At 40.0% G+C, this 555,209-nt stretch overlaps 1 protein-coding gene and 2 pseudogenes across 9 annotated transcripts; 1 reads left to right on the top strand and 2 right to left on the bottom strand.

The window, feature by feature from the left end:
- Positions 1-36,150: 36,150 nt before the first annotated feature.
- On the bottom strand, positions 36,151-371,704 carry FRY (FRY microtubule binding protein). Of its 9 annotated transcripts, XM_032314839.1 has the most exons (64): positions 371,383-371,447; positions 324,772-324,905; positions 247,767-247,966; positions 222,854-222,907; positions 207,626-207,765; positions 203,547-203,637; positions 203,246-203,325; positions 203,049-203,129; positions 197,054-197,222; positions 194,109-194,201; positions 193,915-194,013; positions 192,205-192,306; positions 176,289-176,392; positions 175,710-175,818; positions 173,968-174,054; positions 169,130-169,301; positions 167,666-167,798; positions 163,792-163,899; positions 155,757-156,015; positions 154,037-154,219; positions 150,780-150,866; positions 148,364-148,623; positions 147,741-147,930; positions 146,994-147,118; positions 144,703-144,760; positions 143,760-143,851; positions 143,248-143,420; positions 141,998-142,158; positions 140,915-141,025; positions 136,538-136,692; positions 127,147-127,246; positions 126,696-126,867; positions 120,285-120,541; positions 119,665-119,811; positions 118,066-118,234; positions 116,783-116,873; positions 110,522-110,604; positions 105,123-105,273; positions 104,495-104,598; positions 103,541-103,726; positions 101,107-101,305; positions 99,514-99,635; positions 95,323-95,510; positions 93,950-94,044; positions 92,128-92,735; positions 91,131-91,228; positions 90,590-90,760; positions 86,690-86,830; positions 84,503-84,682; positions 81,731-81,892; positions 79,141-79,215; positions 76,489-76,659; positions 73,668-73,676; positions 70,172-70,372; positions 69,454-69,615; positions 66,337-66,503; positions 64,779-64,968; positions 60,085-60,234; positions 59,013-59,111; positions 56,361-56,444; positions 49,398-49,415; positions 47,479-47,589; positions 38,208-38,410; positions 37,342-37,600 (listed from the first exon to the last, which is right to left on the bottom strand). In XM_032314839.1, the coding sequence occupies exons 3-64, from the start codon at positions 247,884-247,886 to the stop codon at positions 37,342-37,344; spliced, it is 8,919 nt and encodes a 2,972-aa protein (XP_032170730.1). In that variant the 5' UTR covers positions 247,887-247,966; positions 324,772-324,905; positions 371,383-371,447. The 9 variants fall into 9 exon arrangements, with proteins under 9 accessions (XP_032170723.1, XP_032170724.1, XP_032170725.1 ...); XM_032314832.1 differs by lacking the exon at positions 324,772-324,905 and having other exon boundaries at positions 36,151-37,600; positions 371,383-371,704; XM_032314835.1 differs by lacking the exons at positions 324,772-324,905; positions 371,383-371,447 and adding an exon at positions 292,875-292,969.
- Positions 371,705-532,027: 160,323 nt separating this feature from the next.
- Positions 532,028-533,988, bottom strand: LOC116574207 (annotated as a pseudogene).
- A 3,555-nt stretch (positions 533,989-537,543) lies between these two features.
- LOC116574099 lies at positions 537,544-553,718 on the top strand (annotated as a pseudogene).
- Positions 553,719-555,209: the final 1,491 nt, after the last annotated feature.

Raw genomic sequence — 555,209 nt, forward strand, 5'->3', positions numbered from 1 at the left:
GAGGAGCAGAGGGAGAGAGGGTCTTAAGCAGACTCCATGCCCAGCATGGAGCCCAATGTGGGACTCTATCTCACAGCCCTGAAGTCATGAACTGAACCAAAATCAAGAGTTGGAGGCTTAACTGACTGAGGCACCCAGGTACCCCTGTACTAAGCTCTTTGAAATGCATCATCTCTTAAACCTCAGAAAAGCTCCTAGAGGTACATGTAATTGTTATCCCTATTGTAAAGCTGGGGAATCTGAAGTAGACACAATTTGATATCACAAAAACACACTTGAACTCAGATGCTTTGCTTCAAGTAGCTATGCTCTTCCCAAGAGAGAAAAGAGAGCTACATGAGCAGTTTTGGAGAAATTGCAAGGATTTGTGTGGCCTAAGCATACGGTGTTTGGGAAATGAAGTGGGAGAAAGGGCCAGAAATGAGTGTGGTGCTAGATTGCAGAATGTTACTTCAAGGATTTTTTTCTTTAGGTAGTGGGGAGACCTGGGGTTTGCATAGAGGGGTAACATGATTTGACTAGCAGTTATAGGATAAGTCATGTGGTGGCCTGAAGCATGGATTTGAAAAGGGACAGATTCACGGTCAAAGGAACAGTTAAAAGCTACTGGGACACACAGGAGTGATAACAAGGGCGAGAGCCAGGATGGGGTTCATGGATGGGCAAGCGCAGATGTGGGAGGCATTGTGGGAGGTGGACTTGGCAGATGTTGTAACTTTTGTGTTTGGAAGCAGGAGTTTCAGTTTCCACCACGTGGAATATAGTGATGTGCTGCATCGGAGGAGGTCAGGAGAAAGACTAGGTATCAGGGTTCAGGCATGTTGAATTTGAGGAACTGTTCAACAGCCACATGTCCAGTGGGAATGTGGGAAGTCTCTGTGTAGGGTAGGGGAAAAGCCATGGACCATGGACCATGGACCATATTCTGGTCCATGAAGCCATGGACCAGAATATATGACAAAAGCAGAGAAGAGCAAGTCTAGATCCCTAATGAATTCTTGGTTTTATTTATTTATTTTTATTATTTTTTATTATGTTTCATTAGTCCTCATACAGTATGTCATTTGTTTTTGATGTAGTGTTCCAAGATTCATTGTTTACGTACAACACCCAGTGCTCCATGCCCTCCTTAATACCCATCAACAGGCCAACCCATCCCCCCACCCCTTCTCTTCTAAAACCCTCAGTTTGTTTCTCAGAGTCCACAGTCTCTCATGGTTCATCTCCCCCTCTGACTCCCTCCCTTCATTTTCCCCTTCTTTCTCCTAATGTCCTCCATGCTATTCCTTACGTTCCACAAGTAAGTGAAACCATGTGATAATTGACTTTCTCTGCTTGACTTATTTCACTCAGCATAATCTCCTCCAGTCCCATCCATGTTGATGCAAAAGCTGGATATTCATTTTTTTCTGATGGCTGAGTAATACTCCACTGCATATATGGACCACATCTTCTTTATCCATTCATCTGTTGAAGGGCATCTCAGCTCTTTTCACAGTTTGGCTCTTGTGGACATTGCTGCTATGAACATTGGGGTGCATATGGCCCTTCTTTTCACTACATCTGTGTCTTGGGGGTAAATAACTGGTAGTGCAATTGCCAGGCCATAGGGTAGCTCTATTTTTAATTTTTTGAGGAACCTCCACACTGTTTTCCAAAGTGGCTGCTCCAACTTGATTTCCAATAATAGTTAAGAGGGTTCGCCTTTCTCCACTTCCTCTCCAACATTTGTTGTTTCTTGTCTTACTAATTTTGGCTATTCTAACCGGTGTAAGGTGGTATCTCAATGTGGTTTTGATTTGAATCTCCCTGATGGCTAATGATGAACATTTTTTCATGTGTCTGTTAGCCATTTGTATGTCTTCTTTGGAGAAGTGTCTGTTCATGTCTTCCCATTTTTTGACCTATTTGTTTTTTGGGTGTTGAATTTGAGAAGTTCTTTATAGATCTTGGATATCAGCCCTTTGTCTGTAGTGTCATTTGCAAATATCTTCTTCCATCCTGTGGCTTGCCTTTTTGTTCTGTTGACTGTTACCTTTGATGTGCAGAAGCTTTTAGTCTTGATGAAGTCCCAAAAATTCATTTTTGATTTTGTTTTCTTTGCCTTGGAGTCATGTCGTGAAAGAAGTTGCTGTGGCCGATGTCGAAGAGGTTACTGCTTATGTTCTCCTCTAGGATTTTGATGGATTCCTATTCTCACATTGGGGTCTTTCATCCCTTTTGAGTTTATGTTTGTGTATGGTGTAAGAGAATAGTTGAGTTTCATTCTTCTGTATATAGCTGTCCAATTTTCCCAGCACCATTTATTGAAGAGACTGTATTTTTTCCATTGGATATTTTTTCCTCCTTTGTAGAAGATTATTTGATCATAGAGTTGAGGGTCCATATCGGGGCTCTCTGCTCTGTTCCTTTGGTCTGTGTGTCTGTTTTTGTGCCAGTACCATGCTGTCTTGGTGATCAAAGCCTTGTAATGAAGCTTGGAATCAGGCAACATGATGCCCCCAGCTTTGTTTTTCTTTTTTAACATTTCCTTGGTGATTCGGGTCCCATACCCAAATACTCGGATTTTCTGGTTCTATCAAATTTTAGGATTGTTTGTTCCAGCACTTTAAAAAATGCCAGTGGTATTTCAACTGGCATGGTGCTGAATGTATAGATTGCTCTGGGCAGCATAGACATTTTAACATTGTTTATTATTCTGATTCATGAGCATGGAATGTTTTTCCATCTTTTTATGTCTTCTTCAATTTCTTTCATGAGTGTTCTATAGTTCCTTCAGTATAGATCCTTTACCTCTTTGGTTAGGTTTGTTCCAAGGTATCTTATGGTTTTTGGTGCTGTTGTAAATGGAATCAATTCTCTAATTTCCCTTTCTGCAGTTTCATTGTTAGTATATAAGAAAGCAACTGATTCCTGTGCATTGATTTTGTATCCTGCCACATTACTAAATTGTTATATGAGTTCTAGTAGTTTGTGGGTGGAGTCTTTTGGGTTTTCCAGATAAAGTATCATGTCATCTGTGAAGAGAAAGAGTTTGACTTCTTCATTGCCAATTTAAATAGCTTTTATTTCTTTTTGTTGACTGATTGCTGTTGCAAGTACTTCTAGTACTATGTTGAATAATAATGGTGAGAGTAGACATCTCTGATGTGTTCCTGATCTTAAGGGAAAGGCTCTCAAGTTTTCCCCATTGAGAATGATATTCACTGTGGCTTTTAATAGATGGATTTTATGAAGTTGAGGAATGTTCCCTCTATCCCTGTACTCTGAAGAGTTTTAATCAGGAAAAGATGCTGAATTTTGTCAAATGCTGCTTCTGCATCCATTGAGAGGACCATGTGGTTCTTCTCTCTTTGTTCTTTCACATTAATTGATTTGTGAATGTTGGACCACCCTTGCATCCCAGGGATAAATCCCACCTGGTGATGGTGGATAATCTTTTTAGTGTACTGTTGGATCCTATTAGCTAGGATCTTGTTGAGAATCTTGGCATTCACATTCATCAGGAATATTGGTCTGAAATTCTTTTTGGTGGGGTCTTTACCTGGGGATCAAGGTAATGCTGACCTCATAGAAAGAGTCTGGATGTTTTCCTTCTGTTTCTGGTTTTTGAAACAGCTTCAGGATAATAGGTATTATTTCTTCTTTGAATGTTTGGTAGAATTTCCCAGGGAATCCATTAGGTCCTGGGCTCTTGTTTTTTGGGAGGTTTTTGATCACTGCTTCAATCTCCTTACTAGTTATTGGTGGATTCAGGTTGTCAGTTTCTTCCAGTTTCAGTTTTGAAAGTTTATTGGTTTCCAGGAAGGCATCAATTTCATCTAGGTTGCTTAACCTATTGGCATACTGCCGTTGATAATGATTTCTGATGATTGCTTCTGTTTCCTTGGTGTTAGTCATGATCTCTCCCCTTTCATTTATAATCTTATTAATTTGGTTCCTTCCTCTTTTCTTTTGGGTTAGTCTGGCCAGTGGTTTATCAATCTTATTAAAAAGCTTCTAGTTTTGTTGATGTGTTCTACTCTATCTCTGGTTTTAATTTATTGATCTCTGCTCTAATCTTAATTATTTCCCTCCTTGTGCATGGGGTAGGCTTAATTTGTTGTTGATTCTCCAGTTCTTTAAGGTGTAAGGAGTATTTGTATATTCAGGATTTTTCTATTTTTTTGAGTGAGGCTTGGATGTGTAAGTCTTTCCCCCTTAAGATCACCTTTGCCATATCCCATAGGTTTTGGACCTATGTGTTTTTGTTCTCATTGGTTTCCAAGTTCAAAAGTCTGAATTTATTCCAAAATTTTCTTGTGATTGAATTGCAATTTCAAAACATTGTGGTCTGAGAATATGCAGGTGCAGCGAATAACCTCAGTCTTTTGGTATCTGTTGAGACCTGATTTGTGACCCAGTATGTGGTCTGTTCTGGAGAATGTTTTATGTGTGCTCAAGAAGAACGAGTATTCTGTTGTTTAGGGTGGAATGTTCTGTATATACCTATGAGGTTCTTTTGGTCCAGTGTGTCTTTCAAAGCTCTTGTTTCTTTGTTGACTTTCTGCTTGGATTATCTGTCTATTGCTGAGAGTGGAGTGTTAAGGTCCCCTACAATTAATGTATTCTTATCAGTATGTCTCTTCATTTTGATTAACAGTTGGCTTATGTAGTTGGCCACTCCCATTGTTGGGGGCATAGATATTTATAATGGTTAGATCTTCTTGTTGGATATGTCCTTTAAGAATGATATAGTGTCCTTCTGTATCTCTGACTACCATCTTTAGCTTAAAATATAGTTTATCTGATATGAGAATTGCTACCCCAGCTTTCTTTTGAGGTCCGTTGGCATGAAAAATGGTTCTTCATTCCTTCTACTTTCAGTCTGGATGTATCTTTAGGTTCAAAATGAGTCTCTTGTAGATAGCATATGGACGGGTCCTGTCTATTTATCCAATCTGCAACCCTGGGCCATTTTATGGGAGCATTTAGGCCATTCACTTTGAGCGTGATTATTGAAAGATATGTTTTTATTGTCATCATAATCACATTGCCTGTGAGGTCCTTGTCTCTATAAATTTCTGTTCTTTATCATTCTTGGGGTCTTTCTTCTTTTGTAACCCCCCCCCCCTTACTATTTCTTTCAGAGCTGGCTTAATGGTCCCATATTCTTTCAGTCTTTGCTGGTTTTGGAAGCACTTTATCTCTCCACCCATTCTAAATGACAGCCTTGCCAGATAAAGTATTTTTGGCTGCATGTTCTTCTTATTTAGTGCACTGAATATTATCTTGCCAGCCCTTTCTGGATTGCCAGGTTTATGTGGACAAATCTGATGTTATTCTGATGTTCCCCACTTTGTACATAAGGAATCTCTTGCCCCTAGCTGTCCTTAAGATATTTTCTCTGGTTTTAAGATTTTTGAGTTTCACTATCACATGCCGGGGATCCATCTTCCCTCCTTGATCTTGAGGGGGATGTCCTCTCTACTTCTAGAATATGATGATGTAATATTCTAAATTCTTTGTTGTCATTTCCACCATCTTCATAGCATCTTCACCAGGAGTAGACAAGAAACCACTTTCATTGCTCATCCACAAGAAGCAACTCCTCATCTGTTTAAGTTTTATGAGATTGTAGCAATTCGGTCACATCTTAAGGCTCCACTTTGAATTCTAGTTCTCTTATTATTTCTACCATATCTGTAGTTACCTCCTCCACTGAGATATCAATCTCCCTCAAAGTCATCCATGACGGTTGGAACCAACTTCTTCTAAACTGTTGGTATTGTCCTGTGAACCATGAATGTTCTTTTTTGTTATTTTTAAAGATTTTATTTATTTATTTGAGAAAGAGAGAATGTGGGGATGGGGAGGGAGAGTATAGAGAGCAGGACAAGCAGATTCTGTGCTGAGCATGGAGCTGGGACATAGGACTTGGTCTTGTGACCCTCATATCATGACCTGAGCTGAAATCAAGAGTCAGATGCTTAATCTACTGAGCCACCCAGGCACTCTGTGAATCACAGATGTTCTTAATGGCATCAAGAATGGTGAATCTTTTTCAGAAGTGTTTTTAATTTACTTTGCCCAGATCCATCAGAGGAATCACAGTCTATGATAGCTATAGCAGTTTGAAGTGTATTTCTTAAATAATACAACTGTGAAGTGTGTAAACCTGGTGATTCACAGACCTATACCCCTGGGGATAAAAATATATGTTTATAAAAAATAAAAAATTAAAAAAAATAATACAACTTAAATGTTCAAATTATTCCTTGATCTATGGGCTGTAGAATGGATTATGTGTTAACAGGCATGAAAAGAACATTAATCTCATTGTATATCTCCATCAAAGCTCTCGGGTGACCAGGCACATTGTCAGTGAGCAATGATATTTTGGAAGGCAGCTATGCTCACCACTATACAACCAATGTGAGCAGCAATATTTTGAAAGAAATCTTTTTTCTGAGCCATAGGTCTCAATAGTGGGCTTGAAATATTCAGTATAATAAGTTGTAAACAGATGTGCTGTCATCCAGGCTTTGTTATTCCACTTACAGAGCAAAGGCAGTAGGTTTAGTATAATTCTTAAGCACCCTAGAATTTTCAGAATGATAAATGAGCATTGTTTTCAATTTAGTCATCAGTTGTATTAGCCCCTAAAAAGAGAACCTTTGAATCCAGGCATTGACTTCTCTCTCACTGTGAACGTCCTTGATGGCATCTTCTTCTAACAGAAGGCTGTTTTGTCTACCTTGAAAACCTGTTGTTGAGTATAGCCCATTCATGAATTATCGTAGGCAGATCTTCTGGATAACTTGCTGCGGCTTACAGCTTCACCTTGCTCTTTTATGTTATGGAGCTGGTTTCTTCCCTGAAACCTCGTGAACTCACCTGTGTTGGTTTTAAACTTGTGTAACTTCCTCACCTCTCTCTGCTTTCATAGAATTACAGAGAGTTGGGGCCTTGCTCTGGATTGGGCTTCGGCCTAAGGGGATGTTGTTACTTTTCTCTTCCTTTATCCAGACCACTCAATCTTTCCCCATACCAACAATAATAAGTCTATTCTACTTTCTTATCATTTGTGTATTCACCAGAGCAGCACTTTTAATTTCCTTCAAGAACTTTTTCCTTGCACTCACAACTTGGCGACCTGTTTGGCACATGAAACCTAACTTTTGGCCTATTTCAGCTTTTGATGTGCCTTCCTCACTAAGTTTAATCATCTAGCTTTCTACTTAAAGTGAGAGATGTGCAACTCTCCCTTTCACATGAACACCGAGAGACCATTGCAGGGTTATTCACTGGACTAATTTCAATGTTATTGTGTCCCAGGCAAAAGGGAGGCCTGAGGAGAGGGGAAGAGATGGGGGACTGGCTGGTTGGTAGTACAGTCAGAACATACACAAGACTTACTGATTAAGTTTTCATCTTATATGGGCTCAATCTGAGGCAACCCAAAACAATTACAATAATAAAATGAAAGGTCACTGATCTCAGATCATCATAACAAATATGTAATGAAAAAGGTAGAAATATTGTGAGAACCACCAAAATGTGACATAGACAAAAAGTGAGTAAATGCTGTTGGAAAAAATGGTGCCCATAGACTTGCTTGACGTAGAGTTGCTACAAACCTTCAAAGTGTGGTAAAATGAAGCACAATAAAACAAGGTATGCTTCTACTTAACTCTCCATGTCTCAATTAGTCTTCTGTAAAATGGGGACAAACATAATACCCGTACTTGGTGGTGGTGTGAGGACTAAAGGAACTGATAATGTGTTATGCACTGAAGACCATGCCTGTCGCATTGTGAGGGCTCAGGAAACTGAGCTGCTCTTACTTCGGTGGAGCCATGTAGTGAGGTGGGGAGGGTTTCTGTTTCAACATATTAGGTTTGAAATATTTGAGACATCCAAATGGACATGTAATGTAGGCTTTTGAATATATGAATTTGGAATCTAGAAGGGCTTTCAGAGCTGTGTGTGTGTGTGTGTGTGTGTGAGAGAGAGAGAGAGAGAGATACTTGAGGATAAAAAATACATAGTTTTTAAAGCCTCAGGTGTGGATGGGACCACTTAGGAGGAAAGCATAGCACGGGGCTCTGGGATACACCAACATTTAGAGCAGTGATTCCAAAACTTTCATGTCCCCGTAGTTATCTGGTGATCATGTTAATTGCAGATTCTGATCCAGTAGGTTTGGGATCTGAGCAAATCTAACAAACTCCAAGATGCTATCAACGCTGCTGGTCTTCTGGATCATACTTTGACTAGCAAGAGGTTAGAGGTAAGTAAAATAGGAGGTCAAGAGGGATAGGAAGAGGATGATGTCACGAAAGCAAAGCTAAAACACTATTTCAAGGTCAACTGAGTCAATTCCTGTGATGAGTGAGAAAGATGCAGATAGACATGTCTGTTGGAATGGCAACACAAAGGTTGCTGATGATCTTGAAGGAAGTTTTCAATGGAATGGTGGGAATAAAAGCCAGAGAAAGGGAGAAAGTTTTGTTGTTAAAAAGCAGAGAAATTAATGGTAGCGAGAAGGGCATTTGGGGGGAAAGCGTGGTATTGAGTAAGTTTGTATATTAATGGAAGTTATTCAGTAGAGAGAAAAAAATAATTTAGTAGAGAGAAATTGATGGTACAGCCAGTAGAGGACAGCCTACAGGAGCAAAGCCCTTGAAAAGGGAGAAGATATTAAATCCAGAGCACAAGAGGAAACAATATTTTCTTTACTGTAAAAGCCCTAGGACATGGGGCTAAAAGTAAGTTTATAGATTTTGGGGTGAAGATGAGACCCTTGGTATTCTGTACTCAATGCATTATGAAGCAAAGTCATTAGCTGAGGCATGTAGGAAGGAAACGGGGTGGGAAGCTGAGGAGGAAAGCAAGGAATCAAGTAAAGTACTGGGAATTTGATATTATCAGGGAAGCGTAATTGTATTATAGGATTTTCTGATAGCACTGGGAGCTTGAGACTTGGAAATGTATGAACTATGCTTAAGGATGCAGTTGTGTTCTAGTAATGTAACATGTAGAGGATTCCAGTGCAGGCATGGGAAATGTAGATCTTAGTTTTAACTAGTTGTTAAGACAGGTGTAAGATATTTGAGAATGTCAGCAAAGGGGTGATTATTCCCTGGAATTTAAACTTTTTCAGCAGAGGAGTGAAGGTAGGGGATGGGTAGTGGGAAAAATAGTGAGATCTACAGGTTGCCATTTATGATGGGAGAAGAATTATGAGAGTGGGTGGGAGTGAGAGTAAAAGGGAACTGGAAGGATTCCCACGTGGGATACTGAAAGGTGAGGTGCTGCAGCTGGCATACTTACTACTACTGATAGTGCTTTGATATAACCTTGAAATTGGGTGGTCTAGGTGGAGGAGAGGGGTGAAGGTCTCTGGAGGTTAGAATATGAAAACTAGGAGGAAAAAATTTTGTGTGGGTCATGCATGAGGATGTTGCAATCCCTGAGAACAGTATCCTCTAATACTTGGAGTGAAGAAGGCAATGAGCAATAAGTTATAGTCTATTTAGTGAGGAAAGGGGTGTGAGCAAGAGGGTTTTAGATCAGCTGTTCTCAACCACAGCTGCCACTTAAAGTCATAGGAAGAACTTTATAAATTAAGGCAAGGTTCGCCCCTCCACATTTGATTTAAGGGATCTGGGCTGGGGCCTGTGCTTCTGAACCTTTTAAAAGTTTTCTTAATGTTTCTATTGTACAGCTAAGGTTCACAACCTCTCCTGTGAGTTTTGGTGATGGGCTTGAGGAAGGATAGCTAGTACAGCTGGGTGGTATGAATTTCGGTCTCCATACTTTGTGAAATAGAAATGAGAAAATGTTTGGAAACGGAAGCAGGGAGGATTTTTCTCAACCTCATGACCTAGGAACTTCTAGGAGTTGGTGGCGGGTGGCTAAAGTTCTTGGAACCTGAATTAGCACACAGTGTTAGAGCAAGAGATTGCTATTAAAATCAGGGTCTGGGCTGGAGGCAGTGGTGACAGAAGGTAGGCTCTGCTGGGAAACTGATCTGTACATGGACTGCAGTGAATTCTAGCTGCTCACTTCTGGTGATCCCAAATATAAAGTCACAAAACAATAACAGATTTAGGGTTGAAGCACTAAACAAACATCCTACATCAAAAAAATGATTGTTGTTGTGTTATAGAAGAGCACTTTGCTGGGGAATACATTTCTTCAAATTAAATGTTTTTCAAAATGGGATAGTTATTAGGTGACTGATTTGGTAGACCCTGCTTTGCATTTGACTGAGAGAATCTTCATTTTTGTCATGCACCCTTGGTGATTCTTAGGTTTGAGAACCACCAAGGCAGTGTTTTGATCTTGGCAACAGATTTCAACCCTTAAACAGCCCTGGAATTTGAGTACACTTCAGTCCGGTTACATCAATCTCCAGAGATATGGAGCCTGGGTAACCGTGTTTCAAGTTTCCCACATAATGTAATTTGCAACTAAGGTTTCAAATTCATCATTCTTACCCTCAGATTCTTACAAGGGAGACAGGCAAGAATTCTAATTTTTCTTCAGGGGTTTTAAATACCGTTTGTATGTCTTTGGTCCAGACTTCTCAAGAACAGACTTGCATACCCACCCGTTTGCTTACCATCTGGCCTTGGATGTGTAATTATATATCTCAGAGTTAACATGTCTGAAAATTAAATTTTGATTTCCACCTCTCAAATATGGACTTCTTGATCTCTGTAAAAGGCAATTCCATTCTCACACTGGTTTGCGCCAAACTTTGGAGTCTCGTGGTTCACAGGTTATCATCAAATCCTGTTGGCTCTACCTCTGGAATATATCCAGAATATACCAACTTATAATCACCTCTGTAGTGACTACCCCAGCCCAAGGCTTCATCACTTAATGACTGCACTATTATAACAGCTTCCTTCCTGTTTTGTTTTTTAAAAGATTTATCTATTTGAGGGGTGGAGAGGGAGAGAGAGAGAGAATCTCAAACCAATTCCCCGCTGAGTGTGGAGCTTGATGTGGGGCTTGAACTCACAACCCTGATATCACCACCTGAGATGAAACCTAGAGTCAGATGCTTAACCGACTGTGCTACCCAGGTGCCCCTAACTGGCCTTTCTGCTCCTGCCCTTCTGTGTCTATTCTGTATACAGCATCCAGAGTGATCCTTCCTAAGCAATTTGCTTTTATTGTGGTGAAATATATATAACATGAAATTTACTGTTTCTAAATGCACAATTCAGCAGTGTTAAGTACATTCAGTGTTATAAAACGATCACCACTATTTCTAGAACTTTTTCATCATTAAAACAGAATGATCCTTTTAGGACAAGAGCATGTCACTGCTTTGCCCCCAAACATCCAGTGAATTTCTGCTTCATTCAGTAAAGGACCAACTCCTTCCTGACTCACATAACCCCTCTGCTGTCCTGACTACTCTCCTCTTCATTCATTTCACTCCAGTCATTGGCTTCCTTGTTATCCCTTTAACAATAAAATCATGCTCCTGCCTCAGGACCTTTGCATTTGTATTTTCCTTTGCTGGAATGTTCTTTCTCCCAGAAACTCCTATTATGTGTTCACTTCACTGAGACTTCTGCTCAGATTTCACCTTAGGTTTCTCTAACTCCTTCTAACCCTTTCTGAAGTAGACACCACACCACAGTTACTGTCTGTCCTTGTTTTGTTCATGGCATTCGGCACCACCTAACATAGACAAACAAGTATATCTTCCCTCACTAAAATGTAAGCTCCTTGAATAGAGAGATGTCATCTGTTTTGATAACAGTAGTATCCCCTGAAACAGTGTGTAGCTCACAGTAGGCACACAATAAATATTTGGTAATGTAGGAAAAAGCTCAGCTCATGATAGGTATTTAAAGGCTAATAATCCAGGGAACCTGGGTGGCTCAGTCAGTTGGTAAGCATCTGCCTTCAGTTCAGATCATGATCCCAGGGACCTGGGATCAAGCCCTGCACTGGGCTCCCTGCTCAGCAGGAAGTCAGCTTCTTCCTCTCCCTCTGCCTGCCTCTCTCCCTGTTTGTACTTTCTCTCTCTGTCAAATAAATAAATGAAATCTTTTTTAAAAACCCTGCAAATGTTAATAAGTGTTAATAAGTAAGTGTACCAAAAACTTAAAACACCCAGCTTTATGGAGATATAATTAACATAATATAAAATTCACCTGTGAACACTAATGTTTATGTTCAAGCCGGTATTTGGAAGCAGGCATAAGCTATTGACACAGGCAGCAGGAGGTACCCTTGTTTCGATGATTCTACAATTCACAGGAAAGATCAGTGTTGGGATTTGGAGCCAGAAGCACCATAAGACCTGCTTCTGTGAGTGTGTGTGTGTGTGTGTGTGTGTGTGTGTGTGTGTATGTTGCTAATGGTTATCAGCATCTTTATTCACAGCTGCACTAACACATTTTCTTAGTGTTTTCACTTATCAATGGAAATAAGACTTGCACGTATCTCTAAAATATATTGTGCTCTGAAACACTCTGTTTGGAGACCGTGATTTTAATCAGCTTAAGTCCAAGTTAAGGTGCACCTATCTAAATTGCTTTTTTTTATGCAAGTGGATAAAATGTGTATGTTTCAGTGCCAGAAAGCACTGAGATAAGAGGAAGCATTTCTCTTATCATGAAAGCATCTGTTAGATATCTACTCTATCTCTACCCCTCATCTTCTTTCCATTCCTCTGTGTCCCCGGGGTGGTGCAAATTAATGCTTCAGTAACAGAGGCACAACATAATACCCAAGGAGATTTGACTGTAAGTCTATAATTATTACCAGACTCAGTTGGGGTGAGGCTGTAGCTTTTAGGGTCCTTTCTCTTACACAGTTTTCCTCACCTACACTCAGAGAAGAGGAGGTGAAGAGAGAGAGGAAAAGTAGAAAATTCCCACATTAGCAAATCTCTACTGTTTTATGAAATTAAGAAAAAAAAAACTCTCCACTACATTTTATGACTATAGATTACAATGTACTATTGAAATCCCCCCTTTATTTGTTTAAATTTAAATTCCAGAGTAAACATACAATGTTATGTTCATTTAAGGTGCACAATATAGTGATTCAACAACTCCATTTGTTACTCACTGATCAAGATAACTGTACTCTTAAATCCCTTCACTCCATCCATTCCCCCACCTACCACCCCTCTGGTTTGTTTTCTATACGTAAGAGTCTGTTTTTTGGTTTGTCTCTTCACCGCCCCCCCACCTTTGTTCATTTGTTTTTTTCTTAAATTCCACATACGTGTGATATTATATGGTATTTGTCTTGCTCTGTCTTATTTCACTTAACATTTTATTCTCTGGATCCATCTACATCATTGCAAATGGCAAGATTTCATTTTTTAATGGCTGAATAATAATATTCCATTGTTTATGTATACCACTTTATTCATTCATTAGTCTCTGGATGCTTGGGCTGCTTCCATAGTTTGGCTATTATAGGTCATGCTGCTATGAACATTGGGGTGCATGTATCCCTTTGAATTAATGTTTTCGTATTTTGGGGGTAGATACCCAGTGGTGCAATTGCTGGATCCTAGGGTAGTTCTACTTTTAACTTTTCAAAGAACTTTCATACTGTTTTCCAGAGTGGCTCTACCAGTTTGCATTCCCACCAATAGGAGAAGAGCATTCCTTTTTCTCCATGTTTTCACCAACACTTGTTGTTTCTTGTGTTCTAGATTTTAGCTATTCCTGGTGGGTGTGAATAGAGTTTTGTAGAGTTTTGATTTGTATTTGCCTGATAATTAGTGACGTTGAGGATCTTTATGTGTGTCTTTTGGCTATCTGTGTGTCTTCTTTGGAAAAATGTCTATTCCTGTCCTCTGCTCATTTTTTAATGGGAGTATTTCTTTTTTGCGTGTTGAGTTGTATCAGTTCTTTATACATTTTGGATACTAACCTATTATTGGATGTGTCATTTGTAAATATCTTCCCCATTCAGTCATCTGCCTTTTAGTTTCGTTGATTGTTTCCTTCACTGTGCAGAAGCTTTTTATTTTGATGTAGTCTCCATAGTTTATTTTTGTTTTTGTTTCCCTTGCCTCAGGAAACATATCTAGAAAGAGGTTGCTATGGCTGATGTCAAAGAGGTTACTGCTTGTGTTCTCCTCTAGGATTTCTTTTTTTAAGAGATTTTATTTATTTATTTGATGCAGAGAGATGCAGCGAGAGAGAGAACACAAGCAGAGAGAGTGGGAGAGGGGGAAGCAGGCTTCCTGCTGAGTGGAGAGCCCGATTCTGGGCTTGATTGCAGGACCCTAAGATCATGTCCTGAGCCTATGGCAGACTTAATGCCTGAGCCACCCAGGTGGCTCCCTAGGATTTTGATGGTTTTATGTTTCACATTTAGTTCTTTAATCCATTTGGGGTTTTTTTGTTTGTTTGATGTAAGAAAGTGGTCCAGTTTTATTTTTTTTGCATGTTGCTGTCCAGTTTTCCTGACACAAATACTTGAAGAAACATTTTCCCATTGGATATTCTTTCCTCCTTTGATTTATGAAGATTAATTGACCATATAATTGTATGCTCATTTTTGGGTTTTCTATTCTGTTTCATCGATCTATGTTTCTATTTTTTTATGCCAGTAGATACTGTTTTGATCACTACAAATTTTTAATATAAAGTCTGGGATTGTGATGCTTCCTGCTTTACTCTTCTTTTTCAAGGCTCTTTGGCTGTTCAATCTTTGTTTTAAACTCTATCTTGTCTGATACAAGTACAACTACTTAGGCTCCTCCCCCCTGCTTTTTTCTCATGGTATATCTTTTTCCGTGTCTTCACATTCAACTTATACTTGTCTTTAGGTCTTAAGTGAGTTTCTTGTAGGTAGGATATACATTGATCTATTTTTTTTAATTAATTAATTTATTTGATAGACTGAGATCACAAGAAGGCAGAGAGGCAGGCAGAGAGAGAGGAGGAAGCAGGCTCCCCGCTGAGCAGAGAACCCGATGCAGGGCTCGATCCCAGGACCTGAGCTGAAGGCAGAGGCTTGAACCCACTGAGCCACTCAGGTGCCCCGATATACATTGATCTTGGTTTTTCATCCATTCCATCATTTCATGTCTTATAGTTGTAACATTCAGATGATTAACATTTAAAGTAATTATTGGTAGGTATGTATTTATTGCCATTTGATTGTTTTCTGGTTTTTTTATAGCTCCTCTCTTTTCCTTTCTTTTGCTCTTCTTTGTGATTCACCACTTTTAGTGTTTTGCTTGTTTTGTTTTATTTTGTGTATCAATTATAGGTTTTGGTTTGTGGTTATCATGAGGTTCACATTAACACTAAGTATTTAGCAGTCTGTATTAGATTAATGGTCAGTCAAGTTACAACACATCTAAAAGAACTTTATTTTTAATCCTTTGCTCTTCATGTTCTATGTATAGATTGTTGTTCGCTACATTTTTTTTAAGTTTCATGGGTCTCCTTAACTAATTTTGTAGATATAAATTGATTTTACCTCTTTTTTTTGTATTTTATTTATTTATTTGCATTGTACTTACTTAATTATTGGGATTTATTTATTTATTTAAAAATTTCCATTTTATTTTATTTCTTTTCAGTGTTCCAGCATTCATTGTTTATGCACCATACAGAGTGCTCCATGCAATATGTACTCTCCATAATACCCATCACCAGCTCACCCAGCCCTCCACCCCTCTCCCCTCTGAAACCCTCAGTTTGTTTCTCAGAGTCCAGTCTCTCATGGTTTGTCTCCCCCTCCAATTTCCCCCAACTCACTTCTCTCCATCTCCCAATGTCCTTGTTATTCCTTATGCTCCACAAGTAAGTGAAATCATATGATAATTGATTCTCTCTGCTTGACTTATTTCACTCAGCATAATCTCCTCCAGTCTCTTCCATGTTGATACAAAAGTTGGGTATTCATCCTTTCTGAAGGAGGCATAATACTCCATAGTATATATGGACTATATCTTCTTTATCCATTCGTCCATTGAAGGGCATCTTGGTTCTTTCCACAGTTTGGCAACTATGGGCATTTGCTGCTATAAACATTGGGGTACAGATGGCCCTTCTTTTCATTACATCAGTATCTTTGGGGTAAATACCCAGTAGTGTAATTGCGGGGTCATAGGGTAGCTCTATTTTTAATATCTTAAGGAATCTCCACCCTGCAGCCACAAGTGGCTGCACCAACTTGCATTCCCACCAACAGTGTAAGAGGGTTTCCCTTTCTCCACATCCTCTCCAACACTTGTTTACTGTCTTATTGATTTTGGCCATTCTAGCTGGTGCAAGGTGGTATCTCAGTGTGGTTTTGATTTGAATCTCCCTGATGGCTAATGATGATGAACATTTTTTTCATGTGTCTCTTAGCCATTTGTATGTCTTCATTGGAGAAGTGTTTGTTCATTTCTTCTGCCCGTTTTTTTTTTTTTAATTTTTCAATTTATTTATTTTCAGAAAAACAGTATTCATTATTTTTTCACCACACCCAGTGCTCCATGCAATCCGTGCCCTCTATAATACCCACCACCTGGTACCCCAACCTCCCACCCCCCCGCCACTTCAGACCCCTCAAATTGTTTTTCAGAGTCCATAGTCTCTCATGATTCACCTCCCCTTCCAATTTACCCCAATTCCCTTCTCCTCTCTAACACCCCTTGTCCTCCATGATATTTGTTATGCTCCACAAATAAGTGAAACCATATGATAATTGACTCTCTCTGCCCATTTTTTGATGTGATTATCTGTTTTGTGTGTGTTGAGTTTGAGGAGTTCTATGTAGATCTTGAATATTAGCCCTTTGTCTGTAGTGTCATTTGCGAATTTCTTCTCCCATTTTGTGGGTTGCCTCATTGTTTTGTTGATTGTTTCCTTTGCTGTGCCGAAGCTTTTGATCTTGATGAAGTCCCAAAAGTTCATTTTTGCTTTTGTTTCCTTTGCCTTTGGAGACATGTCTTGAAAGAAGTTGCTGAGGCCAGTGTCAAAGAGGTTACTGCCTATGTTCTTCTCTAGGATTTTGATAGATTCCTGCCTCACCTTAAGGTCTTTTATCCATTTCAAGTTTATCTTTGTGTATGGTGTAAGAGAATGGTCGAGTTTCATTCTTCTATAACGTAGCTGTTCATTTGTCCCAGCACCATTTATTGAAGATATTTTCCACTGTATATTTTTTTCTTGCTTTGTCAAAGATTATTTGACCATAGAGTTGAAGGTCCATATCTGGGCTCTCTACTCTGTTCTGCTGTATCTGTTTTTGTGCCAGTATCATGCTGTCTTGGTGATCACAGCTCTGTAGTAAAGCTTGAAATTAGGCAATGTGATGGCCTCAGTTTTGTTTTTCTTTTTCAACATTTCCTTAGCAATTCGGGGTCTCTTCTGGTTCTATACAAATTTTAGGATTGTTTGTTCCAGCTCTTTGAAAAATGCCGGTGGAATTTTGATCAGGATTGCATTGAAAGTATGTATTGTTCTAGGCAGTATAGACATTTTAACAATGTTTATTCTTCCAATCCATGAGCATGGAATGCTCTTCCACCTTTTTGTGTCTTATTCAGTTTCTTTCATGAGTGTTCTGTAGTTCCTCAAGTACAGATCCTTTACCTCTTTGGTTAGGTTTATTCCCAGATGTCTTATGGTTCTTGGTGCTATAGTAAATGGAATCGATTCTCTAATTTCCCTTTCTATATTTTCATTGTTAGTGTATAAGAAAGCAACTGATTTCTGTACATTGATTTTGTATCCTGCCACATGACTGAATTGCTGCATGAGTTCTAGTACTTTGGCAGTGGAATCTTTTGGCTTTTCCATATAAAGTATCATGTCATCTACGAAGAGAGAGAGTTTGACTTCTTCATTGCCAGTTTGAATACATTTTATTTCTTTGTGTTATCTGATTGCTGTTGCTAAGACTTCTAGTACTATGTTGAACAAAAGTGGTGAAAGTGGGCATCCTTGTTGTGTTCCTGATCTCAAAGGGAAGTCTGTCAGTTTTTCCCCATTGAGGATGATATTCATTGTGCATTTTTCATAGATAGATTTTATGAAGTTGAGAAATATTCCCTCTATCCCTATATTTTGAATAATTTTAATCAGGAACAGGTGCTGTGTCTTGTCAAATGTTTTTTTCTGCATCTATTGAGAGGACCATGTGATTCTTCTCTCTTCTCTTATTGATTTGTTTTATCACATTGATTGATTTGTGAATGTTGAATCACCTTTACATCCCAGGGATAAATCCTACCTGGTCATGGTAGATAATCTCTTTAATGTACTGTTGGATCCTATTATAGGATCTTGTTGAGAATCTTGGCATCTATATTCATCAGGGATATTGGTCTGAAATTCTCCTTTTTGGTGGGGTCTTTGCCTGGTTTGGGGATCAGGGTAATACTGGCTTCATAAAAAGTGTCTGGAAGTTTTCCTTCTGTTTCTATTTTTTGAAACAGCTTTAGAATAGGTATTATTTCTTCTTTCAATGTTTGGTAGAATTCTCCAGCAAATCCGTCAGGTTCTGGGCTCTTGTTTTTTGGTAGGTTTTTGATCACACCTTCAATCTCATTACTAGATATTGGTCTATTCAGGTTGTCAATTTCTTCCTGATTCAGTTTTGGAAGTTTATAGGTTTTTGAGAATGCATCCATTTCATCTAGGTTTCTTAACTTATTGGCATATAACTATTTATAATAATTTCTGATGATTGTTTCTATTTCCTTGGTGTTAGTCGTGATCTCTCCCTTTTCATTCATAATTTTATTAAATTGGGTCCTCTCTCTTTTATTTTGGATTAGTTTGGCCAATGGTTTATCAATCTTATTGATTCTTTTAAAAAACCAGCTTCTAGTCTTGTTGATGTGTTCTACTGTATCTCTAGTTTCTATCTCATTGATCTCTGCTCTAATCTTGATTATTTCCCTTCTTGTATGTGGGGTTGAGTTAATTTGTTGTTGATTCTCCAGTTCCTTAAGGTGTAAAGAGAGCTGGTATATTCTGGATTTTTCAGTTTTTTTGAGAGAGGCTTGGATGGCTATGTATTTCCCCCATAGGATCCTCTTTGCTCTATCTCATAGGTTTTGGACCGAAGTGTCTTCATTCTCATTGGTTTCCATGAATTGTTTAAGTTCTTCTTTGATTTCCTGGTTGAGCCAAACATTCTTAAGCAAGGTGGTCTTTAGCTTCCAATTTTTTGAATCCCTTCCAAACTTTTCCTTGTGGTTCAGTTCCACTCTCAAAGCATTGTAGTTTGAGAATATGCAGGGAATAATCTCAATCATTTGATACCAGTTGAGCCCTGATTTGTGACCCAGTGTGTGGTCTACTCTGGAGAAAGTTCTATGTGCACTTGAGAAGAATGAGTATTCTGTTGTTTTAGGGTGGAATGTTCTGTATATATCTATGAGGTCCATCTGGTCCAATGTGTTATTCCGTGCTCTTGCTTCTTTATTGATTTTCTGCTTGGATGATCTGTCTATTACTGAGAGTGGTATGTTAAGATCCCCGACTATTAATGTATTCATATCAATTTGACTCTTTATCTTGATTAACAGTTGTCTTATGTAGTTGGCTTTTCCCTTATTGGGGGCATAAATATTTATAATTGTTAGATCTTCTTGGTGGATAGACCCTTTAAAAATGATGTAGTGTCCTTTATATCTGACTACAGTCTTTAGTTTAAAATCTAATTTATCTGATACGAGAATCACTACCCCGGCTTTCTTTTAAGGCCCATTGTCATGAAAGATGCTTCTCCCCCTTCACTTTTGGTCTGGATGTATCCTTAAGTTCAGAATGGGTGTCTTGTAGACAACATATGGACGGGTCCTGTCATTTTATCCAGTCTGCAACCCTGTGCCATTTTATGGGAGCGTTTAGGCTGTTCACGTTGAGAGTGATTATTGAAGGATACCTTTTTATTGACATCATGTTGCCTGTGAAGTCCTTGTTTCTATAGATTGTCTCTGTACATTTCTGTTCTATGACACTCTTGGGTTCTTTCTTCTTTTATAGAACCCCCCTTAATATTTCTTGTAGTGCCGGCTTGGTGGTCAAATACTCTTTTAAACCTTGCCGGTCTTGGAAGCTCCTTATCTCTCCATCTGCTTTGAATGTCAGCCTTGCTGGGTAAAGTATTCTTAGTTGCATGTTCTTCTCATTTAGTCCCCTGAATATGTCTTGCCAGCCCTTTCTGGCTTGCCAGGTTTCTGTGGATAGGTCTGATGTTATTCTGATGGACCTTCCTCTGTACATAAAGAATCTCTTCCCCCCTAGCTGCTCTCAAGAGCTCCTGTCTAAAATTATGATTCATCAGTTTTCACAATGAGGTGTCTCAAGATCTTTTTAGATTCTATGATTTTGGGGGGAAATCTTTCTGCCTCTAGGACACAAACACTGGTTCCTTTCCCTAGATTGGGAAAATTTTCATGGAGAATTTGTTCAACTATATCTCCTAGTCTTCTTTCTTTTTCCTCCCCCTCAGGGGTCCCAATAATCTGACATTGGAATGTTTCATGTTGTCATTTATTTCCCTAATTCTATTTTCATGGCTTCTAGGCTGTTTGTTCTAGGCCTCCTCCTGACGCTTTTTCTCTACATTTTGTCCTCTAGATCACTAATTCTATATTTTGCCTCAGTTACCCTAGCTGTTAGAGAATTTAGATCAGATTGGATCTCATTGATAGTCTTTTTAACTTCTTCCCAGGTGGCTTTTGCTTCTGCCCTAATCAGTTCCATGTTGTCATTGATAGTTTTCTCCAACCTAGCCATTGCCTGGATAATTGTTACCCTGAATTCCCTTTACAACATACTGTTTATGTCCATATCCAATAGCTCTGATGTAGAGGACACAGTCTCTGAATTTTTCCTGTGTTGGACATTCCTTCTCCTACTCATTTTGGTGAGAGGTGGTTGAGGGGATGTGTAGCTGAATGTATCAGTTGTGATCCAGGCAAGGTGCACCCTGGAACGCTTCTGAGCAACTGGAAGTTATCTCGAAAAAGAAAGAGAGAGAAAGAGAGAGATGGGGAAAAAAAATAAAAAGAGAGAAGACCCAGCCAGAGTGGGCCCAAAGATAAGATTTATAAAGTATATGAACAAAAACGGGCAAAGAAAAGGACCGACAAAGGTAAATGACAAGAAAAAAAAGAACCCAGCCAAAATGAAGTCCAAGGATAAGATTTATATAATACCAGAACAAAAACAAATATACAGAAACACCATCAGAAAAAAAAAAAGATGGGAGAGTGGTTATAAATCCTCAACATGGGCCAGGAAGGTTATTTTGATTCTTCCTGGGTGTATCTTGATATCTTTGTTAAAGGACTCAACTTTCCAGAGATAAAGAGAGTCTAAAACTGGTTTGTTTATGTATAGGGTTAGTATTGATTAGGGAAAGAGGATTACCTTGAACCTTATATCTATATGTATATTAAAAAAAATAGAAAAGCAAAAGAAAAACATGAATGTATGTATGAAAAAAGTTCAAGTTAAAAAGTTATTATGGAATTTGTTGTATTGCACCTCTTGTTATAATAGTAAATAGGTTTAAAAAAATTAAAAATGAGAATAGTGAGAACGAATTTAAAAATAAAAGTTGTATCTATGAAATATACAGGTTTTAGGGCAATACTGGGAGCTTAATATCTTCTTTTCCCCTGATACTGGGGTTTTACAGTTGTGTGGGGGACCCTGTGGTGGTAGTCCTCTCGGTTTTTTGGCTGGCTTTCTGGGGGAGGGGTCTGTTGCCTTGTTGTTGTTTCAGTCAGTCTTGCTTGGGTGGAGTCCTCCTGCTCCCTATCAATGGGCTGGGCTCTGTTGACACTGGTTTTTCAGGCTTTTGTTCTCTGGAGGTTTTTGTTCTTTAGCAGCTTTTTGTGGCTTTTTGGACTTTTATTGGAAAGCAAACTGCACCCAGACCTCTATCTCAGAGAGAAGCCTCAGTCTGCCCCCCTCTGGGTAGTCCAGAACACACAGACGCCCCCTCTGCGAAATCTGCTGAGCTGTCAACCTCCCATAGGCAGTTGATGTCCCCAGCCATTGTCTCAGGGGACATGCAAAGCACCCCTGCTTGTCTCTGCAACCTCGCTTGCTACTAAAACCATGAGAGATACTGGTCCAGGGAGCCTGCCTCCAGTGGCTGCCTTTGCTGGGACTCTGGTAGATTAGAGATAGCATGCTGAGATTTTCAAACCCAGGCTGGGAGTGTTCAGACTCTCTGCCGGTCCTAGCACCCACCAGCTAACGCCGACACAGAACACTCTCAGGTGTGGGTGGGGAGCAGGGTTCAGTCCCCAGTAGCGCAGTGCACGTGCAGAGTGCAAAATGCTGTGTTTCTAGAGAGTGCCCGTTGGTGCACACATCAGACCCCCTCCCGCGTGGAGGGCACCTGACCCAGTGCTGGTGCAAGCCCCAGAAAGCCTGTGGCTCAAGGACTGGGGCCTGGAGGCTTTGCCACACTGTCTCTGGCATGGTGGTCTCTGGCGGTGGCTGTCTTGGGTCAGCTGACTTAGGCCCATGCGCATGCCTACCCAATTCCACCAGTTGCCCTTTAAGATATTTTGCTGTTTTTGAGTGCTTTTAACCAGACTCCAAGTTAATGCTGGTCCCCAATCACAGGGCACTCTCATATTGGGGTAGTACTTTCCAATGGGCCACTTCTGGTGGCTCCCTCACCCTTCTGTTTATTCTCCAGTATCAGCTTTACCTCTCCACTGGCATCTTCTGCCCCTGTAGAGATCCAGAAGTGTATAATCCTACATCTCAGGCTGATTTCATGGGTGTTCAGAGTGTTCTGGTCACTTTAGGGGACTGGTTGAAATAGGGTATCTTACTTCTCTGCCATCTTGCCCCCCTTCCCCACTTTTACCTTTATACTACCTTTGTAAGTGTTTGATCTACTACCTTTCTTGTGTGTTTGCTTTTACTCATGAAATTTGTCCTTACATAATTTTATTATTTCTAATTGTGGTCTTTTTTTTTCCACTTAAAGAATTTGCTTTAACTTTTCTTGGGTGTCCAGTTTAGTGGTGATGAACTCCTTTAAATTTATTTGTCTGAGGAACTCTATTTCTTCTTTACTTCTGAATGATTCATTTTGCTTGGTAGTGTATTCTTGGTTACAGGTTTTTCACTTTCAGCTCTTTGAAATATCATGCCACTTTTGAGGGTATAGCTCAATGGTAGAGCATTTGACTGCATGCCACTTTCTTCTGGCCTTCAAGTTTCTGTTGAAAGATCAGCTAATAGCCTTATGGGGCTTCCTCCCTCTGTTACTAGTTGCTTTTGCTGCTTTTAAGATTTTCTCTCTCTGTTTAATTTTTGATATTTGATTAGTATGTGTCACATTTTGGACTTAAGTTCATCTTGTTTCAAATTTACAGTGCTTCCTGAACTTGGATGTCTGTTTCCTTCCCCAGGTTTGGGAAATTTCAGCTATTATTTCTTCAAATATGTTTTCTACCTACCCCCCTTTCCCTTCTTCTGGGACCCCTATAATGTGAATGTTTGTTCATTTGAGGTTGTGCAGGAGATTCATTAACCTATCCTTATTTTTAAAGATAATTTTTCTTTTTTTTAAAGATGTATTTATTTATTTGACAGATCACAAATAGGCAGCGAGGCAGGCAGAGAGAGGGGGAAGCAGGCTTTCTGCTGAGCAGAGAGCCTAATGCAGGGCTCAATCCCAGGACCCTGAGATCATGACCTGAGCCGAAGGCAGAGGCTTCACCCACTGAGCTACCCAGGTACCCCTAAAATAATTTTTTCTTTTTGCTGTTTAGCTCAGGTGCTCTCCATTACCCTTTCACGTCATTGATTTTTCTGCATTCTAAAATCTTTTGATTACATCTATTGTAATTTTCATCTCAGTTACCGTATTCTTCATCTATGATTGATTTTTGTTTATATTTTCTCTTTGTTGAAGTTCTGTGTTATTTCACTCTTCTCCCTAGTTTTGTGAGCATCTTTGTAATTATTAATTTAAACTCTTTATCAGTCATTATCTCCTTTTCATTTAGTTTAGGTTTTTATTTTGAAGTTTTGTCTTGTTCTTTGATTTGAGCATATCCCTCTGTCTCATTTTGCTTGATTTCCTGTGTTTCTATCAATTATATGGAACAAGTACTTCTCTAAAACTATGATCTTGTATATGGTTGTTTCCTGTGTAGACTGAGATTGCATGGTCATTTTGGCTGACTGGCTGGAGTTGTGACTGGTGCTTTCTGGAGTTCCTGGTATACTCTGTGTCGGTGCTGCCCTGTTGGGATGGCCTGAGCTGAAATTGAGGCACGGTAGGCAGTCTTGGGGCTCTTTACGTGGATAGTGTCCTGGCAGGACAGTTGAAGATGAAATGGTTACCCGCTGGGCCGGGTGTTGGGGGGATGATCCCAGGGCTCTTTGCGTGGAAGAGGTATTGACCAGAGGTGTCCTGGTGTATGAGTGGTAATGAAGTTCTCTTAACTTTTGTTTGTTTTTTTCTCTCCTTCAGTTCTGAATGATTTCAGTTCTGAAACTCACCAGGTAGGGTAGTATTGATTGTAGATTTTCTCCTTTCAGCACTTTGAATACATTATGCCATTTATTTTTGGCCTGCAAAGTTTCTGTTGAAAAATCAGTGTATAGCCATCTGGGGTTTCCCTTGTATGTAACTAGTTTTTCTGTTTCTACTTTTATGATTCTCTCTTTGTTTAACTTTTGACATTTTAGTTATTTGTGTCATGGTGTGGATTTCCTTGGGTTCATCTCATTTGGTCATTCTGTGCTTCCTACACCTGGATTTCCCAGGTTAGGGAAGTTTTCAACTATCATTTCTTGAAATAAATTTTCTGCCCTTTTCTGTCTTCTCCTACTTGGACCCTCTAGAACAAGAGTTCATAAGCTTAATGTTGTACAAGTCCATAGCCTATCTTCATTTTTTAAAAGTGCTTTTTAATGAACATATTCAAACATTGACAGTACTTTACAGTAAATACTCATCTCCACCACATAACATCTACCTTTAACATTTTACTTACTTATTTTCCACAGTGTAGTCATTTATCCATTCCTCTGTCCATCCTTCATACCATTTTAGTTTTTTGAAACATTTCAAAGTAAATTGTAAACAATAACACTTGATTCTAAACACTTCAGCATACATATCATTGGGCCAATATTCTGTTGATAAACAATTTAGATACAATGTACTGAATGCATTTTTTGTGTACATTTACTGTATTTTAGTAAATGTATACATACATACCCATGTAACCCAAATACCTATTGAGATATAGAACATTACCATTATCATGAACGTTTCTTTTCTCTTACTAAAAGTATAGTTGACATATCATGTTATATTAATTTCAGGTGTCTACCATAATCATTCAGCATTTCTATACCTTACTCTGTGCTGAGCATGATAAGTGTAGTAACCATCTGTTACCATATAATGTTATCACAATATTATTGACTTTATTTCTTATGTTGTATTTTTCACCTCCAGGGCTTATTTATTTTATAATACAAGTATGCACCTCTTAATCTCCTTCACCTATTTTACCCATCTTTGCACCCATCTCTTCTCTGGCAACCATCAGTTTATCCTTTGTACTTTTGGATGCTAGCTATTTTGACTGGTGTGAAGTGGTATCTCCAGTGGCTCTGATTTGCATTTCCCTGATGATTAGTAATGTTTAGTACATTTTTATTGGACTGTTGATCACCTGTACATTTTCTTTGAAAAACTATGCATGTTCTCTGCCCTTTTTCAGATGGGATTATATGTTGGGATTTTTTTTTGTATTTTTTTTTGTATTTTTTTTTTTTTTTTTTTTTGGTATGAGTTGTATGACTTCTTTATATGTTTTAGATGTTAACCCTTCATTGGATATATCATTTACAAATATCTTCTCCCATTCAGTTAGGTTGTTTTTTTCTTTTTGTTGATGGTTTCCTTCACTGTGCAAGAGCTTTTTATTTTGCTTTAGTCTCACTAGTTTATTTTTGCTTTTGTTTCCCTTGTCCGAGGAGGACTGTCTAGAAAAATGTTGCTAAGAAGATGTCAGAGTGTTTACTGCCTATGTTTTCTTCTAGGAGTTTTATGGCTTCAGGTCTCAAATTTAGATCTTTAATTAATTTTGAGTAATTTTTGTCTAAGAAGGTGGTTCAGTTTCATTCTTTTACATGTAATGGTCTAGTTTGCCCAACACCATTTGTTGAATTTTTGTATATTCAACATTGTATATTCTTTTTTTTTTCTCATTCCATATTCTTGCCTCCTTTGTCATAGATCATTTGATCACATAAGTGTGGATTTATTTCTGGGTCCTGTATTCTGTTTTATTGATCTGTGGAGTTTTTTGTTTGTTTTGTTGTTTGCCAGTAACATACTGTTTTTATTACTATAACTTCGTAGTATATTTTGAAATCTGAAATTTTGATACCTACAGCTTTATTCCTGTTTACCATGATTGCTTGGGCTATTTGAGGTTTTTAATGGTTCCAGATCAATTTTAATGCTCTTGGTATTTTGATATAGGAATTGCATTGGATTTGTAGAATATTTTGGGTAATATGCATATTTTAAACAATATTAATTCTTCCAGTTCATGAGCATGCTTTATTTTTCCATTTCTTTGGGTCATCTTCAATTTTTTTCATCGGTGTCTTATAGTTTTTAGCATATAAGTCTTTTACCTCCTTGGTTAAATTTATTCTTTTGGATATAATTATAAATGGGATTGTTTTCTTAATTTCTTTTTAGGCTGTTTCATTATTAGTATATAGATATGTAACAGATAGTTGCATACATTGTATCCTGCAACTTCACTGAATTCACTTATTCTACTAGTTTTCGGTTGAGTCTTTAGGGTTTTCTGTGTGTAGTGTCATAGCATCTGCAACTAGTAATAGTTTTATTTATTCTTTACCAGTTTGGATGTCTTCTATTTCTTTTTCTTATCTGGTATATCTGGAACTTCCAGTAGTCTGTTGAATAAAAGTGGTGAGGATGAATACCCTTATCTTGTTCTTAATCTTAAAAGAAATGTTTCTGGGTTTTCACCATTTAGTCTGTTGTTAGTGGTGGGTTTTTCATGTATGGTCTTTATTATGTTGAGGTATATTCCCTCTAAAACCAATTTTTTTTTTTAAATCATGAATGGATGTTGTATTTTGTCAAATGCCTTTGCTATATCTACTGAGATGATTATATGTTTTTTTTATTCCTCTTGTTAATGTGATGTATCACATTGATGGATTTGCAAATATCAAACCATCCTTGCAAACCTGGAATAAATCCTACTTGATCATATTGAATGATCCTTTTAAAACCTTATTGAATTCAGTTTGCTTAATCTATATATGTAATTTTTGTATCCGTGCTCAATAGGGATATTGGCCTGTAGTATTCCTTTTGTAGTGTTTTTGTCTGGATTTAGTATTAGGGTAATGCTATCCTCATGGAATGTCTTGGAAGTTTTCCTTTGTCTTTTATATTTATATTTTTATTTTTATTGTCTTTTATTTTTTGTAATAGTTTGAGAAGACTAAGATTCACTTTTCTTTATTTTTCTTGAGTTGGCATATTTTTTTATTTTAAATTTAAATTCAATTAATATATAATGTATTATTGGTTTCAAAGGTAGAATTCAGTGATTCATCAGTCTTCTATAATACCCAGTGCTCATTACATCACATGAGGTAACTGGGTGATGGACTTTAAGGAGGGCATCGTATTCACTTTCCTTTTAAATGTTTGGTAGAATTGACCTGTGAAGCCATCTGTTCCTGGACTTTTGTACTGGGAATTTTTTGTATTGGGAATTTTTTGACTACCAATTCAATTTTGTTACTAGTAATTTGTCTTTTCAAATTTGCTATTTCTTCCTGATTCGGTTTTGGAAAGTTGTATGTTTCTAGGAATTTATTTGTTTTTATATAGGTTGATCAATCTGTTGGCATATAATTTTTCATTATATTGTCTTCTAATTTTTATTTTTTTGTGGTTTTAGTTATTATTTCTCTTCTTTCATTTCTGGTTTTATCTATTTCAGTCCTCTCTCTTATTTTCTTAATGCATCTGGCTAAGATTTATCAATTTTGCTTATTTTTACAAAGACCCAGGTCTTGGTTTCATTGATCTTTTTTATATTTTTCTAGTCTTTATTTCCACTGTAATCCATCCTCCCTCCCTCCTTTTCTCCCTCCCTCCCCTCCCCTCCTTCCTCTCTCTCTCTCTCTTTCTTTCTGTCTTTTAACCAACTTGGTACTATATTTATTCTTCCTTTTTTGTTTCCTTTAGGTATAAGGTTAGATTTGAGACTTTTCTCATTTCTTGAGGTTGGCCTATATCGCTACAAACTTCCCTCTTAGAACTGCTTTTGCTGAGTTCCAAAGATTTTAGACTACTGTATTTTCATTTGTCTCCATATTTTTTTTTCTGTTTGATTTATTCATTGATCCATTGTTTTTTTAAATTAGCATGTTGTTAGCCTCCAGGTTGTTGTGGTTGTTGTTGTTGTTTTGTTTTTTTTTCCCCCCCTTGTAATTCATTTCTAGTCTCATACATTGTGGTCAGAAAAGATCCTTGATATAAATTTGAAATTTCTTAAACTTAGACTTTTTCTATGGCTTAAATGTGATCTAGCCTTAAAAATATTTCATATCCTCTTGGAAAGAATGTGTATTCCCCTGTTTGGAAGAAATGTTCTGTATATACCTGTTAGGTTCATCTGGTCTAATGTGTGGTCGAAAGCCACTATTTCCTTGATTTTCTGTGTCGGTGATTTGTCCAGTAATGTAAATATGTTATAAAAGTCTCATTCTGTTACTGTATTACTGTCAGTTTCTGCCTTTACATCTTTTAATATTTGGTTTACTTATTTCAGTACTTCTGTGGTGGGTACATAGATATTTAAAATTTTATAGCATCTTATTGGCTTGATCTCTTTATATAATGCCCTTCTCTGCCTAATGCTACAGTCTGGGTTTTAAGCTCTATTTTGTCTGATATAAGTATTACTACATTGGCTTTTAGTTCTTGTTTCCATTTGCATGGGATATCTTTTTCCATCCCTTTACTTTCACTCTGTATGTGTCTTCATGTCTGAAGAAAATTTCTTATAGAGAGCATATAAATAGGTCTTGTTTTCTTTTATCCATTCAGTCATCCTGTGTCTTTTGATTAAAGCATTTACTCCATTTACATTTAAAGTAGACATAGTTAAGTATGTACTTATCATCATTTTGTTAATTGTTTTCTGTTTGTTTAATAGTTATTCTTTTTCCCTTTCTTGTTCACTTCCTTTGTATTTTGATGACTCTCTTTAAGGTTATGCTTAAATCCTTTCTCTTTATTTTTTGTAGAGTTTATGATAGGTTTTTGATTTTGTGTTACCATTGGGTTCATATATAACATTGTATGTGTCTAACAGTATATATTAAAAGTTTGTTGTTGCTAAGTTTGAATACATTCTGAAAGCACTAAATTTTTAGCCTCCCCTCCACATTTTATGTATATGATGTCATATTTTACATCTTCCTATTTTATATAGCCCTTTACTAATTTTTGTAGATATAATATATTTTAATACTTTTGTATTTTTAATCTCCATTTTATAAGTTATTAACAAGTAATAAGTAATTAATCTCTCTTTAATAATTACTTACTTTTACTGGGTAATTTTTTCTTTCATAATTTACTTACCCTGGTAATAGCCTTTTCTTTCTAGTTAAAGAATTCCCTTCAACATTACATCCAAGGCTTGTTGAGTGGTGGTGAACTCCTTTAACTTTTGTTAATCTGGAAAACTCCATCTCTCCTCAATTCTGAATGATATACTTGCTTGGTGGGGTATTCATTGTTGTAGGGTTTTTCCTTTTAGTACTTTGTATATATCATGCCACTACCTTCCTGCCTACAAAGTATCTGGTGAAAAATGACCTTTGAGACTTATGGGGTTTACCTTGTAGGTAATTTTTTGTTTTTAGTTTTCTCCTCTTCCAACATTTAAGATTCTCTCTTTATCGTTATTTTTTTTTGCCATTTTAATTATGTGTATTTTGGGGCCTTGTTGGGTTTATCTTTTTAGGGTCTCTCTGCTGCCTAGACCTGGATATCTGTTTCCTCCCAGATTAGGGAAATTTTCAGTTATCTTTTCAAGTAGTTTTTCTGCTTCCTTCTCTCTCTCTTCTTACATCACTATAATGTGAATGTTATTACCCTTGATGATAATGCAGAGTTCGCTTAACCTATTCTCATTTTTTATTATTGATCTTCTTTTTTTGCCATTCAGGTTGGTTGCTTTCCATTACCCTGCTTTCCAGATTGCTGATTCCTTCTTCTGCATCCTCTTATCTGCAGTTTTCATTTTAGTTATTGTGTTCTCTTCTGACTGGTTCTTTTTATTTATTTTGTTATTATTAACATATAATGTATTATTTGTTTCAGGGGTATAGGTCTGTGATTCATCTTACATAATACACAGCACTCACCACAACACATATTGTCCCCAGTATCCATCACCCAGCCAGTCCATCTCCTCTTCCCCCTCCACTCCAGCAACTTTCAGCTTGTTTCCTGAGATTAAGAGTCTCTTATCGTTTGTCTCCCTCTCTGGTTTTGCCTTGTTTCATTTTTTTCCTCTCTTCCCCTGTGATCCTCTGCCTTTTTCTCAAATTCCACATGTCATTGAGATCATATGATAATTGTCTTTCTCTGATTGACTTATTTTGCTTAACATAATACCCTCTAGTTCCATCCACGTCATTGCAAATGTCAATATTTCATCTTTTTGATGGCTGCATAATATTCCATTGTGTATATATACCATATCTTCTTTATCCATTCATCTGTTGATGGATGTCTGGGCTTTTTCCATAGTTTGACTATTGTGGACATTACTGCTATAAACATTGGTGTGCAGGTGCCACTTCAGATCACTACATTTATATCTCTGTGGTAAATACCCAGTAATGCAAATCCTGGTCTGTAGGGAAGCTCTATTTTCAACTTTTTGTGGACTCATTCTTTTTAATATTTTCAATGTCTTTGTTGAAATTCTCACTGATTCATCTTCTCTTCTCTCAAGTGAGGTGTATCTTTATGATCTTTACTTTGAACTCTTGCAGACATATTGCTTATCTCCATTTCATTTAGACCTTTTTCTGTGATGTTTGTGTTTTTCTTTCATTGGGGAGATATTCCTCTGTCTCCTCACTTTTTCTAATGCTTTTAGGTAAGCAACTCTTCCTGATCTAGAATGTAGTGGTTTTGTATAGGAGAGATCGTGTGATGTCCTATAATGTAATACCCCTTGGTCACCAGAGCTAGGCATTCCAGGGCTGTCCATTCCCTGTGTAGGCTGCACGTGCCCTCCTTTTGTGGCTAAGGTGGGATTGCTATGCGCACACTGGTGGTAGGGGCTGTTCCTCACCTCAGCTAACTCCAGTGACCGACTTGGGTGGTCCACTGGGCAGGATTTGCTTCCTATGTTGTTTAGAGGCCCACCTTTAGCCACGTGGATTTACTAGTGGGTGGGGCCAGCACTCAGACTATCTGTCTGCAAGTAGCCTCAGTCACAGCTGCAAGCACACTTGCTCCCTGCACAGCTAACTAAAAGGCCCAGCTGTAGGAACTGCAGGCACACTGGTGTGTGGTTATTTCCCCACCTTCTCAGGGCAGGAATCACTTTAATGTGGTGCTGGTCTGGTCTGACTTTGGCTGCCTACTGAAAAGGGAGGGACAGGACCCACTTTGTAGGGACACCTTGCAAGCCCAGTGGGCAGGGTGGCTCAGGTTTACAGTGGTATGTTGGTGCAGGGCATGTGGTGTTGGCAAGGTAAAGAAAGTTGATTAGAACTGGCTCCCATAAGTATTCAGCTCTTTAGGCTGGGGTAGGGCAAGAAAAATGGTGCCCATCAGCACTTTTGTTCCCAGAGATGTTTTCTGCAGATCCCTGTTTTTTGGGCACCCTTTCTAAAATTAGTCATTAAAACTCCTTTATGTATACCCTAGGTGTTTTTCAAATTGCTGCTTCTGTGCTGTCTCTCAGGACAAATTATTTAGACTAAATTATTTAATGTAAATACACTAATAATTTGTGTGACGACTTTTTTAGGGCAGAGACTCAGTCTCTTATCACCCTCGGGCTCTTTTGGAGTTAAGCCCCACTGACTTTTAAAGCTCCTGGAGTTAAACCCTGCTGATTTTCAACTCCAGGCATGGGGGGCTTATCTTTCTAGTATAGATCCCAGGGCTGGGGGTGACCAGTGTGGGGCCTGGTTCCCTTGCTTCTCGGTGATTATGATGTCCCTCTCATTTATAGTTTATCAACTCTGGCAGTTTGGTTCTTAACCAAGTGTCTGCCTCTCCTATCCTTTTTGATGTGGTCTTCTCTCTGACTTAACTGTGGAAGGTCTGGTCTGTCAGTCTTCAGGTCATTATCTGAGTTAGTTGCATAGATATAGTTGTTGCCTTGGTGTGTCTCAGGATCCTCCTACTCTGCTATCTTCTTAACTTCCTTATCTTCTTGCTTAAAAAAATTTTTTTTTTTTCCAGCTTGGTTGCATTCCAGTGTTCTGTCTTCCCGATCGCTGCTCTGTTCTTCTGTATCTTTTAATCTGCTATTGATTCTCTCTAGTGTGTTTTTCATTTTAGTCATTTTGTTCTTCAACTCTTATTTATATTTTCTGTCTCTTTATTGAAGTTCTCACTGAGTTTATCCACTCTTCTCTAGGTTTGGTGAACATCTATATGAACAATACTTTGAATTCTTTATCATGTAGCTTATCTCTATTTTGGTTATATTTCTGAGGTTTTGTATTCTTTCTTTTGGAGCATATTCTTCTTCTCATTTTGTTTCTTCGAATTAGGAAAACAACTACTTCTCTCAATATTAAAGGAGTAGCCTTGTGTAGGAACATCCCCTGTGTTGATGGCATGTATCTGGCAGCTTTGGCCAGCTGGCTGGAGCTTCATCAGGTGCAGGCCAGTGTTTTGGGGCACTTTGCACTGGAGATTCTCTGGTAGGATGTCTAGAGCTTGGGTGGGTATGGGCTGAGGCTTTACATGCAGGGGCATCCTGGTGGGATGGGTGGAGCAGAAGCCAGCATATCCTGAGGTGCTCCATGCCCAGGCTACCTTGGTGGGATGGCTGGTTGTAGTGGGCAAAGGTCGGGGGTTTTAGGGTGTGTGCCACCCAAAGACAGCTGTGGTGGGATGGTCAAAACTGGAGTGTGTTCTGTGGCTGCCTTGAGATGATGGCTGGAACTGCTATGGGCTAGGAGTTTGGGGCTTCTGGAGGTGGCCAACTGGCTAAAGCATTTGGGCCCTGTTTCTGCTCTTGCTATCAGGTGGAGGGGGAGCATAAACAGTGGTGCTCCCCAGTACCCATGGCTACAGAGAGAGTTGTAGCAGTCCATTGCTGGGCAGAAGCTCTAGGAGTTATGAGTTTTCTTCACTTAAAGTTTAGTTACCCTTTAAACTATTTTCTTTTGTTTTGTTATATCTCAGGTTGGGGGAATCGAGCATAGCTCCTTTAATGCTACTCTTTCTGCTGCATCTTATAGTATCAGGTGTGGGATTTCCATCGGTACCATGTATCTATCTCTCCTGCTGTTCTTTGTTTGTGGTCCCTCTATTTGTTTGGCTAACTCTTGATATCCTCCTCAAGGAGGAGAATTATAACCTTGTTGGGTAGAGTATCATTTATTTTTTTAAAGATTTTATTTATTTGTTTGTCAGAGAGAGAGGGGGAGAGAGAGAGAGAGAGAGCGAGCGCACAGGCAGACAGAATGGCAGGCAGAGGCAGAGGGAGAAGTAGGCTCCCTGCCTAGCAAGGAGCCCGATGTGGGACTTGATCTCAGGACGCTGGGATCATGACCTGAGTCGAAGGCAGCTGCTTAGCCAACTGAGCCACCCAGGCGTCCCGAGTATCATATTTTTTTTTAAGCTTGTTTTTCCTCTTAGCACTTTGAATATCTCATGCCTACCACTTACGGCCTGCAAAATTTCTGCTGAGAAATAGGCTGATAGTCTTATGGTGGTTCCCTTAGATATAACTAATTTTCTTCTTACTTTAAAATTTTTCTTTTTATGTTTAATTTAATTTTCTCATTATAATATGCCTTCTTGTGGATCTTTTTGAACTTACCTTGTTTGGGGACTGCATGTCTGTTTCCTTATTTTAGGATGATTTCAGCTGTTAGATCTTCTTATAAAAAGTTTTATTTTATAAAACAAGTTTTCTGCTCCTTTTTCTCTTCTTATGGGACCTTTATAATATATTAATTTGTATGCTTGATACTATCCCAGAGGTATATTAAAACTATCCCTATTTCCAAAAAAATCTTTCTTTTGCTGTTCAGTCTGGGTGATTTCTAGTACCAGGTCTTCTAGATTTCTAATCCATTCTTCTCTATCATCTAATCTGCTGTTTATCCCCTTAGTGTATTTTTCATTTGTTATTGTAGTCCTCAGATCTGATTAATACCTTTCTGTATTTTCTCTTTGTTGAAGTTCTGTGTTTATCCATTCTTCTCTTAAATTCAATAAGCATCTTTATTTACTATTACTTTGAACTCTATCAGGTAGATTGCTTATCCCTATTTCATTCTTTTTTTGAATGTCGGGTTTTTTTTCTTTCATTTGGAACATGTTGCTCTCTCTTTATTTTGTCCAATTCTGCTTCTGTGTAGTGCAATCACCTGTTACCCAAAAGTGCAATCACCTATCCACTAGACCCATGTGCCCCAGGGCTGTTCACTCTGCGGAATGCATGTATTGCCCTATTGCAGTGGTGCCAGACTGCTGTGGGTATATTGCTGTGCAGGAGTGGTGCCTGTCCCAGCTGGCTGTGCATCTGGCAGCAACTGATGTGGGTGTGCTAATGGGATTAGGCTGGTGCCTAGCCTGGCTGGCTGTGAGGACCTGCTGAGATGCAAGGTTGTACAGGGCTCTCAGTGGGGTATGTTCCCTGGCATTAGGAGTCTAGGGGGACGATTCCAAAATAGAACTTGCCAGTGCTGGGTTCAGCGTGGTAGAATGAGTGAACAAAAGTGGCTGCTGCTAGCGTCTGTCTCCAGTTGTGTCCCAGTTGTCTCCTCTCTGGCAGGCACTTCCAAATTTTTAAGTGGGTCTCTTTCACCTATGGTGTGTGCACTTTCAATCTGGTATTTGTACACTGGCTTCTGGGTTGAATGAGTCTACATGAACCTTTTTAAGAATGGGTTGCCCTTTCCCTGCAGTTCTAATTTGCTTGGACATACTCCCTTGTGGTTTTCATAGTCATGTGTTTTGGGAACTCTTCCCTCCTGTGCAGGATGTAAGGGTTAGGGTTCCTAATAAAGATCTCAAGTATCTGGATTTTAAGGGGAAAGTGTTTACTTTGAGAACTCTCCTAACCATGGAACACTATGCCGGTAGTGTGTATTCTTTAGCGAGACTGTATCCCTGCCTCTTCTGTCTCAGTACTTTGTCTTTTTTTACAAAGGCTCTGTTAATCCAGTTTCTAGGTCCCCTTCTGTGGGATTTATTCTGAATGTAATTATAGATTTTTGTATACATTGAATGAGGTGCGTTCAGAATCTTCCTATGCCACCATCTTGAATCCTCCCCCATCTCAAGAAAGTTATTACAATTGGTTGATAGTTGTACCTTTGGGAACTTAAAAATTCCTGGCTCATACTCCCCGTTACAGGCTATTTGTAGAAAATTACTACTTAAGATTTAGTTTTGGTATGTTAGAGAAGGAAGTTATATTTGTTAGTCTCAGTAAATACGAGTAGGAAGACAGTAACAGACTGTCGTGTGTCTATGTCCCCGTTTTTCATGTGGGGTGGAGATAGATGAGCAATGGTGACAGAATTAAAACTCTTACTTCTCCTTAGAGTCTATCTCACAATTTAAAGTATAACAATCTGATGACAGATATTGACAAGTAGAGCTCACTCTTCTGATTTCTCTTTTTGGTTGATTAGAAAGAGCTGGTTGAAGGTCACAGTCTTAACTTAGTGTCCACTTCCAAAGTGGTAACAGATAGTTCCAGCCTCATGGGGTCCCTGTGCTTGCTGCTCAGCCCCAGTGAAAGCCAATCGTGGAATGTATATGAGTGGTACTCCTTGGGGTAACCCACATGCAAACCTGTAAAAGTGTGTCGAAGGCAACGATCTCTAAACCAGAAATAAAATCCATGGTCAATGTGTATTTTTTTTTTTTTTTTTTAGTCTAAAGGAAGTTCTGAATAGATTATCAACCAAGATTACATCACAAAAACTTTGAATGTATTTACAGAGTGAATAAGTTACATAGATCAACTTTGAATATGTTTCTGATGTGCAACTGGCTTACATGCACACAGCTAACACTTGACAGCATTAATCTGAAGGAGAAAACTTAAGAATGGCCCTTTACATATATGTTACAAATAAAATATGACATTTCTTAAGTAACAAAGTGACAACTCATAGTTTATCTTTATGATTCTACTTCTGGCTATCCAAATGGATATTAAAATATGCATGCGTGACAGGTGAAAAGACTTGGAATTTATAATGTGAATTTCTTTAACTTTTTTCCTACAAAATGGCAAAGTTGGTTAAAATTAACACTCATCCTTTTGTAGTATAAATATGCTCATATAAGCAACTTTCTAGTAAAAAGCAGCCAAGACCCTTACAAAAAGGTCTATCTGGACCATATTTTGTGCTAGGGTCCTAATCACAGACTTCTGCAAAGAGATTCAGGGCTTTCAGAAACAGTAGCCTAGCAACATAAGAAAGGTACTTCATAGCAGCTCCTTTTAGATACAGTAATCATATTCAAATTACAGTGTATATTAAATTGTCCATTTACAATTCCCTTTTCACATAAACAGGCTGTCAGCTTTTGACCGTCTTACAGTTTTCAGTGGCCAGCTTCATTCTGCCTGCCCCTTCCTCAGCCCAACAAAAAAAGAAAAAAAGAAAACAAAAGAAAAGGAAAAACAAAAGAATGTACAAGTTTTAGAATATAAAATATTTTAGTGAAGAAAACATTGCACTTTTGCCAATCTAAAATTGTTTCTAGAAAGGAAAGGTATTGTTCAGTGTAGTCGGCTTTGGTATGCAATGGAAGTCACTTTCTTCAGTAGTGAGTTGCATCTGCTCAGTAAAATAACACCTTTGTGCCACACAGCATAACGGATGGAGTCTGTCCCAGAATATTCTATGCTACCTTGGTTCTGATAGTATTGCTACACGTTGGAAGTTCTGTCATCCTGTTTAGAAAAAGTCCTACAGGTAACAAGAGGGAGAACAGTCTGACCAAGCCTTCTGAAGGCTGAAAAGACACTGAATGACGTCACCCCAGCATGACAGCACCCCCAGCTTGGAACCCATGGGGGATGGGAAGCTCCTGTCAGAGACTAGTGCCAGAAACACTGGAGTCTGGAAGAAAAGTAGTGAGGACTCGGTAACTCTGGGCTCTGCGAATCATGTCCCGGATCTCCATGTTCAGCTCCATCAGCTTGGTGCAGATTTCAGTCAGGCTCTGGTTTGATCCCACCAACGCATAAGTACCCGTTTGTCCCAGAGTTTGATGGCGGAAATAAATATTCAGTAGTGTCTGGACCTCATCATCAGAACTGCTTCCAAAGATGTCATTGGGCCACAGACTTCTGTAGTCAAAAAACAGCATAGATTAGAGGCATTATTGGTTACAAAGTTGAGAGGTTATGAGCCTCTGTAGTATAAGAGTATTTTGAGGTATAACTCACATACTACTATACAATTCAACCATCCGAAGCATACAACGCAGTGGCTTTTACTACATTTAGAGTTTTGCAAACATCACCATAACTGATTATGGAATGTTACTGGTTCTGATGAAAATATCCAAAGCTTCTAAATATCAGAACGGAATTTGATGATCATAAAACATTTATTTGCTATAGGATTCTGGTTCCAGTGACTGTGACTATACTATCCAAATGCAGGGGGAAAAGAACATATTTAAATAATTTTCAAAGTATACCCCAACAACCCCAACCCTAATTTGAACTGTTTCAACATTACAGGAATGATAAAAGACCAGAAGTAACACCTATACTTTAAACATGTAAGTTCTGAAATCTTATAGCTGGCATGGTAATGAGAAAGATCTGAGAAGGATGTGTATAAAATATCTAGATGTCCCATCTGTAGTGATTCAGTCCCCAACCATGACAAAGTAACTATCAGGCATGCATTTCCTTTCACTGTTTCTAAAAGAAATAGTCGAGTTACCTGCATTCCCTGATTTGCCGTAAAGCCTTGCCAAGTTCATTGTTCTTCAGGCACTCCAGCATGGACTGGATGGCTGCTTCAGTGGATGTGAAGGTTGGCTCAGACCATGCACCCTCTATATAGAGAGGGTCAGCTGCAATGGCTGCAGTGGCCTCCTTCAGGTTTTTCTTTAAGTCACTCAGTTCCCTGGACATATTTAGCAGCTGTTAAAAAAAATTATTTTTATTATGTTTAGTTGCAGGCTAGATTTTGCATCCCCAAGAGAGAAAATTTTCATTTCTCTGCTTCTGGTTAAGTATAAGCTAAATATATTGGTAAACTGAAATTGAACAAATAGAACTACTACCTGATATGTGTAAGGGGTTATATACATTGTGTAAGGGGTTATATACATTGCATAACTTTCTGTATCAAACACTGGGATACTCTCCTTAGATGAGAGGTTAACATTTCCTTTAAAATGTTTTCTGTTTAAGTAGAAGGGCATATCCAGAGTTAAAATGCATAAGATAACAGGGTTGGGTAGAGCTGGGTTCAAATGCCAATTCTACACTGTATTATGGGACCATACTCAAATAAATAGACTTTTATGTGCTTCAGTTTTCTGATCTGTGAGACTGGAGACATTACCCACCTCACAGGTAACTTTAAAGATGAGATGATGTATATAAAATGCTTAGTACAGTTTGGCACATAAATGCTTACTAAACTTAATCTCGAACATGGATCTTGTTTGAAAAATAACTTTCATTTGTATGCCATAGGAAAGATGAAAGATATAATTTAAGGAAGAGGAAAAAATCTCAAGGTAATGTTAGTATTCATGTTACAGAGCTAAGAGGTATTTTACCTCAAAATTACTGGTATCAAAAGATAAATCAAAAAAAGAACCTATGTCACTTTTTAGTGCCCCCCCAAAGTACTATGGAAGTCAACTGTTTTTCAATTTGATCCCAAGAGCATTTTTAAAAAGTTGATGTGCCTTTAAAGATTTGTTCGCCTTTGTAAGGTAAATTGGTGATGTCTGTTTCCTTTGGAAAGTTGATTTACCCAACATCTTCATCTTTACTCATTCCCAGATAGTTAACTGGACCATGTATAGAACCAAAGCCCTCCAGAATTATTTGTCTTCACACAGGTAACTGTTACATACAACTACCTACTCCAATGCTAGGTTTGAAATTTACTGAGGTAATCCTTTTAAGTATGGTATTAGAGGAGGATCCTAATCTCACCTCCTTTCATAGATACAGAGGCTACAACCACATATAATGGAACTCCCTCTGAAGACCATTCCAAGACTAGCAGAACAGATCTTCTACAGCTAAAGATAGAAAAGCCACTTTGATAAGGTAGGAGGGGCAGAGAGCCAAACCCTGGGTTTGGTGATCCATAAGGAAGAGTGATATCACAGGTGCAGAGGTCTTTCCTGAGTAGTGACGGGATTAATCCCCTGTCATGGGGATCAGCATGGAGAAGATGAGCTTCTATAACACCTGGTTTTGAAAATCAGTGAGGCTCCAGAAGAGTGGGAGGACTATAGTAAACTGAGACTGCTTTTAAAGGGCCAGCAGATTCTATCAATCACCCTAGGATTCATTACAAAGGCAGTAGTATGAAAAGCACCTTGATTATATATGATTTGTGGACTAAATTTTAAAGCAAATTTCAGATAGGCAGGGATCTGTAGGAGCTTTCTGTTGGAATGGGAGTGTTGGCAGCCAACTTTTTTCTTCCTCTCCTTAAGTCTGGCTGGCCTGACACTCGTGGGAGCCAGTTCTGACAATCTCCATCTACTTTGCTAGCCCTGCTTGCCCTGTCCTGGCAGATGACCCTCCTACCACATGGGGCAGGCTGCCCCAGGCAGGATGGGCAGGCCTTTTGCCCAGAATGTACCAGGGGCTAACCCCATCCACCAGCAGGCCTGCAGCAGCTGCAGACAGGCAACTCAGCCAGCCTAGCTGGGGTCAGCCCTGTTCACTAATGTGCCTAAAGCAGTCATGGCCCAGTCACAGAAGGAAGGCACATATACCCCACACAGGGGACACCCCTGGAATGCCTAGTTCTGGTGTCGAGGGGAATGTACTACAGGGCTCCACAGTACACCTTTTACATAGGGCCACTACTTTCAAGACATAATACACTGAAACAGAGGTAGACAAAATGAGGGAAGAGGGGAATATGTTACAAATGAAAGTACAAGATAAAGCCTCAGGAAAAGTACTAAACAAAACATAAAAGTTGAAAGTGAGGGGTCATAAAGATATTCGCTAGAGCTGAGTAGATGAACTCATGAGAATTTCAACAAAGAGAAAATATAAAGCATCAATAAGGGTCGGAGAATACAATAACTGAAAAGACAAATACAACAGGGGAATTAAAGGTAATTAGAGATGGAGAAGAATAGCTCAGTGATCTGAAAGACCGAATAATGGAGAACACCCATGCTGAAAAGCAAAAAGGAAAACTGAGTTTTAAAAAATGAGGATAAGTTTGGGACCTTTAGATAACATCAGTTTTACTAACATTTATAGGGGTCAGAAGGAGGACAGAGAGAGAAAGGGGGCAGATAACTTATTTAAAGATGTAATAGCAGACAATTTCCCTAACCTGGAGAATGAGATATCCAGGTAGTACAGAGAGCCTCTAACAAGACGAACCCAAAGGAGGTCACATGATACTTAAAATGTCAAATGCACCAATAGGAAGGCAATTAGTTACATAAAAGGGAAGCCCCAGGCTATAAGCTGATTTCTTAGCAGAAACTTTGAGTATATCATGCCACTCTCCCTTTTGACCTGCAAAGTGTTGAAAGGGAAAAAGTCTACAACCACAAATACCCTACTTAGCGTATCATTCAGAATTGAAGGAGAGCGTTTCCCAGAAAAACAAAATTAATTTATCACCACTAAAGCAGTCTTACAGGAAATGTTAAAGACACTTCTTTAAACAAGGAAGTGTCCATTACTAGGAGAAATTATGAAAGGAAAAAATTTACTGGTAAACATATACTAAAGATAGTAGTAGATCAATCACTTAGAAAGCTAGAATGATGACTAAAAGAAAAAATAGTAAAATTGATCATATCTACAAAAATTAGGTGATACACAAAGAGATCTAAAATATGTCATATACATAAAATGAGGTAGAATTTAAAATGTACTGCTTTTAGAATGTGTTTGAAGTGACCAACTTAAAACATCCTGCTATATACATATACATAGAATGTTATATATGAACCTCATAGTAACCACAAACATATTACAGACACAAAAATAGAAAGCCAAGACTAACACTGAAGAAGGTAAAGTTATACAAAAAAAGGAAAGAGAAGAACTACAGAAATACCGCTTTGAATGTAAATGGACTAAATGCTCCAATCAAAACATATAGGATGAATGAAAGGATAAAAAGAAAAACAAGACCCACCTGTATGCTGCCTACAGGAGATCTGGTTCAGACCTAAAGACACATACAGACTGAAAGTGAAGGAAAGGAAAAAATATTCTGTGCAAATGGAAATGGAAAAAAAAAAAGCTGGGATGGAAATGCTTATGTCAGACAAAACAGACTTTGAAACAAAGACTAACCATGTAAACACATGGTTCAAAATCTATGGGACTTAGCAATGATACTTCTAAGAGGAAAGTTTATAGTGATACAGGCCTACCTCCAGCAACAAGAAAAATGTCAATCTAACCTTACATCTAAAGAAACTAGAAAAGGAAGAACAAAGCATGGTTAGTAGAAGGAAGGAAATAACAATAAGACTAGAGTAGGAATAAATGAAATGTAAAAAATATAAAAGATCAATGAAGGTAAGAGTTTTATCAGAAAAGATAAAAACTTAGCATAATACCCTATAGCTCCATCCACAGTGTTGCATATGGCAAGATTTCATTCTTTTTTATCCATTCATCAATTGATGGACACCTGGGCTTTTTCATAATTTGGCTATTTCTGATAATGCTGCTATAAACATCAGTATGCATGTGACCCTTCGAATTAGTATTTCTGTATCCTTTGGGTAAATACCTAGTAGTATAATGCTGGCTCATAAGGTAGTTCTATTTTTAATTTTTTGAGGAATCTTCATACTATTTTCCAGAGTGGCTATACCAGAGTCTACATTCCCACCAACAATATGAGTGTTCCCTTTCTCCACATCTTCTCCAACACCTATTATTTCTTGTGTTGTTAATTTTAGCTGTTCTGACTTGTGTGATTTTTAAAGATATATTTTAGAGAGAGAGAGTGAGTTCAGTGAGTGGGGGAAGGGGCAGAGGGAGAGAATTTCAAGCAGATTCCCCACGGAATGTGGAGCCTGACATCGGGCTTGATCTCATGACCCTGAGATCATGACCTGAGCCAAAACCAAGAGTCAGATGCTCAGCTGACTGAACCACCCAGGTGTCCCTCTCATCATGGTTTTGATTTGTATTTCCCTGATGATGAGTGATGTTAAGCATCTTTTCACATACATTATGTTAAGCGAAATAATTCAGTCAGAGAAAGACAATACTGTATGATTTCATTCATGTGGAATTTAAGAAACAAAACAAACATCAGGGAAAGGGAGAAAGAAAAAAGGAGGAAAACTATAGAGAACAAACTGAGGGTTGATGGAAAGGAGATTAGTGGGGAATGGGCTAAATGGCTGATGGGCATTAAGGAGGGTACTTGTGATGAGCACTGGGTGTTGTATGTAATTGATGAATCATTAAATTCTACTCCTGAAACCAATATTACACTTTATATTAACTAGAATTTTAAAAACTTGAAACAAAAAAGTACATAAAATACACAATAAAAAAAGAAGAACTGATTAACCTTTAGCTAGACTCATCATGAAAAAAAGGGAGGACATTCATTGAATGAATAAAATCAGAAGTGAAAAAGATGTCACAACTGACAGCACAGAAATACAAAGGACTCTAATAGACTATTATGAAAAATTATACAATTGGACAACATAAAAGAAATGGATAAATTCCTAGAAACAGTCTTCGAGACTGAATCAGGAATAGAAAATCTGAACAGACTGATTACTAGTAATGAAACTGAATAATCCAAAAATTCCCAACATCAAACTGAGGGTTTTAGATGGGAGAGGGTGGGGGATGGGTGAGCCCGGTGATGGGTATAAATGAGGGCAAGGATTGCATGGAGCACTGGGTGTTAGACACAATGAATCATGGAACACTACATCAAAAACATGATGTACTGTATGGTGACTAACATAATAAAAAAATTATAAAAAATGAAAACTTCCAACAAAAAATCCAGAACCAAATAGCTTCACAAGTGACTCAATACCAAACATGTGAAAAATATTTAATACCTATCCTTCTCAAACTATTTCCAAAATTGTAGAGGATGGAATGCTTCCAAATTCGTTGTACAAAGCCAGTATAATCCAAAATCCAAAATCAGACAAGCACAGTACAGAAAAAAGATTAAAGGCCAATATTCCTGATTGATATAAATGTAAAAACTGTCAACACATTTGCAAACAGAGTTTAACAATATATTAAAAGGATCATTTATCATGACCAAGGAGATTTATTTCAGGGAGGCAGGGATGGTTCAATATCTACAAATCAATGTGATAAGCCATACTAACATGAAAGAAATTATGATAATCTCAATAGATTAAAAAACATTTGACAAAATTCAGTATTCATTCATTAAAAATGTCAACAAACTAAATATAGAGGAAATATACATTAACATAATGGAAGTCACATATGACATCCTTGTAGCTAATATCATACTCAAGAGGGAAAAGCTGAAAGCATTTTCTCTAAAATCAGAACAAGCCAAGGATGGCCATTCTTGCCAATTTTATTCAACATAGAACTGGAAGGCCTAGCCACAGCAGTCAGACAAGAAAAAGAAAAAGCATCCATATTGGCAAGGAAGACAATAAACTCACTATTTGCAGATGACATGATACTATACATAGAAAACTTCAAAGATTCTACCAAAAAACTATTAGAACTAATAAATGAAATTCAGTAAAGTTGCAGGATACAAACTTAATATACAGAAATCTATACATTTTTGTACACTAATAGCGAACTGTCAAAGAGACATTAAGAATATGTCCTGTTTACAGTTCCATCAAAAAGAATAGAATACCTAGGAATAAAGGTGAGGAGGTACAAGATCTATACTCTGATAGCTGTAAGACATTGATGAAGGAAACTGAAGAGGACACAAACAAATGGAAAGATATACCACACATGAATTGGAAGAATTACTATTTTTAAAAATGTCAGTACTACCCAAAGCAATCTGTAGCTTCAGTGTGATTCCTGTCTAAATACCCCTGGCATTTTTCACAGAACTGGAATAATCCCAACATTTGTGTGGAACCACAGCAGAGCCCCAATAGCCAAAGCAATTTTGAGAGAGAACGACAGAGCTGGAGGTATCCTAACCCCAGAGTTCAAACAATATTGCAAAACTAAAATAGTCAATAAAAACAGTATGGCACTAGAACAAAAGGATACATAGATGCTTGGAACAGAACAGAAGGCCTACAAATAAACCCATACCTACACAGTTAATTGACAAAGCAACAAATACATAATGGAGAAGAAAAAAAAATCTTTTCACTAAATAGTGTTGGAAAAATTAGGCCACTTTCTTATGCCATGTACAAAAATGAAATTCATTAAAGATTTACATTTAAGACCTAAAAGAAAACATAGGCAGTAGACTCTTGGGCATTGGTCTTATTGATGTTTTTCTGGACTGGTCTCTTCAGACAAAAGCAAAAAAAAGCAAAAATAAACAAATGGGACTACATGAAGCCAGAAAGGTTTTTTTTTTTTTTTTAAACATATTATTTCAGAGAGTGTGGGCAAGAGAGCATGCACAGGGTGAGTGGCAGAGGGAGAAGCAGGCTCCTTGCTCAGCAGGGAGCACATGGGGCTTGACCCCAGGACCCCGGGATCATGACCTGAGCCAAAGGCAGATGCTTAATTGACTGAGCCACCCAGGCGCCCCAAAACTAAAAAGTTTTTGCACAGCAAAGGACACCATTAAAAAATTAAAAAGCAACCTATTAAATGGGAGAAGGTATTTGTAAGTAGTGTATCTGATCAATGTGAATCTCCAAAATATGTAAAGACTCATAAAATCTGGCGAAAAAAATGGGCAGAGAACCTGAGTAGACATTTTTTCAAAGATGTACAGATGGCCAAAACTCCAATGAAAAGATGCTTAACATCACTCAACATCAGGGAAAATGCAAATCAAAATCACAGATCACCTCATACCGGTGAGAATGGCTAGAATCAAAAAGTTAAGAAAGAACAAGTGTTTTCAAGGATGTGGAAAAAGGAAGCCCTTATGCACTGTTCACAAGGATATAAATTGGTGCAGCCACTGTGAAAAACAGTATGGAAGTTCCTCAAAAAATTAAAAAAAATTAAAAATTCCGCTACTGGGTATTTTACCCAAAGGAAAAAAACCCCACTACTTTGAAGAGATAAATGCACCCCTTTGTTTACTGCAGGATTATTTACAATAGCCAAGATATGGAAGCAACCCAATTGTCCACTGATAGATGAATGGATAAGGATGTGGTACACACACACACACACACACACACACACACACAGGATAACTACACAGCCATAAAATGAATGAGATCTTGCCTTTGTGACAACATTGGCAGTCCTAGAGGGTATTATGCTAAGTGAAATAAGTCAGATGGAAAAAGACAAATACTATATGATTTCACTTATATGTGGAATCTACAGTGGCCTCAGACTTCCTTTATCCCTGGGTAAGCTGTGGCACCACGGGTCACCTGGTTCATCGGAGATAGAACCTGAGCCTTGCCCTCAACCTTTCCTTCTCCTTCATTCCTCACCCCAACCCCTGATCAGTTTCATAGATCTTTTGTGCTTAATCTTTCTCTCATTTTCTGTCCTCTCCCCATACCTAGCCCTTCTGTCCTGGTTTAAACCCTCATCCTTGTCTGTGCTATTGCAAAAGCCTAGGGACTAGTCTCCTGTCTCCAGCCTACCTGTCATCAAATCCACCCTCCACACCCCTGCCATAAACTAAAATATCCCCAGGCATAGTATCTTCTGTCATCTAACCCTTAATATCACTTGTGCCTGGTTCTGGTTTTTGGTTTGCATTTCATATTCTAGCAACACTGAATTGCTTGTCCTTGGGGTGCCTGGGTGGCTCAGTCAGTTAAGTGTATGACCCTTAGGTTCCAGTTCAGGTCATGATCTCATGGTCCTGGGATGGGGCCCTGTGCTCAGGACGGAGTCTGCTTTTCTCCCCCTCCCTCTCCCAAGGCTCGTGCTCACTCTCTCTAAAATAAATAAAATCTTAAAAAAATAAGTTCCTTCCACTTACTTTTTTAAAAAAGATTATTTATTTGAGAGAGAGAGAGAAGCAGACTTCCCACTGAGCAGGGATCCTGACACAGGGTTTGATCCCAGGACCCTGGGATCTGGCCTGAGCTGAAGGCAGACATTTAACTGACTGAGCCACACAGCTGCTGTCCCTATAGTTGCCTTCCCTTTCTTACCACATTATGTTCATGCTGCAGCTGCTTAATGGAACATTTCTCCTTAGCCCTCAGTTCCTCTAACTCCAGCTTGTTCTTTAAGAAACAGCTCAGGTTTGATTTCCTTCAGAAAGCTTTCCTATTTCAATCTCCTGGCCTCCAGCAGAATTGGATACTTGACCTTTGTGCTTCTATAATATGCAGCGTACATTGTTATTATTTCACATACTATGCTGCAGTAGTATTTCTTCATTTCTAGGAAAATTTTGGTTCACTTGGAAGTAGTATGTTTGTTACTTTGAGAAATATTAAAGTCTCCTAATGCGAAGCGGGACAGGGCAACTGAAAAGAATCAATTGTCACATAGATATTTCCTTCAATCTGAATGTGAGGGCAAGTATGAAAAGGTCAATGTAAAGAAGAAAAACCGTAACACAGGAACTTTTTCAAATAAGAATGTCCAGAACCAGGGCCAGGATCATAGCATTAGGGAGGCACTCACTCTCAGGGCTGTCCTTAAATTTTGTGCCTAGTCACTTGCTTTACCTAGCCCTGGCACTGGCCAAACGAGAATAGGACATGAGACAATGCATATTTAAGTCTTGTGTTCAAGCAAATCAATTCTGTGGGAAGGAAATCACTTGGGCAGTTATAAAAGGGATGGGGGGAGAGAACAAAAGGAAAGGAATGATTTTCACAGTAGGACTTGGGGTCGGGAGGTGTGGGGCTCACCTCTGGCATGGAGCTGACTTCATGCACCTGGCCGATGAGCTTACAGTAGGACTGAAAAAGCAGCAGCAGCTGGAAGTGCAGCTTGTATAATCTCTGACACAGTTCCAATTGCTAAAGAGAGAGCGTGCATGGGAAGAAACAGTTATTAAGGCTCATTCTTATATAACAAGTGAAATCTCGGTGGAGAAAAACATTTTTTTTTTTTTAAGTCAAGGAAACATAACTAGCTGTTATTATTTCAGGTGAAACAGAACAACAAAATCCAGCCAATAAATATCAGTGAGAAATTCACAGTGTAAGAGAATAGCTTGGGAGATGACTAATTAGGAGGCGTAGCTATAAAGGGACTCAGTGAATCACCAAATTTTCATTATGTTTGCCAATTAAATATCTCCAAATTATAGCTGTGGTCATCTTAATTGCAGTTGTCTTAATTTGTATAAACTAAAATTGTTTTTAAAAACAAAAACAATTATTACAAGTATATTCGAAAGGCAAAACATTAAGTCATTCTAGGTGTCAAATTTATAAATTCAGCAATTTGGGACGTTACTCCATGTGACAATTCTGGCTGCCGTGAGTGCAGACACTCATCTCAAAGTCTGTGTAAACACAACAGTCAGTCATACGATCAATGCTTCTACTCAGTGCTCAGTAAATATTTATTGAATTACAGAGTTAAAAAAGGGCTACAAGTGCTAACAGAAAAGAGAAATTAAGGGAACATTCAAAACTTTCTATGGAAAAAACATTTAAAAAGCATCATATAAAATGGCCCTTGAACCCTATAGATACCTCTCGAATTTAAAATGTTTTCATTATATGGCTTATGTATATTTTGAGGGAAAAATTAATCTTGAATAGTTCCAGCACCAACGATCATACTACTCTTTGAGCTGTATCTGCTTGTAATTGGCTCTACACTTTTCCTGTTTCACTCTAAGAATGAGTTAGCTCCTAGGTGGTAGATGGGAATTCTGTGAAAGAAAAGAGCAGCCTTCACAAAGTAGAATTTCACGCCTCAGCAGTCACCAGGGAAAGTGGGTTAAATATGTGGCTTCAAGGAAACATGTCACTGTTCAGTTTTCAAATGTTGTTAAGTAAGGACAAATAGGGCCTTTCTTTTGCTAATGGACTATAAAGAACTCAGCTCAGAACTGAGAGCTTCTAAGGTCCCTTAAAATTGTTCCCCCAAATCAGTTTAGGGAAAGAAATTACAAGAATTTAAACTTAGGCTTTAGGAAGAATACCCTATTGATCATATTAATACAGTCTTGATCCTAATTGTTAAAAGTTATCAAAGTCCATGGGCTAAGGCTATGCTCAATGAAATTTTCTTTCTCTTGTCCTTTCCCTGGCTCCTGGGGGGAAAATAACAACTCTAGGTTTAGATTTAGATGGATTTGATCTCTCAATGCTGATACCAAACATAAGTTTAAATAGCTACACTCATTAGTTAGCCCATACTAGATCTTTGGTTGTTTTAGTAAAGCATTTTTGTTTTTGATCATTTAAACCTTTCTTTATGGAAATCTTTTAAAATCTGATATAAAAGATAACTGCTAGAGACTTGCAGATAAATTAAAAAAAGTATTGTTTAAAAACAACATTACCTTCATAAATTTAGGGTGAAACCTAGCTATGAAAACTCTGCCCTTTGTTACATGCTGGATAATGCGGGTTATTACTCAAAATATCCCACTGGTAGTATGAGAGTTCACAGCAACTTGAGTTTCTACTTTGGGACGAAAGCAGCCCAGAATGCTACTAATTCACTGCATGTCTCAGTCTACCAAATAAAATAAAATGAAACGCAAAGGGGAAAACATGCTAAGAGCTATAATAGTAATAGTAAAAATAAGATTTGTTATGGGTCCATGCCTAAAATGGGCAAAGAGTATGAAAGAAAGTTAACTTACTGCAAGAGATTCCATTTGCTACACAGCAAGCATGGCACAGGAAACAAAGGAAAGGAAAGAAAGTACAGGGTCAGTGTAATGCATGCAACGGAAAGCATGGCCCTCTTCCAAGAGCAGACCCGTCAGCAGTATTAGCATTGCTTGCCCAAACTTGATAAATGGTTGCACGTCTTGTACCCATTCAACATGCACAGCGGTCCAGTTAAAAAGAAGCTTGAATGGGAAACATGTCACTGAAAAATATAATTGGTAATTGTTTAGGTTCTCCGATTAGTTGGTTTAGAGGTTTTGTCAGTCTTGGACACCAAGGTCAAAACTTTTATTACTTGAAGGTTTTAGGGTGTAACTGTGAATAATATGTGAACAGAGTAAAACTGTGAGGAGACCAACTGAGTAATCTGAAAGAACGGTAGTGTAAGAAATTACACTTTTGCTACCTGTTAAGGCAGAGTCTTTAATCCGTTTGACTTCCTATCTGCTAAACTATGAGGATCTAAGAGACATAGAATATCGTTAACAATCTAAGTGGCATTTTCTTTGGAGTGGATTGCCTTCCTCGTTAAGAATATTTTATAGGACTGTGAGATATAATCATCTCCAAGGAATAAACCTAGTCTATATACTCCCAAACAAGTGTGAGATATGACAAGTAATTTTCTTGCGTTTCACTTGTAATAATTTGTTCTCAATTTCTAAAAGCAATCTAGAACTGGTGGGTAGTTTAGAATAATATAAATTTGTAATTGAGCCGTGTTCAATTATGGCTTCCGTTTTTTGGTATTGTCATATCTTAACCATAGACTTGGTTTTAAGGAAAGTATGAGTATGTTGGAAAGGTGATCAGAGTCTGACAGAGTATTAAAAAAAAAATTTGGCCATTCCTAAGTATGGATCAGTATATCTGGTTCTGGGTTTTCAAAATATTTAAAGACCTATCTAACTTAGTTTCTAATTCTTGACAGGAAAACCACTTATTTTAAAGCTCTTTCTAAAAGAAATCTCTGGGTTATTATCAGTTTAATGTACTATGCTTAATATAAGGTACATTACACACACAAAATTACCAAATTATTTATCAGTATCTTAAACATAAAGCCCCACCACTATCATTTCCCAGCCCCTTCCCCTGCCCTCCGAGGGTCTCTTCTTGCCTCACCTGTTACTAATATCCAATGAACTGGGCGTTCTGATGACTACTGTATTATGTTTATTGAGTAGTTTTTTGGACCTTGGCCATGAATATCTTTCAAAGCCTTGAAAGATAAATACATTGAAGCCTGTGATGCAGATTACACAGCCTGAGGTAATTGCTATTTTTAAGAAAACTTTATGCCTAGACATTTTATAATCAAACCTTAAGTACTAAAAAAACTGCTGTCTTTCTCCTGTTTTCCGAAACAAGGCTTTAACCCAAGAAGGTCATCAAACCAGTTAAGCTGAATGTCCTCTGTTCAATAAAGGCAAAGACTTTTTGACTCCAGCTTGGTGCTGAGGAATTTCATTGTCCATGAATGCTTCCCACTCAGCTCTCAAGACACAAAACTGTATTTCTTGGGGGATGGCCAACTTGACACTCCTTCTTGAACGCTCCTTTTTAGGTAGGTTGGTGCAAGCTGCCTTGCTATTTATTATCTCGCAATCCTTTCCTAGGCCACAGGCTGGGGCCTCGTTTGCATTTAGAGCTCCCAAACAGATAGTGAAAAATGCCTTTCTAGGGGGCGATTTTATGGAAAATGTTAAAACCTTTTATCCTTCCCGTGCTAATGTGTTCCTGTTTCCAGGTTTTGAGAATAATCCCTTCATAAATCTTTGTGAATGTATTTATGCTTTCATGACTTAAGATTCTTCTGAAAATTTTATGGGAATGGAACCATTTTATTGGGCCAGAAGGATTTTCTTCAAGCCTTGTTCCTGCACTCCTAATACAACTTGATTTATACATTGGATTTAGATGTATGTTTTCTCAAAACTAAGGGAAAAAATCAAGAAACCAAGACATTAAAAAATGATCATAGGCAGGATAGCTTAAAAGCCCAGAATAATCTAATTTTTGTTCGTTACAGTAGCATAGCCATCCGGGTCTCTCTGTATTCTGCTCTGAAGTGAGTTCTTTGCTTACAACCATTACCAGCCAGGTAAAAATCCGAGAAATGTTCACCCTGACAGAAGATGAGCCACAGTGTACTATAATAGCTCTTATTTTCATCATAGTTAATCTCTGAAAGCCACTGGTTTAAATTAAATGGGATAAAATTTAGACAACCTAGCCTAAGGTTGCAGCTTCCTTCCTCAAGAATACATAGATGCATTTAATCTCCTAAGTGGGTATAATCAACATGGGCCCACCCGTTGCTAATATCACTTGGGGCTGGCTCACCGTGACTACTGTATTATGTGTGCTGAGTAGTTTTTTGGACCTCAGCCATGGATATCTTTCAAAGCTTTGAAAGACAAATACCTTTAAGCCTGTGATACAGATTACACAGCCTGAGGTATTTACTATTTTTAAGAAAACTTCAACATCAGGAGACACTTGTTTTCAGTCAATGCAGGGAAAAGGATTCCTTACAGACGAGTAATTGACTCTCTCTGAAGGGTGATGTTTCATGGGTTACAATTTAACTGCAGAAACTGCAACCCGTCTTGTTCGGTTCGTGTAAAGAACAGAGGTTGCCATCTTCTCGTGCATAGATTATGCAGGGATAGTAAGTACATAACTGAGAGGGCTGGTGTCCAAAAAGACCCTAGTAATTGGAATGATGATTTGTATATAAGATGAAATGTAGCTGGGCCAGATGTAAATGATTGCACTTGAGTCCGAAGAGTGAAATGTTCCAGTAGTGCTCAGAAATACCTGTTGAATTGGGACTGTGCCAACTAACATCACTTATAATGAGTGAAATGGAAATAGCCCCAGCTTTGCCAGGCCAGGCCCCACAGGACCCGGGAGGTGAGTGGTATTCACTAGTTGAAGGTCTAAGCCTCGTGCTGCCATCTGGAGCATCTGGAGCACCTGGAGCAGGTGTTCTTCTCCCCGACCCACATTTCTACTAATGTCAACTACCTAGTGGTAGCCACCCTTAGATGAATTGGAGAAGGTCAGAGAAGGAAATGGAGAGGTCAGTGGAAACCCAAATTCTTTTCTTTTTTTTTTTTTTTTCATTTTTATTTATTTTTATTTTTTTATAAACATATATTTTTATCCCCAGGGGTACAGGTCTGTGAAATGCCAGGTTTACACACTTCACAGCACTCACAGTGGCACATACCCTTCCCAGTGTCCATAAACCCACCCCCCAACTCCTCCCCCCATCAACCCTCAGTTTGTTTTGTGAGATTAAGAGTCACTTATGGGAAACCCAAATTCTTAATTAGAGGTGCTGATTTAGGTCACGAAGAGATTTGTCCCTCCTCTTGCTTGGGCTGAGAAAACATAGGTAAAGCAGGGTCTGCAAATCAGAGAAACTGCTCTTATGAGACCCAAGCAGATCACACTCCTCGTCTTACGTTCTGTTCAGCGTATGCTGTGCAATATTCTAGGAGAATGGCCAATAATCACCTGCAAGCCTAAATCGTTGACTAATCATGCCTGTCTTTTAAAATAAGCCTTCCCTCAAAAATACTTCCCAAGTATTAGAGACACTTTTTTGTTTTTTCAAAGAAACTGTTTGTTTTGTCCATGCACTGAGAATTCTCCTCTAATAGACACCCGAGTAAGCAAGGTCAGCAGACAGATGCTTGCATCTTACATACGTAGAGATGTTTCTCACACGGGCAAGAGTAACACTCTCTCAAGCGGGTGCTAAAGGGTGGCCCATTTTTCTTGAAACACACAGCCCTGTCTGGTTTTCCACTTCCCCACTTGGGGGCCTTAAGTACAGCGACAAATTTTTCTATTATAAGAAAAACAGTAGTCCAAGCACCATGATGATTGGCACCCGGGTCTTGTCCGGATGCTGGAAATTTTCCTCTAGCCTTTATCTATGTGTATGTTTTTACCTTATTTATTTATTTTTAAAAAATAATTTATTTCTTTTCAGCATAACAGTATTCATTGTTTTTGCACCACATATGTTTTTACCTTTAAACAGTCAGACTAAATACAAACTGTGGGGGTGGGAAGAATCTGGCCTGCAAAGGTAGCCTCAGCCTCAACTTTCCTATCTGCAAAATTGGAAAAACCGATTTTGGACTGTTGTCCAGAGGACTGCTGTAAAAGGTCAAATGCGATTTTATATGTACAGTGTTTGAAAACGATTAATTTCTTCTTTCCATGTTTATATTCTCAAGCCTTTATTATAATGCTAACAGAGTTGCCATGTATAAATACTTGAATGAAGAAATGAAGTCTAAAGACCAGGAAAGGGATGAGAAGAACCACGACTACAACAGAGATGCACAGAAAGGGGGTGATGAGGAGGAAATGAAGGAAAAAAACCATCAGCAAGAAGATTAAGCAAAAACAACAGAAATCTTCCTTCAGGGATTTGGAGAAGAAATGGGTGAGGGAGCAACTGTACAAAAGAAAACCATAGAAATAAACTATAAGCACAATAGAGACACATAGTTGAAAATTAGAATGTTTTGGAAAAAGGATAATTTAACTGGAAGTCCTGAGTTTTTAGATTTAACCAGGAAGCTGTAAACAAATGAACAAATAAATAGTAGATTTTGTTTTAACCCTCACTCTCAAAAATCTGCACTGTATTACTGCATTTTCCTGATTAAGATTTGATTATTAGAGAATATAACAGAATTAGACGATTGAGGGTAAACGTTTAGACAACTATTTTTATAGTCCACTAGACAAACTATATCACGAACTGACCTTGGTTTTTGCTAATTTTAAGTCATAACTTGGTAACGTGTCTCTGGACTGGATTTATTTTAATAGAGTATAGTGGAGGGAGGATTGGGCCTGGAATCAAAAGGCGTGAATGCTACTGGGTGGCAAAAAATTGTACCATAGCCCGTGTGTGTGTGTGCACGCGTGCACGTGTATATATGATGTGTAATGTATTTAATACGTTACTTCTGGGGTATGCTCATGGCACAGGTTATTCCGTGACAATCAGAGTCACAAGTCATTTGCGGCAGGACATCACAGACGCATATGCAGGGACTGATGGAAAGCCTAGAGTCTGTTGTATTTTGAACTGCACATTCAGCTATGCTTACTGGAGACATCTCATGTGACATCATAAAACCCATATTTTAAAAATGAGTTATAGATATGTCATTTGTTATGTACATTTGCCTGTTTCCAGACACAGTGGCCAGGAGATGATTTTTGCCCTTTGTCTATCAACCATGAAGCCTTGGACCAGTCAACCTTGGTTTCCTTATCTAGAATGGGGCTGCCACTGCCTGCCCAGCCTCCCACGCCTAGGAAGATTAATGACTTCAGGGATATGAAAGTTTTCTGTAAGACACAATGTCAGATACAAATGTGTCCTCAAGAAGGGCCGTGATGTGTAATTGCAACCCACGCGTTAGAACCCTATTTAAGATATTTCTTAGTCTTGTAGTTTGCTTATTCAGTCTTGTACTCCTTCTCTAACTCTTAGCCAGGGCCTCACCTGGGCACTCACCCACAGCAAGGATCATTACCCTGAGGACTGCAAACTCACTCAAAACAATGACCAAACTGAATCCAACCACTGTTATTCTGTTAAAAAATTTTACCCCTCATTTTTTTTTTTTGTTTTGTTTTTACATGTTAGCAAAGCACTGTGTCTAATACAGGAAGATGGTTTCTCATCCTCTGAAGGGTGCACAATCCAAAATGCTTTTGTTCAGTAGTGGTGACATAATTCCAAGGTAGCACCTCTGCCTGACTGGGCAGCAGCTTCCTCACTTGCTTTCCCTAATCCACTGTGGTGCACTTCAGTCCGTTTCCAGAGTAGAATGCAGGAGCCTGACTCTAATCCTACCCATGCATTAAAACATTTCAATTGCCTGCCATTTCTGTGAAGATAAACACCAATGCCCCACATGGTCGGGCTTCTGCCAGCTTCCCTAGACTCTTCTCAAACTTTTCTCCAAGCTGCTTTCTACACTTGTAGCCACGCAGGCTCTCTTCATTTCCTGCAAATGTTCACATCCCCCTTCTGCCTCAGGACCTTTGCACAGGCTCTCTACTCACTCCCCTTCACTTGGCCACCTCTGGCTCCTATTTAGGATCTCCACTGAGATGGTACTTCCATGAAGAAGGCTTCTCAGAACTGCCCCCCACATTTGATCAGGGTCCTCTGTTACCTTCTAGCATAGTTTAAGGTTCTTTCCTTAATACCACTTATTGCTATTTGCGCCTATATGATTTTTGATTAATGTCTATGTCCCTGACAGGATTGGAAGCTCCACAAGAGTGCATGCTTGTCTGTTGTTCATTATCATATCCACCACGTGGACCACATAGGAGGCACTTAGTACATAATTGCAGAATAAATTATTTTAATCCATTCATAGTCTTCTGCCCCACTGCCCTGACAATACAGCACACATTTATAAGTCAGCTGGTCTGAGGTGTATATTAAAACAATTCTAAAGGGGAAAAGACATATCTATCATAGAGTGACTGCTGAAAGGTCAACAAAGATTTCCTTCCCTGACGAAACTAAGTGATTTGGTGAAGAATGAATGAAATTTGGCTTTATATTCTAAAAGAAGAGCAGATTTATTAGGAAATGATTAGTATAGTTAAATGATGGCCAGCAAAGAGATCATTTTTAAACCTCTGCTTTTCCAAAAATACGACTCCCCTCTCCACAAATCCCATCAACACACAGTCATGCGTGGTTTGAACATCATTCCATCTTACAACAGCCAATAGGCTTCTTGTGAATGTAATGGGGTGACCCATTGTGCACCTTCCTTTCTCATGCTCTATGCTTCTCGGGTGGATCAAAATCAACACACGCCGTCAGAGCACAGAAAAGATCAATTCTAACAGGTTTTCATTACCTTTTCTTCCGAGTCGCCTGGCTGACAGGTAATTACTCCGTCTCTTGATCCTCCTGCAAATGTTGCCTTACAATTTGCAAGCCACTGTTGTCAGAAAGAGATGCAGACATAGGTAAAATCAGTGATGTTCTGAGAACATTCTTATCGTCAGTCCTGTCAGGGAAAATTAATGAAGCTTCTAATCATAGTAATATAAAATTTTGCTGTAATGCCTTTTTGAAATTATTTTTTTCTGGTTAAAGATGAACTATTTGAGATTAAAATATCTATTCCTGTGGGTTCGGTGATGCTCATTTTTAAAATTTTTATATTTTTAAAAGACTTTGTTTACTTATTTGAAGGGGAGAGAGAGAGACAGAGAGAGAGAGCATGAGCAGGGCAGACGGAAAGGGAGAAGCAGACATCGGCTGAGCAGGGAACCTGATGTGGGGCTTGATCCCAGGACGCTGAGATCATGACCTAAGCCAAAGGCAGCCACGTAACTGACTGAGCCACCCAGTCCCCTTGTGATGTTCATTTAAATATGTAATTTCAGCATTGTGATATAACATTCTTGGAGGATGGTTTCACCAGACCATTCCTATTTTATGTATAAACTTAAAAATATCATATACAGTTAGAAACCTTTCTTGTAATAGAAATTTGGAGATAATACCAACCATTCCTCACAGGCTGGCAGATTCTGGACCATGCAACTGGACTCATGGCCCACCTGCCTCTCTGTGATATTGGGTGGCTTCTGTGGGGGTAGGCCTACTTCAATGTAAGAAAGGATATTAAAATAACAGCTCAGCTGCTCAGAGATTCTGCCATCCTTAAGTATTTGGGATAGTAACTAATACAGATACTAACTAATACAGATGTGACAAGGAACCCCCAGGCACAATACAGCCGTGAAGAACTGAAATTGAGGGGAGCCTGGGTGGCTCAGTGGGTTAAGCCTCTGCCTTCGGCTCAGGTCATGATCCCAGGGTCCTGGGATCGAGCCCTGCATCGGGCTCTCTGCTCAGCAAGGAGCCTGCTTCCCCCTCTCTCTCTGCCTGCCTCTCTGCCTACTTGTGATCTCACTCTCTATGTCAAATAAATAAATAAAATCTTAAAAAAAAAAGAACTGAAATTGACATCTGACATGAAAAGAGTGGTTTGTTCACCAAGAAGAATGGAAGGATTATTTTTATGAACTGATGATGAAGAAGGTGGAAAGCCATGACCAATAAAGCCACAAAATAGAAGACAATGGAAATTGTTATAGTAGAATGTTAGGACTCTCACCCTTGGGTAGATGATGAAGAGATCAGTAACAACAAAAACAACAAACAAAAAACAAGTAACTTTATAATGAATGTTTTCTGTGTATGAAGCACTGTGCTGGGCAGTTTACATAGGTTATTTCTATTTTTTTAAAATTTTTTATTTTTTATAAACATATATTTTTATCCCCAGGTGTACAGGTCTGTGAATCCCCAGGTTTACACACTTCACAGCAGTCACCAAAGCACATACCCTCCCCAGTGTCCATAACCCCACCCCCCTTCTCCCAAACCCACCTCCCCCCAGCAACCCTCAGTTTGTTTTGTGAGATTAAGAGTCACTTATGGTTTGTCTCCCTCCTGATCCCATCTTGTTTCATTGATTCTTCTCCTACCCCCTTAAGCCCCCATGTTGCATCACCAAGTTATTTCTATTTTTAAAGGCAATACTGTATTGTGTTTGAGAGTATGGACTTTTACATCCCGTAGACCTGGGTTTCAATACCAACTTTCCACCTCCTAGCTAATGAGGACGATAATAGCAATTCCAGGGTAGTTGTGAGCATTCCATGATTTAATTTAAAAGATCTAACTCTTATCATGTTGGACACATAGAAAGGACACAGGAAAGTATACATGCTATGACTCTATTATTATATCCTTACAACAAGTCTGCAAATTAATTATTATCGCCATCTTACAGATGATGAATCTGTGGTGAGGACATTAAGTGACCTACCCATTGCACTAACCCTTAAGTAGCTGAGCTGTGATTTGCACCCATGTCCATGTGATTTCAAAATTCAGGCTTTTTCTATAGTGTTTGGCATATTATAGAAGTATTCCACAGATACTACACATAATTACTTGTCAGAAATCAGGGGGTCTGCATGCCTAGTTTCCGGATCACTTTTGTCTCTAACATTTACAGTCTAGATCTACAAAGTAAAAAGAGAGTAAAGAGCAGGAGTCAAGGCCAGGAGAGGCAGCTACTGAGAGTAGTTAGGAGAGAGCTGAGATCCACCCCATCTAGTTTCAAGTCAGGCAAACGCTGGAAGGAAGTAATTAACAATTTTATTAAATCTCTGAGAAAAGTTAATGACATTGACAAGGAGACATATCAAGCAAATACTCATGTTTCCCAGTTTCTGGGTAGGGAAATTATGGGGCTAAAAATGAAACTTCTCATTTGTTTCATTTGAAAACTTCTCATTAGTAGACATCATTTTTGTTTCATCCATACTGTTGACTGGAGCTGCAGCCCCTAACAGAGGAACAGATGAGGTTTGTCTTCTTCCAAAGATCCTGTCTTAGATTAACCACAACACCTCCCCAGGGCTCATAGTGGTGGGGTTCATTTGATTTTAACTGAATGTATATGCACAGAAACACAAAAACTTACCGAGAGAGTGGCTTCTTTTCTGTTGTTGTAGGTATCCAAATACTCTTGCAGTTCTAAAACACTGAACTTGAGCTTGTCCAGAAGTCCACAAGACAGGAGCTAAAGACAGGAAAATCATCTGTGTTAAAACAACTACAGTGATAACTAGACGAGGCATGGCTCCAGAGATAGAAAAGAGAAGTATATTTAGAACTAATGTAAAGTGGGGACCAATGGCTCCATTTTTAGTAAGCTGTGCAATCTGTAACTTTGCTCCACAATCAGCTGCAGTGGCGACTGAACTGTGTGTGAAGACAGACCCAAATAGACTTTTGAAGTGATTTTATCGTTAATCTGAACTTTAAATCATTTAAGATAGAATGGGTTCTCTTACTGCATTCCCTGCTGCAAGGTAGCTAACCACCAAGTTCCTGGAAAGACTAATTCTTCAGAGACTTTTGAAATCAAAGCACATATGCATTGGTTCTAAATTCAGTAATTACTCAGCCTATAAGATGGTTGTATGATACGCATGGGGGCGTGAACCCTCAAAGAGATCACCCATCAGGCAGGCTTAGAATTTTATTTAGGAAGTCATGATTTAGCAGTCAGCCAGAGGATGCTTTAACCAACCCTCAAACTCATCACTTGCAGTCCAGGCTGGATGAATCCCTCCAGGGGGTGATCAGTCTCTATCTGAGACTTGGGAGGGAGCAAATGAGTTCCTAGTGTTTCTGGATCCCCATCTGGTTGGGTAACTTGGCATTGTGGGGCCAGGCTAGGGCAGCTCTGGGATTTTGCTCACCTATTCATGGCTGTCAAAGCCAGAGTTATTGGAGAAAGGTGCAAGGACATGGAGGGAGCACCGAGGTAGATTTTTCTCCTGATTCCCTGAAATGACTTGGACTTGGCTGGTAATGTACAATCGTTACTATGCAGACTTTGGCCTTTGGGGGTCATGTCACAACACGGCGCTGCTTGCAAACACTGACAGTATCTTTCAGACAAACCACAACACAAGCACGCTTCCTGGAAGTTCCACCCCTTAGTAACCTGGGCCGGCCATTAGCCATCAGAGTCTGGGGGTACTCACAGTCTCAGCGTCCACGAAGAGTGTCGGGCATTCGGAGCAGGAGGTGAGCATCTGAGAAGAGCTGACAAACTTGGACCCGATTCCCCGGAGATTGTCTCCAAGGTAACTGGCCGCATCACAGGTTAGGAAGCAGAACCTTTTCTGAATATTCTGAAAGGCAAAATAATTACCATTTGTAAAGGGTAAGTTTTAACTTATGTACTAGAAAAACCCATTTTTTAATCTTTATAAAAATATGAAGTGAGGTAGAGGTGGGGGAGATAGGGATTAGGGCGAATGTTGGTCTCAAGTAAATAATCACCCAGTATGGACAAAACGTCTTCTTAAAGTGTCATTTCCCAGAGTGTGGATGCCTCTATAATCTTTCAAATAAATAGTACTTTTCTTTTTGATGGTCGTTAGTGCTGGTCAGCAACTTGAGTCCTCCTCACTTGTTTGTCAGATTAATGCGAAATTACTCAGATTACGTCAATGTGTGCAAGTTTGAAAAGGTTGTGAGATGTACCACTTCTCTGTTCCCCAAGATTGCAGCTTTCTGAGAAAAAGCATCAAAATAGTGCCATTTGAACGTCTGAAAAGTGGAAGCAAATGCTTTGTGCGTCTGGAATAATATCTCCCTCTGAGGGTGTGTCTGTTCTGGGGTCTCTAATTCTGTCCCGCGGTGTTGCTTACATTGACTCATTAATCCTCACAGCTGGGGAGGAGTCAAGGTTAAGACCTGACTTGCCGAAGGTCATGCAATTAGTAAGTCAGAGGAAGAGTGAGCCTGACTCTAGAGCTCATATTCCTTCCACAAATTGACAAAGCTTCCCTAAGAGCTAGTTTCTCCTGTCCTGCCTGAGGACAAAACCAGAATTAGGAAGAACCTGAGTCATGGTGCTGGTGTCAGTGCCAAAATGGGAACATGTTCTAGCCCTTAAGTTTCCAACACACAGTACCTTTAACTAAAAGAACAACAACAACAAAATCCAGTCCTAGGCATTGGCTTTCCTCAAAGAGATGTCATACCTTTTGAGTTGTGGAATTAAATCCAGGAGAAATCCTCTCTGGCCTATTGTGAGGAAAGTGAGCATCCCTAAACAACAGCAGCTGATTCTCTATGCTTCATATTAGAACAATGCCAACCATGTTACACATTAATGAGTTTTTAATTTCATATATACGAGAATTTTGGCATAATGCAGAGCATACATATGTCTTTTCGCTGTTAAGTTAGTTTTGTGTGCAGTTAGAAAAAAATGGAGAAAAAAAAAAACTTGACCAAATGTTAGAGCAGAAAGAACAAGAAATACCATTTCTAGCATCATACACCTAGTTGAGTGGCAGAACCGGGAGCAAGATTCAGGTCCCCAAAGAGTTTGGGGTTCTTTCCATTTGACCTAAGGATAAGATGAGGTCTGGGAAGCCATCTGTCGGGGACCTTCAGAGCCTCTTATAAAGGCAGGAGATATACTCAGTTTAGTCCTCACTTGACTTCCATATAAACACATCATATAATTTGGAGGCACTGAGTGATACAATTATGGCTTCCTAACCCAGGAGCAGCGGGAAGGACATATGATGACTGAGATACTTGGAAAGATGGCCACGCTGGACCATTAGAAATCAATTCCTCATTTTTAAAACCAAATTCTTTTGGCAATTACCTTCTCTCTACCCCTCCAAAAATCCAGCTAAATACAGGGAAATGTGGCCTTCAGATTCACAGGAAAATGTGAGAAAACAGCAGACATGGTGGAATACACGGCAACAGCTTAACAGAGCACATGTCTGAAATGTATTTCATTTCCAGGATATTTTATTAATACCTATTTTGTGACTCATATTTCTCTCAATCACATAGCATTTGATAACAGCTGAAAAAATTCTTTCTAAATGTAATGTATTTTTAAAAGAGTTTATTTATTTATTTGAGAGAGAGATAGAGAGAGAGCACACACATGCACGAGTTGGGCGTGGGCCAGAGGAGAGGGAGAAGCGACTCTCACCGAGCAGGGAGCCCGATTTGGTGAGGGAGCTCAATCCCAGGACCCTGAGATCCTGACCTGAGCTAAAGTCAGGGTTAATTTACTGAGCCACCCAGGTGCCCAAAGGCTAAATGTAATATTAAAAACTGAAAGAGGAGGTACATAATTGTATGATTATTATCGCAGGTAAGCTCCATAGGGATTAACCTAATACATGAATGGAAAAAAAAAAAAGTCCAAACCCCCAAATGCCCTTACCCAAGGGCCCAGCCCCATCTCGCAGCTCATGGGACAACCTGCCGGTCTGCTGTCATCAAGTCAGATGTCCGTTTACTATTTCTGCTGAAAAACGTTCCCATTCATTCGTTCTGTGTTCACTGAGCATCTCCTGCATGTTAGAAACTGTGCCAGGTCTAAGACACCATTGCTTCCCCTCTCTGAGGCAAAGAGACAATGGGTAATTCTCACAGAATGTGACGGGCATGACAGATGTAACCACAATGTGCTTGGGATCCCAGGTGACAGGGAGAAAGAAGGAAAGGCTTCATTCACTGAAGTGAGCCCCAGTCAGGGGTTTGCATGTTATGGGAGTACTGAGGGCCAAGAGGACACGGCCATTCTAGGTAGAGGGAAAAATACTGCTCAGGATGAGAAAACTGAGCACAGATAGTGCTATTGACTGTAGTAAGAAAAAAAATACCCAAACAGCCAAATTTAAATTATTAACGATTAACCATTATTTAAATAGACTTCAGAACAATATTAAAAATAAATTACTTTATTCTTTAACAAATAAATTTGCTTCAAATGGTAATTCAAATGGTTTAACATTTCAATCTGGCTCAACGTTAGAGTGTTTTTGGAGTTCTTATCTCTCAACAAACAATTGTTTTCTCTCTCAAGCCCCTCTAGCTTCCAGTTAATCTCAGACACAACTTTACTTTGTCCGTCAACTTTCTAAAAGATTTCCCAGAAAGTAAACTGAAAACTTGAGAGAGAGCACAATAACACTCAGTAAAAGCTATGGTGAGAAACCATAGCTTTAGTACCATTGGTATATAATTCTCCAAGAAAATGGGTCATAAGAAGGGCCACCAAGCTCAAAAACGGACTTTACCTTTTATAGAAACTTAATTGTGCCTTCCTGAATTGGAAACTTTTTTAAGGCAGACAATCCCACTTTTAATAGAATTCCTGGTTTTCCTGCGTTTCCCTTCTGCCATGGCTTTTCTTGAAGGTAATCAATGAATGGGCCCATCCCTCATGCCAACCAAGTTACGGTCCACCTCTCGTATATAGTCAACAGAACTCGACCTATAAAACCAGGTAAGGGGGTTCTGCCTTTGTCTGTCCGTTCATTTCCCCATCACTCATGTCCACTGCAGGCTGCAACTACATCATCTCTTTCCATGTTTCCCCTGTATTATTAGTGGCAATTCTGTTTTGTGAGTTATCAAATGTAAGTTTAGAAAAAATGCTGAAAGAAAGGCACCTTTATTATAGGAAAACAGGAACTTGAAAGAAAGTAAAAAGAAGGGGACAAAAAAAAAAAAAAGACACCCATAATCTCATCACTGTGAGTAAACTACAGTGAATTGCTAGTATATAATCTTCACTAGTTTCTGAATATTAAAAAATAAAAAAAAAGGAATACTGTACACACTGGGTTTTCAAAACAAGTTTTCTCTTAAACTCTATGGTAACTATGTTTCCATGTCAGCCAATTTTCACCTATAACTTCATCTTTTCTCATCCTGAGTGTAAGTCCCAGCCCTGCTACTTTCTTAGGCTCGCCTTCAAATACGGCACACAGGGCCAGTTAACTCCAGTGATGACGGAAGACCTTTGGGGTTGCTTCATAACAAGCGGTTTCTCTTCTTTTGCCGCCTCCTACCTCCGCCATCATTTGATGAAATTTGGAGTCAAAGTTCAGAGCAAGATACATAGAGGAGCTAATAGGAATTTGCACACCAACACACAGGCAGGCATCAAAATAAACCTTCAAGGACCCCTCAGAAGTTGAGTTCTCCCCATCTCTTTGGTTCAGTCATTGTTATAAGTGTGTTTGGGGATAACAAGTGAAATCTGAAGGTGTCCACAAAGAGATTGCTACATTGAGCCATGGGCAAGGTGTCACGGGAGCTTGGCAGGGGGACTGGGAGCCAGCCTGCCCTCTGCTGGCCACACTCGGTACTCCAGGCCTGTTTCCAATTCGCACAGACTCTGTATGGACCGACTAGCAGGCTGTGATTCACGCAGGAGAAGCAAAGTATGTGTTCAGAAGCATCTACAACACGTTTAAGGAATTCATGCAGGGGAAAAGAGATAAAAGATAATGAAAGGCTAAACACGAATAATGTAGAAAAGGGAGAGACAGAGGAAGCGTCCAAGAGGAAGGACGGGATGAGGCTAGGCTTGGCAGAAGAGACCACTGGCTGGTTCTGGTGTCACGGATGACATCTGGGATGGATGACCTCTACAAAAAAGCCAGAACGGCAAGAGCGAACAGTCCAGCACGGATACTACGTCCTCTGGGGACAAGGCTCTGCAATCCTAGCTGGCGAAGGCCGAGCACAGATTATCGTTATTAGAAACGCTGGAGTCAGACGCAACCCCGGGGTTCCTGGAGCAGAAAACAGTACGAGCCCAGCAGGAGACCACCGCCCTTCCCGCCATCGGAAGCTAGCCTGCCGCCTGCGAGCAGTCCCCCGACCGCGAGCCCCGTACCTTAAACAGGGAGGAGAACACATGAAATGTGTACACGGCGCAGGAGCCGTCCGAGTCGCACATGAGCTGGTTGATGTGGCTGCGCCAGGCTTCCTCTGCGTCGTCGCAGGCCGCCGGCTGGAAGGCAGCAAGGATGGCCGAGAAGAAGGGCGAGGGCGGTGGAGAGACCCCCCTGTCACCTTCTCCAAAGCTGGGAAAGATGAGAACAACCCAGTCACCCAGTGCCGTCCTCCTGCTTCCCCAGCCCCGTCCGCTGTCCGGCCCGGCCTCCCTTCGAGGTGGCTGCGGGGACCCCGCTCTGCTTCCCCCATCTTCGACAGTCTCTTCTGAATCTTAGGAAAGAGAACCTTCAGCTCCAGAACTGCTGGGTTTCCTCCCCTTCTGACTTCCTTTATAGCGAGTGGGGTCCGGCCCCAGGAGCATCCAAGAGCGAACAGTCTCGCTTTCCCAGCCGCCGGTCCCCAGACAGATAAACAGTACTTGTGGCTCTCCCGCGCCTTTTCAGTTTTCATTGCGAACCATTAGAACAAAATTTGGAATCTTTTCACTTGTCCTTTGTGGGGAATGAGTATTAATGGCTGCCCATGCATGAATGCCCAGGAGGGGCGGGTGGAGGAGAGAAGGGAAATGGAAGAATAGAAAGGCAAGGTGAGAGAGACCCAGAGGGCGGAAGGCAGGAAACAGAATGAACACGGGTGAAAGGTCGAGGTCTTCTCTAGGTTCTATGACCTTCAGCTCTTCCTTCCAAGCACAGATAATTCTCACCACAACAGAGGGTCTTTGTCTAGCCTTATCAAAAGCTCCTTAGTTCTTTTCCACATTCAGAAGAGAGATTTTAGGATTTTGACTTTCTTCTCCAGAAGTAAATCTCTAGCCTTCTCACTTGTGAATCTTTTTCTAGACACTGCAGTGGCTTTTTTTTTTTTTTTTTTTTTTAAAGTAGGCTCCATGCCCAGCATGGAGCCCAATGCGGGCCTTGAACTCACAACCCTCTGAGATCAAGGCCTGAGCTGAGATCAAGAGTGGGATGCTCAACCAACTGAGCCACCCTGGCGCCCCATGCGTTAGTGTTTTTATCTATTCCTCTCTATTTTTGTCTGTTCCTATTCTCTATGTCTCACTCGTCTCAGAAACATCAGCCACTAGGCTGAAAGCCTCCCACTTAAAAAAAGAGTAAGTATTTAACTTACAAAGAGCCTCTTGTACTTGTCTTTTAACTCAGAGTGGAAAGAATTTCCAAGGTTTCCCAGTCTTGCTTATCTTCAAAGCTTGCAAAGCTTAGACCATGTCCCCAGGCCCTCTTTCGCTTCTGAGTTACTCTGTGGCTTTTAGGAGTCACTACCCGAGTACCCCTCTCAGTTCCGCACCAGGCCCTGCTCTGACACTGGAGGACTCTGACCAGCTCTAAAAGCCTTCAGAGTCAGAAGTCGATTTCGACTCTTCTTTAGGAAGTCCCGGCAGTGCCGTGTGGCCTTCCACTTGACATAAGTGAATGCGATACAACGTGCCAGGTGCCAGGTACACCGTCACCGCTCATTTCCACCAGGGGCTTCTTTACCTCGCGAGAGTAAACTGGTCCATGGCTCTGTCACCTTTTTCTTCTGCCTCAGTCATGTCCAGGCTGAAGCTGCCACTGCATTCGAAGGTTGCTGGGAGTTCATTGACAGAACTGGAGAGATCGTCCTCCTGCACGGCCGTGTCCTCCTCCTCCTGGACGGCTTCAGCCTGGAAGAAGAAAAATAGGAAAGAATGCCCCAACCATGTAAGAATATCTTTGGGGAAGTCCATTCAAAGGAAAAATAAGAGACAAATCCCGAGAGTGATAGAAATCAGAGGCATTGATTTTCCGACTACAAAACAGTCACTTTGTATAACTGGACTGGGGAATTCTCCGAAGTACTGTTCATTCTTTACCTTCTTTTCAGTCTTGCCTATAATAGTTTCCAAAGAGGCTCTCAGTAGATTGCCCTATTTGACCCATGATCATGGGAGTATAAATGCTAAACTTGGAAAAGACCACAGAGACCCCTTGATCTAGCCCTTACATTTTATCTATTTTTAAAAAATTTTTAAAGATTTTATTTATTTGGCAGAGAGAGAGCACAAGTAAGCAGAGAGGCAGGCAGAGAGAGAGAGAGAGAGAGAAGTAGGCTCTCTGCTGAGCAGGGAGCCTGATGTGGGCTCTGTCCCAGGACCCTGGAATCATGACCTGAGCCGAAGGCAGCCGCTTAACCAACTGAGCCACCCAGGTGCCCCCAACCCTCACATTTTATAAGAAACTCATGTGTGGGGAAGGGACTTGCCTGACTTCAAGTAGATAAATCGGGGCCCTTGGATTCAGAGCTCTTTCCACTGTACAAACCTTGCCTTCCAAAGTGAGCTTATCCAGAGGGAATGCTCTGATACAGAATTCTTTTACCTATGGAAACTAGAATTTAAAATCACCAGTGACTGCTATAGTGAATGCTCAAGATCTACCTGTAGGACCCCTGAGTGGTCCACGGCTGCTCACCGAGCCCGCCATATTGCTAGGCCTTTCCATACTGGCCATCCTCTAAGGCCCATTTACATACATGCTTTGCTCTTGGAATCCCCCCGAAGATAACAGATAGGAGAGGCTGCTCTCACACTGCTGTACAATGAGCAGTGAAATGCAAGGGCTCTGGGTCAGGCAGAGTTGGGAGCAGTGAGGGGCAGGAGGGAGATGCAGCAAGTGTGATGGAAAAAGAGGCTGGGTTTGAATGCGGGCCAGGGGGACTCAGCTGGTGAACTGACTGTTCTTTAGGACAGGAAGGACGGCAAGTGGGTTACAGACCAGAAGAGGAGAGGAAGACATCACACGCACATGTTTCAGTGAGTCATTTTCTTAAGACAAAACCGAAGCCAGGCAAAATGGAAATATATATGAATTTGAGCATTATCATGGGTTGTTGGCTGGCCACCCAGTTGGTATTCTGAATCTAGGATTAATAGAGAAATGAAGAGGGGTGTTTAAAGATATGTTAGGGAAACAAGATATCTCATGTCTTTGAAGGAATTGCTCATAAATCCTGAGTTCCAGAGGCTTATTCATATCTGCTCTTTCCGGCTTTTTAAAACTACAGCGGTGCCAACGAGACTGGCCGCCGGTGGCTGGTCTGGGTTATTAGTGTACATAATCTGAATCTGTTGGGGGAGGGCTGAGTTCTCACAAAAATGTCTTTTATTTTCCCTTTCTCACATCATGCCTATATTGCACATTGTGGAAACCCAGCTCGGGTGGAAAACAGAGAGAGCCTTTCAGAAATTAGACTTAAATTTTCCTTGATTGAATTAGAGGATTCCTGCATGAGTTCATAAATACATTACCACTCAGGTAGTGCTTTCTAGGAGAAATCTATGTAACTTAGCAATCAAAATTGAAAAATTGAGAAAATGACTATTCTAAGACTGAAAATAGCAAATGCTAATACGTGCACACTTATTTTGTGATGTGCTTCCCATGAAATATAATTTCTTAGGACTAATCTTAGGACTAATCTTAGGCATTTTAATCTCAGACAAGTTTCCTTTCTGGATTTTTTGGCAAGAAAAGGGACTTTGCTGACTCTGAGAATCCACACTGTAGTCCTTCTGCACCGAGGCACTCTCAGAAATAATTTCTTAAGCTTCAACGTTTTTAAGTGATTACGATTGATTGGTTGTTCTTGGTTTAAAGTATGCTGATTTCCCTGGACCTCAGATCTGTTTCAAGTGCACTATAAAAGAATACACAACAGCCAGTATTATATATTTTTTTCCATTAGAAGTATCAGAAAGAATATACTTTTATATATTTTAAAGATCATTTTATAACTTTCTCTTTCAAACTTATACTACCATAGCAAACTCAGGATAAAGGACACCTACTACCAACAGTAGGTTATTTTTTATTTGTAATATAAGAAAATACAATTCTATACTAAGGGGCATATATGTGGGCAGTTATGTGAACACAGTGCGGATCGTTTTATGATTAAGATATCTTAGGGAAATTTTGCCAAAATTAACCTTAAATGTAATTTAATCAATCATTTTAATTGCTAGATTTTTAAAGACCTGACCTTTTAAATAAGAAAATTGTATCTGTTACTTACTTTTCTCGTCAGTCTGGCTAGGACAGTTTTGTTTAAATCTGGCATAATATTGTGATTAACACTGAAAATTCCAATAGTATGCTAAAATGCCAGAGTGGAATCAATGTACAAATTGTGTAACTGGTTCCTACATAGGAAAAAATTTCCCCAACTACATGCAGACACCCACACCTCACTTAGCATATTGTTTCGTAAAAGTCATGACGAAGAACAGCAATTTCCAAGTCAAATTTCAGTTGAAATTATCCATACGCTCAGACATGCACTGATTAGTTTTATCATTAATCAGCAGCATTCCTGCTATACGGAAAATGCGAAATGTCTCCTTTGAATGAGACCTCAAAGTGAATCTCTTTCAACCAACAAGAAGATGGCTGCTCATTTGGCAGGGTAAAACAACTTCCAAACATAGGCTCCCATGCACAAATTCCATTATTTCAACAAAGTCAGAAAGAAAAAAGATACAGTCCCTCCACTTAGAGCCCCCAAAGACTTCTCAAAAAATTGGAAGTACTTTTTCTTTAAGAAAACTACAATCATGATTGCCCAAATCTCTTCACCTTGGAGCCCTCAGAAATCTGCAGATTATTCATATCGGACAAAGACGCCTCAAAGCTAGCCATTCTGGTGTTAAAGGAATGAGGGTCCGCAGGGGTCATATCACATGCTGTGGTGAGCGATTCCATGGGATTCGTCTCCTCAGAAGGGGAGCGAGTCATGATCTGCAGAGAGAGCAAAGCAAATAAAACACAGTGTGGAGTTTCTTTAAAAGCTCAAATGATCCTTTATGTAAGAGTACAGACCATTGTGTGAGCTCACTCTGGGATGACAAATATTATTTAACATGCCCATCTCACTACTGTTGGAACTTAACCCCAGCAGCTGGTGTAGGGCATTAGGGCACAGAACTCTTAAAAAACAAGCACTCATATTTTCAGTTAACCCCAAACAAATGTCCATTATATTTCCTAAAAACGTCAGATGTCTCATGCATTTTTAGAAAGAGTCCAGCCTTGTAAACATATCTAAGAAAAAGCAAAGGCCTTAACAGATCTGATGGTGTTCAAGGCTTCTAACAAACACCCCAGTATTTGTGTCTGTTTGCAACCTGTAGACAAGAGGGTGGTTATTACCATCAGTCAGACACCCCCTGACATTTTGGGTGTTAAGTTTAGCAGCGGTGCCAAGTTTCTTTAGCGGCACCTGGAAACCACACTCTTGCCTCAATTACAAAAATAAGTCTCCTGTTTCGCAGGGTGGGAAGGTAGGCCTACTCACTAGGTCGGAGTGCTCCAGGATCTGGCTGGTTGTGAGGTCCTCCTCTTCGGAGGACTCATCGGAGTCCTCGTGGTTCATTTTATTTAGGCTGGGAGACCTTCCTGAAAGTTGGCGCTCCTCCAGGAGCTGCATATCACACTTGTCCAAACTGTCCAGAGAACGCCTGCGCACTCCCCAGTTGAAATTGTCCATGCTCTCACCCTGAAATCACAGCATCGGCTGGTTTTTATGCCAGAATCTTCCTGCACTCACACCTTCACACATTCAATTAGTCATAGCTTAGAAATAAACGCTTTCATTATGAACTTCCAAGCTCTCGTCTACTTTGGTACCAAACATTTTGTTTACGTGATGTGAAAGGTAGTAAAGCATACTATTTTCACCTCAATGCATATAGAATTATAGGTAGAAGTGATTACACACTTCTCTTGGGCCTGGTGGGTAATATCATGTTTTATTTATTTATTTTTTAAAAGGTGACTTTGGTCAACTCTATAATGATCTAGATGTCCGAAAATCAGTAAGAAAGAGACCATTTCTATTAAAACAACCTTCAAAGAGGTATGGCCCCTCCCTGGCCCATTTAGTACTGTTTTCGGAAGGAAAAAGAGTAGGAGCTATGCTGTAGCACATTCCACATCCTCTGGGTATTAAGTAGAAGAGTATTAGGTAAACATTCCAGCCTGTTCCTGCTACAGCAGTTTTCGCAGATCAAATGCAGAGTTAAAAGAATATTTGAGAGCAGCTGCGTGAAGTCTGATGGGTCATGCACTATGCAAAGGCCAGAGCAGCATGGCTTAACTTTTGCTTTAGGTTCATCTTTAAATAACTGTCCCACCATAGAAAATTGTTGCTTTCCTGGACCTGAGATGATTGACCTGGTACCAAGCGCTAATGCTGACTTGTACCTTTTCATTTCCAAGACCTGCACTAAGTGGCAATGCAGGCATTAGAGCTTCTCATATCCCAGACTTTCTTTACAGACCATTTGATATTAAATAAGCATATTTGTCCAACACAAAAATCTTCCCTAGAAAGTAATAGGGGTTTTATTTTTTTCTGTTAAAACAGGAATAAAGGAAGAGAAGTCTTCCCCGGTCCCTTGATAAGCAAGTTTTTACCTATGTAAATATATAACTGAATGAAATCTAGCCCAGAATCTTTTCATTTAGAAGTCATTTGAAACACTGTCTGATGGTTTGCTGAAATAAAGTAACTTCTTCTGGTGGGAGCTCAGTAGCATAATCATATAATATGAGAGATATAAAAATCACTGTTAAAAGTATAAGCTTTAAATTTATTAATCTTCGTTTGGGTTAAGGATCTATTTCTTCTGGATCCTAATGGAGCAAATCTTGCCATCCTCATAGATCCCTCACATAACAAATGCTTTAACTTTTCTGAAGTCTTTTTTTGGCTATTTGTGGTAGAAGGCAATAGGTAAGAATCCCAAACCCATTCTGGATCTGATACAAAAGTTATCATAATTTATCCGCATATATGATGTTTAGGATTGTTCTTAGGACTGTTTGATTATAAAGAGTAGCTGTTTCTGCTGTTTCATCTGTATCTATACTTTTATCTGTATCTGCTATGATAAATTGTCACCAGATAATTTTTTTTCCTAATAGAAAAGATTAACTGTTGGGATTTTAAAATAGCTATGTCGTGAAAAACTGAAAGAAAAATGTGGAAGAGGCGAGAGTTCTGGAAAGAAAAATAAAATGCTAGGTGTGAAGAAATTAAAAAGAGGAAAAGAATAAGAATATAGAGAAAAAGGAGAGAAAGGTGAAAATTATTGGGAGAAATACACAAATATGAATATAAAACCTAATTCCTCAAGCTGATTCTCTTGCACCACATCAGTGAATGGGTTGGATGAACTATCTTAGGCAACAATTCTGGACGTCTTGCACACTGAACCTGAGAAGAATCATGAGCTTACAGAGAAATACAGATGTCTTGGGTGAGGGAATGCTACCCTGGGCATGGATCGCTGTTCCTACTGTAACGACTACACCTCTGGTGAAGACCTGAGTACACCAGGCATGAGAACTAGGGGTAAGGGAAGGCTGTTCTTGCAGGAGGAATATCTGGGTGTCTTTCTAGAAGATGCAGTAGCTCCATTAGAGGTGAACGTGTTGAAACTGTTTCCCTGGTAGTGGTTGAAGAATTGAGATGTAGTAGTGCATCTATAGTATGGGTATCTATAGTTTAGCTCGAGGTCAAGTGTGTGAATATTAAAAAGTCAATAGTGCTACAGTCTAGCTCAAGGTCAAGTATGGGCTTATTGAAAGAAAGTCCATAGTGCTCACCAACTTCCAATTATAAAATAAATTCTCATCATAAGAAAAAAAATTGTAATGTTGTGTGGTGAGGATGATAACTAGATTTATTGTGGCCATCATTTCCCAATATATATGTCTATAAAATCATTATATTGTACCCCTCAATGTAATATAATGTTATATATGTTAATAATGCCTCAATAATAAAAAAAGATGGAACAAAAAAAAAGTCAGTAGTGCTATAGTTTAGCTCAAGTTCACGTGTGTGGTAATTAAAAGTCAACCTATGTGGTTAAAAGTCAAAACAGTGTTCTACTGATTATGTCAGATTTTCTATGTGTGAGAAATTCAGGACATGGCTAATTATTCAAGACAATCTGCATCTGTCAGTTATCAAACTTAAATAACTACTCAGGATTTATACTGAGATGAGAAAGTATTAGTGATAGAACATTCTAGAAGTGTCAGAAATAATATTCTTTGAAATAATTTTTTTAAATTCTAGAATTCTGTCAAGTAAGGTTTATTGTTGAAAGAATGTAGGTGCAGCATGGTCAAGTACAGTAGGGTGCTCATAGGTCAGTTTGCCCCCAACGATCCTGGCTTATGACTGTTGTCCACATGCGGTTATTATTAGCACTTCCCATTACTTGAGAAATGGTTCTCATTCGCATGAAAGTTTATATAGTTGCCATACAGACAGAGTGCCTCGAAAGGCATCTAAATGCACTGGAGAGTGCATTTCCAGGCATCTCATGCCTGGAAAGGATCTAACTGGAAGTGTTGGTGGTATACTGTGAGCTGCAGTTTGCTGACTTCACTTTTCGTAAGAGAACTGAACCACAGAACCAATCCAATTGGACAGCTGCTTTCTCAGAAATCATAAAATTTCCATAGATTTTCATATTTAAAACCTCACTTTCGCTCAAGAGATATACTTATGCAGCTTCTAGACTAGGCATCTCAAGGTTTTAAAACTATAGTGTTTATAGCTTAGAAAACATTTGTGTTTATAGTTTAGAAATATATTTCCATACTGGAGCAACAAAGAAAAATCTTTGTATCACACACACCTCAATGTAAATATGCACGCAAACAAGCATACATATGCTAGAAGGGAGGAAAAAAAGCAATTATGTTGTTATAAGTCTGCAATGATGCAAAACATCTACTTAGCATATCTGAGTTAAAGATAGCAATCATCTTACCTGAAGTTCCTTGGTAGCAGAGTAAATGGACAGAAAAACAAATGAGAGGTCTATTTAAAATGATTAAAGATACTCAAGTGCATTCATCTTAGTTTTAACACAATAGCAATAAACAGGGCCAACAAAATAGGCTTCAGTAGATGTGACTTCAAAAAAAAAAAGGTAAAGATAGACAACCCTCCAGAGAGAGAAATCAGTATCAAACACAGGAAGTTCCAACCATTTTAGGGGTGGATGTTCTAGCCGGGGTAATAAATCCTAAGTACAATTTCTGGAATAGCTTGCCACTTTGGTGCCTAGCAACTTCTGCTCCTCAACGCTTTATTTTGGAGGGGGCCGCGGATGCTTAAATTTTTATTTGTGAGAAAACTGTTAAGTGTTGTGAGAAAACGAATGAGGGCCAGCAAGTGGAGGGAAGAAAGGTGGCATCCCCTCATCTACCTCCCAAGACGGAAGTGTTTCCGGTTAGGATATGTTCACTGCTGATGTGCAATTAATAGCAAGGACACATTACCTTTTAAAGATTCAGAAAAATCCCAAGGTAAACTTACAGATAGGAGTCAATACATTCTGAGACTATTTAATGAAAAGGAAGAGACATAAAACAAAACAAAACAAAAAGCTTGTCTTTCTTTTTTGATAATAGACGCCAGATAAGCTTGGCTCTTCAGAGGAGACTATGCTTGAAATTTTTCACCAACGACAGAACAAAGGAATGCTTGCTATGTGCCTGACACTCCGTAGAGGTTATCTTACTCCCTGCCTCAACTTGACAAGCAGGTATTAGCATACCCATCTAATAGATGAGGAAGTCAAGAGAGATGGCATCCACGTTTCAGGGCATAAAGCTACATTGGTGGGAGAGCCAAAATTCCAAGGTGGACCTGCCTGACCAAAGCTTGAGCATTTTTACTCTAGCACTCTGTAAACTTGCTAGCATCCTTTATTATAATCTTATTGAGAAGGAGCAAAACATTCTCAGATAGTTTATTCTACTTGGATGGAATATATACCCTCACATTCTTATAAAATCTTAATCATATAAGATAAAATGATCACTATGATTTTGGAAGTTCTCGTCTGCTAGGATAATAGAACACTAGAAGGAAGAGCAAGTATTCATTATTTATTGTTCCTGAAAACCATTAGCATAATATTTAAGTTGAGAGGCACCTCAAATTTGCCTTCCTTTGTTTTGACAGAAATGAAAGTTTTTCATTTTTCTGAAATTGTGTTTGATTCCTCTATATCACTCCTGAGAGGTCATGTCCCAGAACACTTTTTTTTTTTTTCTTTTGGCTGAGACTGGAAAGTGGTACCCCCCTGTCTTCATTAAGCTTTCCCTCCTTTCTTTAACTTCCAGAGTAAAGAGGGTACCTAAGCTTGAATTCCAGTCGAAGAACAAAGATTAGGTCAGTGGCCTAGATCAGGGAGCTAATCTTCTGATATTACACATAGCTCTGCCCCAGGGACATTTTGAAAGTATTCTAAATGGTTGTATTTTGCTTTAGACTTTTAAAAACAATCCTCACCCCACTTAGTTATTGATTTCTCTATTACTCATTAACAGTCAGAAAACTCTGCAATACTTTTTACTAATTCATGGTGAAAAGCTGACACTTGTTTTAAAGATGTCTTAAGGACTGGATCTGCTAAACTTGTTTTCTACAGAAAGAACAGGTAAAGAAAACATTCTTCATTCTGAGGACATAATTCTCCCCAGACATCCAGGGTAAGCCATGGATGGGAGGAACAAAAACAGATAGCTCCTTGGCCTGACTGCAGTGTAAGAGGACTGGTCTACAATCATGTCCTTTTAGGGAAGGTGAGCAGCTAATGGAAGCACCATCTCCTACAAGTTCATAGTTAAGTCAGGAGATGCCCATCAGAGGATCTGATGAACTGTGAATATGGGCCTCTACTTTAACTGAAAGACTAGCATAAAGCCCTTTCTCTTTCTGGGAAAATCAGTGCATTTAGCTAAACATGAACTCCAGTGTGTTAAGGAACCCAGTGAGCCGGCTTGGTACTAGGCGTATTATATATGCTAGTCTCCCATCAGTCAATTTTGTTTTCCTCCACGAGGCCGAGACTAGCCCCAACTGGAAATGAGAGGGTCAGAATGATGCCCCTCCTTCCAATCCTAGTTTTCAAAATCATGATTCATAACTGAAAGCATCCTATTACCATAATTATCATTCAAATCCCCGACTCTGCATTTGCCGGTTGAGACATGAATTCAGCTGCTCCAGGTGTCGGGAACGCTAGCTATGGACCTAGAGCAGAGCTTCACGCGCCTTCTATCTTGTTTCAAGTTGTAATGATTTCATCAAGCAGCACAAAGACGCCGGAGCCCTCAGGCTCCCATCTCCTGTTGGAGCAGGCAAGCTTTGAAGCGATCGAATTAGAGTAATTTCACTTTAAAAATAATTAGATGCTTAGCATATTTTACCCAGGTACCAGCGAACGGGCTCAGAACTTGAATGTTTTTGTGATTTCTTTTCTTTCTTTCTTTCTTTCTTTTTTTTAAGTTCACCTTTGGACTGAACACACACACTCTTTGTGTGATCATTAAACGTCAGCTCTTTGCCATTTAGAAATAACTTGGCAGCCTACGCCGTGGACTCAGACAGGAAGGGTGTGGTAACTTTTGCCAAAGTTAAGCTGCTGTCCTTTGAATAAGCTGATTCAAAATAAAGTTTACAGCTTTCCAATTAAGGACTCGCTCATAAAACCTCGTTATTTAGCGGGTAAAAAGAAACTGTTTCCGTTAGTCAAGGAAAAGCGGAGTGGGTTATTCCTTACAGAGAATATACCGTACCTCTCCGTCCTCCAGCTCCACATCCAGGAAATCAAAGTCCCTAAACACCCTAAACTGCTGCTCGCTGTTTGTGTCGTCCATGTTCTCCTGCTCGCGGGCGCCGTCCTCCGAAGACACCAGGCTCGTCTGGTGCTCCAGCAGGTCCAGATCCCCGCACGACGAGAAAATCACCTGCGAATCACAAGCGTCCTCTCCTGAGACACCGTTCTCCCTTCGGTGTTTGTGCTACAAAACCCGTAATTGGCTCTTCAGGGCCCTCTATTCCCAGTACACACCTAATTCCTTCAGTGGGTATTTTTAGAAGGTTCTCTCATTATTTATGTTGGACAGGTGCCTTCAGATTAAACTCATTGCGAAGACGCAAGTTCATGCAAGAGGAAAATACTCAAGTCACACTGGTGCTTTGTAGTGGATGAAGACTGGATCCCACCTGGGTGTGTGTGTGTGTGTGTGTGTGTGTGACCACTGAGTGTGTGTTCACAAACTAGGCAGCCAAGAAATTTTCCATTGTTTCTGAACTGAGGTTAGGAATTGTACACAAGCACGTACACTTCACAAACATACGAGCACATGATATTTTAAGGATTACTGATACCAAGATAGGTTCTTGTAGAATGACCTGTGAAAGCAAAGGATTTAACCCTTTCAGAGATAAACCAGGAACTGATAAAGAATAAGAAAAAGAAGCCAAGAATTACTTTCCTTGCTCATCTGAATTATAGATGGGTATCTGAGCAGCCATGCTCATAATTTATACCTAAATTCCTTTCCTGTTGATATAAACAGAACAAAACTTTTTTTTTTTTTTTTCCTATTAAGAGCTTTTGTATGTTAATATTTTAAAGCTATCTTCTGTGTTTAGGTTATTTCCACCAGGACATTTTACTAGAACTTTACAGAAATAAGAAACTGCAAATGAACCTCATTGTTTTGCTATCCAGCCTCTCCTGAAAATAGATTGATATTAAATAAAGTGAACAATATGATTTTAAAAAGATTTTATTTATTTCTAGAGTGTGAGCAGGGGAAGGGGCAGTGGGAGAAGGAGATACAGAATCCTCAAGCAGACTCTGTAGTGAGCCAGGAGCCTGAGGCAGGGCTCGATCTCATGACCCGGAGATCAAGATCTGAGCCGAAATCAAGAGTCAGACTCTCAACTGACTGAGCCACCCAGGTACCCCTCAATAGGATTTTTAAAAATGATTATAATGTCTAGTCTTCCTTGAAAAGTAGATAAATCATCTATAAGAATTTAATATAACAAGGTCTCTCAAAAGAAAAAAGAATAGATTTTTAATGTATTTTCTTCGCCCCACAGTGTTTGAGAACAGTCCCGGGGCTGGCACTATGTTCTCATAAAATGGCCCACGACACACACTTTGCACAGGGATGGTGACTGGGTCTCTGGGATCAATAGGACTGAGCACCAGGAACCTAGTTCGTGACAGATGGGGCTAGAAATTGGATTCCCTCCATTGAAGGCTCTTTTCCCAGTTAGTGCCATGTCTCCTGTCTGTCCCCTACTCCAGGCAAACATCTGTAGCTAGAAGAGCCTCAGCACCGAAGCAGGCAGTTTAGCTCTGAGGAGGACGTGCCAGCCCCAAGGGCAGTAGGCAATGGCCCTTGCTGAGGGCTGCCCTGCAGAGAGGCAAAATGCTCTTTTCCTCTCCTTCCACCTGCCCTGCCACGATTGCCTCGACCCTCTGCCCTCGGTAATGTCACTGGAGCCAAGCAACAAGCCACTGATCAGTTACACGAGAAAGGTGACTTCAGCGGAAGCCGAGCTTGGCTGCTGGCTGGCCGTGGCACTTTTCCCCAGATAAGAAGACACCGATCTGTGCCTGCGCGAGAATGTATACGTCTCTAACATTTCACCTGCAGACACATTTTGAGATTGAAAAGACAGCTTCCCTGGGCAACCATTTGCTCATTCTTTATCAGGGAAATTATTTAGTTTGCTATTTTTTTTTGTTGTTGTTGATAACAAAGATGCTGAGATATGGATGAAATAAAAATGCCCGGTGAAACCAGACCCTGAGATTTTTATTGCTTTGACTACAGTAGACTCACAGACAACTTGAATTTTCTAAATTATATAAAAGCTTCAGAGGCTAAATTCAAACACTGCGATTATTCATTTATTCCAAAGCCCAATGGCATGCTGCTGTTCTTCTGTTTTAACTGTAACATCAGTGGACATTTATAAGAGAAAAAAAAAAAAAACCATAATGATATATCATTATTTCCATCCCTATGGTGCATGAATAAAACAATGACATCACAGGAAGCGGTATGCATACACAGAGCAAAACTGCACCCCAGAGGAATGTACATTAAATATGATGGTGCAGGAGAGAGTCATAAATAAGGACGTCTGAGCATCTTTATAAAAAAAAAAAATCCAAGAAATCTTAAACAATGAAAACTGAGTATTTACTTGCAGACAAGCTAGAGCAAACAGCCCACAAAACTGTTCATTGTTCATTGTTTCTGAGCTAAGATTAAAAATCGCAGTGTGGAGAGAATCTAGGAGTTTGATCTAGATGGTGGGTATCCTACCTGTAATTCCTAGCAGATTTCTCTAAAGCTAAAAAAGATTGAAGGTAAGAAAGACACGGTACCGACATACACGGGATACATGACAGAACTTACTGATGGATTTTTGCTTAATCCTACTTCTTGGCCACACAGAGAAAGGACATGCACCAACTTCTCTTTTGTCCTTTTCTGGAAAAGAGACACACAAACACGTTTTAATCATGAGGTCCTGGGATCAAATATTCTCCAATACTGGAAGCCATTAGCCACATTGGAATATGGACCCTGAAATGTCGCCAGAATTGAGACGTAAAATACACAAAGGCTGGGAATGAAAAAGGAATGCAAAGTATCTCATTAATAATTGCAAAATATTGGCGGCACATTGAAATAATAATATTTGATATATGGTGGATTAAATAAAACATATTATTAAAAAACATATTGTTAAAAATGATTTTATCTGTTTCTTTTTATTAAAAAAAAAATGCAACTGTTAGAAAGTTTAAAATGAGGTGCACATTATGTTTCTACCGGACAGTGCTGATCTAAGTTTTCCCAAGAGAGGGGGATGAAAATCAGCCCCTGGTTCTTCAGCAGATATTGCTGACTCCCCTTGATAATCTTGTCTGTTACAACTTTCAGCATTAGCAAGGCTTTCCTTGCTTATACCTAAATTCAATCTTTTATGTTCCAGTACAAATCTATTTTCCTTAAATGGAAGAATGACTTTACCTTCTGCAGAATTAAAAAATTCAATTATCTGCAAGCCATATTAAATCCTTTTCAATTTATTCTTCCTAAAGTTAAACAGATTCAATTCCTTTTGCTTTTCTTCATGAGCCTTATTTTTGGGTACTTACGCATGGAGATTCTTCTATAAACTGTCACATTTTCCAATGACATAGATAAACTAGATCTCAGGATGATTGGTGAGTTGAGAATGAAAAGGAAGAGTAGCCAGGGCCCAAAATATGTTAATGTACTTCAGAAATGCTCTTAAAGCAATCTTGCTAACTCTGGAAAATGATTTTTCCCTTTTAATCTAATTTAAGTTAATGTGGAGACTGCTAGGAGGCCAGTATCATTCATAGCCTTTCTTTCTTAATGGAATTTGGCTTCACTTCATTCTTCTTTCCAAAATTATAGAAGGGACTCTCAATACCATGTCTTTTCAAGGTCAAAGACAGGAAGACCTTGATGTGGGCGGATGGCGAGAGATTTGCTAAAATATTTCCCTAAGTTTGTGGGCATTTTACAATTCTAGGAAGGAATCAACACAGAGGAACCTAGAAATGGGATGTATATTTTTCTTCTCTTTTCCAAATCCCCAAGAAAGTATAGTAGGCTCTCTTGCACAACAGCTCAATGAAATGTCATTGAGAAACAGCAGTGCGCCAGCAGGTAACGTGCCATCCATTTCCCTTTCCTAACCTTGGTGAACCCTACAGTGCCCTGCTCAGCACCCACCATTTGACCTTCTTCCAATAATACCATCCATCTTTTTATCTTGGGAACAGCTCCTCTTGCATTAAGTGGGGCTTTGCCTGTCTCACACACGTTGCAAGAATCCCTTCTCTAGAATGGGTATGGATGTTGGGGAAGGAAAGCCTCTGTCCTAAAATCATCAGAGCCAAAGACCGTGCAAATCTGGAGCTGCTGGAGGCTGTTGGTGTTTCATAAGACAAGAGTCTGCTTGAGAATGAAGTCTCTGGAGAGGGAAGGATGGCCACTACTGGGAAGGGAAGGACAGGACAGTGAGAAGTTCAGGATCCAGTTCCTCATTTTGTGTACTAGAATTCAGCGGTGTGTGAAGACAAGATACGGGAGTTAATAAATTCCTTTTCCACTTAAGGTAATTTTCCACCGGGCTTCTGTCATGTTAGTTACTGAAGAGCCCTGAATAATGCAGAGGTTTCACTCAACAGCAATACAGCCTTAGGCTGTGATAACAGAACTACAGAAAGATCCAGCAGCCCACTGTGCTCCGTGTGGCTCAGACTGTCTATGGAGACCATGACTGGAGTGTGTGCTTAGAGGACAGCACTGCTGTCCCCAGAAGGGCCACTGGAAAACAAAGTATGTGCATATCTTAGACTAAGCGCAAGCCTCCCAAATGTCCATTCACAGAGCAGCAGGTAGATCTGCCTACTTTCTACCTACTCTTTTCTCCCTACCCCTTAGCATCATTCACTAATCTCTTCCTTCCTCCTGCCCCTCTCCATCAGTGTAAGAACTGAGACAATCTTACTGGTCTACACAGCACTGTGGCTTGAGGAAGCAACCACAAAAGCAGATTCCGCATTTGTGCAGCCCTATCATGCAGAATGAGCTAGGAGAACTAAAGATGTATTATTTGGAGAAAAGAGGGCTCATTTCGGCTAGTGGCAGAGGGAATGGGTTTCTTTATCTATTTGAAAGGCTGTCATGTAAAAGAGAGGCCACATTTCTTTTTCTAAGTCTTAAAAAGAGAACTAAGACCAATGGGTAGAAGCAGCAAACATCAGACTTCACCTCAATGTAATGAGCAGTTCAAAGATAAATAGATTCCCTTGGAATGCCATGAGATCCTCATCTCTGAAGTGTTGATGCCTCAATGGGCAATGTCAGGTTGGCAGTGAAGGAGCGCCTTATCACACGGGCAGCTGGGCTCGCTGGGTCCCCCCGAACTCCCTTCCAATCCTGGGAGCTTAGGATTCTGTACCTGAGAATACTGGGGTCTTTTCCAGCTTACAGGAACAAGGACATTGGAGTTGGAGCCTGATGATGTGGACGATATGCTCCTGGTGACAGCCATGGCCCTGGGCTTCCCATCCCGTCCAGAAGAGCTCTGCAGCTCATCATACCGCCTCCCGATGATGGGCGTCTTGACAAAAAAAAAAAAAAAAAAAAAAAAAGGAATAAAAAAGCTCACATTCTCCTATCTTTTTTTTTTAAATTTTTTAATTTTTATAAACATATAATATATTTTTATCCCCAGGGGTACAGGTCTGTGAATCGCCCAGTTTACACACTTCACAGCACTCACCAAAGCACATACCCTCCCCAATGTCCATAATCCCACCCCCCTTCTCCAAACCCCCTCCCCCCAGCAACCCTCAGTTTGTTTTGTGAGATTAAGAGTCACTTATGGTTTGTCTCCCTCCTAGTCCCATCTTGTTTCATTTATTCTTCTCCTACCCCCTTAAGCCCCCATGTTGCATCACCACTTCCTTATATCAGGGAGATCATATGATAATTGTCTTTCTCCGCTTGACTTATTTCACTAAGCATGATACACGCTCTAGTTCCATCCATGTTGTCGCAAATGGCAAGATTTCATTTCTTTTGATGGCTGCATAGTATTCCATTGTGTATATATACCACATCTTTTTGATCCATTCATCTGTTGATGGACATCTAGGTTCTTTCCATAGTTTGGCTATTGTGGACATTGCTCCTATAAACATTCGGGTGCACGGGCCCCTTCGGATCACTATGTTTGTATCTTTAGGGTAAATACCCAGTAGTGCTATTGCTGGGTCATAGGGCAGTTCTATTTTCAACATTTTGAGGAACCTCCATGCTGTTTTCCAGAGTGGTTGCACCAGCTTGCATTCCCACCAACAGTGTAGGAGGGTTCCCCTTTCTCCGCATCCTCGCCAGCATCTGTCATTTCCTGACTTGTTAATTTTAGCCATTCTGACTGGTGTGAGGTGGTATCTCATTGTGGTTTTGATTTGTGTTTCCCTGATGCCGAGTGATATGGAGCACTTTTTCATTCTCCTATCTGTTTAATAGTTCTGTGGAATATGGGATCACTCTACCCAGCAGCAACCAAGCACGGCTTGTGTGAATAAACCTTAGAGAAGTTCAGAGTCACAAGCGGGCTCATTTTCCTGATGTTCAAACACACATTCTAAAGCATTTTACATCTTCGACATCTGCCCACCCTGTTTAGCAGCTGAAAACAAATCCAACTGCTTGTTCTTAAACATACTCTAGAAACCACTGATAACGATGAGAAGCAAAACGTTCAGGAAAGCAAATAGTTTTCAGATGTTTACGCGGAAAAGGATTGCTTATCATTATAACAAGAGACCTTTGTAACAAGTTCCTTCCCTTCTTCTCGAATTTTAAATACTCTCAAGTATTTAAAAATTTATTTAAGTGGATTATATCCTTTTGATTATTTAAAGGAATGAATTTGGGGCCAGATACTAGGGCAACAGTTTAGACATTCTCTCCCTGAGAGTTCACTTCTCGTGCTGGGTCTGGCGGCTGGGTAGACAGCACCGTCCACACTTTTGCCCCAATGAGGCTGCAGAAACCCGTCTGTGGGCCTGCGCTCGGAGGTGGCAGACACCGGCTGGAAATACTCCATCTGTTTTTCCAGCTTTTTATTCTGATGCAGCTGGGTCCCTGCGGGTGGGCAGGCAACTGGCTGCTTGTTTTCTGCACCCCTTTCGAACAGAATAAACTTCCCTCAAGGAATAAAAGTAGCTTTCTCCCTCAGCCATGTAAAAAAAAATATTAAAAATTTAAAAACCAATTGATTGGATACCTCAAAATCATACGCATCCTAAATCAGTTGCAAGTATCACAATGGCAGAAAAGAGTATCTCAACCTGTGTACTAAAAGGACAGAAGGTCAGTGAGGTCATTGTGTGAAAAGTAGGCTTCAACCTACTTCCTAGAGCAAGTAAGCTTCATATAACCACATCTGGTTTATCCCTTCAGTGGATTTATTCATTCAGCAATGTTGAAGAATACTGTTAAGTACCTATCTTGCACCAGACACCAAACCAGAGCCTGGTAACCAGGGGGGCAGAGCATAGTTCCTGCTTTGGTGGGCTTATGGGGCCTGGGGTAAGCGAGGCAGGAAAGCAAAGGATTTCTACATCTGAGAGTAAGTACAGGGCTCCCATATGTCCATTCACAGAACAGCAGGTGGACCCAACTACCCTCTACCCTCTCCTCTTCCTGATTCCTCAGCTTAGCTCACTGGTCGCTTCCCTCCTCCCGCCCCTCTCCTTCAAGGCAAGACTTCAGATAATTTTACTGGGTCTAGAAAGCAGTGTGGCTTGGGGAAGCAACTGGAAAGGCAGATTCTATAGTCCTATAAATCTCAGTCATGTGCTGGTCTGGTTGGGAGTTCGGGCAGCAAAAGTCGTGGATGTAAAGATAGGACAGGACACCTGTCATACAAAGAAGGAGTGAAGGTCACGGTTTAAAATGCTTCAGATCATTCCATTTTAAAGTTATCTTAAAAAAAAAATCATTTAAAAAAAATAACTGAGGCTAGCTTCTAATTTTAGAAGCTGCCAATTGAGAGCCTCTAAGAATATGACACTTGATGTGTTCTTAAAAAACAGAACCTAATTTAGGTCTTAGAAAGCTTAATTTGAAATAAATGTAAAATAAGTCTCTCTTTCCTCTCTTTTTGACCTCTGCCACTATCTCTCCCTGCTAAAGTGGACAGAAACCGATCACATACCTCTGAAATATCAAAGTGAAAGTCTAGGGTTTTTCCAGGTAACTCCTTAGAAGCGCTGGTCCACACTCGATGGATTTCTATCTTGGACAGGTCACTATGCTGGTAGGAAGGCAAAACAAGGCTGGCAGATCGAGAAACTACCAGCTTCAGGATATTTAAAGCTTCTCTCCAGTGAACACTCTGAAGGGAATAAAATATTCAATGGTCAAAAACAAGTTCATTAAAAAACAAAACAAAAAGACCCCCCCCCAACCAAATCTATCGCTAGCTACTGGAACTTCTTATGACCTGTCTGAATTCACAGATTGAATACAGTGCAGCAAATTCCATCCTGTGTAAAAGGTAAATGACATAAAGACAATTTATATGTAAGAGGAGATATAAGCAAATTAAAAAAAGTAGGAAATTTTGCCCATATTCAAATAAACAGAAGTTTAACATTACAAAGTACCATTTTTGCCAATGAGGTACTTCCTTCATATGAATAAAAACCTTTGCCCAATGCATTTATGCTATTGACCACTCACTCTTTCTCAAAAGTCTCCCCACCTCCAGCTTCCAGTCTTCCTTGGTTGGTCTCCTACTCCCCTGACTCCTGCTGCCCGCCTTGCTGCTGGCCGCCTCTTGTCTTCTTACTTCATATTTTCCACATGACCCAACCCAACTCTGGGAGCTGTTCTTGACTCCAATCTTTCTCCGCCTCCTGATAAATTGCTCCCTCCTTTCCATTTGTGGTGGGAGTGGGTCAGCTGTCTCCTCTGTGGCTCCTGCCTAGATCCTGCCTATCCTGGACAGAAGTCCAGCATAACCTCCCCAACTATAGTCATCTTTCTAGAGCTCTTCAGACCAAGCCCCTTCTCTGCCTAAACTTCTTCAAGGGCTCCCTCTGATGGGTAGGGTGGAGTCCACACTCTTTGAGCAGAGCCCACAGGAGTAATCTCCCCTAGGCCGCCCCTGGAGTTCCTCACACCAGGCAAACTCTCTTTGCCACTGTGTCTTCACTTATGCTACTCCCGCCTCCTGGAACGCCCTTCCTCTCCTTATTGGCTTATCACAGGCTTACTCTTCCTCTCAGACTCATCGGTTTTGCCATCTTTTCCTCCCTGACAAACCCCAGGCAGACTGAAGGACTTCTCCCACAAAAATATTCAGTGTAAATAAACTAACTTGATAAAAGTTATTATTATTTACCCAGCCTTTGGCATAAGAGAACATGAAATAAAACACATTTCCTTCACTGTTGAGTTCTGCACAGGGGAGGCCATGATGTGGATGTGAAATTAGCCATCATTCAAGAGAAGATATCAAGTAACAGAGATAACCCACAGGCTGGAGTTAGAGTAGGCAGCCTAGTTAAACAGTTTTTTTTTTTTTCTTTTTACTTGGGGCACATAATTTGTAGAAAAAGAACTGAACCCCTGGCTCCCATGACTTCTGTGAAGTGAGAAAGTGTTACTGAATGCCCACTAAGTGCACAATGATGTTTGGAGAAATGCCACTTGAAAAATGGAAAATGGAGATGTCTTGGAAATCATTCTTAGCATTACATAACTTTGGCAAGCAATGCGATGTTGAAGTGATGATGGGAGGAAAATGTCTAAAATTTACTTTGTATGGCTTTGTGGATGAATTTAGCCAGATAGAACCTAGCATCTGCCTTGAACTCTGCAACTCCCTGGGTACCCTCCTGTGTTTGTTGGTTGCAGTATTTTCAAGCACATTTATGCAAGTCGCTTAACCTCACTTCTCTCCACTCTAAATTGACAACTTTAACCACTGAATTAACACTTTGCATGTGGAAACACCTGGCCTAGATCCTAGCACATCTGAGTTCCTTCTTTCTTTTCCTTCTTTGAAATAGGATACTACAAATACAACCCTCCTGGATCCTCCCAGCCAGGTGTGTGCTTTTAATACCCAGCCTGCAAGCCCCAAGAGGCAGAAACAAGTCCTCTGAGGGCCCAGGAATGCATCAGGGCTGGTCCTGTCCTTCTCTTCACTGTACCAAGCGGGGTGTAGTCAACCACCACAACGGACTGTTCTCTGGGTGAGGGATACCAGTGCACGAGTGTGCTGCCTGGCATGCCTGTAGCTTTGAAGCCAAATACAAGCTACAAACCCTCAGTCTTTCTGGAATGACTCTCTGGAAACATCCTTGTTCATAAGTGACATCATCCAAATACTCACTTGCACATATTTTTCAATGGTCTTCAGAACTTCCACATTGAATTGCTTTACAGGGACGACAGACAGGTCCATGTAGCTGAGCAGACTGTAGATCACTTGGAGGAGGGGCTGCTGCATACTGGGGAGACCCTTCTCCAGCAGCTGTGGGAGGCAAGGCACAGTGTCAGCCAGTGCGAGACCAGCCTGTTCATACAAGAGCACCGATGCCCCCCTATACCTTTATGGCCACACATTTCCTTAAGGAAAGGGGAATCCTAACCACCAAAGAAATGAAGACATCACTAAAGGTAGTGTAAGTAGTTCTGATTATATAGATATCATATCCACAGTGGAATACAAGAAACCTTAAAAGGAAAGCACCAAATACCACTAATTATTTAAAATACAAAGTAACACAAAAGACACAAGTTACTAGGTATCAAATTGGTGAAGTTTCCCAGGTGATAAAGGTCAGTGTGGGTGAGGATATAAGATGGGTGTTCTTACACACCAGTGGAAATGCAACTTGGATAATTTGGCATTTGGCCTCAAGAGTACTAAAAACAGTGTATAGATTTTGAAATAGTAATTTTACTTCTAAGAACTTTCCCAAACCTATAGACGCTAAGATTTATATACGAGATTTCACCAGGGTATTATTTATAATGGTAAGAAACCCTCAAAGCTAAACAAGAAAGCACTGTAAGCAATATAATTGTTGAACACTACGGAAATGGATACAAAATTATGGTAAATTGTATGATGAAATACACAACAAGGAGAATGACATTTTAAAAGATTTCATTTATTTGTGTGTGAGAGAGAAAATGAGAATGAGCAGGGGAAAAGAGTAGAGGGAGAGGGAGAAGTAGACTCCTGACCAGGGAGTCCAATGTAGGACTCGATTCCAGGACCCTGGCATTACGACCTGAGCCAAAGGCAGACGTTTAACCAACTGAGCCACCCAGGCGCCCAAGAATGACATTTTTAAAGATAGTAAAGGCTATCAGATAATATTAAGTGAAAGAGGAAAGATATACAATTTCTGTATAGAAGATGATGCCAAAATTGATGTGAATGGGTAGGTATTATAGAGAAATATCAATGGACAGAGATCTAACAAAATGCTAACAGTGTTTCTCTCTAGATAACAATGCTTTTGGATGTTTTTTCTTATCTCCACCTCCTGTTCTTTTCCCCACTTTCCCGTATCTACCAAGCTTTCTTTTATGGACATATACTATTTTCATTTTCAACACTGTTTTCAAAAAAGAAAGCAAAATAATGAGAACATTTATATGACAGACATCATAATAAAAAGTTACTGTTCAAAAAAAAAACTATAGAAATTATTCAAATAAATGCTGGACTTCCACATCAAAAGTGGTCAGAAGAAATAACTAGCAGGGATGCCTGGGTGGCTCAGTGGGTTAAAGCCTCTGCCTTCAGCTCAGGTCATGATCCCAGGGTCCTGGGATTGAGCCTCACATCAGGCTCTCTGCTCAGCCTACTTCTTCCTCTCTCTCTCTCTGCCTGCTGCTCTGCCTACTTGTGATCTCTCTCTCTGTCAAATAAATAAATAAAATCTTAAAAAAAAAAAAAGAAAGAAAGAACTGAGCAGTTAACACATGAGGAAATGAACAATTGGGCAAATCTGTTGTGTGGGAAAATGAACATTATTCCTAGAGGAAATACATAAACAGAATAATTTAAAAATACCAATAAAAATATAAAACTGAAAAAAAGAGCTAATAAAATGTAGTGAGGATATGCGAAAACACGTTTATACACTGTTGGCAGTATTGCAAATAGGGGGAATCTCTGTGAAGACAATTTCCCAAATGTGTAGAACTAAATAATGTATTCTGGTTTCCATGCTCTTTACCTGGATAGTTAGTTAGTTTGGGAAATGCCAGCAGAAGAAATCACCTGGATGCTACCCGATAAGGAGTCTACATAAAAGGACCAATTGTAATAGAACAAGATTATGAGTATAAATAACAGGGGAGATGTTTAAGCAAATTGGGTTACATTAATCTGTTAGAATCCCACAGTTGATGAATGTGACACTACGCGAACACAAAGTTAATGTTGCATGAACAGAGGAGGTTCATGGGCAATACTGACCACAGCTACCTAAGATTATAAATATGTGCATCACCAACACCTGAAAAAAAACACATGAGTACTTGAAAGGGGAGTTAATATATACTATGCATGGTGGGAAGTTAAGTTTATGATAAAATTTTCAGTGACCGTTTGTAAAAAAGTCTCAATAGAACAAATTAGGTAACCCATTCTTACTTATTTTCATTGTGGCAGATGTATATAACATAAATTTACCACTCTGACCACAGTTACGTGTACAATTCAGTGGCATGAGGGCTTTCACGCTGACTTTCACCACTACTTATTTCCAGAATTTGTTCATTAGCCTGAAAGAAAACTCTGTTAACTGTAAAATACTCTGTCTCCATTACCCGCTATCTCCAGGCCTTGGTGACCCCCAGTCTGCCTTCTACCTCTGCGGATTTGCCTGCTCTATAGAAGCACCTCGCAGAAGCGGGATCCTGCTCTACTTGTCCTTTTGCGTCTGGCTTCGTTCACTTAGCAGCATGTTCTTAAGGTCCATCCATGTTGCGGCACGTGTTGATGCTTTGTATCTTTTTAAGTCTGAATAATATGTGTGTGTGTGTCTGTGCCACATCCCATTTGGATTTTTGAAACTTTAAGTCTAGTGATGCAAGCAAGTTCTACCTCCTTGCTAACTTGCACTTCACTTTAAGACAGGCATCGTCTGCCTTCGTAAGCAGGGCATTTGCGTGGATTATCCTAGTATCTCTTGTGAGCCAAGGGATGGGTGTGCTTTCTGAGTAATTCTTGCAGGGACAGATGTGACCAAGGTGACTATCCAAATCAGAAGGGTGGCATATAAGAGCGGCTCCTTAAAGTGCCAGGGATGGGGTGTGGAAAGAACCCTTGGCTGTTGACAGTTTGAACGCAGCTCACATATTGCTGACCCAGATTGCAAATCAAAAGCCTGCAGATCAACTATCCGTGTTGATGGATGGGGCGAGGACCTTCTTTCAGGTACAAGGGTTTAGTCTTGTGGAGACTTTCAGAGTATGAATGAGTCTCCAATCTATCTGCACCCTGTACTGGTGACATAAGAAAGAAAAGTTGGAATGCACTGATTTCAGCACTTCTGAAAAGGCCCTAGCAAGAGGTGAGCATGCATGTCCCTTGAGCAAAAGCAATGGCAAATACACTAAACCAAGGTGGCTGTTAGTGGTCATCTCTGTCAGATTTCACGACCTCGTGCATTAAGCTACTCTGTGACCAGAGGTGCTACCACAACACATTTCATCACTTGTCTGATATGCTGTGTATTTCCAGAACCAATGGGCACAGGGGCTTGGAGCTAATGTGGTAGAAACACACTTGTAGGGTGATGAAAATCCCATTCCAGTATAAAACACAAACTTCAAGTTAAAAAGCATATTTCAAAACAGATGGTTTGCTAATTAGTTCAGCGCAAACAACCATTAAACATATCAAGTCACACAGTAACTCCTTAAATAAGATTTGAACACCTGGAGAAATTAGGATAAAATTTCCTAATTTCTGGAAGGTTCTGGCAGGTATTAGTGTCTTAAAAAGAAGGAATTAAAGCTTTTGAGGCAGGTATACCCCAGTTCAAAGGCTGGTTCTGCCACCTTAAACATATGGCAGGTTATTTAACCTGGTTGAGACTCAGATTTTTTTGTATGATAGTATGTTGTAAGGATTTAAAATGATTCCATACAGCCTCTATGATAATATATAATAGGCAGTCAAAAAATGAAGAGATTATGACTCATTCCATATAAGTATTTTACCCGTGAAAACTATAGGAGGCTTATCCTTCATTGAAGAGCTTACCTCTGCCAGGTAGGTCACCATATTCAAGGTAATGTCAGCATATGCTTCATGGAGGTATCGGCAGACCACGTTGACCCATGTGGCACAGTCCCTCGTGTAGCTGTGTGTTTTATAAAGGGTCATGACATGTGCAAGATTGGAAAGTTTGGGGTTCTTCTCTTCCAAACACACCTTTTAAGAGACGAAAATCAATTAGGGATAAAATAGCCTGACAAACAGAAAGATGTGTTGGAAATTTTGCCGTAAGATACATTTGCAATTTTGCTCTGGGATCTGGAAAACATGTCAATTTGACAAAATGCGGAAGTGCTTGTCTTAGTAATTAGCCAATATGATTTTCACAGATTCTTTCCATCTGTCTTTTCAATAATGAAACCACAAGACGATGTGCATCGGCTACTCAGAGATGTCAATTACTAGCTGTATCGGTTACGATTTTCAGGTTTTTTGAAACACATTTCCCCTTTGGAGCAATTTCTGCTTAGTATTGGACCTTTCTGAAGGTCCATATGGGTCCACCTGAGTGAGCCAGAAATCGTACCTGAGCAATCCTTTCGGCTATATCCTTGCAGAACTGATTGGGATTTTCGAAATGCTGGATCAGCTGGGGCAGGAGACACAGCACGTTCAGTGGAAACCCTGGATCAGAGAAGATATTGGGAGGCGGATAGGTGAATATGGTGCATTTTAACTATTAACAGTGGCAAGGGATACTGCAGATTTTATCCCGAGGTGATGCAAAGCAGACTTTTGAACCAATTTTACTGTGATCTAACACGAAATCCAGGGAAAAAATGTACAACCACAATGACACAAGTTTCAGAGGAGCAATTCAAAGTAATTCTAAGCTATGGTTACTGTTCTACCATGGCTGTGAATCAGGATGACGGGCAGAGATTTCCAAAAGCAGATTAAAATGAACTCAAGCACTGGTTTGAAACTTTTTAATCAAAAACTGTATTTTAAGAATAGCTTGTAGGAGAGGACATAGGCCAACAAATTTAGGTCTCCCTCCTGTAACATAATCTTTAAAATAAATGATAAGTAATGGCTTAGTACCACTGTATTAAGCTCTACCTTCATGAAAAGAAGTCTGGGCCACATGCCATGGTATTAAAAATATGGCTGGTGATTTGGCTTAATTTAAAATGATAGGGAGCCAAGTGAATTTTCAAGAGGGGGAAAAAAAGCTAAGAAAACAAAAAAGATTTAGGAGTTAAGAAAAAAGAGAAAGAAGGTTTATCTGTACAAGAACAATGAAATAAACTGACAGTATCTGCCATTTGATCTGGAAAGCACAAAGAAATGACCAATATATTACTTCTGCCCATTTTAAGCTATTGCCTTAAACATGTCTTCTGCAATTTAAATAATTTTAAGATTTACTTTAGGTATAATTTTGAAAGAAATGACAAACTATTCCCAAAGGACCATTTCCAAACAGAATTGTTGAAAGTACTAAGTCCATTACCTTATTACGCTCAACATAAACACAACCACCACCAGAACTGTAAGAGAAGGAGTGATGTTGGCCTTACCGATGGCTTGGGATGAATCCACCATGGATACTTTGGATACTGGTGTGAGCAAACTGAAAAGCTGCAGGGTCAGGTCGGTGGTGGCAAGGGAGGTGAATCCTTTCAGCAGCAGCTGCTGCAACCCTGAGAAGTCTGACCACTTGAGCTGTGCCTGGAGTTTTTCAAGTTTTTCTCGGTTCTCAGCTTTATCCAGCGGCATGTGAGCCAGCAGTCTGTTCAACAGCCTCAAGGCCATAAGGTATTCAAACTCAAAATCAGATTCCATCAAGGCCACTGTGACCCAAAAGATGGTGGCCAGCAAGTTGGTTGGATGGTTTATGTGCGACGGGTCTGAGAGGCTGTCTTTCAAGGAGGATGAGCTTCTGGTTTTTGAGGAGAGGCCTTGTTGGGTACAAGCCTGAATTCTGTCCAGTGTGGCACTCCTGGGTGGGTCTGAGGATCGGTCGACAACACCAAATTTCTTGGGCACAGAAAAGCTTCTTTGATGCCGGCTCCGTTCTGCGGTTGCTGTGTTGCCACTGGCCGCCCCGGGGTTCACATTTAGCTGTCCTGTGCTCTTTCTGCTTGCTGTTAGTTTAGTGCTAGAGCTTAAATCTGGTGATGAAGAGCTGGGTATAAAAATTTAAAAAGTTCAAAAGAAAGCCAACATGCTTTAGGAAAGAGCCAGTCCCTTTAAAATCCACTGACAAACAATAAGGTAGGGAACTTGTTCTTTGGAAATACTGTCTATACTTTTTTTTTCCATACCCTTTAGCTTACAGGAATAAATATCCTACTCCTAGACTTAAAGCTATGGAAAACAAAACAAAGAGAACCCTTACCAACAAAACAACAACAAAACCTAAGAGCAGTTGGTAGTGAAGGTTACTGATCTTTCATTTATTTTTATTTTTTCATGTATTTTGGCTTTGGGAAGGAGTAACTTATAAATAGAGTATACCTGATAGGCACACAGTTTAATATTCTATTAACTGACAGATAAGAACAGAAATGGAAAGGATATTATCTAGAAAGAAAAGAGTTTGTAACTGCATCAAAGGGACTTTTTTATGCTTATAAAATATCTATTAGAAATGATCTCTAAGCCTATTTCAGGCTGAAAAGATAAAACTCTTTATCAGTATTCTTGCTAAATCCTTATTGACTGAGATAAATCTGTAAGTCTATATAGAAAATGTGTATGATGTTAGGAAACATACTAAAATCACCTATCCATAAAAAATGCTCAACTTAAAAGTGAAACAAAGCTCAGCGTGATTTATGATAACATTACTGACTCCATTTCAAGCAAAATGAGCTCTATTATACAAACAGAATACGGAATTGTGAATGATTTGAAATGGGTAATTAAACACTGGCAGGAGCAAAAGGAACAAAAATAAAAAAGAAAGATCCTAGGATAGGCATTTATTCAAGTAAAATCAACATTAATTCCAGCTGTTTTTATACTGATGGTTCAGATGAGTTTTGTATATATTCATTAAAAAAAAAACATTTAGTCTTGGTTTCTGTTTATGATGTAATAAATAGGATAATTATTAAATAAAATTTGAAAAAATACTCAAAGACATAACAGAACATGAAAATGCATTAATATTTGTTTATTTTAAAATAACATTTCACCTCTATCTTCCTGCTATTTAAAAATACTTATATAATGTGTACAGATTGGGTGCCATAGCTTTCTCCTTATTTTTTAAACTAAAGAAAAAGTCATATATCAAACAGTGATATATTCCATGGACTTTGTGTGAAGTCCAGCCATCTCTCAAATATTCAGTCCACCATATTTGATTTCAAGAGTCATGGAGCTGCTTCTTACCGAGATAATACTGTTAAGAGATCACTGTTCTTCAAGCAGTCAGACAAGTTATCCACAGCAGCTTCCAATGTAAGGAGTGCTTCCATTACGTAACCCTGCCAGACATGCAAAGATAACATTTTGTACTGATTAAAATTCCTGTTCACTTCCTGAAGATAAATTTACTTAATGCAAACTCTATTCAGTCTAATGTTAATATCATCGAGGGCTAGACAGCTGTTGTTAACTGTAACTTACTAAATCTAAAAACAAATTTAAGGGCCACTTAGGAAATTCAGATGGCTTAGCAGTTAGTAGATAGTCACAAAGATTTATTTCTCTAGATGTGAGGTCCTGAACAGCTCAATCTCATTTGAAATCCAACAGGGAGAGGGCAAGGCTAAAGGTAGCAGTCACGGCCCCTTATTGAGGGGGATAGTGGGCATTTGAAATACAGAGTGGCAATGTCTCAGAGATCAAGAGCTGTGGTGTGAGAAGGGTTGTGCCTCAGTGGCATTTTGAAGAATACATCCACTGGCCAGAATGAGAAAAAGAAGCCAGAGTTCACAGGTGTGTGGGCCTCCTGGGAGGTAGTAACATTTCTGAAGGAAAAGAAGGGGAAAAAGGGCTTGGCTGAAGCTACAATGCTTATAATGCCCTTGGCTTTCAACCCATTCCCTAGTCCTTGGGCTCTGCCTACAGGGTCTTGTGGTATCTACTCTCTCTGTTACTTCTTCAGCTTTTCTCAGTGTACTGAAGGCTAGCTATACAGAGAGGGGTAGTGCTTTGCATACATACAATGGAGATTCCTTTCCTGGGTAGGGAGACTACACAGCTGTATCTCCAGTTGGTGGCAAAAAGACAAAAACAAGACAAAAAATTCCCCGATTTCCTGTCAAATAAAACCAGCAACAAAAACAACAACCAGGAAGGAGTCCTGAAGGGATCTGCAGTGGTTGGCTCAATAAAACAATACCACTGGATTTCTAGAACGATGCTCCTTGAAATGCTTTTGTAAGTATAAAAGTTAACCTCTCAAAAATTTTTAAAATTTTTTTTCAGTGTTCCAAGATTCATTGTTTATGTACCACACCCAGTGCTCCATGCAATACGTGCCCTCCTTAATACCCACCATCATGCTCACCCAACCCCCATGCCCCTCCCCTCCAAACCCTCAGTTTGTTTCTCAGAGTCCACAGTCTCTCAAGCTTTGTCTCCCTCTCCAATTTCCCCCAATTCACTTTTCCTTCCCCTCAATTTTTTTTTTTTTAAATAAATGGTATATGCCCAAATGGTTGGAGCATTTGGCGAGAGAAAGAAGGCTCAAAAAAAGCTGTTAAGACCTCATCTTTGATAGGAGAGGAGAACGCATTCAGTGGTCTTTCCTTCCATACCTGAATCTCATCTCCATGTTCTCCGATCACCTCCACCAATCTGGAGAGAAGGTCAGACAAGGCGTGTGCTGACAGAGGTTGCTTGAGCGCCCGGAATATCTGGAAGGACCTACCAGCATAGTGCCTTGAGGAGCTTGCGAGGGCGGTCTGCAATGAGACTTCACTCAAGTGTTGCTCCAAATGGAAACCTAGGCACCAAGGAGCCAGAGGTCGGTCAATGGATACTCCGCAAACCCTGGGGCATCATTTATCTATAGGTGTAAATCAGGCTACCTCACAGAGCAACATCCTGGTGGTACTTGTTTAAGAATTAACCATTTTAAAATTTAAAAAAAAAAAACATCAAATTTGGATAGATCTTAAAGAAGCCTAGTGCAGTAGAAAGAGTTAGAAGATGTGAAGCAAGATGGTTCTGGTTTTGAATTAAGTGTTTTGGGACTCTGGGAAAGAAATGCGTTCTCTATAAGCCTGTTTTGCTTATGTTTAGCTGAGGAATAACAGTCATGCACTATTTCCTAGAGTTGTTGTAGAAATTCAACAATTCAAAAAATGCTTAGCACAGTGCCCGACACACAATACTGACTCACAAATGTATTCTTGTTCATTGCCCTATTTTTCTACGGTGTTCTTCTGAACTACTTTTTGCATAGCATACTTTCACTCCTGTTTTCATAAAAGAATTTGTTGGGAACAAGTTTTCAGAGTGCTTGTGTATGTAGAGGAAAGCTGCTAGTGGATCTAGTCAACTCTAAACATAACCAAAGCCTATACCAAAGTCAACACTCTTCACAACAGTCTACAAATATGCAGATACTGAAATGTAGATGTTGCCAAGAAGGCAGATGTCATTTAAACTCTCGCCTGAATATTGGTTCTTCCAATAGCATGAAGGTCATCATAATCATCAGAAAACCCCTTGAACAGATGGAAATAAAAATGTAAGGTAAAGTGCATAACTGACTTCTGGGCCACTATCTGTACTCTCTGCTGTGTCCCTCTGCGGGAGGAAAGCTGACTACAAAGTCAGAGGACATAATGAAAACAGTGATTTTGGTTGTTTCTGAGATCTAGAGGGCTCTGTGGTACATTTGATTGTCACATAAAAGTGAATCAGGAAGGATAATTTAATGTCATTGTTCTTAGCTGCTGCCGGGCTGTTTGACCCTAGGGACCTGTAGACTATATAAGAAAATGTTTCTGCAGAACAAACAAAGGGTCCTGGAAAATGGACTTAGGCATGAATACTTAGATAGTAAATATAGGATTAAACCCACACAGACAGTTCCCAATTTAAGAATGGACCATGCTTCAAAACAGAATTTGTTACCTTTATTTTGTTTTATTTTCCTACTTAATTTTATTACGTATGGGGTTAGGTCCTCTGTCGATGAACTAAAACATATTTACATCACAATGGACCTGAAGGCTAGAACACCATTAGTAGGATTGCAGAACTCCAGGGCAACTATGACAATGCCCCTAAAGAAAGGCTGTTTAATGTGTCACACACAGCAACCCTACATTTCCCAGCCTTTCCTGGAGCGAGGTGTGACTTCGTGGCCTGAGTTCTGACCAGTGGAATGTGAGAAGAAACACTGGATGCTACATTCGAGCCTGGTGTGGTGTAAATTCCTCCTACGTAATCTTCCACTCAGTTCTTCCTGCACCTGCTGGCTGGACAAGGAGGGCTGAGGAGAGGCCTCTGGGTAATGGGGGTGACAGAGCCACAGGACGAAGGGTCTTTGAAGTGCCATGTGGAAGGCCACTGACAAACATCTATACTGACCTGTTATGTGATCCAGAAGTAGCCTTCTATTACGTTAAGCCTCTGAACTTTGGGGGTTGTGTGTTACAGTAGCTAGGCTACCTGACTAATATAAGCGTTTCCAGGAACACAGAGCAGAAAGCAGGGCTGTACAGGGAAACCGTATTAAGTGTATCTGGAGTAAGATGTGGAAAGACTCAGCCTCTAAGTACCCTCTAAGGAAATAGTGAAGGGATTCATGTGTTTTCTCATTTTTATTATCTTCATACAATCTAAGACAAATTAATGGCTCACACACAAACAAATTTCTTCCTTTGGTTTATGTTCAATTATTAAGTGACTTTTAAGTAGTGGAAATACACAGAGAGGTCTTAATATTTCAAAAATATTCCAAAGGAGACACTCAAAACAAGAAATGTCAATCCTATTCCTGAAATGAGTTTCTCTTGTTAGTTTATCAGTATTTATTTTTTCTTCTGGAAGCCCCCTGTGATAATGAGAAGAGATGTAGCTAATCTGGAATATTCTGAAATATGAGATGTGCTAATTCTAAGAGCAGCTGGGAAAGCCAGTGAGACACCTTTCATTTGGCCAGACTCGTGTGGGAGAAGGTAGGGTCACTTACTGCATCATTCCGGGGAACCAAATTTAACTTTCCCAAGCAAACCAGCCCCGGCTAAGTTGAATCTGAATGGTGTGCAGCTAAGGGCTTAAACGTCATGATGTTCCTAGAGTCTAAATAAGAATCACACTGTGTTCAGAATATTGAATGATCATTAGCACGGGAATTAGTAGCAAATGCTTTCAAAGTTAACATTTTATCACAAGATTCTTTTTCTAACCAGTTTTCAAGTCAACCAGTTTCTCACAGTTGAGTCTGAATACAGTCAAGAAGATTTGCTACTTTATTACTTTGTTTCTTTGTAAAATTTAAAAATTTGAGTATACTTGACATACAATGTCACACTAGTTTCAGGCATACAGCATAGTGGTTCAGCTTCTCTTTATGTTATGCTGTGCTCACCATAAGTGTAGCTACCACCTGTCACCATACAACAGTATCACAATATCATCGCTGAGATTCCCTACGCTGTGCCTTTTATCCCTGTGACTTACTCCTTCCATGGCTGGAGGCCTGGACCTCCCACTTCCCTTTACCCATTCTGCCCAGATCCCTACTCCCTTTGTTCCAGCAACAATCAGTTTGTTCTCTTTACTTATAGGTCTGGTTCTGCTTTTATTTGTTTATTCGTCTGTTTTGTTTTTTAGATTTTACATATGAGTAAAATCGTATTGGATTTTTTTTCTCAGTCCGACTTCATTTAACACAATACCCTCTGGGTATATCCATTTTGTCATAAATAGAAAAACAAACAAATGAACAAACAAAACCCCTCATCTTTTTTATGGCTGCATAATATTTCATTTTAATATATTCTATCACATATTCCATTATATATAATATGTTTATTATGTATATGTATAATATGTGTATTATATGTAATGTAATATATATGGAATGAATATATGTCTACATCTATGGTTATATACACACACCACATCTTCCTTATCCATTCATCTATGGATGGACACTTGGGTTATTTCCATATATTGGCTATTGCAAATAATATTACAATAAACACAGGAGGTCACATGTCTTTTCAAACTAGTGTTTTCATTTTGTTTGGATAAATGCCCAGTAGCACAATTATTGAATCATTTGATATTTCTACTTTTAATGTTTTGAGGAAATTCCATACTGTCTTCCATAGTGGCTGCACCAATTTACATTCTCACCAATAGGTAAAGAGGGTTCCTTTTTCCTCACAGCCTTGCCAACACTTGTTATTTCTTGTCTTTTTGACTCTAGCCATTCTGATAGGTATAAGGTGATACCTCATCGTTGCTTTGATTTGCATTTCCCTGATGATTAGTAATGTTGAGCAACTTTTCATATGTGTGTTGTGTCATGAACTCTTCTTCAAATAAAATTAATATGGGGCATGGTTTAATTCTAGTGAGGTAAATGAAGCAAGAACAGTGACCTTTGGGAATTATTTGATAAAGCCTAATGCAAAAATACATGACATTAACAATCATTCAGTTAGACACATCCAAAATAAGGCTCAAAGCTCCCTAATGAATATTCTTCTGCTATCAATGCCGATTGCAGAACTATACACACACACACACACACACACACACACACACACACACACACACAAACACATATATAGTTCTGAATTATATACGTATAACCTACTATATATATTATATTCTGCATATGTATACATACACATATATGCTATATCCAGAACTCACTCACTCTATCTATATATACATATATATAGTCATAATGTGAAGAATATGCTCCATTACAGAAAATGTTAGAAATGGCATTTGGGGAAATAGGAGAAAATACCTACCTGATTTGGAGTCTTTAAAAACAGATACAACATGACGTAGAAAATTAGTGAGCTGTTCAGCACTCTTTGAATTTTGATTTTTGGGTGTGATGTCTTCATGGCACCAAAGTGGACCAAATGCCCTTAAACAGAACATACAATATGTTAAAAATATAACCATTTAAATATAATTATTTTGCATTTTTAAAGCCATGTATGCAGTTGTAACTTCAAGGGCATAATATGATTTTCAAATTTTACTGATTAATGTAGGGTTAATTTTAATCTTGTAAAGCATAAGAGCATCCTCAAACTGATTTAATTTATGGAGGTATATTTTTTCTTATGTTTTACTCACAAAATGAAAACCTCACAAAATTTACTCACGAAATCAAAACCTCTCAATTCACCAGAACAGTGTTTACACACAATAGGCGCTATATGTTTGTCAAATAAAGTGATATAAAATGTTGATTAAAATATAGGTTTAGACACAGACTCCATTTGTACACTCTAGATCTGCAGAGATTATGTTTTTATCAGGATCATATCATTAGGCTGCCAAATACTGTAGAAACAAATTAAAGATACAGCCTCTGATATCTACTTGGTTTTCAACGGGAAGAACAGATAAAGCCAGATGTGAGAATTTCAGAGAACACCCTTTCCAACACGTGGTACTGACAGTGTTGAGTGGTGAGCATACTTTTATTCTCCACAAATCATTCAGGTCTCTGAGATACCCTGATTGTATGCACCATCAACTCCCTTCCGAAGCTTCCTTTATTAAATCCTATATTGAACTGAAAGCTGCAAGGAATACTCTGAAATTAACTAAGGGAAGAAAATGCTTTTCTCATTTTTTTGCATTAATTGATGCATTTGTGGAAGAAAGAAAAATCAAGGGTATCAGATAACAAAGATATAGACTAGACTTCTAGGATTTAATGCACTGAGAAAGAGAGCAGCCCCTCCCCCCCATACAGTCACAGGTGAGTCTAGTTTTCTTAATGCCAAACTGGACCCTGGGGTGCTAGAAATTCTGAACACTTATAAGCTAAATTGTTCAGTAGGAGAACCAGAAGACCTCAAAAACAGAATTGCTTGCATCTCTTCTTGATTTTTGATCATCAGTTTGCTTCCTTTCCTATCATGCTTCCTATTGTGTCAGACTTCCATTTATAAATGACTCTGGATTAGATGAACAGACAATGGTCCCCTCTGCAGCTGCTCCTGGGTTGACCGTGGCTAATACAGTTGGTGTCCAGAGCAATGTGCTTTGCCAAGTCTCAGAACTCCCGGATCCTGGCAGCTCTAACAGATGATTAAAGTCATCCTTATCATGGGGTGCTACCGTGTCCTGCCTCCATCTGCTGCATTGTCTTTGTACGTGGAAACCCCCCCCCCCCATCAACTGTGCCATCACTGGGACCTTAGACAACTGTTGCCAGGATCTACCTGGTGCACAGACTTCTGCAGATGCAATTTAGAGGAGAAAAGAAGGCTTTGCTACAGCCGCGGGCTCGGTTTTCCATCTGAGTGGTTTTGGATGGATGATATTTCCCTCAAAAGACCAACCTAAAGCCAGGGCCCTGTCTCCTGACCCCTCACTACCTGGTTGTCAGAAACTCAATGAGCTTGTTTGCCTTCTCATCCGCTTCAGCAGTTGTGTCTGTATCCTCCACCTCCTGGGTCATCTGTGGGAGGTTCCCGCTGCTGCCCCCCAAACTGATGCTGGAGGACGTGGAACTGGAGCTCAGCCCCGAGTCCGGCACCGGGGATGACTGGTCCTCTCTCAGGAAATCAAAGCCACCTGGTGGGACAAGAAGGTCAAGGCAGAATGTGCTAGGCAGGTCCTTCGTGTGGTTAGGAGGTGAGCAATCAGAAGTGCGTAGTTATTTAAATGTTTTGGAGAAAACATTTGATTGTGGCTGTGGTCAACATGAAATGAAACTGATATTCTTTCCTGGCTTCTGGAATAGTTGCACTGTTGTGTAAACCAGGGTATCTTTCATAATAGGAGTGTGATCTGCTGTTTTCTACTCTGGTGTGTGTATCGGTCCTTTCCACAGAAGAAGTGGGGTGTATGTGTGTGTGTGTCTGTGTGTGCATTCATGCACATATGTGCACACATGTCTGTTTGCACATGTGTCTGTGTGCACACGCACATATATAAGCACAGACCCAGAAATAGTTCCACTACACATCTGGACCCAAATGTGCTGTTCATAAATCATTCCTGGGTTTTAGACTTCTTAAATTGGTGAAATGATACCATTTTTGAGTATATCAGCACCTAATAATTGATATTTATACATATAACATCTACGTCATACATTTTGAGAAAATGAACTTACAACTGTGAGTATTATGTGCATATTAATATGTTTTAATAAAATAGATCTCATGGCAGTCAAAGAAATATGGTAGAAACAAATACTATGTTTTTTTCCCCACCTCAGATTTGGTTATCATTCTGCATCTCTGGGTGTGTTGTTGGTCTGGGAAAAGGTATATACAAAACCATCCCTTTTCTCCTACTTAATAATCATAGAGGTCCATAGTAACTGACAGATACTCTGAAATAGGAGTGAGAAGCCTTAGGCCTGAATATCACCTCTGCCATTTGTTGAGCAATCTCTGAGAGTTTACATGACTTCTCTGTGCCTTAGTTTCCTATTATAAAAGAGCAAGACAGTAATTTCTATCACACAAGTTTTCAGCCTGGATTTTAAAGGAATCAGAGTTGAAACGAGGTGTTCATGAGGTATTAGTAAATGTTTATGAAGAGGAGACATTTTCCAAACCCTTTGTACATCTATTCCACGTGTGCTATAGATTCAATTATCTTACAATACTATCTGTTGTTTGTCTTAACTACGGCATATTGTGTTTTGTACCATTAGTGCCCACTTTATGCTATATCAGTGGTATTAGTGAATACAGAACAGATGCACTCAGGGCCACGCAACTTAATGGACATTACAATGTTCTCAGTCTAAGACCATGTGCTTAATAGGATACATCTTTATCTTGGGGAGTTGGGAAAGCAAGAAGTCTTTAGATTCTTTTAATTAAACATCAACAGTAAAGAGAGTTTTGTGTTTCTGAGAGGCAATTGATGGGTTATGTTCAATAAACTGTAGCTTGGTTTAAAACAAAGGGCTTAAACTGAGATCAGTAGTCCTGATGTCTCAGACTCAGTGACTCTGTGTTTATTTTCCAAAGAAATATCTTAATTGCTGTCAAAGGACAAGATGGCACTGAGTACAAATGATGAGTAAAAGGCACAGTCTCTTTAAGATTATGAATTAAGTACACAGTGACATATGGAAGGGCCATACCATATCGAGGGCCAATGTAACATACAAAATAGTCAGGAATGTTAGTTCATTCTCATTTAAAGATATTTTAAATGTTCTGATTCTAAATGAAAACCACTGGCCAACCCTTTTAGGAAAGCTTTCATGAATAGCTGGACATAGCTGAGTAATTTGACCCAAACATGACTCAGCTAATGCATTCTGTTCTCATTTCTAAGAAGAAAATTTTGGTTTTAAAAAAGCAATGGTTCTTAGTAGACTTCCATTCATGGTGCCTTCCAGAAAAATCAATTACTTTAATAAAGTGAAAATTCCCTCAGGGGAACCAGAAGGTACACAAGTGATACATTGGGCACCTTGGCAATAACCTGCTCTCAGGGTGATGGAGAAGGTCACTGTTTTGTACATTCTCATCTTTCAGTGTTTGATGCTCTTGGCCAAAGGGCATCTTAATTTTCAATGTTATCAGCAGGAGCATATTTAAGAAGAGCAGCAAGCATAATAAGAAGTAAAATGACATCTGAAAATATTCAATAACGAAGAAGGATTTTGAGAATCAAGTTGACCATCAGGTGGAATGGTGCATATTTATGGTGCAGCTACTTGCTTGCTTGGAAAGTTGGGGGGGTGATCACATTAGGGAAGTAGTTTGGGCTCCCCTGACACCTTAAGTTATCTTCGCATTTGTGATTCTGTCTCAGGCTCTCTGCCACTCCTTTCGTTACCTGTGTAGAGATACTCTGGCTGATAAGCTGGCTGAATTGTGAGAGTCTTAGCTTCGCCCATCTCTCGAGTCTGCAGGAGCATAGAAGCAATGGCATGAAAATTGCTGTTGCAAGAGAGGGCAATCAAGAGGTGAAGGAGCAATTTTTTGCTGTGTTCAAAGACTTCAGGCCGGTAATGGTCCAAACCTGGAACAAAACGGTGGAATCTCTTAGTATAAACAAGTTTTAAGCTCATTTAGATTCCAGGGATAGTAAAGATTCCAAGTCACTCGGGAGGAACACGTTAAAAGAATGTTCGGTTTTCTTTGTTATTGTTTGTGTTACCAACATAAAGAAGTTGGGCTTAGGAAAAATAAAATGCTTTATTCCTCAAATCAAATGTTCTCATAAAAATGCTGATAGATGGACTTTTCTTGACCTCCCAGTAGCATTTGACATGGTTAGCATTCCTCCTTCCTGGGATGTTCTCTTCCCTGGATCACTCTGTTAACTGAAAGATTCTAGCTTTGTTCATCTCTCTTTAACTAAACTTCTGAGTCTCCCCAGCTTGTTCCTCTTCCCTTTTTTGCTCTACAATTTGGCTATCTTAAAATCGCAGCACTTGGTCTGCTGTGCTCTACCTTCTTTCTCTCTATGTGCTAATGGTGTCTCATGGCTTTAAATTAATCCCATCTAGCCAAAGACCCTCAAAGAGGCCCCACTTATTTTGGGTATCTTTATAGGAATAGCACTGGCAAAGTACCACCCTATAATGCAGTGATAGGGCAATTTTAAACAATGACTGGTCAAGTGAAATTGTAGAGCTGATGTCACATAGAAGAAATGAAAAATGGAAGAGACTAAATCTTTCAGAAATGAGGAAAGCAGGATGTCAATGTAAAAGGAAGGCTCTCTGGATTACATCTATAGGTTTTTGACCCTACTGGCTAGAATTCCTCTTGGATCCAATCTTACCTAAGAAGACAGCATGAAGTAATAATGGTAGATGAAGAGCCCAATCTTCTCTCACACTGTGATCCACCACCATCTCAGTCATAAAAATAACAGCAATATTGCACCTGATCAATGACATGATGAAATTAATGTAACTTCTGAAGAGGATGGAAATACATTGATAGATCATTAAGTCACAGTTAATACAACTCACAAGCCCTGCTGGAGAATTATGTAAGACCCTTAATCCAGGGAAATGGAGTTTAATTTCTGACATAGCACAGAACTCCACAAAGAGAAGAAATGTTGGCTGAGTTGATCACATAACAGGGAGACTTACTAGTCACTTGGTAGTAAGAGCTCAGGGAGGAAGAGTTACTTACAACCTAAAAATCATCACAGAATGCATATCCATATCCAGACTGCATCGAGGAAAATTTCTGAGTTACAAGGCAGCTTTGCACTGAGGTTAATATTCAACCAAACTCTACAAATACACTGAGAGCTGTAAGTCAAGCCATGCATGGTCCCTCTGATTTCAAAGGTCGTTTCATTTGATGGGACCTGGAATGATTTCACTCTCCTCATAGGAAGAAAAGTCCAGCCAAAGCTAAGTAGTCATTTCCCTCTACCCACACATGCTACCTACCTGTGGAGGGGCCCCCGGGGAGTGATGGTCTCTGGGAGGTAGTCAACCAGGGGGGCCCAGCATCCTCCAGTACAAGGCATGGGGAGGGGCTGCGGCTGTTTGGTCTCTGTAATAGTCAAGAGCCAGCCCGTGTAGGGAGAAATCGGGTCATCTGTAGGGTGAGACAGACAAGCGTGTGTTATTTTTAGGAAGAGATGATTTTTGTTTTCCCTACTTGGTGTTTGTAGAAAGAATCTTACAAATTGAGGTTAGTAAAAATAACTTTCTAACCATCTCATTTGATGAGTATGAATTATAGGATCAATGGGTTAGAATCACTTGATTAGATTTTTGAGTCCCTTTTTTTGATAATCTAATATACAATTATGCATTACAGAGCAATGGGAAATATAGACACACAAAGAGAAAACAGTAAATCATGCAAATTCTCATCACTGTGAGAACTTGGTCTTTCTCCAATCTTTCCTATTTCAGTAAAATATAACTCCATATTTCCATTTTGTTCAGGACAAGGAGCCTTAGAGCTAGCCCCGATTTCTCTTTCACATCTCACATCCAATTCGTAATCATGAAAATAATGAGGATAACAGTAATAAAAACAATAATAACATTAAGAACTAACACAGGGAGTGCTTCCTTTACACCAGGCACTGATCTATGCATTGCATATATTCTTTTAAAAGATTCATATATTTATTGTGAGGGCAGAAGGATAGGCCTGATGTGGGGCTAGATCTCACAACCCCGAGATCATGACCCAAGCCAAAATCAAGTCAAATGTTCAACCGACTGAGCCACCCAGGCGCCCCTGCATTGCACATATTAACAGCCCAATAATAGGTACCTCTTACCCTTACTTTACAGAGGGGAAAGAGAGGTTAGGTAACATGGCATCATATTCAGTGAGCTCTACCCTCAAATCAAATCCAGAAGAAGACCACTTTTCACCATCGCCATTGCTACCAGTGTAAGCCACCATGTTCTCTCACAGGGAGACTGCAATGGCCTCCCTCAGTCTGCCCTCCTTGCCCCTCTACAGTCTGTTTACTACTGAGCAGACAGAGCAATCATTTGGAAACAGAAGTTCACTCCCATCTCTCTCTCTGCTTGACACTCTCCAGTGGCTCCCCTTTCCATTCAAAATGAAGTTTCAAACTCTACACCATGGCCTTTAAGGCCTTACAAGGTCTATTACTCTCTTGGCTCATCTCCTCCCACTATCCTCCTCGCTCACACCACCTCAGTCATTCTGGCTTTCTTGCTGCTCTGTGATCACACGAGACACCATCAAACTTCAGGGCCTTCCCATCTAGCATTCCCGTTAGCTGCAGTGCCTTTACCTGGAGAGCCTGTGGCTCCTTTACCTCACACAGGTCTCTGACCCAGGACCACTCTATTTAAAATCTACCTCTCACTCCAATCACTTTCTAACCTCTCACCCTGCTTTAGTTTTCCTTCCTGGCACAGTTCACCCATTCATAGGCACTGGGTCCCTCTTCTGACTCTCATATGAGCTCCACAACAGTGAAGACTTTATTTTGTTCATTGTTGTTTCCCTAATACCTTGAACAGTATGGTTCTGTGAAAAGATCAACAAAGTTAATAAATCTCTAGCCAGACTTATCATGGAGCTCCTTCTTTTTTTTTTTTGAAGATTTTATTTATTTGTCAGAGAGAGAGAGGGAGAGAGAGTGAACACAGGCAGATGCAGAGGGAGAAGCAGACTCCCTGCTGAGCAAGGAGCCCGATGTGGGACTCCATCCCAGGACGCTGGGATCATGACCTGAGCCGAAGGCAGCTGCTCAAGCAACTGAGCCACCCAGGCATCCCCATGGAGCTCCTTCTTAACAATGGTCTCAGTAGAGGCCAGCGGCATTAAGACAAGCAGTTCCACTGGGGGCCCCATGATATGGGCCAGGTACATGTCTTCAGACAAGCTTGCTCTGTCCTACAACTTAGATTGTAGTGTATTAAGAAGAAGGGTGTATTAGATCATCTTTAAGCAAATTCTATTATATGTAGCTTTTCTTGGCTGCGATCTTGAAAGGCAGTGAGAGATAACAGCTTCAAGGCTTCTGTACTACATAGAACTCTGTCCTTAGCATTTAACAGAACCAGTGGAGGGGGTGTCTTCCCATTGTGAAAACTGAGGCATGGGGCAAGGGCAGGCATGAGGACACAGCCCACTTCTGGGATGTCAGGGAAGGGAGTTTTCCAAGGGCAAGTTCAGGATTTGCCTCAAAGCGTTAGGTCTTACTAACACTCCAAATATCAAGCAACTGGAACCCTATAAATTCCATGCCATCAATCTTGGCCACAATGGTTTTAGCCTAGGAGAAATGTAAAGCATGTGTGACAATTCTTCTCAGACTTCCCAGTAAATTACCTACAGAATGTTTCACTTTCAGCAAGTGAACGTTTTGACTAAGTGTCTAGGATAAGCTCATTGCAAAATGTACTTCTAAGTAATCAGCTACTCTATAATAAAACTTAAAAGGAGAGCAGAAATGGAAGGAATATCAAAGAATTAAGAAAAAAAGAAACTTGTCAGATTTCTGTTAGGAAAGGATATACTTTTCTTTGTTTCGATGATGTTCTCGGATACATATCTGACCAGCAAAAATGTACTGGATTGTTAGACTAGGAATAAGTTGGACTGAAACTGGTTTTCTACTGTTGGGTCTAAACTACTAGGCCTCACCTGCTATCCAGCTCAACTAGTTGTATCCTTATTATAGGGTTAAGTACACTAGCATATGGCTTAGAGAATAATGCAGATATTTTAAGTAGTTCTAAAAAAGCTTACATCATACTGGTAGGAAGATTTTTATAGATCTGTCTTAATCTGCTTTTTGTCCATTTTACTCAAGGGTTTTTTTTTTTTTTTTTAATAATAGGAAATATTCTCAGGAGGCTGCACACAGTCCTTCCACCTGGGTAAACCCAGATTCTGAAGCCCTGGGGCACTAGGTCTCTCCTGATTCCTTCTTACTCTTTCTATCTCTAATGATCCTCCCAGAATTCAGGGAGAAAACAATGGCCCTTCACATACACCAGATCTGTGGCTATAACGTTTTGGAGTTGAGCCTACCAATCTTTGCTTTTCTTATGGCACAGGCCATTTCCCTCACTGTGTAGCTAGAACCAAAAATAACACCAGGGAGGACCCAGGTACCAAAGTCCCAAGGGGATTTGTGCCCTATTAGACGTGCTGCCCCTTCCAGATAGCCAGAGTTAAGTTCTACTGCTTAAACATCTAGAAAACCATCTTAGCAGATATTTTCTGGGTTTTTCTGTGATGAGAATATGGTTTGAGTCACTTGATTTCATTTCCTCTTATATGAATAATTTAAAATAGAAGCTCTCAGTCCCCAAATGACATGCTATGAACTGGAACTTCTCTGGCCAGTAACTGCCACCACGTCAAGGTTATTATTCACAGACGACTTAACTGAACTCAAATTCTGTACCCCAATTTTCCCATTAAAATGCTGCTTATTTTATACCACACAACAAGTTTGTAAAAACAACATTCTAGGTGAAATAGAGGCCATGATGAAAGCATGCACAACTTTTACAACTTCAAAGCTTTCACAACTATTCACCATAGTTTTTTTTTCCCTCTTCACAAATATTTCTACTACTTTTTCTTTTTGTCCCTAAAACCAGTGATGCAAGTTTGTGTAATGGCACAATTATCTAATTTTACTATAATTAGCCTCTGAAATTCACTATTTATGTATTTTTTAAAATGACTGAAATTACTTTATTATAGCGTTTCTATCACATTCTATGTCCTGGACCCAGAGCAAAGAGATACAGTTCGAAGGAATCAACTGGCAAAGACAACAATATTCCTGCTGTAAAACCCACTGTCATAGACTTAGGTTTTGTTATGCTTGTCAAATTCTGGCAGGGGCGGGGGGCAGCATTTGATTGCTTCACCTTTTCTTTCTTTCTTTTTTTTTTTAATAAAGATTTTATTTATTTATTTGACAGACAGAGACCACAAGTAGGCAGAGAGGCAGGCAGAGAGAGGGGGGGAAGCAGGCTCCCTGCTAAGCAGAGAGCCTGATGTGGGGCTTGATCCCAGGACCCTGAGATCATGACCTGAGCCGAAGGCAGAGGCTTTAACCCACTGAGCCACTCAGGTGCCCCTGCCTCAACTTTTCATGATGCAATTTTTTTTTGTCCTCAAATTCTGAGTTATTATTGTATAGCAACCAGACTTTTCCTGAATGAATAGCTCTCCATTTCTCAGCTACTACTCTCCTCATTTGTACAATCTAGTCCCATCCTAAACTGATGGTTGGTGCCCCTGAGATTTCAAATACTCAGTGTTTGGTGAGTATGGTCCCCTGATAGGGCACAGAAGAAAAGAAAGTAGAAAGGACTTTATTTTATCTCAGACTAACAGTAAGAAGTTATATAGGGGCACAGTTGAAACTTAACCTATATTAGAGTATGGCAATTATATATGGATTTTAGCTATCCTTTCCATTGGTATTTGCAATGCTGGAGATGCCTGACTATGCATTAAGAAGGAGAGTCAGGACAGCTGAAACACAGTGTCATTAAAACTTTGTAGCCCTTACCCACTTTACACATTTTCCATAAAAACAAAACAAATCAGAACAATAACTACAGGGGACCTGTACTTTGGCAAATGAACCTAGCTCATGAAATACCACCATTCTTAAAATTTCCACCAAAAGAGACACATAAATCCCACCAGATAGTTTACTGATTTTGTAAGCATAGCAAAACGTCCCAGGGAGCATTCTTTGGTTCCAGAATTTCTGCAGCACTTGTGACCAAGCGCTACCCTTTACCTGCTCAGTATCCACAGAAGCTGTCCAGGGCTTAAACAAAATAAATGAATGCATTGACCTTTTTGGTGTTCCCACCTTCCCAGGGTATGAAGAAATTCCTGTGACAGTTACATCTCCCAATTTAGTGAGGTCTTCCCTTGGCTACTGAGACTATGCCATGGAGAGAGATTCAATGTGAAAACAGATCCTCCCCTAGGCGAGCTGACTCACAGAGCTTAAAGGTCAAATCCACTCTTAAGACAGGTGGAAACCTGAAATGCAGTATCTGTTCTCTAGTGGGACAATTTCTTACTAGGCTCTCCCCAACTGCATCACCAAGGAAAAATGCCACACATATAAAAATACAGATTTGGGCCGTAGTTTGACGTTTTCTAATTTCGATTTGTTCACTGCATGGCTTCCTTTGACTTTTAAGATGCTGACTCTGTGCTCACCTGCAGAGTTGGATTTTGTGGTTACTTAATATTTATGGGTCTCTTTTCAGTAATTAGAACAAGAATAATCAAAATGCTCATTTTCCACTCCCCAGGCACCTGTATTCCATCTGAACAACCTGCTGGCACTTACTTTTATCTTCATCATACGATCCTCCAGAACTATTGCTGTATCTTGACTCTAGGCGGGTGTGGGCTCTGATGACGTTACTAAACCTTGAAATACAAGAACAATCATTGGAAATGCTGACACGTGTGTGTGTGTGCAGTTATTCATAAATACATACTATTATTCAGTGGTTGAGTTTTTTGGCAGTGAGTTCCAATGATGCTTTTCCTCAAAGAGTACTGTAAAAATTGTACCTCAAGCATTTTGTTTTCCTTGAGAGGGTCAGTGTGGTCACCCTTGCTCAGATTCACAGGTTCAAGCCTTCATAAGACACGTATTTTAAGGTTAATATTTGGATTGAGCCAGAATATAACATTTGATAGAAAGAAAATGGAAATGACACTGAATAATTTAATCCCTATTTAAATCATAATTTAAATCCCTATTCACACGGTAACCTGGCGTAAGGCAGGTAAGGTAAGTAATGACTGACTGATTAAGTTAAAACAGAGAATTGGGAATATATAAAAATGGTTTCCTAACAAACCTTGGGCTTTATCAGCTTTACAGTTTCCCTTAAAATGATCTAAAGGTTTTCAGGAAAAGGTCCTATGTGAGGAAACGGGCTGAGAAAGGTTATACAACTTGTCAACCACAGAAAGGTGGCAGGAGGAGGGTGCTTTGAGAGCCATGTGCCTCTGAGCAGATGAACAGGTGACTTTAGGGCTGAGCTCTCCCTCACTAGCTCTGTGACCATGGCCAAGTCCTGTATCTCCCTGGGGACCCTATGTCTCCACCTGCCAAAAAGGAATAAGAATACTTCACCATTTACTTCACGGGGGTTGTTGTGGCAATCAGAAGAAATAACACAAGAACGTTTCCCACACTGTGAGACATCCAGCCCTAAGGGATTAGTTATTATATCTCTACCTTGAATTTCTAGAATGCCTTGCCTTCTCTCTTCAGGGCACCAAAGGCTTTCAAATCAATAGCATTTTTGTCATCCACAGGCCTACAACGTAGGGCAAGGGGGTGACTGAGGGGAAGTGATGATAAAATTTTATATTTATTTTATATCAAATGATCAACAGGTTTTATCTACTTAATATATATGTAGTCAAAGCAAAGAACTAAGGTTATCTAGAAATATCTGGAAAATTCAAACTAGAGCAGGTGTGGTCCCCTTCATACTGGTGTTCTGCCTTAATTGACAACAGATCAACACTCTATTTCTCTCTATAACACTGGGGAATGCAGGGTTGTATCTATCCTCCAGTCAATGGAGAGAAAGAGATGCTTTAGGAAAAAGTCCTCAAGTGCCATTAAGACACCTACCTTGTCCCAGTGTTTAACCTCAGAACATCAGTGACTTAGATTTGCTGAGCACAGAAATGTAATGGACTATAACGACTTCGGTTTTTTCTTTTTTTTTTAATTTAGTTTTGTCACTTTTTTAAAATTTTATTTTTTCAGTGTTCCAAGATTCATTGTTTATGCACCACACCCAGTGCTCCATGCAATATGTGCCCTCCTAAATACTCACCACCAGGCTTACCTGTCCCTTCACCCCCCTCCCCTCCAAAACCTCAGTTTGTTTCTCAGAGTCCACAGTCTCTTGTGGTTCCTGTCCCCCTCCAATTTCCCCCAACTCCCTTCTCCTCTCCATCACCCAATGTCCTCCGTGTTATTCTTTACGCTCCACAAGTAAGTGAAACCATACGATAGTTGACTCTCTCTGCCTGACTTATTTCACTCAGCACAATCTCCTCCAGTTCCGTCCATGTTTGATTTTGGTTTTACTGACCTCTTCGATGTTGGCTGCAACTGACGCAGCCATCTTTTCCATAAAAACTCTGTATTTCAAGCATTATTGTCATATCTTTTGGGCTACTGCTTTGTGAATCCGTATAACAGAGCAGCTAGAACATCTGCTTAGTCTGTCTACATCAGACTGAACTTACGGAATTAGAAAAGTGACCAACCTATTACCTTCCGGAGACATTCTTTAATCATATTTGTGCTGACAAATATAAAATTAAAAACAGTGTAGGAAGAGCCCATTCAGCAATAAACATACTCGGGGGAAAGGAATTACACATCTGGAGACGTCCATGGGACAGAGCTCATGAACCATAAACAGTATTTGCTAGCTTTATAATGACACCCTGGAAGGGTCAGGCAAGAAAGAATTATAGAATGGATGGCAGCTCTTCTCTTTTCCTTTGAGATGCACATAAAGGAGGATAAGGCAGAGGTTATGAAGCCAAGATGAACAAGGGCAACAAGCCCCTTCCAGACTGTTCTCTTTACTCTGGAGAAGGTCAAAACCATAGTGTAGCAAAGTATAAGCTTGGCAACAACAACAACAACAAAAAAGTAAAAACTGTCTCCTAAAATCTGTTATTTTCCTTTGCTTTCCTGGCTTGAAGAAAACAATTTCAGTCTGGGCTTTAGAAAAATTTCAAGGATTAAGTAGACCAAATACACTTTAACATCAAAGGTACATGTCTTAAGAAATATATCATGAATATAAGAGAAAAACCAGGAAGACAAAATGTTTCTCTAAATTTTAACTTGCTGATTTAGCTCAAAGTAATACTTAGGCAACTTTTTGTAGATTATTAATTTCTATCCCTGTATCAACAGAGATCACCAGAAATTTATAAATTTGAAGCTTATTGCTTTGGCTCCCTGTGAAAAATCCTTTCATGGAACTATAAATTTATCAAATAAGGATTTATTAAGGGTTGATACATTAAAAATACTTATGGTTCTGCATATTTTACAAACTGCTATCATAGCTATTTTAATAAAAAATGTGTTCGCTTTGTTGTTTAATAAAAAAAAAAAAATTCAACATGATAAATCCTTCTTCGATTTTAGGGTAGTTTCGGGGTGCCTGGGTGGCTCAGTTGGTTAAGTGTTTGTGTTCGGCTCAGGTCATGATCCCTAGGCCGGGGAATCGAGTCCTGCCTCATCAGGCTCCCTGCTCAGTGGGAAGCCTGCTTCTCCCTCTCCCTTTGCCCCTCCCCCAGCTTATACTCTTTCTCTCTCTCTTGCTCTCTCTTCAAATAAAGTCTTTAGAATAATAGGAATTTAGGGTAGTTTCTGTTAGTAGCCTCCAATGAATTGTTTTGTTTATTTTTACACACTGAAAGTTATAAAATTCACTGTGTTCTTTTTTACTTTGGCTCTTGAAGAACTCAAGGTTCGGTTAATATTAACTTTTAGTAGTTTTCCTTAGTGAGCACTTGAGGAATTTTGACACAACTTTCTTACTCTTCTCTTAGCTTGGCCCTTATTCTTTTACCCTTATTTTAATCTGAACTTTAGTAGTAGACATGATAGTATTAAATATTACCGAAATACATCAAAGGACCATTCATCTAGCTGGGAAAAAAACATGGCATCAGGCCTGCTTCTTTGCACAACTCCATGGTGCCCCCTGGAGCCCAATCATGTATTTTGGGGACTAATACCCCCAGGAGTTGAGTAACACAGCAGTCTGGTCAGTATTTCTGACCAATTGTATCTGTAGAGTCTTTGTCTACAAGGACTGTAAAGAACAGAGTAAGTAACTCTTCTGTAATGGGGTTAGCAGGAGGGAGGGAGAAAAAGGGGCCAGATGGTATTTGGACAACTTATCTCTGGGGCTATGAGATTTCTCCCATTTTCATTCACATACTGAATAAACATTATAGAATCCCTTCTGTGTATAGCGTTATAGGCTAATTATTAAGGATAGCAATATTTGTATGAGATATATGGTTTCTGTTTTCCAAGAATGAAAATCTAGTGGTTGAGACAAGCATGTGTACAAGTACCTACAAATCAACATGAAAGAGTCTACAAGAAGGAAGATTCAAGAGAAATAAGGTATTTTAGTCTGCTTTCATAGAAAATAGAGAATGTATTAGAGAAATTGTGCAGGTGGAGTATAGGATCAATGGAATAACGGTATCCTTTGGGATAGAATAGTCATATATGTATGATCATATTTATATTTACTTAAATATAAATATGATCAGTAAAGCTATAGATATAGCCATTATGAAAGGACCAGATATATATGTATATGTATAAAAAGTATGGGTACATAAATGTGTCAGGCTTTCCAATGGCCAAAAGAGATGTGGTGAGAGAGAGAGACAGCAAGAGTTAAAAAAGAAAGCCTCTATTCGAGGTGTTCTCTGGTCTCAATATTAGAGAGATGATTGGCTTCTTAATTTCAAGGGCCACCACTAAAAACTTGGGCAGGACATTCAGGACTCTGGTGCTTAAGGGGCCTTTGTAGTAAGATGTTAATATATAGACATTCATCATGTTTCTACCCTAAATAAAATGAAGATTGGAAAATTCAGCTAGACAATAAATGATAAAGAATGTTACACTCCAAGTAGGAAGTAGAAATCTCTTTAGAGACATAATGTGATTATTTACCATGAGGAAATTTTCCAAAGAAGGTGATAATAAATATGGACTAAAAACACGTTAGTTAATCATCATGTATTGTCATTGATGCGGGAAGTGTGAAAACCTTTACTCATTTCCAAGAAAAAAAGGAAGGACTTGATTAGTGATCTGTACAGGGCGAGGTCTATGCTCATGACTCACTGGGTTTGGGCTTTTTGCCTGAAGGAAAGCTCCTGTGATTGACCACTGGAATTAAGGCAGCGCAGCAACCCAGGTATGGAGGCACTGAGGAGTCTGATAAGGGCCTGCCCGAATTGGAAATGAGCCTTCAAAACTCCAAAGGCAGATCATCTTACGTCATATACCCTTCCACCTGCAGCCCCCACCATATTCTCATGCAGGATGAAATCCTGAGGACGGTTATGAAGCATCTGGAAGCATTATGGCTTGACTGAATTATTTCTATTATTGGATCTATGAATTTTCTCCATTAAGAATTTCTATGAGTATCTCATCCTTGTTACTAATTTCTTTGGATTTTTAAAAATTTATTTTTGTGCATGCACGCGTGCACACAAGGGAGAGCAAGTGAGTGGGGAGTGGGGGCAGAGGGAGAAGCAGATTCTCCGTTGAACAGGGAGCCGGATATGGGACCCAATCCCAGGACGCCTGGGATCATGACCTGAGGTGAAGACAGACACCTAACCGTCTGAGCCACCCAGGCACCCCCTTATTACTGATTTCTTAAGTGAAAGGGCTCCTCGGGAGTTTTCATTAGAAAATGGTCAGCCTAAAGAGTTTTCAACACCCATGAGAATAAATATATATAATAATATAATAAATATGTATATATAATATATAATAAATACAATAATTTATTATTATAAATGACTATATATAATATAATTCATATATTTATTATATAATATACAATATATTATAATAACAAATTAACATAATAATCAATAAACATATAAATAAATATAAATCATTATATTTATTTAAAAGTAAAAATAGTTTTTATTTTTAAAGATTTTAAAAATATATTTATTTATTTAGGGCACAGATTGGGGGGGGTAGAGGGAGAGGAAGAGTGAAAATACTTAATCAGACTCCCCATGGGGCACGGAGCCCAACACAGGGCTGGATCTCAGGACCCTGAAGTCATGACCTGAGTTGAAAATAAGAGTCAGATGCTTAACCTACTGAACCACCCAGGCACCCCATCTAAGTTTTATTTTTTGAGTCCCATTTATTTCTTTTTGTTTGTTTCTCTGTTCTTCACAATTAACCACAGGAAATAGTGATGCAGATTTTACTTATTTATGAGTTAGCCTCTAAGCAGTGAAAAGGGGCAAGAGAAATGCCATAAAAGAGCTAATGTGAAGGGACTAGAGGCTTCTTTTAGCAGGAAAAGGCAGCGTTGTTGGTTAACCAAATTTGACCATGTCGAGATGTAATAAAAATGATGACATTCATAGAACTCACCTCAAGACAACTACTCAATCTCTAAGTAATCAGTCCATAATCAGATCTTAGAATTTCACATGGAAATTCCCTCTAATTCCAGATGGTCTTTGCCCACTAACAGAACGAGTGGTTTTTAGTAAGCTCTGTGGTAAGTGGGTTTCGACCACCAGAATGACATCCCTCTTAATCTCTCTCTTCTCTGGCTTTTCTCAGGGAGAAATCATCTTTAAGGATATACAGAGCAGAATCAGAGTCAGTTTGTGTTTCTAAAAGCTAAGAACAATATATGTGTGTGTGTGTGTGTGTGTGTAATTTATGAAACACCACAAACTCTTACTGATGCCTTTGTGTAGTCTATTGCTGAAAGTCATACCGGATATTAAGCCAAATTAGTGCACCAACCTCTCATCAGATTCTTTCAATATCTTGGTCTCCTCAGCATCTGGGAAACTGTCTTGGCCGGCAACCACCGTGTTGCTGCTGGAGGTGGTTCCTGTAGGTAGGATTAGAAAAAAATGTGGTGGTGGGGGGGAAGGGTTAAGCCCGGTTCTCAGGTAATTACAGTGAAGGATTTCTGACACAATCTCATGTTCGAAAGACTCCTTACATCTTCTGTACAATCTCAGACATTCTAAACAAACTTCCAAGCCCTCACCACCGAAATGGGAGAATCCCAGACATCTGTTAGGGTCAAACCAAATTCCTCAACTCTTTTATAAAGTGAGGCTACAACATTCTTGAAACACTTTCTTCCTGACCACTTAGGTAATGAGCTTATTTATAGTGGCTGACTCTGCTGCTAGCTGCTTTAGTATTTCTGGGTCCAGGAGTTATTAAACTAATGTTAGTGAAGCAAGTCCAAGTACCTAGAGCTTCTGATCCCTGGGCTACTGCTTCCCTGCGGGAACATGCTCTGGCAGCAGGCGCAGGGCAAATAGAGGGGATGAGAGACCAGGGGAGAAGAGAGGTTTGGAGGCAGTTATGATATTAGAAAAGTCAAAGGGAAGCCTGCTTCAAGGAACTTGAGGAGGACATTATATATTTCATAAAATGATGCTGAGAAGCTGATTTATTGAAAGGGATAATATTGTTGAGGGGCATTTTAGTTAACTCTGGGCGACCATTAGCCAAGAAAATTCCATAGATGTAAGAAGGAGGGTCCAGAAAGGAGATTCCTGAGTGATTGCCGTGTCCTGCCAGGGATCAGCCTGAAGTACAAAGCTCCATGGCTTACCAATCCTGGGTCACTGACTGCTGGTCACCTTTACAAAGTAATTTCATTAAACTGATAAGGCCCTTAACAAGTCTCAACTATTTTGAAACCATCCTTTTTAATTTTAAGATTTTATTTATTTGAGAGAGAGAGAGTGAGAGAGAAAGAGAGAGAACACACACATGCAGGCATGAGCAGGGGGTAGGCAGAGGAAGAAGGAGAAGCAGACTCCCTCATTCAGGAAGCCTGAATGAGGACTTGATCCTGAGACTCCGGGATCATGACCTGAGCTGAAGGCAGATGCTTAACCAATTGAGCGCCCAGGTGCCCCTGAAGCCATCTCGGAAGTGAAAGTTTACACAGGAATAAGGGAAAGGTGGCACACACATATACTTTCATCCCTTCAGTGCTCTCCATACAGAAAACCCCAGAGATCCAAGACAAGATGTCCACCCTGCTGCACTTCCCCTACCAGAGGCCGCTGCGGAGGCCTTGCTGCTGGCTGTAAAGCGGTAGAAGGGCGGGTTGTCACAGTGCTGGACAATGGGATTCACCGGCTCCGTCTGCTGTAGCTCAAAGAGAAGCTCTTCCATGGTCTGAATAGTGTTGTTACGGCACAAGTAGATTGCCACCTTTTTAATCTGAGAAGAAACAGAACACGAGGATATCTTCCAGAGCCTCACCCACAAGCATGCTAAATGTTACCAGTTCCTCTCCACGAACACGTCCTCCCCACCCTCATAGCTTGGCTCCATGGTCTCCAGTGTCTGGATTAAAATTCACCTCTCTTCACATGCCTGTCTGACAGGAGTACACGTTAAAGGCCTTACCTTCCCTAATGGCCACGTTTACAAAAGTTACCTTTAGGGCACATGAATTCTCTCTCAGCTGAAAACTTGCTGGCTAAGGCCTTATCTAGAAAGTAGTTTATTCATACAAACCATGGGGGAACACCGCTAGTTATTTTTGTTTAAATAAGGAACCCAGTCTCTGCTCTTCTCTACTCCCATGAAAACCATGGCATTTTAGCTACCTGTAGGGTTTTAAATTTTTTAAAAGTAAGTCTGGATTAAAGCTCTGCATTATTGTGGCCCTCACGGTCCAACCTGAGGCCTGGAAGCCACAATAGGGCTTAGGTGGTTCCAAAGAGCAGGCAGGCAGAAAATCTCTCACAAGAACCAACAGCACACAAATGCCAACTGAGTTAGGTTCTAATTTATTTTATTTTATTTTTAAAAAAATTTTTTAATTTAAATTCAATTAGCCAACACATAGTACATCATTAGTGGTTTTTTTTTTTAAAAGATTTTATTTATTTATTTGACAGAGAGAAATCACAAGTAGATGGAGAGGCAGGCAGAGAGAGAGAGAGAGGGAAGCAGGCTCCCTGCTGAGCAGAGAGCCCGATTCGGGACTCAATCCCAGGACCCTGAGATCATGACCCGAGCCGAAGGCAGCGGCTTAACCCACTGAGCCACCCAGGCGCCCCAGTACATCATTAGTTTTTGATGTGATGTTCAATGCTTCATCAGTTGCACATGTGAGTTAGGGTTTTAAAAATGCTATTGTTTTATTGATCAGATCACCTTTAAATACAAACACCAAATATCACGTATCTCAGGAAGATTCCTCTCTGTTCATCTCTCCTAATACCTACATTTGAAGAGAAACACGATACTCTCCCTTTTTATTCCATTTTAAGAGCATCAAGATGGAAATACCGAACATTTATATTAGTCATAATTAATGTTACTGAGTTTCTCCTACATATTCGGTCTACTGTTTACAGAAGGCAGCTTTTAGTAACTGTTAGGAAAATATCCACCCCTTAATTCACAAGTTTCTGTATCCAAAGGCTTAGAAAGAGGATGACAGGTGTCCCTAGGACATTGCAGCCTGCTTCTCAGGGGGAAGGACACCCTCAGTAATACGCAGATGAGCTCCTGGGAGAGTAGCTTGACTGACAAACTCAATATCTCCATTTTACTTAAAGTCAAAAGCACATTCTCACCCGCAGCTGCAGATACAACCGAAAGGAGCAGGGACTCCTGACGGTCTGAGGGCCACTTACATAGGGCAAGAGAAGCGTGTCACTGCTAACCCCACACAGGCTGATCAGGAACTGCAAGGTGACCCTCAGGTTGTTGCTCCATTTCTCATTGTTGGCTAAAGCATTCCAAGCATTTTCCATTTCTGGCCCAGGAACTTCATCTCCGTACTGTAACACACAAGAGAAAAACCGGCCCGGGAGACATGTGGGAAAAACGGCAGGATGCAAAATGTTTGGTTAAAAGTCTTCGTAAGGGTCATGACCATGTCAAAATCCTAAGAAGGGGAGACAGGGCCATTCCTCAGGGAGATGCCATTTTTCAGCAACTTATCATGCATCCAATCACTCATGTACATACTTACTGTCATGATTTTTAATATGTTCGTGTTATTATTTTTATTACTTTTAAAAATTGTGATAAAATGCCCATAACATAAAGTTTGCCCTTTTTAAGCATACGGTTCAGCAACACGAAGTACATTCACATGGCTGTGCAACCCACACCACGGTCCAGGACCTGCTCGTGAGATTCTGAATGGTAAGTGCCACTTGCCCTGACTGCGCAGCACAGGTTTTGAGTAACCCAGGGGTTTCCTGGACGGCAGAGCCGTGTTCCTGAGGCAGGGATCCTCGGAGTTTACCTTGGCTGTCATGTACATGAGGTTATTCAGGACCAGTGACGTAGCTTCTGGGGAGCCCCAGCCACTCCCTCTCAGGCCGTGGGAAGCAGTCACTTCCCCTTCCCGGTCCTTGACGTCATCGTCTGGGCTGCTGGGGCTTGAGCCTGGGAGCAGGAGCCTGCTGTCCACCAGCTCGATGTTGTGCAGCCAAGGAAGCAGGTAGGTGAGCATGATCTGACGCCCGTTTGGGTGTGTCGTGGGGAACCGCTGGCTGACCTCTAAAGAGAAGGGCAGGGACACAGAGCCGTGCGTTAGCTCGTCAAATAAAACGGAGCTATTTACACCAACTGCCAGATCAAACAGTGACGTCAGTGTACAAAAAAGCATTTTCATATACAGTAGCTCCCCAAGGCCTTGGAATCTTCCAGCTACATCTGGTGCTCTGCGGAGGGTGGTCAGAGAACACAGCGGGAGAAGCACGGGCTTGGTCACGGTGGAGTGAGGTGCGAGGCTTCGTGAATTCTAATCCACTACCATGGAAGAGGGGCATCAGGGCGGACAAAACACGGGGCCCAGAATCAGAAGGACATGTGATTAGATCCCAGCTCCTCCACACACTCCCTGCAGGAAATTCTGCGTTAGTTATTTAACTTCTCTGTTCCTCAGTTTCCTCATCTGTAGAATGGGCCACTGTGAGGATCAGGAGAGAGGATCATCAGGTATATTGCATGCTGAGCACAGCGCTGGGCATCCAGGAGACTCTTAATAAGCAGTGGTTGGGACTGTTATGACAAGGACCATTATCTTTCCACTCTTCTGATAGTTTACCAAGTGTCCTCCATGAGTTCTTTCCTGTGAAACTGAGAAGTCACTGAACCTCCAGTGTGTGGACTCATGCTCACGGAATGGACTTGAAAACTGCCAGCTATTTGGCAGCTGCAGGCTCCGTGCTGCACATCATTTTATGAAACACAGGAATCAGAATGGTAAAACTGGACATCCAGCCCAGTGAGTTCACCATGATTTTCTGTGATAGCATTTATGCCTTGTTTCACGGCCAGCAGCATTTAATGTTGTGATCTGAATAAGCTTTCCTTAGAAATAAAAGCACAGCATTACCTATGGGCGGCAAGCTGCCTGTAATCTTTTATTTCTAACATCAAGAGAGGAAACGGTTTTGTTCTAAGGGAACTCCGAAAGCACGGTTTGATGCCCTTGTTATTACCCAGCGTGGCATGTAATCTCCTTCAGAGAGCTCTTGGCCGCTAAACAGTAGAACAACACAGATGCCAGGAATTATACAAACATAATCCACTAGATCCTTGAAACAGTAGCTTTAATTGATTTGGCCCTTTTCCTAAAATTACAATTATCATTTTTTTTTTAATCTTGAAGACTATCAATCTATTTAATTCTGGACCACAATAATCAGAGTAAAGCTGTGATGTTCCATGTAGCTCAAAATGTCAAAATTGACTTAATTTCTAAACTTTATGGATGTGATGACTGATACGATGAACTTTTACGACATATATCCAGATCCTTCAGATCCCAGAACCTGTATTTGTTCAATACATGGGGCCTTTTCTAGGGGCAAGCCATTGTGCTGGGCACGATGGAGCCAGCAAGGACTCAAGGTTCAGTTCATGTCCCTGAGGAGGAGAGTCTGAGGCAAAATATGTTGAGAGGTAACTCTGGGGCGAGGTGGCAAGTGACAAAGGACACGGAGAGGAACAAACTGAGTGCTATACGGGTTCGGTGAGGGAAAAGCCTTCTGGTTACATGGATTCGGGGCATGTGATAACAAAAGAACTATTTTAACTCTGCTAGAAAAGGATAGGGAATTTGGAGGGGAATAAATCCTTCCAATCGGAGGGACAACCGCTCTTAAAAATACATTTTTTAACAGTGGCATGAAACCTCTAGTCTTTTTGAGGCAATGATTACCTTCTAACACATCACACGGTTTGCTTATCTATGATGTTTATTACATCTTGTCTGTCAGGCCCAAGGTCCAGCTGATGTGTGTGAGGGGGAGGCACCCTAATGAGGGCCAGGACTGTAGAGTTCCTTCAGAAGGGTAAGGAGGCAAGTGAGAGGACGTCGGTGGGCTGCTCAGTACAGTTTCTGGCTCCTCTGGGAATGACCTGTGCAACCCGTTTGGCAACTTCCAAGGAATTAACTCATCTGACAGTATAGGCAATAAAAATCTCACCACAGGGTTTTTAATAGTATTAGCAGGGAAAACAAGAGCTAGAAAATCTCTATAATGTCCTTTTTCCATGTTATTTTTAAAAAGTTATTCTTCATAAATCAAAATAGCTCTACAGTCAATTCTTGAAGAAAAACTTAGATTGAACATGTCACTCATTGTATGAGCTTCTGTTTTTCTTAAACTTGCTGTACTATTTACCACCTCTTCCTGGATTTGTCCGGCCCGTTACCAGCTGTTCCCTCTTGGGCAAAAAATAAGCTCAAATCCCATTCACCCTCAGACTCTTCAAATTCCACTGTCACTCCCTCTTCTCTTTTTCCTGCTTTCTCAGCAATGCCACTGAGATGTGGCTTCTGCTGCTCTTTCTCTGCAGAAACTACTGACAGTTAACAGTAATTGTGAATTGTGAGGTCCAGACGGCAGTGTTTAGATCTTAACTCCTGGGATCTCTCTGATCCATTCAAGGCTGTAGACTGCTCACTCACTCCTCCAATATCCTTTCTTCTCTAGGTTTCCATGATGCCCACCTTCTAGGTGTTCTCTTTCCTCTCTGGATGGGTCTCCATCCCTGTCTGTTCCCTCACTCTTTCTGGGCGCAGTCCTCAAAAGCTGGGGATCTGAGTGCATTCTTTCCCTCAGTGCTCACTTCACTCATGATCTCATCTGTTGCCTTGGTTCTATCTTCTATTCTTCCATGAGTCCTACCTTTGGCCTTCCCTTGACACTGGTCTGTCTCCACATAGGGATGTCTGACAGACACCTACCCTCAATAACCCAAGCAGTGTTCATGATCTCTGCTTTGTCCTTAGCCTCCCCTTCTCCCTGGACTGGCTCTTGAGGTGAGGTTATCACGCCCTACCTCCCAGATATCGTACCAGGGACTTCCTTCTGTATACTCTGCCTGGAAGCACTTGACTCTGGTCTCCCCTTTCTATTCTCATGGGGCTGTCTTAGTTCAGGCCTTCACAATTTCCTCTGTGGACCACTGTCATTGTTCCTCAACTGATCCTCTCTCTTTAGACCACAATATATGTGGTCTAAATGGATACTCTTTCATCCATCCCTCAGACACTTAATCTTTCTAAAATGTGTTTTGCTCTTGTCCCCCTCTCTTATTTTAAACTGGCCAGTGGCTTTCACTGGCCTTCAGAACCCAAGCAGCTTGGTGGAGGCTCTCCCTGTTCCCAGAGCTCTGAGGGGTTTCAAGGAGCACCTAGCAGTCACTGTCCCACAAACTGCTTATGGTACAATGCAAAGCCTTCCAAAACTTGACTTCTGCCTCTCTGTCTGCCTGTGATCATCTCTAGCTTTCTCCCATTCCTGCATGCTGTAGTAGCCAAACCGAACACTACATCATCTCTGGAACGCAGCATGTTTTCTACCTCTAAGTCAACCCATGTGCTATTTCCTTGGTCTGTAATACCTATCTACTTACCAACTCTAATGTCAGCTAGTTGCCTTCTTTGCAAATGTCTATTCCTCTTTCCAACTGCAGCTCAGACACCAACTTCTCTAGGAGGTCTTGCCTGATATTCTTGGCCCAATAATTGTTGTCTTCTAACTCATACACAGAACGTGCCTTTTTTTTTTTTATAATTGCACCTGCTTCTCTGTTATCAAACCATATGACTGCATATCTTTCCTTATTCCCAGATTATGACCCACTGATGTAAGAGAGACTGTTTTATTTACATCTGTGTTCCTATAACCTAAGCCACAGAGGTGGCTCTCAAATGTTGGTTGATGTGAACAGAATTACATTTTAGTTTCCCAAGAAGAGAACTAGTTTATCAGGAAGTCTTTTCTGGAATCCCCCCACTGTTTTAGGCATGGGACAAGGATATGACTAATTCTGTTGCAGATAGATGGAGAGGTTTTCACAGCAGAAGCAGATTTTCAATTAGATCTTTTTTTTTTTTTAAATAAGATATATTTATTTATTTTGGAGAGGTGGGAGGGCAAAGGGAGAGGGAGAGAGAGAAACTCAAGCAGACTCTGGGCTGAGCGCAGAGTATGACATGTGGCTTGAGCTCACAACCTTAAGATAATGACCTGAGCCAAAACCAAGGGTTGGATGCTTAACTGACTGAGCCACCCAGGTGCTCCCTGACTTTTTAAAAAGTTTATTTATTTGAGTAATCTCTACAGCCAACATGGGGCTTGACTTGAAGATCAAGAGTTACATGTCCTTCCAACTGAGCCACCCAGGCACCCTTGGTATTGTCTTTTTTTTTCCCAATTAATTAATTTATTTGATAGGGAGGAGGGAGAGAATCTTAAGCAGACTCCCCTCTGAGCGCAGAGCCTGACTCAGGGCTTTATCTCATGACCCTGAGATCATGATCTGAGCAGAAACCAAGAGCTGGATACTTAAATGACTGAGCCACCCAGGCACCCCAGATTTTCAGTTTGGTCTTCAGGAAGACTGGAATTAGGGAGAAGGAGAGAAGGGCCATTTCTGGAAAAGGGAAGCATGCACAGAAGCAAGGATGGACAAAAGGGCGTGGCATGTAAAAGATCAAGTGAGATGGGAGTAGAAGGTTCTTGGATGAAAAGGTGGAAAGCAAGTTTGGAAGAAGGGGAGGGGTTTTTTTTTTATTATTATTGGTGAAAGAGTTCCTATTATTTAATGTCTCTAAGCCTTAGCATCTCATCTGTAAAATAGGAAGGGTGATTATGGTGGTGGTGATGGTGGTGGTGGTGGTGGTGGTCATTCCAAGCCAGCACTAAGCGAACTGCTTGGGTTTATCAGCTTGTTTTAATCCTTGCACCCTCTGAAGTAGTTATTACTGCCAATAAGGACATGGAATTTAGAGGTTCCATGACTTGCCCAAGGTCAAACAGCCAGCAAATGGCGGGGCCAGGGATGAACCCAGGCTGTCAAACCCGGAGCCTCATTTCTAACCACTACTTGTGGGGTTGCAGAAATGAAATGATAAATGAAGTATACATAAAGTGCCTAATATAGACCACTCAATGGATGGAAACTTATCAGCAGTTATTTTTAGGACAGCTGAGCAGAGAAGTTTTAGTGGAGAAGTGCTGTGTATATTTGGTTTTGAGTAGTGGGTGGATTGCAGGGTTGAGGACTGTAAGCAGGGGATGCTGGGCAGGGGTGGGGTAGGGGGATGGATGAGGATGTGGATGGAGATCCTGATAACACAGATGGAAAAAGAGGACCAGCAGAGACCAAAATCAGCCCCTTATCATGGTGCTCCTCAGGCAGGAAGTTAAATCAACAAATGTAATTCCTTAAAGGTGATTTTTTTACAAAAATTACTCACAAAGACTACTTGTAAAGATGTGCTAAAAATCTGAACTCTCAACAACCTATGTATGTAACAACAAACAAGGTATAAAACACCATCCCCAACACCACAAAGACCAACTTGTGGTGATTCATATGTATTAGAAATTATACCACACATATTTAACTTACTTGGGAAATTTTACACATGTAAGTTATTTAGAAGGTTTATGACTAAATCTGAGCATCTCTGCATTTGTCCTATTTATATTAGATAAACCTATGCTATTTTAGATAAACACATTTTTAAATATTTAAATGTATTCCAGAATTGACTTTTATATGTAAGTGGAGTTAGTCCAAAGCAATATGATCTATGAATTTAACATCAATAATTTGACTCCAAAATGATACTGACTTGAAAAAGGAAGATTCCAGCCTCCCTGATCTCTTTCCACTATTTTGAAGCTTGTGGAAGCCTGCTGGTAACAGGACTCCTAAAAAAACAAATGTTCTCTCAAAGCCTGTGGTCCAAGGCCATTTTCCATTTTTGCTGGCTATAACAGGGGTCTCTGGAACCAGAAGGAACACACAGCTCTTCTCCCAGTTGAGGATGTTTATGCTTAAGATGAACTAAATTCTCTCTAGACAGGAGATACTCTTATGTGTACAAACCAAGGAACAACACAGTGAATCCTAGTGGTAAACCCAATAAAACCAGAGTAATCTGGGGAAAGGTAACTCTGCCTCATGGAAACAGCCACACAGTTCGGTCCAAATTCCGAAGCAACCTTCCTGCTAAGGCTGCTAGACACAGAATCCATGTGACAATGTACCCCTCAGGGATTTAAACTTGCTGAAAAGTAAATAAATAAAAATGCAGATTTGTTCTCTTAATAAAATAAAATAAAATAAAGTAAAGGGGAGATAACTTTGTGCAGAAATGATCACACGTGTCCTTGCATGGTACCTGAGAAGAGTGGAAGTGTGAGCTCAGGGTACATCCTGGCCAGTTCACATGACAGGAGCGCTAGTGACACACTATACAGGGGCGGCAATGGGCCATGTGTTCCATAGAGAATACTGCCAGGTCTCTGTTCAGCAACTTTCTTTGAGTACACGAAAAGCTTGGCTTCAAGGATCTAGAGAGAGGTAGGAAAGTGAGAAATGGTATGAAAAAACATTGGCTGGCAGTCTCAGGAGGATTTATGTTTCATTAAGCTTCATAGTAACAAAAGTAATAAATGCATAATATGGTATTAAAGGTAAAGAAAGCATCAGTTAGTTCCCGTGCTTAGAGAAGGTTATGTCACGGTCTTCTCACTGCTCTATATCCCCACCAGCGATGCACAGCAATCAGCAGCCGTCCGGGTATCAACCACCCTCTCTCTGAAGTTTCTGTGTAAGTAGATGATACATGCCTGCATGAGCTGCGTGGCGATTTCATAGATCTCTCTATTGGTGTCAGAGGCCTTGAATAGAACAAGGTTTAACAATGTCACTATGTCGAAGGGATAGTTCCTAAAAAAGAAAACAAAAACAAAAAAACAAACAGCATAGTTTATAAGACAGCCTGGTTAGTCATCTTGATAAATCATTACCTCTCAAAATTCCAGAGAGAGACTGACCTCAGTCACACTTACTAATAACATTTTCATGCCCATTTTCCCACTTGGCCATTCCCCTTTCCCCATTCTTTTGCTGTTTATTAGGAGAAGAGAGATAGCTCTATTTTTGTTTAAAATTGAATATTGTTGCACTGGGATAATTGAACACAGAAATACCTATCTAATGTAAATAGATTTTAATGAAAACCAAATAAAAATAGAGGGAACAGAAGATGATATGTTTATATTTCTCAGTAGCTCACAGATTTAATATTTTCATTCAATCCATCTAAACATAGGAATCACCATACATATACCAGGAACAATCGTACAGTACTCATGATACTAAGTTAAGTAAGGCTGGTCTCTTCCTCTAAGGGAGACTTACTATATAGTTAGGGAGATAATCTATATGACCTAGTCATGATGAGAGTAGGCACAGCGAGCTACAGAATCCCGATGAGGGACACCTACGCCAGACTTGGGGTGACAGAAGCCTTTTCCAGGGGGAAACAAGTAAACTCATATTTGCAGAGCCAGGAGACATTAGCCAGGTCATGGAAAGGGTAACACAGGGGAGTGTTCCAAGCAGAGACAACCGCATTTTGAAAATGACAAGAAGGAAGAAGCAAGATCCCTTCTGGAAAGGAAAGAGTCTCTGTGTAGCAGACCCAGTAAAAGAGTTAGTAGAGGAACAGAAGATGGGACTAGGTTTCCGAAGATAACTAGCTGATGGACTTCATCCTAAAAGTTAAAAAGATCCTACAGGATTTGCAGTAGGGGAGTGAGGCAATGACATCGCTTTTGACGAAGCACTCTTGTGTGCTCTGCAGAGAAAGGATTTGTAAGGGGGTCGATATTGGGAGCTGTTGCAATACTCCAAAGGGGAACTGATGTGTGAATTAGGGCAAGAATGGTAGAGACAGAAAGGAGAGGACAAGATCTGAAAAACACTAAGGAGAGAAAATGGGCAGGATCTGGTAATTGATCGCACGCATGGGATGGAAACTGGGGGTGGGGAGTAGGAACCCAGCCAAAAGGTGATGTGGCTCCTAGCAGTATAATCAAATGGAACACGGAACTTAAATACACTTTCTTTTCTTGCTACATAATACTCTTTAAAGATGACTTAAAAAATCTGTATGTTTTTTTTCCAGTGGAAGAGAGGTCATAAATAGAAAACTCTTGGTGAAATAAACAATTAGGAAATGGTCCATAGGTAGTGAGTGAGTGAGTGACATTTATCTTGAGGCAAACTTCAGAAAGCAGAAGAAGATGGCTTGAAGGTGAAAAAAAAAACAGTGATTGTTTTCTTGTGGGTTCTTTTTTTGATTCTATAATATAATTATAATTGCCTAAGAAGTTCTGTTTTTGAACAATCATCCTTCAAGAAAGGCATCATATTATTATGAATATATGTCCACCTTCCAATAAGCTTAGTAAGAGATTATAGTGAGCACTTGTTAAATACATGAGAAAGGATAGTTTTCACTTATTTTTGATATTAACCAAATTTAATTTTTTATCTTATTAGTAACACGTGAATGCAACTTTCAAAAAAAGATTCAAACAGCACATGAGGCCAGAGTATTCTGAAAACGGCTCACACAGCTGGTGAGTTGGTGCTAGGTGTATAGAATAAAATGTGGAAATGCTCACTTCCTTTCTTTCCCCCAACTGTTGGAGGCAACCACCCTTTTTAAAGTGTGTATATAAATAAGTACTCTTCCCTATCACACAGGACTGTCAACATAAATGTGATTATACCCATGTGCATTGTTTGGAGATGACCCTTTTCAGTGAATGAGGCTTTCCCCACTCTTCTTAACAGCTGCACAGTATTCCACAATAAGGTTATACCATAAATAACCAACCTTGTAGCAGATGCTGCGGTGTGCTACCTGGATCTCCCTTTCAGGACTGAGGCACTCAATCCTCCAACTAGTGTTGGAGGCTGAGATCTCTGGCTGAATCCCTCTCTGGGAATTGCCTTCGGCCAAAGAAATTTACCTAGGTCAAGGTCATGCCCACAACTAGCAGCAGCCCCTGTGGGACTGGTGGAGGTCTCTTTTTCTCTGCTCAGTCCTGCTTCCTTCACTTCCCCCTAGATATTGACCCCAAGGGCATTCCCTAATTAACATCCTGCCCTCAAATCTCCACCCTGTGTCTGTTTCCTGAGAAGCCCAGACTTTGACCTGCATTTGCAGACATTTAAAGGTTATTTTCATTTTTTTCATAGTTACAGTGTTTTTCACTGTTATAACACCAAATGTTCTTTCTTTAGAACAGATTTTTAGAAGAGGTCATGCAGGGTCAAAGGGCAACATTTAAAGTTTTGGTAGATAATGCCATATTGCTGTCCAAAATGGCTTTACTAATTTGCATTCCAAAATGATTACTTTTCTAGAACTTTAAAAAAAATTTATTATTTTTTAAAGTTTTTATTTATTTGTCAAAGAGAGAGAGAGCACCAGCAGGCAGAAGGAGAAGCAGGCTTCCTACTGAGGACCCTGGGCTCATGACCTGAGCCTAAGGCAGATGTTTAATCAACTGAGCTATCAAGGTGTCCCTAGAACATTTATTTATTTTTATTAACATATAATGTATTATTTGCCCCAGGGGTACAGGTCTGTGAATCATCAGGCTTACACATTTCACAGCACTCACCAGAGCACATACCCTCCCTAATGTCCATAACCCAGCCACACTATCCCTAACCCCCCAACCCCCAGCAACCTTCAGTTTATTTCCTGAGATTAAAAGTCTCTTATGGTTTGTCTGCTCTAGATCCCATCTTGTTTCATTTTTTCCTTCCCTATCCTCCACAACCACTACCCTGCCTCTCAAATTCCTCATATCAGAGATATCATAATTGTCTTTCTATGACTTATTTCACTAAGCATAATACCCTCTAGTTCCATCCACATCATTACAAATGGCAAGACTTCATTTCTTTTGATGGCTGCATCGTATTCCATTGTGTATATATACCACATCTTCTTTATCCATCCATCTGTTGATGGACATCTAGGTTCTTTCCATAGTCTGGCTATTGTGGACATTGCTGCTATAAACATGCAGGTACACATGTCCCTTCGGATCACTACATTTGTATCTTTAGGGTAATACCCAGTAGTGCGGTTGCTGAGTCATAAGGTAGCTCTATTTTACAACTTTTTGAGGAAACTCCATACTGTTTTCCAGAGTGACTGCACCAGCTCGCATTCCCACCAACAGTGTAAGAGGGTTCCCCTTTCTCCGCATCCTCGCCAACATCTGTCATTTCTTGACTTGTTAATTTTAGCCATTCTGACTGGTGTGAGGTGATATCTCATTGTGGTTTTTTTTTTTTTTTTAAAGATTTTATTTATTTATTTGACAGACAGAGATCACAAGTAGGCAGAGAGGCAGGCAGAGAGAGAGAGAGGAGGAAGCAGGCTCTCCGCGGAGCAGACAGCCCGATGCGGGGCTCGATCCCAGGACCCTGGGACCATGACCTGAGCCGAAGGCAGAGGCTTTAACCCACTGAGCCACCCAGGTGCCCCCTCATTGTGGTTTTGATTTGTATTTCCTTGATGCCGAGTGATGTGGAGCACTTTTCATGTGTCTGTTGGCCATCTGGATGTCTTCTTTGCAGAAATGTCTGTTCATGTCTTTTGCCCATTTCCTGATTGGATTACTTGTAAAACTTTTGTTATTAAATGAGTAAAAAAGCATAAGGTTTATTTGTCAGATGAGAAGTGAGGGAAAGCCCGTGTACATGCTGTGGTGAGGATAATGAAGAACGATGGATAACATTTATGTTATGACCTGCCTACTCTGTGCTGGTTACTCTGCCAAGGCCTTTACCTAGATTTGTTATTTTGTCTTCCAGGCAAGCCTAGAGGCTCAGAGACATTAAGTACTCGACCAAGTTCATGTACATTAAGTACTTGACAAAGTATTTGACCAGTGGTACCTGGACTGCATCCTGGATAAAGTCTGACTCCAAAGAACGAACTTATCCATGGTGCTATCAGCTTCCTGGACAGCCCAGAACAGTACTTTCATAACTGGTCTAACTTGGAGTTCTAACAAACTGCAGTATCTGGAATGCACTGAGAAAGTACAAAGGATACTCTGGGAGCCCCCACAGAGGCAGAGATATCTTATGCTGCTGTCTCTAACATGGAGATTTAACACCTACGCATTTTTATGCAAAAGAACACTAACTGGAATTTAAAGAAAAACTTGAAGCAAAAGAAAAGGACACTGGCAAATATTGCTAGATCGCTGGGGATTTAAAGGCAGGAAAAGGGAAGACAAAATCTCCCTCCTAGGCAGAGCCGAGCACTGGACTATATCATTGGCACATTCAATTAGCTGCCTAGGATTGAACTATGGACTTTATGGAGCACAGCATTGAAGGAAATAACAACACAGAGACAGAAAATGAAAGAAACCCAGAGAAGCGAAAAATGAGATATCAAATGAGTGAAGGGGTACAAATAAAACATCTGTATTTATATGGTTAAAATAGGCTTAGAAACAAAATCTTATACCTTTCAGTGTTAAATTATTCAATGGAGGCAGTGGAAGGATAAAAGAGAAAGATAGCTCTGATCATCCAGAATAAAAATCAAATCATAAAATAAATATAAAAGGCAGATGTAACTCAGAGAGCAAACAGAAAATAAAACTCTTTCTTTTCTTTTCTTTTTTTTTTTCCCCTGGTCTGGAAGAGAGGAGGTTTTGAAGAATTTGGGAAATATCCACTAGCCCTGACTTCTATAGAATGAAATGACAAAGCTCAGAGAATTTTGAGGTGTTCTGGAGAGAAACTAATTTCATTAGTTGATAGAATGGATTACATCATAGCTTTCCGCTTCCAACAGCTATTGATTAAGAGTGTTTACAGAGTGCCTACTATGTATGTGCTTGGTCTTAGGTCAAGAAATTGGATTCATAGTTCACAGATAGCTCTCATGCTCAGATACATTGATCTATTTTTAAGGACTTGATTAAAAATGTCATAATTTGGGGCACCTGAGTGGCTCAGTCATTAAGCTTCTACCTTCGGCTCAGGTCATGATCCCAGGGTCCTGGATTCGTGCCCTAGATAGGGCTCCCTGCTTGGCAGGAGGCCTGCTTCTCCCTCTCCCACTTCCCCTGCTTGTGTTCCTTCTCTTGCTGTGTCTCTCTCTGTTAAATAAATAAAATCTTTTTTAGGGGCGCCTGGGTGGCTCAGTGGGTTAAGCCGCTGCCTTCGTCTCAGGTCATGATCTCAGGGTCCTGGGATCGAGTCCCGCATCGGGCTTTCTGCTCAGCAGGGAGCCTGCTTCCCTCTCTCTCTCTCTCTGTCTACCTCTCCATCTACTTGTGATTTCTCTCTGTCAAATAAATACATAAAATCTTAAAAAAAAAAATAAAATCTTTTTTAAAAAAATGTCATGATTTGTTTACTCATCCCTCTATAAACAGGCTTGAGGTTATTTTTCATTGTTTTAAAATACCTTAGTAGATATCCTGATGCATTTCTGTACATGGTTGCAATTCCTGACGCTAGCATGTACCATATTAAAAGGAAAGACTGGTTAAATTTAATCCTTAACCTAATGATACCAGCATTCCCATTTTACAAATGAGAAAGTGTTTATGGTAACTTGCTCAGGAGCACAGAGCTTGACTGGAGGCAGAGCTAAATTCAAACTCAAGACGGCACGTTTTCTGAGCCCAGGTTCCTAAACTCTGTGAGCTCTTGGAATACTCCAGCTGACTGACAAAACCAAATGAGATTATGCATCACCAGCTAGCGAGTGTGACTGGGATTCATGAATCATAAGCTACCTTCGTCTTCCTTGGTAACAGCTGATATTTCCTCAAGACATGTGGGACATCTACTTTTAATAATTCAAGTTTGCTGGGCCTGATTTAAATTAGGAAAGATTATGAGAAGTTAGCTTACGGCAAAGCAGACATACAAACAGCAATGGCAGCAGAAACTACCTCCAAAAGTAAACCCAACAAAATATAAATTAAAACTTTAACCTTATATATTATTCTAAAACACTTATTAAATACATTGTAGTAGTGTGTTGGAGGATAAGGGTAAAAACAATAGAACTCTCAAGTATTTAATTAAATGTGAAGAACTCTGTTAAGCCACTACTTGGAAACCGCCTACACTTTTAATATAAATCATACTATTTGCCTTGATTTAGAATGTTGGAAATCCATGTAATCTTTCTCAATTTCTTTATCTGTTCGGTACTGATATAATTTGGAGTTGAGGGGAAATTAATAAGAGCACACACAAAAGTCAAATAGTTATTTGAATTATTGCTGCCTGACAGGTGAGCTATTTCCTCTTGTGCTACATTATAGTACTGAGCTGCACTTAATAGCTTTTAATCAAATGTAAGACATATTTTATAAAAAATTCTTCAAAATTAATATTGCCAGTTCTAGCACCACTTTCTACTTTTATCCTTACTTCTCCTGGTCTTAATTAAAATCCACACTGATTTCCAAATTTCCCAATATCACTAAATATATCAGAGTTATAATTACAGTTTCAATTTTGTCTAGATTTTAGAAAGTTCACAATACACACACACACACTCTCACAGAGTCCTCTATAGAAATAAAAAGAAACAAAAAAAGAACATAGAGAACTACTTTTTTCATTATCACAGCTGATGAATATAGGGATTAATATATTAAATTATGCAAAAATGGCTGATTCTAAAAGCAGAAAACTAAAAGTAGAAAATTTTATTCAGGAGGAGCACTTTATTTTTTATTTATTTATTATTATTATTTTTTTAGGAGGAGCACTTTAAAAAACGTTCAGTTTTTTAAAAGTATTTTATAGTCAATTGTAAATTGTTCCTTAATAAATGAGTCTGGTTATAAACTGTCACATTCCTACAAAAATAAATCCAGCATATGCTCATTTCTATCTGAAAAGGAGGAGATAACTCTTTACAAGAAAGATTCTTCACTTTAGAATATGACTTGTAGGAGTTACTGTACAGATTATTTGTTTGAGAAAGTTAAAATATGACCTGGTTTAGGTATGACTTTTCAGGAACATATTATTTCATAACATAAGGTACCTAGGTGTTTTTAAGAAGCAAACTTGTGGAAAACAAAGCAAAAGCTAAAACACCAGAATTGCTTTCACAAAAAGTACTGAAAACATTAAATGCAAAGATTGTTCAAACAAACCCGGAGGCTTATCTAGACTACACAGACTGAGAATTTATGAGGAGAGAGAGCAAATTTAAGCCACAGCTGAAATTTTAAATTCTGGACATGCCCTGTGGTGACAAATGACAGAAGAGTTGGCTACCGTCTCGGGGGACAGGTTGTGTTGATGTCGGAGTCTAGCCCTCAAACCTTCCTGCAGGACAGATGAGGGTCATGAACGTAAGCTGATCCGCAGTATTTGTCTAAGAAAGCAGAATAGTTTGGAATGATACCTTAAAAAAATCTGAATATGGGAAGTTTTATGATTCAATATTTTTGTGACTGGAGATATTACTGAAACTGAGATGATATTGCTAAATTCATAGCCATTTATTTGTGCTCCTTAAGGAAAAATACCTAGATTCACTCAGAGGAATGTAGTGCAATATTTTATGAGATGGCCATGCAATGAAATAAATTTGACTAGGATAGTTCCCATCGAGTTCACCGGGAGAAAGGCAGCAAAGAAAGGAAACTTTTATTGTTTTAATTTTTGTCAAAGGGAATCTATGGTCCAAGTCATATTCTAAATACATTTTCAAAACCAAAGAGTCATGTGAACAGATTTATTTTGAAAATATCAAAATATCTGAAAATAAAAATATTCTGGAGAAAGAGATTTTTGCAAAAAAATTTGCTATTTTTATAATATTCTATAGGTATAACTATCATCTCATAATGTTAACATCATGAAATAAAATGATGGCAGATCGGACAGTATAGATTATATTCACCTGCTATAACTTTTGAGATAAAAGTGTATAATAAACATTCTACTATTAAGATTATAGAACATGTAAATTAGATGTGAAATGTTATCTACCACCTTTAAAAATGAAAGCTAAGAATTTTAAAGAGAAACCTCTCTCTTGAAATAGCATGCTCATTTTAGGTTTATTGAAAATAGAGGTCTTCTAATATTCTGTTCTTATTAATTTAGAACTGAATAGGTTGTAATAGGTCAGAATTTAAAACTAATTCACTTTATTCCTTTCTTCCAGTAGCTCAAGATAGCTACTTAAAATTCAACATTTAATTAAAAAGGAGAATCAATAGTCTGTATGAGTCTATTCAAAAATAAACTTGAACTGCCTTCTCTGTTTCTAATGCATAAGCTCTTTCTTGGGAACAGCTTATGCACCTTGTGGTCTCCATTAACCCTTTCATTTTAGCTATGAAATTACTGCACTGAAATAGTGAAATTATTTCACTAAATAAATTGCAGAGCTGAATGACCTCACTAATTTACACAATTAGAGAGGGTGGTTTTACAAGTATAATCCATGGAACCCAGGGTGTCACATTTTCTTTTCTTCCTTTCTGAAGTTTTGGACAAGAGAGCTATAACATTAATTTTTTTTTTTTTTTTTTTTTTTAAGTAGGCTCCATGCCCAGTGGTGGAGCCCAACGCAGGGCTTGAACTCATGACCCTGAGATCAAGACCTGAGCTGAAATCAAGAGTTAGATGCTCAAAGACTGAGCTACACCGGCACTCCTTTTACTTTTTTCTTTTCTTTTCTTTTCTTTTTTTTTTTTTAATTAGGGAGATATAACATTCTTAGGTTGCTTCCTTGGTTTAGTTTGGTCTTGGGATGGCTAATGGGCTTAGAGTTCCCACCTGTCACAAACACTTCTAGAAACTCCTTTAATTCCTTCAATGTACTTTCTTTATCATTTTCAAATCCTGCTCTCAGATGTCCTGGTGAATTTCCAGGCAATTAATAAGAAGGGTACTATAACTACACATCACTCTTGTGAAGAATGTGAAAAATCACGGTAGCTGCAGACTTACAGGGAGTGGTCTAGCTGTTGGGGAAATATCTGTTGGGGAAATACTGGCCAGTGTGTATTACTTTAGAATTTATTCTGCTTAGATAATTGCAAAACAGTCAGCCCTCACATATTCATATCATGAAGAGCAACCTTCACTGTACTTGCCACTGACTAGAACCTTCCACTTAACAAGAATTCATACCTGCTTCCACACACAGTTGCTATGGCTTTGAAGCAGCCGGATGCGAGCTGGTAGGAGCCTGTGTAGCATCGGTCAATTGCCCAATTAAAAAGATTAATTTGGTCAGGATTAAGTTCCAATAGCAAGACGACAACTTCACAGCCAAGTTGATGAACCTGAATAACATGGAGAAAAGCAATTTTCATGCTTAATGAGAGGTTTTTCCAGGGAAAGGCACACAATCATGCTTAGCCAATATAAACTGGGTAAAATGAAAATGGAGACAGAGTATTCATTTTATTTTTATAAGAGATTTTATTTTTAAGTAATCTCTATACCCCACATAGGGCTCAAACTCACAAATCCGAAGATCAGGAGTTACGTGCTCTACTGACTGAGCTAGCCAGGTGTTTCTTCAACTGAATTTTTACTCCACATAATCTTCTTAAGAGGATGCAACTGAAAATTGAAATGTATGTATAAACTAAATCAGACTCTCTGTAAATCTGTCTTATATAGGGTTCACTTATTCTTTGATTTTTAATTCTGAAAGGTATAATGAAGATAATAAAGTATAATGAAAATAATGAAGACTTTGTAAATAGTGTTTCCTTATTGCATTTAAAATATTTTTGAAGAATACATATATTTGGTTAAAAATGAAATACACAAAAGGATGGCCTTTATGCATACAAGTCTGAGGAAAAGTATCAGAATATATTTATGGGGCTTGATTAGTAAACGTAGCTTGCAAAATTTTAAAAAGATACGCAGTACCAATAAACTTTTTTTTTTTTTAAGATGTATTTATTTATTTGAGAGAGATGGCACAAGCAGAGGGAGCAGGAGGCAGAGGCAGAGGGAGAAGCAGGCCCTCCGTTGAGCCCAATTTGGGGCTCGATCCCAGGACCCTGAGATCATGACCTGAGCCAAAAGCAGACAGTTAACTAATTGAGCCACCCAGGAGCCTCTTAATAAACTCTTCTTAATCAGAGACTCTCACATGAAATGATCATGATAGCAATAGTAGGATCCTTTACTGACAGTTTCTGAAGCTACTGTCAAATACTGGATGGTCACATTTGTCCAGGAGAAGCCTGGTGCCTTGGAGGCCATATTCCTTTCAGAGAGTAACATTTGCCTATCTCCTTCTGTTTCCTTCACTTGCCTGGTGCGACCAGGTGCAAAGGAAAGTTAGTTTTTGTTGTTGTTGTTGTTGTTTTACCTACAGGGTGGAGGTTAAGATGGAAGCAATATTCTAGTTGGATGGTCAACATCATCAGCCTCGTTCCCCATAGGCTTAAGTAATTAGCAGCAGATAAAACCTAATGATGCTATTACGAAGGACTTAAAAATAACATTTCATTAAAAAGTTAGTTCAACTTGAAAGACAATCAGCCAGTTTTTACTGAGCTTTAGAAACTTTATATTGGAGTGTAAGATACACAATATATAATTCACAAGTAAATGATGAGTTATGGTAACTGAACACACCAGTGTGAACACCAGACACAGAACACCACACTAGCAGCCAAGCCAAAGCCAGCCTTATGCACTGTCCCATCCCTAGCCTCTCTCTCCTTTTCCAAAGGAATGGCTATCCTGACTTCCACCACCACTGGTTAGCTTGGGCTGTTTTGAACTCTGTGCAATGGAAGTATATAGCATATAATTTTGTGTCTGTTTTCTTTCACACAACTCATGTTTGAGAGTCTTCCACATTCATTCACTATCACTGCTGTATTCTGATATGTGATTACTTCATAATGTATTCATTCTACACTGATCAACATCTGGGTTGTTTCCAGATGTTGCTTGGAACAATTTTGTACATGTCTTAGGTTATGCATCCTGGATATATATTTTATGAAATGCATATCTGAATACAATGGCCGGGTCATAGGGTGTACTATGTTCAACCTTAATGATAAAGCCAATGAGTTTTCCAAGGTGGTTATTCCGATTTCTATTCTCTGTAGCTTTGTATGAGAGCTCCTGTTGCTCGGTTTCCTCATTGACACCGTGCATCTTCTTAATTTCCACCATTCTGGTGGATTTGAGGTAATATTTCCTGTGGTGAGTCTGCATCTGATTACTCATGAGCTTGAGAACTGTTTCTTTCTTTTATTATTATTATTATTTTTTATTATTTATTTTCTCACCATAGCACATACCTTCCCCCATGTCTGTCCCCCAGCCACCCCATCCCTCTCACCCTCCTCCCCTCCAGCAACCCTCAGTTTGTTTCCTGAGATTAAGAGTCTCTTATGGTTTGTCTCCCTCTCTGGTTTCATCTTGTTTCATTTTTCCCTCCCTTCCTCTTTGAATCTCTGTCTTGTTACTCAAATTCCTCTCAAATTCCTGTCTTGTTACTCAAATTCTCACAGATATCTGTGAGATCATATGATAATTGAGAACTGTTTCTTATGTTTATTGGCCAGTGAAATAACCTCTTTTGTAAATTGCTTGTGTAAGTCACTTGCTCATTTTTCTATGAATGTCTCTATTTTATTTATCTGAAAGGGTTCTTAATATACTCTAGACAAAAAGTACAGGATTTATCTTACAGACATCTTTCACTCTGTGACTAGCCTGTTTACCGTCTTTTTATTTTTTATTTTTTGCTTTGTTTTCACACTCTAACGGTATGTCTTTTGGTGAAGTTATTAACTGATCTTTCTTTACAATTAGTAACTTTTGCATCCTGTTGAAGAAACCTTACTCAGACCCCAGGGATTAAGATTTCCTCCTGTATTCTTGTATTATTTTCTAGAAACTTCAGTGTTTTAAGCTTTCACATTTATATCTATAACCTAGTTTCTTCTTTTTCACTCCTGATATTTAATTTTCCCTTTCCGAATGCATTGATTATGATCTTCAGTATAATGTTGACAGAAGTGGTGAAAGCAAGCGTCTTTGGCCATTCTAAGCTCAGAATATTTTCAATATTCACCATTAACTATGATGTTTATAATAGGGTTTTTTTAGACACCCTTTATCTAACTAAGAATGTTCTTTTTTTATTCTTAGTTTTGGTAGGAGTTTCTTTCATAAATACATGTAGAATTTCATTAAATGTTTTTTCTGCATCTATTGAGATGATCACATATTTCCTTCTTGAGACTCTATTAATATGATTAACATACTAATAAATTGATGGATATTTGAATATTAAACCAATCTTGAAGTTCTTGTATAATGCCAATGTGATCATGAGGAATCATCCTTTTTATGTATCATTAAATTCAATTTCCTTATATTTTATTTGCATTTTTGTATCTATGCTATTCAATAAAATTGTCTTTAAATTTTTTTTCTCATTAAATCCTTGGCAGGTGTTAGTAAAAGGTTATTCTTGTCTGGTAAAATATGCTGGGATGTATTTCTCTTGAGCTGTTTTCTCTTTAGGATTTTGTATAAAATTGATGCAATTTGTTTCTCAAATGTTAAATTCAACAGTAAAGCCACCTGTTCCTAAAGTTTTCCTTGTAGGAAGACTTTTAATTACAGATAAAATTTCTTTATTACTTATGATTATTCAGATTTTCTTTTTTTCTGTGTTTTTCTAGGAATTTGTCCATTTCACCTAAATTTTCAGGTTTATTGGCACAAATATGTTCATATGTTCTCTTTTATTTTTAATATCTACTATTTGTAGGGATAGCCCCTTTATATTTCTGATGTTGGTGACATGTGTCTTCTCTATCTTTTTTTTTTTCCTTCTCTCTTTTTGATCAGATTTGCCATGAATTAATTTTATTCATCTTAACAAATTCAACTTTTGGCTTAAACAATCATTTCTATTTTTTCTTTTCATTAATTTCTGCTTTCATCTCTATTATTCCCTTCCTTTTTTTTCAGTTTGATATGCTATCCTTTTTATAACTTCTTAAGATGGATGCTTAGGTCACTGATGATCAGCCTTTTTCCTTTCTAGTACATATACTCAAGGCTATACATTTCATTCCTAAGCAAGGCTTTATTTACAGCCCACAAGTTTAGTATGTGGTATTTTTGTTATTCCTCAGGCCAAAAACAATTTTCAGTTTCTATTGTTATTTGTTCTTTGATTCACTAGTTATCTGGATGAGCATTTCTTGGTTATCTTATTGGTCACTAGCTCATTGTTACCGTGAATAGCAAAAGTAGTTTGCGTCCTTTCAATCATACGACATTCATGGAGACTTGCTTTTAGGCCCAGCTGATGGCAACTTTGGTAAGTATGTTGTGTTTCTTATCCTGATGCATCATGATGTAATGTGTACAGCTCAGAAGCCAGCACTTCTTACGCTGATGTGTGAAGATCAGGTTGTGAACGACACTCATGCACTTTAGTAACCCGATCAAGGCAGAACACCCTAGACATTTAAAAACGATGTAGTTTTGGCTAATACTTACTCGTAAATCTTGACAAGCCAGAATGTTGTCAAGCCACTTGTACAGGTAGCCATCCGGGGAAAGGCCCACGTTGTCAAACACGGGGCCACAGCACAACACTGCTGACATTGCCTGATAATGAAACAACCCCACACAGAATGAAACTTGCAGTGATCTAATAACACACAAACGACTCCCTAAATCATAACTCCCATGTTGGTCAATGATGAGGGTCTTCTCGAGCAGTTATTGTCACAAGATCTTAAAGTATTCCTTACTAGGTTCACCAAGAAGCACCAGATTCCCAATTTTGGATTTTTAAATAAGAATTAAAGGCCAAAATGTGTAACTTCAAGGACATAAAATTTTATGATAACAAATCTTTATGATGAAAGAGTAAGATACTCACAGCAAAATTACCATTTCACAGTATTCAAAACTTACCTTCAGTGATTTCAAGTGAGTAAGTTCAGCTTATAAGGTAAATATAGCTTTACAAGTTTTGTTTTGGTGACAAATATTTGGCTAATATAGTAAGTTGACAAACCATGGGAAATATGGAAATACATAATTGTGATTCTTAATATTAGAAAAAAATTAAGAACATAGACTTTAGTTACTTGGAAAAGGAGAGGAAGCAAGGGAATGCAGGAGAAGGGGTGATCTTGATTCACTGTGTGATTAGCAGGTCGCCATGGCTATGAGGGTCCGGGTTTAAATCAGCTCCACTGAGGCAAGAACAAACTGACAAGGCAGCTGATTCCAGGGTCAATAAGAAAAACCATGTGGTTCTTATGCACTAGATAAAGGTAAGAGCTGGGAACAGTTTTGTGTCTTGAAACTGAGAACCCAGTTGGATTATTTACATATTTATACACAGCCATCCGCTTATGTTGGTGTGTGTATATTTTGGAATTTTAAAAATTCAGCTTATGTACTTAAAGGTGTGTGTGTTTGTTGCCTTTGCATGTACATTTTAACATATCATATTGTTATTTTAACCTTATTTAGTTTTAGTTTAGTTTATTTAGTTTTATTTAGTCAGTTTAAGGAGAGAGACTACTGGTCTGACAAAAGTCATTGCCTGAGACAAAGGTGCCCTACCTTTAAAGCACAATACTGGTATCTTGTAATCTGATGATTTCTATCACTGTAGCGATCCAGAGGGGTGAACATAATGCTGAACGGTCCTGCCCACTGGCTAAATAAGATGAAAAGATGATGCCTCAGGCTTTGCTGGGGAAACAGAAATCTTCGGTGGTGAACTAGAGAGAAAAACAGAGTTTAGAGTCTCCTAGACTGAAAAGTATAGTGAATACAGTTTATGTCCTTATTCTACATGATGCTCACATTTTGAGGAAAGGAGTAATTTTATTTCGTAACTCAAGTTTTCTTTAGGTAATGAAATGAGCATTTTAAGAAGGCAAGCCTAATCTTCTCTCTAAGTGTAGTGTCCTCTCATGCTGCAGTCGGCGGCACCTTGTCCAGAGTGGGAAGCAGAGATAAAAAGTAGACTCACGGACACTGCTTTCTAATCAACGTCTAGGAAAACTAGAACACTCCCACTCGGCTGCTGCTCACATAGCAAACATTCTCTCCAACCATCTGTAGAAATACTGGGAAATATAATGTACGGCCCTCCATTTGAAACAAACACACTCTCACTGAAGAAGTCCTCTCAAATCTGAACTTTGGGTCATCCAAGAGGAGGAGGGTTGGTAAGAAGAAGGTTTTGCCACATCAAAATAATGAAAAAGTAGAACCAGTTGAACTGTGGCCTTTTGTAATTATGTCAACACTTTTAATTACAGTAATTAATTTTGACACCACACTGGCCAGCTATTTTTATTCTCTGTGCTTTTTTTAGATGAAAAGGTCTCATACCCATTTTCTCTGTGGGGAAAAAAGACAAAACCTCTCAATAATATAATTTACTAAGCTGTAGAGAATTCTATGGAATGTGTTGCTTGGAGAGTCAAGAGGAGGAATACTGTGGAGTTGGATCTCATGTTCACAGGGGAGCACGATGAAAAGGAAGAAATGAAGTTTATGTGAAATTCTCCCTAATTACTTCCTCTGGAAATCACATAATTCATTTTCAGATGGGAACCCAAAGAATAGAAATAATGGGATAAGCACAAAGCCAAATTTAACTCCTCTTGTTCCCTTTCCGACTCTGTGCTGAATGACCGCAATCTGTTCTCATGGGTATTCCCAAGTAGCCTGAAACAAACGAAGGACCCTTTCCCAGACCGGCACACAGGCCAGGAGGATGAAAGAGGAAAGCACAGCCGTGAGGAACACAACAGGTTTTTCAAGCAAGGACGGGACTTCGCAGTGAGGCATCACCGTACCTGGAACACACTGAATCAAGTTGGCGACCATGGCACTAAAATGTGCCCGGATATCTTTAAGAATTTCTACTTCTTTGTCATTTTCAGCTTCTAGGAGCATGCGGGTCAGGTCCACATATTCTAAGAACAAAGCCCCGAGGGCTAAAGTATCCCGTTCTAAGGCTCCATTTGTGCTGGGAAAAAAAAAAAAATAAGATTATGCTTTCAGATGATCAGTCTTTATGTCAGAGTAGTACATGCTTCATGGAAAATAAGATTCACTGCCAGGGGTCGCACGCTAAATTTGCTCTTGACCCACAGGCAGTGTAAATAAATGTGGGGAAAAAAACCAGCAACAGGTTTTGGTCTTCTCTGAGTGAAAGTTAAAGGTAACATATTTTAAAAAGGAAGGAAGGAAGGAAGGAAAAAAGGAAGAAAGAAAGAATGAAAGACAGACAAGACAGACACAAAGAAAGAGAGACAAAAAGGCCAGTTTAGTGAGGAGAGATGAACTCATTCGACTTTCCCCCTACCTGTCACTTATGACACCCGCATCAGCCAGAAGTTCAAATATTCGAAGTAGCTGCAGCCTTAATAAGTCCCGCCGTTCTCGGCGCTTTTTGTTCTGTGTAAAAAGAGGGAATTCTGTTTCGGCACGTAGGCAAAACAATATTAACTTTGCTTTGGGGAACTGTATTAAAGGAAAGATTCACTTAGCTATTTTCAATTTCCTAAACATAAAAGATGAGGGTGTTTTTCTTTCTTCCAAATCCTTAGAGAAAATGCTTGCTATTATGGGTTATAAAAGAAACAGATCCTAAGTGGGTCAATAAATATTTACAAGGTGGCAACGTTCGGAACTAACCAGCTTCATTTCCTAGTTGTTCCCAGCAGCTACTGAAAGACAGAGTCACTGAAGCGGCAGAAAGAGTGGACACGAAGGATCTTGTCATCAAGTCACAGGGCTAAAATTCTGCTACTTCTTAGGTCTTATCTACTATATGGGAAGCTTCTTTTTCTGTCTTAGTCTCTTCCCCCCACCCCCGCTACATTATAAATTTGTCCTTTTCAGAGTACGCTTCAGGAAAAATAAAGTTGACAAAAAATGCTTCTTATGCCAGATGAACAAATAATATTCTTGACCATCCAACTCCTTGTAAAAGATAAGTAAATAGCTAAAACCCCAAATTCAATCAACTCAAACCTCCTGCAAAAGAATGAAATATTTTTACATACATAGGACTGTGTTGTTTTGCCTTCATGAGTTTAGAGCAAAAATCTTTTAAAATAGGAACCATATTATACTAAATACTCAAATACTGAGCAATAATAAAAATAACAAAAGTTAAAATATTAAGATTCACTGTTAATATCTGTATTTTTGGGGGGTGGGGGAACGATTAAGTATCATCTAAATTTATACTATACCATTGTTCAAAGAAGCTGAGGTTAAAGTATTTACATTAAAAATCTTACCTCTGGTCTTCGTTCCAGAGCTTCTTTCATTAATGGATGAAGTTCTTCCACTAATTCTCTATGGAGGAAAAAGGTCAGCATTTGAAATTCATTATTATTGACGCCAAGTTTGTCACCATATACATCCATTGATCCTAAGTCATGTGCTTTTCTCACTTAGGCTCTGACCTCACATTCCCCCTGGACTTTCTGTTTCTCAGTCACATGGTGAACTGGAACCAGGTATTGGCTTGTGCTTTGCATTACTGGTTTTCATCCCAGTGTTACATTTATAATTTTGGCTCAATACATATTTGTGGACTTGATTTTGATTTCCTGTTCTGGAGACCTCTATGGCAAGATGCCCTCTATAAACAGTTAAACAGTATTTTGTAAGTGATTATTAAAATCAGAACACTTCACTACAGGCACTGGGGATGAAGATAAGCCAAATCGAGTCCCTCACAGAAGACATGTTCAGTCTCACAAGAGCAAAAGAGAGGGGGGCAGCTGCCAGGCATCACTTTTGGGACCTGTGCTCAGGGGACTGACTGACTGACTGACAGTTGATTTTAAAATGAAGTCTTTTTGGAGGTTCAAAGATAAAACCCTTATTTGAGCTACATGATACAGGCAAATTGTGGCAAGTATTACAATAAGGAGGTTTTCATCAAAACCTTTTCTCTGGTAAAGTAAAAGTAAAAGTTTGATCATCTATCTATCTTTCACCTGTTCCCATTATCTCTAGTTCTCAGCTTTCTATCCACTAATCTAAATATTTCTCTTCTTTGGGAAATAATTTATGAACTTCTATGTCAAGACGACAAAATTATGAGCTCTAGTTTCTGCCAGAAATTCTGTCTACAACCTACTCTATGCCTGAGCACCCTGCAATATTCCGGCTGGATGTTTTGTGCTATAAGACGTCATCCTCCAGCAAAATCTGAAGTTAGGAAGGTAAACTTTATGGCATCCTATGCTGAGAGACAAAACCTGCATTCCATTTCAGATTTCTCTAACACAGATGCTAGAAGTTCTTCATCGAAGAAATGGAAATAATATTAATGATCTCCTCTAATAGCAGCCATTCACTGAATATTTACTATGTACATTTTTATATTTAATCCTCTCAGTGCATCCATAAGATAGATTCTATAATGATAACAATTTTTCTTTTTTTTTATTGGATACACCTCATTTTAATTTATTATAACAATTTTATAGGTGAGGGAACCGAGGCCCAGAGACATTATGCTTTCCAGACTCACACGGCTAGCTAACAAATTATATAATATTACCCACCCCTAAGAATATTGAGGGGGTAAGATATATAAGAGCACACGTCCTTGGGAAAGAAGGTGAGGTTCTTAGGCTCTTTGGGAAAGAATGTTAGGTAATTCCAGGAATTGTTTTTCTTATTTTCCTGTAGTATTTCTACATGATTCTTTGTCTTAACTATTTAACTAGTAAGGAGTAAATACTGGTTCACTGGCACTCAAGTATCAGAACCCACAATTACTTTTTTTGAGAATAAAATCTGACTGTATATGTGAATAATGTAATGGATATTTTTTTTTTCCAGTGGTATCTAAAAGGCCTCATTAATCTTTCTTTTTCAAATACAGTTTCTCGCAGATGCCTGGAGCTTTCCCTTTTCTATCTATGTAAAAAAAAAAAAAAAAAAGGTCAGAATTTTAATTGAATTGCTTATAGGCGTTCACTGCTTAGCTGAAGTCACCAGAGGCAGCTCGACTAGCACTTTATGACGTCTCTTTCAAAGGGCTTTGACACTGCCTCAGATGGAATGGTTATTTGATTAAAGGTGTGAAATGAGTTAGGGATCCAGAAAGTGAGACGTGATGGTTCTATTAAGGCAGTTAAAGCACCTTCCAAAGAGATGGGCCAGTGTAACAGAATACTCCTGGAAGAGTTCTATCGGTGCTTAACCTGTGAGCCTGTTGCATGAATGGCCGATGAGCAGACCTCATTGTTCTGATGGCAAAGCCCCTGAACGGTCTGGCTCACCGGCGATGGACACTGAATTCTCTTCATTTATATTCTCTAAAAGAAGCTTGCACACGAGATAAAATTTGAGACATCAAATCAAAGCCGCAAGGACCACAGGGAAAAGCGAAGGCAGTCGCGAGGAACGCTTGCTCCATGCACGTCAAGCAACGCGGACACAAAGGAAATGGCGCAAAGCCTATAAATGCCCAGGCACATGCCGACACGCAAACTCAAACTCAAGTTAAAGACAGGACCCACGAGAGCAGCGGCAGGAATGAATTCAGAACTCATTGAGACTACCGTACCTGAAAACAAGGGAATTTGTTCTTCCAAATCCTAAAACTAAGGACTCTGTGATCTCAATGCCCTCTAGTCTCATCAAAGGCACCAACTGCTTTAACAGAACTCCCACCGATGGGGTGCCTATGGCCTGAAACAAGTTGATTAAGAGTGAAAAAGAGGTAACATGATAACTGATGCTTCCTTTAATCAAATGATGATTCCATTATAACAGTTTCAAAGTATGAAACCACAGCCCAAAACACTGCCATCATTTCAGAAAAACAAGACAAAACAAAACACATAGACAGGCATCAATTTCTAAACAGCACAATGAATGCATTTTTCTCCTGGGACACAAATTCTAAAGAATATTTTTATTGTAACAGAATTTTTTTTAACCAATTAAGTCTCCAAAACCATTCTTAGCAAGGTCATTTAATCAAGGCATAGTTTAAGTGCAAGTGCTTGGGGGTTGTGAGGGAAATGTGATTTGGAGGGCAAAAGCCAAGTGCCTCAGGGCACTTATAAATATAAGTCACTCTGTGGTCTTAAGCAAGTTTCTCAACTTCTCTTCATCTTCAGTTCTCTTGTCAGAGAGGAATAATAAATTATGCACAACAAGGCTCAATGGAATTTAAAAATGTGTAGGATGCAAATCTGATCCCACAGACTCCAGATGGCAGGCACAGTGTAATACGCACTGTGAACTCTAGACAAACAAGCTAAAAAAAAACCTTACAGAATAATTCTTCTGAAGCATGTCACGTCACCTTGTTATCGTAGCTCACTGTACCATCAGGTGTGGTCGCCATGATTTCCGGAGTGGACGCTCTTAAGTGTCCCGGGCTCATTATACTGGGTTTTGCAACTCCAAAACAAAGAATAAGGTAATTTCTCCACAAGGTGACATAATTGTCTCCGCTGCCGGCAGTGCTGGTTTTCTTGGCATTAATTGGGCTACTAGAAATATGGATTTGAAAACAGGAGTGAAAGTAAGTTCTGGACTTTAAACATCACTGGTTAATTAAAGATCCTAGGAAGCACTCAAATAGAGTTGAACAACTGTCTGCCAAGGCTAGTCTATGCTGTTACAAACTGTCTGGACAGGGGATGTCTCTGCTGGATGGGAAGTTGAATCAAACTCGAAGACTGTTTTCACCATTAAGGGACTGACATTCTATACTCAGACAATCATAGGGATTATTAAGGAAAAAGAAAAAAAAAACCCTAGGTTTAGATAAGACCTTTGACCTGTTTTTACTCCACGATCAGGGTTCTGTATTAGGAAGTACAGAAACTAGAGAGGATTATAATATGCAAATCAGTTAGGTAAAAGGAAAACGTAAGAGGGCGAATGATCAACAACATGAAGGAGGACATATAATTTCCTTACTTTGGGTCTACCAGGGGCATGATGGACTGCAGCCGAGTGAAGGCATACGGCCAGGCGTAGCTGAGGGCTGTGGGGCAGTGTTTGGGCAGGTTCTCTTGCCGCAGGAAACTGAAGAGGCAGAGGACCCAGGGGTCTTTGACAGACTGAGCAAATATCCAGACATGGGAAGGGCTCTTCACGTCATAATGGCTATTGACCAGGACTGCGTTCCACTCCACCAACCACTGCAGATCCACGCTGTGGGTCAGTGGTAAGGTTGCCTGCAGGTGCGAGAAGTGGGCCATGAATCAAAGTTCCACGGTAAATGACTGGTCCCCATCAGGGCTCCACCTTTGAGCCCCTTTGTCCACACTGCTTTCCTGACCACCTCTGCAAAGGGCCAAGCTTTGAATCTAAACACCCCTCCCACACCTACAACATCGGATGTTGCTCTGTACTAGCCACTGCTGTGTCTTATGCTGGAATACAAGCCGCTGAAGGGCAGAGTTTAGAGACTTGGGTCCTGTTTCAGTTTTAATGCCACACAGCACGTGCATTGAGACACTGAAGATGCTCATTAAATAGTTGTTGAAAAATAAATGGCTTTAGTAAAATTAAACTCGACCCTGGGATTGCCGCTTAAAATTCCTAAAAGCTATTAATTTCTGAAATTCATTAATCTATTTTTATCCCTGTAATTAGTATCCTGGGCTATTAAATGCCATAATCTTGTTTTCTGTTTCTTGGACTAAACTACCTTCCCTTTGACTTGAGGAGATGGCAAAACGTAATCCCTTTCAAGAAGGGCATATCACGGATGATTTTTGAGGTAAGAAGCCTACTTATTCTTGTCCTGTGATATCAAGCCAAAACAACACTACATTCTAAAACTTTTTTGATCTATATCTCATATAAGTTTGTATGTGTCATTCTCTTTGAAGCCTAGAAAATCAAAGTTTCGGGAAGACCAGGTCTCAAATAATCCAGCTGTGGTGCCAGGAGAGACAATTCCCTTTATGACTATCTGGCAATTAAAATGATCCATATTATCTCTTGGGTCTACAGGTTCCCATGGTTATGGGTGTGTCACGAGTGATCTCAACAGTTCATTGGCTGTAAGGGGGCGGGGGACAGCCTGAGCTTCAGGGCCAGAGACGAGATTTCCAACACAGGCTTGTGATCCGGGAAGTGTACCGACCATCCCAGAGTCTCTGTCTGGGAGATATTAATTTATGACTTGGGAATTATTTATGCTAATCTCACCTAATCTTCAGGTGAGTCACATGAGATAAGGAATGTAGAAACACCTGGCACAGAGCAGGCACATTCCTCTTCTCCCTTTTCCGTGTATCTTCTTAAGTGTAGTATTGTTGACCTAGGAAACCCAGGCCCACAATTTTGATTCTGATAAACAGAACAAAAATCACATGACTATCATCTACAGCCCAATAAGAGATGGATATGAGATAATTGAACTGGACTCTTCCACTCCATGATACACCAAATTAAATTTCTTAAAGCTGTAGGGCTATGGAATATCACTATGAAAGTCTGTCCTGCTTGGCTCAATAGTTTGAGTAATGATCATTATCACTACAACTGTAAGCAATGGCACGGCCACTAACGGTAGTGATCTGTGCTCAGTCTCAGTGAGAGAGAGAGACCACGGAAAGGCTTTGTATTCATTTCTATGTGTCAGATATGTCTCTATTCATTTATAGTTATTTGAAAGGAAGAGACAAGGGCATCAGCAATGTGGATGCGGTGAACGGTCCCCGATCTGCAGTGTCTCTTTTCAGCAACTGAGCTGAAATTAATCCAGGTCCCTCTTCTACACTAGACTGATTTTTTTAAAAATCAGATAACTAATATCAGTATCAATTTTCCTTCTATTTGTTCTGCAAATTGAAAGCTGCCAATATGCTCTTTAAAAAGGGAAGAATGTATTTGAATGGTAGATAAAGGTGTCCTAGATTCGGAGTCTAACTAAGGTCAAATCCAGGCCCTAACACTTCCCCGTGTGACCACGGCTCCGCCCCTTAATATTTTTGAGTTTCAATACTTAGGAGGGTCGAAAAAGGTAATAAATATGAAAGGACACCATAAACTGTAAAGCACCCCATATAAGTTACATGGTGGTGGTAAGCACGATAAATAATTAGTTTTCTTAAGGAATCTTGAGCAATTCTTTCTGAAACTGTAGTTTGCAAAATATTATATCCCTAAGGTTCAAATTTTGTTTGAACTTTATCTGAATGTTTCCTAAGCCAGTATCTGAAAACCTTGTCTTGTTTTTACAAGTACTGTTGTGTCAGTTTATTATCTGACATGAAACCCCAGAGTTCTTCTACATCATTTTTCTTTGTCTCCCTTTTTCAGACACGTCTGGAGCTTACACTTGAGAACAATTAGGGATCAGGATCAAATGTGTACTTACCGAATCTGAAACAGCTACGTGAATGAAACTTTCGAGAATGGACGAACTTAGCTGATCCATGACATCAATCATAGGCCTGTCATCATCCTGTACAAAGGGTGGGCAATTACTCTCCATGGGAAAAAAAAAATCCTTCCCACCCACCCCACTGCCTTTGTTTGGTACATGAAGCCGAACAGCTTGCAAGATAGTGATAAGGGTTTTCTCACAGAAAATTGAGTGCCAACATGATGAAAGGTAGTAGATAAAACTCCCTGTGATTCTGAGTTTAGTCTTTCAAGTTTCAGTGGAAGATGTTTAGAGCTCCAACTTCACCTTGTACTGAAAAGACATGGACTTGAACTTCCAAATGCTGCACACATAGACAAGGATCCAAACACCTGTGCCATATGTCATCCAGCAGAGTGTTCACGTTGTCGTGAAATTTAAGGGATGGAAACCCCACAAGAATATGCCTTGTGGGACCACGAAAATGCTACGTGCTTAAGTTACTCATCTGCTAAAGTAAGTGATAAATTGTTGACCGTGACTGAATTTTAGTTCCAAAGAAAGTGCACTGGAGACTGACCACACTGACCACATACTCTGTGGTATCTTCGTTGTGTACAGCTACTTGGCAAAAGAAGCAGACTACAGAATACAGGAGAGAGTATTTTATAGAAAATTCTTCTTCACAAATAATGTGTGTGTGTGTGTGTGTGTGTGTGTATCCACATATGGATATGTATATGTCTGCCATCTTTTATTAAAAAGAAGCTCAGAATTATAAAATTATTTACTTCAGAAACCTTACAGGAAAGCCCTGAAAACCATTATTTGTGTATGAATGAAAATGGTTTCCAAAAAATTACGGCTGGGGGAAAAACACCCACACAAGCTCATAGATACAGACGAGATCGGGCGCGTTCAGGGTGGTATGGCCGTAGACAGCTCATAGATACAGAGAACAGATTGATGGTTGTGGGGTGGGTGAAATATGTGAAGGGAGTCAAAAGGTACAAACTTCCAGCTACAAAATAAATAAGTCATGGGGATATAATGTACAACATGGTGACTAGAGGTGATAATACCATATTGCATATGTGAAAGGTGCTAAGAGAGATCTTAAAAGTTCTCATCACATGAAAACAATTCTGTAACTCTGTATGGTGACAAGTGAGATACTACCTCGCACAAGTCAGAATGGCTAAAATTAACCAGTCAGGAAATGACAGATGCTGGCAAGGATGCGGAGAAAAGGGAACCCTCCTACACTGTTGGTGGGAATGCAAGCTGGTGCAACCACTCTGGAAAACAGTGTGGCGACTCCTCAAAAAGTTGAAAATAGAGCTACCCTATGACCCAACAATTGCACTACTGGGTATTTACCCTAAAGATACAAATGTAGTGATCAGAAGAGGCACATACACCCAAATGTTTATGGGAGCAAAGTCCACAATAGCCAAACTATGGAAAGAACCTAGATGTCCATCAACAGATGAATTGATAAAGAAGATGTGGTCCATATAGATAATGGAATACTATGCGGCCATCAAAAAACCTGAAATCTTGCCATTTGCAACAACATGGATGGAGCTAGAGGGTATTATGCTGAGGGAAATAAGCCAATCAGAGAAAGACAATTATCATATGATCTCTCTGATATGAGGAATGTGAGAGGCAGGGCAGGGGGTCATGGGGGAAATGGGGAGAAAAATGAAACAAGATGGGACCAGGGAGGGAGACAAACCATAAGAGACTCTTAATCTCTGGAAATAAAATAAACTGAGGGTTGCTGGAGGCTGGGTTATGGACATTGGGGAGAGAGTGTGCTAAGGTGAGTGCTGTGAATTTTGTAAACTGATGATTCATAGACCTGTAACCCTGAAGCAAAGAATACATTATAGGTTAACTTAAAAAAACAACAACTCTGTAGGGTGACAGATGTTACTAGACTTATAGTGGGGATAATCTCACAGTGTAAATAAAACAGGTTCATTATGTTGTACACCTGAAACGAATATAATCTTGTAAGTCAGTGACACCCCAATAAAAAAATTATGTGAAAACAAAGTTGTGGCTGATAGAAGAGAGCAACATATGAGAAATGTTCTTAACACAGTCTTTGCATAGAAATTAAGATCATGGGTTTTATACTTGAAACTCATGTAACAATTATGGTCAAGTACACTTTAAAAAGAACATGGGGCTCTAGAGGCATATATTTCTGACTTTCAATTCTGGCTGTGTCAGGTCCTCCCTGCTAATTTTTGGTGAAGGCATTTAACCTCCCTAAACTTCAGCCTCAGTATCTGTACACTGGGGAAAATAATACTAAATTTTTTGTTATTGGGAAGGTTAAGTGAGATACCATGTCTAGTGCACAGCACAGTGGTGGACATGCCCATGGTAATAACGATCTTCCTCTCAGACTTAGAGACTTAATGGAGGTTTACCAAAGTACAGCAAGTCTTGGACACCCATTTACCAGATAGCACAGATGTCCTAAAATAGATCACCAAGCCATCTGAACAAGAGTGAACAGGAAGGATTGTGATGAATTTGAAAATATTGGGTAAAGACAATGACCATTTTGTGGATCAGAAAACCAAGTTCAGGGATTTAAAACAGGAAAATGGAAAGTAGCATTTTTTTCTGAAGAAGTATGTGACATAATGCGCTGGTCCTTCTTTCGTCAACTTATGCAGCTTATGGTTCGCCTGTGCTTGCAGGCGATGAGCCCTAACATCTGAACAAGGGTGCACAGCCCTTGACCAAGTGCGGACATTAGCTGGCCGATCATGCTTGACCATTGGCTTGCTTCTCCAATCTCAAGGGGACATACTTTCTCATAATTTCAAGATTACTGAAATTAAACAGTTACCCAGACTGTTTGATACCTTGATCATTTAAAATGGAACTCATTATTTTCTCAAGTTCTTTCTCTAATATAAACATTATAATGTCTTCTTAATTTGATGCATGCTGAATATTATGAAGAAAAATGATCTACAACTTAAAATTCTTCACTGTTTAACCAAGAACCACCTCTTAGAGAATCAGAAATGGTCTTTTCTATTGCTCTCAGAATAGATGGCATATCTCTTGGAGCTCAAGAGTACTCTTTCATAATCAAAAACCCATGGTCAATCAAAAATTATTTTTTGACATCATGTTTGACAAGGAGGCCCATAAAACAGTAATGCATTATTCCCAGGTTTTAATCTAAACTTCAAAAGAAATAAATGAATTAGAAAGTTCAAAAGGAGAATCCATACCTCAGGCTGACCCAGGGCGACAAATAAAGCTCGAATTTCCTTGAGTATTAAAACGGACAGTTTGCGTGTGGCCACCTGGAAACTGCAGAGTAAAACCAAAGCAAATCCTTCCACGGCGTGAAGCACACTGCAGTGGGGGCCCCGCTCCGACTGAATTCTGTGGCTGGAGCCATTCGCAATCAGCTGTCAGGCAATAAGAGCACATTCGATATTCAGAAAAATAACAACTGAAGAAGAAGAAACTACTCATATGTGCATCTTTTGGCACATGGGACCTCATAATATTAAAATAAATTGCAATGGCTTCTATCCAGACACGACTGTAAGTTCATTATTATTCATGACAGATCACAGATCCCCTTTTTCTTTCGATCCATTGTTACTTTGGAATACCATCAACCATCTGTTACCTTTGATAAGAGAGAACTTTCAAAGGCTATTAATATTAATAAGAACAAAACTGCTTCCATCCATATAGCATTTGAGATGACACTATAAATTGAGTCAAAGTGGCCTCATTTGTTTTGACTCAGATTCCCTATAGACTTGTAGAGACCATTCAAATGGATTTTCAAACATTTACTTTCTAGTCACATGTGTGTATTTGTTTCTTGTGTTCGATTCTAATCTAAGTGTGTGCACGTTTATGCCATGGGTTCAGAAAGTTCCCAAGTCACAACTAAATGGGTCTAAAGCAAAAGGAACCTAGACAACAGGGCACGTTCCACAACCATTTCAGTTTTCCTTTGACAAACACATGTAACCCTTGTTTGTCTACTATGATCCTTTGGCATGTATACAACACAGGGAAACAGGAATGACCTAGGACTGGGGATCCTGGCTGTTCCTTCAGTGCTGTTGTACTCCCCTAAGCTTTCACGTTCCTCAGCTTCTCAGCTGTGCTCTTCCCTTGCCAGGCCTCTTTTCTTTTTTTTTTTCTTTGACAGAGAGAGAGATCACAAGTAGGCAGAGAGGCAGGCAGAGAAAGAGAGGGAGCCTGAGCAGGGAGCCTGATGCAGAGCTTGATCCCAGGACCCTGAGATCATGCCAAGGGCAGAGGCTTAACCCATTGAGCCACCCAGGTGCCCCATCCCAGGCCTCTTTCCCATCCGCTCATTGCCAATGTCAAGTTCACCACTGCCCTTGTTCTCTGTGACAACACTTCTCCATAACCTGCTTTTCACAAGGTTTTCATTCATTTTTAGCATTTAGGACCGAGATGGGAAGGAATAAAGAAATCCTAAGACTGCATATTTTTTCCTCTGTGGATATTGAACAATACAACCAATGTGATGTATGATAGGGCCAAAAAACCCCAAAAACCAAAACCAAAACCAAAAACAAAACAACTGGAGGGCAACTAACTTTTCTATATGCATAATATCCCTTTCCAGCTTGATAAGCATATCCATACCCAGCTCTATATCCATGCTTATAGTCATTTGTTCTTAGAGATTTATAATCATAATTCTCTGAAAAAAGCAATTTCTATTCCCTGAATGGCCTTGTGAATGATAACAAATCTAACCCAAAGGCCTATCCATCCTCAGTTTCTTGGTCACAGTTTACGCAACATGGAAAAATTAACGGCCATCACCAGGTCTTGAGAAAGTTCCTTGGTGGCAGGAAGTAAGAACTCCAAAGGTTCTCCAAGCTGCAGCTTATTCACACAAATACTATATTGCAGAATATAAATCAGTGGGAAGAGTGTTAAAATCACCTCTGAATTTCTGATCTTGTTGCCTTGTTCGTAGACTTTTCCTTGAGTTTGTATGACCAGTTTCCACTGGGTGAGCAGCTGGAGCAGTAACTTCAGGGATGAATCAAGGAGTGTGTGATGCATGTCGTTGACTTCCCGGAGAAGGAAGTTAGTAAAGCCAAACAGTACATCTTCTCTCCAGTCTGAGAAGTCCACAAGTAAACCCTGAAGAGAATTCTGTGCAATATGTCGCAGCTCATCGTCCATATGAATAGAGAGCCTGTGAAGGGAGTAAAAGACAATAAAGCCTTTAGTTTATTAATGTTTCTTCCAGATTTGTGACAGAACAAATATAGTTCTCTGCTTTTATCCATGTCTAAAAGTGGGTCACCCTGTCACCTGCTCTTCATTCAGCTCCCCTTGTGTTGACACCTGATAGAACCAGCATACCTTTATCAGAGTTAAGGAATTAACCTGGGTACAAAGCTATTAACTAAACCACAGATTTTATTCTGATTTCACCAGTTTTTCCACTAATGTCCTTTTTCTGTTTCAGGATGGAATCTAAAATATTACCTGGCATTCACCTATATCTGAATCCTTTTAAATACAATGTTGACTACAGAATAAATTAGTATCAAACCCTTTTACTTTTTTAAATTAACATATAATGTGTTACTTGCTTCAGGGGTACAGGTCTGTGAATCATCAGTCTTACAGAATTCACAGCGTTCACCATAGCACAAACCCTTCCCAGTGTCCGTAACCCAGCCACCCTAAACCCTATTACTTTTAAGGATAAGAAAACTGAGTACCACAGAATCTAAGGGACTCACCCAGAAGTTCAGGGAGAATGAGAAAGTAAGGCTTAGATCAATGGTCCATAATTGGTCTCGTCCCACCAAGGGGTATTTGGTAATGTCTAGAGACATTAATGATCATCACAACTCAGAGAGGGCTATCAGCATCTCTCTAATAGGTGGAACCTACAGATGTGGCTAAGCATCCTAAAATGCACAGGACAACTCCCTACAACAAAGAATTATCTAGACCAAAATGTCTACAGCGTCAAGGTTGAGAAAATCAGAGTCAGCTGAAGAATACCAGGGTATTGGTGGTATAACCTAGAATACTGTAATAAAATTAAATCTTGACACTGGTATGAGCCATCAGCTAACATGTTTTATAGATTCTTTTATTCATTTACTTAAGAAACAAATATTTTTGAGATCTCCTCAGATTCAGACACACAACCCTTCAGATACAGAGTTCAGTACGGCCGTGTCTATTGGGTGGGGTGCTTGCAGGAGCGAGGGGGGAGATGATGCTGGAGAGGAAGCAGGAGCAGCTCAGGAAAGGGTCTACAGGCCACCCAGGGAAGCAATACAGCAGGGAAGGGGTTAACGGTGTGTGTTCTGGAATCAGCATATCCAGCTCAGTGTCTTGCCACTTGTTGCTTACTAACTGTGGGACCCTGTGCTAGTTAGTCAACCTCTCTCAGCCTCAGAGCCTCATTTGGGAAATGGGGACAATTACTGTACTTGTATTTCACAAACTTGTTGTGTGGTTCATGAAGATGACCCACATACAGTGTGTAACACCACACTGAGTGTGTAACAAGCACTTAGTAACTGGTAGCTATTATTAGAAAAAACGAGCTGTATCTTGAAAGATATAGGGGAATAACATGATTAGCTTCACACCTGGGGGGGAAAAAAAAGGCAACCAGAGTAGGGGCAGAGACCAGCTAGAAGGTCACTATAGTGTCAGACAATAGGTGGGGGCCAGGTGGGTGGCTGACCCAAGGTGGCGAAGTAGTGAGAAAGGGAGACAGATCAAAGACACAGAGAAGGTAGAGTTTCCAGCACTCAGCAGCCCGGAGGTGTTCAATGTCAGATAAGAAAATGGCTGAGTCACTAGGGGCCCCCCCAAAGAGGGCAGATAGTATCCTCAGCGAAGAGAAGAAAACACTTGGACCCAGACTGTATAGGAACATCCTCAAAGTCCAGGATGCCAGCCAATGACTTCTAACCCTTAATCTAAACAAGTCTGGTACAGTCCTATGTTTTTGAATAAACATGATTTCAAAACTTGAAAAGCAAATACCTTTCTTATTCTCTAAAGCATAAAGCACATTAATTGGTCCAAATCTGACACTTAGAAACCAGGCAAAAACTTGTTAATGAGCAGATACATATCAAGTCAGGAAAAACATATTTCCTGTCCCAAAAGCAAGTGATGTTCTAGGAAGATGCCGAGAAGGATGATCTAAGCTGATTCTTCAGGTTAGACCTAGCCCACTAAGTCTAGAGCTCTTACAGGGAAGGGATTACAGTTGCTGGAGGAAAACATAGAGGCCTTTACCTTGAGCTTCCAATTAAGGACTGTCTATGGCAGGAATTTACAAACTTTGTGTTTTAATCAGCAGCTCTATTTTTTTCCCCCGCAAATTTTAAGTACAGCACAAAATCTGAGTTGAAGCTTGGGTAAAGGGCCTGAAGCCCACCCCTTTGGGGGAAAGCAGTAGATGCACCCTTGAGTCATTCTGCAACCATGGCTTAAAAATACTAGTTTATAAAGCAAACAAACAAAAATGCTAGTTTATGGAAAAAAAAAAAACCACTTGAAGTCATCTTTCCATCTTAAGTTTGTTATTTCTATTTATTATACTTATAGCTATCTATGATCCTGAATATTTTAGGAACAAGCTTCTGTAGAGGACTCTCAGTGGAAAGCACTTTCATAAAGGTGAGCTTCAGAGTCACATGGGAGCTACTTAGTACATCTGAATAATTTTATAGTGTAAGGTGTACGAATCAGAAGGGAGTGGCTTCAAATTCACAGACCAAATCCAGGACCATGATCAGAAGAAAAAGATCCATTAGGAGAAACAGCCCTTTCTGGACTGTTGCAGGATAAACAAAAGGTTATTAGGAAGAGGTAAGGAACCAGCTGCCCTAGAGTATCACCAAGGGCAGCAGAGGGAGAAAAGGGTTTAAAGTGAAGCCCAGGAGACAATGGTTTCCAAAAGGAGGGACCTGCTGACAGGTGGATGGTTAGCCTTTGGAATAGTTCACCAGAAGTGGTTGGAATGTCTTCTCTGCAGGTATCAAAGAGTGAACATCCATCTACATACAGTGCTCTGAGCTGTATCTCAACTAAAATAAAATACATTAAAAAGTGGTTTATTGAAGCAATATATGCACTGAGACTATAGTTCTCAGTAAGCCACTCAGAACAACCAGCCACCTTCCACTGTACAGCCCTAGACTGAAAAGCAAATGGTAAATGGCAAATGGCAAATATTTTTCGGGTACCACAGAAGACTATGGAATTCTGTATGCACTATGTCATAAATTGCCACAAGTTATAAGGAAACACTGCATAAAAAGTGTTTATTTCCCATTTTGAATCAAACCAATGACATTTCTCTCTGCCATTTGGCGGCAGGAAAATTCTGTACATTTGGGCAACCGACTTTCCTCTTCTGAAGTTCAAATCTCCTTCTCCGAAAATAGGAATAAATATGTGCCCAGCTTTCTTAACATACTGTGCATGAAAACGCATTGTACATCAAGGCATCATCTGTTATTCAAATGTAAAGATGCCTAAAAATAATAACTAACATTTGCTGAGAGCTTACTGTGTTCTAGGCACTCTGTGAAGTGATTTATGTGATTCTCACAACCTCATGACCAGTTATGGAAAGAGGAGGGCAGACACGGAACAGCAACCCCTCCGTGCATAGGTAGTGCTGTGGGAAGCGACAGAGGACGGGAGCCTGTAGACTGTTGGGGGAGATGTCCTTCCTGTGGTCAAGGGACAGAGCAGGAAACATCTGGGAGGTCAGTCAGAGAAAAATGATACCTACGCCCAAAGACACAAGTAACCTCCCTTCTATGTGGAAAACCTCGTGAGCACCCACAACTGGGAAGGGGAGGCTCTGTGAGAGCAGGAAGAAAATCCTCCCCAGGGATCTTATTGTGATGTCAGGAGGGCCTGTGGAGCCTCCATGGAGCCTAAGGAGAAAGATTCCTCACACGCTGCCATTAGAAGTGGGCGGGGCAATACACAAAACATCAGAACTGTAGTAGTGTGGAGAAAGGGGTTTGCCATTTCATTCCATACAACAATGTCATGCTAAACACACTAACAGGAGTCTGAGGTTAGAGTGTCTGTGTGACATTGAGCCATTACCTGAAATGCTGGGAAGGGGCCTTGGGGGACAGATCCCCTCCTTATTCAGGGGACTGAGCTGGGGGATGGGGACAGAGAACTGACATGAATGTTGGTCTTATTTTGCCAGTTATAAAGAAAACCAAGGAGCACTTGGGTGGCTCAGTCAGTGAAACATCTGCTTTCGGTGCAAGTCATGATCCTGGGGTTCTGGGACAGAGCTCCGCGTTGGGCTCCCTGCTCAACAGAGAGTCTGCTTCTCCTTCTCCCTCTGCCCCTCTCCCCGCTTGTGCCTTTTCTTTTTCTCTCAAATAAAATCTTAAAAAAAAATAAAGAAAACCAAGTTTTTCTGCAGTAACAATGTACTGCAGGATGTAACCATGAAGCATCTGAACTAAAAGGTCTCATACCTCTCTGACTAGACTGTATATTGCCTCAAGAGTCAACTCGGTCCAAACGGGAATGCACTATGTCCCCACAGTGTAAAGAATACTACAGGCTGGAAACCCACATTTACTGCTGTTGAATTTCTCTGTTTTGTCCTCGGACCCTCTCAAGGGGATCTAGGGACTCATTTTCTCACAGGTTAACAGGACCCAGGGTGTAGGTCGAGCCCTCCATTATCTCTTCCTTGAGGAGAACAGCCTCCGGCTTCTAAAGTTTATGGAAAAGGTCTCTTCACAGGCTTGCCATACAAGCACAGTCATTTTCTTGATTTCTAAGCCTTGAACCCTCAAAAATGTTTATTTGCTCTTTCCCCTCATAAAAACAGTCCCCATTGCTTTGAGCTTTGTAAGAATGTACATAATAATAAACACGATGCACCATAAATAGCATGGACATTCCAACCATGTCTAACAGAATTCCCTTTGGCATGCCTGGCACCAGGGTCTTCTGCAGATCCAAGCGTCACTGGATTCGGTGATCAGAGTGATCCAGAAGTAAGAATCTCCCATACAGTCACAGCAAAATAGTGTCACAGACTGTACCTGAATGTGCGTGACATTTAGAAAACTCAGTATTTCAAAGGCCTAGTACACATAATCATCCCCAATTAAAACTTCACTGACATCAGCAAACTTTCCTTCTGCTTCAATTTAACCGATAACTTTTCCCCTGCTGACACATTTTCCCTGGATTAACCAAAGCGCACATCTGTGACACGTAGCCCTCTCCACAATCTTATGAAATAGGCGATATTATTCCAATTATTTAAAAAGATTTTATTTCTTTACTTGAGAGGGAGAGAGAGAGTGACCGAGGGAAAGCAGGAGCAAGGGGGAAGGGCAGAGGGAGAGGGAGAAGCCGACTCCCTGCGGAGTCAGAGCCCAATTCACCAGGACCCCGGGATCATGACCTGACCTGAAGGCAGACACTTAAGGACTGAGGCACCCAGTGCCCCAGTATTATTCCAATTTTATCAGGGAAAAAACTCTGAAGGCTTAAATAATTTGCCTAGATCACATGGTTAGGAAGTGGCAAAAGCAGGGAGGCAAAATTCAGGATTTCCAAATGATTCTATTTCATTCCCAGATTTTGCTATTTCCTCCAAATCTCCTAGATGGTGTTCTGCCATTCTCTGGTGGCTCAGAGGCCATGAGGAGCAGTCTTCTGTCCCTTAATTTCTCACTGCCATGTCCAACCCTTTCACTCAGCATCCCCTCCTCTGTGCACACTAGACTCCGACTCACCCAGCCCCTCCCCTGTCACCCCTGGCTCAGCGACAGGCTGCTCTTCACCTTGGCACCTGACACCTGCCTCTCAGCATTTCTTACTCTCTGGCTTTGCCAGCATCTTGGGAGACTCAATAGTATAGGATCTTAGCCTCTTCTTCCTGAGGTTCCCTCACTCCCAAATAACCTTTTTTTCTTATCCTTTGGGAATCTACCCTTCATTCCTCCTTAGGTCCTCCCGCCCAGAGCTGGAAGGCCCTTTGTGATCTGGGCTTATGGATCCCTCTTTTCCGCTGCTTCTCTACTTCCAGTGATTGTGTTCTTTGCTCACATTCTGGTTGCCAGCCTGAGGCAAATTAGCAGCCTAGGCTGCCAATCTTTTAACTTCACAATCCTGAACTATGTCCTAAACATGGAATGGAACAGAGAAGGACCCACAGAATGGAGGTTGCTGATGACAGGAAAGGAGAGGTTACACGTAGCGGTGACCAAAGCCAGCAAGAAGGTGGATGGCTGTGGTCAGAGAGCACCAGGGCTTCCAACAGTGGCTTTCAAAGTAATGGCTCTCCAGTCATCCTCACAAGCCAGCCCTGTCCTGTGCCAGCAGTGACTGGCAGGAAGAAAGGGGCAGCTGTGTCTACGCTTGGAGGGCAGTAGGCTACAAATGACATTAATGGACCAGAGAGAGTGATCAACAGGAATCCAAACTGGCCGTCCAGCGCAGAAGGCATGATGACCACAATCACCAGGACTGTGGTGCTCCGTGGAGATACTCGGAAGCCATGGGGCGGCCACTGGTGGTCTGCAGTCACGTGGGACCAGGGCTTGAGTTATTCCATTTGGATACTGATGGGAAAGGTGCTCTCCAAAAAGGGCTGGCAAATGTGGGTAAGCAAGGTAATGCGTAATGCATTAATATTTGTTATCCTTCTCTTGGCTTTCCTCTATTCTACCATTATCAGATTAAGAGCCTAAAATATTTTTTATCACATTATTCTCTCTCTTAATACTGCATCAGTCCAAATGCCTCAGCTAATAGAAAAGATTAGCTGAAAATCTACCTCTCCAGTCTTTTTCTTTTCTTTTTTTAAGATTTTATTTATTAAATGTCAGAGAGAGAGAGAGAGAGAGAGAGAGAGAGAGAGAACACAAGCAGGGAGAGCACCAGGGGGCAGAGGGAGAAGCTGAGCAGGGAGCCCAATATGGAACTCCATCCCGGGACGCTGGGATCATGACCTGAGCTGAAGGCAGAGGCTTAACTGACGGAGCCACCCAGGCACCCCCACCTCCCCAGTCTTATTTCTAGGTCTTATTTCATTGACTTTCTAAGTTCCCTCTCCTTTCCTTCCTCCCCCCTTCCCTCCCTCTTTCCCTCCCTTCCTTTCTTTTTCTTCCCTTTCTCTCTCCTTTTTTCCACATTAAGGGTGATTTTGTTTTTCATCCCATTCCGTTCAAACACCCATGTTTCTAAGGATTTCATGTTCTAAATTGCTTTTACATAAGGTCACTTTTGACTTTTAAATTAAAGACACACATAACTGTCAACTGGAACTTATCAACATGAGAAATATGACACTTACTTCACTATAACATAATTTCACTTAAAACAAATTAACTTGAGGTTCTAGTTGGACTGCACGTTCTCACGGACAACGTTGGGAGAGTGATACATATACGACTTCGGGCAGCTTTCTGAAGCACTAAAATTAGCTAAGGATCCCCATTTCCTAACTTCTGGGCCCCCCGGGGGTCTGTGGGTGTCAGACTGGGAATCGGACCCTGCATGAACTCTTCTCCAGGCCCCACCTCTGTGTTTCATGGTATGCTTCTCCTTTCTGAGCCCTATCTCAAGATTCACTTTCTCCCAGGACTGATCTGCTGACTTCCTCAGGCCCCAGTAATCCCACTACCCACTGAACTCACATATCACACCTTTTGTGCCATTAGTTTGTACAGTTTCAGGCCTTGGATTGCCAGTTACCTTATGTGCTTGTGTATTTGCTTCTACATTGGATTTTAAGCCCCCCTGAACATGGGGAGAAAAACATACACTTCTTAAATTCCTCCTTGCTTATACATAGTACCTAGGATAATGCCTCATTTAGTAAATATTTGTCAATTTTTAATAATCATTCTTTTTTTTTTTTTTTAAGGAATCATGACAAAGGATTACAATCAATTTAATCAAATACACCCACAGTTCTCACCTGGCCAGCAAGTCAATGAGTTCAAGTTTTGACATCCCATCAGGAAGCAGTCGGGGGATAGCAGCAACACAGGTCCTGAAAAGATCTATTTTTGGCTTTCTCTCACCCCTAGAATTTGAAAACAAACATAGGTTAAAGGCTACAAAAGTTTTTTTTAAAAATCAATCAAATATGTGAAAAAAGACTAGAATCGACAACTTCTGAATCACTGCATGGTGTTTGCTGTATATTATTCTCAAAGTTTATGACCTTTAGAACAATGGCCAGTTCTAAGAGAATGTACAGAGATTTGAATCTTAGAGGTATATATCCAAAAGGAGAAATGCCAGTGTCAACAGTATTCTACCATACAGTTTGCCATTCAGCCAGCTTCCCTGGGGTTTGGTCCCTATGGACTGCACTTAAACCACTGAATTCACTGACATGCCTAAATGCACCCGCGGGGGACAAATACAGTGCAATTATTCCTACACTCAGCATTTAAAAATAGGATTTTAGTGGATACAAGGAATGGTGCCTCTAACAAGCATGACATCTGGAAGCTTCTCTCCCTAGTGAGTTATGCTTGTCCTCTGGAGTCCCTGCTGTCATTTAAAAAATTAAGTGCTTCCAAAAATAAGTCTTTCATAATGTCAAGTAAAATCCTGAAATGTATATAGTTTTGCACACAATTCTGAGTTTTAAAATTATTCTGATGAGCCTGACCTCTATGGAGATTCCTTCCCTCTTTTCATCGCCTTGGGAATATGAATGCTTGAAGCCAAGATAATTAATATCTTGTACATTCTGTTGTAAAATCTGAAGGACTGCTACATTTTATGACAAATCGTTTCAATTTTTAGTAGTTCAAATAGGTAACTGATCCTTAACCACATATTTTATCAAGAAAAACTACACTACCCATCATTTCCTTCCAAGAACCTAAGTGGTGAAATATAACAACATATTTAAATTCTGATAATTCAGTCTTCTGAGAATAAATATAAAACTGTCATGAAATTAACGCTATTGTAGGACACAAAGACAATGATGAAAATGCAAAGTAGGATAAAGTCATTCTTTCTTGGAATAGTAACTGTGGTCAGAATAGAAACACAGCAATTGGAATCTGCCCTCTCTATAACCAGATGGCAATTCTGCTTTTTAGCATGGCTTTGTTTAACTTTGTTAGGAATGCATACAAAACTGCTTATGTGAAAAATAACACATATATGTTGACTTCTCAAATACTCTGTTTTTGCAGAAAGTTATAGGATTATCTTCTCTCCTTTTCCATAGTCCTTTTGGCATGGAGTGCACGAGGACTGGAGAAGGGACCACTGCACACTGGTTTATAATCAGCTGAAGAAACGAGAGGTTTTCAGGTGACACCCCAAATAGCTGTACGGAGTTAGAACCTAGGGATGGCTCCTAATTGTTCATTTGCAACATGGTGAGTCGTTTCAATAGTTCTCCTAGCTTGCTCACCAGATGTTTTAAGCAGCTGGCATTATTTGTTGGAAAACAGGTGACCCCATTGACCTGAATTTGTAAGGCAAATTCCACCAGGCATCCAGGCTGATAAAATGAGCCTAGATTAGAAACTCTCATGGGTGCATTATTTCCTTTTACTACTGTAGTCCTTGCCCTCTGGGCTTTTAAAGATTTATTTATTTATCTTAGAGAGAGAGAGAGTGTGTGCATATGAACAGGTGGGGGACGAGTAGAGGGAGAGAGAAAAATCTCAAGCAGACTCCCCGCTGAGTGCAGAGTTGCAGGCATAGCTTGATCTTACAACCCTGAGATCATGAGGCAGACACTTAACTGAGTCACCCAGGCTCTCCTCTCTGGGCTTTTACAGGAAGTGAACCCCCAATAGCAGAATTTTTATGAACAGATACTGTTATTATTTGCTAGCATGTGCCACAAAGGGGATGAAGAATGGAAATGGTGCAACCATAAAATGTTAACATTCAAGTTCATACCCTAAGCAGGATATGGGAAAGTGAAGGATTGACTATCAACTCCAAAGATGATTTCCGTTAGCATGGTGTGGGCCTCAGCTGTCTCCTCCCAAATGCTTATGATTCTCTAATGTTTCTTTTTGTCTTTGGGAAATGTAGCAATGAGTTATTCTCCACTAAATCATCCACCTTAAAATGTAGCAAGGAAAGTATTCTTAGTCCCATTTGGGGGTCTTAAGATGAATAGGGAAAAGTGAAGAATCGTCTTAGAAAAAGTTCAAGGTATTGGTTAAAATTAAAAAAAAAAGTTTGAATATATTGTTTTGGTCCTGACCCTATTGTAGGACCTCTTTTTTCCCCCATTTTTAAAAGTTATTTTTATTAACATATAATGTATTATTTACCCCAGGGGTTCAAGTCTGTGAATCATCAGGCTTACACATTTCACAGCACTCACCATAGCACATACTCTTCCCAACTACCGTAACTCTCCATAACCCAACTACCCTCTCATATGATCTCTTGATCGTAAATATCGTTTTCCTTTAAAAGCCTTTCTTTACTAATTTTAGGGGAAACAACTACAATGCAGAAGCTTTAAAAACATTTCTTATATTTTTTATATTATCAGTTGAAAATTGCTTTAGTATTGGTATTTAGTATTAGTATGTACTAATGGGGTTGAAATTTGATTGACAATCTGGCAATATGTGAGGTAAGAACTGGAGATGGAGACAATACATATAATGGGATTCATCTTTTTCAACTTTAATTTTTGTGATTTATTTAAATGTGATCATTTAAAGCAAATGAATGGCAAGCTGCAGGATAATATGCATTGTAAAATCCCATTTTTGCACAACAAATGCATATGTACATATATTTGTGTACAAATATTGTGTATATATATTGTGCACACATATTGTGACAAAGGGAAAATTCTGGAAGGAATCACACTGAGTCAAGGAATAGTCGCAGATATCAAGTAGACCTCTGAGGAGGGGTTTACCTTTTAATTTTATATACCGCTAAATGTGCATTTAAAATAATTTTGTATGTTTTACTTTGTCTTATAATGTATTATTGCATCATACTTCATTTTTCACATGCTGCCATTGTAATAAAAATACACACCCACAATATGAATTTCCCTGTATAGGTACAACCTTTCAACTAACTGTGGTTTTTGGAACCAGAGATGCTGAGGAACAAAGGAAAGTTTCCCCATTACATTTTAGGGAAATTATGCCACAGGAGCCGAATATAACTTAATTCATAGTTCAACAACAAAGTCTGAAGTCTTTTAAAATGTAAACTTATCACCTAATCCTAGTTCCTGCCATCATTAATCAAAAACAGCAAATTCAAGTTATATGAGTCTCTTCTGCAGAGCTCTAATTACAAAGCTACATCTTAGATTTTGGCTAAGAACATCTGATTTCTACATTCAAAACTACAATTTTTTTCTTTTTAAGATCAAGTATTGCTATGACACGGTTGCATAGAGATTATTAGGCACATTTAACTCTCACAGTTCAGGAACAGTCACTAGACACAAGCGAATTTGACTTATAAAGATAGAATGTCTGTAAAGTGGGGAAATCACCATAGCACACAGGTGGTGATAGAGCTCAGGAGCAAAATCTCCCTTCTGGAAAGTGTGGACCAGTGAAAGAGACTTGGGGTCCATTTTCTAACTTACTGGTCCAATGGTACTTGAGACATATGTGAAATAGATCAATCTCAGGTTTGACCTTATTTTTTGAGTTAGTCAAATACTGTCAAAGGACATTTTTACTATCCTTAATAATTCATAGAACTCTGATGCTAGGAAGAGGAGAACAAATACAGACTATGTGGGAAGAATAAATGAAAGAAATCTCTGCTGGTACATTCTGGCTAATTAGCAACATTGTCCTCACTGTACTCACGTGATCATGTCTTCGGGTTCTTTGTTTAGCATCTGAACATTTGTTAGCATCATACACCTTCCTACTTCTTTATCAAGGTGCCTTAAAATGTTGTCCACGGCTTTTCGTACTTGAGAGTAATATAGTGACATGCCTGGAAAACGTGCATTGTAGTTACATCTTTGACTAAATCCATCAAGGAATGAAATCCTAGTTTGTTCATCCTTTATCATGTTTTTACTGAAGAGCATCTATGGGTCAATGACTTCATTAAGCAGATCCTAATTCAATCCCTTTTCCATAGAACTCTTAGCATAGTGTCCTGGACTTGGTGGATATGCAAGAAATAATCACTTGAATTTAATAAATAGAAATTCTAATTCTTCAGAGGGAAAAATTTTCTAGAAGAGTTAAAACGAAGAGGAAATAAAAAGGTTGACTTTTGAATTTTTATGTTTTTGAGTAGTACAAGAAAATTCACCACCGTTATTGATTATATAAATAAAAATTAATTCTCATTTGGGGTTCAGATTATAATAACTATTATTCTCTGAAACATATGTGTGGATGTTTTTTACTAAGATAAAAATGACTTCACAGAATAAATTTTAAAATGAAGGAAAATATTTTAGTTATAGTATTTTTACTGTTCTCATTAATTACAGTGTCAATGTTCTATTATGAAAGACATGTATAGCCTATGTAGTTCACATACATATATGCATTTTATATATTTATGTGTGTAATACAAATGAAAAACAAATTATTCTGTATTTAAAATTTGTACTCCAATGAAATAATTGTTAATGATTATTTCTCATCCATTAAATCTGTCTGAACTCATTTGAGCATTTCCTAATTAAAGATAAATATTTTAAAGTGAAGAAGTCTCCTTCTTTGACATAAAAATTATTTTAACAAAGGTTGTAGTAGGTTTCTAAATTCAGGGATTCAACAAGGAAGAAATCATCTCTTTGGGTTAAAATAGCTGAACTAAAAAAAAAAAATCATCTCATGTAGGCTAAACCCACAATATAACCTGGAGTGTGTGGGATCTGGAATGTTTAAAACACAGATTAAACTAATTTTGCTGGGAAAAAAAAAAAAAAAAAGGAAAGGAACTATAAAAAATGAACAAACTAACAAATGAATATTTATATGGTTGCTTTATAAACAGGATAATCTACCAAAGGATACAGATGGCTTAGAAATTTACTGTAAAATGTAGATAATCAATATTAGGAATTTGAAAAGACCAAAGATAAAAGTCTAACATTTAAATGGCAAAATGTTTACCAGGAAGTTCCAGGAAGTTTAAAGGGCAGTAAAACAAAGCACAGCATGAATCAATCAAAACAATGTTGGAATGTCCTACCAGTTACTTCTATTAAATTTTTTTAACAGTGTAGCTCACTGAGGGTAACGATCCTCTGGTCATTATAAGGACTTCACAAGGCCCAGCTCTAACACAGCTTTGAGACCCACCGATCATTTTGGCTTCTTCTTCAGTTAGCGTTTTACTCAAATACGTTTTCTTCACTCTCAATGTGTTTCCTGAAGGGAGAACAGCCCCTGTCACTGGCATGGGAGGCTCCCCATCTTTCTGCTGCAAGCTATCCGCTATTACTAAGAAGGCCCGTAAACCAATGTTCATTCTCTGTAAGAGATAATGTGTTCACGATAAAAAGAAAAACCCAATTATTATAGTTGCATTAAACAATCAGTCTTTGAGAGAACGTAGCACGGCTTGCTATCTACATTAGTATGAGAAAGTAATTTAAAAGGCAAAAGACTTTAGGTCAAACCTACGAACCTAAAATTATGTTTCTGTCACTGTTTGTTGGCACACCACTAGAAAACCAGCAGAAAGATTTTTGCTCTACTTGGAGGGTATATGTTTGAGATGATCATACTCATGCTGTTTTGGTGCACCTCAAAGGGAAAGGCAGCCATCTTCTGGAGCAGCTGCAGCTAAAGTAAACTGAGGTAAAGTAGGGACTCATATGTCTCCTGGATGGAGAGAGATGCCACATGTGTTAATTCACAAAGACCAAATAAAAACAACAGGAATTCCAACTGTGAATCACAAAACACAGACAGTCTGCTCTGAATTGCGGGATGATGACTCTTGATTCAAAAAGACTGGTAAGTTTGAAAATGAATTTTAAAAATTCCATGCCGCTGAACTTGTTACTGATAAAACACATGGGCTTAAAAGAAGAAATGCCATTCTGAACCAGATCATTATCTTCCTCTGGCTCAGGTAAGGGATAATACTGGCTCTGAAAGATGACTCAGTGAGATAGTTGCTACCAGTAACAATGTCTTAAAATGTCAGAAGGTACTAAAACATCTGTATTTCCTTAACAGTCATGTGTAACACATTTATACTCATATTTTCATCAAGTAATATGTGAAAACATATTATAGGAAGTAATAAGTTTCCAAAGTAGGCTCCTATCTAAAGCAGAAAATAAAACTTATTACTATCAACAAGATAATCTACTGAGTCCCTAAAAGGTATCCGGAATTGTTCATTAAATTGACCATTTTAAAATAGCCTTGCTAGGAATGTATAATTTTTAAAATAGCCTTGCTAGGAATGTATAATTATTCCCATTTTTCAGGTGAAGTAGGTAGAAAGCCAAACGTCCAAGTCAGGTTTGTCCAAACTGTCTATTCTGTGGTATATAATTATATTCTATAACAAAAAATAATGTTCTATTCATTTTGAAACTGTTCAGGCCCCAAGGAAAGATGATATTTCAGCTAGGACTTGAACATTTGTACTGATGCAATGTGTGCTTTCTGATTTCATAGCCTTTAATAATATTCTCTCCCTAGTTTCTAGAATGAAAGAGCATTAACTTTAAAATAATTAACTGGGCATGAAAGTCCATTCATTTCCTCATTTATTTTAGTAGTTCATGAAATGCGTTCTAGGCTTGTGTATTCTTCTCAAGACATAGCACTGTTTTGGGTGGGGAAGTAGAATGTTCAACTCAGGAAAGGCAATATCAGTAGAAGAGCCATGGATTGACGGAAATGGTCAAGCCTCAATTATTTGCAAGTGGTATAACCAGTTTATGAACCACCCCAGCCAGTTGTCTCAGCTTTCCTTCTCTCAGGATAACACTAAGTGCAGAAGTAATTGGGATAGTTTGGGACACATATTTTTTACTTCATCTCATAAACAATTCCTTTTTGTATTTTATATAGTTCTGCATTGTACTACTCCCTTTTTATTATCTGTCTGGTCTTAAGAAATTATTTAACTTTCCGAAGTCCAAGTTTCAGCTTTCTTTCTGTAAACGGAGGGTAATAATACCTACTGATCATACAGGGCTATGGTGAAGATTAGTGCTCTTGCTGGTAATTATATATTTGTAGGTTAGAATCTCTATTTTTTATTATTTTTATTTATTATTATTATTTTTTTAATTTATTTGAGAGAGAGAGCATGAGACAGGGGAGGGTCAGAGGGAGACGCAGACTCCCTGCTGAGCAGGGAGCCCTATGCGGGACTCAGTCCTGGGACTCCAGGATCATGACTTAACCTAAAGGCAGTGGCTTAACCAACTAAACTACCCAGGTGTCTCTAGAATCTCTCAAGTTTATTGAGACATAATTCACACAGAGTAACACACACTTTTTTGTTGTTGTTGTATGGTTCTTTGAATTCTGAGAAACCTATATGGTCAGGTAAAACTGCCGTCAAAGTCAAGATATAAAATTATTTCCAATATCCCAGAAAGTTCTCTTGTGCCTCTTTACAGTCAGTGGACACCCCCCCAACCCAGCATCTGACAATCGTTGTCTAATTTCTGCCTGATAGTTTTGCCTTTTCCAGAACGGAATCAAACAGTACATAGCCTTTGTGTTTTGCTTCTTTCATTTAATGTCAAGCTTTTGAGATGCTGTTGCAAAATCAGTAGTGTGTCCCTGTTCACTGCTGAATAGTATTCCACTGTATTAAGGATGTCTGACTTGTTATGAACTTACTAGTTGTTGAATGTTAATTCCTCTCCTATTTTTAGTGGCTGTCACTAAGTTGCTATAAATATTCATACACACCCTTTTGGACTTTTGGAGTTTTAATATCTCCAGGATAAATACCTTGGGGTATAAAAGTTGGATCTTATGGTAAGTAAGTGTATATTTAACCTTAAAAGAAATTTCCAAACTGTTTTCTAAAATGATTGTGTATTTCTGCATTCTCACCAAAGTAGTATGAAATTCCAAATGCTCTAAATCTTTCTCAGTACATCTCACTGTGGTTTTAACTTGCATTTCCACAATGGTTAACAATGTGGAACATCTTTTCATAAGTTTTTCGGTCATTTTTATTTCTTCTTTGGGGAACAGGCTCTTCATTTCACCCATTTAAAAAACTGGGTTGTTTATTTTTCCACTGTTGAATTGTAAGTGGTCTTCATATTCTGGGTACAAATGCCTTACCAATATGTGTTTTACAAGTATTTTTGCCCAGTCAGTGGCTCTATGCTTTAATAACAGTATTTATTAAAGTGCAGACATTTTAAATTTTGATGACGTTTATCAATTTTTCTCTTTTGTAATTTATGATTTTTGTGTCCTAAGAAATTTTCACCCAACCAAAGTCACAAAGATTTTTATCCTCTGTTTTCTTCTAGAAGATTTACAATGTTGGATTCTACCTTTAGGTTTATGATTCATTTTGACTTAATTTTTGCTCACTGTGCAAATTAGGGGCTGAATTTCATTATTTTGCAAGTGGATATCCAATGGTCCAGCACCATTCATTGAAAAGACTACACTTTATTCATTGAAACAGCTTCAAATTGTTGTTGAAAACAAACTGACCATCGATGCATGGATCTTTTTCTGGATTCTCTATTCTGTCCCATTGGTCTTTACATTTACTCTTCGGCCAAAATGATGCTACTAGAGCTTTATAGTAAGTTTTGAAACCAGGACATGCTAGTCCTCCAATTTCTTTTTTTTCTGAATTATAGTTTCCACATAACTTTTAGAATGATTTTATTGATTTCTACAAAAAATGCTATAGGGATTTTAATTGGGATTATTATTGGTTTTAGAGTTTAATACATAGATTAATTTGGGGACAACTGAGCTTTTTGCAATCTTAAATATTTCAGTCTACAAACAGTATTTCTCTCCATTTATTTTGGTTGTCTATGATTTTTCTCAAAGTTTTTTAGTTTGCAGTATATAAACCTTACACATAATTTGTTAAATTTATTGAGTTTTTGTTTTCATTGCTATTGTAAGTTGTTCAATTTCTATTTTTCATTACCATAATATAAAACTATATTGTTTTTATATATTTATCTTTTTTTTTTTTCAAGTAGGCTCCACACACAACATCACAACCCTGAGATCAAGAGTCGCATGTTGTTTTGACTGAGCCAGCTTGGAAGTCCCTATATTCTTATCTTGTAACCTACAAACTTTCTAAAAGGATTTGTTAATTATTGTTTTCGGTAGATTCTTTGATATTTTCTACATAGGCAATCATGTTGTAGGTGAATAAAGAGTTTTATTTCTTCATTCCCATTCCATATGCCTTTTATTTCTTCTTTTTGCCTCTGGGACTCACTAGGACCCCAGGTCCATGTAATTTTAGGTCAAGGCAAGAATGAGAGAAATGGATGACCTAGAAACTTCTCACAGATGAGTAAATTCTTATGATGAGGAGGATGCATATAGGAAACCATCTTAGTCTGAACTAAAATGAGACATGTAACTGGAAACTATTTAACTATGGTGGGACACTATAGACTTTGTAGTAAGAGAATCCTTTACATCTCCAGGCCTTGTTCCACAAGCTATTTCCAAAATATTATTTAAGACACAAATTGCATATATCCCTTGAGAAGCTGTGCCCTAAAACATATTGGATCAAGTGTGTGAGTCTGCTTTATACACTATTCTCCCCCTTGTGTGTGTTATTGAGGGGGGTCATAAATATGCCTTTAAGCTTCTAATTACCAACTACTGATAAACTCTCCCATAACCCTATAAGCCCAAGAGAAATGGAAGAAGATACTCAAACATCTTTTTGTAGTTTTGAACATTAAAACCCCCAAATTTCCAACTGCTCTGCACAAAGAGGGTATCTAATCACTGACTGAAGTCTATTCATTCAAAACCTGACTTCTGAAATTCCATTATCCATACTATTTAGTCACATAACATGGACAGAAACAAACAGAAGACTTTTTAGAGAAATGTCCTTTGTCCTTTTCCCCAAAGTTGCAAAGTAAAGGTATGGCTCTGTCCATACATGCTCTGTTGCAAGTACATAAAAGGATCATTCATACCTCTGGATTGAGACTGAAAGCTTTTGCTGGTTTTCCCACACAAAGAAAATCAAAAATAATTTCTTTCATTGCAAAATCTAAACGTTCCTGTAGTGAAAAAGAGAAAACAAAACAAAGATGTTAAAATACAAGTTCAATGCAAAATGTCTATTTTTATTCTAAGCACCAAACAGGTGGCTGCTAAAAGAAGCAAGACACTGCTCAATTTCGTGCATCAAGAGAAACCCTGTAGGAAGACCGTGCCCACTGGAAGCTTGGGTGAAGCTGCCTCTGTTTTCATGGGGTGTGCAAGGATGCTTTCATTATATAATATGTGGAATTAGCCTCTAAAGCATGGAATGCCTAATGACAAAACAAAAACAAAAACAAATCCCCCCAAAATGAGAACCCCAAACACCATGGAAGCTTATCCACAGTCTCAATACTTCCTCCTTGTGTAGCAAATGCTGATAACTTCTTGAAACTCAGTTTAAAATGTATTTTTAGAAATACCACTGCAAAATGACCATTTTCTCCTATCCTCTAACATTTCAAATCCCTTGGCTCATATTTTAATGGACAATTCTGCAAGTGAAGTGAATAATCAACAAATAAGATATGCAATGGTACTTAAGTAGGGAAGCATAAGATGGATGCTAATAGCTAGAGACAGTGGCCACTATGATAGGACAGGCTCAATTTACATGACATAGACCAGAATAATCAAAGTACATTCTCAGCCACATGATAACTATATGCAGAAAAATCACATTAATTCATCTGCCTGCAAAGCAAGGAATGTCTTTTCCCTAAGCGCACATATTACAGAGGCATCTCATTATACCAAACACACAGAGAGATATCTAATATTAAGTCGTCTGTGAAGTAACAACTGAACCTTACATCTTTAAATCAGTATCAATTGTACCTAACAGTAATTTCATGCCTATAATTTCTCCTTATCCACATGGCATTCTGAAGTACAGTGGGCAAAAATTTCGCCTACATTCTACAAATAAAGAAACAGAAGAAAGAGGTTCTCTGACTTGTGAAGGGTACGGAGCTGGCTTGTGGCAAAGGATGAATGGGAATAATGATCTTTTCCCCTTGTTCTGTAAATGGTAAGGAAGTCAAAGTTGGAACATAACAATTCACCCACAAAGTGTTTTAAAAAGTAAAAATCTTGGGTCTATAAAGTAAACTAAATACTAAAAACCATGTTTATTATTATTGGACCCAATTTTAAAGGAAATTAATACCTGCAAAGTTCTTAGAAAAGTTCTTGGTAAAGAGTAAGTGCTTAAGAAATGCTAATATTCCTATTTCATTCTTCTTTCTCACAGGGTGAAAGAACATTTTTATTTACTCTTCAAATTTCACAAAATCATCTTTTGATTTCCTCCAAACATCACACGCCTTGCTTCCTCCTGACTTGCAGAATCCAGAGCTGAGAATCATGACAAAACTGGGACTAGGAGTCAAGAGACCCTTTTACTAATAGGCTCTGTTTTAGATGTCTCACCCAAACTCTGTCTCTCAGTTCTGTCATTTGTCAAATGCTGAAAACATTTGACGTACACGTCACTATTTGTTTGGAAGAAAAAAAAAAAAACCATGTGTGAAAACACTCACAAAACCATTCTGAAAACTCTTTACACATAAGATACCACTTTAAACTCTTCATCTGGTAGTACTTCCTAGGAAAGAGACTGGCTACTTGAAGGCAATTAGATCACTCCCACTGCCAGAAGCTTCTCCATTACCTGGGCAATGAACTGGATGATTTTCACAAAGATGTTCAGAGGCATATCCCTTGGCACCACACCACGGGACCCTTTGGGGAAAAGTGTTGTGATGATGGTTATAAGACGGCTGAAAGATAGGAAGAAAAAAAGAGAAGACAAGCAAGATTGGCTGAGCTCCAGTTCTGTAAGGGAAAATGGCAGATGTTTCATCTTATCTAAGTATCAGAGAGAATTCGGAAAAAGAAAACAAACCACTTCATCCCTTTCCATTAGCATAATTACTCTATGAAAAGTTTTCTGCAAAACTAAGGGCAGTTGGAAAATAAAAGCCATTTGCTTTGCTAACATGGTGAATGCAGTCTTGGACATGGAGCCTCTTGATCCCGGTAGAGGCTGAAATTTCTGTAACGGCTGCTGAGCAATGACTAAGAAAAGCTTGAAAATGTCTTTACCACTTATATCTTTTAGAAACTGTCAACTTTGAATGGTGACTAGTTTGGTTAGTATAGGTAGCAATAAAAATAAATCACCTCATTGGCTGAGAAATGGTTACCATAACTCAGGGATGTAGTTAATTAACCAAAACCAGCTCCTTACCTCTGAGTGGCTGTGTTGCTTTCACATTTAATTCGAATCATGTAAACCCAAAGTAATCTGTACAGAGATTCCAGCGCAACTCGAGCCATCTTGGGGTCTTTATTCTATGACAGAAACCAAGGTGTAAGATAGCATTAGATTTAAGATTTAATTAAGCTTAAGTGGAAAAAAAAGATTAAATGGTAATATATGGAGAATACTTTTTCTGAATTCCTAGACATGCAGGGCCCCTATGAGGCACCTGAATCCTTTGGGATTTGTGGGGTATGTGACTTCAGGTGCCCATTGGGTAAATAATCTATGAGGAGGGATCTAAATGGTCATGAGGGCAGGACAGAGTAGTTCAGGGGGAAATCATGTCACTCTCTCCTTTGCCATATGAATGCTTGAAATTGTCTTCTTCCTCCAGCCCTAGGGAACCTGTATTCTCTAGCATTAAGAGAGAATCAATGTTCTCTTTCTATAGTTGATTATGCTCTTTTTGGTTTGATTCCCGAAACTTCCCAGGTCCTCATCTAATTACTCATAAACATTTATGGAGATGAATGTATACTAAGCAGGGTGTTAGAACATGGGATATAGAGATAAAAGATAATCCCCTTCCTTAAGTTGTTCACAACCTCTGGCGGATGAGAGATAGATAATAAGAAATCAACTCTTAAGGCAGTAGAAAAAACTGATAGGGAGAGGAGCTAGAGAATGGAAAGAAGAGTAAGCTATGGAAAACTTAAGGAGGGTCAGGAAATATTTCCAGGGACAGATGAAAACTCAGATGAACTTTAATTCATTCATTTACTCATGTGTTCATTCAACCAAACATCTGAGTGGCTACAGTGGGCCAGGTCCTGTGTTTGGCACAGTGTGAAACTGTGAACAGTGTAGAAAGATGATGGGAATAGGGAACACTTGGAATCTAAGAAAGCTGGAGAATATGGGTCATGTTTGAGAACCTGGGAACAATTCATACATCAGAGCATGGGGCCAGGTGAAACAGTAGAGGTTGATGAGGTCTGTGAGGAAGGCAGGGGTCCCATGTGGGACCCCACTTGCCATGATTACTAAAAAGACCAGGGTTCTTATGAGGTGACGGGACACCACTAAGATCAAGGAGACCACGGAAGAAGATCCTGCATACAGTGTGGGGAAAGGAGCAGAGGCGGGGAGACCAGCTATGGCAGAGATGCTGGCTTCCAGGCAATAACAAGCCAGAGAGGAAAGAATTGATCCTTTCCCCACTGCCCATCTTACCCTAATTATATTCCTCTTGATTTAAAAATCACGGGTTGGGTGGTTTATCTGATGCCTGTGGAATCCAGGCAACATTTCTTGGCAGGGCATAACTGACCGATCAATATGTGGTTTCTGCCTCCTTTTCCTCTAGTCTCCTACAAGCTCCCTAAACTCTAGCTAGACCATGTTCATTCCATTTCCATGTCAGGAGTGGGTATCTTTTTTTTTTTTTTTTAAGATTTTATTTATTTGATGAGAAAGAGAGAGCATGCACAAGCAGTGGGGAGCGGAAGGCAGAGGGAGAAGGAGAAAGAGGCTCCCTATTGAGCAGGGAGCCCAATGTGGGATTCCATCCCAGGACCCTGGGATCATGACCTGGGACGAAGGCAGATGCTTAATGAACTAAGCCACCCAGGCACCCCTGGGTGAACCCTACCCCTTCACAGTCTACTTGAATGTCCCTCCTTTGTGCAGACTCTCTGGTTCCTTCCCAGTCCTCAACCCCATCCCACTAAAGCTAATTATTCTGTCCTGAGTGTCTTCTGACCTTCATACAACCTCTAGCATACAACCTTATTTAGATGTCCGAAAGGAAAGGGAATTGTTTACCTTGACATCTATTACAATTTCCAGCATTCTTCAGGGGGTCGATAAATGTGTGCTGAACAGTATTTAAATGTCACTCTTAACTTTCTTACAGGTTTTTTGCTTTTATGTGACTTTTCCACCCTTACTCATTTTTTTATCTTGTCATAATTGCTTTAGCTCTTTTATTCTTAGTGTAGATAATTTAGATACTGATTTTTATAGAATTCATAAGTGTTTAGATAAAGTTCATTTTTAGACTATTTATGTAAATAAATTCTATGGAAAAAGCAATTAAGAATGTTTTTTTAGCTTTAGGAGAAATAGAATAAAATTTTGGTGTGATCATTATAAAATTCTAGATTTCTATATGCTTTCAGGTCTGTTCTTAGAGTTTGTTTTATTAGTCTGTCTATTCACAGGGCAATTAATATCAATTAAGTTTGAGGCTTTAAAATGTGTTTTATTACCATATTGTGCACCAGAAACCAGTATTATACTGTTATATTAAGTAACTGGAATTTAAATAAGAACTTAAAAAAAAAATAAAACAAATGTGTTTTATTATCTGGTCTGGACTATCTTCCATCCTCCACTAGTTTTTTTTTTTCTTTTTCTTTTTAAAGGGTTTTATCAGATATTTTTCCATGTTTATTCTTTCAAATAAACTTTATAACTACTTTTCCAGCTGTAGGAAGAAAAAGACCACAACTTTCTAAAGCATATATTGATATATAAAGAATTACAATTTGCCTGTTTGATTTGCATGCTTGGTTATATAAATGAACTTTAAGTAAACTACTAAACTGATAAAGTTACATTTAAAATATTCTGTCATTAAAAAACTTGGGGAATTCTAATTATCCTTACTCCAATCCCTCCAACTTAGCAAATGTCTCTGATGTGCTTACATGGTGGTTAAATGCAGACTCTAGGCACACACTGCCTGGGTTTGAATCCATCCTTGCTCTGCAATTTATTAGTGGTGCGGTCAGCCTCAGGGAAGCTCCTCATAGGAACATTGAGAATTAAATGAGCTAATGCATATAGGATATTTAGCACTGTTCTTGTCCATAGTAACTATTATTACATACAAAGCACCAGGATCTAGCAGCAAACATGCTCTGATTTGGGGGAGCTTCCATTCCAGTAGAGATGTTTCTTCCTTTGTTAATTTCTCTATATTAGTATATGTATTTTATATTTTCCATAGTGTATCATTCAAAATTCTCTCATGTGCCTTATCTCATACTGTGAATCATGATGGGGTAGGGCAAACATCACCTAAGCTTTATTAAGGAGATTAACAGAGATCTCTAGTTTAAACAATTCATGGTGCTGGCTTCTGTTTAATTTCAATTTTTTTCCATTTTATTTTATTTTATTTTATTTTATTTCCTTTCAGTGTTCCAAAATTCATTGTTTATGCACCACACCCAGTGCTCCATGCAATATGTGCCCCCCTTAATACCCGCCACTAGGCTCACTCATCTCCCCACGACCCTCCCCTCCAAAACCTTCAGTTTGTTTCTCAGAGTCCACAGTCTCTCATGGTTCTTCTCCCCCTCTGATTTCCCACATCTCACTTCTCCTCTCCTTCACCCAATGTCATCTGTGTATGTTCCACAAGTAAGTGAAACCATATGATACTTGACTCTGCTTGACTTATTTCACTCAGCTTAATCCCCTCTAGTCCCGTCCATGTTGATACAAAAGTTGGGTATTCACCCTTTCTGATGGAGGCACAACACTCCATTGAATATATGGACCACATCTTCTTTATCCATTCATCCACTGAAGGGCATCTTGGTTCTTTCTGCAGTTTGGCAACTGTGGCCATTGCTGCTATGAACATTGGGGTACAGGTGGCCCTTCTTTTCATTACATCTGTATCTTTGGGATAAATACCTAGTAGTGCAATTGCAGGGTCATAGGGTAGCTCTATTTTTAATTTCTTAAGGAATCTCCACACTGTTTTCCAAAGGGGCTGCACCAACTTACATTCCCACCAACAGTGTAAGATGGTTCCCCTTTCTCCACATCCTCTCCAATACACATTGTTTACTGTCTTGTTAATTTTGGTCATTCTAACTGGTGTAAGGTGGTATCTCAAAGTGGTTTTGATTTGAATCTCCCTGATGGTAATGATGATGAACATTTTTTCATGTGTCTGTTAACCATTTGTATGTCTTCTCTGGAGAAGTGTCTGTTCATGTCTTCTGCCCATTTTTTGATGTGATTATCCATTTAGTGTGTTGAGTTTGAGGAGTTCTTTATAGATCTTGGTGTTAGCCCTTTGTCTGTAGTGTCACTTGAGAATTCCATGGGTTGCTGCTTTGTTTTATTGACTGTTTCCTTTGCTGTTCAGAAGATTTTGATCTTGAAGAAGTCCCAAAAGTTCATTTTTGCTTTTGTTTCCTTTGCCTTTGGAGACATATCTTTTTTTTTTAATTTTTTATTTTTTATAAACATATATTTTTATCCCCAGGGGTACAGGTCTGTGAATGACCAGGTTTACACACTTCACAGCACTCACCAAAGCACATACCCTCCCCAATGTCCATAATCCCACCCCCTTCTCCCAAACCCCCTCCCCCCAGCAACCCTCAGTTTGTTTTGTGAGATTAAGAGTCACTTATGGTTTGTCTCCCTCCCAATCCCATCTTGTTTCATTGATTCTTCTCCTACCCACTTAAGCCCTCATGTTGCATCTTGAAAGAAGTTGCTGCTTCCCCAGAGGCTAAAGAGCCAAGTGGCTGACTTAAGTTTTCACTTTGTACTTGATTTTTAGCATTTCAAGGTGATATCACTGATCACCACAATCCCTCCTCAAATGCTTTTTTTGCCCCTCTTCCATTCCTGGCACTGTCAAATGATATTCTTAAACCGCACCCATGACCATTTACTTCCCCACATTTAAAGTCCTTGAGTGGCTTCTAATCACTTCCTGGACATGACCAAATTCCATGATGTGGTACAGGAGGGGCCTTTGGCAATTTGGCTCCTCCATTACTACCTTCTACCTCCACCTTGGGCTTGGTGCATTACATGCCATTATACCTCTTCTGCAATTTCCTAAATGCCTTGAACGCTTTCCTACTCCTGGTATATTTGGAAAATGTCTACTCCCTGGCAAGATTCAATTAGGTGTCATCTCTTTTATTAAATTCCCTACTATTACAACCACTATGTATCCACCCCAGAACGATTGCCAAGGGCCTCTGCTCTCTGCTTCCAGAATGCTGTTCTATCCCTTTACTTGTATATTTCTTAGCAGACAGCGAACTCCAGAATTCTGGTTTGTTCATTTTTGTGCCCTCATTGATTGCCAAACAGGAGATTATGAATAAATACCAGTTTTAAAAAAGCAGACTGTGAGTAGTAGCAAACAACTTGATGCATAAGCAAGACTTCTTTATATAGAAGTTATATAAGGAGGCAGTTCAAGAAAGTGACATGGAATGATCCTTAACTCACCTTCTCATAAGGACACAACAAATTAATAGCTACATATGGAATAATTCCCTCTGGAAAGAACCCGAGTACTGGCTGAACAGCTACTTTACATCAAGGAATAAAAGGGCCACAGGAAGATAGGCAGGAGAGGCAGTTACACAATCTTGACAAAACCCCACCATAAGCGTGGTGACACAACATGAGGAGCGGTCTCAGTGAGGAGCATGGAGTTTGCACCCCACATTAGCCACCCCATATCTTAGGAACTGCAGCAGGGAAATGAGTCCCCAAAATGTGTGACTTTGAAAACCAGCAGGGCTTACATCCAGGAGAGCCATAAGGCTATAGGGAAAGAGATTCTGCAAAAAAAAAAAAAAAAAAAAAAAAGCCTCAGATGCAGATACACTCTCCCTGGGACAAGTACAAAATCAGCAGTTTGAGAAGACCCTAGCCCATATGTGAAGAAGATAAAGTTGCTAATATTAAGGCATCTGCTAGAAGAGCAAAAGCCTGTTAGGACTCTGCACAGGGATGGAGGGACTGGTGGGTAATATTTTTACATTTGCTCTTAATGTTGCTGGTGGCGGCACTGGGTAGTAATATTTTTGTACTCTCACTGTAACTGACCAGTGCCAAGGCCCACCTCCCATGCCACTGCCTTGGGCTTGACCCCTTGTGTTGTTCCCATAACCCTGTACCTGGCACTCGTGACTTGCCAAAGCCACCAGGAATGCAGAGCCCACACAGGGGATGCCCTGGAGTGCCAGGCTCTGGTGGCCAGGGGGACTGTATTTCTGCGCTCTATGAATCTTAAACAACCGGATAGACAGTTCCAGAGACACCCAAGAGCTAGGGCAATGCTAATCAATAAGGTTCATTGTTTACATAGGGCCACCTCTCTAATACTGGGAGAGATAGCTATTTTGCCTAACACATAAAAACAAACATAGAGAGTCAAGCAAAATGAGGAAACAGAGGAATATGTTCTAAACAAAAGAACAAGCTAAAACCCCCCCTGGGGGGAGGACTTTAATGAAATGGAGATAAATAATTTGCCTGATAAGAAGTTAAGTGATGGTCATAAAGAAGCTCACTGCACTCGGGAAAAGAATGGAAGCACAGAAAGATTTCAACAAAGAGACAGAAAAGATAAGAAAATACCAAACAGAAGTCACAAGCTGAAGAATACAATAACTTAAATGAAAAATACACTGAAAGTTTTAACAGCAGACTAAATGAAGAAGACGAATTAGTGATCTGGGAGACAGGGCAACAGAACTTAACCAAACAGGAAAGCAAAAAGAAAAAAAATTAAACAAGAAAACAAACACTCCTTAAGAGACCTGTAAGACAACATCAAGAAGAATAACATTCTGATTACAGGGCTTCCAGAGGGAGAGAGAGAGAAAGGGGTAGAAAACTTATTTAAAGGAATAATGGCTAATATCTTCCCTAACCTGGGGAATGAAACAGACACTAAATCCAGGAAATCTAGAAGGTTCCAAAGAAGATGAACCCCAAAAGACCCACACCAAGGCACACTGTAATTAAAATGTCAAAGTTAAAGACAAAGAATCTTAAAAACTGTGAGAGAAAAATAACATGTTATGAACAAAGGACATCAGGTCAATGAACAATAAATGTAAGATCATCACCAGATTCCTCAACAGAAACTTTGCAGGCCAAAAGAGAGTGGTATGATATATTAAAAGTGCTGAAAAAAAGAAGAGGAAAAAAAAAGACTCAACTTCCAACCAAAACACTCTACACACCAAGATTATCATTTAGAATTAAAAAAGAGATAAAGATTTCTCCAGACAAGCAAAAGCTAAAGGAGATAATCATCATTAAATTGTCCCTAAAAGAAATGTTAAAACAAAGAGCACTAATTAGTAATAAGAAAACACATTAAAGTAAAAATCTCACTGGTAAAGGTAAATATATAGTAAAGAAAGTGGACTAATTACTTATAAAGCTAGTATGAGTGTTAAAAAAATAGTAAAAATAACTATTTTTACTATTAATTTACTTAATTAGTTAAGTAATTATTAATTTACTTAATTAGTTAAGGGACACAAAAGCCAAAGAGATATAATATGTGACATCAAAAACATAAAAATGCAGAGTTTTAGAATATGTTCAAACTTAACTTGCTATCAACTTAAAATAGACTGTTAAATATTTAGGCTGGGCCTCATGGTAACCACAAAGCAAAAGCCTATAATACATACATAAACGATAATGAGAAAGGAATCTAAGCAGAACACCGCAGAAAGTCAACAAATTGCAAGAAATCAAGAGAAGAGGGGAACAGAAAGAAACTATAAAACAGTCAGAAAAAAATTAAACAAAATGAAAATAAGTACATACTCATACCAACTACTTTAAATGCAAATGGACTAAGTGTTCCAATCAAAAGGCAGTTGCTGAATGGATAAAAAGACAAGACTCATTTATCTGCTGCCTACTTTTGATATAAAGACACATACAGACTGAAATGAAGGGATGGAAAAAGGTATTCCATGCCAATGGAAACCAAAAGAGAGCCTGGCAAGCTATACTTACATTAGACAAAACAGACTTGAAAACACAAACTGCAATAAAAGAGAAGGGCATTACATAAAGACAAAGTGATCAATCCAACAAGAAAATCTAATATTTGTAAATATTTATGCACCCAACATAGAAGCATCTAAATATATAAATCAAATATTAACAAACCTAAATGGAGAAACTGACAACAACCAACAACAGTAGGGGACTTTAATGCCCCCACTTACATCAATGGATAGATCATCCAGACAGAAAATCAATAAGGAAATACTGGCTTTAAGTCACATATTAGAATTTAAATGGCACATGATCAAGATGGACTTAATAGATATATACAGAACATTCTCTCTGAAGGCAGTAGTGTACACAATTCTACTCAAGTGCACATGGAACATTTACCAGGAGAGATCATATATTAGGCCACAAAAGAAGTCTCAATAAGTTTAAGAAGACTGAAGTCATATCAAGTATCTTTCCCAAACATAGTACTATGAAACTAGAAAACAATTACAAAAAGAAAATTGGAAAAATCACAACTATGGGGGAGATTAAACAACATATTACTGAATAACCAATGGGTCGATGAAGAAATCAAAGGAGAAATTTTAAAAATACCTTGAGATAAATGAAATGGATAAATAATAATGCCAAATCTATGGGACACAGCAAAAGCAGTTCTAAGATTATAATGATATAGGTTTATATCAAATAACAAGAAAAATATCAAGTAAACAACCTAACTTTAAACCTAAAGTGACTAGAAAAAGAACAGTTAAAACCCAAAGTTACCAGAAGGAAGGAAATAATAAAGATCAGAGTGGAAATAATGAACTAGAGACTAAAAAGACAATAGAGAAGATCAATGAAACTAACAGCTGGTTCTTTGAAAAGATAAACAAAATTGATGAGCTTTTGGCTAGACTAAGAAAAAAAGAGAGAGGGCTCAAATGTATAGAATCAGAAAATAAAGAGGAGAAATTACAATTGACACAAAAGAAATACAAAGGATCATAAGGGACTATTATGAACAATTATATGCCAAACAATTAGAAAACTTAGAAGAAATAAATTAATTCCTAGAAATATACCATCTTCCAAAACTGAATCATAAATAGAAAAATCTCAATAGAGCAATTACTAGTAAAGAAGTTGAATCAGTAATAAAAAAAAAACTCCCAACAAACAGAGATCCAGGACCAGATGGCTTTAACCAGTGAATTCTACAAAACCTTCAAAAAAGATTTAATACTAATAGTTCTCAAAGTCTTCCAAAAAATTGAAGAGAAGAGAATACTCTCAAACTCATTTTATGAGGCCAACATTACCCTGATACCAAAACCAGTTAAGGACACACATGAAAAAGAAAAATTACAGGCCAATGTACCTGATCAACATAGATGCAAAAATCCTCAACAAAATGTTAGCAAACTGAATTCAATAATACATTAAAAGGATGCACCATGATCAAGTGGGATTTAAGCCAGGGATGGAAACATGGTTCAACATTTGTGAATCAATCAACATGAAAAACCATATTAATAAAATGAGGGATAAAATCATATGACTTCTCAAAAGATGCAGAAAAGCATTTGACAAATTCAATATCCATTTATGATAAAACAACAAACTGAGTACAGAGGCAATGTACTTCAAAACAGGAAGAGGTGATATATCACAAGCCCACAGAACATCATACTCAATGGTAAAATACTGAAATCTTTTTCCTTGAGATCAGAAACAAGACAAGCATACCCATTCTCACCACTTTTGTTCAACATAGTACTGGAAGTCCTACCCAGAACAATTAGGAAAAATAAATAAAAGTAATCAAAATTGGAAGAAAAATGTAAAATACCATTATTTGTAGATAACACAATTTAATACACAGAAAATCCTAGAGAGTCTACAAAAAGGTTAGAATAAACTAATACAGTAAGGTTGGATCATATAAAATCAATGTACAAAAATCTGTGGCATATTTATACAGTAACCACAAACTATCAAAAAGAGAAATTAAGAAAAAAAATTTCATTCATAATTTCATCAAAAAGAATAAATATGTAGGAACAAATTTAACCAAGGAGGTGAAAGACACGGGCACTATACTGTACTATTTTCTAGAAAACATGGTACTTACTGAATGAGGCATTGTTAGCAGTGATGTACATATATTAACTAATTTTCAACCTGTGCAATAGATACTGTCATTGTTCTCATTGGGCAGATAAAGAAAACAAGGCACAGAAGGGTAATAAGTGGTAGTACCAGAACTTGAACCTAGACAACCTGGTTCCAGGGTCTTGGAAGCATTAATTTTTCTTTTTCTTTTCTTTTCTTTTCTTTTTTTTTTTTTTAAGATTTTATTTATTTATTTGACAGAGATCACAAGTAGGCAGAGAGGCAGGCACAGAGAGAGAAGGAAGCAGGCTCCCCACTGAGCAGAGAGCCCGATGCGGGGCTTGATCCCAGGACCCCAGGATCATGACCTGAGCCGAAGGCAGAGGCTCTAACCCACTGAGTCACACAGGCGCCCCGGAAGCATTCATTTTTCTACTATGGTTTACTATTATATGGAGACCACTCCAATATGCTACTGGCGCCTACTAGATTGTACTCTACTTGAAAACACTGTCTTTGTATTTCCAACAGGGACTAATGCAGTAGGGGTTTGATGTCTATTTTCAGGATGTAAACACTTCAGAGTATGTCTCAAAACACTGATTTGGGTCAAAAATCTCTACTTTAAGATCAAAGGATTCTTCACTCTTTGTAATCTGCTTCTCTGTTAATTAATTAACAAAATATATTAATATATTGTGATGCAAATGTTCAAGAAACTAGTAAGCTTCAGAGTGAATCTTCCCTGTACCCCTTTCCTCTCCTCTCAGTGCTGGTCACCGACACCTTCCTATGACGTCAGCCAGCCCAATACCATGCCCACCTTCTTTAAAGTTTGCTTTTGATTTGGTTAAAGCAATTCAGTGTTAACAGTAACAAGCAGGGAGAACTGAATTCACTGGCAACCAATGTTGAGGACCAATGTTTCTCAAGGTCCACCAGCCCAGCATTTGCACTAAGTCACCTGAGCCTCTTATGAACATGCAAATGCCTTGACTGCACTCAAACATTTGAAATCAGAATTTCTGGAGGTAGGTCTCGAGAAGCTGCATTTGTAACAGGCTTTTTTTAGAGAGTCTGGCGCATGCTAAGGTCTAGTTCTATTGACAGAGACTGATAAACAATTTTAGCTATCTTTTGATCTTGTTATTCTCAACTACCTTCTAGTTCTCACTTTCACTTTGACTAGAGCCACTGAAGTAAATCTATTTCTTTGTCATATTCCCTTACATATCATAGTCAACACCTTTCTTCTTCCAGGCATTTCCTTTTAATACTTGAATCGATTTACTCTGATCATAGTTCACTTTTTGATGACCATATTACTCAAAGAACCTATATACAAAGAACACAGGGTTAGGATAACCTCAACACTACTGAACCAACAATTTATGCAGATTATTTTCTCTTCAGTGTCTGAATAAATAAGAAACTCATGGAAAGTAATACCCTTGTCAGCTGATTACTAATTTTTAAGCTCAGTTTATGTGCACTGTCATAATTTACAAATTACACTTTGAAATGTGTCTTGAACACATATGAAAGATAAATGAAAAGAGATTTTCTCAAGTTTATAGAAATGAGGTTAATATTAAAGCAGAATAACTTCTTCTAGAAAATTATTATTTAAAATAGCCAACACTATATCATTTAAATTGATACTTAAAAAGAGAATAGTAGTTGTTTTAAAATAATTGGTGCCATACATTTTAATGCATTCTACCAATGGCTGTGGAATCCTTAATGTATTATTTAATGTCTACTCATTGACAGAAAGATATCATTAATTATCTTACTATTATATGAAAAGTTTAAGAAAAGCACTCCTTAAACTTGATTGTGATTATTACACATAAATATACATTAAGTGCTGAAGACAAGTTTCAACAAATATATGGCAACCACAGTTTTTGAGATTCTTAATGGAAATCAAACGAGCTTCCTTGTACCCTCCCTCCCCTGTTCCTCTTGAATGTGTCGTTCTCTGTCACAGTATCCTACTTTATTTTATTTACAGCAGTTACCAATATCTGAATTGTTCTTCCTATGTGTTTACTTGTTTACTATCTGTCTGTCCCACTAAATTACAAGGTCTAAGAGGTGGGAGAGTGCTACTGTCTCATTCATCACTTACTCCCAGCCCTTGGACAGTGCCTGCTACACTTTAACCAGATGACTGACTGACTAAATGAATGCATTCAAGTCCTAGCATAAGCAGTGACTGAGATGAAAGGAGAATCAGTTTTAATTCTGTATTATCTAGCCTTCATATACAGTATTGCTCTTGGAGCAAAATATTTAGAAAAAAAATGATATCCATGAAAGCACAGGGAGAGCTCAGTGGAACTTATTATACTATCATGATGATCCACAACAAAGCATGGAAACCTCCTGCCACTGGCTTGGTTCATAAAAGATCTCTATTTACCGAGAGATATTGTTGTTAGTAAGTACATAGCAAATACATTTTTTAACTCAAGGTTTCTTTTATGGTTTTGTTTCATTTTTATAATCTGGACCTCTGGGATATTATATTCACTATCATAAAATTTTAAAAAATTTTTCCAGTTATATCCATTTTTAAGGCTGAGAAACTAGTACAGTTATTATAAATATTTAATAAATACTACATGTTAAAATAACTATTAATAAACAGTCACAACAAAAAATAAGTACTATTAAATATAGTTTCAAAACATATTTCCTTTCTTCAGAATGAGGTGTATTATGGTAGACGTGAAGGAAATGTATCAATTTTTAATTGCTCAGTATGTTCAGACTTGACATTAAATATATAGAAGAAAAAAGTATTGGTTACTACTAAGCAAGAGTTCTTGAAAGATGTCAGTGTTGTGGTAAGAAGATGGCATAAATTTCCCATCAACTCACAAGGGTATATTTCTAATACATGGTTGACCTTCTTAACTAAGTGTAAATAAAAACTCCAAGTTTGTGTTACCCAAGTAGCCTGCTTCCAACAGACAGACTCTGAAGATAAACCAGGGCACTGATACTAACAGCATTGATCTGAGAACTTCTTTACTTTGAAAGCAGCAGATTTTTCACACTCAGACACTTCTATTTTGCTATTTGTCACGCTGCCCCCTTGATGACGCCCCTCTGCAGAACACATCAAATATGGCTACCAGGTTCAAAAGGTAGGGTTCAAACATTAGGTTCATTATACGTAAGCATGTGTAGGGAAATGGGACACATGGAGGGTAAGGGTGCTGGAAACAAAGAGGGGGAGAAGTAAGTAAAGTAAATAGGGAGAAGAGCTGGTCATTATGAAATGATACAGTTGGCTCTAATTCTCATAAAATCCTGACACTATTCAAGACAACGTACACTTCCAAAGCCATTTTAGTTTTTCATCACAGATTATCTGTAAGTTGGTTTAGAAGGTTTTCTGAATATTTATGACATTTTAAAATGGTCTCATTTTTAAAAAAGAGGATTTGTTCACTTATTACTTTAGAGCGAGAGAGAGAACATGAAGGGGAGGAGCAGAGGGAGAAGAAAAAAGAGAATCCCCAGCAGACTCCCTGCAGAGTATGGAGCCTGAGGCTGCGCCCCTTCCCACAATCCAAATGGAAATCAAGAGTTGGAAGCTTAACCAACTGAACCCTCCACGCACCCCTAAAATGGTCTCATTTAACCCCTACTGGGTTTAGTTCTAAATATATATGATACCATTTAATTCCAAGGGTAACTCATCAAGGATCTTTTTATATCTTTTAGCCTAGGGGTGATGAATTCCAACAATTTATTACCCATAAAGTAAAATATCATTGCCTTAACTTGGCCTAATAACTACTTCTTTCATGCTTCATGGGGTCTCGAACCTTCACAAATGGCACAAATATCTCTCCACTCTCAATTTTTACATCCCTCACTGTGTCTATCACACATTTTGAAACTTTGTTATATATCTGCCAGTGAAATGCTAAACTCCTCAAGGACAGAGACTCTATTCTATATCTAGTTTTAATACAGTTGACTTCCCCTATATTCCCCCCTTACAGCACCTTCCCTAGCACATCACGCAGTGGGTACTTCATACCTCCTGGGTGAACTAAATGGAATTCTGGAATTTGGTTCATCTCTATACTACTCCCTCTATATACTCTTGGCCATTCTCCTAGAAATCCTAAACGCTTGAAATGTCTGCATAGGGATACACTATCAGCCTGTAGTCTCACTTCTCTCTAGGGCCATTTATAACCCTGTTATTAAGTCTTTCTGGTAAGTTTTGACTAAAGCACCAATATTGTAACTTTGAAGCAATTACATTCCAAACTAAGATTATGCCACTTTATTTCAAAATATCTACTTTAAACAAAAAATTTTGGTTTTTGGGCCACAACAATAAATTTTCATGCAAAGTATTATTTTAATTCTAACTAAAAGTCATTGCAAACATATTTAGTATCATATATACAGAAAAATGCACTGTAAACATTCTTAATTATGTCTCTTTTTTGTTTCAAACAAAATGACTATTTTCTACCTGTGTAAAAGGTAAATGAACAAAAAACATTTTTAACTGGAACTAATAACTGAATAACTTAAAAGTGGACCAAACAACAACAAAATGACATTGGGCTCTGAGTTAGAGATGTATTATAGATGCACAAATCCCTAAGTAAAATATCGGGGAATGCCTATTATATAATAGTTGATAACCCTGAAAAGCTTTTTGTTTTTCAGAATACTTAAAAGCTTAATTCTATATCCCTTGCTATTATATTTCACTGCCAATTTGAAGAAAATAAATGATTCTAATCTTGGATTTCATAATCCATGCTTAAAACCACTCTAATGCAGATTATGGGGTAATTATGGTAAATGCCAAAATAATATAATTAATCTTAACCACTTCACTAAATTAAAGTGCCTTATAACAAAAAAGACAGGACAACATGTATAAGCACATACAGTATTGTATAATTAAGGATATTTCAAAAATTCTAAAGCAGCAAATATCAAACTCGTAGAACTTTCAGACACAACTGGAAAAAACTGGAAAATACACACTGTTTAAACTTCCATTAGAGTTGACTTTCACTTAGTTGTCTTATATCAGCAGGTCACTAAAACTTAAAATATGCTTAGCCCTTTAGAAGTTATAAAGCCAATTTTAAAGCTAATCATTATAGTAGTTTTAACTGTAGGTTCCTCAGTTTTGGAAACAATGACGTCCCTCCTCTCTTCATCACACACCTGTGCTGCCCACCCACCACAGTACTTGCTCAGTGAATGGCTAGGACTGAGGGACTGCCATGTGGCTTGAATAGAATACCTTCAAACAATCACAGATCACAATGACAGGAAATGAGTATTCTCTGTGACTGGGGTCAATCCTCCCACAGAAAGAACTTTTCCCCCCAAATATTTTCCTCGACGGCAGGGGCAGAGGACAACTGCAGGAAGGACAGGTGAGCATCTGAAATCAATTCACATGGTTCTGCCAGTGAAGTGTGGTCTCTCTTTTTTAAAATCTGTTAGATAAAATGCGATATTTAATGCACGGACAAGGGTATTTAATTCTACCCTGAAAACGATCCTTATTAGAAAAGATTTATTTCCCCAGATTTGGAGTGATATCTCTTATCCCTGGTTATCTTCTAGAACTGACTCCATTTGGGGCACCTGGGTGGCTCAATCAGTTAGGCTCAGGTCAGGACCTCAGGGTAGTGAGAACAAGCCCCCTGTTGGGAGTCTACTTGAGATTCTCTTTCCTTCTCTCCCTCTGCCCCTCCCCTGGCTTGCACTCTAAGTAAATAAATATATGAAATCTTATATAAAATTGGCTATATTTAATAAAGAGAACTCTCATTAATATTCTTTCATTTTCTCAATAGCATAGACTAATTCCCCTGCAGACATAAGGAATCGCTCTCAGAAGCACATGCACCAGTCTCAGACACATATCTCGTGTAATAAAAGACTTTTTGAACGGAGAAATACTAACTTTAAGGTTGGATAAGCAGTTGTTGAGGAAGACGTGCCACCTGTTCAGGAACAGCTGCTTCTGACTGACGCAGAGAAGGCAGGTCACCAGGGGGTACAAGGCCTGAGGAGAAAGAAGGTGAGGTCACGAGCTGATTTCTATTTCAACAAACCAGGTAACACACGTTCTCTGGAATCGCTACCTCTCTCTGTGGGCCAGAATAAACAGGACGCTTTATAGGCTCAGAGGGGGCCATGCAGAGGTAGGCATTTCGCAAATGCCTTCTGACAACGATGGGGGTGGAATTATCTGGAATTTTAAAGTGTATAATAAGTTTCATGTATAGTAAGTGGAAATCTGATTTACTGATTTTTGTCTTCACTTACGAATTTTAAAAACAAACTCATTGTCTTAGATCACTCTCAATCATCAGAGAGAAAGCAGGAAGGCACACTGATTTTAAAAATGTTATTGGGGTTTTTGCTCAGAAACATCTACTAGCTTGTCCTTGTCTGAGAGGTAGGTGTATATATTTTCTTTTGCATGCAATCTTCCTGTAATTAAAGAAGATTCCTAAAAGAAATGTTATTGCATTGGTAAACTCCACCAAGACAAATTTAACCACAGGAGGAATTTGCTTACGTGTGAATAAACAGAGGTGCTACTGTGCTTTTACTGCCTAACTGGGCTGGTTTCCCACAGCAACTGGAGAAGATAGACAAGCTAATGAGCGGCCACCAAAAAATATATATGCAACCCCCATCACCATTCTGCTGAACCAAACATACACCTGGATGGTGCCCAAAGAATTAAAGCTAGGGAAAATTTAAACAAAAATAGAACTGACTCATCCATTAAGGTGAATTAGCAAAAAACAATTGCCACAAAGAGATTTAGTGCATTATGGACCATTAACTTCATTTTTTTATTCACTTGCTTTTAAACTGACTTTGAACTATGCTACCATTGAAGAAGACAGGACATCCGTCAGCACTGCCAGCAAAGCAACTCTGAACATTAGCTCAAATAATGGTGCCAACGCTCATACTTTGAAGACTGGCGTAAATCATGCCAGTTAACCAGTTACCTAATTAATCTGCTTCCTCCACACTATCACAATTGTGGCTCACAAGCCACATGTCCATTCATAAACCAGAGTTTGGTTTTTTTTGTTTGTTTTTTTCTTTTTTTTCCACTGAGGGCAAAGGGTTCTGGTAATTGAGAAGACTTTTCTGTGCTGCTGCTCTTCAACACAAAACCTTTCCGAACTACTGTTTTCTCAGCCTTCTGAGAATCTTTCCTACGGGCAACTGTCTCTCTCCCAACTCCTTTTGCTGCCTGCTTCCATTTTGATTTTCAATATCAGGATAGGAACGAACCAGTAAAGACCTCTGGAGATTGAAAAAGGTAAACTGTTATTATAAACTTTGACTTTCAGATTTGAAAAAATACTCAAAATTAAACAAAAATCAAGTTAAGCCAGTCTTGAAAATAAACAACAGAATCTTAGGACAAGAAGGGTTGTCTGAGGTGACACTGTCTAATCCCCTCATATTATTGGGATCCGGTTAAGGTCAATGTTAAGTACAAGCTCAAAATTTTGAAATGCTCCCTCTTTTGGGGGGAGCTGCAGGTAATGCTCCCTTCTGGGAGACTTTTATGACTCTCAAATAACTCAAATAACTCAAATTTCAGCCTCTGAAGTTTTGCATTCTCTCAAGAGTTACTAACCAACGAATGCTTCTTTCGAGAAGAAAGTTCCAGCGTGGTGTCATACAGGCTTTCGACAAAGTTTCTAAGGCAGGGAACATTTACTTCATTTTTAACAGCCTAAAATAGAGATGCATGTTAATACTATATTAATGAAATTGGTGATTCTCTAATCCAATCTGAAGTTCTTAAAAAAAATAAAAACATGAACTCACCGCAGCAACTGGGACAAGAATTTCAACAAAAAGCCCTGCCAAGGCATGCTTGATATCTTTGTCTTTGACCTCGAGGAAATAATGTGCACATTCCTAGGAAGTAGAAAAAAAAACCCATAAAGGAGGGAGAATAGATTAAAATGTGCATATAAAATGTCCTTAAACAAATTTAAGGAAACAGCCCTTAATTCAATCATACACACTAACATAGCATATTCCTTAATCCATTAAAGAAAAATCACTGGGTTCTAGCATTTATACTTCAGTTCAAAATGGTCTCAATGACATTTTGCAAAACTGCTTTTCTCAGACTCCTACTTCTCCTACTATGCTGAAAGGACAAAGCATCTACAATCGGGAACAATACCCATCCACTGACTTACTGGTTGATTCATTCAGACATACGCTGCTGACAAATTTCTGTTGACCACCTACTGTGCGTGGGGCCCTAGGTCCTTGATTAACCCACAAACACAAATCCCCAGAGAAGGTAAACATGGTAAGGCAGGCAGAAGATATTAAACTTATTTTGGGACCTGTGACAGCCCCAGGCACAGAGCTGTTTACTTCTTAGCTCTGACATTTTAGGTGTGTTTATTATTCAGATAGTTTCATAAGCAAGTCTGGAATGCTTCCCTCCCCCACCTCAGGCAAGAAACCCTTAGAATAGTTCCTCAAGCAAGGCGGTCTTTGCGTGTGGACTACTATCTATGAAAGGGTATTTCTGGTGGCCCAGAGAATCATTTATTAGGAAAGCTGACCTGTTGAGAATTCCACCAGCCCCTTTCTCCTTTCTGGCCTTTTTGGTAATAATTCTTCATTAGGTATTGTTTTCATGGAAGGGTCTAAGGCTACACGTGTTTGTGACGATATGTAATATTTATATTAGCTATTATACTTGATTTCAGTCAACGTTGGGACCACTGCCAATAAAAGTTACTAAAATCCCTACTCTATTGATTCTATACTAAGACAACAGTCCAAGAAAGGCAATGCCAACATGGAGTCATTGAGATGGTTTCCCCAGTGCAGAACAGAGCTTCATGCTTCCGGAATTACAGTTCTTTTCCTACATAATTTTATATATGTGTGTAAATACTCTTTCAAGTCATTTCTCAAGGACATAGATACATGAATTATTCATATGAGAGAGGGATCAACATAGTTAACAGTTACTAAGTGCTTACCATGTACCAAGAATCCTCAGAACCACCTTCTAAGGTTAGTGCCATTATTATTGCTCTGCACAAAGGTAAGTGAGGTGGTGAGGGGCTAAGGGTGACTTGCCCAAGGTCAGTGCGCTGGTAAGTGCTGAAGTTTGAATTTAAACCCAAGAAGTTTGATACATGGCATATATTCTTCTTTTTGTTTTTAAATAGGTTCACTGAGATATAATTCACATGATATGTAATTCACCCACTTAAAGCATATAATTCAATGGCTTTTAGGATATTCACAATTGTACATTTTTTTAAAAAGATTATTTATTTATTTATTTGACAGAGAGTGTGAGAGAGAAAGAGAGAGCACAAGCAGAGGGAGTGGCCCAAAGAGGGAGAGGGAGAAGCAGACAACCTCCTGAGGAGGGAGCCTGAAGTGGGGCTTGATCCCAGGACCCTGGGATCATGACCTGAGCTGAAGGCAGATGCTTAACCAACTGAGCCACCCAGGGCCCCCACAATGTACCTTTATCACCATAATTAAATTTAGAACTTTTTCATTACCCTTCAGAGAAACTCTCTGGTCTTTAGCAGTCATTTCCAACCTCTCTAATCACATTCCCCTCCTCTAAGCCCTACACAATCACCAATCTTTTTTCTGTCTCTATGGATTTGCCTATCCAAATGGAATCATGTAATATGCAGCCTTTTGTGTCTGAATTCTTCTATTTAGCATAATATTTTCAAGGTACATACATGTACTTTGTAGCATGTATCAGTACTTCATTCCTTTTCATGGCCAAATAATATTTCCTTAGATGAATATACCACATTTTGTTTACCTAGTCATCAGTTGATGACCATTTGGGCTATATTCACTTTTTTGTTATTATGAATAATGCTGCTATGAACATTTGCATTCAAGTTTCTGTGTGAATGTATACTGTCATTTCTTTTGGATATATCCCTAAAAACATGGAATTGCAGGATTACACAGCAACTCTAGATTTAACCATTGAGGGACCGCCAAACTGTTTTCCAAAGTTGTTAGGCCATTTTATATTCCCACCAGCAGTGTATGTGTGTTCCAATTTCCCTACATTGTACCCACACTTCCTGTTATCTGTCTTTTTGGTTATAGCCATTTCAGTCGGTATGAAGCAGTACAGTCTATATGCCTCATCCCTATATCTAAGCTTGACACTGATAAAGACCCTCACTAAACCTAGTTTCAGCAGTACTAAAGAAAGTTTCATAAAATCTAATAGAGCCTCATGTTCTGCAAAATCCACATTAGCAACAACTCTTCTGTTAGTATGTAATGAGAAACATTGCATAATTGACACCTAAACCATATGTACAGTTTGGTTGATTTTTTAAAAACTGATTCTCTTTTATAGTTGGAATACAAAGTTTTCCACATTATTTAAAGTTCGGATGTCTATGAATGTTAACACAGCCACCTCAATGCTATCAATTATAAAAAGCAAAAAATCAGCTGTATTTTATGCATAGATCAAAATGTAGCTGATGGGTCAAAAAGAGAAAAAAAGTCCAAGAAGACATTCCACTATACACCGTACTTCAAAGGTGATATGAAAGTTTAAAAGTGAAATTATCTGCCTGCAACTCTAGTATTTGGTTACAAAGCACGTTGTGCACTACTGAGGAAAACGTAGGACTTCTTTACATTGTCAAGTGAATGGGCTTTCATGTTCCAAGTCAGTCATTCTGATGAAGGGAGTTGTTCAGCCCCCTGGTTCTCCTGCCCAAGAAGTTACCTACCTGCATAAACTGAAGAGAAGCCTCAAAGTCCTCCACGGGATACATCTTAATTCGAAAGAATTTCATCCCCATTATCAAGCTGATAATGCTCTGAACAATATATGGGCTCTGCTCTTTGTGTCGTAATTCCTTGAGTTCTGCCATAAATTTCTTCTTCACAGCAGGGAATCTAAAAAGAGAACAAGAGTGGTTTATCAAATAATGGGTATGAAAGTGACCATAATGGAGGCCTCCAGTGTCTAGGAGTGACAGGGCACAGTGACAGGAGTCTTTTGAATTAGTTGAAGAACATGGCTGTCATTTTGTAAAGATCTACTATGTGGGATTGGGCAAAGAGTACAAACCTCTCCTTCTCTTAGTCTATGAGATGCTCAATGTTTCCTTCAGTCAGGGAGAAGATCCAGGGTTATTCAGACCCTCTCAAAATGGCCTTGCTCTTAAATTGAGCACAACAAAAAGCTCCATTTCCTCAGGCTGGGCAATTTCCAGCATACCTGCCAACCCCAGGGACCTGAAGTAGTCTAATTGTAAGCATCTGAGCAATAGCACAGGCCTGCTCTTTGTGACAATGACAGCAAATCATGCCAAGAAATAGTCCTAATCCATTTCCAGAGTTTTCTATTGTTGTTTCTTTCATACTTTCTGGTTAATGATCATTGTAAAAAATATTTTTAGGTTGAGGAGAATCTAATAATGAAACAATTCAAATTGAATCTAAAAGATTGAATAACAAATAGCATGGAGGACATGGGGAGTTAGAGAGGAGAAAGGAGTTGGGGGAAATTGGAAGGGGAGGTGAACCATGGGAGACTGTGGACTCTGAAAAACAATCTGAGGGGTCTGAAGTGGCGGGGCGGGTGGGAGATTGGGGTACCAGCTGGTGGGTATTAGAGAGGGCACGGATTTCATGGAGCACTGGGTGTGGTGCAAAAAGAATGAATACTGTTATGCTGAAAATAAATAAAAAATAAATTAAAACAAAAAAAAGATTGAATAAGAATTTTCTCCACGCCTGGGATGTTACAACTAAAGAAACAAAGTCTGCAAGGAGCTTGAGGTGTCTGTATAAACAGTAAAATAGTAACAATTAATAATATTAATTACAACATTTTCATATAAGATTATAAAAAAGAATAGACCCTAAGAGGTTGGAAAATAGTAGCAGATCTGCAAAGTACCCAAGGTAGAGGAACATATACATAAAAGCTATCCTAACTATTTCTGAAATGTCTAGTTAAAAGGAAAAGGAAAGCATTCTAAAACTCATTGTGTGTTGCTTCCTGAGACAGTCAGCCTGGGATTCCACATATGTGAAAAGGTCAATTAGGAGCAAGGCATGATTAAAGAGGGTTATTATGATTATAAAAGTTAAAGGCCAACTAACAGAATCCTGGAAGGTTGAGAAAACTCTTGACAGCTCAAGGTAGAAACTCGAGGTCAAATAAAATAGGCAGTAAACATGAGGGTACTGTTTCACCAGAAGGCAGTACAGACGGCCATGATGGGCAAGTTGGTGTTAGAGACTTGGCAACAGCTGGCCATTTTCTTGCTCCTGGCTCGGGTGCAGAAAGTTATGTGGGGCTCGTTTGGTAATAATTTGTTAGAACTGCATTTTTCTTAAGCCCATTTACAGACTTTTCTTCATGTTTGCTACACATATTTCCCAATAAAAGAGGTTTTTAAGAAGGCAACGGAGCAGAAAAAAGAGAAAATCCAAATGCCAGTGTCCTCTTTCTTTCCTCCTCCTTATAGAGTAGAACATAATCTGATACTGAAGACGGTGACCATGACAGCTATAGGGAGACATCCAGCCCATACAATATGCCAACCAAAGTTCAGACAACCCTACAGTTCATCTTCATGATCATTCAATCCTCACAACTTGAGCAGAGTAGTATTATTAAACCCTTTTGACAGAACAGGAACTTGAGGCTGGGACTTCTTCATGTGCTCAAGTCGCATAGCTGGTAAGTGACAGCCAGAATTTCAAGCCAAGTGTCTGGCTCTAGAGTCCCTACACTTAATCTCTGAGCTGTCGTGTCTGGACCAGTGGTTCTCCAAGCATGGCCCCCAGATCATCATCATCAGCAGCAGCAGGACTGCCTGGGAACTTAGGAGAAACACTCATTATTGGCCCACCCCACACCCATTGAGTAAGAAACACTGGGGCTGATTTCCAGGACTCTTGTTTAACAAGCCCTAGAGGTGATTTTGCTGTCTAAAGTTTATGAAACACTGGTCTGGACATGGAATCATGATAAGGTATATTTGTAAGACGATTTATATTTTATGCACATTATATTGTTTTATATTTTTGCCTTCACAACAATCCACTGTGTCAGGCAGTGAACACATTTCATTTTACAAATAAGGAAACAGACATGGAAGATCAACATGACAAAGAAGACTCAAAAGCAAGTCTTCTGACACAAATTCCAGGGATTTCTACCATACTCCAGCTGCCTTACCTTGTTATGAACTATGAAATACAGTCACTGTTTTAAGAACAATGTATACAGTTTGATTGGGAAGATAAAGCGATGTGAATAATAATAACAATAATAATTTTAAAATATTAATAAGAGTAATAACCATTAAATATTATTTATTTACAGTTTATTCATTAAACCAATTATGACTAGTATTTAAATTATTAAATATTATTTACAATAATAATTGTTATTGTTATTATTTTTTGTGAGGTGTGTTTGCCACTGCCTGACCCTTTGCTGGAATCTCACTGATCCTTCCGGGAGGTGGAATGGTCAGGCCAAATCACTTTCTCATATTTCACATTGCCTTTATGAGACTAACACACTTAAAGAGGCTCCAGGGCATAGGAGAATGAAAGGGCTCTTTCCAGCTGGAAAATTAGTAGAGATTTCTGGGGATTTGAGCTGGGGTAAAGGCTGAGTCTTTAGGCAATGATAATAAAGGGTGGGAGGCAGAAATGGCGTGCAAAACAATGGAAAGAACATTTTTAATCAAGATTATATAAATCTATTAATTCTCAACTGGATTTTTAAAAATCGTATTTTTATTCAAGTTATTCCCAAACACTAAAAAACTTACCAAGGATTTTAATTTTGAAATGTGACAGCTTGAAAGGAAAAAGTAATCTTATAGGTTAGAATTATACTGTCTTAAAGACCATATGATACTTAGGAAAGTTTGTTTTCTATCCCTAACCCAGGACTAAAACAAGGAGCAGGAGGAGAGGGCAGGTTACTTGTATAACTTACTAGGTCAACAGTCTCAGGAGTGGGTGGCTGACAGTCTATTTATTTTTCAATGAAGAATAAATATGGCTGTCTTTTACTTTTAAAAGTCCCAGATGACATAAACATACTATTTTAGCATTAAAAGTATCCCAAAATCTATTTGCACTTAAAATCTATTTTTCTGTAAAGTAATTTTAGGGAAAAATTAATTCGTTTTTAATGACTGTGCCTTTAGTAAATACAGTAACTCAATGATTACTCGGTCTTTGAAATACTAGAACATCCATATGAAAAAAAAAACTGCTTTAAAATGATTCATACATACTATAAAAGTGAGAGTTTAAGAATAAATACATTATGATTATATTGTATAAAGAGAAAGTAATTTTGAAATCTATGAATCTTAGAGGCCATTATCACTATTTAAATAAATATATCAGATTTTAACCAAAAAAACTTAACCTAAAAAAGTCAAACTCTAACTTAACTGACTTTCAGAAAGTCAACGCTTTGGGTGATAATCACTAAATAGCAAAAATTTTTTCCCTCTATGACAGGAATTAAGTGCATTATTATTAGTAAGTAAAAAATAGTGATTTTGCTAAAACTTAAAGACTAAAATTAAGCATTAATAACTAAAGTCATAAAGAAGAAAATATTTCATATGCATTACCACTAGGAGCTAGATCTAAAGTCTAAAATTAGAATTGCTGTATTACTCAAGTTTATTAAAAAAAAAAAAAAGATAACCACCCTGTACTAGATAAGCATACATCCTTTTTTCCCCCACTGAGAACAAAGTAAACAGTACTTTTCTATGGTAATGACAAAGTAATATTTCTGGCATATTCACAAAAAGGAAACAATGTGATAATTTGGATTATGACACAGGATTGTACTATTAATAAAGGTTACCTATACATTGACTGGTTGAGAATATATCACTGTGATTACTATACACTACTGAAGTTACCATAAAAAGACACTGACCAAGGGATTCTCTTATGACTGGCAAGTACGGGAGCATTGTCCAAATTGAGACATTTCACATACCCAGCTATTGCTGGGTAAGAATTAGGACAAATATTGACATCATGGAAATTAAAACAAGCCATGGTTGGCGGCAAAAGAACACTGGCTTGGTGGATCATATAAATCTGACCTAATATAGAAATTCCTATAACCTTAGAATGTGGCTTAGTTATGACATTGTTTCTCAGTTCATTCACAATCAACATCACTACTGCTAAGGAAGCTAATCTACAGTAACCAATGTTGTCACGCATAGTTCACAACAACTAAGAAAAACACAAAAAGCCATTTTTAGCAAATTAAATTTTCCAAATGATAGTATAAGAGACTTGGGCTGGGATAATTGCAGAAGGAATTACACAGGAATATGCTGAGATTTTGAGGGTTTAACACAAATGAGCCAAAAACATATCAATAACTTATTTTTACAATCTTTTCTAGAAATGGGTTTGATACATGTGAATCAACTTGCTAGGTAATTGAAGCTTCTCCCTTCAAAATGCCAAAATTTTATATTCAGTTGTAACAGAAAAGGATGTATTGGGTTTTTTTTTCCTTGATGGCTCATGAACCACAATTATGACGATGGGCTGCAAAAAAAGTCAACATAATCTCATGCAAAATGGCCCAGATAACTCTGTAGTTTAGTTCTTATGTAGGCTTTGGCTACTTTTTCTTTCTCTCTGTTGCTGCTAGTCTTTGACCTTGATATTTCTCACTGGCATCAGTGTCCCTACCTCTCTCCCACCGAACACTGATGTTTTACATGTTAGAAAAAATATATAGTTGAGATGACTAGATAAACCGGGTTAAATAAGTCACACTGAAGAATTTGGGGGGTATGTTTCCTGAGTTCTTGAACCTTTTCGCTAGGTAAGGTTGCTAAGTAAATACTTTTTATAAAATTTTGTTTTTGGATAAACTGGGTATTTCCATGCTATTAAGTTAGGAAATTCCATCTCTTGTTGATAAAAATCTCTTTGTGAGGATTGCATTTCACAAGCATCAGGGTATCACTGTTGTTCTAAGCTCACCTCCTGGCCTGGATTCATATTTTGTCTCTGGCTCATTTTGCCTAATCTCGGCATTCAGGATTTTGCTTAATTTGCCTCAGGGTTAAATAAGATGAAGATGGGTGAATAAGGTGTGACATCATTTTTGGAGAAGTATTTTATTGCTAATAGTCTAACATCACTTTGTTCTAGCCTGCTAAAGTAGTGTTATGGGGCCAGATAAATTTAGCAATGAGAATTTTCCCCCGACTTGTTTCCATGACAGAGTCTGGGACATTTTTAGCTCAGCTGAATTAAGTAAGGTCTATAGTAGAGGGACATTCTAGAATGGAATTTTCCCATTCACAGATGATATATATCGTAACTACTCACTCATGGAATATATAAAACAAAACTTCTAAAACTGGTAAATGTCTTTGGAATATTAGGGCAGAGAGAAAAAGTAATTGGGTTAGTCCACTTCCTTCTTTGATGCAGTAGTCTGAAACTCATGGACTCCAGGTAGGTCCTGACCCAACTGCCAGATAAAACAGATGCTAGAGAAAACGACTGTAAACAGACTTGGTACTTGCCTTGAGGGAGTTTTAGTCAGTTTCAGAGACATGGCGCCATCGCAAAAAGAAGCCTAGCTCTCTGCGAGCTCACACACAGTCCTTTCCTGAGAGTGGGGCTGGACTGAGGTAGAAGAGGCACTCAAGTTCTTATGGTAAAGGACTGACGTTCACTTACTTAGCTTGTGCCAACACGCCGATGACTTCCGCATACAGGTCGGCCACAATGTGCATATTGCCAGTGTTAGGACCAAGGTACCTAAATAAGATATGATGAGACAAGTGAAGGGTTCCCCGGTCATCTAAAAAGAGCACACTTGTTTTAGATTTAAGTACCCAACTTCTTCAAAATTCTAAGGAGAGAAATTACTTTACCCTTCTTTGTACTTAAAGTGCTTGAAAGCCAAGTTAATAACATCATGTATTAGACTGTCTATTACAGGATGAAGTGGAATCTGAAAAGAAAAAAGAAAAAGATAGCTCTAAACTTGGAAGGGAATATTAAAGATCAAATCAGTAACAGTACTTCTGGAAACTATATGGCCTCTAGCAGTCAATAAGCATAATTCACATGACCCAGTATCTGAAATTCACCAACAACTTAAAACAGATTTTAAAAACATAAGTAGTTTTTAGATAAATCTTATCTAAAAGGAACATTAAATTCCTGACCTACCTGTTTCAAAACTTCTATTAATACTAAAGAAAAAATAAAATCAATGGCGAGGTCCCGTCTTTCCATTAAATAATCTCGTTGTTGTTCATCACTGTAAAATTTAAAATATTCACATTCAGTGTCATTGAAGATACTCAGGAAGTGATACAATTCACCAGACATCAAGGCGCATTCCCAATGGACTGCAAACCAATTCTTCTATTATGAAATTACATTGGTAAATATAGGCTCACGCTTCTTATTATCAGTGAGGGGTAGGGAACTCACATTGGACCAGAATTTTTACTTCAAATTTCAACTTTTCAACCATGTCAGCTCGAGTAGCTACTTGTGGATCTCAATGGATTCAATGGACCTTTCTTTCTTCATTTATTTTTATAAAGATTTTATTTGAGAGAGAGAAGGTGAGAGAGAGAGCACAGGCAAGGGGAGGGGCAGAGGGAGAGCGGGCTCCCCACTGATCAGGCAGCCTGAAGAAGGATTCTATCCCAGGACTCTGGGATCATGATCTGACCTGAGGGCAGACACTTAACTGACTGAGCCACCCCGGTGTCATTCCATGGACTTCTCTAAGGTAACTTTCTGGAATTTTATCATCTGTAGAATGGAGAGAGACCTAGGGCAGGGCTGCCATAACAGAGGTGGAGATTGAGAAACTCCTGTGAAAGAAGCTACACAATGTAGGAAACTGTAAGGACAAAATGTGATTATCAGCTACAGCAGGACTACAGAGGGTGGAGAAAGGTTAGAAATCACTATTCTTTTTTGGTTTCCATGCCTCTTTCCTCTTGACCTTCTGTCACTTGAGATTTATGAATGAAGAAGTGAGGGGGCAGTGGGAGAGAGAATGGTCATAAAACAGGTGGAAGAAGAGGTAGGGAGAGGCAAAGTGGAGTCATTTGAACTCACTCAAAGGTTAGGGAGCAGAATTAGCGTTGGCAGAAGGACAGAAATGTCTGTCCACCCCCAGCCCAACCCCCAGTTTCTGCTTATCTAACGTATTCATTGAGGGCTAATTTGGAATTGAACCAAGAAAGACAAATGACATGATTGCCGAGACCCTAGCACAGAACTGTGGCTAAGAGCCCTGGCTTTGGTGTGGAACAGTCCTGGATTAAAATGATGCCTCTTCTATCTACCAGTAATCTCTGCATTTACAAAATGGGAATAATAATAATAATTACAGAAAGGTCTGCTTGAGTACTAAACAAGATAAAGCATTTACTATATTTAACATAGTCTCTTGAACACGGAATTGCTCAATGCTTGCATAGTAAGGAAAAGCCATGAGAAAGGATGACCAGATTTGGGCTTGTCAGGCAGGTATGTTTAAAATAAATCAAGAACATTTTAAATATCGAATGTTTTACCCTTCAGTCAATGGGAATGAGAAGAAAGGAAGGTGATGTTTAAGATCTAGAAAAGAACTTCTGGAGAAGCTCTGAAACTTTGAGCAAGTCAAATGAAGGCTGGTGGATGACAGAATAGGTTAACAAGGGAGGCTGTAACTGTAACTCTCAAGGAGAAATGTATGGACAGGGTAGGAACTCATTCATTCAGGATCACTGTGACTCGTCCTGCCAAGAAAAAGAGCACTGGCCCAAATCATCTATCTGAAGTCTTTCAAGACCCATTAGAACCATTAAGAGCTTCTGCCAGCTGGAGGAGCAGAAAACACATGGAATTGTATTAAGAAAAGAGAACATTCACAAGTCTGACCTAGAGATTATATCATGGAATAAGTAAATAAGAAGTTTGAAGACTGAAAGGAAGGAGAGCTTTCAAAGATGGCCAACGGCAGTAGACAGAAACTTGTTGTGTTGGATGGCCAACAAGAGCCTTTTAAAGGGGCCAGAGGACCTTGAGGAAGCAGTTCTTGGCAGGGAGAAGAACTTTAAACCTCTGGTTCTTTTTAATAAGTCAATTTATGCTTTCATATAAAAATAAGACCTATACTTTTCCAATAATGAATTCAACTTTATTGCTGGTTTGAGGTCTAACTGCCAGGAGCCAGCAGCATTTGACAAATTTATTTGGCAGTCAAAATGTTGATGTTGTACTAATCTTAGAAATCGTTACCCTAGTACACATCTGTCACATTTAACTGTTTTCAGTTGCTTATGCTTCCTCTAAAGTTCCTCTTTTCTTTTCTTCTAGTAACAGAAACTTGCATTATTACCTACATCATGCTCTAGACACACTTATTCTTTTGGCTTTCTCCCAAACATTCTTATTTGTACCCCCAAATGTTAATTAAATGCTGCTAAGTGGAATTTCTCTGTCCTGATGCCGTATTTGATCTTGGCAATTACTCTGATCTCCTCAAAACAATCAGTAACATGACTTTTAAAATATTATTTTCCAATCCATAAAGAAATTAGTTAATAAATAATCCAGTTTTAGTAACCAAAAACTTGACAAAACAGACAAAACTAAAACTCAATTCAACTCACTAAAATGGCTCCATTCCTCACTCCCAAGAAAAGTTTATTATCTGTTTATAAACTAACATGTAATATGAGAAGGATAATAAAATGATACCATTAGTTAATTAAAGATTTTATTTATTTATTTATTTATTTGAGAGTGAGAAGGAGCACAAGCAGGGGGAGCAGCCCAGCGAAGACAAGCAGATTTCCCTGCTGAGCATGAAGCCATAAATGAACTCGATCCCAGGACCCTAAGACCATGACCTGAGTGAAAGTCAGATACTTAACCAACTGAGCCACCCAGGTGCCCCTGATACAATTAGCTTACTGATCACACATTCTGAACCATTTTCAGACACAGAATTAAGATTTTACCTTTAAAATTATATACATCAAAAATATTTGTAAGAAGAGTCTGCTAATTAGAATAGGGTTTCTTTTTGGGGAGATAAAATGTTCTGGAGTTAGTAGTGATGGCTGTACAACCTTGTGAATATACTAAAAACACAGAACTACACACTTTAAAAGAATGAATTTTGCCACATGTAAATTACATCACAAGAAAATTCCCTCTGTTCAACTAAGAAATGATTCAACATGAAAACCTTTTAATTTCTCTCCCAAACAAGATGATAAATAAAGGACTCAATCTTGCATAAACTCAAGCATATTATAAAATGAAATTACAAGTGTGGATGAGACGTAATTCATTCCATAACACTGAGAAGTGGGTATTTTAAAAAATGTATTAGACGTGTCAAGAGAAATGAAAGAGATAAATCACTCACAAGAAGTAATTAATGTCTTATTTTCTGAATAATTCATTTCAGTTTACTTCTCCTTAAAAATGCATAATCAATTCATACAGAGAAGTCTGTTTTTAAAATATTTTTTAAAGGTAAATATAGCAAACTTTCTTATATTTACTTATATTTCAAACATGAAATTACTTATATTTACATTAACTTTTGGGGGATGCCCATTCATTTGACAGTACATGAGTCTTAAATTTTATGGTTGTTAAAGTGTTTCTGTAGCAGCAAGTTCCACTTTTCAAATCCATAAGAGAAGGGGAGCATAGAATAAACAAAATTCTCAGCTGCAAGGGAAGTTTGAGATGATGCAACCTGACTTCCCTGTTTTTCCTCGCAAAAACACTAAAGTATAGAGAGATGGTGAGTTGTCCAGAGTCACAGGGTTAATTTGTGGCAGCTCCAGGCCTACTGCTGATGTCCCGCCCCACCTCCTCCCCACACAGGCACCCTGGGCACTCAAGGATACTAGCAAGGACGAGACAGCATCACGCAGGGCCTGCAACAGCCCTTCTGCTTTTAGGTATACACTGGAGGAGAAAGAGCTCAGGAAAAAAGCAGACAAGAGGGTAACCTAGGGCCCTTTACACCTGCCCCACCAATGTCAAAATAAGGCTAAGTATATCTTTTCAACCTGTGACAAGTGACAGTGACTAGTACTCCCACTGCTAGCTAGACAGCTGCCCCTGCCCTGTCCCCTGCAGCACCTGCTAGGTATCCATGTGCAGACAGGCAGATTTAGATGATGCATAAATCCCATTTTGACTTATGTTTCTGGAAGGAAGGAAGGAAGGAATGAAGGAAGGAACCTCATAATTCCTACACAAAAGAAATATACCTTTTTGATTTATTGCTTGTTCTTGGTCTGTATTCATGTGATTCATCCTCAATGCCATTTTGCCTTTTATACCAGTCAAATAATGTACGCAGAATGGAAGGCAGGCAGTACTCAGAAAGGGAGCTCATTGAGCTGATGACCTACAGAGAAAAACAGGTGATAAAAAGGCTTTGGTGGCCCTGCCAATTACTGAGAAACTTTTCATTTCACAAATAACTTCAAGGATATTCACAAAATCTTCCTACTTATCCCATCTTTCCTTTAATAATCTTTATTAGTACATTCCCAAGAGCCCCAAAAATCTCTCAATGTTGACAGATGTTTCTTATGTTATAATTTTGTGGTTCAAGAAAGTTAATTACGTTGACTTCCTTTCATTCTAGAAATTGGATGTTAATTGCATACAGGTTGTTCATGGACTGCAGAGAAATCATTTCCCACACTATCCAAGAAGTGTAGTGTTTTGTACTCCTTAACTCTCAAAAATGCTTGTTGTATAAATAAATATATTAATTAACACAATTACATTAGTCACTTAAGTGAAATAAAAAAAAATCTAGCTTCCAAACAACCCAAGTGGTAATATAAGGTATGGTTTTCTGACGATAATCATTCATCTACTCATCTGAGTAATGCCCCAAATTAGACTGAAGACATAAACTAGTAGCAATAATTTCCTGTGTATCACCTTAAAGGCAAACTACTTCTCTCTTTTTTACACAACAAACATATCTTTGATAGTCGAGTTTTTATTTTAATTTCCTTATCTGGAAAAATTTGCATCTTTTATTAATTACCATGAGAAAATGAATCCCAATTGATATCTCATACCATGTGAAAAAATTAAAGAATCATACTATAAAAACTTAAAACTATAAAACTTCTCAAGAAAACACAGGAGAAAATCTTTGTGACTCTGGACTAGCTGAGAATTTCTTAGGTAAGACACTAAGAGCAAATTCCATGACAATTTGATACTGAACATCATCAAAATTAAAAGCTTCTGTTCTGGGGATGGTTCAATCAAGGACGGTTCACTATTTACAAACTAACCAATGTGATACATCACATTAACCAAATGAAGGATATAAAGTCATACAATCATCTCAGTAGATGCAGAAAAAGCATTTGACAAAATTCAACATTGTTTATGTTAAAAATGCTCAATAAAGCAAGTTTAGAGGGAACACACCTCAACATAATAAAGGCCATACATGAAAAACCTATAGATAACATAGTACTCAATGGTGAAAAACTGAGAGCTTTTCCATTAAAATCAGGAACAAGGCAAGGACGTCCACTATTACCACTTTTATTCAACACAGTACTGCAAGTCCTAGCCTCAGCAATCAGACAAGAAAAAGGAATAAAAGGTATCCAAATTGGTATGAAAGAAGTAACATTGTCACTATTTACAGATGATATGATACTATACATATAAAAAACCCTGAAGACTCTGCCAAAAAACTATTAGAAACAATAAATGAATTCAGCAAAGTCACAGGATACAAAATTAATACACAGAAATCAGCTGCATTTCTATACCCTAGTAACGAAGTAGCAGAAAGAGAAATTATGAAAACAATTCCATTTACAGTTGCACCAAACAGAATAAAATACCTAGGAATAATTTTAACCAAGGAGGTAACCTCAACTCTTTTAACTATTAAGATGTGGACAAAAGAAATTGAAGAAAACAATCATGGATTGGAAGAAATAATATTGTTACAACCTCCATACTACCCAAAGCAATCTACAGATTCAAAGCAATTCTCATCAAAATACCAACAGTATTTTTAACCGAATTAGAATAAATAACCCTAAAATTTGTGAACCTCCAAAGACCCTGAATGGCCAAAACAATCTTGAAAAAGAAGAACAAAACCGAAGATTATCACAATCCCAGGTGTGAAGATATATTACAAAGCTCTAGTAATCAAAGCAGTTCAGTACTGGCACAAAAAAAGACACATAGATCAAGGGAACAGAAAAGAGAGCTCAGAAATAAACGCACAATATATGGTCAATTAATCAACAACAAGGGATGCAGGAATACAAGATGGGGAAAAGACAGTCTCCTCAACAAATGGTGCTGGTGTTGGGAAAATCGGAAAGCTATACACAAAAGAATGAAACTGGACCACTTCATTATACTTTCTCACACAAAAATAAACTCAAATTAGATTAAAGACACCTAAAAGTGAGATAGAAAACCATAAACTTCTAGAATAAAACACAAGACAATAATTTCTCTAACATCAGCTATAACAACGTTTTTCTAGATATGTCTCGTCAGGCAAAGGAAACAAAAGCAAAAATAAATTAGTGGGACTAAACCAAAATAAAAAGCTTTTGCATAGTGAAGGAAACCATCAACTAAATGAGAAGGCAACCTACTGAGTGGGAGAAGGTATTTGCAAGTGACATATCTGATAAGGAGTTAATACACAAAATATATTTTAAAAAATTACACACCTCAACACCAAAAACTCCCCCAAATAATCCAATTAAAAATGGACAGAGGTCCTAAGCAGATATTTTTTTTTTCTACAGAAGACAAACAGATGGCAAACAGACACATGAATCACACAATATCACTAACTATCAAGGAAATGCAAATCAGAACTACTATAAGATAATACCTTATATGTGTCAGAATTTCTAGAATCAAAAAGACAAGAAATAATAAGTGTCGGTGAGTATGTGTCCAAAGGGGAACACCTCATGCACTGTGGGTAGGAATGTAAGTTGATGCAGCCTCCAGAATACGGAAGCAACCCAAGTGTCCACCCACAGATGAATGGATACAGAAGATACAGTATGTGTGTATATATATACACACATACATATATACAATGGACTATTATTCAGCCATAAAAGATAAAAGAGAATGAAATATTGCTATTTGCAACAACATGCGTAGACCTAGAGAGTATGGTGCTAAATAAAATAAGTCAAACTGAAAAAGGCAAATACCCTATGATTTCATTTATGTGTGGAATCTGCAAAACAAAACAGAACAAACAAAAAGGAGAACCAGACCCATAAATACAGAGAATAAACTGATGGCTGCCAGAGGGGCGGGGCTAAGGGGATAAGCAAAATGGGTGAAGGGAGTGGGAGCCACAGACTTCAGCTATGCAATGAAAAAGTCATGGCGATGAAAGGGACAGCATAGGGAATCAAGGCAATGATGCTGTGATGGTGTTGCCCAGTGACGGATGGGAGCTACACTGTGGTGAGCCCAACAGAGTGTATAAACTTGTAGAATCACTATGCTCTTTACCAGGAACTACTGTAACACTGTGTGTGAACAATACTTCAGTAATAAAAATTAAGAGCTTCTGCTTTTAGAAAGATACTGTCAAGAAAGTGATGAAAAGGGCGCCTGGGTGGCTCAGTGGGTTAAGCCACTGCCTTCGGCTCAGGTCATGATCTCAGGGTCCTGGGATCGAGTCCCGCATCGGGCTCTCTGCTCAGCAGGGAGCCTGCTTCCCTCTCTCTCTCTCTGTCTGCCTCTCCATCTACTTGTGATTTCTCTCTGTCAAATAAATAAATAAAATCTTTAAAAAAAAAAAAAAAAAAAAAAAAAAAAGTGATGAAAAGACAGGTTGTAGACCCAGAGAAAATACTGGCAGACACCCCTCTGATTACGGCCTTATAAACAGAACATGTAAACCTACAATGAGAAACGTTGTAACTACCTCATTCACAAACATGAATTCACAAAACTTCTCACAAGCAAATGATAACCCCCAGGGCAGATGAGACAGTGTTTAAAAAGGCATGTTCAAACACAACCGATCCGTAAAAAAAGTTGGCCTAACCTATCTGGAAGGAAATTTGGAAATGCAAATCAAGAACCTCATAAATGGCATTCGTGGTAAGCCCATTCTTAGGAATTTATGTCAAATACACAATTAGAGGTAAGATTGTTCAGGAAAACATTACCTATTACATAAAAAATGGGAACACTTTAAATGTCTAACTATGTGAAAATGCTTTAATACAATGTGGAATGTGATGTAGATGACCTCTGAAACTATTAAAAATCACAGTTCAAAAATATTTAATGGGGGCACCTGGATGGCTCAGTGGGTTGAGCCACTGCCTTCGGCGCAGGTCATGATCTCAGGGTCCTGGGATCAAGCCCCACATCAGGCTCTCTGCTCAGCAGGGAGCCTGCTTCCCCCTCCCTCTGCCTGCTCTCCATCTACTTGTGATCTCTCTCTGTCAAATAAATAAATAAAATCTTTAAAAAAAATATTTAATGACATGAAAATGTCCATAATATGTTAAGTGGAAGAAGAATTAAAAAATCATTTAATTGGTAGCATTCCAATTCAGTGCAGACACTACATAAGTGTGCATATCCAGAAAAGATAACTAGGAGGAGATATACCGACATACTGAGAGTGCACATGTAAATCAAGAATCCTCAGGACAGAGAGATCACTAGAGGGAGAAGTGGGTGGGAGTTAAAGAGACATGAAGGTAGGATTTTTACCTGCACCTTTTGTAGGAAGGGTAGAAATACCAGATAAGAGCCAAGTTAAAAACTAAGCAAAGACTCAAAGGCAGAAAGGCTATAGTGATTAAGGTACAAAATAGTTGTTTGTTCATAATAATTACAGTGATTAATTTAGTGAAAGTTTTGAGTGAACTGAGAGAAGAAATATTTGGTTGGTGTAGGGACTCTGGTATACCAGAGTAAAGAAAAAGACTGCTGAAAATCTTGATGTAAAACTAAATCATAGCAAGTACTTAATGCTAGTCTGAAGAATTTCAGTTTTCTTCTCTAGAAAATGAGAAGCTTCTAAAGACTTCTGAATAGGAAAATAAGCCCACTGACACGCTGAGGAGGTTTAATTCAGCAGTGATGTGTAGGTTGGACCAAAGAGGTTTGCCAACAAGGGTGGTTAGGAGCGCGCGCGCACACCCACACACACGCACACACACACACCCCTGAACTGAAAGAGGTTATTGCCACAGTTCCAGGCACACAGTGATCATGGCTTGAGCAGGGAGGTGGCAGAAGAAATGGAAAACCTTAGTTAACTTAAAATGTTTCTCTAGTTAAGCTGGAGAGGCTTAACTTCTTTTTATAAAGGAAACTAGAGCAATGGGAGCTGAAGTGCTTCATGTCAAGGGGACTTTCTACTGTCAGCTTTAAAAGCAGCTCTAAGATTGAACACAACGATTATGCGTTCTTCCTCAGATTCTCTTTCTTGAGAACCTTATTTCTTGCTCTCTCTTATGATTGCGGTTATATGGACATACACAAAATTATACATTATCTTTATCTATGGTTTAATATCAGTTCAGAAATAAATAGGCTATTGCATTCTGCCTGCCCTGGGAACAGAATCACCAGTAGTTAGTAGTTGTTTTTTTTTAATTGAAAAATTATTATTATTATTTTTTAAAATAGCCCTCCCCCCACACACTGTAATATTCACAGCCACAACATATTCTCTCTTTGTTCCTGTGGATACAACAGTGGGAAATTTGGGGAGGAAAGCAAATTAATGGCATGTTCCGGGGGTAATTTGCAGGTTCTTTCTAAAGTTACCCCAGCGTAAGAAAGAATACTTCTCCAATCACCACTATCTCATCTCATATTTTGAATTGGGAAATGAAGGGGATTCCTCCCAGAAGGGAAAAAAATCAGAATTCAGAGTTCTTCACTATGGGTTAATTCTGTCTTAATTATCGCATATGTAATAAAATCCCCAACCATCCACTCTAATATTTCAGTAATTTAAAAATACTTGTGTAAGTCTGGACGAGACATGATGACTAAATATAATGTGTTATGTTAGAAGGTATCCTGGAACTGAAAGGAGATGTTTGGGAAAAAGAAACAAAATGCAAATACAGAATTTAGTTGCTAATAATGTACAAATGTTGGCTTCTTAGGCGTGACAAATACACGTGGTAATGAAAGGTGTTAGTAAAAGAAACTGAGTGCGAGAAACATGATAACTATCTGTACTATCTTTGCACATTTTCTGTAGCTATTCACAAAAGTTTAATTAAAAAACACTTGTGTGGGATATTTATATGCTTCTGTTATTTACTACGGATCCATAAATGCAATCTAAACCTATGTCTATCCCTTAATCATCGCTGGGTAGGGCACACAATATTCAGCTAATTACACCTACTTAGGTGTAACCCAGAGGCTCCGTAGGGAACGTCAGGAGCGTTCATTAAACCTCAGCCGTAATAATTTTTTCTACCCATTAAAGGCATCTCGAAGCCGTTCTCGCTTTCTATCTACTAGACATACTTTCCATGGCAAATACACTGAGACCATCTTAGAAGAGATGAAAGGTCAGGATGGGGTGGATGTGTGTGTTTTTTCCATCTCTCTGTTACTGCCCTTTTGAGTCCAGGCTTTCAGGAAGGAAGGGTGGAATTTGCAAAGACCTGGCCCTCAAAGCTCAGGAAGGGAGGAAGGTCTAGCTGGCTTCTTGGTTACTCAACTCCTTCATTTACGGGAAGCAGAGCCAATGGTGAGATGAATTCTAGCTCTGTGCTGCTGTTGAAAGGGGGCAGGCCCATTTACAAAGATGTTCTTGTTGCATTTAAATGATCATATTCTTCCATCATAGATGAGCTAGGTACTGGGCAGCCTGAGGAGATGAAGCGTACAGAATCACAGATCTATTTCATGCTGGTGTTTTCTTTCTGGGGGGATAGAGGGGGGGTGCTCAATGTACTTTGCAAAGGTTTCTTGATGTTTATTTTGGCATTTTATGTATAAAAAGGCTAAAAGAGACTGTCCATTATGCTGTAGGTAAGGCATTAATTTTTTCATAAGCATTTTATTATACTTGCTGAATGCAAAGAAGGAAACTTTACATAAATATTTGAATAATTACTCAGTGGAGTCACTCCATATCTTACAGTTATAAGGCTGACTTGTCCTGACTGCCACATTTCGTGAATAAATTTTAAACTAATTTCATTGATAGTTTAATTTTTCAAACTAGTTCAGATGGCCAGATACCTGGGGGTCAGGGTACTCTCTAGGTAATACCACAAAATGCTGATATAGTACAGTAATTCAAATGCAATTTTGTTTTACTTGATCATCTATCATAATAGTGCTAGATAATCTAGCATTCAATCAGTGGTGACAGATAACAAAGGCTTAAGAACAATTTCTTACAAAAACTTAAAATTATCTAAGTCTATATAGTAAACCTATTTTTCCTGAAAATTAGGAAAATATCTATATTATTTGACTTTAATATATTAGTCCATTTTATGGAACACCCTGTTCTACTGGAGAATAATTTAGGAAACACTGAATAATACTAATATGAACCCAACGCCAGTTAATTTGGCTTTACTCTTGATTGCTTATATTTTTCATTTATACATTTTAAATCGATTTTGACTGAACTGTAGCATTAGAATCAGTGCTGAAGCACTAGAATTTCATCTCCTTTCTTTCTGGAAAATTACTGCTACCCAAGATGGTAAAAAGTTATTTTCACTCTCTTATAGACGTATGGATTTATTTTACCATGTGTGTCCTGTTTCTAGATGGAATTTTGGCATATTATGACACTGAAGTGCTACAAAATATGTAAATATTTAATATCTAGAGGATAACCCTAGTAGAAGTTCCTTAGAATGTCTGAGCAAATTATCAGGAATTTATAGAGATGACACTAGTAAAGGATATGTCACACTGACTTGCGAATAAGCTGCCACCTAAATAATGTTCTCAGAATGCCCTGTGTGATGACTGATTGGTCACAAGCCATGTTTTCATAATTTCATTAGTGTATTGGGAAGATCAGATGGTCCTGAGTTCAAGTTACAGCTCTGTTCTTTATGACCTGTGTGAGCTTGGGTGTGTCCACTTCTCTGAGGCTCTTATGTTTCCAGCTATAAAATGGGACAGAAGAATACTTGCCCCACTGGGTTTTTTCTGAAGACTAAATGAGATACTATAAAGTGTGGGGCACATAACAGATCTTCAGAAATGTCTATTTCTATTTTCCTCTTGCATTTCTAAATATTGAAAATGAGACCCAGACATAAAAAAGTTTTGACTTTGAGAGGATCATAGGCTAAGTTAATAACAGAAAAAATGATAGAAATTATTGACAGAATTTTACTTATCAGAGCTGATATTGTTAAAAAAAAAAAAAAAAAGAAAAAAGAAAAAGAAAAAAGATCCACCTACCACTCATCTAAGCACAAAGATATCAGGGCCTCCGTTAGAACCCTGGTAGCTTGGCTTTTGTTTCCACACTTTTCTGGCCCCAGCAGCTACAAACATGGGGCCTTTCAAATGCTTCCTTGTTAAGGGGTCTGAGCAATGCCTGTCCTATGTTTGCACCATTAGAGAAAGGTAGGGAGAACCGGGCTCCCTGGGTTTGCTGCAGGCAACAGCTCACTCTGGGAAAGGACACTACCCTGGAACCAGAATCAATAGTTTGAATAAAACCAATTATTGGGAGGCCCACTTATACACACATCAGTCTCTCAGGAACCACAACCATCTGAAAACATGGAGCCCAAATGCAAGTGTAGAATGGACAGAACCACCGGCAGAGAGACGGTGTTAAGCACTTGCGTCTCAGCCAGCAGAAGAGGGTTCCGTAAACCACACACAGGACTCATTTGATCTGCTCTCCTCTCGATCACCAGAGGACCTTCCCTTCTCCTGGCCAGCTTCTCAACCAGCCAAGCATTGGTGATGTTTCCTCTTCCTGCCTCACTTCTTCCTCTCTGACACCCGATTTCTGCTCTTGCCACACTCCCCAAAACCTTTATATAAAACATCAGAAAGGGCAAACCTACTGGCCAACCAACAGACCTTTGCAGTCATTCCCCCTCAGGTCTCCTGAGTAAATGACACTCTTTCTCAGGTTCTCCTTGAACTGCTTTCCTCCCCAGGATTCGGTAGTGCTGCCCGTCTTACTCCCCTTATACTCGCTTATCTCCTGTATGGTTACTTATGCAGTGCCAAAGCACAGTAAGACAATTCACCTGTGAAAATAAGGATTTGGATTTTTGTTCTGGTTGTTCCGGCACCAGCTCTTTGGGGAGTAATCATATCTTACGACACAAAGAGAAAATAACTTCCATTTACTGTATGTGACTGTTCGAAGAAACAAAGTCTGAGCAGAAAACATCATATGGCGTACAATTGTTGGTGTCATGTGACTTACTTCAGGTATAGGTTATTATTAGATAGAAGCCAAAGTCTAGAGCCAAGGACAGACAAACTTGATAATAAAACACGTTTAAAAAAAAAAAAAGGCAAGAAAGCACATGTACCTGGAAGTTACATGAAATGATAACAATTCGGTGACTCCTTTATTCAACAGCCACAATTTCCATCTCTGTGTGTAAATGTATCAAGTATCAGGACCTCCTCCACCAGGTGAGGGCTACACACTTCCCCAGACGAGGCTTACTGTGGAGAACTGTTTTCCCCTGTTTAAAATGGGTTAAGGCAATATTTCAGCTGCCTCTGGTCCCCATTTCCCCATGTCTGTGCTCATCACAGGTTAGCTACTGTGGCAGCTGAGAATCCAAAATAAAATGCTTTGGACTTTATATATTAAAAAGGACATCCATAAACTCTGATAACAGAAGAAAGTCACTTGAAGTAAAAAGGGGGAGCTCGCCATGCCCTCCATTCATAGGACACCCCCCCACCAGAGACCACAGATAGGGAACTCGTCACAAGGACCACGACTGTGTTCTGTCAGGTAGACTGTTTTCCCATTGAAATCTTACAGCCGGTAGTAATCAGCCAGCATAAGCTAGCTGTGAAAGTGAGTCTCTTAGACTACTTAATATTATATATCGACTATGAAAATGCATTCTACATGTCAATCACCAACATCACAGCCTAAGGCTTTCTCAAAGCTGGTTTCCAGGGAGCAACTAACGGCTGATCTCCATTCTTCTGTGAGGGTGTCGGCCCAGCTGCCATCATGACCCATCCCTGCCCTGGAAAGTGGCATTTTCTGAGGCTTCTTGTACTTTTTTGGCCACCTTTTTTTTTTTTCTGGGCATTCTTCTGTGGATCCCACTTCCTGATCCTAAACTCTGTTTCCCTAGGATATTCTTCACCCATTTGCTCTGGTCTCTAATCCTTCAGTGTCTGTTGGGTGACCCCATAAATGAATGAACCCTGGTTATTTCTCCTGAGGTATCCTACCCTCCCTGAAAATTGCATACATGTAAAATGGTTTATAACCTCTCATCAAGCCCAGCGTGTCTCTGTTGGAAGAGCTTCTTATCCATCAGCCAGAGTCCAGACTCTTCCTATAGTCCCGGAGCAATGGGCTTCTGTGTACCTTTCCCGCTTCCTCCCTGACCATTCCTCTACTACTATCTTCCACTACTCACATCCCCACTCTTCGTCCACACAGCTCCTTCTGCCTGGCCTGATCCAACCCACTTCATCTGGATAACAGATACCTTTAAAATGCCACTGGGCCCCGATTACCTCCTGTGACACAACTGTCCACCTCTCAGGCGTCTTTCACTGCGCCCTTGCCGGAGTTCCCACAGCCCTTGAAATGGACCTCTGGTATAGCATTCATGCTGTACTGTTATTTGTGGGGATATCAGCCTTCTTCCTGGGATTGGGAATTCCTTGGGGGCAGGAACTCTATCGTACTGTTTTTGAATCCCAGAACCTTGTACAGGTCCTAGCACGCTTGGCTACTCAGTATTTGTTGAACTGAATAGAAATGGTTCCAAACCGCGGCTGAAAACCATAGTTACTTTTCGTTTCTCCTTTAGTTTCATTGTCTCCATTTTACTTTGGGCCCTTTTAGTCTCAAATCAACACCCAAACTCCTCAAATGGCTCCATACTTCAAAGATCTCTTCATTCATGAACCCTGCTACCTTGGGATTAACTCCAAGTTGTTACTTTGTTTAAATTGGTCGAAGTATGTCTGAGACAAAGCCCCCCCCCCCCCCCCGCCCACTGTCATTAAAGTCTCCCACAGTCTGATCCTTTTCCACCTGGTCTCTTCCCCAACACTCCCAGTCAAGAGGAAAATTTTGTGTCTCAGTAGAAAACTATCCATCACTCAGAGCTCACCTCTCTAGGGGTTATCTAATTTGAGTCTGCAAGAGCTCTGCACCTTTTAATGCCTTCGAGCTATTTTAAAATTGTGCATATGATAGACTACTGATAGCAATGCCAAAGATTCTTGTCTACAGACAGAAAAAACACTGTGCCCAGTGAAGGTTCAATTGACTTCATTCTCCCACTTTTGAAAAAAAGCCAGTTTTGCCTCTGATTGTGCATTCATTTCAATACAATAAACAGTATTCTTCATTGGGCATTTGGTAAAAACTCTATGATATCTGGCAAATATAGGTAATACCTAATATCCAGTCTATTCTTCTTCCTTAGTTATAAAACACCTGATTTTTTTTTTTTAATAGGCTCCATGCTCAGTGGGGAGCCCAATACAGGGCTTGAACTCATGACCCTGAGATGGACACCTGAGCTGAGATCAGGAGTTGGACACTTAACTGACTGAACCACCAGGGTGCCCCAATAAAATACCGGATTTTTAGGTGGACAAATGATTGCTCAAAATAAAATTTCCTAATATTTCCTACAGCTGTATGTGCTACGGGATTAAGATCTCGCCAACGGAATACAAGAAGTGGTGTGAGCCATGTTGAGACATTGGTTTTTTGTTTTTTTGTTTTGTTTTGTTTTTAATTTTTTTGCCTATAACTCTTTTCCTATTTCTCCTTCCTACTGCTTGGAATACAGACATAATGGTTGAACTCTAGAAGCCAAACCGGACTATGAGATGAGCCACCCACACAAGACAACAAAAATAAGATAAAGATACTAGACTGATTTTCTTTGTATTTCTTGAATGTGAGATTGAAAGATGCCATCTTATCCAAGTTGCTGTTATTTTATGTGTCATTTGCAGGGAAGCTGAATCTTAACTGCTACAGGATCTGAGATCCCTTACCTGTTAAAAACTCCCCCTCTAAATTCTCGCCACCTTAGTTTTTAGATGTAGAAACATGTTATAGTGTAAAAAGCACTGGCTTTATAGCCTGAACATCCACTTCAGCTATACAGGGTTGGGCAAGCTGTCTGAGACTCATTCCCATGAAATGTAAAATAAAGATGATGATGGTGGTGTGGCTGCTGCTTGGGGTTGTTGTAAGTAGTGAGTGATGTCAGCTGAGAGCATGCGTGAGAAGGGGCTTCATAAATTATAAGGTATTACATAATTTTTTATTTTGTTTCTATTTCTAGCAAGAGAAAAATGGATCATGGGCTTGTTAAGTGGAGGAGTGAACAGGACCGCCTGGGATCAGGCACTAGAAGTACAGAAGCTCAGTTCTTTCTAGTTTATCATTCATGTCAAGTGACATTTAAAAGGAAGAAACTGATAAAAATATTCTCTGAACAGGGACTGGCTGCATACTACTCAAAGGATGTACTTAGCCTGGTGCCTGTCCTCTGGTAAGTACTACATTAATACCTCTTCTACTATTACTATTGCTCCCACAATCATAACAATGGAGTCTATGCCACGCAACGTGGCGTCACCAGCATGTTCTTTTCATGTAGACGGACCTCTGTGTGAATCCAAATTAAAATCCTACCGCTTGCTGTTAGAACAAGAGGAATTATATAATTTAAATGTATAATTTAATTTTAAAAATCAATTTAAATGTTTTAATTTAATTTATTAAATTGTTTTAATTTAATTTAATTAATTTAAATGTTTTAATTTAAATGTTTAATGTCAAAAGATTAAGAGAGCTTGATACAACCATGACATTGCCAATGGAACCTCCATTGTTATAATTTGCTGGGAAAACAGTAAAGGGGCACAGATGGGTCTATTTCCACCAAGTTTCCTCCTGGTCCCAGAGTCTTGCTACCTCTTTAAAGTGAGATGGACTTTGTAGGTTGCCTCCTGGTTCATGTGTAAATTTATGATTTAATGATGAGCGGGTAATTTTATGTATCTTATTTGAAAGTTCTCAGTGGCCATTTTCCTATTGATTCTCTCGCCAAGTGTCTTTAGTACAGAGAGCTGTGTTAGGGAGCAGGGCCGCTCAAGCTTTTAATGTGTGCATGGGTCACCTGGGGATCCCGTTAAGCTGCAGAATCTGATTCAGGAAGATCTGGGGCAGGGCGGAGATTCTGCATTTCAACATTCTGTGCAACAAGGTTAAAAGTATTATAGCTAATTAAAGTGGCAAAGTCAGGATTTAAACCTGGGCTGTCTAATTCCAAATGCTATCTCTCTCCCACAAGGCTGAAATGCAGAAAGAGAGTGCTGAATAACAAGTGGGAAATTGTGCTTAAGCCAAATCATTTGAGCTAACTATTATCCACAATGTTAAAATTTAGAAGTACTATTTCCCAGTGTATAGAGAAAGATATACATTAAGATGGAGAAAATTAATTTCGTTTTTGAGGAAAGGATAGTGATATCCTAGGACAGGAATATCTAGGAGAGAAGTAGGTTAGAATACAGACAGAGAACATAAAATAGAGTGAAAAATTATGGACAACAGATAATAAATACTTTTTAAAAAAAGATTTTATTTATTTATTTCAGAGAGAGAGAGAGCACAAGCAAGGAGGAGCGGCAGAGGGAGAGAGAAGCAGACTCCCCTCTGAGCAGGGAGCCCCAAGGCAGGGCTTGTTCCCAGAACTCAGAGATCTTGACCTGAGCCGAAGGCAGACACTTAACCCACTGAGCCACCCGGGAGCCTCAAATATTTACATTCTTAAGGAAAAAAGAAAGAGTCACTATTTCTAAAATAATGACCCCAAATGTTCACTCAGGGTCTCTGACCACCCTAGCACCCACCAGATGACAACTAAGAATGATATGACAAGAGAAGACAGAGATAAAGCACATACTCCATTTTGCCAGCGTTTCAGAAAACAACCAGCTCTACCAGCACCAGAGAGCAAACCCAGAGCCCCACTAGCACTTGGACACTGACTACGGGCATAAGCCATTTCCCTCAGTGAACAACTCATACAATAGAAAATGTAGCATTCAATCTCTATAATCAGTCCTTACAGGGCTGTTTTATTTTGTTTTTCAAAACATACTTTATTTGAGAGAGATAAAGAACATGAGCCAGCCAGGGGTACAGGAGAGGAGGAGGCAGAGAGAGAAGAGCCCCATGTGGGACTCAATCCCAGGACTCTGGAACCATGACCCGAGCCAAAGGCAGACCGTTAACTGACAGAGCCACCCAGGCGCCCCCAGTCCTTACAGTTTTGGACTGAACAGGTCTGGACTTTAACAGCCAGAGAACTTTCCTTCTGATTCCACATGAAAGTCAACTGCAAAGCCCTGCCACAAGTGCATCTCTGTGTGTTTTCCATAAGACAAGAAAACCCCCACCATATCAGATCAGACTATGGTGCATCCAGCAGTGTTCTGTCCCTACCACTGGCACCAAGTGAGGTTTCTGAAGGAGGACAAGCTGTCTTCTCTGTCATCAACTGCATATGTGCAGGAAACACCACCAACACATCTCTCACTTCCTCTGATGCATACGCGAAGCCTCTAGTTAGTGATCCAGGATCTAGCAGACCCTGATTTCTTCTGCTTATTACCTGCTGTTGAGAGCAGGATGTCCTTTTACTAGTCCTGATCTACTTTCCAAAAGACTTTCTTTATATTTATCCTGCCTTAAATTGTTTTGTTCATGTTCTCTATTAGAATCTAAGTTACTAAACTGTCTTACAGTTATTGTTTAAGTGATTTTTCTCTCACAATATTGTGAATTCTTGAAGGGTTAAAACTTGTCAATTTTGTACTTTATAGCATGGTGTCAAGCAAATAGTGGGCATTCAAAAAAAAATCTGGGTGAAAATATAATGAGATCTACCAAATTTTGGAGTAGAAGTTCCTTTATCTTCTCCTAGTTTAATTCTGGTATATAAAGATTTAGGAAATGATCAGTTGAGGACTTATTTGGATTATCCCAACATATTCCCATTCTTTCCAGTTCAAATCAATAGACAGCTACTGAATGCCTACTTTAAGCCATAATTGCAAAAACTGAAAGACATAGTTCCCAAGATCATATCCCTGTATCCTCTTTGAGGAAGTTAATCAATACACTAATAATGAGCATCAAGCCCTTGTCTTTTGTGCATTTTGAAATAAATAAAAATCACAATATAATATGTATATAACGTCTTATTACATACTTGGTCAAATTGGGGATCTTCTCCACGTTGTAGAGATTTTGTCAATGGCTTTTCCTAGAAAGAAAAAGAATAAATTAATAGATGCTTTTAAACAGCATAAAAGTACCATTATTGTTAAAATTTTTCTGATTTACTTCTCCCTTAATGGGACAGAGGTACCAGTTTTTAAAGGAGAAACTCTCCCTTAGCTATTCTGACCTTAATATATAGTGTTTGTTATCACAATTCTTACTATCTGTCTTAACATATACCTCTTTGACCAAAACCTTAAAAATTTGATGTTCTAAATGATCTAGAGTTCTTAATGGAAACTACATAATGGAAACTACATAATAAAAACTATGGAATTCACGTGAAAAATTTTACTGTCTATCCTGGGACTTGACATACAATAAAAAAGTTGAAAAAAACCCCCTACAGGATCCATATGAAAATTTTATTATCTATGCTAGTACTTGACATACAATAAAAAGCCAAAAGTGATACACTATTTCAAGTCCCTAGATTCAGAAACAAAATAAGGTCTCTACTGGTAATACACTTACTATGTGTAACTTGTGAATTTGAGGCATCCTATTTGACTATGCCATATCCAAATCTCTGCGGAAATAATCTGGGCAGTGACAAAGGTCTACTGAAATCATTTTTCCTAATCATTACACCTTTGTTTACTTTAGGAGGCCTCAACTGACTTTCTAGCAGGACATTTTAAGGACAATGGTTTATCCTTATGGGTCCCTTGTTTTCTTTTTCTGTTTTTGATATAGGAGTTAATACTGTTCCCAAATTCGATTCAGGATGAGAAATCATGTAAAAGTTATATATGGAAACAAAAGTAAGTTTTACTTTAGCCAGTGCAGATGTCATAAAAGACTTCACTTGCATGTTGCCAATCACATAGACCCTCTCTCCCTACCTCACTTCTCCAATCTTCTCCTCCACCTGAAAAGGTAATATACAACTAAGGCAGAGGCAAACCCACCTCCATGCACCCCATAGAGTCTTTGTTCCTGAAGAAGCCCACGCCAACAGTGGACTTAGTCTGGGTATCTGATCTTTAACCATGAGCCATATAAATCAATTGTTCTGTCTCCTTTGCAAAATATACAGCTTCTAAAGGTGTATTCTTCTAAAATAAAAAGAAAGCTGTGTTCTTAAGCACTAACAGACATTTTTCTCTTCAAAGTATGCTATCTAGAACACACTGGTGGGAGAGTGGATACAAAAACATAGGCGAGAACACAGAAGAACAATTAAAGAAACCCCAGATTCAGTTGATGATACAAAAAAGGCAAATTTCGCAATGAAATTGTGAAGTATTTCCTGTATATGCGAAGGTTATAACGTCATCCGAAGTTCTTTTTAAAACCAGTTAAATTAAAAGTGTAAAAATTAAAGACGTGACGACGGGTGGTGCCAGGTCCCACAAACACCCCTGGAACAAACCCAGTAAAAGCATTTCTACTCACTGTTTTATTTATTCACCATTCAACAGTAACTGGGGGCTCACCACGTGCCCCCTGCTACCTGTTGGGGGAGTGCTGAGGAACACGTGGTTCCTGCCATTAAGGAGAAAATTCTGAAAAGTAGTCAATGACCTCTTAGGACTGTTGTCTCTACTTGTTCATTATTCCAACCTCAGTCCAACTGTCACTTCCTCAGAGAAGTGTTCTGTGCATCTTCTCTGAACACCAAGGGTACCCACACCCCCAACCCTCAGACACTTTGCAAAGCTCTGTACACTTTTCCTTTCATAGCACTTACCATAGTGTAAAGTCACATCACAGTGTAGAATCATGTGCGATTACATGTGCATGAGGGATGAGCTAAGTGTCGTCCCCTCTAGACTACAAGCCCCAGAAATTCAGGATGCTCTGCTGCTCTGATGCCTAAAGGTTACAGAACACAGCCTTGCTTGGCGATGGCTAAAGGTCTGCCAAATTAATAAAATAATAAAATAATCCAGTTTCTTCAAATAGGAGATCTCCTGATTTCCATGTGTGTTTCGCAGTCAGTTAAAAACAATTTTTTTAATAGACTCTTTGATTGTGGCAAAATATATGTGGTGTAAAATTTGCCACTGTAACTATTTTTAAGTGCACAATTCAATGGTATTAAGGACATTCATGATATTGTGCGAACATCATCCCTTGTATTTTTTAAAAACCCCTTTTAATGTCAAAAATTTCCCAGGAACTCCTAATTATAAAACACACAATCATACCTCGAGACATACAAGAGAGTAATTCTGTTTTAATATCTGTTGTTTCAAAGTTTACATAATGACAGAGAGCTCATACTATGCCTTCAATGATAATTTTAGAAGTTTTGTACTATACTAGCAACAGTACTTATTTTATATACATCAGAGAAAAAGGAATACATCTATATGGGAGACTGTAATTTACTCAGCTGTAGGAAAAAGCATAGCACACCTGTGGATCTACAGACTTCTGCAATAAATCAGGAGTTCATATCTGGGGAAACTTCTTTCACTAATACTTGAAACACAGGAACCTGCTGCAGTGGGGTAAGGGGACTGTGAACGTCCCACACCCTGAAACTTCCCATGCTTAAAGGCTATTTTTTCCCACTATTAATTGGGTTGGAATGCCAGTGAGGGTGATATTTTAAACTTATATGTATTTGCATACATATGAAGGAAACATGACAAGTTGCTGCTATACCCAAAAGTCATCTATGTCCACTAGCCAAGAACTTGGGTTCAGTGCTTCAACAGAATAAGAAAAGCAGTGTAAAGGTATGTTAACTATTTTTACACAAACATGCTGTCTTCATCATATTCTCTGAAGACCTAGTTTAAACATTCCTCCCAAGATTAAGCCTTTTCTCAGTTCTCCCTCAGAGCCACCTGTTAGTTGTCACATGGAACTCTGTTTGCATCTATTCTTGTTAGCATTTCCACTGTGTTGCAACTTGTCTCTCTCCCCACATGCCTAGGACATAGTTGGGACTTATTACCAGGGTTGTGTTTTTTTTTTTTAAATTTTTATTTATTTTTTAAATTTCTTTTCAGTGTTCCAGAATTCATCGTTCATGCACCACACCCAGTGCTCCATGCAATACCTGCCCCCCTTAATATCCACCACCAGGTTCTCTCAACCTCCTACCCCTCCACCCCTCCAAAACCCTCAGATTGTTTTTCAGAGTCCAGTCTCTCATGGTTCATCTACCCCTCCAATTTGCCCCAACTCCCTTCTCCTCTCCATCTCCCCATGTCCTCCGTGTTATTCCTTACGCTCCACAAATAAGTGAAACCATATGATAACTATCTCTGCGTGACTGATTTCACTCAGCATAATCTCTTCCAGTCCCATCCACATTGATACAAAGTTGGGTATTCATCCTTTCTGATGGAGGCATAATACTCCACAGTATATATGGACCACATCTTCCTTATCCATTCATCTGTTGAAGGGCATCTTGGTTCTTTCCACAGTTTGGCAACTGTGGCCATTGTTGCAATGAACATTGGGGTACAAATGGCCCTTCTTTTCACTACCACTGTATCTTTGGGATAAATACCAAGTAGTGCAATTGCAAGGTCATAGGGTAGCTCTATTTTTAATTTCTTTTCTTTTTTTTTTTTAAGATTTTATTTATTTATTTAAAGATTTTATTTTCTATTTTTAATTTCTTAAGGAATCTCCACACTGTTTTCCAAAGAGGCTGCACCAACTTGCATTCCCACCAACACTGTAAGAGGGTTCCTCTTTCTCCACATCCTCTCCAACACACGTTGTTTACTGTCTTGGCTATTCTTTTTTTTTTTTTTTTTTAAGATTTTATTTATTTATTTTACAGAGATCACAAGTAGGCAGAGAGGCAGGCAGAGAGAGAGAGAGGAGGAGGCAAGCTCCCTGTGGAGGAGAGAGCCTGATGTGGGGCTCGATCCCAGGACCCTGGGATCATGACCTGAGCCGAAGGCAGAGGCTTTAACCCACTGAGCCACCCAGGTGCCCCTCAATGTGGTTTTGATTTGAATCTCCCTGATGGCTAGTGATGATGAATATTTTTTCATGTGTCTGATAGCCATTTGATGTCTTCATTGGAGAAGTGTCTGTTCATGTCTTCTGCCCATATTTTGACATGATTATCTGTTTTGTGTGTGTTGAATTTGAGGAGTTCTTTATAGATCCTGGATATCAGCCCTTTGTCTGTAGTGTCATTTGCAAATATCTTCTCCTATTCCATGGGTTGCCTCTTTGTTTAGTTGACTGTTTCCCTTGCTGTGCAGAAGCTTTTGATCTTGATGAAGTCCCCAAAATTCATTTTCGCTTTTGTTTCCTTTGCCTTTGGAGAAATATCTTGAAAGAAGTTGCTGTGGCCGATGTCAAAGAGGTTACTGTCTATGTTCTCCTCTAAGATTCTGATGGATTCCTGCTACACGTTGAGGTCTTTTATCCATTTTGAGTTTACTTTTGTGTATGGTGTAAGAGAATGGTCGAGTTTCATTCTTCTACACAAAGCTGTCCAATTTTCCCAGCACCATTTATTGAAGAGACTGTCTTTTTCCCACTGTATATTTTTTTCTGCTTTGTTGAAGGTTATTTGACCATAGAGCTGAGGGTCCATATCTGGGCTCTCTACTCTTGCCAGGGTTTGTTAAATGACTGAATATATGTCTATGCATTTGGAAAGATAGCTCGGGGCACAGAGAACCAAGCTCATTTTTCACCATTCTCAATAACTTCTTTGCACTGACATAGATTTTATCAGTGTTAGGAGGCTTAAAAGTAGACCTAGAAAAGAGAGTATAATTCTGGCTAAATAAAAAGTAGAGAGAAAAAGAAGAAAGGGAAGAAGGTAGGAAGGGGGAGAGAAAAGGGAAGAGAAGGGAGGCACACATGCTCCAGCTCAGAAGAGAGCCTTCTGAATACAGAGCAAGATAAACTGCAGACGCATGCTTCTGCTTGAGCTTCTCTTGCAAGAGACCAGCTGTATGGAATCTAGAGTCTAAGAATCCAAGGTCTGCATATTCAAGACATCCTGGTTCCCAAAGAGCATTAAATAAGTAGTAAAGTGAAATCAACACAGAAGAAACAACGGGTAAAGAACAAGTAGAAATAGACTATGACAAAAGAGGCTCAAAACAAAGGTCTCATTCATCCAATTTAGAACAGTGTGCTTTTAAATTTTTAAAAACTTTGTCTTTTATTTTAATAGCAATTTTACTTATTTACTGAACATTCATTAATTGAATTGAATATGTTTATTTAAAAAAATTATTGTGAAAAAAACTTGACTTTGGGGTGATGGGTCCTTGAAAATTCTTAGTGGTCCAAAGCTGGGAGACCTTAGCCCTATCCAGAAGCTCCAGCTCACTGGGGAACACTGAATAAAGAGTGGAGCAAACCAAAAACGTCAGGAGAGTTGGCACTGAACGTCAGTGGCTGCTAGCAGCACAGAAAAGTCCCTTCTCATGAGAGTGAACTGTATGAAATAGTCTTGACCAAAATAAACAAACAGAAAACCCCACCAAACCTGAGTCTGACCAAGACTCAGAGGCAAGATCCAGTTTTTAGGAAATACAGCAGTTAGGGGAATATATTACACTATGCCAAAGGGATGCCATCAACAAAACCCAGACTGAAAGGAACTCCGAGGGAAAGAAAAGTTTTTTTTTTTTTTTTCCCAATAAATAAGTTGCAAGGGGGAAAAATGAGAAGTGGCAGTGGGGGCAGGGGAGGGAATCCTGTTTTTTTTTTTTTTTGTTTTTTTTTAAAGATGATTGCAATGTGAGGATCTTAGGTTGAAAAATAAGATCTGTTTTTTAAAAAGTACGATATTCATGAGGCTCTTGGCAATTTGAACACTTTATGGCTATTTGATGATGTTAAGGGATTAGGTGTGGTAATGATATAGCTGTTTTGTTTAAAAAAGACAGGTCTTTCAGAGGTACATGCTGAAATATTCAGAGATGAAATAATACCATTTCTAGTATTTGTTTCAAATAATATTCAGGGGAAGTGCAGGGAGCATGTACCAAATTGGCTGTGAGTTGATAATTGTTGAAGCTGGCTCATTTACTGTTTCCCTACTTTGGCGATGTTTGAAATTCTCCACAAGAAAAACAAATGCAAAAGAGGAGAACATGATGTATCACTTCTGTTGTTGCTTAATTTTTTTTTTAACAATATCTCGGTTTTCAAGATAGTATAAGCTACTTCTTAAAACTTATTTGAATAGCACTTATCCAGCTATTTATCTTTACCTAATGGGGTTGCAGAAGGGACCCTCTCCCCATTGTTTTCCATTTACAGATAGGATTTGGGTAACAGATATGTTGCCTGCTGTGTGAGAAGCAAGACACAGCTCTGTGCACTGTGGGCTTTTCTTTGAATTTGCTCTCCCTGAATCAGAGAGCCCTGCTGTCCTCACCCATCCAAGAGGGATTTTCTCCTGTTGTGAAGAATCTTTGAGTATTTCCATAATTAAAGAGAAAGGTCCTTATTTGTGCTTCTCACAACTTGGGAAGCTCCCCGTCTCCCCTAAGAAAACACAAACTCAGAAAGCTCTTCCATGTCTTGTATCTACCTGCAAAGGGCAGAGGAAGGCCACTGACTTCTCCCTCAATTTCCAAACAATTTCAGTGTCTGCTAGCTACATTCTCCCTTCTAGTCTTTTCACACTCGGCCTCTGTAATCTAGAGGAGGAAAAACGGCCATATGAGACAGGACAGGGGCAGTTAGACAAGTCTAGAAAAGGCTCACGGATCAAAAGGTGTTCTATTTCTGGGATACCAGGGGCTTATTTAAGAAATCATTTTCTTTTTTGTTTTTCAAAAATATATTTATTTATTTGACAGATAGAGATCACAAGTAGGCAGGGAGGCAGGCAGAGAGAGGGGGAAGAAGGTTTCCTGCTGAGCAGAGAGCAAGGTGTGGGGCTTGATGCCAGGACCCTAAGATCATGACCTGAGCCAAAGACAGAGGCTTAACCCACTGAGTCACCCAGGTACCCCAAGAAATCATTTTCCATATCTGAATGTTTAGGGGCCTTAAAAAAAAATCCCAAAGGTGTCCCATACAGTAGGACTTCGCTAATCTAAAAAGATCCAAACTATTGCCCTCAGAGATATTTCAATAAAGGTGCAAGCCAGCAATGTCACTAGTTATATGAGATTATTTGATTTGTTAAATATGTCACCAATCTTGCTTAAGATGAGATCTTTTAATCTCTTTTAATAATTTTAGCAGTTGGATGTAGTGATTCAGTGCATGGGCTTTGGAGTCAGAGACTCAAGTTTGAAGCTAGTTTCCCTTATTTATAAACATATGAATTTTACTTAATGTCTGTAACTTTCAGATAATTTTTAGGTAAAATGAAGATAAATAATATCAACCTAATCTCAGAGAACAGAAAAATGAATAGTTTGTGGAGTACTCAGTAACTGATAGTCATTACCAATTGAAATTCCTTTTAACACCATTATTACTGGAGTTAGACCAGATTAAAATATGTAACCTCTTTCATAATGTTTAGGAGCTGGAACTAATTTTTTTTTAATATTTTATTTATTTGTTTGATAGTGAGAAAGAGAGAGAGAGAGAGCACACATACAAGTAGGGGGAGCAGCAGGCAGAGGGAGAAGCAGGCCTTCTGCTGAGCAGGGAGCCCAATGCGGGGCTCGATCCCAGGACCCTGGAATCATGACCCGAGCCGAAGGCAGACACTTAACGACTGAGCCACCCAGGCGCCCAGGAGCTGGAACTAAGTTTTACCCATTTTTTTCAGGTTAATGTACACTCCCACTAACATTATTTAAGCTTCAATTTTAGCTTCCTGGAAGTTTCCAAGTACAACTAGAAAGCCGTATTACAGAGAGTAGAAAAAAAAGAACCAAAACATTATAAGGAGAATTGCTCTTCTCAAACAATAAAAGTCTAAGACTATTATAGTGATTTTAATTCTTAATATCTAATTTAGAGGAAACCTTTTAATTTAATGGTGGGATGGTTTACAAACAAAACAAAACAAAACAAAACCCGCCACCAAACTTCTCAGTCTTGACACGACAGTGTTTTTGTTATAAGAATATGTTTTGGCATAGTTGACTCCAGGGTTTTGATGCTATCAGCAGTGAAATTTTATAATCCACATGTCTGATCTGAGGCGCTAACAATTTTCAGAACTGAACCACCACAATTTGGGTCTCCAGAACATGAAGGGGTGGGGTAGCGAGCTGCCCATCGCGTGGTGACAGCTCCTTAGAGCAGGGAGCTGTGGGCTCGACTGTTGAAATGCCACTAAAGCATTTCATCCAGAGCCACCAGCTCAGGGCAGCAGGTACCCCACTTAGTCTGAACTAAAGAAAAACACGTTCAAAATATCTTCATGTTTGATACATATTTTTCTCTTCAGATATTATTGGTGCAGCTTTGAGTCAACTTTGGAGACAGATCTAAGGAGTGAGTCTGAGAACGCACAGTTCTGAGTATCAGACTATTTCTCCTCAAAAGACTCTCCCTACATGAGGAGCAATTACGGGGTCATTGAACTTTTAAGTGGGAGCCTGAGAGACTGTCTTGGTTTGTCCCCAGGTAAAAAGTGACGTCACCCTATGGCATCCTCACTAGTTTTCTGATCAGACTAATAAGCAGGACTTGGAACACCTGGAGATCTGCGGAAGAAGGATTCTTGTGGAAACCGACACATCCGTGTTTCCCTTTATTCTGTTCTGAATCTAAAATTAATTTTTTAAAGATTTCATTTATTTATTTACTTGACAAAGAGAGAGAGAGATAGGGAGATAGTGTGAGCGAGAGAGAGAGAATGTGAGCATGAGCAGGGAGGAGGGGCAGAAGGAGAGGGAGAAGCAGGCTCCCTGTTGAGCAAGGAGCTGGACATGGCTAACCCCAGGAACCCCAGGATCATTAGCTGAGCCAAAGGCAGATGCTTAAGTGACTGAACCACCCAGGTACCCCTAAAATAAATTTTGAAACAAAACAATATATGCTCTGTTCACCCAAAATAATGAAAAAAAAAAATCTGCAGATCAAGTTAATGATACCGGGAGTATCTCAGATCAGTTAAAGGTACTAGCACATAACGTGCTGTGTAGTACCCCATGATATGAGATGTGAGGACAGATTCAAATCTGGAAGAATATTTTGGCACTTAAAAAAAAGAAAAAGAAAAACCTTAAAAACTCTCAAGAGAATCTGTTCTATTTGCAGCCAGCTTTGCAAATTTCAGTGAAGCCTACTTCTTTGCCAAGTCCAACAGTCCGAAGTTCAAATCCATTATTTGAACAGTAGAGGGGAAACTTCAATTAAACTCAGCTACAAAGTTAATCTTCACTTTAATTGAAGAAAAGAACAGTTCCTATAGGTTTTGGGTTTTTTTTTTTCTTTTTTGAAACAATGGCAGGTCCAAGAAATGTAAGGTATCACCTTCATTCATCTGTTTCTGGGCTATATTCTACTTTATTTTTTGATATTTAAATTTTTTTTTTTTGGGGGGGGTCCTCATACACTGAACTAATGGTGCAGGCTACATCAAGTGAACATTCAGTACATGTGGATGGATCTTTCCCTGCCTCATCTGGGACCTTGCTCTATCAGCCAGCTCTTCATTCCCCCCAATGTCACCCTCACTCATCTGTGGGCTCTCTCTCTCTCTCTCTGTTATCTACATGCTTAGATCTTTTCATTATAATGTCTGCCTTGACCACATACTTGTGGTTTTCTTACTATGCCCTACTCATCTTTGTTCATCAAGGAGTGGTCTGTATGGCCTGTATCCCGTTCTTCCCCTTCCTCAACCACCAGCAATCTGTCTCTTCCATCACCACTAAAAATACTCCTCCCTAGAGGTGCCAGTGACTTTCTAAATAAAAAATCTGGTGGCCATTTTTCAGTAGTTTTCTTTCAGATCTTTCAGCTCCAATGGGCCTCCCTTTTGTTCACTTGAATCGCCCCCATTTCTCCACCCTTTCTCCTCCTACTTCTTTAGGCATCTCTTCTCTGTGTCCTTGATAGGCTAGTCTTTCTTCTAAAATGTTTATAATCCCCAGGGCTGCCCTTGGAGACTTGAAATCAGTCATGTTCTGATTTTCTTCTGTCATTACTAACATATCACTCTCTCTCTCTCTCTCTTTCACACACACACACACACACACACCTCTCAGACCCAGTGAAACCAATTCTCATCAAAAAAAAAAAAAAATCCTATACTCCCTTCAAGGTTCATTCATCCCACCACACTTTCCCTGATCACTCCTATGAGAAGTGATAGCCCAGTTTCACTCCTCCATAGCTCTTCTGATATTATCTAGCTCTTGTGTACCCAACCAATGTCATCCTAGTTATTCATGGACATATCATTTCCCAAGTAGATCAGAGCTTGGACTTTAGAGTCAATCAAGCTAGGACTTGAATTGGGGAATTAACCCTAACCACTCTACCTTTGGTATGTCTTATTAAATCTCTCAGGTTTAGCCTCTCTGACTAAAAATGTATTAGGCCATGGATATAGAGGTTAAGATCGAGAGTCCCAGAGATAGATGGTCCATGGTGAATGTCAGCTCCACCAATTTCTAACTGTGTGACTTTGGAACAGTTGCTTAAATTCTTTGTATGTGAAGTGGGATAATAAAAGTAACTACCTCATGATGTTGACGTGAAGATTAGGTGAGTTAATATTATTCAAGTATTAAGAACAGAGCTGGGGCGCCTGGGTGGCTCAGTGGGTTAGGCCTCTGCCTTCGGCTCAGGTCATGATCCCAGGGTCCTGGGATCGAGTCCCGCATCGGGCTCTGTGCTCAGCAGGGAGCCTGCTTCCTCCTCGCTCTCTGATCTATGTCTGTCAAATAAATAAATTAAAAAAAAAAAAAAGAACAGTGCTTGGCATTGAGTGGGCTATATGTAAACACAGATTGTTACTATTTTTATCCACTTTCTAGGGTTAACGTGAAGATTACTGTGCCTGAAATATGACAGAGGAGCAAAAAATTGTAGTTGTTCTACATCTTTCTGTATAATACACAGCATTAATCATTTGTATTGGGAAGCTGAAAAATACTATCTATGTGTCTATCCATAAGCTATTACAAAAACTGCCTTATAAAACATACATTCTTATAATTGTTAGCATGATCTACGGATATCAAGAGTTGTGCTGGTTAAAATTGTACTAAAAAATTATTTGTTGACCCAAATACCCATCAAAAGGTGACTACATAAACACATTCTGGTCTATACATTAAATGGAAATTTACTCAGCAATGAAGATGAATTACTAACAAACAGTAAAAAATGGATGCAACTCAAATACATTATGCTGAGTGAAGAAAACTAGACACAAAAACTACATTTTGTATGGCTTTCATTTACATGAAGTTCTAGAAAATGGAAATCTATACACAGATCAATAGTTGCCTGAGGTCAGGGGTGGTGGTATATGGTTCACCTGCACAGGGCACAAGAGAACTCACTGGGATAACAGAAATGTTCTGCATTTGGATTGTGGTGGTACAGACACATGTGTATGAAATTGCTAAAATTCATCAAACCATAGATTTAAAACCCCTGCAGTTGAACATATGTAAACTCTACAGTGATGCTGATTTAAAATAAAACTCTTCATTAGATGAATGAGAAGAAGAATCCTTAAACTGTCTGAATGGGACTTTATGTTCCTGGAAACCAAAATGGAGGAGGGGAGGCAACTGTGACGGTAATGATTTCGCTTTAGAAATGGGAACCACTGCCTTGTTCCCATACTCTCTTGTCATAGCTTATCTATCCTGAACATGAGCATGGTGCTGTTGGCCTTTGAGGAGCTCATAATATGTTATTCTTCCCACTGGGAATCCCAGGAAATCTTGGGCAAGTGGGTATGGATGAAACCACAGAGCTGCTATTTATGAGGTGAGACATTGATCCCAGGGTCACTGGGCAAGTTTGGATTTATTTTGACTGACCAATGTGGTATGTGTGGAGCGCCATTTAGATGGGAAGGAATCCATGCTACACACTTCCTCAGGGGTTACTGAAAGGTCAGAAGCTGACGCTGATGAGTAAAGACCATTTCACTCAATGCTGCAGACAAGTCTCCTCTCACGTAAAATCTGGCCACCCAAAGCCATTATCTGCACCAACAGCTATAGCAAACCCCAACTGAAGTAGGAATGCTGCCATTCTGGAATCAGGATGGCATCCATAGATAAGCATTTTCATTTCTGTTGAAGTTCTACCATCCATTAAGTAGCTTGAAGTTTCAATTTCTACATAAGCTATTTCTACCTGATGCTTCAGGCAGCATCTTCTCCATGATTATCATTATATAAAATTCATTACATACCACAATTCATCAGCACACAAAACTTCTTAGTCAAAACTCAAGACAAAACAAAACAAACAAAACATAAATGATCCAATTACTTGAGCTAAGAAAAAAAGACTTAGTTTTCTGTTAAAATAAAAGGCAAACTCCAGGGGTAAAGAATAGAAAAATAGGTAGATCAAAATCTATGTACCTACTCTATCTTTTAAAGTGCTATTAAAAGGTGATGTTCTGGAACTAGACAGGGCAAGAGCTACACAACCTGTGAATACTCATTGAATTGCTTTCTTTGAAAGGGTGAATTTTATAGATAAGTGAATATATCTCAATAAAAAGCAATACATCCATTTTAGGTCAATCAAAAATATTTAAAGATTATAGTACCTGACTTCCTTTTTGTTGACTTTCATTCCTCGGCTCAGCAACTCAATCATCTTGGAAAATCCTACTAGAACATTCCAGCCCCACTTATGTGATTACAGCTTATGAATTGAGCAGACATCCCCAAAGGCATCAGGAAATACCATTGAATGGGATACTGTATTTCACAAAATAATTTAACAAGATCTATACATCAGCGACAATCAAAAATATCTAATAACCTGTCTTATTATTTTTAATATGACCTATGGAAATCCAGACTAATGCTGGTTAAAATTATTAAAATGTTACAGTAAAGCCTGTTGCTGCCTAAAATTGTATTAATCACTTTAGGAATGTCAAAATGCAAAATGTTATGTGGAAACATAGACATATTATATCACAGTGAATGTCCAAATGGACCTTCAGTGCTCATTACTATGTCATATTATTGAACTTGCTTTCATTGGCATTTCCTGTTACTTTAAAATATGATGCTATATTTTCAAACATTCTTTTGTGTTGAAACAAAATCTCCAAAAATAGTAAAAAGAAGCATATAACCTGAAAGAATTAGAGTGAAAACATCTTGAGGAACAACCTTCCCCTGGTTTTGTAGTCTCAAGAAGAAACTAATAATTTTCTCATAAAGTTACTGGACATAAAAATTAAGGCCTTAAAAAAAAAATTAAGGCCTTAACCATGGATGAACTGAATTGGATACTATGAAGTTCAAGGGAAAAGCCCTTTTAAAAAATTACTTCATAATACTTTGCATATATAGTTTATTTGCTATAAGTTTCAATTGAAATTGTACTATCAAGTTGCATTAAATTTCATTTTACCGCAGAGAAGTCCTACTTAACAACCAAAAAAGAAATGCTTTTGGTCTCTATGATTCCAAGAATACTCATAATAAGGAAATCACACTTTAATTTGAGCAGTGTACAGAAAAACGGGAGATTGTGAGCTCATCTGAAAGATCACTTCATTCGGCAGCTAAATGAAACCTTTCAACAATTACCTCTGGCTTTAACTGCTAATACTATTCTGTTTCTGTTTAGGGTGAGTTTCCAGATTTCCGGTGGATGCCTTTGTAGATTACATAAAGGGGGCCAGGCTGAGGTGCTTTGCTAAGAGACTGCTATTTTTAAAGTCATTTATTTGTAATTTGGACAATGAGCCAGTACTTTGTCAAGTGTAATACAAGTATTTCCCACCTGACAAGAATGGTTTCTTAGTCTCCTTTTAGGACAGCATTAGTTTGAATAGTATCACTACACTCAATAGGGAACTCAATCTAGAAATTATTTTTATTCTCTTTCAATTTCCCTTATTAGATTTACTAAAGTAAGAGAGGCCTCTGTTTAAAGAGGAGTGTGGCTAAAATCACTAGCAGCTTGTCCTTCTGGGAAACCGACTCAAATCCACAGGGAGGATTTGATGCTGAGAGGCATTAAAGCTGGTGTTCTGCTATTTACACAACCTTAGTCAACAGACATGTAACATTTGGTTAGGAGAGGAAGATAGGCATGTACAACAGTTCAGAAATCCCACCAACTTGCAAATTTGGGCACAGTGAAATATCATGAAATACCACATGGTTGATGTTAGTGACTAGCTATCAGGCTACAGATATGACTAATTAGAATAGGTTTTAGGAAGATCTACCATAGAAAGACCCAAACTTCATTAGAGGCAGTAATTCTATTCTTCAATTAGTTAGCATGATTTCCTAATTCAGAAATTCCTTAAATACTAAAAAGGTTCCTAATTAAAAGTTCTGATATTTTCTGGTATCGAGCAGTCTGTCAATAACTCAGGTATTGAAAGAGGTGAGACATAGGATTACAGCTGATTGTTCAAACTTTGTATGTGCTAAAGGTGAAAACACAAGCTCTTTTATAACTACAAATAGACTGTATCCTAACCTTGGTCTGTTAACTCATTGGATCCGGTCCAAAATCATAAGAGGAAGCATGGGCGGGTGTGTATTTCACTTGCCAAAGGCCTTGGTTACTTAGAGCCACAGTCGAATTCATTCAAATGGCTAGAACAAACAACTCATCCTATACAGTTTGTTGGTGGCAGGCTACCAATGTCATTGTTATAGCGCCACGTCCTGCTCACCTTCAGGGTTAATGGGAAAACTGTCCTGATGCCAACCCTGTGACATCAGCACCCAGGAGTTGCTGGAAGCCTGAGACACTGGGCCAAGGAACAAAGGTTTGTCAACAGACGTTACTGCCTGAACCTAGAACAACGTTAGTGTGCAGTAATGCTGTCATTAGCTAATTGCCTGGCCTTTCAATGTTGGTGCCAGCTGGCCATGACTGGTGTTCACACAGGTTTGTTCTTACAGCATGACATATTTCATTCCAGATCATGGTGTGTGGTGCAACAGAGACTGGCATCCTACATTCTTCAAAGACTTGCAGAACAAGAAAATATTGTATGTTCCTTCTAGTTTACTTTTAGTCTTATATTACAACAGAAATTGCCTTGTTTATGTTAGCAAACCTGCTAGAGCATGTTCGGTTATGAAGTCTCCATTCCACAATAACACAGTTAGCATCATTATGAATAAGTGTCTATGGGGCACCTGGGTGGCTCAGTGGGTTAAGCCTCTGCCTTCGGCTCAGGTCATGATCTCAGGGTCCTGGGATCGAGCCCCGCATCGGGCTCTCTGCTCATCAGGGAACCTGCTTCCTCCTCTCTCTCTCTGCCTGCCTCTCTGCCTACTTGTGATCTCTCTCTCTCTGTGTCAAATAAACAAATGCAATCTTTAAAAAAAATAAGTGTCTAGCACCCTACACCTGTGCTCCAAACTCAACCCAGCGATAACATCTGGAGGCTCTTGCCTGTGTCTCGCCCAGGAACTATTTTGTGAGCAGGTGCTCTCAAGGCTCAAGCAATCCCAATGATAAACTCTCCCATTTCCATATCACTGTTCATCATAAAAGTGTTTTTAAATACCAGAACATGAGAGGAAGGCAAGCACCGCCCTCTTGCTCAGTCACAGGTTCTGCCAGAAGACAAGATGAAAGTCAAGTGTGTTTTCTCCTTTTGAAGTTGTATGCGGATCTTTTCCTTTTCCAGGTTTCAATCAAAGTAGAGAACAAATCACTTGCATACTGAATAAGTCTTAGGCAAATCAGAATTTCTTGTTCTTCTTGTTGACCTTTTATGTTGACAGACTACAGATCTAGAGGAAACCTCTGGTCCAATAACTGATTTGGTTTCTCCTGCAGTTCCTTGCAAGGATACTGGAAGCTTAAACCAGGGCAGATTTGCCAAGATGGGACCTAATACACCCAGAGATGCAGAGAATTCATGCTTGTATTTATTATATATTTTAGACCTAAATTTGTGCCTGGTCATCAACATTTGATAGGCAAGAAAACAATGATGGGTCACATTTAGATGCTTTGTTAGAAGCACAGGCTAGTAAAATCAAGTTCCTTGTTTGCTGGCCAAATTAGAGGAAGGAGGGCAGACAAAAGAGGCAGCCTCAGGAGTGTGGTTGAAAATTCTTGGAAGTTATAACTTCCAGTTATAATGCAAATAAGTCCTGGGGACTTAATGTACAGTGTGGCAACTCAAGCGACAACACTATGGTATATCTGAAAGTTGCCAAGAATGTACATCTTAAAAGTTCTCAACATAAGAAAAAATATTTTTTTAACTGTGTAGTGATGGATGTTACTATATTTATTGTGTAATCATTTTGCAATATATATTCATATATATGTATATGAATATATATGTATACATATACATGTTAATATATGTAATGTATACATGTAACATGACATATGTATATGTCATGTTAATACCTAAAACTAACACTAATCTGCCTAAAATGAATTCACCTAAAACTAGCATAATGTTACATTATACCATATATTTATGTGTGTGCATGTGTGTGTGTGTGTGTGTCATTATATCTCAATAAAATAGGTGAAAATGGAACATTGGTTTGAATTGATGACTCACTTTAAGAAAATCAGGTATTTCTCCCTCTGAAGTTTTCAATAAATGTAAACACATGAATGAGAAAAAGAAAATTCTTGAAATTTTCTGAACTTGCTCTATTTCATTGAATAATATAGCCTTTCATGTTTTGGGCCACTGGCTTCCCAGAGTGGCCCGGCGTGATGATGTTCCCACTTGTTTCAGAGACCCCTACCCTCAAGAACCCAGGACATTTCTTCTTGGAAAGCTTTTGAAAACCATTCCGTGTGGACTCAATTCAAATCCCTGATTTCACTTTCTAGGTTTTCACAGTATATACATGGTAAGCCTCAAGTATTTTGCTGGTGATACAGATACAGTGAGATGGTGGAGGTGCTGGCTTCTCTTGTGTACTTTCATTTGCTTGCTTCTGTCACCTCCCAGCGCACAAGTCCCTACATGATCCAGACCAGGTCTGCCTAAACCAACTTTGGCAGGGTCTCTCTCACAGCCATGTAGAGTTCAGAACAACCATCTGACAGGAACAGTGAATGGCCAATGGCAGGCATCCAACTGCGCCACTCAAGTCTCCATTCCCTTTGAACAAGCACAAAGAGAGGAAGCACCAGGCAGACTTCCAAAGAAGTACACCAGATTTGGTTAGTTGATACTAATTCTTGAGTGACGACGATGATGACGACCATGACTGAGCACTTAGTAGGTCCTAAGGATTATATCAGAAGCTCCACACATTACCTTTAACCCTCTCAACTGCTCTGTGTGTTAGGTTCTGCTACTCCAATTTAGCAAATAAGAGAAAAGGGAAACTGACTGGCTGGTTCAAGGCCACAGGACACTGAAGAGGTTGAATCAGGATTCAAATTGAGATTAGATTGAATGTAAAGTTGTTTGGTTCTTACCTTTATCCATTCTTGTCCGTTAAATCTACAAAGTCAAGATTATGGGTGCTCTTGATTTTGTAGAGCTGAAGAGTCTTGTTTTTGAAAGAGGTTATTGAGAAGGTAATTGCCTGTGACTGCAGTGACAGATGCCATATAAATGGAGAGACTCATAGATAATGGGAACGCACATTCTGAGACTGTATCCAACTGCTAGGAGACAACCTGACTCTCCTCTGCACATATTGCTAAGGTGAAGAAGGGAGAAGGTGACCGTATCAATGAATAATGAGGTATCCTTAGATGCCCCAAGACAGAAGGCTGAGAATCAGTATCTCTTATACACAGCAGATACAAGGCATCATCTGCTGAGGAGTACAAAGGACAAAACAAAGTCCATTGTTACCAGTTTAGAGGTTGGCAAGACGACCCTCAGAAGCAGTTTCCTATAAACACATTTCTTTTAAGCTACTATATTGTTTCATCTATTCATCCATCTCTCTATTCACACATTTATCATAAAGCCACTCATTGATTTACTCAAAAACTATTTACTGTTTATAGTATATAAAGCAGAGTCCTAGACAGGGGGACCTGGGGTGTGTGTGTGTGTGTGTGTGTGTGTGTGTGTGTGTGTGTGAAAGATGAATCAGACATAGTTATTGCCTCTAAGGAACTTACTGACTGGTATAGTGTTTCTCCAACTTTAAAAAATATGTATTTCCCATCAACCTGCCAAGAAAATGTGTATTTTACACTACGGTCTGATATATATACACACGACTCAAAGTTTTAAAAAGCATTATTTACCCTTAAAACCTATAATATAGGGGCGCCTGGGTGGCTCAGTGGGTTAAAGCCTCTGCATTCGGCTCGGGTCATGATCCCAGGGTCCTGGGATCGAGGCCCGCATCGGGCTCTCTGCTCAGTGCAGAGCCTGCTTCTCTCTCTCTCTCTCTCTGCCTGCCTCTCTGCCTGCCTCTCTGCCTGCTTGTGTTCTCTGTCTGTCAAATAAATAAATAAAATCTTTAAAAAAAAACAAACCTATAATGTACTCTGATTTTTTTTTTGGTTAAGATTTTTATTTATTTATTTATTTATTTGACACAGAGAGAGAGTTTGCACACAGGCAGAGGAAGCAGCAAAGGGAGAAGGAGAACCAGGCTCCCCACTGAGCAGGGAGACTGATGCAGGGCTTGATCCCAACCGTGGGATCATGACCCAAGCTGAAGGCAGACACTTAACTGACTGAGCCACCCAGACATCCCTCGTCTGGAATTTTCTATTCTAGCCTATTCTAATACTCTAGTTCAATAAACATGGTACTGTTTGCTTGAGAGAATGACACAACGCTTCAGATAGAGATTTAAGAGGTGTGAATATTCACATCTACATAGCTGTATGGAGTCAGCAGGGAAGAAATCAAGCAAACCTTTTCAGATGATGAGGTACTTGAGTGGGACCTTGAAACATAGGCTAAAAAGCAGGCAGGAGGAAGAGGTAAGCGGCCATCCAGGAAGGAGACAGCATGCAGAAATGCACAGTGGCAGGCAAGCACATATTGAAACATGGGTTGGTAAAGGTGCAGGGGGGAAGTAAGACAGACTGTAGTCACATCAAGGCATGAAAGGAAAAATGAAGGTTTTGAAGAAGGAAACGAAGGGGACGGGGTTGTATTTAGGGAAGATCCATTAGACAGCATCAGAGAGGAATTGGTAAGAATCCCCTCATTCTTCCTTTATGCACTTTGAGGCCACTCCACCTTGCCATGGGAACTTCTGCTTGCACACGAGCCTCACAGTGCAAAGGCCCACCCTGGCTTTATCTGCATGGGAAGCAAACCAAAAATTTTGCAGAAGACTGGCTGGAAAATAGACTAAGGTAATGTAAAATCCCATGTGCTACAAACACTTCATAATATTGAATGAAATGTAAGATTATTATTACTTTTTTAATGCAGAAATAAGTTCGCTGGAAAGGAAAAGGGAAATGAAAAGGAAGAAGACATGAGGTGACATAGTGGCTGCATGGAGAGAGGACTATTGGTCTCATTGCCTTAGAGGCTTTTTTTGTTGCTCACTTGGGGACAGGAAACAAAGCTGTGGGCCTTGAGAGGTGGGACACTGGAAATAAGGCACTTACAGAAATTCTGGTGCTAAAAATGAAACAAAGCATGGCAAAAAATCTATCCACTGGCACAGGAAAATAAAAACATATTCCAACGGTCCCTGCCTGGGTTCTGAGTAAAAACAGCAACAACATCTTCCCTGAAAATTTGAAATCATAGTCCCAAGTCTTAGATGAATTTGGGGTTTACTTGTATCATCTTCTAGGTGCATAAATTCCCAAGTCAACATAATATTTGGCCCCAGATAGTGATTACTCTAGAGGTAATCCAAAAGAGGACATAAGAAATGTATGTTTATGGTGATCTGAGACATAAAATAGAAATCATAAACTCAAGAAAGGAACACACTAAACCTAACAAGATTTTTTTTAATTTTTTAAAAAATATTTTATTTATTTATTTGAGAGTGAGAGAGAGAGAGAGAAAGCATGAGCAGAGGGAGAGGGAGAAGCAGACTCTCTGCTGAGCAGGGAGCCTGTTGCAGGGCTGGATCTAGAGACTCTGGAGCCATGACCTGAGTGAAAGGCAGATGCTTAACTCTCTAACTAGATTTTAAAAGAGAACCAACAACACTTCCAGAAATGAAAAATAGAGTCACCGAAATTATAATTCTAAATGGGCAAGTTATACAAGAGATTAGACTAGGCCAAAGAGAGTGTTAATTGAGGTTGGACCTGAGAAAATTACTCCGAATGCAGTAGCAAAATACAAGAAGCAGATATAATAAAAGAAGGGTAAAAAAGGATATGAAATAGAGCATACGGTCTAAAATACATCTAATAGGAACACCAGGAAAGGAAAAGAGGGAAAGTGGAGGAATGGCAATATTCAAGAAATTAATGGCTAATTTTCCAGAATTGATGAAAGATATGAACCCTTAATTCAAGAAACATGGGAGTCTCAAAAAAAGAAAATTAAAATAACTACACACACACACACACACACACACACACACTCACACACACACAATGGAATAAATACTATGCAGCCATCAAAAAGCCTAAGTCTTGTCATTTGGAATGATGTGGATGGAACTAGAGGGCACTATGCTAAGCAAAATAAGTCAATCAGAGAAAGACAATTATCATACAATCTCACTGATATGAGGAATTTGAGAAAGAAAACAGAAGATCAAAGGGGATGGGAGGGAAAAATGAAACAAGATGAAACCAGAGGGAGACAAATCATAAGAGACTCTTAATCTCAGGAAACAAACTGAGGGTTGCTTGAGGGGAGGGGCATGGGAGGGATGGGGTGGCTGGGTGATGGACATTGAGGAGGACATGTGCTGTGGTGAGGAAAAAAAAAAAAGGATTAAGAAAGAAAATAACTCTACATCCAGAGTGTAGTGAAACTGAAGAACACTATAGACAAAGAGAAAAACCATAAAAGCAAACAGGAAACAAAGTCAATTATCCAGAGACAATAAATCAGCCAGAGACTTTACCACAGGAATGATAGTGGGAACATAGTGAAGTATATCACCAGTAGTCTGGGTGGGGGGGAATAAATGTCAAATTAGAACTCTATTCCCAGCTGAACTATCATTGACAGCTGAGGGAGAAAGAAGATAAACAAGATAGATAAACAAGACCAAGTAGTTTACCACCCACTCACTCTTACTTAAAAGAACTACCAAAAACGTATTTTGGGAAGAAGAAAATTTAAACAGAGGGAAAGAGTAGGAGGCAAAAGGCATGAGCATCCATTGTATTATTTTCTGTATTTTTTCTTATATGAAATAAAAATATAAAAAAAGAAGCCACAGATGACCCAATTTAGCTTGTTTAAAACACTTTTCTTGGGAAAGGTGAAATAATGGTAAGAGTAGATAAGAGCAAATGCTATCAGCTAAGCCCATGAAGCAATAAAAGTAGAATAACATTACTGATTCATCTGTAAATATTAACAAATATCTGAGCATCTTTTGAGCAAAAAGAACAATATTGTTAACCCAGTGAAAGATGTTTACAAAGAAAAAAATATATATAAAATTTAATTTTGGTAGAACATCTTTATTTCTTGTTCTTTTTAAATCATTAAAGTTAGCTATTTGGGTACTGGGAATTCATAAATACAACTTTAATATTTTGTGTAACTTATCCCACACAGTCTACCTGATGTGGAATTTTGAAGAATGTAGTCTTCTGAAAGTGAACTAAAAAGTATAGATTCCTGAGTATCACCACAAGTGATAAATCTGTACTTCTGACTTTTTGAAAATTACCCTTACTACTCCCATACATGTTTTAATTACAAAGATAAAAGAATAAATTTTGTGATTTGATACAAACATACATAAATGCAGGCTTTTAAAGGATTCACTGTCTTTGACATAACTCAGCAAGAGAAACAGTAGGGCCATTTATTGAAATTCACTTTAACCATACTATACCTACATCAAAAATAATACTCTTGCTATGGCTACAGAATAAAATGTCAAATGCACATTAACCTTTTTTGAATCCAGTAGCAAGCCACAGAATCTACTCATATTTATTGTCCCTTAAGTAAGCAACTACAAGGACAAAAATTACTAAGCATTTTCCAGCAGACCAGAAATGGATATGGCACGGAAGCTTGCATGTCTGCCAAAAAATACAAGGGGGAATAAATAGTCCCTTTTTATAAAAAGCAACAATACTAAAAATTGATTGATATACTTCTTGAGCTAAAAACATAATGTTCATCTACTTGGCCCTCAGCCTCTAGTGGATTCTCACCCTCGGCGCACCATGAAGATTTGCTGACGGAACATGACTTAATGCTTTTTCATCTCCACTTTTCTTGTGGGGACTTAAAAGTTATCTCCCTGAAAGGAACAAAAATGCCTTCTTCTAATTAAAAGAATGCTGTGGCATATATTAGCTATTCAGATATAATGTTTACTCCAAGAAGAAAATGCTATACATATAAATTCCAAACTAGTAAAGACAAGAAAGTTAACCCCCAATTTTTGAGTTAAACCCAAAAGTTAACCGCAATATTTACATCATAAATTCTCAAATAATGACATATAAACTATTATTTTAGAAAGAGGGGTGGCTCAAAAGGTGTCAGGGCCTAGCCTTTTTAGCATCTCTTTCAACTTTTATACAACTTTCCTGTTCCTTAGCACAATTCACCATGACAATTTCAGAGAGCCCTGATCTGCCACTGTTAGGAGTAAAAGGACTCTTCTTTGTTACTTCCCACTCTCTGTGCCTTAAACTCCCCCATGACCTCTGGAGCAAGGTAGCTTCTCACCCTCCACCAGGAGAGGCAGGCTGCACAGTCTCAGCATCTCTCGAGGTACTTGGAGGGTTCCAAAGATCAGTACAGTTTTGGGCAATGAGAACTTGGGTACTGGATTTTTTGGTTGATTCAAGTTACAGGATAGTCCTGTGTTGGTTTGTTTTAAGACATTAAAGAAAGTATTTGCACACGAGAATGACCATGTAAAGACTGGCTACAGAATGTAGAAGGTTCAGAGGTGGGCTCTGAAGGCATCCATCCTGAGGTCAAGTCAGCACTGTGAGAACTTGGGTAATTACTTTGCCCTCTCTGTGCCAACATTTCCTGTCTTTAAATGAGGTTGTAAATACTACCTACCTAAAGTCACTATGAAGATTAAAGGATAAAATAAATTAAGCCCAGAGACTGGCAGAGAGTAATTACTTGAGGAATATTAGCTATTATTATTAGCACTAAGAGTAGCAGAAAATTTTTTAAAAATGAGTGAATGAGGAAAAGGTACTGCACTAAGCTTTAATTTAAAGGGTTAAAACTATAAAACCAAGAAACATTCTAAAAACAGGAAGTTAGAATTCGTGAAGATAACCTCCATTGATTTAATGAAAACTTGATTGAATGATTGATTTGCCAGAGAGAGAGACGGGGGGAACACATAAGCAGGAGGAGCAACAGGCAGAGGGAGAAGCAGACTCCCCACTGAGTAGGGAGCCTGATGCGGGACTCCATCCCAGGACTCCGGGATCATGACCTGAGCTGAAGGCATGTGCTTAACCAACTAAGCCACCCAGGCATCCCTCTAAATAAAAAATAAAATGCAAAATTTGTAACTTTCAGGCAACCACATATTTAACAAATATTCTTGAATTTTGACTCCTAAACCTTAAATGTGATTCTTACACAGGTCATTCCCCCCATCTCCTTTTTCTTAAGAGAGGAAGAGCGGGGACAGCTAGGAGGAGACAAAGAAAGAGAATCTCAAGCAGACTCCATGCTGAGCACAGAGTCTAATGTGGGGCCCCGATCTCATGACCCTGAGATCATGACCTGAGCTGAAACCAAGAGTTGGATGCTTAACCAGCTGAGCCACCCAGGTGCCCCACAAAGGTTATTTTTAACAATGTTGAGCATCATCCGTTAGGTATTTTTTTTTAAAAAACCTTATATAGTGGGTTCAATAATATTATATTTAATTATTTTAAGCCTTGATGCCATAAAGCCAACCTCACATCATCTTCTCATGTCCCGGTATTCTCTCAGGAGGTACAAAGCCGAACTTCATAGAAAAAACTGTGTCATTCTGAATTCCTTTCCTTTTCTCTTATTGTGTGTGTCCCGCGAAGGTCAGAAAACAAGTAATCTGAATCTACCAACTGGACTTTTCTTCCTGACTGTCCTTTTGAGATTCAGGACTCTGTAGAGCCCTTGTTAGAGCAATTCACTTAAGGCTAAACACATGCCTCATTTTGTAGCAGAATCGTCTGCAAAGAAAGATACTGACGTCCAAGGACATTATCTGTCTAATAAAGGACCTAAAGGTAAGTGAGCTGAGAATTTCCTGTCCTCCAATTTTCAGAAAACAAAGAGGTGTTTCTGAATGACTCACCAAATAACTTCCTCAAACAACAGATCACCAAGACCACATGTTCTCAAACTGGGAGTCCAGGCAGCCACCTGAAGAATGATTTTTTCTCCTTTACTTTAAAAACAGACCAAAGATTTTGACGAAAAGTATATGTATATAGCAGAGACCCTAAACACAATTTTTCCAGGATTCACACCTATTGTTAAATTACGCTTATTAGTCTTAAATGTAGTAGCGAAGCATGGTACTTAAATGTATTTGCCAAAGATTGTTCTGAAGTCCTTGACTCTCATTTTTTTCTTAAATCAGGAAACTTAATTCTAACCTTTTAAAAAATTACCTACGGTATCAAAAACACCTTGGGAAATCCATCTTTTCTTGGAGCTGTAAAATCTACTATATTTAGTGTCAAGATGAATTTAAAAGGGTGTCATGGCCCATACTCACCAGAGGTTCTGCCATGATGATGCGAATCTTCCGCTCAGCCTGAGTGGTGAAGTTGACAAATAAACTCTTGAGGACATATTCTCCTGGTTTGCTGTCTGGGTCCACGTTGATGGGTAACATGGTTGGCGGCCCTTTCTCTCTCTGCGTGCCAGAAACAGGTGGGACTGGAGGCTTGATGTAACCGTTGCCAACTGGAGAAGCTGGAAAATATAACAGATGCTCTTACTGGCTGCAAATCACATCATAAATACCCAGATTGGCTGTTTTAAAACATAAACACAAGGATACAAATCGTATCAATAATGTTGCACTTTATGTCATAACTTGGCCTTATTCTTTAGGAACGGTGTCAAGATTTATGTGTGTTGATTACATTAAGTTGGCATTATGCCATATTTGATAATCTCAAAGTACTTCTGTTTACCACATTACTTTAGGTAAATTACCTTGTAAGCATGCAATAGAGCTGAGAAATCCTACAACATTTAAGATGTTTTTTGCTTCTTTTTTATGTCCCGGGGAAAAAAGGACTAAGAAAATATATGTAGGGGGAAAAAAGTGATTTCTTGTTATGGTTTTCCTAATGGCCAGGAGCTCTCCATGCTCTATTCTAATAATGGAAAAGACTCTGGGGGTGGTGGCTTCCAGACGTTTCCATGAACCCAGAAGTTTCAGAAACCCAGCTGGCTCTAGCCCCTGAAAGAGATGTGCCTCTTGGAAGATAAAAAGCTCAGGCAGTGCCCCATCTATGCCATTCAAGGTGTAGATTTAACTTTTCACTGTGCCACCCTTTGGTTCAAGTTGGGATGCCTTTCCTCATCCCTCATGAAATGTGCAGATTCCCTATGTGGATTAGATCTTGAATAGAGGCAGCTGACAGAGTCCCCAGGAAGTGGCCTCCTTTCAGAATGCAAAGGAGTCAACTATCTTGAGAGAGAAAATAATTTTTATTCATATATGAAAATTTCACATCTCTGCCCTCTATACTACACTTTGGCATGTCAAACTCTAACACGGACCACCTCCTTCCACCGACGTACTTGTGAGGTGGTCGGGTATGACAGTCAATGAAAGAAATGGTAAGAGCTAAATGTGGTTAAGACAGAGGCATTAGAAGTGCTAAGGGCAGGATGATGATAAAGTAGACATTTTTTTTTTTTTTTTAAAGGAAGACTAACTAGTTCTAGATGACTGGGTACAGAGGTTAAGGAAGAAAGTGAAGAAAAAAGTGAATCTCTAGTTTGGGTACTGGTGTGGATATCAAGAGGATGGTGATTCTAAAACAAGGAAAGGTTATAAAATAAGGAAAAATGAAAGAGAAAAAAGTCCTAGATCCAGGAAAGCCGAACACTTTTCTCAAAATGACAAATAAATTCAAGGCTTCTCCTCCCTTCTTTCTATCCCAAGTGAAATTCTGAGGAAGCCCAGCAAAAACTGTATTTATTTTCTTGAATGATAAACCTGTCCTCATGTTAGGGTATAGGTTCTCCCTTCTCTTTCCTTGTCTTTCCCTACGTCCCTTCCTCTCTGTTCCATTTAACCTGCCATACCGGCGAGGGGTCCCTTACAGCTGAAGGGTCTTCTTATACCTCACCTACCGCTAAATTTTATGGTCTCTCAAGTTATAAAAATAAAGTATGTCCTAGGTATAGTATATTCTTAGAAGCTCCATCCTAGTCCAGGCCCTTGGAGACTTAAGGCTTGCTGATTAAAGCAGTCCCTTTGATGACTTCCTTTCATTCATTTTACTTTCTTCCCCATGGTTATAATCATAACACTTTTTTGCTCAAGATTTTCAATGGCTCTTAATTATCATCCAGCCTCAGACGCATGGCCTGCTTTTGACAGCCCTCCATAGGTTGTCTCCCCCTGGCACCTGAGTCTCATTGGTGCCCTGACTGGCCCGTGAGCACACTGTTCTCCCCTGTGCCTCTTTTTCATCCTCTCTGCTCACCTAATTCTCCTGTCCTTTCAGAACCGTGTCTAAAGCCATCTCCACAAATCCTACCTCCGACAGGCCACTCCTCACTGGTAAGGGTGTATTACAGTATTTAAACATTTAAGTCATGCTCTTTGACGTGGTACATCCCACATTACTGAAGACAGACGCTGAAGACAGCAGTCAAGTGATGTGATTATCAGCTGGTCCCATCGTCCGTTCCAGCAGTGGCCCTGTAACCAAACCATACATTCTGCTTTGTATCCCCTGAAAGTTTCCCAACAAGACTGTTACCTCCTGGTCTAGTACAGAATTCTTGGCATAGATGACACGCAATAGATCTCCTTAAATAACTATCTAAAATGACAGCTTACTTTATTTCTGTACATCTTGAAGTGATTCATAGAGAGGGAGCTCTCAGAGAAGAATCCGTAGTTAGAATCTTTAAAGGAAGAGGGTGCGGTATTTGCAATCACGAGTCATTAGTAAAATGGCACTCCAAGTGGCTCCCTAAAAGGCACGACTTATTCTAATTGGACATATTCAAAATCAGGTGATGTCTATGAACTGCTGCTCACCCCTCTGCTTTGCCTGCTTCCCTCTCAGTGCAGGGGTCTTTTGGAAGTAGGAAGGCTCCCAAGGCCAACTTATAGAGGGACATAAGGTCCCCCTGAGACATCTTCCTCTTGTTATCAAGAGTGTTGTGCCATAGACCTGGAAACCGGAAATATAAACTGAGAAAATCTAAGTGAAGGGCAATCTTTCATTATCTTTAGTTTTCCATAGGATTTAACCCATTTCTAGAAGATGGAATGAATCCAATTGATGTAATATATAATTGCAAAATCAGATCCATAATTATAAGACTCTGGAGCCCCAAAATTCCTAACCACAGTGAGAGGACTTTTTGTAAGAGTGACCTCTGGCAGTCCGCCTGCAACGTTGCATTTTGAACCAGAGTCGAAATGTAGGTACTAAAATCTCTCTCAGATGAATATTCCATTTAAACGGCCAAAGTACCAAGTCACTGCTATAAGAAAGCAAATAAACAAACAAAAAGACCCTTAGTCCCCTGTACTTCAAAGCCAGACATCCTTCTGAGTACAAAAGTCTGTACAGCCTTAGTGAGCTGGAACTAGCCTAGCCCGGCAGAGCCCCATGCTAGCGCTGCAAGAAATTCAAGCCCACCACTCCTGCTCCAAACACATCCCCTGGGCAGACAGAGATGCAGTCACATTTCAGGGGTGAGTGTCCTTGAACAGGATCTGCTCTGTTTTAATAACTCTGCTTTGTCCTACCCTAATTAAGTCATAACAAACTCTCATCTTTTGTCAGAATGATTTTCAAAAGTAAACATAGGACCTGGCACCTTTCAGTAACCCCGTTATCCGATGACAATATAGTTGAGAACCAGGAAGCCCATGTTCTCTGGTAGTCCCAAAGTTCAGACCAGTCCAAACACTAGAACATCATTATGAGAAAAACTTCGTTAGCCTTTCCTTCTGCACTTGATTGCTCTGAATCTGCCCACAAGTAGGATCAATGGTCTAGTTTTTAAGTTCATGAGAGTCTGGAAACAGAAAATTACAAGAGAAAGGGGCAATATCTATGGGTGCAAACTCTAAGAGCAAAAGGGGAAAAAATGGCACTATGCTAAAAAGCCTCCCAAATTTAAAAATGAATTTGCATAAAAAGCCATTTGGCACTGGGCCACAGCATCAGACACTCCAACAGGTGTGGGGGCAGTGACGGGTCCATCCTGCATGTTGTCACAACTAAGGTTCATGACGAGGACCCTAACTCCCAGGGAAAGACTACAGGATGTTTGATATATAGTCCTCAATCAGATAAGGTGGGGAAAAGAGTGATGTAGATTCCCAAAAGAAAATCCTACAAAAAAGGTTTGGGTGTATAAAGAATTCAGAATTAAGCTGAAGAATCTAGCTCTGAAGAATTACATCTCTTTCCTCACAGGTCTGATTTGTAACTGGAACTTATTTTTGATGGAAACAGACCCGGCACCAATTCAGCAACAGCCACACTTCAGCCCCTTTCCAGCTCTGCCAGTGCAGGTGGCTCCTGTTTGAATGGATTCTTCCCCACCCATAGTGTTTCCACTGCTTTCTGTCCAGCCGGGCAAGCAAGTCTGCGCATCCTTCATGGTCGAGGTCAGGATTCCCTCCCCAACCTGGTGGGGTCCGGGCCACCCCAGCCATCCCCATGGTGGGGCCTCTGGAAATAGGGATCCCTGCTCATCAAAGGGTCCTGACAGGTCACTGTTACCTCATCTTCCCCACCTAAAAATGTATGTTGAAGGAGCAATTTAATTTGCTAGATTGAAAACTGTTATTTAAATTTCCTGCACGGCATACATTTTTGAGCTTCATCTCCATCTGTTTTTATCTTCTCTCCTTTTCTTCTCAGCTCATCTTCCCATCTGCTCACATCAGCTCAATGGCCCTAGGAAGTCACCCACACCGGGATTCTGGTGGGTGGGGAGCTGAGATGGGGGTCCTGAAAAAGAGTACCACGTTCAGCTATTAACCAGGACCCAACTTCTTGAATCTTTTGGAAATTTGCTTTCTTTTTAGATTTTCTCATTTACATTTTTATCTTGGATTTAACATGTTTGAATTTTTCTCCATTGCGTTCTTGTATCCTAAATGGGTTTTGTTGATGTTATTATTTTATTCCAAATCTGCTTCTATTTGGTTCTGCTGAAAGGCTCCAGAGGCTGCGGTCTCTATTTCTTATAGTGAACAGGCTCCATTCCTTAATCTGTAAGAAGTCTCTTTTTGGCTTTTGTGGCCCATTCATTACCTCTTTATTAGATCTATTTCTGACTGCAAGCGATGATCTTTCCAATGTAACTATTTTTCCCCCAGTGTCATTGCCTCATAACTTGCCCTTTGGTCTGGCTGCTTCTAGCTGGCTAAGGTCTTCAGTATACTCCCCTTGAATTACCAACATTTCCAAGAATTACTGACTTCCTAACTGCAACACCAAGACAAAGACCCCACAAATCATATTCACCTACGTTTGTATTATGTCACCAAAAGGAAAGTTAATGTCATAATGAGTTTCCTCATGTGAACATCCCAGAGGCTAAAAGGGGCACTATTTGTTACAGGAAAACAACTGGTTTTCTCAGTCAGATTTTCAGTGAAGTTAATACCATCACTCATTACAGGCTATCATTCATTCATCCATTCATTCATTCATTCCAACCAATATCTATTTAAGGAGTACTTAGGTTTTGCGAACTGTTCCAGGTACTGGGAATGTGGCAGTGAATAGAACAGATGGTTCCTACCCTCATGGAGTTTATGGTTTGCTGAGGCAGGGCCATGCAATCAACAATTTTGTGTACACACACACGTGCGTGCGCGTCTGGACATGCACACACACGTGTACACAGATCACAATATGCTCTAAAAGAAAAAAAAAACAAAATTAAACTGAGTGAAGGGAAAGACAAATGTTCAAATGTTTTAGTTTGGAACTGCTGTGGAGAAGAATGAAAGCTGTGCACCATCTTGGTATCTAAGAAAACCCGAACAACATTTGGCTTGGGCAGGATCTGCTTTTCCAACCCATCACTTTGGCCCGCCCATTTCTGTGTCAGTTCTGGTTGGGAATGAGTATGTCAACCAGGCTGCAAAGGGCATGAACACAATGCCCATCTGCCACACAGCTCCTCTGCTTGCCTCCACAAAGCATGTGACTCAGGAAAGAGCGCCATCTTTGTCTGCTCTTCTCCAGCTTATAAAGATGGACAAGCACAGAGCCAGTTGTTCAAAACACTCGATGCTGTTTCTGACGTTCCCAAAACTAGAATCAGACTCTAAGCATTTGAAATTTAAAAAAAAAAAAAAAAAAAAAAAAAAGGCTTCATTTTCTTTTAAAGTGCCCCTGAGACTATATGGTGGTAACTGTTCAGCATAGCCACCCTTCTTAGAAATGGAGGTCATTTAAACAACTTTATTTCCTAGAGATCAATGCAACCTATCTTTCAACACAGGAGAAAATTGATTAGAGTTCTTTGTTCACAGTTGGATATACATTATTCTTGCTGCCAGTTCTAAGGGACTCTTTCCTTTTGTAGGTTCTGAGGGCAAATCCCATTAGTACCCAAGTGCTGGGATCCTTCTTTAGGACCTGATGTTCACCCCAAATCTCTCTTTTCCCGTAAGACTTATTTTGTTTACTGGCATTACAGGAACATTTCATAAAACATAACAAACCAAGAATGACGCAGCTACTGTGAGAACATGTCACACTGTGTATAGAACTATAATAAATTGTCCACTAATGCATTTATGAGGGTGCTTAAGAAACAGCATTTTAAAAGGTACTGCAAATACTCAAATGACCAGAAACTTTAAAAGTCACGCAAAATAAATTAGGATAAAAAGAAAAAAAAAATCTTCCAAATGTGATAGGAAGAATTATTTTCCTCTGAAGAGTATTATTAAGAAATGAAAATGTTGGGATAAGAAGAAACAATTAGTTTGAGCAATAGAAAAATATTTCTTAACAAAGAGATGGATGATGCCTAATTTTATATATTTCAAAATCAGTCAAGAAGAGAATACAAGGTAAAAACACTCAGCAATGCTTTCTGCCTTGGAAGAAAAATATAATCAGTGACACATTAAGTTCTTCTTAACGAATCTATATGATTCTGGTAATGGGAAATGTTCCTCCCAGTTTTGTTGCTACAATATTCTTCTCTCTTCCACCACTTAGTTCTCCTGGTCCTGTAGTTCTCAAATTGTGTTCCTTCAAGTTTCAGGGTCCACAAGACATATATCCAGGATAATTGATGTCTTAACCCTCAGAAATAATCCTAAGAGGCCAAACAATCTCACTTTTACAGATAAAACCATGTAGGTTGAGAGAGATGAAGTGTCTTGCCTAAGGCCACAGAGTGGTTGACCCAGGATCTGACTCCATATTTCTCTGATAGCATATATTCTGACCTTCTCGAATGACCCTGAATTTAAAAACAAACCAGATGTCTATGGTGAAGACTGAATAAAGTGGGTTCCCTTACTTTGGCCTGGGTGTGAGCCAGTCTAGGGACATTAAGGAATGATGAAATGAAATATAAAGGTTGTGACTTGGAGAAGGGACCTTCCTATAGATCAGGATAGTTGCTGATTTTCTAGAAAGGCTAACATAACTGCCAGCCATGGAGTCCCTCCTGCCAAGTTGTCGGCCCTCTTAAACTTGAATGCATCTTTTAACCTAGAGAAGGGCTTTGGAAAGGCCTAGGAGTACAAAAAAAGAGTTAAGAATTAAAGGCCCAGGGTATGCCTGAGTGGCTCAGTTGGTTGGGTGGTTGCCTTTTGGCTCAGGTCACAATCCCAGGGTCCTGGGATCGAGCTCCACATCGGGCTCCCTGCTCAGTGGGGAGCCTGCTTCTCCCTCTCCCTCTGCTGCTCACCCTGCTGTGCTCTCCCTCATCAAATAAATAAATGTAATCTTTAAAAAAAAAAAAAGAATTGAAGACCCATAAAATACATGAAATCTGATTAGGACACACACCTTAGACACACCTTCCTAGATACACTGATGACATCAACTTTAACTGGTTATTATTCAAAGAAGGAGCAACTGAATTTCTGTTCAGTCTGTGACCTCTCCAAAACATTTTTGTCTCTGGTCTCCCAAAGACTGGATACCGGGAGAGAGCGAAGGAGCTCAATAAAGAGAATAGAAGTATCCCATGGCTGCCGTCTTCTTTTCTCCCTTCCTTTGCCTTCTAGTATTTTATCTTAGAGAAATGACAGTAACACTTCAGTGATTTCTTTTATAAATGTCTGTCGTCTGCTAAGATGCAATTACAGGGACCTTTCCCGATTTTCAAAGTAGGTACTGTCATCGGAGCCTGAAAGAATGTCTGCCAAGATCTGTGAGCAAAGGAAGATGAGGTTTCATGGACATTTCAAGGTCCTTTCTCACCAAAAGGAGATCGAATAACCTGCTGGAGGCAGGATAATCCTGAACTTCAGCTTCCTTCTCCCCAGCAGAGCTGCCGAGCGGCTCTCATTCCCGTGCTCTTCCCTAGCCAGCCTCTCCTTCTCTCGTCTTCTTTCCTTTCCATTTCTTCCTCTTCGGGCTTGTTTTATGCTGCAAAACCTCACTAATTTGCAACCCACTGAGTCAAACTTTGTGATCCCTTGGGCAAGGCTTTGCACTTTTTTTTAACGTTAACTTTGAGAAAGATATGTTGACTTACAATGTGAATCAGTGGTGATCAGAACCTCTGCACATCAGATTCTCCCAGAAAGGTGGGCCCCACCTGATTCAGTGGGTCTGGGGTGGGGCTCTGTAAACTGCATTTTTAACCAGTCCCATGTTATACCAAAGCTGCTGGTCTGGGACTATAACCTGACGCCTCCGATAATAAATAAATGGGGAAACAAAGAAAACCAATTAATCCAGTCAATAACATTGTTTTTAATTCCATTTGCCTATAGATATGCTTCATTAACTTTAACTAAGTCAATGCTCTTTAGGTAAAACATAGGAAGAACTCTGAAAGGGGAGTCAAAAGTCCAAGTCTGGCTCCACATGAACTTGGCGGATGAACTTGTATCAACTGGGCTTCAGTTTCCTTATATGCTATTCTTAAAGAGGCAGGCCAGGTTGTCCTTGCTGCACCAGTATTCTATGACTATATAGGAATATACGTTGAAGAGGAACCTGGGTGGCTCAGTGGATTAAACGTCTGCCTTCAGCTCAGGTCATGATCCCGGGGTCCCGGGATCAAGCCCTGCATCTGGCTCCCTACTCAGCGGGGAGTCTGCTTCTCTCTCTGCCTCTGCCCCTCCGCCTGCTTATGTTCACTCTCTCTCCTTCTCTCAAAGAAATAAATAAAATCTTTAAAAACTATAAAGAAGATGTGGTATATATACACAATGGAATACTATGCAGCCATCAAAAGAAATGAAATCTTGCCATTTGCGACAACATGGATGGAACTAGAGCATATCATGCTTAGCGAAATAAGTAAAGCAGAGAAAGACAACTATCATATGATCTCCCTGATATGAGGAAGTGGTGATGCAACATGGGGGCTTAAGTGGGTAGGAGAAGAATCAATGAAACAAGATGGGATTGGGAGGGAGACAAACCATAAGTGACTCTTAATCTCACAAAACAAACTGAGGGTTGCTGGGGGGAGGGGGTTTGGGAGAAGGGGGTGGGATTATGGACATTGGGGAGGGTATGTGCTTTGGTGAGTGCTGTGAAGTGTGTAAACCTGGTGATTCACAGACCTATACCCCTGGGGATAAAAATATATGTTTATAAAAAATAAAAAATTAAAAAAAATAAAAATAATAAAAAAATAAAAAAGATAACATGCAAACAAACAAACAAAAAAAAACTATATACACTGAAAAGTCATAAAACATCACTTATTCAAGACTTGCACAACTCAAATAATAATTAACACTTAGCCACCAACAGACAAATGGACAAGAAAGTATCTCTCTCTCTCTCTCTCTATACAATGAAATATAGCATAGCCACATAAAGGGTGAGACCATGCCATTTGCAACAAAGTGGATAGACTAGAGGATATTCTGCTAAGTGAAATAAATCAGACTGAGGAAGATAAACTTCATATGATTTCACTCACATATGGAATCTAAAAAAATAAAAAATAAAAAAACCCACAAATGAATAAAAAGCGGAATCAGAACTATAAGTACAGAGAACAAACTGATAGTCGCCACAGGGGTACCAGGGTGGCAAAATGATGAGGAGGAGTGAAAAGTAGAGGCTTCCAGCTGTGGAATGAGTAAATCACAGGGACAAAAGACACAGCACAGGGAATAGAGTCAATAGTACTGTAATAACTTGTATGATAACTATTCTGTAGATACGAGCTACACATGTGGGGAGCATAACGTATAAGCTTCTTGAATCACTATGTTGTATACCTGAAACTGATGTAACATTGCATGTCAATTATACTCAAATACAAAAATTTTTAAAAAACTAACACTTGCCTTCCTTTGAATTAATATGAACCAGTGAGACTGTATCATCTATCCTCTCTATGGAGGAAAGCTTTACAGATGATCCTATCTCTTCCACTTCTTCTCTGGTTCCACTCACCTCCCTGAGACGGGCAACTCCCTATACTACAGGTGGACATGTGAGGAAGCCTGCTTTTCTTCCTAACTGCAAACCCAAGACTCGCATTAACATTAAAAAAGAATTATGTACTGAGAGTCTGCCTTTCACAAAACCCTGTACTAGAGGCCTCGTGAAGGACAGAGGCCTCAACTCCTTTCTGGGCCACTGATTAGCCAGATACTAGGGAATAGAAGGCATTTGACCCGGGTCTTAAAGGACAGGTAGAATTCTGATGGGCAGAGAGAAGAAAGGGCAAGCCAGGCAGAGGGACTAGCATGACAGGTGCATGAAGGCACCTGCTAAGTCTCTCCTCGCCCCTCCTCCCTTCACCTTCCTACCACACAGGCCTGTCTTAGCACATACGTTCAAACTTTCTCTTCACTAAGGAACTGTAACATTTCAAGAACAGGATTCCATCTTGTCTTTATTCCATGTACTTAGCACCGTGTCTGGCACAATTAATTAAACAATTATACTTACTTAATATTTGTTGAACTGAACCCATCCGATTCTATAATACAGCTCTGTGTGAATGAAATAATTGAGCAAGTATATATATGAAAAGCTTAAGTCCCATAAACATGTAGGTTTCTAGCTCTTATGATTAGAATTAAGGTCTTAAACGGTAAGCCAATGAGTTTAGACTTTACTGAGAGGACAACTGGGTGCTAGCAGGTTTCTGGGAAGAAAGTTGAATTGGTGGTGTGTAGGGTGGGCTAAAGGAGCGCTGTTTGAAGGACAATACAAATTAAAGACCACTGCACCTACTACGAAAAAAAGAATGAAGATGGGAATCTGGATGGGGTCTACTGGAACAGGAAGGAAGATAGTAAGTGAATCGTATACAGAGGGACCTGAAGTCCAGTCATATCACCCTTTCCCAATAAAGAAAACGTGCAAAACAGATTTCCTGGTGAAATGTTATGATAACCAAGGTGTTTAAGAAGCATTTTTAGAGTATCAACTCTAGAAGCTTTCTCAAAATTCCCCATCAGTGGCAGGATATTGGTCATAGTTACTGCACCCAAGCACTGAAAGTGATGTTGGCTATGTGCATCTGAATGAGACAGCGGCTTTCACGCTCCTACCACTGGAACAGAAATGACTTTGGCAGGTGGCAGAGAGGGAGTTGTAACTTGCCCTATGCCCATGTTCATCAAGTTTTCAAAACATTGTTGCTAATGTCCATTTACAAGAAAACAAAGGGGATACAGGAACAAGTTAAATGTCACCCTCAGGGAGCAAAGAGATAATTCAAAGTTAGGTACTTTTTATTGGACAGCTGCACTGATTTCTACAAGTCAACGGAGGAGATAAAAATGGGTAGGGTGATTAAAGACTTAGGGGACAGAACAACCAAATGTAACGTGTGGACCTTGTGTGAATCTTGATTTAAGCAGCCCAACTGTTCAAAGACCTTTCTGGAAAGGACAATCAAAGCACCTTGAATATGGATTGGATATTAGGTTACATCACAGAATTATGGTCAGTTTTGTGAGGTATGAAATTAGCACTATGGGTAGGGAAGAACATATCCATATTTTCTAGAATGCATACTGATTGTACAGAGTTCAATGAAATATCTCTATTGGATTTGAAATGCTTTAACAAAGAAGGTATAAATGAAGCAAACTTGGCAAAATCTTGAGAACTGTTGAATCTCAGTAATAGTGATATGTTGTGCATTATACTGTTATTCTTTCCCCTTTTGTGTTTGAAAAATTTCATGATAAAACCTTTTTTAAAAGAGAAGGCTCATTTATAAAAAAAAAAAATGCCTACATCTTATAATGGCAATAACAAAGGAATACTATTATTCCTTCATTATTCCATTGAGGAACTGAACTAAAAAAAAAATACATTAAAAAAAAAATCTAATGCCATCTTTAACCCAGGTTCCATGACATAGGTTTGAATGTTCACTCAGATCCTAGGTCCAGCCCCTCCTTCCACACAAATTAAATGTATGGAGTGACGTGGGTCTCAGAGTATTACTTAGGACACATGACAAGAATGTAGGGTGTCATTTACACAGCCATCCTTTATCATACCTATATCACAATACGGTTTGAGTCCCTTCAGAAATATTTGGGTCTCAAAAGTGCATGAGTGAGATCAGTTAGTCAGTTCGCTGAATAACAAATTTTCATCGACCCTAGATATATATAAGTTATTCTGCAAAGTTCTGGGGAGAATTCAAAGATACATTTAAAAAGACAATCTGAAAGATTTAAAAATGTAACATTTTCAGCTACAAGATGCCACAAGGCAGTGTCAGGCTAGAAGAGCACATAAATTTAGGAGAATATTCATTAGCTTCATTTATTCATTTTTCATTTCTTCAATCAGCTAATATTTACCAAGGGCCTACTCGACTCCAAGCACTGTGTTAGCTGCTGGGGAGCTGCTAATATGCAGGGGAGGCAGGCATTATAAAATAAATACACCCAGAAATATAATTACAAAATAGTAAGTGCTGTGATGGGAACAGGGGTGACATATCTGTGACTGTGGGGGCAGGGCAGGGCTCTCTAGGATGGGGACAATGAAATTGAGGCCTGGAAATAACCAATGATAGATACAGTCAGAGAAGGCATCAAGGCAGAAGAGAATGGGAGTGGGGAGCACTGGGGCTGTAGGAATTCATAGAAGTAGAGAAGAAAGGACACTTGAGAGTGGCTCATTCCCTCTGGCCAACCGCTGCCTGGTACTTCCCTCTATCCCTCTACCCATCTTTACCCTCCTGCAGGGCACTGATCTCCCACTGATCACACATTATATATTGGTTTTCTACCTAGCTCCCCACTGCAAGGGCAGCAAGGCCCAAGGGCAGCAAGGCCCAAGTGCAGCAAGGGCAAGGAATTTGTTTTATTCCTTTTGTATCCTCTCCTTCTAGCTTATACTCAATAAATATTTGCTGCATTAAGGAGTAAGGAAGCATGAAGATCTATAAGGTCATGAATTGTCTTCTGCTTAGAAGCCCGACATCAAACCAAAACTCACATTAAGTCTATTGAGAGAGCTATTTCTGCAACCAAGCAAGATGCTGACAAATGAAGCAATCTGCCCAGGAGTAGAATATAGTATCATGGATGACAGCATGTCATTTCAGTAGAGAACGTGGTTATTGGTGTGTTGAGCATGTCTGGCTTATAAAATCTCAAAAGCAGTTTGTCAAAGTGGGGCTTGTGACCCATTACTCGATCATCAAACCTATTTCCTGGGTGCTAACCAGGATGAGTTCAATGAGATAGAATGGAAAACCAAAGAAGAGAAAATAGCAGGGTGATGACCTCCTGCACAGTGAGGGTAATTATGCATTACTTATAAAACTTCTGTTTTCAGTCTCTGTCTGCACCTACACATATGTATGGGGTATGTGTTTGGGGTCAAAATGCAAAATGTGCTTTTTTCTGTGGGTCCTGCTCAAAAAGGTGCTAGAGACTGTTGGAACAGCAGTCGCTCGCAAACCATTATCTGGGCATTAGACATTACCCCAAATGACAAGCCCGGCTTCCCAAGCCATTTTATTAGAATCGTACTGAAGCTGGGCATCAAGGGAGAGAGAACACAGTCTCTGAAAGAAGTTTTTGTCACTGTACTAGTGGAGGCATTACACAGGAACCCAACCTAAAGGGACAACGAGGACAGAGCAGACTTGATGTGCAGTGACGGCCACCAGGAACGGTGCCAAAAGCTGCCATATTTTGACAAATGAAGGTCATAAAGCAAAGTTTTAGCTATTCCCCTGCGGGACCCCCTTTCAGATTACATGATGAATGCAGTGACCTGAAGGGGAGTCTAGTCCTACATATGTCTTTGTTAATAAAGAATGCATTATTTTATTATAAAATTATATATTATAAAATGCATACACACAGTTATAATATGCATTGCAGTATGCATTCTGTAAGATAATATATATGCATACATATGCATACAATAATATATATATACCTAAATATGATATAGACAGTATGTCTGTGCATTATGTAATATACATGGCAACACAAGATACATTTCCAACATCTATACTAAAGGAAGAACTTCCATTCCAGGGTATACAGCAGAAGCTCATTCAGTGTTTGTTAAATACATTAATTGAATAAGTGAAATCCTTTAGAGTTTAGTTAGTTTTTTATTTTGTCAACAATAAAACATTTATTAAATTACTGGTTCATATGTACTTATTTACTTTGATAACAGTTCATTTAATAAAAAAAGATTTTAAGTTTCACTAGATTCTTGAATACTTATATAAATGTACAATGACTATATAAAATTCACTTGATACATGCCTACCTGAAATTTATAATCTGAGGCAGTGAGATGGTGATAAATCTATGAACTCACAGAAACATATTTGTTGTTACTGACCTCTTATAAAAATTAAGTTTATATATTGGGAGCAAGAAAAGCAGTAAGTAAAAAGGAGCTAAGATGGCTGCCAGATCATGGGAGTGGTCCATTCAGTGGAAACATAGTAAGGGTTAGTAACGTATCCAAGAGATATCAAACAACAGAAATACTAAGTAGTTCACATAAGCCCTATTATGAAGCAGCATTTTTTCCAAATACATGAAACTGTAAGTTTTATCATTAAATTTGTACACTTATTATACATCAACAACTAGAAAATCTCTTAGAGGAAAAAAAAAGTTTCTAACACACTCTCAACTTTTTAAACCACAGAGTAAGGAGTAAATTAATGACTAATAGAGATTTCATTCCCAGAAACAGAATGGCATCGTATGCAAATATCTAATAGTTTCATTAGAGATAGTGCAGAAGAATAATTAACAAGTAATTAAATCTCCCAAATCATTAATAAACAAAATGTTTCTTCTCTATCAGAGCAATATGTTGTGCCTGTACCATTTACAAATTAACTTTTCCTACCTTCATTAAATAGAAAGTTAAACGGTCGATATCCAAGATGCATGTAATTAACCCTGTGTCATGGAAGTCTCCTCTCATTAATTTTTCTGAACTCTTGTACAATATTGCTTACAAGGTTATGCTAGAACTAATGTAACCAGACTATTACTCTGATAAAGGAAAAGCAGAGGCATGCAGCTTGGACCCATTTAATGTTGGTCAACCCATAATATCCTGTTTTATTAATTCAGAAACAACAAAAGAAAACATTGTATTTGTATGTGTTAAAGAAGGCTAAGCCAAAAGCAAAGGGGAAAACTGCCTCAGGCTTATTTCAATGCTTTAAACAAAATAATTGAGTATTTACATTAATGTTTAGAAGAAATCAAGCATAAATCCTACTTCTGCTGTAACAGAAAATGCAATGGTTATTACCTATTTTCCAAATACACATTAAGCTACTTTTATAGATGGCAATTTTGCAGCACAGATAGTTGTACCGAATCTTTTAGTGAAACTTCAGCGCACAGAAAAATCCCATGACATCACAGCCTGTTGTCCCATAGACTAATATACAAAAATCACCTCTGAAATACCACAATTCCAAACAGAAACTTAAAAAGCATTATTCCTGCCTCTGAACGGTGACAATGTAAGTAAATCCCCACATGCAGATGTAATTAGCAACCCCCCCCACCTCCAACCATTGAAACCTTTAAGAGAACCTTCCCTACATTCAGCATTTAACAACCAATGATCCACGCTATACATGTCCCCAGCCTTTCATACCTACCAAGCCCTTTTATGAAGCTGATCACACAGGATCGTCTCCAACAGGCTGTTGTAATCTCCATGAGCCTGAAAAGGAACCCAAACGAACAGTCTGGAACTGCTACACAGACTATGTTCCAAAGCAAAAAAACATAATGACGGACTCCATGATTCCGTTGCTCCCTGGCACCATAAGTATCTCAGCCACAAGGTAGGGCTCTCTTATTTTTGGCCAAGGTGTATTTTTAGTCAGGTGCTAAAGACCTACAGTAGAAGACAAACTAAAACAGGCCTTCCGTCCAGGGCAGACTCTTCATACCAATGGGACAATTTTTAGCTGCACAGTAAGACAGTGACCTACAACTCACAGAGTGCCCGTATGTCTATATTTATCCACGAGAACATACTATGCTGACAGATTAGTAAAGCTGCTCAAAGCACTCCAGGAACATGAGCCCGACCCACACGGCTCGCCATAAACAGTCCATGCATACCGAACGCACGCGCTACCCATGGATCTAGCTCGCTGGTGCTGTTGTGTTCTGTGATTGAAGAAATGTAAGAGCAGAGATAACTCGGGGTGGGTGATAAACCGTTGCTTTGGGAACTAGGAGCTCTTGGCCACAAGCACAAACAGCTTTAAACAGCTTAAATTCTTACAGACAAAACCAATAGCAGAGAATCCCCATGTGAAGCCAAGAGTCAGTGAGAAATCATACACCCATAAGGAAAAACGAAACACTGAACATCTGTTGATACAACCAGTAAAGAAAAGCAATTGCTTTTAAATCCGAAGTTCTAATATTTTAAAAGCACAGCCTAAATCAACTGGTTAAAAAAGCTTCATTTATAAGACCAAGAAGGAACCACTATTTATTGGTGAACATTAAGTATCTCACCCCCAAAAGAAAGCAGGTTTAGACCAGTGAAGAGACTGAGAAAGAAAACTGCAAAGTTACTTAAAAACAAAAGTGTAACTCATTGATCCTTCGGTGGGCATTATTTCTGACAGACTGTTTTCTGTGAGGGTCAATGAAAATCTATGTCTTCACTAACACAGCGAAGAGCATGAAACCCAAGTAATTTTCTATTCTTGATTTACTCAGGGTCACCAAAGGCGTTCTTTAGCGATAGAGGTTGGAATTACAAAATAGCACAGGATGGGGAATTGCCTGATGAACTGAAGCCTTTTATAGGAAGGAGGAACACGTCCAAATGACCCACATGAACACTTCAGGTGAGCAAAGACGCCAGCAAAGATGCCCCAAGGCACCACTGAGTCTCCCACATTCGGGCTTTCTAACCTTTTTTAAAGAGTTGGCCTGCTGGGCACATGTGGCATTTGGTTTATGTTTTACTAAAAGGGGTCCACACAATTCTAATCCAAGAGTGTGCCTAGGGAGGTATCTGTGTTTTCAGCAACAAGGATTCTTTTTCAAGTCTCTTCTTTTCACATCTAAACTGGAATCAAGACTTGACTGAAAATTTGCACTTTGTCAGCTTCCAATCTCTGGTGCTATTATTAGACCAGCCTTCCAAATGATGTGACTGTCATTCAATTAAAGAACATGACTTCAGGCAGCCTCATAGGAATATGAAAAGAAGTATTTGTCATTTTATTTCTCACTCTTTTTACAGACGCCCCTTACCAAACAACATCAAAGGGAAGTGGGGGGAAGAAAAGGCAGAAAAGAGAATATTAATGGGGCACTGAACTGGATTCAAGCACTCTGCTAGGCCCTTTTCACATACCCTTTCACACAGTCCTCACAGCCACCTGAAAATGTAGGCATTACATCTCCCTTTTAGAGGTGATGGAAAGGAATCAAAATCAGATTGCCCGAGGTCATTCAGATGCAGGTTTGTCAGACTCTCAGGGTCACTGCATTTAATTTTTATTCTAGTACTTCCCTTAATATGAATTGGAACGTCTTTATTTCATTCTAATTTTTTCCTCCTTTTTTATGAATTTAAATTTTGTTAGTTAACATACAGTGGAATATCGGTGTCTGGAGGAGAATTCCGTGATTCATCACCTACATACAACACCCAGTGCTCACAGTGCCCTCTGTAATCCCCATCCCCCATCTAGCCCATCCCCCATCCACCTCCCTCCACCAACCCTCAGTTTGTTCTTTAAACTCAAGGTCTCTTATGGCTTGTTTTTCCCTCTCCTTTTTCTCTTTTCCCCTTTCCCATATGCTCATCTGTTTTCTTTCTTAAATTCTACATATGAGTGAGATCATATGATATTTTTCTCTGATTTATTTTATTAACATAATACACTCTAGCTCCATCCACACCACTGTCAATAGCAAGACAGCTAAACTATGGAGAGAGCCCAAGAGTCCATCAACTGATGAATGGATAAAGAAGATGTGGCATGTATATATATGTATTTACGCGCACACACACACAGCACACACACACGCACGCATGCACGGAACTGGAACTTCTAAGCAGCATATTTGTCTTCGCATACATTTAAGAGCAGCCCTCAAATAATCTTTTTTATTTAATCCAGAAATTTCACTTATTCAAAACCCAGCTGAATTCCATAGATTACAGCCTTATTTGCTGCCCTCCATGGTCTACTTGCTCCTCTGTGATAGCCAGGCATGTACCGGTTTGGGGGAGCATCCTTAGGGCATAAACAACGTTATTCTCATCTTTGGGCCCCTAGTGTCTAGAAAAAGTTGAATCAGTGAATAATCAAAGGCATCCTTATAGTCTAAACAGATGGCATAAAGTTCTTCTATTAAAGCTCAGAGTTTTTTGTGCTAAGAGTTCCCATCTCACCTCATTCGTCTCCACTTGGAGGACATGTCTCCTATGTGGACATTATTCTCACACCCTAATTTCCTCCTCAAGTTATGTTAGATTAAAAGCAATTATGGGTGGGTGAAGACGCCTAAAGTCCACTGACAGTTGAGTGACAGCTGTCAGCTGATGGCTGATAGTAACTGAAAAATCGGGAACAAAAAAAAAACAGACATAAAAATTTTGAAGGATAGGAATTGAAAGATAATTTAGCATAAAAAGAGTTGACCCTTAACATTTCAAGAGTTCCAAAGGTAGCCATATATTATAGAACCTTTACTAATCAATACATTTGCTAATGGTCTGAATTCATTTAGACAGGGTTAAACTACATTAGCATCCTATAGTCACAGACATAATATAGAAAATACTAAGGTAATTAACAGAAAGCATTCTGTTCAAAATTATTAAGTTAAAATGTTTTGACACTTCAAGGTTTAAGCTTCATGGCTGGGAGAAGTTTACTCAGAGATCATTTGTTCCCTGATGAGGCTAAATAAATGTCATGCATTTTAAACTATATTAATATAATCTAAATTTAATAAATAACATCAACTGGATTACTGGTATGTTTAATTGATAGCTCCATAATAACACTCAAATCTAAATTAAATTATTACTTTAACAGTTAATCTAATAGTCATAAAAATTTCCTCTCTGCTTCTGGGTGGCCTGGTGGCATTACCACAAATATTTTTAAGGGCAAATGAAAGTCCAAATCTGATCACAAGCTTCGAAGTTGCAACGAAGTTTCCGGGTGTGTTTCATTTACCTCACTGTTTCAGGAAAGATTGTTCTTAGGCGACTGTCTGACTGATCGCTACTTTATTAGCATGAAGGTTAGACCACATAACCACTCTCATTAAATGTAGCCTCACAGTCTATTCACCTTCTTTAATGTCAATGTCAATCCATACTACCGTATTATGGGAAGCCAGAAATATCCTTTAGACACCAACCAAGTTTTTTCCAGCTTAACAAAAAAGCCAGCTTTTAAAATTATTATATTAAACACTATTTCATTCAACACCATGAAGTGATTAAAAAAAAAAGTTAAGCTGATGATGACTCTTGCTTTGTTTTTTATCATTGCTTATCAATCCAATATTTCTCATTGAGCTTTTAGAACTAGTTTGCGATATCTTTAATGAAACATTTCAGTAATCAAGTGGTTCCATTTCATATGCATAGTAACCTGCACATTACTTTTTCTAGAAATTTAGTAAATAAAGTGTTAAGGTATTATCACAGAAATATGACAGCTAATAAAAGATGCCAGTGCCAAAAGGATTCTGTCTCTTCACTCTTTTTCCATGACGTAACACAGTACAGAATATATTCATGCATCTGTATTAATAAATCTTTCAGAGACAAAGAACCTCAGAGGTCGTCTTAAGGTAGGAATCAAGTACCACAGCAGAATTAAGCACACCTTAAGCAAACATCACCTGCAGCCTTGCCCCTATCGTGTAGAAACCATAATAAGATGGAAGAGCTCCTAAAAGACAATGTGTCATTGTGCCTGGCTATCAAGGAGGCATCTAGTAGTAGGCGGGGTTTGCCAAGTGTGTCATTGCCTCAAGACATGTGCTGCAAACATATGCAGAATGAAAATGTTTACCAGGAAGACCTCTAGGAAAATACTGGTTTGTCTTGGCACAGGGTGCCTCTGGAAGCAAGCCACCATGAAAACAGCGTTCTCCCAACAGTTGTGCGATGCTCATTAGGTATAGATCATCTGAACCTGCATGGGAGGCTCTCTTAAGCTTCCATGCATCACCTGTGTATAAGTTACCAGGCGGACTTCAACCCAGCCTTGGGGAGTAGAAGCGGAAGGGATTCTAAGTGGATGAGAAGTGAAAGAATTAACATGTTACATGTTCTTATGTACTATAAATGTTTCTGCTCCAAAAAGTTTCTCTCATCATTTCCTTCAATCACCTTATAAACATTCCCTTGTTCTACAATTATATTCCCTAACTGCATCTCTCCCTTGCCTACAGTCTTTAAGTTCTATGATTCTGGAGGTCTATGGTATTGATCTGATTGCTTAAATTTCACTCATTTATTTTGTGGGGAGAGGGCCTGAAAAAGCCCAGAAATGACCCAGTGCTGGAGAGCTCTATAAAAAGTACAGACTCCAGGGCCTCCAAGAGATGGAGAGCATCTCAACCTCTGATGAGGCTAGAGCGATTCTGATGTACGGCCAGGTTCAGAAGCTATGATGGCCTCTGGGAATATGTAATAATGAATGATAATTGAGCATCCTTGCAACTGTCTCTCTACACAGGGAATGCAGAGGAAAGTCTGAAATAGTTACCGTTTGAACAGAGCTATCAAGCCGGTAACCTCAAACTTGCAGACTTCCAATGTAATGAAGGAAGTAAACCTAAAAATCTTAGGATTTGCTTATTCTGTCCTTAATTTGTTGCTTACCTTAAAACAGCATCATAGGTTCCTCTGTTCTGCCCCAAATAGATGTCAATCCCAAACCTACATACTTTATACACAGACTACCACAAATTCTCTTCTAAATTTTATTTGTACACAACTCAAGCAAATGGCATGTAGAAAATCAAAAGGTAAAATCAAGTGATGGAAGCAAAATTTCTTAAAAGTACTCACACAATTAATGATTATGCCAACAAAGGCCAGGCAATGCCATTCATTTTAGAGTAAACCTGGATGGAATCCATTAGTAGTCCTTAAAGACATTTCTGAATGGTTGCCCAGAATTAAAAAAAAAAAAAAAAGAAAAGAAAAAAAAAGGGGGGGGGTAGTGCGTGTGTGCTAGAGGACACGATGTCAACAAAGGATGAAAAATTCTGAAAGATTATATTTTCATCCCAAATAGCTAAATACCTAATAAAATAAACCTGACCATGGGAATCCAATTCTGATTGACTCAGTGACCAGAGTTCAGGGATGTACAGTCAGAATGAGAGTAAATAACTATTTGCATCAGAGAATCCTTTAAATCAAGATTTCTGAATTTGAAGTTTTGACTGAAGATATTGACCTTTTCTCTAAGATGTGTAATATCTACTGACATGGTTAATGCCAAAAGCTCAGGAAATTAGCCCAAAGCCTTTTGGGCCACTCATTAAGAAAGCATATAGAATCCAACAATGTTTAAGAACAGGCTACATTGAGTGTTAGGGAACTATGCAGCTTAATATCCCAAGGTCATTTCCATTCAGTGCTTATGAATCATCTATACTGGTTTTACTCAGAAGTAAAGAGAAATTTCCAAAAGTGAAAAGTATACACAGAAACGTATGGAGTAAGAACATCACTATTTTGGGGGCTATAATTGTTTTTCTCCCAAGTTAAATTTGCCTTTACTAGTGCATTGGCACTGAAGATGCGGCAGGGCGAAGAGCTGTTCCAGGCCCTCTCCAAGATCCTGGATGTGGCCAGCTTGGAGGTGCTGAATGAGTGCAACCGCTGGTCCCTGAAGAAGCTGGCCAGCCAGGCCGACTCCACAGAGCAGGTGGACGACACCATCCTGACCTGATCCGCCGCCATCCCAGGCCAGGCTCCACCTCTTTGTTCAATGTTTTCATTTTTGAAAATACGTTTGTTCCGATGGGGAGCTTAGGAGATGGCGTTCCCAGAAAGTATTTTAATATTTCAAAAGACCACAGCCAAAGCCTTAAATCAAACCCACACACAACTGAAAATTGCCTCCTCCATCTCTCACCTTTTTCTTTGGAGAAGAGATGAAAAAGCACATGTGTGAGCCTCACCAGGTGACAGCCACGAGTGGACCATCCAGCTGAGCATGGCTGGGTCTGGAACAGGTGGGGCCAGACCTCCGGTTCCTCTCCCCCTGCACTTGAGCTCTGCTTCGGGAGCCCGTGCTACCAGCCTCTGCCTAGATCCTGAGTGGGACACGGCCCCTGGAGGTCGGCCTGGGGTTCTGTGTCTTGGTGTGGCTTTGCAGTGTTGTGCAACACTGGGGAGCTTTTTATTGCAAAGGAATTTTCTTTCCCCATCACCTTCATTTCCATAACCTTGCTCTTCCCAAGGAAGATTCTGAGACAATGCAGATGTTCTCTTTGCATTTTGGGTTATTGATACTTTGGAGAATCAAAAAATATGACCCAGTGAAGGGTCCTCCTTCAGGTAAGATGTTGTGTCCAGAGCAGGGTAACAGAAACCCACCTGCACCTAAATGAAGCAAAATATAGATTCCGTGCCAGCATGGATCCTCAAGTCTGTGTTTAAGGTCTATCTCCCCGGCACAACTAGCTAGCCACAGGTCCTTGGGCAAGTCACACAGCCAGAGACTCAGACTATTCATTTGCAAATAGGATAAATTCAGACTTATGCTAGGACAAGACAACAATCCTGCAGCATTTTTGAATTAACTAAACTTTCATTAGGCTAAAGTAAAAAGTTTCATTCAAAGAAGATCTCATAAATCTAGCAGACAGAATGACAAGCTGGATGTCAGAAGTTACCACTAAGCACTAAGTTACCACTAAGCACAGTCAGTATAAGGCAACTCCCAAAATGAAATCCAGGTTTAGAAGTATCTTTATTTTATATTATGAAATGATGAAATGCCTGGAAGTCAAAGATATTACTGAAAAATAATTCAAGACAATTTCTTGTATGTGCTATTTCATGCTAGCCACAGAGAGCTATTAAGCCCTGAAACTGACCAGAGCAACTGAGTTACTCAATTTTAATTTTAATTTGTTTAAATGCATCATTCAGTTGTCAGAAAAAAATTTAGTTATGTTTGGAAGAACTGCATAGATGAAACTACTTAATTATCAATTTTATGAAATCTAAATAGAAATAAAGTATTTTGACCCATTTGGTGTCCAAATGTAGATGTGCTGGTATTGTAAGACAAACATTGGATTTCATTTTTTTAAAAAGATTTTATGTATTTATTTGAGAGAGAGAGAGAGATCACAAGTAGGCAGGGAGGCAGGCAGAGAGAGAGGGGGAAGCAGGGTCCCCGCTGAGCAGAGAGCCTGATTCGGGGCTCGATCCCAGGACCCTGAGATCATGACCTGAGCCCAAGGCAGAGGCTTAACCCACTGAGCCACCCAGGTGCCCCAAACACTGGATTTTAAAGGAATAGCTCCCCCTCCCAAATGTAAATACTTATTAATAACTTTATGCTGATTACATGTTGAAATATATTTTAGATATACTGAACTAGGTAAAATACTATCAAAATTACTTCCAGATGTGTTAAAGCTCTGTTTAATGTGGCTACTAAAAAACTTAAAATTGCATGTGCCCTGAATTATATTTCTACTATATATGTTGTTCTTAAGACCACTTACTACTTTAAAAGATGGATACATGGGAAACAATTTTTGTGAATAAACATGGAAAGCCATTAAGAGAAGCCACAGTGTGGCATGGCCATGAATTAGTAAATACCCATAGTCCAATATACTCAGAAATAAATGATACAAAAATATTGATTTATTGATTTAAATAAGCAAACATTTATTAATCACTTGAGAAAGTATCAGGTTGGGTGGGACTGAGAAGTGATTACCTTATCCCCACTTGACAGCTGAGATAATTAAACTAAACTGTCCAAGATCGCACACCAGTAAATGCTAGAGAAAAGGGCTCAAATACAGCTTTTCTGGCTCAGAAGCTCATATCCTTTCTACTATACCAGATTGCTTCTAGAAGTTGAGAAGCAAAAACACCATAAAAGATCTCTCTGATATTAAATGCTTCTACATGGTACCCAAGTCTATATGAAACCAAAATATAAAACTGACTAGGGACCAGATTTTTAAACATCATAGAACTCCCTTAGCAGTATTACCATCTACATGACAATTGATCACACACTGATCTGTAATAGCTCCTGCATAGCCATCATCATTCTCACTACCTCATGGATTTCCACCTTGCCCGCCCCTTTGGGGTGAGTACCTCACACTTTTTTCCAATGCACCCAGGTTTCCACTGAAGAGTTTCTGCACACAGTGGATTCTCAATGAATACTCATTGATTTGTTTAAATTTTAAATTTTATTATTATTATTTTTTTAAGATTTTGTCAGAGAGATAGAAAGAGAGAAGGGGAGGCAAGCAAGGGGAGCGGCATGCAGAGGGAGAAGCAGACTCCCCTCGGGGCAAGGAGCCCCATGCAGGAATCAATCCCAGGGCCCTGGGATCACAACCTAAGCTGAAGGCAGACACTTAACCAACTGAGCCATCCAGGCGTCTCTACATTTTTAATTTTTTTAAACCACATCTCTGTGGTAAGGAAACCTGGTAAAATCATCTAAGACTGAGACTTCCTAATACAGACTCCCATTAGGCAAAATGTCACACCATTATTTGGATTCATGGAATCATTTCATCATGGGCATGTAATTTAGCAGGCCTGGAGTTAATATCCACCTGAAAATCAGGGGGAATTCAAGTGCCAGGGAGAATCGGCTCAATATTTAACCAAAAAGCGAAACGGACAAAAATACGTATGAATTTTTAGTGGGCTTCTTCATTCAGACAGGCAGCTCTCAAATGCCCTTCCATCTGCTCTGGCCAGCCATCCAGCCGCTCTTTTGCTCTGCTTCTTGCACGGTGAACTACACGCTTCTTTATTTGACATTCCTTTTCCTCCCAATCCTGCTGACCTATCTTCTCTTTCAAAACCTTGTAAAAACTCCACTTGTGCCCCAAAAACCAAGTAAGGGGGAAACAGTTATTTTCCTTATCCAGTTACATCATGGGATATAACTTTGAGCTCCTGAATTGGAAGGGGATGAAAATACTTAAATATGAAACTATATGAATGGAGTATTTTTTTAAAAGATTTTATTCAATTTTCTGACAGAGAGATCACAAGTAGGGGGAGAGGCAGGTAGAGAGAGGGGGGAAGCAGGCTCCCTGCTGAGCAGAAAGCCTGATGCAGGGCTTGATCTGAGCCAAAGGCAGAGGCTTAGCCCACCGAGTCACCCAGGTGCCCCTGAATGGAGTAGTGCATAACCTTTGGGCTTGAATTCTGATCTCTGATCTCCACTATATGGCTAGAGTTTCCTCTATTTGAATAATCCTCATTCTTAAGTAGCCTCTATAGAGTTTGTTGACATGCTGACCTGTCTTCCTGTAATACTGTGTGGTGGATATATAATTATCAATTGATTTTAAATTCATTATTTTGCAATATTCATTGGGAGAACTGAGCATACACAAGACAGTAGAGGTTTTTATAATCAAGTTAGGTGCACATCTGCCTTACTTTCTTAAGTGATGACGTCCCTATGCCATTACTTATTCACTGTTACCAGAGCACTCTGGGGCATTCTGAAATAGTTACTGTCATGCCCTGGCAGCCCATGAAAGTTAATGCAACTCCCAGAAGTTTCGTCATGTAAGGGCAGGGCAGGAGGCACTGGGAGGATCTGATTCAACTAGCCTTAATGGGATGGAGTTTGAATTGGCATAAAAACACAGAAAAATACGTCATCATAGAGTTGCCTACGAGTGGGAGAGATTTCCTCCTAGAAGAATTTGATACAGGTACACAGGGTCCCAGAAAGCACATGGCTCTCCCTGGACAGGGAGGGAAAAGTGAAACAATCGGTAATCATCTGTCATGGCAGCGGCAAACCATGTCCGGCGAGGAGTACAATAAAAAGCAGCTAACAGAGATCATCTTGGATCTCATCTCTTAAGAAACGCTGGCGTCAGGACCCTTCACAGGGCCTCGGCTTCCTGGAAAAATCACAGTACATTTTCCTAGGAGACTTCCGCACATCCAAACTGCTTGTGACAACCTAGATGAACCAACAACCTCACCTCACCCCAAAGCATTCGTGTGGGCTGTGGGCCATTGGTTGGATGCTGATTTGCACGTTCAAGCGATTCAGGGTCATTTGCTTATCTCAATTGTATGTTTTATTACAAAACAAAACCAAAACAAAACCTGCCAATCTGTGACCTGGGAATAACCATGAAACAAATCCCACAGATGGGAATGCAGAGGAGCTGCGAAACACCTCTGTGTACCTCGGAGCAGTCAATCACGTGAGGACTGTCAAGAGACAACACTCCCATCCCCTTTTATCCTCAACACAAATATTCTTGTTAAAGAGCACGGTTTCTATTCAACAGGTAATTTCAAAACACTGTGGATCAGGTAATTGCTTCTGTCTCTTTCTCTTTAAGAGCTTGCCTGAGCTACCGAATCGTATGATTCTGTATGAGTTTAAGAGAACTGGACTTAACAGACTAGACTTAGGGTAGAAACCAAATCCTGGTGATTCTGTCTCCAACAATTTAAAACTGCTTCCTCCTGTCCAACACCTTTACCATCCCCTTGAGTCCTTGTCACCTCTTTCCTGGGTTATTCCTGAAGGGACTCTCCCCACTTTCATTTTTAGCTAAGACTCCCAAGAGTGAACTGTGATCTGACCATGTTGCTCGTTGCCTAAAACTCAGTAGCCTGCCCTATGCTTTCAGGGTGAAGCCCGGAGCCTTCAGCAGGTCCTTCAACGTGCCTTGGGATCTGACCCAACTTGTGCAGCATCTGTCACTCTCTGTCATGGACCCTGGGATCCAGCTGTCACTGCCTGAACTGGCCACCTCCATACCTCCCTGCATTTGCTCACCTTCTTCCTTCTGCCCCTTGCGCTCTTCTCTGTAACATTCTTCAAGTTCAAATGTCACAGCCTCTTGGAACTATTCCTAGCCTCTTCCCTCCCAATGATGAATCACTTCCTTCTCCTGATGATTCTGTAGGTCAGTCTCCCTAAGTCCAGGCACAATGGCTGGCACAGGTAGAACGCGTATTTAATCAGCATTTTTGTTCTCTCTGCAACTTCCGCAGGTCTCCTCTTTCATCAAAGCAGGCGTTCCTTGACTGTCAAGCTCACAGAAGGCAAGAGCGGGGTTCTATCTACCATGTTGCCTGACACGCGGAGGCCTTTAACTATTTACAAGAAGGAAAGTAAGAGTGAAAGAGTGAAAGATTGATTCACTCTCAGGGACTTCCTGGAACTTTTTGAGCACGTCTAATTTGGGCCGATGCTCTGAGTACATCCACCTCATGAGAAAATCATGAGAAAAATCTTTGGGTTCAGACTTTTTTTTCCCAATAAGGCAATTAGTTTCTCCAAATAAGTTCTCATGGAAGGAAAGACCTTGATCAGTAAAAATTACAATAACTCAGTAGATTTCACCAAGAACGGTCTCCTTCTCATTTAGCAAAAGTGGCTGGAAGGTTTAAAAGTAAAGTTAAATTAAATCCATATAACCTAAATTACATTTAGACTAATATTAGTATTTGTCATTATTTTTGCAGAGAGCAATCTTTGACAGGTTAACCGATTTAAAACCAAAACAAAAAGAGTGGGATGAACAGAATGGGCAAAGGTGGGTGGGAGATCCAGGTAGCCAGCTGTGGAATGAGTAAGTCACGGGGATGAAAGGCACAGCACAGGGAATACAGTCAGTGGTGTTGTAATAGTGCTGTGTGGTGACAGATGGCAGCTATACTTAGAATGAGCACAGCATAACAGAGTTCTTGAATCACTACGTTGTACACCTGGAACTAATGTGACATTGTGTATCAACTGTAATTCAAAAAAAGTCTTTTAGAAATAAGACAAAAGCAAAAACAATCTATCGCAGAAATATTCTCTCAAGTTGGCTGATTGCTACATAAATAAATTATTTCAGTCTAACTTTGAGTTTCACAGACACATCTGTCCAGAGTTCTGTGAACACAATGGTGCAATTGAACTTGTTGAATTTACTGAAGGAAAACAGGTGAGGGTCACAGAAAGAAAGAGACTTTATAGCCAAGAGGAGATGCTAAGTTACTGTTTGAAATAAAAGACTGTGACATACAAAACATTTGGTGTTGCTTGCTAGGGGCTGACCTACCGATGGGATAAATAAATGCTAGCTAAATTTGGCTCTAAACCTCCCACACCCATTCAGGTCATTTTATCCAGGTTTTCAAACATTTAAAAGTTGATTAACAGCCAATGTGTCCTGAAATGTGCTGGGGAATCTGACAATGACAAGATGATTGCATTTTAGCCCAGTGTGTGTGGAGGGAGGGAGGGGTGGTGCCTAGACAGGGAAAGCAGTTACACAACAAGGTCACTGTTGCGACAATGGAAGTGTGTAGAAAGTGTAGGGGAAGTGGGGCAGTGAAAGTCCAGTGAGAGTCTGCTCCAAAGCGGACACCTGAACTCATCATACTCAGGAAGAGAGCTTGGCTCAGGTCCAAAAAACATACGCTTAATCTTTAATTCCTGTGACACAGAAAATGCTGCAACTATAGCATATCCTAATACCTTGATATGTTATCACTCTACACAATTCTGAATTTGAGAGAAAGGTATTTTACCTTCAATATCTTCAGATGGTGTAGCCTCTGAAGTTCCAAAAACATACTTCTTTACTCAGATGTCCACTATTTGAAGTGGTAAAGATCATATTGCCAAGCCAAGAAGATGTCACAGAGAACCCCAGGCCTCTTCAGGTCCTGGTCATTCTGTCTTGGCAAAGAGCAAATGAGATAAAAGCATTCATTCATAGAGGAATTTAGGTAAGCATGAAATAGGTAAATTAGTAAAAGTCATGGTTCCCACTTACTGAGCTACTGCAAGCGAGGCTATATATTAAATACCTCATAAACATAAACTCATTTAATTGTTATGGCTCTATGGCATTAGTTATTTATAAAGACACGCAAGATAGATGATACCTTTTTAGGGAATCTGTTTAAGTAACTTGCTCAAGGTCACGTAACAAGTAAGCAGCCAAGGCAAACTGTATGGTCATAAACAGCCCAAATCTTATGGAAAAAGGAAATAAAACAAACTTAACTAAATTCTTTTCATATTTTACACTATGCTGAAAATTAGTGAATCCATTTAGTGGTCAAAAAGGCAGAAGAATACAGAAGAGACAAAAAGCAAGTCACAGCTCCTCCAAGTAGAGAAGGATTCACATTTAAGAGCCACAGCTTTGTTCTGCTTCCCAGTGTGGGTATTAACCTCTCCTTAGGCCAGAACACAATGCAGAACTAGGTTGGCATAATGGGCCTTTCTTCTCTGTGTCACGTGACCAGCATTGCATCATTTCCCTCTGCCGCATGGCTTCACTGAAGGGTGTGATTCACTTCTGTTTTCAGCAAGGAAAAATAAAAGCAAATAATCCAAGTGGGATGACACTTCGGCTTGACTCTTCCAGACCTGGTTCACTTTCCAACCATTTCTTCATCAAAGTGGAAGAGACAGACACTCACATTTGAGGGCTGAGCTCGCATGACTCTGCTAGCCCCAGTACCACTGGGCAAGGGTAGATCTTTAATACGAATTTAACAATGCCTGTGAAGAACATTCTAACCTTCTCTCCCTTATGTAGGTCAATGGCAGAAACGTCATGAAAACATGGAGTTGAATAACTCAGTGAGGAGTCGTCTTCCAAGAGAAAACAGCCCAGTAAGACACAGACTGGAATGGGGAGGGATGTCCTAGGGACAGTATCGACAATTTATCTCTATCCTTTTCCCAGAGCCCAAAGAGCATTTTCATTCTCCTGGCCCAAGAAGTGACAGTCTCTTAGTCACCCCCTAAAACAAGAGCCTTGTCTGCAGAACAATATATTTAATGAGCTCATTGCACCAGTTTGATGGCTGTTATTTTGTGTATAAGGGACACTTGAGAGTTGATGAGGGGACCTTCCATCACTGGAGTGTGTACACTTCATGACTAGTGAGATCTTAGGCCTGAGCTCCCTTTACCAGATAATTATACTTAACTTTTGTTTTTTTCCTTCACTCCAGATAAACTTCCCTTAATTTTTGCATCATGCCTATCAAGTCCAGGTTCTCTGAATCTCACCAGCATGAAAGCATACAGAATAATATATTCTAGCATGATAACAATACGCTCACCCCACTTCTGGCCCATGATTGTGACTACAGACTGTGTGTCAGGAGTCGAGTCCATTTTTGCATTCTGTAGAACACGCAAGTTTACCAAAACACAAGGTTTGTATACAGGTGGTCTATAAAATGAACTCGGAAGATCACTTTCAGTTCATAATGACATCTTAGTTACTCAGTGTGTTTGCATCTATCCACTGGAAATCTCACTCTCAGTGTCAACCCACCATTACCAATGCAAAGGTGAGATCAGTGCTCAAAGCTGGCGAGGACCAGACCTGTCCTGCAAAGGTGGTTGGCAGCAGAGAGGCAGTCAAGGAGGAGTTGTGAATATTCCAGATGGGATGGGCCACGTGAAGAACACCGGGAACCAGGTCTTGGCAGAGGTGATGGGGACAGAGATCCAGATGTGGGGGATGGCATTTGGGGAAGAAAGCATGACAAGTTTTAATGATGTTTTCAATGAACAAGAAAGAAGGGCCAAAAAGGACTCCAGTTTCTTGCCTGGAACTAACTGATCATGAAATCCAGCATTTACAATAAGAAAGCTGAACAGAATAAGGGACCTGGAGGAGAGAGAGAAAGTCGAAGCTTCACCAGGCTGGTAAGAAAAGATTCAGCTTTGGACATAACTATCAGTAATATAGGAAAATAGTAGGGAAGATCTGGTCTTAAGGGTCAATGAGTATTATTTATGTACAAATAATAGTCACTGCTACTCATACATGCAACTCATCTTCCAGGGGGTTGATTACTGGATATATTTTATTGTAATTATCGATTTATGTTGGTCTCTTTCTCTAGACAGTCTTCTCTTTAAGAGTGGGAACTTGGCTCATGTTCAGCTAAAAGTCATCTCAGGGTACTAGAATTCAAAAAAATTTTTTTTTCTGTTGTCTACACAAACTGTGTCCCAAGGCTGCAAGCAGTAGGTCAATCAGAGTGGCAAAAGATGCATTCTTCCTATTCTCGGGAAGAAGGATATATTGGAGAAATTCCCCTAGCAACTTGAATCACAGTTGCAAGCTTGTACTGAAGGCTGAGAATAAGTGAGCACCTGCCTCCTGCAGACATGCTGGGGGTAATGAGCACAGGAGGGAGTTGGGAATGGCTCCTGCTGGGCAGCCAATAAGAACAGAGATTCTAGAGCCAGAAGTAAATTTGAATCTAGGTGCTAGCACCTACTGACCCACTTGCCCTGGGGAAGTCATTCACTCATTCATTCACTCATTTTTCACCTATACGGTGGTATTTGTTTCAGTAGGATCTGATGAAGTTTAAATGAGATAGTGCTCAGAACAGAGGGTGAAACTCAGTAGTCCTTCATAAATGCTAGCTATTCTTATTAGACCATTCCAAGACTTAGCTGAAGGGTGCTGTGGATAGGCAATAAAGTGAGTCAATAAAACTCTTTCAGGTTAATAGCCAAATCTAAATAATAAGACTGAAATCTAAACCTCACCAGAAAATACTGATATTTCTACATAAATGGAAATACTCGAAAACAGGAAAATATTTTGGTCATTTTTTTGTAATGACAAAGTTAAGGATATTTTATCTATTGCTGTTAGATGGCATTCAGATGAATTAATACTGTATTTGCTCATTTTAATCTAATGACAGATTTCAATAAACCTAATATATTCCTGTTTTCTTTCTCTTTCAACAGAGAATTGGCTACAATCTTGAAGGGCTCAAGTTTCTGATCTAGTAATATTCTTTCTTATAATTTGCTTAAAAGAAAACAAAAATAGACTCAATTTCTTATTGAATGGGCATAAGAAAAACACCAGGGAATGCTCCTTTTTTTTTTTTCTTGAAACTAGAGGAAGTGAGATACAGTATTATTTGAGAACTTTGTCACTGCTTTTTGACAAATACCACTCTGATACCTTAGTAGGAAATACATGTCAATATCCTTCTGCTCCTATCTGAGTTTAATCAGTTTCACCTACTATTAATCAATCTCTTGATCTTGCAAAGAATGATGAGAGGTAGCAGAGTTTAGTTTTTACCCTAGACTCTAGGTCTGATTTCTGGCTCTGTCACTTACAAGTGGTATGTGTAAAATAGGGTCATGGTGAGGATTAGAGGAAATGATGCATGTAAAGCAGGTAATACAGCACTTTACACTTCGCAAGGGCTTATAAATATCAGCTGTTATTACTGTGCTTAATGCAAGGCTACATAACGAAAGTGGGGAGTTATTAATAGTCATCTACCATTGTATCGATTATATTTTACGGCAGTTTCTATTGTTGACTACCCTTCTGCCTTGGTAAGAATCTCTGTTTTGTTCAAGTAGCAGGTAGCAGTCTCTTGTCCTACAGAAAGTGGACCCATTCCAGCCTGATGCATCATGGTTTGTCTAAACCAATGTGGTAATTCCATTCAACTTTGCCAGGACTGGCATATCACCCAATTCCAATTAGGAAAGCAAGAGGAAGTTTGCTGGTGTCTTTGGCAAAATTTTTTCCTCATCAGAAGAAAGACCTAACCTGAACTCTCTCCCATCCTGACTTTTAAGTAAAGCAAAAGGTTTGGAACCGAGGTTACCATCTGTGATCACGCAGTGACAAGTCTGAAGGTTGGATGGTCTGTGTCCTTGAGCTTCTAAATCCACCTGGAACCTATGATCCCCAGACTGTATGTTAGGTAAGCAAATTAATTAAGTCTTTATTCTTTCAGCCATCATGAAGTTATTCTAGTATTTATGGAAAAGCCTCATAAAATGACACACATTTTCAATTACTAGATGGCAAGAGAAAGTTCTAGGTAAGAACCATACTGTTCTACCTATGAAGAACAGGCCTGTTACTGAACTGTGATTACTGAGAAGAGGGATTTAGGTTTTAGAATGAAAGTCACTGATTAGAATCCTATTCAATCATTTTTTTTTTTATTTCCAGCATAACAGTATTCATTATTTTTGCACCACACCCCGTGCTCCATGCAATCCGTGCCCTCTATAATACCCACCACCTGGTACCCCAACCTCCCACCCCCCGTCCCTTCAAAACCCTCAGATTGTTTTTCAGAGTCCATAGTCTCTCATGGTTCACCTCCCCTTCCAATTTCCCCCAACTCCCTTCTCCACTCTAAGTCCCCATGTCCTCCATGCTATTTGTTATGCTCCACAAATAAGTGAAACCATATGATAATTGACTCTCTCTGCTTGACTTATTTCACTCAGCATAATCTCTTCCAGTCCCGTCCATGTTGCTACAAAAGTTGGGTATTCATCCTTTCTGATGGAGGCATAATACTCTATCCCCAGGTGTACAGGTCTGTGAATCGCCAGGTTTACACACTTCACAGCACTCACCAAAGCACATACCCTCCCCAATGTCCATAATCCCACCCCCTTCTCCCAAACCCCCTCCCCCCAGCAACCCTCAGCTTGTTTTGTGAGGAAGTGGTGATGCAACATGGGGGCTTAAGTGGGTAGGAGAAGAATAAATGAAACAAGATGGGATTGGGAGGGAGACAAACCATAAGTGACTTTCAATCATTTCTAATTTATATTTCTTTTCTTTTTTAAGTGGAACAGTTGGCTGATTTGAATTTCAACTCCTTTGCCCCTCTAGGAAAATGGCGATAAGCACTGAAGTAGCTAACAAAATGGCTAATAAGAGAAAGAAAAGAAGCTAAGTTAACATTAAAACAGATTTTTGGATCTTTAAAATGTGATAGAACTTTAGAGAGAGAATTTTTAGAGAGAATGAGAATGAGTTCTTAATCATAATTTTGACTGCTCTTAAAGCTCAAGCATTTAACATTGTTAATTTTTTTTTTCTTTTCAGTTGAAAATGAGCCAAGTTTTCAAACACCTTCAAAATTGATATCTCAATCGGCAGAAGCTAGGATAAGCTTTCCCATAATAATAATAATAGGAATAAGAATAATGATAAGGACTGGGGGTTTGTTAGGAAATAGAACACAAAAATCAGCAAGGAATACTACAATTTGTTCTTACTTTCCTATTTTCTTGCAATTGTATTAGGTCAAATAAAATAGAGAAGGGGTTGTTCTGCACTCTCAGTCTGGAAGAGAAGATGAGATCAGGACTCAGGGCCACCATCAACCCCTGAGGGAAGTAAAACAAAACACCCAGCGTGGCGCTGCACAGGGCTTAGCGTCTCTCCAAACTCCCAAAGGAAGCTAAACTACTCATTAGAAAAGTAGATCTTTACTTCTGGGATGCTGAAATAGTACAAGTATACTATAGCTAAGACCACGGTGTCAGTCAATACTAAGGTTTCATTTTTAGGGGAGATTTATTTATTTATTTATTTATTTATTAAAGATTTTATTTATTTATTTGACAGACAGATATCACAAGCAGGCAGAGAGGCAGGCAGAGAGAGAGAGGAAGGGAAGCAGGCCCCCTGCTGAGCAGAGAGCCTGATGTGGGGCTCGATCCCAGGACCCTGGGATCACGACCCGAGCCGAAGGCAGAGGCTCTAACCCACTGAGCCACCCAGGTGCCCCTAGGGGAGATTCATTTAAAATGTGGTTTTCAAAAGCTGAAAATTGAGAAGCTGAGTTCCATTTTTTTTTAAGAAAAACCACCATTTGTCCTCCCCATAGTGTTCGAACTTGTAAATTTTAAACTAACTGCTTATAATTTGCGAAAGTCATAGGCAATCTATTCCTTTAAGGCAATGTTTTCAGTTGTATAATTCTTTAAAGCTGTCATGAGAGAGTTCTACCTAGTCCCAGGCATGAAGTACAAGTAGATGGTGTAACAAACCAAACAGTGTTTCAGACACATTTTTAAATACTATCTTGCATCCTTATGACCTTCTTTATTTCAACAAGGCTTAACTTGAAACACAATATCTACTAAAACCTAGGAGAGTATCCTTTGAATGTATGATCATATGCTATAAAGCTTCCAGAATACTGACAATTTCTACAAGCACCATATCTCACCATGCAGAAAGACATGCATGTCTCTTGATCAAGAATGCCAGCACTTCAAATGGGAGACAACCCTGTTCAAATTCACTGAGTTGGATACACAGTCACTACTGTTTAAAAAAAAAAAATACAATAGAAAGAACCCGATAGGCTGTGCAGTGTGACACCTATTTATTATTCAGAATACTTAAAAGCTGACTAGTCCAAGAAACTGATCAAGCTTAGAAAGCCAGAGATCCAGTCTCTACTTATCAGTCAAGTTCAATAGCGTACAACTCAACGTCCTCCAGTTCAGCTTTAATGGCATAAGGGAAATAGCTGACACATATTATGATGTTTACACAAACCTCATTTTTCCGTGGAGGTATTCAAAACCCTTCACATTAAACAGGTAGTGACAAGGTGTCACATTTGCTCCTTTCACCTAAGGAAGCAGGGACAGGAGGCAATCAAGGTCACACACAGAAAAATAACAGAAAAACAGGGAAGAAAAACTTAATCTCGTGTTTAAACAATTGAAGTATGTTTTTGAGTTGACTCTTATGTGACACACCATTTTCTTGATTTGCCAGATCCTTCCTACATAAATATAACATTCGAATGGAATTTTACTAAAGTTTCTCCCTAGTTAATCTAATACCCTATCCTTTTCATGGCTGCCAAAATACATATTTACCTGTTTAAGTCTAAACTCAAAGAAGTCAGCCTACTGTCTCTTAAGCTCAGGCAAAAAATTTTAATGGAAATTTAATTGTATATTTCCATAATGTTGTGCTTGTGGCATTAGCTGAGAATTCTGGAAATTTCAATGCTGTCTTCCACAGCTAAACTACTTTGCACTTTGCAATTGATTAAGAACAGCGGAGGCAGTCAGAGTTGTATATCAAATTAGAGTTGATAAAAGCTCTTAAAATAGATTTGAATGCCTTCTTGAAAAAGATTTCAACTCCCTTAAATTGACATGACAACAAATTCTTACAGCAGCATAAAAAGTATTAACTGAAATGTTATGGCTTTGGCTTAAATTTCCATCTGCAGCTCATCAAGTTACTATACAGTAGAAAGGATTTTAACCAAAATCAGACTCATTATAGAGTCTGATATGCTGGCAGAATATAAACTTTCACTGTTTAGCAGCTGGAGTTCTGGGTGACTAATATTTAAATGCTTGTGCTTGTATGTTCTGTAAGAAAGAAGAAAAGTGTTTTAACAATATAGGTAAGGGGTAGGATCGAGAACCTTACAGAAATATAGAACTCTCTCTCATACACATCATACCCTTTAATCTCAATGTTCTGAAGAGTGACAGGACCACTCAAATGAAGAATGACTGGCTTTAAATTAGTCCCTGGTCAAAATTCTGATAAACCTGGTGAGTCTTCTTCACAGTTTTTTAATGTAAGAATGTCTATCTGAAATTCTTGCTACCCCGATACTGACATTCAACCAAGTGTCTCAGAGTAAATAATTTACCCTCCCTCTTCTCTTTCAGGTATCCTGCTAGGGGGAATGTTCTTAGAGGAATTTGCTTGCAAGCACCAGGTTTCCAACAGTTGTCTGACGCCATGAAAGTATAAATCCATCAAGTTAAATTCAACAGAATCTACTGAACACAGTCTCCCAAATAAAATTTTCTATGGCATACGCTGTCACTGAAATATCATTGGATCCTTTCCCTGGGATTCTTATGCATTATTATTTCTAACTTCCAAGGAAGGAGGAAGCTCTAAGATCCCTGATGGCAGGATCCAGGTCTGATTCAGACACCCAGAGCAGTGGGTCTGGTGCATGGTGCTCAAAAGGAAATCCTGAATAACGTTTCTCTTGTTTTTCCGACACTGCGGAGTCACAAAGTATTCTGATGCAACAACTGGGAAAAAACTGACGCTAAGATAGTAAGTTTTTGAGTATAATCCAGTATCGAAAAGTAAGTAAAGATGTTCTTATAGAAAAAGCTAATTCTATTGCTCCTTCAAGTCTGACAGACACTTTCCAACTCAAAGAAGAGAACATTTTCTTACTCCTGTAGCCAACGGTTCTACAATGGAGAGATATTTCAATGAATATGATGAAAGGAATCTATCAAATGGCAGTGGTCAGCAAGGAAAAAGATGAGATAAAGCTGTGTACTTTGTTTTTCACAAATGCCATTCACCTTTCAAGAAGTGGTTGCCTGCTAAGTCTTTTTCACTGGGTTGTATGCAAATGTGTGATTCTCAGAAGGCATCACAGTGTAGAAAATCAGACATGTTTGAGTGTTTTAAAAAAATCACTAAGAGGGGTGCCTGGGTGGCTCAGTGGGTTAAGCCGCTGCCTTTGGCTCTGGTCATGATCTCAGGGTCCTGGGATCGAGTCCCGCATCAGGCTCTCTGCTCAGCAGGGAGCCTGCTTCCCTCTCTCTCTCTCTCTCTCTGCCTGCCTCTCTGTCTACTTGTGATCTCTCTCTGTCAAATAAATAAATAAAATCTTTAAAAAAAATCACTAAGAAATGGTGGGTACAGATACATCCAGAAAATCGTGACATGGATGTCTTTTATTTTTTTATGTTTTTCATTTATTTTTTAATTTGATTAACATATAATACATATGTTTTTTAAATGGGCTTACCTTTGTGTATCTGAAGTAATAGATGCCAAGACATACTTCATTTTTTTTTTAATAAGTCCTATTCAAAGGTAAAGACCTGGGCTAAAATCATTATTTGTCCATTTGAATCTGATCTGAAAGCTCGCAAAATATACCTACTTGATGCCATCGGGGTGTCTCATTGCTCAGAAGCTCAATTCAGGCGTGGGGTGAATTAAGCCTTATCACCCTAAACCAGGAACATTTAGGAAGAAGCTAGTTTATTCATAATCAATGCATCCCATTCATCAAATGAGGTAATGTTTTTAAAGGTGCTGAGCAGACCACAAGGCACTAAATAAATTTAAGATTTAGTACCAGCAGAGAACCTGCACAAAAGCTTGTGTGTGGGGCAGAGAAGCCACGGAACAGCCCCAACTCAGGAAAATGTCATTTCTCAGCCCAAACTCACATTTGAGTCCAATCATTTTGAATATCACATGAAGCTTAGAAATGTAGAAGTTACTAAGAAGAAGATCAGGACATATGTAACCCATTCAATTCCTTGAGCTGTACCCAGAAGTGAACTAATGAGTCATAGGTATTAAGATGTTTTGAAACAGATGTCTTTTAAATAAAGAGAATATTTCATGTTGTATCATCTAAGTGAGCCGTTGAAACATCTGAGTGCTGGGAACTTTCTCAAATATCCTGGGCTGTTCCCAGATTGTAAAATTATCTAGGTCCTCTCTCCTCCTTGCCTACCGCTGTTTCTCGGTCTATTTTAGCTCTATGGGCACCTTTACTTAGCAGCATGCAAAAGTAGCAGAGAAGCTGAAATCAAATCATTTTGTGCTGCGTCCTTATAGCATGTTTTGTGGTGGACAAAACTGGTGCTATCAGGGAAAATGAGATCTCTGAGTTACAGATTTCCATTAGTCCTGGAGATAGTCTCCCTGTTCTCACTGCTAAAGATGAGTAGGAGTTTGCTACCATTTCCTAAACAGAAATACAACCCATCAGCGAAACTTCAGCATAGTATGCAAATGACTCTTCAGAAAGAATTAAAGCTTATTAGTACCTTTTTATTTACTAGAGTCATTTAAATTATGTATTTATATATACTGTTAAAAAGCAGGAAAAAAAATCGACATGAAACACTCCTAACAAAAGAAGTGTAGCATTTTTACTATAATCTTGTTTGCGTGTGTTGTATGTTCAATCAAATGACCATAGTGAACAAACTGCGTTATTTGTAATAATAACAGTGAAGATGTTACTTAGGTCTCTCAAATAGGCCTGTGCTAAGGAGACGGTGCTCTCCAGCACTGGTTCTTAGGGCGAAGTGGGCAGAGGGAGGAAGATTATGAATAAAGTAGCTTCCTCTTCATGTTCCTGGTTTAGGATGATAAGGCTTAATTCCCCCAAAGTTGAGCTTCTGAGCTCTGAGATACCGAGAAGGCGTCAAATAGGTATATTCCACGAGGTTTCAGATCAGCTTCCAATGAATAATGATTTTATTTTTTTAATTTGTTTTAATATTTTACTTATTTGACAGACAGAGCTCACAAGTAGGCAGACAGGCAGTCAGAGAGAGGGGAGGGGGTAAAGCAGGCTTCCCGCTGAGCAGAGAGCCCGATGTGGGGCTCGATCCCAGGACCCTGGGATCATGACCTGAGCCGAAGGCAGAGGCTTTAACCCACTGAGCCACCCGGCCCCTCTAAGTAATGATTTTAGTCCAGGATCTTTCCCTGGACTAAAAGGGACTACAGGACTAAAAAAGACTACAAGCCTCTGAATAGAGAGAGAAAGTGAGAGAGAGAGAAAGAGAGAGAGCACACTCACACACGCCCAAGCCTCAAGGGAGAGGGAGGCAGGGGGCTAAAGACTGGCAGTGGCATTGGCCAACAAGAATGAAAGTACCTATAATGCACTAAGATTCCCTAATGTTCTTGACCCTTTGGTCATTCTATGGGTTATTTTTAAAAATGTGATTATCAAGTGGATTCAGGGAAAGGTTTATGGTGCTTACTAGCATCCTCTCAGCAAAGCATTTTCCCAACACATTTTATTTTTCATCTGTCAAGTGTGGATCATAACGTCCCCTTGCAGGGTTATTGGAAAGAGGGAAGATAATAAACACCATGGTCATATGGCCTCCTTTGCTCAGGGCAGTCCCAGTATAATTATTAACTTTCACTCTCAAAAGTGTCCCAGTTTGGACAAATAATGATGTGGTTGCACTACATATAAATTACTAAGTGTAACATCTGACAGGCAGTGGGCCCTCGGTCAGTGTGACAGTCACTGTTATTCTAAAATTGTTCAAGCACATTAACAATGACAAAAAAACAACACACCAAACAAACACACCAACGCCCTCCCCCTTGTTATTTATCTTCATCACAAACCCAGAAGCAGGCTCTTTCTACCCAGAGTAGATGTTGATTTGGGGTTTCGTTTCTCATTAGGACTATAAACTACTTGAGCAGAAGTGACCACGACCTGAGGGAGTGCACAGCCGGTCAGACATCTGAGTGACAAGAACATGGGAGTGACTCCCCGCTGAGTGCCTGGAAGGTGCTGGGAGCTTCCTAGGGTTTCAGGGCCCTGAGGGAAGCTCATTTGCTCTGCAGCTGTACCGCTCTGCTGGATTCAGGCAACTTGATCACCTTTAGTTTTCTACTTTTTCACCTCAGCTCCACAAAGGGTTACAGCTAACACCTTGAGGTTTCTCTTAAGCCTTTCCTGTAGGGTCTTTGAGGTACACTGAGGACATAAACAGGAGTCAGTATGTCCTGCTCTGCAGCAGTCAGTGGTGTGCCTCATCCCCATGTGCATGTGATCTCTCTGTCCCAACTTAACCCGACACTAGTCACTAACCGGCATTTGTTTCTTTCTTCCTCTCTTTCAAGATTTTATTTCTTTGAGAGGGAACAAAAGAAAGATCACAGAGGGAGAGAGAGAAGCTGACTTCCCACTGAGCAGTGAGCCCAACAACAACTCGGGGCTCAAACCCAGGATCTCTGAGATCACGACCGGAGCCAAAGGCAGATGCTTAAGGGGCTGAGCCACCCAGGTGCCCGCACTAAACAGTATTTCTATGTTGGACAGAAATAATGTCCTTCATCGCCATCATTTAGCTCACTACGATATATCTGAAAAATGTCACAACCAATTCTCCCAAGTGATGTAAGTTTTTCTAGAATATTACACATTTCAGAATGCACAGCAGCCCTTCCAAAACAGTTAAAAGGCTTGCTCGTTTCCCCAGACCAGTTTATTTGTCAACGGAGTTCTTGTTACCCCAAAGAGTTAACAAGCTTTCAAAAGTTCCCCTCGGTGGGGTGGCAAGATTTGACAAATATTTTAAGAAAGATGCAAACTGCCCTAGAAAGATCAAGACTTTGAAGAAGTTTGGAATGCCGCTTTGTTCACTGGGTCCTAGGTTTGTTTGCACACCAGGGAGTAGACAGAAACACAAGGAAGACCAGGGGAAGGTTTCAGATGGGTGAGAGAGCCCACACACTTCGCTCTATACTTCAAGAAAAAGCATGCCTTCCTTTCCTCTGAAATAGCTTGGAACTATCTGCTGTCAACTTTGTAGCAAACCTGGAAGGCTAAGAAGACTTCCTGCCACTGAGGACTTTGCCAGGCCATCTCCCCTGCTGCTGGGAGGTATTTACACAGGGGAGGTAGGAATATTCTATAGTAGCTGAGGTAGAAAGGGGGGAATGTTGAAAAGTAAATCTAGAAAGTAAACCTAAGGAAGCAACTATTTTTGGCATATTCACACAGTTCCCTACACCTAGGGGTGTAGCAAGTGTTGACTATTCAAAGAATAATCCACAATTGATGTAAGGAGTCTGACTCCGATTCTAAGTGGGTTTCGAAGCCAGGGGAGTGTTGGAAAACCTCCATGTTATTTTAACATTTATTGAGTGTTTACGATGTGCTAGATATTGTTCTGAGTGCTTTAATTCTCAAAATGCCTCATTTACTCCCGTGAAGTATCCATGCTCTTTGCTTCCATTTCACAGATGAGAAAAATGAAACCGAGAGGCGTTAATGAACTGTCGAAGGCCACACAGGTGCAGGCGACAGAGACCTGAACAAAGCCTATCTGGCGACTTATGTGTTCTAGCTGAGGGCGCACCAGATTAGGGAGCCCGTGTGCGTGCAGGCACGGAGTGAGGCCAGACGAGGGGTGAGCAGATGAAATTCGGCTGGAGCGGAAGAACAATCAGGGAGAGAGGCTGGATGAGGAGCTCAAAGAGGGCCCTGAATGGCAGTCATAGACTCGGGGGTGAGAGAGCTGTGGTGGGGTCTTTGAAATGCTGGCAGAAGCCTCTCAAGAAGCCCGCTCCGTGGCAGGGGGACCTTCAGGAGACCACTGGAGCATTCCAGGTTAAAGAAAGAAAAGCCCGTGGAGGCCATGGCTGGGAACACCAAGGGGAGTAGCTGTGAGAATCACTGAATGGCTGTGGAAAAGTCTGGATATGACTGGGGAAGGAGCCACAGGACTTAATAGCAGGCAAGATACAGGGGACTAATAAGGAAAGCCTCCGCCATGAGGTCTACAAAGGACATTTTATTTCCAGACATCAAGGCCATTTTAATTCCCAACTCCATTAAAATGAAAGGGCAGCCTGACAGAGTGGGCACGCCAGTGAAGAAGGGTGTCAAAATGAACAGTGAATAAAAAGCCAACACATCTCACCAGGCAATGACTGATTTAATTGACTTGTTAATTCTTCAGAGGAGGCAGATACACATGAAATTACATCCTCCCCCCCACCCAGTGTGCCCTTAACAAAAAAAAAGGGTGGGCCTTAACGGACATGCTCATGGAATCATCTCTCTTCTTATTACCACCTTGCAAAGCAGTCAGTCATAGTTACACTTTATTTTATTGTTTTTTAATTGTTGTACTTTTATAACTAAGCATCACTATGTAATTAGGAGCCTGGTTCTCCACTCAGGTATGTGGGCGGGCACCCTGGCCTCTCAAACCTGCTGTTGGCTCACGATGAGCCCCGTGATGCAGCCTCACGGCCGGCCCGGTTACACTGAGTAGGTCAAAGCCCTCAGGCTACTGTTTTCTACTGACAAACTCCTTTCTCTCTTTGCTACTGAAAATATGTAAAACTGAGAGCAAAGCGAGGTCATAAGCAGGTTAGTGTTGCAACAAGCCTAAAGAAGAGTAAGCAAAAAAGTGCATTTCCTCTTCCTCTTTCAAGAAAGGGCTGAAGAGCATTCTGACTTCCAAAGGAACGCAAAAGAGAATCACCAAGTTCATGCTTCCGTAATGAATAAATTAAGAGAGAAGGCAGGTATGGTGTCTCGTTCACCTTTGCAGCCCCCCAGGCTGTAGTAGTAGGGGTTGAATAAATATTTGCTGAATGAATAAAAAGAATTCAAAATTGTGTCCCGGATACTCTCAAAGTAGATAGGAACAGTCATTTTGAACCATTTCCTGATGTGACAGAAAGAGAGAGAGAGATTGTGTGTGTGTGTGTGTGTGTGTGTGTGTATGTGGGGGAGGGATGCGTTAGAAAGGGTGGAGAGAATATACTTTGTCTAGAGTAATTTGAAAATTGACAAGGGGAGAAAGATTTTAAAAGAAATCCCAATGGCCTCAGTATTGTCACACATAATTTTCTATCTAATGAGACAATGACAAAAATTGATAGGAGAAAATCATCTGGCCTTGGTGTACTCAAAATGATGATTCAAAACCACATACTGATGTCAAACTCACAGTAAGTCTTTCCAGTTATTGGAAAACTGCTCCATTAAGAATCTTGTGTGTCAAATCCTTTTCATTAATCAAAGGGTGGGTAGACAAAGGGAGATTCATCCTGGAGTGTGAAGTATTGCACAAATAATGGATCCAAGATAAATGAATTAGGACTACAACAAATAAACAAATTCTATTTGGGTGACAGTAGGACTCCCAAATGGCTTCCCACTTGTCAAAAAACAGCCTCAGACAAGCCCCATAGTGTACACAGTGGTGCAAAATGACCTGGGAAAAAATGGTTTCTTTGGATATCATTTTGAGATTCATATCCCTGAATTCCTTAAGGCTGAATCTACTTTGGCTCTTTTCTTAAAACAATTATGGCAGAGGCTCTCCTGCCCAGGTTCTGTTTACATAAGGACCATCTTGGCCACAGGTCATCTGGGTAGGAGCTAATTAATTGCCAGCTCTTTGAGCACAGGTAGGTTAATTAGCATGCATGTAATACGGCCTCGGAATTTTTCTTGGGAAAATTGTTTTAAATTCCAAACAATAAAGGATCTGTAATACCTGCCGGTCTTTTATCCAGAGCAAGCACAAAGGCTACTGGAGAAATAGAAAAGACTTTGTTTTTAAACTATTCAGAAGACACAAGGCATCACTGATCACCTCAAGGCCTCATTTTAATTGGATTCCAGATCCACGATGCCTTAGAGATAGTCTTTTGGAAATATATTACTGCTAAAATCTGTAAGTAGGTCAGCAATGGAACTTCAGAAGCCATAACATTCTTAGATCCTAATAAACGATCAGGGTCAGAACCTTACTTTGTGTATATTTCAGTAAAGCATGTTGTGGGTTTGGACCACAACACATCAGGATTTTTACAAATCCAAATATTAAGGAGCATTCTGAACATCATCCACATGGACAAGAAAGAGAGAAATAAACCTGTAAATGCCTCTAGATACAAAAGAGATGAATCTTGGGTTTTGGACTATTAAGTACTTTTTTTCTCCAGACAATAGCCTAATAGGAGAATTACGAAGTACTCTGACACCTTCCACACCCCTCCGATTAAAACACACTTCACCAAATACTTAGATAAAGCCTGATTAAATAAACATTAAGGCAGAAAATGCAGCCTAGAATGCCCCATCCTGGGCTCTGCTGGAGTCTGAAGGGCCATCTCACTGGAAGATTTAACCAAACAATATCTACTGTGATTCTCCTGCAGCCTTTGCACTTAAGGAAAGCTAGTTCAGTCTCTGACATTTTGATTTTCACAGCAGACCCAACCAAAAAAAAACTTCCTGGGCTCCCAAGCTTATGCCTCCAGTTGAGATTGGATTTCTCGAACCTTACGCAACAGCCAGCAAACAAACAAACAGAAAAGGTTATTTCTATTACTCACTATTACTCCAGGATTTCAGTAAATATTTGATACTGATCTCAAAGAAGCCGGAATCCTGCTGGCTGGCCATGTCGGCGGTATACAAAGAGGCTCCCGGGACTGGACTGGGAGCCGCTGGAGGAGCAGGTACCGGGCGTGGAGATGTGCCTGTCACAGGTTAGTGATGTAAGCGGGGGTCAGCGGCGTAGAGGGAGGCTCTGCAGGTCTACCTCCGGCATGGGCAGGGAGCCCTCATTTAAAGGACACCGAGGAGCGAGCGGGAGATGCTCGGCCGCTCCTCCTCCTCCTCCTCCTCCTCCTTCTGCTCGGGGTCCAGGACTTGCTTCTTATTTGCTGGGTGCTGATTTGCCTGCAGCCCTCAGAAGGCGGCGGCCGCTGCTTTCATTTCTGGGCTGCCATAACCAGAGCCGGCCGCTGCCGGCCGCCCGCATGCTCTGCTCCAGCCAGGTACGCTCCGAGGAAGTCCCCACCTGAGCTGCGATCCGTTTTTCCCCGGGGAGGGAGCGTTTCTTGGCTGGCCTCCCGTGCAGACCGCTCAGCCCACACAGCTCTCCGCAGGGCTGAGGGATGGGCTGGGAGCGCCGCCCCCTGTCCCTGCCCCTGCCCACGGGCTCAACCTGAGCCGCCCCTCGGCCCCGGACTCAGCGGGAGGAGGGGGAGGAATCTCCCAGCTTCTGGCGCTCCTCACTCCTCAGAAATGCTTCCAGGGAGCAGCCCGCGTGAGCACTGGCTGCTACTTCCCCTTGTGTCTGTCCCTGAAATAATACACAACCGCATCGCGCTGCAGCGGGCGAAGCTAGCTGCACCCCTGGATCTGGCTGCAGTGACGTTTTTCAGAAAAGCCCCATCTGTCAGCCTTGTTGCAGGAAGAACGCTGGGCTTTTTCTTCCCCTTCTTTCACGGGCACAGTGGAAGCGGCACTTTGTGCCTCGCCCTCCCAGAAAGGCTTGCCGTTTGGAGAGGCACCGCACCCCGAAACGTGTGCGTCTGAAGGGCATGCCTGGTCGGCTTGTTTACAGAATGTCAGGCTCCATGGGCAGATCTGTGTCTCAAACCTATCACTTCTAAGAATCGCCGAGCCCACGGAAGCTTATTTATTTGTGTTAAAAGGATAAGAAGCAAAGGCATTAGATTCCTTGCTGTACAATGGCTTTTTAGTTGGTGAAATCTCACTATCAGGTGTCCTGATTTCGGTTAGCTGTATTTCATGTTATCATATAGCTTGACTAGGGGATTAAATAAGAGCTTTCTGATTTTGACAGGCTGCCTTTCAGTAGGTGGGATTTGACCAACCATCTCACAAATCACGGAATAGTTCTCCCTTTCCAGTACATTTCTGATTAATATTTTCCAAAGGAATGAATAAAGCCATATTAATAATTATTGAACATAAAAAATGTTGGACAACTCCCCTCAAATCAACAAATAGGACTTTTTAGACTAACAGCTCTTTTGAGAAATGGAAAGAGTACAATGTACTTCTAAGATGAAGAGTTTTAAAAAATTTAGCACTACAGAGAACCATGCTATGTCCTGAAATGCCCCCAAGACACCATCATTACAAGCATTTCAAGCTCCTTACACTTACACAAAAGGCAAGCCCTGAGCCACTAAGATTTCCAGCTCTACTCACAGTGCTTAATTTCTGTGAAATCACTTATCAGATGGACTTTCTCTTTTTTCTTTTTTTTCCCCCCTTTAAAGACTTTATTTATTTGAGAGAGACCAGGCAAGAGAGCATAAGCGGGGAGCAGAGGGAGAAGCAGGTTCCCCACCAAACAGGGAGCCAGACACCGGGCTCAATCCCAGGACCCTCAGCTGAAGGCAGAGGCCAACTAGGAGCCTCTGGACTTCTTTTTCATTTACAGTCTTACTAGAGTTGATAAACTAATTCTGTTTTGTCACCTGTACTTTGAATGAATGGATTCCAAGTGAAACAGGACCCAAAGGTTTTAACCTCAAAACGCAATCACCTCTGAAAACAAAAACTAATATCCATTCCCACCTTTCTGAGGCCTCCGCATGGCAATGAATGAACAGGAAGTCTGCCTGGTACTTCCGAGTTAATGAGCAGAAAGTCTCCCAAGACAGGTCCCAGATGCCTACCTGGCTCTAGACCTTAGCTAGCAGAACTGGGGCAAGCTATTAATCTCACTAAGCCTCAATTTCCTCGCCTGAGAAATGGGGATAATAGTGGTACCAACCTCATTCAGTTTTTGGAGAGATTAAATGACATTATGAATAAAGTGTTCTGCATAGTGTCTTGCATAGAGTCAACAACTAAGTTTCAGTGATATTGATGTTTAGGATGAAACGTTGGGGAGGCCAGAATCCAACTTTGGAAATTAACCAAGTTTGTACTGCTGGTATTTGGTAACAATGTATGGCTAGCAAGTTGGAGACATTTGGAACAGCTGTAATAAGCAAGCACGCAAGCACGCTGTTATGTGTTACTCAAGCATACAGAGATTCTCTTGGTCCACCTTATAAAAGAGATCTTTAACTGGCTTTTCAAGGTTTTCAGCCCTACCATAAACATATTAACTGGCTGAGAATGCCACTCTTACATATATTTCAAGAGGAAATGATCATAAAATTTAAATGCTGTTGAGAAAACAATGTTTTTAATGGCATCTCATTTTCCCTGTGAAGAGCGAATCAGTAACTAAGAGCCCAGTTCCCGTCCGTTAGAACCTGAAATCCTGCTCATGTGTGCTTTATCCCCCCCTTATTTGAGTACCTTTAAAGAGAGCATATATTGTAAAAGAACAGAAAAGGCCTTTTGTTTTGTTGAAAGGCCTACAAATCAAATAGAATGACACCTGCTGCAAGCTGGGATAAAACATTTATCCTTTTGTCTCCTCTCTGGTGGGGGCAGGGACGTTTATAAAACAAAATGTAGTCAGAACAGGCACCTGGACAGAGGAACCTAAAATACAAAATGAAATCTGAATTTGTCCCTGGCTTCTTATGAGACTTCAGATGCCATTTAAGAGGAATGAGGAACTTTTCCTTCATAATCTTAGGAGACTATATAATGAACCTTTAAGCAAGGGGTTAGGCAAAGAATTTGGAGGCACAGAGAAAAGTAGCAGTAATACAGGAAAGCTGAAAGGTCTCAGGAGGTGGTGTCCAAGAGTAGGAAAAAAAAAGTCAGAAAGTGACCTGAGACATAATTAGACACATAATACCATCTACATTTATTTAACACTAATACTGTGTTTAAAAATACCTATTTTACCACATTGAATCCTACCCCCCCCCCCCCATCTAGGAAGTACTCTGAATAGCCCCATGTCATAGATGAGTAAATGGAGGCAAAGAGGCATAGAATAAGGTCAAGGTCATAGAGCTAGGAAAATTTAAGTCTAGCAAATTTTAGAACCAGAGTCATTTTCCTCTCCTCTCCTCTCCTTTTTCCTTAAATCACAAGCAAGGCAAGAATCATGGTTATCAAACTTCTTATCCAAAGTTCAGGAAGAGATGCTAAGACCATTGTTAGCACTCCATAATAGGAGCGCTTCAGGACCCACTGGCCCTCCAAAATTGATTACTGCCTTCCCATTGGGCTCTAGCTTGCAGAAGGAATGGTTCCTTGGGACTTTGGCCCACCCTGAAGAAACCTAGAGAAAAATACTGTTATTTTCCCCATCAATTTGACTCGTTGTACAGGTTGAGGTCTGATTAAGGGTGCCGGACCCGGGGTAGAGGTGGGACAGGTAAGGGTGACACGTTTGTCTGAACACCACTCTCCAAGCTATAAAGGGGTGGAAATAGGCTATGTCCACCCTGGTGTGTGCCACACATCTGCCCAATACTCAACCCACAGGAAGGGGTGCCTCATTGTGATCCATACAGCCAATGGACTGGTGGTAGCCTGGGGGGTATGGAAGGAACACCAAGAAAACAGAGCATTTCAAGAAGACACAGGCCAACTGGTCACCTGTGTCCCAGCCTGCTGAGCGGCAGGGTGGGATGAAGGTGGTGAAATGTGCGTGGATTGATTGTATATTACAATCTGTGGCATGTAGCCATCCTGCCTGAATTCCTACTCTCTCTTCTCTCCCTCCAGAAGAGCCATGTGTCCCTCAGTTGTGCATCTGCCACAGCCCCTAGCACACACTAAGATGCAAAAAACACACAGAGTCACTGAATGAACAGACGTGTCACGCATGCCTACCGCTATCGGTTGCCTGCAGGGGGCGGGGGATGTACAACAGAAGTGCAATCAGTTTGTGTTTTAATTCATATTTAATTTTTCTTTCCTAGCATTTCTGAAAATTCTTTTTTGAGATGAAAATGTGTGGTGTTCAAAAAAATGTGACAACAAAGCTAGGCAAACAATCTGGATGCTTGCCAACATCCAGAGCCATCTCCTAATGGTTTTCAAGAGTCTGATTGAGTTGATTGGGTTAGGGTTGGAATCCGCCCCCTTTCCCTGTGGATGGTGGCACGTGGGCACACATGTGTAATTATTGTCAGAGTGACATGTACGTTCATGCATAGAATGTATTAGGCAGAAGGGAAATGTCTTCCTAGCATCCTGAGGAAACAAAGGAAAATCACTCATTGTAAGAAAAAATAGCTTTATCAGTTTTTGCTCAGTTTACAATTCTAAACAAAAAGCATTAAATATATCCTATTCCTACTATTATCTATTGTTTAATAAGAACAGTTCCAAGTCAAATTAAGCATCACCTAAGATCAATGGCGACAATTATAGAGAAGGCTTTGTTTCTCCTTATGCAGGATAAGGTCCTTTAGAGATAAAGAAAGCTTCAATATCAATCAAAAACTTTTTTTGATATGTTTTAGGTACATAATTTGGGGCTGATATATCTCGTGCTAAAAACACAGTAGAGGAAAAAAATATGAAGTGATGCCACATCATGTTCATTTTGTAAACAGAAAACTCAATAATCACTCCCTTAAAAAAATCCAACCCACACACACAAATCTTCACAAAAATAGATCCTGCAAATTTTGAAAACGCTTACTCCATTACTATTCAGTACAAATACTTTTTTTTTTTCCAAAGGAACTGAAATACATTTAAATGTTCTGAATGCCCGAGAACCTCATTAAAGCACAGCTTGTTTTTGCCCAGATTCAGACGTAAACAAGGAAAATTGTCTCTTAAAATGGTTTCCATTAAAAATTAGCAGCAGAACCCATTTTTTTTTTCCCCTACTCGCCTCCTCTGCAAAGGAGTTTCATAAGGGACTGCGATCCCCGACAAAGGAATCAAATGTCAGTCTAGCTCATGGGAAGCCCATGAAGGATTTGAGCAGTGAAAGGCATCTGATGGCAGCAGGGAGCAGGGTCAAGTTTGAAGTCACCCCCCTTGCTGCTCTGCACAGCCAGCCCCTCCACAAGCCCATGACAACAGGGTGTGTTACAAGTTTAACATAGGGTAGGGGAATTAACATTAATCGAGCACTTGAGGTTGAGACACTGCAAGGCTATATTTCAGAGGACCTATGTGGACACACACAAGCAAAGGGCCACATCTCCTGGGCACTTGCAAGACGTGTCTCAAAAGTGGCGCCAACATATCATTAGAATGGATTGGGACTCGGGTGTGTGTTAACTCCGGTCTCTACCCCCAGCATCTTCATAATGGGTGAAATGAACATTGGGCCTCTCTTCCAACACTTCCCACCAACGTTCCCTATATTTGCTCTTGAATGATGACTTCCAGAGCAAATATTCCCCAGATATTAATAAGAAGGGGCACGCTGTAGCTCGCCAGAGCTAAGGCCCTGCTCTCCCACCCAGGAGCTCTGTTGTTTGGTTGCTGAACACCCCACAGCCTCAGTTTCTTCATCTGTTAAATAGTGCTTATCTCATGGGTCTGTTATGAGGATTACATGAGCACACAGTCAGACGACAATTGTTCAGCAGCAGATCTAGAGCTAGCAACAAACCCAGAATATGCAGCACAAAATGCCCCCTTAACTCCAAAGTCAGGTTAGGGAAAGGGTGAGAGAGAGAGAGAAAGATTTGGCTTATCACAGTGGGCTCCCATCTCCAGCCCCCTCTATCATCCCCAAACCTCCCAATCCACCCCTAGCTCCCACTGGCTGCCAGGGTAAGGCCAACATTTTGCAAAGTAAAGAAAGCCTGAACTTCTGCACATACAAAAATGTATTATTTAATATTTTAGTACATCCAACTTTTGGTCCCCAGGGTAAAGCCAAGTAGAGGTTCTGGTGAGCTTAGTATAGACTCAATATCTCCCTAATTTACTCTTCTCATTGACCTCTCAAGGTAGTGCCTACATATTTGGATATTAAGCTGAAGCTAAACCAGGAGATACAGTTCATACATATTTTGTATGTACAAGTATAAAGATTTGACCTCAATTTCTGCAAGGCACAGTAGGAGTTAATACTCTATTTAGAGACTGTATGTGAAGAGAAAATATGGATTTCTTCCTCTGCCTTTTATTATGAAAGCATACAACAATGTTGATACCCTTACTACCCTATTTTCAAATACCACCAGCAACCAGAGAAATTAATTACACTGAGATACAAACAGGTCCAATATCATGAGCTACAACAGGAGCCAACAATTAATACATGATTATAAAATATTAAGTCCTTTCTGAAGAAAAACATGGCATTTGCTTTTGCACATCATTATTTACCAAAAATGCACAGACTGATAATACTTAGGATAAAAAACAGTTACATTAATCACCATTCTTCCCAAACATTAGATGCCATTGAAAGGAGAACTAAGAAAATAGTTTTTCCTTATAAAAATGATAATTAAACAAAAAAAAAAGGTGCATTCCCATAGTTGCATTTAAGTATTTTGGCTATAGCAAGGCATTTCCATTATTAAGTGATTAAAAATTAAGTACCCAATTTTAGGGCTAGAACTAATATTCCCACTAATGTTCCCAATTTCATACACAAAAGTAAATATTAGATTTTAAGTCCTAAGAGGCAGATCAACTTTTCCTCACAAGTACCATTTAATGTATATAGTTATTAAAATCTAGAATTTTAAAGTCAATGAAATTGGGAAAAGTTGGAAATTTTGATTAGTTTTTTTATATCCTTGCTACTTAAACATTATACACTTTTCTCTTTCTTTTAAGTGTGATCACATGTTGCAGTTATCTACCAACAAAGTCTGATGGACTGGGAGTCAGGAAACTTTATCCTATTCCTTACTCTAACCTGAATATGATGACCTTGGGCAAGTTACTTCCTACTAAATGAGGAAAGCTGCTTCTTATCACCAGACGGGCTCATCTCCTGGGACAGGCCCACCTTTGATTTCTCATATTATTGGGAGGGGCCCCTACACGGGGAAAGAACAGTGCACAATAAATGATTTGATGTCAGTCTTTGGCATTTGTTACTACAATCTTTTGGCAATAGAGTCACCTTCTCAATTCTGTTCTGATAAAGCTAATATCAAAAGTACCCCCATATAAAGCACACGCTGCCTGTCGAGGAAGAGCAGCGGACACGGGAGCAAAAAATAACTGGGAAGGAGAAAGAGGTAAGTCAAAGTGAAACGGATCAAGTTGTCTTCTGTGAAGGCAGTGAGGCAGTATCAAAGTGCTTCCTTTGGTTTAGAGGAAAAGTGACAGTCTACCGTTGGCCAAGTCCTGGAAACCAGGGATATCCTGTAGCTGAAAACCAGCTCACGGTCCCGAAGATGAAGTGCTGAGCTAAGGAATTAGATACATAGAACAGCCCTTCAGGGGGCGCCTGGGTGGCTCAGTGGGTTAAGCCTCTGAGTTCAGCTCAGGTCATGATCTCAGGGTTCTGGGATCAAGCCCCGCATCAGGCTCTCTGCTCAGCGGAGAGCCTGCTTCCTCCTCTCACTCTGCCTGCCTCTCTGCCTGCTTGTGATCTCTGTCAAATAAATAAATAAAACCTTTAAAAAAAATAAAACAAAAAAACCCAGCCCTTCAGGTAAAACACATGTTTTAAACAGAAGTGGGTCCCTCCCTGAGCATCACTGATTCAACCTTCACAGTGACCATCTGCCCAGAGATGGATGGGAAAGACCCTCTGATCCTGCCTTTAGAGGAGCCCAGCAACGGTGAACACATGATCACCTTCTCCACCCACAGGCACCGTTCCACATGGTAGAAAATGTCACTCCGAAGGCCCAAGAAAATTCTGCAGGATAGACAAAGTCTTGCCAGGCATGTTTTTAGAAAGGGTGGGGAAATCACCACCCTATTTTGACCAGACAGGCAGAGCTTTGTGTAGGAGGGTGGGGCTGCTAGAAACTGTCTGAAGGATGATGGGAGGGAACAGTTTAACGGGCCGGTGGGGAGAGCGGTTCCAACTGCCGGGCTCAGCTAGGGAGCCAGAGAAAGGATAATGATCTTTGCAGACGGTCAGGGTGGGTGAGGTCACTTTGAGCGGCCCAGGGAGATAGAGGTGGAGGGTCAGGATTCCGATGCCCACAATGGCAGTTGTGGGGAGACACAAGCTCCAGTCAGCCCTCACTCCGCCAGGTACTGGCCTCTGGATCCACTCCTGTGGTCAAGGTACTCGTTTCTCATTTATAGGGTACAGGTGATACTGTACCATCTGCTAGCCACAGAAGGTTGTTTCAGGATCTCAAAGGGGATTCTGTAGATGAAAGGACTTTGTATCCCCAGCGTGTCCGTGTTAGGATGCTCAGGGCTCCTGAAGTCTAAGGATCACACAAAAGGGCAAGAGGTCCCCGGTCAGCTCTTCCCTCTTCCAGAAACACATCATCGCTTTCCAGCTATTGTAGACTTCAGCTTCTGGACTAGGGACATACCAGGGTTGTCCTGCTATTTAAGTGGCCATTTGTAAACTCCAGGAATGTGCTGGTGGTTTGCTTGCGCCTTATCCAAATGCCACTTCGGTCTCTGGATAAATACAGGATGGGTGGCAACCGCAGTCTGCCTACTACTCCGCCCTACCTCAAGATTTATTTTCCATCTTCTTTGCTCTTCAAGGGAATTTTTTTCTTATCCTTTATAATTTTTTTTAAATCTGTCTATAAATTCTCTAATCCTCAACTGTATATATTCTTTCCATAAATATAGTTCAAATTTTATGTTCATGAAAACAACAGGCAGCAGAAAAGAAAGGAAAGGGGACATGGATATGGATGGACCTACTTTTGAGCTGTTGGGTAACATTTTGAGACATTTCTGAGAGTTGAGAAATGTATCAGCAAGAAGGCTGGAATGAATCTGGAATGAATGAATGAATCTGGAATGAATATAGCTCTACTCTCGACTTTGGCTTTATACCTACTCGTACACATGAGGACAATGAAAATTATGGGGACTCGACAGCTAGTCACGGCGGAGTAGTGATCACAACAATAATGCAGATAATGGCTAGCTAGATGACAGAGCCAGACTGGAGCGCAGATCTGATGCTAGGCCAGTTATGTCCAATAGAAATATAACATAAGCCAAATAGGCAATTTAAAATTTTCTAGTATGTACATTTATAATAATGAAATGGGTAAAATTAAATATATTTTATCTAACCTAATAAAAACCCAAATATGATCACTTCAACATGCAATATATGTAAAATTATTAGCAGGACATTTAATATTTTTTTCTTGCACTAAATATTTGAAATCTGGTGTATTATTTTACAGCACATTTTAAATTGGACAGCCACATTCCCTGGACTCAAGAGCCACATGTGGCTAATGGTTCCTTTATTGGACAGTGCAGCTCTAGGAAGTTCTTAACTACTTTTGGACCCTTATGGCAGTCTGGCAAAGCCAATGGGCTCCTTCTCAGAACATCAAGAAGACAAAATGCATGAGATTACAACAGAAACCAGTTATTTTGAAATACAGTTATCAAATGATTTCAAAAACCACAAAACTGTGGTTTTGTAGATACACATATCTTTACATATACATTAAATACATTGAAGAACATAACCCAGAGCTAAGCCCAGTAATCATAATAATTTTGTAATAAAATAAGAAACAAACAATATTGAAATCTACCTAAAGCAACTGTAACATAATGAAAAAAAAAATCTGTGATTTCAATTAGTAGTGAAGTCAAAGGTACTGCTAATACTATTTTTGTTGCCTATATTAGTACTTGAGGAAAAGAGTAAATTTCAGTTGGGAGTTAATGAGAGGCAAAAGATAATTTTTTTCCCATCTCAACCCTTGGATCCCCACTGTGGATTTGCTTGAGAGTAGGTGTTCTCAGCACTAGTCTCTACTCCTCCCACACACCCCTCCTTCCACGACAGCTCACTTTCAGGTGATTCTTGAAGATGGTCATAAATAATTGCTACACATTGGGGAAGCTTCTCATGCTCCCCCCCCCCACTTCTCTTGATTCTACTTCTTCCTCTTCCTCTATCCCTTGCTTTCTGCCATTCTCACCACGCTCTTCAGTATCTTATTTGAATCAATCGAGGTGTTCATTAAATGATACCATGTATCATAAGCCTTTTCCCAGAAGCTACAGGAACCACACTCACCAAATAGTTGCTGGGCTGTAGAATCTCTGCTAATTACAAATCCTCATGATCTAATAAGAATATGCAATGTAACTCACATCTGTGTATGATCTAAATTGTCCATGTTGGAGAATATGTAAGAGGTTCAATAATCTCCCCTCCCCCCAAACTTACATGTGTTTTATAAGTTGATGAATGATATCCTAAATCCTTCGAATATCCAAATGGAAAGGAGATAGGTTATATTATTTTATACACTTAAAATAGTGTTCCGATCTTCACAACTAAGTTAGTTTTTAAGATTTCACTTTGCTTTGAGATGTGAAACTCATTTGTGGATCAAAACCAGCATATTTTTCTAATACAACAGAACAGGAAGGAATACTTCAGAGCACATCCTATAGTTATAGGGGTGATCAGGGTTTCATAAAACTTATGTTTTATATATGTATATATACACATATATACGATATATACATATGTGAATGCTGATCTGATATAAAATATACTTCTTATTGTGAGACTTGTGAGTCATGCTCAGAAAAGTTTGGAAATCTTGTACGTTGCTGGTGGGAATGTAAAATGGTTCAGCCACTATGGAAAAGTTTGGCAGTTTCTCGAAAAGTTAAACATAGAATGACCACAGGACCCCACAATTCCACTCTTTGCATATTCCCTAAGAACTGAAAACAGGAACTCAAAGGAATACACGTACATCCGTGTTCATGGAAGCACTATTCACTGTGGTTGAAAGTTGGAAGAGTCCAAATGCCCACTGATGGCTGAATGAATACATAAACTGCGATAGAGCCCCAGTGGCTGAATGGATACACAAATTGCGTCAGAGCCCAGTGGAATATCCAGCCAGAGGAAGGAACGGAGTACTGATCTGTGCTACCTGGACAAACCTTGAAAACACTATGCTAAGAGAAAGGAGCCAGCCCATCAGAGGCTGAATATTGTGTGATTCAATGTATAAGAAATAACCAGAATAGGCAAATCCTTAGTGACAGAATGCAGACTGACTTGCTAGGGGTACAGAGAGCGGGGAAGAATCTGGTGAACGGTGAGGGATTTTACTCTGGAGTGAGAGAAATGTCTTGGAAGTAGATAGAGGTGGTGGTTGTACAGCCTTGTGAATGTATTAAATGCCACTGTATTGGAAATGGTTAATTTCATGTTATGTGGATGTCACTTTAATAAATTACTGAAAGGAAAAAAAAAAGTTGGAATGCACTAGCTCTAGAGGGCTCGTCATAAGGTCTATTTTCATTTGTATGGGGTCTACTTCCTCTGTGGTGCTGCTACATCGCCACCTAGTGGTGAAGGTGCCTTCCGTCTGGGCTCAAGGGCTAGAGATGTCTGGTTGCCTAAAGAGTTGCCCTCATGCTCAGAAGCCCTTCAATATCCGAAGCAAGTCAAGGCCCACATACTTAAGTGCAGTAGCTGCTTCATAAGCGTCCAAACGATGCACAGTGATAACCTCCAACCACTTGGAGCTTTAACTGGGGAAGCAGGATGGTTTCAGTCCCGGCCCTGAAATATTTATCAAGAAGTCTCTCTGAGATTCATTTGCCAGTCTTTAAACAGGGACTCGCAGCCCTTCTAGCAGGATAAGGATGAATACCAGATAGCATAAAGAATGCACCAAATGGGACTTTCCTTCCTTAACTTCCTTACTTCTAAGGATACTTGGTATGAGCTTATGAACCCCAAACAAGAGGACTTGTATCTCCTAGGGAGCTCCCTCCACTGCAGACTGTCCATGGAAGAAACAAAGACTGTGGGTGTCCAGAGCAAGGGGACATAGATCCAGAGGGTGCAAGCACAGAACATACACCAGAAACAAGAGAACACAACGCCCAGAGGCCAGAGCATCAGGGAGCTGGTGAGAACCAGTGTATAAAGGGATGGGAAGAGAGAAAGAAAGGAGAGATCAAGCAGACATTCTAGTTATTGCCACAAATGTTGCCTGACTGGAGAGGGACAGACAGACAGACACCAACCACCTGCATGCAAATGGGCTTATGTGAAAGATTCCAGCTCCACAGAACATAATGTGTTCTGTAAAGAATGAAATGAAAAGCAGCCTGAAGTGTGGCATAGAGTTACAAAGAACCACCAGAAAAGACAGACACTAAGTCGTGTGCTTTTCAAATTAGAAGGCCAAAGCGTTCAAGCAACCCAAAGGGTTAAAGAAAGAACACAGAGGAAAGGATCACAGAATTAATTAAAAGTAAAAGAGAGAGGGAAAATTTCAGAGCAACGTGCACTGCTGCCATGTCCAAATAGGATTCGTAGGAAATTATAGGAGGTGGTGTGGTTTGGCATTGAAAAACTACAGGAAACAAACTCAAAATACACTTCCTACACTTCCTACAGACTTATTCTTACAGTAGGAATGCTATGGGATCAATGGGGTTTGGGTGAGCCGAAAAGAAAACCCTGCCAGCAGGTGTGTGGCGCCAGGCCGGTTGGGGGCGGGGGGGGGTGCCCAGGTTGTCTTAGGGCAGGTGTGTTCCCACACTGTGCAGTGAGCTTGCCATGCCTTTTCCTCTCCACAGCCTTCCTGCTTCCCTCCACCATCCCATTCTCCAGGAAGATTTTGCCTCATAGATGGCAGCTGATGTGAATGTCCCCATTTTTCTGGACAATGGAGGAAATGCCATTTCTCGCCCCACCCCCGCTCCTTGACTGGGACCGGACTCCCTCGGTCTCATTTTTCTTTCTGATATCATTCCAGTCTATCAAAAATTTTAATACCTCTCATCTGAAAAGCAAACAATAAACAAAACCAAACATCGCTTTTATTGCACATTTCCTTCCGATTTCCACCTTAGTTTCCTGACTTCTCAATCACAGCCTGGTGTCTCAAGACAGCAGGAGGTTCCATGCAACCTCCTCCCATTTCCGTCAGTCCAGTCCAGCCCATCTCCTGTGGCCTCACTCCTGCTAAGGTGACCAACAGTCCCCCACACCATTCTTCTTGAAACTTTTTTTTTTTTGCTTTCATGACCCATTGTGCTCGCTTTGGCAGCACATATGCTTTTATGACCTATAATCTCTTGGTTCTCCGGGTCTTGCCTGGTCAGCTCTGACTCCTCCTCCTCCCAATTTTCTAGCAACCTTGCCCTCCTCCAGCTCAGGGTGCACAGGGCTGTTTTCACTGGCCACAGGCTCTTTTCCATTCTCTTGTCGTGGCTAAGTCCTGCTTATCCTTCCATCAGTCCAGATAGCACATCGTCAGAGAAGCCTTCCCTTGGTGTCCTGGTCTAACTCCAGACCCCCTGTAAAAACTTCTCATAGCTCCTTTTACTTGTCTTTACTTATCACATGTAGTTACGCATTTATCATGCAATTTTTTTCCAATATGCTTTTCTCCCTTTTTGGACTGTCATTTCCACTGGGGTAGAGTCCATGTTTATTGTGTTCACTGTTTTATGCCTGGTGTCTCAGGACATTAGGTAAATGCAGTCAACATAGCACCCAGTATGCATTCGGCACTTAATTATTGGATGGACAGCCATTTGGGTAAATGAATGAATGAATATTCTAACCAATGGCAGGAAGCCCAACCGCATTAATGTCTTTACCCTGGCTGCTCCATGCCTTTAACCTTCTCCATGAAAAGCCATTCATAATTTTTCAGGCTTTCAGATATCTGTTTGAACAAATCCCATCTGGGCCAAGAGAAGCATGAGGCTGAGCAAATGACAGCAAAGGGAGGTGAAAAGTCAAGGGGAAGATCAGCTCAAAGAAGAGTCCCTCTGTTCTCAGGGTTTCATTTTCTGTTTCCTTAACACCATCTCTGCCCAGGTCAGGTGTAGAGGGGGCTCCTTCCTTGCAGGGCACTATGGACCTGGAAACCACAGAAGCTATATGTGGAGGAGAGACAAACATGGAAGTATGGGCAAGAGAGAAAAAAAAGCTTTGAAGACAGAATCCAAGTCCAGAGTCTTAGAAGTCATCAAGCCAATTGACTCATTATGAAACTCACGCCTAAGCTCCAAGGAAATCACCCAAGGTCTCCACTGGTGGGAGAACAGGGTGGATTGAACCATGCCACAGACGCCCACTGGGGTGGGGAGCCAGGACACTGATCCCGTTACTGCTAGCAGGTTAAGGGAGATTCTTCTCTTCGGAGCCATTTCACACCCATCCCGTTCAAAGCAGGGTTTTTCTTATGCTTATGACTGCTTGCGTCAAGGCCATAAGGTCTCTAGTAAGATTCCAAAAGTTGGGGTGCCTGGGTGGCTCAGTGGGTTAAGCCGCTGCCTTCAGCTCAGGTCATGATCTCAGGGTCCCAGGATCGAGTCCCGCATCGGGCTCTCTGCTCGGCAGGGAGCCTGCTTCCCTCTCTCTCTCTCTGGCTGCCTCTCCGTCTACTTGTGATTTCTCTCTGTCAAATTAATAAATAAAATCTTTAAAAAAAAAAAATTCCAAAACTCTTTTCTACTTAGGAATAATGAAAATCCCAGGCAGGTGTCTGACTAGGATTGAGTTTCATGTAAAATTTTTGATGTTTATTCATTAAACAATGTTGTGCAGAGCCTGTTGATTTGAAAGGTGATAGAGGGGATAGCTAAGTCTTTGTTGCCCTTGATCAGCTAAACTGGGGAAAGTCTACCCTTTCTAATCCCAATCACTCTCCAACTTACTGCCCTTCCAGCTCACTGGAACAAGTGCATTGTGACTGCCAATGCCCAAACCCCATGGAACCTTCTGGTTCTCATATCACAATGGCCTCCTGGCAGCATCTGGCACTGTTGGTCAAGTTGACTTTTTTGACACTTTGGCTTCTGTGACATCAGCCTCCCCTGTTCTCTTCCTACCTCTGTGATTGTTTGATCTCCTCATCTTAAAGACTCCTCCTCTTTGCCTCCCTTAAACTGTAAGGGTAACTCAGAGCTCCACACTGAGCGCCTTCTTTGCATATATAAATATTGCCTAGATATTTCAATTAACGCTTAGCGTCAAGTATGGTGTGATGTTTCCCAACTTCCATATCTCATATCTTGCTGAGGTCCATGTCCACGTGTACCTCTTTATCTTTCATTGCCCGAAAGCCAGCGTGGCTGAATCTGAACTCACCACTGCCCCTTCTCTGCTTCCAGCCTCTCCTCCGTCACCTGAGCGGCACCACCATGTGCTAATTCACTCAAGTTAGAAAGCCAAGAAGCCCCTTCTTTTTCACTCCCACACGCAAAGCCCCAGCAAGCCCTGCCAGTTCTCTCTCTCAACTATTTCTTGTATCCATCTAGCTCGTCTTCCTCCCACCACCACGGTCTTAATTCACGTGCCTGTGATTCATTGCCTGGTTCAACACAGGAGTCGCATTGGTCTCACGCTTCTGTATACTGCTGCTGGATTGCTCAGTAGTTCCTAACGCTTTGGGGGCAGAGCACAACCTTTGCTGGTCATCCTAGATCCTTTCCTACTTCCCCAACTTCATGCAACACCTTCTTCAGCCACAGGGAACTGTCTGTACGTCGCCCAAGCATCATGCAGCCCCATGCTGTTACACTCTGCGCTGCCCACCTTCCCCACCGGAACCCTCACGCACTCTCCTGAGAAGCTCACAGCCTTCCCCAGGCGAGGTAAAATGTTCCTCATCTGGCTCCTCCAGTAGGACACCTTCCACGGTCATATTGTTATCAGGTGACCTGTCTGCCTCCTGCTCAACTGTGTGCTCCCTGAAGCCAGTGGAAAGATGGGTCGCTCCTCTCTGAATTACTGGCACATAGTATGGTGCCTGGAGCATTAACAGATCCTAAAACATGCCAGCTGAGGTTTCTTTCTGTGAGTGAGCCCACAAGTAATGGATAGAATATTATCCTCAATACATTAAATGCATAAACTACATTCTTCTGCTGTGCATCTATCAAGGGATTTTCTATGGAAATCTACAGAAACAATAGGGAGGAGAACAATTCATGGTTTGATCAAACCAAAGACCAAAAAATCGCATGAGGGCATAGAAGAGCCTGTTTTCAATAATAGCCAATCAGACAGATATGAATTCTAGAATTCTAGAGATTAATTTTCCAATCTTTTGCCCTTACCACAAAGTTGCCTTAAATGCCAGAGGCTCAACTCTTAGAAACAACAGGGCAGATGAAGAATGGGATTCATGAAATCTTAGAATTCTCTGCAAACACCTGTCAACAATAAGACTTAATTTCACACGAGGGGCACCTGGGTGGCTCAGTGGGTTAAGCCTCTGCCTTCAGCTCGGGTCATGATCCCAGGGTCTTGGGATAGAGCCCCACATTGGGTTCTCTGCTCAGCGGGGAGCCTGCTTCCCCCTCTCTCTCTGCCTGCCCCTCTGCCTGCTTGTGATCTCTGACTGTCAAATAAACAAAATTTTAAGGAAAAAAAAAAAAAACTTAATTTCACTTGAATACACTTACCTAGCTGATGATTCACTGAGAAGCAGCTCCAGTCAAGAAAGCACCATGACTCTCTGCTTTCTTTTCCATGAAGGGACCAATGAATTAATATACCTTCCTATCACATGAAGGTCTCCATGTCTTTGAATTTCACATGTGCAGAGTTGAAGCGTTTAAATAAGAGGGTTATGGCCAAAGAATTAGGCCAAATGCTGTTCTTATATTTGCGAACTTCCCTCTCAGGACCAGCTGAACTTATGCCGGTGACATTTTAGAGTCTAACCTATTCATTTGCTCTTCTTGTACTTCAAGTGTTCTGGCGTTTTCTGAGGTCACCGGCCTGTTGGCAGACAGCCACAGCCCCACTGGGCTGTTGGAACCACTCCAGCTGGATAAACTGAGCCAGGCTTGCTTGGCACAACCTCACCTTCACACACTCTGCTTCCATCACAGGTAACCTCTTCCAACATGGAAACGCCTAGAAGCATGAGAAGTGTTTGCTTTGTAACTGAAAAAAACTCCTGGCATTTCTCAGGACGCATAGCGCTCTGACATGGGCTACTCAGAGCTCCAGCAAGGCCGACTGTACTGAGAAAGAAGACTGACCTCAGGAAGTAACCTCACGCCAGGTTTTGCATATTAAATTGTCTCCCACCAATGGGATTGCTTCGCCGGAAAACACAGGTGTGAGGAAACGCAGAAAGAATCAGAGTTCTTACATTTCAAACTACTCTAGCCCCTACTCAATTCCTGTGTTTTATTGGGAGGATGAAAATAATAACACCCGTAGGACTGATTGCTCTTAACAGACTGCATGAGAGACTACCAAGGGTTTTTTAAATCAAGTAGATGCCTAACTCTCACACTCTTACGTTTCAGTAGAAGATTGTATGTCTTGGGATGCCTGGGGGGCTCGATTGGTTAAACGTATGCCTTTAGCTCAGGTCCTGATCTCGGGGTCCTGGGATCCAGCCCCATATTGGGCTCTCTGCTCAGCAGGAGTCTGCTTCCCTCTCCCTCTGCCCCTCCCCACCTCTTGTGTACACACACATGCATGTGCACTCTCTCTCTCTCTAGAATGAATAAATAAAATCTTAAAAAAAATGTATGTCCCAGGTGCTCTCCTAGTTTCATTAAACATGTATATATGTGTATATACATAATACACACATACACACACACACCCTGGGACTAACACTTCAGCCAGTTAAGAACATAGACTTTGGAGAATCAAAATACTCATGTACTTCAGTTAACAACAAAACAGCCGCAATAACAACAGAGGGCACATCTAGTGAAGAATCAATCTGATTTTCTGTTATACATTTTGAAACACTAGCAGTGAAGAAGCACTAGCTCCACTCTAGCCACAGAGGCCTCCTTGCTCCTCTGCGAACAGGCCAAGCCCAGGGCCTTTGCACTTGCTCTTCCTTCTGCCTGAACTCCGTCTCCTACGATGTCCACATGGTTTACTGCTTCTATTTCTTCAGGTCTCTGCCTACCAGCAAGATCTGCCCTGAACACCAAACACAAGATAAGATATTATTCCCCTGTCTCTGTATCCCCCCCTCTTTTTTTTTTTTTTTTTTTTTTGCTTTGCTTTATTTGAAGCATGCTTCACTTTCTGAATAATACATATTTACATGCTCAAAGTGTGTCTCCTAAACCTACCAGCATATAAAATGTGAGAGGGCAAGGGTTATGTCTGTTTTACTCCCTACTCAACCTTAGTACCCAGAGCAATGCTGAGTGCAACGAGACAGGGGATCATGGAATACTGAATGAATGGGTAAATCAATGAATGACTTTTGTTGCAATTTAACTTACTCCATGTGTATTATGGAGTATAATGTGCCCAACTGACAAACAAACCCATCAAATAATACATCGACACCAACAAATGCTCCTAACAGTCCCTCTTTGCTCATGAACCTTGACAAGTTATGGTTCATGCTGAATTAAATGTCATAGTTGATGGTTTCTGGAAGAATTTCGTTTCCTCTACTGTTGTCAGTGTGCTGCCACAGATGTGAAGACGACATCACCTTGGGGTTGGTAGCCCTGCGATGGTCTAAGTTGATGTGCCTGCTGGATGAATCACTCGGACTCCGATTCTCTGAGTTTGACTGAACTCTCCCTACCCAGACCAGAGAGAAAGCCAGTTGAGTGCACTGACAGCCAGGAGACCTGGGGTGCCTTTTACCAAAATTCCAGGAGTGATAACCCAGGACAAACACAGGAGCTGGGACTGTGGGGGCAAGCAGGTGGACCTGGGCAGCAAGTGCAGAACTGGCTGTTAAAGCCAAGGATGCCTAGGTAAGAAGAGAGGGAACGCTGGAGCTCAGATCCATGCCACGTCGGCCTTCTAGAATGGGCCTGCCAGGAGCTGACGGGTATCACCTGTGAGCCGTGGCACTAGAAAACATAGACATTCTGTTTTGTGAATCCTGTTCTTTCTGGATAGATTGAAAACAATTTCATTTCTCCACATTGCAAGTAAAACTCTTTAAGTGGACTTGACCTTGCAAAAGTCATCAAGACACCTTGAAAGGCCTTTTGTGATAAATGTGGCATAAGAAGAAGAAAATTTAAGGCTCAGGCTAGTGGTACAGAAAACTTAGCTGTGGGCAGCTTGACTCTTGTTCATATTTCTAGAGTCCTGCCTTCTATATGATGGCTAGACTTCGAGCTGTAGCTAAGGCATATTATTGTTAGTTCTCTGACAATGGCAGTGGTGTTATGATTCATTAGACGTTTTGATTAATGATCTGGATGAAGCCAGAGGTATCATACCCACCACACGGGAGAATAAAGGGAAGTCGGGGTGTTGCGGGGGGGCACATATCTAATAAATGACAGCCAGGATCTCTCCTGGAAATGCCTAGAGAGTGGAATATGGGCCAGATCTAACATGTAATATTTTGTTTCAGGGTAAATGCAAAACTCTATGTTTCAGCCACCCCACAAGTTTACCAAAAGTAGGGTGCCTCTCTTATAGGTTTGTTTACTTCATAGCACACATCAATTTGCAATTCTTTATGTCTGTTCACTTGTTTATGGAAGCCTGCATGGGTATAACTTAAGCCCCGGAGAAGGTAGAGATAACATCTGCTGATTTCCTGGCTGCATTCCCAGTGTGTGGACTGTGCAACCCAGCAAGCACTCAGGACACATTTACTGAATGAACATCTGAATGAAGGATGGAGGAGACTATGACTTCAAGACAAGTCTTTTAAAGGTCTGGCATTTGTCTTTGCAAGTTCAATGCCAGTTAACGATGCTGGGGCTATCGGAGGTGATCTAGATGTCTAGAATATAGGTTCTGGCCATTTTACCTGATTCTTTCTGTGGGGGTCACCTACCTGCTTCTGAGTGTCCCAATTAAGAGGATCTAAGTTATGGGCTGAATTATGCAACCCCCCATTCCTGCGTTGAAGTCCTAATCCCCAATACCCCTAAATACCGCTGTATTTGGAGTAGGGTCTTTAAGGAGCTAATTAAGTGAGAACGGGGTCACTAGTGTCCTAATCAAATATGACTAGCTCTGATTAGGACACAGACACAGAAAGAGGAAAGATGATATGAAGACACAGAAGACAGCCACATGCAAGCCAAGGCAAGAGGCTTTAAAGAAGCCAACCTTACCTACACCTTGATCTTGGACTTCCAGCCTTCAGGACTCTGAGCTAACTTTTGTTGTTTACCCTGCCCAGTTGGTGGTACTTTATTGTGGCAGCCCTAGCAAACTCATACCTATAAGTAACTACTTAACCAACCGAGAGTGCATAATTTAACAGTGAGGCGAATTAAGAGGGCAGTGAACACTTTCTTCAAATATCTGAACAATTATTACAAAGAAGAAAACACAAGGGAAAACTTTCTGACAAAAAGGGACATCCATGGGGCACCTGGGTTGGTTGAGTGACTGCCTTTGGTTCAGGTCATGGTCCCAGAGTTCCGAGACTGAGTCCTGCATTGGGCTCCCAGCTCCATAGGAAGTCTGCTTCTGTCTCTGACCTTTTCCCCTCTCATGTTCTCTCTCTCTCTCTCTCAATTTAAAAAAAAAAAAGGAGAGGGACATCCAAAAATGGAATGCACGAGCACTCCAATATATAATTTACTTATTTACTGAATTTATTGTTTACTGGTTGACTCCTCTGACTAAAGGTAAGCTCCAACAAGACAAGCACAGGTAGGTGCTCAATAAATACACCAAGTGAATGAATTCCACCAGAGGAACAGAGTTTCCTGTTACTGAACGCATTGGAACCGAAGCCAGACACACCCTCTATAAGGATATTACTGAGAAGTTTCTTGCAGAGGACACAGGGTCCTTTTTCAAAGTTGAAATTTCATTAATCTGATTCTACTACTGATGAATGAAATACAGGTACTTCTCATAATAAAGGTCCACCTTTAAACATCTGTCTCCCTATACAGACTCTAGTCAAAGTATCAAGACCATTCAACTTACATATTACATTTCTTCAGCCTGAAGGCATTATCCACCCATTGTATCTCCTGATACAAGATAAAAACACAAATTTTAAGTATCGTTTATTGTAAGTTATTTTCTTAAGTCAGCCCTTAAGGTAGATAGACATTTCTATTACTTAAATCTGTTTAATTTACAGCAGGAGATCCAACAGCAGAAGACTGTAGAATCTTAATAAATGTGTAATGAAGAATAATAATAATATTAAAAATTATCATCTTCTTCTTAGCCTCCCAAGAGCAGTGGCAGATGGCGAATTCTGGCTGTGCTAATTCTGGCTGTGCCTGTGGCTGCCCATAGATCTTTCAAGAAGCCAGCATTCAAAGAACAGAGTGAAACTCACAAGAATCCCATGAATTTTGCCGTTGTTTCAAAGGTTCTTTTGGCATAGACTCTGCTCTAACAGATGAACCTGTAGACTTTCAATCATGGCAATCCAGTTTCAAAAAAAAAAAAAAAATCACCAGACAATCTTACAGAGATTTCGAAAAATAGACCTGTCCTTGAATGCAAAAGAGTAGGAGGACAGGACGCTCTCCTACTTTCACACCATTGAAGAATTTGAGTACCACAGTTAAGCTTTTAGGACTTTCACATAGTTCAGAAGTACTGAGGTGAGAGCATCATGATGTTCAGGTCATTGAAAAGCACAGACATTTTCAGTCAATAAGAGCTGTGTTTCACAATTCATTTTGGCAGATGTTTCACATTTGCCTGATCCCATAAACTTTATTTCCAACTTGCTACAAGTCTGCCAGGTGCCAAGAGCAATACTACATATGGAGCCAAGATGGCAACTTCTACAACCCAACATATGTCTAGGTCTGCTGTACCTATGCTTTTGTGTTTATGTTCTAGCCGTACCTCCAAAATATTTATTTTCATAAGAAATATTAACACTCTAAATGGAACCAAAGAAATGATGAACACCAATTCGCAACCATGTGGGAAAACAATGCTATGAAATAGACGGTGGTAAGTCGAACTGCTTACAGTCCTAGATAGCTAGCAGTGATCAGTACTGTGTTGAATAGATCCTACCAGTTGAATTTCCCACACAAATCCCATAGCCCTGACGTCAGCATGATGGCATGGGTAGAGACACACTGTTGACAAAAAGGAGCTGCTGAGAATCGAGCTCTCTGGTTCATCTCTACCTTCATCACTGGAAAAGCAAGGCTGGTGGGAGGCAGGACTTGAGGGTTTCAAGGGTCTCGAGAAATGTCTGCTCTTCTGTCCAGCAGTTTGCAAACTGCTCTGTGAATCATTTTTAAAGAGGGGTTTGAAGGAAAGGGTTACCCTGGCTTGTGACAAAGCTCCGAGGATGGGAAAATTGTACCAGATTAGAAATTGGAACATCTGTGCCCCAGTCCAAACTCCACAATTAGCCAGTTGGTGACCCTGAGCATGTCATTTGGGTACAAAACTCTTCAGGCTCCTGCTCATATGAAAATAGGAACATAAATTCTAAAAAAATAATAAATACATAAATAAATAAATACTGAATATATTAATTAACTAGATAGGGGAATCCTTCTACAATGTATATTGAATCACCATAATGCACACTTGAATGATCTTAAAATCTTGCGTGTCAACTATACCTCAATAAAGCTGAAATTAAAAAAATACATACCACTTAGGACTGTAATAAAGATAGAAAGAGATAATATATGCACATAGCATGTAAAGAGCACCATAATGATATTAATAGGTTATACTAATGATAGTAGTTTTTGAGAGATTGCTATGTGCCCTCAACTGTGCTAAGCACTTTTCATGCATCATCTTACTTAATTCTTGTAATAACTCTATGAGTTTGTAATATTATCCTTATTTTGTAGTTGAAGAAACAGAAGTTTAAAGAACCCAAGGACACTCATGAAATATTTGCCTGGCTGATGAGATGTAGTTTTTATGAACTTAAGTAGTTCCATGATTGAACACAAATTATACCTAACCTTAAAGAGGTGGAATATCTTATTTTAATCTAACAAGATTGACTATTAAGTACCTCTTTGTGCCACATAATGGACTACTTTACATGCTATTGCATTTGATCCAAAGACCTGTGTGCGTATGCTTGTGAAAGAGGTACTGTCCCTATTTTAAAGATGGGAAAACTGAGGTTCATTAGGGGTGAGTGATTGCCTAAGGTGGCAGCCCTTAACTTTTGATTCTAAAGCAGGCATAGCTCAGCCTTCCTCTAACTTTGTGTTCCAATCTACTTAAACATGAGTTAACTGAATGAAGGCAATTTAAAAAAATAGACTATAAAAATAAAATAATACCAAAAGTTAACATTTTCTCTTTTCTCATTCTTGCTTTTGGATACTTACTTAACATCACTACTAAGCATTCCACTCAAAATCTGACCACTTAAGGGGAATATTTTTTCAAGATGAAACATACAGTTAACATCAGGTCTTTTTTTTTTTTTTTTTAAGATTTTATTTAGGGGCGCCTGGGTGGCTCAGTGGGTTAAGCCGCTGCCTTCCGCTCGGGTCATGATCTCAGGGTCCCGGGATCGAGTCCCGCATTGGGCTGTCTGTTCAGCAGGGAGCCTGCTTCCTCCTCTCTCTCTCTCTGCCTCTCTGCCTACCTGTGATCTCTGTCTGTCAAATAAATAAATAAAATCTTTAAAAAAAAAAAGATTTTATTTATTTATTTAACAGACAGGGAGGGAGAACAGGGGGAGTAGCAGACTCCCCGCTGAGCAGGGAGCCCGAAGTGGGGCTTGATCCCAGGACCCTGGTCCTCTCTGCCCACGTCTCTTACTCTGTGCAAAGACATCCTTATCCCACACAATACCTGATTATTAGCTTTAAATATTATTGGTTCTAGATGTGCAGCTCATCTCTCCAAATGGACAATAATGGCGATAAGCTGTCTTTATTGTTTTTCTCTACTTTATTGTACTCAAGAAGCTGTCAATAGTCTTATAACAATGGAAGAGTATATTTTTTTTAAAAAGTGAAGACATCAGAGTCTGTAAATTGTTGCTAACATCTATTCTCTGGCACCTTAATGATCTAAAAATTCAACAAAGCAAGATAACTTTCTGTAACTAGGCATAGATCACTGGGTATTTTCTAGGTTTGTACAATCCGGCATTTAATATTTAATAGCCTTATCTTAACAATGAAGTTTGATAAAATTGGTATATATTATTCATGAAAGCACGTTCAGTTCCTTTGAAAATAAGGTAGGTGTTCATGAATTGTTATTCATTCAACAGACAGTCCTGAGCACCTGTGAATTGCCTGACACTGTGTGGGACCTCTGGACACAGTGCTATATGGTCTTGACCCTCAATAGGCTTATAGTCTAGGAGCAACACACATGGTGATTGTTCAATATGACAGTGGCATAACGCAGGTTTCTATAATAATTTCGCTAATAAAACAGAATCTGATTTATTACTAGACATCCTTAATGTTTGAGAGCTGTGGTTCTTAGTGGGTGTGATACTGCCCTTTAGGGGACTTTTTCCAAATTTGCAGAGATGTTTTTGGTTATACCGGTGATGGGGCGGGGGCTGCCAACATTCCGTGGGTAGGGGCAGGGATGCTTAATGTCGGGCAATGTGTGGAGCTCTCGTGCACAGTGACATCCTCATGTCCAACCTGACATCCAAGTGCTCCCCTTGACAGCCTTATAGATGAGAAACTCGTTTGTAGTGAACTTAGTCTGGAATCTGATGTTGTACTTATAAACAAAGTATTAGCAGAGTACTTTAGCATAGGTTAAGTATCTTCTCCATTTTCAAGGAATGCAACCACTAAGTATGCCGGGGAAGGGGGTACTTTGCTGTGTTTGGAGCCTGTACAAAAATTGGTCATCAATTTGGAAAATCATAACACTGAAGCACACACCTGTGCCAGTCTGCCCAGGGGGCTGTGTCTTCACAGTGCGGCTCCATGACTGGTGTGCACATATGACTAGTTCACCCTGTCTCTCCATGCAATAGAGTCAGAGTACTGGAAGTGTTGATTCTCGGACTAGTTTAGCACAGATGACTTTCTTTTCCTTTCTGTCTCTCTTTTTTAAAAAAGATTTTATTTATTTGACAGAAAGAGAGAGAGATCACAAGAAGGGGGTAGGGACAGAGGAAGAAGCAGGCTCCCAACTAAGCAGGGAGCCTGATGCGGGGTTTGATCTCAGGACTCTGACATCATGACCTGAGCCAAAGGCAGTCACTTAACCAACTGAGCCACCCAGATGCCCTTTACCTTTCTCTTTTGGATTACAGTTATAACATATAGATATAGGCATATAAATAAAGATTTTTAAAAAGCTATACAGATAGATGAGTTGTATTATCTTTGAATTTTATTTCAGGATAGTAAAAGAGATATGACAAAATATTTGTTATAAAAGGGAGAGTTGGAATAATAAAATAAGATGAAAACAGAGAGGGAGGCAAACCATAAGAGACTCTACTCTTAACTCTAGGAAACAAACTGAGGATTGCTGGAGGGGAGTGGGGGTAAGGGGGGGTGGGGTAACTGGGTGGTGGGCATTAAGGAGGGCATGTGATGTACTGAGCACTGCATGTTAGGTGCAACTGATGAATCATTAAATTCTACCCTGGAACTAATAATAATAAAAAAGACATTTTCCAGTTTCTTAAAGAAAATTAAAGATAAAATTCCCAACAGTAGTTTCCATTTTATCTTTGCAGGCCATGAAGGAGCTTCTTATGGTCAGCTGTGCTCCTGCATTATGGGCATTTTTCTCAGATCCCACTTGATCTCTGACTTCTTCCTGCAGTGAGAGGCACTGGTGTGGATTTAAGAAAGAGAAGAAAGGCAGACACATATGGGGAGAGAAAAATTTTAAACCGTTACACTAAAGAAACCCTTAAAGTCAGCATGAGATGAATGAAAAGTTCAGTTAAGAAAAGGAGTCATGGGGCGCCTGGGTGGCTCAGTGGGTTAAGCCTCTGCCTTCAGTTCAGGTCATGATCCCAGGGTCCCGGGATTGAGCCCTGCATTGGGCTCTCTGTTCAGCAGGGAGCCTGCTTCCCCCTCTCTCTCTGCCTGCCTCTCTGCCTGCTTGTGATCTCTCTCTCCGTCAAATAAATAAATAAGATTTTTAAAAAGAAAAAAAAGGAAAGGAGTCAGAATGTAAGAAGATATAATAATTTGGGCACCTGGGTGGCTCAGTGGGTTAAAGCCTCTGCCTTCGGCTCAGGTCATGATCTCAGGGTCCTGGAATCGAGCCCCACATCGGGCTCTCTGCTCAGCGGGGAGCCTGCTTCCTCCTCTTTCTCTGCCTGCTTCTCTGCCTACTTGTGATCTCTGTCAAATAAATAAATAAAATCTTTAAAAAAAGAAGATATAATAATTTATACCATCAAGATATATTTATTAAAAAATGGGACTCCAAAGAAGGATTAAATGGACCCCTGCCCTTAAGTGTTTATAATAGAACTAATTATGCAAACACTGTATGTGGCTTTTTACACACAGGAATATCCTGACACCAAACACCCTGAATTTCACAGAGAAAGTATGTATATTTCATGTAATTTCCAGGAGGTGCCTGCTGGGGGGTCGCTAGGCCAATGGTTCAATTAAAGAAGAGATTTAGGCTGAAACACAGAGACAAAGGAAGGACAAGGCATAAGGAGTGATGGGACTGAGAGAGAAAGGTGACATGGGGAATATTCACACAAAGGCTATAACCGAGCTGACTGATTTTGTATCAGTATCAAAATTAGAGTCCCATATACATATATCCAGTAAGTAACTATAATCCAGATTCATTTGGGGCAGTTCTGCAACTTTATGTTTAAAGCAATTTTATAGTAAGTCCAGATAAGATCCTATGAATTCCAAATAGAAAACTCTTTGTTTTAATGGATGATTAAATGGGTGATTTAATGGTTGATTCTGGATTTTTGGATTAATATTTTATGTTCACATAAGAAAGTTTAGGCAGGAACTGAGTGGCACTTCAATAAGGCTAAATAAAATCACATTGGTTAGGCTATAAGATCTGGTGAATTAATGACTGTAACAAAAGCTACAGCTCAAAACTTATTTTATTGGGGAAAAAATGCTAATTCACAATTTTTTTTTTTTTAATGTATTACTAGCTAACCAGGCATTTTGTACACAAACCTAACCCTGGCTATTTTTGGAGTACTAAATGATATCTTTTTGGAGAGACAAACAGTTTCAAGTTTTCCTTTTTTTTTTTTTAAAGGTTCGTTTGAGTTTAAGAAAGCTGATCCAACCTAATGGGTTGTCATTTTTGCATCTCCCTAACTGCATTGTCGTGGGCTGCTTCTAAGATGGAGAGCATCCTGGCCCACTGTCCATTTCCGAAGTGACGCTTGCTGCCAGGTGGCATCCCTCAGTGAGCTTAATCTATGCAACTAGGCCACTCTGTCCTGGCCCTGCCGTGACACTTGCTGATGTTCGGGTGACAAGATTGGATTTACTGTGTTCTTAACAGTGTTCTTATAAGTCAACTATGTAACTCACATTCTAGAATATTCTGGGAAACAAAGCAACCTACAGGGGAGGGCTTTTGTCATGCACAAATAAGGCAATTGTCAAAGCCAGGAAGCATTTTTTCCCCCTGGCCTCTGCTCTTTAAAGAATTTGTTTTACATGATTAAGGATTTATCTCAAAATGCTCTCATGTGCTAGGTAGAATGAGGATGTCAGCACACCCTTAGGAGCAGACAGTCTTCCATTAAATGCTATCTTAGAGACAAGCCAGAAAGCTCTCTAGGGTTCGTTTTCAGTGGTATGCTTCTTTCCTCTTTCCAAAGGAAACATAAAACTCACAAAATACATGTCAGGAAGCAAAATACAATCTAGGTATTTCAAAAAGAATGTAAAAGTAATTATCAGAAAATGGCCTCATGTATTTATTAAAGCTGCATTATAAAAGATAATTACAGTAACACCTGGTAGAAGATAACACATTCCGGGTTAATGAGGGCAGGACTATATACTATACACTATCTCGTTTAAGATTCTTTATATGTTTTAAGCAGAGAAAAAATTAAATTTATTTTTCAAAGTAGGAAACCAAGACTCTGAAAAACCAGTTCCTCCTTCAAAACAGTGGTAGAAAGAAGCCACCAAGGTGAAAGCCCATTCCCTCTATTTGAAGGGGTGGTGACCTCCCAGGAGGACTGCTTGCCTGGGACACACGCCCATCAAACTGCCCATGGCAAGCGAGGAGCTCCAAGGACAGACCCAGGGGAGTGCGTGCCTCCAGGAAGACATGGTGGTGGTGGCGAAGCCCGGGAAGATGAAGTCCCAAGTCCTAAGCCTGACTGAATCCTGCTCTGTCACATTCTAGCCACATGAGTGGGAAAATCACTAAACCCCTGTGCCTCAGTTTTCTGTAAAATAGGGTACCAATAACAGCATCTATCTCAAACGATCACTATGAGGATTATACTAATAGATGGTAAAAATTCAAAAATCCTATCCATCCCTATTATTTCTTTTTGCAAGGGCTGGGAAGCTCTCTCATCACCAAATACAATTCTAATATAAAAAAATGAATAAATAAACCAATTCAGGAGACTCAATGGTAGAGCCAAAACAGGAAACAGGATTTGATCATAAATGTTAAAAACATATGGGCATCCGCACAGATCACAGGATTTTACACTGCTTCATGCATTTATGTTCTAGACACGAGCTGAGACTCACAGGGAAGGACAGAGAGATCCTCACCCAAGAAACGTCCCAACCAGAGAACAAGCCTGCAGAGGGAGGGTTCCCTCCTGGGGGCGATGCCTGCTTGTCTTTACATTTTCTGTAGCACTTGGCTATCTGTTCTAATTATTATATTATATGCTTGGGTAGATGTTTTTTTAAAAAAACAAAACTCATTTGTTTTCCTGTTATTTCTTCATATTGTAATACCCTTTTAAGAAAGTCACAAAAGAGGGTGCCTGGGTGGCTCACTCGTTAAGCATATGCCTTCGCCTCAGGTCATGATCACAGGGTTCTGAGATCGAGCCCCACATCAGGCTCCCTGCTTGGTGGGAGGCCTGCTTCTCCCTCTCCCCCTCCCTCTGCTTCTGTTCCCTCTTTCACTCTCTCACTGTCTCTCTCTGTGTCAAATAAATAAATAAAATCTTTAAAAAAAGAAAAAAAAAGAAAGAAAGAAAGTCACAAAAGGTTGCAGACTTGAGTTTCTGGGAATAATTCCCAAGACCGACTTTCTCATCATACATGGTAAGAAAAAAAATCACTTCTAATTCATCTTTTGCAATTTTCTGTGTGTTCTTTTTTTTTTAAACACTGAAACATCCCATATACCATTAAGTGGTACAAACATCAGTGATCTCCATACAGAGATTATATGAATTACTAAAATATACCTTTTAACTTGTGAAGTCTGTATTGTCCTTAGTGCCACTGGTTTGTAAAGATACAGGCGGTTACTTCTAGAGAAGTTTGATAATTAAGGTCTAGTGCTAAGAAAGCATTATAAGAACACACATTCCCCCTCATTGTAGCTCACATCATTACAATAGATAATAAGCATACATTTAGAAATGCCCTCTTCTAAGCGCGCACACCACATCCTACAGGAGAGTGCTCTTCATTGGCAAGGGTACTCTTCTGAAAGTTAGTTGTATTCTGTTAGCCAGCTGGTAGGCCTGGACACCAATCTGCACCAGCTCAGGGCCTCGTGCCCGCTTCCCGACCTGGCAGCCTGTGGCTCTGACGTGAATCTCAAGTCCATTTGTCTGACCCAGGAACGTGGGCCAGGTCCTGAGAGCCAAGTTTCACATGGGCCTTGGCAACAAAGAACCTCACTGCTATGGCTTGGACCCTGAACCTCAGCATTCAGACTTTCGCTTAGGCTCCTATCATCCACTCCCATCTCAACAGTGCCAAACCACACTGCTGAGGCTGGTCGAGCAGGAAGACACTTCATTTCCCCCATCAAAATGAACGGGGCCACAGGATCTTGGTGCAGGAGGTACCAAGCATGACAGAGGCAGCCCAGGGCCCTTTCCTCACCCCCACACCCAACCCCGACTGCTCTGACAAAAAGAGCCTTCCCCAAGCAAACATGTGGCTCACACTTTTGGAAGAGTTGGATTCCTCAAGACCGCTCCATGCTTCTCCTCCCAGGGATGAGGAGCTCCGCATTCTGGAATCCACAACACAGGGGTTGCACAGATTTCAATCCACATCAACCCCTCCGGGGGACAGAGGAAACAGCCACAGGGAGTTTCTCTTCTCCTCAGCTGTGGCAGTGACACCTACTGGCAGCCAGTAATAAAACCCCCAAGTGGAGAGATGGTTGTTGGATGCCATTGGCCTGTTTAAGACCACCCTGCTTAGGGGTAATGGAGGTGGATTTCAAAGTCCCAATCTGTGAAACTGTGCTCATTCCAAACCCTTATATTTGCAATGCATTTTTGTATCCTTATATCATATATGTCTAACGCTAACCCTGGGAGCTGATGGTGATGTCATGATGAAGTTACGTTCTCCTGAAAAAAAAAGTCTCCTTAATTATGTCACTTTTTCCCCCAAAAGACGATGTTATAGACAGAATTTCTAACATTTCCCCTGGAAAGCCATCTGTTCTAAACCCCAGAACCCATGAATTTGATGGGCTATCACTCCCCAGGATCATGTTATGTAATGTCATGTTATATGGCAGAAAGGACATCAAAATAGGGAGATAATCCAAGTGGGTCTGATCTAATCACCTGACTGACATGAAGTAGAGAGCCTCCTCAGGCTGGAGACAGAAGAAGAAAGCAGAAGATTGGAAGCACAAGGTGCCTCAACGAACCATTGCAGGCTTGAAGATAGAAGGGGCCACGTGAAAAGGAAAAGCCTAGAAGGTGACCGGGATCTCAGTTCTACAACTGCAATGACCTGGATTCTTCCAACAACCTGAATGAGCCTGAAAATGGATTTGTCTCAGGTGTCTCCAGATAAGAGCCCAACTCAGCCAAAATCTTGATTTTGGCCTATGAGACTTTGAGCAGACATCAAGCATTGACCCATGCTCACTCCTCACCCCAGGAAACTGTGAAATAATAAGTAGATGTTTTCAACTACTAAGATGGGGGAGGGGGGTCCCTGGGGGGTGCAGTTCATTGAGCACTGGACTCTTGGTTTGGCTCAGGTTGTGATCTCAGGGTCATAAGATTAAGTCCAGTGTTGGGCTCCTTGCTCAGTGGGAGTCTGCTTAGGACTCTCCCTCTCCAACCGCCCCTTACCCATGTTCCCCCATGAGCAGACACTCTCTTTCTCTCAAATAAATAAATTAAAAATAAATAAATAAATAGTAAATTGCTAAGTTGGTGGCAACTTTTCACACAATAATAGGAGACTAATACAGATGATTATAAAATTTTGGGGTTATCTGAAAGTGGAAACTCCAGAATTAGGACTCTATGCTCTTTCTCTCTCTCTCTCTCTCTCTCTCTCTCACACACACACACACACACACACACACCATCTTCACCTTGTCCTAAATCCTACTCGGAGCTATTTGTCATACTTCTCTGCTCCCTTGTTATCGCAGGTCCCACTCACCTCCTTCAGTGTCATTATCTTCTCTCTGGAGTCTTAGCGGGTTTCCCTGCCTCTAGTTGTCCCACTCTCTTCTCTAATGCTCGGCAATGCCGCTAAATTTGGTTTCCCAATATTGCAGTCCCAGACACTGTTCTCTAGAAGAATGCTGACAGAATGACATTCACGGTGGCAGGAGTAATAATAATAATGTAGTGAGTTTTCTCATAAAGCTAAATATTTTACACTTGAAGAACTTCTATTCTAGCTTTTTTTGGTGAGGTGTTCTTTTTTTTTTTTTTTAATGAAATGATTATAATGAAGGTAGGTTGCAGCCTACATCGTCATAAATTCTTCCCATTCTTTCTTTCTTCCCTGTTTGTTGGTGCCTTTGCAATGTAACTTAGCAGCTCCTCCAAGAGCAGGAATCTATTTTGTCTCCACCCTCTGAATCTGGGCTTACCTCTGTGACTTGCTATGGGCAATGGGACTTGGGCGCTGGGCCTTTCTCTTTTGCTGTGAGAACCCTTCGACCACCACATGAACATGCCCTGGCTGGCCGCTGGGGATTAAAGACAGTATGGAGAGAGGCCCTCTCTCCTCAGCCCAACCCTGTGAATCAGAGCATCCTGGTCATCCAGCCCCAGGCAAGCAGGTCCAGAGAGGAGGGGCCAGAGAAACATGACAATAATAAATGTATGCTGTCATAAGCCCCCAACTTTGGGGGTGTTTCTTAGGCAGGAAACTCATACAATAGCAGAAAATGATTTGAGGTAGTTTTAAATATACATATTCTTATTTAGAAAACTAAAAAGTAAACAAACTCTTTGTAAATGCTTTTAATTTTCTGAACATTTAACTGGTCCAAGAAATCCTGAAAAATCTCAGAACCACTGCCTGAACCCACAGCTCCAAATAGGTCTTTCTTTGTCTTGCTCCAAAGGCCATGAAAACCGCTCTGCAGAGAAAGCTTTGGATGCCTATTTATAGAGAAAGATTTTTCTGCTTGATAAATGATATCAGGCTGGGGAAGGAGAGCAGAGGAGGAGCAGCGGGTTGAGTGGATAAAGCCGCATCCACGAGGGGGTGGAAACCGTGGCTGGAACACTAGGGTTGAGGTGAAAGGACATGCTGTCAAGAGCCCAGGGAACGGCAGAGAAGCCTGTTAACCCAGATCTATGTTTCTTGTTTTCTGGGGAGAATGCCTGCTGGCAGACATCGCCCTTTGTTCTTTGCCTTCTCTGGAATAATGCTCCACTATATCCCAAAGAGTTTCCTCATCACTACCCCCTCTACATCCCCCCACCCCCACTGACTCAGCTCTACCCTGAGTAGAGCTCCTGTCCTTCTAGTGTGCATGACTTCCAGTTCTGGACACTACTAAGCCAGAGACAGAGAGCACTACCTACCTACCTACCTAAGGAGCAGCAGTGTTTTCTACCAAGTGAGCCTGCAGGTCTGAAGCTCCTCCGGGGACAGGCCAGTGCAGCTGCCAACCCCGCTGGGAAGTTATTGCACAGTGAATTCAGAGCCAGCACAGGTGCATGGACCATGTGCTCTCTGAAAAGAAACCACTTAGTTGCTTGCTTAACTATATTCTCTTGATTTTCATTGGATCAATTTTTTTTTCCTCTCAAGTTGCCAATTTTACTGCATTTGGACCAAATTTGAAACGAAAGACTGAATTGGTAAAAACATGGGGAGGGGCTTCTGCTTTGGGTAATGGAGAGAACTTCTCCTCCTCTTGGAAACAAATTAAGTATTCTGGATCAATTATTTAAATTCTTGGACCTAAAACCTAAATGAAGGAACTCTGTGTTAAACAGAACATTGCGGTTGACTTTCTCTCTGGGGGCACTTGCTAGACTGCATAAACTTTAGCTTTGATTTTCATGACCACACAGGGGGCAGGCAAAAAGCCCAGAGTGTGCCCCTGTATGTGGAGGAGTCTAATATGAGCTCATTTCCACCATAAACTTGAGACTGCAAAGGGCTATGTACTCACTATATGTGAATGGAAAATGACACCCACATCTATACCAACAGGGGGATGCCAAAAAAAAAAAAAAAATACTATGTTTGCAAATCTAGGCACTAAGCAGAGAAGAAAGAATCACTGTAAAAATTTTTGATGCACATGCTGGTTGTCATGTTAGTTTGAAGCTGAATTTCCCACTGCTTAGGTCATCTAAAATATTTCAGGCCAAAAATTTGATTTTGAGAGATACTTGAGTGGTCGTGGTCTCAGGTAGTGTTCTGGGAGAAATAAATGCCATTTGTATGTCTTCTTTGAAAAATGTCTATTCAGGTCCTTTGTCCATTTTTAAAATCAGATTATTTGTTTTTTTCTTTTGGTGTTGAATTGTGTAACTTTTTAAATAGATTTTGGATATTAACCCCTTAGCAGATAAATCATTTGCAGGTACTCAACATCACTAATCATCATGGAAATCAAAATTAAAACCACAATGAGATATCATCTCACACCTGTCAGAATGGCTAGTATCAAAAAGATATGAAATAACAAGTATTGGTGAGGACATGGAGGGAATGGGACTCTCATGCACTGTTAGTGGGAATATAAATGAGCATAAGCACTGTGGATATTTCTAAAAAAATTAAAAAATAGAATTATCATATGATCCAGTAATTCTACTCCTGGGTATTTACCCAAAGAGAAGAAAAACACTAATTTGAAAAGATGCCTGTACCCCTATGTGTACTGCAGCATCATTTACAATAGCCAAGATATAGAAGCAATGCAAGTGCCCACCGATACATGAACGGATAAAGAAGGTGAGGTATATATACAATGGAATGTTACTTACACAAAAATGAATGAGATCTTGTCATTTCTGACAACATGGATGGACCTAGTATTATTATGTGCTATGGACCTAGTAGTATTATGCTAAGTAAAGGAAGAGAATGACAAATAGCATATGATTTCACTTATATGTAGAATCTAAACAACAACAACAAACAAACAGAAACAGACTCATAAATACAGAGAACAAACTGATGGCTGCCAGGGGAGGGAGGTAAGGAAATGGGCAAAATAGGTGAAGGAGGATGAAGAGATACAAACTTCCAGTTATAAAATAAATAAGTCACAGAGATGGAAAGTACAGCATAGGGAATATAGTCAATGACACTGTAATAATGCTGCATAGTGACAATAGTGACTACACTTTGGTGAGATTGCACAATGTATAGAATTATTGAGAATCAGTATGTTGTACACCTGAAACTAATGTAACATTCTATGTCCACTATACTTTAATAATAAAAACTGGGGGGGGGGGGAGAAGAAGTGCCAAACCTCTCTAAAGGAATACATCTTTGTCTTGGGTTCAAAGAATTGTCACACATAAAATTCCAAAGAAAATAAGTAGTTCACGGTTAAAAAACAAACAAACAAACAAACAAAAACCTAACTAGTTAACTTGCTAAATATACAAGAAAACAAGGCATTATAAAGAACAATTAGCAGAGGGGTGCCTGGGGGGCTCAGTGGGTTAAGCCTCTGCGTTTGGCTCAGGTCATGATCCCAGGGTCCTGGGATGGAGCCCCGTATTGGGCTCTCTGCTCAGCAGGGAGCCTGCTTCCCTTCCTCTCTCTCTGCCTACTTGTGATCTCTGTCAAATAAATAAATAAAATCTTAAAAAAAAAAAAGAACAATTAGCAGAAACAACAGACAGCAAAATCCCCAAGGATTTCAGATAGTGGAATTAGTAAATACAGACTTCAAAATAACTGTATTTACTATGCTCTTTAAAAAGATCTTATTTATTTATTTGAGAGAGAGAGAGAGATTGATTGAGGGACTAAGTGGGAGGAGGAGCAGAGGGAGAAGCAGACTCCCTGCTCAGTAGGGAGCCCAACATGGGACTTGATTCCAGGACCCTGGAATCATCACTTGAGTTGAAGTCACACACTTAACTAACTGAACCATCCAGGTGCGCTATATTTGGTATATTTAAATAAATACAAGACAGGTTTGAAAATGTGTTCAGGGAACCAGAAACATTAAAAGACTTCAAATACATCAGGCAGAGAAACAAATATATTTTAGAAATAAAGACTATAATAACTGAAGTTAGAAATGAACAGATTTAGCAATAAATTCAACACAACTGGAAGAACTGGTGAACTGAAAGATGTATCTGAAGAAATTATGCAGAAGGTAGCACAAACAGAAGAAGAGAAAGGAACTATGAAAGAGACTTAGAGGGGAGTCTGGGTGGCCCAGTCGGTTAAGCATCTGCCTTTGGCTCGGGTCATGATCCCAGCGTTCTGGGATGGAGCCCTGCATCAGGCTCCTTGTTCACTTCTCCAGGGTCCTGGGTTCGAGCCCCATGTCGGGCTTTCTGCTCTGCAGGAGCCTGCTTCCTCCCCCCTCTCTCTCTGCCTACTTGTGATTTCTCTCTGTCTGTCAAATAAATAAAATCTTAAAAAAAAAAAAAGTGAACTCAGAGCTGCCATTTACAACTGTGTTTCTTTATAAATGACATAATCTCTCAAAGTGTTGTTTTTTTTTTTTTCCAACTGTAAATTAGGAACAGTGATAGTACCTGACTCTGATTCTTTAACTTTTTTTTTTTTTAAAGATTTTATTTATTTATTTGATAGACAGAGATCACAAGTAGGCAGAGAGGCAGGTAGAGAGAGAGAGGAGGAAGCAGGCTCTCACTAAGCAGAGAGCCTGATGGGGGGCTCGATCCCAGGACCCTGAGATCATGACCTGCGCTGAAGGCAGAGGCTTAACCCTCTGAGCCACCCAGGAACCCCCCTGACTCTGATTCTTAGCTTGATAATTAAATAAGGCAATGCATGTGAATGTGTGGTGTGCTATACAAATACTATTATCTTTTATAACTTACACTGCTCCATTACAGTGGCAGGCCTTTTATTTCTATCCAGTAATATTCTAGATATTCTAGAAGTAACAGTAATCTAACCCAGATGCAGAAAATTCAAGTTAAAAACTATTAGCCAAATGATATAGTATGTAGTTTTTTTTTTTTTTTTTTGGTTGGAGCTGAGTCTGAGATTACAACATTCTTTCCCATAAGCACTAAAACACTAAGGACTGGGAAAATCAGTAAAAATAGGCAATAATTGAGTTGCAAACAGAATGCCACAGAGAGAGGGTAATTTACATTCCAGAATTTACTTTATTGTGTTAGGTTAGTTTCCACATCATCTATTTATCACTGTCCAGGTAATGAACCTAAAAGAAAGTATTTCCTTCTTGTGACAAGCATATTAAACATCGCTATAGAAAAGAGCACAACCTGTGGGAAAATAATTGAAATCTCAAGTAGGTAGAGAGATCACAAGTAGGCAGAGAGGCAGAAAGAGAGAGAGGAAGGGAAGCAGGCTCCCTGATGAGCAGAGAGCCCAATACAGGGTTCGATCCCAGGACCCTGGGATCATGACCTGAGCCGAAAGCAGAGGCTTTAACCTACTGAGCCACCCAGGTGCCCTAGACATCACAGAATTTAAATGGACATATTTTATTATTATTTTTCGAAATAAATATAGTCTAGCTCAGAGAATACCACTCAGATGTGACTGGAGATACTAATTTGAGAATGGTTCAGCACCTCCCCAGATGTTGTCTCTTTGGGACACCATCAACTTCACCCCTCCCCCCAGATTTAATCTCTGAGAAATCAAAATTGTGGCCTTTGTTTTCCTCCTATAATTTTTTTTTAAATTTTATTTATTTATCAGAGAGAGAGAGGGGGAGAGAGCGAGCACAGGCAGACAGAATGGCAGGCAGAGGCAGAGGGAGAAGCAGGCTCCCCGCCGAGCAAGGAGCCCGATGTGGGACTCGATCCCAGGACGCTGGGATCATGACCTGAGCCGAAGGCAGCTGCTCAACCAACTGAGCCACCCAGGCGTCCCTCCTCCTATAATTTTTATTCTAATTGGATACAGTCCAATGTATTGCTTTCCCTCCTTTGGCACCTATGTTGTAAGAGGAAAAAAATATATGTTCACATGCTTATATCCAGATTTTCTCAAGTTATGACCCATATGCTGCTTCATGTTCTATTTTGGCCAAATCATCTTTCCTATGCCATGCTGTTTTAGGCTTTACATGCTTCATAATCAAAGATTCAATGGACTGGAAAAGGGGATTTCTGGTGATTCTGCTTTACAGTACGAGGCCTTTAAGCTATTGTATTTACTAAAAAGCATAAGGTCCCATAATGGCTGACAGAATTCTTTGGAATTGTTTAATATTTTAAGTAAACAAAGACTGTACTGATGAGATTAAAAAAAAAAGAATAGGTCTTCAAAACATCTTTGTGTCACTTGTACTCTGGAACACTTCAAAAGAGATGTAAACAAGCATCCATAAAGTCAAATAGCTTTCACAATTGGAGGCAAGCCTTCTTTTTTTGGGAAACTTTCTCATCATTTCTCTTAGAATTGTGGGGCTTTTCTGGGTTCATGACCTATATACCTTTGGATTCCTGGGACTGAGCATAGTACCCAGTGTATTTGTTGAACATTTCTGGGGTGAATGAATAAATATACCAGGTCAAGAAATGACAAAGTGAGTAACTGTTTGAGAAGATGGGAAGTGAGGTTTTTTTTTTTAACTGTGATATCAAATTTTTATGTGGTGTAGGAAGATACCAGGTTGGAGGGCTTGAGGGTAAGGGAGCACTAGGGGATATTAGAAAGGTAAGAGATGGACAGTTCACGAACATATCTGCTATCCAAAGGCTCTTCCCCTCACATGGAACCCACTACAAATCCCAAACTGGCATCTTGTCTGTTACTACCATGGGAGTAAAGGCAGAGGGATATCAAGCAGAAGTCACATCAGGGAACAGCTATGAAACCAGGGTGGCTGGAAGATGGCAAGAGTGGAGACTCCAAGGAAAGATTTGGAGCTTCATGTAGAGAGTGTGAAATGCCATTGAAAGAGTTTTAGATTTTTTATTTCTGTAGGCAGTGGAGAGCCAACATTGTTTATAGGATAATAATGTCTTGTACCACAAGACTTGAGGGTCAAGTGATACCAGACTTCTTTATTTTCTCCCACTAAATCAGAGCCCATCCTAGCACTTGTTCCTGCAGTTACTTGGTCTCCGGTGTTCCCTCCTCTTCCCTTGGATCATTTGAGAATTCCCTAAGGCTTTGACAGCTCCAACAAGAGGTTTGCCAGACTTCTAGTTCCTGAGAAGGGTTAAGTCCTCACCACTAAGCCTTTATTTTTTTTTTTTTAAGTGAAGTGAAATTCACACACATAAAATAAACCATTTTCAAGTGAACAAATCCCACTAAGTCTTCTGCCCCCCTTTACTGCCCCACATGTTGCTGTTCACTTCAGAGCCCCTTTGCTGTCTGGTACTAATCCTCCATGTGGAGGTCAAGTCTCTCCTGCTCCCCTGTCTGTCTGCCTCACATAGTGGAAAATTGGGAAGTGAAGCTCTCCACAGGGACTCCACACCCTTTGCCAGATTTCAGATTCCCCTTGCTCAAACTCCGGAGGTTGAAATACCAGTCCCTGCCTGTAGGGGGCCCAATTCCTCAGAGGCCCTGCCTCATGAGATAGATTCAATCCCCACCTAGGACATCCACCTCTCCCAGAACCTGCAACGCTGTTCCCTTCCTGCCCAAGGTCATCAACCACATTTCTCTGCATTTATTTCCACTCCACTCTTCCCCCAGACCAAAGGATTAATTCCATCCTTTTCTGATAGCTCATTAGGAAGAAGGTCCAGCCTTTAGGACCTCACCCCACCCTCCAAAACACCCCACCCATTTTTAATCTTAGAAAGAGCAGACAGTTGTTCTCAGTAAATCTTAATTCTTCCTCCTGAGTTAATTCATTCTCGTCTCATGAGACAAACCATAAGAGACTCTTAATCTCACAAAACAAACTGAGGGTTGCTGGGTGGTGGGGGGGGTAGGGATAGGGTGGTTGGGTTATAGACACTGGGGAGGGTATGTGCTATGGTGAGTGCTGTGAAATGTGTAAGCATGATGATTCACAGACCTGTACCCCTGGGGCAAGTAATACATTATATGTTATAAAAAGAGAGAGAGAGAGAGAGAAGGACAGACAGCAAGGCACCTTATCATATTAGAAATAGACATCCATCTAGGAGCCACATTGATTCAAGTCTTGGATGAGACTTTGCTCTATTACTTGCATGTAAAAGTTTCAGACCATCTCTGGAGGACATTTTGACAGGGACAGAAAGAGAATACATTTGAAAGGGATAATGGAAGCTTCATTAAAGGAAAGAGCACACAATGGGAAGATGGTGACCTCAATTTGCTGTGGAGAGGTATGGAGTGTGTGCAACTGGTGGGTTCCCTCCATGGAAAGCTGACATTCTGTTAAATGCCTGAGGTAAAATAATGGAGGATATAGCACTCAGCATATTTTATACATCCCATAAATATAAACTAATCAGATTATGGAAAGGCAAAAGGAGCCTCAGTGGTTTATTCCAAGACACTATACCAACATGTCTTTTTTACATTTTTGATGGAAGGCTAAGAGAAAACCAAAAATTTAAACGAAGGGTTCAGTTTCTTATTTTGCAGATGACATCTCATATTATACATTCTAATTTACCTGAGTTTACATGCTTCCCCCAGGGACTATCAGCCTTAATCTAGAGGCTGACATTAATTTCTTAGTTACAGGGATTCTCAAGTGTCTGAAGTCTTTCCTGCATTTAGGACCATTAGGACAGTTTCAGAGAGTACTGGATCCATTCCATCCAATCCATCAAAAATTACTCATTTAATTATTCAAAAATTAGCACTGTACCAATTAGCATACAGAAAAAACAAAAATCAGACTTGGAGATTTCAAGAGACACCTCATACAGTCCTGGAGAAAATGTTCCCTTCCCAGGGGGATAGATTAGTAGGCACCTGGCAGGGCAAGTAAATTCTGAGTCTGCCTTGGGAACGTAGCCCAGAAGAGACTTGAAGGCATTCTCTAAATTCAATACCTGTTTGTTCAGGTGCCCTCTTTAACCACCTGCATCCCACCTGGCTTTAATGATCGTTTCTAATAACTAAAAGAGCAACAAATCAGCCCTTTGTCTCCATTCAGTAATGGCTTAGCCCTGCTCTTTCTCCCTAACATTCTTCTATGTTTGTTATCTTGCAACATTGTTTCAGTGTTAGAACATTTTGAATGAGGTCAAAGGTGGAGAAAGAATCCACATTTTAAAGAACCTTTTGTGTAGATGGGCTGAAACCTAGAATATGATTAGTTCATTCTATTACCCTTAAGTTCACTTTTTAAAAAAGTATGATCTTTGTTCTTTCCCCTGCAACATCATATCTCTTATCTAAACACTGCATAGCCAGGTTTCAGTTCCATTAAATCATTTGATCACTTGCACAGTGACATTTCCTTTGCTAATTTATTATATACTAAATAGATTATACATAGTTACATGTACTATGTACAAAATTTCCTTTTATTTCTACTGAGGACAGGTAGGCATTTAGAGCTTTCTTGGTCATGTTAAATTATAAGCAGATTTTAGTATATTTGATAGTCTATAACATCTAAATTTTGATATATCAGTGAGTGCTAAAACAAAACAAAACAAAACAAAAAACAGAAAACCGTAAAACATCACTTTTCTTTCTTTAAAACAAAAAAAGAAAGAAAGAAAGAAAGAGCCTGACTTTGGATATCAGAAAGCTAAATTTTGGTTCCTTCTTTCACTTTGTATTTCTGCTGCAACAAACCTAATCTTCTACACATGCCCTTGAAGAACAGGGAAAGATTGAACACTAGGAAATGCAAAAAAAAAAAACCAAACACCTTAACAAAGATGATCCTTGTTACATATGTATGGTGATTTGCAGACTGTTTCTTTCCACCCATCTACTTCCACATTTACTGAATATCTACCAAGTGTTAGGCACAGGGCTTTGTGCCCAGGACATAAAACATGGTTTATGTCCTCATTGGGTCACAACCTAAACCTGTACTATCCAATATGGTAGCCATTAGTCCCATGTGGCTATTGAGAACTTGAGCTATGCTGTATGAAACATCCATCAGATTTCAGAAACTTAGATAAAAAAAGAACATAAAATATCTCAATAACAATTTCTACACTGATTACCATTACAGAGGTTAACATACTGGATATGTTGGAGTAAACAGAAAATATTAAAATCAACTTGCCTCTTTCTTTATCCCTTCTCATTGTGGCTCTTAAAAATTTTTAGATTTGCATACATGGTTTGGGTAACATGGTAAGTGTAGTGATAGAGGGAACCACAGCGAAGCCAAGGGAGAAGTTCCTGTCTCAGCCTATTGGAGCAGGGAAGGGGGTGTGGTGTGTTGGTATTAAAAAAACACTTCCTAGATGGGGTGACATATTAGCTTCATCTGGAAGAATGACTACAAGTAGCTGTGAGAAGGGAATAAAAAGAAAGAAGGCATTCCACTTAGGGTAATGCATATTATACCAATAGTTCAGTACTTGGCATGTACTTACTCAATATCTGAAGGCTTTTACAGACACTGAGGGGAGATCTGGAATGGAGAATGGAGGGAACTGGAAGTAACTGGAGTCACTGGAATCAAAAATTAGGGGACAAGAGGTGGTAAAAGAAGAGACTGGAGAAATGGAGGAAACAGACCCTTGCTGAGAGGGAGTTTAGGTTTTATCCTGCAGGTGGTAAATATATGTGAAGGGTTTTAAGAAGGTGACTAAGATTTTCACATTGAGGAACACAGCTGGTCAAGGATGAATTAAGTGGGACAACACCGCAGGCAGGGATGAGTTAAAACCTTGCAAAAGATCAGATGAGAAATGATGAAGGTATAAACCAGTTCAGTGACGGTAGGGGGTACAGAGTCAGTGAAGATTTAGGAGGTAATGGGAAGACACTGGCTAGATTTTCTGCGGGAAAGGAGAGAGATGATTCTAGGACTACTCCGTGATTTGGAGTTAGTATGATTATGTGAACAGTGATTCCACCAACTGAGAGAATCAGTCAGAAGACATACCAGTGTGGATGGGAAGTTGGGCTCACTATTGAGCATGTTGGCTTTGAGACAGTAGGACTATGAGGATCCGTTTCTTGCAGGCAATTGGATAAACAGAATTGGAACTGTGTAGACATCTGTGCTGGGGCTCTAAGTTAGGGATGCATTTGAGACCAGGAATGGGACAGTATCAGATCCAAGAGAAGAGTAAGAATTCATGTACATTATTTTATATCATAAAAGAATTCTCTAGATCTCTTCATTCCAGAAGGACCCTCAAGGTTTACTAATATACCAAACCCTGAAAACTGCTGCCACAGGAAAACATGGGGCCCAGAGAGAGTTTTCCCATGTATTTATTATTAATAATGATAGTAGGATTATGCTCATGGACATAAGGGGAGAAATAGACAGTGACATGTAGAAGATTCAGATGAAAAAGAGGATAACTGGGGAGCCAAGTCCTGATTGATTTTGGAGGAAGAGGTTGAGACCTAGAACATGAGAAGGGCACTTCATGCCCTGAGATTAGGGGAAGTAAGGTAAGCTATGCTATGCTCTTCACTAGGGTATGAAAAAATGTCATAGCGATAGGCATCAGAGAAATTTTAAAAATTGGGGGAGAGTTATAATATGTGCGCTAAATAAGCTCTAATAATTATGTTAGACAATACATTCTGTTGGTGAGATTATCGCAAAAACAGATACTGTCATGTTACTAGCAGGAGTGATCCCAGTGGAGGTTAATATGGCAGTTTCTATCCAAACTACATTTACATGTAATTCCACTTTTTACAATTGATTCTGCAGATATACTGGCTCATATCTGTTTATTCACTGGAGCAGTGTTTGTCATAGCAAAGTGTCGGAGCAACATAAATATCCATCAGTAGGGTGGCAGGTAAGTAATTAATAATACATGTATCAGTGGAATACATATACCTTTAAGCAATGGCAAAGGCCTCTCCCTATACTGATTTGCAAAAATCTCCAAGATACATTAAGTGTAAAAAGAGCAAGTCACAAAACCATCTTCATAAGATGCTATCTTTTGTGTAAAAGAAAGATACAATAATCTATATATCTATTTACTTGTATATGTATAAAGAAACCAATAATGATAATGTGAAGAGGTAAGGGAGGCAGGACTGGATGGATAGGGTATAGGGAAGGAAGGGAGGCTCTGCAATGTACAATTTTTACATATTTTGTGTTTTATATCATGTGATATGTTTTCCATTAAATAATTCATAGAGAAAAAGTAAGAAGAGAAAAAAATCAAGCAAAGCACGTCAACAATAGGGAGCTACCATGGTGTGAGGTCACTTAAACTCCTTGTCATATATAGACTAGCTTCAACCAAGCGCTCTTACCAGACCATTGTCTGTTCTTTTCCACATTAACTGTGTAATGCTTCTCCCCAACAATTCATCTCAAGTTGCTCTATATTCTTTTCTTATCCCTCATTACTATTTTAAAGAAAAGATGAGTACCATTTTCCCTCAGAGAGTTTAAAGAGGATACAGCTTAAAAAATAAAATGTTCTGAACTCATGTCCCAAATGAGCCTCATGAGAAATAAAAACAGAGACATATGAAGAAACTCATGCAGTGGCAAAGTGATTTCTCTGGGGAACAAGAATTTCAGAAGCCGATATATAAAAGCTTGATGAAGAAATAACACTAGAGAGGCACAAATCAGTGCATTCTGTCAGGAAGGCTGGAAGCCCAGGATGAACCAAAGTTAAGGGCACAAAGGAACAATTTGTTTGTTGAGCTAAGGGTGTTTGCTTTAATGTACACCCACAGCCAGCATCTGGAATGCTGCTTGCACTCATAGATGGCCACTGAAAGCACGCGATGGGTTCAGGACCGTGGTCAGAGTGCTGAATTTCTCCCAAGCATTTTTTGTCTGTCCTCTCAGTCAGCGAGCTTATTTTTAAGTTATGATAAACATGAGTTCAAGGGAATAAAAGCCCAGTATAAGTAAGAGATATTAAGAGAACCCCCAGACACGTTGAGTTCAAGTCTTCAGACTCAAATTAATCATCACTGAGCACCTTGAAAAAACCATGGATGGGATCATAAAACTGCTGTTCTTAGTCTTGGAGAAAGAACAACAAAGGAAAGAAGTAGTCAACTCCAATGAAAGAGGGAAAGTATAGTTGAGAAACTGTGAAACCATAGCAAAGATTTTCTTTTGTCCAAATTCCAGAGCAAGGTATAAAGCAAATAATTTCTAGCACTTAAAAAGAAATTAGTAATCATTCAGGAACCAATAGTTATTTACTATATTGACCTCTTCCCATATTACTAGATTAAAAACTTAAGAAAATGCAGTTAGGGAGTTCACCAAAAGTACATTAAACTTTCACAGGTAACCTAGAAATACATGGTCCGGTACCATACTTAAGGGTGTCTCTGAATCTACAATGAGTATCTGTTATGTGCCTTGCACAGAGAAGGTTCTCAGTAAATATTTTTTGATTGAATGAATGATTAGCCTTTACCAGTTTCCCCAGGCAGTAAATTCTCTAATTATTTTTTATGTGTCTGTCACTCCCACTAGAATATCATAAAATCCTTCAGCTAAAGTCTTACTCATCTTTTGTCCTCAGGGCCTAACACTGTGCCTGAAACAACATGGTGCTCAATTAGTGCTTCTGAATTAAAACAAAAACAAACAAAAAAAACCCAAATCCAGAATAGATATACCCAAAGATCAGAAGGTTGGGATGAAAGTACTAAACTCTTTTTTTTTCCCCTTAAGATTTATTTATTTATTTGAGAGACAGCGAGAACGAGTGAGCAGGGGGAAGGGTAGAGGGAGAGGGAGAGAGAATCCCAACCAGACTGCCCACACTGAACATAGAGCCTAACGTGGGGCTCAATCCCACAACCCTGAGATCATGACCTGACCAAAATCAAAAGTTGGACACTTAAACAACTGAGCCACCCAGGTGCCACAAGTACTAAATTCTTTTTATAACAATAACATGATTGTACTACCTTTCAAAAGGAAATATAATTTTGAGCTGGATGAATAAAGAGCCCATCTCAGACCACATCTGGAGCTGTTGTAGGCAAAGAAATTATCTTCTTTCTACAAAAATATGGCATTTAATTGCCATTCTGTACCATACTTCCATCCAGATTTCTTTTCATTTTTCCTCTTAAAAAAACTCACTATCTTGGGGTACCTGGGTGGCTCAGTAAGTTGAGTGTCTGCCTTCAGCTCAGGTCATGATCCCAGGGTCCTGGGATCAAGCGCCACCTCAGGCTCCCTGCTCAGTGGAGAGCCTGCTTCTCTCTCTCCCTCTGCCTGCTGCTCTGCCTGCTTGTGCTTTCTCTCTCTCTCTCTGTCAAACAAATAAATAAAACCTTTAAAAAACAAAACAAATCGAAACAAAACCCTCATTACCTTGACTTCTAGTTACACTCTAAACACATCTTACATCTCCAGATTATTCCCAATAACTGCATCCAAATACCTCCAGAGTAGGCCATTAAAAACATAAATATATTTGAGTAAACCAACTCAAAATATAATTGGTTGAGTATTATGTCTTTATTTGTAATTTTTTTTTAATTTGTAATTTTTATTACATCTTTACTAGTAAGTACAATGTCTTAAAGAGTAACTTTTCTTTGTGGCGTTATTTCCAAATATAGCTTTCCAAATACAAATTTTTTCTTATTATGTTAGTCACCATATAGTACATAATTTTCCTGATGATATCCATTTGAGAAAAAAGAAATAAATGCAAGTATCATTCTTTGAAGAAAATAGATGGAGGACAGAGAAGTAATGAGCCTAACTAGAATATAAGAAGAATGAAATTATTTAATACAGAAACAGGTAAAAAACTATGTCAGAATATGGCTTACTGCTAATAGTAAATTTGAGGATCAGGATGTTTGAGATTCTGTTTTAGGAACATAATTTTTAAGTTTTTAAAATTTTAAGTTAATAGAGCAGCCTCCCATATGGTCCCATGACACCTTCTTGACCTCGACTGGAGTCATGCTCATATGCTGTGATTATTACTAGGGACCGTCCTCTTGTCCCTACTTTGTAATTTCAGTCCCAGCCTGTGGAGGGCTTGGAACATCAGAGATGCTTAATGTTTGTGAGTAGCATACATGAATGAATAGATGGATCTGGAAACAGGTCAATGGCATGGTGGGAAGGTTAAAACATCAGTAATAGATATCCCTGGTAGTTAAACTAGATCAGAGAGGTTAAAAAGTTCACGTCAGTATTGAACATTCATTTTACTGACATGGAACTTCCTGTCAGTAAAGACATGAAGAAATTAATCACAAGGAAACAAAATGGCCCCAGTGAACAGAGGAACAGGTTACTCAATAGCCAGTTTAAGCTATTAAGGTGAAAATAGTGTGTCTGTGGACATCAAGTGGGCAAATGTGTCAGATTTCTACAGCATTTATACCTGTACTAATGGAACAAACTTAATATCTGCTACATTTGGAAACGCATCCTCTGTATACAGGCTCTTTAGAGATGTAGAAATCACTAGGTTAGCACACCCAAGCACCCCAAAACTCCAGATAAGGAAAACTGTAGACCACCGTGTCTGTGTCTTACCCTACGTCATAGTCACATGATGGCATTTTGAGGCAGACCAGAATCCTGTTGTTTGGTCTGATGTCATTTCAATACTTAGACAGACTCCAAAAAAAGCAACTCAATTACATCTCCTGCTTGACAAGGGACCTTGAAGGCTCCCTTTTCCCTCCTCACTCAGGACTGATAGGTATCTACCTGAAAGGTTTCCATAAAACTTCCAGATCATTTGTCAGAGTTATCCCACCATACTTACCAAATGATATACAATATATTTCAAAGCATTTTATAATGGGGAAATATAAATATCCAGCTCTATTTTTTTTAATGAAAGAAGTTGCAGTCATGGTTTGAAACTCAGTAAAATCCTTAGTGCTAGGAAGAGGGGCCTGGAGGAGCTGTGGTCAGTGGTTGTGGAGTACCACATGTGAGAATCACACATTACACAACTCCAGGGCAAGCTTGCTCGCACTGATGGTGGCGTGCCTGGGCACTGGTGCATGGTTCCGGGCGGGGGAGCTCAAGGAACATGTTACCTCCTCCACCAATTTCACAACCACACACTTAATCAGGAATAATTGTAAATTACTCATTGTTAGTCCTCAATTTGGCCAAAAGCCCGCTGTATTCCTTATGTTGACTGGCCTTTAAACAAACAACAAGTAGATCCTAGCAAAGCATTAGAGGCATCGGAAGGCACAGGTGAAACCTGGCCCAGGGGACAGAGTCCATTGCCAGATTTTCTAAAAGGAAAAATGACTCTGTCAGAGCAGAATGTTTCAGGTAAAACTTGACTTCACTAGGATTTCTAGTTTTATCCTTCCAATAAGTGGTCAGGATTCATCTCCCTCAAAGTAACCTACAAAGTAAGTTACTTATAATTAAAACTTTGGCAGCGGTCTTGAGTTAGGAGTGGATAAGGGCAAAAGAAGCTTTGTTAAGAAAGAAATACAAAACAACATTATTAAGGAAAAGAATGCAAGCTTTTTTAGGCCATTTGTTAAAAGCAACATATCCACTTATTAAACAAATAATTTTATTTTATGGTCTTATGTGTCTTCTTTTAGAAAATACTTATGGGTCACTTTGGGAAGGATTCTTAACAAAAGAAGAAAGTTGCTTTATAATAACATCGTTCCAAAAAATTTTAATGCAGTATTATGCAACAATGAGTTAATATTTTTATAAAAACTCTTTTGTCAGGTTCCTAAATACTTGGCATCTCGTGTTACAGTTCTTAACACAGAATCTTCCAGTTTGGAGGTTATGTAACTGGGCAAACTGAGACTTGGGAGACTCAAGACTGGAGACAGGGGTCTTAATATGTGCTTGTAACAGACACGGTCATATTCATAGTCCCATGAGAACATTCGCACGGACAGGAAAGGATTACTGCAGGAAAATGGTCTCTGGAAATGAAGTGAGGACTTCTATTTCTGCAGTGTTGTGGAGACTATAATCTGAAAAGGTTCTTGTTAAAAACACTCTGTAGATAGGTAGGCTCCAATACAGTACACAATACATGCATACAAAGGTTGTAAAAGAGGACAGGAAATCACAGGGGTCCTGTAATGCCCAGGAACTGGAAGTCTTTGTAAACAAGAGGGGATGCTACGATGAACCCATGAAAAAGGGTTGGGGAACAATGGCCAGTCTTGGGAAGCTGGGAACTTGAGCTCTAAGGCCAGTGTGGAGACAGGAATTAAGGGTTCATGACAAGATATATTCTTGTGGATACATGTATGTGTCACAAACCTACTAAAATGCCTCATTGGAAGGAAGTGTACCAACATCAGGAAGCCACTGTCACCTTTTGGAAGGGAGGGATGGGGAAAGGATGGAGTGGGAGGTCTCACTACACACACGGTACTCAAATTATGATGGTGCAGCTTCAGAATTTTCTACCTTATAATGGTGCAAAGGGGATAGGCATTCAGTAGAAACCATGCACTGAAATTTGAATTTGGATCTTTGCCTGGACTACTAATATGCAGTGCAATATTCTCTGGTGATGCCTGGCAACAGCCATAGTTCCAGTGAGCCATGTGCTCATGAACAGAACCAGTATAGTTACAATCATTCTGTTTCTCACTCTCAGTACAGTACCCATTCAATTATATGAGATATTCAACACTCTATTATAAAATAGTCTTTGTGTTAGATAATTTTGCCCAACCATGGGCCAAGGTAAAGTATTCTGAGCATGTTGAAGGTGGGCTAGCTAAGCTTTGATGTTCAGTACGGTAGATCTATCAAATGCACATTCAACCTTTGATATTTATTTTCAACTTAGGACAGGTTTATTGACATATAACTGTATTGTAAGTCAAGGAAGATGTATATATGAAAGGTTCAATTTCTTAAATTCTTAGCATCTGTTTTCAGAGTGGATGCATAGGTATCTGTGATAGTATTTCTTATTCTATTTTGTTGTGAAATGCTTCATAACCATCTTTTTAATTTAAAGGGGAAAAACCGGGCACCTGGGCGGCTCACTTGGTTGAGCAACCGCCTTCAGCTCAGGTCATTATCCTGGAGTCCCAGGATCAAGTCCTGCATAGGGTTCCCAGCTCTGTGGGGAGTCTGCTTCTCCCTCTGACCTTTTCCCCTCTCATGCTTTCTCTCACTCACCCCCTCTCTCCAATGGATAAATTAAAAAATAATAATAATAAAGGGGAAAAAAACCCCAAAAGGTACAGAAATCACAACGAAATCAAAGCAAATATACATATTCTGAGTTAAAGGGAAAGGCACATCCATTCTTGGGAGAATCAAGGAAGTTGTTACCCTGATCTGATGATGACGAAGAGCCTGGGGTCTACGTAAAAGTTGACAGGTTTTTTTCCTAATCAACTTTCACTTTATACAGCTGGAGGTGCTGTTTTAATGATGGAAGAATTCTTGAAAAATCGGAAAAAATGCTCTACAGGAGGCTCAGCATTGGCAGCCGTCCTTGAGTATGAAACAACGGGAGAATAAGGGGAGCCTTGGAGAAGATCACCACAGGCAGAGCTCAGAGGGCTGTTGTTATGGTTTTCTCCTAGTTGTTGTGTTTAAAGGGTCCTCACCCAGTATTTGCACTATGCAACACTATTTTACTGAAGTACACACACACACACACACACACACACACTCCCTACACACACCTAAATGAAATATACTATCCCTAAGACAAGGAACAAATGAGGACTCTAAAATTCCTATCAAATTGTACTTTTTATTTTATGTCAAATTGATCTCTTCTCCTAAAGAGATTTCTAGGAAGCGTTTTGCAGGCCAAATGAGAATTTCAAAATAAATGTCATCATGTTCTAAAATGTGGCAGGATCTACAAAAGACAATACTTTAGAGTGCCTATGTTATAAAAATCTGTCTCGAGTCATAACATACCTAGAAGTAAAAAAGAAGCCAAATGAAAAAAACAAGATTACCCATAGAAGGGACAAAGATGTCATCAAGTGTGAAATAATGAGTCAGTTTTATAAGAATTAGAAATGCTGGTTCTTTCACTTGTTATCATATTTCTGGTGAATTCCTGCCACAATTTATTCCCATTTTTCCTGCAGTTCTCTTACTTTGGGGTACTTATATTCCTGCACACTTCTCTCCCATCCTCTTACCTACTTAATTTCTCTTATCCAAAATACTGTTCTGCCATAGGCAATCTTTGGGTTTTCCCCATGTGATTACCTCCTACTAATCATTACACACCCAAATAATGTACAAATCACCAGGCAAGGTAAATCAGATTGGCCTCATTTTGCAGGCAGGTTCTGAAGCTCTGAGAGGTGAAGTCATTTATCTAAGGCCAGACAGGCAGTAAGTGATAGATATAAGTTTCAAATCTAAAAATGTCTTTCTTTCTTTTTTAAAAGGATTTATTTATTTTTATTTATTTTGGAGAGGGAGGAGGCAGGGAGAGGGAGAGAACCTCAAGCAGATTCTCCACTGAGCATGGAGCCTGATGTGGGGCTCAATTTCATGCCCCTGAGATCATTCATGACCTGAGCTGAAATCAAGAGTCAGTTGTTCAACCAACTGAGCCACCCAGGTGCCCCACAAACCCAAATCTTTCTGATTCCAAAGCACATAGGCTCTCTACCCTACCTACGCCTTTATTTGACAAATACTTATTCAGCACCTATTCTGTGTCAAGCACTATGCTAAGTGCTTGCATGTAAATTACAAAAATAGAAATGATTCTTATCATCACATAAGCAGCAGTCTCCTCTCTGACCTGTCTCAAGCAGCCTAGATGTACAAGGGCTCTGGAGTTACCTGTGCCAGAAAGCAGACATCAGTGACACTCACTGGCACTTTTTCTTTGTTTTCTAAATTCCTGAGATTTTCAGCGTTAAGTTTTCCCAAGGACCATTAAATAATTCAGGCAAGTTTTAGTCTAGGGCTACTTCCTCCTTTCACAGACCTTGCATGATGTACATGGCCCTGTCTTGACAATTTCTCCCAACCTTCGTTTGTAGCCATGACAGATGTCAACTTTCACCAGATTGTATTCTGTATTCTAAAGTGTGTGGACCACAGGTTCTTCCTCTGACTATCCTCTGTCTGAGTTGTTGGATCTAGGGCATTTTCCCACAGGGAAGATTACTTGTTAATGAGGGTCAGCCCCAAAACCCTTTTATAGCTAGCCTTTCCTCCTATGTCCACAACCTCTAGAAACCACAGAAATAGTGTTGGAAACCTGAGCCCCTTGCTTATTTTGCTGTCAAATAATTGGTGGGTGGGGTTTCATGCTGTAATTCCCTTTCTGAAAAGCTAAGGAAAAGTCCAAAGAAACCCCCAAAATACACAGTACGTCTGCCATAGTGTTGTTAGAGAGAAACAAATGTCCAAGGGTAGGTAATTGGTTAAACATATCAACTCACCTGAAACACTATCATCACACCATTAACTACTATGTTTATGAAGACAAGGTAGTAGCATAAATATGAATACAAACAGTGTTAAGATAAAAATTATGTATATGCAGGGCTTAAAGATATTTTTTAAATAAAAAAACTGAAGAAAATATTTACAGATTTGTGTTAAGGATTTTAGTTGATTTGTTTTTCTTCTCTCTATTAGTACAAATAATATAGTAAAAGAAAGACTTGTAGCTATTCTCACAGCATGGACAACTTTGACACATTTTTTAAATGATTAGTAGCCATATAACTTTAAGTACAGACTGAATGTAAAAGGCTCAACGAACCTAAGGTTGAAATCTGTGTGCATGGTATATTCTTGTTATTTGAACTCTCTGTGTCTTAATTCCTCACTTAAAGAATGGGGAAAATAAAGATATCTCCATCATAGAGTTATTAAGATGATTAGATAAGCAAATGCTTCAAAAAAGCCCAACACCATGTTGGGAAAATTGGACAGCCACATGCAGAAAAATGAAATTGGACCATTTCCTTACACCACACATGAAAATAGACTCAAAATGGATAAAGGACCTCAATGTGAGAAAGGAAACCATCAAAATCCTTGAGGAGAACACAGGCAGCAACCTCTTCAACCTCAGCCACAGCAACATCTTCCTAGGAACATCGCCAAAGGAAAGGGAAGCAAGGGCAAAAATGAACTATTGGGATTTCATCAAGATCAAAAGCTTTTGCACAGCAAAGGGAACAGTTAACAAAACCAAAAGACAACTGACAGAATGGGAGAAGATATTTGCAAACGACATATCAGATAAAGGGCTAGTGTCCAAAATCTATAAAGAACTTAGCAAACTCAAAAGCCAAAGAACAAATAATCCAATCAAGAAATGGGCAGAAGACATGAACAGACATTTCTGCAAAGAAGACATCCAGATAGCCAACAGACACATGAAAAAGTGCTCCACATCACTCGGCATCGGGGAAATACAAATCAAAAGAAACCACAATGAGATATCACCTCACACCAGTCAGAATGGCTAAAATTAACAAGTCAGGAAATGACAGATGTTGGCGAGGATGCAGAGAAAGGGGAACCCTCCTACACTATTGGTGGGAATGCAAGCTGGTGCAACCACTCTGGAAAACAGCTTAGAGGTTCCTCAAAATGTTGAAAATAGAACTACCCTATGACCCAGCAATTGCACTACTGGGTATTTACCCTAAAGATACAGACATAGTGATCCGAAGGGGCACGTGCACCCGAATGTTTATAACAGCAATGTCCACAATAGCCAAACTACAGAAAGAACCTAGATGTTCATCAATAGATGAATGGATGAAGAAGACGTGGTATATATACACAATGGAATACTGTGCAGGCATCAAAAGAAATGAAATCTTGCCATTTGCGACAACGTGGATGGAACAAGAGGGTGTCATGCTTAGCGAAATAAGTCAATCGGAGAAAGACAGCTATCATATGATTTCCCTGATATGAGGAAGTGGAAATGCAACATGGGGGGTTAAGGGGGTAGGAGAAGAATGAGTGAAACAAGATGGGATTAGGAGGGAGACAAACTATAAGTGACTCTTAATCTCACAAAACAAACTGAGGGTTGCTGGGGGGAGGGGATTTGGAAGGGGGGATGGGGTTATGGACATTGGGGAGGGTATGTACTATGGTGAGTGCTGTGAAGTGTGTAAACCTGGCAATTCACAGACCTGTACCCCTGGGGATAAAATATATTATATGTTTATAAAAAAACATAATAATTAAAAAAAAAAAAAGCCCAACACCATGCCTAGCACATGGAAGGAATTTGGTACAAATTAGCTATGCTCTTCATGTATACAATAAATACATGAAGTAAATATCGTAAATACAATATTCCATTTACAGACTAGGGTGGAATCATTTATTCACTTCTCCACTTAACTCGTTCAACACACATTTATTGAGTCCTGCCCAGGTGCCAGGCAATATTCCAGGCAGTTTTTATCCTCAAGGAGCTCACTATCCAAAGGGGAAGAGAAACAAGTGACTAGATCATCATAACTAAGATTTGCAAAGTGCTCTAAGGAATACTTAGAAAGGGACCCAACTTAGCATGAATGTGAATGAAGCTTTCCAGAAGGGCTTAATATTGACTGAGTTCTGAAAGAGGCTGAAAATTATAGGACAAACAGGGCATTGATGGGGTAGGGAGGGATGGTCTATTTCAGCCAATGGGGACAGCACGGAGGTGAGGGAAGTTACACAAATGGCAGTGTAGGAGGTGTAGATGGCAAAGAAAATGGTGTGCAGAGTTCAGTTACTGCTTGGAGTTCAGTCTACCTGGAGCACAGAAATGAGTCTGGGAAGCCCGCAGTTACCTTGATGGGCACCTGCCTCAATTACATCAGGATTCCATGAGGCAACCTTGTCATCTGAGCCAGGTCTTTCAAGAGATAAGGTTTTATGAGACAAAACTATTACCTGTGTCTGTGCATGACCATGTGTCATCTCTGAGAAATGCAGCCCTATGATGTGCTTGAATAAAGTCTCTGAACAACACAGTATCACATGTTAAAATAGACAAAGACATACTCACTGAACAAATGTGTCTTTCTAGCTAGAGGAGTTTACTAAACAAAAACACATCTCTGTGTAACAAGAATTATAATAAGTCCATCAGTGTTTCATCATTTTCCTTCTTTTCATAAAGATCTTACATACTTATCCATTTGAGAGAGTATGCACAAGTGCGAGTAGGAGGAGGAGCCGACGGAGGGACAAGAAGAGCTGGATGTGGAGCTCAGTTACATGACTCTGAGATCATGACCTGAGCTGAAAACAAGAGTCAGATACTCAACTAACTGAGCCACCCAGGTGCCTCTCATCATTTTCAATATAAAAAAAAAAAAAAAACATGATTCTTACTTTCCCTGTGGAAGGTAAAATTTTGTTAACACATTTGGTTATTTCACTAACTAAGAGATCACATGCAGTAATACCAACCAGAGCAACAAGATGAAGAGAAAATAATTAGATGCAACTACTTAATATGTTTTATGGCCTTTATTTTTCTTGAAAATAATTCAAAACGTACAATATGATTAATCAAATTCAAGACTCTGGAAAATTCCATTTCTTGATGGTGTGGGAAGGTGGGGTATGATTTGTAGGAAAGAATCCAGGGGTACAGTTGCACTAACTACTTACATCACTCCCCAGCTAGATGCCTGGATTTTCCCAGCCTCTCAGCTTTCATGTTTTAGAAGGCAATAGATTTTTCTCCTATTGGAATGGAATATCTGGATACATAATTACCATCTTTTAATGTTTGATGCATAGACCGTAACTACAGTTAAGTATCAAGGGGTAAACACATCATCCTGATTATTCTAAAATCTCAAGAATAGGTATTAAAATTATTCTTCATCATCCATTACAAGCCACTACATTATGATTTGCTAAGCTAGATATATAGTCCAAATGAAATAGTAGTTGCATGAAAACCTACATTTTCCAGTATTGATAGCCCTTCGGCTTTTGGGTTATAGAAAGAGAATTTTATAAAAAGGTCAGCAACTTTAGGGGGAAAAAGGGTAAGTTGAAATTCCTTTTTCTATTTTTCTTTCATAATCTCTAAACATAACATTCAAACTGTCATCATGGAGGCACACATATATTTGCACGGCTGTAAATCTGTCAAGTTAGAATCATTTGGAGAAAGTTCTCACAGGATTTTTAAAAAGCCTCGGAGTTGGTAACAAAGCATTGGCTCAAGATGCAGGAGACAAATTATTTTTACTGCTTTGCTCCAAATTTATGGAATAACCTGGAACCAACCAGTGTGCTCAAGTGACCTTGCTTCCTGCTTCATTTTAGGGGAACATTCTGGGAATCATATAATTATTTTAGGAAACATAGGACAGCTTGTTTGAGAAAGATAAATATAAATGCAAAACTATTCCTTGTATATAACTTGCCTAATGGATACTATTACTGAAGAGTAGGAGTTAAAACAACAGCAACAAAAAACAGACCCAGAGATTTAAAAGACTGGCTTATACTTTTCCTATTCAGTTAGTAGTATCACCATCCACGAAGCTGCATAATCTGATAATATCAGTTAGAGATAGGGGATGAGAAAAAAACAAATGATTAGTTGTCTACTATATACTACACACTGACATGTGTTATCTCTGTTAAACTTCAGACCACTCTACTTTATAGATGAGGAAATGAATTCAGAATGGTTAAGAAACTTGACTAAAATCACAGTTACTGGAATCTCTTAGTCTATTCTTGATTCCGTGTCTTCTCCATCCCTGGCCGGTGTTTCCACAAGGCTACCGAGTCTCAGAGCCACACCTCCTAAATAGATCTTGAATGTACACCCCTTAGTTCATGCTCTTACCATTTCTCACCTAGTCCAGTATAGGTTTCTAATGGTTTCTCTGGTTCTGAAGTTTACCTTCCTTTATACAAGGATGTATAATCTTAAGAGTTATTTTTTCTAAACTACAAAAATTTGTGTCATTCTTATGATGCCAGCAATATGACACACTAGGAAGCTCCTGTTCTCCTATGGAAATACCAAATGAACAACAATATATGGACCAAAGTAGAGTTCTGGGAACTCTAGACACTAGTTAAGAAGCTGTAGCAACCAAGTGAATGCCTACCTAGGAAAAGGCCACACTCAAAACAGTAGGAGATTTCGTGTCATTTTTGCTTGCCTTTACCCTCTCTAGTACAGCATGACACGGTCAGAAGGATGCCACCCAATTCCTGGTCCCTCCCTCAGGACAGAAGGAAAGAATGGAACTCGCTTGCAACACTCTGGCTTGTTGGAAGGACTGGTTTCTGTTTGGTCTAACTCTGAGCATGATGGGAATGTGGGCGTATTTTGGATATCAGGTTGGAGGCTGATGAAGCAGTGGTGGTACAGTGGCCTGTGAGAGCTTTAAGAGACGGCAGACCCCTGGACACCTGGGCACAAGAGATTTCAGGCAGAGGAATACAAAAGGATATCTAAGGTTCTGAGAAGGAGCAGGGATGAAACTCGAGGAAAAGAGGTTTAAAAGCAGCTGTATATACAAGTGAGGTGGAGAAGAACAAATATATGCACAGGCCCGGGGAAGATATATCCCCAGGAAAAGGCTGAGAGGGCCTTGAGCCTTCATGCCAGGCTAACCAGTGTTTGTCCTCTGCACAGAGGCAGTTTCCTAGGACTGGTGAGAAGATGGGATTTTCAAATGCCTGAATGTTAACAAAAGATCACAAGACACCCAAGAAAAAGGTAAACATGGCTCATTCAAAGGAACAAAATAAATCTCCAGAGGCTGACCCTAAAGGAACACAGGTCTTGGAACTAACAAAGACTTTAAAACAATTTTCTTAAGTATGCTCAATAAAATAAAGGACCGCACATCTAGACAACTAAACAAATTCAGGAAAACAATTCATGAATAAAGTGAGATAATCAACAAAGAGATCAAAATTATAAAAAAGAATCAAACTAAAATTATAAAGCTGAATAAAACAATAGCTGAATAGAAAAAACTCTAGAGGGGTTCTAGAACAGATTTAACAGGCAGAAAAAAGATCAGAAAGGTTTAAGATGGGTCATTTGAAATTATTGAGTCTGAGGAACAAAAAGAAACAAGAATGAAGAAGTGAAGGGGCTTTTGAGATACCATCAAACACATCAATATACGCATTTGAGAGTCCCAGAAGAAGAGAGGGAGAAAGGGACAGAGAATTTATTTAAAGAAACAATGGTGGGGCACCTGGGTGGCTCAGTGGGTTAAGCCTCTGCCTTCAGCTCAGGTCATGATCTCAGAGTCCTGGGATCGAGCCTTGCATCAGGCTCTCTGCTCAGCAGGGAGCCTGCTTCCTCCTCTCTCTCTGCCTGCCTCTCTGCCTGCTTGTGATCTCTCTCTGTCAAATAAATAAAATATTAAAAAAAAAAAAAAGAAACAATGGTAAAAGTATTCCAACTTTGAGGTAAGCCACGGATACACACATATAAGAATCTTAACAAACTCTAAGTAGAATAAACCTAGAGAGACCCACACTGAGACACATTATAATCAAACTGCAGAAAATCAAAGACAAAGAGAATTTTGAAAGCATCAAGAGAAAAGTGACTCATTATGTACAAGGGATCTTCAATAAGGTTCTTAGTGGATTTCTCAACAGAAATTTTGCAGTCTAGAAGATAATGGGATGATATGTTCAAAGTACTACAAGGAAAACCGTGAACTGAGAATGCTACATCTGACAAAACTGTTCTTCAAAAATGAGAGAGAAATTAAGACATTGTCTAATAAACAAAAGTGGAGGGAGTTAACACTAGACCTGGCCTATGAGAAATATTAATGGGAGTCCTTAAAGTTGACACATAAGGACACTTGACAGTAACATGAAACAATATGAGTAAGTAAGTCCTCTGGTAAAGACCAACATATGGACAAATGTAAAAATGTGGATTATCATAGTTTGGTTTGTAATTCTACTGTTCTTTCCTTAAATCCTTTAATGGGATTTAAAAGACAAAAGCATAAGGAATAAAAACCATGTTAATGGGTACACAATACATAAAGATATAATCTGTGACATTAATAATGTAAACTGAGGGCTGGGGCAGATATAAAAATAAGTAGAATTTTTATATGCAACTGAAGTTACGATCAATTTCAAATAGATTAGGATAGTTGATGTAATCCCCATGGTGACCACAAAGAAAGTAGCTGCAGAATATACACCAGCCACTGCAAAAAATCCACTAAACACAAAGGAAGGCAGCAAGGAAGGAATGAGGACAAAAAGCCATAAGACTTACAGGAAAAAAATAAAATAACAGGCCATAGTAAGCCCTTCCCTATCAGTAATTTCTTTAAATGTAAATCGGTTGAACTTTTCAATAAAAAAGACGTAGATTGGCATAATGGATTAAAAAAACAGGACTCAACTATATGCTGTCTAAAAGAGACTTTGGATCTAAGGACACAAATAGGGTGAAAGTGAAGGGATGGAAAAAGATATTCCATTCAAATAATAACTAGAAATGAGTAGGGGTGGCATACTAACAACAGACGAAATAAATTTTGAGTCAAAAACCTGTTAACAAGAGACAAAGAAGTACATTACATAATGTTAAGAAGCTTAAGTCACCAAGAAAATAGAACAACAATATATCACCAAACATCAGAGCTCCTAAAAATACAAAGCAAGTATTGATAGAATTGAAGGGAGAAATAGATGGATCTATAATGTGGAGAGACGTCCTGATACTTACGAGCAAGGAATAGGGCTTTGCCTGAGAGGTAGTAGGTACTCAAATAGCATTTACAGAATGAATGAATAAGTAAATGAATGAATGAATGAATGATCCAGCGTGTAAGTTTCCTATGAATAATAGCCATGGTGGGGAGGGGTGTGGAGGAGAAGAGTCAATATGGAGACATAATCATAACAATAAACATATCAAGATCTACTAAGTTAGGAATGGAAATGGAATTAGGCAAGGTGATCCTAGTCAATGATGGAAAGGCCAACATTAGTATTTGGGGACTCCACGGAAGAAGTACACATTTTTAAAGGCATTCAGAAAGATAAATAAGACATACCGAACTTAAAAACAGAGTGGATGCTTCTGGTCGTATTCACATGATAATATATAATATTAGTAATTTAAATGTGAGACTAACATTGGTATAAATCATTGAATGGGAAGCACAGAAGTTACTGTTAGGTGTTAAAGATTATCTGACTGAAGATTTCACTGAACCAGAGCTCTCCATATTCCTCTGGTAAAAACCTAACTGGGGTTCACTTCCCTGAACCATTATTTAAACATCATGAAATGAAACACTAGGTGTGGTCCATAAACAATGAATCTTGGAACACTGAAAAAATAAAATTAAAAAATAAAAATAAAAAAAATCATGAAAGTAAAAATGGCTACAGGTAGAAATGATCCTGATCTTGACCTAGGCCAAAGAATCTTCCAGTTTAACTGAGTGGCCCATGGAAACCCCAGTGTGCACAAACAAAACTTCTGCAGACTGGGAATTTGCTGATAGGAGAGGAAGACAAGGTGAGTAAAACTGAAAGCGTTTGCACAAGAATTTTAGTCTTAACTACTACTCTTTTGGCAGATAAACTTGGGCCTTGGGAAGAAGCTGTTAATGGAAACAAATAACAGATTAAATCGTTTTGTAGGCTGATGAGGGCTGCTGCAACAACAACACGTAAAACTTTGCAGGAGCAGAGATGGTAGTTCCAGACCGGAGGAAATGTGGGCAAAGGTCAAGAGAAGAGTTGAAAGAGAAAGTGTGAGCAGACAAGGGGCAGGCAATCCCCTAGTCAGGAAATTGGCCCTCTCAGACTGTAGAATGTCTTTACATGGAAAGTTTCCAATGGAGAGTCTTTAAACTGCAATAGACCTTAATGTCTTTACTGCCTTTCTTGTTCTTTGGTAAACAGAAAAATAAGATTCTCATTTTACTGATGAAAGAAACCAAGGGACAGAGTGCATCCAATCACACAATTAGTAGACCTTTGTCTCCCAGAGCCAGTAGATTCTGTTTTTTTTCTGATTACTTTAAATTTTATTATTCTTTTAAAATGCACATAATTAAACAGCTAGGTTATTCTACATGTATGTATTTTGGAATTCAGATCTGTTGCTACAATGACTCCCCTCTGCGTAATCAAGATTGGGTAAATTCCTCTTAAAGAAAAAAAAATCAGACAACAGATCAAGTAAGTAATAGCACATTTTTTTTTCAAATTTAGTAGAAAGATGGACAAGTGAACTCACTTATTTCTTCCGAGTAAATGTGCACAGATACTACATCTGGAACTAGGCAGTACGGTAGAATTTAGGGCAGAAATAACATCTGCAAATAGCCCAGGAAGAGCTCTTTCAGACGCGCCAGCTGACCCCCTGAGAGGCAGAGTGAGCTGTGCAAAGTCAGAATGTTATAGTCAGTTATACAGCCTGGATGATGAAGCCCAGGTCTTAGGGCAAACTCAAATAAAGTGCTTTACCTTCGGGAGAAAATCTAGCTCACTCCGTAAGTCACCAATCTCAAAAAATGAAGAGATTTGCTAAAGCAAGGAAAAGAAGAGAGTGCTGTTTGATATTCATAGATAATTATCCATATCCCCGTCACCTAGAGCACACAGCAAGCCCAGAGAAGATGGCACCATCCCAGAGAAACCAGCCTAAAAGTCACACCACACCTCAAATGATTAACGTGGAAATACATATTTGATTATGGACATGACAAGTCAGGAAGGCTGGACCTGCCAGGAATAGGTGTGGGAGGAACTGTTATTAAATATTTATACAGCACCGGTGTACAATAAGTATAATTGTGCCAAACATATAAAGTCTTTGCCCTAAGGAGTTTGCTGTCAGTTGTAAAGCTGGTTATTCCTGAGATATGTGTTATGCTGCTTCATCAGGTAAACAATCCATTCTATACATCAAAGAACCACCACTTCAGTCAGCTTTCTTAGGAATAAGACTTTATACTCAATTATTGAATGCAAAAGTTACATAATACTTGTTAGTATAGTAATAATTTTAGGAAATTCAGTCTTATCCTCTGACAACTTTATGATTTCCTTTTGCTGAGTCTCTTTTCTTTCTACCTCACTCTTCCGTACTGTTTGCACAAAACACCATCTGAGTTCCCACTCTTGCCGCATACCTGATGACACCAGACAAAGGGGAGGGCATTACCAAGTTTTGAGTTTGTAGATCTGTATTAGTCAAAATGAAACTGTCAAGTAAGTGTAGGCAATTATGTATGCTGAAGCGAAACAAATTAATAAGAATGATGATTCAAAACTATTAGGCAATTGGACAGACACATGACGAGCTGACATGGGCTTTACCCAGGATACAGTAAGTGGGGAAGTAGAAGTGGAAAAAGGAGGCTGCCCTTGAAGGAAAAACATTTATTTACCTCAGATAATGCTCAGAGGATATTCTACGACACTTATCACTTCATTAAATCTGTGAAGGATTTAAAGTAGCTAATAATATAAGCAAAAAATCTTGTTGAACAGGGATATAGTAAGGCAAGAGTAAAATAACCAAAGTCTGGGTGATAAGAGAGGTGGAGACAGGAAACCAGTTTTATCAGGGAAGGAATACAAGAATAGACTACTGCTTCTTAGGAAATCATTCAGCTCTGTGCTTGCTCCTGATGGCTAAGACAAACCAGGCAGGTAAGACAGGCAAAGCATTCACCCATTCATTCATTCATTCATTCATTCATTCATTCATTCATTCATGGTTTACACAGCTTCTACCTTCAAACGGCTTGCAGCCTGGGCAGAGAGTATGCTGATAATAATAGACATACAGAATGAAATACTATAATAGTACAATATGCAAAGACCCAGGGGACAAAAGGGGAGACAACTAAATTATCTGGGGGTTAGGAACAGGTTGAGGGATAAGGTGATCTTTGAGTTCAACCCTGAAATAGAATATGACAGAGAAAAGCATGGTGGGCAGATGAGGAAGGCTGTGGGTAGACCCACACCAGGGAAAGGCCAGCAGGCCAGCGAGCTGCCAGTGGTCAGTGGGGCTGGAGCAGCATTTGGAATGGCAGGGGCAGGCAGGAAGCCTTTCATCCTAGCAGGGGCCTGACTGGGAGGATTCCTGGGCCTTCAGGGCCATGCTCCCAAGTGGAGGCTAGATTCTGAAAGCAGAGACGCCATGAGAGAAGCACTATCAAAAACAAAAAGTGGGGGTGCCTGGGTGGCTCACTGGATTGGGCCACTGCCTTTGGCTGAGGTCATGATCTTGGGGTCCTGGGATAGAGCCCCGCATCAGGCTTCTTTCTCAGCGGGGAGCCTGCTTCCTGCCCGCCCCCCGCCTGCCTCTCTGCCTACTTGTGATCTCTTTCTGTCAAATAAATAAATAAAATCTTTAAAAAAAAATTAAAAAGTGGGGTTCAATGTTTTATAGAAGAAAAATCTACCAGTGGAGGAGAGAACTACTTCAGAGATGCAGTTCTAAACTCGAAAGGGGCCCTAAAATAGGAGAGATTCTTGGCAGTGCCTACTATTTTGATTCTACATTACAGGGAATATTCTAGGAAACACAGGTGGCTAAATTACTTACCTAGATTCACGCACAGCTAATGGAAGAGGGGAAGTATGGCACAGCTCTGGGGGCATTTTCCTGAGCACGTACTATGGGTCAAAATCATTGGATAACCGTTCCAGGGCAATACAAAAATAGAAAATTTAGCTCTTTGATTCAAACAGCTAAGAATACAGGTAAAAAGATGACAGCATGGAAAAAGACAGTAAACTTATTAGAAGGAATATTATAGATATATGTATTTCTTTACACAACAGAGCTGATATCTTTCTGAGAAGTGTGCACCACATTTTTGCAAAACAAATTACTTAAAATGCATTAGAAGAGAATTTATTAATTCATAACATGGACAATTTACATACTTTATAATGACCCTCTGCTCAATTTCTGATTTTTGTATTTAAATTATCTTTTAAAAGGGACACAATTACACTGTAAACCAAGTTGAAAACATTATTATTCAATAATGCCACCTAATGAATACAAATGTATCACAAACTACTCTGGATATTAAAATTATAAAACAATGAGGAACTTCTAACCCCAAATGGTCTTCCTTCCTGACCCGTTAAAACTTTCCTCTGTTAGGGGCGCCTGGGTGGCTCAGTGGGTTAAAGTCTCTGCCTTCGGCTCAGGTCATGATTCCAGGGTCTTGGGATGGAGCCCCGCATCGGGCTCTATGCTCAGCCGGGAGCCTGCTTCCCCCTCTCTCTGCCTGCCTCTCTGCCTACTTGTGATCTCTGTCTGTCAAATAAATAAATAAAATCTTAAAAAAAAAAAAAAAGACTGTCCTCTGTTAAACACCATAGGAAGATGGCAAGCAAAGTCCCCTGGGCTGTCCCAGAGCAAGCTTTGTCCTCTATGTGACTTAGCTACATGGGTCACCGAGCCTGTTCAAGTGAATACAAACATGTTTCTGACAAGAGAAATCCTCTTAAGACAGGAAATATGAGTCTTATCCCCTGCTAATGAGTCTACCAAAGTTTTAACTGACAGAGATTCTAACAAGAGTGATCTTTGGTTTATATCATAGGATGGGCTGAGCAATAGAATGATGGGGAGATGTTTAATCACAGTGGGTCTTCCCAGATCATTTTTTCAGAATAAAAATCCTCTCTATAATAACCCCTACTATCCATCCAACTGCCTTTGTAGGGGATAAATCTTAATTAGACTACAGAGTTCCTCAAAGAACAAGCTAAAGATCTATCAGAATCAAATCTTGACTATTAAAGCACGTGTTCCTATGCCAATCCCAGACTCATGAACTAACATGTCAATTTAATTTTAATAAGATTTGCAGGTGGCTCTCATATGCTCCCACACTGACCACAAGCTGAACGAAAGTGGTCTCAGAAGGCCCTTGCATTTTGATGAGCATCTTGATTGGTTTTGGATATTCAATGAAAGGCCTAAAGAAGAGCTTAGGGGTAAGAGCTGGACAGATCAGAACTGGTCTATATAATAGAACGAGAAGAGGATAAAACTGTGGGGACATGGTGGTAGGAAGGAAGTTAAAAGGATAGAGGGGAGAGGAAAAGGAGAAAAGAGCCACCAAAATAACTAGAGGTTAAAGAATACTGATAGAGTAAGCAGTGAAAAAAAAAAAAATCTCATGGGGCAGGAGTGGCTGTAAAAGCTTTTAAAGAAGATGGTCATCTAGGGGCACCTGGGTGGTTCACTGGGTTAAGCCTCTGCCTTTGGCTCAGGTCATGATCTCAGGGTCCTGGGATGGAGTACCAAATCGGGCTCTCTGCTCAGTGGGGAGCCTGCTTCCTCCTCCTCTCTCTCTCTCTCTCTGCCTGCCTCTCTGCCTACTTGTGATCTCTGTCTGTCAAATAAATAAATAAATCTTATAAAAATAAAAAAAAAGAACAGGGTCATCTAATATTAAATCAAAGTCATTTGTGCTGAATGAATATCGAAATTCCATATGCCTCAGTTTCCTCAGTGTCATAAGGGAATAGTAGCAAATCTCAGTCCACTGGGGCACTGGAAATTCAGGAGAACTTTCCCTTTCAAAAGCAACATATCCCTTGATCCTCTCCCCCTAGAAAGGAAATGTTTATATAGGGTCGGGGTTTTCCCCTGAGAATCAGGTTTCCTTCGTGCTTCTTTGAACTAAAGTTACCTTAAACTGAAATGTTCTCTCTCACTTGAGTCTGTTCATCAAAGAACACTGTGTCTTTTTTAATCTCTGGAAGAGAGAATAAAAAATAAAGCCTGCAGAAATCTTAATGCCATGCATGAGATCAGACTCACTCCCACCTACTCCAGCTGAGTCTTACCAACTGTGATTGACATGTACATTTAAAAACTTTCGACCTCACCTGTCCACCAGCCCCAGCACCACAGTGTACAAAATGGTGGACACGTAGAGGTTGAATAAGCAGGTTGGTGTATGGATTGCTTGCCTCTGACACTCTGTGGAAAGGAAAGTTGTGTCATTTTTCTCTTCACTCTCTCTGTAAACAATGACCGTAGAGTTTCTGTGGTGCTATCATGAAGATTAGACAGAGGAGCAGAAGACCCAGTGTAAGCTGTCTGTGTGATCTGTTATTTCTTTACCTGTGACACAAGTGCTGTGAATCAGATTCTAAGACTTCTCTCACAGGCCCCAAATTCAATAATTCTCCAGTTTTCTACTGTGCTCACTACCAAATGAGCTATCTCCTTGTCCGGGTTCTTCAACAGCACAAACAACAAGCATTTTTTAGTCTGAGCTCTGAAAAAATAGTGAATCCCCTGGACTCAACGGCATATCAGTAGATCAATAATCAAGAGGGAATTGAACTTTTGAGGAAATGCCACAGGCTTTCAAGATGCCCTATCATTGGTTAAAACAACCATGATGATAAACTGAGTTGGCAAGATCGACGCTTGATGAACTTAAAACGTAGCATCTTATGGGGCACATGGGTGGCTCAGTGGGTTAAGCCTCTACTTCAGCTCAGGTCATGATCTCAGGGCCCTGGAATCGAGCCCCTATTGGGCTCTCTGCTCAACAGGGAGCCTGCTTCCTCCTCTCTCTCTGCCTGCCTCTCTGTCTACTTGTGATCTCTGTCTGTCAAATAAATAAATAAAATCTTAAAAAAAAAAAGACTTAAAAATGGGTGCACTTCTCTTTATTTTCCCAATAATGAAATAAAAATTTTTGGAAGTGAGATATGTTTCTCACCTAATTACATTCCTTAAAAGTTGATTGGAGGAAAAAAAAAGTTGAGTGGAGGGATGTTTGGCACTTCGAACGAGATTCATTGCCTCTCAGATTTTATATATATATAATATATATAATATATGGTATATAATCATTATATTTATATAGTATGTATTATAATATAATTACAATTATATCAATATATTATATTATATATTTATAGATTATTTATAATTATTATAATATAAATTATCATATTTTATATTAATTATATATAGTAATATATATCTATATATAATACAATATACATATATATGTATTTTTTTTCTTTTTTAGAGAGAGAAAAAGAGTGTGCGTGTGAGCCAGGCTGAGGGGAGGGGTCAGGGCAGAGGGAGAGAGAGAGCATCTTAAGCAGGCCCACACCCAGCACCAAGCCTGACATGAAGCTCAGTCTCATCATCTTGAGATCATGACCTAAGGTGAAATCTGGGTATCACCCAGGTGCCCAGAAATTTTCTAACTTTTATTTTAGTCCCTAAATATGCAATAGCTTTTTATGCCACATTTAAACAGGTGTTGCCTACCACTCATTCAGAATGAATAGCATGTAATATGGTACCTTGAGATTATAACTGCGGAATATGAGAAATTAGGGGTCTACAGACATTCTTGGGTAAGGGCAGAATCCCCGTCAGCTGTTAATCTGTACTTTGTGCACAACTCTTACATACTAATCTGTTTTATAGTGTTTATTCATCTTAAATGTCCATACTTTAAAGAAGCAAAACCCAAACGATACCACTCTATTCTAGCTTCTAAAAGAATATAGCGGATATTGGAATAGATTTTTCACCTACTCCTACAGAACGTATTTTCTTTTTTGATTGAAGTACATACTGTATTTTCAAATGTAATGAAAGCAACATGCAATGCCATACTTCTGTCTGAAAACAAAATTTCATATATTAGTAATTTATATCTCTGCTGTCCAAATACAATTAAGTTAGATTCTAATACTGTTTTTTTTTTTTAAGGACTTTATTTTATTTATTTGGCAGAGAGAGAGAGAGATTGCAAACTGGCAGAGAAGCCGGCAGAGAGAGGGGGAAACAGGCTCCCTGCTGAGCAGAGAGCCCAATGCAGGGCTCGATCCCAGGACCCTGAGACACTGACCAGAGCAGAAGGCAGAGGCTTAACCCACTGAGCCACCCAGGCGCCACCCCCGCCCCCAACACTGTTTTTTTAAAGCTATAATGTACAGACTGAGCTAGGGAGGCTTTCAAGGAGGAGAGTGACAATAAGAAGACAATCAACTCTTTGGGGGTTCCTTTCTCTCTCCTCCTCCCCCACCTTCTCCCTGCACTTGATCCACTGTCCCATAAATCCCCCAGAGGCAGTGGTTGGGTTGCTGCTTTATAATCCTTTGTTGCCATTTGGGGGAAAGGATGAAACAGAAAAATTTATTCTCCCTAGCTCACCTGATTCAATCCTGTGTTAACACATCACAATTCTCAATGTTTGGAAACTTTAAGAAAACCCTTCTAAATCAACCCTGACACTCGTGTTGCTCTTCTCTGTAACCATGTAGTAACATTCAGGGCGCTGCTCCACTTCCCAAAGGCAACACCAAACCCAGTTTCATACCCCCAAGTCATCTTGCCTGGTCCATAGAAGTGGTATTTTCAAAATAAAAACCACCTCACATATTCCCTGCCATGGAAAGTGACTGTATATGTGGATATCTGATTATTTTCTTTTTTTCCTTTTTAAGTCCCCTCTGCTGAGCACATTAAAGAAATTCCTGATGGATTTATTCTCCATCCCTTCCTCTGCTACGATTCTCCCCCCTTGATACAGATTTTTTGTTCTCATTTCAGGTTGTTTATGAAGAATACCATCCTGGACCACTTCCTTTCTTCCTGCCCATCCATGTTTGTGTGTGTGGGAGTGGGAGTGTTTGGTGTAGGAATCAGAAGCCAATTTATTGCCAATAAAATGGCTTCTATCATTATAGGTATTAGTTAAGCTTGGCGAAGCATACAGATTTTAGTCCCCTACTTTTTGCTGAAGAAGGATTGACTGAACAGTTTGGGTATATCTGAAACAACAAAGCCCTAATTTAGCAGAAATTAAGACAAAGTGCGAGGTCATAACTTTGGGATATTGACAGTTTTCCAAAAATGCATTGCCTTCTATTTAAATAATCAGGTAGTCGTTTGGGGCATCTTTGTTAATATTAATTATATTTGGCAAGATTTCTTTTGAGATGCATGTGACTCCATAATGAAAGAAAATAAGTACAGTAGGTATAATTGACCCTCCATCTGAATAATGCAATTCCTGTGCAACCTTAAGTATAATGTACAATATTCATGAACTTTTATTCATTAGATGTTTCTGTGTATCCTATAATATTACTTGTATTGTTTCCAAGCTTTTATTCTTAAGGGCTTACATCCTCCTCATTCACCCATTTGGCTGCCCCTAAGAAGCGCTGAGGCTTAGCCAGTTTCGGCTGCCTTAAAATTCCTACAGACTGGGTAGCTTAGATGGCAACATTCATTTTTCACACTTCTGGAGATTTGGAAGTCTAAGGTCAGGTGCTGGCTGATTTGAGATCTGGAGAAGACCTTCTTTCAGGCTTTTAGCTGACTGCCTTTGCGATGTCCTTCCATGACAGAAAGTGATCGTCTCTCTTGCATTTCCTCTTACAGGGGCGCTAAGCACGTTCATAAAGGTCCCACTCTCCTGTCTAACTGCCTCCCAATGCCTCGTCTCCAAATACGATCAACTGGGGATTCTGGCTTCAATATATAAATTTAGAGGTGGAGGCACAAACACTCAGTTCATTACACGCTGGTACTATTTTAAGAAATACTCAAGAGGTGGCTGGGTGTTTATCCCATCATTCTGAGCAAAGATTAGGACCTGGAGATGGGTAGCCTGGCCCCCACACTCTGCTCTAAATTGGTTAAGTTCATATTCCTCTCATTCTACAGGAGTCCAAATATCTCAAAGAACTGGAAACCTTGCTGAGTTGAGCCTCATGGAGACACGGTCGCCTTAAGACTCTTCCCCTCTGGCTGTTTTTTAGAGGGCTCCGAAAAGAGATGCAAAGTACAAAAAGGAACAAAGCCTCAGCAAAGAACTGAGGAGGAGGAGGAAGAGGAGAATTAAGGTTCCCTGGGACTTTCCTGTTGGGAGATGCTTCATTGCCAATTAGAGCTTCTGGGCCAGATGACATGGTGTCAGTATGGCCATCAGCTGCGACAACAGGGAGTTTTAAGTACTGGTTGCCAGAGAAGCTTGAGTGTCCAAATTAATGTGCCCTGCTCTCCTGGCAAAAAATTAGATATGAGAACAAATTACCATGTATCAATGTCTTAACCACCGCCCACTCCTTGCACTGTGTTCTGCACCTAATAGACATTCCCTTAGCAAGAGAGTTCAGATTTTTCTTGAACAGATGTTGTAGTCTTTCCCATGTCTATCTTCCAGTTACCCTTAAGCATCTACTTCAATACTTAAAACTAAGAAATGTTTCTTGAAATTGTGTCTTTCTTGCCCATGATTACTCTAAAATGCCCTCTAGCATTGATGATTCATTAAGATGCCTTTAGTCTCTCCTACGTGTCAGGGTGAGGAGAGAAGGGTAACATCTGAAAGCGGAGCAGCGCCATCAGTGAATCCGATCTAATGACTATCCTTGTGGCCCCCATCTCTGGGCTCTGGATGCTGGAACGTTCAGAGGTCCAACTGGATGTACCTCTGATGTTTCCAGGAGGTTCAGAGATACATCTGACAATCAGCAGCTCAACACAAGAAAAGTTAAACTGCACAACCTACTTGGGATGGAAAGTTTTTAAAATCGTGACTGAAAAATACTCTGGACATCTTGTCATGAGATTTTGTATGAGCACACTTCCAGGAAATAACTACCTAGTTCATCTCATTTTGTAACCCCTGCTCCCAAATCTATATTCTTCTTGATCTTAAAGAAAACCTGGAGGTATCCTAATTAAATTCTGAAGGCAAACATCCTTTTGATAGGTAGATAGTCCCAAAGTATTGGGAGCAAAGCATGTAGGTATGGTGGTTTCTCCTGTAACTGACTACCTAGAGGGCCATCTCCACCCTAAATAGCTGTTGAAAGTACTTTATTTAATTTATATTTTAATTTAAATTCATTAGCCAACAAGTGGTATATCATTAGCTTCAGAGGAAGTGTTCAACAATTCATCAGTTGTGTATAACACTCAGTGTTCATCAAAACAGGCTGATGGGCATTGAGGAGGGCACGTGTTGTGATGAGCTCTGAGTGACACACATAACTAATGAATCACTGAACACTACATCAAAAACTAATGATGTACTATACATGGGCTAACTGAACATAATAAAAAAATGTCATTAATAGGAACAAAATACATTATTTATGCAAACAGATAAAAAATGCTTAAAAATCATCACTAAAGTATATCGAGTAAACACCAACTTACCTGGATGTAAGCATACGTAATCTTTTCATGAGTCTAGATGGGAATACATATTTAGAGTATTATTTGAAAATGGGGAGAAGAGTGTATGGAAACTCTTGAATCTGTAAAGTTATATATTTACTGTATATCAACAAATGGAAAGTACCTGCTTTTAGAACAGATATGTTGAAGCCACTTTCCCATATACTTAGTAAATCCTGAATTCAGAAACCTGTATTTTTATTTTTTATTCTTTTTTAGGACCTAGGGAAAAGCCTGACATAGAAGTATAAATCTAATACCTCCCCCTTATGCTGAGTGCACTATCTGTCCCTGCATAAAGGTAAAACATATTCCCCCTTGCTTATAAATCATGTATATAAATATTACAGGCTCAGCATTTTTGTTTTCCTTAAAACTAGTTTACCACTCATAATCTCATTGGAGGCTTTTTTGTTTCTTTTTGGAAAACACAACAAAGCAAAATAAAAACAAAACTTCATCCCCTTGCATAAACTTACCCAATAAATAAATTTGAGTATTTATTTAAGTTTATTTAAGTAAACAGGTTACCTGTTTTTGTTGCACCAGTAGTTTTTAATAAGAAATGCTATAAATACTGTTAGATGCTTAAAGTCAAAATGTTAAATGTTGACCCTCAGAAGTTTTTGAAGTCTAAACTAATATTTAAGATTAATTTCAAGTTGTGAGTTCATCCATAATCTTATATAGAAGCAATTTTTTTAAATTTTACTTTATTTTTTCAGTGTTGCAAGATTCATTGTTTATGCAGCACACCCAGTGCTCCATGCAATACGTGCCTCCTTAATAACCACCACCAGGCTCACCCATCCCCAAATCCGACTCCCCTTCAAAACCCTCAGTTTGTTTCTTAGAGCCCACAGTCTCTCATGCTTTGTCTCCCCCGATTTCCCCCAATTCTCTTCTCCTTTCCTTCTCCTAATGTCCTCCATGTTATTCCTTACACTCCACAAGTAAATGAAACCATATGATAATTGACTCTCTCTGTTTGACTTATTTCACTCAGCATAATCTCCTCCAGTCCCATCCATGTTGATACAAAAGTAGAAGCAATTTTTTAAAATCATAAGTGCATATCAATTACCTTCCTATTCCAAATTTTAGTTCAAAGAGGAGTTAGAGGCTGAGTCTCCAAAAGCAAGGCCTTATACCAGCAAAACTAGGAAAGGATATTAAACACCACAGGGCTACACATAAGTTTGTAAAACCCTGACAATTATGTTTCTAATCTTAAACAATTTTCAGAGGCTTTAGATGACAGTTCATTCAAGTTTAATGATTCCTGGTGAGAAAATACATGGATGTTGAGTCACAAAGAAGGGTTTCCACATCCTCCTCTTTTTATGAGAAATTTAAAATTAATGGGTCTTTTACTAGTGTCTCATTATATAGGATTTACCTTAGGAGAGGGTCCAAATAACAACTTCGGAGGACTTGCCAACCATGAAGATTTGCAAAAATGTTACAATCATACCTACTACCCACTTAGTAACCAGAAAAGCACTAATTAGGAAGAACCACACTTTTACTACCACCAAAGAATAAGAACCCAACGGCAATCGCAGTTATATGTATCATTTCACAGTCATGCGCTATCTCATTGGAGTTCAACACAACCTGTGAAACTGGTGTTTTCATTCCCATTTCAGAGATGGACATAAGTTCTGAGAGGTCAAGTGACGTCACTCATTTAGTAAGAGGGAGCATCTGAACTTGAACCCAGCTGGGAGGCAGATATTTACTTTGTGAAATTCCTTGACTAAAATAGAAGTTCAGGGGCGCCTGGGTTGCTCAGTGGGTTAAGCCTCTGCCTTCGGCTCAGGTCATGATCTCAGGGTTGTGGGATCAAGCCCCACATCGAACTCTTGGCTCAGCAGGGAGCCTGCTTCCTCCTCCCTCTCTGCCTACTTGTGACCTCTGTCCATCAAATAAATAAATAAAATCTTCAAAAAAAGAAGTTCAAACTCTTGCTTTTTTTTTTTTTTAAGATTTTATCTATCCATTAGAAAGAGAGCACATGAGCGAGGAGGGTATCAGAGGAAGACCAGAGGGAGAAGCAGACTCCCCGCTGAGCCGGGAACCCGAGGCAGGCCTCAATCCCAGGACCCTGAGATCATGATCCAAGCCAAATGCCTACTCCCAACTGACTGAGCCACCCAGGTGCCCCCACACTCTTGCTTCCAAGGCTTCCTATGCTTTGGCCCCTGAGCACTATCTACTCTGGAAGGAGCTGCTGGACGAAGTTACCCGATCAGGTGGACAGGGGTGTGGCCCACAGAGGGGTCGTGACACATTTATTATTGCATGTCCGCCACCTCGCTAGACTATTTCGCCATCTCTTAGGCACTTAGCATATGCAAAGCGTGCTGGTGGGTGTTGCGGGGAATACCGGGGCATCTGAAGTATGCTTCCCGTCATTACCAAGTGGAGCCACTGAACCTATTTGCCCCTGATGACAACGGAACATGCAGTTTTTTATAGAACATCTCTCAGGAGCCCCCTCCCTGGAAGGCCCTACCAAAGCCACTACTCAGCAGGGTTCCAGGGTGATAGAGCCCTAACAGAGAACACAATACTTGAAGAGGCATGCTTGCTGACTGTCTTCTACTGAATCAAACTGCCCATCCTCAGTCTCCTTCTGGCCACCGGAAAACAGCCCCGTACCATCGTTCTAACGGCTAACTTGTGTTTCCGGTAGAAACCTACACTCGGCAAGAAAATGAGAAAAGCGGTTGTCCTTTAGAAATGTTCACAATCTCTTTGATTACAAAACTACTATGTTTCTGAATGACTTTTTTTCAGATTGTGAATTTGAAAAAACAACAACAACAAAAGCATGCGTTTTGAATGACGTTAAGCTAAAAATGAGAATCAAGATTTGTACCTGCCTCGTGAGTGCTGGCCAGAGTCCCCTACTCCTCTGGCTCTAAGCTGTCCCCACCACGCTTGTCCTCTGACTAAGCAATGAGGAAGTATGTGGAACTGCCTGTTTCCTCCAAGCAGATGAGTGCTTGCTTTTCACAGCAGATGATTGTAAAAATCAGTAAGATATTTTAAGAACTAGCTGATTATACAGGCCAGCTTGTTTGCTTAAGAGGGCTGAGGGAACGGCCCATTACACCTGGCACCTGAGCCCCACCAGCTTCCAGGTGCAGACGCAGATGCTCATTTCAATCTGACATGCTGATGGGTACAGTCTATGTTAGGCCCACTTCTCTCTCTCCCCTTCCTTTCATGGAGCAGAAGCCCACTGCTGCGGAGCCGCTGGAGTTCTTTCAGGAGGAGGGGAGACCAGGCTGGGGCTTGCGAGAGACATACACTCTCAACACTGCGCCTGGGAAGACCCTGGTGAAACTGCAGAACTTCAGCTTGAACTAGCGTTCTATTGTTGAGGCTTCTTTAAGGGGGGGGGGAAATGGTTAGTATTTAATGTTTGTGTGTAAATATGATTTTTAAGCATATCATTTTCCTTTTAATGATTCAGTGCTCTGAGTCCCTTTGTTCAAGAGACATTTACCGAGCTATGCAACATGCAAGGCACCAATCCAGGAAAATTCTTTCCTGTCCCCCTAGACCAGAAACTGGTATTTTCTGCTATCTCCCCAAGGTCCTGGTGTAGAGTAGAATCCTCACATATGTTTCAGTGAGGGAATTACACACTGAGGCAAGGGACATCTGCATTTTTCCCCCACTAGGAGTTCTTAAAATGATGGAAGTCAGTATAAAGATCTTCCCCTGTGACAGTCTCTAGCTGCCAACTAGTGCTTTCCTGGAGCTAGACTCAGGCCCTACAGAATGGACCCAGTTTCATGGCTAAGTAGTTAATTAACCACCAGATGTTGACTGAACACCTACTATGTGCAATTCCCTCTCCTGGACAAGTGGGCCATGCAAGAACATATAAGATACAGTCCCTATTTTCCAAGAGTTTCTATCCAAACAAAAATTTAACAGTTGCCCCAAAGTGACAAAGTGATCACTGAACCCATTCAGAACCTAAGACAACTGAACAAAATGCCAGGAAGTATTCATTCATTCATTCATTCTTTCTTTCTTTCTTTTTTTTTTTCCCCCACAGCATTATGCAGTACTGAGGCCAAGTGGCAAGCATAAAGGAGAACACAAAGAAGCCAGAGGAAGAAAGCAGGTGATTGCAGAGGATAGAGGATTTTAACTGGACTCTGAAGCCCAGGTGGAGAATGAAGCACAGGGTATAATAGGAATGTAAGTGTGTGTGAGCGTGTGTGTGTGCTGGGAGGTAAGGGAGAATGGCATGAAGAGAGTCTGGAAGAAGACAGAGAAAACAAGGTATGCCAAGAGTTAATTCAGAGCAGTGCATTTTGAATCAATTGAATAAATATTTATTGAACACATAGTTTGTGCCAGGCATTGTGATAGGTACTAGGGATACAATGGTGAAAGAGACTGATATGGCCTATGTCTCACTAGCTAGTAGGAGACACAGACAGGTAAACAGACAATTACAATACGGTGTGATAAGTGCCGTGCTAGGGAAAAGTCCAGGTGTTATGAAGAGGAGAAGGACACAGAGTGGACCCAACCCAGATGGGGAGAAGGAATCCTAGAAAAAGGGATGTCAAGCTGACACCTAAGGCTAATGTGGGAATTAGGTGACACTATGCAGGTAAGGTATTCTAGAAGAGGAAACATGATGGGCCATGGGGGTTGGAAGTTGACTGAGTTGGTTGAGATGCAAGGGGAAGGTTGAGAAGCAGGGCGGGAAGCTGTGGCCAGGTTATGCAGTCTCTTCTACTTCACACTAAGGAGTTTGGACTTTATCCTAAGAATAGCGATAACCACTGAAAAATTCTGTTCAAGGGAATGAAACCCCAGACTTGCATCTTCGGTGGATGACTCTCTGCGTGGGAGATGGCCCTTAGAGGAGAAATGGGTGAAGAAGAGCAGGGTGTTACGCAGATAGAGTCTCGAAAGTCTATTCCCAACGCAGTGGAAGAACTAACCAAATAATTCGTGAACAAACGGATGAGTTGATCACCCAGTCAACCAGTAGAGTGCACGACTGAGCACACGAGACATGAGATGGAGGGTATGTACGTCTGTGCATTCATAAGGGTCAGAGTGAACATAAGTGGCACGCTAACATGTCTTCCAGTCCTGAATCTCATCAGACAAATGACAACAACAGTTCACAAGGGAGTGCAGTATAATCGAGGACAAACAGCTTCAACACCGGAGAAGAAATACCCAGGTCTGAGTCCTAGTTTTGCCAGCTGCTAATTCTGAAGATGCAGCTGAGTTTCTCTGACTCTCAGGTCCCACATACATCACATTGGCTCATTACATGTAGCTACATAGCAGTAGAAAGTGAGAATAGTCATCACAATCCATGTACATTTCTGTTTCGGTGACACTTAGGAGCGTTGGTGGGATGTGCAGTCATCCATTGCAAAAGGAAATTAGGACGACCTATGTGACAATGGAGTCATGGTTTAATCAAAGAGGAATGTAGACATCAAGTAGCCAGTATTGTCTGGACTTTGGCCAAGTGATCCTCTCACCTGTCATTTGAAGACCCTGAGTGAAATGTTGGAAGGAAGAGAAGAGCCTATGTCCTGCTATGGTCCCCAAGGAGAGAAAGGGGGGCAGACATAAATAATGTACTTAAAGGCTACAGGGTCAGAGAGGTGGCTCAGAGAACACACAGCCACTGAGGGACACAGTCTAGACTAGAACTCAGCTCCCCTCTGCACAGGGCCCTTTCCACAACACCACCCTGTTGTTAATCATGACAGTTCAAGATCTCAGAAAGGATAACCTGTGTGAGGTCCAAGCGAAGAGTATTCCTACAGTTCTGCAGCTGTAGCTGACAGCCCAGAGTGAGATGACTTTATAGTAAGGGAAGATGAATGGGAATTGTGGCGGAAGGCGGTGAGGGGCCCCGGGGTCTGGGTGCTCGGGGAAAGGAGAAGCCTTCACGGAGTAAGGCAGGTGGTGGTAAAGGAAGGCAGGATGCATCATAACATAAACGGACCCAGGTGATGTCAAACCAAAGAGAGCAAAAGACAGAAGGGGAAGAAAAGGTATGGGAGAATGTTCCCAAAGACATGCTAGCAAACCAACTCAACAGGATTTGCTCACTCAGGCCACTTCAGGATGACAAGGTTGTCCTGTGCTCCTTGGGGCCTTGGGATCAAAGAGAACAGACAGAAAGTGGCTGTTTTTTTAGACACATCAGACACCTCTGTGCTTATCCTTACAACATTTTTCACATTGTCTCTTCATTTGCACTACAAGACTCACCCCTCTGGCCCATTCTGGTCTGGGCTTCGCTTTTTTCTGCAGCAGAGTTTGACATCAGAGCCGCATCACTGAACCAAGAAGAAATTCATGAAAACAACAGCTTGCTTCAGAAATGTAATTTTCAGCTTGTGGCCTTGAGTCCCCATGCTTCTAAATCATCTCCCAGCTACTTCCTAAAGCAGGATAATGACTCAGCTGTTAGGGGAAGTCAATTCCATTTTTATGAAGCAAAACCTGATTGAATTTTGATTTTGTTTTCTAGCATCACAGAGTTGGTCCTTGGCAGTTGGGTCTAATCTATCCTCTGTCCAGACTCTCATTAGATCAATCACAACAAAAAAGGCCACTTGTAGTTTCTCCAGGAAATTCCAATGCAAATAGCACTGAAATGAAATTGACTAAATAATTCAGACTCTCCAGTGATCACTCTCCAGTGATACCTTAGTTAGGGGTCACTATCATAAGCATCAAATGATCTACACATATGTAATATCTCAGCATGGACACCTGAAGCCGACAGGAGAGTCCCTTCATCCAGACCGAGATCCCTCAGTCTTCTGTGCTGTAATACAGTTCACCATTCACATTGTTTAATTGAGCCCTTTACTACAAATGGTTTTAGGCTCTGATGCAAGACAGGAATTTGAAGCACGCATTTGAGTATTTAATGGTGTTAATTTCTGGTGCACACAAACATCAGCTTCACTCAACAATCCAATAATCTTGCAAAATAAAGAAAATATGCCAGAGAATGAAATGCAGCATGGAATTCTTCCAGATTGCAAGCAAAGCAGTTCCTTGATCCCACCGCAACTGACAAGTAACAAAATAGCTGTCTATTTACAGATCCTTAAAGATGTTACAATAAACAAAGAAAAGAAAAGGAAGAAGATAGGTGTGCTTTAAGATCGAGGAGTCATTTTATTTTTTACATTCAAACATATTTATCTGGCGACTTTACGCTCTCAAATGTCCCAAGTTAATTTTAAATGTAACACAGCTGATCGTAATAAATGAAATACAGTTGTTGTTTTTTTTCCCCCTACTGGCAGGCATAAACTTAAACACTTCCTACCTGGAAATATGGAAGGTCTCTTTTTCGGGCGCCTCAGGTGAATGGGTTCCAAATTTTTCAAGTTTCTTTGAAGTCTCCCTCTAATGTCATTTCCTATGAGCAGTTCAGGTGGCAGGCTGCTCCGTCTTGACGATTTATAATCATTTTGAGACGAATTTAGTTTGTTCTTCGTTCTGGAATATAAATTGCTGTCATCAACTGCCATCGTAAGAGATACATTCGAGACTCTGAACAAAAACCTAAAAAGCCCAACTCCAAGCCAGCAGCAGCCACGGCCGCCACAGCCCCAGATTCCGATGTTCTCCTGCTTTACCCCGCACTTGTTTGGGAAGCTTAGCAAGTTGATAGGCGTGGACTTGAACAGGTGTAGAATTACTAAGTAGCCCCTCCTTTCAACAGTTAATAGCACAGGGGAGGAGAGATCCCAAAAAAATCATTAGGTGCGGAAGAGCGGGGAATTTGAGAGGACACGGGCACCCGGGCGCGTGCTCCTGCAGATGGTCCTACAAAGTGTGAAGGTTCGCGTGGCATTTCTGCCACAGCGAGGCCAGAAAGTAAACACGACTTACCACCTAAGAAGAGGCACCCACACAAACTGAGAGTCTTATTTTTTTTCCTCATTACTTCTCAAACTCTTACTACACACTTTTAAAAAAAGTTTTGGGGAAACATTTTTACCTTCCCTCGTACCCTTTTGTTTCGAGTCCCATAGACAGAACAAACATCCGTCTTTATGAAATCCCTTATCTGGCAGGCAGCCAAGTGGAAGTTGGCTGCAAGAAGGAGATGAGAGATGGTCGGTGATGGTCAGGAAGGAACCCGCTGTGGGTGTGTATGGAGCAGAGCAGCAGTGCCGGGAACCCAGCGCTGCTCCCCGACCCGCCCTTCCATCCTGTGCTCTACCTGGCAGACGACTGCTCCCGAAGTTCTGCAGTCTGGCTGCAAAGTCAGAGGTCTAGCAAACACACTGCGAAGGGAGAAGTGAGGACGGCCTCCACTCCACAAATAAAAAGGAAACGTTATCTTTGCAGGTCTCTCTGCCTTGTTTTCAGCTATCGCCGTCAGCTGGTTTGGTGGTCCAAGCAAAACCTGCATCTGACCTCTCTTACATGTTTGCTCTCTATCTCTTCCGCATTTTGCATTTTTGCATCCTTTGTTCCCTTCCCCCTTCCTTGCTCTCTTTATGTGGAAATGTTCTGCACTCTTTTCTTTAACTGACTGTGCAGAAATCATAACTCTCTGATATATCCTCTCCAGCCATGCCCTAGGGCTGTGTCCTCTGTGTCCTCCCTCTCTGCTGTTGTCCCTCACTCTCCCCCTACCCCCTCCACACACACTCACACACACTCACACTCACACACACTCACACTCACACACACTCACACCTCTCTTCTGTCTGGCTGCAATGAGGGGTCAGAAGATAAAGAAGATAAGATCTGCCTTTTCTCTTCCTAGTGCTAGGAATCAGTAGATAGATAATATTATGAAGGATTTCAGGGTTGTCTAGAAATCACTATTTCCTTTGGTTTCCTGGATGTCAAATAGGTTTTACTATTTGTTAAAATTCGGAATTTGGATGTCTTTACCTGGCTAAGCATACACCTCCACGCTAAGAGAAGTTGCCCTCTCTATTCTCCTTATGCCCTTCTGACAACAGGTCTTCAAACCACAACAAATTTTCTGAAGAGAAAAGCATTTTTTTTTTTAACAATTATGTCCAGATCAGGGATGTCATTATAATCCAGCAAATATACATATAATTATAACCCAGGAATTGTATTTACATATTAGATTATCAGGTTATTTTACTAATTCTGAGAAACTCCTACACCACTTCCCTCACAGGACTTAGAACTATTTTGTCAGGTAGAAATGTATCATGAACTCCAAAACAATGAGTGGTTTGTACCAAACTTTTAAAGCCCATGAGACTGCTCGACTCTCCCTCTGCTTATCGTAAATACATTGTTTTCTAGCAAAGAAGTAAAAACTATTTCTTAAACTCTGAGATCACGATTTAATAACAGAAAACAAATTTCCAAAATCTCAAGACCAACACTGACGTTTCAAATACACAGCAGGGTGGCGACCTGGGGCACAAATATTGGATGCTGCCAGGGAGAAGAGAAATACAGCAGCAGACAAGTAGAAGTTTGAGCTATTCAGTGACTGTTTCTGTCCTAATTCATGGTAGCATCCTAAGCCCAAGGAAGACTGCGTGTGAGGTGAAATGGGAGGGTCAAGAAAGAGTATTATTGTCACACAGTGTGTAACAGGTACACCTGCATGGTATGCACATATAATTTTGCCTTTGTCTTTAAGGGGCTGGCTGGAAGCATAGAGTTAAATGCCTCCGCATCTGAAATGCATTCTAATAATGGCTGTTGTTTATTGCATGCTTAATACCAGCTAGGTTGCTTGCTTAAGCCTTCCACATGCACTATCTCATTGCTTCTTCCTAATCACCCTGTTCTATAGATGAGCGAACTGAGGCCCTGAATCAAATGTCTAGGAATTAGGGAAGGGAAGACTTGAGCATAGATTTTCTCCGGCTCCAAAGCTCCTGTTCAGGTCCATGCTTTTCATTTCCAACACTGTACTGCTTTATTAAGCGTATCTGAAATCTGAAAGGATTCTAAAGGTCTTTCTCCATCTTCCTGAAATAATTCTTGGTTTTAAAGCAGATTCCTTTTGCATTGACTATATGATTGAGGGCTGGTCCAGCTGCCCTACCGAGGTTTGCTCCCGGTCACTGAGGTGTCGGTAGGCCTGAAAGTTTATGAGATGAAAGTGAGAAAAACCAGAAGAATTCAGAGATTTGCTTTAATAATAAAGTACCCATGTGCAGGATCTTCATACTAAAATGCACTTAATTAAAGGATTGTATTTTCCTGAGATTTAAGTTATAAATGGGGGGAAAAAATCCACCCTACTATAGAGGCAGCATTAATCCTTAAATGATGTAGGAGGGGCTGGTGGGTTCCTGATGTGTTATAATGAATCCCTTTCTAGCCCTACTCAGTCTCCCTTCGCAGGGAATATAAACAGATATGATTCTAGCTCCTTCAGTATATTTCCTTAAAGAGAAAAGTGGGAACAGCTTGCATCTGCTATTATTAAAATTTTAGGGCAGTGAAAACAAAGGACAATATTTATTTAAAAGTAGTATTAAATTTGTGAACATGAAAAAAGTAAACTTTCCTTTCAAAATATTTAAATTGGCTGCCAACACGAATGATAATCAACCACAGAAAATGTAGCTTGGTTTGCTCTACATGAGAACATTCAGAGATTATAATGTTAAATCCACACCTCCTCCCGCTTTATAGTAAAAGCCAAAAATGGAATTCTTCTCCCCTCCCCCTCCCCTCCCCTCCCCTCCCCTCCCCCCTCCCCCTCCCCTCCCCTCCCCTCCCCCCTTCTCCTCTCTTCTTCTCTTCTCTCCCCTTCCCTCCTCTCCTTCTTTTCTTTTCTTTTTTTTTTTTAAAGATTTTATTTATTTATTTGACAGAGAGAGAGACCACAAGCAGGCAGAGAGAGAGGAGGAAGCAGGCTCCCCGCTGAGCAGAGAGCCTGATGCGGGGTTTGATCCCAGGACCCTGGGATCTTGACCTGAGCTGAAGGCAGAGGCTTAACCCACTGAGCCACCCAGGCGCCCCATCCTTCTTTTCTTTTTTTAAGGCAGTCAAAAGAATGATGGTATTGGGCTCTGGGCTCAGAGGAATCTCAAAACTTACAGCATAATTAAGTAACTTATATGATGGATATTCTATATTCCTACGCTTTATGATAACTATTGTTTTGAAGGTCTCATTCTCTGGGAAAATTCAATATGTTAATCTCTTTTAAATTATTCTAGTTTCTTATCCTTCCAGAAGTTGTGTCTTTTATAGTAAATGATGTTACCATTTCATGAATCTTTTATCTACTCTGGTAAGATATTATCTTTCCTGTCTTAAAAATGTTCAAATACTCTGTGGAGGGGTGTTCCCTCACTTTGTACCCATGATTTTCTTATGTATTCTGGTAGGTTTTAAGTAGCATTACTGAGTTATTTTGCTTTTTTGTGTGAGGAAGCTGCAGGTTTAGAATGGCGCAATCTTAAAACTAATCACCCTTCTCATTATTGCCTTCCAAGAAACGATCCATCAGGAAGATTTTAGGCTGGTTAGGATTCACCCAATTAGCTTTCAAATCTCAATCTGACCTGGTTGTACTAAATAGTCTATAACTATTTCTTATTTTGAACCTCTATTCCATTTTTAAACTGAGAGGACCCATCATCCAGTGGGTTTGACACCAGGAAAAAATAGTCGTGCAGTCCTCAGATCTGATGGATATCCCCAAGTCAAGCAACTCCACTGATGTATCTCTCCAAAAGGTCGCTGGCCACCTCTTCTGCCAACACATCTTTGTTTGGTGTTGGTAACACCTGCAGGGTTATCTAAGGTGTGATTCTGCCTGAGGAAATCTTTTCTCAGTTCTTAAAAAATACAGTGAAGATTTTCAGTATTTAGGTTATTGGTTCTCCAATAACAAAGAAAACCAATGACCAGCCTTGCCCTCTTAAAATTCTTTGCTCTCTTGCAGAGCACTTGGGTGGTTCAGTCAGTCAGGTGTCTGACTCTTTTTCTTTTTTTCTTTTAAATTTTATTTATTTTTATGTTTAAAGATTGATTTTATTTATTCATGAGGGGGATGGGGAAAGGAGTTGGGGCAGGCAGTAGCAGAGGGAGAAGCAGGCTCCCCGCAGAGCTGGGAACCTGATGCAGGATTCTAGCCCAAGACCCTGGGATCACAGCCTGGAACGAAGGCAGACAGTTAATAGACTGAGCTACCCAGGCCTCCCTGGATATCTGACTACTGATTCTGGCTCAGGTCATGATCTCAGGGTTGTGGGAACTAGCCCAGCTTTGGACTCTGCACTAGGCATGGAGCCTACTTGACAGTCTCTCTCTTCCTCTCCCTTGCTCCCCCCCCCCCCCCAATTGCTCCCTTGGGTTCCATTGCATTGTCTCTTATTTTTCCTCCTGTGTCTCAGGTCTTTTCTGCTCAGATTCTCCAGGGACTCCTTAAAGGTCTATTTTCCTCCCTTCTTCTCTCGATCCTTCTCTTTGGTGAGCCCATTTATCAAGCATCTCTTATGTGTCTGGCAATGTGCTAAGTCCAATGTCTGCTCTCAAGAACCTCTCAATCTAGGAAGGAAGCAAAACTCTAACTAACTAGTTATTTCAACAGAGTGAGTGCTCTGTGCAGAGGTGACACAGAAAAGCTACTTAGTCAACTGTTCCCGTTGGTGAGGGGGATGAGAAGGGATGGGTTTCCAGAGGAGGGTGAGCTCACAAAGCAGGGCGGGGAAGCTGTATAAAGGCACTAAGATGTGACGTAACACCCACTGTCCACAAAATGACAAGTACAGCAATCCCTTACCCACACCAGCGCATCACATCATACAAAAGCACAGACACTAGAAAAACAAGATCGGGGATTCCTAGACAATAGGAGGCTGAAGGAAAACCCCAAAGATAGTATTTATTATATGGTTTCAAACACCATGACTAATTAGACACAGGGAAGACACCTACTTTTAAAAAATCTGTATTGAAAAACTGGGGCTAACTTTTGCAAACAATTTAGTAGTCCCGAACAAAATGTAAAAAGACCTTGGAAAAAACCCTGGCTCTGGTAAGTAACCCTTCCCCGGAATCATCTTTATGTATTCTTGAATTTGTGATGCAGGGACTTGCTGAAGCAGATTCTTACACAAGTTTTGAATGTCATGCAGCCTGAACCTTTTTAAATAAGCTCTAGAACCAGTTCATACTGGCTTGAAATCTAGCTTCATTTACACTTGCATTCCTCCTTGTTCAATTTTGCAAGTCTCAGCAAAATGCCAGTGTAACGGCCTGGCCTTTTCCCAGATTAAGGTAGGGCTTAAGGGCACATCTTCCTGGGCTCGTCGTGGAGCTCTTTGGTGGGAAGGCACAACATAAACAAACGTCCCTTTCTATGCTACTTCCTGACACATCCACATGGTCTGTGAGAGGAAGGACTGATGGTCCTTATTTTTATTCTTCTGTTTAAGGGACCGAAATGAAATTTGCATTCATAAAAGAATCAAGCTTTTGGATATTTTTGTGCCCGTTCCAGGCAGCATGATCTCAGAAGTGTGGGTGGTACAACTAGTTGGGAAATGATGTTGTAAGTGGCAGGAGCACTGGTGGCGCAGATCGTTCTCACCTCCGATCGCAACTTTCCTCTCTGGACCATGATGTCTAAGTGCACACCCATCCCAAACTCCTCCATCGTGTTCTAGATTTGTATATTCAACTGCATATCAAACATTTCTTGGTGGGAATTCAGCAGGTACAAAATTGGCCCTTCCAATTCTGCAGCTCCTGAGTTTCTGATCTCACTAAAAAGGCATCACAATTTACCCAGGGACTCAAGCTATAAACCCTGGAATTACTCGGCCTAAATGATGTCATGTTATCTCTTAAACACCTTTTCATCTGTGTCCTCTTTTGTACCTTTGCTGTCACTACCCAATGGTAAGATTCATTATCTCTTTCCTGATCTACTGCTTCAGAGTCCCAACTGGCTTGGTCACTTCAAGTCATAGTTCCTCTAGCATTCTGCCTCTGGTAAAGCCTCTTGACCCTTCACATTTTGGTAAATTACTTTGGTTAGCCTATTTTCTGTTAAAAATGCTCTTAAGAATTGGACAGAAAACCTCTGAAGGGCTAACCCGCTGGTGAATCATAAGACTGATTCTAACCTCAATACAAACTCCGTGCATCCCTGTAAAGCATTATAAGATAACTTGAGATTTTATAGCGGCCCTATTTCCTTACTGTCTGATGGTCTGACCAACCCAAACCCCGAATTTCAACACATGCCTTGCTGTGAAAGAGGTCTCACCAGTCCTGGACTTGGTCTACTGACTCCCTGAAGTGCATCAGGGGTCTTTTATGTTGCCTCCGTGAGATTTCCTTTTGCTGGTTTTGATTCTTAGATCCACCCAGGCTTTGCTTTCTCCCACATGTTTGGGGTTCTGTTTCAGATTGGAGGGAAAGCAGAAAGGGTAATATTCAGAAATCTCTTTAATTTTTTATTCAAATAAGACCTATGACTTAGAAATCTAAATTTGTAAGTTTTGGTTTCAGACAAATCATTGTTCATCAGGTCTAAGCTATTTAATGTACAGCCTGATGTCTGATTTTCTGATCTAAAAAAAAGAAAGAAAGAAAGAAATTTTTCCTTCTTTCACCATTGCCTTGTGTGAATTAACTAAGATTCATATCCTTAGGTGAGAAATATCATATACAAAATGGATAATAGATAACAACAAGTTGAAGAATTACATGTATTCACATGAGTGTCATTACTATTCTCACAAATTAAATGGTACAGTTATCACTATAATGCATTTTCATAAAATTCATCTGATTAGAGGGTGGTATTCCTGATGAAGACACTCAGCAAAATAAGACAGACGGAGACTTTGTCAACCTAATAGAGGACATGTATGAAAAATTTATAGATAACTCATAGTCAATGAGGAAAGACTGATTGTCCCCTCTTGATTTAACATTATACTGGAGGTCCTATCTAGTGAAATTGGGTAAGGAAAAGAAATAAAATACATCTAAATTGAGAAAAAAGATGTAAAAATATATTTGCAGATAAATGAGCATCTATGTAAAAAATCAGACAGAATCTACAAAGAAGTTAGTAGAACTACTAAGCAAATTCATTAGGTTGCAGGATGTAAGATAAATGTATAAAAAGCAATTGTATTTCTAGGTTAGCAATGAAAAAGTGGCAAATAAAATTCAAATAGACAATACCATAAAAATATTAAATATTTAGGGGAAAACCTGACAAAGATGTGACAAACATATACATTTAAGATATACTATTAAGAGAAATTACAAAAAACCTATATAAGTGGAGAGATAAATCATATTCATGGGAAGACTCAGTATCATTAAGATAGTAATTCTTTCCAAATTAATCTATAAATTCAGTACAATCACTATCTAAATCTTAGCAGGCTTTTTTGGGGGGTAGAAATTGACAAACTGAAAAAAAAAAGAAACTGACAAATTGATAGATTCATATGAGAATACAAAGAATCAAGAATAGTCAAAACAACTTTGAAAAAGAAAAAGAAGATTAACATTACCAATTTCAAAACAATATAAAGCTACAATAGTCAAGAGAGTGTGATATGAAGATAGAAATATCAGTGGATTCTAGATGTTGGGCCACATATAAATGGACAACTGTTTTCAACTGTATACAAAGGTAATTCAGGGGAGGAAGGATAGTTTTTTCAACAAATAGTGATAGAACAACTGGATGTCCATATGCTAAAATAAACTAACTTTGATTTTATCTCACACCACGCACAAAAACTAATTAAAAATGGACCACAGACCTAAATATATGTTCTAAAACCATAAATTTTCTAGAATAAAACATAAGAGAAAACCTCTAATCCATAAAAAACAAATTAACAAATCAGACTTTATCGAAATTAAAATATTCTGCTCTTTTTGAAAGAGACTGTGGAGAGAATGGAGGCCAGGAGAAACTATTTGGAAGACATTTATTTATTTATTTATTTATTTAAAGATTTTATTTATTTATTTGACAGAGAGAGATCACAAGTAGGCAGAGAGGCAGGCAGAGAGAGAGAGGAGGAAGCAGGCTCCTGCTGAGCAGAGAGCCTGATGCGGGACTCGATCCCAGGACCCCGAGATCATGACCTGAGCCGAAGGCAGTGGCTTAACCCACTGAGCCACCCAGGCGCCCCTGGAAGACATTTATTTGATAAAGACCCTGTACCTAGAACACATGAGGACAATTAATAAGAAAACGAGTAACAGGGCTCAGTCAGGTAAGCGTCTGACTCTTAATTTAGGCTCAGGTCATAATCTCAGGGTCATGAGATGGAGTCCCACATCAGGCTTCCTGCTCAGGGGTCTACTTGGGAGTCTCCCTCTCCCTCTCTTTCTGCCCCACCCCTGCTCATGCACTCACTCTCTCTCAAACAAATAATTTTAAAAAGAAAAAATTCTTTAAAAAGAGAATAAACAATTCATTTAAAAATGGGCAAAATATACCAGCAAATACATCCCCAAATACAGATGGCAAATAAGTACATGAAAGTGAGTTCTGCATCAACATTATTTAAGAAATGTGAATTAAAGAATGCAGTGACATTCCACTGCCAACCTATTCGAACGTCTAAAAATTAAAAAGATTATCCATATCCAGCATTTGGGAGAATTTGGAGAAACTGAAATTTGAATACACTGTTTTGGTGAAATATAAAACGATAAAATCATTATAGAAAAAAATCTGACAGCTTCTAAAAATCTGAACATTTACCTATCCTATAATCTAGGCATTCCACTCCTAGGTGCTTACCCAAAAGAAATAAAGGCATGTGTTCATACAAGGACTTGTACCCTGATATTCAGTAAACAGTAGTTTTACTGATAGTAGCTAAGTACTGGAAACAGATGTCCATCAACAAGTGAATGGATAAATCATGGTATATCTATACAATAAAATGCTATTTGTCAATAAGAAGATCATGGATTCATGTTGCAACATGATGAATCTCAACACAGTCATGCTGAGTGAAAGAAGCCAAACCCAAAACACATACTGTATGGTTCTGTTTATATGAAATTCTAAAAAATGAAAGCTGGTCTCCAGTGATACAGAGCAGATTGCTGGTTACCTGGTGATAGATGTGGAGGCATGAGGGGGGAGGAATGACCAAGGGGCACAATAAAATATGGGGGGAGGTGGATTCACAGGTGTATGTATACATCAAAACAAATCAAAGTGCCTCCTTAAAAATGAGCAATTTATATGTTAATTAAAACTCAATAAAACTTACTTTGTAAAAGGCAATGTTATGCCTTCCACCACGCATTGGACAAGGATTCAGAAGTGTTCTTGACTTTAGGTAATGAAGTTAAAACCCAAACCAATTGTTCTGATTCCATCATCAGCATCAAGAGTGAGTGGAAGATATATGGGCACCCAAGCGTTATGTGAGTCTTTTTCACTTAAGAATTTTCTCCTCCTGAATTATGTCTTTAGCTTTGAATTTTACACACTGTAAAACTTCTAGAATGCCCAAAAGAATCTCCACATTGACAACCCTCAGGTAACACATTTGCTAGTACAGTGAGTCATCCAGAAAGGGTCACAATAAATGTTGCAGAATAAAGGAGCCAGTAAGTAGTAAGTAAAAGAAAAGACAAGGCATTTCTTAAGAGGAATTTTCCTCACAAGCTACCAAGAAAACCTGTGAAATCTTTTAGGTCAAAGAACTTCACGTTTAGGATAAAGATCAATTATGCTAGCTGGCTAGGTGCAGCCTTCCTAGACACCACAGGACTGGACAAAATGAGCCAGTCTGAAGGTTCTTCCTCAGTTTCCAATGCCTCTGCTGTTCTTCAGTCTATCTTATCTGAATCTTCCAGAGCTAAGCGGCAGCAAGAAGACTTCAATGGCATTGAAGCTGGATCTGAGGGTGCCCTGATGGTTGAGGTGACACCACGCATTTAATGAAAGGCATTTGAGGCCTCCTAGCCATTTCACACACTGAGCTGGCTCAGTTGTGTGCAAATTCAGGTGTAGTCAAGGGAAAAACCATATAACTCATGGCCATTTAAATGCCAGGTTAGCCTTATATAATTAGCAGTCTTTTAATATCTTAATATCTTGCTTGTTATGTATGCAAGAACAACAACAAAAACATTTGCCAGAAACTGGTATTAAGCCAAAAGTTTGTAAGGATACAGATTTAAATATCACAAGTAAGAAGCCTAACCTAACAGGAAGAGAACTCTGTACCCCAATATCTTCTCAAATTCATATGGAGCATCTAAAAAACTGGACCACATACTAGTCCATGAAACAAATCTCAAAACACCAATTTGTTTCATGTTGTCATACTAGCTAAGACATCCTGTTATTATTACTTAATAAAACTGGGAATCAACATAAAAATTAGCAAAAGCCACTTTCTTTTAATCCAGTGCTTATCATAGTAATCTATTCCACATTCCCCGGTCATGTCCTATGCTAAACATTCCTCCTGCACTATTTCATGTACCCTCACGAGTGTGGGACTACCATCATTTTCATTTTTTAGAGGAGAAAGCATACTAAGAGGGGCCAAGAAACTGCACCAAATGACTAAATAAAGCAAGCCTATTCTTCCTTTATTACCAAAATCTATAAAATATAAATTTTCTCTTTGATTCTTTGTTTCTCAACTACCTCCAAGCTACTTCCATTTTATTCTTGGCTTCTCTCTCTGTTCCTTACCTTTAACCACAAAGCGTCTCCTTTACCTTGTCCTCATTTTGGGGCCATTTTCCATGACCAGGAAAAAAACAGCTGGATCAAATGAGGAATTCAAAAGGTGTCCTAGTAAGTACTGTCACTCTCAGGTTGGAATAAAGCACCATTTTCTTTCCTCTGCCTAGGAATTAAATTCCAACTCAGTATTCCAAATGCCTCTCTTATACAAAATTTTAGAATATGCCATGTTTGTTTACTCACTATTGAGTCCTAGCCAGCTTCAAAGAAACTTTATCCAAGCTTGAAACTATCTTCACCAGTAAGGTTGGCCTTAATTTTCCACTTCAATTCTCCCAAGTTCCCCTATCATCTCAGAAAGACCTACTATTCTTCTATCTATAAACAGATAAAAATAATTATCAATTCTAGATTTTAAAAAGTGGTTTATTTTATAACATATTCTAGAAGCTAAGAAAGGTCCAAGTACCAGAAACCAAACTCACAGAAGTCACACTAACATCTTTCTAGCCCCTCATAAAATACAACTATACATTTATTATTAGTTTATGATAAAAAGCTAAGAGACAGGGGCGCCTGGGTGGCTCAGTGGTTAAAGCCTCTGCCTTCGGCTCAGGTCATGATCCCAGGGTCCTGGGATCGAGCCTCACATCGGGCTCTCTGCTCAGCAGGGAGCCTGCCTCCTCCTCCTCTCTCTTTCTGCCTGCCTCTCTGCCTACTTGTGGTCTGTCTGTCAAATAAATAAAAATCTTTAAAAAAAAAAAAAAAATCATAATGGTCATCGTTCGTTGGTACCATTTGAAAAAAAAAAAAAAAAGCTAAGAGACAGTATCTTAAGACAATGCTTGAAGTAGATCTATTTTTGGTTTACTGTACCATATTCATAGTTCTTCCTGGTTTTATTAATTTGATTAACAACTACCATTTAAAGGACCTCAGATATTTTCACTGTAGCTTAATCTGAAAAAAAAAATCCTATTTCAGATTCTTTTTAGAGTTGTTTTTAAAATTTTCTTTTTTTTTATTACAAAGGAAGGTTGGGCCTCAGTCTTCTGTGACCTATGCAAAATCAACTCCTTTTTTCTGTGCTAAAGAAGGTGGACCCGAGAAAAGTAATTTCAAATAATCTGTATTAGGCTCAGGAATCCAATACAAGCCAAATAAATAATCGTAATAATTTATACACACAATGAAAGAAAGGACTTTTTTCTCTTCCAGCACACACCAGCCATGGAAGAGGGGCAAGCAACATCCAAATATAATTTATATTTTTCTACAGATAATCCTCAATGTAGACAGAAAATAACTGAGAGTCAACAATGTTTTCACTAAATAGGTAATTACTCTGTTATACACAAACCTGTATTTTTCTTGTTGTAGAACAAGTTTTTCCACAAAGGATCAGCTATCACACCACCTTCATGAAATGCTATCTATTAGGGAGGTCAGTTTTTTTCCATCTAGGATTGCTTGTAGTTTTAGTCCGGTCTTTACACAGGTGTAGAAGTTTCACTTGGAATTGAACGAAAGCTATTTTGCAGGTTCTCGTTTTCCCACAATAAATCTTCTGAAATTCTCAGAGATGGGCCACTATTGAGATTTTATGCGTCTTTATTTTTTTCAAGCCTTTATTTTTACTTACTATTGATCTGAAAGGCCAGGCATATAACTGTGATTTTCTAATTCCCCTTTTTCTACATTGGGAGATCAATGAAACATTTGAGAATTCTAGAAATGCTTTAGCGTTCAGGAAAACTAGCATGGAATTTTCAATGTGATTCATTCAGGGTTGAAAATATAATATTCACCAACTGTTAAAAGTGTTTATTCTTCTGTTTATTCCAGAAGAGGAGCCATAAGAAATACAATTCTTTAAATCACTTAATACAAGAGTTCCCAGTATTGTTCCAGTTGTCATTCTGAAAAGTAATACATATCATACTACACAGATATGAACATAAAGTTTCTTACCTACAATGTAACCTCCACTTTGAAACATCAAAATGAAGGTAGTGAATGCCAGATCTCAAAAGAAGCAGTATTTTGTAGTTTCATACTTACTGGGGGAAAAGAAAGCCTCGGTAAAGAAGCTAAGCACCTATTGTTAGGGTGATTGGGGCAGGGATGTATTAATGGTGACTTTATTTGATCCTGAGGCTAGAACAAGTTCTCTTGTGACTTCTTGTGAACATTCTTTTCCCTCAAACCAAACAAGTTAGTCATTTGAATCTTCTCATATCCTGGAGCTGTCAAACACTCTTCCTTGACACTGATTCAAAGCTGTAATTTTCTACATGCACTGCTCTTTTTTTGGAGTAGGTGTGTGGTTTTTGGTTTATGCTGTTTTGTCTACATTCCTTGAAAATGCCTCTTCTGATGCAATGCTTCACAAATAGTCATTATTTTTCTAATCTGTAGCGGGGGAGGGGAAGAGCGTGTTAAGCGCGCATAGACGTATGTGCGTTTAGGTAGCTACATCTTTCTACGTCTAACTGGGATTTAATTGGGATTTTTAGACAGGCATTATTAACCAAGGGAGAAAATGTGATCAACTCTGTGTTTGCAAATATTGTCTGTGAGTTCTTCAGATCCTTAAAACTCTCCAAACTCTGCGAGCTCCTCAGATCTGGGCTCATGCGCCTGACCACCTGCTGGGTTCCATCTGGATATTCGGGATCACTCAAAATGCGACACGTCTGGAACTGAAATCAGCATGATCTCTAAATTGCTACTCCTCCTGCATTTTCCTGACCGCTTACGTTTCTAACTTGGGACTCATTCTAAATTCCCTCCTCTCACCACCACTGCATGGGCTGCTTACCAGGTGCTGCCAATTTTGACCTCCTTGAACTCATTGCATCTTCTATTCCTGTCACCCTTGCCCTGATGCCTCCACTAACTCTTGCTTAGATTCTGCAATAGCTTTCTCTCGGACTTTGGTGCTCTGCTGCTCAAATGTATCCTAAATGTCGGCACCAATGGCTCCATCCAAAAGGCAAATGGTGAGGTCATTCTTCTGCTTACATTGTTTTAGTGCCTCTCAACAGCTGCAGGCAGAAAGGCAATGGTAGATCCATTTCAATACATTGATAAGAAATAGGATGTCCTCCCTGACCGGCACCAGTGTGCTTCTTTAACTCTTCTGCAATCACCTTTGCACTGTGTCTTCAGCAATACTTAACTACATGTGTTTAGTGTCCTAAACACTCCCCACCCATAGCCATTTCTCAGTTAAATGCCTGAGTTCATGATGCCACCTCCTCCTGGAGTCCTCTTACCTCCCCCTCACCGCTTAATTCCCAGTTCCCTAGCTCCCTGCCCTGTACCTCCCCCATCCTCCGCCCCCAGTTCCCAGGCTTTATTAGAAAACACCTCCTAGCTTTTGCCAGCTGAGTTAGCCATCCCTTGGTGCTTCTACTTCCCTCTGTACAACTATTGACCACTGCCTTTCCTATACCCTTTTTTTTTTTTTAAGATTTTAATTTATTTACTTGACACACAGAGAGAGAGAGATCACAAGTAGGCAGAGAGAGAGGGGAAGCAGGCTCCCCGCCGAGCAGAGAGCCCAGTGTGGGACTTGATCCCAGGACCTGAGATCATGACCTGAGCCGAAGGAAGAGGCTTAACCCACTGAGCCACCCAGGCGCCCCTCCTATACCATTCTATACTTATCTGTGTATAGTCCCCCTTGCTGCAGCAGAATTCATTTCTTTCTCATCTCTGTATCCCCAGGGCCCAGCACAGTGCCTGGTATACAATAAGTGCTCAGGAAATGTTTGCTAGGTTGTGGAACTGAAGGCTCATCCTTCAGACTCACTGGGGCCACCAAGGCCTTGCCCCAGGCATTTGTGCATCTATAGAAAGTGAGGTTCCTAGAGCTAGGGGCAGGCAGCAGGTAGATACCAGGACAATGATGTCTTCTGAATCCCTGCAACTTCTGAAAGCCATTTGGGGCTGGAGGAGTTTTATATTTTTATAGACTTAAACAAACACAAATACCTAACTAGTTGACACAAGCAGATGAAAGGAAGTTAGACAAAGAACAACGAATAAGAGTTAAAGACAAACTGAATCATTTAGGTAAAAGACTACTGTGGAAGGATAAGGCCTGAACACTTACTCTCACCTCACAGGGTGGATTTTCTTGCTTCACAAATGGCTCAAACATGACTCCTAACTGCTCTGGTTAAGTTTCAGAATGAGTGAGGGCCAAAAGCAATCATAAGAATGTCACTTTTTATTCTTTAGTTATACAATAAAAGAGGAAGAAGGGAGAGAATCCCAGGGCTGTTCCACGTAATTCACATTCCTAGATTCTACGTGGTACACGATCCACTGGGGGCAATGACGACAACCCCACGTGCAGGGAAGCAGCCTGACAAAGAAGGGCAAGGCTTTATGTAGTGACAGGAAGGGGTAGGCAGCTGGGACTGTGGAGCCCAGGGGCTCTGTTGTCTGCCACAGTGGCTGTGCCTCCCTGTGAACCTCAGTCTTCTCTGGAAGCATTGGCCCCCCCAAACACACAATGGGGTTCGTGGAGGTGTAAACAGGATGTCCACCAAGGGCAGACAGCTCATATACATTAATTCCACTGAATGCAACGCTCATATATTGAGCTCTCCCTTGTATCAGAAATTTAAGTCTGGGGAGATCTAAAAGAATTGGACAGAGTCCCTGAGCTCAAGGAATTTCTTATTTATTTATTTATTTATTAAAGATTTTATTTATTTATTTGACAGACAGAGATCACAAGTAAAAAAAAAAAAGAAAGTAGGCAGAAAGGCAGGCAAAGAGAGAGAGAGGGAAGCAGGCTCCCTGCTGAGCAGAGAGCCTCAATCCCAGGACCCTGGGATCATGATCTGAGCTGAAAACAGAGGCTTTAACCCACTGAGCCACCCAGGTGCCCCGGAATTTACAATTTAATGAACCAAAGAGAATAAGGCTACCTGGCCAGATTAATTGTCTGGCTGCCTCCTATAAAGAACAGTCAGGGTATACCTGGAATAAGGAAAAGCAGGGGAAAAGGAGGAGAAATGAAATTTCTGTCAGATGGATTTAATGAACAATTGAAATAGAAAAATGAATATAAGAAAAAAAACATTAGGAAACATACTTTGCGTCAACAAACGATCCAGTGTTTGCACTCAATTTTACAAATACAGCAGACCGTACTGCCTGTTCACTAGTTCATAGGATTACCTATGTACTGCTCTGCGGGCAGGGTAAAATGCAGTATTTTAGCAGCCTACTTACCCCAAAGATACAGATGTCATGAAAAGAAGGGCCATCTGTACCCCAATGTTTATAGCAGCAATGGCCACGGTCGCCAAACTATGGAAAGAACCAAGATGCCCTTCAATGGACGAATGGATAAGGAAGATGTGGTCCATATACACTATGGAGTATTATGCCCCCATCAGAAAGGATGAATACCCAACTTTTGTAGCAACATGGATGGGACTGGAAGAGATTATGCTGAGTGAAATAAGTCAAGCAGAGAGAGTCAATTATCATATGGTTTCACTTATTTGTGGAGCATAACAAGTAACATGGAGGACATGGGGAGTTAGAGAGGAGAAGGGAGTTGAGGGAAATTGGAAGGGGAGGTGAACCATGAGAGAGTATGGACTCTGAAAAACAATCTGAGGGGTCTGAAGTGGCGGGGTGGTGGGAGGTTGGGGTACCAGGTGGTGGGTATTATAGAGGGCACGGATTGCATGGAGCACTGGGTGTGGTGAAAAAATAATGAATACTGTTATGCTGAAAATAAATAAATTAATAATAAAAAAGATTTCTGCATCTATGTTCATAAGAAAAAAAAAGAATATTCCCTTAAAATTACATACTACTTGTTACTTGTGTAGCTTCTGAAAGCCTACAAAACTTCAAATACAGTTGGAAGATGTCTATCAGTTTTCAGAAGGAAGAGTGTAGGGATGAATACCTAGATTTGGTTTAAAAAAACTACTGGTGCAGATTGCTTTAGTTTCATTTTTGACTTACTAGTAACCAAACCATTTATGACTAGAGGAATGAGCTTCTGAAAACCAGCTGAACTTTCATGAGGGATACAGAACATCTTCATGTCCTTGACCCTTGATAATAAATGCATTTTTCCTAGCACCAGGAGGCAGGTGAGGGAGGCGGAAGTAGCACAGGGCCTGGAGGCCCAGGATAAGTCTTTCTGAAAACTGGATAAGACACACTATGGAGAGTGCACTCACACTGCCTGGGACATAGTAGTTATTAAGTAAAAGCAACTTCTTACTCCCCCCAGCCCTTCAAACTCTAAATCAAATTGCATGGAATAATTCTAGAACAAAAAAAAAACTCATTGTATTATGTGAGGCAGGTCAGGGGATGGCTACTTTTTAAAAGACTTAATGGTGTTATCAGACTTCTCAAAAAATGCATTATGTAACGCTTTGCTAAAAATAAAAATCAATGAGAGATTACAAGCCACAAAGCCTATAATCTTCTGGGACACAGCCGAAAATGCATTGTATGAAGGTAGACAAGGCATTCTCCTAGACCTTAAGGAATTTACCCTATACTATGAAATTGCTATGGTCTGGCAGGCAGATGAAAGAGTGTTAAGCTTGAAATCAGAAAATCTGGGCTCTGATTTTAGATTCCGGCATGTATTAGCTGTGTGACCTAGGATACATTAATCTCTCTGAGCTTCTGTGTCTTCATCTTTAGAGCAAGAATGCTAGCATCAGCTATGCAGGACGTGGCTGTGGAAGAGTCAAAAAGACAATTTTCATGGAAGCCCCCAGGTATAGGAGTGGGCACAGAGTTGGCCCGTGATAAACACGAGTTGTCTCAGAATCTTTGTGAGCATTAACTTTTACAGTGAATTCCAGGTAACAAGCGTACAGCTCCCCCTAATCTTCATGCAGTGCAAGAAATAGAAATAGAAACAGTGCCTGGGTGGCCCAGTGGGTTAAAGCCTCTGCCTTGAGCTCAGGTCATGATCTCAGGGTCCTGGGATCAAGCCCTGCATCGGGCTCTCTGCTCAGCGGGGAGCCTGCTTCCTTCTCTCTCTTTCTGCCTGCCTCTCTGCCTACTTGTGATCTCTGTCTGTCAAATAAATAAATAAAATCTGTAAAAATTAGACATAACACACACTGAGCATTATTTTGTATAAAATGTAAAACACCCAAGCAAAACAGATACTTAAGGAAGGGGGAAATTATTGCCATTACAAAGACATTTGTCACTTTACATATACTCCACCACCAGATTCCCTGGGTTTCAGACTCTTCTACCAGGTGTGGAAAATACACGTGCATGAGTACATCTTTCTGTCCACAAATGTGTACAAAGATACAAGTCCATCTTTTTATATTGCAAGAAATCATTAATATATGTCACATGCAGATATTTAACTAAATAAGTAAAAAGGAAGAAAAACTCAGTTTTGAATCCATGTCCACACTGTTCCTTTTTTCTAGCCCCCCCCCCATCCAACTTTCACTACCACAAGTTGGGGGCAAGAGAGGACAAGTGAGCAAGAGCATTGCCACACACAGGCTGTATCGCTAATTCACTGAGTTGCTTTTATCCCATTTGCTCTCCTCTCCCCACCCCCATACCCCCACGGCTAAGCTCAGGGGCTCTGCTAGGAGAACTATAATTCAAGGAGATGGCAATCCTTCTGCAACATGGCTTTGGGGTAAAAATTTAATCGGGTCATGATGGAATGATGGCGCATGCGGTACATGGGGCGGGGTCCAGACTGGGACAATGAGTGGGAAGAATGTAGTTCCCTAACTTGGGAGGTCTGGTTTAGAGCCCAGCAGTGGAAGGAATGTGTTGCTCCTTTCAGGCAGGTGCGGCTCTGGCTTCCTTGGGTCTGAGACTCCGATCCACAGCCGCCCTCTACAGGCCCTGTGCCCTGCCTGAGTCAACAGAAGGTTTATTTATTGAGCTTGTGTCAACACAAACTAACCTCTCTCCCAGAGAAAGAAAAAAAAAAAAGATTACTCCAACAGCATTAGTTGGCTTCTTTAAGTTCTGGCCATTTGAGAGGGGTTTCCCAGCTGCAACGGCCGAGACAGGGCACATTCCCACTAGAAATGATCTCACTTTACTTCATTCTCATGTCTTTTTGATTAAGAAGCCAGGTGGAGTGGTGCTACAGGAAAAAGAGGTTCAGCAAAATTGTTTGAGGCTTCCTTTGGTTCAGCAACGAGTGAGCTGTGAAACAAGCCAAGCTGTTTGCTTTCCCAGTATGGAAAACAAAGAGCTTGAGTGATATGGTTTTGACCATCCCCACCCAGCTCCAAAACATCTGAGACTCTCTGGGACACAAAGCAAAAATTTTGAACTAAGATTGCTATAGCGAAATTGCAACAGATTAAAATAAATGAATTAAATATATGACTTAAGGAGACAGAGAAATAACACAAATCTAAATATGGGACGGAATGATTTAAAAGACCTCTAAAACCAAAAGTAATTCATTAAGACACTTAGAACTGATGAATCTAAGAATCGGTACTTAAAAACAGACAAACAAACAAACAAACAAACCAAACTTCTGTCGAAGGTAAAGCTTAAACTTGAGAGAAAGTATGAATACACTTCTTTAGGAATAAAAAGAGAAATGTGTGCATAAGAACAATGTAGACAGTTTATATTTTAGCATATGTGCTGCCAAAGTGAGCACCGTAGACAGTCTATATTAACAAATTTTAAAATATGCAAAAAATAGACAATCTCAGTGGGAAGACGTTACCAAAGTGACCCAAGAAAAATCTTGGCATCTGAGAGTGCCAATAATTATGGAAGAAACTACAGCAATGATAAAACATAAAACCCAATTTTCCTAAAGCTTCTAATACCAAATTATTTTATAAGCAAATGTTAAGGAGCATATACTTCTATATTACTCATGTCATTCCACAGAACAGAGAAATAATGGAAATATTTCTAATTTATTTAATAAAATTCAGATATCCTTAATACAAAGAGCAGAAAAATATAGTGCCCAAAACAAACAAACAAGCAAAGTAAAAATCAACAGTCTGATATGACTTATTAGGAAATCAAGTGAGTGTTAAGAAGATTATAACCAGGGGCGCCTGTGTGGCTCAGTGGGTTAAAGCCTCTGCCTTCGGCTCAGGTCATGATCCCAGGGTCCTGGGATCGAGCCCTGCATCGGGCTCTCTGCTCGGTGGGGAGCCTGCTTCCTCCTCTCTCTCTCTCTCTCTGCCTGCCTCTCCGCCTACTTCTGATCTCTCTCTCTGTGCCAAGTGAATAAATAAAATCTTAAAAAAAATAATAACCAAATAGACTTTATTTCAGTAATGCAAAGATATTTCAAGCTCAGAAAATTTGTTAATAATTATTTGAATCCATTACCTCAAGTGGGAAACACATGCTCATTTCAATCACTTAATAAAATTTACTTTGTAATCACAGAAATTGTAGTTTGGTAAGATTAGAAGATTAATACGATCAAATTATAATCTAAAATTATCCAGCACCTTACAGAAAATGGTGAAACACATATACATTCTCCATAAAATCAAAAATGGATAGAATCTAATAATTTTACCTATGAATTCTGACTAATGTAATAAAATAAGAAAAGATAGAACTAGTTGCATTTCTTTGCAGATGATATGAAATTATATCTCCAAAACCCATTACTGAAAAAGAATTAATAATTTCAGTCAGAAAGCTCATTATAATAATAATATAGGAAAAAACCATTGCTTTCCTATGTATTATTAGCAATAATGGATTGAGACACAAATTTTCCACAAAGACCCAATTCCTAATAAAAATTTAAAAAGATAAGGGATCTATGCCATGACTTCTAAGATTAGCTGATTATAATTTCTACAGCTAGTTTACATATCTACTGAGAGCTTGATCTCTTGCTAAATAAGAGATTTATATGCGTTATTACATTTACTCTGCATAGCAGTGATATAAAGTATTCCCATATACATTTTACAGATGAAGAAACTGAAGCGATGGCATGTTAATACTCAAGCATAGATAGACTCAAGCACTGATAGACTCTGAATTCAATCCCAGGAGACAAACATCACTATTTGCAGGTAATAGGGATTATTTACCTATAACAGGACCATGAAAAACCATAAAAGCTATCAGAGATAGGCAAAGTAGTCACACAAATATAAAAAGATCAACTGACTTCCTCCCTAGCAGAAAAAAAAAAAAAAGAAATTTGGCTTCCAACTATAGTCAGAAATAATAAAAAACTAAGACTAAACAAGAAATTTGTGGAACCCATAAAAAGAAGAAATACTATAAAATATTGCCAAGAGACAGAAAAGCAGACTTTAAGAAAAAAGAAAATGTTGTTTTTTTTCCCCCAAATTAATCTGTCAATCAGGTGGATTTATAATAAGAAAAAGATTTTTCTGGGGGCGCCTGGATGGCTCAGTGGGTTAAAGCCTCTGCCTTCAGCTCGGGTCATGATCCCAGGGTCCTGGGATCGAGCCCCACATAGGGCACTCTGCCCGGCGGGGAGCCTGCTTCCCTACCTCTCTCTCTGCCTGCCTCTCTGCCTACTTGTGATCTCTGTCTGTCAAATAAATAAATAAAATCTTAAAAAAAAAAAGATTTTTCTGGGAATATGACAAAATGATTCTAAACTAATCAGAGAAATTTGGATGACACTAAATGATCAGAGCTGATATCCCATGTACTGGCACAAACTGACATCATGCTTGATACAACACGAGGAGGACACAATATTGTTACTATGATATACCTGTCAAAAAAAGTGCCTAACTTGAATTTAATCATGAAGAAACATCAAACAAACCTCAACTGGGAGCATTCCACAATTGGTCTGTAGTCTCTAAAAAAACTTCAAGATCAAGAAAGAAAAGGAATGAGGATGTCTTGCTCCACAATAAAAGACACTGAAGAGACAACTATGAAAGTGTGTAATCCTGGACTGAATCCTAGACTCTGGGGGCAGAGGAGTGGCAGACAGGTAGCAGAAGGGGTAAGATGGTGTTGGTAGTAGTATAAATAGCTACAAAGGACATTATCGGGGCAATTGACAAAATTTGAATATGGACTGTGGCAAGAAAATGCTAAATTTTCCTAATTAGATAAGTGTGTTATAGAAATATACAAAAACATGCTTGACCTTGTGAAATATACATTGAAGTATTTAGAATATCTGCACTGTAGTTCTATCTGCAACTAACTCTCAAATAGCCTAAAAAAAAGTGCGTGTGTGTGTGTATGTGTGTATGTGTGTATATGTGTAGTGTATGTATACAGGAAAATAAGGAGGAGGAGAAAGATGTAATGATAATATGAATGATAAAGCAAATAGAACAAAAGGTAAATAATTGGTAATTCTGGGTGAAGGGTATAGGAGAATTCCTTGTAATGTTCTTGCAACTCTTCTATAAGTTTGTAATCCTATGAATATGAAAAGTTACAAGTACATATATATGTTATATATGTGTAAAATATATATATATTATGTATAATGTGAATTATATATATAATGAGTGTCTTATATTCCTGAATATGAAAGTATGTTTCAAAACCACAGTAATTAAAAGCATGTGGTAGCATAAGTAATCAGAAAAGATAATAAAATAAAATAGAAAGCCAGAAGCAAGAATTCAGAATATGATAAAGTTGAAATCTCAAATTAGTAAGGAAAATTAATATTGGGATAGGAGAAGGTTTTGAAAGTATGGAATGAGGACAGGAACTATAAAAATAAGGGGAGTAGACTTGACTAGGCACATATTTTAAAGGTTATGTATAAACTTCCATAGAGAAGTAATCCAAGGTCATGAATAAGTAACTCATCAGAGATGAATGAGTAATAGCCGATAAACATATGGAAAAAACGTTTGACCTAACACACAGAAATACAAATAAGATAACAATGAGATTTTTTTTAACCGATTGAACTATCAAAAAATAAAAATAATGATATTTTGCATTATTGGGAAGAGTGCCCCAAATAGGCAAACATAAAATAGAAGACTACACAGAAATTAATAAAGATAAAGATACACATCTATTGATCTGGAAAGATGTTCACAGACTTTCCCTTCCCCTGGGCCATCTCAGTTATTCATTAGTTCTCAACATAAATATACTTGCCCCCCCCCACGCTTTTGGTGGTCATATACCTTCAAGGTATCTTATAACCATCTTTGTCACTCATCACAATTTAATTTAATGCTTCTCCCTCTTGGTCTGCCCCTCCCCTGACTCATGTTCCTGATCTCTCTCTCCCAAATAAGAATGTGAAATCTTTAAAAAAAAAAAAAAATCCCTTCTTTGGTCTTTAATAATAGATAGTAGTGGAGAGAAGATTGATTCTTGCTGTTTGAAATGGTCTTTCTTTTTTTTGTTTGTTTTAAGATTTTATTTATTTATTTGAGAGAGAGAGAGACAGTGAGAGACAGCATGAGAGAGCGGAAGGTCAGAGGGAGAAGACTCCTCCCCGTGAAGCTGGGAGTCCGATGCAGGACTCCATCCTGGTGCTCCAGGATCATGACCTGAGCCAAAGGCAGTTGTTTAACCAACTGAGCTACCCGGGCACTCTGAAATGGTCTTTCAAATAAGTGATCTTTCTAATAATAATTTCCTTCTTCAACTTATTTTCCTACTTTCTCTATGTTCAAAGGGAAGATGTCCTTCCACCCTAATGGCTATAACCAAAGCACCCAAATTTGCATTTGCTGGCATTGTTAAGTCATTATTTGATTCTTTAAATTCTAGAAGAGAGGACAATGAAAATATTTCAAAATCATTTAATGTAGAAAGATACTAATCCTGAAGGTATTTAAAATTCATTCTTTCTGCCTCCAATGTGTCCTCTTCTCTCTTCTAAGCAGACTGTAAAATCTCTTATCAGTTTTTTTTTAAGACCTCTGCCATAAACAAGTGGCTTAAATATCTTGTAGTTGAATAATAATCCTCTCTAAGTCAGTTCAAGGGATGCCTGGATGCTTCACTTGGTTGGTTAATTCTGCCTTTGCTTCAGGTGTGATCCCAGGATCCTGGGATTGAGCCCCTGCTGAGCAGGGATCGAGATTCTCCCTCTCCCTCTGCTCTTCCCCTTCCCCCACTCATGCTTGCTTGCTCACACTCTTTAAATAAATACAATCTTTAAAATGAAGTCAGTTTAATTTTTGTAAAACTCCTTCAAATAATATGTGAGCCATGATTAGATATTTCAGAGAGACCTGATGCTACCAAGTCAAATTATCAGTGATTAAGATTTTTTAAAAATTTGGCCCATATAAAAGTTTATGCTAAAAGTTGAAGCCAGCTTTAATATGACCACTAATTTTTCTACTCGTAGATGTTAAGATCAAAAAAGGTACCAAAAGGTACCAAGAATCATCTTTTTCGGGGCACTTGGGTGGTTCAGTGGGTTAAAACCTCTGCCATCAGCTCAGCCTAATGCAGTGGAGCCCCATCAGGCTCTCTGCTCAGTGGGTAGCCTGCTTCCCCACCCCCTCTCTCTGCCTACTTGTGATCTGTCAAATAAATAAATAAAATCTGTAAAAAAAAAAAAATCATCTTTTTCACATTTTACCTGGTATTCATATGTGGATAAATAAACATCCTCAGTTTGAAGAATGCTGTAGGTAAATTAAAGGAAGAACAAATTCATTCTGAGAAGGAAATATATGACCACAAGGATTGGTTTAGGTGTGACAGGATCCTTCTTAGATGCTTGTCACTTTCTTTAGGTCCATTCTCTATCTCTAGGTAGGCTTGAGTTTGGGAAATGGAGTCAACCAGATTTCTGAGAATTTGAGTATGGGTGTGCCCCTTTTATAGTTCAAATTTGTAAAATCACTCATTGCTGTTTACTCTGAGTTTAGAAGAGCAGGGGATATATTTTTAGAATAGGAAATTTCACAGTTAATCAACAATCCTGAAAAAGTCATGGAATAGAACGAGCCTGTGTGGAAATAAGCTTTTAGTGTTCAAAGCTGCCTTTTTTTTTTCTTTTTTTCTTTTCCCATCTTCCAAAAATTCAGTTCTGTAGACAACTTCAGCTCACCTCAGAGGCTGGACTGTTTAGTTTCCAGCGAGATTCCAGTTGGCCCAATGTAGCACAGAATGATATACTAAACTATGTAAAATAAATTGAAGAATAGAATACCCCATTTTTTCTTTCATCAGTATAAAGAGAAAATCTTTGGGAAGAATTTAAAGGATTTGGTAAGATTGTGCATCTTTTGAAGGAAGAAAAGGACCCATGATGATGGTAATCCTTTATTTTAGCTCTAGTATAATCTCTCGATTTCTGAGTTCTTAATCTCTTCTTCATGGGTAAACTGAATAGTCAGGAATTAACTGATTCAACACTATAATGTATCGATTTATACCATTTCTTTGGGAACTGTGTTACACTCAGTATGGAACTGCTTTTACGCTCTGCTATTCTCTCTGCTTTTATGGCAATGCTGTTCAGAATTGGGTTATAGCTTTCTTTCAAATATTTGGTGATGACATTACACAAGAAACATCATATTAAAAATTAAAGGCATACAATTTGAATTCTAAATTTCTTTCCTGCTTGTTTTCTAATGGTGAAGGCCATTTTTCTTGCTCTTCAAACTGTAACCCAATGTCTGTCTCTTACACACTGGGAGCAAACGAGCATATCATCAAAGACTTCACTTAGCAGCCTGGGAAATGTCCTTCCAAGCTAAATATGGTTCAGCTCCAACCCTTACTATACTGTTTAAAGCTGTATTCCAATAGCAAACAGAAATGTCTGCATGATGTCTGCACCAAACTATATAATTTATATACTAATTCTCATCCTAAAAGAAAAAGCTTTACCCATAGAACAAATACACACTAAAATCAATGGGAATTTATTGAATGGATGATTTTTGTATGAGGCAATGCTTTAAGTGTGTTAAAATACATACAACATAGTTTCTGTCCTTAAGGAATCTAACATCTATCCTGGAAAATACGATATAAAAGTATGAGAATGTAAACTACAATCCAAGGCCTCAGTGACAGTTTATAAGATGTGAAGGACAATTCAAAGCAAGTGTGGAAGAGCTGTTGTAAGTCAGTATATGACAATTTCAAAAGGAGTCCCAGAGACAATCACAGCAGATGTTACAGGAGTTGAGAGTAAAAGATAATTACTTCATTTGGGATGAGCAGGAAAATAGTAATGGGAAAGACCAACTTGAAAGTGGATATAAAAGAAGGGGTTCTTTGTATTGGCCAGGAGACATGAAGAGAACCTTTTGGAAGTGACAATGTTGGAAGTTGAGGTGTGGATTAGAAAGCAGTTCAGGGAATTCTGACGGCTCGTCTTCTGCTCTCACTGCTTGTCTACCTCTTTGTGTTAAAATGAAAAAAAAAAAAGTGAGATTGTCTTTATTTAGCAAAGGAGTCAATATATTTTTGCTTAACTGAACGTACCAGAACTAAAATAAATTGGTCCAGAATAGCCAAGTGCGTAAAACAACAAAACCACTTGCGGCCATTAAAGTTGCCTTAATTATAGCCGCTAGTTGCTCAGTATAAGAAATAGGCCCATTTATAGCAAAGAAAGCAGTCCCAAATTCAGAATGACTTGGTAAATGTTGCCTATAATATCTGCTCACAAGAGCTATTTCCTATCACTACCACTGAGAAACGTCCTGTCTGTTACCAAGAACACATTGAGGCTTCAGTTTGGCAGAACGCCAAATGAACTGTAATTAATGGGACGTGGAATTACAAATGGAAAAGCCAATGATTCCTAGACTCACGGTGCTTGTCAAACTTTTATGTGCATATAGATAGATCACTAGAGGAACTGGTTAAAATACAGATTCTTCTTTCAGTTGGTATGGGGTGGGGCCTGACATAAGAAATTTGCTAATGTATTTTGATTATTTATAACATCCTCTACAGTAGAATGTAACTCTAGAAGGGCAGGGGTCTTTGCTTACTTTATTCACTGATGGATCCCAAGCACCAAGAACAGTGTCTGCTAAGTGTGAGGCGGTCAGTCAGTCATTATGTGTTGAGTGAGCGGATGGCATTACCCACAAACCCCCACGCTAAGAGGATGAATTTGCCAATTCTGACTCTGAGTGATTAGTTTTGCTCAAGAGACACCACTGACTCATTAAGACTAAGAAAGGTCTGCAACAAGGATGGAGGTGGCCAAGCGGCCAGGTGGCCAGAAGTTTGTACTAAGATCATTTTCTGAGTCACTGCCTTCCCCGTGGGACTCGGCTTGCCGTGTGCTCCAGCCTTCACTCACCCAAAGCTTAATGGGCATGAGGATTGTCTTGGCGTAAATTTGAGCTCATGATCTGGCTTCTTCTGACTCTCGCTGTCTACCAGCTGTGATGCTTCGTGGGTTGCTCACGTCTGATAGCCTTGGGCCTTCCTGCCTCACAAGTCTTCATCTGAATTCTGCTTTCTCCCAAAACCCTGTGTGGTTTGGCTTAAGACCTAAATCCCATATTACCTTGGCTGTTGGCCTTCTAAGCTTTGGCAAAGTTGAAAGAGTTAGGCACCAATTTGGCAACTACCTGGAAATCACAGTATTACCCTGTGAACTCCTAAAGACTGTGAGTCTGACCTACCACAACTGGCACAAAGTGTTTGAGCAATTGCATGGGTATCTATCTGGAAGGTCTGTAAATTATGTCCTCGGAACTAGAGAGGCTGTGCTTCCTTTTCATACTCAGTTAAATTTCTGCTGTGCGTTTGTTTGTTTGTTTGTTTGTTTTAGTTTATTTGACAGACAGAGATCACAAGTAGGCAGAGAGACAGGCAGAGAGAGAGAGAGGGAAGCGGACTCTGCTAGGCAGAGAGCTCAATGTGGGGCTTGATCCCCGGACCCTAGGATCATGACCTGAGCCGAATTTAGAGGTTTTAACCCGCTGAGCCACCAAGGTGCCCCTCTTCCGTGTTTTTTTTTTTTTAAAGATTTTATTTATTTGACAGACAGAGATCACAAGTAGGCAGAGAGGCAGGCAGAGAGAGAAAGGGGGGAAGCAGGGTCCCTGCTGAGCAGAGAGCCAGATACGGAGCTCGATCCCAGAATCCTGGGATCATGACCTGAGCTGAAGGCAGAGGCTTTAACCCACTGAGCCACCCGGGCGCCCCTCTTCTGTGTATTTTATATTCATTTTCTTTACCCAGTTTTATGTTAGGCTATGTTTCTATATCTTATTGATTCATAATTTTAAAATATACTCTGGGTACTAATTTTTATTACTTATATCCAACATAAATATCTTCTCCTATTATGTAGATCATTTCATTTATAGGACTTTCTGTTGGACAGACTTAAATTTTAATATAGTCAGACTTATCAATTGTGATTGTGTTTTCTGTATCCTGACGGAGAAATTCTTCCCTGATAGGAGATTTTGAAGATACTCTTCTTACTTTTTAAAAATTCACATTGGGATCTTTAATCCATCTAGAATTTATTTTTGTATGTGTTCTGAGGCAAATATCCATAATTCCCCCTCCTCGATCTGCTATGTCCATATCTAGTGCTATAGCACACATGACATGCCATTTCTGTACATGCACGACATTTCTATACATGTGCTCTCTACTTTGTTTGGTCTGTGTTTCTATCCCCACCCCAATACTACTTTGACTAAATCAATATCGCTTTAAAATAAGTTTTATCATCCGATAGAGTAAGTTTCTCCAGATAGCTCTTCTGCAAACATGGCCTAAGTATTTTTGTTCTTTTGTGCTTTCCCTATGAATTTTAGGATCATCTTGTAAAATTTCAAACTCTCACTCACCCACACAAAACCTACTGTGAGTTTGATTGGAATGTGATTGAATTTTAAAATCAATTTGGCAAAAACTGACTTCGATATTGAATCTTAACCACCTAAGAATGTGATCCGTCTCTTCTTTGATTTGCATCTTCTTTAATATTCTTTGGTAAAGTTTTTTATTTTCTCCATAAGGATGTCTTTCAGATTTGTTCCTAAGTATATTTTAGCTTCTGTTATTATTGTGAATGAGATCCTCCCCCCTTCCTCCCCAGTCCCCAATTACTTAACAACGTCTAGTTGTTATTGCCAGAAAGCTTTGGTATTTGCCAGTTGTCTGGCAGTCTGGGTTTACCAGGGCTTAGCTACAGGCAGCAGGTTCATCCTTTTTTTCTTTTCCAGCTTTTTTAGGGAAGTGCAGGCATCAGGGTGTCTTCTGAGATCTGCCTGACCTTCCAGAGCAGGCCTGGTCTTACTGACTTCTGAGTGTGTGCTTTTCCTCTGGTGAGGCTGGTGAGGTTGGGGCTCCCCGAACAAAAGGGCATCATCATTTTTACGGGCCCATCACACCCAGATTTCACATAAGCCTCCTTTGCTTTTCAGAGGCTTAAAGGTGAAGTATCTTTCTCAATGTTAGGAAGTGTACTCACTGAAACCCAAACTTCCCTGGCCCCAGCACCAAGGCTCGGAGCTTTTGCTACACATTTCCTTCCACATACGGCTTCTCTGATAAGAAACAGAGCCCAGGCCACACCAGTGTGAACGCAGGCCTTTGCCAACTAGACCACGGTGGTGCCCGCCCTCACCGAGAAGCCCAGACTAGAAACAGAGCACTAGTCCTGCGGACTCTGCTTCCTTCCTCTCCTCACCCCTCCTCTCTGCTTCCCTCCCCTGCTCCTCTCCCCTCGCCTCTCCTTCCCTTTCCTCTTCTCTTTTTCTTTTCCCTTCCTTTCCTTGTTGTTGTTATGTTTGTTTTGCATCCCATTTCCTATTACTGGTTTATTATCAAGGCTACAACCCAGGAGCAGCCAGACGGAAGAGAGGCACAGGGCAAGGTATGGACACAGGTCACACCACCCTCCAGCATGTCCGCATGTTCAACCCGGAAGCTCCTTGAATCCTGCAGTTTCAACTCTGCCTTCCAAGCAGCCCACAGATCCTCTCTCTCTGTTTCTCAGGTCCTCTCTCACGCTGGCTGCTGCAAACAGCCTCCCCACGGCTCCCACCCTCACCTCTGCCTCTTACACTCTCTCGGCCTGCAGCAGGGTGACGTCTTTGTTACGAGAACCTGATTGTACCTTTGCTCTGTTTAAAAACCTCTGGTGCCAGGGCACCTGGGGGGCTTAATCAGTTCAGCGTCTGCCTTCGACTCAGGTTGTGATCCTAGGGTCCTGAGATCGAGTCCCGTGTCAGGTTCCCTGCTCAGTAGGGAGTCTGCTTCTCCCTCTCACTCTGCCTGCTGCTCCCCCTGCTTGTGCTCTCTCTCTCCCTGTGTCAGATAAATAAATAAAATCTTAAAACAAACAAACTCTATGCCTCCCACGCAGGCATAGTAGAACTCACCTCCCTTTCTTGACTTGCTGGGCCTGGAGAATCTGGCTCTGCACTCATTCTCTGACTTTTCCCTACCACATACTCTGTATTCACTGTCCTCCAGTCCCACTGCCCTGCATTCTATCTCTGCAGAGCTCCTCACAACCTTGGGGCCCTTGGACCTCCTATTCTCTGTACCTAGAACATTCCTTCACCAGTGTCCTGCATTGAGTCTCACAGGCACCAGCCTAAATACCACTTCTTCAGGGGTCCTCCCTGACCACCCAAAGAGCCCAACCCCTGCCCTGAAAGTTGCTCTCTACTGTGTCATGTGGTTCACCACTTCATATAATTTGCCACAATCTGTATTATTATTATTATTTTTTTTTTTCCCAGAAAAAAAAACAAAAGAAAACAAAACTATCTGAAGTATAATTTTTGGCCACTCTTCTTTCTTGCATTTCTTTACCCCATAGCCTCACGGAATGTTTGGCTATGGGGAAGAGGCAGTTTCTTGTTTTGGTTCCTAGGTTGTGGTCAAATATACACAACAAAATTTACCATTTAAACCATTTTTAAGTGTATAATTCTGCGGCACTGAGTATGTTCACGGTATTGAGCAACCATCACCACTAGCCATTTCAAGAACTTGCTCATCTTCTCAAAGACTCTGCACTTGTTAAACATGAATTCTTCATGTGCCCCAACCCCCCAGCTCCTGGTAACCTCTATTCTTTCTGTCTCTCTCAATGTGACAACTGTGGATACCTCATATAAGTGAAGTTATACAGTACTTGTCCTTCAGTGTCTGGCTTGTCTCCCTCAGCATAACGTTTTCAACGCTTGTCCATGCTGTAATACACATCTAGACTTCATTCCTCTTTAAGACTGAATAATATTTCATTGTATGTGTTCATCACACTTGGTTTCTCCATTCACCTATCAATGGATGTTTAGTTGTTTCCCTTTTTGGCCATCGTGAGTAATGACGCTATCGTATTAATTCTAAAAAGGTGATGATTGGGGGTCCTGTGTGACTCAGTTGGTTAAGTGTCTGCCTTAGGCTCAGGTCACGATCTCAGGGTTCTGAAATTGAGCCTGGCCTCAGGTTCCCTGCTCAGCCGGGAGCCTGCTTTTCCCTCTGCCTGCCGCTCCCCGTGCTTCTGCTCTCTCTCTCTAATAAAATCTTTTAAAAAGAAATTAAAAATAAAATAAATGGGTGGTAATTACCTGTTTCTCCTCACCTGAAGTAAGCTCCAAAAGGGGAGAAACTGTATAAATAGAATAGTACCTGGCTTCTGGCAGGAATAGTATAAGCCAAGTTCAAGATTACAGGCAACTATGATATGATAACTTAAGTAGTCGTACTTGGTAAACATAAACAATCAAGGACCCCTTCCTTAAATGGGTCAACAGCACCTGTCAGCTGGGTGATGGGAGGAGGGCATTGCCTGTGTTATGCCCCAATAATGGGTCCGTGACTAAAGGAGCGAGACTGACATAAAGTGAAGGTTAAGCAAAGCTTTATTTCGCGCCAAGCTTCGAGAATCTAACCAAATGTTCGGGGATGCACCTCTTACAAGAGAGGGTGACCCTTCTCTGTTTCACAGTCTAGCTTTTAAGGGCAAAGGCCTTGTAGTCAGGCCTGGCCACGCACAGGTGGCCAATGAGATTGTAACACACACAGGAAACTCCACAGTGATGCTAAGTGACCAACTGAGTTACAGTTACCCTAGTAGACATTTGAACCAGCCTATTACACCTTGATTGGGATTAGTGCCCAAAGGGCGGGACCCACACTCCTTGGTAACCACGGAGACAGTATGCATCCCGTCGCTGACTGGATGTCTCCACTTGGCCTGACCCATATTTGTATCTGGGCTTTGTTACCTGAAGCTGGTTTCCGAGACTTGTCTCCAAGTAAATCCCCTGGGGGAAGGGGAGCAGGGACAGTTTCTAAGTAGGTCCCCACAGGCTGATTTCCGTGCCTCTTCTTGACTTGTTCCTTTTCAACCCATTCCTCCTACTTTCACAAGAACGATCTCTTTAAAACATAAATCTGATTACAATACCCTTCTTAAAAACCTTCACTAACTTCCCATTTATTCTTAAAATAAGTCCAAACTCCTTATGGGCTGCTAAGGACCTGGGAAAGCTGGTCTGCCTTACCTATTCAGTTTCAGCTCCAGTCAAGCCTCATGTCCAGCCAGAGTGGACTTCTTTCGGTTCTTTGAATGTGGCATGGTGTCTCATGCACTGTTGTAGATGCTCTTCCTTTTCTAGATATCTTCAGTCCTCTTTATCATCAGTTCCTAGTTGTCCTTTAGATTTGCTTGTACATCAGATATAGGAGAAGACTTTCCTGACATGCCAAGTCAATTGCTCTTACTGTATTTGCAGGAATTGCTTGTATTTTTTGTCTTTGATCCCTTAGACTGTAAACTCCAAGAGGGTAGGAACTGTGTCTCTCTTCACTATTGAATCTCAGTGCCTAGCTTGGTGTCTGCACTTAGTCAGGGCCCAATAAATATTTAATAAGCAAATGAACAGATTTATAAGTCTCATCTATTGTGATGAAACAAAATCAGTAATATTATGCCTAAGAGATTAAAAAGTATCAACCTACTGGTGTTTTGGGGTCCATACACAGCCTTTTGTATAAAAGTGGCCCATCTGAGGTCTATGAAAGAAATTTATTTATTTGTTTGTTTGTTTATTTTTCGGTGCAGGACTTGAAATCACGACCCCGAGATCAAGACCTGAGCTGAGATCATGAGTCAGTCACTTAACCACCTGAGCCATCCAGCTGCCCCCAAAAAACATTTTTTTAATCTAATTACCTGGATCTCCTACACGACAGGTCAAATGGAGCCTTACCATCTGTCCTTCATAGCATTGTGACACTCACTGCCACCAGGTGTCACCCAGATAGGTGGGGATCGATTAGTAATTATAATTGAAACTCCATGTAATTAATTACTTCATGCTCAAGTTTAATTCCCCTGACATTATATCATGGAACTAGGGGAACTACAAAAAATAATGAAAGGAAAAAGAAGATATGAAAAAAATCCTGGGCAGACGTTTCCCCTAGGGCCGCCAAGAACTTGGAGAATTGGACCAACTACTGTATCAACACACATTAGGATGGAATAATAAGGGCTGGGCAGAGTTGTTTGATCACAACTTAGCCAGTGGTGTTAAGTGGGGTCAAGAAAGAATCTGTCAGCGGACATCAAAAGGATTCGGAGTAGCAAAGCTGGCCAATGTATACACATAACACAGAGATGAGAGCCCCATATATGGGGGCCTGAATCATCTGGCTACGTCCCCCTGACCCCACACACACAAATTTACGGCTCTTCCACCCATGCAAGAAAGAAGGAAGGGAGGAAGAGAAGGGGGGAGGGGGGAGAAGGGAAGAAGGGAAGAAAAGAGAAGAGGGGAGGGAAGAAAAGAAAAGAAAAAGGAGGCTGCTGCGGGAGTTTCAGCTCAGTGCGTTTCATGGTGATCTGTCCTACGGCTTTGCAATCACAGTAAAGATCTCCCTCTATTGATACTGAGCACGGATTTAAATTTTTCATACTAGCACTTAATAACTAAACCTGTGTTGACATTTACAGAGATTTAGAATATGCATCGTCTCAACTTGTCATGCTCATCACTTATTGACGTTTATGGTGTTATCAACTGGCTCATAATAATGAAACATGGAACCTTTGAAATTGATTAAATACACTGCAGTGTATCTATACAGCAGAAATTTATCCTGCCTGCCCTCCCCCAATATAGATGCTGTAAAGCAGTGATTAGGATATGGGCATTTCGACATTTCATTAAAAAGAAATTCTAGAGCCATATGCTGGAGGTTCGGAACCTGCAGATCCCAGCTTGGGCCTAGGAATCTGAAATGTAACAAGCATTCCCAAGGAAGCTTTTTATGCACTGACTTTTGAACCATCATACAGAGATCAGTACTTATTTATGTGACAATGTGGATATTATTAAATGAATAAAACACAGGCTATATGATAGTTTGCATTACAAAGTAGTGTATATTATAGTATAATCTCATAGAAATACCTAGCTGGCTGGCTGGATAGATCTGTAGACGGGAGGACAACAGATTAATACAGATAAGTACAGAAAGAAGCTCGGAAGGATAGACACAAAGGTGTTAACAGTAAACTGTGGCAAGATGGTGTTTCTCAAAAAATATTTTTGCTCTATGCATTATCTAATTTTCTATAGTGCATTTACACTGCTTTATACCAATAAAGGTGTATTTTTAATTATAAAAGAAATAGTTTTTTTGAGTTCCTAAGATACATTGAGCATTAGGACTACAAAGATAAAATCAGGCTCTGATTCTGCCTTAAGGATTTCAGTCCCCAGCGGGAGCTGACACAATTCCTGGTGCGTTAGGGCACAGCGTTGAGTCCACGTGGATGAGGGGCTGTGAGAACACTGGGCTGGACCTGAGCACCTGCTCCTCCAGAGGCAGCCCAGCTGTCGTGCAGGACATGACAGCAGCCCCTTGATCTGGCTGTAAGAGAGCTGTGGAAGGCCAGGAAAAATACCGGCAATACTGGGGATGGAGAATGATTTGCCATTTCAATGACAGCAGGGCTTTTTTTGTTTCTTCTGATAAAAGAACCACCACGACAATAAGCAGAACACAGTTTAAAACAAAACCCAAACTAAAAACCACAACAAAAAACTTCCAACCCACATTAAAGACAAAGAAATAATATAAAAATAAGGGATATTTATAATTTCTGACTGGGACCTCCCTGGTGAAGAAGGGAGAGCTGGGCTGGGCTGGGCTGGGCTGGGCTGGGCTGCGGCTGTGCGCGCACGCTTGCCTGCGCCCCCTGCTGGCCACGCTGCTCCTCTCCTCTGCTTCTTCTCTGCCCAACTACATCCTGCCTAACCTTCCAGTCTAACCAGTTCTCCGAGTCTACGCGTCTCCTCCAACCCCAGTCCTGTACTATCACCAGCCTTTAAACATGGTATTTTATCTGACACACACTTGCAAAATCTTGTATGTTTGGCATGTATTAATTGTCGCGTAGATTATTTTTGCCATATGACAACATCTTGAAGAGAAAATCCTTCATTTCTTCAGGTAAACCGCCAGGTCATTGAAGGCAGGGATGATTTAAAAGACAATTCTAGTCATACAGACACACAAATACTAAGCACTAAATACATGCTTTTAAATAAATTATGTTGAACAAAAATACTTTAAGATTTTTAAAAGCTTAACATTACAAAAGAAAAAACTTCTGGCTAAATTAAAATGTTTGTTCATGAATAAAGGCCAGTATACTTTTTCTTACTACCCATTCTTCTACTTTTTCAGCATTGCTACTTCATCCTCGTGCATGCACGTTTTATTTTAAATTAGACAGGAGGCACACGCTGATCAAATAAGCACGTCCTGTGATTCTAAAAACAGGTTTGGAAACAATCCATTTCTTTAATATCTAGCAGATGAGAACTACCGAACATTTAAACAAATGGGACTGTCTCTTGGGAGAGGGCAAAGATGCAGTCTTTAAAGAATAAGAATGTGCCTTCCTTAAAACAACACAGCTAAGAAGAGACTTAAAGATGCTTTCCTTAAATTCAGCATGGGAAAAAAAGACCTGCTTTTGAAAAAACATTGATGAGAATGATAAATAGTAACAAACGTCTGATTCACATCATAAAGCTATGTTGCTTCCAGTATGTGTGTTTGAGACAAGGTAGCGTATTATGTAAAAAAAACTTTAGTTTAGGGGAGCCTGGGTGGCTCAGTGGGTTGGTTAAGCCTCTGCCTTCGGCTTGGGTCCTGATCTCAGGGTCCATGGATCGAGCCCCGCATCGGGCTCTCAGCTCAGCAGGGAGTCTGCTTCCCTCTCTGCCTACTTGTGATTTCTGTCAAATAAATAAATAAAATCTAAAAAAAAAACCCACACACAAAAAACAAAAAACCACCTTTATTTATTTATTTATTTTAGCGGCTGAGCCCTGGGAAAAGCAGAAGCACATTATAACATCACTCTAGCACCCTCTGGTGTCCTATTTACTGCATGCCTTCTTGAGTTCATTATTTGCTGTTTCTAGAGCTATTTGCAAAGGAGCCCTTTAGGAAGCCGCTAATGTGTCTGCTGGGGAATTGTCTCCTCTAAGCAAACCGGATACTTGGATCTTAAAACCTGACTGTATGCTAATTACACCCAGATACACAGTTTAACTCTCTTTGGGGAGCCAGAGCCAGCATTGCCCTTAATAGAGTCATACAGGTGAGTGGAGGCTGTAAGTGCTCCAAAAGGAAATCTTTGTTATCCTATTCAATGCTTGTTTTGTGGAAAATTTTCACAGGAAGTCACAGATCACTAGGTGATCTGGTGAGAGATGAATGTTTGGTGGATACTGCCATATTTAATCTGCTTTATTAATAAAAAGTTGCATAAATGAGATGAGTGAAGATTTATCAGTAAAAGAGATGTTAGACCTTTTTTTTTTGTGGGTCAGAAATGCAGCTATGTTCCTTCAGTATGTACAGATTTAGAAATGATTTCAGATTTTGGAGCCAGCCTAACTTGACATGTTAAATTAATAATTGCTACTGAATAAATGTTCTAAAACTAAGGATAAAGTATGTGAATTATAATGAGGCATAAACAAACAAATACACAAACAAACCAATCTACTCTAATACAATGAGTACAAATCTCTGAAGGAAATATACATAAGTGGTAACAGCGTTTGTATTAAAGTGGTGAAATCGTGTCATTTTTTCCTTCTATAATTTCCTTTCTTTTTTTTTCTTTTGGTCATCACAGGAAATTACTTTTATAATGGGGGGAAAAACTCACTGCAATAAATATAAGATCTTAAAGGAGAATGTGCTTGTCCAGGTCTTTCTGAAAATCTATGTAAAGAAAATGACAGCACACGAAAGGGTATTTTGCCCTGTTTCCAAATTCTTCCAGTTGGTAACAATAAATCAAACTTATATTTATGCTCACTTCACCTACTGCTATTTGCCTCTCTTCCTCACCTAATCCGAAATTCCAAGTGCTAGCAGTAGCTGTCCTCATTTCTAGCTACTGCCTGCCCATCTTTTTCATTCTCACAGCTGAGTAATTGACAATTTATGCAATCCAGTTCATCTGCTTAGCAACAGGAGGGTGGGGCTCAAAACAGACGGAAACTACCTCAGCGGCATTCTGCAATTGTGAAATGAGAAAGGAAGAACGGGGAACCAGCTATGGGCCATAGAAAACTATTTTTAATATGAATTAAAATGATTTTCAATACTTTCAATACTAAATTCCACAAGGATAAACCAAACAAGAAGTGCTCTATATTCTTTTTATACAAAAACTCTATAATTACAGTCTGAAGAGAGCCATGTGATTAGAATGCCATAAATAGTGTTTTAATGACAAAGAAATACAAAGTTCCTTACCCTTGGTTCTCTAAATGGGTCAATGGGCTTTGCCTTGGAAATCTCTGCCTCCAAAGGCTGGCTTAGCTGAGATTCAGACAAACTTCTGTTCAGACAGGAGCTCTCAGCCACACAGGTGAGAACGTGTGATGTGGTAAATTCTGACTGAGAATGTTCCAGGATCGTGCTGGCTGGCTGTACTTTTCATCTCATCCTGTATATGCAAAAAGGAGGGGAAAATGGGGAACTCACTGGGACGTCCCTAGAGAAATTCTTAGTATTAGGAGCTTTCTGTTTCTGCCAAACTGCTTGACATTTATGGCCACGGTCTCCTCAAATGAATGAGAATTCAGAAAGGTCACAGGTCGGAAGGATCCCATCTCCAAGTCACAAAAATGCACACACACCTCCATGCACCTAACTAGAACCCCTTCTAATCAGAAATCCATCATGTTTCTTCTTGATGGCAGCCCTGTTCACACATGCAGAAGGAAGAGGTTCCGGGGAACTGAACTGGCCAAATGACAGTGAGTTTTTATTTTATTTTCTTGATGAGCCCTTAGGAATGTAGTTAGGTCAGCCAAGACTGTGCTGTGAAATAAAACAGAAAATGTCACCAATTTTCCACTTAACAGATTGTCCTGAATGTTAAATTCTTTCATTCATTTGTTCAGAATATGTTTTCTGAGTGCCTATTAGATCACTGTTTCAAGAACTCAAGTTCTTGTGGCGAATGGGACCTTCAAGGCTCCTGCTCTCAAAGCTTATAGTAGAGCAGCGTGTGGCTACACGCTGACTAAAGAGTAAAAGTTAATAAAGATGTCAGAGAGTAACAAATAAAGAGGAGAAAGCTGAAGCAGAAGGACGTGACGTGACTATTTTAAAGATTTCCTGTGTTTATCTGAGAGACAGAGAGAGACAGAGAAAGAGGGGAGGGGCAGAAGGAGAGGAAGAGAGAGTCTCAAGCAGACTCCGGGCTGAGGGCAAAACCTGACTCCTGACTCGGAGCTCAACGCAGGGCCCTGAGATCAGCACGTGAGCCAAAATCATGCTTAACAAACTGAGCTACCCAGGCACCGCACGACAGTGACAACTTTAGACTGATGTCAAGGGCAGCATCTCTAGGGAGGTGAATTAGGCTGAGATAACAATGTTAAGAAGGATCAGCCGCTTAAGGAGTAAGAACTTTCAGCTCAGAAACAGCATCTGATGGGGCACCTGGGTGGCTCAGTGGGTTAAACCTCTGCCTTCGGCTCAGGTCATGATCTCAGGGTCCTGGGATCGAGCCCCACATTGGGCTTGATGTTCAGCGTGGAGCCTGCTACCCACCCTGCCCTCTCCGCCTGCCTCTCTGCCTACTTGTGATCTCTCTCTCTGTCAAATAAATAAATAAAATCTTAAAAAAAAAAAAAAGAAAAGAAAAGAAACAGCATCTGCAAAGGTTCTATCATAGACACATATCTGGAGCCTGAGAGAAATAAAAAGTAAGCCAGTAAAGTTGGCGCATAAAAGAGGGAAGAGAGGTATAAAACAAGCAGAGCCCAGATGGGGTGGGGGCCTGGTAAACCAGGGCACAGCCTGGATTTCATTGCTGATGAGATGGGTTGCCACTGGGGAATTATAACCGGTGGGGTGAGGTGAGGAAGGTGACATAAATATTATTCATGTTTTTATTTTTTATTTTTTTTTTAAGATTTATTTATTTATATTAAAGAGAGAGAGAGAAGGGGGGAGGAAGGAGGAAGAAGGAGAGAGATAATCTCAAGCAGATTCCTTCTGTGTGTGAAGCCCAACACGGGGTCAATCTCACAACCCTGAGATCACGAGAGCCAGATGCTTTAACTGACTGCACTACCCAGGCACCCCAGTATTATTCATGTTCTTAAAAGATCACCGTGGCTATTGAAGGGAGACACAAATGGCAGTGGGGAGACAGTTGGCACATGGGTTTCACAGGCGAGGGTCATAGACAATGGCGGTCTGGAGAGGGTGTTGATAATGGAAACGAAGAGTGGATGGTTGGGATCAGCTCTGGAGGCAAGACTGACAGTATGGACTGAAGGTGAAGGTAAGAAAATCATCATCGGCCCTAGATAAGCCCTAGAATATTTGTTTTGATTTTGGATGATGGTGTTTTCTACTGAAATGGGAAAAAAGGGGGAGGAACAAGCACGTGATAGAAAATCAATTTTTATTCTGGCCATACTGAGTCTGAAATGCCTCCCAAACTGCCTAAGGAAGGCATTTAAAATATGAGTTAAGTATTTTGGAGAGAGATGAAGACCAGAGATGGAGTTTGGTTATTAACAAAACATGGGATTGAAGATGACCTCGGAGAGTGTAGATGGTAAAGAACAGGGTGCTTGGGATCCAGTGTCTTGGAACACCAACATCAGTGGTTGGGTAAGGGAGGAGGAGCCAGCAAAGAAGAGGGACAAAACAGCAGCCAGGGAAGTGTAAGGAAATCAGGAGAGTATGGCATCCAGAGAACAAGCAAAAAATGTGAGGAGATCAATGTAGTTAGCTACTCCCAGAGGAGTAAGATCCATACAGAGGAGTGACTGGGAGGTTTAGCAACATCGCTAGGTCCAACTGAGGAGGATGCCTGCACAAAAACAGAACTGAGTCAAACACCGTGAACATCCTACAGTACTTCATAAACTTTCTATCTCTTCAAGTTACAGGAAGCATCTTTTCACTCTTCGTAGCTCATATCTTATTTCTATAACCAAGCCACCGAAACAAGCACCCAGGTATTTCCAACTTTATAAACACATGTTGTAATATAGAGATTGGAAGCTGGCTTTAGTGACATCTATGACTTTTCTCATTCTTCCCTACTTTATCATACTTTATTCCAAATCAAGGGTATTCAATGCAGAAGAAGAAGTAAACTTCAAATCAATTAATGTTTGCCCTTAGTAGAAAACATTTTTCTGAAAAGAAGCTTGAAATCAGTGGCTAAAATAAAAGTTTGGTGATTACCTCTGGGTTTCAAGGGCTCAAATGATACATTATCCCCATTTTACTATAGAAAAACAGGGTCAACTTTGTGTAGACTTGCAAATGAATCTCACTGAAAGGGAACTTATGTGTCCCACCCCAAAGTTGTTATTCTTTCTATTTTTACTTAGAGATTGTCTTTAGGTATTGGACAATCTCCACATTGAAAGCCAGGGAAATTTCCACTTACAGAGCGTCTGACTTGAGTTGCTGCTGGTTGCTCACTTTCTGTCGTCTGGACACAAGGAAACATGCATGATGAAATGAGTGAAGGGGCTCAAAAGTCACAAACTTCTAGTTATAAATGAAATAAGCCCCAGGGAATGTCAAACACAGCATGGTGATGATGGTCAGCAACACTGTATAGTATATTTGGATGTAGCTAAGACAGTAAACCTAAAAAGTTCTCATTACAAGAAAAGAACTGTGTTTAAGTGTGCTGATGGATATTAACTAGACTTATTGTGGTGATCATGTAACTATGAATCATGTACACTTTAAACTAATATAAAGTTATATTTCAATTATACCTCAATTAAAAAAAAAAGTATTTAGGCAAGGAGAAAATAAATACGTGGTCTTCCCAACCTACTTTGTACAGTCCTGAGTTACTGTTCTGGTGACAATTTAAATCTCCCCACTGCAGCTATATCCCCATGGGCCTCATCTAGCACTTTTCCTTTTTTTTTTTTTTAAAGATTTATTTATTTGACACAGAGAAAAAGATCACAAGTAGGCAGAGAGGCAGGCAGAGGCGATTGGTGGAACAGGCTCTAATAGCAAGAGACCCTGATGTGGGGCTCAATCCCAGGACCCTGAGATCATGACCCGAGCCGAAGGAAGAGGCTTTGCACTCTGAGCCACCCAGCCACCCCTCATCTAGCACTTTACAAACAGCAACTAATATGTCTGTTCCCCGTTTTTCAGTGGTGAGAGAGGGGCACCAAAATCTCCCTTCACCTTAATTGATATTTGCAGAGTTGCCAAATTTGAGCAGGAATATAAGAAAGAGATGAAAATTCAGCTGGAGGGGTGCCTGGGTGGCTCAGTGGATTAAGCCTCTGACTTCAGCACAGGTCATGATCTCAGGGTCCTGGGACTGATCCCCGGATCAGGCTCTCTGCTCAGCAGGGAGCCTGCTTCCTCCTCTCTCTCTGCCTGCCTCTCTGCCTACTTGTGATCTCTCTGTCAAATAAATAAATAAAATCTTAAAAAAAAATTCAGCTGCTGATGGAAGAATAAAGGTGACTTCGTAGAGCTGTTCTTGTAGGAAATAATTTTAAAAATGGGACACCTAAGACATGAATCAGAATTTTCCAGTTTTTTTCATTGCTGTGGATAGAGAACCTTTTTCCTTTTTTTTTTTTTTTTTTTTTAAATCACATTTCTTTGGGAGGGTTATTCTAAAAGCAACCTTTACTTACTAAGACATTTTAAAGTCACATCAGAGAGTAAGCAAGTGTGGAATAAAATCAGGTGTATCCTTCATTTTCTCTAGTGGCATTCTCTAATACTAGAGATCCCACCTAACTGGTATTTATAACAGAGGAAGGAAGACACAATCCCAATAACAAAAATTATAACACTTCCCAATTACAAAGCTCGATGATATACAAAGCATTTTCCCACACACTGTTTCATTTGATACTCAAATCCATTAGTGCAGTGACTGCCACCCATACCACAGATGAGAAAACTGAGGCCCAGAGAGGCTGAGGGGTTCATACAATCATTAAGAGAGAGTGCTTCGATTCTCAGACTTTCCCTGACTCTGACTCCGTTTTTCTTCTGCCATGTTTTAGCTCTGCTGCATCGAGATGATAAACTATGCAAAAAGATTCTTTTTTAAAAATTTTATTTATTTATTTTTTTAAAGATTATTTATTTATTTATTTGTCAGAGAGAGAGAGAGAGGAGCGAGAGTGAGCACAAGCAGACAGAGTGGTAGGCAGAGGGAGAAGCAGGCTCCCGGCTGAGCAAGGAGCCCGATGCGGGACTCGATCCCAGGGCGCTGGGATCATGACCTGAGCCGAAGGCAGCCGCTTAACCAGCTGAGCCACCCAGGCGTCCCTCTTTTTTTTTTTTATTAAAAAATTATTTTTTATTTTTTATAAACATATAATGTATTTTTATCGCCAGGTTTACACACTTCACAGCACTCACCATAGCACATACCCTCCCCAATGTCCATAACCCCCCCCCAAAATCCCTCCCCCCAGCAACCCTCAGATTGTTTTGTGAGATTAAGAGTCACTTATGGTTTGTCTCCCTCCCAATCCCATCTTGTTTCATTCATTGAGAGATTGATTTACTTTTATCCTGCTTATTTGAAAATTAGCCATCAGGAGCTGAAAGAGTCAAGATACAGTCCTGCAGTAGTTGACTGTGTGATCCTGGGAAGGTCACTTCATCTTGTACTTTGGTGTTCTCAGCTGTGAAAGGTAGGGCTTTGGTGAAAAAGGTTTACAGCTCCAAGTTCTGAGAGTCTGTATTAACCAGGACATAGGACTGATGAGAACAGTCTACTTGACTACTGGGCTAGTACTCCACCACGTTATGTTTCTCCACGTGCTTTGGAGAACAGCAATTCCGGTCACACTGCCTAATGCAGTCTAGTTCAGCTTTAAAGTGCAGCCTTGTTCAATTATTCATTTGAATGCTCTTTGGAAAATTATAGACCTCTTTGAGTTTATCCTGTGTTTCCCACTGGACTAACAGTGTCTGAAAGACATTACTTTCTCAGTTATTCCCTATTCAGTGACCAAGTATCAATGGAGTATTTAATGTACATCTAGGAGCCAAGAGAAAATTAGAAAATCAAGCATAATTCAAATTTGGTTCATGAAGCGTTTATAAAGAATAAGATGGAAAAAGGAACCAAGATGAAACATCTAAAAATCAACAAAGAGCCGAACTGGTGTAACAGACTATAAGGGTTATATAGACATTCAGTTAAAGTGTGAATTGATGAGCAAATGTTTGCTCTATTCGTGTTTAGTGTAATGAGGGGCAAAAATGAAAAAATAAAAAGGGCTCCCCTTGGCTCACTCTTCTTCAGTCCCCCTAATTACCAGAGTCTGTACAGTGTGACTTTCCAGCCATTTCATGGGCATGACTTTCTAAAATAATATATGGAATTTCTTAAGGGCAAGTGTCACTTTTGTATTTGTGTAAGTAGTAAACTGAAAGCAATGAATCTCATTTTTCTACGTAACTTATGGAAAAATCATTTTCCTTAATTTGGAATGAAAACGAAGATGAAGTAAAACTTCTTCAAAGAGCTGAGAACATTTTTGAGTGTGGAAAGGAAGGTGATTTTGGACAAAAAAAAGCCTGAAGATAGGGAGGGACAACTGTTGGGTGAGATTCAGGGGAAAGATGCATTAGCTGAAAGGGCTGCTTTCTCTTTGTTTGTGGTTTTGATCCATTGAGCAAACATTTCTGGAAGACCAACCATGGTCCGACCCAAGAAGGGAAGGGGTGAGGTGACAGATCAAATAGGGCGGGCTCATAATGGTGTACCTTCTCCTCCCAGTCCCCTCCAGGAGGACGCATTGGCTGAGGTCCCCCATGGCTCCCAGGCCACCTCCGTGTGTGATGAGCACACTATAGACACAATCCATTGGGGTGGAGGGAAACATTCACTGTACAGAGTTAACCTGCCCAGACAGGTTCTAGAATAATGACTGTGGCTTTATTTGCACTAGATGGTGCCAACTTTTTCTAACAGACCACTCAATAATGCCTATTTTAGGAAATACATTTTATGCCCCTGCAAGAAACACATTTTCCCAATATGTAATCATCAGCAAATATTTATAGCTGTTACCAAATATGGCATGCTTATAAGCAAAGGCTTTGAAGACCACCTCATTTGGATTTTGAGGCTTCTTTGTACTACAAAAACAGGAAACATGTTGCGAGAGAAGCAATGATCGAATTAAGTGATAGATCTGCAGAAATCAAACTCCTTAAAAAATAGGTGTAGTAATAATTATGCATTGGCCAGAACTGTTTTGAGTCTGGGTCTAATTGAAAGGTAAAGGGCCTACAGTCAGGTATGGGGTGGTATGGGGGACTAGAGCTAAAGGAATCAAAGGACAAGATGACCAAACACCCAGGCTTTGGGATGAGAGGATTCAGGGCTGCTCCAGGGCCCCAGTCACTGGAACTAGACTCTCAGATGCTGCATGATGACTTCCTTCTCTCCGGCATAGATGGGCTTCATCACATGGAGAAGAACCTGCAGCTCTGGGAGCACAAGCCAACAGAGGAAAAAATACCTCTCTTTTCCCAGCTTAGGTTCACAAATTCCCCAGGAAGGACTTGGTTGAATCTAATCTGAGCCATAAACTTATCCCTGAATCAATGACTGTGGCTTGGAAGGAGTACAATGTGACTGGCTTAGCTTGAGATCTCTCTTTCTCGCTCTCTCTCAGCCGATGGCCTATGAAGACTGTCTTGGAGGAAGAGTGGGTGAGTTAAGATAAAACAGGAAATAGGAAGCAGCCACAAGAGCCATCAATTATGAAGACTCTGTTAGGGCCCAGATGCTTACATGTATTATTCTGATGAATTACTACAGCACCTATGTAATACAGGTATTTTTATAACTACTTCATAGATTGCAGAAGTGTTAACTAGCTTTCCTAGGGCTGTACAACTAGATAAAGTTACAGCGAGATTTGGATCCAGATGGATCTGATTCCAAAGCCCAGGTTTATTCTGCTAGGACATTCTACCAAAAGGAAGGAAGGAAGGAAGGAAGATAGGAAGGAAGGGAGGCAGGGGGAGAGGGGGAGGGAGGCAGGGGGGAGGGGGAGGGAGGCAGGGGGGGGAGGGGGAGGGAGTGGGAGGGAGGAAGAGAGGAAGGAAGTTGGAAAGATGGAAAGAAAGGTGAAAAGAAAAGAAGAGAAAAAGAAAGAAAAAAAAGGAAAGAAGAAAGAAAGGAAAGGAAAGAAAGAAAAAGAAAGGGAGAGAGAGGAAGGAAGGAAAGAAGGAAAAGAAAGAAAGGGAGGGAGGGGGAAAAAAACTAGGTTGACTTTATCTAGATTCAGCAAGTATGGAAAATACGCGGCATATATATTTTTATGACCAAATTCTGTGCCATGCAGACACTGTAAATTTATCCCAGACCTGCAATTTGCCGCATGGTTCTTCAGTCATGTCACACGGGCACAAGAGTTAAAACCTGTCTGTAATAACCGCAGCTCAAAGAGTTTGCTTCAGGTCTTTGAGGTTCTTCGCAGACTTGCCTTCTTTAGCTACTAACCAAATCCCAGTCATCTTCCTGCGATGTTTTAGCATTGTAGCTGCGGATGATGGAGGCAGAAACAAAGGAGATTTTAATGCTTTTTACCAAAATGTGCAAGGCTACGGCAATACTGAAAAGCATATTGTTGTGGGCCTTTGATTCTGCTTGCTGAGATTTAAAATTGAAATTATGTGCCCAATTAAAAGGCAGTTATGGAATTTTAAGAGACTTGGTATAAAAATTAGGCCAAGAATTTACTGCAAGGGGAAGTTCTTCTTGGCTTCTCTATCCGTTGAGCCAAAAGGAGTTACTTATTTGAGGAAGTACAAGACTAAGATACGGCTAAGGCACAAAGGCAATGAGAGAGTTAAGGAACAGAAGAGGGATGAGAATGATGGCAGGGCATTCTTTCAAGCTTTGATGGGCGATAGAAAGTGAAAAAAGTGAATTGCTGGCAACTATATTTGAGTGCAAAGCCTGAAAAAGAACACCCGGAGGCCACTAAACCAATCCAGAATATTAAGCTTTTAAAATATCCCTGAAAACAAGATTAGCATTATTTTCCTTATATGGATTCGAGCCTAATGGATATGTTTATTTAACAATAAATATAAATTCTGGCCCCATGGGGCCAGTGTTTTAAAATAAATCAGGACAAACTGAGGAAATGAACAAAAATAAATGTAATAAAATCTGCCTTTTTTTGTTGTTGTTCACTTTACTTGATTTTTAATGAAACCAGTTTTGCTGCCAGAATCATGTTTCTGTTTGATACAGATCAATTTTCTATATTCTCACAGAGTTGTGAGCACCATAGATAGATAGGAAATAAACAATGGGAATGATAATTTCTACAAGTCAAAGGGAATTCGTATTTTTCTAAAAAGTCTTTGCAATACTACTGTATCAACACTAGGTTAGCAAATATCTATTCAACTTCTTTATGGTGTTTTGGAAGATTTTATTTATTTATTTGAAAGACAGAGAGAGGGAGAGAGCATGAGTAGGAGGGGGTTTACAGGGAAAGGGAGAAGCAGACTCTCCCTAAGTGGGAAGCCCAATATGGGACTCAATCCCAGGACCCTGACATCATGACCATGAGCTGAGCTTAATCAACTGAGCCACCCAGGTGCCCCTTCTTTACAATTTTTGTCATGAATTACTTCTTCCAAATAATACAATGTATGCTTTCTAGAAGCATTTAAACGTCATTTATTTGACAAGTACCAACTTGGCCAACATAAAAAATTCAGACTCACCAGGGCATACTTTTGGTGCTCCATCCTGTTTCTCCTTTTCCTGTCAATATTGCCCACACCTGACTCTGCTTCTCTCTCCTGGCTACTGGCTACCAACTCTGCCTCTTTATCTTTACCAGTAAATTCCTCATTCACAGCTCTCCAGCTGAAATGCAGCCACGCCACCTGCAACATAATTTTGGAAGAGAATGGCATAATCCCAAGGCTCTCAGAATCCAGGTACCAAAAGAGAAAGGAAGAGAAGATGTGATTATGAAAGAGAACAAGAGATGGCAGCATCAGAAGGACTCAGGCTGGCCTTGAAGATGAAGGAAAGAGCCAGAAGCCAAGGAAGCTGGCAGCAACTATGAGGTAAAAGAGGCCAGAAAACAGATTCTCCCCGAGTCTCCAGAAAGATTATATCCTTGATCTTATAAGGCTCAGTGAGATCCATGTTGGACTTCTGATCTACAGAACTGTATGAAAATCAATTTATGTTGTGTGGGGTTTTTTTGTTTGTTTTTTTAGATTTTATTTATTTATTTGACAGAGAGATAGAGAGCAGAAGTAGGCAGAACAGCAGGCAGAGGGAGAGGGAGAAGCAGGCTCCCTGCTGAGCAGAGAGCCTGATGCGGGGCTTGATCCCAGGACCCTGGGATCATGACCTGAGCCAAAGGCAGATGCTTAACTGACTGAGCCACACAGGTGCCCCTCAATTTGTGTTGTTTTAAGCCACAAAGTATGTGTGATTCTTTGTTATAGCAGTGGTAGGAAACAGATACATCTCCTCTCTGAGATGCAACCCTTTGTCGGCCGTAGTCATGTGTCTGGTTATCATAAATGAAAAATACAATCAAGCCTCATCATAACCTGTTTGTTAAGTATGAGACTCTCCTAAACAAAAAACATAAACCCCATGGCCAGGGATGCATAGAATCTTTATTAAATTAAGTTAATTTTCTTTAGTTAATGATGATTTCTTACTCCTTTTGCTAAAGGCCTCTGAGGGACTTGCTGTTATTGTCAGTCCAAATTTATTTCACATCCTTCATTTCACTGTCCATTCCCTCTGATCAGCCTTGTTAAGGCCCTGTCTGCCTTCCTGCATTGTTATTCATGGATCCCTGTGTCTGGGAGCACTTCCCTGCTTATGCCAACTAATTTGCCAATCCGGGATATTGAGATTTTAAAACACCACTGGAAGCGAGATTCGCTTTATTTTCCCCATTCCTCAGTATTTGCTTCATTTACAGTGTAAGCCGGCACCCTCACGACCTTCAGCATTTCCCGAGACTTTGATCTCCTGCAGGAAGTGGTGTAACGCGGCAGACTGAGCACAGAGATACTGACATCCACAGGTAACAAATGGAATGAGGAAAGGCTGTCCACTGTCGCATGGTAGAGAAGGCATGCCAGAGCCCAGACCCCCTTTTACTCTTGTCATACTGCCATCTGAGTTCCCAAAGTAATCAGAGTTTATAACTGGTGGCATCCGAGGCCTCTCTCTAGGGCTGCAAACTCCCTGGGGAAAGGAAGGAGATTTCATCTTTCTTGGACTCATTTCTGGGTTGTACCAGTTAGAGTGTCTTCCACAATCTGAATAAGTTCCATCATCGAGTTCCAACATCTGTACACTGGGTGTTATCTTTGCATCTCAATGGCGACATGTTTTCTGTTTCAAAGGAACAGAGGCAGGGGGCCTGGCTTTGAATCCCAGTTGTGCTACTTGCTATCTGGGTGAGTTTGAGTAAGCTGCTGAACCCCTCCCAGGCTGGCGTTTCTTTATTCACAATAAAAGGACCTAACTTGGGTTTTCTGAGGCTTAAATGAACTCATAGATAGAAAGCCCTCATAAGGGTTTGCTTTATCTTAAAGACCTTTCCTCCAGAGCATTCATCAGTCCATCTTGGTGGGAAGCAGTCGAGGGCAGAACGTGGGCTTTGGTGTCTGGCTGCCTGGGTTTAATAGAAAGTTCCCCACTCACTTGCTGTGTGGCCTTGAGCAAGTCACTTAATCATTCTGGACTCATCTATAAAATAACAGCATTTTCAAAAAAAAAAAATTCTGAGGATTAAATAATGTAAGTCATGTAAAGGGCAAATAGTCATGTCTGGCATACTAGTAATTAATAAATACGAATTTTAATTAGATACCAACAAAGTCCCTTCATGGAACCTGTGGCTGGACATGTGAGTTATTGTCTCTCCGCCCACTGAGAGAAGAGGCCACGGGCAGCTCTGTTCTCTCTGATGCTCATGTGGTGGTGCAGAGATGATGAGCCATCAGTCTTAGGGTTCTGGCCTGGCACACCCATTTCCAGCTTCCAGTGTGAGAAGAATGTGAGCCCCCAGTGGCCTCCAAGGAGCTGTGGAGGGTATCTGTGCTGAGTGTCATTAAGCAATTCCCAACCTTCCAGCTTCCAAGTTTAGCAGGCGCCCCCACCCTTAAGCCCTTGGCTTCACACCCCTGGATGCAAAGCTTCAACAGTGAGCCCTTGCATCTGCCTCAGCCATTCACTTCCAACCTCCTCTCCACAGGCGGCTCCTTGAGGCACTGTCAGGATGTGGTAATGTCACCCACCAACTCCCTGACGACCTTCTCTGCAGCAGGGGTGCCCCTGCTAACTTGGCCCAAACTCCCGGGCAGCAGTCTCCCCAAAACTTTCCCCCCATAGCTCTCTATGCCATCTTGTTACCACAAGGCACAGAGGAAGCCAGAGAAACACCGTTGTACTGTAAAGGCTGTGCTAACATGTGAGTTCATGTCCCTGCACTGTGACAGAGCTGACAACCAATGTGTATGCTCAGAACAAGGCAAAGACACCCTGAAATACTGAGAGGCGATGAGCTGACTGAAGGTGGTCTGCCTGGAGTTCATGGCGGCACCCACAGGGCTAATGGAGTAGACGCTGCAGAACCATGGAAAGGATGCTCTAGACCGCACACTAGAATATTTACCGAATGTGAAAGGAGGAACTCCCTCGTTCTGAACATACTACTTGAATACATTGTCATCTTTCGCATGTAAAATTTACTAAACTCTCCAATTCAGTACAGGAACGAAATGGCCTTGGGTAACACTTCCACCTGCAGCCCTTCACCATTCACTCCAAGGACTGATTTCAGTCTAAGTTTCTGGAATAACACACTCCAAAGGCCTCAGGGGGGTAGGCTGAATGACGGCCCCTCAGAGATGCCCACCTCCTGATGCCAGGAACCTGTGGATATGTTATCTTGCTTGGCAAAACAGACTTTGCAGATGGGATTAAGAGAAGGGTCTTTTTTTTTTAAAAAAAGATTTGATTTATTTGACAGACAGAGATCACAAGTAGGCAGAGAGGCAGGCAGAGAGAGAGGAGGAAGCAGGCTCCCCACTGAGCAGAGAGCCTGATGCGGGGTTTGATCCCAGGACCCTGAGATCATGACCTGAGCCGAAGGCAGAGGCTTTAACCCACTGAGCCACCCAGGCGCCCCAAGTGAGAGGTCTTGAGACAGGGAGCATAGCCTGAATTGCCTGGGTGGGCCCTAAGTACAATCACAGGAGTCCTTCTGAGAAGGAGACAGGAAGATGAGAGTCAGGGAGGGAGATGTGACCACGAAGTAGAGGTCAGTGCTCAGGGCCATGAGCCAAGAAATGCAGTCTCCAGCAGCTGGAAAAGGCAAAGAAAGGATTTTCTCCTAGATTCTCCAGAAGGAATGCAGCCATGCTGACCCATTTAGATTTCTGATCTCCAGACAGGAAGACAATAGCCTATGAGCCACCAAATTTGTGGTGATCTGTTACATCAGTCTCAGGAAGCTAATACATTCAGAGTAGGTATGCAGGCATTCCGTACTCTCTGTACAAAGCAACCTGTATATGGGCGATAGATATCAAAATAGCATACAATATTGATCAGCTCTTAATCATCATCTGCATTATCCATAAAATAAATAAAAGTCACGATAGCCAGGTAGAGATTTCCACTCTCCAGTATTAGTTTTTTTTTTTTCCAAAGATTTTATTTATTTATTTGACAGAGAGACAGAGAGACCACAAGTAGGCAGAGAGGCGGGCAGAGAGAGAGGAGGAAGCAGGCTCCCCGCTGAGCAGACAGCCCAAGGCGGGGCTCGATCCAGGACCCTGAGATCATGACCTGAGCTGAAGGCAGAGGCTTAACCCACTGAGCCACCCAGGTACCCCCAGTGTTAGTTTTGAGGGCATTTTAAAAAAAGGAATTTCTGGGGCGTCTGGGTGACTCAGTGGGTTTGGGGCCTCTGCCTTTGGCTCAGGTTGTGATCCCGGGGTCCTGGGATGGAGCCCCAGGTCGGCAGAGAGCCTGCTTCTCTCTCTCTCTCTCTGCCGGTCTCTCTGCCTGCTTGTGATCTCTGTCAAATAAATAAATAAATACATCTTTAAAAAAGGAATTTCTGCTCTTAGGCTCCAATGGGTTAAAGCCTATTATTTTTCTGCTCATTATGAGTTTCTTCCACATTACGTTTCTTTATTTGTACTATTCTCCTTCAATTCACAAGGTCAAAGCTTGTGGTCTAAATTGATCTCTTTTCCTCGTCCCAGAGACATGCGCAAGCCGGAGAAAGCTCTGCTGTGGTTTTTAGCTCCCAGAAACCCCATGGGGACACTTGGTTAGGCAGCTATGAAGTCTGCTTTATTCTGAGGGTGGAGTCCTGTTTTGAGGGTGGGAAAAATGTTCTTCCTTCCAGGGCTATTGAGTGAGCCCAGACGTCCTGCCTCCTCCTGTGCCTGGGGGAGGGGGGAGGGGGGCAGTCTTCCTTCACAACTGTCAGAATTGCAGAGGGAAGGTTCTAGAGCCTTGGGGGGGCTGCAATCATGGACCAGCGGCTATTGGGGGACCCCTTCTAGTTGGCAGTGTCATTTCAGATGTGTGCCCTCTTCTGAAAGAGACTTTCTGAACTGAAGGTCCCGGGCTCTCCTCACAATAAGCCTGTCACTTGTAATTCTAAGAGGCTGGTCATCTTCTGATTTTCTTCCAGTCAAAATGACATGAAGGCACTTTTTCTTCAAGCTTGGCACTGAACCCCATTTAAATCTTTACTCGAGCACAAAGCATTCTCCCTAACTTGAATAGCCATCCTCCAGCCCATTTTTTAAGCACCAAATTTTTGAGAAAATATTTCTGAGAGGTCTCCCCCATTCCTGAATGTCCTTAACATTCGTCTTTCTAGTTTTCTGTTAAAATTGCAACTTAAAACAAGGTCACCATCTAAATCTATAGGGGAGTCTGGTAGTTTGAACTCAGAATACGTTTCCCCGCAGATAGAACTATAGCAACAACAACAAAGCAGGGCCGCCATGGAGAGTGGTGCCAGCTGTGCACTGCATGCCTTCAGGCCTTGCTCTGTGCAAGGCCTCTTGCTAACATTTATGAAGCACATATCATGTGCAAGACATTGCATAACACAAGGATGAGTTCATGCCTTTACTCCCCATAAGATCTTATTATTTGCACATTACAGATAGGGACACTGGAGTTTTGAGATGTAAACTATGCAAAGTTATAGTCAGTAAGCTGGGATCCAACTCAAGCCTAGGCCTGTTTAAATTAATATATTAGATATTTGCAACAGAATCAGCAAAACACTAGGAAGTAATGCTGTTGCAAATAAAGCATAAATAATAAAAAGAGGAATAAGAAGTTGTATGAGTTGGGTTACATATTTTGTTCGAGTTTGATGTAAATCAGTTGCTACCGGGGCACCTGGGGGGCTCAGTCATTAAGCGTCTGTCTTTGGCTCAGGGCATGATCCAGGGTCCTGGGATGGAGCCCCGTATCAGGCTCCCTGCTCGGCGGGAAGCCTGCTTCTCCCTCTTCCACTCTCCCTGCTTGTGTTCCCTCTCTTGCTGTGTCTCTGTCAAATAAATAAATAAATAAATAAATAAATAAATAAATAATCTTTAAAAAAAAAAAGTTGTTATAGATGAGATGCCCCCACCCCCACTAATAGAAAGGATTCATCTCCAAATACTGAGACTGATACCAGAATCTTAATCTGTATGTCTGCTCCAGAACAATTAAAAAGGAAAATGAAGGGTGCCTGGGAGGCTCAGTGGGTTAAAGCCTCTGCCTTCGGCTCAGGTCATCATCCTAGCACTACGCTGGAATCAATATCCCTTGCCCTAGCTTACAACAGATGCCAAAGAAAAAGCTTATTAAACATATGGGTATTTCTTAATATAAAAAATTTAACAAAAATTAGAAAGATTTGGCTAGCCAAACATTGTCCAAAATAACACCCATTCATGAAAATAGGTAGAAATGGGGACTTTGATAATGGGGGACACTAAACATGTGTGAGGGCAGAGGGTATATGGGAAATCTCTGACCTTCTCAATTTTGTTGTGAACCTAAAATTACTCTAAAAAATAAAGTCGCTTGTGTTGAGCACCAGGTGTTGTACGTAAGTGATGAATCACTAAATTCTATGCCTGAAACTAATATTACACTTGTATGTTAACTAACTAGCACTTAAATAAAAACTTGGGAAAAAAATAAGGTCTTTAAAAAAAATGTGAGTGAAAATTTTTCCAACTTTTTTGCTTAATACAATCTTCATTTCTCCAAGGGAGAAGTGAACATGTCCTATAATAGCATAAGGCACTGAAGATGCTTTAGAATATATTTGCTGTAATGACAGAGTACAGGCAAATGTTCCATGGTGTTTAACTGTGGTATTAACTTCCTTCACTGGATCCTTGATTTGCTTAAGCCTTAACTTGTTCCTTGAAATGTCACTAATAGCGATACCTGATCCTTCAGACTGCAAAAGCTCCGTAGTATAGCTAATTTCCTGTCCCCCAACGTGGGCTGCGCCGGCTGGTGTGTGTGCCTGTTCTGGGACTTAGCAGCAATATCACTGACGGGCAGCACTCCCAGGCCCATCTGATAAATAGGGAGGGTGTCTGATTGTGCTGTTCAGACATCTCTCTGAGAATGATGTTTTTCTCATGAGAAATCACACCCCCATCTCATTTTCCTGATTACAAAGTGAAAGTTATTCAGTTTATACTGATGGCTCAGCAGGAACTGAGGGGCACTATTCCACCCCCAAGATAATGTACACATGCTTATTAAGACTATTAACATTATAATTGTAATCTCTGTTTCTTTTCTGGGCTGGCTAGACTCTCTCCAGGAACCATCCGCTCTTTTAGGTGAGGCACTCAAGAGGATAATTGGCTACACTGTCACGGGAGCCGATTAATGACATTATGTGGTTGCTGCCATGACATGGTTTTGTGTCCTTTGCTTGCTCTCAGAGTAAACAGAGAAAATAAAAACATTACAAAAAGGATGAATTTCTCTATATTATTTTTTCTGGCAATCATGGACTTAATATTATAGATTATGTTTTACATAATAAAAATAGTAGGAATCTGATACACGCAATTTTCTCCTTATGCAATGAAAGGTAATAACCGTAATATGGTTAATTTTGAATTGCACTTATTTGAAAAGAGCAGTAAACACATTTTATACTATTTCATTCAACACTGAGAACAAGGTAGTATGTAAAAAAGATCTAAGCAGAAACTCTTGCTTCTATATTTTCTCTCAAAAGCTAAATGACTGATATATCATAAGTACCATCTCATCATTGATACTGAAAAGTAGGAAGTGACAGCCTTGGTTTCTTAGTCTTCACAGAAAGTTTCACATAAATAAAGGAGGAAGAGAATAAGAAAAGACACGTTCAGAATCAGCTGACATACAGAATCATGTAAAGCTACAGAAACCTAATATTAAGGTATCCGTTTCAGATTAAGATTTAGAAACGAGGGGCCATGTTGCCAAGGTGAAGTCTATAAGATAATGTACAAGAGGAGCTGAGCTGGTGAATAATTGATATGTGCCTAAGTTTAGAAAAGCTCATTTCCAGGCTGTTTCTCTGTGACAGACGCTACGAAGTCTCCAATGAGCCAGTGATCGACCCGACAATGTACCAGCCAAGGTTCCATGTTCCCTACTCCTAATCACAGAGAAGTGTGTTACAGGCGTGGAGAAGCAGAATGGCTTTATATTAATTTATGTGGCTTATATGAGACTGCTAATGAGGCAATCAAAAGGCAGCAAGAAAGTGGTGCTCTGGGTTCAGAGTGGTTCATGTATCTCGTGGGCACTGCAGGCTGCTTCATAGTTACCCATGCAGAAAGCGTGTGTCGCCGAGGTTAGTACCTGAGCACCGAACCCAACCCTTCTGCCTGACCCTCCCCTCCAAAATTAGCCCCTCTCACCTTCATCTGCTTTGGAGATGTTTTCATCTCAACTCTTAGTTTTAGATAAGCAAGCAATACTTTTGATGGATCAAAAACATTAAACCCACCCCGAGTTAAGTAAAGTTCTGTTTTATTCCGGGAGCGGAAGTATGGAGTGGTCTTTAAAAATGTAGCACCTTCCTTTGATATTCTGAACAGATCAGGAGACCTGACAAGAAATCTAGGTCATAGGGAGGCTCATCTTCACCTGCTTCTACCTGTTGAACTGCACTGGTTTCTCACATTATCATCCCGGGGCTAGAAATACGTTGAGAAATCCAAGGACAAGCAAGTGGAGAATTAACAGCGCTCACCCCACCGGAAGTCCTGCCATGATCGCAAGACATTACAAAGCTATCTAGCTATATAGCTTTCCTGTGAAGTATCTATTAATATTTATGTCCTCAAGAAAGACCTGGAAACCCGCACTGTTGTGCTTCTTTGCATTTCACCTCCTTTCAGCTCCGAGCTCTGTCCTAAGGAAATGAACTGCTGTATCTGATAGTGATATTTTCCAAATGCTCTGGGCACTGCAAGGAGGGTTGGCATCTAAGAGGAGGCCCCGGTCGCCTTTCATTTGTGCATGCCAGCAGCAGCTGACAGCAGGGTCAGAGGCTTGTGCGCCTGGCGCTTGACGGGAGCTTAACTGCTCGTTTTATACACATTCAATGATTTTTCACTGGGGCTGTTGAACGGCTGTGTCCACTGAGCCCCCACATGAAGAATTCAGTAGCTAACGTGGCCACTCTGCAACATTCCTAAGCATTTCAAAGGGCTCTCCACGTTGACTTGCCCCAGTTAATATGCAGACAGAGGGATATCGGCAAAAGATTTAGGCCTTCGATCTTACCCAAGCAGGGCCAGTGCACCAAAGCACAGGCATGCATTACTCACTGGTATAGGCATGTGTTTTGTTTTGTTTTTTTGTTTTTAAGATTTTATTTATTTATTTGATGAGAAAGAGGGAGAGCACAAGCAGGAGGAGCAGCAGAGGGAGAAGGAGAGGGGGAAGCAGGCTCCCCGCAGAGCAGGGATAGCCCCATGTGGGACTTGATCCCAGGACCCCAGAATCGTGACCTGAGCTGAAGACAGTCACTTAACTGACTGAGCCCCCCAGGTGCCCAAGGCGTGTATTTTGAACAGCAGAAATACTATTCTTGTATTATTCAAGTGGGAGTGATGACATGCCATTTATCTACTGTCTGCTTGTCACTATTCCTGATTTCCCTCCTCAGTCATCTTGCAAGAATAAAAACAACAAAAAAACCCAAAAACAAAACCAAAAGAAAATATCAAGGTTCACACATGGCACAACCAGTCAGGAATGTAGGAATTGCCCTTGAGGAAAGAAAAAAAGCATCTGAAAGTGGCTCAGCTGGGGTGTGTGTGTGGGGAGGGGGAACCTCCTAAGCAGCAACTTCCAGGCTTTACTTGGCTGCAGCCCATGACAAGTCACGCTTTCCACATGGAGCCCCAGGACACATAGGATGTGCGTAAGTGGGTGACCTGTACACTCGTACACATACTCATACACATAGACCTATATTTGATTATACTACTGTTCATTGTTCAGAAAGGTTTTATACATGAACGCTTTTATACATATATATGTGTATACACACACACACACATATATGTGTGTATGTATGTATATGAAAAATATTTTTTTCTGCAGGTATTTACTTATGAAATTGGTATCAATAACAAATTTCTAAATAGAAAGAAATGAATAGAAATATAAGTTAATAGGCTTGGAAGAAACTTCTGTCACTAATTACTGTAAGAGTCCCTCTTCTACTTATAGGCAATAAGATGATTATTTATATGACTGTACATCTGGGTAAAACCAAGGCCTGGGCTCAGAAGCCACAGGTGGGTGGAAGAGGCTCGGTCCTTCTGACACCTGCCAACATCTGGAGTTTCATGTCCCTAGGTAGGCTCCAGTGGAGTTTTTCTACTATATATCTCATGGCACCCACTAGTTTACTTGCAAACTGAGAGATCTTTTGGGCGTAAAGGGAGCTGAACCCTAGGCACTTCCCTTCCAGATTCAAAGTTATTAACATTTGTCTGGTGACAGTACCTTGACAGAGACTAGATGGAAAAAAGAACAGAGGTGTAGGAGAGAGGAGGCCTCTGGAAGGTAGAAGAGACAGAACCGGTAAAACCACCTCTCCACCAAGCACTGGACACTGACGGGATATTGGTCTATGTCCATGAAGTGACTTATTCTGGAATCTGATCCAAGGCAGATGGTGACGGCAGCAGTTGGTTCCGCCAGGGTGATGCTCTCAGGTTGTATGAGGAAACAAGATCGCTGTGCCACAGGAGCTTTCAGGACAGAGTGCAGCTCTGAGGGAAGGGGCATCTATTCTTGCCCCCTGAGGAATCAATACAGCCTGGGTGAACCCGCAGGGCTTGAGCTGTAGCCACACCTGGGAGTTGCCACTGGGAGTCAGCCATTGGCTCCATGACGCCACTTTTTTGTGTCTTGAACTTCAGCTAATGGCAAGACCATATCGCCATCTTCAGCCAAGGCAGTGAATGGAGGAGCAGGACCTGCAGGGTTGAGTAGCTCTGCCAGAAACTCATCTTCATGGGAATGCTGGGGTATTCAGTTCCCTTAGGTCATGGCAGCAAGAGTGAGAATTTGTCCCTCAACAGGTTCAAGCAGCCTGGCTTTGGAGGTTTCATTGTCTCCAGCTTCTGAAACAAGTCTGACACAGAGGGAATAGTATCTGTTTCCTTTTGATGGAAGAGGACGGGGCTCTCTGCCACAGGTGCAAGTGCAACATTATGGATTTGCTGGCACCCTTGCTATGCTGATAGAGGGAGTCAGGGGTGATGGCAGCAACATCTGGGCCAGCTGTGCATTTTGCCCCAGAGCAGGCCATACAGACATCAAAACTGACCTTGGGACAACCATACATGCCTCTGTGATTTATTCAGATCATCATAGAGGGGGGACAGGGGGCCGCCTGGGTGGCTCAGTGGGTTAAAGCCTCTACCTTCAGCTCAGGTCATGATCTCAGGGTCCTGGGATCAAGTCCTGCATAGGGCTCTCTGCTCAGCAGGGAGCCTGCTTCCCCCTCTCCACCTCTCTGCCTGACTCTCTGACTACTTGTGATCTCCCTCTCTGTCAAATAAATAAATAAAATCTTAAAAAAAAAAAAAAAAGATGGGGGATGGTGGTGGGGCTGTGACCCCACATCCTACCCAGGTCTGTGTCTTGAGAAGAGGGGATGACATCGCTTGTACAAGTGAGTCTGGACACACTAATTTTCTTCCCTTCCTTTCCTCCCACGGGTTCATTTATCGATACATATTTGTGCATGATTATGAACCAACTGTTGTGCTAGTATAGTTTAGAAACTGATGATTATGAAATGGCTAAACATAAAATAAAAATAACATTAAAACAGAAAAATCTTTAATAATGCATCCAGAAAGATGTTTGAGGGTGGAATACAGGGGGTGAGATAGAGCCGGGTTCACCCTCCAAACAGGTCTCTTCTGCCAAAAACTGGATCAGGGCATGAACTGAAGACCCTTCTTATTTGTCACAGCCCAAGAAGCAAGATGACAGAGCAAGGCGGGGGGCAGGGCGGGAGGTGAGAGGCCGGAGGGGTGGGATGGAGGGAGGAGTGGCCACTACTGGCATAGCTACAGCAGGTATTTCCCAGAGTGTTTGAAACCACGTGGATACATTTATGTGACAAAAGAACTTTAAAGTACAGCTAATGACGACTAGTTCCTTTAAAGACTAAATTTGAAGCATCGTGGGATGGGGGTGTCTCTGCAGCCTGCCACAGAGGAGCCAAGGAAGCTTCAACTGTCACTAAACAAGTGAGAGGCACAGAAAAGGAATGGCAGATCTGAACCATACACAAAAAGGGGTTCTGAGCAGACTGGGATGCTAATGACTTCTGAGCAGTGCCAGCACAGCACGGAGCTGGGGCTCTTAAGGGTAAAGCACTGTAAGGTGAACTATGGTGTAGGATTTGCTTGTTTTTGTTTTTTGCTGTTGTTTGTTTGCTTGCTTTGGTTTTTGTCATCAATAAGACATTTACTTGTTAAAAAAAAATCCAGGAGCGCCTGGGTGGCTCAGTGGGTTAAAGCCTCTGCCTTCAGCTCAGGTCATGATCCCAGAGTCCTGGGATCAAGCCCCACATCGGGCTCTCTGCTTGGCAGGGAGCCTGCTTCCCTTCCTCTCTCTCTGCCTGCCTCTCTGCCTCCTTGTGATCTCTGTCAAATAAATAAATAAAAATCTTAAAAAAAAAAAAAACTTAAAAAAAAATCCAGATGCTGACACTGTCCAGAAAAATTTAACAGATTTATTTGTAATTGTTACAAAGTTGAATTGCTGAAATGTGTTCACTGAAACACTGTGACTTGCATTAATGTTTTAGGTCCCAGCATTTATATTAAAAATCCACATACAAATGAAAATAGAAAAACTGCCAATACCGGATTTCTGTCCCCTGTTTTCCTAGTTAGGAAGTAGGATACCTATACTTCGGTATCTTCCGACCCCATGGGGGAAATAAATTAATGTTCAGAAATACTAATAACAGGATGAGATTTTTTTTTAAAGAATGAAATGTTTTCCATCACAGTGGATTCTTAAGAGTGATCTCCACATTCTTGTGAGGAAAACTACGATCTTTACTTTTCTTTAGGTAGTTTTATCGATCCCCAAATTCCTGCCAAGGTGCAAGTGTTCAGAAAGGTCAAATATGATCAGAAACAACCTTTGTTATTCTTGTCCGTGGGTGCTACACATTACATTGGGTGCCGTGGATTATATGCCAAGGAATAAGAAATGCACTTTGCCTCTGTGTCCTCCATTTAACAGGAAAGTTTTATAAGTTTCTATAAGTAATGATCTTCATATGTTAACACTGGTAAATCCCATAAAGGAAACACAAATAAAGCACTGTGAGCATTTGTTAGAAGGATAAATGATTTCTAGCTGGAAGCGGAAGCAGGGAGAATTTGGAGGCCAAAGTTTTACGGCCAAGAAAGGCTAAAAGCCTGGGCTTTGGAGTAACACAGCATGGATCTGAGTCTTGGCTCTTCCATCCCAAGCAACTCACTAACCATCTCTAAACCTAGTTTCTGCAGTCGATAAATGCAGATAGGAACAGTGACTGCATCGCTCAAAAGGTACTCGTGCTGATTCCCTGTAGAGCAGTCTTACACCTGGTGAATGTGTTCAGTTAATATTAGCTGCCATTACTGTTATAGAAGAGGCCTTGTTGAGCCTGCTCTCCAAGGCCAAAGATGATTTTGATTTGTGGGGTTGGGGTAGGGCTGTGATAGGGAAAGCCATGAAAAAAGCCAAGGTATGAGGGGGTGAGCCTGTGATGCTGCTTTTCCCAGCTCTGCCCCCACCCTCCCGCTCTGCTCCTTTAAAGCAAACGTGATGCTTTGGTTGGAATGAGAAGTGCTGCGTGTCCTTACATGACCTCACGGCAGCCTGCTCCTCCGGCATGCGTGAGTGAGGGTGAGGGGGGTGGTGGGGAAGAGAAAAGGCTTCACATATCCCATCCTTTGTGGGTGCAGGCATGCAAGTCTTCAGTGACATTCCTATTGTGGCTGTGCAGGTGAGCCAACCAATTCCCGCAATGTAAAAAGACTCATTATGGGCATACTGCTCTGTCTTTGGCTCACACAGGAAACAAGTGTTCATTTGCATAGCATCCCCTTTAAGCTCACACATTATGACTCTATTATGCTGGAATCTGAACCGGCAGGGCTCACTCTCTCCCTCCAAAAAGCTACAGGCTTAGAACAAGTGAGTTTAAAAAGCTAGTGCCTCTCACATTCTGGAATCACGTTCTAAGTGTCTTTCAGTCAGGTTACAGTTTGAAACCAGTGGGAGGTTCAATAGGGCAACAGCTTCCAACTTGAGGAGATCCTGACCCTGCGGGGCAGAGACTACCCAGTGTGAAGTCAGCCAATATGGATGTGTTATCCACTGCTGAAGGACATAACAATGTTGAGTTGGGATGGTGGCATAAACAGTTGTGCTTTGTGGTTTTTTTCTCCACTTTCCCCCAACCACATAGGTCTGGACAATTCTCAAAGCAAGTAGGAGCACTTCACAGGAGACTTCGAAGGTCTTTGTTTAATTCGATTCAATTCCTGTCGACTGGTGTCTGTGCATAGAGTTCTACTAGGGAGACAGATGTGCCTCTGACAGCCTCTGACCTTCTATGGTTTACAATCTATTTGCAGAGACGAGACAACTAAGCACATAAATGATCAAAGCACAGTGGCAAAGCTCTCAGACTCTGGACCCAGATAGCTACTATGTGACATGGTGCAAATCACTTCATCTTTCTGTGCCTCAGTTTCTTTATCCATAAAAAAGATATAGCTGTTTTATATCCTAAAGTCATTGTGAGGATTAAATGGAGTTAGTATGTGCAAAGCACTTCAAACAGGACATGGAACCAAGTTATCAGTTATTACTTCAGTTATAAATAGGATTAGGTTTTAGGCCCCCAGCATGCCATACACAGGCATTCTGTAGCCCCAGGTCCTGTTCCTCTCCAACATACACCCAGGTGCCAGCCATTGGAGACCACTGCAATTGCCTTTCTTTCTCCTTACCTTAAAGCAAAATGGCTTTGGAAGCAGGTCAACCTGGGTTCCAATCCCACTTCCATCACTGGATAACATTTTTAACATAACTAGTACTTCTACAAAATAAAACTAGTTGTGTATTTGTCTGTTTCCCCAAGTTGACTATGAGCCCCTCCAAGGCAGAGGTCTGTGATTAATTCATTTTTGTGCCCCCAAATGCCTGGCACATGAAAATTGTTCAGTAAATGTCTATTGAATGGAGGACTGAAGAAAGTCTATTTTTTTAAAATTTATTTTCAGCGTAACAGTATTCATTGTTTTTGCACCACACCCAGTGCTCTATGCAATCTGTGCCCTCTCCAATACCCACCACCTGGTTCCCCCAACCTCCCAGCCCCCACCCCTTCAAAACCCTCAGGTTGTTTTTCGGAGTCCATAGCCTCTCTGAAGAAAGTCTATTGCTAGTGGAAGGAACATCATTGAGTTATGAAAGCACAGGTGCATGAGGGGATAGCCTGTCTGACATGCAGAAGGGTGCCAGAGGACTAACATGAGAAAGCCAGGTTAGAGGCACGTCACTTAGAATTGTGGATGCCAGGTATGGAGTCAGGATTCAAAACCCAGAGCAGTAGAGAATCAAGCGGCAATAAGTAATAAAGACCTAAACCAAATGAGAGGGCTGATTGGGGGTAGTGGAAAGGAAGGACCAGGTCTAGGAAACATGCAGGACTTAATCTTAGACTTTAAGGACTTGGTAATTTGATGAATGTGGGAGACAAACTGGAGGAAAGAGTTTATGAAGGAAGATGAAGCATTTTCTTCATAGTAAATCTGTTTTGATAGCAATACCACTTTTTTATTTCTTAAGATTTTTATTTCTTTATTTGAGAGAGGGAGAGGGAGAGAGAGAGAGAGCATGAGTGGGGGTGGGATGGGGGAGCAGCAGAGGGAGAGGGGGAAGCCGACTTCCCGCTGAGCAGAGTGCCCAACGTGGGGCTCCATCCCAGGACCCCAGGATTATGACCCAAGCCCAAGGCTTAACCAAATGAGCCACCAATTCTGTTTTTAAAAACTCTTTTTTCCCCATTTACAGAAATGATAAATTTTAATTGTATAAAAGTTACAACAGGGAGATGAGTTACAAAGCAAATTGAAATTGAAATTATTTGTAATCCAGCCATCCAGAGATAATGGTTTCTAACATATTGCTGATTTTCCTTTAATCCTTTTTCAATGCATACATACAGAATTGCTGTGGTGCATATTGGTATATGCAACAGTCAATCAGTTGTACACGTTTACATAATTACACTTTATATAATCGTGCACAATACACACTGAACATTTTAATCAATATTCTTTGGACTCCTGATTTTTAAAGTCAGCATTAATGTCACTGATGAACCATAATTTATGTAAATAATTCCCTGTTGTTCATTTGGGTTATATTCAATTTTTTACAACTACTAACAATGTTGCAGTGAACATCCTTATATATCTTTATTGGTACTTCTAATTATGTCCTTAGGACAGATTCTGAGTCAGTGTGGATGATCACATTTAAAGCTCTTAGGATGTACTGCACAATAACTTTCCAGAAAAGATACATCCACTCTACTCTTCTCAGCAGTGTGTGAGTGCCAATACTGAGGATTATCTTGTAAAAAATATTGCCAATAAGCATCATCTCATTCTAGTATGCATTTCTTTAATTACTAAAGAGAGTAACTTTTTTCATACTAATTAGCCACTTATATTTCTTCTTTTGTAGAGAAAAATCATTTCCTTTATCGATTATACAGTATTGGGATAGTAAAGCTTTTTTATGATTGATTAGGGACATTTATTTTCATAGTAACCTTTGTCTACCGCATTTGTTACAAATATTTTCCTAATGTGTCACTTACATTTTGTCCTATTTTTGATATGTAGAAATTGTAGTAAAATTTATCAGCTTTTCTTTTGCAATTATTTTGCATTGCTTTTATATCTTGACAGAAGTTCCCCCTAACTAAGATTTACTTTTCGTCTCTATTTTCTTTGTTCGTTTTATGTTTTGTTCTGCACTCAAGTCTTTTTGTCAATCTTGAATGTATTTTAGTGCAAGAGGCGACTGCAGGACAACAGGAAGGATCTATGTGTGAGCAGCAGGACAGGCAAGTCATTTAGCTGTCCTCATTTTTCAAACATGAGGGTGGATAAGCTGGGCCATCCATGATTTAGACCTAGCACAGAATCTCATTTGTTTTCTCAGTTTCAGGATAGTGTTCTCTTGGAAAATGAGACATGCTACAGCATGCAGCAGAAAACTGAGAGCTTGCTTTCCTAATAAAGCAAATCTCTAAAGAGTGAAAATATGGAAATGTTTATGCCTTCTTCTCTAATTGCTGATTATCAGGCTGCTCTGAACAACAGACATGCACATAGCTCCCGAGCCAGGAAAGGTCACTGGAAGATACTGCCCTTCAAGGTGTGGCGAGGCATCATGAGACTAGATATCCTATTGCATGTGGGATTCTCTTCCCACCTCACTTTACTGTGAGAGCAGGAGGAGAAGACTCTGACGCCAAGGGCATTTCAGCACACGGAAGACTGCTTTGAAATAAAACCATAACCATCACAAAGGCAATAAAGCAAAACATTCACTCAGTGACCGAGGTAAACTTAGCCATTTTTACTGAACTGGGCAATGATCAGTTCAACAAGGTTCTTAAATATTTGCTACATGAGTAGAAGTTTCTATGTCAACAATACATTAATTCCCCGGGGCATAAGGAATTCAGCCCAGATTAATGCAGTGCATACACTTTTCTCATACATATTTCATTTTGCCATCTTAAACTTACTGGTAGGTTATTTTCAGAGAGACAGGACAATGAATGAGTGGGAAGTGAGGTACTAAGATATCAAGGGATTTATTAAGATCTAGGTCTGCTGGTTCCCAGCTTTAAGACCTTTAAAAAATACTACGTCAAAAAATACTACTAATAGTCTGGGAGAGCCTAAAGAGCTCCAGGGAACCATATCATGACCTTGTTGGATAAGTCATTTGACCTTCTTGAATTTTTAAGGATTACACATTTTTATTTGTGTTAATACATACATAACAAAATTTACCATTTTAACCATTTTTAAGGATGTAGAGTTCAGTGGCACTAAGGATATTCACCTTGTTGTGCAATCATCACTACCATCCATTACAGCTCTTGTCTCTCCTGAAGAATCCATTAAACGCTAACCCCCTGTTCCCTCCTCCTCCCCACTGCCTGGAAACCACCACTCTATCTCAATGAGTTGGACTACTCTAGGCTCCGCATATGAGGGGCATCATGGAGTATTTGCCCTTTTGTGACTGGCTTATTTCACTTAGAAAAATGTCTTCAAGGTTCTTCCATGTTGTAGCATGTGACAGGATTTCCTTCTTTTTTTAAGTCTGAATAATAGTCCACTGTATGTATAGATCACTTTTCGTTTAGCTATTCATCTGTCAATGGATAATTAGGTTGCTTTCACTTTGGCTAGTGTGAGTAACGCTGTTGCAAACATGGTTATGCAAATCTCTTCATAACTCTACTTTCAATTCTGGGGGCTATACCCAGAAGTGGAAGCGCTGGATCGCATGATAATTCTATTTTTAAATTTTTGAGGAACTGCCAGACTGTTTTCCATAGTGTCTGCACCATCCCCGCCAGCAGTGCATGAGGGCTCTAATTTTTCTGTATCCTCCACAATACTTCCTCCTTGGGTTTTCAGTTATTTATTTACTTACTCATTCTTTCACTACATAGCTGCACAAAGCATTTCATATGCCAGATGCTGTGGCTACAGCAAGAACAAAACAGATTCTTCCTGCCCTCGAAAAGCCTGTGATCTGCCATGGAAGAGGGACACTGAGCACATAGTTACAAGTAGGATAAATGCTTAAAAAAACAGAAGTGCAGTCAGCTAGAGCAATGAAATCTTTGATCCCCAGGACTTGGCAAGTCTAGATTCTATGAACAAGTGACATTTTCTTTCTGGAAAGCACTAACCTAGGTGGTAAGGACCACCACTGGGACAATTCTAACATGGGATACAGTCCCTACATTTAGAAACATGTTCAAACACATTTATATTTGTGAGAAACGGGGATCCTTTATGATCCTTAACCAAACCTAGCACAGCATGTTGCCAAGCCAGAGAACCTCATATGCTCTGAAATTTGAAATTCTGGGAACAAAGGCAACAAACTGGCAGCTTGAGGGCCAGGCCCATATAATGTTTTAAAAGTTTGCAATTAGTTGCCAACACTTAAAAATTGAGAAATTGCCTGCAGGACTCTGAATTTCTGGCCTCCCTCCAAAACTCAGGAAACCTGGCAGTACTAGGGGTAAGGTAGGAACCAGCTGAGCTGAGCTGAGAGCAGCTCTGTCCATGTTAGAAGGGTTGCAGCTGGCCACAGGCCCCATTTGGGCTCTGTCTCCATTCTTACCTGTTTGGCTCCTGTAAGCCTTTGGTCTAGAGCTGTGCTGTCCAATATCAGAGCCACTAGCCCCTAGGGCTACTGAACCTGAGATATATAGCTAGTCTGAACTGAGATGTGTGGTAGGTATGAAATACACACCAGATCTCAAAAACAGTAAAAAAAAAAAAAAGAAAAAGAAAAAAGGGAAAATATCCCTTTAATATTTTTTATATTAATTACATGTTGAAATGATAACATTCTGGATGTATTGGGTTAAGTAAGACGTATTGTTAAAACTAATTCACCTGCTTTTCTTTGTTTTAATATGTCTACTGGAAATTTAGACTGACATATATAGCTCACATTATATTTCTATCGGATGATGCTACTCTAGAACCCCTTCCAGCTTAGAATAATATCTCTGAAACTTTTCTTCCCACAAGAATTACCACTTGAATTGTGTCATATTAACTCTTCCTTATAATGCATAACTGCACATTGCATTGATTAATTAAGCAACAATCCCAAGGGGGAAATAACTGATGATTTATATAAACTGTAGCTCACATAAAAACACCTGAAATCATGGGTCTTATATCATTTTAACACATATTTATTCCTCTCTAGTGGATATATTAAAATAACAGAACTAACCATTGCTCTGAGACTTTATTATTACTCCAATATTTAACTCCTATTTTCATTCACTGAAGGTATTTGGGAAGTTACAAAATAAATTGTTCCTATTTGTTTATGTCACTTAATGCACTTTAAAATGAAATCTAATCTATTTTCATAAACCCTTTTCACAACTCTTTTTGCAAAAAGCTTAAAGACTGCTAGCATACTTGTCATTTCATAGGGACCATTGGTCTATGACCTTATTGGATAAATTAATTTTTAAAAGTCTTCTAGCTTACTCAAATAAGTGAGTGGCTTAAATTAATTTTCAACAGGTGTGGGACAAAGAAGTTTCAGCCTAGACAAGGGAATTATTGTATTTTTTTTTTTTTACAGAGACAACCACTTAAATTATTATTCTCCTAGAAAATTAGCTGTATTAAAATTAAGCAAGATTCTAATTTTAGATGTGTGGAATACATAGATATTAAGCTGACACATATGCTTCCTGCTGACATTTGCTTAATACTCAAAGGAAAGAGGAGGATTGAGGAAATTTGGATCAATTGAGTTGAGGAAAACACAACTCTGAAGCAAAGCTGCATTTTGGACTGTACTTTCCAACCTGCATATTTACACGCTGTAATTCATCTGTTAAGTGCACAATCACCCACTCTTCTTTACCCATGTAACTCATAGAGAAATTTCAGGAATAGTACCCAACTTCAAAGGAGAACTGTAGAAGTTTATCTTTTTTTGGACTCCTTTTTTTGTTCTCCCTCTTTTCTTTCCATAAATGATTTTTATACTCTATGCAGGCCTGAGTTTCGAGCAAGCACATGGCAAAATAGTCAATTCCCAGTGTACACAGAGTGTTTCATTCCACTATGTGTGAAGCTCTCATTGGAGCTGTTTCTATCTGGGTCATAGGACACGAAAGGACAGGCTTTATAAAATGGGTAAGAGGACAGATGAAATTCTGGGACACAGCCAGTGAAGCCTAGCTATTAGCAGGATTCTCATCCAGTAGTGGGAGAGAAAATATAACTCATTAGCTTTCACAGGCTTGGGGAAATCTTGGTAATCATAAAACTCCACCATTCTTTCAAGATAAAAGTGTGTAATGAAAATGGTATGGTAGGGTATACACGGCTAACAAGTCCCTAGACACCTTTAAAAATGCTTCAACTTTAAACCTCTTGAGGTTTTTTGGTTTTGTTTTTTTAAGATTTTATTTATTTATTTGGTGAGGGAGGGACAGAGGGAGAAGGAGAAGCAGACTCCCTGCTGAGAAAGGAGCCCAATGCAGGGCTCCATTCCAGGACCCTGAGATCATGACCTGAGTTTAACTGACTGAGCCACTCAGGAGCCCCTTCACTTGTTTTTTTAACATATATGCATGAGTGTAATTATGCCAAAGTAGCTTCTGTCCTTGCTTAATCACCTGCCTATTCCATTCTCTGACATTTCACAGGGGCAATCAGATTTCAGTGTCTCCTACAGGTTAAAGAAAGGCTTTAAAGAGACCACAATGAACACAACAATCATAATGAAAATAGCAAGATAGCCTTGCACAAGGCAGGGACTATATTAAATCTCCCCATGCACGTCAATAAGAGTAATGTTTATGTCTGGCTAAATGGGAAAGAAAAATATTTTAGACAACTCTAAGAACGCAAAAGCCCACTGAATTTGATGTTGAGAAGGAAGCACTGCATTTGTGTATGAGAAGAGTCAACTCTTCCCAGAACATGAGGATGACGGCACAAACATTTACTCTTAGTTTTTCAAATGAGATATATGCATAGCTGCTTCCTCCTACCTGGCACTCAGGAAAGAGTCTAAGGATTCCTACCTTAAAATTATATCTGGTTTTCATTTTTGCCAGCATCAACTCAACATTTGAGAATGTTTTCAGAGTTTAGGTCAGTAGGAGCGTTTGCCAACAACACTATCAGGAACTGGCTGGATTCTGTAATATTCTGTCGTAGAGGGAATCCTGACTTTAAGTAGTAAGTTAATGAACACACAAAATTTGGTAGAGCAAAACAGCACAATAGACTAGTTGAGGATATGCATGGGATTTGAGAGAGTATAAATTACCAGGAAACAAGTATTTCAAATGTATACATTGGGTCTCTGCCAGTCTAGGAGAGAGCAAGCACCCCGAAGTCCTAGAAAACTGATCGAGGGCCTAGACAAGCAGGATTGGTAAATATGATACTAAGCATAATGCTTGCAAGAATAAGCTTAGCATACTGTTAAGACCACATTGTTGCTCAGTAAATATCTGCTGCATAAAAGAAGGAAGAAAGGAACTGAGAAAGAGGCTTTGTACTCATAAAAGCATAGGACCCGAGTTCAATCCTCAGTCCACTTCCTTGGATACACAACTTTGGTTAGTCGCTTAAACCGTAAGCCTTGGATTCCTCAGTGGTAAAATACAGATATTATCAAGTACCGCAGAGGCTACTAGCGACATTAAGTTAGGTTTATATGTAGCACTTAGCACTTAGAGGCACTCGTTATGGTGCAACTCCCGAGGTCCATCTTGTCCATACTACTAATTTCTTCTTTTATTATAAATACAGAAATTGAATACTTACACCAAGGTTTCACTTGAACAATCAATGCCAAGCTGTCCATAAATTAATGGGATTTCACTGCATTAATAATAACATTAATAACCCAAAGGTTAATTATATTATCTAAGTCATTTAATATTTTTTTATTCTAAAATCGTAAGGCAATATTTAGAAAGAACTTACTATATCCAAACTTTGCATCTTTACTCTCCAACCATATTATTCCACATACATCTATAACTTGGGAGCAAATCTCTAGCCCTTCTTGGTGAACAGGTATAGATTCAGAAATAGCCATTACAATATCAAAGATGAATGGATGCACATAAATACTGGTGCTTCAGAGCTTATGCTACCCCAGGCTTCAGGGTTTTTCTCCTCAAATAAATTTCAATTCCATGATAATCCAAAAGTTCCACATTTAGTTTAGAACACCTCAAACTTGAACCATGGGCTCCTACAAAAATTAACATTTTAAAGTTCGACCTAATTTCAGGACAGCAGCTTGGTCCTGGGGTTCTGTGATAATGTCTGATATCCTAAAACTCACAGACCGGAGGCCAGTAATTACATTCACATAACAAAAAAGCCAAAGCAAAACAAAATCCACCAGAAAAGCTTCCCATTGTCTTTATTTTTCTAAAAGAAAAGCTGTGAAAGAAAATGCAAAACTATATTTTAATCGATAAAGCTCAAGCCTTATCTACCCAGAACTGACACTCACCCAGAACTGACACTTACCTATATGCTTTAAGAGCCTAGGGGCAAATTCTACGGTGTTCAGAAATGTATCTGAAAAGCAGGCAAACAACTTGAAAATGATTTTTAGCCATCTGGGATATATCTTTAAATATAAGTAAGTGTACCTCATCTATAGAATACACATACATACATGCACTCACACTTGCACTTGCTCGCTCTCTCTCTCTCTCTCTCTGTATATATATATATATATTCCATACATATATTTGGAAAGGCTAGCTAACATACAGGTACATATGTGTGCATATATACATAACACACACTTATGATCTATGCCATATGCATGTATACATGCACATACATATCACAGACAATCCTTTCTAAAAAGATATATTTAAATATTGTGCATACACATGAATAGGTCTCTTCATGGGAGCATCACGTTTCAGGGATAGCTATCATCACATCAGGATCCCAGATTCCTCTTCTACTCTGATCCACATTTGAGGGTAATGATAGTGTTCTTTATCGGACTTAGCTTCAAGTTTCCACCACGTCTCAATTCCATTTGTTATTTAATCTGTCACCAGTTAAACTACACTTAAGCTATGGGTATGGGTACATTTGGAAATATATCCAAGCATCAATCATGGTCATGATTTAACACATTATACTATGAAAACTGTGTCTTAGCCATAGCCATGCGTTATTTAGTATAGCGACCGCAATGCAAATAAGTTATCAAATGGAATGTGGATACCCCGTACATTATCCTAATAAATCAAACAACTGTTAAAATGAGTTTAAGAAAATATTTATCAAGAAACTTAAAATGAATGGCTAGTCCCACACAAATGTGTCTCAGATGCACCAGCATTAATTAACTGCATGACTTGGCCTTTTCCACACAGGCGTGTGTGCCATTTGTTGACCTTTCACTTGAAATCCAGAATTTTGTTTAATCCTTTGAGCAGTGGATCAAAAGCTATGCCTTAGATGAAGTAATGACTGAGAACTATTTAAAAATAGTCAGGGTTGATTCCCAAAATAGGAATTTTCCATTTGTCTGGCAATAAAATGTTCCTGTAGATTCTCTATACTGGCAAAGGAAAAATGAGTCTATTTCAGAATTAAAATTTCAACTGGGCTTTCATTCTGCCAACACCCTGAATTTTTCAAGTATACCATTAAAGCAGAAAGTTTTTAAACTGACACAACAATGTTTGTGGAGAAAAAAGGGAAAAAAGAAAACACTTGCATTTTAATCCCAAGGATTAGAACATAATCAGTTAGCTGTCATTCAATACACATTATTAAAGTCTATTAATGAGAAGTAACCCAGGCTAAAAATCTCAAAACTGAACTAAAAATACACATTTACGTCCTGGCTCTGTTGTGTAATACACACACATACAGATGTACATCTACAATTTTCAATGAATTGTACAGACAAAGAACACTGCAAAAATCACTGATGCCCTGATGTATCTCAGATGATACAGAGTAATTAAATAAAGAGACAACAAAGTGCAGGAAATGTTTTACTGTCTTTCATGTCATCAATTATGAATGTCACTTTCTCAAGCTAATTTTCATAAAAGCCTCTTTTGACGCAAATGGCTACTCCTGCCTAATGTTCTTTTTTCAAAATTCCCCTTTAACAGAAGGCTCTGAAGTACTCTGTGATCATTATTTTTTTTCCCTGGTGCTTTACTGAATTTTTAAATAAAAAAAAATTTCTCTCTCTCCTCTCTTTTTTTTGGTCTTAATTAAAGTCAGTATTTGGCTTCTTATGAACAATGCCAAACCAACTCTATTTTCCTTTTATCCTTGTGCAGCTCAGGGTAGGTTTTTCTAGATGAGACTTTCCTCATCCTTGAATCCGTCTCTTGGAATTTTCTTAATGACACTGTCCTCCCAGGATTTCCTGATAATCTTTCCAACTGCAGTTTCATGATAGGTCATGTATAAGGTTAAACTCATTAGAAAACTCATATTTCAGATCCCCAAAGAACTCAATGGTCTAAAGACCAAATGGAGTACCAACATCCACCCTGGTGGATATCCTGCAAGAATCAAAATGCAAATTAAAAAGAAACACCAGGGGTGCCTGAGTGTCTCAGTCCTTAAGCCTCTGCCTTTGGATCAGGTCCTTATGCCAGGGTCCTGGGATCAAGTACCACATCAGGCTCCCTGTTCCTCAGGAAGCCTGCTTCTCCCTCTCCCTCTCCCACTCCTCCTGCTTGTGTTTCCTCTCTGGTGCTATCTCTGTCAAATAAATAAATAATTTTTTTTTTTTTAATAAAGGACACACCCCAATATATCCTACCTGGAATGCAGACGGAGCATCCGCTTCAAAAACTTCTTGGGGAACTCCAGGTTGTAGGATGGCAGTGAACACTAGATGTTCTGGACCCTTCAACTTCACTTGCAAGTTTAGTGTAGACATAGCCCTAAAGACTTTGTTTTTTCTTCTGTGTATTAATTTTTAAAAAACAGATTCCACGACTACTCTCCTGCCCACTCTTTTTATTGATAACCCCTACTCAACTTCTACCATTCAGTTTGTTTGTGGGTCCCAGATCCGACAGTCCACTCCCATCTCTTCATACTGTGGAATCTTAACTGTCTGTTATCTCCGCGGCATCTTCTAAGTGGCAGCTAATCAGCAATTCAAATGTAACCTGACCAAGATTGTTGTCTAAAACTTAGCAGGGTGTTCCCTGTGGTGCACCTAGTCTTGTCATCTGATTCTCCTCTTCTAGCATCTTTCTCTAACTTCACTCTCATTGATTCGCCTCTCTGGCCACAGAGTCTCTTGTTCAAAATTATTGAAGATGTATTTTCATGGATGTCTCAACAACATTCTTAATTAATTTGCTATTCTTTTGGAACCTATACAAAAGAAAGGGGTCCTACTTTTCTGAGTCCTTAAGGTTGCATTAGCACCCCAGTGACAAAGTAAGTGTAATGCCATGTTTTTGGCAGGCTGAAAAACTTTCCTATTCTTTGGCTTATTACGTGCATTACTGCCCAATTACATTAAACAAGAGGAAAAAGCACTTGGCCCTGCAATAGAATCAAGGCAATTTTGCACTTCACAATTTTCATTTGATATTTATAAATGTAACTGAAGCGATAAAGCTATAGTCTATTATACAATGCAACTTGATTTCCCCTACCTAGTTTTATTGAGATATAATTGACATATGACATTGTGTAATTTTAAGGTATACAACATAATAATCTGACATATGTATATATTGGGAAATTAGTTAATATCTATCACCTCACATAGTTACACATTTTTTTCCCTGTGATGAAAACTTTGAAGATCTACTCTCTCAATAACTTGTAAATAGATAACAATATATTATCACCGTGCTTACACTAAGTTACCAAGATTTATGTATCTTATAACTGGAAGTCTGTACCTTTTGGGTGTCTTTGCCCATTTCCCCCACCCAGCACAATGCAACTTTAAACAGACACGGTTTAAAGTCCTTGTTTAGTATATTCCCAACAAGGTAGCCTAGTATATTCCAAACCCAGGGCTCTAGAATCTCAAGCAGCAGATAGGCAGGAGCAAAATAGGCAGAACATGTACAAACTTTGGACATTATGGTCTTTAATGATTCAAAGTACGGGTATTCTTATTGAAATTGGAAGGTAACGAAAATATGACATTCCAGGAAGATTTTTAGGAATGAATGGAACAGGGGTGTGTGTGTGAGTGTGTGTGTGTGTGTGTGTGTGAACTAGATCAAGAGTGGGTTGATAATTTAAAAAAGAAAATGAGTACATGACCAACTAACAGAAACCTGATTCTTACTTCCTGAGTGGGGCATTCACTTTGAGTTTGTTATGAGAACTGGATTCACTTTATATTCTTCTATTCTTTACATTCTTTATTTGTGGCAAGGATCTTAGAACCCATTTATTCCAGTCCTCTTGTTTTAGCAAGGAAAGTGAAACACACTGGGCAGCCCCTCCCCAGGACCACATAGCTTGGACAGGAGCAGCAGCAAGGTCTGAATTCTTGCCTCACCAGCTGGTCTGCTTCCGTTGCCAGACCTGTCCATGTTCTAATCACCATCCCCTTTTCTTAACTCAAATATGACATTTCTGTTCTCTCTTTTCATTCTAAGTTTGAATCATCCAAGCCCTTGCCTTTGAATCTCCAGATTTTGTGTGTGTGTGTGTGTGGGTGGGGGAGTGTCTTGTTTGGTTGGATGGTTGGTTTGTAGATTTGATACCTATTCCTTACCCATGAAAAAGGTATCTGGGTATACACAGATACATGGTATGTCTTAAAAGAGCAATTTGTTGCCTTTCAGTTTATTTTTAAACCATGCTTGGGTTGAGGACTCCATAGATTAGGGGGTTCTGTTATTGTCATTATTTTATCTTTAGTTGCCCCCTTCCCTTCCCCTTTGATATTACTATTACTGGGCATAGAAGGGTCACTTAGAATAAGTTAACTTCTTCCTTCTTTTTCCCAGATGGGGCTGCTGAGCTTCCCGCCATATCTTCATCTCCAATAAATCAGTTTCCATTTCATTAACTCGAATTCTTTATCATAATGTTCCCCCCTTTTAAACAAATTGACTTTCTTGTTTTTGGTTTCAAAGCTTTTATTTATTCTTCACTTATGAATCATCTGTCATTTGACCCAAAGTCACATTCTTTGCCAAACTTCTCTCCCCATCCCCTTCCACTGTTAATTTGATTGATCAAATTTCTGTTTTACTGGTGATATTGACCATTTGGCTAGGAGTTTACCTTGCACTTGTTTGCTTCAGCATCTGCTGTCTATTTTATATTAGATAAACATATTCTCAGTCTCGGTAGACAGGGACAGAATTTCTAAGCCATCCCTACAGGAATAGAAATGGTGTGAATATAGGTATGCTGATGGCTGAGACATGACCTCAGCTCAGATGGGGCTTTGGGTGCACAGTACTGGGCTTGATGTGGCTATGTGGGCAGCTCTCTGGTTTACCTTCCCACTGGCCCATCTTGATATGTAACCCAGCCCCCAGGGCTGTGTCCCACATGCTGAAGTCCCTTATTAATACATTCTGCTGCTCACTGTTGTAATGTGGTAATGTGGGGGCCTTTAATAGCACCTCCCCATCCCATCATAACTGACAGCCGCCTTCTTTGAGCCACCACTGACCTGTCTGCAGTTGTATTAGTATTTTCTTAATACCTGCAGCCACATCTATTTCACTACCCAAATCTGAGTTCTTTTTTTTTTTTTAATTTTTTTTTATTATTTTTTTAAAGATTTTTATTTATTTGTTAGAGAGAGAGAGAGAGAGATACAGAGCGCAAGCACAGGCAGACAGAGTGGCAGGCTGAGGCAGAGGGAGAAGCAGGCTCCCTGCCGAGCAAGGAGCCCGATGTGGGACTCGATCCCAGGACGCTGGGATCATGACCTGAGCCGAAGGCAGCCGCTTAACCAACTGAGCCACCCAGGTGTCCCCCAAATCTGAGTTCTTTAAGGGTCTGAATTATATTTGGATCCTCACAGCTGGGGCTAAGTGATTAACAAATGAGACTTCTACTTCTTTAAAAGGGTTCCTTCACTCTCAATCCCGGGCCCCAATTCATAATATACATTTTATAATATTGAGTTTATTAGTAAGTACACAGTATGGCAAGTTATTGGGGAAATCAGAACTGTCCATGGCTTACATGTTTAGGGGTGAAAAGTACTCAAATACTAAAAGTAACAGGGCTTTATAAAATTTCTATGACAATATATGAAAAAGAAATGTGGTGACAGCTTTAAAATAGTCCAATTGTTTCTCTACTGCTTGGAAGAACCTGTACACTTCTTTTGTCTGTACTTTTATTAGATCTTATTTTACTTTTTTGGTGTCTAAATTTTGAAATGCTGTTTAAAGTGTTTAAATTATTTGCATTATCATAATTGATCTCCATACACTGTAATGGTATCTACAACACAAATACAGTTATAAATATAGCTTTGAAATATTTTAAGATATTTAAATTAATAGTGTAAAATATCAGTTTATACTTAATGTCATGTTTTTCATAGGATCATATAAGCATGTTCACTTCTTTTGTCTGAATACAGACAAAAATTAATTTACTTCCCTAGAGAAGTTATTTTCCTAAGCATAAAGAAATAAACTCTTGGGATGCCTGGGTGGCTCAGTTGGTTGGACGACTGCCTTCGGCTCAGGTTATGATCACGGAGTCCCGGGATCGAGTCCCGCATCGGGCTCCCAGCTCCACGGGGAGTCCGCTTCTCTCTCTGACCTTCTCCTCGCTCATGTTCTCTCTCACTGTCTCTCTCTCAAATAAATAAAATCTTAAAAAAAAAAAAAAGAAAGAAACTCTTATATATCACTATATCTAAAATGTAATTGAAAAAATATATCCATATTTCAAAAAATATTATATAAAGTAATGATTCTTGAGATTTCTGGCCAAGATCTAGTTAGAAATGTGTATTCTATTGCAATCTAGAACCAACATAGGTATCACATATTTAACAAGTGTATGAAAATTCTCTTTTGCAAAATATTTAACTTTACATGATACCTTTTGGTATCTCTAGTCTATCCTATTTAATTTTTTTAAAAATAGCTGGTTTTGAATTACTAAATTGATTTTCCAAACCACCGATGGGCATTAATGACTCAAGATCTGCAGTTTTTCAAGACTAAACAAGTGGACTGTAGAGTTCACAACTTTCTCTATTAGGTCAGATTACTTAGAGTGGCTACTGGTCATAAGGAGGGTAGGCGCATGAAAACTGTCACTTTGGGCAGCCAAGAAAGGCACCAAGTCATTGTGGGGTCTACTTACCCCATTTTCTCAGCATAGTGGCCTCCTGATTAATTACTTTGCAAATCACTCATTAAAACTTGGCTTTGTAAAGCTAGCACTTGGTCCAGTTATAGCTGCCAGATTTCCTGTTTACACTGAACTCAGTGTGTTAGGTTATTGTCCCCACTGAAAAGGTGAATCAAAGCAAGAAATCAGATTCCTAGCATCGTTCCAGGGTACAGACTGGTAAAGAATTAGTGAACACTAAATGACTGTAGGTGAAATCTAGCAGCCTGCTGACAAAATAATTCTACAGTAAATGGACCAGAAAGTTTAATATAGTGTGTTTAATGTTCACTACTTTCTCCTGGCAGCCACTGACAGGCACTGGCAGTCCCTAGTAACTTGAAATATCTCTTAAAGTGGTTTAAGAATGAACATTTTCTGTATTCCTAAATTAAGAGGTAGGGTAAAGCATTCTTGCAAGTATACTGATACACATTTTCTCCTTGCATAAACATATTTCTGCCCCAAATCATGTGGTTCTATACACCTGCTTCAATTCAACTGATTATCATTGACACATGTATTTTCTTAATTTTGACAGATAAGAAAAACCACAATCAGAAAACCAACTCTTAGTTTTGTTGATTTTTTCTATTGTTTTTCTATATACAATTTCATTTATTTCTGTCCTAATCTTCATTATTTCTTTCCCTTTGCTAATTTTGAGCTTAGTCTGTTCTACTTTTTCTAGCTCCTTGAGGTTTAAATTTAGGTTGTTCTATTTGAGATCTTTCTTCTTTTTAAACATATGCATTTATGGCAATAAACTTCCCCTCTTAGTTCTGTTTTTGCTGTACATTACATTTGTCTTGAGGTATTTTCTAATGTCCTTTTGATTTTTCTTTGACCCAATGGTTGTTCAAAAGTCTGCTTAGTTTTCACATATTGGTGAGTTTGCCAGTTAGTTTTTTGAAAAGATAAACAAAACTGAAAACCTCTTTGTTAGACTAAGATAAAAAGAAAACTAAAATAAAATCAGAAATGAAAAATGAGCCATTACAACTGGTGCCACAGAAGTGAAAAAGATAATAAGAGACTACTGTGAACAATTACATACTAACAACTGGATAACCAAGAGAAATGGATAAATTCCTAGAAATACATGGTCTTCCAAGACTTAATCATGAAGAAATAAAAACTCTGAACAGACTTATGATTAGTATAGAGACTGAATCAGTTATCAAAATCTCCCAATAAAGAAAATCCCAGGGGGCACCTGGATGGCTCAGTGGGTTAAAGCCTCTGCTTTCGGCTCGGGTCATGATCTCAGGGTCCTGGGATCGAGCCCACATCGGGCTCTCTGTTCAGCGGGGAGTCTGCTTCCCTTCCTCTCTCTTTGCCTGCCTCTCTGCCTACTTGTGACCTCTGTCTGTCAAATAAATAAATAAAAATTAAAAAAAAAAAGAAAGAAAATCCCAGGATTAGATGCCTTCACTGGTTAATTCCACCAACTATTTTAAAAAGAACTAATGCCAATCTTTCTTAAGCTCTTCCAAAAATGGGATAGGAGAGAACACTTCCAAACTAATGAAGCCACATTACCCTGACACCAAAGCTAAAGATACCACAAAAAAAAGAAAACTATACTCAATATCTCTAGTGAGTATAGATGCAAAAGTCCTCAATGAAACACTAGCAAACTGAAGCTAACAGCACATTAGAAGGATCACACTACAACCAAGTGACATTTATCCCTATGATGGAAAGACTGTTCAACATATGAAAATCAATGTGTCAATGTGATACACCACATTAACAGAATAAAAGATAAAAATCACATGGTCATTTCAATAAATTCAAAAAAAGAACCTGACAAAATTCAATATCTTCTTGTGATACAAATTCTCAACAAACTAGGAATGGAAGGAAGATACTTCAATCTATAAAAACCATATATGAAAAGGCCACAGCTAACATCATACTTAATGGTGAAAATGAAAAGCTTCTCCTCTAAGATGAGGAATAAGACAAGAAAACCCATTCTTGCCACTTCTAGTCAATAAGGTACTGGATGTCCTAGCCCAAGCAATTAGACAAGAAAAAGAAATAAAATGTATCCAACTTGGAAAAGAAATAAAATTGTTCCTGTTTGTAGGTGATATGATTTTATATAGAGAAAACCACAAGGATTCCATAAAAAAAACCTTTAGAACACATAAACAAATTTAGTATAATTGCAAGGCACAAAAATCAGTTGCATTTCTGTATACTTCAATGAACTATCTAAAAAGAAAATTAGCAAAACAACCCCATTTAAAATAGCACCAGAAAAGAATAAAATATTTAATAATATACCTTAAAACTATGAAACACTGATGAAAGAAATGAAAGAAGATAACAAATGCAAAAACATCCACATTCATGGATTGAAAGACTTAATAATGTTATAATGTCCATACTATATCCAAAGTGATCTAAAAACTCAATGCTATCCCTATCAAAATCCCAGAGGCATTTTTTGAAGAAACAAGAAAAAAAAATCTACAGTTCTATAGAACTACAAAGCTACAAGAATAGCCAAATCAATCTTGAGAAAAAACAAAGTGAGGGTATCACACTTCTCAATTTCAAAATATGCTACAGTGATCAAAACAGAATGGTATTGACATAAAGACAGATATGTAGACCAAGGGAACAGAATAGAGAGCTCAAAAATAAATCCATGCATATGGTAGACTGATGCTCAATAAGGGGGTCAAGAATACACAATGGGGAAAGAATAGTTTACTTCAACCAACAGTGTTGTGAAAACTGGTTATCCACATTCAAAAGAAAATAACTGTGCCCTTATGTTACATTATATATAAAAGTCGACTCAAAATGGATTACAGACTTAAATAGAAGACCTGAAACTATAAAACTCCTAAAATAACACAAAGGTAAAGCTCTATGACATTTGTCTCGGCAAGGATTTTATGGCTATGACACCAAAAGCTCAGGCAACAAGAACAAAAACAAGTGGGATCACATCAAACTAAAAAGCTTCTTCAGAGCAAAGCTAACAATTAGAATAAGGTTTTCCTAAAGAACTGAAATCAAGATCTTGAAGGGATATTTGCACCTCCACTTTCATTGCAGAACTACTCACAAAAGTCAAATACATAAACAACTTAAGTGTCCACCGACAGACGAATGGATAAAGAAAATGTGATGTATACATTCAATGGGATATTATTGATCTTTTAAAAAGAAGGAAATTCTGCATTATGTTGACAACATAGATGAATCTTGAGGACACTATGCTAAAAGACATAAACCAATCATAGAATGACAAATACTGCATGATTACACTTATATGACATTATCTAAAATAGTCAAATTCATAGAATCAACACCAGGGTGGTTGTTGCCTAGGAGAGGGGGAGAAGGAAATGGGGAGCAACTAATCAACCAGGATAAAGTTTCAGTTAAGAAAGATAAATAAGTTCTAGAGACCTTAAATACAACATTGTAACTATAGTCAAAATACTGTATGGTACACTTAAATTTTTGTTAAAAATGGTAGATTGCATGTTAAGTGCTCTTACCACAATTAAATAAATAAATCAAGCCACAATCAACACAATTTTTTTCTGGGAAGGATACCATACAAACGAACTAGTTTCTTTCTATCTCTTCCCCACACTACTCCTAGGAGGATGGATTATAGGCCAAACTTTTTGCTTATCACGTAATTTTTTTTTTTTTTTTGTAAAGAGGTTACCTGTTATATAGAGGTTATTTGTGTCAGATGAGGTATAGCTTCTCAGCTGATGCCAAACAGCCTTTTCTAAACTAACACAGGATCAAGTACATAGCTAAGGGTAGTTCAAGAATGTCTACCTTACAGTCATGCACTGCAGCTACTGAAAAACCACAAATCAGTACTAAGAGGCACCAAGCTCTGGTCTTGCTGTCAAATCCGAATGTACCTAACCCACAGAAAAGCTCGGCCTTCCTTATGTCCAACAAAATCAACCCTACATAAGTCCATTTCCTCCTGATTGGTTCTGCAATAACAGGAAAACAACTTTGAACCTCACAGAACTGAGAACTTAAACTTCATATAATTTGCTCATTACTTGTTTCTCATATGTTTATTTCTTCTCTTCAATGGCCTTGAGCTAATCAAATGCTGGAGTTTTGTATTTTTCTTGTATGATCTCTTGCCTCCATTAGGCAATGGTACCCACCTGATACTTGTGGTCTGACCAGCTGATTTCTGAGTTTATCTGGTGTGTGCCAGTGGAGGTGTGAGTATAGCCTAGGATGGGAGCAGGTTCTGAGAGTGTGGCCCTTGATGTCCAGGGAACCTTACACTTCAAGAATTACATATCAGCGTAAAAGTTGTCTTTGAGCCATTATAAAATCTTAGAAAGCAAATGTCTGCAAGACTGTGGTATCAAATTCATGTAAATGGCCACACATGCTTGTGAGCAAGTGGCCAATAAAAATTATTTGAAAAAGAGTATAAAGCTATGGGTCTTTCAAATTATTTCTAGCAAATAGTATGTTATTTTACACCAGTTAGCTTCTAAATGCCATAGGATTTGATGTAGAACTAAACAGAAAACCAGTTTGTAATCCTTATGTCAGTTTTTGAGACATACTTTTGTGTATAGGTAATCACACTGGGTGTCCTCCTCTTAGACATTGAGGGTAGAAGTATTTACTTGTCACATGGGTTCAAAATGCAATACACTTCTATGGGCTGAAAAGTTGCTATATAAATAATACAGGGAAGCCTTTTCTGTGTCTTACATCCCCAAACACGATTAACTAGTATAAAAATAGAATATATCCCAAATGATAAACTTGGTGACTTATTTAGTTTTATATTTTCTGACACTCATATTTAAAGAAAATTTCTTCATTGAGCAAGAAGAAAATAAACCAAACAAATATAGTACATGTGGGGGTGGAGAAAATGAATCTGACATTTTTCCTAGTGCCTCGCTTTGACTATTACATTTCTAATTATAGAGCTATGGACAGGGTTGTTTTAGGCTAGAATGCAAAATGAGTGAGAAGAGATCATTTCCTGGGTAGAGCCAGACCATTTTGTAAAGTAACATTAATCTTTTTTTTTTCCCCCCAGCAAGACATAAAACATGGATGCCTTTTATTTTAATGATATAAGTTTCCAAGTAATTGAATCAGAGATGCAGAAACATGGCCTGATGTTGATAAGCCAGCATGATCTGGCTGATTACAACATCTTCCTTAGGTAATTTTCAGAATCATCAGGATGCTACTTAAACACACACATACATACATAGGCACGCACACACACACACACACACACACCCCAAAATCATTCCCTGAGACTCATCTGCCCACAGTGTACATCTCATTAAGACATTATAATAGAAACTTACATGTGATGAAATTATCATCCTTCCCCAGTAAAGCAGATAAAGTGAACTTATGTCCCTAAGGTGCCTTTCCCTGACCAATAACTAATCACACTACAGGGGTCACCTTACTCATGTTCTTGCTCTGACCTCTTGATTTTTCACTTCATCTAAATGGCTTAGCTACATCACCTAGGCTCCCACCTGGAGCCTAATTCTCAAACCTTGAGCCTCATGGTTCTACACTGAGCCCCCAGAGGGAAAACAGGCTATCATCTCAGGAAAGCTGTGGCGTGGCAATGGGTCCACAAGGTCAATCAGGCTCTGACATGTTAGAGAGGTTTCAACCAGATGTCTCAATGAACTTTCCTGGATATGGGAGTGTTATGTAGAAGGAGTTTTCCGTCTGGCCATCTGCATGTAGAAATCTATGTTGTTGCTTTCAATTTTTTCCGAATGACATTTGTTTTAAAAACGCCCAGACCCCAAGGAACTCTAATGAATGCTTTTATAAGCATTCATTAGAATTCAGAGACAATTTAAAAATACTGATGCCAAGGCTTCCCTATCTGCCTTCCATCACCATCCCAGGCGGAGAGACTGAATTGCCTGCAATAAGACCTAACTAAATTAGTTATGAGTTTCTGACTTTATTTTTATTATCAAGAGCCTACTACATGTTGGGCACAGCTCTAGCCACTTGAAATATTCTCCTGTATTCCCCTCATGACAAACTTGTGAAACAGGTATCACAATCCTCATTCTATGGATGAGAAAACTCAGCATCTACTACGTGCTGGGTGCTGATCCATATGCTGGGGTTGGGATTAGTTACCACGCATAGGAGCAATGTTTGGGCTTGTCTGATTCAGATTATACTGCCCAGAAAAAGGGTTCTGTTTAGCAGTATGATTTCCTACCTCTTTGTTGCTATTTACCACACCTCCATATTGCTCCGGTGCCTTCAAAATCAGCCCCCAAATCAAATCCTCATGCTGGTGACCACTGTTTGGATGGTTTGCCTCTTCTCACACACTGGACAGAGATTTCACACAGTAAACCCAAGAGCAGGTTGATTCTGAGGGAGGTGAGTAGATGTGTTACTTTGGAAAACAGCAGGGAAAGTGAAATTAGACAGTACAGGACGATTATACCTTTTTCTGTTGGAATAGATAGACTGATCACTTTGTTATAAGAAAACAACAATTTTATTCCATAAACAAATCTGAGATATAACATGATTAATAACTACGCTATGAACTTATTAGTAGAGAAAAGCAACTAAATATTGCTGGTGGAGAATGGTTTGGAGACCTAAATTATCTGGTTTACACATGCAGAGTAATCAGTTTTATCAATCAACTGCCATATCTCCAGTGACTGGTACTCATGGAAAAATAAAAAGACTATTAACAACTCTAGTGTGGAACTGAAAAGGAAAACTAAAACAAAAACAACTTTAATGGTGTTCTAGGATGAAAGGAGAAGCTGCTGTAGTGACAAGATTTTTCTATATAACTGAAATGTATTTTATCTCATTATATAACATCTAATTATACTATTTATAGCCACTGTCACCAAACTGTACAGGCTACAGTTTAATTTTTTATGGGCTAAAATGTATCTATTTATAATGCTGAAGAAAGCACTGTGAAATAAATAAAAATTGGGAAGTGTATTGAATAATGGAGTTATTGTCGCCATTTCACAAAAGAATTAATATGAAAATAAATAAAAATTACTTTTTTGATTATTAAGCCTGTACCAGAAAAGATGACTTTTTGTAGGAATATATATAGAAACCAAGTCATGAAGCCATTTAGTTTGTGGCCAGTACCTTAAATTCTGGGAGACATACAACTGTAAAGATATTTAAATCTCTCTGTACTTACTGAAAAGTTACATTTCCATGCATAATGATGTCAGCTCTCCAAAAGTCTCATTTTATTTCCCCTTTAGGCTTATTTACTTGCATTATCTTATCATTCATGTTATTTACAATACACTATATACAATATAAATTAAGCCAAAATTTTTGGTTAAGGTGTAATTAGTAAGTAGACTGACTTCAGATGAAGCTGAATAAGAGATTTTGACTTATAATTTCTAAAGAGTTCAAAGTTTAAAAATTGTAAGACATACTTTAGATTTTTACATGTATCATTATAATGAACTAGAAGCTATTCTTTAACCTAAATCCATTTTGAGAATAATTAAAAGCAGCAAACACCTGAATTAAGTGTCCTGAATTAAGTGTTGTCAGTCCAACTCTCTTACTCTTTCTAAAACAACAGCATTTTTTAAAGTGCTCTTTGTAACATAAGTAATGGAGCCATCCAGGTAACTGTAGGGAATAGATGTGTATTAAATACTCTGACGGGTATGGAAAGTAACCATGAGGATCTGTGGAGAAAAAGGTCCATAAAAATCAGAGCAAACTGCCAGAAAGCACAAACATCTGGGGTAACTTAGCTTCCTGGACAAATGGTCCCACATACATGGATTTACAGCCCCAGAAGGTACATCCCCATGTTCACACAGATGGCCCAAGCCATCCAGAAAAGGGAAAGTTAACTTCGGTACTCTTTGTATCAGAAGAAAGAAGTGAGAGTCTTGGTTTAGAGACTCTCGACAAAGCAGGATTAAATTATCCGAAAAACTAACACGTTTACAACATGTTCCCTATAGTGGTAGATGAATGAGACTTACTGTAACTGTTAAGTAGTAAGTGACAGACTTTACATAAGCCCTCCAAAAAAGATACACCAAACTACTGCTGATGCCAAAGGAAGCATTCGATTTGTCAGCAGAGGGATCTATTTGGCACTTATGGGATAATGCTTCAGAATCAACTATAGGATAATGAGATTAATGTCAGTCTGCCCTCACCTTCTGCTTTGGCTGGTTAATCCTCAGTGAAGATCTTTTAGTGAAGTATATCCTCTTACCTAAAGCATGTTCAAGTAAAAGAGAGACCACCTTGCAAAGTTTGGCAAATAAGTAAATCCATCCACAAAAATCCAGAAACTACACTCAAGTTCTCATATAAAACTTAGGAGCAGACCTGATAATTCAAAGGGTCAGCAGAAGGGAATTCAGCCTATTAGTACAAAATAAATCTCCATTTTATAAAATAAGGTTGAGCATTCTCTACAATACTGATGATAATATCATTATTAAGATATTAATAGAAAACTTCAAAAGTCGGGGAACCGGGTGGCTCAGTGAGTTAAGCTGCTGCCTTTGGCTCAGGTCATGATCTCAGGGTCCTGGATCGAGTCCACATCAGGCTCTCTGCTCAGCAGGGAGCCTGTTTCCCTCTCTCTCTCTGCCTGCCTCTCTACCTACTTGTGATCTCTCTCTGTCAAATAAATAAATAAAATCTTAAAAAAAAAAAAAGAAAACTTCCAAAAGTAAAAAAAAGAAAGCCATATATTTAGTGCCAGCTGATCACTAACAGTATGTGGCAGAATAAAGGACAGTCCTTAAACTCTCAAAAACCTAACTGCATCTGAATCAGGACTTGGTTATGACTTGATTTCATTTACATTTATTTTATTTCAAATGTTATTTTATTTACGCTAGTCATTTTTAAAAGGGGATTCTAGGGGCGCCTGGGTGGCTCAGTGGGTTAAGCCTCTGCCTTCAGCTCAGGTCATCATCTTAGGGTCCTGGAATCGAGCCCCGCATCGGGCTCTCTGCTCAGTGGGAAGCCTGTTTCCCCCTCCCTCTCAGCCTGCCTCTTTGCCTACTTGTGGTTTCTCTTTCTCTATCAAATAAATAAATAAAATCTCTTCAAAAAAAGGGGGGGGGAATTCTGTTTAATTATATATGTCATTCAAGCACCCATTCTTCCCACTGACCAGTATCTTTACTCTTGAGGAACTCCTATGCTATGTGGAAAACAAAATGAGTTATTATTAATTCTTACTACACTTATGATTCCAAAGCTCATAATTTTTAAAAGTACTGTTAGTAGTTAGTAGGCTGCATTTTAGAATTTAGGATTCTGAAGTTATATTTGCACCTTCAGCTGTTTAGGGCTATAAACAAGCTGTAGGAATTCATGCTCACTCTTGCCCAAATAATAAAGGTCCATTTACAGAACCCATTCACTGAGATGGCAGCCCAGTTTGCCCACTCAAACATACCATGCGGCGTCTTCTGCAGCTGTCAGACCACACCAGTAGTGGATGGTATCATCCTCCATATTGTTGAGCCTCACAGAGCAGACTCCCGCCCCAGATTTTGTAATTTCTTGGATTCAATGGGTGCTCAGGAAGGTAAGGATTTGGATTTAAAAGCACCCCTTTCCCCAGCCACAGATGATGAAACTGGATGGTTTAGAACATCTCGAACTTCTTTCAGGACAACCTGAATAAAACTTACAATCAGCAAAGAAAAGGGAGGCTATTACACGCGAGGGGAGAAAAACTAGAACTGCTGCTATTCTTAACCACTTTCTGGCCATGGAATACTGTAAGAGCTTGATCAAAGCTATAGACTCTCTTCCAAAAAAGAAAAAAAAAAAGTAAAGAAAAAGAAAGAGAAGATACACGTTGCCCAGGTTTCACACAAATTTCAAGGGAGAAATCACTGATGTTCTGAATCGCACCCGAGTTACAAATTAAGTCAATAGTGCCTCCGCCATTTTCCTCGGGTCCCTTGTTAACTTTGAATTGTTTCTTGCTCCCTAATTCAGGGTCCAGCTGGCATTGGCCCTTGGCTGGGCCAGTGAGCCTGTGGCGCTGTGTCAGGCGGGAGATTAAAGGAAGACAGTGCAGACCTGGGCTCCTCCTGTCCATCTCTTAATCAACAGTCCTCACACCCGGTCCAGAGGCTGTGCCAGCTTTGACTGTCTTCTACTCTATGGGATAATTCACATACAATTCCTATTCAATGCTGCCAGTATTTCTTTCCGGTGCTAAGGACATGATCCAATGAGAAATCAAGTTCTACTTGATTCACCTGAATCAAGTTTCAGTACAAATACAATTAAAAGCATATACTATAATGTGTTTGTGTCCAATTGACATTTCTGATAAATGCCTCAACTGTTTAACAAACACTGAGGAGAAACTGAAAACACCCAAAAGGCACTCATCCAATTTGCACTAGCCTGTAAGTGCTGGCAAACATCAGTGTCTGGGAAGGCTTTTAATGTTATTGATAGCTTATTCAAAGAGGCTGGAGTGGTCCCACAGGGCCTGAATCACTCCTGCTGCTGAGGAATAAGCCACTTATAAAGCAGAGATGGGGAGAACAGGCTCAGAAGTAAGTGTTCTGCAATGTCTAAATCAAAACGGCCCTTCTCAGCATCTATGATGTAACCAGATGGCAGTAACCCTTTCTTTCAGTTACACAACCCAACCAGCTGTAAGAATGCCTTGAAAACCAAATGCCCAATGACTTCCTTTAAGAAAGAAAATCTTGTAAACAGGTAGTGTGCTGTTTCGGGAGACTTCAGCTGTGATGGTCACAGGAAATACCATGGTCTTAAAGTTTGTTTTTTTAGATACATGTCCTTGTTGAGGACAACAATCTCAGGGAAACAGAAAAAGACAGTGTACAAAAGGAAAGAAAGGGCAAAAGAGAAATAGAAACGCTGAAAGAAGACTTTAAGAAGTGGAGAGGGCTAAAGAAGTGGGGCAGGTGCCCCGTGCTGGACAGGGAGAAAGGATGCTAGCATGCGTGGAGGCACGCTTGGTTGCTGGTGATTTCAAGGCTCAGGGGCCCTTGGGTGAGAAGGTAAAAGAACACAAATATAGGAGGTTACAGAATGGTGGCTCTGATTCATTTTTTAAAATGTGTGTGTGTGTGTGAATTTTAAATATATGTATACACGCATATATGTTTGTGTTTTGCAGGAGAGTGGAGGTAAGAGGGCAGACTGAGGAAAGAGAAGCTTAAGTTAGTATTTACAAAAGTAAAATAAAAGAGCATCAATTAGTTGGAACTTGTTTGATGAGCTTTGATGGGATCTTAGAGAACCCAGATAGAAAAAAAGCAATCTATATGCTCTTGAGCAAAATATCTGGATAAAGAACCAAGAAGGGACAGTTTAAATGCCTGATTCTACTAATACAAAACACCTTGCTTAGTGCTCTTCACAGTGAAGACACTGAAGCTTTCAAAGAGTGACATACTCAAACTGTAGGAGCATAAAGATGGGCTGGGTTCTGCTTGTCTCTCCCGCAACAAAATTTTGGCTACCTCATTGCTCATTAGGCTCTGAATCAGGGGCTGATCAGGAAAAAACATAAGGAGGAGAAACTCAAATCAGTCAGCTTGTGAGCAGCTCTGGCTGAAAGATGGACAGGAAGATTTAAACTATCATAAAGTTTGGTTATTATCTGTGGGTTTCAATTATCATTGACACCTCAGCTCCCAGGAGAAGCAGTAATTGAGAGCCAGCTGTAGAAATTAAAATTATAAGATAGGGAGGCTGTCAGTATTCTGAATGGCAGCTTTTGATCCGCAGATGGGCTTTGTTTTAAGAGGCCAGTTGGCAGGGTTGTGTGTCTCCTCACATGCATCTGTCAGAGGATGCAAAGCAGAAAAAGCTCATTTGCGCTTCCATGTTAGAATCACCACGAAGGCTCTAAGACCCCTCCCTAGGTGATGAAAATATGGGAAACTCATGATAACAAGAGTACTAATATCAGGCAGAGGTAGGAATCCAGATGTAGAGTTCTTACTCTCCAAGTGAAAACAATCTTAGGCTACTCTAAAACTCCTCAAGAAAGTGGTATGAGACAGACATAGTCCTCAGTCTTGGGGCTAACTGGAAGCTTTTCTGGTGTTTCAAAACACAAGGACCAAGGTCTGGTAACTTTCAGCTTGTCTAAAAAGCTATATAATGATTTACTATCATGGAAAGACATTTGGGATAAATTGTGTTAGCTGACAAAAGCAACTTACAAAACAGTATATTAAATGATTCCATTTTTTGTGTATAATGTGTGAAGAAAAGAAATATGGGAGGGAACATGCAAAATGCAAACAGTGATTGCATTTGGAAGGTAGGATAATGGGTGGCTTTATTTTCTTCTGTTTAACTAAATATTTAAATTTTTCTACATTGAATACATTAGTTGCATAATAAAAATATTTTAATAACATTAATAGTAAAATATATTTTAATGTACCTTAAGTATGCTAAGATATTTTTTAAATGTATTAATGAGAGGTCACATAGCCAAGATGTTGAACCTGTGGGAATAAAAAAGCAATTTCATAACCGATTTCCAAAAATTCCCAAATAGATGCCCCAGCATCTCTTTAAGGAAAAGCCAAGAGGAATGCAATGTAGATTTCACTTGCTACAATACATTAACAAGAACGTTTAAGATCGGCTAACTACTTATGAACTCATGGAATCTGTAATTAAATGCACTCTATTTAGTCATTGCTTCAAGAGTAAACTTAGGGTTGCCAATGGTTTTCTTCTTACTTGAGAAGATAACAGTATGTGCTATGGTGAGTGCTGTGAATTGTGTAAGACTGGTGATTCACAACCTGGACCCCTAAAGCAAATAACACATTATATGTTAAGAAAAAAAGAAAGAAAGAAAGAAAAACAATAGCAAATGAAGGTAAGAGTTCCCCAATTCTTGGCATCAGAGCATTGAGTGGCATCTCAACACTCTACTTGTTCTACTTTTGGTGGATTTAATTCCACTGTTCTGAAGAGTGGGTACAGAGAATTCCTGCAAAGAATAATGCCAATCTGTGCTCCCACTTTAAAGTGTTTGTTTCCACTTCTGCTGCTCTCTAGTCATCTAGACATTCCATGTAAGGCAAAAAAGATAGGTACCAGAGGAGAAGAGATGTTCTAGACTGGGCTGTGGGTGCCAGCAAGGAAGTGCCTATAGCTGTATGATGATGAATGACTTGATAGAATGGTTGCCATAGCAATGGACATTACTGGGCTAAATTTGAGAGACAAAAATAGCTAGGATTTTCACTAGACTGTCACATTACAGTCATTTCCAAAAGCAACAAGAGTAGCAATAACAATAGGCAACTACTCCGTACCAGGCCATTAGTGCAGTAGATATTTTATATATATTCTCTTGCAAACTCAACAAAGTTGCCCAGTAGAATTCAGTGGCCTCATTTTAGAGAAAAGAAAGCCAAGACTGATAGATGTAAGCATACACCCTGGGAGGATTATGTAGGTGCTTAAATTCATGATTCTGGGGTCAGACACTCTTGAGTTCTTCCCTCAACTTCTTCACTTGCTATCAGAGTGACATTACGCGAAATATCTAGCCTCTTTGTTCTTTGTTTTCCTAACCTGGAAAATAGAGATAATAACTGCGTCTATTACACAGAAGGTGTAAGGGGGTGGCTGTGAGGGTGAAATGAGGTAAGAAGACATTGTGATGCCATTGGCTTGGCACTGGCCACACAGTCTTCAACAGGTGCTGATTCACTTCTCTTTCTGTGGATGAGGGGGTGGAAAGTCCAGGTCAGTCTGAATCAAAGCTCTTCCCACTCCAAAAACATACCCAAGATAATGTAGCCATTGTTCAAGAGAACTCTGACCTTTATTCTGATCATTTTCATAGTGAAGAAAATTATTTTTCATTTCCATGCAGTACTTACCAAGACAGTTTCCACCTGCAGTTGCTATAGAAATAAAAAAAAACTGCTGAAGTGAACATTATGTGAGCACTGAGACCAAATTTCCAAATTTTAAGTACTGTTATAGATAAGTGAGATCAAATTTCAAAACCTTAAGTGCTGTTTCAGATAAGTATGCTTTTAAGAGACACAACTAAAGCATCTAATGTGCTATTAGAGCCTGTGAGTGTCCACACTGAATTCTTCTGTTGGATTTATTTCTACTGTTTAGAAAAACATCTAAGTAAAAGAAGAAAATCCTTATATGTAATTCTGTCTTAAGTGGTTTCTGCATAAATTCCCTATGATCTAACTTCTTTAGTGGTAGTTCAAGGATTATTATTATTTTTGTTTTACTGGTTTAACAAAGGAAAAAGAAGTCAGTAGATACAGACTTCCAGTTTTCCAAATCACTTTTGATTTTTGTCAAAGCACAAACTACACTTTTAAGTGGTAGTGATTAATCTGTGTGCCTTATGCTCTGGACATTAGCATTTGATGATCTGACATTTGTATATCAATGTCCGAAATGTCTGCTCATCTCCCTCAACCCATACACCAGAATCTGAGTAGTCATGCCACATAGTCCATATTCATGTCAACTTGTTACATATTTTATTTTATTTTTTAAAATTTTATTTATTTATTTATCTATCTATCTATTTATTTATTTATTTAAGTGATCTCTACCCCCAATGTGGGGCTTGACCTTGAGATCAAGTGTCACATGCTCTTCCAACTGAGCCAGTCTTACATATTTTAGGTACGTTTTTATTACCTGTGTTCTTTCTCATTACTTTCTCATTTCAGGTCATTTTACCTTTTAGAATTTTTTAGCAAGTAATTAAGTTATTATTAAGTAAGTTATTAAGTAAGTTTTTATTACCTGTGTTCTTTCTCATTACTTTCTCACTCCAGATCATTTTACCTTTTAGAATTTTTAAAAATTATATTTCCTTATTTAAATGCTTTTCAGTTTTCTATATTCCAAAGCATCATATTTCATAAGATGACATGAACTTTCAGAAAAATCTTCATGGCCTTCAGGTCTGGGATAAATACATGCTCGTCTTCCCTCTTCCTTTCCATCCTTCCCTCCCTTCTTTTCCTTTTCTTTTGTATTAAGACTGCATTCTTTTAGAGCAGTTTTAGGTTCACAGTCATACTGTGAACCTAAAATTTTGCATATAACCCTGTCCCTACACATGTATAGGCTCCCCCATTATCAAAACCCCCCATCAGAGTCATGCATTTGTTACAGCTGATGAACCAATATGGACACATCATAATCACCCAAAGTCCACAGTTTCCATTATGATTCACTCTTGGTGCTGTATGTCCTGTGGATTTGGGCAAATATTTAATGACAAGTATCTATTATACGCATATGGTATTTCATTTTTTTTCTACAACATTTAGCACTATGGCTTATCTTATTATTAAATTTATTACAACACAGGTTTCCTCTGCTATCATTAAGCTTTTATAAAAGGCCTACATCAGTACTTGTTTTCACCAACAAAAAGAAGTCTGAAGAAGATTTTCACTTTTACAAAATGGTAACTGCTTTTTCTCTTTACACCCTCTTGGCTTACAAAAAGTTTCACAGGAATGCTCTAATTTTGAAAGCTGGAGAAACCTGTACTTTGTTATGACCAAATACATTACTCTGTTTTTACTGCTTTCTCTTCTTCTATTATTCTATTGTTCTAGCAAACTCCATTAAGTAACTGACCTTTTCTTTAAAGTGGTATTGCTTATTTGTGTCTTACATTAAGTTCCCTAGGTAAACTAAATCAGAGTTGGGAATTTCCATACTTTTTTTATACTTTTTTCTATACTTTGTCTAGTTTTCAATCCAATATCACAGAATTTTATTTTTTTAAAGATTTTATTTATTTATTTGACAGAGAGAGACACAGTGAGACAGGGAACACAAGCAGGAGGTGAGGGAGAAGCAGACTTCCTGCTGCTGAGCAGGGAGCCTCATGTGGGGCTCAATCCCAGGACCCTGGGACCATGACCTGAGCCAAAGGCAGATGCTTAATGACTGAGCCACCCAGGTGCCCCTCATAGAATTTTAATAATAGCCATTTGTAATGGTTCCCCCCCTCCTTTTTTAAAGAGGGAGTGGGGAGGGGCAGAGAGAGAGGGACAGAGAAAATCTGGGTGTGGAGCCTGACATGGGGCTTGATGTCAATATCTTGAAATCATGACTTGAGCTGAAATTAAGAGTGGGATGCTTAACCAAATGAGCAATCCAGGCAATCCCCCATTTATAACAGATTTTTAAATTTGTCTAGCCAAGTTTATCTTCATGACTTCTATTTGTTAAAATTTCAGTTTTGATTTTTTTTGATACTTCATTATTGATGATTTAACTATCAAAGTATAAAGTATTATGTGAAACTTTTATTTCATAATTAATAAGAATCTTTAGGCCAGGGATGCCTGGGTGGCTCAGTTGGTTAAGCAGCTGCCTGTAGCTCAGGTCATGATCCCAGCCCCTGGGATCGAGTCCCACATCAGGCTCCTTGCTTGGCAGGGAGACTGCTTCTCCCTCTGCCTCTGCCTGCCACTCTGTCTGCCTGTGCTCACTCGCTCACTCTCTCTCTCTCTCTAACAAATAAATAAATAAAAAGTAAAAAAAATAAAATGAAAGAATCTTTAGGCCAAAGAAGGGTGGGAATTCCAGTGTCAACCAAACAATATATTTTATATCAGCAAATACATATTAAGCACCTGTCATTTATAGCTACTTTTCTAGGCTGTAGGGCTGACAAGATAAGCGAGAATATGCCTCTTTCCACTCTACCCCCAAAAGAGTGCAATTCAAATTCATAAAGGTTAAATCTAAAATAGAATGCAAACACGGAGAACAACTCCAGGAAGGCTCCCCGTCTCACCTCACCCTCCCATTATGGGGTCTCACTTATATGCATCAACACAAAGAAAAGGCTCCAGGAAGCAAAGGCCTCACAAGCGTCACTGATGTTGAAAGCAACATGCAGCTCTTGTGTAGATGTAATTGTTCATCATCAGTTTTCTTGATGATTCAAATGTTTCTGCACATTATCTCGTTTCACTGAATACTCCATTTTCACATGGGCCTAAATTGTGTATGAAATCAGAGTTCAAAAGGACTAGATTTCAAAAAAGCCTAGATTTCAAAACATATAGGAGGTTAAAAGACATTTCACTAGTATGGATAAACCCAAGGAGTGTCCTGACCAACATCAAATCTAGGCCAGCAACATAAACGAGGTAGAAAATCATTCATTGTCTAATTTAGGTTAATATTGCTACTTTAATTAAAGTTATGATGTCAGTTTGGAAACACAATGGGGGAGCAGCTGTGCTCCAGTGAAAACATCCCTACAATTTCCATCAACATAGATAAGCTCTTACACAATGCTAAGGAGATGTGTGCAAAGCCACAAATGGAAAGAATTGTAAGCAGAAGGCAATCTCAGAGTTTTCACTGAAGAAATTACCCTTCTTATATTATGAGATAGTGCTCCCGCTTACATTTTCATTATTATTTCTTAACATGCATGGTCAAGATTCTGAGGAAAAGTCACTGGACTTTAAAGACATTATAATTATTAACCAACCACATAAAGAGAAATCATGAGGTTGCTATAATTCATCTCATTTACTTGGCTGTGAGCCCTAACACTTCTACCCCCCTGGCACTGCTGTCATTCATCATAAAGAGCAATGTCTTAAATATAGAAACAACTCAAATGTCCATTGTGATGAATGGATACAGATGAGATTGATGTGTATGTGTATGTGTGTGTGTATAATTCAGCCATAAGAAGGAATTGAGATCTTGCCATCTACTACATCATGGATGGACCCAGAGGGCATTATGCTAAATAAAATAAGTCAGAGAAAGACAAATACTATATGATTTCACTTATGTGTGAGATCTAAAAAAACAAAACAGTCAAACAAAAAAGCAGAAACAGACCCATGAATATAGAAAACAAACTCATGGTTACTAGAGGACGGGGAGCAGGAAGATGAGCAAAATGGGTAAAGGTGTGGGAGGAGGTACAGGCTTCCAGTTGTGGAAGGAATAAGTCACAGGGACGAAAGGTACAGCATAGGGAATATAATGTAGTGCAATAGTGTTATATGGTGACAGATGGTAGCTACATTGTGGTAAGCATGGCATAATGTATAGACTTGTCAAATCACTATGCTGTACACCTAAAACTAATATAACACTGTGTATCAACTATACTTTTTTTTTTTAAGATTTTATTTATTTTATTTGAAAGACAGAGATCACAAGTAGGCAGAGAGGCAGAGGGAGAGGAAGGGAAGCAGGCTCCCCACTGAGCAGAGAACCTGATGCAGGGCTCGATCCCAGCACCCTGGGATCATGACCTGAGCTGAAGGCAGAGGCTTTAACCCACTGAGCCACCTAGGCGCCCCTCAACTATACTTTAATAACATTTTTTTAAAATGTCTTGAGTCAAACCCCACAACCATCCAACTCATCGCCGCCCTCCATCAGCATCTGGAAAGTACGGGTATATTTGAACCATGTGTGCCTAGGCCTATCACCACACCAACAGTACATCTGGTACTATTTTGAGAAACTCACATTGAGAAGTGTGCTCCTGAGTACATTTACAATACACAATTCTCTTTGCAACTCCAGTTTTACTCAGAAACAACCTTTCTATAAGTTGCCTGCAATTTTCATGTTTCCTGACTTTAAATGATATTCCAAATCCACAGAAAGGAATGACCCCAAACATACAGTTACCTTAGAGTTAAAGGCGTATTTGCTTAGGAGTTCATTTATGTGTTTAACAACTTAACAGTTTTGCCTCCTCTTGGTCCTGGATGGCTCATCTCTCATTTGGGGATCCTTTATGTAGTGTGGTTCCTCATTTTTTTTTTCTTTTTCTCAAGATGAACACTGCACACCTGACTTCAATATGCAGCGAAGGCTGACTGTGAGCGTGGCTGGACCATCTGGTACCACAACTCAGATGTAATTAATGTTTACTGGGTGAGTACCATGTGTCAGATCCGGACCGAGGCATTTCTGCACATTTGGCTGAATGCTCCCTGTGTACATGGGGCTAATTCATTACTGGACTATTTTAAAAATCCCCATATATTAACCATGTCTTGTATTTTCTGTATTCTGATGTTCTCACATCTTGGGCTCCTGATGACACTGCAGGCACTGCCCTTCACAGGGTGAGCTCATTCCTAGAGATAAATAATTTGCCTTCCAGTGTGCCTTTCATTTGCAAACCAATCAATCCAGAGCCCATATTCCCCACCCTCACGCTCAGCACTGCTGTCCACCTGCCCTAATCACCCCAGGGCCAGGTACCAGACAACTAGGGACAGACAGCCTCTATGCCCCAAAGCTCTCTGAAATTACTGAGTCCTAAACCTGCCTCTCCTGCTACCTTCTCTTGCCCACATTCACTCCATGCTCCCTCCACCTCCCTGTGGCCCTGCGTGACTTATGTGCTTCCTGCTTCTAGGGATCTGTGAGCACAATAAATTCCTTCCTTTATGAGAGTCATTTCCATGTCTGCATGTCTTACCATACATGATTAAAGCATCCCAATTAATCATAGAATTGTCAGCTGAGATTATTCTGTTTTTCATTCATCCTACCCTGTGTGTTCAGTAAAAACAAGTTTTAAATTATTCTTGTCTTTGGGGAGCCTGGGTGGCTCAGGTGGCTCAAGTGGCTCAGGTGGCTCAAGTATCTGACTCTTGATTTCGACTCCAGTCATTATCTCAGGGTCATGAGTTCAAGACCCCGGTCAGCTCCACGCTCAGTTGTGGAGTCCACTTGACATTCTCTCTAGCCCTCTGTCCCTCCCCCACTCAGGAGAAAGCGGATGCAACCTATCTAAATAAATAAATAGAATCTTTAAATCATTGTTGTCATTTGTCATCTGCTTGGTCCATGTTAACAATACTTAATGAAAGTAATTATACATAAGTTCCTTTAGTGTACTAGTGTACAATCAAAAAGACTGAATTAATAATTATTTTCTATTATGTGAAAGAGACAGCTCTGATCCATCTACCAGGTCTCTTCAGAGCACACACTGCTTTGCCTGTGCATGGGGAGAGACACACACCATTTACTCTTCCCTAAGCAAGCAGACAATGTATATTAGAAGCCCACAAGTGACCTTAGTTGGTTACATATTGTGTTTCGGAGGTCCCAGTTTCATGGAACTGGAATCGGGGCGTATCTTTGCAGGTCTGGCTATCACATTAATAGAACTGTGGGGTTATCCTGGCAATGCTAATTGTTCACTTTGGATCCTCATGACTGCTTCAGAGTTTGCTGCTAAGTGAAGTTCCCTGCCAGTTCCTTCTGTTGCACCTTCATAGAGCTTTCTCTTTGGCCTCTGCTTGACTAGGAAGCAATAAGGAAGAAGCACTGACAGACAGAGGTCTATATTGCCTATCAAGGCTTTCCTCTTTCCTTTTCATCTTTTTCTTTGTCAAAATGTCAAGACGGCCATTTGGGCGGGGGGGTGGTTAAAAAGTAGACTGCAAGGCAAGGCCTTAAAGCATATGTGTGTATATAAATACACATGTTCTCTCAGAAACACACATCCAGACAAGATCACCAGCACTGAATTCCTGTGTCAGAGGAGCCTACTGAAGGAAAAGCATGTGCCTATTAATCCTGGTTACTCTCAAATACCCAGTAGGACAAGTACATGAAATTGAACTAAGCATAAATTTCAAGCAATTTATGATTTGGGATCGCAGGAAAGAATCAGAGTATTAAGTTGTTAGAAATTCTTTCAGTGGTCAAAGATTAAGATGGAATTTCTTCTATACTGAACTAGTCTTTGTAATGGCATGACATATTTTGTTGAAAAGGGGTCTGTAAATAAAATCAAGGAGTTAATGCTGGCCTATACCCTTTCTCAATGTCTGGCATTTCTGTCAATGTCATAATTTTAAGAATACATCTTCTAACTAGCAGGAGAGTAGTGAACTACTTGATGTGCCTCCATGCCTTCCACAGGAGGATATTCATTCACTCATTCTACAGATATTTATTTATTGAGCAGATTAACTACGTGTCATGGACTATCCTTAAGTGGCTAACAGATGGTAGAGCACAAGACAAAAAAAGTCCTTGCCCCCCTGGAGCTTGGTCTAACAGAATGAGTGACTATATGAATGAATGAATCAATAGGGTTGAGGAGATGAAGGAGGCACAGATTAGCATATTTCACTGATTTTTTTTTCACATTTTAACATCTCTGAAATCAGGATGTGTCTTAATATTGATGGTATCTTAAAACTGCTGATAACTTGGCAGTACCATTGTCATTTCTCTGCACATGCATAAATTTGGTCACAGCTATTCATTTTGTTATCACTTCTAAATTATGGGCATTGTTGGTACTGCATGTGTTCTGTTTAATTGCCATTTAAATGGTTTTCAAAAAGATTCCGTGATGATTTGGCACTGAAAGAAGATGTTCCTGTGTATGCACCACAGTACAGAAACAGAGCAGTGGGGCATAAATATTATATTACTAAGGGAAACATTTGTCTTTGTTTGGCATTTCCATATTACCTTGCAAAGCAAGATCCAAATGCTTTACCAGATTGAAAAAAGAAAGACACAGAAGAGGAATCTGTTACAGCGTGTTACTGAGATATAGCAAACCCAGTGCCTCTCACACTTTGCTTAGGGAAGCAACAGTAATGAAGGAACAGGCAGGAAAAAGTACCAAAACCTACGGAACACATGGAGGCCTGAAAGCAATGAGAGAGCAGTGTGACTGATTCATACGGTATCACGGAAGATGACAGTTAAGATGGAATACATGTTATAATATAATTGGCAGTGTTTTGTCTTCTTGTGTAACATAAAAATGTTATTTCTTATAACTGATGACACTTTAGATTTGACAAAATATGGGAATAAAAACAGATAGCTAGTTAATGAGAAGTGTTATAAATAGAACAGAATAGAGTAGAAGTTTGTTGATACTGGACAGTTTTAAGTTAGTGAGGTACCTGCACAAACCCAACTTTAGGCAAACTGTGCAGTATCAATTTGGTATAGATTTTTAGATCACTAGTCATTCTAAAGAAGACTACATCACTCCATATCCCCAACAATGTTTTTGGTATGTTTCCCATTCTCCTCCAAGAGTGTGACAATGAGCAAACCTCGTGTTCTACTTTCCCGACTTTAATTAGCGCTGCTCCAGTTTGGGGCTTACAGTTTACAGAATTTAGAGGGGAGGTGCTGGGGCTGTATTCTAAATGCAAACCTTCCGACTGCTGCAGGGGAAGGAGTGAAATAATTAGACAGGAGAGTCCATCTGAAATCCCAAAGCATGCATACGGGACTTTGAGGTTCTTAGCACTAGAGTAACATGAGTAAAATGCCAACTACACAGATATGTTTCCAGGCAGCATATGGCCTCAGCTCAAAAATGCATCTATTTCTCTTTAGGCTTGGTACTTCAAATCATTTTGGAACCAGAGAGAGTTGAAAACTATACCAAGGGAGAGAAAACACACACACACACACACACACACACACACACACACCCCTCTAGGCAGGAGAAATGAGAAAACAATGGCTGTCAATTACAACACACACCATTTTTTAGACACAGTTGCAGAACTTACTGTTTCACAACCCTGACATCAATTTTTGATACCATTCAGCCAGTGACAACTGTGTTAATATAGAAGTGAGTAATGGAATCAGAAATAGGTGTGTGGCCACACCCATCACCAAGATAACAGGTAAATAGGTTTCTATGCGGTGAACACACAGCTTCAGTAGTATTGACAATGGGCTACACCATACACGTGGCATTTCACACCATGGGGAAGGCCTGCTTCCTGTTCCTGGGGCCCTATGTTAATTTCCTTTCTGGTCAGCAGTGGAGAATATAGGAATTCCCTGGACTAATACCACCATCCCCAGCAACCTTGTTTCAGTTTTTTCTTTTAAGTAGGCAGGCCTATGTCAGGAATTCTCTGACAGTTGGTACAGGAAGATGAGTGTGCCAGTGTGAACAGTGCAGGGGATGTGCTGCTGCCAACTGGTGGTATGTACTTACATGTGCAGAGCTAAAACAGACTTGGAAGACTGAGAGGGTAGAGACTGCTCCTTAAGTGGCAGTCGGGAAACACTTGGTTACCTGTCTTCCAGAACCAACTTCTCTGAAAGGACAAGGAGGTTATATGTCTAAAGATTCCCATCTGATTTACATGCTGGGGACTGGGGCTTAGGGGGAATCTGGAGAGTTCCTGAGGTTACCCTTTGGTGAAGGGAATACTTGTTGGGCACAGGCAAACAGTGTTAGGTTTCCAGAGGGAAAAATAGTCTATAAAAGGGTTTGAATCCAAGAGGCCAGCACATAATATTTGCCATATTTTGATTTCCCACTACATTATAATATGGCAACTCTCTCTCATGAGACGCTGGGATGGGGTACCTGGGTGGCGCAGTGGGTTAAAGCCTCTGCCTTCGGCTCAGGTCATGATCCCAGGGTCCTGGGATAGAATCCCGCATCGGGGCTCTCTGCTCCTCGGGGAGCCTGCTTCCTCCTCTCTCTCTCTCTCTGCCTGCCTCTCTGACTACTTGTGATTCTGTCTGTCTAATAAATAAATAAAATCTTAAAAAAAAAAAAAGAGAGACGCTGGGAGATAGCATAGGGTAGGGGTAAAGAGCATGGGCAGTGAATCAAACAGATCCAGGGACAAATCTCACCTCTATCACTTACTTGACATATAGTCTTGGGAAAATTACATAATCTCTTTTGTTTCTGAAACAGGGTGAGTAATAATATCTCATCAGGTTGACTGTGAGATTTAAAGTCATAATTTATAGGGCACCCGGGTAGCTCAGTGGGTTAAGTCTCTGCCTTTCGCTCAGGTCATGATCTCAGGGTCCTGGGATCGAGACCCACATCAGGCTCTCTGCTCAGCAGGGAGCCTGCTTCCCCTCTCTCTCTGCATGCCTCTTTGCCTACTTGTGATCTATGTCAAATAAATAAATAAATAAAATCTTTTTAAAAAGTCACAATTTATGTAAAAACTTAGTGATATACCTGGTACATAGTATGTGCTCAGTATTTGAATACTATTGTGTCACTACTAAAGAAGCTTCCTTTTCTTTATGATGTAACCTCAGAGAGGTTATGTTGCCTGGTGTGGGGGTAAATCTTATGGCTCAAAACAGGATGTCTGTGTTCTTGGCTAAAGGTGTCTCCAGAGCACAAAAATTGGTATTATGAAGTTGTCTTATGGTATGAATGTCTTGGTTAGGAATGAATAAAGTAAACTTAATAATCCATGTGTATGATCAGGAAGGTTGATCAGAATTCGACAGAATCTACATATATTCACTGAAACCTAATTTCAAGTCAAAGGGATATCCATATGTTACCACCTCTACTCTGAGCTACTTTACCATAGGCCTGTTCCCACAATCTTATGTAAAACTCTTTTATGCCTCTAATCATTTCTCTACATTGGAGAAAGTTTTGTAAAGCAAATAATCCCCACCTAACCCACCTTATTTCGAAGGTTAAAACTTTCTCCTATCTTCAAGTGGGTACACATGTTCTGTATTCTTTGTTCCCATCTCCCATCCGAAAAGCGGAGCTATAACTTCTCCTCCCTTTCCTGTGCTCCACAGCACCCGCCCAGCACTCAAGGAGAGCTGATTGGAAGCATATGGCAAGAAGAAACTATTCAAATTTGACAGGAGTAATCACTGGCACCTTGGACACACTGGTGTTTGGGGGAACTTTAATTAGAAGGCAGACTTGAAATTTGGAAGCTCTTGGGGCACAGACATTGGTAGCGTCCACTCTAGGGAGAGAGAAGATGGGGGGATACTGACTACCTGCTGCACTGTTTTCAAGCAAAAGCCATAAGGTGGGGGCTCAGGATGTCCTGTGTCCCAAGGACCCTCCCGAAGGGAGAGTCCCACAGAGGAATTTCCTCAAGAAAGGGCCTGTGTCGGGAATGCTGCTTCGGTCAGAAAGTGGCATGGGTTCCTGCATGCCCACATTCAGACACAGGTGTCCTCAACTGGGTGCTCTAGCTGTCTTTCAAGGTGCGGGCCTCAGGGACCCCCGAGTCTGGCTCCTTAAGTCTCAGCATCAAACTTTCTCCCGGAACAAGACCTCTTTCAAACCACATGGAGACAGGAGGAGGATGGAGGATGGGGATGCAGCCAGCTGCTGCCCGAGACAGCCCTCCTCCCCCCACCCCGCTTCCCTCTGCCCCCACCCTCTTCCTCGCGGGGAAAGCGGCCCAGACAGCGCAGCCCCGCCCAGCCCCACCCACCCCGCTCCCAGCCCACCACTCGGTCTTGGTAGCCTAGAGCTTCACAAAGCCACTTGCCGGTCGCTGCGGTGCGCCGGACGAGGGGGCGAGCGGGGTTGGGTACCTTTAGGAAGAGGCCAGGACACCGGCGCCCGAAGAGACCCGAAGCATCGCCCGCACGCCGCCGCCGCTGCCGCCGCGAGGGGCTACTTCGCTGCGCTGAGAACCCGATCCGGCAGGGACCGGGCGCCGCCGCCGCCTGTGCCGCTCGCGCTCCCTGAGCTGCGCTCCACTCGCTGCAGCCCGGCTCCGCTGCCGGGCGACCGCCACTGTCAAGCGGAGCACCGCCCCCTGCGCGCCGGGCGAGCCGCGGACCCCCGGGACGCGCCGCCGACGGGATTGGCTGCGGAAGTCGCTGGCTCCGCCCGCGCGCGTCGCGCCCCTCCCGCGCCGGTGGCGCGCGCGGCGGCCGGCTCTCTCCAGGGGCGCCGCGGGAGGGTGGGGTCCCGGGCTGGGCGAGGCTTCCTGCGGGTACGGCGCGCGCGGAGCCTCCGCTCCTGGGCTCTGCAGTTTCTCCCTCCTCGGCCAGCCCAGAAATAACTGGACGGCCAAGAAGAAAAAGAGGAAACATCTTCTGAAGGGCCCTTCGCGGGGAGGGCAGTGGGCTGCAGGGGTTCCGGTGTGAAATCTTAATGATAGACATTTATTAAGGAAGCCCAGGAAGGGCTACCTAGGGTGGAGTATTGGATTATAGCCAGAGGGTTTCTTTTGTTTTTTGTTTTAGCTGGTTTATTTTTTAACCTGAAGGCGCCCTCACACACCGTATAAACTTCATCTTACGAAGAAGCAAAATCCAGTTCAACAACTTGTCCAAGGTCACAGACCAAGGAGATTGATTCTCTACCTGTATACCAAAGCAAAGCTGCCTCGGGTTTTATTTCTTTTCAGTCATGCGAAGGGAAGCACTCTGATATTTGATGCTATGTATATTGTGTGACAAGAAATTAATTAAAATTCCGTGGAGATAGGAAAGTGGATTGGTGGTTGCTAGAAGGTGGGGATTGTGGGGGGAATGCAGAGTGACCGCTAAATGGGTAGGATTTTTTTTTTTTTTTAGGGTAATGAAAATGTACGCCACCACTGTCAAATCGCATAACTGGGTATACTAAAAAGCACTGATTTGTACAACTTTCAGATACGAATCTGAATTGTATCTCAATAAGACAAAATATAACAGGAGTAATAGTGCTTTGGATTAATCTACATATACACATAGTTGGGGTATGTCACAATTCTGTTCTTTGTGGGCAGAAGTTTATGTACATGCACTCCGTTCATTCATTCATTCATTCATTCAGCAAGCCATGTCCATCTTTACCAGGTACTCTACCAGGGTTACAAAGATTAATAATGCATGCTCTGTCTTCAGGGAGTTCCCATCCTATTCAGGGGGTAGTCTTTGTAGTACAATACAGTAAATGTTACTCCAGGGAGGTAACCAAATTGCCAGATTTAGGGCACTAAAACCAAAGGAGGGACCTTTGCACAATCATGGATGGGCTGGAGTACATATATTTTAGCAAGGGTTGATATGCTGGGTGTGAGAGGTGGGACAGAAAGTGAAGCCGGACTGTTACTCACAGGACAAGTTTTACTGTGAATTAGAACTCAGTTCAAGAGGCACAGCCTAATTAAAAAGTGAAAATTGAGTTCCTCTTTGTCTTTTCTATTCCTGGTATAGTGTGTGATTTTGGTGAATGGTGTTGATATAAACCTAGACTCATTGTCTTATCATAGGGAACAATTGTATCAGCAACTGACCTTCATTTCCGCCTTTACGGTACATAAAGAGCTTTGTGCATTCTTTCCTCTGAAGCTGGAGAAGTTGAAGGCATACGCTCAAGACCTTGCAGCTTCTAAGTGATGGAGCTGGAATGAAACTCTATTTCCAGGCTATGAGTCCCACATTCTTGACATTTTCAGCCTTGTGAGTTGCGAAGCTTCCTGAGAAGTGCAAAGAACTCTTGACCTAAAAAAGCTTTTTAAGCAACAGCAAATGAAACCTGCTTTTACACTTGGAGTTGATCTACATTTTGGTTGGGAAGAGTATTATAGGTCCTAAGGGGAAACAACAAGCAAACAACAGAGCTAACTGATCCCCTCAGCTCTTCAATTGAGTCTGTGCATGAAAATCCTGGATTCTAGGTTTATAGAAGAGTGACTCTGCAACTGGAAAACTGGGGGCTACCTATTTGTATTGTCAAATATGCAGCTGTCAGCACACCAACAGCACTTTCCTTTTCTTCCACCTTTCCTTCCATCCCACATGGGGTTGTGAATACCTTTTGAAAGCACATAGAGGGGATTTGTTAATTTCCTTACTTCCCTTCCCCTTATTTGCATCTTCATTCATCCTTCCCCCCTACCGGTTCCCAAACCTTTTCTCAGCCTCAGAGCCTGGGACCCAGTAGCCCCTCAAAGAATGTTTGTTCAATGTTCCATGTTGTTTTATCAGCAAAAAGTGCATCATTTTTCTCCCCACACTAATTATTTATAGTGCTGACATACATTATGAAATTTGGATATTAATTTGGCACATATAGCATGTAAGCCCTAGAGCTTTGGGACATAGTTGCAAGAACATTGTAGAATTAATACATTCCACATCTTAACAAGCTGTAAATTGAACTCTAAATCTAAATGTCTGAAATTTAAGTTAGTTTCAATGTAAGAAAGCACATTAATATTTTAACAGTAACTAAGCTAAGAGTTGAGAGCAGAATAATTTTAACATTTGTTATAGAATTTTATCTCTGAGGAGATAGTTGACTAGTAGTTTTAAAGGTCTTTGAAATCCTAAGTCTTATTGTTTCTTTTCTTTTCTTTTTCCAATTCCTCCTTTTAGTCTCATTTTAATCTTTCACAGTGTTCTGTTATCTAATTAACACCTCAGCATTACAATATTATTTTCTGTTAAATTTCTGTGTAAAAAAAATCTAGGGAAACCAAAAGAATGGGGGGAGGGGAGGATGCTGATCTCCCAGGAGTCTAAAGCCTGGAGAAAACCAACAAGAAGCCCGTAGCTATTTCTCTCGCAAGAACAGATGTTGTCCCTCCCTGAGGAGTTATTATGGGTTGGAAGAAATGAGATAATGACAATACACAAGCTATTTTATGAATGTTATCAAATATCATCAGCACCAGCCGGATAGATCCCCAAATAAGTATTCTTTACTGATGAAAGTAAAAGCAGAGGAACATGACAGTTTTCTGAATATATTCAGAAAAAAATAATTTGAGCAAAATAACCAACGTAATAGGTCCACACATGATAGGGTGTGGGAGACAGTCCTTGGGAAGTGGAAACTGTTGTTGGATGGAAACTGTTGTTGGTGGGCTGGCCAGACTAGCCATCAGCAGTCAGCCTTCCCCAGAGCCATGTCTTTGCTGCCTTGTTGGGCAGCCCTCCTCCTCTCCAGGTCACATGGCAGTTGTTGGGACAGCAATCTACTGCCCCTTAGGATATTTATGGGACCTGTTTTATGGGTGAAAAGCCAACCAAAGATAGGAGAAGGAGAGGAACCAAAATACTTCCTTGCTTAGCAGTCTGCCAGATCCTGGTGTTTTTAAATCAGCTAGCCCTGGTGTTCCGTGCTGTTCTGGGAGCATCAACATGTGGCAAAATTTCATGAAAGGAAGGATGCCAGCAGATAGTGATTACAAAGGTATGTAACCTGATGAAAAATCATAATTCTGTAGATAGTATAGGTGGAAAAATAATGAAGGGTTTTTTAAAAAAAAATCAAATATAATGCTACAATTGCATACTCTAAACAATTAATAGTGGGAAACTATTCCCTAGCTCAGACAAGAACACTTGATTCTATGTGATTAGGGAAAGCATCATGATATGAGTGGATTTTGAATTGACAATGAGGTGTGTGTGAGGAACTCTAGTCAGAATGAAGTGGAGAGGAAGCATTCCATGTGGAGTGAAAAACACCTGGAAAGTCCCAGGGTGTGCATATGTATGTGGTTTCAGAAAAGAGCAAGGTGACTTGCGGATGAAGTGTGGAGGGGATAGAGATTTCTGCTTATCTAAGCTGTGTATAGTTTCTCTGCCTTTGTGTACTTGCAGATTCTCCATTTCTACCTCCAGGAAAATAGATACATATTTGAGAGAGGAAAGAAACCAGCTTGAAGTAACTTAGCTCTTACCATAAAGAAAATAAAAAAATTCACATTATGTGAAAGGAAAGTCAAACATGATATATAATTATTCAGAACAAACCACTAAAAGGACTCTTCAGGAGAATAAAGAAGAATAGTTATACCAAAGGAAGCTACTGTTTTGACATTTAACTGGGAAGACATCCAAAAATTTAGACTGGGAGTATAGCCTTTGCCTTTTTTTTTTTTTTTTTTTTTGAAGACCTAGTAGTGATTATTCAGAGAAGCTAATGTTTGTAATTCTAATTACCTTCAAGTGATAATAAAATAAAAACCTGATTGATGCATATATAAAGAAGACTGACACAGAAATAATTCCCATTTTGTTAATACATGACTTGATGCATTTTCTTAACATAGCTAAACTTCCCTCTGAAATGAATCATAATAATCCTTTATTTCTTACCTCTTTTTGCTTACTTACTAGACTAGTTGAAGTGGTTCCATTTCTTTCCTTTATTTTTTTTCTTTCTGTCTCCTGGCATGTAAGAATTATATTTCATGGCAGTAGGAGTAGCTTAGAAAGAAATTACCAAGGATTTTAAAGAATCCTAAGGATTTAAAGTATGTTAGGAAGATGGGAAAAGATAAATTTAAATCCAATTTTCCTAAGTAGAATGAGGTATGTAGTTTGTGCAAAGAAAGACTGATAAACTTGATCAGGATTTTGAGTGAAGGTCTAGATCAGGTTATTAAATGTCTAGATATGAGCACCTAATAGAAAGTAAGGGCCACCAGAATCCAGCAGAGATTAATGAAGAAAAAGTCATGTCAGATTAACTCTTTGGTTTCTCTAGGTTATTTCTCTAGGTTATTCTGATAGACCAGAAATTTATTAGGTTAGTGCTAATTGTCCCCCAATATCTGTTTGCCCCACCTTATTTTTACTAGAAGAGTCCTCTGTGTTTTAGTTGGAAACATGGCAACTTAGCAACTTAGTTAGGATTCCAGTGTGGCTGCATGTGGCCATGTGACTAGCTTTTTCCTGGTCATTGGGATGTGAGGAGCACTGATGTGTCCCACCTCCCCATGGCTTCCCTTCACTTCCTCCTTCCCTTTCCTGTAGACAGCAGTGGTGAGAAAACTTCCCCCAGGTAGTAAGAACAACACTCATGGATGGTGAAATAACAACATGGAGGATCCCTGACTCCTTCAATAACTTCATGAAGAAAAAACACCTATTCCTCTCCATACCCTATATTAGAATAAATTCATTTTGGTTCAGCCACTGAAGTTTTGAGTCTCCATGTTATGGAAGCTTAGATTCTAGCCTAGTTAATAAAATATGTGAACTTCAATAAGACATTTGCTTAGTCTCTTATGATACACTTCTTATGATACTTTTGTTTTTTGTTTTTGGTTTTTTGTTTTTGTTTTTGTTTTTTTTTTAAATATCATGACATGATCCAAGCTCATCTAGTTGCTTTTGGAAAAAGTATTTGAAGACCATAATCTGTATGGTAGGAATTTTCATGGTTATTGGGTTAATTATTGCTTCTAAGGATTTTCAGAGGACAGAGTTAAAATGATATATATTCTACCTATTGTATATAGAATAATATATGCATAATAAAGGTCAATTTCTTATGACTATCATACTGATATTTACCACTGAAAAAAGTACTAAGAGAAGAAATGTGTATAAAACAAATATTTGTATTTGTAGCTGGAAGAATTAACCTTACTCAAATTGAACTCACAGTTATGGTGTATTACCACGGAAGGATCCAGATTAAAATCAGTCAAGGGACAGTTTGGGTCAGAGTTCAAGAAGTGGACTCTGCTATATATGTCTCCCTCACTGGAGCCCTGGACAGCATTAACTGCTCCCAACAACAGTATGTGACAATATGCAGTCAGTATTGCCAATCAGAGAAACTCCCCAGAGCTTTGGTGTCTGGATTTATTACTGGGGCTTATTCACATAGACCTGCAAAGCTGACCTGAACATCCAGCCCCTCTAGAGGTAGAGCTGATACTGGATGGCCCAAAGCCCCAGCCATAAATCACATTATTAGACTATCTTGTGTGGCCCAAGGCTCTCAGATAAATAAAGACCTGTTAATGGGTAGGACATTTCAAAGACCTGCAGATCACCATCCAAGAGCTGAGAGCAAAGACCAGATCTCTTTTTGGATAGGGTTAATTTTTTACTACAAAATAGATTTCAATACATTGCATTTTTATTATTGAAGCCCAAACCATGCCATCTTTGACCAAGGTGAGTCTCTTAAATTGGTTCCTGACTCCTTATGAGAAGATTTATTGATCTTGGATATGTTCCTTGGTTTTTTGTTTTTGTTTTTGTTTTTGTTTTTTAAAATATCACGACATGATCCAAGCTCATCTAGTTGCTTTTGGAAAAAGTATTTGAAGACCATAATCTGTATGGTAGGAATTTTCATGGTTATTGGGTTAATTATTGCTTCTAAGGATTTTCAGAGGACAGAGTTAGAATGATATATATTCTACCTATTGTATATAGAATAATATATGCATAAAAAAGGTCAATTTCTTAAGACTATCATACTGATATTTACCACTGAAAAAAGTACTAAGGACTTTTGCTCAAGCTCGTCCATATTAAAAATATATCTTTCTTACACACTGAGAATTCTGGTTCTCAAGGACAAACAGAGAGGATATTAGAATTACAATATCCCCTAAATATTCATTTGTTTTATTTATAAACACATACAAATAATACCGCTACTAGTAGTATTAGCACTACTGATACTAAGGATAACACTACTAACAGTATTATTAGTACTGCTGACTCTAAGAATAATGCTATTAATTGTATTACTCCAGTATGATTACTGAAAGTGGTTAGAATGTGTTTCCATATGCTTTCCCCAATGTTCCCCCAAACTGTTTAGAGGTCCTATACCTACATTGCTAGAGTATAAACCTCAACATAGTTTACTTTCTCTCTTTTGGACCTCATTTAGTCTTAGTTGTGTAAGAAACTATACATTCAATGTTCATAATCAGAAATATGACAATGTCTCTTTATTCATTTTGGTTATCTTAACCTCATTCTTTCACAGATTTTTTAGGGAGAACTCACAGAATAATGTTCCCTGATCTCTTGCATATTGATTTCATTTTTCTATGCTATTTCTACCTAAAGAATCAGTTTTGTTGAATATAAAATCCTTGGCTCAAATAATTTTCCTTGAGTACTTTAAATATGTTACTCTACTTTCTTCAGATAGCAGAGATTTTGAGAAGTCTGATGGCAATCTAATTTTTATTCTTGTAAGTCACCTGCTCTTTTTTTGTCTAGATGATCAAGGACATTTTTTCTGTCTCATTTGTCTAGTAATTTTACGGGAATAGATCACAATGTTGGTCATTCTGGCCTATACTTTCAGGTACGAAGTGTGCTCTTTTAATATAGAGTTTCAGATCTTTTAAAAAATTAATTTCTGTAAAGTTTGCATAAATAACAGTCTTTAGATTTTGTTCTATTCTCCTGTCCCCCTCACTATACTTCTCCCAACCCATCCATGCCCAGAGATGCCTATTATATATGTTGTGCCTTCTTCGCCTATCTTCAAAGTTTATTGTTATCACTCAATTTTTTTATATCTCTTTCATTTTATTCTAGAGTGCAAGTTACTTACATTTTAAACATTACCTGTTAAGTTTATTTGCTCTTGAGTTCCTTCTAGTTTAGTTTTTATTTATGAAATTGCCTTTATAAAATTTTTAATTTTCTTCACTTCTGTCATTTTATTCTGAATTTTTCTAATTTTTATTTTTCTTAGTATTATTTATCTTAGTATTTTAGTTAGTTTGAAATAATATGTTATAGTTTGTGTTTGTTCTGGAAGTGTGTTTATCTGGCATGCTTTCATTCATTGTTTGTACAGATATTATTTTGTCCTTATTCTTTTTTTTTCTTACAATAATGTTGCATTGAATTTGGCCCCAATATTTCTTTGATGCTCAATTCTATGTGAAATTAGTTTTCTTGAATTGTTAGAAGGCAATAGAATTCAGGAAATCTTTCTAACTTTACAAAACTCCCTCTTTTATTCTTTCCTTAAAGTGTTGTAAATTAGCAACTTCATTTATAATATTTTCTGGCACTGTTCCTCTCTCTCTCCCACTTCTCTGGACTGACTCTCTTTTCATATCTACTGTTGCTCTGCTTATCTGATTTTCCTCTCAGCAGTACCTCCTTGGGAGCTTTAGCTGGTCAGTTTTGAGACTGTTCCAGCCCCTCCAGACTTCTTTACAGTGCACCCTTTGCTCTCAGTAGCTGTTGAAGTGGGCAGAATCTCTGTTAGTTTCAGTGTATGTTTTCAGGTTGGCTTGCCACATTTTCTGGTGAGTACTTTTGGACTATATTGAGATTTTCTTTTCTTGGCTCCATCAGATATCCTATTACTCCCCTCTACCTCTTGCTGCACAGATGTTTTATTATAAATGGGTTTTCAGTTTTGCTAATCATTTACTCAGTCTGTTTTCATAAGGAATTTCAGAAAGTTTCAAAATATATGATAATAACACTACCATCATCTAGCAATAATCTTAAGGTTCTTCTGTGGTAGAATCTGTAGTATTGATAATAAGAAGATATCCTAGTGGATATCTTTAGCCTGGCTCTATCAGCCTACTCAGGTTGCCATAACAAAACACTGCATTGTGTGGCTTGAACTACAGATATTTATTTCTCACAGTTCTGGGGGTTGGGAAGTCCAAGGTCATGGTGCTGGCCAATTTGGTTTCTGGTAAGGGTTCTCTTCCTGGCTTGCAGGTGGGCACCTTTATTGCTCTATCCTCACATGGCCTTTCTACATGTATGCATGTGGAGGGGGTGGACAAGGAAAGAGAGATAGCTTGCTTTCTTCCTTTCTTTATAAAACCACTAAATCCCCTATCCTCGTGATCTAATGTAGCTCTAATTACTTCCCAAAGGCCTCATCTCCAAATAACCTCACTTTGGGAAGGAAACATTTAGTCCATCCTATGTGTTTTATACAAGGGTTATAGGTGGTTATCAACTTCATAAAAAATTTACATTCAAAATTTTATATAGATGTGTTCATATTTCTAGGAAGAGTCTAGTTCTTACTGAAATCTAAAGGGATTACTGACCCAAATTTTTAAAACCACTTTCATAAATTATGAGGTCTTTGAAAAGAGCACATCTATTCCCCTTTTCAAGATGTGAATATATGAATGAATAAATGTTTTTTTCTTTTATAAGATATAAGGACAAGAAGGGTCATTTGATAAGATAAAAAATTGGCTTCCTTTTTCTGTTACTGATTTATTTTGGGAATTTGAGTTTGCAGAACAACTGTTAAGTACATTTGCCATGCAAATACAGGGTCAGCCAAAGAAAATATGAGAATTGATTATTGACTGGAGGCTGGAAATAATATAAGTATATAGGTGGGCAAATGGAAATCTTGTAGGCAAGCTAAAGACTAGAATTCTTGTCACATTTTTGCTGTTAAAGAAGTACTTTTTTTTTTAGAGAGAGAGATAGAATGAGAACTTGGGTCGGGGGCAGTGGGCACTAGGGTTGTGGAGAGGCAGAGGGAGAGGCAGAGAGAGAATCTTAAGCAGACTCCATGCTCAGCACAGAGCTGGATATGAGGCTCAATCTCACAACCCTGAAATCATGACCTGAGCTGAAATCAAGAGTAAAGCATTCAACTGACAGAGCCATCCAGGTGCTCGCTATTTATTTATTTATTTATTATTTTTTTCCCAAGTGCCCTTTAAAGAACAATTCTTACCAGATTATCATGGACCACTTAATATGATAGCAATTTTTTATTTCTTTCAAAGGATGTCATTCTAGTGATGAAATAAAACCAGAGGAGCTCCAACATTATAGTAAATGCAATCAATACAATTGTTATCCCAGTTCGGGTTTGGAGTCAGGATGAAGTGTTTTCTGGCAGATTTGAATCATCTTAGCTAGTTTTACAAATTCAGTTCTCATTTCCAGCTAAGACTATTCTGCTTTTATCAGGTTAAAATATATATGACTGCTGGAAGAACCACACAGATGTTATACTGTAAAAAGCAAGTGCAGTGTTTTCAGCTCTAGGCAGGTTCCTGAGGCCTTGTGCTCTGCACCCACAGCCTTCAGCATGAGTCAGAACTAGGACTCATTGAATTACAAGAGCTGACAGAAATTAATTCCCAGGAATGTTAAAAATAGGTAGACCAAACCCTGGAGCTCTGCTGATAAAATAAGATATATACTTGTTGACTGGGCAGCTTAGGGCACTCACGTGAGATTGACCAGAAGCTAGGACCTGGAGAAGGGAAGTGGGGGGAAGTGTTATTTCCATATGTGTGCACAGTGTGAAAAGATCCAACAGCAGCCTGCTTTTCCCTTAACTATTCATTGAAGTGAATCAGGTTAAACTCAACTCAATAACCACCTTAAAGACAGGGGTAAAGGGCAGCTTGAGAGATGGGAATGAAAAAGGGGAGGGACAATTCCCATGTGGGCTGGGATTTAGGTGTTGAAAGTCTGTAGGTATGTGAGTCCAGGGTTTGTTTTTTTTTTTTTTTTTTTTTTAAAGCAACATTTGGTAGAATAATTCTCAGCTTCTTTCTTGCACATAAAAGATATGAAACCCTGTTCATTTCTTTTGAGATATATGTGTGTGTGTGTTTCATTAAGTATTTTCTCTAGGCATTTAGAAGGTGTATTTCTCTAATTGTGTTTTTAAACTAATACCTACCAAGTTCTTTAATAAGAGGGCTCTAAGTATCTTATAGTTAAAACTTCCAGTTTGAGGTCAGAATTAAATATCCACTAAACTTATAAACGTGCAATTTTCAGATACCTTTTGAAAATATACTCAAATTATAGATTTTGAAGTGCCAAAGAATATAGGTATCATGAATTTGGGCATGTTAAACAATTAGTTATTATGAATAAAAATGAAATTCTCAATACCTCTTTGCTCAGAAAAAAATAATCAATTTTAAACTCAACTAAAAATAAAATTGCATAAATAAATAAAATCTTTAAAAAAATAAAATAAAATTGCAATGAATGGGAAGTCAACTATAGCTTGATTTGTATGAACTAGATTAATATATTAACTGTTTTATTATAGTGGATTTACATACCAGAGCACAAATTTTTAAATCTTAGAGTAATATGTAATTATAGAGTAATTTTTTTTCTAAAAAAATCTTAATTTCCCTAAAAATACGCATGGAAAGAAAAAATTGCAAACCTCACCTAAAGCAAAATGCATTTATATCTGTTTGCTTTTTCAATATCTGAAAATTCCTAAGACCTAAAGACAAACAAAAAATTATATTTTTTATAAATTATGTTGCTCTGTTATTTATAATTATTCCTCATTATTTTAATCTCTATAGTACCATTAATCTTATTTCTCCAAATATACCTTAGGAAAATGAGTTAAGTATTACATAATTAAGGGATAATAATATTGAACTCATGAATAATGTAACTGCTTTTTTTCTATAGTTTTTTAGAAATATTAAGATAAAAGAAACAGTGAATTTTATTCTATTCATTTCTTTGTTAATCAATATTGCTGATAATTACATATTACTAAGTTGTAACTATAGAAAATCTATGGCTAAACTCAGGGTTAGTAGTATTCAGGGTTAATGGTCTTTCAGCATTTAGTTCATCCTCTAAGTTGATTAAATAAGTATTACTCCTGCACAATCAAATCATACACACAGAATTGAAAGTATAGTTTTTATTTTGATAAAGCATACCTTTGATTTTTCTAGAAAATGAGATGTATAGGCCTCTAGGATGAATAATGCCCAAGTATGCATTTAAAGTGCTTTCAAGTATTGATTTTTAAATTATATTTCAGAAACATTATAGTTATGTTTACAAACACAATAACAGACATCTCTGTGGTATTCAGTAATAGCTGACAGATAAGAGAAATAATGTATTTCATTTTAAAAACAATTTAATGTTAGATATGCATCACAATATACACTTGGATTAAAGTTATTTGATTAAGAGACAACTATGTGGAAATATTCCTACTTTACAATCTAAGAAATTTAACTTTTCTGTGTCAGTTATTAAGAAAGAGAAAATAAATCAATAATTTGGCCTAATTTTATAATACCCGTTGGGCGCATTGACACAATTGAATTTTTCTTGATAATGCTGTTTCTAAATTGGAAAATAAATACTCTGATAAAAATAAATATAAGGAAAAAAGATTATTAAAAATAATACAATTTATTTTCTTCCTTAAAAAATTGAATCTAATGACTATGAAACACTGAATTATTTCTTTCTTGCAGTTGATAATTATTAATTTTGAGAATCTAACATTAAGCAAAAGTGAATAGTACTCTGATCTTGCAAAAACTCGAGTTATTGCTTTTGTTTTTGTGAGTCTTATAGTTTAATGTTGTTTTCTTTTTTACTTTAATTCTAGTTAGTTAACACTTGGTGTAATATTAGTTTTACCTATACAATACAGTGATTCAACACTTCCATACAGCAGCCAGTGCTTATGATGACAAGTGTACTCCTTAATCCCCATCACTCATTTCACCCATTACCCCACCGACCTCCCCTCTGGTCACCATTTTTTTCCTCTATAGTTAAGAGTCTGTTTCTTGGTTTGCCTCTCTCTCTCTCTCCGTTTTGCTCATTTGTTTTGCTTTTTTAAATTTCACAAATGAGTGAGATCATATGGCATTTGTCTTTCTCTGACTTATTTTTTACTGTTGTTTTCTTTATGCAATGACAATTCAGTGACCAAGTCCTTTAGCAATGAAGTCCATCATAATAAAATTGACCAAATTTGACAAAATTAATTTAGAAGAAAAAAGCTCCTTGACACTGGTCTTGGTCATGATTTTTTTAAAAAATTTGATACCAAAATCAGAAGTAACAAGAGCAAAAACAAACAAGTGGGACTACATCAAAGAAGCTCTGTACGGCAAAGGATATCATTAACAAATGAAAAGGAAACCTATGGAATCAGTGAAAACATTTGAAAATCATATATCTGATAAGGAACTAATTATCAAAATATATAAAGACTCATGCAACTCAGTAAAAAATAACAACAACAACAACAAAAATCCTATTAAAAATTGGACAGAGGAACTGAATAGATGTTTTCCCAAACAAGATATATGAATGGCCAATAGGTACATGGAAAAGTGCTCAACATCACTAATTATGAGGGAAATGTAAATTAAAACCAGAAGGAGATATTACCTCTCACATCTGTTGGAATGACTGTCATGAAAAAAAAAAAAAAAAAAAAAAAAAAAAAACAAGAGAGAGCAAGTACTGACAAGAATGTGGAAAAAAGAGAACCCTTGTACACTGTTAGTGGAATTGTAAATTGGTGCGACCTCTATAAAAAACACTTTGGAAGTCCCTCAAAATATTGAAAATAGAACTACCATAGGGGCATCTGGGTGGCTCAGTGGGTCAAGCCTCTGCCTTCGGCTCAGGTCATGATCTCAGGGTCGTGGGATCGAGTCCCACATCAGGCTCTGTGCTCAGCAGGGAGCCTGCTTCCTTCTCTCTCTCTGCCTGCCTCTCTGCCTACTTGTGATGTCTGTCTGCCAAATAAATAAATAAAATCTTAAAAAAAAAATAGAACTTTTTTTTTATATGATCCAGTAATTCCACTTCTAGGTATGTATCTAAAGGAAATGAAAACAAGATATCAAGGAGATATCTGCTCTTCCATGTTCACTATCGCATTATTCATGATAGTCAAGACATGGAAACAACATAGCTGTCTATCAATAGAAGAATGGATAAAGAAAATGTAGTGTATGTATACAATGGAATATTATTTAGTCTTGAGGAAGAAGGAAATACTACATTTGCAGCATGGATTGAACATGGATTGAACACATAATGCTAACTAAAATAAGCCAGAAAAAACAAATATTGTATAATATCACTTATATATGGAATCTAAAAAAAAAAAAAGTAGAAGAAGAAGAAGTCAAACTCATAGAAACAGAGAGTAGAAAATTGATTGCTAGGGAGTGAAAGGTGGAGCAAATAGGGAGAAGTCAGTAAAAGAATACAAAGTTAAAGAAAATAATTTGAAAAAAATCCCAAAACAAAAACCGACCAGATTTAAAACATACACCCGTACATTAATTATATGAATCATGACTATGTGCACATGTTAGCAAGGGAAAATATTTAACTCTTTGAACCACAATTATATGTTATATCCAAGTAGGAGGTAGACCTAAAGGCCATTCTTAAATGTGTGACAGTTGATGAAACCTGTCTCCCCAGTCCGTATCTCCCATCTTCCACATCATTCATTTCACTGAATGAGTGAATGACTGTTCCTTTTAGTCCTTTTGGATGGTCACGACTTTGGGGGAACATCAGTGATATGGGCCTCATATTTGCCAATTCGTAAGAACAAAACAAAGGGCTTGCCCACATTGGCCCTCATGCTTTGGGCGTCCTGAGATCCAGAGCTCTGGGTTTGCATATGCCACAGGACATAAGAAGAAAGTGGTGAGTTCATTGTTCGTAGTGATACTTGTTGAACTCCTCCCTGCAGCTTTTTTTTTTTTTTTTTTAAGATTTTATTTATTTATTTGAAAGAGAGGAGGTGAGAGAGAACACGAGCGAGGAGAAGGTCAGAGGGAGAAGCAGACTCCCCATGGAGCTGGGATCCCGATGCGGGACTGGATCCTGGGACTCCGGGATCATGACCCGGGCCGAAAGCAGTCGTCCAACCAACTGAGCCACCCAGGCGTCCCTCTCGCTGCAGCTTTCTTTCTTTCTTTTTTTTTTTTTTAAAGATTTTATTTATTTATTTGACAGACAGATCACAAGTAGGCAGAGAGGCAGCCAGAGAGAGAGGAGGAAGCAGGTTCCCTGCTGAGCAGAGAGCCTGATGTGGGGCTCGATCCCAGGACCCTGGGATCATGACCTGAGCCGAAGGCAGAGGCTTTAACCCACTGAGCCACCCAGGTGCCCCATCGCTGCAGCTTTCTTAACTAAGGGTTGTGGCTTCCCCACAGGACCCCCTTCACTTCTCAGGCCGTCTCCTCCTCTCTTGAATTTCCTTTGCTCTTTCCCACCACTTCCAAATAGGAGCTGTGCTTCTCACAGGACACTGCAGCTCCAGGTCACTGCTGATGAACAGTCCCAAATACTGTTGGCAATGTACTCTTTGCACACGGTTTCTACCTCAGGAAATGCAGAATGATCCTTTTGCATAAACTGGGGGCATTTAAAATCTTTATGATTTTTTAAAAACATGAAAGTTAAGATATCGTGAGTGTTTTGTGTACTTATACTTGTTACTTCTTTTGTGGGTGGTAGTCAGTACCCCTCAGCACATAATTGTTCTCATGTGTAGGGCACCGCTCCTTTAATTTTCTCATTTTGGCACGTTTATCCTTCAGAACTGCCAGATCAGAGGACATCATCATTGACAGACACTGAAATCCTCTCTGTTCTAAAGCCAAGTATACTACCAGACTAATGGGAATTAAAGGAATCAAAAAGGCTTTTGGCAAGATATTATCGACATTCCCAGAACTTTAAAGGAAGGAACTAGCAGGTAGAGCGCCTCTACATCAAAAGATTAGGGCCAAGAAGAGCTTCTCAGATTGGGGTGAATGTGGTCATTTGCTGGTAGTTATCTCTGCTCCCCCAGCCAGCTGAATCTGGCTCTCCTTAGCTGTCAAGTGAGAAATCTCCTCCATTAGCATCATAGTAGGAAAGTGGTTCTCATGGGTCATTTGTCTCTAGAGGGTTATTATTAACGTACACATGTCATACATTCTGTGGGAGCAGCCCTATACATCCATCCTCCTTCTATAATACTCAAGGAGCCTCTGGATTTGCTAGTTAGCCCTTAAAATCTGAGGGCATGAGAACACACCAACTATTGGAGTTATGAGTAAGGGAAAGAGTACATGCTTTAGGTTGGGGGGATAAAGATAACATAAAGATGGCGAGTCAAGGATGACCAAGTTAAAAGGAGGAGTTTGGGAGGCCAAGGGATTGCAAAGGGTGGAAATCTTCACAGAGCTTGGTAGATCCTTTTTTTTTTTTTTTGAAGATTTTATTTATTTATTTGACAGAGAGAGAGATCACAAGTAAGCAGAGAAGCAGGCAGAGAGAGGAGGGGAAGCAGGCTCCCTGTTGAGCAGAGAGCCCGATGCAGGTCTTGATCCCAGGACCCTGGGATCATGACCTGAGCAGAAGGCAGAGGTTTAACCCACTGAGCCGCCCAGGCACCCAAGCTTGGTAGAGCTTAAGGGAGAAAGAAAACAGAGATTAACAGAGAGAAAAAAAAGAAGGGATACTCAAACTAACCTTACTTTTTTCCATTTTTCTTTCAGTTTAGCCTAAGTCTTATTCTATTTACTATCAAACTGATTCTCACCTTCTCTATTAATACTTTATTAATATTTCCCAGAAAAATCAGAATAGTTTTCTCACTCTTGTTCACTGGATTTGTTGGGGGCAGCTCCACTTCCAACAGTTCTTGTGCTGGTAAAGAGTTAAAAGAAAGATCTCTGCCTTAGCAAAGGGAAAGTGTTTTAATTTTTAATTAATAATGTATTTTTCAGTGAATCGAAATAAGAAACTCAAAGATCTCTGAAGGTTGCTGAAGGTTATAGAGAGGCAAAAGCACGTATTGCACTGGGTGTTATATGTAAACAATGAATCTCTGAAATCCATCAAAAACTAATGATGTATTGTAGGGTGACTAACATAACACAATAAAAAAGAAAAGAAAAGAAAAGGACTTCATTATATTCCCTAATTTTTCTTTTGTGGCAACCATTTGTAACTGAATTTATATGTTAATCTGAGACTGGTTCTTTCTCAGAAAAAGAGAGAGAGAGAGAGAAAGGGAGAGAGATGAAATGTTTGTAGTGAGACAGTCTGCAGCGGTGGATGTCACACCAACTGAGCAGAGGACTCAGTGGTCAGAGGCAGTAGGCATAACTTCCCAGGCATAAATGACACTTTTCAGCAAAGTGCTGTCATCCCCATGATGTCCAGTCTCTACATTATCAGTCTCTCTTTCTCTTATAAATTGAAATGTTGATTGCTCTTTTGATTTCCTACTTACTTTCAAGCTACTGGCTATCTTTCAAGCAAGTCTCCTAATGATTATGAAAGAACTTCACAAGAAGAAGAAATAAATGAACCAAGGATTACTCACAAAGTTCTCTGGTCAAGATGGGCTGAAACATTAACAAAATATCCACCATCCCATAAAACCATTTTACTATGACTTTGTACACATTCACAGGACTGAGGACCCATATATCTCCTTTATATCCATCCCTACGTGTGTACTTTCAGCTCCCTCAAGTCCTTTCTTTATACCCAAGATGGCAGGCTTTCATGTAGTCTGAGTCCTGGGTGTATAGTGTATAAATTATGTGGAGTACATTGACATTTGCTCAGAGTTTTTGATTTTTGACATCTCTTTTGAGCCTTAAAAAGTTAGTTCTAGCCAGATGTGAGAATAATCCAGGAGAGTATTATTCTAGAGTGATCTGAATGGTTTAATGTTGAGAAGGATGGACTTATAGAATAAGCAAAAAACCAAAAAAAACTCTCCAGAATCTATTGAATAATAATCATCTAACATCTTGCATTCTGCAGAGTGCTTTTCTAAGACATATATTATGTTGTCAGTAAGTTTGCATGATAACTACCCTACGAGAAAGAAGCGGAGAGATAATTCATGTCTTACAAACATTTGAGGTTCAAGGACAATGCAAGTCTTATTCAGGACCACACTGACTCTCTGTGGCTCATCTGGAACTTGAACCAGATCTTTTGATGCCCAGTGTGAGATTTATGTCATATTTCCACCCAAAATTCTGGCAACCTCATATTTCCTTCATGGTATGTCACAGGTTGGGATCTCCAAAAAGAAGACCCTCAGACAGTTTAGTTAAGGGGTCTTTATTAGGGAGTACCCTCAGGATCAATACCTGTGGAACACATAAGGAAGGAAGCAGATAATGCAGAAAGAGAAGTGAGCTGGATGTGGGGCCAGCAGCCTGGGCTGATGCCATGAGGAGCACCAGATATGAGGTGACTCATCAGAGCTGTCATGCATGGAAATGCACTGGGCCAAAATGGCCAGCCCATCTCAATCAGTTATTGATACCAGCCACCCTTGGGAGATCAAGTCTTTGGCTGGTGATTCTGGCGATGAAGTGGTCCTTGAAAGGGCTGATAGTTGAAGGCTGCTGACTTCACTCACAGCAGCTGGGACAAGAAGTCCTGCCTTAAAGGGCCATGTGGGCAGGTGGGGGGCATATCTATTTCTCCACTACAGAGAACAAGTAGGAGTTGTAGTTGTGACTCATTCTGCATAGCTTCCCCCAAGCAAAACAAAAACAAAACAAAACAACAACAACAAACCCAACCCAACCCAAACAAAAACCAAAGAAAACCCTGTAGTGACCTTAACTTCAAGTAGAAGCTTTGAAGAATGTTTGCCACTAATAGCCACACACATCAACAGAAAACTCTAGTTCACATTCAGCAAATCTCACCATTTTAGTCTCAGCTTTGCTTATTTGCATTCCAAAATAAACTTGCTAAGCCTTAGGTAGGTGTTAAAGAAGAGTGAGAAGAGAGGGCTTTATGCTCAACAAGTCCATTGTTAAAGAGCACAAACCCTGATTCCATTTTTAGTGTGCCCTTGCATTTCTCAGACCTACTGCACCTGTCAATCACCTAGGGAGCTCAGAAAATGCAGATTGTGCTTCAGCAGGTCTGAGGTGGGGCCCTGATCCTGCATTTTTATTATTTTATTATTTATTTATTATTTATTTTTTTAATATTATTTTATTAGATTCCAAGCTACTCCTAATGCTGCTGGTCCTTTAACCATACTGAATATCAAGGTGCCCTATGGAAATTTCAAGTCTGTCTTCAAGGGCAAAGGAGAATCTACCTTAGGTAAGCTGATGGAAAGTGATTTGATTACATGCCACCAATTAGCATCTGCCATGTTTGCTAATTACTGTCAGAGAATTTTCCTCTTGGAATGATTCATGTGTGCTGAGACAGAAAGGAGTTATGACAAAGAACTTGTACTGATATTTACTTGTGTAACTTAGCCATTGTTTTCAAAATTATGGAGGCTTGTTTTCTTTATTTTAGTTTTATTTTAAGGCGAATCTTTCAGAGAGAATAACTGTCTCTAAAGACAATTGACAATTGATTTCTGTGTTGTTACTTTTTAATAATCTTAAGATATAAATTCTACCCTAACCAACGATTTGGGGTCCTTTCCAAAATGTGTATTTGGCAACAAATTAAGGTAGTGCCTTTCTTTTCTAGTGTTCATCACCTCTGTTATAGTAACAATCTTACAGCACAGACAAGGAGAACTGTAGGGAACCTTGAATAACACACCACCCACATCCTAATTTTCAGAAAAGGTACAATATTCACACAGCTATTTAAAAGGAAAGCAAGAACCAACACTTTGGTTTCCTGGCTCTCAAACAGCTCTCTTCCTACAATGTTATACTTCTATTGTATTCCTGAAGAATTCTTGTGGATATCTACGATACCCATTTGGAGGTAGGAAGGTTGATTTTTTTTTTTTTTAATAGGCTATTTGTGTCAGATACGGAAAGAAAATCAAGTATTTATTCTTCTTATACTGTCATTTTCTCATCCTGGTCATATCTCTTGCACCAAATCAAAGACCACGTGTAGTAAATGAACCTGAATAAAATATTTGTGAATAAAATAATAATGTGTTTTGAGCACTTTCTATATTCCAAATACATTCCATGTGTTGAAAATATACTAATTCCTTTAACTTTAAATCATCTAACTTGAAGGGGTGAGGAAACAGCCACAATAAGGTTCAAGAGATATGGTGGAGCTCCAAGAGCTAAGGATTGGTGGACCCAGCATTTCAGTCCAGGCGATTTGGCTCCAGACCCTATTAACTTTGAGTTTGCAACTAAGAAAATTAATGAAAGGAAACCTCATTTAGAATGGAGTTGGGAGGCCAGTAGCTGTCCTCTCATGCTCTACCATTCCTTGTCAATTGCAGACCTAATAGGAAAAGAGGGACCTTGCATGTGGATACAACTTTACCACCCCAGGAGGAGAAAGCAGGGCTTTTCTATTCCCCCAGCAATAGTCCAGCCAATGAGAAACTGTCACATCTCAGCCAATGAAAAGCCACTATACTTCGACCTCCCCGTTTACTCCAATTAGCTTTTTGTTTATAACAGCCCTCCCAACTCCCAACTTTTTTCTAGAAGAGTGTTCCTCTCTTTTGTTCTCAGGTCCTGCCTGTGGTTTGCTATAGCTTGCTTGTGAAAAAATTGCATTTCTCTGCTACTCCTGAATAAACTTATTTTTGGGTGGTGGTGGTGGTGAAATAACTGGCAGTTTTATTTTTTTTTTAAGGTTAACAAAGTTATGTAACCTGCAGAAACTGTTTACCATACAAATGGCCTTTTCCATACTGATAACTTCAGCTGTGTGAGAAGTAATTTATTACAACCCAGTGGGAATAAATTCCAGATAGTTTCTTGTGAGAAGGTCTTCACGGGGCAGAAGGGGAAGAGACAGTAGGCACCTGTGGGGTTTTGAGAGGAGGCAGTTACAGCATTCTGACAGATGGTGTAAAACAGGCTAAGGAGGCTAACAGAAGTAGAGGTAGCCTCGCCTGTTCTCCAGTGTTTCTCCGCAGTGGTGGTGTGGTGGTATTAACTTCCTGTGGCCGCTTTGTCAAAGGACCACAACGTGAATGGGCTTAAAACAACAGAAATTTATTTTCCTACGGTTTGAAGACTAGAGGTGTGAAACCAAGATGTTTGTTGGGCCATTCTCCCTCCAAAAGCCGTTGGACGGATCCTTGTCTCTTTCAACTTCGGGTAGCCCCTGGTGTTTCTTAGCTCGGGCGGTGTAACTCCAATCTCAGCCTCTTCTTCACGTGATTGTCATCCTTCAGTGTCTGTGTCCAAATTTCCCTCTCTTTATAAGGACACCAATCCTTAGATTAAGGATTCATCCTAATAACCTCAATTTAACTTGATTACATCTACAAAGACCCTATTTTCAAATAAAACATTAACAGGTACTGGGGTTTGGGGCTTCAATATATCTTTTGGAAGGACATAATTCAACTCATAACAGTATGTTAGTCAAGATTCTGCAAAGAAACAAAACCAATAGGATGGATATCTATCTACCTATACATATATATAGATACAAAATCATTATGGAGGCTGAAAAGTTGCATGATCTGCAAGCTGGAGATTCAGGATAGCTAGTGGTATAATTCAGTCTGAGTCCAAATGAATGAGATCCAGTGAGTTGGTGTATATCCCACTCTCAGAATGGAAGATAAAATGAGATGTCTTAGCTTAAGTAGAGAGGGGAAAAATGGGGTGAATTCCTCTTTCCTCCAACTTTTGTTCTATTCAGGCCCTCTGTGGATTGAAGAATGCCCAAGGACAATCAGAGGGCAATCTACTTTACTGGGCCACTGATTCAAATGCTAATCTCATCTGGAAACACCCTCAAAGAAAAACCAGGAAATAATGCTTAATCTGAATGCTGAATGCTTAATCTGAATAATGCTTAATCTGACTGGCCCAATGACCAGTCAAGTTGACACATAAAATTAACCATCACAATATCCATTCATTGCTGCGAGGGATCCAGCAAGTAATTTAAACATTTCGGAAACATTAGCAGCAAATCAATTCAGTGCTGAGGTACATTTGACACCGATTTAATTTGTAAAATTGTCAAGGATAATGCTGTGCATGAAATACGCAAACTCAGACTCTGGAGTGATATGTTTATTTGTCCAGTCTGTTTGCCTACCTGCTTATATTATGTACCAGAGCAGCTTTCCTCAGTGTCTACCTGGTAAGTCCTCTGGCTAATTCTTGTCTTGGAAAGGATCCCGAGATAGAAGTGTATGAGACACTGTAGTAGACCACATGCCCTCCTGGAAATTCATGACCACACTGGCTGTGGTCAAGAGCACAATTTTTAAAAAATCCTATGTTTCATTTTTGTTGCATTCTAGCTCTCTTACAGCATACTTGACTTTGCAACCCCTCCTTTAAAAAAAAAAATATTTCCCTTCCTAAAAATTTTCAGAAATGCTAATCAAGACTTCAAAAACTTATTTTTGATGTCTGACCTTTTCATTGCATTCCTTGCACTGGGTTTGGGTCCCCTTTTAGTGAGCACATCTCTTTCACCCAGCACTTCTCAAGGGCAGAGACTATTTCATCCATCCATCCATCTATCTATCTACCTACCTACCTTTCTTTCTTACTTTTCTGTCCCTAAAGTTAGTGTGATTGTTGGTACATTAAAAAATGCTTCATGCCTTATAAATGAATGAACAAAGTCAGAAAGATACAAAATGTTTCACAGCAGGAAAGTAGTTAAATTAATTAAGATTAATACATCCATGGAAAATCATGCATCTCTATATAGAAAAATAACAAGTATGAAAATTGTGTAACAAAAAAGTTTTGCAATACAGCAAAAAGAAAACAGTATAATGCAATCATATGTACTGTACACGAGTTTTACAATGACAATATTTGGGTAAAAATCTCATGAGAAGTGCCTGAGATCACACAAGATTTGGACCATGATCTCACGAGCTTTGGATTGAGATCGCATGATTTCCCTGCGTTCTCACGATATTTGAAATGAGTTCTCACAAATTGAGTCACAGTCTGCGTGATGGTGGAAGATGACGAGCCAGTGGGTCTTGGGACCAGTGGAGGCAGTTGTGAGCTGCATTGGGAGATGCTGGGAGGCTCATTCATGCCACTGGAGGGAGTGGTGAGCTGCTGTGGGAGAGTCACTGGAAGGCATGGCAATGCCGCTTGCCACCATTGGAGGCAGTGGTGAGCTGCAGTGTGAAAGACTTAGGAAGATGGATCCGTGCAGCCTGCTGGCACTGAGGGCAGTGGTGAGGTGCTGGGTGGGGGACCCTGAAAAGTGACATACTACTGCTTGTTTCTACAGGAGGGAGTGGTGAGCTTTATAGCCTCTCTTTCCCCAGGCTCAGAAGTGATGGTAACAACCCCTAGAGCCATCTGCCAACTCAGCATTGTGCCCCGTGTCCCTGGGTTTGGTGATAATGGGCTGTCAGGATGGTGCAGGAGGTGCCTCCCAGTGGGGGTCTGGAGCCTGGAGGAAACGAAACCCGACTCATGTTGAATTTGGAACTGATGAGTGTGTTTTTGGAAGAGTAACATCACTTCTCCAAAAAGGACAATAGCATTGGTTGACTTTAGAATGAAACTAATTACTATTTAAGAAATAAGCATGTTTCTCCCCTTGCCCAAGAACTGAAGCAGGTGTACAGGCCTTAGATCGGAGGTACTGTTGTATCCCCACCTGACAACACTTCTTGATTCTGGCTCCACGAGACCCGATGCTTTGAACAGCATCTGAGTCAGTCATGTAGCTTGTCACAGGATGTCAGCCTTCAGAGAAAGCATCAGGTACATTGGGCACAATGTCACATCCATGTGAGGACAGGAAGTAAAACTTCTCTTCAACCCCAAACCTCCTGGGCTTTTCTCTTGTCTCTAGTGGAGCCACAAAGTCACACTGAAGCAGCTGTTAGCAATCTAGTGTGGTACAAGAGTTCCTTAGTTTCCCTGTAGGAAGAACATGGCAGGGGATCCCATTTTCTCTCTTTACTCTGGTTTATGAAGGTATTTGGAACATCTCTTTCCTAGGCAATTGCTTTGATTAAAAAGGGAAAATGAGATTTACTCTGTGTGTGTTTTAAACATATAATCTGTTCCTTCATCTAGCAGTGTTTATTCCACTGGGCCTAGGCTGTGGTGGAGTGGCCAGCAGAGTTACGTGGCTTTTTGCAATCAGATGGAGACTTGGATAATGTCTTGTCATTTGTCAAAGGTGATGTTTTCCTAACTGATTAGTCTTTTCATCCAAAGAGTTACAATGAGGGTAGAGGAAAGATTCAAAATGATTCTAAGGAGACTTTGATGATTTAAAAGCGAAGCTTGACTTTCTAGTTTTACTATATGGATCATCTGGATAGTTGGACAGGCCGTATTTTCTCTGTAGTTTCATTTTTGGTGAAGTCAGAAAGAGAGTCTTTTTTAAAAAAGATTATTTATTTATTTATTGACACCCCCCCCCCCCCAACACACACACAGAGATCATAAGTAGGCAGAGAGGCAGGCAGAGAGAGAAGGGGGAAGTAGGCTCCCTGCTGAGCAGAGAGAGCCCAATGCAGGACTTGATCCCAGGACACTGAAATCATGACCTGAGCCAAAGGTAGAGGATTAACCCACTGAGCCACTCAGGCACCCCCTGAGAGAGAGTGTTTGGGAATTCTCCTGGATAGAAGCATGCTGGTAGCTTCAAAGGGCTTGGCATCAGGAACTAAGGTGAATTTCTGTAGCTGCTTGCCTGACCCTGGGTGAGTCAGGTTATGCCCCAGGTTTTCCATCTCCTCCTTAGGAAATTGCTGGCAGGTAATTCTCTGCTTAAAGCAGAGCCCTCCTGCACTGTTGGTGGGCATGTGGGCTGCTGCAGCCACTCCGGAGCAGAGTATGGTTGTTCCTTCAAAAGCTAAGAATTGAACAGCCCTAGGATCCAGCAATTGCTAGTATTTACCCAAAGGACACAAAAATGCACATTCAGTGGGGGTACAAGCTCTGTGATGTTTATAGAAGCATTATCAACAACAGCAAAACTGTGGAGGGAGTCCCAATGTCCATTCACTGATGAATGAAGAAGATGTAGGAGATAGAAACACAATGGAATAGGACCCAGCTTTGCGAAGAATGAGATCTTACCATCTGCAAGGATGCGGATGGATCTAGAGTACATTAAGCTGAGCAAAATCTGTGAGGAAAGACAAATACCCACTGACTTCACCCCTCTGGAATTTCAGAAAGAACATGAATGAACATCGTGGGAGGAAGAAGATAGGTAAATGAGGAAAGAGACTTAAACTTAGAGCACAAACCAAGGGTTGCGGGAGGGCAGGTGCATGGGGGGAAGGGTTAAGTGGGTGATGGCTCTTGGGGGGGAAGCACTTACTGTGATGAGATCCAGCTGTTGTATGCAGGTGAGGAATCACTAAATCCTACCCCTGAAAGCAAAGGAATTAACACTGGACAGAAATGAATTGGAATTGAAGTCAATGAAGAAAAGAATAAGACCATGTTCTGCTTCATGAAGAGTGAGGTAAAAATGGAGTGATTTTTCACTTTCCTATTCTGTAGATGATAGTTTTCAAACACACTGTGGTAGGATACACTAGTTTCTTATTGCATAAGGAGTCTTCGGAAAGCTGCAATGAAAGATTCAGATCCCAGAGCGTGTTCATTTTCCATTGATATGTTACTTACCATTTGCCCAGGTAGAAAGGTAAGTGCAGAGAAATATGACAGAAAAGGAAAGAGGATGTTAACCATTCATGAAGTAGCCTTCTCCCTTTCTCATGAAAGCCATGGGCCAGTGTCATTTTGAAAGGGGGGTGGATCCTGGAGCTTTGCAGCAGGCAGGGGAGTTCCAGGTCTGGGTAGAGCTGACAGGGGTCCTGGAGGAGAGCGGAGTGCTTTCTGCAAGAGGTTGTGGGCAGGGATGGCTCCAGGGGTGGCTGTGTGACAATTGTGACAGGTCAGGGTGGCGAGCAGCTTCCTGGCTGAGGACAGGTGAGGCCCGGGTGGAGAGCTGGCAGAGCCCCTTCTTCTGTGCCCCCAGCCCCCACCTACACACACACCTTGTCGTCTGCCCCTGTCACTCTAGTTCAAACTTCTCCGCATTACCAGGCCAAGACATTGGTTTGTGCTTCTTTCCTTGCGTGTGGGTGAAGTTTTCAAAGTTAGATGGTGGAAATGATGGGTCACCAGAACATCTGTTACTCTTCTGTTTCCTGCTCTCCTTTCAGTCACTGAAGTGGATTAGACCTGCTAGTGGAAGGGGCAATCTGTGTGTTTTTTTTTTCCCTGTTTTAATTAAACAATGGGAAAACAAGCATCTGAAATAGTCAAAGAATCCTTTGTGGGAGTTCATGTTTTTCTCTTCCATGAACCACTTCCTGATATTTATAATTATTTTTGAGGGGCACCCTGGTGGCTCAGTCATTCAGCATCTGCCTTCAGCACAGGTCATGATTCTAGGATCCTGGGATCGATCGAGCCATGCTTTGGGCTCCCTGCTTGGTGGGAAGCCTGCTTCTCCCTCTCCCAATCCCCCTGCTTGTGTTCCTTTTCTTGCTATGTCTCTCTCTGTCAAATAAATAAATAATATCTTTTAAAAAATTAGTTTTTAAAATAAAGCACTACCTTAGAGCTGTAACAGGGTGTGGTGCCCTCTTTGAGTGGGAGAAATGGAGGAGGAGTGCGGGTTGTTTAGGAGCCCAGGGAGTGGCCTATTGTACTCCCAATGGAACACAAGCCCCTGTTAGCATTCCCTAGCTGGCAGGGGGCGGGGGGTGGGGGATGCAGTGTGTGTGTGGCTGCTCACCTGGTGGCCCACCCTGGCCTCTGAAACCTGACCTGGTGAATCTCTTGTGACTTGAACTGGAGAATTTATGAAGAAAATAGAATGAACCCTGGAGGGTGTCTGCATCCTTTGCGCTCAGACAACTCCATGGAACAGAGGAACCCATCACCTGTGAGGTATGTCAGGCTCCCTGAGGGCATGGGCTTTGCTTCCTGGGAAGAGGTTGTGTCTTCATCCTTATCTGAACCATAGCCATGTTGTTTGGTTATGGAGATCCAGACCTTTATGTGACTATGTCATTATTATTCTTGTTATTTTAAGAAAGCAATCTGGATATTGACTTCAGGATACAAATATCCAAAGGAAAACCACAAGGACAAATACATATATGAGAACCGAACTTGTGGTGCCTTTCATTAGTATGGGCAATGTCGGGCTACCCATATGAGAAAAACACAGAATTCTATTTGGATAGAAGTGTGCTGTGCACACATAGTGTTTGATTCTATCCTTTTCCTTACTACTCTGAAGGAAAAATAGAGAGAGAGTAGAGCTTGGTTTCTGGCTTGAAGGGATGGGAGACAAGAGATTTGAAAGAGCAGTGTTCATGCTGACATGGTGGTCCATGCCCAGTGAGTGAGTGTTTGAAGCTTGGACTTGTTCAGGGAGGATATGGTCCAAGTTTCCTGAACACAGAGTGACTTGGCTGGTCTGCCTCATCGGACCAGTTCCTGCCTTTTGAAGGGCAGCTTGAAGGTGGCTCAAAAGCCTAGGGCCCTGGAGGAATGATCTGGAAAGGACACTTGAGTAGGCCAGTGGAGACAAACCCAGGGAATTCCAGAGCTAACGATGAACACGTTTCTGAGACTGGAATTTGCTTTTCTGTGAGCAGAAGTGAGCTGGGGTGCAAAGCAGTCACTGGGTCTTAGGAGTCATCATGTCAGCAGGTGTGAGCCTGGCAGGGGAGTCCAATCAGATAGCTGGGAGACTGTGAGCCATGGCAGAGGGCCTTCACTCTTGATGCACAGGCCAGCTTGCTCCAGGGGCAGAGCTCTGCTCCTAGCCGGCCCTCCTGCTACAGATGTGATAGGAAACTTGCCTCCTGTTGGGTTCTTAAGGCCTCATCTCAGCAGGTGGCTTGGTGGGAAGCAGCCCACAGGCAGCATTATAGATTCTTGCCCAGTGTGCCCCTTGCTGCCTCGGATGTGGCACCACAGATGTCCTCTGCCTGTTGTCTGAATTCAGCCAGCAGCGGCACTTCTTCCAGATCCACAGCCCTGAGAAATCCTCCCTTTTCCTGTGCTGTGTGAAAGAGGCCAGTTTTCATCTGGAACTGAAATCTCAGCTCCTGCCATTAGGTTCCAAGGCCACATGGCACACCAGTCTCCTTGAAGCTCTCGTTCCACATGGGGCCTGTTGTGTGACACTGAGACCAAACCTGGGCAGCCTGCTGCTGCTGCTGCTGCTGCTGCTACAGTTCCTTCCTGAACACTGCAGCAAAGTCTGGTTTGTGATGACGTCCCAGGAAAAAAGGACAGGTGCACCAATCTGCCCCAGGACAGGAGGACAATGGACATCAATCTCAGGTGTCTGGTGCAGGGAGGAGAGATATCTGTTTACCAGGACCATGGCCAGAGGGGGATTTGGACCCTGGGATGCTTCTCTGCTCAGTTTTCTCAGATGAGCACATCAGATCAGGGGGGAAGTGTGTGTGCTCACCTGGAATTGAGGAAGGTGTCTGGTTTCAGGTTTCACGTGCAAGTAGATTCCTCTTATGGCTCATTTTCCTGATGGCCTTCAGGGTGCAGTAGGGGGACCCATTGTCCCAGGCATCCTGGCTGTGCAAGAGCTCTGGTCACCTTTTCCCCCAGGGCTCTGGACAAGGAAATTGGAGGGAGTCAGTGGTGAAACCATCTAAATAGCCCTCTGTTTCTCCCTTGCCAGGATGGACTGGTGACTATGATAACTACTCTAGAAATATAAAGCAGGAGACAGACTGGGGTGCTAAAGGGGATGTGGAGATTGTGCTTGCTATTCACATGGGGCCAGATGGGTCTTTACTAGGAAGGTGATGCTTGAGTCAGGTTCTAAAGAAGGCAAGTGATTATCACATCAAGAGCCTTCTAAATCGAAGGGAAAGCATATGCAAAGGCCCTTGGGCAGGAGAATACCAGGTATGTCCAGGAGCAACAAGAATGCCCTGTGGCCACAGGAGACAGCTTAGGGCATGACCTCAGGGAGGTGACAGTAGGGTGACAAAAAGCCATTACAGGGCCATGACCCCATGGGACCTCGTTTCAGTGGGCCATCCTGGCTAGAGTGTTGAGAACAGATGACACAGTGTTAAGAATGGGCAAGAGAGGTCAATGATGAAGCTTTTCCAGCAGCTCAGGCAAGAGATGGGCTCCTGTGTGGACTAGACAAGTGGTCTTAGAAGGAGGGGTTAGTACTATTCTGGGTACCTATTGAAGATGGATCTCACAGGATTTGCCAGTAGGTTTGCTATTAGAATTGGGAGGAAGGAGGAATTGAGGTAAATCTGAGCTCTTGTGGGTTGTCCTGAGTGAGGCAAAGGAGGTTTCTGGGTATAGGAGGTAGTCCGTGTTCCACCTGCTGAGGAAGATGTCTTTTACAGTGGATCTGCTGATGTTTGTGTCCAGGAGAACTTTTAACTTCTACCTCCTCAGCAACTTTCAAGTACAAGTCTCCCCCCCTTTTCTCAAAGTTCATGGTAAGATGAAATTTTTGGGAAGATCTATGTTACTACTTAGCTCCAGTAGCAGGAAGAAACCTGAAGAGGATTTCCCTCTTATGAAAAAAGTCAAGAAGTTGGCATCGTGTTCAGCATCTGTTTTGTGGGGAATCACAACAGGGGTGGTGTGCACCCCAACCAGCTCCTTCCTGGGCACTGCTAGCCACATTCAGCCACAGCACTTTGAATTCCATCTGTGAGCATCTGCTGTGCTTTATCTCCATATATTTTGGGCATCTGTTAGGATGTTTTGTCCTGAGGCCTAAGAAGAGCAAAGAGAAGGAACTTTTGGTCTCTGAGCATGCTCACTCACTTTTCTGTAAAAATGAATGGTACTTCCTTTTTCAGTTTACACCATTTTTGCTGTGAAAGGTTTCCTAGGAACACTGTACTTTCTTTTTCTTTTTTTTTAAATTTATTTTCAGCATAACAGTATTCATTATTTTTGCACCACACCCAGTGCTCCATGCAATCCATGCCCTCTCTAATACCCACCACCTGTTTCCCCCAACCTCCCGCCCCCTGCTGCTTCAGACCCCTCAGATTGTTTTTCATAGTCCATAGTCTCTCATGGTTCACCTTTCCTTCCAATTTCCCCCAACTCCCTTCTCCTCTCTAACTCCCCTTGACCTCCATGCTATTTGTTATGCTCCACAAACAAGTGAAACCATATGATAATTGACTCTCTCTGTTTGACTTATTTCACTCAGCATAATCTCTTCCAGTCCCGTCCATGTTGCTACAAAAGTTGGGTATTCATCCTTTCTGATGGAGGCATAATACTCCATAGTGTATATGGACCACATCTTCCTTATCTATTCATCCGCTGAAGGCCATCTTGTTTCTTTCCACAGTTTGGCGACCGTGGCCATTGCTGCTATAAACATTGAGGTACAGATGGCCCTTCTTTTCACTACATCTGTTTCTTTGGGGTAAATACCCAGTAGTGCAATTGCAGGGTCATAGGGAAGCTCTATTTTTAATTTCTTGAGGAATCTCCACACTGTTCTCCAAAGTGGCTGCACCAACTTGCATTCCCACCAACAGTGTAAGAGGGTTCCCCTTTCTCCACATCCCCTTCAACACATGTTGTTTCCTGTCTTGCTAATTTTGGCCATTCTAACTGGTGTAAGGTGATATCTCAGTGTGGTTTTAATTTGAATCTCCCTGATGGCTAGTGATGATGAACATTTTTTTCATGTGTCTGATAGCCATTTGTATGTCTTCATTGGAGAAGTATCTGTTCATATCTTCTGCCCATTTTTTGATATGATTATCTGTTCTGTGTGTGTTGAGTTTGAGGAGTTCTTTATAGATCCTAGATATCAACGTTTTGTCTGTACTGTCATTTGCAAATATCTTCTCCAAACACTGTACTTTTGAATAGCGGGGGAGCCTGTACCCCATCCTGCAAGGTTAGCTTTAGTTTCTATACTGCACAATACATTTCATGACTTGTGGATTTTATCACTCAAATATGGCACCTTTGACAACCTTCACCCCTTTCCCCCATTCCCTGAATCTGGCAATGACCAATCTGTTCTCAATATGTATGCATTCAGTACTTTCTGGATTCCATGTGGAATGTCCATGAGAACCTCTGGTATTTGTCTTTCTGTGTCTGAGTTATTTAGCATAATGCTCCCAAGGTCGATGTTTCCATGTCTGGTTATTGTGAATAATGCTGCAGTGAACATGGGAGTGCATCTCTCTTTTTGAGGGAGTGTTTTGTGTTTTCCAAATAAATACTTAGTAGAGCAAATACCGGGTCACATGGCAGCTGTATTACTTTTTTCCCAGAACCTCCATAACTTTTGTCGCAGCGGCTACACCAATTTCCATTCCCATCAAAAGCGCACAGGGTCCCCTTGTGTACACACCATTGATTACACCTGGTGTCTGCCTCTGGGACGATTGCCATTCCAACAGTTGTGAGGTGATAGCTGATTGTGGTTTTGACTTGTGTTTCCCTGACGACATTTAGTGATATTGAACAACTTTTTCCGTATCTGTTGGCCACCTGTATACCATCTTTGGAAAGGATCTACTCACATTTTCTCCCCAGTTTTAATTCAGTTTTTGTTTGGATTCGAAGGAGTGTTTTGTGTATTTTGGATATTAGCCTCTTCTCACACATAGGACTTGCAGATATTTTTTCTCATTGGGTAAGTTGCCTTTTAAAGGTTTGATGGTTTCTTTTGTCATGGAGAAATTTCAGATTGATGTCATTCCACTTGTTTATTTTTGCTTTTGTTACCTTTTCTTTTGGTGTCTGATGTAAAAGACTCTTCACCAAAACCAATATAGAGAAACTTACTACCTGTGTTTTCTTCCTGGAGGCTTATGGATTCAGTTCTTATGTTCAAATCATTCATCCACTCATAATTTTTATGTGTGGTGGAAGAAGGTGATCTAATCACGTTCTTCTGCATTTAGTGTTCAATTTTCCAGTACCATTCACTGAAGAGACAGTCCTTTCCCTATTGTATATTTTCTGCTGCTATGTCATAAATTAAGACCATGCATGTGTAGATTAGTTTCTGAGGTTTCTTCCTTCTTTCCTTCTTTTTCTTTTTCCTATCTTTGTCTCTCTCCCTCTTCTTTCCCTTTTATTTCCTTTCTTTTCCTTTCCTTTCTCCCTTCCTCCCTCCTTTCTTCCTTCTTCCCTCCCTTTCTTTCCTGTCTTACAGTTTATTTGTTGGGAAAATATTTTTCCAGTCAGAATATATGCAGTGCTGACTTTACTGTTGAGATCTTTGTACTCTTTATTAGGACTTTCCTCTGACATCTGTGTTTTTGTAAATGAGTAGCTGGCTCTATAACTTTCAACAGGTTGAACATTTGGGCAGAACTACTTAAGTAGTGTTATATTCTTCCATCAGATACCAGATTATGGTTCTTATGTGATGTTCTCAGTTGTCGTGATGGATATCTATATTTCCTTTTCCATGGTAGGTTTATTAAAGTGCATTTAATTTCTCTTAAAATGTAGATTCTAAATCTTTATTTTATAATATATATTTATATAAAGCAGCATGTTTAAAAAAATGCATTTATTGGAAGCAACAGTTGGAACAGGGCAAAAGTATTATTAATTCCCATTCAGAGTTAATAATTCTATCAGAACTAAGTTTAAATATACCTTTAATATATTAATGAATAAACTTTGCCAAAATTACTATGATTATCAGTTTCTGAACATTCTATTTTTTTTTTAAAGATTTTTTTATTTATTTGAGAGAGAGACAGTGAGAGAGAGCATGAGCGAGGAGAAGGTCAGAGGGAGAAGCAGACTCCCCACGGAGCTGGGAGCCTGATGCGGGACTCGATCCCGGGACTCCGGGATCATGACCTGAGCCGAAGGCAGTCGTCCAACCAACTGAGCCACCCAGGCGTCCCTGAACATTCTATTTTGTTTCATTGACCTGTGTGTCAGTCCCATACTGTTTTGATAACAATAGCTTTGTAATCTAGCTTGAAATTGGAGTGTGCTGAATCCAGGTCGCTTAATTGCTTGTTTGCTTGCTGTCTGTTGGTCTTTCTTTCTTTCATCAATGAGATTGTTTATTTATTTATTTATTTATTTATTTAAACTTTGTTTATATTTATAATCTAAATGTTTTTCTTTCACTTCTTTATTATTATGATCATATAATGTGTTATTTGTTTCAGGGGCATAGGCTTGAGATTTTTTAGTTTTACACAACACATAGTGGTCACCACAGCACATACCCTCCTCAATGCCCATCACCCAGCCACCCCATTCCCCCACCCTATCTCTTTCAGAAACCCTCAGTTTGTTTTCTGAGTTTAAGTGTCTCTTGTGCTTTATCTCCCTCTCTGGTTTCATCTTGCTTCCTTTTTTCCTCTTTTCCCCTATGGCCCTCTGTCTTGTTTATCAAATTCTGCATATAAGTGAGATCATATCATAATTGTCCTGCTCTGATTGATTTATTTCCTTAGCATAATACTCTCTAGTTTCATCCATGTCATTGAAAATGGCAAGATTTCATTTTTGATGGCTGTTTAATATTCAATGATATATATCTTTATATATCTTTTCATCTGTTCATGGATGTTTGGGCTCTTTGCATGCTTTGGCTATTGTGGCCATTGCTGCTATAGACATTGGGGTGCAGGTACCCTTCAGATCACTACATTAGTATCTTTAGGGTAAATACCCAGTAGTATAGTTGCTGGGTTGTAGGAGAGCTCTATTTTCAACTTCTTGGAGAACCTCCACACTGTTCTCCAGGGTGCATTCACCAGCTTGCATCCCCACCAACAGTATGAAAGGGTTTCCCTTCTCCACATCTTCACCAACATGTGTAATTTCTGACTTGTTCATTTTAGCCACTCTGACTGCTGTAAGGTGGCATCTCATTATGGATTTGATTTATATTTCCGTAATGTCAAGGGATGTTGAGCACTTTTTTATATGTTTCTTGGCCATTTGGATGTCTTCTTTGGAGAAATGTCTGTTCATGTCTTTGGTCTATTTCTTGATTAAATTTTTTGTTCTGTGGGTGTTGAGTTTGATAAGTTCTTTCTAGATTTTGGATACTAGCCCTTTATCTGATATGTCATTTGAAAATATCTTCTTTAATTCTGTTTATTGTCTTTTGGTTTTGTTGACTGTTTCTTTGCTGTGCAAAAGTTTCTATCTTGATGAAATCCCAACAGTTCATTTTTTCTTTTGTATCCCTTGCCTTTGGAGACATGTCTAGCAAGAAGTTGCTGTGGCTGAGGTCAAAGAGGTTGCTGCCTCTGTTCTCCTCAAGGATTTGGATGAATTCCTGTCTCACATTGAGGTCTTTCATCCATTTGGAGTCTCATTTTTGTGTATGCTATAAGGAAATGGTCCAGTTTCATTCTTCTGTATGTGGCCGTCCCATGTTCCCAGCAGCATTTATTGAAGACACTTTGTTTTTCCATTGAATAGTCTTTCCTGCTTTGAGGAAGATTAGTTGACCCTAGAGTTGAGGGTCCATTTCTGGTTTCTCTATTCTGTTCCATTGATCTGTGGGTCTGTTTTTATGCCTGTACCATACTGTCTTGATGATTACAGCTTTGTAATAGAACTTGAAGTCTGCAATTGGGTTGCCACCAGCTTTGGTTTTCTTTTTCAACATCCCTTTGACTATTTGGGGTCTTTTCTGCTTCCATACAAATTTTGGGATTATTTATTCCAGTTCTGTGAAAAATGTGGATGGTATTTTGGTAGGGATTGCATGGACTCTTTGGCTTGTTCTAGGGAGCATAAACATTTTCACAATATTTGTTCTTCCAATCCATAAGCCTGGAATATTTTCCCACTTTATTGTGTCTTACTCCATTTCTTTCATGACTATTGCATAGTTTTCTAAGCACAGATCCTTTGCCTCTTTGGTTAGATGGATTCCCAAGTATCTTATGATTTTGAGTGCAATCCTACATGGGATGGACTACTTAATTTCCCTTTCTTTTGTCACAATGTTGCTATAGACCAAATGCAAGTGATTTCTGTGCATTGATTTTATATCCTGCCACTTAACAGAATTCCTGAATGGATTCTATCAATTGTGGGGTGGAATCTTTTGGGTTTTCTACAGAAAGTATCATATTGTCTTCAAAGAGTGATAGTTTAACTTCTTTGCCAATTTGGATGCCTTTTCTTTCTTTTTGTTGTCTGATTGCTGAGGCTAGGAATTCTAGTACTATGTTGAATAATAGTGATAAGAATGGGCATCCCTGTCATGTTCCTGACATGAAGGAAAGGCTCTCAGTTTTTCCCCATTGGTAATGATATTCGCTGTGGATTTCTCATAGATGGCCTTTATGATGTGCACGTGTGTACCATCTATCCCTTCACAATGAAGAGTTTTGATCAAGAAAGGATGCTGTAATTTGTCAAATACCTTTTCAGCATCTATTGAGAGGATCCTATGGTTCTTGTTCTTTCTTCTATTAAAGAAGAGTATTCCATTGATTGATTTGCCATTGTTGAACCACCCTTGCAGCACAGGAGTAAATTTGATTTGGTCATGGTGAATCATCCTCTTAATATACCGTTGAATCCTATTGGCTAGTATGTTGGTTAGAACTTTTGCATCCATATTCGTCAGGGATAGTGGTCTGTAATTCTCCTTTTGGGTGGGGTCTTTGTCTGGTTTTGGGATCAAGGTAATGTTCACCTTATCAAACGGGTTTGGAAATTTTCCTTCCAGTTCTATTTTTTTGAAAAGTTTCAGAAGAAGAGGTATTAAATCTTCTTTAAATGTTTGATAGAATTCCCCTGGGAAGCCAACTGATCTAGGACTCTTGTTTCTTAGGGGATTTATATTTTTTTAAATTTAAAAAATTTTTTTTAAGATTTTATTTATTTGACAGATAGAGATCACAAGTAGGCAGAGGCAGGCAGAGAGAGAGAAAGGGAAGCAGGCTCCCTGCTGAGCAAAGATCCTGATGCGGGGCTCGATCCCAGCAACCTGGAATCATGGCCTGAGCCGAAAGCAGAGGCTTTAACCCACTGAGCCACTCAGGCGCCCCAGGATTTTTATTTTTTAACTTTTTATTTTTTTCAGTGTTCCAAGATATATTGTTTATGCACCACACCCAGTGCTGCATGCAATATGTGCCTTCCTTACTACCCACCACCAGGCTCACTCATACCCCTACCCCCTCCCTTCTAAAACCCTCAGTTTGTTTCTCAGAGTCCACAGTCTCTCATGCTTTGTCTTCCCCTCTGATTTCCCTCAATTCACTTTTCCTTTCCTTCTCCTAATGTCCTCTGTGTTATTCCTTATGCTCCACAAATAAGTGAAACCATATGATAATTGACTTTCTCTGCTTGACTTATTTCACTCAGCATAATCTTCTCCAGTCCCATCCATGTTGATACAAAAGTTAGTAACCTCTTTGACATTGGCCACAGCAACTTCTTTTAAGACATGTCTCCAAAGGCAAAGAAACAAAAGCGAAAATGAGCTTTTGGGACTTCATCAAGATAAAAAGCTTCTGCACAGCAAAAGAAATAGTCAACACAACAAAGAGGCAACCCACAGAATGGGAGAAGACATTTGCAAATGACACTGCCAACAAAGGGCTGATATTCAAGATCTATAAAGAACTCCTCAAACTCAATGCCCCCAAAACAGATGATCACATCAAAAAATGGGCAGAAGACATGAACAGACACTTCTCCAAAGAAGACATACACAAGGCTAACAGACACATGAAAAAATGTTCATCATCATTAGCCATCAGGGAAATTCAAATCAAAACTACATTGAGATACCCTCTTATACCAGTTAGAATGGCTAAAATTAACAGGACAGGAAAGAGGAAGTGTCAGAGAGGATGTGGAGAAAGGGGAACCCTCTTACACTGTTTGTGGGAAAGCAAGTTGCTGCAGTCACTTTGGAAAATAGTGGAGATCCTTAAAAAATTAAAAATAGAGTTATCCCATGACCCTGAAATTGCACTACTTGGTATTTACCCCAAAGATACAGATGTAGTGAAAAGAAGGGCCACATGTATCCCAATGTTCATAGCAGCAATGGCCACAATCACCAAACTGTGGAAAGAGTCATGATGCCCTTCAACACATGAATGGATAAAGAAGGTGTGGTCCATATATACAATGGAATATTATGCTTCCTCAGGGATTTTTGATGACTGCTTCAATTTCCTTGCCGATTATGGGGCTCTTCAGATTTCCTTTTCTTCCTGGTTTATTTTTGATCATTTCTATGTTTCTGGGAATGCATCCATTTCTTAGAGACAGCCTGATTTGTTGACATAGAGTTGCCATCCTATGTTCTTATAATTTTTTGTATTTCTTTGGTGTTGGATGTGATCTCTCCTTCTTGATTCATGATTTTATTGATTTGGGTCCTTTCTCTTTTCTTTTGGGGAAGTCTGGCCAGAGGTGTATCAATTGTATTAATTCTTTCAAATAACCAGCTCCTAGTTTCATTGACCTGTTCTACTGTTCTTTTGGTTTCTACATTATTGATTTTTGCTCTCATCTTTATTTTTTCTCTTTTTCTTCTGGGTTTAGGCTTTTTCTGCTGCTCTTTCTCCAGTTCCTTTAGATGTAGGGTTAGGTTGTGTATTTGAGACCTTTCTTGGTTCTTGAAAAAGGGTTATAGTGCTATATTCTTCCCTCTTGGGACAGCTTTTGCTGTATCCCAAAGATATTGAACAGTTGTGTTTTCATTCTCACGTGTTTCCATAATTTTTAAAAATTTACCTTGAATTGACTGGTCGACCCATTCATTCTTTAGTAGGTTATTCTTTAACTCCATGTATTTGAATTCTTTACAACTTTCCTTTTGTGATTGAGTTCCATTTTTAAAGCATTGTGGTCTGAAAATATGCAGGGAATGATCCCAGTCTTTTGAGATGAGAATGAACCTGGTGGCCTCCCAATCTCTGGCCCCAGAGCTGAGAGCTTAGGGCCCCCCTCCTCAGTGCACCTTCACAGAAACGTGGCCAATCTTTCATGTCTCCCTGGTTTCTGTCCACAGTCTGTGCTCACCGGACCTGTTACCAAGTGTTTCTATCTCTGGCACATGACCCCGTTTGGGGTCTCCAAACCCAGCAGACTCCTGCAGCATGCTCAGGTACCACTCCTCCTGGGAAAGGAAGGGGCTCTCCCCAGTTGTGCCACTTCTTGTACCCCTTCTCAAAGAGCAATATCCAGACTGTGCCATGGATCCCAGTTTATGGCAGCCTGTAGCTTTAGCGCCCACTCCTGGGCTCATTCTTTGCAGACACCTTCTCTCCTCTGATGCCCGGGAGCTCTGCTGCCCACAAGCAGCCCTGGTCTTCCTGGGACTTTGAGAATCCTGAGACCACACTGTCCCATTGAGGGTTCTACCCCCTGCTTAGCCACCAGAGCGCCATCCCTCACCAGTGCAGACTTCTAAAGGTCCTGATTTTGTGCTCTGCTTCCCCTAGCACTTGGCAGTGGCTGGCTGACAGAGGCTCCCTCCCCCAACAGTTTATCTTCCCAGCTATCAACTTAGAGTCACTTCTTTGTACCTCCTATCTTGTGGGAAGTGGTCGCTTTTCTGTTTTAATAGTTGCAACTATTCTTTTCTTTGATCTCTCATTGAATATGCAGGTGTTCAGAATGGTTTGAACACCTATCTAGCTAATTTCTATCTAGCTAAATTCCTTCGACCAGATGAAATTAAGGTCTCCTACTCCTCTGCCATCTTGGACTCTCTCTCTTCTTCTTTTTCCAGATTGCTTTAGGGTTTTTGTGATTCCATAGGAATTTTAGGACTGTTCTATTTCTTTGAATAATGCCATTGGAATTCAGATAGAGATTTCCTTAGACCTGTAAATTGTTTTGGGTACAGTGGACATGTTAACATTATTAACTCTTCTAGTTAATGAGCATGGCATATGCTTCCATTTGTGTCATCTTCCAAATCTTTGGCCAATACATTAACTTGCCAACATGTGCATGTTTTTCCTTCCTTTTCTGACATATGTTTAGTGTACCAGGTCTTTCTCATTCTTGGTTACTTGTATTCCTAGATAGATTTATTTATTTATTATTTATTTATTTATTTATTTATTTATTTATTTATTCCTTGATGTGATTGTCAATGGCATTGATCTCTTAATTTCTCTTTGTGAAAGTTTGTCATCAGTATACAGAAATACAAGTTGGGGCACTTGGGTGGCTCTGTTAGTTAATTGTCTGCCTTCATGTCAGGTCATGATCCTAGGGTTCTGGGAATAAGCCCAGCATTGGGCTCCCAGCATTGGGGAGTCTGCTTTTCCCTGACCCTCTGCTGCTCTCCCTGCTTGTGCTCTCTCTCTCTGTGTCAAATAAATACATTCTTTTAAAAAACGAAATGCAACAGGTCTCTGTATATTAACTTTGTTAATATACAGCTTTATGGGATTTGTTTATTCTAATAGGTGTTTTCTTTCTCTTTTACTTTTCTTTTTTTTGTGGACTCTTTACGGTTTTCTACATATAGTATTATGTCATCTGCAAATAGTGACCATTTTCTTTTCTTATTCATATTTTATATCTTTTTTTTTTCTTCTAAATAGTTTGTCTTGGTCTTTCAATATGATGATGAATGAAAGTGGTAAGAGTGGGCATCTTTATCTTGTTCTTGATCATAGTGGAAAGGTTTTCAGTATTTCACCCTTGAATATAATGTCAGCTGTGTGCTTTTCATATAGGGCATTTGGTTGAGGTATATTTCTTCAATACCCAAATGGTTTAGAGTTTTTATCAGAAATACATATTGAGGAGGAGTCAAGATGGCAGAGAAATAGCAGGCTGAGACTACTTCAGATAGCAGGAGATCAGCTAGATAGCTTATCTAAAGATTGCAAACACCTACAAATCCAACGGCAGATCGACAAGAAGAACAGCAATTCTGTTGTTCAACCACTTTCAGAAAATCAACCACTTTCTGAAAGGTAGGACTGGCAGAGAAGTAAATCCAAGGCGACGGGAAGATAGACCCTGGGGGGAGGGGCTGGCTCCCGGCAAGCAGCGGAGCAATGGAGCACAAAATCAGCACTTTTAAAAGTCTGTTCCACTGAGGGACATCACTCCAGAGGCTAAACCAGGGTGAAGCCCACACAAGGTCAGTGTGGCCTCAGGTCCCACAGGGTCATAGAAGGATCAGGGATGTCTGAGTGTCACAGAGCTTACAGGTATTAGAATGGAAAAGCCAGCTACAGAGACAGAGCTGAGGAGTGAGCTCCCAGCTCAGGGTTACCTTGAACCAGTCACAGGCTTGGTGAGCTCGGAGTGCAGCCAGAGGTCACGGAGACGGGAGTAATTGGGCACTGTTCTCTGAGGGCGCACTGAGGAGTGGGGCCCCCGGCTCTTGGCTCCTCTGGGCTGGAGACCGGGAGGCTGCCATTTTCATTCCTGTCCTCCGGAACTCTACGGAAAGCATTCAGGGAACAAAAGCTCCGGAAAGCGAACCCGAGCAGATTACTCAGCCCGGCCCCTGGTAAGGGCGGTGCAATTTTGCCTGGGGCAAAGACACTTGAAAATCACTATGACAGGCCCCTCACCCAGAAGATCAATAAGAAATCCAGCCAGGACCAAGTTCACCTACCAAGGAGTGCAGTTTCAATACCAAGGAGAGCAGCGGAATTCCAGAGGAGGAGAAAGCAAAGCACAGAACTCATAGCTTTCTCCCCATGATTCTTTAGTCTTGCAGTTAATTTAATTTTTTTTCTTTTTCAATTTTTTTCTCTTCTTCTGCTAATTTTTTTTAACTTTTATCTTTTTTTCTAATGTTTTTTAACTAGTTTATCTAATATATATATTTCTTTTTCATACTTTTTCATTATTCGTTTTCTTTTTTTAATTGTTTCTTTTATTTTTTTTTCTGAACCTCTTTTTAACCCCCTTCTTCCCCCTCATGATTTGGGATCTCTTCTGATTCGGTTAAAGCATATTTTCCTGGGGTTGTTGCCACCCTTTTAGTATTTTACTTGCTCCTTCATATACTCTTATCTAGACAAAATGACAAGGCAGAAAAATTCACCACACACACAAAAAAAAGAACAAGAGGCAGTACCGAAGGCTAGGGACCTAATCAATACAGACATTGGTAATATATCAGATCTAGAGTTCAGAATGACGATTGTCAAGGTTCTAGCCAGGCTCGAAAAAGGCATGGAAGATATTAGAGAAACCCTCTTGGGAGATATAAAAGCCCTTTCTGGAGAAATAAAAGAACTAAAATCTAACCAAGTTGAAATAAAAAAAAGTTATTAGAGAAACCCTCTTGGGAGATATAAAAACCCTTTCTGGAGAAATAAAAGAACTAAAATCAAACCAAGTTGAAATAAAAAAAGCCCTTTCTGGAGAAATAAAAGAACTAAAATTAACCAAGTTGAAATAAAAAAAAAAGGTATTAATGAGGTGCAATAAAAAATGGAGGCTCTCACTGCTAGGATAAATGAGGCAGAAGAAAGAATTAGCGATATAGAAGACCAAATGACAGAGAATAAAGAAGCTGAGCAAAAGAGGGACAAACAGCTACTGGACCATGAGGGGAGAATTCGAGAGGTAAGTGACACCATAGATGAAACAACATTAGAATAATTGGGATTCCAGAGGAAGAAGAAAGAGAGAGGGGAGCAGAAGGTATACTGGCAATATGGCAAAGGGAACAAGCATCAAAATCCAGGAGGTTCAGAGAACGCCCCTCAAAATCAATAAGAATAGGTCCACACCCCATCACCTAATAGTAAAATTTACAAGTCTTAGCGACAAAGAGAAAATCCTGAAAGCAGCCCGGGAAAAGAAGTCTGTAACATACAATGGTAAAAATATTAGATTGGCAGCAGACTTATCTACAGAGACCTGGCAGGCCAGAAAGAGCTGGCATGATATATTCAGAGCACTAAACGAGAAAAACATGCAGCCAAGAATACTATATACAGCTAGGCTATCATTGAAAATAGAAGGAGATATTAAAACCTTCCAGGACAAACAAAAACTGAAAGAATTTGCAAACACCAAACCAGCTCTACAGGAAATACTGAAAGGGGTCTTCTAAGCAAAGAGAGAGCCTAAAAGTAGTGGATCAGAAAGGAACAGAGACAATATACAGTAACAGTCACCTTACAGGCAATACAATGGCACTAAATTTATATCTTTCAATAGTTACCCTGAATGTTAATGGGCTAAATGCCCCTGTCAAAAGACACAGCGTATCAGAATGGATAAAAAAACAAAACCCATCTATATGTTGCCTCCAAGAAACTCATTTTAAACCCGAAGACACCTCCAGATTTAAAGTGAGGGGGTGGAAAAGAATTTACCATGCTAATGGACATCAGAAGAAAGCAGGGGTGGCAGTCCTTATATCATATCAATTAGATTTTAAGCCAAAGACTATAATAAGAGATGAGGAAGGACACTATATCATACTCAAAGGATCTGTCCGACAAGAAGATCTAACAATTTTAAATATCTATGCCCCCAACGTGGGAGCAGTCAACTATATAAACCAATTAATAACAAAATCAAAGAAACACATCAACAATAATACAAAAATAGTAGGGGACTTTAACACTCCCCTCACTGAAATGGACAGATCATCCAAGCAAAAGATCAACAAGGATATAAAGGCCTTAAACGACACACTGGACCAGATGGACATCACAGATATATTCAGAACATTTCATCCCAAAGGAACAGAATACACATTCTTCTCTAGTGCACATGGAACATTCTCCAGAATAGATCACATCCTCGGTCCTAAATCAGGCCTCAGCCAGTATCAAAAGATTGGGATCATTCCCTTCATATTTTCAGACCACAATGTTCTGAAGCTAGAACTCAACCACAAGAGGAAGTTTGGAAAGAACCCAAATACATGGAGACTAAACAGCATCCTTCTAAAGAATGAGTGGGTCAATCAGGAAATTAAAGAAGAATTGAAAAAATTCATGGAAACAAATGACAATGAAAACACAATGGTTCAAAATCTGTGGGACACAACAATGGCAGTCCTGAGAGGAAAATATATAGTGGTACAAGCCTTTCTCAAGACAAGAAAGGTCTCAGGTACACAACCTAACCCTACACCTAAAGGAGCTGGAGAAAGAACAAGAAAGAAACCCTAAGCCCAGCAGGAGAAGAGAAATCATAAAGATCAGAGCAGAAATCAATGAACTAGAAACCAAAATACTGATACAAGAAATCAACAAAACTAGGAGCTGGTTCTTTGAAAGATTTAATAAGATTGATAACCCCCTGGCCAGACTTATCAAAAAGAAAAGAAAAAGGACCCAAATAAATAAAATCATGAATGAAAGAGGAGAGATCACAACTAACACCAAATAAATACAAACAATTATAAGAACATACTATGAGCAACTCTATGCCAACAAATTTGACAATCTGGAAGAAATGGATGCATTCCTAGAGACATATAAACTACCACAACTGAACCAAGAAGAAATAGAAAGCCTGAACAGACCCATAACCAGTAAGGAGATTGAAACAGTCATCAAAAATCTCCAAACAAACAAAAGCCCAGGGTCAGATGACTTCCTGGGGGAATTCTACCAAACATTTAAAGAAGAACTAATTCCCATTCTCCTGAAACTGTTCCAAAAAAAATAGAAATGGAAGGAAAACTTCCAAACTCATTTTATGAGGCCAGCATCACCTTGATCCCAAAACCAGACAAGGATCCCATCAAAAAAGAGAATTACAGACCAATATCCTTGATGAACACAGATGCGAAAATTCTCACCAAAATACTAGCCAATAGGATTCAACAGTACATTAAAAGGATCATTCACCATGACCAAGTGGGATTTATTCCAGGGCTGCAAGGTTGGTTCAACATCCGCAAATCAATCAATGTGATACAACACATTAATAAAAGAAAGAACAAGAACCATATGATCCTCTCAATAGATGCTGAAAAAGCATTTGACAAAGCACAGCATCCCTTCCTGATCAAAACTCTTCAAAGTGTAGGGATAGAGGGCACATACCTCAAAATTATCAAAGCCATCTATGAAAAACCCACTGCAAATATCATTCTCAATGGAGAAAAACTGAAAGCTTTTCCACTAAGGTCAGGAACATGGCAGGGATGTCCATTATCACCACTGCTATTCAACATAGTACTAGAAGTCCTAGCCTCAGCAATCAGACAACAAAAGGAAATTAAAGACATCCAAATCGGCAAAGAAGAAGTCAAACTATCACTCTTTGCAGATGATACGATACTATATGTGGAAAACCCAAAGACTCCACTCCAAAGCTGCTAGAACTTGTACAGGAATTCAGTAAAGTGTCAGGATATAAAATCAATGCACAGAATTCAGCTGTATTTCTCTAGAACAACAACAAGACAGAAGAAAGAGAAATTAAGAAGTCAATCCCATTTTCAATTGCACCCAAAACCTTAAGATACCTAGGAATAAACCTAGCCAAAGAGGCAAAGAGTCTATACTCAGAAAACTATAAAGTACTCATGAAAGAAATAGAGGAAGACACAAAGAAATGGAAAAAATGTTCCTTGCTCCTGGATTGGAAGAATAAATATTGTGAAAATGTCTATGCTACCTAAAGCAATCTACACATTTAATGCAATTCCTATCAAAGTACCATCCAGCTTTTTCAAAGAAATGGAACAAATAATCCTAAAATTTATATGGAACCAGAAAAGACCTCGAATAGCCAAAGGAATATTGAAAAAGAAAGCCAAAGTTGGTGGCATCACAATTCCAGACTTGAAGCTCTATTTCAAAGCTGTCATCATCAAGACAGCATGGTACTGGCACTAAAACAGACACTTAGATCTATGGAACAGAATAGAGAGCCCAGAAATAGACCCTCAACTCTATGGTCAACTCGTCTTCGATAAAGCAAGAAAGAATGTCTAATGGAAAAAAGACAGCCTCTTCAATAAATGGTGTTGGGAAAATTGGACAGCCACATGCAGAAAAATGAAATTGGACCATTTCCTTACACCACACACGAAAATAGACTCAAAATGGATGAAGGACCTCAATGTGAGAAAGGAATCCATCAAAATCCTTAGGGAGAACACAGGCAGCAACCTTTTCGATCTCAGCTGCAGCAACATCTTCCTAGGAACATTGCCAAAGGCAAGGGAAGCAAAGGCAAAAATGAACTATTGGGATTTTATCAAGATCAAAAACTTTTGCACAGCCAAGGAAATAGTTAAAAAAACCAAAAGACAACTGACAGAATGGGAGAAGATATTTGCTAATGACATATCAGATAAAGGGCTAGTGTCCAAAATCTATAAAGAACTTATCAAACTCAACACCCAAAGAACAAATAATCCAATCACGAAATGGGCAGAAGACACGAACAGACATTTCTGCAAAGAAGACATCCAGATGACCAACAGACACATGACAAAGTGCTCCACATCACTCGGCATCAGGGAAATACAAATGAAAACCACAATGAGATATCACCTCACACCAGTCAGAATGGCTAAAATTAACAAGTCAGGAAATGACAGATGCTGGTGAGGATGTGGAGAAAGGGGAACCCTCCTACACTGTTGGTGGGAATGCAACATGGAGGTTCCTCAAAATGTTGAAAGTAGGACTACCCTATGACCCAGCAATAGCACTAATGGGTATTTACCCTAAAGATACAAATGTAGTGATCTGAAGAGGCACGTGCACCCAAATGCTTATAGCAGCAAAGTCTACAATAGCCAAACTATGGAAAGAACGTAGATGTCCATCAACAGATGAATGGATCAAGAAGTTGTGGTATATATACACAATGGAATACTATGCAGCCATCAAAAGAAATGAAATCTTGCCATTTGCGATGACGTGGATGGAGCTAGAGGGTATCATGCTTAGCGAAATAAGTTAAGCAGAGAAAGACAGCTATCATATGATCTCCCTGATATGAGGAAGTGGAGATGCAACATAGAGGTTAAGGGGGTAGGAGAAGAATAAATGAAACAAGAAGGGATTGGGAGGGAGACAAACCATAAGTGACTCTTAATCTCACAAAACAAACTGAGGGTTGCTGGGGGGAGGGGGGTTGGGAGAAGGGGGGTGGGGTTATGGACATTGGGGAGGGTATGTGCTATGGTGAGTGCTGTGAAGTGTATAAACCTGGCAATTCACAGACCTGTACCCCTGGGGACAAAAATATATTATATGTTTATAAAAAAATTAGAGAAAAAAGAAATACATATTGAATATTAAATCTTGTTAAGTGTTCTTTCTACATCTATTGTAAGAATCCTAGGATTTTTATCTTTTATTTTGTTAAGGTGATGTATCCCATTGTTGGATGTGCAGATTTAGAATCATCCTTGCATCTCTGGAATAAATCTCACTGGATCGTGTTGTGTGACTCTCCTGATGTATGCTTGAATTAATTTTGCCCATAATTTCTTGAGGATTTTTGCATCTCTGTTCATGAGGGGTATTGGCCTTTCCTTATCTTATAACGTCCTTGTCTCATTTTGGTAGCAGTGTACTGCTGCCTTCATAAAATGAGTTTGGACGTATGCCTCTCTCTTCTTTTTTAAGCACAGTTTGGGAAGGGTTGGTATTAATTCTTCTTCTACCATCTGGTTGAACTCCTCAGTGAAACTGGTCTTGGGCATTTGTTTGTTGGAAGGATTTGATTACCAAATCGCTGATTTTACTAGTGATCAGTCTGTTCATATATACATTTTTTTCTTCAAGGCTCATTCTAGGTTGTTGTTAGGAACTTATGCATTTCTTCTAGGTTGTCCAAGGTGTTGGCCTCTACTTGCTCATAGTAGTTTCTTACAATCCTTTGTATTTTTGTGTTCATTGTAGTAGCTCATCTCTTTTTTTTTTTAAGTTTTTCACATTTTTTAATTTAAATTCAGTTATTCAAGGTATAGTTTTTGATGTAACGGTCAATGATTCATTAGTTACATATAATGCCCAGGGCTTAATACATGTCCTCTCCTTAATACCCACCACCCAGTTACCCCACCCCCCAACCTGCCTCTCCTCCAGTTTGTTTCCTATGGTTAAGTGTCTTCCATGGTTTTTCTCCCTCTCTGATTTCTCCCCATTCAGTTTTCCCTCCCTTCCCCTGTGGTCCTCCACACTATTCCTTCTGTTCCACATATGCATGAAACCATATGACTATTATTCTCTGCTTGATTTATTTCTTTTAGCATAATCCACTCCAGTTCCATTCATGTTGATGCAAATGGGCATTCATCCCTTCTGATGGCTGAGTAATATTCTATGATATGTATGTACCACATCTTCTTTATCCATTCCTCTGTTGAAGGACATCTCAGCTCCTTCCATAGTTTGGCTCTTGTCGACATTGCTGCTATGAACATTGGAGAGGATATGCTCCTTCTTTTCACTGCATCTGTATCTTTTGGATGAATACCCATTAGTGCAATTGTGGGATCATAAGGCAGCTCTCTTTTTAACTTTTTGAGGAATGTCCATGCTGTTTTCCAGAGTGACTGCACCAGTTTGCATTCCCACCAACAGTGTTAGAGGGTTCCCCTTTCTCCACATCCTTGCCAACACTTGTTGTTTCCTGTCTTGCTAATTTTAGCCATTCTAACTGCTGGAAGGTGGTATCTCATTGTGGTTTTGAATTCCCCGATGACAAATGATGTAAAGCATTTTTTTCAGGGTCTGTTGGCCATTTGTGTTTCTTTGGAGAACTGTCTCTTCCCATCTTTTGCCCATTTCTTGAGTGGATTCTTTGTTTCATGGGTGTTGAGTTTGAGAATTTCTTTGTAGATCTTGGATACCAGACCTTTATCTGTAATTCCGTTTGCAAATATCTTCTCCCATTCTGTAGGTTGCCTTTTAGTTTTGTTAATTGTTTCTTTTGCTGTGCAGAAACTTTTTATCTTAAAAAGATAATTTTTAAGTAATAAATAATTCATTTTTGCCTTTGTTTACCTGGCCTTTAGAGACATGTTTTGCAAGAAGTTTCAGTGTCTAAGGTCCAAGAAGTTGCTGCCTGTGTTTTCCTCTAGGATCTTGATGTGAGGAATCAATTATCTTTTTTCCCTGATGTATTTGAGTCCTCTCTCTTTCTTGGTGAGTCTAGCTAAAAGTTCATCAGTTTATCTTTCTAAAAACGGCAGCTCATATTTTCATTGATTTTTTTTCTTTTTTGTCTCCATTGGATTTATTTCCACGTTCCTTTTTATTATTTCCTTATTTCCACTGTTATGGGGCTTTGCTTTTTTTTTCTTCCTAATTCTTTCCATGTAAAACTAGATTGGTTATTGAAAAACTTTCAGGTGGATTGCTGAAGACCCGAATTTCTATCAAATTCCCCCTTAGAACTACTTTTGCTGCATCCCCTAAGTTTTTTTGGTTCTCTTTTTCATTAGTCTCAAGATACTTTTAAAATTTCTTTTGATTTCTTCTTTGACCATTTGTTGTTTAGTGGCATGTTGTTAAATCTCCACATAATTCTGAATGTTCCATTTTCTTCTTGTGACTGATTTCTACTTTCACACCATTGTGTGTGGACAAGATTTGGAACAGAGGGTGAAGAAAGCATTCAGTTTAATGGTTAATGGTTTAATGGTTAGTTTCCTAGTTTTGTTTTGCTTTGTTTTTCTGAGGGAAGACCAGGCATTCCATGGAGAAAGGTACATTTTGTGAGACTAGAGTGGGAGGAGGGGTCAACTTTTGCTAGAATTACTGATTACTACCATGCAGGCTGTGTACCACCACTCACACTGTAGCCCTGATGGACTTGTACTTCCTTAGAAACATTTTATAAGAGGTTCAGGGGTGGCCTTCTCTAACAGAAAGGTGCCATGTGGGTTCATGGCATGGTCCCAAGTCAGGAGCCAGGATGTATGGTAAATTGGGGGATCAGAACTCAACTTTCTGTGGGAAGTGACAGAAATTGTGCATGGTTTCATGACAATAGCGGAGGTCCCAAGTGACCCACAGGGTGTTGGTGGTGGGTGAGGTAGTGGGGTCTGTGGATCTGTCTCATCAGAACCTGTGGAATTTAGAAAACCCTCCTATTTGTTGAGTTGTGTGTAGACAGGTAGACAGCAGTCTCTGGCCAGGCATGAGGTTCACACTGGACCACCACCAGAGGGGCAGTGTGTGGTGGGAGCCACTGCTCAGTTTCCATGAAAACCAATAGGGATCTGATGATGGTGATTCCTAGCAGCAGCATGGGGAAAGGAGGGCAGTGGTGGTGCTCACTTCCTAGGGTTATGGTCAGAACTAGTCTGGAGCCCACTGAAGGGAACCGTGTCTGGCACAGGAGTCACTCAGTCACTGTAGCTGTGGGCACAGTGCCCATGGCACTTTTGTGTCAGCCAGCTCCCATGCTTCTACCTCCTACTTTTCATTATCTTAATGATTATGAGCCAATGCTCTTGCCTCTTGACCCCCCAGGATATTGCCTTCCCTTCATCTGGCCCTTATCCTCCACTTTGTGCAACCCAATGGCAGGGTAGCCTTCTTGAGAGGCAGTTTTGTCAGTCCCCTGATGGAACACATCCATGGATCCTTTGAAAGGTGAGGACAATGCCCTGATCTGGAAGGGGGATGTAGGTTCCCAATCAGGAGAGCCACATCTTTCTTTTCAGCCTGGCCTTCCCTCCCCTCAGTCTTCCTCAGGGAAGCCATCCCTACTTCCTGAGCTGACAGCTCTGACCTTAAAAACCAATACTGCTTTCTATTTCTCCATGCCTTACTTCATCCATGGCCTGTCTTTTGAACCTCTCAGTGGGTTTTCAGCAGTCCTGCAGGTCTGTCTTCTCAAAGAGAGGATGACCTCGGAGGGGCAGCCTTCCCTGCCACCTCCCTCAGCATGTCGCTGAGCCCTGGAGCCAGCTGTCCCACTGAGTGTTGAGGGACCTGAGCCAGCCCATCCTGAGCCCAGACTGTGTCAGCTGTGTAGACTGATGTATGCCAGGAGCCATGGGCCAGTTTCTCTTTCTCAGGCAGGCAGTTTCTCTTTCTCATTCCTTCCTCCCTCTCCCTCCCAGAGGTAGCGCAGAGTGGCCTCCATGCCCCACATCTTGAGAACCCTTGATCTGTGCCTCCTGCATTCAGCTGGTGAACTTGGTGTTTTTTCATTGCTTCTGTCTCCCATACCCATACCCATGGAAGTTCCTGAATCAGGGGAGGGATCATACCCTTCTCTGTACTTCCTCTTCCTATCCTGCACTGAGCCCACCTACATTTGTGTCTTCAATAGATGTGCTTGGAAGCAAGCTCATCCACAGGGAACCTATTAACCGAATGGATCCAGGTAGTGACTACTGAATTAGTGATCTAGGATAGAGAAAAAACCTGCTCTGAAACCTGTCCCACACTCTGTGACCATCTCATACCAAAACAGAAACAGTAATAGCTTTCTGGATTATGAAGTGGCATCTATTTCTAGTTACATTCTCTTGAATGCATAGATGCTGATCCTGGATGGAAAGGGACCATGGCTCCTGTGGGCTGGGATTAACAGGAAAATATAAGAATTCAGTGAAATTTGAAATAGAGGCATAGAGTGAATAAACACTGTTGAGGAAATACTCCCAAGTAGGGCATATGAGCATTGTGTACCAAAGCTTTTTCAAATAAGTTACTGAAATAAAAGTCTTTTTTATTTTAATTTAATTCCAGTTGAGTTAACATACAGTGTTATATTAGTTTCAGGTATATAACAGTGTGATTCAGTAATTCTGTACATTACTCAGTGCTCATTAAGAAAAGTGTACTTTTAGTCCCCTTCATGTTTTTCACTCATCCTTCCATCCACCTCCCCTTTGGTAACCATCAGTTTGTTCTCTATTGTTAAGAATATGTATTTTGGTTTGTCTCTTTTTTCTCCTTTATTTATGTATGTTTGTTTCTTCAATTCTACATAAGAGTAACATCATATGGTACTATCTTTCTCTGACTGATTTCACTTAGAATAATAATCTCTAGATCCATCCATGTGGCTGCAAATGGCAAGATTTCATTCTTTTTATGGTTGAGTAATATTTCACTCTGTGTGTGTGTGTGTGTGTGTGTGTGTGTGTGTGTGTATACACATCTATTATCTCATTTATCACTTTATCAACAGACACTTGGGTTGCTTTCATATTGTGATCTTGTAAATAATGCTGCAAGAAACATACAGGTCCATGTATTCTTGTGAGTTATTGTTTTCATATTCTTTGGGTAAATACCCAGTAGTGTGATTGCTGAATTTTAGGGTAGCTCTATTTTTAACATCTTGAGGAACCTCCATACTGTTTTCCAGAGTGGCTGAACCAGGTTACTTTTTCACCAACAGTGCGCAAGTGTTCCCCTTTTTCCACATCCTCCCAACCCCTGTTATTCCTTGTGTCATTCTGACAGTATGAGGTAATAACTCATTATACTTCTGCTTTGTATTTTCCTGAGGCTGGGTGATGGTGAACATCTTTTCATGGGACTGTTGACCATCTGTATTTCTTCTTTGGAGAAACATCTGTTCATGTCTACTATTTTTTTAACTGGATTATTTGTTTTTTTGGGGTGTTCAGTTGTATCCATTCTATATATTTTGGACACTATCCCTTTATTGCATAGGATATTTGCAAATATCTTCTCCCTTTCAGTAGGTTATCTTATTATTATTACTTCTTCATAGTTCTTCTGCTGTGTGGGAACTTTTTATTTTGACATAGTCCCAGTAGTTTATTTTTGTTTTTATTTCCTTTGCCTCAGGAGACAGTATAGAAAAATGTTGCTTTGGTCCATGTCAAGAAGTTACTGTCTGTACCCTCTTGTAGAATTTTTATGGTTTCAGGTCTTCCATTGATGTCTTGAAACAGTTTTGAGTTTATTTGTCTGTATAGTGTAAGGAAGCAGAGTCATTTCATTCTTCTGTGTGTAGCTGTCCAGTTTTACCAGCACAGTTTGTTGTAGAGACTGTCCTTTTCCTTTTGATATTCTTGCCTGCTTTGTGTAAGAGTAATTGGCCACATAATTTTGGGTTTATATCTAAGCTTCTATCCTGTTCCCTTGGTTGCTGTGTGTATTTTTGTGCCAGTACCATACTGTTAGAATGACTGCAGCTTTGTAGTATAACTTGAAATGTGGAATTCTGACTCCTCCAGCTTTGTTTTTCCTCTCAAGATTGTCTTGGCTTTTAAATATTTTTGGTGGTTCCATACAAATTTTTAGGAGAGTTTGCTTGAGTTCTTTTTGTTTAACTTAAATTTAATGAGTCAACTTATAGCACATCATTAGTTTCAGATGTACTGTTCAGTAATACATCAGGTGTGCACAACACCCAGTGCTCATTGCATCATGTGCCCTCCTTAATGCCCATCACCCAGTTACCCCATCCCCCCATCCACCTCCCCTCCAGCAACCATCAGTTTGTTTTTGTAATGAAGAGTCTCTCATGGTTTTTCTCCTTCTTTGATGACTTTCCATTCAGTTTTCCCCTCCCTTCCCCTCTGGTCCTCTGTGATGTTTCTTCTATTTCACATATGACTGAACCCATGTGCCAATTATCTTTCTCTGATAGGCTTATTTCGCTCAGCATAATACTCTCCAGTTCCATCCAGGTAGATGTGGTGGTAAGTCTTCACCCTCTCTGATGGCAGAATAATATTCCATTGTAGATATGGACCACATTTTCTTTACCCATTCATCTGTCCATGGACATCTGGTCTCTTTCCATAAATTTAGCTAGAGTGGACATTGCTGTAATGAACACTGGGGAACATGTGCCACTACTTTTCACTTAATCTGACTCTTTGGGGTAAATACCTAGTAGGGCAATTGCTAGGTCATAGGGTAGCTCTATTTCAGGTTCTTGAAGAAACGCAATAACATTTGGTAGAGTGGCTGTACAAGCTTCAGTCCCACCAACAGTGTGATTGTGTTCCCCTTTCACCACATCCTCACCAACATTTGTGGTTCCCTGCACTGATAATTTTAGTCATGCCAACTGTTGTAAGATGGTATCTCATTCTGGTTTTGATTTCTATTTCCCCGATGGCTATTGATGTGGAGCACTTTTTCTTGTGTCTCTTGGTTGCTTGTATGTCCTTTTGGTAGAAAGGTGTGTTCATGTTTTTACCTATCTCTTAAACTAGGATGGGGTAGTTCCATGGAGCATGCTTAGGTGTGGAGACCTTCACAGACATCTGAATTGAAGGCTAGAGTTAAGGAGAGTATCAGGCTCAGGCTTTGTGCTCAGTATGGTATAAAAGTACAAATAAGCAGGGATTGGTTCAATTTCATTCAGATTTCTCCTGCTCTAATTCCTGTCTGAAGTTCCAAAAGGCATGATTTTGGACTTTGTTGTAGGATGAGCCCTCTGCTTCACTTAGATGTTCCCATTCCCTGGGGATTTGGAGCTAGGCCTCTGGGTGTGGTCCTTTAAAAAGCCAACCTAAGATTAGGGTTGGGGCCTAGGATTGTGGCAGGTTCAATCTGCCAGCTGTGTGACAAGACCCTCAGTTGAGGGTGTGGGCCAGGATGAATGTCAGGGCCCAGGTTTTTGTCCAGTTGGCCACTGAATGTGGGGGGTTGCCTCAGGTGGGCATGCAGATTCCTTTTGCTCTGAATGGTTTCCAGAGTTCCAAATGACATGGTTTTCTTCTGGGTGGCAGGCAGAGCCCTCTGGAATTGCTTGGGTGTCTCCAGCCCCTGGGGCTTTGGTGCCAGGTTTCTGGGCCCAGACCCCTCTGAGCCCAATCTAGGGTCAGGGTTGGGGTCAGGTTTAGGGTCATGGGTTTGGGTCAGGAATTAGGGTTAGGGGGTAGAGGTAGGTTTAGGGGTTTGCTAGAGTTAATTTATTTGCCTTTTAATACAAGATGTCTGTGCTTAAATAAGACACTTTCTTAGAGTATTTTACAGTGAGTAAAGGTTAGCATGTAACCCAAATAGTTACAGAGAAGAACCAAATGTTCCAAAGCAACACCTAAGGCAATAGTTTTTCAGTTTTATGATTTATGGTCAAAATAATTAAAAATCAAATTGCTCTGTCACTCTTCTTACAGATGGATTCCCTGGCCCTTTCTTTCTAGTCTTGGCTGAAAAGCATCTTCTCAGCGGGTTTCCTTAATGGGCCTCTCTGAATAGGATGACTCTCTTAACCCTTAGCCTACATTCCTTCCTGTCATTGATCCATTGCTTATATCCCACACTCTTTGTAAATTCCCACGTAGGACTAGAGCTATACAGTTGCACTAAGTAGATACTCTATAAATATTTATTAATTGAGCAAGTATGACTTTCTTTTTAATAAAAATATCCATGTTTTATCAGTGAATTTTTATCATTTCAGAATATATTTGGAGAAATCTATTGCTCAATGAATATACATCTGTCAAGGCTATGACTTTATTATGTCCTGTGTCATGCTTCCCTGAGCTTGCTGGAGCACTCATGACACATGTATGAAGCTCATCTTCAAATCTTAGGGGTGAGTTCTTTGAAGGCGCTGGGGGACATTTCGGGGGCTTGTCCTGCTGGACACCACTGTACCATCTGGGGCAAGATGTGACATAAGCAGCCCCCCTTTCCCTAGCTTTTCCCATCTTCCTCTACCCTCTGTCAGCATATGGGTTTCCCACCAACCATATCTTTGCAGACAAACTCTGAGATGGCCTATGGCTTGGGACTCCACTGACATCATAGAGTCTTGTTATAACTAGTGTCAGAGCTTTGGCCCTGACATGAACTTTGTTCCCAGAATATGCCACATGAACAGTCCCATGAGAGTCTGGGAGTCCTGGAAAGTTCAATGGGTAATTGTAGCTCTAACTAAAGCCACTCTGGGGGATCATGCTGGTGGCCATCTCCCATCTCAGACTGGTTATTTTGCTGATTTCCAATATGACCTCAGAGAGTCACTTCATTGGAGTTTCAGGCTCATCATTTCTAAAATTAGGAAATGTTTTTAGATTCATTTACTCATTCAAGACTATGGAATGAACTCCTAGGAGGTTCTAGGCAATCTCAAAGATGGATTCTACCTCAAGAGTTCTGACTTCCATCCCCTCCGCTCCTATTGAGTTCCACCATTGGACACAATGGCTATTCCATGGAAATTCCCTAGGGCAACATTGGACTAGCAAGTGTCTTCAGGATGTGCCCCCATGCCATCTGATGTGACTGAGGGACCACGAGCAATTCTCAACCTAAACCAAGGTTTTAGCTGTGCTGCCTTACTTGCACAGAAATAGTTGTGTCTGGATCAGTCCTTTACTGCAACAGCTGATCCAGCTTAGTGAGGACCTTGCCCAGGACACTAGCCCCATGACACTGTGAAGGCACTCAGAGTCCACAGTTGAGCCATGCAAGGAAACAGGTGATTCTACATCAGGGTAGATGATGCAAGGTGTAGTTTCATAGCAAACATGACAAAAAATATTTAAATGACAGAGTAGTATGTAGTTAAATGTACTTTATACTATGGCAGTGATGGAAAAAGTGAACAATGAGGTCAGAAAGGAGAATGGTAGTTCCAAGAAGCAGGATGGAGTCATCAGGGGGTAGGGGGTGCCTCATGGAGGAAGGGACCAGGAAAATTGTCACAGTTTATGACATTGCATCATTAGGGTGTGTGCTCTGCCTGACCCATGACCCCCAGGGGCATTGGGGGCATTCTATCTCCAGAGGATCTACAGACTGCAAATTGGCCTGAGCAGAGCTTCTATGGTCTGTCTTCTTGGTTCCTGGGTGTGATTCTTTCTCTGCTTCTGGAGGTTGTTGATTCTCCTTTTGTATTCTTCTGAGATGCATTATTTTGTGTGGGTTCAGTACTGTTAGTTGGCACAAATTTTTCCTGAAAAGACGTGGAGTAGAAGTCATCTTTGTTTCCTAAGTTGACCTGAATAGATTCAATAGTAATGGCCTTTTCCCAGGCTCCTGGGCCTTCATCTGCTCGCCACTCTGAGATTTTAGACAACATCATCTATTCTTAATAGGTTGAAAGAATTAGTCTGGTTTTTTAAAAATTCAGCAAAGTCACAATTTTCATAATCTATGAAATGATCTGTAAACACTGAATGAACAAGGCTTGACAGGATGAAGGAAGAATTGGCTTTGTAGTGGGGTTTGCACCAGTGCTTACTCACTGTTTCCCCCATGTGGCCACTCTCCAAATAGCATTTGGCCAAACCTGTTCCAACTTGGCAGATTCAAGGGAGACTAAGACAGAAGGTTGGTCCCTTAATTTCGTAGCTTCTAAAACCCATCCTCTAATTTATGAGCAATATTCTAAATTGAGTATATCTTTACTATATATTAGGGTTAGGGTCAGTGTCAAGTTGCATATCTCAACTATGGACAGCTTTTTGTATGTCAATCTTACCTGCCTAAAGTGATTTTAGAAAATGAAATGAGAGACGGTATAGTCACCAAGTTATTGTCACTGAGCACATTACCTGTCCCAGGAAATAGGTAACTAAACATAATTACTGTTCCGTTTTAGCTGAGGACCAGGAGCTGGTCCTACAGGTACCTGGCAGGTAACATCCGTAGCCAGGTGCCCATCTCCCCCCAACCCCCACACCCAGCTCAGCACATCCTCTGCTCTGCTCAAGGGCAGCAAACAGATGGACCAGATGCAGGTGTGACTCTCTCCTGTTAGGCATGGCTTGCTTCCAGCAGGTAGAGAAGTGGGCCATCTCACATACACATGACCTGTTCTTTTGGTTCCTTGCTATCTGCCTCCCCTTTCTGTCGCCCTGGTCCTGAAGCTTTAGCTCCTGTGAGAACTTGGGTTTGGAGATTTCTGTTGACATTTCAAAGTGTAGATCTGTGTTGCCTTTGTTCCCTGTCCTTGGGTGGGAAAAGTCATTATATTCTGAAAGCAACAAAAGGAATATCAAGTGTGCTCACCTCAGACTTGAAAGCAATGGCAAACTACATACTTCAAATTCTACACAATCAGCTTTAGGGACTCATAGACACATGTAAAATGAAATCATGCTGAAAGAAATCTTTTTACCGAACTTTTGCCTTGCAGAAGACAGTTTAGGGACACAGCCCCTTGTCCACCCTCTCATTTCCAGTCTGGCCAATGCCCAGTCACACTGACACGTGAGGCCACACAAGGGGACAACTGTGACATCCTCCTGGAGCACTCTTGGACCATTGCCCCTTGGTCTGGCTAACCCTGAACAATCCCAGTCCTCCTGAGCATCCCCCAGAGTGACACAGCTGTGATCATCCTCCTGGAGCATTCTTGTGCCCCTGCCCCTGAGTCTGGCCAACACTGCACAACCCCAGTCCTCCTGAGTGTCCCCTTTTGTGGCATTTGTCACACAAGGCTGTCACTTGTTGTCTCTCGGTCTGTCCTTCCTGCTTGGAGTAGATGTCTTTCATGGATGCCTGGCTGGATAACAAGTGGATGAATGGTTTCGGGGTTTTTTGTCCTGGAACAGCAGGCATCCTTCAAAATCCTGATGGGCAGGGTGAGTCTCTGTCCTTCTGTGTATCCCCACCCTTGGTGGAACATAATGTCCAGGACAAGGATTTGGGAGTCCTCCCAGATGAAGTTTGTTCTATGAGAGTGGATTCCTTCTGAGATCATTATGGAACCACATTGCATGGCCGTTCCTGTAAGACAGAAAGCATGCTACTGTATTGTATTATCCTTGCACAATGTGGCTAACAAAGAAGAAACACACACTCACACTCACGAGTTCACACTTACACCTCTGTTTCTTTTTCTTTTTCTTTTTTTTTTTTAAAGAAAAGGGTGGAATTTAATCTTTATTTACAGGACACTGCAAGAGAGGAGAGTCCACATAGAAATAAGAAACCCACTGGCAGGAGGAGCTTCATACAGTTTTTACAGTTTGGAACTGGTCAAGTAGAGTTTTGTTGTAAAAAGTGCTACAATAACAAAACACATTTAAAAAGAGTTCTTAGTAGAGAAACAATAAGACAAACTTCTACCAAACAAAGCACACCACAAACAACTTTCTGCATCGGCTGTACAAGCTAAAAGTTAAAGGTCCCAGCAGTGCCATCCTGAACCTGGAACGTATAGCCTTCAGAGGTAGTTTCTGGCACAACATTCTGATCTTCCTCTTCCTCTACAGAGAAATACTTCTCAATCAAGTTTAATGAAGCTTTGTACACAGACTCATTTTCATGGTTTTGTAGAGCCTCGATTTTGTCCAAACCTCCACATTCTTCAATCATTATACTAAGTTTCTCGGTTTCACCTAGTTTCTCAGCAGCCTGAAAGATGTTGGAAATGGCATCCAGAATGACCAGAATAATTTTGGTATCCTTCGCAGTTAAGAGGTTCATCAATGGTTCTATTATGCCACAATGGACGAGGTATACAATCTGTTCAACTGTCCCACCACTTGTATAGTTGGTCACAGCCCAGACAGCTTCCTTTTGTGTCTTAAAGTCTGCCTTAGAGAGAACACCAACGAGGAAAGGGACTAATCCATGATTCACAACTTGCTGTATCTGGTCCTGGCGGCCAGCTGTGATGTTTGACATTGTCCACGTGGCTTCCTTCTGAATATTAGTTTTGGGTTTGTTAGCAGGCTGGGAAAGATAGCAAGCGCTCCTGCGTCTATTACAACCTGAGTCTGTTCATCTGTCCCAGTGACAATATTCCCTATGGCTCTTAGCGCAGGAGTCACAATGGGCAATTCAGTAGCTCCTAGAAGCTTCACAAGCTGCGGCACAACTCCTGTTTTCACGACCATTTCAATCCGTTCGTTTGGACCATCCGTCAGGTAGGAGATGGCCCAGCAGGTATCTGCCAAGACCTCTGGATCATCGTGATGCAGGAGACGAACTAAGGTAGGAAGAATCTGCTCAACGGCATCTAGCGGGGGTGCAGGGTTCTTGTTGCGACAAAGGTTTGAAAGTGTCCAAGTAAGGTTACGCAAGTAGCCACATGCTAATGATGACATATCAGGAACCGCGAGGAGAGCCAGAAGCGGATCAACCGCACCGTACTTGATAACCAAGTCTCGAAAAACAGAACCATCCCCTGCAATGTTTCCTAGAGCCCACACAGCCTGTTCGCTGATGTGGGCGTGGGAAGATGCCAACAGGGAAATGAACGCTGGGATCGCGCCTCCATCGACCACAGCCTTGGTCTGTTCTGAGGTCCCGGAAGCAATGTTGGTGAGAGCCCAAGCGGATTCAAACTGAATGGGACTACAATCAGTTCTGCCCAAGAAGGACACAAATTTTGGAATCAAACCAGCCCGGATTATGTTGTCTATGGGGGGCTGCTTTTCCCGAGAAAGCAGTTTCCTAGCAGCTTGAGTAGCCTGGAGCTGGCTTTCCAAATTGTTGCTATTTATGCCCTTGACAATGTCATCAACTGACCAATTTACAGTGCCCTGGTTGTTGCGGTTTTCCTGCAGTGGAGAGGTAGCATCATCGGGAAACGAGCTTACGTTTCTCCTTTTCAGCATCTGGTCATCCTTCTTTGCTTTCCTCAGCTCCACATTAACTTCTATTCGACGCCGCCTCATTTCTGTACTGTCTTTCCCCTTGTTCTTGAATCTGTTAAGGTGGGCAGCTGGTGAATTAGCATTCTCGTTGGTGGACATGGTTATGAGACAAAGGGAGAAAGCTACACGGCCGGCTCAGGCTTCCACGGGAGGCGGTCCGGGACGCGCAGGCTGCAGGTCAGCTGCCCTCAAAACGTCCACCACGAATCACTCCAAAGACGGTGTCTACACCTCTGTTTCTGAGCATCACTACCATGTAAACTACAGTGAATTCCCTTTGGACTGCAGACATGTAGACGTGCAACTCAAGGTGTAAATAGAAGAGGATGGAGATGGCATTGTAGCTAAAAGGGTGGAAGTCCTTGCCTCTGGGGGTGAAGAAATTAGATTTTATCCAGAAGACATTACGTTATACTCAAAGAAGTGATATGATCCTAGGATCTTTGAGACCAGGGATGGGCACAGATTTTTCTGTGAAGTCTTCTGTAAAGATTTTCTGTTAGGTGTTGAAATCCATATAGTATCTCTGACAATGACTCCATTCTTGCATTGTGGCTTGAAAATATCCACAAACCATCCATAACTAATTTTCCAGCAATTACTGATTGACAGAATACAGGGGGAAGTCCCATTTGGCTCATGGATGGTAGTTTCCCACACCCCAGATTTGCAGCATGGTGGATAATGGGGGAGAGGGCTCTTCTTTTCCAATGGCAGAGTGGAAGTACACTGGGATCTAACCTGCCTAACACCAGCCCCTCCACTTAAAAGGGAAAAAAAAAGATGATAGTGAGATTGGCCAACAATAAAGGCCTCAAGAATTCCCCCACATTTCTCTGTAGGCCTCGAGTTTCCCATGAGATGTTTGTCTGTGATTGAATTCCATGTTGGGTATTGTTTGGCTGAGGATGTCTCCATTGCCTGGCAGATATATCTGGTGGGTTATATACCATGCAGATGGCCATCTTGTTCTGGCCAAGACCATGAGCACATTTAGGGTTCTCCTGAGTTAGCAGAGGATCTAGCATGTGCGGGCTTCAGGACAAGTCTGATTCAGCCCTTAGCAATGTTATGGAGCACCTGGCTTCCTAGACCCTCTGTGGCACTGGCACAGGCCTGGCCAAGGTCACTTCTGTAGTCACATTGGAAAAGCCCCTGGCTTGGATGGTCCACCCCATGCTTGGCTCTATGGGCTGAGACCCAAGGTTCCTCCCACTTCATTATCTGGGACCAGGTCACATGTTCATGGATGAGCCAACTCCTGGAGCCAGGGAATTGAGCTGTGTAGACTGCCACAGGTTGTTAGGATCTCTGTTGTAATGATTTTTCTAATGGTGGTGGTGGTAAGATCTTCTGGAATGTCTCTATTAATAAAATGAATATTAATTTCTAATAGTAAGTGGGTCCAAGGTGCTGGCTTAGCACCTAGCATCTCAGTCCCAGCACCTTGGTAATACTGTACTACTCTGCAGAGACAATGGCTGAGAATGAACAAAGTGGATGGAAACTGGTCTGGAGTGCACAAGGGAAGCATGTGCGGGTATGTGTAGGGGAGTGGGGATAATAGCTCTGGCCAAGCTGTATCTCCAATTTAACTAGGTTTGAGAAGGTGCAAGGAGTCTTTGGTATTTCACCACCCATCATTTTGCAGATGAAGAATATGCCTTTTTCATGGAGTATGGCAAGACTTGTTCCAAGTATTCTCTAGGTGGTATAGAAGTCAGGGAGGGCAGCATGCTCAATCTGCTAGGATATGTGTGAGAGGCTGAGTGCTCTCAAGAAGGTGTCTGGCTTTCGCAGGGCTCACTGTGAGCCTATACACAGGACTGACAAAGACAGTTCATGATTTTGTTCTGAGGATGGAAGAATGTGGTGCCCTGTGTAATCTTGGGAAGGGGGCAGACCTGGAGTCCACTGTAGAGTTACTTTGTGGGAGTGGTGGTGATCTGCAGCATCCACTTCATGAGATGTGTCTTTTATTGAGTTCTGGGTGTGGTTTCTGTGACTTTGTCCTAATGGCTGTGATTACCAAGGAGTGGGATTTTTTGGCTTCCCTGTAAGAGTTGGTCCACCAGGACTGGGGCAAGTCCTATTTTGCTGCTGAGAAGTGTGTCTCTAGTGGTTGGAGTGTGTATTACAAGCCTAGAGGTCAATGATGGGGTGGTTACAGTGGTCAGCAGGCTCTTGTTATTGATTTTTATGGGTGAATTTCAGCGGATGAGATGTTAGATGTTATGGTTAGGGATCCTCAATAAATGCTCATAAAGGGTGCTTTTTCTAAGTTTCATATTCAATATCTTTTTATTGCTTCTAAGACCCCTTCTTGTACTTGGTATTCCAATGAGCAGTCCATTACAACATTGCCTGCATTTTACCTGTGTGTTAATGAGAATTTGAGAAAGGAAAATGTTGTCAATGCTTCCACAAATTGTCCACTGGAACAGCCAAATAATAAATTCTTATTTTTTACATAAAATAGGAAGTATCCTGCTGTGATTCTTAGTTTAAACCAGGGGAGGGGTCCTCTTTTGGTAGTGGTAATGAGTACCATAGGCCTTCCTAGGGAACATTATCAGATTCTATTGGAAACTTGGTGTTTGTTATTGTGGAAGAATCACAAGTCAACCAATTATTTGTCTCCTGTTTCATTTTCCGTGAACAGTTACATGATATTTGGTTTCACACCTCTATCATTGTGAAATCATCCCAACCTTGGCACCAGCTTGCCCTCCTCTGCCAAAGGTATGTTTGGGCCAAGAAAAAATATGCTTCTGGGTGACTGGGAGACTCTAGGATCAGAATGCTGTCAGTAGGGAGTTACTGGGATCCTAAATTCCAAACCAGCTCCTGACACCCAGATGAAATACGTTACAGATTTAGAAATTTCAGAAAGAAACTTTGTGTCTATGATGATAACTGAACATCCCTAAACCTAACCTTAACCCTTAACTTTAATGCTGAAACCTAACATGACCTTAAAGCCCAAACTAGAACCCTGAATCCCAAACCTGAAATTGAATCCAAAGCCTGGAATCTGAACCTGAGCCCTGGAGTCAAGCCCTAAACCATGAACCTGAACCTTAAACCAGAGTTCTGAGTCATGAACCCTGAACCCAAATCCCAGTATGAATCCAAGCTCTAAATTTGACCTTGAACCTTATCCCAGATGCCCTGAGTCTTAAACCCTAAATCATAAACATAAAGCCCTAAGCTCTAACTATTCCCTTGCCCCTCACTCAAAGTCCTCATCCTGACCCTGATCTAGAACTCTGACTGAAACCTGAACCTGAATCCAAATTCAAACCCTTTACCACACTGTGTTTATGCATTCACCATTGATGGACATTTGCAGTTTCTACCTTTTGATTCTTGTGAACACTGTTTGGGTTGAGAGCTAGGGCTGGGGTTTTAGATTGGGGTCAGGGCCAGGCTTGAGAGCAAGTTGAAGTCAAAGTGTGGGTCTGCATCAGGGCCAGGGTCATGTTTGGGGCCACTGTTTGGGTCAGGAATTGTTGACATTCCATATTGTTTCCAACTCATTGTTCCTTAGCTATTTTTGGAGAAGTTGGGGGATATTGGGCTCCATGCAGCTTGAATTTCCAGAATGAAACGGCTTCAGCTAGACCCCGGGAGGGAGCAGGTGCTTCCACTAAAGGGTGAGCTCCCCTAGTCCTGCACTACCTCCACCCCCTGCAGAGGGTGCAGGACCCCAGCTCCTGCCCTGAGCCTGGTCTGAGCAACTGCAGCTGGGACAGGAGATGGGCCTCCTCAGGACCCATGGTGGAGGCATCTGGAGTATGTGGGGCCCCTCCCATGCTGACAGGACAAGCTGGGGAGCATGTGGGTCCACATCCACATGGACAGGACCTGCTATGGAGGACGTGGGGCCGCATCCACACTGAGAGCAGTCCAGTGCCCTCAGGACCAGCCACTGGAGGAGAAGGTGAGGAGAAGCCACCTGAGCAGGGACTGGTGATGGGGTGTGTGGTGTCAGGACCCCACAGAGGAAGGGAACATTGTATAGACACTGGAAATTCCATGATTTTGTGTGTGATGACGTGGTCTCCTGCGGTGCTGAGTATGGGGCTGTGGGGTCTCCCCTTTCTGGTCTCAGATGCTCCTCAGGTCCCACAGCTCTGTTTGTGCATATTCAGTTCCTGGAGCTCCTCAGACAGTCTACGTTGGGGGACAATGCCCGCCTCAGTGCTTTTGCTCCTCCCGCCTTGGTCCTGCAGGGTCCTTCCCGTGTCCACACCCACTTCAGGGTTGGTCTGGTGTCTAGAAGTTCACGAGTGACAGTGCGGACTCCCTAGTTGGCTTTGGGGAGAGTAGGTATTTTCTCAGTGTCAATTCTTGCCTGAGCACAGAGTTTCTTCCCATCTCCATGTGTTTCCCTTCCTGTCATCAGTGTCTCACGGCTGTCAGAGGACAGGCCTGTCACCTTCTTGGTTCAGGGGACTTCTAGGTATCTTGTTCTTTTGGATGCAGTAATAAATGAGATCATTCTCCGTAGTCTCTTTCTGTTGGTTCCTTGGGAACACATAGAAATGCTATTGATTTGTGTATATTGATTTTGTTCCTTGCAAGTTTCTTAAATTTATTAGTTCTGTTCACCTTAAACTCTGCCAGCTATTTGGCCAGCAAAGTGGGTTTATTTGGGAAGAGAAGAGAATGGTGACCTGGGATGAGCAAGCTATGGGCACATCACAGGCAAGTGCAAGAAACAAAGGAGAGGAACATTATTTCATGGAGAAGGAGGAAGAAGTTGGGAGGGTTGCTTAGAAGGAAAGTTCACTGGAGAAAGGCAGGGGTTCGAGGTGATGAAGGATTCTTACCAGCCGAGCTGTGGGGATGGTGGATCTCTTGTATGAGATGAACTCTCAGGCTTCCCGTGTGGGGCCTGGAATGGATGAGTCTCTCCTGTGGTGGATTGTAGTGTGGAGTCTGTAATGGGCATTGAGAGGCAGATGCCCCCTTCCAGTCTCCCCTTCTGGCATCCCCAGTCCACTTTACTGAGACTTCCCTTTATGCTTTTTCACAGTTCTAACCAGGTTGTGGTGCAATGTTGTGGAAAAGTGGAATTCCAAACCCCACTGCTTCTACTGCACCCAAGACACAGGGGCCCCCGATATAAACCTCCCATGAGTCTCTGGCTAACGTGTGGCCTCTTCCAAGGGCAAGGGGCCTCTCCATGGTGGGTGAACTGGATCTGGGAGGGCTTGGCCTCCATCCCAAAGTCTGATGTTCTCTCTGCTTCTGTGATGTGGTGCTGATGTGGATGTTTGGAAGAATCATTTACTCTGTGGTGATTTCAAATCTGCATTAACTTGTCACAGCAGCACAAATATGCTTTATCTCCACACTCAGACTCCTAGCTGTCATTTCTTTACCACGTTTGCCACTTCACATGGGCTACTTCAGCGCATTTTACCCCAAAGCAGGACACTATCCTGTGGAAACACCATGTAACCCCAAGTGAGGAAATTGTGATGGTTCCCACATTTGAACCCAGAGCACAGCCATTTCAGCTGTCACCACCTGACTGATGGTCTGAAATGTCTTCTCCATTCAGATCCAGTTCTCTTCCTCTGGAACTTTTTCTAGGACTTTACCTTCTTTGGGTAACCTTGATGGATTTAAGCAGCACAGACAGTTCCAATCTGAGTGGTATTTCTATATGGCTTATGTCACTGGGGCTGTTTTTAGTGTCCATCTACCTTGTGACATGCATTGTCCTTCATTCACTTTTTCATGGTGACTGAACATAAGAACGTTGACCCCTTAAAACATTTCAGGTACACAGTTGTCTGGCCTTAGCTGAGTTATACATTATTGTACGTCATTCTCCAGATCTTTTTCATTCTCTCTGATGGAGACTGTATGCATGAGATGCCAATTCCCCATTGCCCTTTCCCCTCAGTCCCTGAAACCACATCCAGCTTTTTGTCCCACACACCTCTTCCAAGTGGACTAATAGAGTGTCTGTCCTTCTGTGACTGGCTGATTTCAGTCAGCATAATGACTTCCAGGTTCAATCTGTGTTGTAGCCTATGTCAGAACTCCCTCTATTTTTAAGGCTGAATCGTGTTCCATCATGTATAAACCACATTTTTTTTTTCTATCCATTTATCTGTCAGTGGACACTTGAGTTAGTTCCACCTTTTGGCTGTTGTGAGAAACGCTGCTCTGAATAAGATACTTCTACTTTCAGTTTTGAGGGGCATATAGGCTGCAGTGGAGTTCTGTGTTTAATATTTTTAGGCAACAATATATGAACTATTTTACTTCATTCCTTCATAGGGCAGAACAAGATTGCCATTTATGGATCTACCTCATTTTGTTTATCCTTTTCTTTTTGGGGGTGTTTAAATTTGTTTTCAAAAGTTTTTTTTTTTTTTTGGATGGACATTTGCATAGTTTCTAGTTTTTGCTTATTGTGAGCATGGCTGCTATGAATATTTCCAAACATTTTTGTTTGTTTTTTTGAAGCAGTGTTTTCAATTTTATGGATATGTATCTAGGAGTGCAATTTTTTTTTTTTTACCATATGGTGATTCTGCTTTGATCTATTTGGGTAAATGCCAAATTAATTTTAATACATAGACTGCACCGTTTTTCACAAGCGAGGTTTAAGGTTTTCAGTTTCTCAACATCCTTTTGTTATTTATACTTTTTAAAAAAAATTTCTTTTCAGTGTAACAGTATTCATTGTTTTTGCACCACACCCAGTGCTCCATGCAATATGTGCCCTCCCTAATACCCACCACCTGGTTCCCCCAACCTCCCACCCCCCAACCCTTCAAAACCCTCAGGTTATTTTTCAGAGTCCATAGTCTCTCATGGTTCACCTCCCCTTCCAATTTCCCTCAACTCCCTTCTCCTCTCCATCTCCCCATGTCCTCCATGTTATTTGTTATGCCCCAAAAATAAGTGAAACCATATGATAACTGACTCTCTCTGCTTATTTTTACTTTTCTTGATCTTAGTGATTCTACTTGTGTAAAAGGACAATCTAATTGGTTTAAATCTTCATTTCCATAAAGACTAATAATGTTTAACATCTATTCATGTATTGTTCACCATTTGTACGATTTCTCTGGAGAAGGGTCTATCCAAGTCCTTTGCCCATTTTAAAATTGGGGCTGTCTTTTTGTTGAGAAGTTGTAAATCTCTTTATATATTCAGGGCAACAGACTGTTATTAGATAAATAATGTACAAATATTTTCTTCCATTCTGGGGGCTGTCTTTTCACTTTCTGGATAGTATTTTCTGATGCACAAATATTTTTAGTTATTTTTTACATTTCTTTTTAAAGAGTGAGTGAGAGAGACTGTGGGAGTGGACAGGGACAGAGGGAGAAGGAAAGAAAATTTTAAGCAGGCCCCACACTTCATGTGGAGCGTGATGTGGGACTCAATCTCAATCTCAATCTCAATCTCATGACCCTGAGATCTGGGCGAAAATTAAGAGTCAGACAGCTAACCAACTGAGCCACCCAGGTGCCCAGGACAGATTTTTAATTTTGAGGCTATAATTTTATCTATTTTTTCTTTCCCTTCTTACGTTTATTTTTTCTTTCCCTTCCCTTTTTCTTTTCCCTTTTCTTTCCCTTTTAGATCTGATTTGGTGGCATATCTAAAAGCATTGTTAAATCCAAGATTATGAAGATTTATCCCCATTTGATTTTTCTAGAGTTTATAATTTTACTCTTACATTTAAGCCTTTAACTTATTTTGAGTTAATATTTATATGTGGTGTGAGGTAAGGGTCCAGTTCCATTCCTATATACATGGGTATCCAATTGTCTAGCACCCTTTGTTGAAAAGAGCATTCTGTCCCCCCAGCATAATGTTGTCCACCCTTGTCAAAATTCAGAGGACCATAGATGAAGGGGTTTATTTCTGGAATCTCAGTTAAATCCCACTGATCTTAAATTTTTTTTTATGTTATTTACTTAAAAATTTTAAAAATATAAATTCAATTAGTTAATATAGAATGTATTGTTTATATCAGGGTGTATGCATACCTTTATGACTCTATCACAATGTTTTATTTACTGTTGCTTTTCAAAAAAATTTTTTTTAAAAGATTTTATTTATTTATTTGACAGAGAGATCACAAGAGGCAGAGAGGTAGACAGAGGGATGGGGGGAAGCAGGCTCTCTGCTGAGCAGATGCAGGGCTGGAGCCCAGGACCGAGATCATGACCTGAGTCCAGGACCAAGATCATGACCTGAGCCGAACAAAGGCAGAGGCTTAACCCACTGAGCCACCAAGGTGCCCCTTGCTGTTGCTTTTTATTAAGATTTGAACTTTGGAAGTATGACCTGTCTCCTTTTTTTTTTTTTTCAACATGGTTTTGTCTATCTTGTGGTCCCTTGAAATTCCATATGACTGTTACAATTAGCTTGTGCATTTACTCCCAAAGGCCTTTGTGAAATTTCTTGGGAAAACATTGAATTTCCACGTTACATTGTGTACTATTGCCATCTTATCAATAGTATGTCTTTTCATCACCATGGGGTGTCCTCAGATTTATTTAGGTTTCCCTTACTTTCAGCAATGTTTTATAATTTTCAGTGTATAAGATTTGTACCTTGATTACATCTATTCCTAAGTATTTTGTCCATGTTGGTGTTCCCTAAAATGGAATTATTTTCTTAAATTCCTTTTTGGATGATTCAAAAATTGCTAGTGTATATAAATAAGAGAGATTTTTGTGATTGATATTTTTCCTGTAACTTTGTGGAATTAGGAAACTGGCTGTAATCACTTTTTGTTGATTCATTAGGAAGCTCTCTATATAAGATGATGCCATCTCTGGTCTCTGAGTAGACCTAGTTCTCTTTCTTTTCACATGTGGATTCCTTATTTCTTGCCTTATTATTCTAGGTAGAACTTGCAGTACAATACTGAGCAAGGAGTGAAAGCCAGCATGATGGACTTGTTTGTGATTTCAGAGTAGAGCTGTCAGTCCTCAAAATGGAGGATGATGTTTGATTATGGTTAGGGTGGGGTTAGGGTTAGGGGTTAAGGGTTAGTGTATCCCTGTCCTCTGCTGTACAGAGTCCATTCTTCTCTGGTAAGCAGAGTGATCTTTACAGAACATAACTTTTGAGCTTCTTTGTGACCCAGCTGCCTGTCCTCTCCAGCCTCACCTCTCTCACCATATCTCCCCACCCCTGTGGGCCTCCCAGGTGTGTGGTCAACCTACACGTGCCTCTGGCCTGAGTCCAAGCCTTTACATTCTCTCTGTCCTCTCCCCTTGCTTCATGTCTGGCTTGTTCCCCTGTTGGCTGGACCTGGATTTGCCCCCCAGCGACCTGACTCATGTCTGCTGGATGTGGCCTTGCCCCTATTTTAATGTAGTGCCCACTTTCCCTGTGTGAGTGATTTCCTAACCTTCCAGGTATGGGGAAAACACAGGGAAGTAGCCTTAGTGCCTGTGTGAAAAAATCAGTTTCAGGGCACGTGGGTGGCTCAGTCATTAAGCATCTGGCTTCAGCTCAGGTCATGATCCTGTGGTCCTGGGATTGAACCCCACCATGTCATGCTCCCTGCTGCAGGGAGCATGGCTCTCCCTCTCCCACTCCCCCTACTTGTGTTCCCTCTCTAGCTGTCTCTCTCTGTCAAATAAATAAATAAAACCTTAAAAAAAATCAGTCTCAGAGGAGCTCATCACACTTGCTGACCTGAGTCATGTCTGCTGGATGGGGGAGCGGCTATTCCAAGTCCCCTCAAAGAGACAAGACTTCCAACTTCTTGGGGCCAGGGAGAGGTAGACCTGGACCTGAAAGCTTACATTCTTGGATTCATGGCTAAGGTCTAAGCAAGCCCCCTCTTCTTCCAGTGGTCCTCTTTCCCCTTCCCTGCCCATGGGCTAGACCTGATTCTTGATCTGGGGGAGTTCAAGGGTGACCCCTCCGAGGAACACCAGTGGTTGACTGATGGACCTTGTCAGCAAGAGGTCCAGTAGCCTTCAAGGGAGGACCCTATAGGGAGTGGAGACAGCTATATAGGGGCCAGCAACAGCCCACTCAAAACAAAGTGGGACAGGAGACCAGCCCTGCTGATTCTATTCAGTCTGTAGGCCATAGAAAGGAGGGCTGTGCCCAAAGGTGCTCTACTCCTGGCAGATAAGGACAGAACCTACATGGGGTCAGCCAGGGGAGAATGCCTGAAGGGTTTGCCTGGGAGCTCAGCACATGGGCAGTGTTTCTGGCTCCAGCATGCTGACTGTGGGGTTGGTTTCCCACCTTTGAAGCCTCAGGCTCCCTTTTGTATGATGGGGTGCTGATGGCCCCCATCTCTGGGAGTAGAAATTAGGGAGGCCCTATGCAGTGACTTGCTCAGGACAGGCTGGGACGGTGGCTGTTGCTTAAAGAAGCGAAGGGCCTGCCCCCTTGAAGAAGCACACATTCATGGCCCCCAGCTCTGGGGTCTTGGTGCCAGCCTCTGACAGTGACCCTCCTCCCGCCTTGTCCCTTGTCCTTGTAGATTGGTGGTCTTCCTGGAGCTGTTCCTGCAGAGAGCAGAGAAGCCCATCATGGTGGGACACAGGGTCACCTACTAGGTCTTCACCAACCAGTGGGCTGCCTGGTCTGTGTTCCCTGCCCCCCTGAGCTGGCTAGAGAGTTGTGGGATGTGTCTATGCAGTGCATGGCAATGGTCAGCCACTTATATGTGCAGGGCTTCCTCCATGAGATGGACAACCTTGTGTGTGTGGATGTGGACATGAAATTCTGGGATTATGTGGGCATGGAGATCCTGTCCCCCCTCTTTGGCACCCTGCACCCCAGTTTCTACCAGGTAGCCCTTGAAGAGACTTCAAGAGACTTCAGCTACCAGCACTGGCCACAGTTCTAGGCCCACATCCCTGGGGACCAGGGTGAGGTTTACTACATGGAGGCCTTTTTGGGGGAGCTGGTGGTGGATGTTAACTGACTGACCTTGGCCTGTCACCAGGTGATGAGGGTCGACCTGGCCAATGTGGCATGATGTGAGCCACTTGAATATGTATCTGCTGGACCACAAGCCCACCAAGGTGCTATCCCTGGAGTACCTGTGGGACCTGCAGCGACTGGGCTGCCCTCCCCATGCCCCACCCACCTCCTATGCTCTCCACCCCCCATCGTGAAGAAGCTGAGATTTGGGCCATGCCCAAGAATGATCAGGATGTCCAGAACTCATGAGGGGCTGTCCCAGGAGGACCTGTGGGACCCAAAGCTGCTGGTCTGTCCCCTGGAGGACCTGTTGGACCCATAGCACTGGGCTGCCCTCCCCCCACTTCATGAAGAAGCTGAGATTTGTTGTGCTCAAGAATCAACAGGACATACAGGACTCACGAGAGGCTGTTCCCAGAGGACCTGTGGGGCCCACAGCTCCTAGGCTGTTATCTGGAGGACCTGTGGGACCCATGGCGACTGGTCTGTTCTACCCCCACCTTCATGGAGAAGCTGATATTTGTGACAGTACCCAAGAATCGCCAGGACATCCAGAACTCATGGGGGGCTATCCCCATCTCCATCAGGGGATGCTGTCCTGAACAGAGTTGTCAGGTCATGTTCTTACTTCTGTCCCCTCAAGACAGACCATGGAGCCCACCACTATCCACATGGGCATGTCCAGGGCCCCCAGCTGTATCTGTCCACAGGAGGCCTACCTGGGGACACACAGTCCTCTCTTTGTGGTCACTACATTTTGATAGCTTCTGGGTCATTTGTAGCAGTGAACAGGCCCAGTTTTATGTCACATGTTTTTCTGTGTCAATGCTGAGCAACCATCTTAAAAAAGAACAGTTGAGGGAAAAGGTTTTCTTCCTGGTTCTAGACAGACACTGCCTGGTAGGGCTGGGAGTGGTCCTGCTGATCTGTGGAGGCAGAATGGACTCTGGTTGGGTCTTTCTCCCAGTCCCTGCACCTTGCCACCACCATAGGGCTTCAGGGTCAAGGGTGCACTGAGCCACCTTTCAGACATCCAGACCCCTGACTGCCAGAGGTCTTGACCATGGCCACTAGCTCAGCCTCCAAGAGCATGGAGCCCTCTGGGTTATGTACGGTTTCTGTCTTGGTTTTATTTTTTATTTTTTACTTTAATTTAATGTAATTTAATTTTAAAAATTTAAATTCATTAGCCAACATCAGTATATCAGTAGATTTTTAAAAATTTTTTAAATTTTTTATAAACATATAATATATTTTTATCCCCAGGGGTACAGGTCTGTGAATCGCCAGGTTTATACACTTCACAGCACTCACCATAGCACATACCCTCTCCAATGTCTATAACCCCACCCCCCTTCTCCCAACCCCCCTCTCCCCAGCAACCCTCAGTTTGTTTTGTGAGATTAAGAGTCACTTATGGTTTGTCTCCCTCCCAATCCCATCTTGTTTCATTTATTCTTCTCCTACCCCCTTAACCCTCCATGTTGCATCTCCACTTCCTCATATCAGGGAGAGCATATGATAGTTGTCTTTCTCTGATTGACTTATTTTGCTAAGCATGATACCCTCTAGTTCCATCCACATCATCGCAAATGGCAAGATTTCATTTCTTTTGATGGCTGCATAGTATTCCATTGTGTATATATACCACATCTTCTTTATCCATTCATCTGTTGATGGACATCTAGGTTCTTTCCATAGTTTGGTTATTGTAGACATTGCTGCTATAAACATTCAGGTGCATGTGCCCCTTTGGATCACTACGTTTTTATCTTTAGGGTAAATACTCAGTAGTGCAATTGCTGGGTCATAGGGTAGTTCTATTTTCAACATTTTGAGGAACCTCCATGCTGTTTTCCAGAGTGGTTGCACCAGCTTGCATTCCCACCAACAGTGTAGGACGGTTCCCCTTTCTCCATATCCTTGCCAGCATCTGTCATTTCCTGACTTGTTAATTTTAGCCATTCTGACTGCTGTGAGGTGATATCTCATTATAGTTTTGATTTTAATGTAGTGTTCAGTGATTCAGTGATTGCCTGTAACATCCAGTGCTCATCACACGTGCCCTCTTTAATACCTGTCATTCAGCTACTCCATCCCCCCAACCCCCTCCCTTCTATAACCCTATTTGTTTCCTGGAGTCCAGAGTCTCTCATGGTTTGTCTCCCTCTCTGATTTCTTCCCATTCGGTTTTCCCTCCTTCCCCTGTGGTCCTCTGCTCTATTACTTATGTTCCATGTATGAGTGAAACCATATAATAATTGTCTTTCTCTGCTTGACTTATTTCACTCAGCACAATACCCTCCAGTTCCATCCTTGTCAAGGTGAATGGTGGGTATTCATCCTTTCTGGTTGATTATTAATATTACATTGTATCTATGGACCACATTTTCTTTATCTGTTCATCTGTTGAGGGACATCTAGGCCTTTCCCACAATTTGGCTATTGTGGACATTGCTGCTATGAACATTGGGGTGCAGGTAGCCCTTCTTTTCACTACATCTATATCCATCTATATCATTGCTGTAAATACCCAGGAGTGCAATTGCTGGGTTGTAGCATAGCTCTTCAACTTATTGAGGAACCTCCATACTATTTTCCAGAGTGACTGTACCAGCTTGCATTCCCATCAAGAGGGTAAGAAGGTTCTCTTCTCCACAACCTTGCCAACACTTGTTTCCTGTCTGGTTAATTTTAACCACTCAAACTGGTATAAGGTGGCATCTCATTATAGTTTTGATTTTTATTTCCCTAATTTCGAGGGATGTTGAGCACTTTTTTATGTGTTTCTTGGCCATTTGGATGTCTTCTTTGGAGAAATGTCTGTTCATGTCTTTGGTCTATTTCTTGATTGAATTTTTTGTTCTGTGGGTGTTGAGTTTGATAAGTTCTTTCTAGATTTTGGATACTAGCCCTTTATTTGATATGTCATTTGAAAATATCTTCTCTCATTCTGTTTATTGTCTTTTGGTTTTGTTGACTGTTTCTTTGCTGTGCTAAAGTTTCTATCTTGATGAAATCCCAACAGTTCATTTTTGCTTTTGTATCCCTTGCCTTTGGAGACATGTCTAGCAAGAAGTTGCTGTGGCTGAGGTCAAAGAGGTTGCTGCCTCTGTTCTCCTCAAGGATTTGGATGAATTCCTGTCTCACATTGAGGTCTTTCATCCATTTGGAGTCTAATTTTTGTGTATCTTATAAGGAAATGGTCCAGTTTCATTCTTCTGTATGTGGCCGTCCCATGTTCCCAGCAGCATTTATTGAAGACACTTTGTTTTTCCATTGGATAGTCTTTCCTGCTTTGAAGAAGATTAGTTGACCCTAGAGTTGAGGGTCCATTTCTGGTTTCTCTATTCTGTTCCACTGATCTGTGGGTCTGTTTTTATTCCAGTACCATACTGTCTTGATGATTACAGCTTTGTAATAGAACTTGAAGTCTGCAGTTGGGTTGCCACCAGCTTTGGTTTTCTTTTTCAACATCCGTTTGGCTATTCAGGGTCTTTTCTGCTTCCATACAAATTTTGGGATTATTTATTCCAGTTCTGTGAAAAATGTGGATGGTATTTTGGTAGGGATTGCATGGACTCTTTGGCTTGTTCTAGGAAGCATAGATATTTTGGCAATATTTGTTCTTCCAATCCATGAGCCTGGAATGTTTTTCCACTTCATTGTGTCTTCCTCCATTTTTTTCATGACTATTATATATTTTTCTGAGTACAGGTCCTTCGTCTCATTGGTTAGATGGATTCCTAAGAATCTTATGGTTTTGGGTGCAATTCTACATGGGATGGACTCCTTAATCTCCTTAACTTCTCTTTTGTCACATTGTTGCTATGACAACAGCAACATTTGTTGCACAAATGCAAGTGATTTCTGTGCGTTGATTTTATATCCTGCCACTTAACGGAATTTCTGGATGAATTCTAGCAATTTTAGGGTAGAATCTTTTGGTTTTTCTACAGAAAGTATAACATTGTCTACAAAGAGTGATAGTTTGACTTCTTTGCCAATTTGGATGCCTTTTGTTTCTTTTTGTTGTCTGATCGCTGAGGATAGAAATTCTAGTGCTATGTTGAATAGTAGTGGTGATAGTGAACAGCTTTGCCTTGTTCCTGACCTTAGGGGGAAAGCTCTCAGTTTTTCCCCATTGAGAATGATATTCGCTGTGAGTTTTTCACAGATGACTTTTTGATATTGATGTATGTACCATTTATCCCTACAATGTGAGGAGTTTTGATCAAGAAAGGATGCTGTACTTTGTCAAATGCTTTTTCAGCATCCATTGAGAGTATCATATGGTTCTTGTTCTTTCTTTTATTAGTGTATTGTATCACATTGATTTGTGGACATTGAATCAAGCTTGCAGTCCAGGAATAAATCCCACTTGGTCAAGGAGAATAATCCTTTTAATGTACAGTTGGATCCTATTGGTTAGTATTTTGGTGATAATTTTTGCATCCATCTTTATCAGGGATATTGGTCTGTAATTCTCTGTCTCTGTCTCTCTCTCTCTCTTTTATAATTCTCCTTTTTGATGGGGTCTTTGTCCAGTTTTGGGATTTAGGTAATTCTGGCCTCATAAAATGAGTTTGGAAGTTTTCCTTCCATTTCTATTTTTTGGAACAGTTTCAGGAGAATACGTATTAATTCTTTAAATTTTTGGGTAGAAATCCCCTGGTAAGTTCTCTGGTCCTGGGCTCTTGTTTGTTGGGAGATTTTTGATGACTGCTTCCATCTCCTTAATGGTTATGGGTCTGTTCAGTTTTTTTTTTTTTTCTTCCACGTTCAGTTTTGGTAGTTTACATGTCTCTAGGAATGCATCCATTTCTTCCAGATTGTCAAATTTGCTGGCATATAGTTGCTCATAATATATTTTTATAATTGTTTGTATTTCTTTGGTGTTGGTTGTGATCTCTTTCATTCATGATTTTACTGATTTGGATCTTTTTTCTTTTGGAGAAGTCTGACCAGAGATTTTTCAATCTTATTAATTCTTTCAAAGAACCAGCACCTAGTTTCATTGATTTGTTCTATTATTCTTTTGGTTTCTATTTCATTCATTTCTGCCCTGATCTTTATTATTTTTATTTTTATTCTCCTGCTGGGTTTAGGCCTTTTTTTTTTTCTTTTTTTTTTTTTTTCTTTTGTCTGTTCTTTGTCCAGCTCCTTTAGGTGTAGGGTTAGGTTGTGTACTGGAGACCTTTCTTCTTTCTTGAGAAAGGCTTGTATTGCTATATACTTTTCTCTCAGGACTCTCTTTGCTGTGTCCCAAAGATTTTGAACAGTCATGTCTTCGTTTTCATGAATTTTAAAAATTCTTCTTAGTTTTCTGGTTGATCCATTCATTCTTTAGTAGGCTGCTCTTTAACTCCTTGTATTTGAGTTCTTTCCAACTTTCCTCTTGTGATTGAGTTCTAGTGTCAGAGCATTATAGTCTGAAGCAGGGAATGATCCCAATCTTTTCGTACAAACTGAGACCTTACTTATGACCCAGGATGTGATCTATTCTGGAGAATGTTCCATGTGTACTAGAGAAGAATGTGTATTCTGTTATTTTGGGATGGAATGAGCTAAAGAAATCTGTGATGTCCATCTGGAAAAGTGTGTTATTTAAATCCTTTATTTTGGGGTGCCTGGGTGGCTCGGTTGGTTAAGTGACTGCCTTTGGCTCAGGTCATGATCCTGGAGTCTTGGAATCAAGTTCCACATCAGGCTCCCACATCAGTAGGGAGTCTGCTTCTCCCTCTGACCCTCCCCCTTCTCATGCTCACACTCTTTCTTATTCTCTCTCTGTCTCTCTCAAAAAAAAAATAAATAAAAATATTAAAAAAATAAAGCCTTTATTTCCTTGTTGAAATCCATTCTGATACTCTGTGTCTTTTGATGGGACATTTTGCCCATTTACATTCAGGGTAACTATTGAGAGATATAAATTTAGTGCCATTGTATTTAGTGCCTTCCAGAAATTGGTCACTTTTCTGTTCCTAGAATTGATGTTCTTCTTCTTTTCATCTCCTGTTTAGTTTGTAGGTGTTCAGAATTGTTTGATAACTATCTAGTTGAACTCCTGGGATCCAATGATATTTAGGTCTCCTACTCCTCTGCCATCTTGTCCCGCCCCCTCACTCTGAATATTTCTGTTACCTAGAGTATTGCCTGGCATAATGGCACCTGATAGATATTTGTGAATGAATGAATAGCTCAAATGAGATATTCTGTGCTTTTGCTTATGCACCATTCTACTTCTGAGCTTTAGTTTATAAGTCTGTAACAACTATTTTTGTATGGAGTTCCTTAAAGGCCTTTAAAAATTTATGGGTTTATTCTTTTAACTTAGTTATGTTCCAAGTAGGTGATATTGCCAAGTAGATTAATTCCAACATAATGAGGTGTTGTGTGTATGTACATGTCTGTAAAACCACACAGTTGTGAATGAATAATGCTTGACCTCCAGCAAGTTAAAGGCTATATGAAAGCAAATTAAAGGCTACATGTAAATCACTGTTCAGTATAGATGTTACTGTATTATTTGTTGCTATATGATGGTGGTCAGATGGTTAGACCTCCTGTCATTGACTTTGGATGCTTATAGATGGCAGAGAACATAAAAATGGACCTGATCAATCACTCTACTCTTTAATGTGCTCAGCAGAAGAGTCTGTCTCTCTTTTTTAGCCTCATTCTGGCCTTATATCCCCTCTCCAAACACTGCCTACACAGGGAGAGACAGACAGACAGACAGCAATAGAAAGAGTCAGGACAGAAGCAAGGAGGCAAAGAAGAAGATTTAGGAAGAGGTAGGAGGAGCGTGACTGTGTGTGTGTAGTGAGAGAACAAGAGAAAAAGAACAATAAATGTCAGCAAAAAGTTTGAAAGAGGAAAAAGGAAGAAGAGTAGGAAAAAGATATTGCAATAAAGAGGAATGTCCTGTGGATAAAATGTTAAGACTGGTACATATTTGGGACTTAACCTCTGAAGACAACTCTAGAGAAGTTGTCTCACTGAGCCTCTTTTAATGGAGTGTGACTTACCTGCCCTTGAAGATGACCTTGTCACATAGCACTATGGCAGCTCCAGGTAACTGTACAAGGCCTGTTTGCTGACTGAATAAATGAATGGCAATAGAAATTCAGACGTGATTCACTTCCTTTAAAAATGTGTCATTTTAGAATCATAAATAATGTCCGACTGTTTTCTTATTGGCTGAAAAAGAACATGGCAGGACTCCAAGGATGGCTGAGCAAAGGGCAGGGCTAAGGCTGGAAAGAAACAGTTGTGAATCTAAGTTAAACTCAGCACCTGGTGGGTTTAGAGTTAGCCCCTATTCAGGACAAAAACTTGAGGCTTTTCTTTTTTTGAACAATAACATAAAAGAGGTGGAAATGAAAAATTCAAAGTAAGTGAGGAACCAAGATTTTTTTAAGGATTTTGTTTTTAAGTAATTTCTATACCCAACATGGGGCTCAAACTTACAACCCCAAGATCAAGAGTTGCATGCTCTGCCAACTAAGCCAGCCAGGTGCCCCAGAAACCAAGCATTTTTAAGGAAGAATATAAGCCACTGAAGAGTGGAAAACTAAGACAAAAGGTTTTGTTATTTACTGAACACAGAATGATACAGCCTTTGATCTCTAAGGCTACTGCCAGCTACATAAAAACAGGAAAGGTAAATCAATTAATATCCACTGGCTCAGTCTCTATGATGGCTACCACATGATCTGAGGTTTCCACCCTACTCCATCCAGTGACTCTTCAGTAATGTGTGTAAAACTTTTCCTTAAGATCCCTTTCTGGATCTTATACTTTTGGTGGACATGTCTGCACATTCTGACCTGGTCAAATAAAAATAAAGAAAAAGTAAGAAGTTTATATAAGCTTAGGTCCTGGATTGAAAATAAAGGAATTGAGAGGAAATTTATATAGAGAGCCACCAGAAACTTCATCTTCCCTCTCCAGCTTAGGTCACTTATGTAGTTTGAGCCTATGAGATTTTTCTATTAAAAATCTTCCAAACAAATGACTTTGGTGGGTTTGTAAAATACATCACATGTAAAAATACATCACTTCTAGATAAGTTTGAGAGAATCACTGATTCTCAGGAGGGAAGTTAGAAATTTCGACAAGTTTGTATGACAGTAGACATTAAAAATAAATGTCAAGATTTAGTAAGAGCTATCAAAATAAGCTCCTTATATTTATAATTATTTTAAGTGAGTTTTAAAATTAATTTACTTAGCTATGATGGATATAGAGAGGTTGAAGCCTGGGAGGAACTTATGGAGGGTAAAAAACAGGGGCCCCAGAAACTTATTTATACATTTATGGGACAGGTAGAAAAAGAGGAAACTCATAAACGTGTTAGAAGGAAGAGCTAGCAAAGTAGTGTAGAACAGGAGAGTGGTGTCCTTCATTCCAAGAGAGGAGTTTAAAGGAGGAAGTGGCCATCGGTGAGAAATTCTTCAGAGAAATGAAATAGTTAAAGAAAGGAAACTGTCAGTGGAGTTGTTATCATGAAGATCTCAAGGGGGGGGAGCCTCTGTGGAGTGGTGAAGGTAGAGGTATTCACTTGTTGAGAAGTCAAAACAGTGATGATAGAGAGTTTACCATGCTTTCTAAATGTTTAGCTATAAAGAGAAGGTGAGAATAGGCAGATGCTAAAGCAGGGTGTTGGATGGCAGGACTGTCTTCTTAGATATGAGAAATTGGAGCATTGTGAGCTGAGCAGAAAGGGCCAGCAGAGAAGCAAGGTTAATGGTACAGGGGAGGGAGTTTGTGGCTGATGGAGCAAGGTTTAAGGCAGATATCAATTTTGAGTCAAGGACCACCTGTTGTATCCTAGTTGTATCCTGTGAGTGGAATTAGATATGTTGTTGTGTCTTTACCCTAACAGCATTTTCCCCAAGAATATACCTAGTCATAAGTGTTTAACATGCCTGTGCATTTGTGTTTTCCAGGATAATGTAGGTGATAGTAGACCTATTAATCACTTAGGTAAAGAGGCTCGTTTATGATTTGTAGTTAATTAAAATGGTTGCTTGTTAATTATATCACTGTTTGTATTCCTAGATTTTGCTAACAAGAGGTCACCTAATTTTTGAGTTGTACTTATTGCTGTACTCTTATAATCTTCCACATCTTAGGAAAGCCTCATTGTCTGAGACTTCATTTCAGAATTCCAAAATAGAATAGGCCCGGTAAGCCTCCTGGAAGAAATGGATTTCTGAACATTGGTGACCTGTGCAATGTATTATCCCAGGGAAACTGAGAGTTAGAACTTTATTATCCTCTTACGATCCTTGAACTTTATGTAAACTTCTGGATTTTTAAGCCACATGGACCTTCAGTAAGTGGTTTAATCCACATTATAGATATTCCCAGAAATGGGACAGGACATCAATTTATGTGGTATGATCTTAAGAAAACTCAGTTATAGAGAATAGAAGAGATTTAAAGGTATTTGTCTAAGGTGTTATAAGTAGTTGATGACTGACTACAACTATGGCACTAGACCCTGACTTTGACTCTCTATTTCTTTGCCCTGAAGGTGTATTGTCTGTAGCAGGAAAATATACAGTGTCCACTACAAAATCGTTACTGAATCAAATACCCTAGCACCATGAATTTAGAGAATCAGTAAACAGGTGAAAGTTTTATTGGTTCCCAGACAGTCCAGAAATACTTTCTTCTAGTATCTAAACTAGTTGTGAGTTTATAATTCAAAGTAGTTATGCTTGTTCAAGTCCTAGAGGTAAGTGGTTTCATCGTGAACTGGAGCTGGGCTATTCAGATGCCATAAGGCACCCATTCTTGGATCTGCAATTTTGTCATTTAGCCTTATTATTTTCTATATCTTTATTTGTAACTGATTTCTTCCATATGTGTCATGTAGACCGAAGACTATTCCAAAGACATACGTGAGTAATAGGTTTCAATCAGCTTACAGGGCTTTAAAAAGTATTCCTCAAGGACTTTGAGTTCTCCTACTACAAAGCCATTTAAAAGAATACTCTAATTGCATTTTTTATTACTGGCTCAGAAATAAACATTTTCTTTATTAAATATGTATCTTCCATCTTTCAGAAACACGATATCAGACAACTGACATATAAACAGATATATATAAGGATAAATCTTTGTAATCAGTCTTTCTTTTCCTTATTCAGGATATAAGAAAATACAAATATTTATCTACAATGCTTTGTTTCTTGAGTAAAATTGCCTAAGGCTGTTTGTTAAGTAGGACCATATGCCCGTTGATGCTACCTTGGAAAAATTAAAGAGAAATATGTCTTACATGTATTCCTTGTTAATTTTGGAAGATCCATTTCCTTCAGACCTCTCCTGGAGCATTTATAAAATGATGGGGAACGTGATTGATGACAATTTACCATTTTTCATTTTTATCATATGTGTTCTTTGAATCTTTGCTTTGCTTACAAACTGGAGTGAAGGATCATATTGGGTGAGATAAATTCTTGACAATGTAGCATAAGTATATATGT

The sequence above is a fragment of the Mustela erminea genome, chromosome 15 (assembly GCF_009829155.1).
Source record: "Mustela erminea isolate mMusErm1 chromosome 15, mMusErm1.Pri, whole genome shotgun sequence".
Lineage (NCBI taxonomy): Eukaryota > Metazoa > Chordata > Mammalia > Carnivora > Mustelidae > Mustela > Mustela erminea.

What these genes read in the sequence shown, in the direction of transcription:
- FRY (XM_032314832.1), bottom strand. Translation starts at nt 371,587, where the DNA reads ATGGCAGTTGATGACAGCAATTTATATTCCAGAACGAAGAACAAACTA. An exon ending in GAACCCGAAGACATGATCAC is followed by an intron (nt 163,900 to 167,665) that starts GTGAGTACAGTG and finishes TTCAAATTCTAG; the next exon opens with GGGTGAGAGAAAGCCAAAAA. An exon ending in CTCTTAACAGTATTATCTCG is followed by an intron (nt 92,736 to 93,949) that starts GTAAGAAGCAGC and finishes TTTTATACCCAG; the next exon opens with CTCTTCATCACCAGATTTAA.